The sequence below is a fragment of the Oncorhynchus nerka genome, linkage group LG18, assembly GCF_034236695.1.
Source record: "Oncorhynchus nerka isolate Pitt River linkage group LG18, Oner_Uvic_2.0, whole genome shotgun sequence".
Lineage (NCBI taxonomy): Eukaryota > Metazoa > Chordata > Actinopteri > Salmoniformes > Salmonidae > Oncorhynchus > Oncorhynchus nerka.
Genome location: NC_088413.1, coordinates 63,690,255 through 64,266,970, shown reverse-complemented (window position 1 = coordinate 64,266,970; position 576,716 = coordinate 63,690,255). Strand labels below are relative to the sequence as shown.

At 44.0% G+C, this 576,716-nt stretch overlaps 7 protein-coding genes, 2 long non-coding RNA genes and 2 pseudogenes across 15 annotated transcripts in view; 5 read left to right on the top strand and 6 right to left on the bottom strand.

Moving 5' to 3' along the window:
• The window catches only part of LOC115146334 (AT-rich interactive domain-containing protein 1B-like), a 378,630-nt gene extending 312,711 nt beyond the window's left edge, over nt 1-65,919 (bottom strand). Inside the window, exons 1-2 of the mRNA XM_065004267.1 lie at nt 64,372-65,919; nt 28,815-29,009 (exon numbers count right to left, since the gene is read on the bottom strand). Coding sequence (XP_064860339.1) covers nt 28,815-29,009; nt 64,372-65,628 — 1,452 coding nt within the window. The 5' untranslated portion in view covers nt 65,629-65,919. The remainder of the gene's footprint in view (nt 1-28,814; nt 29,010-64,371) is intronic.
• Nucleotides 65,920-135,771: 69,852 nt separating this feature from the next.
• LOC115146333 (mitochondrial dimethyladenosine transferase 1-like) lies at nt 135,772-171,195 on the top strand (annotated as a pseudogene).
• LOC115146331 (claudin-20-like) lies at nt 153,528-157,829 on the bottom strand. Its single transcript, XM_029688350.2, has one exon. It carries the CDS (start codon nt 157,602-157,604, stop codon nt 156,879-156,881), a length of 726 nt encoding a protein of 241 aa, XP_029544210.1. The 5' UTR covers nt 157,605-157,829; the 3' UTR covers nt 153,528-156,878.
• A 2,422-nt stretch (nt 171,196-173,617) lies between the features above and the next one.
• LOC115115556 (rho guanine nucleotide exchange factor TIAM2-like) lies at nt 173,618-343,749 on the bottom strand. 4 transcript variants are annotated; one of them, XM_029688347.2, is made up of 27 exons: nt 273,174-273,341; nt 242,850-242,961; nt 241,271-242,434; nt 235,614-236,091; nt 234,746-234,918; nt 233,168-233,392; nt 229,006-229,191; nt 228,748-228,894; nt 225,025-225,078; nt 220,093-220,260; nt 219,433-219,537; nt 219,234-219,312; nt 218,993-219,082; nt 217,245-217,478; nt 207,211-207,314; nt 187,006-187,200; nt 185,598-185,666; nt 181,769-181,894; nt 181,168-181,276; nt 177,604-177,783; nt 177,381-177,496; nt 176,909-177,017; nt 176,553-176,611; nt 176,372-176,474; nt 176,137-176,224; nt 175,741-175,886; nt 173,618-175,549 (listed from the first exon to the last, which is right to left on the bottom strand). In XM_029688347.2, exons 3-27 carry the CDS (start codon nt 242,426-242,428, stop codon nt 174,912-174,914), a joined length of 5,139 nt encoding a protein of 1,712 aa, XP_029544207.2. In that variant the 5' UTR covers nt 242,429-242,434; nt 242,850-242,961; nt 273,174-273,341; the 3' UTR covers nt 173,618-174,911. The 4 variants fall into 4 exon arrangements, with proteins under 4 accessions (XP_029544207.2, XP_064860338.1, XP_029544205.2 ...); XM_065004266.1 differs by lacking the exons at nt 173,618-175,549; nt 175,741-175,886; nt 176,137-176,224; ... (21 more) ...; nt 241,271-242,434; nt 273,174-273,341 and adding exons at nt 304,368-306,525; nt 306,689-306,901; nt 307,046-307,102; ... (15 more) ...; nt 339,644-339,727; nt 343,607-343,749 and having other exon boundaries at nt 242,856-242,961; XM_029688345.2 differs by lacking the exons at nt 173,618-175,549; nt 175,741-175,886; nt 176,137-176,224; ... (22 more) ...; nt 242,850-242,961; nt 273,174-273,341 and adding exons at nt 302,904-306,525; nt 306,689-306,901; nt 307,046-307,102; ... (15 more) ...; nt 337,321-337,412; nt 339,644-339,729.
• Nucleotides 343,750-343,938: 189 nt separating this feature from the next.
• On the bottom strand, nt 343,939-416,710 carry LOC115146327 (connector enhancer of kinase suppressor of ras 3-like). Of its 2 annotated transcripts, XM_065004265.1 has the most exons (26): nt 416,572-416,710; nt 416,418-416,492; nt 393,262-393,425; nt 387,362-387,564; nt 386,268-386,355; nt 379,360-379,401; nt 378,069-378,188; nt 377,651-377,710; nt 376,253-376,321; nt 375,898-376,044; nt 372,664-372,800; nt 371,820-372,013; nt 371,638-371,724; nt 364,403-364,665; nt 361,366-361,403; nt 359,833-359,875; nt 354,308-354,361; nt 353,215-353,254; nt 352,570-352,739; nt 352,052-352,125; nt 351,815-351,886; nt 351,659-351,720; nt 351,365-351,489; nt 350,499-350,850; nt 345,319-345,509; nt 343,939-345,089 (listed from the first exon to the last, which is right to left on the bottom strand). In XM_065004265.1, the coding sequence occupies exons 2-26, from the start codon at nt 416,476-416,478 to the stop codon at nt 344,883-344,885; spliced, it is 3,063 nt and encodes a 1,020-aa protein (XP_064860337.1). In that variant the 5' UTR covers nt 416,479-416,492; nt 416,572-416,710; the 3' UTR covers nt 343,939-344,882. The 2 variants fall into 2 exon arrangements, with proteins under 2 accessions (XP_064860337.1, XP_064860336.1); XM_065004264.1 differs by having other exon boundaries at nt 416,418-416,710.
• Nucleotides 416,711-433,980: 17,270 nt separating this feature from the next.
• On the bottom strand, nt 433,981-445,624 carry LOC115146505 (glutaminyl-peptide cyclotransferase-like; annotated as a pseudogene).
• Nucleotides 445,625-445,797: 173 nt separating this feature from the next.
• mocs3 (molybdenum cofactor synthesis 3) lies at nt 445,798-451,677 on the top strand. Of its 2 annotated transcripts, none has more exons than XM_065004262.1 (13): nt 445,798-446,000; nt 446,331-446,463; nt 446,549-446,641; nt 446,898-447,018; nt 447,696-447,773; nt 447,953-448,067; nt 448,219-448,327; nt 448,410-448,472; nt 448,779-448,942; nt 449,319-449,366; nt 449,947-450,043; nt 450,254-450,361; nt 451,006-451,677. In XM_065004262.1, the coding sequence occupies exons 1-13, from the start codon at nt 445,911-445,913 to the stop codon at nt 451,161-451,163; spliced, it is 1,377 nt and encodes a 458-aa protein (XP_064860334.1). In that variant the 5' UTR covers nt 445,798-445,910; the 3' UTR covers nt 451,164-451,677. The 2 variants fall into 2 exon arrangements, with proteins under 2 accessions (XP_064860334.1, XP_064860335.1); XM_065004263.1 differs by having other exon boundaries at nt 445,912-446,000; nt 446,336-446,463.
• Nucleotides 451,678-451,772: 95 nt separating this feature from the next.
• On the top strand, nt 451,773-522,337 carry LOC115146324 (serine/threonine-protein kinase D3-like). 2 transcript variants are annotated; one of them, XM_029688338.2, is made up of 18 exons: nt 451,773-452,203; nt 452,773-453,536; nt 494,734-494,872; nt 500,372-500,503; nt 502,962-503,125; nt 503,939-504,128; nt 504,264-504,341; nt 504,442-504,622; nt 504,858-505,059; nt 507,664-507,940; nt 509,613-509,668; nt 510,017-510,089; nt 511,409-511,515; nt 518,308-518,469; nt 519,145-519,243; nt 519,350-519,617; nt 520,182-520,267; nt 520,413-522,337. In XM_029688338.2, exons 2-18 carry the CDS (start codon nt 453,228-453,230, stop codon nt 520,584-520,586), a joined length of 2,697 nt encoding a protein of 898 aa, XP_029544198.1. In that variant the 5' UTR covers nt 451,773-452,203; nt 452,773-453,227; the 3' UTR covers nt 520,587-522,337. The 2 variants fall into 2 exon arrangements, with proteins under 2 accessions (XP_029544198.1, XP_029544197.1); XM_029688337.2 differs by having other exon boundaries at nt 451,773-452,212.
• Nucleotides 522,338-537,466: 15,129 nt separating this feature from the next.
• LOC135561574 (uncharacterized) lies at nt 537,467-541,699 on the bottom strand. The gene is made up of 2 exons (XR_010459571.1): nt 540,503-541,699; nt 537,467-538,448 (listed from the first exon to the last, which is right to left on the bottom strand). It is a non-coding gene; the product is annotated as an uncharacterized LOC135561574 (long non-coding RNA).
• A 19,624-nt stretch (nt 541,700-561,323) lies between these two features.
• On the top strand, nt 561,324-563,702 carry LOC115146662 (hepatocyte nuclear factor 3-beta-like). The gene is made up of 2 exons (XM_029688728.2): nt 561,324-561,624; nt 562,371-563,702. Exons 1-2 carry the CDS (start codon nt 561,553-561,555, stop codon nt 563,553-563,555), a joined length of 1,257 nt encoding a protein of 418 aa, XP_029544588.1. The 5' UTR covers nt 561,324-561,552; the 3' UTR covers nt 563,556-563,702.
• Nucleotides 563,703-566,140: 2,438 nt separating this feature from the next.
• Nucleotides 566,141-576,716, top strand: part of LOC115146323 (uncharacterized) — a 17,973-nt gene continuing 7,397 nt past the window's right edge. The window contains exon 1 of the long non-coding RNA XR_003866123.2: nt 566,141-566,520. This is a non-coding gene — a long non-coding RNA (uncharacterized LOC115146323). The remainder of the gene's footprint in view (nt 566,521-576,716) is intronic.

Genomic DNA, 576,716 nt, shown 5'->3' with positions numbered 1-576,716 from the left:
AACACACACACTCTAACACGCACACTCTAACAAACTCTAACACACACACACACACTCTAACACGCACACTCTAACACAAACACACACTCTAACATGCACACTCTAACACACACACACACTCTAACACTTACACACACTCTAACACACACACACTCTAACACACACACACACACACGTTCTAACACACACACTCTAACACACACACACTCTAACACACACACACACGCTCTAACACACACACACACACGTTCTAACACACACACTCTAACACACACACTCTGACACACACACACACACACACTCTAACACACACACACTCTAACACACACACACACACACACACACTAACACGCACACTCTAACATACACATACACACACTCTCTAACACACACACACTCTAACACTTACACACACACTCTAACACACACACTCTAACACACACACACACACACGTTCTAACACACACACTCTAACACACACACACTCTAACACACACACACACGCTCTAACACACACACACACACGTTCTAACACACACACTCTAACACACACTCTGACACACACACACACACACACTCTAACACACACACACTCTAACACACACACACACACACACACTCTAACACGCACACTCTAACACACACACACACACTCTAACACACTCTAACACGCACACTCTAACACACACACACACTCTAATACACACACACGCACACACACTCTAATACACACACACAAACTATAACACACACACTCTAACATGCACACTCTAACACAAACACACACTCTAACACGCACACTCTAACACAAACACACACTCTGACACACACACACACACACTCTAACACACACACACTAACACACACACACACACTCTAACACGCACACTCTAACATACACATACACACACTATCTAACACACACACACTCTAACACATACACAAACACTCTAACACGCACACTCTAACACAAACACACACTCTAACATGCACACTCTAACACACACACACACTCTAACACACACACACTCTAACACTTACACACACTCTAACACACACACACACTCTAACACACACACACACACACGTTCTAACACACACACTCTAACACACACACACTCTAACACACACACACACGCTCTAACACACACACACACACGTTCTAACACACACTCTAACACACACACTCTGACACACACACACACACACACACTCTAACACACACACACTCTAACACACACACACACACACACACACTAACACGCACACTCTAACATACACATACACACACTCTCTAACACACACACTCTAACACATACACAAACACTCTAACACACACTCTAACACAGACACACACTCTAACATGCACACTCTAACACACACACACGCACACACACGCTAACACACACACTCTAACACGCACACTCTAACAAACTCTAACACACACACACACACTCTAACACGCACACTCTAACACAAACACACACTCTAACATGCACACTCTAATACACACACACGCACACACACTCTAATACACACACACAAACTATAACACACACACTCTAACATGCACACTCTAACACAAACACACACTCTAACATGCACACTCTAACACACACACACACCCACACACACTCTAACACACTCTAACACGCACACTCTAACACACACACACACTCTAACATGCACACTCTAACACACACACACACACGCCCACACACACTCTAACACACTCTGACACGCACACTCTAACACACACACACACACACTCTAACACGCACACTCTAACACACACACACACTAACACACACACACTCTAACACACTCTAACACGCACACTCTAACACACACACACACACTCTAACACACTCTAACACGCACACTCTAACACACACACACTCTAACACACACACTCTAACACAAACACACTCTCTAACACGCACGCTCTAACAAACAAATGCACACTCTAAAACACACACTCAAATGCACACACAACCTCTACACACATTCTAACACACACACCCACACACTCTAACACACACACACCTAACACACACACACTCTACACACACTCTAATACACACACACTCTACACACACTCTAACACACACACACTCCTACACACACACTCTAACATACACATTCTACACGCACTCTCTAACATACACTCTACACACACCATACACACACTCTAACACACACACCATATACACACTCTAACACACACACTCTAACATACACACTCTAACACACACATTCTAACACACACTCTACACACACTCTACACACACACTCTAACACACAATCTACACACACTCTACACACACACTCAACACACTCTAACACACACACTATATACACACTCTAACACACACCATACACACACCATACACACACTCTAACACACACACCATATACACACTCTAACACACACTCTAACACACACACACACTCTAACACACTCTAACACGCACACTCTAACACACACACACACTCTAACACAAACACGCTCTCTAACACGCACGCTCTAACAAACAAACGCACACTCTAACACACACACTCAAATGCACACAACCTCTACACACATTCTAACACACACACTCTAACACACACACACCCACACACTCTAACACACACACCCTAACACACGCACACTCTACACACACTCTAATACACACACACTCTACACACACTCTAACACACACACACTCCACACACACACACTCTAACATACACATTCTACACACACTCTCTAACATACACTCTACACACACCATACACTCATTCTTAACACACACACCATATACACACTCTAACACACACACTCTAACACACACATTCTAACACACACTCTACACACACTCTACACACACACTCAACACACTCTAACACACACACTATAACACACACTCTAACACACACACCATACACACACTCTAACACATACACCCTAACACACACACACACACACACTCTAACATACACATTCTACACGCACTCTCTAACACACACTCTACACACACCTTATACACACTCTAACACACACACTCTAACACACACACTCTAACAAACTCTAACACACACACACACACACTCTAAACACACACACTCTAACACACACACACACACACACACACACTAACACGCACACTCTAACATACACATACACACACTCTCTAACACACACACACTCTAACACTTACACACACTCTAACACACACACACTCTAACACACACACACACACACGTTCTAACACACACACTCTAACACACACACACTCTAACACACACACACACGCTCTAACACACACACACACACGTTCTAACACACACACTCTAACACACACACTCTGACACACACACACACACACACTCTAACACACACACACTCTAACACACACACACACACACACACTCTAACACGCACACTCTAACACACACACACACACTCTAACACACTCTAACACGCACACTCTAACACACACACACACTCTAATACACACACACGCACACACACTCTAATACACACACACAAACTATAACACACACACTCTAACATGCACACTCTAACACAAACACACACTCTAACACGCACACTCTAACACAAACACACACTCTGACACACACACACACACACTCTAACACACACACACTACACACACACACACACTCTAACACGCACACTCTAACATACACATACACACACTATCTAACACACGCACACTCTAACACAAACACACACTCTAACATGCACACTCTAACACACACACACACTCTAACACACACACACTCTAACACTTACACACACTCTAACACACACACACTCTAACACACACACACACACACGTTAACACACACACTCTAACACGCACACTCTAACAAACTCTAACACACACACACACACTCTAACACGCACACTCTAACACAAACACACACTCTAACATGCACACTCTAATACACACACACGCACACACACTCTAATACACACACACAAACTATAACACACACACTCTAACATGCACACTCTAACACAAACACACACTCTAACATGCACACTCTAACACACACACACACACACCCACACACACTCTAACACACTCTAACACGCACACTCTAACACACACACACACTCTAACATGCACACTCTAACACACACACACACACGCCCACACACACTCTAACACACTCTGACACGCACACTCTAACACACACACACACACACTCTAACACGCACACTCTAACACACACACACACTAACACACACACACTCTAACACACTCTAACACGCACACTCTAACACACACACACACACTCTAACACACTCTAACACGCACACTCTAACACACACACACTCTAACACACACACTCTAACACAAACACACTCTCTAACACGCACGCTCTAACAAACAAATGCACACTCTAAAACACACACTCAAATGCACACACAACCTCTACACACATTCTAACACACACACCCCACACACTCTAACACACACACCCTAACACACGCACACTCTACACACACTCTAATACACACACACTCTACACACACTCTAACACACACACACTCCTACACACACACTCTAACATACACATTCTACACGCACTCTCTAACATACACTCTACACACACCATACACACACTCTAACACACACACCATATACACACTCTAACACACACACTCTAACATACACACTCTAACACACACATTCTAACACACACTCTACACACACTCTAACACACACACACACTCTAACACACAATCTACACACACTCTACACACACACTCAACACACTCTAACACACACACTATATACACACTCTAACACACACCATACACACACCATACACACACTCTAACACACACACCATATACACACTCTAACACACACTCTAACACACACACACACACTCTAACACACTCTAACACGCACACTCTAACACACACGCACACTCTAACACACACACACACTCTAACACAAACACGCTCTCTAACACGCACGCTCTAACAAACAAACGCACACTCTAACACACACACTCAAATGCACACACAACCTCTACACACATTCTAACACACACACTCTAACACACACACACCCCACACACTCTAACACACACACCCTAACACACGCACACTCTACACACACTCTAATACACACACACTCTACACACACTCTAACACACACACACTCCTACACACACACTCTAACATACACATTCTACACACACTCTCTAACATACACTCTACACACACCATACACTCATTCTTAACACACACACCATATACACACTCTAACACACACACTCTAACACACACATTCTAACACACACTCTACACACACTCTACACACACACTCAACACACTCTAACACACACACTATACACACACTCTAACACACACACCATACACACACTCTAACACATACACCCTAACACACACACACACACACACTCTAACATACACATTCTACACGCACTCTCTAACATACACTCTACACACACCTTATACACACTCTAACACACACACTCTAACACACACACTCTAACAAACTCTAACACACACACACACACACTCTAACACGCACACTCTAACACAAACACACACTCTAACATGCACACTCTAATATACACACACACACACTCTAATACACACACACAAACTATAACACACACACTCTAACATGCACACTCTAACACAAACACACACTCTAACATGCACACTCTAACACACACACACACCCACACACACTCTAACACACTCTAACACGCACACTCTAACACACACACACACTCTAACATGCACACTCTAACACACACACACACACTCTAACACACTCTAACACGCACACTCTAACACAAACACACACTAACACACACACACTCTAACACACTCTAACACGCACACTCTAACACACACACACACTCTAACACACACACACTCTAACACACACACTCTAACACAAACACACTCTCTAACACGCACGCTCTAACAAACAAACACACTCTAACACACACACTCAAATGCACACACAACCTCTACACACATTCTAACACACACACTCTAACACACACACACCCCACACACTCTAACACACACACCCTAACACACGCACACTCTACACACACTCTAATACACACACTCTACACACACTCTAACACACACACACTCCTACACACACACTCTAACATACACATTCTACACGCACTCTCTAACATACACTCTACACACACCATACACTCACTCTAACACACACACTCTAACTAACACACACTCTAACATACACACTCTACACACACACTCTACACACAAACTATAACACACATACAGTCTACACACACTCTACACACACCCTTTAAGACAAACTCTACATACACTCTTACATACACCCACACACACTCTTACACACACTCTAACACATACACACACTCTACACACACACTCTAACCTACACACACACACTCTAACACACACTCTAAACACACACTATAACACACACACACTCTACACACACACGCTAACACACACTCTAACACAAACACACACACTCTAACACACACACTCTAACACACACACACACACACACTCTAACACATACTCTAAACACACACACAATCTAAAACACACACACTCTAACACATACACCCTAACACACACACACACACACACTCTACACACACTCTACACACACTCTAACATACACATTGTACACGCACTCTCTAACATACATTCTACACACACCATACACTCACTCTAACACACACACCATATACACACTCTAACACACACACTCTAACACACACTCTAACATACACACTCTAACACACACATTCTAACACACACTCTACACACACTCTACACACACACTCTAACAGTGTTCTCTACACACACTTTAACACACACACTATACACACACTCTAACACACACACCATACACACACCATACACACACTCTAACACACACACCATATACACACTCTAACACACACTCTAACACACACTCTACACACACACACACACACACACACACACACACACACACACACACACACACACACTCTAACACATACTCTAAACACACACACTCTAAAACACACACACTCTAACACATACACCCTAACACACACACACACACCCTACCCACACTCTAACACACACACACTCTACACACACTCTAACATACACATTCTACACGCACTCTCTAACATACACTCTACACACACCATACACTCACTCTAACACACACACCAAATACACACTCTAACACACACACTCTAACATACACACTCTAACACACACATTCTAACACACACTCTACACACACTCTACACACACACTCTAACACACAATCTACACACACACTCAACACACTCTAACACACACACTATACACACACTCTAACACACACACCATACACACACCATACACACACTCTAACACACACACCATATACACACTCTAACACACACATTCTAACACACACTCTACACACACTCTACACACACTCTATACACACTTTACACACACACTCTACACACACATTACATACACCCTCTACACACATACTCTAACATACACACACTCTACACACACACCATACACACACACTCTAACACACACTCTAACACACACTCTACACACACTCTACACACACTTTACACTCACAATATAACACACACTCTACACACACACCCTACCAAACACACATTACATACACACTCTACACACACACTCTAACACACTCACTCTACACACACACTCTAACACACTCACACACACTCTTACAAACACACACACACACTCTAACACACTTAGTCTAACACACACACTCTAACACAGTGTTCTTTAGTCGTAGTGTTCTTTAGTCGTAGTGTTCTTTAGTCATAGTGTTCTTTAGTCGTGGTGTTCTTTAGTCGTAGTGTTCTTTAGTCATAGTGTTCTTTAGTCGTAGTGTTCTTTAGTCGTAGTGTTCTTTAGTCATGGTGTTCTTTAGTCATAGTGTTCTTTAGTCGTAGTATTCTTTAGTCATAGTGTTCTTTAGTCATAGTGTTCTTTAGTCATGGTGTTCTTTAGTCGTAGTGTTCTTTAGTCATAGTGTTCTTTAGTCGTGGTGTTCTTTAGTCATAGTGTTCTTTAGTCGTAGTGTTCTTTAGTCGTGGTGTTCTTTAGTCGTGGTGTTCTTTAGTCGTAGTGTTCTTTAGTCGTAGTGTTCTTTAGTCATAGTGTTCTTTAGTCATAGTGTTCTTTAGTCATTGTGTTCTTTAGTCGTAGTGTTCTTTAGTCGTAGTGTTCTTTAGTCGTAGTGTTCTTTAGTCGTAGTGTTCTTTAGTCATAGTGTTCTTTAGTCATAGTGTTCTTTAGTCGTAGTGTTCTTAGTTTGTGTTGCTGTTCCTGTCCATTAGTGTTCTGTGTTTAGTTATGTCCTGTGTTTTGTGTGGACCCCAGGAAGAAAAGCTGCTTCTTCAACAGCTAACGGGGAAGCGAATATAAATGATAAATCATAGGAAGAAGAGAAAAACAACAGACACATCTCATGTTTCAGTCAGGCGTTTCCTGAGAGCTGAAAAGTGTTTTCTGTCTGTTAGACTAAATTAGACAAGACAAGCACACAATATCTGTTCCAATATTTGCAGAGTCGTGGCGGCAGGTAGCCAGTAGTTAGAGTGTTGGGCCAGTAACCGAAAGGTTGCTGGATCGACTCCCCAAGCTGATAAGGTAAAACTCCTGCCCCTGAACAGGGCAGCTACCCGTTAGGCTGTCATTGTAAATAAGACTTTGCTCTTAACTGACGTGCCTCATAAAATAAATACTATTTCAATCAACAACACACAGCGTTTTGCAATAAAGGTGAAGAGTACAGATCCTGAAACTCAACAGCACAAAAAATGACTGGTGTTAGTAGAAACAGACATCCTTTATGTTTTGTGAAGCAAATAATTCACCATAAAATGTAGTACTGACATCATAAAAAGGCTTGAAACAGGAAAAACACAGACCAATAAAAAAGGGCAGTGCCGCAGAAGAATCCCAACAATCCATCAGAGCTTTACGAAAACAAACGACATGAGAAAACAAAGGCAGACAATGATATATGCCTGTCGCCCATGGAAACAGGCCTGCTGCCGCCGTGGTAACCCTGGCTGAGCCCTGTTGCGGGCGACATCACCGCTACGACCCGTTTAGAACCCTACGGCAGATGCGGAGAGAGAAACCCGCTTGTAATTCAATTGGGCCAATGAGCATAGACGGAATTTTCATAATTCTATCCCTGTGGAAATACCGGGCCGTTGCCAGAGCACAGGTTGCCTATTTGAGTGACATATGGATCCAGCCAACCAGAGCAGTGTTGCAGCCGTAAGCAGCCTGAACAGACATGACAGGCATACAGAGGACCGTTTAAGCATTTAGCACGCTACCGCGGCTAACCCCCTTGCTAAGGATCACAACTCTGTAAGCACTTCAGAGACAGAGAATAAGGGAGGGGAAGAGGAGGAGAGGAAGAGGGGGAGAGGGGAAGAGGAGGGAGAGGAAGAGGGGGAGAGGGGAAGAGGAGGGAGAGGAAGAGGGAGAGAGGGGAAGAGGAGGGAGAGGAAGAGGGAGAGGAAGAGGGGAGAGAGGGGAAGAGGAGAGAGAGGAAGAAGGGAATAGGGGAGAGAAAGGAAGAGGAGGGAGAGGAGGGAAAGATAGTGGGGGAGAGAGAGGAAGAGGAGGGAGAGGAGGGAAAGGATGTGGGGGAGAGAGAGGAAGAGGAGCGAAAGGAGGGAAGGATGTGGGGGAGAGAGAGGAAGAGGAGGGAGAGGAATAGGGGGAGAAGGGAGAGTGTGGAAGAGTCCGAGAGGAAGAGGGGTAGAGGAGAGAGAGAGAAAGAGTGGGAGAGAGGAGAAAGAGTGAGAGGGTAGGGTGGAAAGGGAGAGAGGGAACACCCTAAGAGAGGATAACTGCTTTGAGTCACAACAGGGTCCAAGCGAAGGAGAGAGACCGGAGGAACCACAGAGATGAAAGAGAACTGGAAACCACAAGCAACACCATAAACTATATCATTTACAGTACAGTACAGCTAGGTCTATAATACACCATGTCAATGCACAATCAGTTCCACCTCAGATGAAATACCATTGACTTTCTCTCTCTAGCTTCCGTTTTAACAACAGACGTGCGTACTGAGCCAACCTCATAGGTTAACAGGATGTTTCTAGATGAAAGCCCCATCAGCCAGTAAGTTCAGGTCAGGTGAGGAGCTGATACCCTCAGGTGTTTCTCTGAGTTAGTACTATAGGCTGCTGATATGGAGTTAGATAGATAGCTGCATTATAGCCCCCTTTTTATTTCCCCTGCATAAATGTGTGTGCGTGCCGGGGCAGCGGTGAGCCCCAAAATGAGATGCACCCTGGCCGCTGAGGCGATCAACAATCTGAGCTCATGATTAAACATAGGGGAGATTACATGGCCTACCGTGGCTGCCAAGGTGACTAACCTCCAACTGCCTCCTCTGATCTCCATTCCCCCTCCTCTTCTCTCTTCTCCTCTCTCTCTCCCCTCCCTATTTCCCTCTTCTCCTCTCTCTCTTCTCCTCTCTCACCTCGCCTCTTCTCTCCTCTCTCTCTCCTCTCTCTCCCTTCCTTTTGACCCCTCTTCTCCTCTCTCTCTCCTCCCCTCTTCTCCCTCTCTCTCCTCCCCTTTTCTCCTCTCTCTCCCTTCCTTTTGACCCCTCTTCTCCTCTCTCTCCCTTCTTCTCCTCTCTCTCCTCTCTGTTCTCCTCTCTCTCCTCCTATCTTCTCTTCTCTCTCTCTATCCTCTTTTCTCCTCTTTCTTTCTCCTCCCCTCTTCTCCTATCTCTCTCTCCTCCTCTCTCTCTCCCCTTTTCTCAGCACCTCTTCTCTGACTCTCGATTTCCCTGGCTCTCCTTCTTGTTTCCCTCTTCTATCTCTTCTCCTCTCTCTCTCTATCGTGCCACTTGACACCTCAAGAATGAGCTGCCCTTGGAGAGCATCACCAGATAGAGGGGGGGGGGGGGGTACTCTCCCCAGTGCTATTATTAATGTATTAACAGATTTTTCTGACCACATTAACTGACTAGGAAAAACTGAGCCCTAGATGTAGTCTATAACATGAGGCCAGAGTTTTCCCTGGCCCCACCTTTAACTGATGTATTAATGTTTCCGGTTATAAAATATTTTCAATGCAAGAATGATCCTGAAAAACATCACTATCAAATGTCTGTTTCCATTCCATTAAACCTTTTAAATCAACAGTGCTGCAGCCTGGCTCATATTGGCCTGATGTCAACATTACATCTGCAGCTTTAATCGAGCCTAAGACTGACGCTGGCTAAATGAGTGGGAGCTAAATGAGTAGTATTTCATTGATTGAGTGAATTGGACAGTGTTGTATTGTGTTCCTTTAGCCTTGGCTGCTGTTTCCTTCCGCTCAGAGGCTGCTGTGTGTGTGTGTGTTTGTGTGTGTGTGTGTGTGTGTGTTGTGTGTTGTGGGTGTTTGTGTGTGTGTTGTGGGTGTGTGTGTGTGTGTGTGTGTGTGTGTGTGTGTTGTGTGTGTGTGTGTGTGTGTGTGTGTGTGTGTGTGTGTGTGTGTGTGTGTGTGTGTGTGTGTGTGTGTGTGTGTGTGTGTGTGTGTGTGTGTGTGTGGTGTGTGTGTTTGTGTGTGTGTTGTGGGTGTGTGTGTTTGAGACACTGTGCTGTGCCTCTCTGTTCTGCCCTTTTCTAACACGCTTCAATCAATGGATAAAAACCAGGGCAGACAGGCAGACAGTTGTTGGTCGGTATTGCTAACTGGCTGTGGTGCGGTGCGGTGCAGGGGGCTGTAATGGAGATGTCTGAGGAGAGAGAGGAGAGGTTAATAATGCTCTGTTATGTGGAAGCAGCACTGTGCACCTCCAAGCTCTGGGCTGGTTCCACCGATTCAAATGTTTTACCCACTAAACTCCTGACCCCACTCTGAGGCCCAGAAAAAGAGTGAGAAATGAGAGAGGAAAGGGAATCTGATTCATGAGCAGAAAATGGTCTCAGTCCCCTGATCCAGGCTGAATAAGCCCTGGTCTTTAGAGAGGAGGAATTTAGCCTGTGATCCAACTAGCAGAGGAAGGACTGCAGGATTTCCCAATGTCTTTAAAGCCTGACAGGAAGAGAGGGGCCAGAGAGAGAGAGAGAGAGAGAGAGAGAGAGAGAGAGAGAGAGAGAGAGAGAGAGAGAGAGAGAGAGAGAGACTAGCTCATCTGACTGACAACTAGAGATTTAAACCCCCTCACCTCTCTTGACCATCTATCCCAACAATATCACTCTCATGCATACAGTATCTCTGCCAACTGGAATTCTTTGGAGTCAACCAATTTCACGAAAAAACTATCTTCAATTCATTTACCATGTGACACAAGAGCAAAAATCAATTTAAAAGAAAAACAATATTACTGATACTAACCTACAGAATGTAGAATGTTATCTTGTGCCATTTTATCTCCATTTTCCTCTGTTGAAAGTCATATTTTATCACCCATACAGTGTAGAGGCATAACTTGTGTCAATTACTCTTGAACACTGTGAATGCAAACCACACATTGCTAGTCAAACACTGCACCATATCATTAGTGGTTGACATTAGGACAGCAGACTATACTGCACATTGATATAGAACACATCCCATACTGCTAGATTAGAGGCTGTAAACGCTGACTCTGTCATTGCATTGGTAAAGGGTGTCGGCAGTGACATTGTGACCTGTCAGGTCCCGTCAGCCGCTACAGGAGTGTGACCATACAAATAGAATGTTATTCTAGTTCTGTGAGTGTGACCATACAAATAGAATGTTATTCTAGTTCTGTGAGTGTGATCATACAAATAGAATGTCATTCTAGTTCTGTGAGTGTGACCATACAAATAGAATGTCATTCTAGTTCTGTGAGTGTGACCATACAAATAGAATGTTATTCTAGTTCTGTGAGTGTGATCATACAAATAGAATGTCATTCTAGTTCTGTGAGTGTGACCATACAAATAGAATGTCATTCTAGTTCTGTGAGTGTGACCATACAAATAGAATGTCATTCTAGTTCTGTGAGTGTGACCATACAAATTGAATGTCATTCTAGTTCTGTGAGTGTGACCATACAAATAGAATGTCATTCTAGTTCTGTGAGTGTGACCATACAAATATAATGTCATTCTAGTTCTGTGAGTGTGACCATACACATAGAATGTCATTCTAGTTCTGTGAGTGTGACCATACAAATAGAATGACATTCTAGTTATGTGAGTGTGACCATACAAATAGAATGTCATTCTAGTTCTGTGAGTGTGACCATACAAATAGAATAGCATTCTAGTTCTGTGAGTGTGACCATACAAATAGAATGTCATTCTAGTTCTGTGAGTGTGACCATACAAATATAATGTCATTCTAGTTCTGTGAGTGTGACCATACAAATAGAATGTCATTCTAGTTCTGTGAGTGTGACCATACAAATAGAATGTCATTCTAGTTCTGTGAGTGTGACCATACAAATAGAATGTCATTCTAGTTCTGTGAGTGTGACCATACAAATAGAATGTCATTCTAGTTCTGTGAGTGTGACCATACAAATAGAATGTCATTCTAGTTCTGTGAGTGTGACCATACACATAGAATGTCATTCTAGTTCTGTGAGTGTGACCATACACATATAATGTCATTCTAGTTCTGTGAGTGTGACCATACAAATAGAATGTCATTCTAGTTCTGTGAGTGTGACCATACAAATAGAATGTCATTCTAGTTCTGTGAGTGTGACCATACAAATAGAATGTCATTCTAGTTCTGTGAGTGTGACCATACACATAGAATGTCATTCTAGTTCTGTGAGTGTGACCATACACATATAATGTCATTCTAGTTCTGTGAGTGTGACCATACAAATAGAATGTCATTCTAGTTCTGTGAGTGTGACCATACAAATATAATGGCATTCTAGTTCTGTGAGTGTGACCATACAAATAGAATGTCATTTTAGTTCTGTGAGTGTGACCATACAAATAGAATGTCATTCTAGTTCTGTGAGTGTGGCCATACAAATAGAATGTCATTCTAGTTCTGTGAGTGTGACCATACAAATAGAATGTCATTCTAGTTCTGTGAGTGTGACCATACAAATAGAATGTCATTCTAGTGCTGTGAGTGTGACCATACAAATAGAATGTCATTCTAGTTCTGTGAGTGTGACCATACAAATAGAATGTCATTCTAGTTCTGTGAGTGTGACCATACAAATAGAATGTCATTCTAGTTCTGTGAGTGTGACCATACAAATAGAATGTCATTCTAGTTCTGTGAGTGTGACCATACAAATAGAATGTCATTCTAGTGCTGTGAGTGTGACCATACAAATAGAATGTCATTCTAGTTCTGTGAGTGTGACCATACAAATAGAATGTCATTCTAGTTCTGTGAGTGTGACCATACAAATAGAATGTCATTCTAGTTCTGTGAGTGTGACCATACAAATAGAATGTCATTCTAGTTCTGTGAGTGTGACAGTGCAGATCTGACAGCGCATGTCAGAGACGATCACATTTAGAAACACATTAACAGAGGATAAGAAAGACGACAAGCATAACACTTACTGTAATCAAATCACATGTTATTGGTCACATACACATGGTTAGCAGATGTTAATGCGAGTGTAGCGAAATGCTTGTGCTTCTAGTTCCGACAGTGCAGTAATATCTAACAAGTAATCAAACAATTCCCCAACAACTACCTAATACACACAAATCTAGGGGTGAATGAGAATATGTACATGTAAGTATATGGATGAGCGATGGCCGAGCGGCAAAAACAAGGTGCAATAGATGGTATAAAATACAGTATATACATGTAATATGAGTAATGTAAGATATGTAAACTATTAAAGTGACATTATTTAAAATGGTGTTGTTTAATGTGACTAGTGAGCCATTTGTTAAAGTGTCCAGTGATTGGGTCTCAATGTGGGCAGCAGCCTCTCTGAGTTAGTGATGGCTGTTTAGCATTCTGATGGCCTTGAGATAGAAGTTGTTTTTCAGTCTCTCTGAGTTAGTGATGGCTGTTTAGCAGTCTGATGGCCTTGAGATAGAAGTTGTTTTTCAGTCTCTCTGAGTTAGTGATGGCTGTTTAGCAGTCTGATGGCCTTGAGATAGAAGTTGTTTTTCAGTCTCTCTGAGTTAGTGATGGCTGTTTAGCAGTCTGATGGCCTTGAGATAGAAGTTGTTTTTCAGTCTCTCTGAGTTAGAGATGACTGTTTAGCATTCTGATGGCCTTGAGATAGAAGTTGTTTTTCAGTCTCTCTGAGTTAGTGATGGTTAGTGATGGCTGTTTAGCATTCTGATGTCCTTGAGATTGAAGCTGTTTTTCAGTCTCTCTGAGTTAGTGATGGCTGTTTAGCAGTCTGATGGCCTTGAGATAGAAGCTGTTCCTGAATCTCTCGGTCCCAGCTTTGATCTCACCTTCTGGATGATAGAGGTGTAAACAGGCAGTGGCTCAGGTGGTTGTTGTCCTTGATGATCTTTCCTGTGACATCGGGTGCTGTAGGTGTCATGGAGGGCAGGTAGTTTGCCCCCGGTGATGCGTTGTGCAGACCTCACTACCCTCTGGAGAGCCATAGGTTGAGGGCGGTGCAGTTGCCATACCAGGCTGTGATACAGCCCGACAGGATGCTTTCAATTGTGCATCTGTAAAAGTTTGTCAGGGTTTTGGGTGACAATCCAAATTTCTTCAGCCTCCTGAGGTTGAAGAGGAGCTGTTGTGCCTTCTTCACCACACTGTCTGTGTGAGTGGACCATTTAAATTTGTCTGTGATTTGTCTGTAGGCTGTCTCGTCGTTGTTGGTAATCAAGCCCACTACTGTTGTGTCGTCTGCAAACTTGATGATTGAGTTGGAGGCGTGCATGGCCACGCAGTCGTGGGTGAACAGGGAGTACAGGAGAAGGCTGAGCACACACCCTTGTGGGGCCCCAGTGTTGAGGGTCAGTGAAGTGGAGATGTTGTTTCCTACCTTCACCACCTGGGGGCGGCCCGTCAGAAAGTCCAGGACCCAGTTGCACAGGGAGGGGTTGAGACACAGGGCCTCCAGCTTGATGATGAGCTTGGAGGGTACTATGGTGTTGAATGCTGAGCTGTAGTCAATGAACAGCATTCTTACATAGGTATTCCTCTCATCCAGATGGGACAGGGCAGTGTTCAGTGTGATGGCGATTGCGTCATCTGTGGACTTGTTGGGGCGGTATGCAAACTGAAGTGGGTCTAGGATGGCCGGTAAGGTGGCGGTTATATGATCCTTGACTAGTCTCTCAAAGCACTTCATGATGACAGAAGTGAGTGCTACGGGGCGGTAGTCACTTAGTTTAGAATATCTCTGCATTCTTGGGTACAGGAACAATGGTAGCCATCTTGAAGCATATGGGGACAACAGACTGGGATAGGGGGTAATTTAAATATGTCCGTAAACACACCAGCCAGCTGGTCTGTGCATGCTTTGAGGATGCAGCTAGGGATGCCGTCTGGGCCAGCAGCCTTGCGAGGGTTAACATGTTTAAATGTTTTACTCACGTCAGCCACTGAGAAGGAGAGTGGGGGGCAGTCTTCGTTAGCGATCCGCGATGGTGGCACTGTATTATCCTCAAAGAGGTCAAAGAAGGTGTTTAGTTTGTCTGGAAGCATGACGCGGTGTCCGTGGCGTGGCTGTTTTTGTTTTTGCAGTCCATGATTTCCTGTAGACCCTGCCACATAAGTCTCATGTCTGAGCTTGACTTGCGACTCCACCTTGTCCCTGTACCGGCATTTCACTTGTTTGATTGCCTTGCGGAGGGAATAATTACACTGTTTATATTCAATCATATTCCCAGTCATCTTTCCATGGTTAAATGCGGTGGATTGCCCTTTAAGTTTTGCGCGATTGCCGCCATCCATCCACGGTTTCTGGTTAGGGTAAGTTTTAATAGTCACAGTGGTTACGACATGGCCAATGCACTTGTTTATAAATGCACTCACTGAGGCAGCGTATAGATCAATGTTGTTCTCTGTGGCTGACTGGAACATATACAGTAACAGTCCAGGTGATCAAAACAATCTTGGAGCGTGGCTTCTGATTGGTCAGTCCAGCGTTGAATGGTTCTCGTCACTGGTACATCCTGTTTGAGTTTCTGCCTGTAAGCCGTCACGGGCATGATGGCGTCGTGGTTGGATTTGCCGAAGGGAGGGCGGGGAGGGCTTTGCATGCAATGTGGAAGTTAGAGTAGGAGGTCGAGAGTATTAGCCCTATGTGTCATGCAATCAATATGCTGATAAAATTTAGGTAACATTGATTTCAAATTTGCTTTGTTAAAATCCCCAGCTACAATAAATTCAGGCTCCGGATATATAGTTTCCAGTTTACTTAGAGTCCAGTGAAGTTCCTTGATGTCCATCTTGGTGAGGGGAAGACAGCCATGAGACAGCCATGTTTCCGTGAAACAGAGAATGTTACAATCTCTGATGTCTCTCTGGAAGTCAACCCTTGCTTGAATTTCTTCTACCTTGTTGTCAAGAGACTGGACATTGGCTAGTAGTATACTCAGGAGCGGTGTGCGATGTGCCCATCTACGGAGCCTGACCAAAAGACCGCTCTGTCTGCCTCTTCTGAGGCGTTGTTGTTTTGGATCACCTACTGGAATTAGCTCCATTGTCCTGGGCGGTGGTCCAAAGAGAGGATCTGCTTCAGGAAAGTCGTATTCCTGGTCGCAATGTTGGTGAGTTGACGTTGCTCTTATATCCAATAGTTCTTCCCGGCTGTATGTAATAAAACTTAAGATTTCCTGGGGTAACAATGTAAGATATAATACATAACAAAACAAAATACTGCATAGTTTCCTAAGAACGCCAAGCGAGGCGACCATCTTGCATCTTCCCTGTACAATGCTAATCAATGTGTATAATGCGTGTTACATGCTCTCATGCATGGTAGATGTTTAAATATGCTTAAATACTCTATTACCTAGTACACACTACTTATAAATAATTAATTGATGCTTATTAATGTTCCTCGAGGTATCTAGAGAGTGGATGTGATGGGAGAATGTGAATATCGGCAGTATTTAGCCCAGTCTAAATGCAAGACAAACTGTGGTCTGTAAAGGCAGACCTGACCTGTATAAATCTATCTGTAATGTGAAGCGAGAGAAAGATGAATCTCAGCACAGCCAAACTAATCTAGCCCTAATCTCTCTCTCTCTCTCTCTCTCTCTCTCCCACACACAATCGCTCTATCCTTCTACTTCTCTCTTTCTTTTTTTCTCTCTGTCTTAACCCCCCCCCCTCTTTCCATCTGGCACAATGCTAAATGGCAGATACTATTTTTATTCTGTCCTACTGTTTGTAGGCTTTCAGCACAAATAAAGGCAATCAAAAATATCACAGTGAGTGTTGTTGCTTCTGGGAGTAATGAGCCATCAGCTATCAGAGTCATTGGCCATTATGGCACACAGAGAGAACGTACTCCCACTATCGGCCATTAGTGACTGTATTAGAAATCTGTCTGAATCCAAAGCATTAGGGAGGGCATGTTGAATCTGGATTCAATTCACCAATTTAGGCCAAACGACAGTAGCATTGTTCTACTACGCTCCACAAAAATGGGGGCAGCTTCAAAAACAGGAGCCGTTCCCAACCTATTCAAACATTCTTCACAAGCGACAGCAGACATTTAAATGGAAGAGACAGGCAAACCCTACCTCAATACAACTGACGCTGGGCTTGAAGGGAAAACCAACAAGTTGGCTGTGTGAGGGACGGCGTGCAAAGACGTTTTTATCTGTAGCTAATGAACGCATGGCGTCCTGCTCCTCACGGCTGATTGGCTGGGGCCTATAGAACAGTAGGTAATAAAAGTAACAAATGAGAGCGGGCCATTGGAGCCACTGACGTGCGCAGGGTTCCCACTAATTGAATTGATCCTGAAACGTAATCTATTCTGCAGCGGGAGGAACCTTAATGAATCAGCCTCCATACATCTCCTGGCTGCTTCACCGTACTGCCGTCCTCTTCTCTCCATCCTTCCCTCTTTCTTTACTTTCCTCTATCCTTCTCTCCATCCCTCTTAATGTCTCCTGTTTTAATTGTGGTTTGGAAATTATGCCTTGGGTCCCAGGGTAGAGGGGTGGACAAGAGGGGTGGAGGAGAGGGGGAGAGGAGAAGAGGAGAGGGTGGAGGAGAGGGGGAGATGAGAAGAGGAGAGGGGTGGAGGAGAGGGGGAGAGGAGAAGAGGAGAGGGGTGGAGGAGAGGGGTAGATGAGAAGGAGAGGGGTAGAGGAGAGTGGTAGATGAGAAGGAGAGGGGTAGAGGAGAGTGGTAGATGAGAAGGAGAGGGGTAGATGAGAAGGAGAGGGGTAGAGGAGAGTGGTAGATGAGAAGGAGAGGGGTAGAGGAGAGTGGTAGATGAGAAGGAGAGGGGTAGAGGAGAAGGAGAGGGGTAGAGGAGAGTGGTAGATGAGAAGGAGAGGGTTAGAGAAGAGTGATAGATGAGAAGGAGAGGGGTAGAGAAGCAGGAGAAGCAGGAGGACTTTGAAGAGCAGCCTTCAACATTTCAAAAAGCCTTTCAAAGGGCCATCGGCCCCCATCGCCGGCCTCCACCATCCTCCACCGGCCCCCACCATGGGCCCCCACCATGGGCCCCCACCATGGGCCCTCACCATGGGCCCCCACCATGGGCCCCCACCATGGGCCCTCACCATGGGCCCTCACCATGGGCCCTCACCATGGGCCCTCACCATGGGCCCTCACCATGGGCCCCCACCATGGGCCCTCACCATGGGCCCCACCACCATGGGCCCTCACCATGGGCCCTCACCATGGGCCCCTCACCATGGGCCCCCACCATGGGCCCCCACCATGGGCGCTCACCATGGGCCCCCACCATGGGCCCTCACCATGGGCCCTCACCATGGGCCCCCACCATGGGCCCTCATCATGGGCCCCCACCATGGGCCCTCACCATGGGCCCCCACCATGGGCCCTCACCATGGGCCCTCACCATGGGCCCCCACCATGGGCCCTCACCATGGGCCCCCACCATGGGCCCTCACCATGGGCCCTCACCATGGGCCCTCACCATGGGCCCCCACCATGGGCCCTCACCATGGGCCCTCACCATGGGCCCCCATCATGGGCCCCCACCATGGGCCCACCATGGGCCCCCACCATGGGCCCTCACCATGGGCCCCCACCATGGGCCCCCACCATGGGCCTTCACCATGGGCCCCACCATGGGCCCTCACCATGGGCCCTCACCATGGGCCCCCACCATGGGCCCTCACCATGGGCCCCCACCATGGGCCCTCACCATGGGCCCCTCACCCCTCACCATGGGCCCTCACCATGGGCCCCTCACCATGGGCCCTCACCATGGGCCCTCACCATGGGCCCCCACCATGGGCCCCCACCATAGGCCCTCACCATGGGCCCCCACCATGGGCCCTCACCATGGGCCCTCACCATGGGCCCCCACCATGGGCCCTCACCATGGGCCCTCACCATGGGCCCCCACCATGGGCCCTCACCATGGGCCCTCACCATGGGCCCCTCACCATGGGCCCCACCATGGGCCCTCACCATGGGCCCCCACCATGGGCCCCACCATGGGCCCCCACCATGGGCCCCCACCATGGGCCCTCACCATGGGCCCTCACCATGGGCCCTCACCATGGGCCTCCACCATCCTCCACCGGCCCCCACCATGGGCCCTCACCATGGGCCCCCACCATGGGCCCCCACCATGGGCCCTCACCATGGGCCCCCACCATGGGCCCCCACCATGGGCCCTCACCATGGGCCCCCACCATGGGCCCCCACCATGGGCCCCCACCATGGGCCCTCACCATGGGCCCCCACCATGGGCCCTCACCAGCCCCGGTCCTCTCTGACTTCCTGCTGTAATTGATGTGTCCCTCTCAGCTATCCATCAGGCTGACCAGCGCTCAGTACATTAACCCCCGAGACAGCCGCCAGGCTCCTTAGTGATTACACCGGCTCCAAGTGTTCCTCACCAACACGCCTCAATCAATGCCATAAATTACCCACCTAATTCCCTGCAGTCGATAACCATGACACAGAGGTGATGGGAGCCCATCTGGGAGAGTGGGATACACTTTTTATGGTGCAGGAGGAACCAGAAAAAACAACTTCAAGGTTGAATGTACGAACAGAAGAGAGGAAAAAACACACGTTTCTTTGAATGAAAAGCTTTCCAAGTAGCAGTGGAAAGAAAAGGCAAGCAGATAGGACAGAGGTCTTCACCAGTGGAAGAATAGACGCTGGCCACAGCCACATTTCTACTCCAGTCTAATGGTTGGATTCTATTAACTTGGCCGAGGCGAGTCTGTGTCAGAACAAACAGCAGACACAGGTAATGGTTCCTCACTGGCTTGTTGACACATTTTCCCTCTTTCATTTCACAGACAATCTCTCCCCCTCCCCTCCGATACATCAAACGCTAACGTTTCCTTCAAATTCCTTTTCCTTTCTGTCTGCCAACTTTGACATCACAGGAAATTACAGTGGAATTGACAGCCTTTTTACTTTCAAGTTCATTCTACTTCCAAACAAACACCCGTCTCGTCCTGTCATCAGACAGGTCCTTCTGCCTGGCTCCCTGCGCTGTTTGTTCTGCCTCCTGTGGACCAACGTTACCTCTGTCACATCACACACACACACACACTTACTCTACCTGACTGAACGCAGCGCCACATTTGCTTGAGGGCGGAGGCTTTCCTTCAGAGATAAAACATAGTTCAGTACCTGTGCTTGCCTCCTGCTTGCCTCCTGCTTGCCTACCATGGCTGTTTAAAGGAGAGGTGGGAGAGACAGATCTCTTTAATTGACTGTGTGAGACTGCTGAGGAGAGTTGGGGACGGGCGTGCATGTGTGTGTGTATGTGTATGTGTATGTGTGTGTGTGTGTGTGTGTGTGTGTGTGTGTGTGTGTGTGTGTGTGTGTGTGTGTGTGTTCTTACTTTATCCACTAGAAGGCTTTCGGCTGATTTCTAGGGTTCTGTACTCCCAAAGTTGTTGACTGTTTTTTTCTAGACAGTTAGTTAGCAGTTCTTATCTTTTAGCATCCAATGGCTAGATGTTTCTTACTGGGGGTAAAAAAGGATGATAAATTTACTGAAATATTTAAAGGGGAATTTTATCCAAAATCCAGAAACTCCCAAGTGATTCCATATATTGAACCTAGTTCAGCTGAGTTTTCCCTCTATATCTCTCTCTCTCCCTGTAGTGCTGTACTGAAACAGCAAAACAGGTCATGTGACTACTGACGTTGCAGGATGCAGGCCTCGCTCTGCTCGGTTGCCTGTGAATTCATGATTTAAAAAATCATTGTTGTATTGAAAGTAGACGGCAGAATTAGCCTTTTTTGGATAAAGGTACTATCGGTTTTGAGTCAGAAATGTGTACTTTTCCACCTAAAACATTTGTGATTATTATACATCACTATTTTATGTAGCCTACTGCCACAGCCGAGGATATAGGTAACAACTGCCCATGTTCGCCCTCGTGGTGGAGACCCTGCTACGTAGAAATGTCACGATATGCCCTTATACGGAGCTTGATGTCACAGAAGGAGCTGGTGGAAAAGTTAGTTACGCAAAGTGGAAAAGGGCAAGGCTGCACAGTATAGAGGACATCAAGGGAAGAAGGCACTAAATGTCACTGTTTTCCGATAAAAGATATGGAGAGATGCAGAAGACGATTAGCAGCCATTTGAAATAGTAAATACAATGTAAGTACTCCTGCAGCCAACCTTGCATAGCTGCGTGTGTAAGCAAGCACTTCGGCAACAGTGCATATGAATTATGGGGACAGAAGAGGGAAGGATACTAAAAGATACAGTTGTTGCTAACGTATTTCCATGCACTGAATCTGGGACAGGACCAAAATACTTTAGTCATTTTATTGCCCCAACGTGAGTTTTTATCTGCGCTTGATGTCAGAATGCACTCACTGTTCCAAAATATGATTGGAAATTATTATTATTCATATTTCTTTTTACCCCTTTTTTCTCCCCAATTTCGTGATATCTACTTGGTAATTACAGTCTTGTCCCATCAATCGATCAATCAATCAAATGTATTTATAAAGCCCTTTTTACAAAGTGAAACCCAGCCAAAAACTCAAAACAATTCACAGTGGCTAGGAAAAACTCCCTAGAAAGTCAGGAGCTCTGAAACACGACTCGCCAAGCCGCACTGCTCGCTTAACCCGGAAGGCACCTGCACCAATGTGTCAGAGGAAACACCGTACAGCTGGCAACCTGAAGTCAGCATGAATGCACCCGGCTGCCACAAGGAGTCGCTAGAGCGCGATGGGACAAGGACATACCGGACGACACTGGGCCAATGTCTGCCACCTCAATGCATCTCCCAGTCACGGCTGGCTGCGACACAGGCCGGGACCAAACCCAGATCTGTAGTGACGCTTCTAGCACTGTGATGCAGTGCCTTAGACCGCTGCGCCACTCGGGGTGCCCCAAAATGTGAGTGTTATGCAACAGGATAGTTAACCAGCTCTGCCCTCAAACCAAGACACATGCTGCCTGCTAATTATCTATAGGCCATGTGTCAACTTGTCAAGTTTTATTTTCTAACAACAGTTTGAATTGTGATGTTCTCTGCCTCCCCATTAAGTAGCCTATATCACTGTTGAGGACAATTTATGTTTGAGGCTTTACTGAACCGGACGAGCCCAAGCATCTCCTCAGTGTTTTCCCAGATCAAGTATGCAGACATTTGTCTTCATTGACAGTGGATCTATACTAATTATTATATATATTATTTTACATTTAACCTTTATTTAACTAGGCAAGTCAGTTAAAAATTGATTTAACAAGTGACATCAATAAGGGATCATAGTTTTCACCTGGATTCTCCTGGTCAGTCTATGTGATGGAAAGAGGTGTTCTTAATATTTTGTATAGTCAGTGTATTTAGCCACTCATTTCAGTCATTTTTGTAGTATTAAAAAAGATTCAGCTAATGTCTTCTATCATGTAGGCTGTCATTGTAAATAAGAATTTGTTCTTATCTGACTTTCCTAGTTAAATAAAGGTTAAATAAATACCTGTAAATTATGTAGAATTGCATGAAATGCGTTTTTTAAAAGGCAAAAAAAAATGTGTACCCTGCTAGCAAATGTTCCCCATGTGTGGAAATCCTAAAAACGCCTCTACTCAACTATAGCCTAAACCACATCACAAATGTTAATATGGCTTTATTATAAAGGGGCCTTTTCCTCAACAGTACATTTACCATGCATCAAAGTGCATCTTGGTACAAGGATTTGTTAACAGAAAATTATTGCATGCCTGCCGGGGCCAATGATTTCTGAATCCGGTCCTGAAGTGTGTAATACAATATGATTCAATACAATGTAATATTATTTATCTACCATTTCTGTTCTTAACACTGGGCAACGTGGGCCTGGGAGTATTGCTGAGCGATTAGTGCTTTTTGAGGTCGGTTTGGTTTGGTTTCAATGATTTAAAAAATGATCACCGATTTTCCTTTTGGATACAGTTTTTAAACATGAAATACATTATGAAATAATGACATTCTAATGATTTTTGAGCCTTTTCCAAGCCAAAAATAGTTAGCATTCAATTGCCAAAACATTGAAAAAATGCCATTGTCTCTGTCAGGTCCACACTGGCTTCAGCACCAACCAGAGAAGAGACAAGAAGCTGTCTTCTGCTCTTTGACCCTTTCTCTCATCACCTAGTCTCCATTTGTCTTGCTCGTGACACTGTAAACATGAATCTGATGATTCAAACACTTTTATCTCCCCATATATAAACTCATTACTTTCAATTGGTTGTATTTCACAAATTCACTGTGGTGCCTTCCACTTTAATGTGAACACCAGATAATTATAACTTTAGAAGTTAGCTCCCTTGGCCTCCCTTGGCCATAACGAGGGATAACAATAATTTAGCTAATTATTTTTGCATTGCAGCTCTGTGCGGCTCTATGGTCTTTCTCCCCATGTAATTATCTTGATTTTCATAAGACCAAAATGGAATTTGTGTGGAATTTGTTTTGTGTGTGTGTGTGTGTGTGTGTGTGTGTGTGTGTGTGTGTGTGTGTGTGTGTGTGCGTGCGTGCGTGCGTGCGTGCGTGCGTGCGTGCGTGCGTGCGTGTGTGCGTGCGTGTGTGTGTGTGTATTTTACACAACATATTCTGGAAGTGAGTCCACAGTCATGGAAAGGTGTGCATGCGTTGTGTGTGAGCGCATCCCCACTCATGTGTATCTGTGTGAGTGCTAGCCTGCGTGCGTGTTTTCCATCTACATCCCTCTACTCACTGCATTACAGTAGGTCTCTGATGCCTGTGTTAATGTGGCGCCCGAGCGTGCTGATGTCATCACAGTGAGCCAGAAGCAGCCTACAGCAGAAGTAGCAGCAGCTTAACTGTAGAAAGAAGTCTCTGATGTGGTCTGTAGTCTCAGTCAGTCTGCACACACAGACTCAAACTAACACACACACACACACACACAGACACAGCCCCAGCCATGCTGGCTAGACCCTGGGATCTAATAATAATGAAACATGAAATGAACATGAAATATTGAACATGAGAATGGGAGAGTAAATAATATTGAACATGAGAATGGGAGAGTAAATAATATTGAACATGAGAATGGGAGAGTAAATAATATTGAACATGAGAATGGGAGAGTAAATCATATTGAACATGAGAATGGGAGAGTAAATCATATTGAACATGAGAATGGGGGAGTAAATCATATTGAACATGAGAACGGGAGAGTAAAAAATATTGAACATGAGAATGGGAGAGTAAATCATATTGAACATGAGAACGGGAGAGTAAATAATATTGAACATGAGAATGGGAGAGTAAATCATATTGAACATGAGAACGGGAGAGTAAATAATATTGAACATGAGAATGGGAGAGTAAATAATTTTGAACATGAGAATGGGAGAGTAAATCATTGTAGTTTGTGTATTTGAGTGTGTTTCAGGAGATGGCTTCCTGAAATCCCACAGCAGCTGATTGGTCGACTCCACGATTAATTGGAGAGCTGACCCCGCTCTCTTGTCAGGACGCTGCTGTCTCCAATTTCCAATGCCTTCTGAAGCTATAAAAGCCAGTGTTCTGTTGTTTAGGGGAGAGATTGATTGTGATATAGATCATTGCTGAGAGAGGAGGTTGATGGCTGAGGGGTATAGCATGTTGGTCGTTGGTATGTACTATGTTAGTTGTTGTTGTTGGTAGCAGCTTTGGTATGTTCTGTGTTTGTTGCTTTGTCAGAGCTTCTTTAATGGCCTGAGTTAGTTTTTTCTCAGTTTTGTTGTGAAGTGGATTGTTTAATATTCTGTTTCATTTGTTCCCAGGGGGAAGGGGAAGGCACCTAGGGAGTGCTTAGGCAAGAGGCCCGCGGGCATACATATACCTGTAGCATATTCACTGTCTAGGCACACTAGGTAAGACCTGGGCGGACCACCCCCTGTATTTTGGTTAGGGCACCAGGTGGTGCTAAATTAGGTAAGTAGTGGGTAGGCAGGTAAGGTAGGAGAGGGGGCTTTGATATTTACTTTCTTTGCTTTGGTTCCATCCAGCCCCTTTTCCTCATATTACCGTGTGAAGGAATAAATTCCTAGTAAACTGTAAATTCTCTGCCTTTTGTCATCCTTACTCGCACCTACAGTCCATACCTCTTTCACTTCATGAATAGTTGAGTTGTAGCAGGGTGTTCCGTTCCCTCTTCATAGAGGCGTGCGTAACAGGGAGAGTAAATCATATTGAACATGAGAATGGGAGAGTAAATCATATTGAACATGAGAATGGGAGAGTAAATAATATTGAACATGAGAATGGGAGACTAAATAATATTAATCATGAGAATGGGAGAGTAAATCATATTGAACATGAGAATGGGAGAGTAAATAATATTGAACATGAGAATGGGAGAGTAAATACTTTTGAACATGAGAATGGGAGAGTAAATACTTTTGAACATGAGAATGGGAGAGTAAATAATATTGAACATGAGAATGGGAGGGTAAATCACATTGAACATGAGAATGGGAGAGTAAATCATTTTGAACATGAGAATGGGAGAGTAAATAATACTGAACAGGAGCATGTTAGAGTGAATAATGAAAACAGTTTAAACGACACTGAGTCTCTACTGCTTTTTAAACTATGTGGATTATTGTGTAGTGCTGTGTACTGACTTGACTTCAGAATACACTGGATCTGAGCCACCATGGCTGAATTGTGTATGTGTGTGTGTGTGTGTGTGTGTGTGTGTGTGTGTGTGTGTGTGTGTGTGTGTGTGTGTGTGTGTGTGTGTGTGTGTGTGTGTGTGTGTGGTGTGTGTGTGTGTGTGTGTGTGTGTGTGTGTGTGTGTGTGCGTGTGCGTGTGCGTGAGTAGACTGCCTTGAAAACAATGGGCGCACATCTTGGACGCAGTCTCCAGTTTTTATTAAACCTTAGCGGTCTGCATACCCACATCCATCCCCCCTCCCCCACATTGAGAGCAAAACATCTTAGTAGCCCCCGGAGACAAAGTTTTTAGACTTTTAGAGTTCATTTGTGTGCAATTCTAAGCATTTTGCCACGGGGTGTAAAGAAAATGTTTAAGTTTTGAAGCAAGAATGCTACAATTCTACACTTTTTGCCATGGGCGGACGGAATATTTTGCAATTGTAAAACTAATTTCATGCAATTTTTACTATTATTATTATTATTATTTGTATTTATTTTTTAGGGCCTGTAAGCCAGTTCCCCATCCCTGGTTTATAATATAAATGTAATCAGAAAGAATAAAGACTGTCTGTCTGTCCTTCTCAATATCATATCTGCTCTCACCATGTGTGCAACAAACCTTGGCGAGGCACATTAAAACTCTGACCATCAGGTCAGGCTAATTATAGAATAGACTGGCCTGCTTTGGCAGCAAACACAGTTGTTTAAAAACCAACCAAACTGACTGAGCCATTGTCCTAGTCTGCATACAGAGACAAGACTCTATCTCTAACACACGCATGCACGCAAACACACACACGCACGCATGCGCACACACACACACACACACACACACACACACACACACACACACACACACACACACACACTCCAAATGGGATTGACTTTTGGGTGCGTTAGACAGGGCAAACACATCATTGTTTGGAACACTGAATCATTATATTAGTGAAGTGCGGCTGTTGGCTGTGAGAGACAGATGTTGACTGTTGTTAGAATGACTCCTCCAGTACTGGGTTTGGTTTCATCACACTAAAGACAGCAACCAGCCCATTCCAGAGGGAGGATATGGGGAACGCATTGATGAACTGCCACTTCCAGGTGCGAGCCACAGAAATATCAGAGGCGAAACTGCGTGGCACTTTGGGTTAGATCTGAAATTAAACATGCCATCCTTCGAAGAAATACAGATATTGTTCCAAATGAGAAACAAATATCCATTGCAATGTCATTTATGACAACTGTGACAGTTCCTGTAATCTACTGTACAGAGGATGCTTTCTCAATCACACTGAGATACTTACTAATCAATCTGACACTCTACTGTACCATTTGACATGATACACTCAGAGAACACAGAATGGCTTGGTATTAATGTACACTTAAATCAATTGTCAAGCATCAGGGAAGAAAAGGGCCTGGGGATGTTCCTGTCACATCAGATGGTCTGGAAAAGATCCTGGCCCTAGGGAGCGAGTGTGCAACAGAACAGTTGCACAATTGTGAATCATCTTCCTCATGTGGACATAGTGTACATACCTGCTGTTGAGGGTACTGCATCCCGCCAATGCCCACCTGGCCCCTCCCCTGCAACCCCATTGGGTATCGGTGTGGAGTGGGCGATCCGTATGGCTGGTTGGGATAGGGCCCACCCTGCTGCTGCTGAGAGTAGGGGTTGTTGCCCATCCCATAGAGCTGGGAGCGCTTCATAGCCATGAAGTCCTTAGAGGCCACCTGGACACAATGCAAGAGGACAGAGAAAAGACGGTTTGTGAAATGTTTTACAACAACTCTTTTTGAAAGTCTATTCATTCCATATGCAGTTCAGAGCACACCAAAATAAAGAATTTATTGTCACATTTCTGCAGGGGGTTGATGCCCCCAGACTCCCATAAAAATGGTTCTCCCAGGTGAATTTACATTCCCGCTAAATTGACTACACAGGTATATAACAGTAATATGATAAATACGCTTCTTCTGTTACACAGTAAACTGAACCTGAAAAGAGAGATGCCAGGAGAAATCTTTTCCTTTCAAGTATTTCACATTTACAGGTTCTTTTCTGGGTCCCGGTGTGTTGACTGGAAAATCGTAGCCTAGATGTCAGGCTAATGTTAATCTGTCACCCGTATGGTGGATTTGTGAGCAGGGCAGATTATGTGAAGCGTGATGTCTCCCCTTTTCTCCTCTCCTATCCAGTGTGGTGGATTATGGATGATTTATGACATTTGTTCCCTCTGTCTCAGTCAGACATGGGGGGGGCTCTGTGTGGCTCATCTTTGCCTCCCTAAACAATAGCTCCACATCCCTACTCAATAACGCCTGAGTCAACCCTGCTGGGAACAGCAGAATGGCCTACTGCACAGTACTGTATACAATGCCTGGCTGGCTGGCTGGCTGGCTGGCTGCTAGAGCTAATCAATGGACAATGTCCAGGAGATACAGTTGAAGTCACAAGTTTACATACACTTAACCAATCCACAAATTTCTTGTTAACAAACTATAGTTTTGGCAAGTCGGTTAGATCATCAACTTTATGCATGACACAAGTAATTTTTCCAACAATTGTTTACAGACAGATTACTTTACTTTCACATGATTTCACTACGCTACAGTCACAAGACGCAGGCCTCCTAACTGTCCCTAGAATTTCTAAGCAAACAGCTGGAGGCAGGGCTTTCTCCTATAGAGCCCCATTTTTATGGAATGGTCTGCCTACCCATGTGACAGACGCAGACTCAGTCTCAACCTTTAAGTCTTTATTGAAGACTCATCTCTTCAGTGGGTCCTATGATTGAGTGTAGTCTGGCCCAGGAGTGTGAAGGTGAACGGAAAGGCTCTGGAGCAACGAACCGCCCTTGCTGTCTCTGCCTGGCCGGTTCCCCTCTCTCCACTGGAATTCTCTGCCTCTAACCCTATTACAGGGGCTGAGTCACTGGCTTACTGGTGCTCTTCCATGCCGTTCCTAGGAGGGGTGCGCCACTTGAGTGGGTTGAGTCACTGACGTGATCTTTTTGTCTGGGTTGGCACCCCCCTTGGGTTGTGCCGTGGCTGAGATCTTTGTGGGCTATACTCAGCCTTGTCTCAGGATGGTAAGTTGGCGGTTGAAGATATCCCTCTAGAGCTGTGGGGGCTGTGCTTTGGCAAAGTGGGTGGGGTTACATCCTGCCTGTTTGGCCCTGTCCGGGGGTATCGTCGAACGGGGCCACAGTGTCTCCCGACCCCTCCTGTCTCAGCCTCCAGTAATTATGCTGCAGTAGTTTATGTGTCGGGGGGCTAGGTTCAATCTGTTATATCTATATAAAAGCCAACTGACATTTACTCCTGAGGTGCTGACCTGTTGCACCCTCGACAACCACTGTGATTATTAATATTTGACCCTGCTGGTCATATATGAACATTTGAACATCTTGGCCATGTTCTGTTATAATCTTCAACCGACACAGTCAGAAGAGGACTGGCCACCCCCTGGTTCCTCTCTAGGTTTCTTCCTAGGTTCTGGCCTTTCTAGGGAGTTTTTCCTAGCCACCGTGCTTCTGCTGTTTGGGGTTTTAGGCTGGGTTTCTGTACAGCACTTTGACATATGAAATCTGATTTGACTTCAAATTCACTGTATCACAATTCCAGTGGGTCAGAAGATTACATAGACTAAGTTGACTTTGCCTTTAATCAGCTTGGAAAATTCCAGAAAATGATTTCATGGCCTTAGAAGCTTCTGATAGGCTAATTGACATCATTTGAGGTGTACCTGTGGATGTATTTCAAGGCCTACCTTCAACCTCAGAGCTTCTTTGCTTGACATCATGGGAAAAGCAAAAGAAATCAGCCAAGACCTCAGAAAAAAAATGTAGACCTCCACAAGTCTGGTTCATCCTTGGGAGCAATTTCCAAATGCCTGAAGGTACCACGTACCATCTGTACAAACAATAGCACGCAAGTATAAACACCATGGGACCACGCAGCCATCATACCGCTCAGGAAGGAGCCGCGTTCTGTCTCCTAGAGATTAACGTGTGCAAATCAATCCCAGAACAACATCAAAGGACCTTGTGAAGATGCTGGAGGAAACGGGTACAAAAGTATCTATGTCCACAGTAAAACGAGACCTATATCGACATAACCTGAAAGGCCGCTCAGCAAGGAAGATGCCACTGCTCCAAAACCACCATAAAAAAAGTCAGACTACAGTTTGCAACTGCACATGGGGACAAAGATTGTACTTTTTGGAGAAATGTCCTCTGGTCTGATGAAAGAAAAATAGAACTGTTTGGCCATAATGACCATCGTCATGTTTGGATGAAAAAGGGGGAGGCTTGCAAGCCGATCATCCCAATCATGAAGCACGGGGGTGGCAGCATCATATTGTGGGGATGCTTTTCTACAGGAGGGACTGGTGCACTTCACAAAATAGATGGCCTCATGAGGGAAGATGTATGTTAATTTTCGAGGTGTATGTTAATTTTCGACTTCAACTGTATGTCAAGGAGCAAATCCACCGCATTCATTCAGTTGTGGGAAGTTGTATAACGTTTGTTCAAACACTTTTATGTAGTAAATGCAATTTTTCTATAGAAATAATATTAAAAAACAAAGTCAATATTCTGTGAGCAGGGTTGACGGATGGTCTTTTCTGTAGCCTGTTTGCTCTTAAAATTGTTCCAAATAGCCATGATACAGCTCTGCCAATCACTGAACCAACCACAACCACTGACCACAGACTGATGACCACAACCACTCACTCACTCAATCACCAGTGACTACAATCGGACAAAAAAAAGTGGAAACAAGTGCCATAATGTGGAGCAAAGAGTGATGATACTACAGTATGTGTGTTATGAAGCGGACTCACACACACGCACGCACGCACGCACGCACGCACGCACGCACACACACACACACACACACACACACACACACACACACACACACACACACACACACACACACACACACACACACACACACACACACACACTCACACACACACACACACACACACACACACACACACACACACACACACACACACACACACACACACACACACACACACACTCACACACACACACACACACACACACACACACACTCACACACACACACACACACACACACACACACACACACACACACACACACACACACACACACACACACACACACACACACACACACACACACACTCACACACACACACACACACACACACACACACACACACACACACACACACACACACACACACACACACACACACACACACACACACACACACACACACACACACACACTCACACACACACACACACACACACACACACACACACACACACACACAAAGTACACCCAAATGCAATAGGTTCAGAGGTTTATACTTTGAAATAATGTTTTTGCAGGAATATCATTATACACACAAGCCCCTTTTAAACTCCATCACTTTAAACCCAAGCACACATACAGCTACTGAAGGGCTGTCACCGACTAAAAAATGTTGGTTGATCGAGAGTCACATTTTTAAACGTGTATTTTTCCAGATATAGACACACCTTATGTTTGAATAAAATCAACTATGTGTAGGCTACTGAGCTTTTCTGATGCTTTAAGCACTGAAATAATAACATTATACACAGAGTTTAATTTCATTTATAGTACAGTCTTCATATATCAAAATCAATGTCATGTGGTTAATCAAAATTCTATCTAAATGAAAATGATACAAATCTAAAAGTAACTTCTATTGTCATTGCCAATATGTAAAAATAGCCTACATAAAGCCAACAAATAAAAACATTGCAGCCCGAAGGTAGAAAATATCCTGATAAAAATAAATATCCTATAAATCACATTGGCTATGCATGGCCTGTCTGCAAGGAACTTGAAACATTGTATCAACTATTGTATTAGTTTGTGCCAGCTGCAGCTTGTGCTAGCAAACATTGTATAAAATATTGTGGGCCCTCAGTGTCCAGCGCCAGTGAGCTCCGGAGAGACAGACAGACAGACAGACAGACAGACAGACAGACAGCATTAGGCTGTTTAGCAAGGGATAAGAAGTAATCAGGTAGGCCTATTTTATCACCTTTCCACCGAAGCAGAGCCTGCCTAGTAGTAATAGGAAAGGGAGAAAGCTGGAAATATTTTTCACAGGCAACATTGAAGAACTATTGTCATTCTCAATGGATGTAAAAACAGACCTAATTTACTGAGAAGCACCACAGTGATGGTAAGTGAAGACAATCAGAAATAGTATCAGATTCCCAAATGGGAATATTTATAGGACTACATTTATAGGCCTACATTTATAGGCCTACATTTATAGGTCTACATTTATAGGCCTACATTTATAGGCCTACATTTATAGGCCTACATTTATAGGCCTACATTTAAAGGTCTACATTTATAGGCCTACATTTATAGGTCTACATTTATAGGCCTACATTTATAGGCCTACGTTTATAGACCTACATTGATAGGCCTACATTTATAGGTCTACATTTATAGGCCTACGTTTATAGACCTACATTTAAAGGCCTACATTTATAGACCTACATTTATAGACCTACATTGATAGGCCTACATTTGCGCGCAGGCCAGGTATACTACTCTTCCTTCTATATGTGTAACCAGGTGCGTTACCTTTCTCAAGACTGACAGGAGCTCTCCAAACAATGTGTCCACTCCTACAATGACAACGGTAAGACTGTAGTAATAATATATTGACTGGATTAACAGAAATTATGGTAACCAAACAAACATTGTAGATGATAAATAATGGGAATTAACGGTAAATGTATTGTTGGTGATACTGGTGTGCCATCCCAGCCTCCACAATGGATTAGTCCACTCAGACAGACGTGAATCAGACAGGCGTGAATCAGACAGGCGTGTTTCAGACAGGCGTGAATCAGACAGGTGTGAATCAGATAGGCGTGAATCAGACAGGCGTGAATCAGATAGGCGTGAATCAGACAGGTGTCTCCTGTGTAATATGTTGTATTTATTTGCCACGGTTGGACTAAAAAAATCTTGGTCGACCAACGGCCTATTGACCAAACAATTGACCAGTCCACTAAATGGTGTCAGCCCTAGTGTGGTGTTACTGTTTTCTCTCTGCAGCAGGCTGCACTCCCCTCCCTCCCTGCCTAACATTCATATTAATTAGACAGGCCTGTGTGGCTAAAGGGCACCACTCTTCAATCCACAGATCTAGGGCACTCTGCCACTCACTCTGCTGCGATATGGGACACACTCAGGTCGCCCTCCCTCCCTCTCTCGCTCCATCCCTCTCTCCCCTCTCCTCCCTCTATTCCCTCTCTCCCCTCTCTCCCCTCTCCTCCCTCTCTCCCCTCTCCTCCCTCTCCTCCCTCTCTCCCCTCTCTCCCTCTCTCCCCTCTCCTTCCTCTCTCCCTCTCCTCCCTCTCTCCCCTCTCCTCCCTCTCCTCCCTCTCTCCCCTCTCTCCCTCTCCTCCCTCTCTCCCCTCTCTCCCTCTCTCCCCTCTCCTCCCTCTCTCCCTCTCTCCCCTCTCCTCCCTCTCCCCTCTCTCCCCTCTCTCCCCTCTCCTCCCTCTCTCCCCTCTCCTCCCTCTCTCCCCTCTCCTCCCTCTCTCCCCTCTCCTCCCTCTCCTCCCTCTCCTCCCCTCTCCCCTCTCTCCCCTCTCCTCCCTCTCTCCCCTCTCCTCCCTCTCTCCCCTCTCCTCCCTCTCTCCCCTCTCCCCTCTCCTCCACTCTCCTCCCTGGTCTGTCTCAAGTGGAATCCCTTTGCCAATACACTGAGCCCAACTTGAGCAAATCCCCTCATGTCACTGCCAAGTTCAGAATGCCACTGCTAAACTCAGAGCAGGAATAAGTGCTCCCTAGTGTGGGGAAGGAAACACATCATTCAAATGGAAGAATACCTAGTGAGAGCTAAAGTTACAACATCACTGCAGTTAAACCCATGGAGGCTGGCGCAACACACGGAAGATTTTCTAAACTGACTTCAGATTGTTTAAAGTGATTTAAGTGTTACTCCAATATTGTCCTGTAAAGTTCTATTAGATGAGATTTCATCCCAATCTAGGCCTATTTCCGGGGATGAGCCAACTAACTAGTTCATACTACACCAAAAGACTTGATAGCAAATATAAATGTTTTTTTTTTCCTTGGAGAAACAGATGTACTTTTGAAAAGATGAATAATATAAATTGAACCATGTTTTCTCAGAAAGAGGGACAGTAGATAAAACTGTCACAGGGAATAGAGTACAATTTCTTTATTTGTTCCAATGTATTTTCAGTTTTGTTCATCTGGGCATGCCATTCAATTGAGGTGTTAAGAGAATACTAATTCAGTGCTTAGTCTGAAATTCAATTCATGAACTCCCCTGCAGTTTCCAACTCTCGCGAGCTTATTGCAAAACAAAGCTATTAAGAAAGGAACACTAGAAAAATGACAACCGGGTGAAACTGCTTAAATTGCTTTTCAGAGTTCTATTGACTCTGATTTTCTGACTTCAAAATGGTTACAGTCTTTCACTTTAATGTGCAAAGTTGTTAATCAGCAAAAACAAAATAATCCCCACAAAACATAGTGAAATGTGGATTAGGAAACAACAGACTTTACCCATCAAAATCACATAGACATAAAAACAATATTACTTCATTATTATTAATGTGATTCCATTTTGAATGTGGGGACATAAATTGAACTGGTTGCCTCCTATTGGTCTACATGTTGCAGTGAAAACGTGATTGCCTGCATGTGTTCATATGCAGCTCCATCAGAAACTGCTAGTCTTGGAGCTGCTGAAAGCAGTGATAGCCCTGCCAAGCTCACAAACACACACACACGGCTCCAGCCCTACAGCCAGGCCAGGCATTGTGGCCAGTCACTGTGGTCATCACTGTCCTGTCCTCCACACAGATGACCAAATCACCACCTTCCTCCAACAGACTGTCATTACAGTCATTTACTGTCTGTGTCCAGCTCTAGCTTACACCAGCCCCACCTGCTAACATGTTTATCCTGTCTCCTCTCTCCTGTCTCCTCTGACCTCTCTCCTCTGACCTGTCTCCTCTGACCTGTCTCATCTGTACCTGTCTCCTCTCTCCTCTGACCTGTCTCCTCTGACCTGTCTCCTCTGACCTGTCTCATCTGTACCTGTCTCCTCTCTCTTCTCTCCTCTGACCTGTCTCCTCTCTCTTCTCTCCTCTGACCTGTCTCATCTGACCTGTCTCCTCTCTCCTCTGACCTGTCTCCTCTACCTGTTTCCTCTCTCTTCTCTCCTCTGACCTGTCTCCTCTCTCTTCTCTCCCCTGACCTGTCTCTTCTGACCTGTCTCCTCTGACCTGTCTCTTCTCTCTTCTCTCCTCTGACCTGTCTCCTCTGACCTGTCTCCTCTGACCTGTCTGCTCTCTCTTCTCTCCTCTGACCTGTCTCCTCTCTCCTGCCTCCTCTGACCTGTCTCCTCTCTCATGTCTCCTCTGACCTTTCTCCTCTCTCCTCTCCCCTCTGACCTGTCTCCTCTGACCTGTCTCCTCTCTCCTCTCTCCTGTCTCCTCTTTCCTCTGACCTGTCTCCTCTGACCTTTCTCCTCTCTCCTCTTTCCTGTCTCCTCTGACCTGTCTCCTCTTTCCTGTCTCCTCTCTCCTGTCTCCTCTCTCCTGTCGCCTCTGACCTGTCTCCTCTGACCTGTCTCTTCTGACCTGGGTTTGGTCCATGGCTGAGCTGGATCGATGGTCAGAGGGAGAGGAGAGAGGTCTGAGCCCACCCACCTTTTAGCTAGCTGTAGTCGGCTGCTGTGGTCCAGTCCCAAGCCTCACAACATAGTGATTCTGGACACCATTTATTAATTACAATGACCATCATATCGTTCCCCAGCTAACTGCTAGCTGTCTTATCATTATTCCATGTGCAACACTCTTGTGCTAGGACAAGGGGTACTATAAATGTAACACTACGGCTGTGCCTGCGGTACAAAGCCCTGCATTAGCTCCAAACATAGACCGTTTCATACCGAAGAGAACAGGGCGGGAGAGACTGCAGAGGAGGGGAGAGGAGATTGAGCTCCATATTAATGTGTGCGAATTTCCCACTCCTGCTGACTAAGATTAGACATTTAATTTCATGGATGCAAAGACAATACTGATGTCATCAAGAGGAGAGGAGCAGGCACGTTAACTCTTAACTGCCCAGCCACGATGACAGCAAAATACATCATCTGATGGCAAATGGTAAATATGTGCATTCCTTGAAAACAAATCACAAGAGAATACTCTTATCCAGTCTTTTATCAAATCAAATGTTATTTGTCACATGCGCTGAATACAACAGGTGTAGTGAATGCTTACTTACAAGCCCTTAACCAACATTGCAGTTAAGAAAAATACATAAAAAAATAAAGAAATTACAGTAACAAGTCATTAAAGAGCAGCAGTAAAATAGCAATAGCGGGGCTATATACAGGGGAGTACCGGTACAGAGTCAATGTGGAGGCTATATACAGGGGAGTACCGGTACAGAGTCAATGTGGAGGCTATATACAGGGGAGTACCGGTACAGAGTCAATGTGGAGGCTATATACAGGGGAGTACCGGTACAGAGTCAATGTGGAGGCTATATACAGGGGAGTACCGGTACAGAGTCAATGTGGAGGCTATATACAGGGGAGTACCGGTACAGAGTCAATGTGGAGGCTATATACAGGGGAGTACCGATACAGTGTCAATGTGGAGGCTATATACAGGGGAGTACCGGTACAGAGTCAATGTGGAGGCTATATACAGGGAGTACCGGTACAGAGTCAATGTGGAGGCTATATACAGGGGAGTACCGGTACAGAGTCAATGTGGAGGCTATATACAGGGGAGTACGGTACAGAGTCAATGTGGAGGCTATATACAGGGGAGTACCGGTACAGAGTCAATGTGGAGGCTATATACAGGGGAGTACCGGTACAGAGTCAATGTGGAGGCTATATACAGGGGAGTACCGGTACAGAGTCAATGTGGAGGCTATATACAGGGGAGTACCGGTACAGAGTCAATGTGGAGGCTATATACAGGGGAGTACCGATACAGTGTCAATGTGGAGGCTATATACAGGGAGTACCGGTACAGAGTCAATGTGGAGGCTATATACAGGGGAGTACGGTACAGAGTCAATGTGGAGGCTATATACAGGGAGTACGGTACAGAGTCAATGTGGAGGCTATATACAGGGGAGTACCGGTACAGAGTCAATGTGGAGGCTATATACAGGGGAGTACCGGTACAGAGTCAATGTGGAGGCTATATACAGGGGAGTACCGGTACAGAGTCAATGTGGAGGCTATATACAGGGGAGTACCGGTACAGAGTCAATGTGGAGGCTATATACAGGGGAGTACCGGTACAGAGTCAATGTGGAGGCTATATACAGGGGGTACCGGTACAGAGTCAATGTGGAGGGTATATACAGGGGGAGTACCGGTACAGAGTCAATGTGGAGGCTATATACAGGGGGTACCGGTACAGAGTCAATGTGGAGGCTATATACAGGGGGTACCGGTACAGAGTCAATGTGGAGGCTATATACAGGAGGTACCGGTACAGAGTCAATGTGGAGGCTATATACAGGGGAGTACCGGTACAGAGTCAATGTGGAGGCTATATACAGGGGTACGGTACAGAGTCAATGTGGAGGCTATATACAGGGGAGTACCGGTACAGAGTCAATGTGGAGGCTATATACAGGAGGTATCGGTACAGAGTCAATGTGGAGGCTATATACAGGGGAGTACCGGTACAGAGTCAATGTGGAGGCTATATACAGGAGGTATCGGTACAGAGTCAATGTGGAGGCTATATACAGGGGAGTACCGGTACAGAGTCAATGTGGAGGCTATATACAGGGGAGTACCGGTACAGAGTCAATGTGGAGGCTATATACAGGGGGTACCAGTACAGAGTCAATGTGGAGGCTATATACAGGGGAGTACCGGTACAGAGTCAATGTGGAGGCTATATACAGGGGTACCGGTACAGAGTCAATGTGGAGGCTATATACAGGGGTACGGTACAGAGTCAATGTGGAGGCTATATACAGGGGAGTACCGGTACAGAGTCAATGTGGAGGCTATATACAGGGGAGTACCGGTACAGAGTCAATGTGGAGGCTATATACAGGGGGTACCGGTACAGAGTCAATGTGGAGGCTATATACAGGGGGTACCGGTACAGAGTCAATGTGGAGGCTATATACAGGGGAGTACCGGTACAGAGTCAATGTGGAGGCTATATACAGGGGAGTACCGGTACAGAGTCAATGTGGAGGCTATATACAGGGGTACCGGTACAGAGTCAATGTGGAGGCTATATACAGAGGGTACCGGTACAGAGTCAATGTGGAGGCTATATACAGGGGAGTACCGGTACAGAGTCAATGTGGAGGCTATATACAGGGGGTACGGTACAGAGTCAATGTGGAGGCTATATACAGGGGTACCGGTACAGAGTCAATGTGGAGGCTATATACAGAGGGTACCGGTACAGAGTCAATGTGGAGGCTATATACAGGGAGTACCGGTACAGAGTCAATGTGGAGGCTATATACAGGGGTACCGGTACAGAGTCAATGTGGAGGCTATATACAGAGGGTACCGGTACAGAGTCAATGTGGAGGCTATATACAGGGGAGTACCGGTACAGAGTCAATGTGGAGGCTATATACAGGGGGTACCGGTACAGAGTCAATGTGGAGGCTATATACAGGGGGTACCGGTACAGAGTCAATGTGGAGGCTATATACAGGGGAGTACCGGTACAGAGTCAATGTGGAGGCTATATACAGGGGTACCGGTACAGAGTCAATGTGGAGGCTATATACAGGGGAGTACCGGTACAGAGTCAATGTGGAGGCTATATACAGGGGAGTACCGGTACAGAGTCAATGTGGAGGCTATATACAGGGGAGTACCGGTACAGAGTCAATGTGGAGGCTATATACAGGGGGTACCGGTACAGAGTCAATGTGGAGGCTATATACAGGGGAGTACCGGTACAGAGTCAATGTGGAGGCTATATACAGGGGGTACCGGTACAGAGTCAATGTGGAGGCTATATACAGGGGGTACCGGTACAGAGTCAATGTGGAGGCTATACAGAGTCAATGTGGAGGCTATATACAGGGGTACCGGTACAGAGTCAATGTGGAGGCTATATACAGGAGGTACCGGTACAGAGTCAATGTGGAGGCTATATACAGGGGGTACCGGTACAGAGTCAATGTGGAGGCTATATACAGGGGGTACCGGTACAGAGTCAATGTGGAGGCTATATACAGGGGAGTACCGGTACAGAGTCAATGTGGAGGCTATATACAGGAGGTACCGGTACAGAGTCAATGTGGAGGCTATATACAGGGGGTACCGGTACAGAGTCAATGTGGAGGCTATATACAGGGGGTACCGGTACAGAGTCAATGTGGAGGCTATATACAGGGAGTACTGGTACAGAGTCAATGTGGAGGCTATATACAGGGGGTACCGGTACAGAGTCAATGTGGAGGCTATATACAGGGGGTATAGGTACAGAGTCAATGTGGAGGCTATATACAGGGGGTATAGGTACAGAGTCAATGTGGAGGCTATATACAGGGGGTACCGGTACAGAGTCAATGTGGAGGCTATATACAGGGGAGTACCGGTACAGAGTCAATGTGGAGGCTATATACAGGGGAGTACCGGTACAGAGTCAATGTGGAGGCTATATACAGGGGGTACCGGTACAGAGTCAATGTGGAGGCTATATACAGGGGAGTACCGGTACAGAGTCAATGTGGAGGCTATATACAGGAGGTATCGGTACAGAGTCAATGTGGAGGCTATATACAGGGGGTACCGGTACAGAGTCAATGTGGAGGCTATATACAGGGGAGTACCGGTACAGAGTCAATGTGGAGGCTATATACAGGGAGTACCGGTACAGAGTCAATGTGGAGGCTATATACAGGGGTACCGGTACAGAGTCAATGTGGAGGCTATATACAGGGAGTACCGGTACAGAGTCAATGTGGAGGCTATATACAGGAGGTACCGGTACAGAGTCAATGTGGAGGCTATATACAGGGGTACCGGTACAGAGTCAATGTGGAGGCTATATACAGGGGTACCGGTACAGAGTCAATGTGGAGGCTATATACAGGGAGTACCGGTACAGAGTCAATGTGGAGGCTATATACAGGGGTACCGGTACAGAGTCAATGTGGAGGCTATATACAGGGGAGTACCGGTACAGAGTCAATGTGGAGGCTATATACAGGAGGTACCGGTACAGAGTCAATGTGGAGGCTATATACAGGGGGTACCGGTACAGAGTCAATGTGGAGGCTATATACAGGGGGTACCGGTACAGAGTCAATGTGGAGGCTATATACAGGGAGTACTGGTACAGAGTCAATGTGGAGGCTATATACAGGGGTACCGGTACAGAGTCAATGTGGAGGCTATATACAGGGGGTATAGGTACAGAGTCAATGTGGAGGCTATATACAGGGGTATAGGTACAGAGTCAATGTGGAGGCTATATACAGGGGTACCGGTACAGAGTCAATGTGGAGGCTATATACAGGGGTACCGGTACAGAGTCAATGTGGAGGCTATATACAGGGGTACCGGTACAGAGTCAATGTGGAGGCTATATACAGGGGTACCGGTACAGAGTCAATGTGGAGGCTATATACAGGGGTTACCGGTACAGAGTCAATGTGGAGGCTATATACAGGGGGTACCGGTACAGAGTCAATGTGGAGGCTATATACAGGGGGTACCGGTACAGTGTCAATGTGGAGGCTATATACAGGGGTACGGTACAGAGTCAATGTGGAGGCTATATACAGGGGTACCGGTACAGAGTCAATGTGGAGGCTATATACAGGGGTACCGGTACAGAGTCAATGTGGAGGCTATATACAGGGGTACCGGTACAGAGTCAATGTGGAGGCTATATACAGGGGTACCGGTACAGAGTCAATGTGGAGGCTATATACAGGGGGTACCGGTACAGAGTCAATGTGGAGGCTATATACAGGGGTACCGGTACAGAGTCAATGTGGAGGCTATATACAGGGGTACCGGTACAGAGTCAATGTGGAGGCTATATACAGGGGGTACCGGTACAGAGTCAATGTGGAGGCTATATACAGGGGGTACCGGTACAGAGTCAATGTGGAGGCTATATACAGGGGGTACCGGTACAGAGTCAATGTGGAGGCTATATACAGGGGTACCGGTACAGAGTCAATGTGGAGGCTATATACAGGGGTACCGGTACAGAGTCAATGTGGAGGCTATATACAGGGGGTACCGGTACAGAGTCAATGTGGAGGCTATATACAGGGGGTACCGGTACAGAGTCAATGTGGAGGCTATATACAGGGGGTACCGGTACAGAGTCAATGTGGAGGCTATATACAGGAGGTACCGGTACAGAGTCAATGTGGAGGCTATATACAGGGGATACCGGTACAGAGTCAATGTGGAGGCTATATACAGGGGGTACCGGTACAGAGTCAATGTGGAGGCTATATACAGAGGGTACCGGTACAGAGTCAATGTGGAGGCTATATACAGGAGGTACCGGTACAGAGTCAATGTGGAGGCTATATACAGGGGGTACCGGTACAGAGTCAATGTGGAGGCTATATACAGGGGGTACCGGTACAGAGTCAATGTGGAGGCTATATACAGGGGGTACCGGTACAGAGTCAATGTGGAGGCTATATACAGGGGGTACCGGTACAGAGTCAATGTGGAGGCTATATACAGGGGGTACCGGTACAGAGTCAATGTGCGGGGGTACCGGTACAGAGTCAATGTGGAGGCTATATACAGGGGGTACCGGTACAGAGTCAATGTGCGGGGGTACCGGCTTGTCAAGGTAATTGAGGTTAAATGTACATGTAGGTAGAGTTATTAAAGTGACTATGCATAGATAACAAACAGAGAGTAGCAGCAGCGTAAAAGATTGGGGTTGGCAATGCAAATAGTCTGGGTAGCCATTTGATTAGTTGTTCAGGAGTCTTATAGCTTGTGGGAAGAAGCTGTTTAGAAGTATCTTGGACCTAGACTTGGCGCTCGTAACAGAGAGAACAGTCTATGACTAGGGTGGCTGGAGTCTTTGACAATTTTTAGGACCTTCCTCTGACACCGCCTGGTATAGAGGTCCTGGATGGCAGGTAGCTTGGCCCCAGTGATGTACTGTGCCGTACGCACAACCCACTGTAGTGCCTTGCGGTCAGAGGCAGAGCAGTTGCCATACCAGGCAGTGATGCAGCCAGTCAGGATGCTCTCAATGGTGCAGCTGTAGAACCTTTTTAGGATCTGAGGAGCCATGACAAATATTTTCATTCTCCTGAGAGGGAATAGGTTTTGTTGTGCCCTCTTCACGACTGTCTTGGTGTGTTTGGACCATTCTAGTTTGTTGGTGATGGAGGAACTTGAAGCTCTCAACCTGCTCCACTGCAGCCCTGTCGATGAGAATGGGGGCGTGCTCGGTCCTCCCTTTCCTGTAGTCCACAATCATCTCCTTTGTCTTAACCACGTTGAGGGAGAGGTTGTTTTACACAGTCACTGAGACTAAACTACTAAAGTGAATGGTCTTGTGTCAAGCATTTTTTAAACTAATGTTACGGAGGGGCTCCATGTAACAATCAGCCTGTAACAGCACCGTACACTGCTGGTAAACGGTTAAAAGCCCTACAACAACATTGAATTTGTGATCAAAGTGTGCTTTCCCAGGACTGAATTCAAAGTGCATCAGTGAATCTTTATAGAGACAAAAATCTCAATCTGCTTAACATATCAATCCTCGCCATGTTGCAAAATGTCTCTTAGCAAATGTCAGCAGTGAGCGTGTGAATGGTCCCTGGGGAGTCATGGTGGAGCAAATTGTCTTTCCTCAGTCCAACAGGCTCAGTCCTGGGTGGCACAGGCAGCTAGGCATGAAGGCCGGCTAGGAATGAGATGCATTCAATTATTACAGGGAGGGAGGGAGATTGACAGAGAGTAGAGAGACAGAGGAGTCATATAGATGTGTGTGTGAGAGAGAGAGAGAGAGAGAGAGAGAGAGAGAGAGAGAGAGGAGAGAGAGAGAGGAGGCAGATAAGAGTCTGTTGTTGTCATGCAGGCAGGCAGCAGTAGCATCATACTATTGTGTTGAGATCATGCTGGTAATTGCTCTCCCTGGTGTTAGGATGCTGAGGTGCTGGTTGGTAATAGTGCCCTCCGTGTTTGACACCAATATTTACAACACATCCCGTGTGTCTGAAAACACATCCCCCTGTGCTAAAGTAAAGTGGCAGAGCTTTTGGTTCCTCACGTTGAGCACGCAGCCGTCGTTAGAGCAGGGAACAGAGGGAGGGAGAGGGGGAGAGGATGAGAGAGGGAGGGAGGGGCGCTCATCTGTCTGAGAAGAGATTGGGTTTGAGGATGAGGATGGCAGGAACTCTTATCCTCCTGGGAAAAAAACTCAATGTAAAAATGAGACTTGTGACGACGAGACGACTTGACACAAACACACCAGCACAGAATGAAAACAAATACAGCACTTAACAGACAGAGACACATTCACAGCAGCAGGGACACAAACAACATGGAACACACCAACCCAGCTCTTACCACACCACATCCATGCCAGTATCCTGTATCTCTTGCCAGGCAGTCTATCAACAGTAATGGATTGTCAGTGCTATACCAGGCCACTGCCAGATGCACCCATTCATTCTACCATTAAATCATCAGAGACACTAGATGATCAGACCTATCTCTGCTGGCTGGCTGCTGTCTGAACGAGGAGATAGAGCTGATATTGACGTGGAGGAGAAAGAAAGAAGAGTCTGTCTCTCCCAGCCTCTCTGAGGAGCTGACCTGGCCTGCGCTCGGTTGGAGTGCTAGACGCTTCACTTCCTGCCAGCAGGAACCCTGGGACAGAGCCTCAGCCGCTACACAGTTACTTCATGTGAGGGAGGGCAGTCGTGGCACGAGAGGAATGTGCTCCCTCCCAGTCAGAGACAGACAGAGACAGAGAGCCTGGCAGGCCAGGCAGAGAGCCAGGCAGAAAGGCAGGCTGCTGGGGAGACGAGACGCTTGGGGGCGCCGGGCGCGTTCCGCAACCATATGAAAGAGGAAAAAAACAGCACAATAAATCCATGGCCCCAGGGAGAGAGGAGAGGCTATTCGTTTATTGAGGAAATGTGCTGTGTTTTTTCTCTCTTTAGAGACCAGAGCCTCCATAAACACTGATATTAAATCTACACTTTAGCGATTCAGGGGAATCACCCCTTAGGCTAATAGAATGGTCTGGAAGAGAAGTAATAGTTATTGGCTCCAATAACTATAAATGAGGCAGAATTATCAAGTGTGTTTATGAATTAGCAATGGCTATTCACCGGTAATGTGTTCAGAGAAGGGGAAAAATACAGAATTGAATATTAAGAGGAGCAATAGATACACAAATGAAGTTAAAGGTTCCTCTGGGCAGAACTACACTCTCTCCTTCTCTCTTTCATCAGCCTCTCTGCTTCTAGCTGCTCTAATAATAAACAGGCTATTCAGCTGCTCCCCTAACCATGGAGCAAGAGGAGTATAGCCTCGAGTCGTGCATTATGAAAATGGAAGACTGCACTGCTACAGTATAAAGAACGCTCCCAAATTATTATGGCAATGATTCAACCCTTAGGTCTTCATCAATCCATTGGATGTGCTACCTTCTATCCCTCCTCAAGTACAGCATTCAAACCCACCCGTGCAGTCTTAGTGAATCACCACTACACTACAGGGAGTGAATGACACAATGTCATTGTGCTTTGGACCCCAGCCTAGTCCTCTCTGGATATCCATGTTTTACGTGGAGCGATCCATCACTTATAAAACAACAAACAGATATCCTGACCTTCTATCCTCCGGCAGTTATAAGATACTCATTAAAAGTCACCTGAAACAATTTGAACCAAATTGATTTCATTATCGGACTCCGTACGAGGCACGGCGACTGTCTGATAGCGCAGCGGGAAATTTACTAAGTTAATTAGAAAAACATTTTCTACATGATGCACTGGCTGCTGTTGATTTATCATTGTCAGGACATTGTATGGATGAGACAACAGCAGGCTGGTGAATACATCACACTGCAGTTACATTCAGAGAACTGAGGCTGGATGGAGAGGGTGTGCATGCGTGTCTTTTGGGGGGTTGTCTGGGATAAAGCCAGGTCTCCCCTCCCCCAACCCTACACCCCTTCCAAGCGGCACAAGGCAAGAGCATCAGGGTGTTGATGTTCCTCTTAATTCCCTGTGCCTCTGGCTGAATGGACTGGTTGACCCGGGAGTTGTCTGGAAATGGGCTGGCTGTGACCCCCATGGCCTCTCCAGGCCAATCCAGGGGAGAGCGCTGAGCCCAGGTCGCTTCCAATCTCTTAAGACCTCTGAATCAATCAGCAAACTGGATGAGAACATGGTGTGGTGGTGCTGAGCGATCAATGAGAGCAAGCCTAAAGCCTAATGCCTGTCCAGGCTCCAGCCACACACCCAGGCTCCAGCCACACCCCAATGCAGTGTTTCCCCTAAATGCATTTAGCAGTGGCGCACAGTATTGATGTATGCCCCAGGAAGACCCCCCTCCTGCTAATTCTGCCACGGCTGCAAAAACAATCTCAGGGGAAACACTTCAAGGCCTCTCAGCCTAAAGAAGCATCACTAAAGACTAAGGCTATGGAACAGTGAACTAAGGCTTTATTTATCAACACCAATACTGTCAAGATGCGCCCTGGTCTGGACAAGCAATTGGTTCATAAAAATACCCACCTTCATTTCTCTTATTTTTAATAGACTACAACCATAACAGGTTTTTATTGCTGTGTATTTAAAGCACAGACATATTAAAACATAGAGAGGCCATAGCAATCCCTTCAATTGAACTGCCCAGTCTGCTTAATTTCACCATGTGTACTTGGCTTCATCATTACATCTGGAGCCAGATGCTGGGAGAACAAGCTGTTTGTGAAGTCTTGGACAGTGGACAGACACTTGGCAATACTTCTACTGTGGAAGGAATGTGTTGTTTGATCCATAGATAGAAACATAATAAGAGGAATGAGATTCCGTCCTACACTATTTATTCTAATAGTCCCAGTACGCCCAATACAGACCCAGCAGTAAACGACACATCCAACACAATTGGTTCAGGTCTCACCATAAGGGTTCCCATGTTTCCCCATGGAGATCAAACCCTCTATCTGACCTCAGAGCCAACACCACCTTTCTTCCGAGGCCTCTCGTCAAGTCACATAGAGGCAGATGTTTTATGGAGGGCAGCCCCGTCCCAGAGCTTTGATCCAGCGAGCCAGGCAGGGGTCGTGGTGCAGGCAGGCCAAGCATCTGGGAGGCAGCATGGGTAAGTGTAAGCACATTGAGCTGCTATTACAGGTTCTCTCCGAGCAGGACTCCATTCCTAGGCTACGACCACGGAGAGCAAAACAATACCAAAACAAAGGCAACAGCAATGCACAAACCCTGTCGTTGCCAATATCCAATATCTTTCAATTCAGTCAGCAGTAACAATATAAAACCAAAATGTCAATCTTCTCTGAGGAAACATAGCTTTCTCTTCCATCCCTCACAAATTATTCACAACAAAAGCTACATTTATTCATTCCATTCTGTTTACTGTATTACTCCACTTTTCTTCTTTATCTCACATTTGTTTACAGGAATAAAAGCCTGACGGAATGCCCCTTCTACAAGCACAATACATCACACCACTCACACACACATCATTTAAATTCAAAGAACACAAATAGGTTATAGATGGCCATTTTTCCCCAAATATGCATTTCATTAGCATTTCCTGCCTCGCATTCTCTCTCCTCCGCATGAAGGAGGGAGAGTGTGAAGGATGGAGGGAGGAGGGAGGTGGGGGAGGAAGAGGTGGTGGAGGAGGAGGAGGAGGAGGGAGGGAGGGAAAGGGAGCAGACTCACAGTAAAGCCGGACGTGTCCTCTTTCCCAGGCCTAATTTAGGATTCAATTACAATACTCTTTAAAAGCACCGACTTACAATTCATTATTTTAAGATTAGCCTGAACGTAATGGGCCTCCGACTAACACAGCCAGACGCAAGATGCTCGGTTCGGCTCAGCCACAAGACCCTGTTTCTTTTGCATCTCTCTCTCTCTCTCTCTCTCTCTCTCTCTCTCTCTCTCTCTCTATAGGAAACAGATAGATACATCAGTCTTCTACCGCTCCCTCCCTCTGTCCTTCCTTTTCTAACATAAACATTGTTGTGTTATGTTCTGTTTTTATCTCAACTTTCTCTCCAGCTCGCTCTCCTTGGCACGCGATTGATATTGGTACACTACGCTGGTCTGCTTTTACAAGCCACTGGGGCCCCGCCGTCGGCCCCGGCCCAGGAGAAACGCTGACGGATGTACCCTCTGCCGGTGTCCGCCACCAGCTACTGAGAGGCAAATGTGAAAAAACATCCTCCGCCACTTTGATTGGAGGCAAGCTAAACATTTCTCTTCCCTACATCTGACAAATTTTCCTCCCTTCCTCTCCTCTCTTCCCCCTCTCTTCTTTCTCTTCTTTCTCGCTGTCTGCCTGCAGCCTGTGTGCATGGAAATGCATGTCTCTCCCTCCAGCATCAGCCAGCCCCTATTCTGTTTATTTAAATATTTGATATGTTAGCAGTCATAAAATAAGTGTCATAACACAGGGAGAATGATATGTGGAAAAGCCATTAGATATAATGGTTTCTGATGCGCACAGGGCCCATAGTGACTGGCCTGAGCAGGGACTAGAGGGAACAGAGGCGGCTGACAAGCACAAACCAGAGCTAGCTGCACGCCCAACTACACAAACACACACAAGGCAGAAGGCAGGGGCCCTAACACAAGGAGAATAGGCCCTCAGTCACGCACTATTTACCTCTGAAACACACATTCACAGGATTCCACAATACAAACCCATAACGACATATTTATAATCCCCTTCTTTAATCTGTGAAATACTTCTGCTCAATCTAATGTATCTGTCAGGTGATATAAAGCTCCCTCAGATTCCTGCTCCTCAGTGTCTGAACAATGTAATATTGACCCACCTGAGTTTCCCATTAGGACAGCAGCAGTGCTCCCATTGGAGGAGGCTCGTCCTCATTTCTCTCTCATTTCTCCAAGTGGCAGATGATTTTTATTGGCCTACATGTGCAATACCCAGAGGAGTACAGCTGTTTCAATTTCACCACATAATGATGAAAACATGAAGGGAGAAATGAGGTAAATACTGTACATCTCACAGTAGACCCAAGTGATAACAAACTAACAATGTACAAATAAACAGGGCCCTGATAGGGAAAACAGAGAGGGAGTCGATTTCAGACTCTGACCCTGGATTTCTCCTTCATCCCAGCATAATAAATATTGAAAGTGCATCAGCATAAAATCCATGAAGGAAAGAATGAAAGTGTGCGCATGTTCGTTAAGGTGATGGTATTGGCTTGGCATTTCAAACATCTTCTCTTTAACAAGCTCCCATCATGCCACGGGGCTGACAGGGGGAGTGACACAGGGTTAGGGGTCACAGGTCAACAAGAGGTGTTTCCACTGACCCCCAAGCCTCAGTAACCCCCCCAAACACACACACCTGCTGGGGCTGAGGAGGACTTACAGAGCCCAGGTCTCCTTGTCCTTCAGCTCCTCTCGCCCTCCAAGCACTTAATTATCTCTAATTGGACTGATTGTATTTTTTCCTCCTCTCCTATAATGGAACTATTCATCTTTAATGCTTAATGAGTGCAGCAGGCAGGCAGCACCACAGTCATCCACTAACTACCTAACTACAGCACTGAAGGTCAACACCAAGGACTGGCTGACTGGGGAGGAGGAGGGAGAGGAGAGTTGAAAACACTTTGGGAAAGAGAGAGACACAGAGCAATAAAGAGAGATAGTAGAGGAATAAGAGTGAGGTGGGCAGAGAAAGAAAAGAGAGAGGAGAGAGAACTAGAACGACAGTGTGTGATAATGACAGAGAGAGGGGGAGGGGGAGAGAGAGAGGAGGGGGAGAGAGGGAGGGCGAGAGAGAGAGAGGGGGAGAGAGAGCGAGAGAGAGAGAGAGAGAGGGGGGCGAGAGCGAGAGAGAGAGAGAGAGGGAGAGAGGGGGGAGAGCGAGAGAGAGAGAGGGAGAGAGAGGGGGAGAGAGGGAGAGAGGGAGAGAGAGAGAGAGGGAGAGAGAGAGAGCGAGACAGAGGGAGAGAGAGGGTGGGGGGAGAGAGGGGGGAGAGAGAGAGGAGGGGAGAGAGGGGGAGGGGAGAGAGGGAAGGCGAGAGAGGGGGGAGGAAGGAGGGGAGAGAGAGAGAGAGAGGGGGGGTGGAGAGAGAGAGAGAGAGATAACATTTTAGAAACCACTAAAGCTACGTCTGCAATTATGTCAATGTCACTGAATGTTCCAGACAGTACTCAGCATGTCTGTGGTTTCCAACACACAAACAAATACACACACACAGAGACATTGTAAGGTATAAACTCTATATACAGTGTAATATACTGTACATTTGGCTGATAAATATCTCTGGGTGTCCTCATCACACCCACCCCCCAGATCCATTCTAACCCAGAGCATGTCTCATGTCTCAGCCTTCACACTGGGCAAAGGAACACTTTGTTAGCCAAACTATGGATTATGCTAATGTGATCTACAACAGGGCAAACAGCATCCCTTCTGACATACAGCTGACATTATAGTAACCTTTACATGTTTGTCCAACAATACCAATGGATGTTCATCAAGAAGACACAACATGGTATTGGTAGGGAGGTGGTGTGACAGCAAGCCTCTGTCTCCTGCTCACAGCACTAGTAGCTTTTAGTGAAAAGATGCCAAACCAATAACAAACTCTCCTTTTGCATTCCATTTTAAATGAGTTCTATATGCTATTGCTCAAACAATATACTTGAAGTGTAACTAGTGTAGGTACAAACTGGTTTGTAAATGAATATATTGATGCTTGTCTCATTCCAAAATCATGGGCATTAAAATGGAGTTGGTCCCCCCTTTGCTGCTATAACTGCCTCCACTCTTCTGGCTTTCCACTAGATGTTGGAACATTGCTGCTATAACTGCCTCCACTCTTCTGGCTTTCCACTAGATGTTGGAACATTGCTGCTATAACTGCCTCCACTCTTCTGGCTTTCCACTAGATGTTGGAACATTGCTGCTATAACTGCCTCCACTCTTCTGGCTTTCCACTAGATGTTGGAACATTGCTGCTATAACTGCCTCCACTCTTCTGGCTTTCCACTAGATGTTGGAACATTGCTGCTATAACTGCCTCCACTCTTCTGGCTTTCCACTAGATGTTGAAACATTGCTGCTATAACTGCCTCCACTCTTCTGGCTTTCCACTAGATGTTGGAACATTGTTGCTATAACTGCCTCCACTCTTCTGGCTTTCCACTAGATGTTGGAACATTGCTGCTATAACTGCCTCCACTCTTCTGGCTTTCCACTAGATGTTGGAACATTGCTGCGGGGACATGATTCCATTCGATCTGTACAGCACTTTGAGATATCAGCTGATGTACGAAGGGCTATAGAAATACATTTGATTTGATTTGATTTGAACCACAAGAGCATTAGTGAGGTCGGACATTGATGTTGGGTGATTAGGCCTGCAGTTGGCATTCCAAATCATCCCAAAGGGGTTTCGGTCAGGGCTCTGTGCAGGCCAGTGAAGTTATTCCACACAGATCTCGACAAACCATTTCTGTATGGACCTCGCTTTGTGCCAGGAAAGGGCTTTTCCCAAACGGTTGCCACAAAGTTGGAAGCACAGAATCTAGAATGTCATTGTAACTTCTTAACTCTATTTTCTTAAAACTGCCTTGTTGGTTAAGGGCTTGTAAGTAAGCGTTTCAAGGTAATACCTGTTGTATTCGGTGCATGTGACAAATAAGATTTGATTTGTATGCTGTAGCATTAAGATTTCCCTTCACTGGAACTAAGGGGCCTAGCCCGAACCATGAAAAACAGCCCCAGAACATTATTCATCCTCCACCAAACTTTACAGCGGGCACTATGCATTCGGGCAGGTTAGCGTTCTCCTGGCATCCTCCAAAACGCGATTTGTCCGTTGGACTGCCAGATGGTGAAGCGTGATTCATCACTTCAGAGAACGCATTTCCACTGCTCCAGAGTCCAATGGCAGCGAGCTTTACAGCACTCCACCCGACGCTTGGCATTACACATGGTGATCTTAGGACTGTGTGCGGCTGGAAAACCAATTTCCCAGCCACATGCTGACGCGCTACGTGCTTCAGCACTCGGTGGTCCCGATCTGAGCCGTCGTTGCTCCTAGACGTTTCCACTTCACAATAACAGCTCTTACAGTTGACCGGGGCAGATCTAACAGGGCAGAAATATGACGAACTGACTTGTTGGACAGGTGGCATCCTATGACGGTGCCAAGTTGAACGTCACTGAGTTCTTCAGTAAGACCATTCTCCTGTCAATGTTTGTCTATGGAGATTGCACAGCGGTGTGCTTGGTTTTATACACCTGTCAGCAACAAGTGTGGCTGAAATAGCCGAATCCATTATTTTGAAGGGGTTTCCACATACTTTTGTATATATAGTGTATTTCCAAACCAACCTTCCCAAATTATTTCAGCACAGAATTACTTGAACAGGCTTATTGAGTTTGTTTGCAAGTACGCTTACACAGACACAATATCCATATTTTGTCCAATCAGCCAGTGTTTTTGTGGCCTGGGGTGTGGTGGGGATCGAGATGACATAATTGCTCTAATTGCTTTAATTGGTGTAAATGACAGCCTGTTCAGACAGAGGTGGTCACCACAGTCCCACATCTGACCAGAGGCTCTAAATCATCTCTACCATCATCACACCTTCTCACATGGTCAATTTGCCAGATCAACGGTTGCCATTCTGTCTATTGTAATCAGATGGTTGGGCTGGGGTGAATCAACCAGAGTATAGAGTATGTCTGCTTGATCTTCCCCTACTGCTGCTAGTAACTACAGAGGAGAGAGAGACAGAGAGAGAGAGAGAGAGAGAGAGAGAGAGAGAGAGAGAGAGAGAGAGAGAGAGAGAGAGAGAGAGAGAGAGAGAGAGAGAGAGAGAGAGAGAAGAGAGAGAGTGATAAAAGAGAATGTGAAGTGTCTAGATTTATGAATTTATATCACTGTGTTGTCAATAAAGTTTTAAAGTGAGAGAAACAACATTACTAACCTGTTTATAATTTTTTCAGAAAGAAAATAAGTGTTAATTAAAATATATTAAAATTAGAACAATAGAGAACCAGCTGCATATTGTTCATCAAACACATCTAGCCACATGTTAACAAACTGCCATACTGGCATGTCTCAATGAGACAAATGAAGAAACTGGATCAGCCGCTAACTGTTCAGCAGAGTCAACAGCAGTCAGGCAGAGAATTCTGCCCATCATTGGCACCTGTACACACACACACACACACACACACACACACACACACACACACACACACACACACACACACACACACACACACACACACACACACACGCATGCATACACACGCAGGCACGCACACATTAAGTCAGTGCCAGCCTATCATCTAGCATTCTCTAAGTGGGCAAAAGGGAAGTGGATGATGTCAGAATGATATAGATATCATCTGTGTATAAATATTGGATCGGATCTGTAGCATACCAACACTTCTCACTGTTCTCCTCTTCTAGAAGAGAGAGAGAGGGAAGAGGAAGAAAGAGAGGGAAGAGGAAGAGAGAGAGAGAGAGGGAAGAGGAAGAGAGAGAGAAGGGAAGAGGAAGTGAGAGAGTGGGAAGAGAGAGGGGCAGATGGATAGAAAGAAAGAATGCTATTTGCTATTTGCTATTTGGCCCTAAACAGAGAGTTCTGAATTCCTGATCACTGTGACTGAACCAAAATGAAGGACTATGTACATACTCTGTGCACACTGCCCACAAAATAAGGTGGGAACTGAGCTGCACTTCCTAACCTCCTGCCAAATGTATGACCATTACACAGGTTTCACCATTACACAGGTCCACAAAGAATTCGAAAACAAACCAAATGTTGTTAAACTCCCATATCTACTGGGTGAAATACCACAGTGTGCCATCACAGCAGCAAGGTTTGTGACCTGTTGCCACAAGAAAAGGGCAACCAGTCAAGAACAAACACCATTGTAAATACAACCTATATTTATGTTGATTTATTTTCCCTTTTGTACATTAACTATTTGCATATCATTACAACACTGTATATAGACATAATATGACATTTGAAATGTCTTTATTCTTTAGGAACTTTTGTGAGTGTAATGTTTACTGTACATTTTTTATTGTTTATTTCTCTTTTGTTTATTATCTACTTCACTTGCTTTGGCAATGTAGACATGTTTCCCATGACAATAAAGCCCCTTAAATTGAAAATGAAATTGAATTGAGAAATAGAGATCCCTTTTCCTCTAAGAGAAGGGGGGTAAGCTCTCCTCCCATTCACTGTCTGCACATGGCTAATTTGCATGTGTGAAGGTCAGAGGGATTGTGGGAGGTGAAAGAGGCCACCAAAGGGCTGCCTGCCAGCCTGGCTCCCTGCCCAGCCCTCCCCTCCAGCCTGGCTCCCTGCCCAGCCCTCCCCTCCAGCCTGGCTCCCTGCCCAGCCCTCCCCTCCAGCATGGCTCTCTGCCCAGCCCTCCCCTCCAGCCTGGCTCCCTGCCCAGCCCTCCCCTCCAGCATGGCTCCCAGCCCTCCCGCTCCACCAGCCTGCCTGCCCCACACGAACGGCACACCACTGTTTGAGGGGAATACGATAGCTCCAGGGTACCAGAGAGAGAGGGAAAACCACGGGCAGGCAGAAATCATCTGACCAACCACGCTGCTCCTAAACACATACTATGTTTCCATCCCTTTCATTTACCTTCTTGGAGAGGCTGGGGCATGTTTCAGATGGAGGGCTCTAAATACTTGAATATTTCCCCTCTCTTTCTCCCTCTCTCCTTCTCGGAAGTCAACCCCATGACTCAGTAGCCTTGTGTGACTGAGTTCAAATTCTGCTGCCGCCCGCTGCAATGTTTCCATATTTCTCAGATTGCCTCACTCTCTCTCTCCCCAGAAAAGACACTCTGCGTGGCCATCTTCACACCCCTGCTGAGAGAAATAACCAGAGAGAGAGAAGCTAGGCTGGGTGCTCTGAACGGAGCTTCCCTGGTGCCTCAGACAGACAGACAGACAGACAGACAGACAGACAGACAGACAGCAGTGATGGCAGGCTTCTGATCCAGCCCAGGAAAAATGTATTTGTCACATGCTTCTTAACCTCTTGAACCTCTGGGGGCAGTATTTCATTTTTGGATGAAAAACGTTCCCGTTTTAAACAAGATATTTTGTCACAAAAAGATGCTCGACTATGCATATAATTGACAGCTTTGGAAAGAAAACACTCTGACGTTTTCAAAACTGCAAAGATATCGTCTGTGAGTGCCACAGAACTAATGCTACAGGCGAAACCAAGATGAAATTTCATACAGGAAGTGAGCCAGATTTTTGAGGCGCTGTGTTCCAATGTCTCCTTATATGGCTGTGAATGCGCAAGGAATGAGCCTACACTTTCTGTCGTTTCCCCAAGGTGTTTGCAGCATTGTGACGTATTTGTAGGCATATCATTGGAAGATTGACCATAAGAGACTACATTTACCAGGTGTCCGCTCGGTGTCCTCCGTCGAAACTATTGCGTAATCTCCAGGTGCGTGCATTTTTCAATTTTGAACAGAGGAGAAACCAAACTTATCATCGAATAGATATGTGAAAAACACCTTGAGGATTGATTCTAAACAACGTTTGCCATGTTTCTGTCGATATTATGGAGTTAATTTGGAAAAAAGTTTGCGTTGTAATGACTGAATTTTCTGTTTTTTTTCTTAGCCAAACGTGATGAACAAAACGGAGCGATTTCTCCTACACAAATAATCTTTTTGGAAAAACTGAACATTTGCTATCTAACTGAGAGTCTCCTCATTGAAAACATCCGAAGTTCTTCAAAGGTAAATGATTTTATTTGAATGCTTTTCTTGTTTTTGTGAAAATGTTGCATGCTGAATGCTAGGCTTAATGCTATGCTAGCTATCAATACTCTTACACAAATGCTTGTGTAGCTATGGTTGAAAAGCATTTTTTTTAAATCTGAGATGACAGTGTTGTTAAACAAAAGGCTAAGCTTGTGAGCCAATATATTTATTTAATTTCATTTGCGATTTTCATGAATAGTTAACGTTGCGTTATGGTAATGAGCTTGAGGCTATAATTACGCTCCCGGATACGGGATTGCTTGTCGCAACAGATTAAACAACAGGTGTAGACTAACAGTGAAACGCTTACCTATGGGCCCTTCCCAACAATACAGAGAGAAAAATAGTAAAATAATAGAAAAATCACACAAGGTATAAATACATAATGAATTCCAACGTGCAGGGGTACGAGGTAATTGAGGTAGATGTGTACATATAGGTAGGGGTAAAGTGACAGATAGTAAACAGTAGCAGCAGAGCATGATAAGCTGATGAGCTATAGACCACTGTCATGACTTCCGCCGAAGTCGGCCCTTCTCCTTGTTCGGGTGGTGTTCGGTGGTCGACGTCACCGGCTTTCTAGTCACCACCGATCCATGTTTCAGTTTCGTTTTGTTTTGTCTGTATTACACACACCTGGTTTCAATTCCCATATCATGTTCCTTATTTAACCCTCTGGCACACATTTCTGTTCTGTCCATGATTGTTGGTGTCTTTCGTTCGTGGTTGTTGATTGTGCTAGTGTGTATGTATGTTCCTATTTGGAATTTTGCTTGACTTTTTGAGTAAACTCAGTTGTGTTGCTCAAAACTCTGGACCACCTAGCCCAGTGACACAAGCCTACTAGATGAGCTAAACTACTTCTATGCTTGCTTCGAGGCCAATAACACTGAAACATGCATGAGAGCACCAGCTGTTCCGGAAGACTATGTGATCACACTCTCCACAGCCGATGTGAGTAAGACCTTTAAACAGGTCAACATACACAAGGCTGCAGGGCCAGACAGATTACCAGGACGTGTACAGCGAGCATGCGCTGACCAACTTGCAAGTGTCTTCACTGACATTTTCAACCTCTCCCTATCTGAGTCTGTAATACCAACATGTTTTAAGCAGACCACCATAGTCCCTGTGCCTAAGAACACTAAGGTAACCTGCCTAAATGACTTCCGACCAATAGCACTCACGTCTGTAGCCATGAAGTGCTTTGAAAGGCTGGTCAAGGCTCACATCAACATCATCATCCCAGAAACCCTAGACCTACTCCAATTTGCATACCGCCCCAACAGATCCACAGATGATGCAATCTCTATTGCCCTCCACACTGCTCTTTCCCACCTGGACAAAAGGAACACCTATGTGAGAGTGTTATTTATTGACTACATTTCAGCATTCAACTCCATAATGCCCTCAAAGCTCATCAATAAGCTAAGGACCTTGGAACTAAATACCTCCCTCTGCAACTGGATCCTGGGCTTTCTGACGGGCCGCCCCCAGGTAGAAAGGGTAGGTAACAATATATCCGCCACGCTGATCCTCAACACAGGGGCACCTCAGGGGTGCGTGCTCAGTCCCCTACTGTACTCCCTGTTCACTCATGACTGCACGGCCAGGCACGACTCCAACACCATCATTAAATTTGCAGATGACACAACAGTGGTAGGCCTGATCACCGACAACGATGAGACAGCCTATAGGGAGGAGGACAGAGACCTGGCCGTGTGGTGCCAGGACACCAACCTCTCTCTCAACGTGACCAAGACAAAGGTGATGATTGTGGACTACAGGAAAAAGAGGACCGAACATGCCCCCATTCTCATTGACAGGGCTGCAGTGGAGCAGGTTGAGAGCTTCAAGTTTGTTGGCATCCACATCACCAACAAACTAACATGGTCCACCATGACAGTCGTTAAGAGGGCACGACAAAACCTATTCCCCCTCAGGAGAATGAAAAGATTTGGCTTTGGTTCTCAGATCCTAAAAAAGTTATACATCTGCACCATCGAGAGCATCATGACTGGTTGCATCACTGCCTGGTATGGCAACTCCTCAGTCACCGACCGCAAGGTACTACAGAGGGTAGTGCAAACGGCACAGTACATCACTGGGGCCAAGCTTCCTGCCATCCAGGACCTCTATACCAGGCGGTGTCAGAGGGAGCTCCTAACAATTGTCAAAGACTCCAGCCACCCTAGTCATAGACTGTTATCTCTGCTACCTCACGGCAAGCGGTACAAGAGCGCCAAGTCCAGGTCCAAGAGGCTTCTAAACAGCTTCTACCCACAAGCCATAAGACTCCTGAACATCTCGTCAAATAGCTACCCAGACTATTTGCAGTGCCCCCTCTTTACACCACTGCTACTCTCTGTTGTCATCTATGCATAGTCACTTTAATAACTCTACCTACATGTACATACTACCTCAACTAACCAGTGCACATTGACTCTGTATCGGTACCCCCCTGTTTAAAGTCTCGCTATTGTTATTTTTCTGCTGATCTTTAATTACTTGTTACTTCTATCTCTTATTCTTATCTGTATTTATTTGAAACTGCATTGTTGGTTAGGGGCTCGTAAGTAAGCATTTCACCGTAAGGTTTTCGGCGCATGTGACTAATAAAATTTGATTTTATGACTCAAAAGAGTTTGTGCAAAAAGGGTCAATGCAGATAGTCTGGTAGCGATTCGGTTAACTATTTAACTAACTATTTAGCAGTCTTATGGCTTGGGGTAGAAGCTGTTCAGGGTCCTGTTGGTTCCAGACTTGGTGCATCGGTCCCACTTGCCATGCGGTAGCAGAGAGAACAGTCCATGACTTGGGTGGATGGAGTGTTGGACAATCGTTAGGGCCTTCCTCTGACCCCGCCTGGTGTAGTGGTCCTGGATGGCAGGAAGCTCAGCCCTAGTGATGTACTCTCGTTCTCTCCACAGCCTGAGAGTGTGTACTGGCTACCACTGATAAAGGCCATGCTCAGAGAGAAGGGTTAGGTAGCAGAATCTCACCATGTTCTCTATATAGAGCTGGTCCTGTCTATCAATGTCATCCAGACGTCTGTTATGTCCATAGAGCTGATCCTGTCTATCAATGTCATCCAGACGTCTGTTATGTCCATAGAGCTGATCCTGTCTATCAATGTCATCCAGACGTCTGTTATGTCCATAGAGCTGATCCTGTCTATCAATGTCATAGAGCCAGGCGTCTGTTATGTCCATCCATAGAGCTGGTCCTGTCTATCAATGTCATCCAGACGTCTGTTATGTCCATAGAGCTGGTCCTGTCTATCAATGTCATCCAGACGTCTGTTATGTCCATAGAGCTGATCCTGTCTATCAATGTCATCCAGACGTCTGTTATGTCCATAGAGCTGGTCCTGTCTATCAATGTCATCCAGACGTCTGTTATGTCCATAGAGCTGATCCTGTCTATCAATGTCATCCAGACGTCTGTTATGTCCATAGAGCTGGTCCTGTCTATCAATGTCATCCAGACGTCTGTTATGTCCATAGAGCTGGTCCTGTCTATCAATGTCATCCAGACGTCTGTTATGTACATCAGTCATGTAGAAATGTTCACGTCAACATAACAAATCCATTAGGACACAAAGAGGCTATGGGTTTGAACTACCTCAATCATGTAGTGCAGCATTACCATGCAGTTTGGGATTGGGAATAAACTAGCATCCTAAACTCCAAATAGCCAAAATCTAAACAAAAACAATGCATCACAGGCCAGAACAAAAAGTTACAATTATTTTATTAGCGAGCTAATTATACGTACAGTCAACGCTCCGACTGGTCAATTTCTTTATGGCAAATCTGAATTAATTGGCATTTTAAGAAAATCATGGCCAGTCCCAGGATAATCTAGTTGCCAATTACGCTCATGAGCATTGTGTTTCATCCAGCAAGATGAAAACCCTGGCCGTCTGTCAGACCCTTATCGGGAACAACAGAGCAAATGAACATTTCACTGTGTTGTTCCTAATCAGCGCTAGGCTAAGAGAGCCTGAGATGATAACAAAGCAACATGAAGAAAGCGTGGACGAGCAAGGGAAGGAGCTGAGGCTGGAGAACTAGTGCTGACGAGGCTACTTCTGTCTGCTCTACACTGCGCTGTCACACACACACACACACACACACACACACACACACACACACTGAAATATTAAATAATGTGCATACAAACCCAGACAGTCAAGCAATAATCTGAACATAAAGCCAGATATACAAGGACATGCGATCGCGCACACACACACACACACACACACACACACACACACATATACATACACACTGCAGTGTATTACCCTTATACTGTAAATAAGTGAACACATGTTTTAAAGACTGAAAGGCATAACTAGATTGAGATAATATAATAAGCACTGTGTCAAATCAGTCAATACCAAAATTAGAACAACTGTTTCATTTTCCAAAAAACTAACAGTTTTGTATATTTCTTTACTGGCAGAATTGGAAGGCCAAAAAGATCATCAAGGACATCAACCACCTGAGCCACTGCCTGTTCACCCCGCTACCATCCAGAAGGTGAGGTCAGTACAGGTGCATCAAAACTGGGACCGAGAGACTGAAAAACAGCTTCTATCTCAAGGCCATCAGATTGTTAAACAACCATCACTAACACAGAGGCTGCTGCCTACATACAGACTTGAAATCATTGGCCACTTTAATAAATGGATCACTAGTCACTTTAATAATGCCACTTGAATGTTTACATACTGTATATTACATATCTCATCTCATATGTATATACTGTATTTAATACCATCTATTCCATCTAGCCTATTCCGCTCGGTCATCGCTTATCCATGTATGTTTGTATTTATTCTTACTCCATCCCTTTAGATTTGTGTGTATTAGGTAGTTGTTGTGGGATTGTTAGATGACTTGTTAGATATTACTGTACTGTCGGAACTAGAAGCACAAGCATTTCGCTACACTCGCATTAACATCAGCTAACCATGTGTACATGGCCAATCAAATTTGATTTGATTTGTTATGATTTGACCTATTTGATGAGAAACTAAGGAACAGTGTGCAAAAGCAGACAGACCACTAACTGATCACAGGGACTCTCTCTCTCTCCCTCTGTCCATTTCCTCAATCAAATAGGCCAGAGTAATTGAAAATCCGGGACAATGCAATTTGGACGAAAGAGTAGCTTCAACTAGGTGTCTCCTTCCTGTAGTTCTACCGTGTGTGTGTGTGTGTGTGTGTGTGTGTGTGTGTGTGTGTGTGTGTGTGTGTGTGTGTGTGTGTGTGTGTGTGTGTGTGTGTGTGCGTGCGCGTGTGTGTGTGTGTGTGTGTGTGTGTGTGTGTGTGTGTGTGTGTCTTCACCTCCCAGTCTGTTTTAAATGAGGAAAGTGTTTTCACAGTGCTTGCTCCTGTAGAGGGGCAGTGGGGAGGAAATTAACTTGAAAGAGGGAGATTCTGCCGACAGGTGATTGAAGCATGTTTAATCAAACACACACATACACACACACACACACACACACAGAGAGAGACTTTGAGGTGCTTAAAGCCAGATCATGACTCAAACGGAGGATCCACATTAGACCACATTAGGTCCTGACACACAACCCCTGTTGGTGCACTGACTGAGGTACCTCTCACAGTCGATTACAAACCTGTTTATCCACATGTATACAGGATTTCTGTTCATATGGAACAACTACAACACAATCTCTACTCCGGGTTCAAAATCAAATACATTGTTGTATGAAAATAAATAAATAAAAAGTAAATACCAAGTTTAACTGCATGCAACCTGTGCAAAACATATTGTACATTATTTTAATAATAAGAGATGAATTTAGTTGATATCCTCTAGAGATTTATTCTGCTTGTAAATGTATGCTTATAATGTGCATCTTTAGCCCACTGATGTCTTTAAATATTAGGGCCAAATATGATTGCTACAATTTATTTACCAATTACAATTTGGAAGCTATTATTCTCTGAGGCTGAAGGAGAGGCTTATTAACATAATGACTGCCCTGCTCGGCTATGGTATGCATCACATACAATCATTACCCTCCAATGACTAACTATGATTATAGCCACCGCTGTTCATAATGTTTAGATGGCACGGAAAATTGTGATAAATATGCAGGTTGCCGTATAATGTCACGAGTGTTGACCTGGAGGCAGAACTGAGAGATTTCCCCTTAGATAGGCCAGCTGCAAGGGAAAAAATGTCTATATTGTAAAAATTCATGAAAACAAAAATGAGCTTAGGTTTAGGCATTAGGGTTATTAGTGTGGTTAAGGTTAGGGTTTAGGGTTGGTTAAAAATCATATTGCTTGACTTTGTGGCTGTGCCAGCTAGTGACTTCTCTGCAGAACTACCTCCAGAACAAGATTCATGACGAAAAATGCTAACCTGACATAAATATTGCTATTCTAAAACCTGGCATAAAAATGACTTTGAATTATTTTCCTGTACAGTTATGTAAGACTAAAAGCATGACAATGATATAGATGTGTATGACATATTGTAGATGCTTAGCACTGTGGTTGTTGTGCATCCAAAATACAGTATATAATATAATAACTATTTGTGGCATGAAAAGCATTTAATTAATATTACAAAGGGGGCCTTCCAAACGTCCTGAATTATGAGTGTACTAAAACTACTTCAGACAAATCATTTATGATCTGTTGAATGACATGTCTAAGCTATAAAATATGGGCAATTATTACTATGGAATTACTAGGCCCACTACAATAAAAAATGTCCTCAAAATCCCCCATGCACACAGGTCTTCCTGGGAACAACAGAAAAGCAGCCTTGTCCACACCTAGGCCACACCTCCACTTTGCCCTGGGGTCAAATATCTGGGTCATTTTCAGCAGAGTTCATCCTTGACAATAAAAATGTATCCATTCATGATAACACAACCAAAAGGCATAATGTATATATACAACTCTTCATTATTCTATAGCCTCGAAGATGGCGTTCTATAGGCAACGTTATGAATAGTCCGTCCCCGTCCCCCACCATGCTCCGGGTCAAGCGCCCGAACAGAGGGTTCAGCACTTTTTACATGAGAAGCGCTCAGCACCCTTGTGGGGAGACGGAGAGCCAATCAGATGGCAGATTTGATGTCAACTCAGGGAGTCGTCTGGGGAGTTTTACATCCACTTCACCTCCACAATTTAAATTCCAAACCTTGCAATGGAGAGAAAGCCTACTTACTTTCCAATAAATAACCCAGGCGGACAGCGTGATACACAGACACGCCTCGCCTTCGACAGTCATAGCGAATATACTACATGCGCAAACATCGATTGCTAATTAAAATATATACATTTTGAATATGTAATTTGGACATATTTGTAATTAAAAACAATATTAATCAATGGGTAACGTTTTAATTCGTCGAGACCCTATACAACGCGTCCCTCCAAATAACGTTTTTCTAGGTGTCTGCAACCACGTCCGCAAGAGGGCGAATCTCCAACATAAATAATTGTTTTTAAGTAAATCATGTAAATGCGTAATATCTTACACAAATAAAGATCTTCAATTAAAATATGTGTGGGAAATAATCAACACACAGTCAAGGTAAATGCATTGCAACGATTTTAACCAAATACATATTAATAATTATAATTGTATTCTGTTTAACGCGCCTTTACGCACAAAATTATATTGAGTTCCCAAGCCTATTTACGACTAATAGCCTATATTAATTGTGTAAAATCTCTGTTGTGAAATATTGCCCGTATCGCACAAATACGTGACTGACAGGCTATTGTTTTTCTCGCAAGAGTCACCTTGAGCAGATCTGAAACCAGACAGTATTATCTTCTCCAATTACTTTACAGCTAGATTAATATTTAGAAGTGCATTATTCCCCGACAAACATCATATTTATGTGAAGTCGAGAGGGATTATTAGTTTCTGTGTAATAACACATTTCAACAACTCTACAAACATGACAGGTGTGACTCAGAGTACAGCTGAGTTTGTAAAACTAGTATTTACCTGTGGTCTGCTGATACCTGGCCCTCCGTTTCCAGGACTCATGGACGGGTGATTTCTCTGTTGCCCTGGCCAGCCATGGGTTGTGGAGCCATACTGAGAAGTCATGTCTTTGCCCAGGCCGATGCCATCTTGTTGTTGTGCAGAGGGACTGTTATAGTCTTGATAGCCACTTCCATAACCTCGCATCATTGGACTTGGAGATGTCAGTAATTGGTTTAGTGTCGGGGTGGCCCCGGTAGGATGCTGACTCTGTCCTGGGAATCTCTGAAAGCCCCCAACACTTCCACCAGAACCGCAGGAAGCAGCTCCCATAGCAGCCTTGACATGGCCAGCTGGAGTGTTGCTGCCAGGGCCAATCAGCATGTTACTGCCCTGTCTGGACGGGGCCATCATGCCATAGCCCGCGCCACAGTAGCCCTGCCGGTAGCCAGGATAGTGGTTGTAGTGGCTGTTGTGGTACCCTTCTTGGGAGTTGTGCACTGGGTCCATGTTGTTGGGTCCCGAAGAGTGCATCATCCCCATCCCTGTGCTTTGTTGTCCGCCATGTTGATCATAGCAGGGCCCTACTCTGGAAGTGCCATAGTAGTTATTAAACTCGCTGTTTCCTCCCGCGCTCTGGGGCTGGCTGATGATGTTGTTGGTCGTTGGTCCCAAGTTGGAATGTTCATACCTAGCACCCATCCGCTCCCCTGGTTTACAGGTATGATCCCCATCAACTTTATTTAGCATCTGCTGCTCTGACTGGCTCCCCAAAACACCCTCCTTCCCTCCGTGATGGTGATTCTCACTCTCTCCCCTTGTGGCTTGGCTGTTGTTGTTGTTGTTACTTGGTATCTGGCGCTGCTGATGCTGAGGAAACGGGTTAAATTGTGACTGCTGTTGCGGCGGTGTGAGGTGCTGAGAGGGATCTCCGCTCCCAACATTTTTCAGTTTATGGTTCTCTATCATCCCGGTTTCCATCCCCCCCGGAGAGGTCGTCGAATCTGACGAAGTGACGTTATTTCCACTATCCTTCTCTGGTGTGTTAGAATTGTTATTCGGAGAATAAGTTGAATTGACCATGTTGAGCTCATTTCGGTGGTGGTGATCAACATTATTCATTGTGTTAGTCCCATCAACAGCTCCAAGCATTTCTCCAGATCTCGATATATTTCCTCCTCCTGATTTCCCCGAATGTATCTCTTGACCCAAATTGCCAGACAATGTGTTATTCTTATTATTAGTTAATGTCGGTGCTGATGCCACTTGCGCAGCCATTGTCACTTGAACATTTTAGACAGGGACACTGACCGACGCACAGAACACTATCACACAAAAAAAATACAGACAGAGGAAAAACACAAGCAGGAAAAAAATATTCAATGGAAAAACGAAGCTATGTTATAGCGCTGTAATGCTTGTAAAAATCGGCGGTGAAATGCGTTGCTGACAGCCGCGGCTTTGGCGCCGTCAGTGAGGCTTCATGCTGAAGTTTGTCGTCCGGGTTTAAATGAAACTTTTTTCCTTTCCTCCAACCCGGATATGGGTAAATGCTTGTCTCCCGGAGCCCTTCTGGCCCAGCATGGCATGAGAGAGAGAGAGCAAGCTCCACCAGCTATTATCCACCACCAGGCTCCAACGCGCCTCACATGGAAAACGCGGACTGGATTCTCCAATGTTATCTAGTGAAGGAAAGTCACTGTATAATTTAATATATAATCAATATTGAATGGTAGAATGGTATCCGGTTGAAACAGTCCTATTGAATAGAGGAATAGCCTACTTAATAGAATACATTTCATTTTATACCATTATGCTGGAATTTAGTAAGCTACCTCTCAGAGAGGCTTGTGTCTTCCAAAGATGAGCAGCTCCATCTTAAATACATGCCTGAATTCCAGATCTGGGTTTGAGTGTCGCCTACTCCGCTCCGCTCCCTCTTGGCTCATTCCAGTTTCTGCAGCTCTGAAAGACAGAGACACGCAACCACAGAAACTGCAGCGCACAATCATGTTTCTATCAGAATAAGTATGTAATCTCACGCTGTAACTACCCCTAACCACAAGCGTTTTCATCATCTTCAGCGGTTATGAGAACATTGTTTTTGAAATATAAGTGACGTCACTGCCCTTGACTATTCGGTCTCTTCATTTTCCTTTGCCTATTCTCTCTCATCAGCTTGTTATATTTTGGGTAGAAGCTATGAATTTATCTAATTATTTATTTAACAGATAAAGAAGTGTTGCTCGGACCTAAAATACACAGTGGTGAAAAAAAGTACCCAATTGTCATACTTGAGTAAACGTGAAGATACCTTAATAGAAAATGTGAAAGACACCCAGTAAAATACTACTTGAGTAAAAGTCTAAAAGTAATTGGTTTTAAATATACTTAAGTATAAAAAGTAAATGTCATTGCAAAAATATACTTGAGTGTCTATAGTAAAAATAAAAGTATAAATAAGTTCAAATGTCCTTATATTAAGCAAACCAGGCCGCAACATTTTCTTGATTTTTGAATTCACCGATAGCCAGGGGCACACTTCAACACTCAAACATAATTTACAAACGAAGCGTTTGTGTTTAGCGAGTCCGCCAGATAGTGTCAGTAGGGATGACCAGGCATGTTGTCTGGCCAAGTACTTGAATTGGACCATGTTCCTGTCCTGCTAAGCATTCAAAATGTAATGAGTACTTTTGGGTGTCAGGGAAAATGTTTGGAGTAAAAAGTACATTATTAAAGTGAAGTACACATACCCCAAAAAACGACGTAAGTAGTACTTTAAAGTGTTTTTACTTAAGCACTTTACACCACTGACAATACACAGGCCTTTATAACAGAGTAACTACCAATGGATTATCTGATGTAATCCTTACTGTGTAACTGTCTGCACTTATATTCTTACTACGATGTAATTACTGTACATACGTTATTCCTGGTAGCTCTCCGCAATGACGACTTGGCCTATGTAATGCAACAATACAAGAAAAAGCTCTTGATGTGAGCTTACTTGATTGTCATTATTAACAGTGGCAACACTGGATAAAGTAGATATAGAAACGGTTCCTTACAGAAGTATGACGATGATGATGATAATTAAAATAATTATAATAAAAATGGTGATTCGATGATGTTACCCAATTGAGGAACACGTTTCTCGCAAATGCAAGGGTACTACTGTACATTATATTCCATGTCATAACAAGTTTCTGAACTTTATGATAATCTGACATAAATGCTGAGTGAATGTCTCCTCTCCCTCACCATCAGTAGTCCCCGTCAACGGCAAGGACATAAATAGACCCCTGGTGGAGACAGTATGTAAGCACAAGTATACCAGATGCTATATATCATTGGTGCACCTGATGCAATAGCTCCATTTATATACATGTAGGCACTGTTTATAACATGGCAATATGAATGATGGAAAGGTAGGCTTACATCCTTTGCATACACTCCAAACATAGACTCATTCAAATGCAGAATACAATGAAAGCCAAAGACATCCATCTAGAGTCTCTTCGCCATTAGTCTTGATGAATCCATATGGTAAAGAGTAAACTAGTAAACTACACAGTAAACTAGTAAACTACACAGTCCTGACGTTGTTACGGCTCTCGTTTGTGGAATGACCGGACCAAGGTGCAGCGTGGTAGGCATACATCGTTCTTTTTATAGATGATATCAAAAACAAAAGAATAACGAAAAGAAAAAAAGCGCACAGTTCTGTAAGGCAAAATAAACTATACAGAAAACAAGATCCCACAAAACCCAAAAGGAAAATGACAACCTATATATGATCCCCAATCAGAGACAACGATAGACAGCTGCCTCTGATTGGGAACCATACTCAGCCAAAAACACAAAGAAATAGAAAACATAGATTTTCCCACCCGAGTCACACCCTGACCTAACCAAACATAGAGAATAATAAGGATCTCTAAGGTCAGGGCGTGACAGAGGCAATTGGTTCCAAGATGGCGTAGCAGTCAGACGTCCTTTGTCCTCATCTTGTCCCGGGTATATATATTTTATATCTTTTTATCTTTTTCTTCGCATATATTTTTATATATTTTTTCTAAAAACTCAACTTAAAAACACTCTCCTGCAACCCACCTCACCAAATGTGGTGCGGATCTGTTCTTTTTCAAAATTATTATTAACCTCGTATCCGAAATCCATAACAGAAGCTAGCCAGAAGTTAGCCAGCTCACTAGCTAACGTTAGTATTCAGCTAACCACGGCTAGCGGTCATCAGCTATCCTTTAGCTCGGAAAGCTATCGCCAGTTTTGTACAACGCGACTCAGACCAGAGCATACCGGACCAATTTTCTCTCCATATCCCCGGATTTCTACCGCAAGCTCTGGACATTTACACCTGGATCTTGCAGCTAACTAGCTGCTATCCGAGTGACTATTGGCTAATGTCGATTCCGGAGAAAACACCAATTATCCCATAGCTAGCCAGCTGAAGAGTTCCATCAGTCACTCCTGGGCTACAATCACCTATCCGGACCCGTTTTACTGCCGATACAGAGCCCCATCGGGCCTTCACGACTGGAATACCGACGTTATCTGCCCGAGGGAGTTATTCAACTGGCCCCCCCATCGCGACGTAACCTGAACGCCCATCTGTTAACTGCGGCCCGTTAATCGTTAGCTGTCTTGAGCATATCGGCTGCTATCTGAACAGGTCTATGGAACAATCTTATTGGGCCACTATAACTATAACTATTTTGACAATTGGATTGGTGCCCTCTACCACACGGAACCCCACTAATCTACAGACGAAAATGCACGGGTGGCTAAAAACAGACCTCCATCTTCTGCTAGCTTGCTACCCATGGCTCGACTAGCTGTCTGAATCGCCATGACCCGAACCAACCTCACTACTCACTGGACCCTTATGATCACTCGGCTAAGAATGCCTTTCCATAATGTCAATATGCCTTGTCCATTGCTGTTCTGGTTAGTGTTTATTGGCTTATTTCACTGTAGAGCCTCTGGCCCTGCTCATTATACCTTATCCAACCCTTCAGTTCCACCACCCGCACATGCGATGACATCACCTGGTTTCATGATGTTTCTAGAGACAATATCTGTTTCATCATCACTCAATGTCTGGTTTATTCACATTCTACCATACCTTTGTCTGTACACTATACATTGAATCAATTTTATCGCCCCCAGGAACCTGCTCCTTTTACTCTCGGTTCCTGACGTCCTAGACATCCAATTCTCATAGCTTTTAGCCGTACCCTTATCCTACTCCTCCTCTGTTCCTCTGGCGATGTAAAGGTGAATCCAGGCCCTGCAGTGCCTAGCTCCACTCCTATTCCCCAGGCGCTCTCTTTTGATGACTTTTGTACCCGTAAAAGCCTTGGTTTCATGCATCTTAACATTAGAAGCCTCCTCCCTAAGTTTGTTTCATTCACTGCTTTAGCACACTCTGCCAACTTGGATGTCTTAGCCGTGTCTGAATCCTGGCTTAGGAAGACCACCAATAACTCGGAAATCTCCATCCCTAACTACAACATTTTCAGACAAGATAGAACGTCCAAAGGGGGCGGTGTTGAAATCTACTGCAGAGCTTGCAGAGTTCTGTCCTACTATCCAGGTCTGTACCCGAACAATTTGAACTTCTACTTTTAAAAATCCACCTCTCTAAAAACAAGTCTCTCACCGTTGCCGCCTGCTATAGCCCTCTGCCCCCAGCTGTGCTCTGGATACCATATGTGAACTGATTGCCCCCCATCTATCTTCAGAGCTCGTGCTGCTAGGTGACCTAAACTGTGACATGCTTAACACCCCAGCCATCCTACAATCTAAGCTTGATGCCCTCAATCTCACACAAATTATCAATGAACCTACCAGGTACCACCCCAAAGCAGTAAATGCTGGCACCCTCATAGATATCATCCTAACTAACTTGCCCTCTAAATACACCTCTGTTGTTTTCAACCAAGATCTCAGCAATCACTGCCCCATTGCCTGCATCCGTAATGGGTCAGCGGTCAAACAACCTCCACTCATCACTATCAAACGCTCCCTGAACACTTCAGCGAGCAGGCCTTTCTAATCGACCTGGCCCGGGTATCCTGGAAGGATATTGACCTCATCCCATCAGTAGAGGAAGCCTGGTTATTCTTTAAAAATGCCTTCCTCACCATCTTAAATAAGCATGCCCCATTCAAGAAATTTAAAACTAGGAACAGATATAGCCCTTGGTTCTCTCTAGACCTGACTGCCCATAACCAACACAAAAACATCCTGTGGCGTTCTGCATTAGCATCGAACAGGCCCCGTGAAATGCAACTTTTCAGGGAAGTTAGAAACCAATATACACAGGCAGTTAGAAAAGCCAAGGCTAGCTTTTTCAAGCAGAAATTTGCTTCCTGCAACACAAACTCAAAAAAGTTCTGGGACATTGTAAAGTTCATGGAGAATAAGAGCACCTCCTCCCAGCTGCCCACTGCACTGAGGATAGAAAACTCTGTCAGCACCGATAAATGCACTATAATTGAGAATTTCAATAAGCATTTTTCTACGGCTGGCCATGCATTCCACCTGGCTACCCCTACCCCGGTCAACAGCACTGCAACTCGCCCAAGCCTTCCCCATTTCTCCTTCTCCCAAATCCAGTCAGCTGATGTTCTGAAAAAGCTGCAAAATCTTGACCCCCACAAATCAGCCGGGCTAGACAATCTGGACCCTTTCTTTCTAAAATGATCTGCCGAAATTGTTGCAATCCCTATTACTAGCCTGTTCAACCTCTCTTTCGTGTCATCTGAGAATCCCAAAGATTGGAAAGCAGCTGCGGTCATCCCCCTCTTCAAAGGGGGGGACACTCTTGACCCAAACTGCTACAGATCTATATCTATCCTACCCTGCCTTTCTAAGGTCTTCGAAAGCCAAGTTAACAAACAGATCACCGACCATTTAGAATCCCACCATACCTTCTTCGCTATGCAATCTGGTTTCAGAGCTGGTCATGGGTGCACCTCAGCCACGCTCAAGGTCCTAAACGATATCTTAACCGCTTGATAAGAAACAATACTGTGTAGCCATATTCATTGACCTGGCCAAGGCTTTCTACTCTGTCAATCACCACATCTTCATCGCCAGAATCAACAGCCTTGGTTTCTCAAATGATTGCCTCGCCTGGTTCACCAACTACTTCTCCGACAGAGTTCAGTGTGTCAAATCTGAGGGCCTGTTGTCCGGGCCTCTGGCAGTCTCTATGTGGGTGCCACAGGGTTCAATCTTGGGCCGACTCTCTTCTCTGTATACATCAATGATGTCGCTCTTGCTGCTGGTGAGTGTCTGATCCACCTCTACGCAGACGACACCATTCTGGACACTGTGTTAACAACCCTCCAGATGAGCTTCAATGCCATACAACTCTCCTTCCGTGGCCTCCAACTGCTCTTAAATACAAGTAAAACTAAATGCATGCTCTTCAAGCGATCGCTGCCCACACGTGCCCACCCGTCCAGCATCACTACATCACTACGGTTCTGACTTAGAATATGTGGACAACTACAAATACCTAGGTGTCTGGTTAGACTGTAAACTCTCCTTCCAGACTCACATAAAACATCTCCAACCCAAAGTTAAATCTAGAATTGGCTTCCTATTTGGCAACAAGGCATCCTTCACTCATGCTGCCAAACATACCCTCGTAAAACTGACCATCTTACCGATCCTCGACTTCGGCGATGTCATTTACAAAATAGCCTCCAACACCCTACTCACCAAATTGGATGCAGTCTATCACAGTGCCATCTGTTTTGTCACCAAAGCCCCATATACTACCCACCACTGCGACCTGTACTGGCCCTCGCTTCATACTTCATACTCGTCCCCAAACCCACTGGCTCCAGGTCATCTACAAGACCCTGCTAGGTAAAGTCCCGCCTTATCTCTGCTCACTGGTCACCATAGCAGCACCCACCCGTAGCATGCGTTCCAACAGGTATATCCCACTTTCACCCCCAAAGCCAATTCCTCCTTTGGCCGCCTCTCCTTTCAGTTTTCTGCTGCAAATGACTGGAACGAACTACACAAATCTCTGAAACTGGAAACACTTATCTCCTTCACTAGCTTTAAGCACCAGCTGTCAGAGCAGCTCACAGATCACTGCACCAGTACATAGCCCATCAATTAATAGCCCAAACAACTACCTCTTCCCCTACTGTATTTATTTATTTATTTTGCTCCTTTGCACCTCAGTATTTCTACTTTGCACACTCATCTACTGTCAAATCTACCATTCCAGTGTTTTAATAGCTATATTGTATTTATTTCGCCACCATGGCCTATTTATTGCCTTTACCTCCCTTATCTCACCTCATTTGCTCACATTGTATATATGCTTATTTTTCTACTGTATTATTGACTGTGTTTGTTTTACTGCATGTGTAACTCTGTGTTGTTATATGTGTCGAACTGCTTTGCTTTATCTTGGCCAGGTCGCAGTTGTAAATGAGAACTTGTTCTCAACTTGCCTACCTGGTTAAATAAAGGTGAAATTTAACAACAAAAAAAATATATATATATATTTTTTAATGGCTGCGTTTACACAACTCTGATATTTTTTCCACTAATTGGTATTTTTTTCAGAGCTGATCTGATTGCTCAAAATAACAATTTGTGATAAAAAAAAGATCAGAATTGGGCTACCTGTCTAAACACAGCCTATCTAGCGTTTAGGTACGACTTGCCTGCCCAGGCATCCCAGCATCAAGAGCAGATGGCAGAGAAAGGAACAGCTTGATCAGGTGAATGTAGGACACCCTGGGTGAAGTTCACCTTTAGGTTGGTGTTTGTGTTCATGTATGTGTGTTTGTGTATCAAAGGTCAAATAGGGGGTGCTTATATCTGAATCTGTTATACACATTTACAAGTGTGTGATCTGTGTGTGTTTGTGTGGATGTTTGGGTGTGTGTTTGTGTGGATGTTTGGGTGTGTGTGTGTGTGTGTGTGTGTGTGTGTGTGTGTGTGTGTGTGTGTGTGTGTGTGTGTGTGTGTGTGTGTGTGTGTGTAGATTGGCAAGGCCATTGTTCCATGTGAATGGTCAGGATCAAAGAGCTGTCAATGCATAAGGTGTCATGTATTGTCATGTATTATGGATTACAATGTCACTGCCTATGGTGTCAGCATATTAAGAGGCAGAATCCAACAAACAACAGCACATTTTATGTGCAAACTGTAGCATATGTAATGCTATGCTTCTACATCGACATTGCCTGCTCTTTGGGGTTTTAAACTGGGCTTCTATATAAGCCCTTTGTGACATCTGCTGGTGTAAAAAGGGCTTTATAAATACATTTGATTGACTGAATGATTGATATGCATCTGGCTGTAACAGCCTATTGTCGAGGGTGTCATAGATAATCAAGAATATTATAGTTGATGGAGAACTATGCTCTAGTATATGAAAGTGTTGCTTTGGGTGTGTCATTGTAGCTTTGCAACTCTAATTTTCCACTCTGCTCATTAAAAAGCCCACTGTTCTCACATTCATCTGCAGACACATTGATCTGTTTGAATGAGAAGAGGAACAATGGCAGAGGCATTTGCATTTATGTTTAATTTATAACCTTCAGGGCCTCCTGATGCACCAAGATAGAAACAGTAATTTCACACAAACACAGTGAAGGGGAGGGACAAAATTAATACAGATCTGGGATTAAATGTATTTCTCAATGTCTGTGTGTGTGTGTGTGTGTGTGTGTGTGTGTGTGTGTGTGTGTGTGTGTGTGTGTGTGTGTGTGTGTGTGTGTGTGTGTGTGTGTGAGTGTGCGAGAGGGAGAGAGAGAGAGAGAGAGAGAGAGAGAGAGAGAGAGAGAGAGAGCAAGACAAACACACACTCATACCCACTCACACACAGAAACAGACAGACGTAGGTAACATGCCACTATTCTAGTCTGTCAGGAGGCTGGGGCTGTTTAGGAAGAATCTGCAGGGATCTCCCCCAGCAGAGTAGCAGCAGCACAAGCCTAGCTCGCCAAGCACAGAATGTGGGTCAGCTCGAAAAACAGCTCAGGATACAACCCTGTTCCACAGCGCCAGTGTGTGTGTGTGTGTGTGTGTGTGTGTGTGTGTGTGTGTGTGTGTGTGTGTGTGTGTGTGTGTGTGTGCGCGCGCGTGTGTTTATGTGTGAATGTGTAAGAGGGAGATAGAGCAGTATGAGGTGTGTGTTTTTATGTGTGAAAATACTAAAACGGCAGCAGTTTCAGACTGGGTCTTTTAGCACATGTAAAAAGACAGCTTGCCTTTGTGAGCCCTTGGCTTGTGGAAGCGAGTCAGATTGATCCATAGTCCTTTAATTTCAGGGTTGGGTAAATAACAGAATTTGCATTGATCAGTCTGCAAGGACAGGCAGGGAGGCAGTGAGGACCTGAGTGAGTGTGTGTTTGTGTGTGTGTCTCCCTGCAACCACAAATATGAAGCTTTAGTCTCCAGGCAGGTGGAATGCAATGAACAATAGATTTCATACTGTGTGACAAAAATACATAAAGTCAGTAAAACCAAACACACTGGGACACGATGTGTACGGCATACTAACACTACATTTCAGAATGTTCATTGTACAAGAGTGGAGTGAGAGAAGAAGAAAGAGGGAGAGATGATGAAATGAGAATCCCTGTCCATGTGGTGAGGTGGCAGAGCCCACAGCCTCCCTCCTTGGTGGCTGTGACTGGTCCTCTCCTCACAGAAACTTCTATGCAGAGCACTGTGTGAAGTGTCCCCGAGAGGCACACACTCAAAGATCCACCGAGCAGAGCCCACTTTTAACGGCCTGGGAGGAAGAACTTCTCCCACTGCCTTTGATGTCGGTAGGTAGCCTAGCGGTTAAGAGCGTTGGGTCAGTAACAGAAAGGTTGCTGGTTTGAATCCCAGAGCTGACTGGATGAAAAAAAATCTTCCGGAGTGCCCTTGAGCAACACACTTAACCCTAGTTGCTCTGGATGGAATGTCTGCTAAATGACAGAAGTTACAAATGAATGTCAAAACGTAATGGGAAGAGCTTGCCAGAAGTCAATGCAAGGTAGAGTATTGAGTAGAGTAGAGTACTGTACTATACCATACTCACATATATTTCACCATAGGCATGGTTTACTGACATGATTTAAAAACACTGAATATAGGTACATGTCTTTCATTTAGATTTTGCTTAAACAGAGCCTGGAGTTCGAAGATCGTATCGTTACACAACAGTTTAAGGACATGGTGTGGGCCCAGAGTGCCCACACCATGTTAAAGACGTAGCTGCAGAGAGAAAATCCAAAAGAGGTCCTTGGACTTGTTTCAACTCCTGTTTTCATCTCTTCCAACTCATAGAGAGCTTTCATAACAAATCAGGGCATTTGGAAAGATTCTGAATTCAGCTAATTAGGTTTGTGTTTTGTTTGTTCATGATCAAAGTGATATTTCACCAATTTGTGTCAACAGCTCTGGTGGAGGGAAGGAGGAAGGGTTGGTAGACCGCATTAAATCTCTTCAGGTTGGTCTTACGTTAGGGACACAATCCAAACAAAAGAATAATGAATAAAAAATGTTCATCAGAAAATGGAACAAAACAGAAGCATTTTGGTTTTATTACCATCTTATTATTAGGAACCCAATTTGACTGCGTGAGATTGGGTCCATGTTTTTCAGAGCTTCCATAGTTAGTTCAGAGCATTTTATTTTCAGGCCTACTGTGTCGTCTACCACTCAGCCCATGTGGAACAAATCAAAAGGATCTCGATGGCTTGACCCAGGAACTTGCCGCTGGAGAGCAAGCGGCTGTTTTGATCTAATCTAATATTTATGAATAGCTTCCTTGATATTTCATACGCTCCGTATCCCGCTTTTACAGTGTTGCACAATGATGTCTTAGAGGGATATGGCAGAGATCAAACACATGCCACGCTTCAGAATACAAAAGGCGTTCTCCATAGCCCGGGATAAAGTAACACAGACCAGCAGCCAGTATCTAACACAGCTCAGCGGCCAGTATCTAACACAGCTCAGCGGCCAGTATCTAACACAGCCCAGCAGCCAGTCTCTAACACAGCTCAGCGGCCAGTATCTAACACAGCTCAGCGGCCAGTATCTAACACAGCTCAGCGGCCAGTATCTAACACAGCCCAGCAGCCAGTATCTAACACAGCTCAGCGGCCAGTATCTAACACAGCTCAGCAGCCAGTATCTAACACAGCTCAGCGGCCAGTATCTAACACAGCTCAGCAGCCAGTATCTAACACAGCTCAGCGGCCAGTATCTAACACAGCTCAGCAGCCAGTATCTAACACAGCTCAGCCAGCTCAGCAGGCCAGTATCTAACACAGCCCAGCAGCCAGTATCTAACACAGCTCAGCAGCTCAGTATCTAACACAGCTCAGCAGCCAGTATCTAACACAGCTCAGCAGCCAGTATCTAACACAGCTCAGCAGCTAGTATCTAACACAGCCATCTAACCCAGCAGCCAGTATCTAACACAGCTAAACAGCCAGTATCTAACACAGCTAAACAGCCAGTCTTTAACACAGCTCAGCAGCCAGTATCTAACACAGCTCAGCGGCCAGTATCTAACACAGCTCAGCAGCCAGTATCTAACACAGCTCAACAGCCAGTATTTAACACAGCTCAGCAGCCAGTATCTAACACAGCTCAGCAGCCAATATCTAACACAGCTCAGCAGCCAGTATCTAACACAGCTCAGCAGCCAGTATCTAACACAGCTCAGCAGCCAGTATCTAACACAGCTCAGCAGCTAGTATCTAACACAGCTCAGCAGCTCAGCAGCCAGTATCTAACACAGCCCAGCAGCCAGTATCTAACACAGCTCAGCAGCCAGTATCTAACACAGCTCAGCAGCCAGTATCTAACACAGCTCAGCAGCTAGTATCTAACACAGCTCAGCGGCCAGTATCTAACACAGCTCAGCGGCCAGTATCTAACACAGCTCAGCCAGTATCTAACACAGCCAGTATCTAACACAGCCCAGCAGCCAGTCTCTAACACAGCTCACAGCTCAGCAGCCAGTATCTAACACAGCTCAGCGGCCAGTATCTAACACAGCTCAGCAGCCAGTATCTAACACAGCTCAGCTGCCAGTATCTAACACAGCTCAGCGCCAGTATCTAACACAGCTCAGCGGCCAGTATCTAACACAGCTCAGCAGCCAGTATCTAACACAGCTCAGCAGCCAGTATCTAACACAGCTCAGCAGCCAGTATCTAACACAGCTCAGCGGCCAGTATCTAACACAGCTCAGCGGCCAGTATCTAACACAGCTCAGCAGCCAGTATCTAACACAGCTCAGCGGCCAGTATCTAACACAGCTCAGCAGCCAGTATCTAACACAGCTCAGCGGCCAGCTAACACAGCCAGCAGCCAGTATCTAACACAGCTCAGCAGCCAGTATCTAACACAGCTCAGCAGCCAGTATCTAACACAGCTCAGCAGCCAGTATCTAACACAGCTCAGCAGCTAGTATCTAACACAGCCCAGCAGCTAGTATCTAACACAGCTAAAGCAGCCAGTATCTAGTACTAACACAGCTCAGCAGCCAGTATCTAACACAGCTCAGCAGCCAGTATCTAACACAGCTCAGCAGCCAGTATCTAACACAGCTCAGCAGCCAGTATCTAACACAGCTCAGCAGCCAGTATCTAACACAGCTCAGCAGCTAGTATCTAACACAGCTCAGCAGCCAGTATCTAACACAGCTCAGCAGCTAGTATCTAACACAGCCCAGCAGCCAGTATCTAACACAGCTAAACAGCCAGTATCTAACACAGCTAAACAGCCAGTCTTTAACACAGCTCAGCAGCCAGTATCTAACACAGCTCAGCAGCCAGTATCTAACACAGCTCAGCAGCCAGTATCTAACACAGCTCAACAGCCAGTATTTAACACAGCTCAGTATCTAACACAGCCAGTATCTAACACAGCTCAGCAGCCAATATCTAACACAGCTCAGCAGCCAGTATCTAACACAGCTCAGCAGCCAGTATCTAACACAGCTCAGCAGCCAGTATCTAACACAGCTCAGCAGCTAGTATCTAACACAGCTCACACAGCAGCAGTATCTAACACAGCTCAGCAGCCAGTATCTAACACAGTCAGCAGCCAGTATCTAACACAGCTCAGCAGCCAGTATCTAACACAGCTCAGCAGCTAGTATCTAACACAGCTCAGCGGCCAGTATCTAACACAGCTCAGCAGCCAGTATCTAACACAGCTCAACAGCCAGTATTTAACACAGCTCAGCGGCCAGTATCTAACACAGCTCAGCAGCCAATATCTAACACAGCTCAGCAGCCAGTATCTAACACAGCTCAGCAGCCAGTATCTAACACAGCTCAGCAGCCAGTATCTAACACAGCTCAGCAGCTAGTATCTAACACAGCTCAGCAGCTAGTATCTAACACAGCTCAGCAGCCAGTATCTAACACAGCCCAGCAGCCAGTATCTAACACAGCTCAGCAGCCAGTATCTAACACAGCTCAGCAGCTAGTATCTAACACAGCTCAGCGGCCAGTATCTAACACAGCTCAGCGGCCAGTATCTAACACAGCCCAGCAGCCAGTCTCTAACACAGCTCAGCGGCCAGTATCTAACACAGCTCAGCGGCCAGTATCTAACACAGCTCAGCAGCCAGTATCTAACACAGCTCAGCTGCCAGTATCTAACACAGCTCAGCGGCCAGTATCTAACACAGCTCAGCAGCCAGTATCTAACACAGCTCAGCGGCCAGTATCTAACACAGCTCAGCAGCCAGTATCTAACACAGCTCAGCGGCCAGTATCTAACACAGCTCAGCAGCCAGTATCTAACACAGCTCAGCGGCCAGTATCTAACACAGCCCAGCAGCCAGTATCTAACACAGCTCAGCAGCTAGTATCTAACACAGCTCAGCAGCCAGTATCTAACACAGCTCAGCAGCCAGTATCTAACACAGCTCAGCAGCTAGTATCTAACACAGCCCAGCAGCTAGTATCTAACACAGCTAAACAGCCAGTATCTAACACAGCTCAGCAGCCAGTATCTAACACAGCTCAGCAGCCAGTATCTAACACAGCTCAGCAGCCAGTATCTAACACAGCTCAGCAGCCAGTATCTAACACAGCTCAGCAGCCAGTATCTAACACAGCTCAGCAGCTAGTATCTAACACAGCTCAGCAGCCAGTATCTAACACAGCTCAGCAGCTAGTATCTAACACAGCCCAGCAGCCAGTATCTAACACAGCTAAACAGCCAGTATCTAACACAGCTAAACAGCCAGTATCTAACACAGCTCAGCAGCCAGTATCTAACACAGCTCAGCAGCCAGTATCTAACACAGCTCAGCAGCCAGTATCTAACACAGCTCAGCAGCCAGTATCTAACACAGCTCAGCAGCCAGTATCTAACACAGCTCAGCAGCTAGTATCTAACACAGCTCAGCAGCCAGTATCTAACACAGCTCAGCAGCTAGTATCTAACACAGCCCAGCAGCCAGTATCTAACACAGCTAAACAGCCAGTATCTAACACAGCTAAACAGCCAGTCTTTAACACAGCTCAGCAGCCAGTATCTAACACAGCTCAGCGGCCAGTATCTAACACAGCTCAGCAGCCAGTATCTAACACAGCTCAACAGCCAGTATTTAACACAGCTCAGCGGCCAGTATCTAACACAGTATCTAACACAGCTCAGCAGCCAATATCTAACACAGCTCAGCAGCCAGTATCTAACACAGCTCAGCAGCCAGTATCTAACACAGCTCAGCAGCCAGTATCTAACACAGCCCAGCAGCCAGTATCTAACACAGCTCAGCAGCCAGTATCTAACACAGCTCAGCAGCTAGTATCTAACACAGCTCAGCGGCCAGTATCTAACACAGCTCAGCAGCCAGTATCTAACACAGCTCAACAGCCAGTATTTAACACAGCTCAGCGGCCAGTATCTAACACAGCTCAGCAGCCAATATCTAACACAGCTCAGCAGCCAGTATCTAACACAGCTCAGCAGCCAGTATCTAACACAGCTCAGCAGCCAGTATCTAACACAGCTCAGCAGCTAGTATCTAACACAGCTCAGCAGCTAGTATCTAACACAGCTCAGCAGCCAGTATCTAACACAGCCCAGCAGCCAGTATCTAACACAGCTCAGCAGCCAGTATCTAACACAGCTCAGCAGCTAGTATCTAACACAGCTCAGCGGCCAGTATCTAACACAGCTCAGCGGCCAGTATCTAACACAGCTCAGCGGCCAGTATCTAACACAGCCCAGCAGCCAGTCTCTAACACAGCTCAGCGGCCAGTATCTAACACAGCTCAGCGGCCAGTATCTAACACAGCTCAGCAGCCAGTATCTAACACAGCTCAGCTGCCAGTATCTAACACAGCTCAGCGGCCAGTATCTAACACAGCTCAGCAGCCAGTATCTAACACAGCTCAGCGGCCAGTATCTAACACAGCTCAGCGGCCAGTATCTAACACAGCCCAGCAGCCAGTCTCTAACACAGCTCAGCGGCCAGTATCTAACACAGCTCAGCAGCCAGTATCTAACACAGCTCAGCAGCCAGTATCTAACACAGCTCAGCGGCCAGTATCTAACACAGCTCAGCAGCCAGTATCTAACACAGCTCAGCAGCCAGTATCTAACACAGCTCAGCAGCCAGTATCTAACACAGCTCAGCAGCGTATCTAACACAGCCAGTATCTAACACAGCTCAGCAGCCAGTATCTAACACAGCTCAGCGGCCAGTATCTAACACAGCCCAGCAGCCAGTATCTAACACAGCTCAGCAGCTAGTATCTAACACAGCTCAGCAGCCAGTATCTAACACAGCTCAGCAGCCAGTATCTAACACAGCTCAGCAGCCAGTATCTAACACAGCTCAGCAGCTAGTATCTAACACAGCTCAACAGCCAGTATCTAACACAGCTCAGCAGCCAGTATCTAACACAGCTCAGCAGCCAGTATCTAACACAGCTCAGCAGCCAGTATCTAACACAGCTCAGCAGCCAGTATCTAACACAGCTCAGCAGCCAGTATCTAACACAGCTCAGCAGCTAGTATCTAACACAGCTCAGCAGCCAGTATCTAACACAGCTCAGCAGCTAGTATCTAACACAGCCCAGCAGCCAGTATCTAACACAGTATCTAACACAGCTAAACAGCCAGTATCTAACACAGCTCAGCAGCCAGTATCTAACACAGCTCAGCAGCCAGTATCTAACACAGCTCAGCAGCCAGTATCTAACACAGCTCAGCAGCCAGTATCTAACAACACAGCTCACACAGCTCAGCAGCCAGTATCTAACACAGCTCAGCAGCTAGTATCTAACACAGCTCAGCAGCAGTATCTAACACAGCTCAGCAGCCAGTATCTAACACAGCCCAGCAGCCAGTATCTAACACAGCTAAACAGCCAGTATCTAACACAGCTAAACAGCCAGTATTTAACACAGCTCAGCAGCCAGTATCTAACACAGCTCAGCAGCCAGTATCTAACACAGCCAGTATCTAACACAGCTCAGCAGCCAGTATCTAACACAGCTCAACAGCCAGTATTTAACACAGCTCAGCAGCCAGTATCTAACACAGCTCAGCAGCCAATATCTAACACAGCTCAGCAGCCAGTATCTAACACAGCTCAGCAGCCAGTATCTAACACAGCTCAGCAGCCAGTATCTAACACAGCTCAGCAGCCAGCTCAGCAGCTAGTATCTAACACAGCTCAGCAGCTAGTATCTAACACAGCTCAGCAGCCAGTATCTAACACAGCCCAGCAGCCAGTATCTAACACAGCTCAGCAGCCAGTATCTAACACAGCTCAGCAGCCAGTATAGTATCTAACACAGCCAGTATCTAACACAGCTCAGCAGCCAGTATCTAACACAGCTCAACAGCCAGTATCTAACACAGCTCAGCAGCCAGTATCTAACACAGCTCAGCAGCCAGTATCTAACACAGCTCAGCAGCCAGTATCTAACACAGCTCAGCAGCCAGTATCTAACACAGCTCAGCAGCCAGTATCTAACACAGCTCAGCAGCCAGTATCTAACACAGCTCAGCAGCCAGTATCTAACACAGCTCAGCAGCCAGTATCTAACACAGCTCAGCAGCCAGTATCTAGTATCTAACACAGCTCAGCAGCCAGTATCTAACACAGCTCAGCGCAGCCAGTATCTAACACAGCTCAGCAGCCAGTACACAGCTAACACAGCCCAGCAGCCAGTCTCTAACACAGCTCAGCGGCCAGTATCTAACACAGCTCAGCAGCAGTATCTAACAGTATCTAACACAGCTCAGCAGCCAGTATCTAACACAGCTCAGCTGCCAGTATCTAACACAGCTCAGCGGCCAGTATCTAACACAGCTCAGCAGCCAGTATCTAACACAGCTCAGCAGCCAGTATCTAACACAGCTCAGCAGCCAGTATCTAACACAGCTCAGCCAGTCTCAGCAGCAGTATCTAACACAGCTCAGCAGTATCTAACACAGCTCAACAGCCAGTATCTAACACAGCTCAGCAGCCAGTATCTAACACAGCTCAGCACAGCTCAGCAGCCAGTATCTAACACAGCCCAGCAGCCAGTATCTAACACAGCTCAGCAGCTAGTATCTAACACAGCTCAGCAGCCAGTATCTAACACAGCTCAGCAGCCAGTATCTAACACAGCTCAGCAGCTAGTATCTAACACAGCCCAGCAGCTAGTATCTAACACAGCTAAACAGCCAGTATCTAACACAGCTCAGCAGCCAGTATCTAACACAGCTCAGCAGCCAGTATCTAACACAGCTCAGCAGCCAGTATCTAACACAGCTCACAGCCAGTATCTAACACAGCTCAGCAGCCAGTATCTAACACAGCTCAGCAGCCAGTATCTAACACAGCTCAGCAGCCAGTATCTAACACAGCTCAGCAGCCAGTATCTAACACAGCTCAGCAGCCAGTATCTAACACAGCTCAGCAGCCAGTATCTAACACAGCTCAGCAGCCAGTATCTAACACAGCTCAGCAGCCAGTATCTAACACAGCCCAGCAGCCAGTATCTAACACAGCTATCTAACACAGCAGCCAGTATCTAACACAGCTAACACAGCCAGTATCTAACACAGCTCAGCAGCCAGTATCTAACACAGCTCAACAGCCAGTATTTAACACAGCTCAGCGGCCAGTATCTAACACAGCTCAGCAGCCAATATCTAACACAGCTCAGCAGCCAGTATCTAACACAGCTCAGCAGCCAGTATCTAACACAGCTCAGCAGCCAGTATCTAACACAGCTCAGCAGCTAGTATCTAACACAGCTCAGCAGCTAGTATCTAACACAGCTCAGCAGCCAGTATCTAACACAGCCCAGCAGCCAGTATCTAACACAGCTCAGCAGCCAGTATCTAACACAGCTCAGCAGCTAGTATCTAACACAGCTCAGCGGCCAGTATCTAACACAGCTCAGCGGCCAGTATCTAACACAGCTCAGCGGCCAGTATCTAACACAGCCCAGCAGCCAGTCTCTAACACAGCTCAGCGGCCAGTATCTAACACAGCTCAGCGGCCAGTATCTAACACAGCTCAGCAGCCAGTATCTAACACAGCTCAGCAGCCAGTATCTAACACAGCTCAGCAGTATCTAACACAGCCAGTATCTAACACAGCCCAGCAGCCAGTATCTAACACAGCTCAGCAGCTAGTATCTAACACAGCTCAGCAGCCACTATCTAACACAGCTCAGCAGCCAGTATCTAACACAGCTCAGCAGCTAGTATCTAACACAGCCCAGCAGCTAGTATCTAACACAGCTAAACAGCCAGTATCTAACACAGCTCAGCAGCCAGTATCTAACACAGCTCAGCAGCCAGTATCTAACACAGCTCAGCAGCCAGTATCTAACACAGCTCAGCAGCCAGTATCTAACACAGCTCAGCAGCCAGTATCTAACACAGCTCAGCAGCCAGTATCTAACACAGCTCAGCAGCCAGTATCTAACACAGCTCAGCAGCCAGTATCTAACACAGCTCAGCAGCCAGTATCTAACACAGCTCAGCAGCTAGTATCTAACACAGCTCAGCAGCCAGTATCTAACACAGCTCAGCAGCCAGTATCTAACACAGCTCAGCAGCTAGTATCTAACACAGCTCAGCAGCCAGTATCTAACACAGCTCAGCAGCCAGTATCTAACACAGCTCAGCAGCCAGTATCTAACACAGCTCAGCAGCTAGTATCTAACACAGCTCAGCAGCCAGTATCTAACACGGTGCGATTGAAATACAAGCTCCGCTGGTTCAGGATACAGATTTTTTGGTGTGATATCATCTTTACACAGCTCAAATAAGGAAGATCAACAAACAAGACAAACATAACAAATACAGTCAAAACCACACCATGGAGCATAAAAAGCTCCAGCCCAGAACAAATACAGTCAAAACCACACCATGGAGCATAAAAAGCTCCAGCCCAGAACAAATACAGTCAAAACCACACCATGGAGCATAAAAAGCTCCAGCCCAGAACAAATACAGTCAAAACCACACCATGGAGCATAAAAAGCTCCAGCCCAGAACAAATACAGTCAAAACCACACCATGGAGCATAAAAAGCTCCAGCCCAGAACAAATACAGTCAAAACCACACCATGGAGCATAAAAAGCTCCAGCCCAGAACAAATACAGTCAAAACCACACCATGGAGCATAAAAAGCTCCAGCCCAGAACAAATACAATTTAAAATGTGAAAGACAATTGAATATCAAAATTCGATCAAGCCTCCCACCCCAAAAATACACACAAAAGGGGAAGAAAAGAGAGGAGCGTCACAGTAACAGTTGGTCCCTTATGACGAAGGCTATCCCCGCCCATATCCCCGCCCATATCCCCGCCCATATCCCTGCCCATATCCCCCCCCATATCCCTGCCCATTTCCCAGCCCATGACTGTACTGTGGACAGCCTTGTTCTATTAAGTTTTGCCATTGTTTATTCCAAATTAACTTTATTCTGGAAAACATTCATCCAGTAAACTTCAAGACCCAACCCTGGATTCCACCAAAGCTGCAAGATTTATTTATTTTCTGCTGTGAAACCGGATAGTAGGATCCTAACTCAGTATACAGTTTGATATGATTTGTATTTGTGTTGCTGTCAAAGGAATGAAAGAGCATGGAGAGAAAATACTACTATACTGATGCCTCTGTGTGTACACAGCAGCACAGCCAGAGAAGAGTTTGAATTACATTGTCTACCTCTCTCACTGTACACTCTTAGAAAAAATGGTGCTACCTAGAACCTAAAATGGTTATTCGGCTGTCCCCATGGGAGAACCCTTTGAAGAACCCTTTTTGGTTCCAGGTAGGACCCTTTCCACAGAGGGTTCTACATGAAACCCATAATTTTTTCATGTTTATTTATTTCACCTTTATTTAACCAGGTAGGCTAGTTGAGAACAGGTTCTCATTTACAACTGCGACCTGGCCAAGATAAAGCAAAGCAGTGCGACACAAACAACAACACAGAGTTACACATGGAATAAACAAACACACAGTCAATAACACAATAGAAACAAAGTATATGTACAGTGTGCAGATGAGGTAAGGGAGGTAAGGCAATAAGTAGGCCATAGTGGCGAAATAATTACAATATAGCAATTAAACACTGGAGTGATAGATGTGCAGAAGATGAATGTGCAAGTAGAGATACTGGGGTGCAAAGGAGCAACAAAAAAAAATAACAGTATGGGGATGAGGTAGTTGGATGGGCTATTTACAGATGGGCTATTTACAGATGGGCTATGTACAGGTGCAGTGATCTGTAAGCTGCTCTGACAGCTGGTTCTATGAGGGTTCTATATTGAACCAAATAGGGTTATCCTATGGAGACAGCTGAAGAACCCTTTTGCAACCCTTTTTATACGAGGGTAGCATCAAAGATTTTGCCAGCCACAGCCAGGCATGAGCCAGGCTTTTGGTTTGCTAATGGCATCAGATGTGAGCGACTATCTCTCCATAAAAGTCAAGTGTGCTCCACGTTATTTGCAGAAAGTAGGCTGATTCTGAGACTTTTGTTAGGCTAATGGAGGGTAGGCGATACAGATACTGTAATTACGACAGGGTCGATTGGTCTGATAATATTGAGAGCAAAGTGGGTAATTTGAGGGCTGTTGTGTTGAAGGGAAGGAGGGGTGGGGGGTGGAGGAGGGAGGCGGGGTTGTTGCTTTCTTGTGTCATCGCCTATCACCCGTCACCCTAATCATTCCCCAGTGCTGCTGAGACGAGAGAGCAAAGAAACAAGACTCAGACTCAGCTGTAGAATACTAATGATCTGAACCATTCTGCTCTCTCAACAGGTGAGAACATACACACCACAGTTTGCTCACAAGTCTTTGTCTTTAGCTCTCATACCTTTGCTCATATAATCAGTTTACTGTCAGTCATTTAATCTAAAATGAGATTGATAATTAGGTACATGGATATTGAGTATAGGCTAAATAAGTTCAGTTGGTTCATGCTTAGAACATGATATTTACATTTCCTTAATGTAAAAGATTCTAAGAGAAGGCCCCTAAACACCAGTGTGTCAGGGCTTCGGGCTATGGCTTCCCTTTAGCCATGGTGAGGAGGACTGAAATAATCAATCTATCACAATCAATGATAGCAGAGGAGCAGGCAGACATGCAGACACTAGAGTCACTCAACAAGCCTGTGCCTATTCTGTCAACAAACATAATCAAAGACTTCTCCCCTGAGTGATCTGTCCAAACAATTAAAAAGGAGCCTCTTTGTACCACACTGGCACTTATGTCTCCCAAGATATGAAAGCAGTCTGGAATAGGGAAATTGCTCGCTCCCCGCCTCTAGTGACAACCACGAAGAGAGGCATACCTCCACAATATGTTTTGACACCAAATCAAAAGTTACTCAATATCTGAACAGAGATTTCCCTGATCCATATGATAATTTGTTAAGCAACAGCTTGAAGGAGACAGACATCTGAACAACGCAACCTGACAGACGCTTTGATCATCCTTCTATTTTATTTCATTTAACCTTTTATTTAACCTTTATTTAACTAGGCAAGTCAAAGTCCTCACCAGAAACAGTTTTTTCATCTATTTTCTTTTGAGAATGAGCTATCATCTCACAGTCACACTTATCTCTGATCTCCTAACCTCTAAGTCCCATTAAAGTACCCAATGATGACCTTCGTGTTATACCTGTTTTTCAACCAGTTCATACATCCATAGGACCTTGTCACTCCATTCTGGACTAGCTATTGATGAAACCACATCTTCTAGTCTACCTAGTCTCACACATGTATAGATGTTTTGGACAAACATCACATGCTATAGTATTGATGTGATCCCTCTGAGAGCTGATCGGTTTGAGAATGCCAACCTGCAAATCACCTAAACCATAACTGAACTCAAATATTTTAACCAAAGTGGAAATTAAGTTTAAATGGTACACCATATCGTTTGGTATGACAAAGGCTTTTGGGTATGATAAATGCTCTTTTTACATTAATAATCTTGAATAGCCTTAGAAATAAAGGGAACCAAGTCCATTTCATTGAACTGAACTCTACCAAGCTATAATCCACAGGATTAATAAAATTCCTAATCTTCTGACAAATGGGGAAAGGTTTTTTAAAAGCAGGACCCCAATTACGCACAGTTACAAATTAGCATGTTTAATGGACCAAAATGTTTTAATAAAGAATAAAAGGCAGGGAGCTGAAAACAAAAGATGACCAAGTAATGAGATTATCTCTACAGAGCGGCCAGTGGATTTCATTGTGTTTCAGACAAATGGGAGAGATTACAAGTCATATTCAAAATGCCCTAATCCGTGAAAGACTCCAATATGATTCTTTTTCATTAAGTTTGGAGACAGAGAGAGATGGATTTAACACTGAATCCATAAGTGAGAGCCTTAGTATTTCAACATACAACCAAATACAATAGGAAAACTCAGTTAAAGACTTGGTTCAATTTAATTTATGAAGATACTACTGGTCCAACCGTTATAATCTTCCTGGGTCTGTCTGTACACAAACACACAAACACTTCAACACCAGAGAATTACAACAATCCTTATCAATACTCAAACAAATCAAATACTTTACTTATTAGAAAGCTACAAATGTCCAAAGTGTGGTTTGACAGCGTTATACTTTGACATCAAACTCACTTAACCCCACAAATGACATCATGGCAAGTCTTTGCCATGTGACGTCTCTTAAACAGGGTGTTGTAGGTGTTATTGATGTGTTATCTTCTCATTCACTACATCCTCTGTGCTTCGTCTCTCTAGAGGGGAGTTCACCCTCCTTCCTTCCTGACCACCCTGCATCTCTGACAAGGTCAAACATTTCCCATTAGAGGGAGGTGTGAGTACACACGCAGCACAGCGATCTAAGTCATACATCCTGAAGGTCAGGGGATGCATAATGAACTGGAAAATGTCAATTCTATTACTTCCCATGTAAATAGCGGATTTCCCTGCCACAGGAACAAGGGTGACATTAACCTTTCCCAAGCAGGCCTTGAGCAAAGACGTCTCGGAATCTATCCAGGGGTGTGAAATAGAGCAGTATGGAGGGAATCTCATTCCATTTTCTGACATGAGGATGATGTGTTGCTATATGCAGTGATGAAGTAACAGTAGAGAGGAAAAAATGACCTAAACGATTAAATGTTCATCACTGCTACATAATATATAACTCTGGGCATTTGTAGACCAAACTGGCATAATGATTTAACATTAAGTTAGAAAGTTAAATAAAAGTGATAGCACAGTTACTAATGATCAGTATAATAATTCATATTTGCTCATGCAGACACAACCATACATCAACCCCCACCACAACAGGAAAGTATGAATATATGTATAAAAAATGGAAAAAAATAATAGTGAAGAGTATTTGTGGTGATATGACAAAAGGGCATCCAAAGGAGAATGTTAATAATAATCCCTCTAAAACAATTTTCATCCATTTTGGTCCGTTTCGCTGGGGAATAATATCTACATGCCCGAGGCAGGTTTAAATTGCACAGTGTGGCTGTGAAAGGAAAGGCGACTCCCCTGTGTCCATCCAGTCCATCAGAACAGAGAAGCAGTATGAACACCCAGGAGAGAGAGACAGCACTGGAATACAAGCCATTACAACAGAACTATAGCCAAGACACAACCACACAGCACTGGAATACAAGCTATTACAACAGAACTATAGCCAAGACACAACCACACAGCACTGGAATACAAGCCATTACAACAGAACTATAGCCAAGACACAACCACACAGCACTGGAAGACAAGCCATTAGAACAGAACTATAGCCAAGACACAACCACACAGCACTGGAAGACAAGCCATTAGAACAGAACTATAGCCTATAGCCAAGACACAACCACACAGCACTGGAATACAAGCTATTACAACAGAACTATAGCCAAGACACAACCACACAGCACTGGAATACAAGCCATTAGAACAGAACTATAGCCAAGACACAACCACACAGCACTGGAAGACAAGCCATTAGAACAGAACTATAGCCAAGACACAACCACACAGCACTGGAAGACAAGCCATTAGAACAGAACTATAGCCAAGACACAACCACACAGCACTGGAAGACAAGCTATTACAACAGAACTATAGCCAAGACACAACCACACAACACTGGAATACAAGCCATTAGAACAGAACTATAGCCAAGACACAACCACACAGCACTGGAAGACAAGCCATTTGAACAGAACTATAGCCAAGACACAACCACACAGCACTGGAATACAAGCCATTAGAACAGAACTATAGCCAAGACACAACCACACAGCACTGTAATACAAGCTATTGCAACAGAACTATAGCCAAGACACAACCACACAGCATTGGAAGACAAGCCATACAACAGAACTATAGCCAAGACACAACCACACAACACTGGAATACAAGCCATTTGAACAGAACTATAGCCAAGACACAACCACACAGCACTGGAATACAAGCTATTACAACAGAACTATAGCCAAGACACAACCACACAGCACTGGAAGACAAGCTATTACAACAGAACTATAGCCAAGACACAACCACACAGCACTGGAATACAAGCCATTAGAACAGAACTATAGCCAAGACACAACCACACAGCACTGGAATACAAGCCATTAGAACAGAACTATAGCCAAGACACAACCACACAGCACTGGAATACAAGCCATTAGAATAGTATAAAACAGAACTATATACAGTATATCCGGAACTTCAGGCTGCCTTTATGCCCAATCAAATTAGTAGAAAAAAAGATCTGAATTGGGCTACCTGTGTAAATGCAGCTATTGATAGGACATCACTGGAACTAGAAAAACAAGCCATTCGAATAGTATAGAGCAGAACTAAGCTGTTACTACAGACCTAAATACTTGGAGACATTATACATTTCTAGACATGGAAACATTATACACATTTAGACATTGAGACAATATACACAACGAGACATGGAGGAATTATACACATCTAGACATGGAGACATTATACACATCTAGACATGGAGACATTATACACATCTAGACATGAAGACATTATACACATCTAGACATGGAGACGATATACACATCTAGACATGAAGAAATTATTAACATCTAGAAATGGAAGCATTATACACATCTAGACATGGAGACATTATATACATCCAGACATAGGACAACATCTAGATATGAAGGCATTATACACATCTAGACATAGAGACAATATACACATCTAGACATGGAGAAACTATACACATCTAGACATGGAGAAAATATACACATCTAGACATGGAGACAATATACACATCTAGACATAGGACAATATCTAGACATCGAGACATTATACACATCTAGATATGAAAGCATTATACACATCAAGACATGGGGACATTATACACATCTAGACATGGAGACATTATACACATCTAGACATGGAGACATTATACACATCTAGACATGGAGACATTATACACATCTAGACATGAAGACATTATACACATCTAGACATTGGACAACATCTAGGCATGGAGACATTATACACATCTAGACATGGAAACATTATACACATCTAGACATGGAGACATTATACACATCTAGACATGGAGACATTATATACATCCAGACATAGGACAACATCTAGACATTAAGAAATTATACACATCTAGAAATGGAGGCAATATACACATCTAGACATGGAGACAATATACACATCTAGACATGGAGACAATACACACATCTAGACATGGAGAAACTATACACATCTAGACATGGAGACATTATACACATCTAGACATAGGACAATATCTAGACATCGAGACATTATACACATCTAGACATGAAAGCATTATACACATCAAGACATGGGGACATTATACACATCAAGACATGGGGACATTATACACATCATAGACATCAAGAAAGCATTATACACGACATTATACACATCAAGACATGGGGACATTATACACATCAAGACATGGGGACATTATACACATCTAGACATGGAGACATTATACACATCTAGACATGGAGACATTATACACATGTAGACATGGAGACATTATACACATCTAGAGATGGAGACATTATACACATCTAGACATGGAGACATTATACACATCTAGGCATAGGACAACATCTAGACATCGAGACATTATACACATCTAGACATGAAAGCATTATACACATCAAGACATGGGGACATTATACACATCAAGACATGGGGACATTATACACATCTAGACATGAAAGCATTATACACGTCAAGACATGGGGACATTATACACATCAAGACATGGGGACATTATACACATCAAGACATGGGGACATTATACACATCTAGACATGGAGACATTATACACATGTAGACATGGAAACATTATACAGATCTAGACATGGAGACATTATACACATCAAGACATGGGGACATTATACACATCAAGACATGGGGACATTATACACATCTAGACATGGAGACATTATACACATCTAGACATGGAGACATTATACACATGTAGACATGGAGACATTATACACATCTAGAGATGGAGACATTATACACATCTAGGCATGGAGACATTATACACATGTAGACATGGAGACATTATACACATCTAGACATGGAGACATTATACACATCTAGACATGGAGACAATATACACATCTAGACATGGAGACATTATACACATCTAGACATGGAGACATTATATACATCCAGACAAAGGACAACATCTAGACATGAAGAAATTATACACATCTAGAAATGGAGGCAATATACACATCTAGACATGGAGACAATATACACATCTAGACATGAAAGCATTATACACATCAAGACATGGGGACATTATACACATCAAGACATGGGGACATTATACACATCTAGACATGAAAGCATTATACACGTCAAGACATGGGGACATTATACACATCAAGACATGGGGACATTATACACATCTAGACATGGGGACATTATACACATCTAGACATGGAGACATTATACACATCAAGACATGGGGACATTATACACATCAAGACATGGGGACATTATACACATCTAGGCATAGGACAACATCTAGACATGGAGACATTATACACATCTAGGCATGGAGACATTATACGTCTCTAGACATGGAGACATTATACACATCTAGACATGGAGACAATATACACATGTAGACATGGAGACAATATACACATCTAGACATGGAGAAACTATACACATCTAGACATGGAGACATTATACACATCTAGACATGGAGACATTATACACATCAAGACATGGAGACATTATACACATCTAGACATGGAGACATTATACACATCTAGGCATGGAGACATTATACACATCTAGACATGGAGACATTATACACATCTAGACATGGAGACATTATACACATCTAGACATGGAGACATTATACACATCTAGACATGGAGACATTATACACATCTAGACATGGAGACATTATACACATCTAGACATGGAGACAATATACACATCTAGACATGGAGACAATATACACATCTAGACATGGAGAAACTATACACATCTAGACATGGAGACATTATACACATCTAGACATGAAGACATTATACACATCTAGACATTGGACAACATCTAGGCATGGAGACATTATACACATCTAGACATGGAGACATTATACACATCTAGACATGGAGACATTATACACATCTAGACATGGAGAAACTATACACATCTAGACATGGAGACATTATACACATCTAGACATAGGACAATATCTAGACATCGAGACATTATACACATCTAGACATGAAAGCATTATACACATCAAGACATGGGGACATTATACACATCAAGACATGGGGACATTATACACCTCTAGACATGAAAGCATTATACACATCAAGACATGGGGACATTATACACATCTAGACATGGAGACATTATACACATCTAGACATGGATACATTATATACATCTAGACATGGAGACATTATACACATCTAGACATGGAGACATTATACACATCTAGACATGGAGACATTATACACATCTAGACATGGAGACATTATATACATCTAGACATGGAGACATTATATTCACCTAGACATGAAGACATTATATACATCTTGACATGAAGACGTTATATACATCTAGACATGAAGACATTATATACATCTAGACATCGAGACATTATACACATCTAGACATGGAGACATTATACACATCTAGAGATGGAGACATTATACACATCTAGACATGGAGACATTATATACATCTTGACATGAAGACGTTATATACATCTAGACATGGAGACAATATCTAGACATCGAGACATTATACACATCTAGACATGGAGGCATTATACACATCTAGACATAGGACAATATCTAGACATGGATACATTATACACATCTAGACATAGGACAACATCTAGACATGGAGGCATTATACACATCTAGGCATGGAGACATTATACACATCTAGACATGGAGACATTATACACATGTAGACATGGAGACATTATACACATCTAGAGATGGAGACATTATACACATGTAGACATGGAGACATTATACACATCTAGACATGGAGAAACTATACACATCTAGACATGGAGACATTATACACATCTAGACATAGGACAATATCTAGACATCGAGACATTATACACATCTAGACATGAAAGCATTATACACATCAAGACATGGGGACATTATACACATCTAGACATGGAGACATTACACACATCTAGACATGGAGACATTATACACATCTAGACATAGGACAATATCTAGACATCGAGACATTATACACATCTAGACATGAAAGCATTATACACATCAAGACATGGGGACATTATACACATCTAGACAAGGAGACATTATACACATCTAGACATGGAGACATTATACACATCTAGACATGGAGACATTATACACATCTAGACATGGAGACATTATACACATCTAGACATGGAGACATTATACACATCTAGACATGGAGACATCATACACATCTAGACATGAAGACATCATATTCATCTAGAGATGAAGACATTATATATATCTTGACATGAAGACGTTATATACATCTAGACATGAAGACATTATATACATCTAGACATAGAGACATTATATTCATCTAGAGATGAATACATTATATACTGTACATCTAGACATGAAGACATTATATACATCTAGAGATGAATACATTATTTACATCTAGACATATACATTTTTACATCTTGACATGAAGACATTATTTACATCTAGAGATGAAGACATCATATACATCTAGACATGAATACATTATATACATCTAGACATAGAGACATTATATTCATCTAGAGATGAAGACATTATTTACATCTAGACATAGAGACATTATTTACATCTAGAGATGAAGACATTATATACATCTTGACATGAAGACATTATTTACATCTAGACATGAAGACATTATATGCTGTACATCTAGACATGAAGACATTATATACTGTACATCTAGACATAAAGACATTTTTACATCTTGACATGAAGACATCATATACATCTAGACATGAAGACATTATATACATCTAGACATAGAGACATTATACACATCTAGACATGGAGACATTATACACATCTAGAGATGGAGACATTATACACATCTAGATATAGAGACATTATACACATCTAGACTTGGAGACATTATACACCTCTAGAGATGGAGACATTATACACATCTAGACATGGAGACATTATACACATCTAGACATGGAGGCATTAGACACATCTCGACATAAAGACATTATATACATCTAGACATAAAGACATTATATACATCTAGACATGGAGGCATTAGACACATCTCGACATAAAGACATTATATACATCTAGACATAAAGACATTATATACATCTAGACATGAAGACATTATATACATCTAGAGATGAAGACATATACATCTTGACATGAAGACATTATTTACATCTAGACATAGAGACATTATATTCATCTAGAGATGGAGACATTATATTAATCTAGAGATGAAGACATTATATACTGTACATCTAGACATGGAGACATGATATTAATCTAGAGATGAAGACATTATATACTGTACATCTAGACATGGAGACATTATATTAATCTAGAGATGAAGACATTATATACTGTACATCTAGACATGAAGACATTATATACATCTAGACATAGACATTTTTACATCTTGACATGAAGACATTATTTACATCTAGAGATGAAGACATTATATATATCTTGACATGAAGACATTATTTACATCTTGACATGAAGACATTATTTACATCTAGAGATGAAGACATTATATACATCTAGACATGAATACATTATATACATCTAGACATAGAGACATTATAATAATCTAGAGATGAAGACATTATATTCATCTTGACGTGAAGACATTATTTACATCTAGAGATGAAGACATTATATACTGTACATCTAGACATGAATCCATTATATACTGTACATCTAAACATGAAGACATTATATATATCTAGACATAAAGACATTTTTACATCTTGACATGAAGACATTATACACATCTAGACATGAAGACATCATATACATCTAGACATGAAGACATTATATACATCTAGAGATGAAGACATTATATACATCTAGACATAGAGACATTATATACATCTAGACATAGATACATTATATACATCTGACATAGAGACATTATATACATCTAGACATGAAGACATATATGCATCTTGAAATAGGTGAATATTTAGACATGAAGACTTGATATACATCTAGACATACACTACCGTTCAAAAGATTGGGGTACTTGGAAATGTCCTTGTTTTTGTCCGTTAAAATAACATCAAATTGATCAGAAATACAGTGTAGACATTGTTGATGTTGTAAATGACTATTGTAGCTGGAACCTGTCATGTATTGTCATGTTATGTCTTGTTCCTGTTCTTTCTCTTCACTTCGTTTCCCCCTGCTGGTCGTATTAGGTTACCTTCTCTTCCTTTCCTTCCCCCAGCTGTTCCTCATCTCCTTTAACTACCTCGTTTACCCTCTCCCACCTGTTCCCTTTTTCCCTCTGATTAGGTCTCTATTTCTCTCTCTGTTTCTGCTTCTGTCTTTGTCAGATTCTCGTTTGCTTCACCCTTGTCCCGTCCTGTCGTAATCTGCCTCTTCATCAGATGCTACGTGTGATCAGGTACCTCTGTCCTCTACAACCCGCGCCTACCCGGAGAGACCAGCAGTCTGTTGCCGCTAACCCTGCTATTCTCCTCTGCTGCTAGAAGGGGACTCTCCTGTAAAGATCAGAGGACTTTATGATTTATTTGTCGCCCTCTCTGCGGGTTGTCTATTTTGTCAATCGATACATCTGAAGAGGATCTATGTCTTCCCTGTGTTTTGACATTAAAAGACTCTGTTTCTGTTAAACCGCTTTTGGGTCCTCACTCACCTGCATAACAGAAGAATCTGACCAAGAATGGACCCAGCGACTTCGGATCCTCTCCACTCAGCCGTCGAGATCCAGGGAGCGATGCTAGGCAGACACGAGCAGGAATTGTCTGCTGCTCGACATGCCGTTGAGACCCTGGCCGCCCAAGTCTCCGACCTCTCGAAACAGATTCACCATCTCCGCCTCGATCCACCGGCCACTTCCAGGGCTTCCGAATCTCCGGAGCCCAGAATTAATAACCCGCCGTGTTACTCTGGGGAGCCCACTGAATGCCGCTCGTTCCTCACCCAGTGTGATATTGTGTTTTCTCTCCAGCCCAACACTTACTCCAGGGGCACAGCTCGTATCGCCTACGTCATATCTCTCCTTACTGGACGGGCTCGTGAGTGGGGCACGGCAATCTGGGAGGCGAGGGCTGAGTGTACTAACCAGTATCAGGACTTTAAGGAGGAGATGATACGGGTTTTTGATCGTTCTGTTTTTGGGGAAGAAGCTTCCAGGGTCCTGTCTTCCCTATGTCAAGGTAATCGATCCATAACAGATTACTCTATAGAGTTTCGCACTCTTGCTGCCTCCAGTGACTGGAACGAGCCGGCTTTGCTCGCTCGTTTTCTGGAGGGTCTCCGCGCGGAGGTAAAGGATGAGATTCTCTCCCGGGAGGTTCCTTCCAGCGTGGATTCCTTGATTGAACTCGCTATTCGCATAGAACGACGGGTGGATCTTCGTCACCGAGCTCGTGGAAGGGAGCTCGCGTTATCCGTTACCCCCCCTCTCCGCATCACTACCATCTTCCTCCACTGGCTCGGGTGCTGAGCCTATGCAGCTGGGGGGTATTCGCATCTCGACTAAGGAGAGGGAACGGAGAATCACCAACCGCCTCTGTCTCTATTGCGGTTCCGCTGGTCATTTTGTCACTTCATGTCCAGTAAAAGCCAGAGCTCATCAGTAAGCGGAGGGCTACTGGTGAGCGCTACTACTCAGGTCTCTCCTTCAAGATCCTGTACTACCTTGTCGGTCCATCTACGCTGGACCGGTTCGGCAGCTTCCTGCAGTGCCTTGATAGACTCTGGGGCGGAGGGCTGTTTTATGGACGAAGCCTGGGCTCGGGAACATGACATTCCTCTCAGACGGTTAGGGGAGCCCACGGCCTTGTTCGCTTTGGATGGTAGTCCTCTCCCCAGGATTCAGCGTGAAACGCTACCTTTAACCCTCACTGTCTCTGGTAATCATAGCGAAACCATTTCTTTTTAAATTTTTCGTTCACCTTTTACACCTGTTGTTTTGGGCCATCCCTGGCTAGTGTGTCATAATCCTTCTATTAATTGGTCTAGTAATTCTATCCTCTCCTGGAACGTCTCTTGTCATGGTCATGTGAAGTGTTTAATGTCTGCTATCCCTCCTGTTTCCTCTGTCTCTTCTTCACAGGAGGAGCCTGGTGATTTGACGGGGGTGCCGGAGGAATATCACGATCTGCGCACGGTGTTCAGTCGGTCCAGGGCCACCTCTCTTCCTCCGCACCGGTTGTATGATTGTAGTATTGATCTCCTTCCGGGAACCACTCCCCCCCGGGGTAGACTATACTCTCTGTCGGCTCCCGAACGTAAGGCTCTCGAGGATTATTTGTCTGTAGCTCTCGACGCCGGTACCATAGTTCCCTCCTCCTCTCCCGCCGGAGCGGGGTTTTTTTTTTGTTAAGAAGAAGGACGGGTCCCTGCGCCCCTGCGTGGATTATCGAGGGCTGAATGACATAACGGTTAAGAATCGTTATCCGCTTCCCCTTATGTCTTCAGCCTTCGAGATCCTGCAGGGAGCCAGGTTTTTCACTAAGTTGGACCTTCGTAACGCTTACCATCTCGTGCGCATCAGGGAGGGGGACGAGTGGAAAACCGCGTTTAACACTCCGTTAGGGCACTTTGAATACCGGGTTCTGCCGTTCGGCCTCGCTAACGCTCCAGCTGTCTTTCAGGCATTAGTGAATGATGTCCTGAGAGACATGCTGAACATCTTTGTTTTCGTTTACCTTGACGATATCCTGATTTTTTCACCGTCACTCCAGATTCATGTTCAGCACGTTCGACGTGTCCTCCAGCGCCTTTTAGAGAATTGTCTTTATGTGAAGGCTGAGAAGTGCTCTTTTCATGCCTCCTCCGTCACATTTCTCGGTTCTGTTATTTCCGCTGAAGGCATTAAGATGGATCCCGCTAAGGTCCAAGCTGTCATCGATTGGCCCGTTCCTAAGTCACGCGTCGAGCCGCTTTCTCGGCTTCGCGAATTTCTATCGTCGTTTCATCCGTAATTTCAGTCAGGTGGCAGCTCCTCTCACAGCCCTTACTTCTGTCAAGACGTGCTTTAAGTGGTCCGTTTCTGCCCAGGGAGCTTTTGATCTCCTCAAGAAGCGTTTTACATCCGCACCTATCCTTGTTACACCTGACGTCTCTAGACAGTTCATTGTCGAGGTTGACGCGTCAGAGGTGGGCGTGGGAGCCATTCTTTCCCAGCGCTCCCGTTCTGACGACAAGGTCCACCCTTGCGCGTATTTTTCTCATCGCCTGTCGCCGTCGGAACGTAACTATGATGTGGGAAACCGCGAACTGCTCGCCATCCGCTTAGCCCTAGGCGAATGGCGACAGTGGTTGGAGGGGGCGACCGTTCCTTTTGTCGTTTGGACTGACCATAGGAACCTTGAGTACATCCGTTCTGCCAAACGACTTAATGCGCGTCAGGCTCGTTGGGCGCTGTTTTTCGCTCGTTTCGAGTTCGTAATTTCTTATCGTCCGGGCTCTAAGAACACCAAGTCTGATGCTTTATCCCGTCTCTTCAGTTCTTCAGTAGCCTCCACCGACCCCGAGGGGATTCTCCCTGAGGGGCGTGTTGTCGGGTTGACTGTCTGGGGAATTGAGAGGCAGGTAAAGCAAGCACTCACTCACACTCCGTCGCCGCGCTTGTCCTAGGAACCTTCTTTTCGTTCCCGTTCCTACTCGTCTGGCCGTTCTTCAGTGGGCTCACTCTGCCAAGTTAGCCGGCCACCCCGGCGTTCGGGGTACGCTTGCTTCTATTCGCCAGCGTTTTTGGTGGCCCACTCAGGAGCGTGACACGCGTCGTTTCGTGGCTGCTTATTCGGACTGCGCGCAGACTAAGTCCGGTAACTCCCCTCCTGCCGGCCGTCTCAGACCGCTTTCCATTCCCTCTCGACCGTAGTCTCACATCGCCTTAGACTTTATTACTGGACTGCCTTCGTCAGCGGGGAAGACTGTTATTCTAACGGTTGTCGATAGGTTCTCTAAGGCGGCTCATTTTATTCCCCTCGCTAAGCTTCCTTCTGCTAAAGAGACGGCACAAATCATCATTGAGAATGTTTTCAGAATTCATGGCCTTCCGTCAGACGTCGTTTCGGACAGGGGTCCGCAATTCACGTCTCAATTTTGGAGGGAGTTTTGCCGTTTGATTGGGGCTTCCGTCAGTCTCTCTTCCGGCTTTCACCCCCAGTCTAACGGTCAAGCAGAACGGGCCAATCAGACTATTGGTCGCATCTTACACAGTCTTTCTTTTCGTAACCCTGCGTCTTGGGCAGAACAGCTCCCCTGGGCAGAATATGCTCACAACTCGCTTCCTTCGTCTGCGACCGGGCTATCTCCTTTTCAGAGTAGCCTCGGGTACCAGCCTCCTCTGTTCTCGTCTCAGCTCGCCGAGTCCAGCGTCCCCTCCGCTCAGGCTTTTGTCCAACGTTGTGAGTGCACCTGGAAGAGGGTCAGGTCTGCACTTTGCCGTTATAGGGCGCAGACTGTGAGAGCCGCTAATAAGCGTAGGACTAAGAGTCCTAGATATTGTCGCGGTCAGAGAGTATGGCTCTCCACTCAAAACCTTCCCCTTAAGACAGCTTCTCGCAAGTTGACCCCGCGGTTCATTGGCCCGTTCCGTATTTCTCAGGTCATTAATCCTGTCGCGACTTCTTCTTCCGCGACATCTTCGTCGCGTCCACCCGGTCTTCCATGTCTCCTGTGTTAAGCCCTTTCTTCGCGCCCCCGTTCGTCTCCCCCCCCCCCATCCTTGTCGAGGGCGCACCTATCTACAGGGTCCGTAAGATTTTGGACATGCGTCCTCGGGGCCGTGGTCATCAGTACCTAGTGGATTGGGAGGGGTACGGTCCTGAGGAAAGGAGTTGGGTTCCATCTCGGGACGTGCTGGACCGTTCGCTGATCGATGATTTCCTCCGTTGCCGCCAGGTTTCCTCCTCGAGTGCGCCAGGAGGCGCTCGGTGAGTGGGGGGGTACTGTCATGTATTGTCATGTTATGTCTTGTTCCTGTTCTTTCTCTTCACTTCGTTTCCCCCTGCTGGTCGTATTAGGTTACCTTCTCTTCCTTTCCTTCCCCCAGCTGTTCCTCATCTCCTTTAACTACCTTGTTTACCCTCTCCCACCTGTTCCCTTTTTCCCTCTGATTCGGTCTCTATTTCTCTCTCTGTTTCTGCTTCTGTCTTTGTCAGATTCTCGTTTGCTTCACCCTTGTCCCGTCCTGTCGTAATCTGCCTCTTCATCAGATGCTACGTGTGATCAGGTACCTCTGTCCTCTACAACCCGCGCCTACCCGGAGAGACCAGCAGTCTGTTGCCGCTAACCCTGCTATTCTCCTCTGCTGCTAGAAGGGGACTCTCCTGTAAAGATCAGAGGACTTTATGATTTATTTGTCGCCCTCCCTGCGGGTTGTCTATTTTGTCAATCGATACATCTGAAGAGGATCTATGTCTTCCCTGTGTTTTGACATTAAAAGACTCTGTTTCTGTTAAACCGCTTTTGGGTCCTCACTCACCTGCATAACAGAAACGGCAGATTTTTAATGGAATATCTACATAGGCGTCCAGAGGCCCATTATCAGCAACCATCACGCCTGTGTTTCAATGGCACGTTGTGTTAGCTAATCCAAGTTTATCATTTTAAAAGGCTAAATGATTATTAGAAAACCCCTTAATAATCAACAAAGGACTTTCTCCTGAAACTCGTAAGTCTATTCTTGTTCTGAGAAATGAAGGCTATTTCATGCAAGAAATTGCCAAGAAACTGAAGATCTCGTACAACGCTGTGTACTACTCCCTTCACAGAACAGCACAAACTGGCTCTAACCAGAATAGATAGAGGAGTGGGAAGCCCCGGTGCACAACTGAGCAAGAGGACAAGTACATTAGTGTGTCTAGCTTGAGAAACAGACAGCTCACAAGTCTTCAACTGGCAGCTTCATTAAACAGTACCCGTAAAACAACAGTCTCAACATCATCAATGAAGAGGCGACTCTGTCCCGTGTCTGTGTTCTTTTGCCCATCTTAATCTGTTATTTTTATTGGCCAGTCTGAGATATGGCTTTTCCTTTGCAACTCTGCCTAGAAGGCCATCATCCCGGAGTCGCCTTTCACTGTTGACGTTAAGACTGGTGTTTTGCGGGTACTATTTAATGAAGCTGCCAGTAATGATCAATTAGCCATTTAAAATTATGAACTTGAATTAGCTAACACAATGTGCCATTGGAACACAGGAGTGATGGTTGCTGATAATGGGCCTCTGTACGCCTATGTAGATATTCCATTTAAAAAATCTGCCATTTCCAGCTAAAATAGTCATTTACAAACTTAACCATTTCTACACTGTGTTTCTGATCAATTTGTTGTTATTTTAACAGACAAAAAATGTGCTTTTCTTTAAAAAAACAAAGAAAATTCTAAGTGAGCCTAAATTTTGAATGGTAGAGTAGACATCTAGACATGAAGACATTATACAAAAAACAGAAAAATATGAATACATCATACAGTAAAAAAGAACAGACATCAGGACAGAGACATCAGGACATAGAGACATCAGGACATAGAGACATCAGGACAGAGACATCAGGACATAGAGACATCAGGACATAGACATCAGGACAGAGACATCAGGACAGAGACATCAGGACATAGAGACATCAGGACATAGACATCAGGACATAGAGACATCAGGACATAGAGACATCAGGACAGAGACATCAGGACAGAGACATCAGGACATAGAGACATCAGGATATAGAGACATCAGGACATAGAGACATCAGGACAGAGACATCAGGACATAGAGACATCAGGACAGAGACATCAGGACATAGAGACATCAGGACAGAGACATCAGGACAGAGACATCAGGACAGAGACATCATGACAGAGACATCAGGACATAGAGACATCAGGGCAGAGACATCAGGACATAGAGACATCAGGACAGAGACATCAGAACATAGACATCAGGACATAGACATCAGGACATAGAGACATCAGGACAGAGACATCAGGACATAGAGACATCAGGACAGAGACATCAGGACATAGAGACATCAGGACAGAGACATCAGAACATAGACATCAGGACATAGACATCAGGACATAGAGACATCAGGGCAGAGACATCAGGACAGAGACATCAGGACATAGAGACATCAGGACAGAGACATCAGGACATAGAGACATCAGGACATAGAGACATCAGGACAGAGACATCAGGACATAGAGACATCAGGACAGAGACATCAGGACAGAGAGACATGGTTCAACACAGAGGTCAAAACATTGCCAATAGAAACACATTTCTATTGGACAGAACATAGAATATACCTATAAAACAATGATATACTGTATATAAACAAAAAAACTAAAACAAATATTGTACATAGCCCAATTATTGCACCCATTGAAATTACACCTGTGTATGTAGTAATGTGTCTTCTGTTGCATTAAAAGTCAGTATTGCCTTTTAAGTTAAAATCCATGAATGCATGACTGATTGGACCTCTATGTTGTCTTGAGAAAGCATGGGAGCTGGATGCACCTTGTTGTTTGCTACACCAATAGCTAGATAAGACATGTGCATATAGTGTAAACTGAATGCACTTGTTGTTTGCTACACCAATAGCTAGATAAGACATGTGCATATACTGTAAACTGAATGCACTTGTTATTTGACCATGTTAAACAGTAGTGAAGACATGGCCAACGTATTTGAACACAGGTGAGCCAATGTCTTTCCTACCTGATTTCTGGGGATAGTTTCAGGTGTTTAACTACTGTAAATGGTAGCTGAATGCATTTCAATCTATGATAGAACAACTAGCTGCCCCAGAAGCGCTGCCAGAGGACAATGTCAAAGGTACAACTTTAATAATATGATCATTTCATATTCTGATCTCCTTCCAGTGTGTCTCCCACAGACACCAGGTCACTTATACAGTCAGTGTGAAGACAGTCCTGGGAATCGAGAGGACAGGAAAGTCAGCCAGCAAATATCACCAAACGTTATCAGGAGTCTACACGTACTCTCTGACAAGTCATTCTGTGCCGGTGACACTGGTCCTGTCTCCTGGGTGAGGGCACACCTGGAAGTCTGTCAGCGGTCGCAGGTTTGAAGGAGAGCAAAGTGGATGAGACGAGGAGGGGGTTGTGATCTGTTCAAACCGACAGTTGCATGCATCTACCAGTATACCAAATGTACCAATTAGTAATCAATCACTTTAGGGAGATATGAACTCAACTTTCTTCAATAGTCTCAGAGGTGTGTGGGTTAGAGAGATATATATATAGGTAAGCAGGTAGGTAGGTAGGTAGGTAGGTAGGTAGGTAGGATATATTTGTCATGTAATAGAACACATATACACAGTATAGACATTTTAAAAATGTGTCAGGGATATGACAAAAAATCCTTCTTGACCTGTCTCCTCCCCTTCATCTACACTGATTGAAGTGCATTTAACAAGGGACATCAATAAGGGATCATAGCTTTCACCTGGATTCCTAGTCTATGTCATGGAAAGAGCTTCATGTTTTGTATACTCAGTGTAGTTTGTATCACATATACCCTAAAACTTGAAATACACTCTCTCTCTCTCTCACACACACACACACACACACACACACACACACACACACACACACACACACACACACACACACACACACACACACACACACACACACACACACACACACACAGATAAAATTGAGTGTGTCACCCTTTGTCATTCAGACAGCCTCTGTCATCCCGTTTAATGTAAAACCATAATTCTCCCTTTGCCCTCCAACACAGGCCCTGAAACAGTCTGTCATGCAAACAGAGACGGAGACTCAAGGTCCTTTAAATCTCCCTATCTGCCCTCACCGAGCAGAGAAGCACAATGACAACACTACAGCCACTACAACCTCAGAGCCTGTCCTTAGTTGTGACGCGGCTGCCTGGCTGTGCATGGCTTTTGGAGGTAAATACGAGGGCACGGGTGCGGATTAAGGGCGAGCGGCAGGGAACGCCAGGGCCAGTAATGCCACGAGGAGAGAGGATTACCCTGCTATGAATTTTGAGTACTCTCCCACTGAGCTGCACTCTCTGGATGGGATTTGACTCTGAGTGTCTGCTGAGAGGATGCATCCACAAAGACTTATGGGGAGAGAGAGAGCAGGGAGGGAGGGAGAAAATACATGAGCAATTTCATAAATGGAAGGGAAAAGCTGTGACTTCCCAAATCATCTGTAAAGAGGGAAAGAGCAAGACTGAAGAGAGGTGAGAGAGAGGGAGAGTGGGGGAGAGATTCAGAGGGCAGATTTCCCACCAGCTGAGTGTCTGCCTCTCTCTCTGTCTGTGTCTTGTGTTTCTGCCGCAGCGTGGCATCCCCTCTCATCAGATTAGCTGCAGCACTGAGAGACAATAAAACTCCTCTGTCAAAGTTATTTAGAACACATCTGATGCCGGGCCACGCTCCACGCTCCACGCTCCACGCTGCCTCTGGCTCTGCACCGTCCTCATGACCGCCAACCCCGGGCCATCAATGTACAGGAGGGACAAATGTTTCCCCATGGCTCCTGACGCTATCAATCAAAGTGTCTCTGTGAGAGTGTGGGGGAGGAACAAGGGGTGGCAGGTTGGGATGAAGGGACTGACACTGTGAGAGAAATCACAAGCATAATCACGTTATAGACAAACTAATATAATATATTACATATATAATTAGGCTAAAGTACACCCACCTCATGCACGAATAACAGAAATAGACTTTACCATGATAGCGTGTTCTCAGATGAGGGAGTGGGCCAGTCCATGTCATGAGTCAGGGTGACAGGGATTCATCCATCCAGCAGCAGGCTGCTGTGAGACAACCTTCCCAGGTCTGTTTTACCCTGACAGAGACAGGGGGCTCAGCTCCCAGTCATGGCCTCTATGATGAATGGCCTCCACTGTTGAAGAAGGGAAGGGCCTGAGAGCCTAAGAGCCCTCACAGGATCGATACACACACAAGGACCTGCCTCGCATCTTAAACCTGCCCTGCCTCACCGTCTCCTGTCTTGCTATGGGAGAGTGTGTGTGTGTGTGTGTGTGTGGGTGGGTGGGTGTGAGTGTGTGTGTGTGTGTGTGGGGGGTATAAACGTCTGCATGCATGAAGCATGTCAGCAGGTTTCTAGAGGGGCCTGCATGTCGGCTAACTCAAGGTCAATGTGGCGCACACAGACACACACACAGACACACACACAGACACACACACAGACACACACACAGCAGGATGTGGTCAGACTGTGTTATGTACCGTGTTGCTGATATGCCAGAAGCAGCCATGATAATTCTGAGGTGTCCGAGACGATGGATCTCTCCTTAATGAGAGCAAAACAATGACTGAACTAATATGTCTGATAATGGAGATATAGAATGCTGGGAACTGAGTTGTGTACCGGGAGCTGCTAAGCTTTGACTAAGAGCCGGTCTGAAGGCTAAGCCCAGACGGAAGTATACTGTGTGGGGAGGGAGGTGCAGAGGGGTAGGGTGGAAAGGTGGAGTGGGGCACAGTCAAACTAAATCAATACAGCACAACTGAATCGTCTCATTGGGCCAGTGATATACGAGATCCATAGAGGTTCCTCCGAGTATAAATAAAACATGAAAACCCCACAAATGATTACGCCAAATGAGAGAACATCTATTTTCTCCGTAACGCTGTATTCTTTATTTGTCAAGCGAAAGGGAGGGATTATTGCTTTATCCAATTTGAGGCGCCCAGATCAAGATGTGATTCAGCTTTGTTTTTGAATGAATGAATGAATTAAAGGCGGTTGGGGTTGGGGTTGGGGTTGGGGTTGAGAAACAAGGCGAACAGCAAGCTGTGATGGACTAATAGCAGGACACAGTGTAGGATCAGTGGACAACTGTTTATAGAGGGGAGGGCAGGCAGGGAGCAGGACACAGTGTAGGATCAGTGGACAACTGTTTATAGAGGGGAGGGCAGGCAGGGAGCAGGACACAGTGTAGGATCAGTGGACAACTGTTTATAGAGGGGAGGGCAGACAGGCAGGGAGCAGGACACAGTGTAGGATCAGTGGACAACTGTTTATAGAGGGGAGGGCAGACAGGCAGGGAGCAGGACACAGTGTAGGATCAGTGGACAACTGTTTATAGAGGGGAGGGCAGGCAGGGAGCAGGACACAGTGTAGGATCAGTGGGCAACTGTTTACAGAGGGGAGGGCAGACAGGCAGGGAGCAGGACACAGTGTAGGATCAGTGGACAACTGTTTATAGAGGGGAGGGCAGGCAGGGAGCAGGGCACAGTGTAGGATCAGTGGACAACTGTTTATAGAGGGGAGTGCAGGCAGGGAGCAGGACACAGTGTAGGATCAGTGGACAACTGTTTATAGAGGGGAGGGCAGGCAGGGAGCAGGACACAGTGTAGGATCAGTGGACAACTGTTTATAGAGGGGAGGGCAGGCAGGCAGGCAGGGAGCAGGACACAGTGTAGGATCAGTGGACAACTGTTTACAGAGGGGAGGGCAGGCAGGGAGCAGGACACAGTGTAGGATCAGTGGACAACTGTTTATAGAGGGGAGGGCAGGCAGGGAGCAGGACACAGTGTAGGATCACTGGACAACTGTTTATGGAGGGGAGGGCAGGCAGGGAGCAGGACACAGTGTAGGATCAGTGGACAACTGTTTATAGAGGGGAGGGCAGGCAGGGAGCAGGACACAGTGTAGGATCAGTGGACAACTGTTTACAGAGGGGAGGGCAGGCAGGGAGCAGGACACAGTGTAGGATCAGTGGACAACTGTTTACAGAGGGGAGGGCAGGCAGGGAGCAGGACACAGTGTAGGATCAGTGGACAACTGTTTATAGAGGGGAGGCCAGGCAGGGAGCAGGACACAGTGTAGGATCAGTGGACAACTGTTTATGGAGGGGAGGGCAGGCAGGGAGCAGGACACAGTGTAGGATCAGTGGACAACTGTTTATAGAGGGGAGGGCAGGCAGGGAGCAGGACACAGTGTAGGATCAGTGGACAACTGTTTATAGAGGGGAGGGCAGACAGGCAGGGAGCAGGACACAGTGTAGGATCAGTGGACAACTGTTTATGGAGGGGAGGGCAGGCAGGGAGCAGGACACAGTGTAGGATCAGTGGACAACTGTTTATAGAGGGGAGGGCAGGCAGGGAGCAGGACACAGTGTAGGATCAGTGGACAACTGTTTACAGAGGGGAGGGCAGGCAGGGAGCAGGACACAGTGTAGGATCAGTGGACAACTGTTTACAGAGGGGAGGGCAGGCAGGGATCAGTACACAGTGTAGGATCAGTGGACAACTGTTTATAGAGGGGAGGGCAGGCAGGGAGCAGGACACAGTGTAGGATCAGTGGACAACTGTTTACAGAGGGGAGGGCAGGCAGGGAGCAGGACACAGTGTAGGATCAGTGGACAACTGTTTACAGAGGGGAGGGCAGGCAGGGAGCAGGACACAGTGTAGGATCAGTGGACAACTGTTTACAGAGGGGAGGGCACAGTGTAGGATCAGTGGACAACTGTTGAGGCTATCGGGGTGACAGTTGTAAATCTGTCTCCTTACAGCCGGTGAGTGAGAGCTGGGGCTAGGACTGGATGGAGTTGGATGGATGGAACAGCACCAAGTCTACTGTCTACAGAGTATACCCCACCAATTATTCCCCTTAATTATCTATTGACTGGGAAAAATTGATGTTTCAGAGCCACAGTCATTTCACCTGGCGTGTCTCACTCATTTATCCAGCCTAGTTTTCGGTATGTTTTAGTGAGAGTAGAGATAAGGTTTTCTTAAGAAACTCTTTATTCTGTAGTGTAGTCTCATTGCAGCAGTATAACACAGGCATACAAGATGAGACTGTTCAGTCTGTCTGATGATACAAGTCCTTTGTTAGACTGGCCTTTTCTGTTTTTCCTCAGATCTTCACCAACAACAGAGCTTTTCTTACTGTAAAGAGTGCTTTCTAAGCAGCCTGTCTGTACAGTAGCAGAGTACCTGCACCTTTTCCATGTTGTACTGTTCATTAACCCTGACCTCTTCTTGCCGACAGGCCTTGGCTTCTCCAGACGCTCAATTTCCAAAACAATCCTGTTATGGACAAAAGAAGCCACTGCTGCTTTGCTCTCTCATTTCTTATTTCCTCAGCAGCCCATTTTCTTGAGACCCTCTTGAAGGGAGTGTGATTGTACTGGTCCAGGCCCAGCCAGGAATGCAGGAAGGCAGGCGACAGAGAGGAGTGACACTGATTGTGCTTTCCCTAATTAAACCCTGGCTGACCCTGGTGTTGGGAAATCATTTGTTTCCTCTTCTAATCATCACACAGCAGCAATTACATTCTATTTGGCCCATTTGCATGTACAAGATTTCCCAGAACAATTGAAGAGAGAGAAAAAAAGGGAAGGAGAAAATAAAGCCAGAGACTGTTAGGAGCAGCGGGATTATAATGGAAACCAGCAGGTATGTTAGGAGCAGTGGGATTATAATGGAAACCAGCAGGTCTGTTAGGAGCAGTGGGATTATATTGGAAACCAGCAGGACTGTTAGGAGCAGTGGGATTATAATGGAAACCAGCAGGTCTGTTAGGAGCAGTGGGATTATATTGGAAACCAGCAGGACTGTTAGGAGCAGTGGGATTATAATGGAAACCAGCAGGTCTGTTAGGAGCAGTGGGATTATATTGGAAACCAGCAGGACTGTTAGGAGCAGTGGGATTATATTGGAAACCAGCAGGACTGTTAGGAGCAGTGGGATTATAATGGAAACCAGCAGGTCTGTTAGGAGCAGTGGGATTATAATGGAAACCAGCAGGTCTGTTAGGAGCAGTGGGATTATATTGGAAACCAGCAGGACTGTTAGGAGCAGTGGGATTATATTGGAAACCAGCAGGTCTGTTAGGAGCAGTGGGATTACATTGGAAACCAGCAGGACTGTTAGGAGCAGTGGGATTATATTGGAAACCAGCAGGTCTGTTAGGAGCAGTGGGATTATATTGGAAACCAGCAGGTCTGTTAGGAGCAGTGGGATTATATTGGAAACCAGCAGGACTGTTAGGAGCAGTGGGATTATATTGGAAACCAGCAGGACTGTTAGGAGCAGTGGGATTATATTGGAAACCATCAGGTCTGTTAGGAGCAGTGGGATTATATTGGAAACCAGCAGGTCTGTTAGGAGCAGTGGGATTATATTGGAAACCAGCAGGTCTGTTAGGAGCAGTGGGATTATATTGGAAACCAGCAGGACTGTTAGGAGCAGTGGGATTATATTGGAAACCAGCAGGACTGTTAGGAGCAGTGGGATTATATTGGAAACCAGCAGGACTGTTAGGAGCAGTGGGATTATATTGGAAACCAGCAGGTCTGTTAGGAGCAGTGGGACTATATTGGAAACCAGCAGGACTGTTAGGAGCAGTGGGATTATATTGGAAGCCAGCAGGTCTGTTAGGAGCAGTGGGATTATATTGGAAACCAGCAGGACTGTTAGGAGCAGTGGGATTATATTGGAAACCAGTAGGACTGTTAGGAGCAGTGGGATTATATTGGAAACCTTCATTTAAAAGGTGTGCCATGCTGGTATTTTAACATGGCACACCTTTTAAATTAAACGCATTCCAGGTGACTTCCTCATGAAGCTGGTTGAGAGAATGCCAAGAGTGTGCAAAGCTGTCATCAAGGCAAAGGGTGGCTACTTTGCAGAATCTAAAATATAAAAATATATTTTGATTTGTTTAACACTTTTTGTTTACTACATGATTCCACGTGTGTTATTTCATAGTTCTGATGCCGTCACTGTTATTCTACAATGTAGAAAATAGTAAAAAATAAAGAAAACCCCTTGAATGAGTAGGTGTGTCCAAACATTTGACTGGTACTGTATAATCTCATGATATACTGTGTCATCTATTCACAGTAAGATTTTTTATTCCCAATTACAGGATGAGATATCCATGTGAGTGTATTTCAGAAGTGCAAAGGGACAGATTCTCCATCTGTATTCTGGGTGAAAGTGTTCTGCTGGGATAGCAGTTCTCTCCCAGGGAGAGATGACATCAATGGAGAACAGGCAGTGTACATCATAGCATAATAAGGTCTCTTGAAAATGCATATAGCTGGCATCCACACAAAACCTACCGAAGAAGGCTTTTCACTGCCTCTTCTCCTGCTACTGCTGTTACTAAATATGACAACAACAGAGCGGAGTAAGGTCGTTTTGTTAAAAAGAGATTTATGCTTGCAAATACCCCAGAGGCCTCAAGCTTTCCAGGAGAGAGACGGCTGTGCATGCATTTCTATGCAGATTCAAATCATTGTCATTGGAGTTAGATAAACAATAGCATGGTTTTAAAACCCAGTGACAGTTCATACAGTAAATCTATGGGTTCCAATCAGTAGATTTGTATAGCGCTTAACTGAAACAACAACTTTAGTATCTGTCACAGCAGATTGTAAGCTTTATAGCCCTCCAGTAACACCCTGCAATAAAGAAGAATTCCACTGACCTTGCAGAAATCACATGCAGTGTTGGACTCTGACACTGAATGATGTGTGACATACTACCAGAAAGGAGTCAAATCAAACTACCACTAAGTCTTGCTTTGGCCCTGATGTATAGAAATGTTCAATACATTCAGTAGTAACAGATTTGGCAGAGGCCTAAGTGACTTTTGAGCCAAGTGTGCTATAAAATGTACAGTTAAGTATGTGATATAAAGTGGACACACAGATACAAAACACACACACACACAGTTTAGACTCCTGGAGTTTGCAACACTGGGGCCGGGCCACCACCAGTCTATCTAATGAACTTTCCCCCTAGTGGTATAGCGAGATCTTCATTCTTACATCCAATCCCAAACCTTTGCATTAAATCATTAGAAATGCACAGAGCTCCAAAAGTATCGGGACGGTGACACATTTTTGTTTTTTTCGACTCTGTATTCCAGCACTTTGGATTTGAATACTTCTACATTCATGTGGATGCTACCAAAACAGGGCCAAGTACTCTTTTATTCCGAATGCAATTCTGCAATTGAACAAAATGTTAGACTAATTGCACATTAGCACATGCACTTTAACTATGAAATTGCACTTACCCTGCCTACTGGCTTCGAAATATCCTTTGATATTTGTTGTTCTTTTATTTGATTTGTATACGTGATATGTTCTATGACTGCTGCAAAACGAAGTGGCTCTCAGAGGACATCACGTTGTCTGAATCTGAATCTGAATGATTTTGGATAATCCTGAATGAATTGTGAATAATAATGTGTGAGAAGGTTACAGACACACAGATATCATAGCCCCAAGACATGCTAACCTCTCACCATTACAATAACTGGCAGAGAAGGTAAGATTTGAGGGGAGGGGGGGGGGGGGGTAGGATATTTACACCTCTGTAACTTTCACACTCATCGTTATTCACGATTCATTCAGGACTATCCGTAATCATGGTGGCATCCACATTCACGTAGCAGTGTTTAGAACCATATTCTACTATTATTTACAATAAATGTGACTCCAAAATGACAATACATTATTTACCATTCATTTCTATAGGGTACAACATAATCTGAAACACAACCAAAACAAAAAACCAAATGCATCCAACAAGTTTGTGGAGTCACACGCTTGATGTAGTCCTTGCATGCTAGGAATATGGGACCACATACTAAACTTTTGACTACTTTAATACACATATAAGTGAATTTGTCCCAATACTTTTGGTCCCCTAAAATGGGGGAACTATGTACAAAATTGCTATAATTTCTAAATGGTTCAACCGATATGGACCAAAATGGCCTCAAATTAAAACAGACAGTCTGCACTTAAACCTCATAGTCATTGTATAATTTCAAATCCGAAGTGCTGGAGTACAGAGCTCACTGTAACGATTCCACATTGTGGAGGCAGTGAAATTTAAGGGGTGCAGAGTTTCCAGTGGTCGCTACAGTAAGTGCTTCCAAAACACAGTAACCCAATAGCACCAGAGAGACCCAGACATTAATGTGACCCATCCTGCCTGCCTCCTTCCCAGGCCTCTGAAGCTGCCTGCCTGCCACAGAGCCTAACGAGGTGTGTTCCATCACTGCTAATCAGGTGATAATGGGTGCCGTTTAGGCAGACAGGGGGTTTGCACGCTGCGTTTTTATTGCCCCTGCTGAGTCCCCTCCACACAGGGAGGAGAAGGGAGGAGGGGAAAGAGGCTGGCACTTTCTTTTCTCCTGGTCCAGAGGGCTGAGAGCCAGGGCAAGGCTTGAGGGGGGAGGCAGGCGGGAGGGAGGGACATTGATGATGTGCTAAAAGGTTTGAGCATTGATAGGAAACTGCAGAAATCCCTGAGTGACATGGTGTATGTGCTAAAGAACCATAAAGAACACTCGGGAAGAGAGGAGGCGGAGCAGACACAACACTTATTGCAGTTTTTTTTTACTCAATACACATAGTGAAAGTAATCTATTATTTATGTCAAGTATTTTGTGTATGTCAAGTTTTCATCTCGTTACAGTAAATGTGACATTAAGTTGGCCCTTTGTATTTCATTAATCTCACCATCTTTCTTTTTGCTTCCATTTCTGTACATATGCCTAATGAAAGAAGCCGTCCTTTCAAAAAACATTACAATTACTTTGCGAGGAAGTTAATCACATAAAGGCACAGCGTGATAAGAACTAATAACTGGTTATTACAGCATACACTTTTCATCTCCGCTAAAAACTTGCCTCATTTCAACATGAGAGAACAAAGTGCATTCTGGAGCCAGATTTCACATTAAGGCAATTTGGATATTCCAGACAGCCTAATTCAGGGTCGGACTTCTGTGTAACTTAATTTGACAAGATTAATTATACAATTCATTCAGAACTCCTCTCAGTTATGTAGAGAAATGCTGACTGACTGCTCAGACTGATGCCTCACCTTCAGTGAGGTGAGGTACCTGATGAGAATAATTTCAGTTGTAGCTGAAAAAATTGCTGCATATTTATGCTTCCATGATAGACTCAGTACAGTATTTTGTATTATTTAATTACAAGCAGTCTATGAGTGAAAGAACTCTTCAGTGATTAGCAAAATAATAGAATGACAGCAAAATACCGAACTGCATGTCGATTGATGTAAGAACCGTCATTTCCACAATAAAGAATTTTCACCACTCTACCACTAAATGCAAAGCAAAAAAATATGCTGATATTTCAATGATTTATTATCCATGACTGCAAAGGCAAGATATTATTTACTACACTGCACTACAGCAGTACGCGTTATAACCAATAAATGTGGGAGGGTGACTAAATCTGGAGAAATGAGCTACTGACTAAATAGTTGAATACAGCTTCAATGCACCTTGGCATATATTCTACAGGTGTCTGGAACTCTATTGGAGGGATGTGACACTATTCCTCCATGAGCAAATCCATCAATTGCTGTTTTGTTGATGGTGGTGGAAAACACTGTCTCAGGCGCTGCTCCAGAATTGGGTCGAGATCTGGTGACTAAGACAGGCATGGCATGTGGTTTACATCGTTTTCATGCTCATCCAACCATTCAGTGACCACTCGTGCCCTGTGGATGCAGGCACTGGCAAGCATTTTTAAAGCGTGATGGGATGTATCCCTAATTTACTCAAATATTTCCATTGTTTTGCCAGTTACCTGTATATATATATATATATATATATATATATTTATATATATATATACAGAGAGAGAGAGAGAGAGAGAGAGAGAGAGAGAGAGAGCGAGAGCGAGAGCGAGAGAGAGAGAGAGAGAGAGAGAGAGAGAGAGAGAGAGAGAGAGAGAGAGAGAGAGAGAGAGAGAGAGAGAGAGAGAGAGAGCGAGAGAGAGAGAGAGAGAGAGAGAGAGAGAGAGATGTATTGGATGTAGCCTCCTGTACTCATGGACAACTGTGAGATACGCCCAAACACAACCAACAGCAATGAGTTCAACATGGCGTTCTCTTCATAATTCATGTTGTGTGGAGGTCACATAGTCAGCCTGAGAAACAGAAGGTGAGTCCTGAGTTCATCCTCTGACAAGCAGCCATTATCAACATGTTTCTTAGACTGAGGGAAGGAAGAAAATCACTAGGGATGGCTGTAAAACCTCTTTCAAAGACCTTCAGAATCTCTCTGTCTCTCTCTTTCCCTCTCATTCTCTCTCTGGGTCTCCCCCTCTTTTTCTCTCTCTGCCTTCAGAGCAGAGAAATAAGGTAAAATGGTCTACTTGACCTTAAACTGCCCAGCGGTGAGTGGTTGAGAGATGACATGCAACCTCAGAGGTAAAGGGCAATTGTTTCTTTTTACTGCTCTGAGAGCCAATTTGCACCCCCCCGGGGAACGTTCTGAAGCTGTGAACTATTTCAGATCTGCCACACTGTTTCTCATGCTTTCAGCAGGAGCGGGGCTCTGGAAAGCTAGCTCCACTTTCCTGATCCTCCATCACCTCCTACCATTTTATTTCCCTGCTGAATTATGGAGTTCATATGAATGTGGAAGGAGGAATAAGATTAGCCTAGCCTTGGTCGCAAGACTGAGCTAGAGCCATTGGGCGTTAGTTTGGAAGGTTAACACTCAAAACGGTAATTACACTTGTATAGACTCAGTATTTAAACCTGTCTGTAAGGAGCATTGGGAACATAGCTCAGTTTTCCTTATAAAGCCAGCAGCTGATGGATCTGTCAGCCACACTTATACATTAGTCAAGAGGCGATGCATATTTATTTAAACAATGTATAAATCCAGAAAAATTAACCGCAAGTCAAATCCCCGTGTTGAGACGGCACAGAGCATGAATAAATCATTTGGAGTTGAAGATATCAAGTTATTTGTTAACAGTAAATATTCTGTGTGTGTCCCTGAAAGGATACATTTTTTATATTTGGAACTTTTGAAACTTTAATGCTCGGATCCCCGTCTGGTAACAATGGTGCTTAGGTATAATTGATTCCTCAGGCGAAGAGAGATAATAACAGTGGCTGTGTTTGTGCTAGTGAAGCCTGGACCATTTGGCACTGGGTGAAGCAGTGCACAGAGAGCAATATTCAACCCATGATGCAGCATTCTGCTCACTCACCTACCCAGTCAGCCTCAACACCCACACACTAAACACCGACAGGGGAAACAAACGTTCCGTTCCTTTCCCACAAACCCTTTCATATTTGCTGTATCAATTCCACTACAAACCCTCTCTCCTATTTACTGTTCTCTCTCATTCCACTCCCTCCTTCCCCCTCCTCATCTGTTCCCTGTATATCCTCTAATCCTTCATTCTCCTTCTTTCCCCCTTCCATTACTCCTTTTCTTTCCACCATTCCACCCCACCTCCCCTTCCTCTCATCTCCCCATTCTCCCACCACAGTCACCTCTGTGAGTTTATCCTTGGTGACAGGCTATGGTAGCAGACAGAGTACATCTCACCAGGGGACTGTTTAATCCATCAGGATCTCAGTGTTAATCACTCTATCACAGGGCTCTGGGCTGAGACTGGGCTGGGTTGGGCTGAGACTAGGCTGGGTTGAGACTGGGCTGAGACTGGGCTGGGTTGGGCAGAGACTGTGCTGGGCTGAGACTGGGCTGAGACTGGGCTGAAACTGTACTGGGTTGATACTGGGCTGAGACTTGGCTGGGTTGAGACTGGGCTGAGACTGGGCTGGGTTGGGCAGAGACTTTGCTGGGCTGAGACTGGGCTGAGACTGGGCTGAAACTGTACTGGGTTGAGACTGGGCTGAGACTGGGCTGGGATGAGACTGGGCTGAGAATGGTCTGAGACTGAGCTGAGACTGAGCTGAGACTGGGCTGAGACTGGGCTGACACTGGGCTGGGTTGAGACTGGGCTGAGAATGGTCTGAGACTGAGCTGAGACTGGGCTGAGACTGGGCTGAGACTGGGCTGACACTGGGCTGGGTTGAGACTGGGCTGAGACTGGGCGGTGCTGGACTGAGATCAATGTAGCCTTGACATGACCCCCCTCCCCCGTGATCCGAGACTGATGGGGTTTCACACAGGTAAGCGTCTAGTGGCAAGGCCTTTCCCCGTCTGGAATGGTACTGGAATGCCAGGCCCTGGTCACAGCTGCTCTCCCCCGCCTCGGGAGGAATTGCTTCCATTTGCACTGTCAGTTTGGCCGGCGGAGGATTTTCTCATTTGTCAGAGAGCGGGGGCGCTCCTTTGCCTCTCAGAGCTAATCTGGGGTCGCTGGCTGGGGGAGGGATCACTCTCTCTCTCTCTCTCTCTCTCTCTCTCTCTCCCTCTCTCTCTCCCTCTCTCTCTCTCTCTCTCTCCTTGTTCTCTCTTTAATATCCTTGTTCGTTCAGCAGAGAAAATTAGTGAAGCTGTGAGGACTGAGAGAGAAAACCTCAGGGTCTGAGCAATAACCTCACGTGAACATGGTCATGGTGTGTTCATAACAGCACAACAACATACTTCACCTATCAGTATTACATGCTGGCTGAGAGGGAGACAGGCAGACCACTTTCACTTTTATTCATAAAACATGGATATCGACTCCAGTTTGAACAACAGAAATGTAATTGGACACGGTTCGGAAAATGACCTTCTGCTGAAACAAACACAACGCTCAAATATAATACCCAAACATGATTTGTTCTTCATTCACAAATAACTTTTCATGCATGAGTGGTGCTTGGTATCTGTTTGTTTTTGGGAAAATAAATACCATGATTCAATAGTATTTCAAATGCCGCTAATGGGATAATAAGAGGATCAAAACACCCTTGTTTAAATGTATCTAAGCATATTCAGCTATATGTCCATGAGTGTAAGGTTTCCTTTACTTTCCTTTACTATGGTATAGCAAAGTAAATAGACCCACAACAGCTTCAATAACACCGGTGCTAGGACATTTGAATGGTGAGGGAACAGTGCAGTGTAATTAGTGTGCTGTCACAAGTGTGCTTTGAGCCAGACGAAGCTAGCTGGGCTGCAGCCCAGAGACTGATCCTGGGCTGCAGCCTGCCTTCCTTCCTTTGAGCTGAAAACACATATACTCTCAAAAGTGAGCGCACACACTGAGTGCAAACATACATTATCACGTGCTTGAAATAATGACCAAAGGTGAGGAGCATAATGAAATGCATCAGTGTTATTTACAACTTTGCTATCGTTTGAAACATTTTAAAAATATATTTCCAGCCAATCTGCTGTACATATGAACCACTGATTTGATATCTAAGCTTAGAGTAAACAAACTTACCACGTGGTATTTGTAGTCTTTATGCATCCTTGTTTAAATCATTTTTAACTGGATGGACTTTGTTGTTCTTGTTGTCCCCTTTGGACCCAGATTTGTCCTTATTGTCCCCTATTGTCCACTTTGGACCCAGCTTTGTCCTTATTGCCCCCTATTGTCCACTTTGGACCCAGTTTTGTCCTTATTGTCCCCTATTGTCCACTTTGGATCCAGTTTTGTCCTTATTGTCCCCTATTGTCCACTTTGGACCAAGTTTTGTCCTTATTGTCCACTTTGGACCCAGTTTCGTCCTTATTGTCCCCTTTGGATCCAGTTTTGTCCTTATTGTCCCCTTTGGACCCAGCTTTGTCCTTATTGTCCCCTTTGGATCCAGTTTTGTCCTTATTGTCCTCTTTGGACCCAGTTTTGTCCTTATTGTCCCCTTTGGACCCAGTTTTGTCCTTATTGTCCTCTTTGGACCCAGTTTTGTCCTTGTTGTCCCCTTTGGATCCAGTTTTGTCCTTATTGTCCCCTTTGGACCCAGTTTTGTCCTTTTTGTCCCCTTTGGATCCAGTTTTGTCCTTATTGTCCTCTTTGGACCCAGCTTTGTCCTTATTGTCCCCTTTGGATCCAGTTTTGTCCTTATTGTCCTCTTTGGACCCAGTTTTGTCCTTATTGTCCCCTTTGGATCCAGTTTTGTCCTTATTGTCCTCTTTGGACCCAGTTTTGTCCTTGTTGTCCCCTTTGGACCCAGCTTTGTGAGACTTAGTGGACCTGAGCTCAGAGTCTGTAAGTGAATATGAAATAACAAGACTGTCACCAAGAAACACTAGAACAGATTCAGGTCACCCTAAAAACCACTACATACAAACAACCATGGAAATAAAGTTATCAACATTAGAATGGTGTCAAAATGAACAACCATCGCCTGGTAGTAGCACCCTCTGCAACTTAATAGCAACTCAGTGGTAGCCTAGGTGTTCGGAAGCAATAGTAAGTAGTTAATTTATTGCTATGCTTGGTGATAGGGTATTTTTATGGTATTTTTAAAGAATCACTTGTGACTGTACCCGAGAGGCCTTTGAGTCTCTCCTTTGCTATGCTGTTTGTCTGGGTTTAAGCTCAAGGAAGCGCTTCAGGACTCTCTGGTAGCACAGGGAGTAGAGCCGGCAGGGGGTCAGCGTTGTCACGTTGGCTTGCCCTTCGACGTCACCAGGCACAGCTCTGAAAGGTTAGAGGTCAGGACAGGGGCTCCCAGGTGGCGCAGTGTTCTAAGGCACTACATCTCAGTGCTTGAGGTGTCACTACAGACACCCTGGTTTGATTCCAGGCTGTATCACAACTGGCTGTGATTGGGATTCCCTTAGGGAAGCGTACAATTGGCCCAGCGTTGTCCGGGTTTGGCTGATGTAGGCCGTCATTGTAAATAAGAATTTGTTCTTAATTGACTTGCCTCGTTAAATTTAAAAATAAGAATCATAATTAAAGGAGCAAAGGACAGGGAAGAAAATAACAGCTATTTTTAAACCAGTATAAGGAAAATGAGAAGCCTCTGAGTGGAAAGCAAACCGTTGTAAAACACATTACAGGAGACAGCATTTGAGTGATGGTGGTAACTTTTTAAAAGAAGTATTATGTGACAACCTTAATGTATTCCCAAGTTGAATTATTTCTTAATATTGACATTTCTTATTAAGCAGCGTAATTGGAAAGCCAGTGCAGTAGCAATCATTTCAGCCTTCGCTGATCAATGAATATAAAAATGGTTAATGAATGCTACAGTTTTTAATTGCTGTGTACCAGGATTCATAATTGTGGCACCATCCTCCTTGAAATGACATGATGACAAATACAAGTGTCATGTCAGCTCTTTCCCTTCTCATCAAATTCCTCCATCAAAGAACATCCATTTTGCAGAAGCCCTGAACACTAAAGCAAATTAAGCCTGCATTTCATTTTCTACCTTCATTAATGCATCTGTTGCCAAGGTTACAATCATTACAGAAACTGAAACAAACAAATGGATAGAACGAATCCATTTGCTGGGTAGAGAAGAAGTGGTTGGACTGAAAACACAGGTCAGCTACATATTCAAACCTAAATGATCCCAGTGGCTCTATAAATGTCTATCATAAAATAAACCTTTTTAGTAATTATAATTTGATGCAACGATAAAGTTCACAGCACGTAAATGATTTTTGTAAGTGTGATTAAACATACTAAATAGGTACTGTATGTTAATAACCTTACTACTAATACTATCCACTGTTATCTAGCGTGTGATTTAATATTCCTTCTCTATCGATAGTAACAAAAGGAGAAACACAAGGAGAAGCTGTACAATGTGGTTATGTTCCTAGCTACACCTCCTGTGGTGTGGTGCTATGGGAAACCTCTAGACACAATGACCCAGTTTGGCTGAGTGGTCATGGGCTGGTAATCAGCCTGCTGGCTATGTAAATACTAACATCACCTCACAGCCCATCACAGAATTTTATTCACGTAATGGAACTTTGGCATATGAAATGTCACTTTTGAAGTGTATAAACAGTGTGTGGTTTTTCTTTGATCGCATTGAAAATGAAAAGAAATACCCAGAGAAACGCAGCGAGGCTGGGGCTGGGAGGGAGAAGTGATGAGCTTTCAGACTGGCCTCTTTTGCATGCAAATCATATCAGAATTTCTCATTAGCATAAATGCATGAGCAACTCTAAATGCTTTTAATTTTCAATCTCACCAAGCAGAGGAGTAATTTGTCACTGTCAGGGTGAGAATCTAAAAGGGGAGAACCAAAGGGAGCCAAGGACTCCACACTAAATTGGAATCATAGAACATTTCTGATTTGCTAATTGACTGATGTGCAGTTCAATCGAGCTGCCTTGAAGATGTAAATAATTCTGTGTATATTTAAATATAGGAAGTGTGTGGTGGATATGCTGAAGCACAGTACAACACCGTTTCCTCCAGGACACGCTTTTCACTGATGTTTTCACATTCGGCTTTGCAAAAATGTCCCTAACTCCCTTTATTAAACGGGTACACATTTTATATTTTAGAAATCAAATGTTATTTCTTGCATGCTTTGTAAAACAACAGGTGTCGACTAACAGTGAAATGACTACTTACTTACTGTTGGTACATAATCACACAAAATCAACTGGAAATGATAACAAAATGTATCTTCTTTCACAATTATTTTCTGAAGCCACAGCGTGCTGTACATGAGCAGCACAACTATATCAGCTACACACCATTTGATCTTCTTTCATCTCATCAAGATCAGTCTAGTCTAAAGTACTAGTTATTGTCCTGCTGAAAGGTGATTTCATCTTCCAGTGTCTGGTGGAAAGCAGACTGAACCAGGTTTTCCTCTAGGATTTTGCCTGTGCTTAGCTCCATTCTGTTTCTTTTTAATCCTGAAAAAACTCCCCAGACCGTAACGATTACAAGCATACCCATAACATGATGCAGCCACCACTAAGCTTGAAAATATGGAGAGTGGTACTCAGTAATGTCTTGTATTGGATTTTCCCCAAACATAACACTTTGTATTCAGGACCCATCTACCAATAGGTTTACAAGCATACCCATAACATGATGCAGCCACCACTAAGCTCCTTCTTTGCAAGGCATTGAAAATCTCCCTGATCTTTGTGGTTGAATCTGTGTTTGAAATCGTACACTGAAATTGTATATGTGGGGTGCCGAGATGAGGTAGTCATTCAAAAATCATGTTAAACACTATGATTGCACTGAGAATAAGTCCATACAATATATTATGTGACTTGTTAAGCCAATTTTTACTCCTGAACTTATTTAGGCTTGCCATAACAAAGGGGTTGAATACTTATTGACTCAAGACATTTCAGCTTTCCATTTTATATGAATTTGTAAAAATTGCGAAAACATAATTCCACTGACATTACGGGGTATTGTGTGTAGGCCAGTGAGAAAAACTCTAATTTGAATTAATTTTAAATTCAGGCTGTAACAAAACAAAATGTTGTGAAAAGAATCACAGGTTGTGAATACTCTTTGAAGGCACTACATAAACCCCAACATTGATTAACCCTTGACAGTGGTACTGTGATGCTCTGTTGAAACAGTGGTTATATCCTCCAAAGAAAGCTCAATCAGACAATCTTTTTGTGAATTTGGAGGTCTCTACCTCCACGGCTCCACTGTTGTTGAAGTACATGCAGTCTCCCATGAGCCCCCCAGCGGATGATCAGGTCCCCCATTTGGTACATCTCAAACTGCAGCACCTCCAGCTGCTCAGAGAGGAAGAAGGGGTCTGCGTCTTTAAACACGGCCATGTTGGCGATGAGGTTGGTACAGTACTAGCTGATCACCTCCTGCTGAGACATAAAACACATAGGATGAGAAATGAACAAGGGAATGAACAAAATCCAGTATGAAAACCAGATACTGAGCAAGACAAAAAAAATACCAAATGATTCAGCGTAGAACTCAAGCAGTTTGTTGTCTTCATGTTTAGTTAACAGTATTGTAAAATAGCATATTATTATTTGGATGTCAGTATTCCAGTTCGTACTCGTCTGAGTCGTGCTGAGAGCTCCAAGAGGATGGCGTTCTCATCAAACCACTTGTCCTGGTATCTGTCCAGGTGGCCGATGATCCTGCTGTGCAGAGAGCCGTACAGACGGTAGTGTCTCATGTAGTCCTTCAAATTGTTATACTGCGACACACACACACACCTTTCAGGCCAAATAGAAGCAGTTAAGATAAAATAAGGATAAAATAAGCTATAGTCAGTGCTAGTGCATTTGAGTAGAGTAGACACCTGGAGGAGAGTATTTAAGTCTTGAGGAGCTCAAATGAATCTTGTTGTCATGAGCTTGTGGACAGAGTACATGGGTGAAGTTGTGAGACACAATAATAAGCATCATTTAATCATCATGCTTATACTGCCCTCCAGTGTTAAAGAGGTGAATGTGTAACTGTACCTTCCATCCCAGGATTGTGAGTTTGAGTCCCATGCGGGGGAGTACAAACATGTATGTGGTCACTACTGTAAGTTGCACAGGGTAAGCCTGTCTGGCTAATGTACAGTACTAGTCAAAGGTTTGCACACACCTACTTATTCAAGTTTTTTAAAAGTAAAAAAAAAACATTTTCTAAATTGTATAAATATAGTGAAGACATCAAAATGATAAAATAACACATATAGAATCATGTAGTAACCCAAAAACGTGTTAAACAAATCTAAATATATTTTGAATTTGAGATTCTTCAAAGTAGCCACTCTTTGCCTTGATGACAATTTGCACACCGTGGCATTCTCTCAACCAGCTTCATGAGGAATGCTTTTCCAACAGTCTTGAAAGAGTTCCCACATATGCTGAGCACTTGTTGGCTGCTTTTCCTTCACTCTGTGGCCCAACTCATCCCAAACCATCTCAATTGGGTTGAGGTCGGGTGATTGTGGAGACCAGGTCATCTGATGCAGCACTTCATCACTCTCCTTCTTGGTCAAATAGCCCTTACATAGCCTGGAGGTGTGTTGAGTCATTGTCCTGTTGAAAAACAAATGATAGTCCCATTAAGCGCAAACCAGATGGGATGGCGTATCGCTGCAGAGTGCTGCGGTAGCCATGCTGGTTAAGTGTACCTTGAATTCTAAATAAATTGCTGACAGTGTCACCAGCAAAGCACCCCCACACCATCACACCTCCTCCTCCATGCTTCACGGTTGGAACCACACATGCAGAGATCATCCGTTCACCTACTCTGCGTCTCACAAAGACAGCATTTGAAACCAAAAATCTCACATTTTTACTCATCAGACCAAAGGACAGATTTCCACTGGTCTAATGTCCATTGCTCGTGTTTCTTGGCCCAAGCAAGTCTGTTATTCTTATTGGTGTCCTTTAGAAGTGGTTTCTGTGGAGCAATTCGACCATGCTTCATGCAGTCTCCTCTGAACAGTTGATGTTGAGATGTGTACTTGAACTCAGCATTTATTTGGGCTGCAATCTGAGGTGCACTTAACTCTAATGAACTTATCGTCTGCAGCAGAAGTAACTCTGGGTCTTCCTTTTCTGTGGTGGTCCTCATGAGAGCCAGTTTCATCATAGCACTTGATGGTTTTTGTGACTGCACTTGAAGAAACTTTAAAAGTTCTTGAAATGTTTCGGATTGACTGAACTTCATGTCTGAAAAGTAATGATGGACTGTCGCTTCTAATTGCTTATTTGAGCTGTTCTTGCCATAATATGGAAATAGGGCTATCTTCTGTATACCATCCTACCTTGTCACAACACAACTGATTGGCTCAAACACATTAAGAAGGTAAGAAATTCCACAAATTAACTTTTAAGAAGGCACACCTGTTAAATGAAATGCATTCCAGGTGACTACCTCATGAAGCTGGTTAAGAGAATGCTAGTGTGCAAAGCTGTCATCAAGGCAAAGGGTGTTCACTTTGAAGAATCTCAAATATAAAATATATTTTGATTTGTTTAACACTTTTTGCTTACTACATGATTTCATATGTGTTATTTCATAGTTTTGATGCCGTCACTGTTATTCTACAATGTAGAAAATAGTAAAAAATTAAGAAAACCCCTTGAATGACTTGGTGTGTCCAAACATTTGACTGGTACTGTATAATCTCATGATATACTGTGTCATCTATTCACAGTAAGATTTTTTATTCCCAATTACAGGATGAGATATCCATGTGAGTGTATTTCAGAAGTGCAAAGGGACAGATTCTCCATCTGTATTCTGGGTGAAAGTGTTCTGCTGGGATAGCAGTTCTCTCCCAGGGAGAGATGGCATCGATGGAGAACAGGCAGTGTACATCATAGCATAATAAGGCCTCTTGAAAATGCATACAGCTGGCATCCACACAAACCTACTGAAGAAGGCTTTTCACTGGTCTTTTTCATGTCTACTACCGCTCCTCCTCTCCAGCGTTAGACATCACCGGTTTCCTAACCTCCGGTCCTGGCAACTATCATTACACGCACCTGGGATCTTTCATTTTGCGCACCTGCGATTCATCATAAGGCACACCTGGACTCCATTACCTCACTCATTACCTCCCCTTTATATGGCACTCCCTAAGGTTCTTTCCCCAAGCAGTATTGTTTATGTGTTTCATGTCAAGACGCTACTCCTATGGTGTATTGGTCCATGTACTTTGTTATATTAAACTTACCACCTGCTTCTCGACTCCCAGCGTCCTATGTTACAGAATACTGCTTAATAAAATGGAAGCAGCAGGAAATCAGAACATCTCCAAGATGGTCGATGAGCAGGGATACCTACTTCGACAACACCACGACCAGCTGCCGCAACTGGGGACGGCTATGGAAGAGGTTCTTCACAGTGTTTAATGTCTCGAACATGCCCGAGAGGCGTTACCTTCAACTAGCAGAGGATACTCTACCACCAGTCGACCCAGCGAGCCAGCACACCAGCCCATTCAGCAACCCGCACAGGTCAGCAATGCCCATTTGTTCCTCCCAGATAAATATGATGGCACCCCATCTAAATGTCGTGGCTTCCTACTACGGTGCTCCCTCTACTTTGCACATCAGATGGGAGCCCCCACCACGAGAGGTCCAAAGTTGTCATGGTTATTTATTTGCTGACTGGACGGACATGGAATGGGCCACGGTTGTCTGGGAGATAGGAGAGGAGGAGCTAGATTTGTATGAGGGGTTCATGGCTCTGTTCGGTGGTGTCTTCGATCATCCACTTGAGGGCAGAGAGGGGAGTGAGTGCTTACTCCATCTAAGGCAGGAGGAGCAAACGCTCACGTTCCGGAAAGTAGCAACATCCAGCGGCTGGAATAATCCGGTGCATCATACACCATTCAGAAGAGGACTGCGCGAGGAGGTCCAGACTCTCCTTCGACGCATTCATCGCAATGGCCATCCGTCTGGATAACCTAATTCCGGAGCTTCAGCACTCTCATTGCTTCTCTCCCTCCCTCAGTGAACACTTTGGATCAGAGCCTGAACCCATGGAGGTAGGGGTAACATCAGCTCACAAGATCATCCTCGGCCTCCTTTAGCTTCAACACCATAACCCCACCATCTCATGGTCGAGGATGAAAATCACGGACTGGGCACCTGAATGCCGGAGGACCTGCTTTCCCCTCCCCTGTGGTTCCACGTCGGTTGAGAGTACCAGGGGTATACCAGGACCGGCGAGAGGTATTTTCCAAAACCCGCGCCACCTGTCTCCCTCTTCATTGCCCCTGGGACTGTGCCATCGACCTACTTGCAAGCTCTGCACCCTGGTGCAATCACATCTACCCTCTGTCGGTGGCTGAAACCAAGGCCATGGAGGAGTACATACATGAGGCGCTCCAATAAGGTTTCATCCACACATCCACTTTTCCTGCGTCTGCAGGCTTCATCTTTGTGGCCAAGAAGGATGGAGGGTTACGCCCGTGTATTGATTACAGAGGACTCAATGAGATCCCCACCAAGTAACGCTACCCTCTCACATTAGTGCTGGCAGCCATCGAGTAGCTCCGAAGGGGCCCGGTTCTTTACCAAATTGGACCTGCGGAATGCATACAATCCCATCCACATCTGTGAGGGGGATGAATGGAATACAGCTTTTAGCACGATGTCTGGTCACTACGAGTACTTGGTAATGTAATTTTGCTTAGCCAATGCTCCGTCAGTGTTCCAGGCATTCGTCAACGAGGTGCTCCGGGACATGCTCGGATGCCAGGTGATCGTATATATCAATAACATCCTGGTCTACTTGGCTACCTTGGAGGATCACATCGCTCACGTCCGAGTAGTCCTGGAACACCTCCTGGCTAACCAACTGTTTGTCAAGGCTGAGAAGTGCCAGTTTCATCAGGAGACTGTCTCCTTCCTAGGCTACAAAATCAGCCCGCAAGGAGTGAAGATGGAATTCAAGAAGGTAAATGTGTTCAGGTCATGGCCTGTCCCAACCACCATAAAGGGTTTACAACGGTTTTTGGGGTTTGCCAACTTCTACTGCCGTTTCATCAGGAACTTTAGCTCCATCGCCGCTCCTCTCTCTTGCCTTATGACGTTGGCGATCGAGAGCTCCTGGCAGTGAAGTTGGCATTAGAAGAGTGGAAACACTGGCTGGAGGGTGCCAAGGACATATTCGTCATCTTCACCGACCATCGGAACATGGAGTACATATGGACAGCGAGAAGGCTGAATCCGCGCCAAGCCTGAATCCGTGCCAAGCAAGGTGGGCCTTTTTCTTTACGAGATTTTACTTCACGCTGACCTATCGCCCAGGTTCAAAGAACACCAAAGCTGATGCCCTGTCCCGTCTCTATGATTCGGGAGAAGGTTCTGTCCAGAATGCACCCATAATCCCCTCCTCTCGAGTCGTAGCCCCTGTGGTCTGGGACGTAAATGTGGACATTCGCCAGGCTCTGGAGAGGGAGCCCGCACCCACTACCTGTCCTCCTGAGCGCATCTACATTCCCACAGTGATGAAGGATCAGCTACTGACCTGGGCGTGGTCATGGTCAGCCTCCCTTCCGGGTATAGGCCTCAGTCTAACGGGCAGGTGGCGGGGCTGAACCAGGAGCTGGGGAGGATCCTTAGGAGTCACTGCCAGGACCGGCAGGGACAGTGAGACTCCAGCGTGCCGTCCACCGTCAGAAGTAGCAGGCAGACAGCCAAGAGTGTGCCAAGCTGTCAGCAAGGCAAAGGGTGGTTACTTTGAAGAATCTCAAATATAAATATATTTTGGCAATTTTTTTAAAACTATTTTTTTGGATACTACATTATGTCATAGTTGATGTCTTCAGTATTATTCTACAATGTAAAAATAAAGAAATCCTTGAATGAGTATGTGTCCAAACTTTTGGCTGCTACTGTAAATACGTGCTCACCGCCCTGGAGTTGGTCACTATGGCAGTTATTCTGGCCAAAATCAAGTATGCTCCAATCAGGGTGATCATGATGACTACCCAGAATTGCCCTCGCTGGAAGCCTGTGTTTCAGACACAAGGAAGTGGGTGGCTGCAAACTTTCTACTTTTAAACTCGGGCAAAACAGAGATGCTTGTTCTAGGTCCCAAGAAACAAAGATCTTCTGTTGAATCTGACAATGAATCTTGATGGTTGTACAGTTGTCTCAAATAAAACTGAAGGACCTCGTCGTTACTCTGGACCCTGAGCTCTCTTTTGACGAACATATCAAGACTGTTTCAAGGACAGCTTTTTTCCATTTATGTAACATTGCAAAAATCAGAATTTCTGTCCAAAAATTATACAGAAAAATGAATCCATGCTTTTGTTACTTCTAGGTTAGACTACTGCAATGCTCTACTTTCCGGCTACCCGGATAAATCACTAAATAAACTTCCATTAGTGCTAAATACGGCTGCTAGAATCCTGACTAGAACCAAAAAATGTGATCATATTACTCCAGTGCTAGCCTCCCTACACTGGCTTCCTGTTAAGGCAAGGGCTGATTTCAAGGTTTTACTGCTAACCTACTAACCTTTCCGATTTGGTCCTGCTGTACATACATACACATATGCTACGGTCACAAGATGCAGGCCTCCTAATTGTCCCTAGAATTTCTAAGCAAACAGCTGGAGGCAGGGCTTTCTCCTATAGAGCTCCATTTTTATGGAATGGTCTGCCTACCCATGTGAGAGACGCAGACTCGGTCTCAACCTTTAAGTCTTTCCTGAAGACTCAGCTCTTCAGTAGGTCCTATGATTGAGTGTAGTCTGGCCCAGGAGTGTGAAGGTGAACATAAAGGCAGCTCTTGCTGTCTCTGCCTCTCTGGGATGCTCTGCCTCTAACCCTATTACAGGGGCTGAGTCACTGGCTTACTGGTGCTCTTCCATGCCGTCCCTAGGAGGGGTGCATCACTTGAGTGGGTTGTGTCACTGACGTGGTCTTTCTGTCTAGGTTGGCGCCTCCCCTTGGGTTGTGCCGTGGCGGAGATCTTTGTGGGCTATACTCGGCCTTGTCTCGGGATGGTTAGTTGGTGGTTGAAGAAATCCCTCTAGTGGTGTGGGGGCTGTGCTTGGCAAAGTGGGTGGGGTTATATCCTGCCTGTTTGGCCCTATCCGGGGGTATCATCGGATGGGGCCACAGTGTCTCCTGACCCCTCCTGTCTCAGCCTCCAGTATTTATGCTGCAGTAGTTTGTGTCGGGGGGCTAGGGTCAGTCTGTTATATCTGGAGTATTTCTCCTGTCTTATCCGGTGTCCTGTGGGAATTTAAGTATGCTCTCTCTAATTCTCTCTTTCTCGGAGGACCTTAGCCCTAGGACCATGCCTCAGGACTACCTGGCATGATGACTCCTTGTTGTCCCCAGTCCAGCTGGCCGTGCTGCTGCTCCAGTTTCAACTGTTCTGCCTGAAGCTATGGAACCCTGACATATTTACTGTGATTACTATTATTTGACCATGCTATTCATTTATGAACATTTGAACATCTTGGCCATGTTCTGTTATAATCTCCACCCGGCACAGCCAGAAGAGAACTGGCCACCCCTCATAGCCCGGTTCCTCTCTAGGTTTCTTCCATTCCTTTCTATGGAGTTTTTCCTAGCCACCGTGCTTCTACACCTGCATTGCTTGCTGTTTGGGGATTTAGGCTGGGTTTCTATACAGCACTTTGATATATCAGCTGATGTAAGAAGGGCTATATAAATACATTTGTTTTGAAATAAATTTGATTTGATGCCCACAGTTATGGTAATCCTGAAATCAAAGAAGGAAACGAAAGGAATGTATTAGTGTGAGTTGTACATTTACACTGTATAACTCAATTTAAAAATTCCTAAGAAATATGTAGGCCTACAAATGAATGGTCTCTGGGAATTCTGATGGACCGTCATACGGACCGAAATATAGACTTGGTTTAGTCCCACAACAACAGCTGCAAAGCTAATATTTCTGTAAACACTGAGTTAATTGGCGTTCACAGCTGGTCTGATTGGCTGAACACAATATGCAACATCAGGGACTAGCATTAGCCACTGTAGCATGGTGGTGGAACATTTTTATTGCCTTCTCACCATTAAATCGAGTTAAGTTAAATAAAGGTTAAATAAAAAAATTGAGTTAAGGAGGAAATCGACGCCTTTGCAGGCTGAATGGAGAATGTTTTATATACGAACTGGTCCACGGGGGATACGAGTGTATCGCCGGCTGCACAGATTCCCTTTGGACAGTGAGATGAAACACTCAATATTGCCATCTGCCGGCCATTGGGCTAGCAGTTGAAATTGAAAATGTAGTTGAAATTGGCTGTTTATGCATTAAATTGGCTTTGTATAATGTATACTCATCAGTTACACAGCAGTATTTACGTTTTTTTCTCCACCATTTTACCTTTTTAATGCTTCAACATGTTACTACAGTACTACTGGTGTATAAAATCAGATCAAATAAGAGGTGAAGATACCTAGGGTTTCTCCCACAAACTAACATGTATTCAGAGGGTGTAGATGGCAGCACATAATGCTTTGGCAAAAAAAGTTGCAGAACTTTAGCGTTAAAGCTGACATCCAGTTTTATGTGGTGATAATACAACCTTTTAACTGTCACTTTACTTCTTTGTTTTGCAAAGGCGAGGGCCTGCATGGCAGACACTTGAGTTAAACTAGATATGAGTATACTGGAAATAGAGGACCCTCAGTCGGTGCATGAAGACAATAAGCCATGAAGGATTTTGATAATTTTAGGTCTGCTTCCAAACCACATGCAAGCACCTTCTCTACACTTTCAGAAAAAAGGGTAAGGTTAGGTTACAGTATTGTTCCCTCAAAATACACATAATGTACCTTACCTTAAGAGGTACACATATGATCTAACATAGTACTGTTCGATACTTTTTAGCGTAAATGTGCGAATAATCTAGCATAATGGTATATTTGTGCCCAATATTTTGAATATAAAGGTAGAGGCGTGGATTAGTGGGGGCGTGATTAGTTCTTTATTGGCCACCCATGAGTGGAAGTGTTGTACCAGTTTAAGTGGTTAAGGTTATGTTAATTAATGTTTGAGTATGTCCGCTAACACTTCTGAAGTCTTTATTAAGGCTTACAAAAGAGCATGTGACAAGAAAGAGCTGTAATTAATATTGTTGTGACCTTAACCCAACACTAGGTGACCTTGACAACCTCTTGGCGTAATGGTTAAGGTGTTGGCTTGACAGATGCTGGACCCAGGTTTGAGTCCTGGTCGGGCCTATCCTCAGAATTTGCTCCATTGGTGTCAGAATTGGAATGGTGGAAAGATGTGTAGCAGTCAGACACAGGATTGCTATATCATATGATGTGGTTTAGCTGATATGTTAAATATCTATCCAGGCTTTGTACGATCCAGAATTTGCTGCAATGTAGTCAGGCTGGAACACAACCTTTGTCTGCAGCTAGCCTAGTCTGCTGCTCCATACTGACAGGAGCATGTGAATGAGAGGGTAGGCTATGTTGGTTCCACATGGAACCCAATAGCATTCTACCTGGAACCGAAAGGGTTCTACCTGGAACCAAAAAGGGTTCTTCAAAGGTTTATCCTATGGGGACAGCCAAAGAACCCTTTTAGGTTCTAGATAGCACCTTTTTTCACCATGGCCGGCCCTCAACTTTTGGGGGCACTAAGTGAGATTTGGTTGGGGTGTTCTCATGGGCAAAACATTTTAGTGGACCCCCTCTTGACGTCAGAGATAAAAAATGGCAGTTTTAAAGTTAATTTTCTGCAATACTACAGTAAAACCGGCATAAAGAAAATGTTGCCGTTTCAAAGCACATTTTCTGCTATTCTACACACACTGCCATAGGGTGGAGAGAAAAACTTGCAGTTTTCAAACACATTTTCTGCAATTCTATTCATTTTGCCATGGGGCGGAGAGAACATTAGCAGTTTTGCTAAGGTGTGGAAATATATATTTGTAGTTTTAAAGCTAATTTTCTGCAATTCTACAAGTTTTGCCATCATTTATGCCATATTCCTGTGATAGCTGGTAGCCCTTTGGAGGCCTGCACATCTGGGCACATGTCCTGCATGACTGGTTGGTAATTCGGCCAGGATTACTATAAGGTTTAGATAGCTGGCTATACCTAGCAATCTAAAAATGTTTCACTGACATGAATTAATTGAGTGACTGTCAGTGACTGACATAACAAGAGGACCTTGTGTATTCTACTATTCTACCTCTCAACAATAACTTGAGACCCAGACTGAGTTTCTAAAATATATATATATATACTGTATTTATTTTTTCAATGACGAGGGGCCGATGGGCCATAAGCGGCGGCTCATGTCTCTGCCTAGCACAATTCAGAGTGACCCCACAGAAAGACAGGGGCATCAGCAGAAAAAGCAGACCAGCAGGGACTGTCAGATGATACTGTATTGTATTCACAGGATTTACTAGACTGTGATCATTTCTTTAATAAGCCCTCCAATGCTATAGTACCAGTTTCATTGGCTAAGCAGCACAATCTCTGTGTAGGCTATATTGTTGGGTAGGCTATAGTGTTGTACTGTCTGTCCATTATAGTTTAAGATTGGTAAATATATATATTTAAATCTTATTTAATTGTATGCTCATTTAAATAACAATAGTTGAATGTATGAAAATCAGTGTTCACTTCATTTGGATGTACCTCTAAAATATACATGCAGCACTATCAGTCTGGAGGGCACTGATTTGTCCAATGCTCTTCAATTAAATAATGGCATCTTATCGGAATAAATTGTCAGAAAGGTGACTTTCCGGGAGAGAAAGTGAAGACAAAAGGTCCAGACGAAGCTCTCTTTGAAGCACGTGATTGGTCGACTTGTTTCCATAGCAGCAAGCAGCATCGCAGACCGAGCCTCTCTCTCTCCTCTCCACCAAGGTCGGCAACAGCGGGATCTGTAACTGTCACTCATCCACATACCCTGGAGGGGAGCGTTTCCATCTCAACCAAAATAGTGCACCCTGACCCTCCCTGTACTGAGAACAGAGCTTCCGGGGAGATGAGGGACTCAGGGCCACAGGGTTCATTCTAACCAACAGCTGCGTGTGCACGATCGACCCTCCTTAGTCAAAACCTGTTTTGACGAATCTCTCCCCTACAGTAACTCCATCTTGCTGAGAGGATAATGTAATTATCCGAATGTGTTGTAAAGTCTGAAGCTGAATTTATAATGCTGTTTACCAAGAGGTTATGAGGAATCTTTATAATAACTCCCCAAGTAAATGTTGAAATTATGCATCTCCTCATAGCTGACAGGCTACTCATCCATAACATGTTGCTTCTTTCTGTGGGGACATTGAAAAAGAGCTGTTGATGAAAGTCATTTGTCAATACAATAATACATTATTACGCAATAGTATTACGTAATTATGAAATAGGGATGTATGGAAACAAAGACTATGGATATACTGACAAGATACATATATCCGCCCTAACCATGGGAGTTGTTGTACACAACGCGGCACGGCGGGCTGTCTAACTCCCGCCTAACCTTTCTTTGGATCGGTGGATACAGTATTGTGATCCATTTTAGAATATTCGACGATGATTTTTGACGTTAACCGCCTGCATTCAATGGAAAGAGATGCTATGCTACTAGCCTCATACTATGAATATGCAAAGCCATCTCAAGACAACTCGCCCAGATGTCTCTTGTGATGTCACGTGTTCTACATATATCGGTATTCGTAACAATTTAAGCATTACGGAACTTCTATTAGATCAAATAAACCTCATGTAGCAAATAAGCCATGTAGCATATTTTTTCGGTTGACCAAATTCGGCACTCTCATTGACCTCCATACAAAAACTCCTTGCTTGGTGGGAAAAACAACGAAAAAACGCCACCAGCTGGATGGCTTGTCTCTTCCTCTTCCCCACTGATGGAAATGAGATCACATGAATTATCATCCCATTGTCTGTTTAAAGCATATATACAATAGTGATGTATCATTATAAACGTAGACGATAAACATTACGGTAAAAAAATGCAGCTTTGAGCACCATGCATCTGTCAATCGTTTTAAAAAAATTTTTTTTTTACATCTCAGTCGGCCAGAAGGATGAGTCAAGGTTGTCCACAGTTGTAAATAGCACAGATCAAACCTGCTGAGGATGAGAATTCATGACATAACCACAATTAATTGTTCTCTTGGGAATACATCAACCAATAATGTTTATTGCAATGCACATTTTGGATAACATAGTATCTTTCAAATGTAGTAAGCTTGCCATCAACATGCTTTCTTCTGCTGGCTATAATAGCATTACATCAAAAGTATGTGGACTTTCAAGGAGGGGATTCGATTAAGCTGGCTTGTAAGCGTAGATTTCAGTGGGTGAAAAGGGATTTCATCCGCTCCGGAACCTGGCTGCCACCGGGGCATGAGCTGGGTATCCTGTACTGGCCGACAGCGAAGTCGGCTCAAAACAAAAGTGACGTAGGTTAAGCACGTGGAGTAATAAGTAGGATTCTGTGTTTTCATGTGCAAAAGTTATTGCTTTTGATGAAAACGATTTATCTGTCGTCCCACTGAAAACTATTTATAAAATTCGAACATATATTTTATGGAAAAAATCTGTATGTTTGTGAACGATGCATTCGGCCTTTTTGACAAAATGATCAAGATTACTTTTCGATTTAAGTAGGGCGCGCCACCCTTTTTTATTTTTTTAAATTATTTTTTATTTATTTTTATTAATAACAAATACAATACATAAAGCACATGAGGGAACACAAGCATACATAGATTACAAACAATAGACAATCGAGCTAGGGGGTACAATATCACATTACAATTACACAAGGACAAGGACATGCATATACTTACAATTCTAACAGCTTTTTTGTTAGTAGAGCATTTAACCGTCTTAAAATACAGTTCAATTTCTTTTTGTAGGGCGCGCCACCCTCATCGGCTTCGCCGGTCCACGTGACGGTCCAATGGCTGGTGCAACCCGGGACAGTTTAATAGAGTCCTTCACTGTCAAACTGAAGTTCCGCCTATCCCAAATTGATTGGTGGCAGAAGCGATTATTCCAATCTCATTGGATGTCATCCTGCCAGTTTCCTGACGACCGCAGCATTTCAGGAAGAACATCCAGACTGGTGAAAAGCGTGTTATCCGGTGAACTCGTATCTTTATTTTACCGTTCTCAAAGTCATATTTGCATGGTCGAGTTTGAGAAGCTAAAATTGTTGCAACTTTTTCAGGTCAGGGGTTTTTGTATGCGACCTTTATAATTAGCTATAGAGAAAAATAAGCCAAAACTCGATGCTGGTTTCTCAGTTGGCTAGCTACAGAGTTAACGTTACACGTTTCGAGTTGCTAGCCACAGATTCAGTAAAGAACAAGATATCTTCACGGTCACAGTGTCAAGCATTAACGTTAGCTACAATGTATCACATTATGTCTGTTGTAGGTCTGTAGGTCCCGCACCCTGCTTCACTTATCCAAACTCAAGTAGCTAAACTAGTAAATTTACACTTGCCTTTGAATTTTTCTTAGCCAGCCAGCAGATGACTGTTATAGTATGAATGAATGACATTATGGAGCAGAACCACCGCAGAGTAATTCCAGTGTCTTTGGCAGGACACACTATAAAATATAATGCCCAATATCGATTTCATAATACGATGTCGTTTGGTAATTTATCCACTGGGTGGCGATCAAGATCATGTTTTTAATCCTCAAAGTACCATGTATTTTTTTTTCTACCATTGATCATTCCTTGACAATAGCAGTTGTGCTTTCACATAGTATCTTGAAGCTCTAAAATGAAACCCTTGTTATATACATTGCTGAGTAAACCCTATATTCATGGTGATTAGAACCTGGATGCATTAGCATGTTAATTACGAGAGATTATCAGATAATCCCCAGACCTCTGTTCTATCACTAATTACTCTGACGTTTCCCCTCTGAGTTTAATTGCTATTACAGTACCACCTTTTATATTCCCACAGCAGCACAGTTTGAGAGATGGCGGCTCCCAGAAAGATAGCGTTGTTTCGCCTGCCTTCCCACCATTGGGGAGGTAATCAAGCTGTACAAACTGCGAGCAGAGAAACAGCTGTCCCAGAACGTTCTGCTGGACACGAGGCTCACAGGTGAGTCAGCCTTCTCCTCTAGCTGCAATGCACCAACACCTGGTACACTGTGAGGACACAATGGTGTTTTTTTTCTCCCCCCTGTTCACAACACATTCAGTGTGCCGGACTGCAGTGTTCACATAGGCTTGTTCACAAGCAACAGATACTACTGCTTCTATCAGTGATGCAGTGCTGCAGATCTGTTCTGGTGCCCTTGAACAAGGTTTCTGTTTTAGTACAAAAGCAGCTTAGCCAACTTTGCCAAAGAGCGATAGGAGCCAGGGATATGGTAAAATACCGTGCCCCGGCCAACCCTTATTTTGCTTGCAAGACAAATGGAAGACACTGTTGTTGAAAGGCATGTAAGATCGACTTGATACATTGTTCACCTTAATATACCCAACCCATTCCAATGTTTGTAAGTAATGCACCCTGGTCACTGTGTGTTCTGAACTGTGTGTGTAGATAAGATTGTATGCCAGGCAGGCAGTCTGACGGACGCCCATGTGTGTGAGGTGGGTCCAGGACCTGGAGGGCTGACCCACTCCATCCTCAATGCTGGGGCTGCAGACCTGCTGGTGGTGGAGAAGGACAACCGCTTCATACACGGACTAAACGTAGCTACAGGAGACCAAGCAGGAAGAGTTTGTCTTTAAAATAATTGCCCAAATTGGAAACAGTAAATACTCAAGTGCCTGTAATATGCAAATTCCGTTTCCACAGCTTTTGTCTGAAGCAGCACCAAGGAAGCTCAGGGTTGTCCATGGTGACATACTCACGTCCAGAATGGACCGAGGATTCCCAAAAGTCATAACCAAGGCATGGGAGGATGGTGAGTGAGATGAAGAAGTAGACTTAGTATTGAGGTAGATTTGCCACTTGCCTGATTGATGGAAGCGCCTACTAGATTGCTTTAAGTCTGGAACACACATTACATTGATTTATGTTTTGTACATTGTGTTGCAACAGTGTGATACTACTGATGAGTTCTAAACTTTAAGTATTGTTGATTATCAGGTATCCTATTGGAATATTGAGTGCTATAGTCTAGTTTGTACACCAGAAGTGAATGGTTATCTAAAGGGGGAACGTATTGTGTAAAGGAAGGCCAATCACATGTGACAGGCACTGATAAGGGTGGAGAGATGTGGTTTATTGAGGAAGGGGGTCGACGTCAGGTCACATTACGGGAGAAGGAACAGTTTATGGCCCGCGTCACTTAATTTCCTGTCTAGCAATAATGATGTAATGTTCAGAGAGAAGGAGCACGTCACTCAAATTGGGGTTTATATACCACCACTGGTGGAACCATGTCTTTTGTCTTATGCAGCTGTATGACCCAGTGGGTGAATAAACTTAGTTTGAGCTTTACTAATCGTCCGTGAGTTTTACTCGGTTCATTTAGAACCTAACACTACTATAACTGTCCCTCCAGATCCAGCGGACCTGCATATCATTGGGAACATTCCCTTCAGTGTGTCCACTCCTCTCATCATGGCTGGAGAACATATCCAACAGAACTGGACCCTTTGTTACGGCCGGACCAGACTGAACCTTACCTTCAGTGTGTCCACTCCTCTCATCATCAAGTGGCTGGAGAACATATCCAACAGAACTGGACCCTTTGTTACGGCCGGACCAGACTGAACCTTCCCTTCAGTGTGTCCACTCCTCTCATCATCAAGTGGCTGGAGAACATATCCAACAGAACTGGACCCTTTGTTACGGCCGGACCAGACTGAACCTTACCTTCAGTGTGTCCACTCCTCTCATCATCAAGTGGCTGGAGAACATATCCAACAGAACTGGACCCTTTGTTACGGCCGGACCAGACTGACCCTTCCCTTCAGTGTGTCCACTCCTCTCATCATCATGGCTGGAGAACATATCCAACAGAACTGGACCCTTTGTTACGGCCGGACCAGACTGACCCTTCCCTTCAGTGTGTCCACTCCTCTCATCATCATGGCTGGAGAACATATCCAACAGAACTGGACCTTTTGTTACGGCCGGACCAGACTGAACCTTCCCTTCAGTGTGTCCACTCCTCTCATCATCAAGTGGCTGGAGAACATATCCAACAGAACTGGACCCTTTGTTACGGCCGGACCAGACTGAACCTTCCCTTTCAGAAGGAGGTGGCAGAGGTGTGTGTGCTGTTTGTTCAATACTGTCTATTCTCACTCGGTCGATGTTCCTGAATCAGTAACTTATTTTCCAGTCTGATTATTCAGCCCTTTTTTGTCGATCTAACTGCTCAGGGCCAGAAATGATACTGACACAACATGTTGGGTTCCCCTCTCCAGAGGTTGACAGCCAGCAGGCAGAGGAGTCGTCTGTCCATCATGGCCCAGTACCTCTGTGCTGTCAAGAGCTTCTTCACCATCCCAGGACGGGCCTTCATCCCCAAACTTGAGGTAGGACCCCACGCTCTGCTCTGCTCTACTCCACACACACACACACACACACACACACACACAGAGCATCTTGGCTGTGTATCCAAGTTGATGATGACAATGCTCCGTTTGTGGAGCACACACACTTGTAAATGGGCTCACAATCAGCCACACATCACCCCACACCAGGGGGTAGGACCCCCTATTTACTCTCTGTTCTCCTCCTCTTCCATTTCCCCCTTTTCTTTTGCTGTCACTAGACATGTACAGTTCAAGGGTTCATTACGGCTGCGTTAAATCAATGTTGTCTCAGAAGTGTCTTCAGAATTGTGATACGTTGTTGGGTTATGATGCCTGGTGGATATATATCACACAGCAGTATTGAGGCCCCTTTTTACTGCCTTTTCTCTGTGTCGCTGGTGGGTTCCAGGGGAATGCTTATTATAGAAGATTATAGGCCTAGGCTACTGACTACAGAGAATGTTTCCCTGTTCTTGGGGATGGGCTTTAGGTTGCTGTCTGATGGACTAGGGTCCCCTGAAGAAGAAGTCCCTCTCTAGGAGCCCTCTATGAGTAAATATTTCATCTGTATGGAATGGATGGAGTAAGTGAAGTGAATGAAACTAGGGCTGATTGTTCATTCTCTTAGAAGAAATAGCTCCAATGATTATTTAATCACACAGAGGCAGCTTTTACACCGTGTGTGTGTGTAAGTACACGTGACGTTTGTGCGCAGGCGTCTGTGTAAGTATGTGAGTAGTGTGTTTATGCTGCAGTTGTTAATTTGTGCTCATGCATGTTCATCGCACAAACAGTTCTAAGTTGAATTAGTCGTATGTACGGGATACAAATGGTATACGTCGTCCTACCAAATGTATCGTTGTATTAGATACACGTGGTATACATCGTCCTACCAAATGTATCGTTGTATTAGATACACGTGGTATACATCGTCCTACCAAATGTATCGTTGTATTAGATACACGTGGTATACGTCGTCCTACCAAATGTATCGTTGTATTAGATACACGTGGTATACGTCGTCCTACCAAATGTATCGTTGTATTAGATACACGTGGTATACGTCGTCCTACCAAATGTATCGTTGTATTAGATACACGTGGTATACGTCGTCCTACCAAATGTATCGTTGTATTAGATACACGTGGTATACGTCGTCCTACCAAATGTATCGTTGTATTAGATACACGTGGTATACGTCGTCCTACCAAATGTATCGTTGTATTAGATACACGTGGTATACATCGTCCTACCAAATGTATCGCTGTATTAGATACACGTGGTATACGTCGTCCTACCAAATGTATCGTTGTATTAGATACACGTGGTATACGTCGTCCTACCAAATGTATCGTTGTATTAGATACACATGGTATACACCATCCAGCGAAATTCTTACTTGCAGGTTCCTTCTCAATGCAACAGCATTAAGAAATAATAAAAGATAAGAATAAGAACATAAAGTAAATGGCTCAGTAGAATAGAATACACATTTTAGCATAAGTACACTTGAGATAAAAAGGTGCTATCTAGAACCTGAAAGGGTCCCCAAAGGATGACCCTTTGAAGTGCCCTTTTTGGTTCCAGCCAAAGAACCCTTTTGGAATTGGTTTTTCTAAGAGTGTATAATACAGGGTGGCACAATTCATAGTCCAATATTTCCACATGTTTTAGAGAAAGTGTTTAAATTGTGCTGTATTTAGCTATCATTATAAGAGTCTGGTAGCAGCAGCAGTGATGTGTGTGTGTGTGTGTAGTATGTGTGCTAAGGTGCGGAGAATCAAATCAAACGTTATTTGTCACATGCGTTGAATACAACAGGTATTACAGTGAAATGTTTACTTACAAGCCCTTAACCAACAATGCAGTTCAAAAAGAGTTAAGAATATATTTACCAAATAATCTAAAAAGCAACACAATAAAATAACAATAACGAGGCTATATACAGGGGGTACAGGTTGGTTGAGGTCATTTGTACATGTAGGTAGGGGTGAAGTGACTATGCATAGAATCAGCAGGTGGTCAGTCCAGTTCAAGTGTTAAGCAGTCTGATGGCTTGTAGATAGAAACTGACTCTGAGCCTGTTGGTATCAAACCTCATGATCCGATACCGTCTGCCTGACGGTAAAGGAGAGAACAGTTTGTGGCTGGGGTGTGTGGGGTCCTTGATGATTTTGCAGGCCTGTTTTAGGCACTGTTTTGAGTAGATTTTCTGGATGGGTGGGAGCACGGTCCCAGTGATGTAGTGGGCCGTCTTCATCACCTGCTGGAGGGCCTTGCGGTCGTGGACGGAGCAATTCCAGTACCAGGCCATCATGCAACTGTTTAGGACGCTCTCGATGGTGCAGCGTTAGTATTTGTAGATGATTGCACAGGGTCGCATGCCAAATTTCTACATCCGCCTTAGGAAGTAGAGACGCTGTTGCGCCCTCTTGATAAGAGTAGTGGTGGTGTTGGTCCATGATAAGTCCTCTGTGATGTGGACGGCGAGGAACTTAAAACTCATGACTCTCTACTGCAGTCCTGTTGATGTGGATTGGGGCATGTTACCTCTGCTTCCTGAAGTCAACAATCAACTCCTTTGTTTTGCTGACGTTGAGGGAGAGGTTGTCATGACACCACAATGCCAGTTTATTTACCTCCTCCCTATAGGCTGACTCGTCGTTGTTGGTTATCAGCAAACTTGATGATGGAGTTGGTGTCTAGGGAGAGTGGATGTCTAAGACAAATAATGGGTATTTCATGAGCTGGTCTCCTGCTGATGACATAAGATTGAACAGCACATTGCTGTTCATTCTGTGATTTTATACCCAATAATATATATACCTCCACATGTTCATGTAAATAAACTCAGCAAAAAAAGAAACGTTTACTGCGTTTATTTTCAGCAAACTTAACGTGTCAGTATTTGTATGAACATAACAAGATTCAACAACTAAGACATAAACTGAACAAGTTCCACAGACATGTGACTAACAAATGGAATAATGTGTCCATGAACAAAGGGGGGTCAGAATAAAAAGTAACAGTCAGTATCTGGTGTGGCCACCAGCTGCATTAAGTACTGCAGTGCATCTCCTCCTCATGGACTGCACCAGATTTATTTGCCAGTTCTTGCTGTGAGATGTTACCCCACTCTTCCACCAAGGCACCTGCAAGTTCCTGGACATTTCTGGGGGGAATGGCCTAAGCCCTCATCCTCCGATCCAACAAGTCTCAGATGTGCTCAATGGGATTGAGATCCGGGCTCTTCGCTGGCCATGGCAGAACACTGACATTCCTGTCTTGCAGGAAATCACGCACAGAACGAGCAGTATGGCTGGTGGCATTGTCATGCTGCAGGGTCATGTCAGGAAGAGCCTGCAGAAAGGGTTCCACATGAGGGAGGAGGATGTCTTCCCTGTAACGCACAGCATTGATTGCCTGCAATGGACTCAAGCTCAGTCCGATGATGCTGTGACACACCGCCCCAGACCATGACGGACCCTCCACCTTCAAATCGATCCTGCTCCAGAGTACAGGCCTCAGTGTAACGCTCATTCCTTCGACGATAAATGCCAATCTGACCATCACCCCTGGTGAGACAAATCCGCGACTCATCAGTGAAGAGCTCTTTTTGCCAGTCCTGTCTGGTCCAGCGACGGTGGGTTTGTGCCCGTAGGTGACGTTGTTGCCAGTGATGTCTGGTGAGGACCTGCAATACAGGGACAGTCTGAGCACTGATGGAGGGATTGTGTGTTCCTGGTGTAACTCGGGCAGTTGTTGTTGCCATCCTGTCCTGCAGGTGTGATGTTCGGATTTACCGATCCTGTGCAGGTGTTGTTACACGTGGTCTGCCACTGCGAGGATGATCAGCTGTCCATCCTGTCTCGCTGTCTTAGGCGTCTCACAGTACAGACATTGCAATTTATTGCCCTGGTCACATCTGCAGTCCTCATGCCTCCTCGCAGCATGCCTAAGGTACATTCAAGCAGATGAACAGGGACCCTGGGCATCTTTCTTTTGGTGTTTTTCAAAGTCAGTAGAAAGGCCTCTTTAGTGTCCTAAGTTTTCATAACTGTGACCTTAATTGCCTACCGTCTGTAAGCTGTTAGTGTCTTAACGACTGTTCCACAGGTGCATGTTCATTAATTGTTTATGGTTCATTGAACAAGCATGGGAAACAGTGTTTAAACCCTTTACAATGAGGATCTGTGAAGTTATTTGGATTTTACAAATTGTCTTTGAAGACAGGGTCCTGAAAAAGGGACGTTTCTTTTTTTGCTGAGTTTATAATAATTCATAACACACTGACTAATGGAAGACTGGTGTTACAGGAATTCCTGTTTGGATGAACAGTGAAATAGACCATAAATCAATCATAAACAAAATAATAATAATTAGGTGTGTGTTTATATTTGTCCTATTTCAAATGTACAAGTGTGTATTAATATGCATGTGTGAATTGAAATGTGTTTTTTGCATATCCCACTCTCCCTGAGACACCCTCATATTGTGGGGTCACAGCCAGGCCAGGGTCTGCCATTATCAACTTAGGCCCTGAAGCAATTAGGGTTAAAGTGCTTTGCTCATGGGCACATTGACAGATTTTTCACATTGTCTACTCGGGGATTCGAACTAGCGACATTTCGGTTACTGGCCCAAAGCTCTAACTGCTAGGCTACCTACCGCCCTTACAATATCAAATCAAATCAAATTTTATTTGTCACATACACATGGTTAGCAGATGTTAATGCGAGTGTAGCGAAATGCTTGTGCTTCTAGTTCCGACAATGCAGTGATAACCAACAAGTAATCTAACTAACAATTCCGAAACTACTGTCTTATACACAGTGTAAGGGGATAAAGAATATGTACATAAGGATATATGAATGAGTGATGGTACAGAGCAGCATACAGTAGATGGTATCGAGTACAGTGTATACATATGAGATGAGTATGTAGACAAAGTAAACAAAGTGGCATAGTTAAAGTGGCTCGTGATACATGTATTACATAAGGATGCAGTCGATGATGTAGAGTACAGTATAGTACTGTATATACTTATGTTTTGTGTAAATATAGGTCCTTAAGTTCTACCAAAAGGGTGAGAGGGTGTTTCTAGATTAGTCTCATTTTCATGTCCCCTGAGGCCTGTTTTTAGCTGGATTTGTGCAAAATCTTTGTTCATAGCCACTTACCCAGAGAGTGTTTTTATCAATACCTTGAAGTGCACTCGTGGGCAAAGGTAGGACTGATATTAAGTGCTTGAGGCAGTGCAGTACGAGAGTACATTTGGCCAAGCCATCTACTACTGGCCATAACCATTGCTAAGAAGCAATGCACATGAAGTAAGGGTGGATGATGGAGAGCTGTATTCCTGAAGGCTGTGCCTCTCTGTGTCTTTCTGTTTGTCCACACCGTCTGCTGAGGCCTGGTGAAGCAGCACGAGTTCTTCGACCGAGGAGAACGTGCACATAGCCAAGCTAGACAAATCCAACATCTGCTCTACATTCTAATTGTTGGTATTATCTTGCTCTCTCTGTAGCTTTGGATTGCTAATTGTGTGTTTTTATGAATAGGGATTTGCTCTTATTGAAGTTTCACTTGTGTTTTTTCTCTTTTCTTTATTCCTGGCATGTATCAGTCACATCTGAACTATGGTAACCCGGTTCTGGTGTGTGTGTGTGATGTGTGTATTCAAATCTGTAGGAACGGGTTAATACAGACGAAGGAACGTTGCTGCTGTGTAGCTGTAATAATGTTGTTCAGCATTTCTGAGAAAATGTGTCACAAAGAACTCTATGGATAGCAGTGTGTTACACACTGCTATCTCCCATTTTTACAGTACATCAAACCAGAAGCAGGGGCTATGTTACCTATATAACAATTAGCAGTGTAACCTCCTCACCTTTTGTGAAAATGCGTTTAATTGTTGTACTCTCTAACCAACGAACAGACAACATCATTGAACCTTATAAAACTCATTAGTGAGAAAATGGCAATTGGATGAAAAAACCCATTAGTGGATTTAGTGGTTAATCCATTTTAACATGAGGGAAAGAGAGGCACATTGTAGCTGACTGGTGATGAGAAGAAACAATGTAATCCATTTTACATTTGCAGCTGCTGGTCCATATTGTCGTGACTTAGGCTTTATCCTTTGTGTTATTTCATCTGTTGCCATGCATGTTCTCACCCCTGGAAGGAATGCACTGACTACCTCTGTCACATTGACTGAGTCTGATTGTCCTTGAAGGCTTCCGTCCAGTGTAATTGGATGACTCCTCGTTTGCCCTCCGGTCCATTGTGCCTTAGGTCTGCCTGTCACGGATCACATTCACACCCCTCTTTCTCCTCCTTGATTAGCTTTGCGTGTTAATATACATATTCTTGAAGAAAATACAAAATGGTTGCTTGTGGCAAATACAGGTCACTTGTAAATTGCAAATTACATTTTTATGTTCCCGAAAAAACAAAAAAGGTGTTATTGGCTTAGTAGAAATGACAAAGTACATAAATGGCTGTCTCTCTGATGTAATATTCTGACGGAGGGTCAAGGGGTTTGTGACCTCGGCCACAGAGATTTGAGACCATTTGACATCCCTTCAACATTATCGCCAACCCTGTGTTTTTCAGCCAACCTTGTGTTTCTCAGCCAACCCTGCGTTTCTCAGCCAACCCTGCGTTTCTCAGCCAACCCAGCCAACCCTGCGTTTCTCAATGCCAACCCTGCGTTTCTCAGCCAACCCTGCATTTCTTAGCCAACCCTGCGTTTCTCAATGCCTTTCCTAAAATGGAGATTATTCAGACAAAGAGAGGAAAGCATGTTAGTGAGACTTGCCCATCCAATTCACCCCGGCCTCCTCTCCTCTAGCCTGCACAGTTCTTTCCTGGCAGTGTGATTAAAATCTGCCTGTCTCTGTCATTAACGGGTCTATAAGTTGCTCAATAGCTACTCCATCACGTCCTAGAGGGCTGCTTCTCCACAGTAGACCCACGGGCCTCCAAGCTCCACAGACAGACAGAAAGAGAAAGCTTGAAAGAGGGAGAGAATGGGATGTGGAGCGAGTTGGTGGGAGTGATTGAGCTGAGAAGAGAGGTGGAGAGATTGGAAGACAGTGGGAGAGAGCAGTAGGAGATAAGAGTGGGAATGCTGCAACAGTCAGTGTGTACTCTACATGCAGTAGGAAAGGTAGGAGAGGAGAATGCCCGGAGACAGATTCATGACGTTGATTGATCTGAAGGGAGAGTGAAGCGTACCTCCAGCAGATGGTTGTCTGGGTCAGTCACCAGCCATCCTGAGTAATGGCTGCATCAGCGATCGGCTACCCACCCTGCTTCCCTAGCTCCAGTCTCTGAGGGCCGTACTGATGTTTTCAGAGAGAATGTAAAGTAATGTACTCCATACATTTTCCCTGACACCCTTAAGTACTCGTTGCATTTTGAATGCTTAGCAGGAAAATGGTCCAATTCACGCTCTTATCAAGAGAACATCCCTGCTCATGCCTACTGCCTCTGATTTGATGCACTTACTAAACACAAATACTTCATTTGTAAATTATGTCTGCGTATTGGAGTGTGACCCTGACTATCCGTAAATTAAAAAAGAAAGAACCTTGCCGTCTGGTTTGCCTGAACTCAGTTGTGAGTGTTGCAACCAAGGATAGACGATTTTTACGCACTTCAGCACTCGGTGATCTTGTTCTGTGAGCTTGTGTGGCCTACCACTTTGCAGCTGAGCCGTTGTTGCTCCTAGACGTTTCCACTTCACAATAACAGCACTTACAGTTGACCGGGGCAGCTCTAGCAGGGCAGACATTTTACAGAAGGACTTGTTAGAAAGGTGGCATCCTATGATGGTGCCACGTTGAAAGTCACTGAGCTCGTCTGTACGGGCCATTCTACTGCCAATGTTTGTCTATGGAGAGGGCATGGCTGTGTGCTCTATTTTCTACACCTGTCAGCAACAGGTGTGGCTGAAGTAGCCAAATCGACTGATTTGAAGTAGTGTCCACATACATTTAGTGTATATACCAGGCAGTGTCAGAGGAAAGGCCTAAAAATGGTCAGACTCCAGCCACCCAAGTCATAGACTGTTCTTTCTGCTACCGCATGGCAAGCGGTACCGATGCACCAGGTCTGGAACCAACAGGACCCTGAACACCTTCTACCCCCAAACCATAAGACTTGTAAAGTAGTTAAGCAAATAGCTACCCGGACCATCTGCATTGACCCTTTTTTCACCAACTCCTTTGACTCATCATATACGCTACTGTTTCTGTTACTTTATAGTTATATTGAAGTTATTATCATTGTGTGTATTATTACGTGTGATTACTCTTCTATTTGTTTAGTTTTTACATTGTACTACAGCACACAATTCATCTAGGCCGTTTCCTATCCTATATAAATGGGGTCAACCATGGTATTACCAGAGTTTAGGAAAGATAATGCCTGAAGGCTTGTACTCGATACATCATAGTTCCAAGGTAAATTTTATAAACAATTTTGAATCCTCCCTTAAACAAAATGCCTAGAGTGCCTTCAGAAAGTATTCACACCCCTTGACCTTTTCCAGATGTTGTGTCACAGCCTGAATTTAAAATGCATTCAACTGAGATTTTGTGTCACTGGCCTACACACAAGACCCCATAATGTTTTTGAATGACTACCTAATTTCTGTACCCCACAGTCAAGCAGTGAATTTCAAACACAGATTCAACCACAAAGACAAGGGTGGTTTCCCAATGCCTCGCAAAGAAGGGCACCTACAGTATTGGTAGACGGGTAAAAAAAGAAATAGAAACAGATATTGAATATCCTTCTGAGCATGGGAAAGTTATTAATTACACATTGGATGGTGTATCATTACAAAGATATGTACTTTATGTCCTGAATACAAAGTGTTATGTTTGGGGAAAAACCAACACAACACATCACTGAGTACCACTCTTCATTTTCAAGCATGGTGGTTGCTGCATCATGTGGCTGCATCGCGTTATGGGTATGCTTGTCATCGGCAAGGACTAGGGAGTTTTTGGGAGGGATAAAAATAAACGGAATAGAGCTTAGCACAGGCAAAATCCTAGAGCAAAACCTGGTTCAGTCTGCTTTCCAACAGACACTGAGAGACAAATTAATCTTTCAGCAGGACAATAACCTGAAAGACCAAAAATGCACTGGAGTTGCTTACCAAGACGACATTGAATGTTCCTGAGTGGCCTAGTTACAGTTAAATCAGCTTGAAAATCTAACGCAAAGCTTGAAAATGTTTGTCTAGCAATGATCAACAACCAACTTGACAGAGCTTGGAGAATATTTTTAATAATAATGTGCAAATATTGTAAAATCCAGGTGTGCAAAGTTCTTAGACTCACCCAGAAAGACTCACAGCTGCAATCACTGCCAAATGTGATTCTAACATGTATTGACTCAGGGGTGTGAATACTTATGTACGTGAGAGATATCTGTATTTCATTTTCAATATATTAGCAAGAAAATGTGTATTGTGTGTAGAATCAATACATAAGCTGTTAACTCTGTGTTTTATTTTTAAAGATTTGAATTAAAAAGGTCAAGCACTGTGATTTTACATTTTTCATTTCAGCCTGTTCAGTGGGCACTTCAGCTGAGCGGTGTGCTTTTCACATATACACACAAAATAGAAAGCCTGGGCTGCTGGAAAAAAACATGGTCTGTGCCAACAAACAAAAAAAGGTTTGATTAATTTGTTTCCAGCTAAAGTCATACAATTACTGTAGATCCCAAAAAATATTTGCAATGCAAGAACAATATAATTGTTTTCTGATTATCCAAATGCCATAACCAACTCTGATTTTCTGTTTGGTTAATTCAGAACAGCCCTGGAAACGATACCTAATAACTACGTGTGAGGAAAGGTCTGTTTCAATAGAGACCTTTTTCTATTCATCACTCTGTCATGTAGTGGACCTTACCTTTTAGCCAATCTTTTTAGTGCCGTAACTCTTCTAATGCTTCTGGTGATCTGAAATATTCAAATGCTTCTTTGAACTGTCAGGGTGTCTTTGTCATCATACTGCTTCTCTCAGCACTTCACTGCCGCAGCAAGGTCATTGCCATTACTCCCCAGTCTCCGATGTGTACTGGAACAGGAGGGCAACGTCTTGGACAATGCAAGGTCATTGCCATTACTCCCCAGTCTCCGATGTGTACTGGAACAGGAGGGCAACGTCTTGGACAATGCAAGGTCATTGCCATTACTCCCCAGCCTCCGATGTGTACTGGAACAGGAGGGCAACGTCTTGGACAATGCAAGGTCATTGCCATTACTCCCCAGTCTCCGATGTGTACTGGAACAGGAGGGCAACGTCTTGGACAATGCAAGGTCATTGCCATTACTCCCCAGTCTCCGATGTGTACTGGAACAGGAGGGCAACGTCTTGGACAATGCAAGGTCATTGCCATTACTCCCCAGTCTCCGATGTGTACTGGAACAGGAGGGCAACGTCATTGCCATTACTCCCCAGTCTCCGATGTGTACTGGAACAGGAGGGCAACGTCTTGGACAATGCAAGGTCATTGCCATTACTCCCCAGTCTCCGATGTGTACTGGAACAGGAGGGCAACGTCTTGGACAATGCAAGGTCATTGCCATTACTCCCCAGTCTCCGATGTGTACTGGAACAGGAGGGCAACGTCTTGGACAATGCAAGGTCATTGCCATTACTCCCCAGTCTCCGATGTGTACTGGAACAGGAGGGCAACGTCTTGGACAATGCAAGGTCATTGCCATTACTCCCCAGCCTCCGATGTGTACTGGAACAGGAGGGCAACGTCTTGGACAATGCAAGGTCATTGCCATTACTCCCCAGTCTCCGATGTGTACTGGAACAGGAGGGCAACGTCTTGGACAATGCAAGGTCATTGCCATTACTCCCAGTCTCCGATGTGTACTGGAACAGGAGGGCAACGTCTTGGACAATGCAAGGTCATTGCCATTACTCCCCAGTCTCCGATGTGTACTGGAACAGGAGGGCAACGTCTTGGACAATGCAAGGTCATTGCCATTACTCCCCAGTCTCCGATGTGTACTGGAACAGGAGGGCAACGTCTTGGACAATGCAAGGTCATTGCCATTACTCCCCAGTCTCCGATGTGTACTGGAACAGGAGGGCAACGTCTTGGACAATGCAAGGTCATTTTCAGCTGCTGTCCATGACCGTATTATATCGCCAATATGGACTCTCATGAAGATGATGGTTGTCCAGAAGAAAATGCCTTGCATTAAGTAAGGTGAAATATTGGCATGCCTTGGGTGATTGTTCTCAGCGATGCATTACAGCACTATGGTTATTGCTGATGGGGTTTTGATGAGCGGTAGGGCGTTGAGATTCTTGGCCCAGCGTATATTTATCTTTGTACCTGCCAACATCATGACTTCAGAGCTGCTTCACGGCTAAATGCTTGTTAGTGATATCCTTATTATGAAACATGCATTTTTAGTTAACTCTGGCTGTAAAATGTTATCGGTTTAAAAATGATATCGATAAACAGCTGATTTGATTTAGAGCCTCAACCACATACATCTACAGACTATCACGCATCTTGCTGTTACTGAGCGTGCGCAGTGCAAGTCAACTTGTCTTGACGCTCAAGGTGGGATATACAGTTGGATTAACTCCTGTGCCTGCAGGGTTCAAGGTTCTCCTCTGAGCCCACATCCCTGGTCTGTGATGACGGCATCTCAGGGTGAAACCCTTTGAAGGGAATGTAGGATAAATACACAGAGGAGCGGATCTTATTAACATTTACCCAAGAGGGGAGCTGCTATTTGATCTCCACTCTGTTGCATAACCAAGAGGAGAGAACGCCTTGAATAATCCATGTTTCAAGAAAGCCACATATCTCCCAACTTCCCACCGTCGACTTGGCTGTAATCAGCTGTAACGAGACGCGAGATTCTCATTACTATCTATACAGAACAAAAATATAAACGCAACATTTTCAAAGATTTTACTGAGTTACAGTAGATTTTACTGAGTTACAGTTAATATAAGAAAATCTGTCGATTGGATTTCACATGACTGGGAATACAGATATGCATCTGTTGGTCACAGATACCTTAAAAATAATAATTAAAAAGTAGGGCCGTGGATCAGAACACCAGTCCGTATCTGGTGTGACCACCATTGGCCTCATGCAGCGCAACACATCTCCTTCACATAGAGTTGACCATTTTGTTGATTGTGGCCTGTGGAATGTTGTCCCACTCCTCTTCAATGTCAGTGCGAAGTTGCTAGATATTGGCAGGAACTGGAACACAGTCATACATGTCGATCCAGAGCATCCCAAACATGCTTGAAACATGTAAAGTGTTGGTCCTATGTTTCAAGAGTTGAAAAAAAAGAATCCCCGAAATTTCCATACGCACAACTGTTGTGCACACATTTGTTTACATCCCTGTTAGTGAGCATTTCTCCTTTACTAAGATTATCCATCCACCTGACAGGTGTGGCATATCAAAAAGCTGATGAAACAGCATTATCATTACAAAGGTGCACCTTGTGCTGGGGACAATAAAAGGACACTTTAAAATGTGCATTTTTGTCACACAACAATGCCACAGATGTGTCAAGTTGAGGGAGCGTGCTGACTGCAGAAATGTCCAACAGAGCTGTTGCCAGAGAATTGAATGTTCATTTCTCTACCATAAGCTGCCTCCAACGTCGTTTTAGAGAATTTGGCAGTATGTCACAACCGCAGACCACATGTAACCACGCCAGCCAAGGACCTCCACATCTGGCTTCACTTGCGGGATCCTCTGAGAGGGGGTGGGGGAGTGTTTCTGTCTGTAATAAATCCTGTTTGTTATGGAAAAAGGACCTAATTTATTTAAATTGACTGATTTCCTTAATTGAACTGTAACTCAGTAAAATATTGGAAATTGATGTTGCGTTTTATATTTTTGTTCAGTATAGTTTTCTTGAACCTTATTTGTGAAACAGTTTTCTAAATGTTAAATGTGATGTTCTGGTGCCTCTAGTGTGATTCAGGAAGCTGATTGTGGACCTTATTACTAATAAATGTGTTTGTTTTTTATGACCACGTTTTCTTTCTGCTTGTATTTTGATGTGTGTATATTATGTAATTCGGGGCTCATCTATAAAATAAACCTTGGTCTCAGTATAACTCTGATAAAATAAAGGTTAAATAAAATAAACACAAAACAGTTATTTATGGGCTCCCGAGGCACTACATCTCAGTGCAAGAGGAGTCACTACAGTCCCTGGTTTGATTCCAGGCTGTATCACATCCAGCCGTAATTGGGAGTCCCATAGGGCGGCACAATTGGCCCAGCATCGTCCGGGTTTGGTCGGTGTAGGCCGTCATTGTAAATAAGAATTTGTTCTTAACTGACTACTAGTTAAATAAAGGTTCAATTAAAAATGTATATATATAAACAAAAACAATTGAGACCTACAGTGATTTAAAAATACAATTATAAAGACCGCATTCAGGCTTTAAAGCATCTACTTCATGTATGAAAAGCAGGGATTTATTCCCCAGCTGGAAGTAAGACCAGTATTTGTGGGGTCTTAGTATTGGATATTTCTCTCCAGTCTGACTTGGCATTACTCTTCATATGAGTCAGATTTTGAAGCTGGCGAGGCTGTTTTGATGCCCAATGGCTGATGGGATGCTCGGTGGAACCAGAGGAAGGGATGGTGGGTGCAGATTGCACTCCATGTTACCCATGCTGACTGACTGGCTTTATCAGCTGTTGCTTTGTATTCCAGTCTAATTGTACAAATGTTGCAGCAGCTAACCTACACATGCTGCCATTCATTATCATTCTGTTCACACTCAGACAAAATAATCCCCATTTGCCACAACTCTCACAGGGTTAGTTATTTCATGCCACTTGCTGATGCTCTCTCCATACCTCTGAAGTATTATGTTTACATCTCAATGAGAGAGAGCTGGATTCTGAACGTGCTTTATGGAGTGTGTTTCGGCTTTTTTCATCCAATTTGAAGACGGTATGTAATGTTTTATGGATATGTGTTCATGAAGGGAGTGAAACCTCCGTCTCTTTGAGCTGTTTTTCAGAGAGCTGTGTGTGTGTGTGTGTGTGTGTGTGTGTATAGAGGCTATAAGAACAGTATGAAGAGACAGCCTGCCTGCTTGCCTACGCACGGTACAACCAGTACCTTCCAGAAATCTGTGTTTTTGGCAGGAAGCTGAGAGCCATCTTGAACTGCTCACACACATACACACAGTCATTTAATATAGGCATATTGCCCTGCTTCCACAAAATATTTTTTTATTGGTAAAAAATATAACTACTTGCACAAGCACATTTAGACAACAGTAACCAGAACACTTGAACTGTTGAAAATCCTCTGGCAAATTAAGAAGTGCTGAAGCATCCACGAAAATAAGCTGCAATTATCAAAATGCTAATTCCTGTCTTGGTTCTGCAGGAGAGCTGCAGCTGTTTAGACATCTAGACCATTTGAAGCTAATGAAATGGTGCGCTGGCTGAGGAACAGGCTGCACATCTACACAACGGAACAAACCTCCAGCTCACATTGGCCTGCTCAAATCACATCAGACAGAAATGGCTTTGCTCTTTTTCAGACTGCCAGTTGTGTTACGTACATTTGAACCGGTCCAGAGGACTTGCAATGCTCAGCCGCTTGAAACAAACTGCGCTGTCCAACAAGGTAACAAGCAAAGGTGCAGTCAAGTAGTCTTCTTATGAAGAAGATGCAGTGTATGAACATGATAAAAGACATTTCAACTAAATAGGAAAGAAAGTTACCTTGGCAGAAAAAAAAATCTAATTACGTCCACAAATGTCCTAGCCAAATGCATACTGTTCTCTGCAGAAGCACGATTTAAACATTACAACAAATAAAAAATAAACAAGTGTTCAAGGCTTTCCCGACAAAATCAGAATTGTTTATGCGTCTGAAATTATTGTGTGCTTTGGAATAATAAGGTTGAAAAAAGAACCATGGAAAGCTGCATCCTACTGTACACAAGTGTCTAGCTTACTCAAGACTTGGTCTCGCACAACAAATAATTACTCCATAAAACCATATGGCAATGTATAATTCACATACAAACCAATGTAATAAAAAAAGTAAACCGTATGAACTACATGCAGTATCAAACTTGACAGGAGTTGATTTGGCACATTCTCCAACACGTGTGTGTTGGTATGTATTCAGATTGTTCACGAGGGCACATTGACATTCTTGTCATCATTTTATTGCATTCGTAAGGGGTGCCTGGGCATTGGATCATTATACTGATGCCCAGTCCGGTCCTCTCTTCTCTATACATGGGGTATGAAACAGGCTGCCAGGACCTCTAGTGATGCCTCCAGTGTGCAGGCAGCCGCCTGCAGGTGGCGAGCTGGGCTTAGCCATCTGCTCGCCCTGTAAAAAACAGTGTGTTAGAGAACGAACAACACGCGGTCTGCGCCACACATCACTGCCAGGGCCTGTCACCAGAGCAGCCATTTCAGGCCGGAGACAGCACATCTTCCCTTCCTCTCAGCTGTGTACAGACACACATGAGAACTTGACTGTGTTAAAGCGCAGTAGCAGCCCTGAGAAATGAGTTGGTGGCTGGAGTTGTGTGTGTGTGTGTGCTGACCAGCAAGTTCTTAACATGCAACAGTGTTCCCTGTCAGTCAGAGAGAAATGCTGCTTTACTTCTATAGATGGAGAGACCAGGGAGAGGTAGAGGAGAGCGAAGCTGACAGGTACTATAGGAAAGATGAATGGCACAGAGAAGTTGCTTTAACTTTAGCTTTAACTTTAGCCACACAATCTCCTGCAGGTGCTGAACAGTAGCATATGCACTGCTGACTCACTAAACAAGTCACATAGTGGAATACCTCAAACCGTTTTCTAGATTTGGAGGCACATCTGCCACATTGCTGCAGTTAATAATATATACCATTTAGCAGACGATTTTATCCAAAGCGACTTAGTCAAGCGTGTATACATATTACGTATGGGTGGTCCCGGGAAACGAACCCACTATCCTGGCATTGCAAGCGCCATTTTCTACCTACTGATCTACAATTCTAATAATCAGCCTGACTTTTCAAAACACAGCCCTTTTTCCCCATAACACTAATTGCATGTCAGACACAGTGTAATATGGGACAACATAAAGAGAGCATTTCCCAGACAGACCTGGGTGTAATGGTGGCTTGGTGCTTCCTGTCACTGGGCTAATAAAGGGGATTAGTGAAGCATCTCACAAGGCTTATGGGGCCATGGGGAGGGAGAGATGCCCCCCTAACCAACCTCAAAGTACAGGCTGACACCCCACCCCCAATCACAGACAAAGATATTTGGGCGCAGGATCCCGTTTCCATGGCAGTGAGGAGGCGGACAGCAGGATGAAAAGCACACACAGCCCAGTGAGGCAGAGGGTACAGTTTGTGTGGGTTTTTGTATCTGTGTGTGTGTGCCTCAGTGTGTGGTTGTGTAATCTATGTGTGGGTGGGTGTGAACTGTGCGTCTGTGGGTGTAGGAGTGTTTTGTATGCGTAATGCATGAAGTAAGTAGTGTGTAGCCCAGCCTGAAGAAGGCAGCTCCTTTTTGTTTTGGAGCTTAATAGTAAAGTATGTCATACAGTCCACTCTGCTGGAGGTGGGACTGTCTCTGTGTGTCTCTGTCTCTCACTGTTTGTCTCTCTTTCTGTCTGTGTGTGTCTCACTGTTTGTCCCTCCCTCTCTGTCTGTCTCTTTCTCTCTCTGTGTCTCTGTCTGTCTCTACCTGCAGGGTGAGTTACAGGATTTTGTTTATATGCCATTCTGTTCGATCTCCAAGCCCAGCACCCTTTGTATTAATTCTGACATCACTCTTTGTATTAATTCTGACAGCACTCTTTGAACAGTTTCAATGGGAAGGATAACATACTACAGCTTTTTAGGCATTGCGTTGGCTACACTACATACGTCTGTCTCTAACAGGCATTCCTCTGCAATATACACAGACAGGCTCCAAACAGCATGCTTAGGCAAAATATCAGTCTATTAGCTACCAAAAATAAGACTGACTTAAATCAGACCCAACAACTAGCATATCTAGTGGATAGTTCAAAACAGTAGCTTGCTTATGGAAAGGGAATTGCACGTACTGTTATTGCCTCTGAGACAATAATAGCAATATTGCCGACTTGCCGAATGGGTGGTTACCAAACGATTATTAGCAGCTAAATGATTGCTTATTAATTCAAACCTTTGGCGAGGAAAAGGAAATTAACGGGAGGCTTGTTATCAGCTAATCCATTCCCCCGGGAAGTCTTAATGGATTTACTGATGATTGCTGGGGTATCTGCATGTGTCGCTGCGGCTCCCCTCCCATTCTGCAGCGCTTCCCTTCCTCCCCCGGCTGCGCTGCATTTCACATTCACCATCCGTCCGTCTGTTCCAAGGGGCTGCTCGGGGAATACCTCCACTGCTTGTGCTTGCAGAACAGAAGAAGAGGGGAAAGAGAGACGCCATCAAAGTCCTTCCCCTCTGCTCTAGTCTCCTCCTCAATCTCTTACGCAGTGTAAGCCCTGGTTGTTCCCCTAACTGGTCTGCCTAGCAGTAGCAAGTGGCTTGTTGCTTTAGCCTACACATAGTCCTGTAGGCTGTAGCCTGTCTTATTGTCTAGTGGGGAGAGGGAGCAGTACTGGTGCTGGTCCTGCTGCTGTTGCTGTAGGAGCTGCTGTTGCTGCTGCAGTATGAGTTTGTTGGGGGGGGGCAGTAAGATCATGTCCTGGTGACCGGGCCTCTTCCCCGAGCAAGACACGCAGAAGATGGACCCCCCCACGAAGAGGAAGCCTGCCGACAGGAAGGCCACGTACACGGCCCCCCCGGGCTCAAACTTATTGCTCTCGTGCACACTGCGGTCCAGGAAGTTAGTGATGACCTCGTTGGTGAACCAGGAAGCGGGCACCAGGCACAGGAAGCCGGCGGCGATGAAGCAGCCCCCGCTGGCGATGGCCGCGTGCCTCTTGGAGCGCCGGCCGCCCCCCCAGCGGGTACATTTGAGCCCCAGGGATGCCAGGCACAGGCCCATGGCAGCCATCACACAGGACAGCACCATGGTGGTGCGGGCAGTCTGCAGGTAGGCGGGCAGCGACAGCACCGAGTACTTCAAGGTGCAGCTGAACATGCCGGTGCTGTACCAGGTGCAGTCCATCCACAGCCCCTGCATCTGGGAGATGGCTGTGATGATGTTGGAGCCCACGTCGGCACTCACCTTCCAATTGGGCAGCAGTGTGGCCACCATGGCCCCCATGATGCCCAACAGCGCCAGGATGAAGGCGAAGATCTGCATGCATGTGGATGCCATCTTCCTCCCGCTGCTGCCGTGGCCCCCCCCCTCCTCCAGGCAGCATCCACCCAGCCCCAGCCAGGCACCTCGTCTCCTCCACCCCTCACCCCAGACGGCTGTAGAGGATCCTGGTGCTAGAGCGGGCAGCGGCCAATCTTCAGCCCTTTTCCTCAGCGCCGGCTCCACTGGACTGGAGAGGAGACAGGAATGAGAAATTGAATTGAGCAGGTCTCTTCGTTTGTCTCCCTCTCTTTTCTCTCTCTCCCCTCACACTCTCTCTCTCCTCTCTCACCACACTCATGCACAGACTTTTCTTGCAGGAACAAAGGAGAGTGTGAACTGGACCGATGAGAGAGATAGTTGGAAAAGGAGACACTAGTTTTAGTGCGTGTGTATTTTGTGTTGCGCATGCCTCTCCTCTGTGCCGGCGCCTCATGGAACTGTTACTGAAGAGAATGACTTTCTGATAATTGTAATGCTCAATATGTGGACTTAAAGCTGCAGTGTCCTTATCACCACACTTCAATAAGGTTACCCCACCACAGTGACTTTAATATTAACACATTACTTCACATTTTTGTATCATTTTATCACTGATACAATAATAAATATTTTTGTTTAGAACATTTTATAGAACTTTGAAATAAGACAGACAATTCGTTATTTTTTTTATTTTAAGATGTTCACATTTGCCAGCATTGCTTTTTAATTTAAAATGTATTGATTATTCTTCAGTAAGGGTACAAGGGAAAACATCCTTTAATTATAATTGTTTATGATGTACAGCAAGAGAGAGCAATGTTGAGATCCTTACCTCGGCTGGTGCCGATATCCCTATGACGTGTCAGGTTGTTGGCAGTGATGTCTGTAAAAACACGAGGTGAGGAGGGTTCGAGGAGATTTTTTAGCCGTACGGATCCATTTCATGTCATCCATTTCCATAGCAACCGTATATTAAAGGACATCCTAGCCAGTCGTGAGCCACACGCGCTCACTCGGCACTTCTGAAAGGGGGTTGCTCTGCTTTCCTTTCAGTGCTGTAGAATAGACTCTCTCTACGTCACATGGCTCGTGAGACGAGCTGCTACAGAATAGTATGCACCATAGCGAAGCTTACTATGGTTTACACTGACACTAACTGTTTTTGTGTGTGTGAAGGGTCATCTACGTACTACTATATTTATTTTGCATTGCATTAGAATTCATTGAGTTGTTCAATGCACTTGTCACACAATGCTTGATTTATGCAGCAGATGATGGAGACAAGCAAACGTATTATGGACCAGCTCAGCCCGCTAACAGTCAAACTGCAATCAATCATAAGACAGAGCTGCTTCATTCCAATATTGACTCATTATTAGCTGGCTAGCTAGAGGTGGCATCTAGCCACCGGATTGTTTATCATAACTAGCTAATATTTATCTGAAACAATGTGCACACTTTTGGCTATATTCATTCTCCCTGTTAGCCTAGCCGTAGTTAACCCGAGCTAGCTAGCGATTAAATGTTAGCCTAATGACAGATACACCTGCTTTCATAATTACACAGATATCATAATAACAGTTCTGCTTCAGTGAGCTTACCTCCAGTCTCAAATGTTTAAGCTAAAGAAATGACAACTTTGTCCAACGTATCTATCTAACCAGAGAGACCCCGAATAACTTTCCACAACCACGTTGCTGCGTTTTTTCATCTATGCAAATAATGAATAACCCATAGCACCCTGGAAAATATAATTTATTCAACATTGTTTTACCTACACCCCCAGGTCAGATCTATAATCTAGCCTAATGAACACATGTTAATGTAGATCCTGAACTATATAGATTGAATTACTAGATACACATTGGGCACCAAATAATAATACAATGACACTTCTACAATAATAACCATATGAAGAAAACCTACTCCAAGCAGGTGGTAGTGGCTGTTCTGGCAGTGTTTTTCTTTTATTTATGTGGTAGCGAGTCCACTATGCCAAAACGGACACTCCCTAGAGCAGTCAGCATCAGCAACCACTCAGTGGGAGACTAAACTCACAGCTGCTACCCTCCTCTCATTGCTCCTCCAGTCCCCTCTGCAGAGGACGTCTAGTAGGGGAAGGGAGGGGCAAGCAGGACGGCCTTGATTCATGAATGACAAAGAGATGCGAAAAACAGACTGGGCTAATAGACGTGATAGTCTTGATAACGCAGATGTGTGTTTCCATAATTTTGCTGCATGGGCAAGATCATCATAAACAGCCAGTTTCAGGAGAATGATCTCCCCTCTCTCGCCACACCAGTAATGACCAAAATGGAGGTGGCAGGTATATCTGCTAAGTGATTGATTGATCTGTTTGTTTAATTTGGTCCAATGATCTACCTTTGTGGAATCCCCCAAGATATCCTCTCAGAGACTATTTCCACAGATAAGACATCACCAACACAATAACAGACACACACACACAAAGTATTACCTGAGTTGGTTGGCTGCTGACCTTTCAGACTTCAGTCTCCAGGCCCTCGTGGGCTGCTGCTGCAGAAGGAGAAATAGCCACACTATTTAAGCACTGTACTGTGTTTGAGTGTGTTTTTACCGACAAGATCCTTGATGCTAGTGATGTTCTGTTGGGAAATAAATAAATAACAGGGATGGGAGAGGGGGGGGTGAAGAAACCACAGTTAACATGTACCCAGGGAGTGCAGATGTGTGATGTGTGAAGACATGGCAGGCTATTATAAGCATGGCTCCTTGTTTTATCACTGCAGCCCCATCCTCCATGTTATAGCTCCAAGGCATGACTGGACACAAAGATTGTCCTTTCCTGAGATGAGGGATTTTATTGTTCAATTTGCATATTGTTTAATTGGTTTTGTGCTCATCATTTTGTAAAAGCCTTGTTATTTAACGTCACGGTCGGAGGTGTCATCATGCCCATTTTCAACATGCAGAATGTTTGTAAACCATCAGGGGAAACAGTGGTGACACGATGTGAAATTACCCAGGGTTGGTTTGATTTAGGGCCTGCATGTTTTCTTTACTAAGATTTACGACCAATTTTTGTTTTTTTTAAATGTCTTGTAAAAACAGCGTAGATCCTGTTTTGTTTGTTCAGTAGACACATTTTTTCCACAGTCCTAATCTCTCTTCTGACCTAGTGGAATTCTTGACTGTAAAGTTGGTGAGTTTTCCTTTGGAAAACAATTGAGAGGACCTGTGGATCAGGATGGTTTACCTGTGCCGTGGATCAGGATGGTTAACCTGTGCTGTGTGCCCAGGGCTGTTCTGAGAGTGTGGGAAACACTGGCAGACAGCACAGTGCAGCAAGGCACTAAGACAGGGCCCCCTCCAGCAAGTTGCCCATAGCTTTAGCTTGCCTAGTGCCTATACCTCCTGAGTGCCTGTCCTGTCCATCTGTGCTTCTGATTTAATAGAGGTTGTCTTCTGATGTAATGGGGCGGCAGGTAGCCCAGTGGTTAGAGCATTGGACTAGTAACCGAAAGGTTGCAAGATCAAATTCCCTGAGCTGACAAGGTAAAAATCTGTCGTTCTGCCCCTGAACAAGGCAGTTAACCCGCTGTTCCTAGGCAATCATTGAAAATAAGAATTTGTTCTTAACTGACTGTCCTAGTTAAATAAAGGTAAAATGAAAATGGAGGTTGTCTTCTGATGTAATGGAGGTTGTCTTCTGATGTAATGGAGGTTGTCTTCTGAGGTAATGGAGGTTGTCTTCTGATGTAATGGAGGTTGTCTTCTGATGTAATGGAGGTTGTCTTCTGATGTAATGGAGGTTGTCTTCTGATGTAATGGAGGTTGTCTTCTGATGTAATGGAGGTTGTCTTCTGATGTAATGGAGGTTGTCTTCTGATGTAATGGAGGTTGTCTTCTGATGTAATGGAGGTTGTCTTCTGATGTAATGGAGGTTGTCTTCTGATGTAATGGAGGTTGTCTTCTGATGTAATGGAGGTTGTCTTCTGATGTAATGGAGGTTGTCTTCTGATGTAATGGAGGTTGTCTTCTGATGTAATGGAGGTTGTCTTCTGATGTAATGGAGGTTGTCTTCTGATGTAATGGAGGTTGTCTTCTGATATAATGGAGGTTGTCTTCTGAAGGTTTTGTTATGATTAATGCATCTCTTTCCCCTTGAGGGAATCTTCCTTTTGATTGTATTTTACTTTCTGTATTCCACAGCTGTGTATTCCATTGTTCCTGGCTCCCCCCTCAGAACCTGCAGCAGTTACGTAAGACGGGTTGCTCAGGTGGTTTCGGCTAGCCACCCTGAGGGCCTGCCATCTCATCTTGGTTACGCTCAGAGGGAGATGACAAATTACTGCTCACACAACATTGGGTAGAGAGAGGGCTCGGGGAAAAGGAGTGGAAGGTAGAAATGGACAATGGGACTTGGAGAGCTACAGGGCAAGGCCAGTGTAATAGAGTTCCTTCCTGCAGAGCTCCCGGAAGGTCATAGAGATGAAATGTATAAGTGTTAATATGGATATGTGCGTGACTCCATATTACTGAGATGAGTTGGGTCACGGTCGTTGAGGGGGACAAAGGCAGACCTGTGGAAAATGACTAGGAATAAAAGAAAGTGTTAAAGTTCAGTTATGATTATTCAGTATACAGTATTAGTGTGCAAGAGGAAAAGTAGGTTAAGTCTCTGTAAATGTTTGAAGTCTTTGTTTAAAAGAGTCAGACTAAATTAGCCATGGAGAGGGCAGGATCATTTTTATGTAGATCCTTATATAACAAGCCAATTTAGAGTAGTGCAATTCATCTACAAATCATTAGGGATTATGATTTGCTTCCCTGTTAAAATACATGTTCGTTACAACATGAAGTTCTATTTACATTCCAATCATCCCACTAATGAAGTGCGGAATATAAAATGGCCTAATTCCTCCAGGAGTGAAATGAAAGGCACTATTTTGTGCTACCTGGACAGACCAGATGGTGGGTTGATGCTGCATCACTCTGGGTGTGTGCTTTGGTAAAGGCACACTGCAGTACCAAGGTATGAGACGGCCTCTCACCCAAATCATCCTAGCATGTTGAGGTGACAGGTGGAAAAATGGATTTTCCTCATGTCAGCCTTGTTCCACCCAATTGATGCAGATGAGTCCATCTCTGATGATAGCTCCTGTCACAGTTACTCTTTTCAGCCCCAGTATATCACAAAGCAATGCAGCGCTTCTTCTCCCTGCCCTGAAAGTCTACTGTAACTGGTGTCCAAAACCCTCTCGTCTTCTGACAACTGATAGTGATGTGAGCAGCCCAGGAGTTAGCTGTACTCCTATAGACTACAATATAGCTGGCTGCTCTGACAACTAGGCTCCAGTCTAGCAGTGGTGTCCCATGCCAAGGCGGTAAGGCAGTCGGTAAGGCAAGCGGGCGGGCAGGCGGTAAGGCAGGCGAGCGGTAAGGCAAGCGGTAACATACAGAGCTATAGATCAGATGAGATAGTAGATGCGGTCCTGGTTTACAAGCCCAGCCAGAGGCTGCAGCGCAGCACAGCACGGGAGGGAGAGAATCTAAACAGCTCATTAGAAAGGCTCCATCACATCCTTGGATCACTTTAGTTATCCTCCCCCAATTATCCTGCCCTTCCCCTTCCCTAGCCAAGAATAACAAAGGAGGGTATAGTCTGAGTCACAACCCCCACAGACGCAAAGATGCTGCTGGAGGTAGTTCTTTAGGGCAGGTTGTCTCAACAGGAGAGCTCTGCTGTAAATTAAACACCCTCGCACCCACATAACTGTGTGTGTTTTTGCCTGTGTTGGTTTTCTATTCGTCCGCTCTGTATACTCTGCCTCGTATTGTACCTTCTGTATCCTCTTTCACATACCTGGAAATGTTTGCATATATCATCTCCCTGCACCTCCTCTCGTCTCCCTGCACCTCCTCTCGTCTCCCTCCCTTGAGTGGCGTTCACACCAGAGAAACAAGGTTATTACCAGGTGAAAGCAGGCAGCTAGGCAGGCTACAATTCTCCGCTCTGTTGCCCAGTGTCTCACTGGTGCTGCTGTGTCATTGGTCCATAGCTCCACTTCACTTCTCAGACTGAGCTGTAGGTCTGGCTCCTGATCTGAGAGGTGGGGAGGGGGCATTAGACCCCCCTCCTGATCTGAGAGGTGTTGAGAGGGGGTCACTGCATTAGACCCCCTGGTAGTCTCATGAGGGACGCAGCCTTCCCTCCTACTGCACATTCACAGATGCACCTAAAGATGAGTTGTCCTTTTTGTGTGTTGTGGTTCTTTCAGCACAATCCCTTCACCATATTCTTATCGGCAGACTCAGTAGCCTCGGTTTTTCGGATGACTGCCTTGCCTGGTTCACCAATTACTTTGCAGACAGAGTTCAGTGTGTCAAATCGGAGGGCATGCTGGCCGGTCCTCTGGCAGTCTCTATGGGGGTGCCACAGGGTTCAATTCTCGGGCCGACTCTTTTCTCTGTATATATCAATGATGTTGCTCTTGCTGCGGGCGATTCCCTGATCCACCTCTACGCAGACGACACCATTCTATATACTTCCGGCCCGTCCTTGGACACTGTGCTATCTAACCTCCAAACGAGCTTCAATGCCATACAACACTCCTTCCGTGGCCTCCAACTGCTCTTAAACGCTAGTAAAACCAAATGCATGCTTTTCAACCGCTCGCTGCCTGCACCCGCACGCCTGACCAGCATCACCACCCTGGATGGTTCCGACCTTGAATATGTGGACATCTATAAGTACCTAGGTGTCTGGCTAGACTGTAAACTCTCCTTCCAGACTCATATCAAACATCTCCAATCGAAAATCAAATCAAGAGTCGGCTTTCTATTCCGCAACAAAGCCTCCTTCACTCACGCCGCCAACTTACCCTAGTAAAACTGACTATCCTACCGATCCTCGACTTTGGCGATGTCATCTACAAAAGTGCTTCCAACACTCTACTCAGCAAACTGGATGCAGTTTATCACAGTGCAATCCGTTTTGTCACTAAAGCACCTTATACCACCCACCACTGCGACTTGTATGCTCTAGTCGGCTGGCCCTCGCTACATATTCGTCGCCAGACCCACTGGCTCCAGGTCATCTACAAGTCCATGCTAGGTAAAGCTCCGCCTTATCTCAGTTCACTGGTCACGATGGCAACACCCATCCGTAGCACGCGCTCCAGCAGGTGTATCTCACTGATCATCCCTAAAGCCAACACCTCATTTGGCCGCCTTTCGTTCCAGTACTCTGCTGCCTGTGACTGGAACGAATTGCAAAAATCGCTGAAGTTGGAGACTTATCTCCCTCAACAACTTCAAATATCTGCTATCTGAGCAGCTAACCGATCGCTGCAGCTGTACATAGTCTATTGGTAAATAGCCCACCCATTTTCACCTACCTCATCCCCATACTGTTTTTATTTACTTACTTTTCTGCTCTTTTGCACACCAATATCTCTACCTGTACATGTCCATCCATTTATCACTCCAGTGTTAATCTGCAAAATTGTAATTATTCGCCTACCTCCTCATGCCTTTTGCACACAATGTATATAGACTCCCCTTTTTTTCCTACTGTGTTATTGACTTGTTAATTGTTTACTCCATGTGTAACTCTGTGTTGTCTGTTCACACTGCTATGCTGTATCTTGGCCAGGTCGCAGTTGCAAATGAGAACTTGTTCTCAACTAGCCTACCTGGTTAAATAAAGGTGAAATAAAAAAATAAAAAATAAAATAAATACCCTTAGAGAGAGGATGGACAATTAGAGAAAGAGCCAGTGAGGGAGAGAGAATGAGGGTGAGTTTGGGAGGAGGAGAGAGCTCTGAGTAAGACTAGGCTCTGCTGATTCTGGCATGATTACTTCAACGTCGGGATCAGGAGGCAGAGAGATTGCTTGAGAGGGGAACCACAGCCAGGATTCCACACTAGCCTGGAGGAAGAGCTGTTTCTCCCTGCCTGGTTCCTCCATTCCATTGGGTCTGAAGCCGCTGGACTCCCCCTCAGAAACAATAGAGATAAAGGGGTGTTTGAACGTGTCACCTCATGTCTCATCAGGCTCTCTGGTATTGAACGGCGCCTGCTAAGTGGCAGCGTGACAGGAAGAGGGCTGGCTTTTTCCTCGCACAGGTGTTACTGTGACAACCGGAACCAGCTTGCCATCCATCGCATGTCACCTGTTTTTTCATCCCCTCTTTCCCGTCTTCCACTCGCTTTGCTCCCATGAGTGGATCCTCTTCAAATCACATTTTATTGGTCACATACACATGGTTAGCAGATGTTAATGCGAGTGTAGCGAAATGCTTGTGCTTTTGGTTCCGACAGTGCAGTAATATCTAACAATTCCCCAACAACTACCTAATACACACAAATCTAAAGGGGTGAATGAGAATATGTACATATAAGTATATGGATGAGCGATGGCCGAGCGGCATAAGCAAGGTGCAATAGATTGTATAAAATACAGTGGGGCAAAAAAGTATTTAGTCAGCCACCAATTGTGCAAGTTCTCCCACTTAAAAAGATGAGTTCTGTAATTTTCATCATAGGTACACTTCAACTATGACAGACACAATGAGGGGGAAAAATCCAGAAAATCACTTTGTAGGATTTTTAATGAATTTATTTGCAAATTATGGTGGAAAATAAGTATTGTCACCTACAAAGAAGCAAGATTTCTGGCTCTCACAGACCTGTAACTTCTTCTTTAAGAGGCTCCTCTGTCCTCCACTCGTTACCTGTATTAATGGCACCTGTTTGAACTTGTTATCAGTATAAAAGACAGCTGTCCACAACCTCAAACAGTCACACTCCCACTATGGCCAAGACCAAAGAGCTGTCAAAGGACACCAGAAACAAAATTGTAGACCTGCACCAGGCTGGGAAGACTGAATCTACAATAGGTAAGCAGCTTGGTTTGAAGAAATCAACTGTGGGAGCAATTATTAGGAAATGGAAGACATACAAGACCACTGATAATCTCCCTCGATCTGGGGTTCCACGCAAGATCTCACCCCGTGGAGTCAAAATGATCACAATAACGGTGAGCAAAAATCCCAGAACCACACGGAGGGACCTAGTGAATGACCTGCAGAGAGCTGGGACCAAAGTAACAAAGCCTACCATCAGTAACACACTACGCCGCCAGGGACTCAAATCCTGCAATGCCAGACATGTCTCCCTGCTTAAGCCAGTACATGTCCAGGCCCATCTAAAGTTTGCTAGAGAGCATTTGGATGATTGGGAGAATGTCATATGGTCAGATGACACCAAAATATAACTTTTTGGTAAAAACTCAACTCGTCGTGTTTGGAGGACAAAGAATGCTGAGTTGCATCCAAAGAACACCATACCTACTGTGAAGCATGGGGGTGGAAACATCATGCTTTGGGGCTGTTTTTCTGCAAAGGGACCAGGATGACTGATCCGTGTAAAGGAAAGAATGAATGGGGCCATGTATCGTGAGATTTTGAGTGAAAACCTCCTTCCATCAGCAAGGGCATTGAAGATGAAACGTGGCTGGGTCTTTCAGCATGACAATGATCCCAAACAAACCGCCCGGGCAACGAAGGAGTGGCTTCGTAAGAAGCATTGCAAGTTCCTGGAGTGGCCTAGCCCCATAGAAAATCTTTGGAGGGAGTTGAAAGTCTGTGTTGCCCAGCAACAGCCCCAAAACATCACTGCTCTAGAGGAGATCTGCATGGAGGAATGGGCCAAAATACCAGCAACAGTGTGTGAAAACCTTGTGAAGACTTACAGAAAACGTTTGACCTCTGTCATTGTCAACAAAGGGTATATAACAAAGTATTGAGATAAACTTTTGTTATTGACCAAATACTTATTTTCCACCATAATTTGCAAATAAATTCATTAAAAATCATACAATGTGATTTTCTTCTCATTTTGTCTGTCATAGTTGAAGTGTACCTATGATGAAAATTACAGGCTTCTCTCATCTTTTTAAGTGGGAGAACTTGCATAATTGGTGGCTGACTAAATACTTTTTTCCCCCACTGTACATGTGATATATGAAACATTATTAAAGTGGCATTATTTAGGCTGCATTTATTAACGTGTCCAGTGATTGGGTCTCAATGTGGGCAGCAGCCTCTGAGTTTGATGGCTGTTTAGCATTCTGATGGCCTTGAGATAGAAGTTGTTTTTCAGTCTCTCTGTCCCATCTTTGATGCACCTGTACTGACCTCACCTTCTAGATGGTAGCGGTGTGAACAGGCCGTGGCTCGGGTGGTTGATGATCTTTTTGGCCTTCCTGTGACATCAGGTGCTGTAAGTGTCATGGATGGCAGGTAGTTTGCCCCTGGTGATGCGTTGTGCAGACCACACCACCCTCTGGAGAACCTTGCAGTTGAGGGCGGTGCAGTTGCCTTACCAGGCTGTGATACAGCCCAACAGGATGCTCTCGATTGTGCATCTGTAAAAGTTTGTCAGGGTTTTGAGTGACAAGCCAAATTTCTTCAGCCTCCTGAGGTTGAAGAGGTGCTGTTGCGCCTTCTTCACCACACTGTCTGTGTGGGTGGACGATTTTAGTTGGTCTGTGATGTGTACGCCCAGGAACTTAAAACTTTCCACCTTCTCCACTGCTGTCCCTTCGATGTGGTTAGGGGGGTGCTCCCTCTGCTGTTTCCTGAAGTCCATGATCATCTCCTTTGTTTTGTTGACGTTGAGTGAGAGGTTATTTTCCTGACACCACACTCCGAGTGCCCTCACCTCCCTGTAGGCTGTCTCGTCATTGTTGATAATCAAGCCCACTACTGTTGTGTCGTCTGCAAACTTGATGATTGAGTTGGAGGCGTGCATGGCTACGCGGTCGTGTTCTCTGAGGCTGACCGGAACATATTCCAGTCTGCGTGATCAAAACAATCTTGAAGCTTGGCTTCAGATTGGTCGGACCAGCATTGAATGGTTCTCGTCACTGGTACATCCTGTTTGAGTTTTTTCCTATAAGACGGAAGGAGCAAGATGGCGTCGTGGTCGGATTTGCCGAAGGGAGGGGCGGGCTTTGTAGGCACCTCGGGAGTTTAGAGTAGTAGTGGTCGAGGGTATTGTGCATGTGCATAGTGCAATCAATATGCTGGAAGAATTTAGGTAGCCTTGTTCTCAAATTTGCTTTGTTAAAATCCCAAGCCACAATAAATGCAGCCTCAAGATGTATGGTTTCCAGTTTGCATACAGTTGTGAAGTTCCTCGATGGCTGGCTTGGTGTCTGCTTGAAGGGGAATGTACACAGCTGTGACTATAACTCTCTTGGTAGGTAGAATGGCCGGCATTTGATTGTAAGGAATTCTAGGTTGGGTGAGCAGAAGGACTTGAGTTCCTGTATGTTGTTATGATTACACCATGAGTCGTTAATCATGAAGCATATACCCCTGCCCTTCCTCTTCCCAGAGAGGTGTTTATCTCTGTCGGCGCGATGCATGGAAAAGCCCGGTGGCTGAACCGATTCCGACAACATATCCCGAGAGAGCCATGTTTCCATGAAACAGAGAATGTTAACATCGGTCTCTCTGGAAGGCAACCCTTGCTCGAATTTTGTCTACCTTGCTGTCAAGAGCCTGCCCAGGTGGCCACTTCTTCTGCCCCTTCAGTGTTACGTACAGATATATTTTACCCCTGCTGCTTGTGTCTCTTGTGTGTGGACGTGGGGGTGGTGCACTTCACCCCTCTGGCTCAGCCCCAAATCAAGCAGCCCTTCTAGCTGGTGGAGAAAGTAGTCAGGAATGTCTTCCAGTTCCAGAGGAAGCGCTACCGCAAAGGAATCCAGTAAGCAATATTTCTACCCCTCCTCCTGCTACGGTTCACGCTTTAATCTCTCTCTCTCGCTCTAGACTCTCTCTTTGTTACATGCTGCATTAAGTGAACTCTCAGTTCATCCATGACCAGCGCTATACAAAACTGCTCATGACTCTCTCTCTCACTCCCCCTCACATCCATGCCTGTGAGGAGTGTAGGTAGGCAGGCTGTAGGGCCGGAGAACAAAAGAAGAGAACAGCAATTATGAGTCATTGGGGTGTCATAGGAAGACAACTTATGTAACTGCAGCGAGTAGAGAGACAGCTTTAACAGCTTGAAGAGGAGCTACCTGGCACTGCGCTAAGGAAGCATCTGTACTGAGTATGTGGGTTCTGCGATGTGATCTGATGCTCTTGAAGTTGGGTTCTGTATTATGCTTACTGTGAAAACCCATGGTGTTGCTGAGGGCATCTGGGGCTACATCTCTAGTCGAAAGTCTTCCATTGTTTATTCTCCTCGTCTCCGTTCCACGGCCAATGATCTGAGAGGTCCTGACATGACAACTGAATTTTCTAAGTTACTTTCATCTACAGTGTTAGTATGGTCTGATGGAATCTTCTTTTTAACACTGCATATTTAATCACCACATTATTAATTTATGCTCTTTGTGGCAGCATGTTTGATTTAAATTGTTTTCTATTTCTAAACGATAGCTGGAGGCTTGTGGACATATTGCCTCAGCAGATTCCATCTGGCCCTGTACTGTACCTATGAGTGGTCATTATGGACCGGAAGCCCCCTGAGCTTTTCCCCGTTTTCTTCCCAGAATGCTATTCCCGGAGACAGAGGCTGGAGCTGGCGGAGGTGATGATGCATGAGGCAGACGTGGACCCCAACCTGCGCCCCACGGAGCTCTCCATCCCTGACAGAGGACTGGCAGACGCCTATAGCTGCCTCTGCTCTGAGAACCAGGGCCTCCTCACCTACGACTTCAGACTCAAACACCTTAACAGGCGATCAGGCAGCAGCACTCAGCAGCCCCTGACAGAGAGAGAGGCTAGAAGGACAGAGGGGAAGGAGTGTCTAATGGTCTCTGTTAAAGACAAGACAACGGACTGCTCCTAGCTCTAACCTTTCTACCAGGCACACGCATGCATTTTTAAACACCATTTCTCTGGTGTCCCGGAGGTGCTTGGTGAGACACAGGGAATCTCTAACACGCAGTCCAGTTATAAAGGAAGAATAGTGTGTGAAATGACCAGCAGGAGAGTTAAGTGGTGAGAAGAGTTTAATGCTCAACCCATCATGTCCTGATCCTGATTTCCCCATATGACTTTGTCCTCTGGGAAATGAGTCCGGAAACTTTTTCAGGACAATTTGGAGAACAAGAAAATGTTGACGGTATTCAGACCATTCCGTCTCCTTTGTCTCACTCACGGGGGGGGGGTGCGCTGTTGAAAAATTGGCAGCTCCTGATGAGGCTACTAAAATCCTAATTGAGGACTGAGTGTTTTGTTAAATAAAGTGCTGGCCATCTGTTTTGAAAGTGATGATGGAACAATGTTACTGTTTCATTAATATGTTCCTACAGATTACACTAACATTTCTTGGATTTTACCTTTGCATGATTCTTCCTACTCTGTCCTGCTTCTGTCACTTAAATTGCCTATCATTGAGAGTATACTTTGGTCCAATGCAGAACAAGGATTCTCAATTTCTCTGACAGCTTCATCAACTGGGATAGAGCTGGAAATAAACCGTTCATCTTACCTGTGCTTTACCTGTCAAGGAGACAAGAATATAGATTCTCAAAGCCAGACTTAGGAATACAACATGATAAAACAACCTGCTCTCACAAGACTGCATCTCACAGATAAAAATGTTTATTTTTAAAACAGTTCATTATGGTTCACATTCATTGGTATGCTAGCATTAAAGGCATGTTTACAGTTGAGTTGAGGGCAAACCGAGAGGGAGGGTACGTGTTGAGTTGAGGGCAAACCGAGAGGGAGGGTACGTGGTGAGTTGAGGGCAAACCGAGAGGGAGGGTACGTGTTGAGTTGAGGGCAAACCGAGAGGGAGGGTACGTGGTGAGTTGAGGGCAAACCGAGAGGGAGGGTACGTGTTGAGTTGAGGGCAAACCGAGAGGGAGGGTACGTGGTGAGTTGAGGGCAAACCGAGAGGGAGGGTACGTGTTGAGGGCAAACCGAGAGGGAGGGTACGTGTTGAGGGCAAACCGAGAGGGGGGGGTACGTGTTGAGTTGAGGGCAAACCGAGAGGGAGGGTACGTGTTGAGTTGAGGGCAAACCGAGAGGGAGGGTACGTGTTGAGTTGAGGGCAAACCGAGAGGGAGGGTACGTGTTGAGTTGAGGGCAAACCGAGAGGGAGGGTACGTGTTGAGTTGAGGGCAAACCGAGAGGGAGGGTACGTGTTGAGTTGAGGGCAAACCGAGAGGGAGGGTACGTGTTGAGTTGAGGGCAAACCGATGAGACACAGGGAATCTCTGGTGTCCCGGAGGTGATTGGTGAGATACAGGGAATCTCTGGTGTCCCGGAGGTGCTTGGTGAGACACAGGGAATCTCTGGTGTCCCGGAGGTGATTGGTGAGACACAGGGAATCTCTGGTGTCCCGGAGGTGATTGGTGAGACACAGGGAATCTGGTCGGTGTGTGGTGAGACACAGGGAATCTCTGGTGTCCCGGAGGTGATTGGTGAGACACAGGGAATCTCTGGTGTCCCGGAGGTGATTGGTGAGACACAGGGAATCTCTGGTGTCCCGGAGGTGCTTGGTGAGACACAGGGAATCTCTAACACGCAGTCCAGTTATAAAGGAAGAATAGTGTGTGAAATGACCAGCAGGAGAGTTAAGTGGTGAGAAGAGTTTAATGCTCAACCCATCATGTCCTGATCCTGATTTCCCCATATGACTTTGTCCTCTGGGAAATGAGTCCGGAAACTTTTTCAGGACAATTTGGAGAATAAGAAAATGTTGACGGTATTCAGACCATTCCGTCTCCTTTGTCTCACTCACAGGGGGGGCGGGGGGGGGGGGGGGGGGTGGAGTGCTGTTGAAAAGTTGGCAGCTCCTGATGAGGCTACTAAAATCCTAATTGAGGACTGAGTGTTTTGTTAAATAAAGTGCTGGCCATTTGTTTTGAAAGTGATGATGGAACAATGTTACTGTTTCATTAATATGTTCCTACAGATTACACCAACATTTCTTGGATTTTTGCTTTGCATGATTCTTCCTACTCTGTCCTGCTTCTGTCACTTAAATTGCCTATCATTGAGAGTATACTTTGGTCCAATGCAGAACAAGGATTCTCAATTTCTCTGACAGCTTCATCAACTGGGATAGAGCTGGAAATAAACCGTTCATCTTACCTGTGCTTTACCTGTCAAAGAGACAAGAATATAGATTCTCAAAGCCAGACTTAGGAATACAACATGATAAAACAACCTGCTCTCACAGATAAAAATGTTTATTTTTAAAACAGTTCATTATGGTTCACATTCATTGGTATGCTAGCATTAAAGGCATGTTTACAGTTGAGTTGAGGGCAAACCGAGAGGGAGGGTACGTGGTGAGTTGAGGGCAAACCGAGAGGGAGGGTACGTGGTGAGTTGAGGGCAAACCGAGAGGGAGGGTACGTGGTGAGGGCAAACCGAGAGGGAGGGTACGTGGTGAGGGCAAACCGAGAGGGAGGGTACGTGGTGAGGGCAAACCGAGAGGGAGGGTACGTGGTGAGGGCAAACCGAGAGGGAGGGTACGTGGTGAGGGCAAACCGAGAGGGAGGGTACGTGGTGAGGGCAAACCGAGAGGGAGGGTACGTGGTGAGGGCAAACCGAGACCGTGGTGAGGGCAAACCGAGAGGGAGGGTACGTGTGAGGGCAAACCGAGAGGGAGGGTACGTGGTGAGGGCAAACCGAGAGGGAGGGTACGTGGTGAGGGCAAACCGAGAGGGAGGGTACGTGGTGAGGGCAAACCGAGAGGGAGGGTACGTGTTGAGTTGAGGGCAAACCGAGAGGGAGGGTACGTGTTGAGTTGAGGGCAAACCGAGAGGGAGGGTACGTGTTGAGTTGAGGGCAAACCGAGAGGGAGGGTACGTGTTGAGTTGAGGGCAAACCGAGAGGGAGGGTACGTGTTGAGTTGAGGGCAAACCGAGAGGGAGGGTACGTGTTGAGTTGAGGGCAAACCGAGAGGGAGGGTACGTGTTGAGTTGAGGGCAAACCGAGGGGAGGGTACGTGTTGAGTTGAGGGCAAACCGAGAGGGAGGGTACGTGTTGAGTTGAGGGCAAACCGAGAGGGAGGGTACGTGTTGAGTTGAGGGCAAACCGAGAGGGAGGGTACGTGTTGAGTTGAGGGCAAACCGAGAGGGAGGGTACGTGTTGAGTTGAGGGCAAACCGAGAGGGAGGGTACGTGGTGAGTTGAGGGCAAACCGAGAGGGAGGGTACGTGGTGGTGTCAGATAATAGGATGTCTCGACAGCAAAATATCCCAGAAACACTGGGACCAGAGTATTTATTGCAAGTTACAGCCGTTTCTACCTGTACAATGTCAGTATGTGTAATAATATCAAAGATTCAAATGAAGTTATAGTCCAGCTACTCAGGTATGGGAGCTACTAACAGGGCAAGTTGACAACACATTTGAATTAAATCATTTTCCTTTGACAATGCCTGTGTACATTGTAAGCGACACTTCTGGGGGAGGATGACAACCATACTCTTATTCAATACACTGTGAAACATACCAGATTCTTCAATTCAAGCCAACCCCATATGTATTTTGCAAAGCAATAAAAAGTTACAACTATCAATAAATTAACATTGCTTTAAAAACAAAAATCCACTTGATGTACAAATACAGGGGCGGCAGGTAGCCTAGTGGTTAGAGCATTGGACTAGTAACTGAAAGGTTGCACGATCGAATCCCCGAGCTGACAAGGTACAAATCTGTCCTTCTGCCCCTGAACAAGGCAGTTAACCCAGGAACTGGGCCATCATTGAAAATAAGAATTTGTTATTAACTGACTTGCCTAATTAAATAGGCAAACAATGTACAGCAAGTCACAAAATCAATGTCCATCCTCTCCTGTGGATTTCGATGTTCTCAGACTTCTAGAGCTTTAGAAAGTGTAAGTGAAGCTCTTAGGGTGAGTCTCAATAGTCTAAAGTGGAATCCTCTCATCGCCGTCCTTCTCTCTGACATGAATGAACTGGAAGGTGAACAAAGTCTATTCGTTACATTACTCTCACCTATGTAAAGGAAGCCAATTCATATTATTGAGAAGGGGAGCTGGGCAGAGGCATAAACAGAAGAGCAGGAGCGTAGTTGTACATTAGTGCTCAGCAGATTCATTGCAGTAATTATCAGGGACTGAGTCACCTCGTCTCTCTCTAGGGGGACAACCATGTCGCTGAGCCAAAGGTAGCTCATCTTTCCTTTTACACCTGTGCATACCTAAGCAAGTGGGATATGCCGATTGTACACTCTCAAAGGAACACAGTTTAACTTCAGGGCTGAGGCACAACAGATACCCTGGGACTAGGACAGGCATGGAGCGGGCGCTGGGCAGAGCTTTGGCTCCTCTCCTTGTGTCTATTCCTGACCCTATGAGTTGTTAGGGGCACTGCCAGTGTCCGTAGGATCGTAGAAACAGTCCTCGTTGACCACGGAGGTGAGGCTCTGTACGCTGAACTCTCTCTCCAGCAGAGTGCTGAGGTCTATGGCTGCCAGGTCTGTCTGGCTGTCCAGGGAACGGCTGTGTAGGCTCAGTAGCGCCCGCTGGCTACTACCTTTCCTCTTCACTGGGCAGAAGTGGCCCCGGACAAGTTTGGGCTGGCTCTCTGGGGTGTTCACCTCTGCTCCCTCTGGCTGCACGCGGGGGGCCGGTGCCCGGGAGGAAGCTGCCTCCTCCGACAGCCTCAAACTGAGAAACTGGGCCTCAATGGCACAGGAGGGGAAACTCTCTCTAGCCTCACTGAACTCATCGTCCTCATCACTCAGGATGTATGACTCCTTCACAGAGCTGAAGCTAGAGGGCCGCTGGCCGCCCCGAGACCAGTCCTTTTGGGTAGACAGCGTCTTGTGCTGTGTGGGACCGTCAGCTGGGGGAATGTCAGAGGAGCTGTGGGTGCCGCTGCTTAGACTGCCCTCGTCTGAGTCAGGCTGGCCAGGTTTGAGTGTGCTGGCTGGGGTGGGGAGATCCAGCAGGGGCTGCTTACACAGCCAGGAGACTTTGGATGGACCTGGTGGGGGATGGAGGGGGGAGAGCAAGAGACAGCTGCCAACTGAGCAATACATTCACTAATATCTGGCCACAAACACTACTGTATGTACAGTAAGTCAAGTGCTTATAAGGTTTAAGTCAAGGTCATGTCTAAAGATAAAAAATCTAAGCAGTGTTATTGGAAGGGAACAGGGCAGGGATGAAACTCACCTATCCTGGCAGAGCAGGGCAGGGTGCTGCGTAAAGGCGTGAGGTGCTCCTTACACCCCATCTCGGCCGGGAGCATGTTCCGTCTGACGTTCTCCCGGAGGATGGAGCGGATTACCTTGATGATGTTCACTTTGCATTCTGGGACACTATGGAGGGAAACAGCGGTACCATGCTCAGAGGGCTAATTCACACAGTCTACAACAGGAAGGTCCCACTTCTCTGCGACTACAATCCTGCTGGTGTTTATTTCCCCCAGACACTCAATGGACAACTGATTGGCTAGAGAGCCCATGTAACCCCTGACCTCTGATGAAGAGGATAAAGAAAAACCAGCATACTCTGTGGCCCTCAAGGACCAGAGCTATAGATCCAGTCAGAACTACTGCTCTCTCTTACCTGCTACACAGCTGGAAGACAGTCTCTGGCCTTCCCTCCAGTTCAGACTTGGTATGTATCAGCTCCCAGATGCAGGTCGTCTCAGTACCTTAGGAAGAAGGGGATTGGAGATGATCCTTTTAATCAAGACATCTAAATTTAGTTTCAAAAGACTCAATATCCAAGAGAATATGATATCTCTGGTAGTTAATGAGAGCCGGGGGTGTGTGTGTGTGTGTCTGTCTTGCTCTCTTACCTGCAGTGCTGCCTAGTCGGACCTGCAGTGCAGAAAGCGGGATGAGCCAGCGGAACTTGAAGGGGTCTAGGTCTCCATGGGAGTGCGCCAAGCGAGGGGTGGTCTGCTCACACACGAGAGAGAGAGATGTTAGGCACTGCTGGCATCAAAGGCATATGAAAGTAAATGAAAGAGAACTCACCATCTTCTTCTTGAGCTTGTTGCTCTCCCTGTAGACAAGTATCACTGCCTTCTTGAACACTGATGAGAGAAACTAAATGAAAACTTTGAGCACAACTTTGGGAGTTTACACAGGAATACAGCACATTGGCACTACAATGTATCCATAAAACCCTAAACTATACTGGTATAACACTGAACAGCATCATATTTTTGTGGATATACAATACATTTATCTAATAGCTAGTCATAAAATGTGTATTGTGTTTACATGTGTTTGTGTCCAGGCTGAGAGAGACTGCTACCAGGCTCTGGCAAGGGCCAGGCACTCTCTTTCCCATGATACGGCAGTAACAGTACAGTGTCTTTCTAACTCACCAAACACGGTCATCTCGGGGTCCTTTCTCATGCGGCCCAGAGAGGGATGGGGGTTGAGCCAGACGACAGAGGAATGCATGAGGAATTCTCCCATGGTAAGCTCTGTGACCTGGGAGAGAGAAGGAAAGGCCAATGGGCCACAGTCAGTATGTGAGGGACATAGTAAGTACTGTATCTGTACAGCGACCTGGGCCACTCGTCTAGCACAAACAAGTTCTCTGTGTTGGGTGATTGTTCAGTATCTAAAGAGGAAGTATCTATATGGGAACTTGGCTATTTCCAACCAGTTTTCTGTAAGAGATATACATCACTAGGATGAATAGATTAAATTGACCCTAATGGTTGTGCAGCAAATTCAGGCTGTGCTGGTGTTAGTCCAACTACGTGTCTAGATTGAAGATATGAGTGAGAGTGATGAAAGCTGCTGTAAGGGAAGAAGGGGGTAGCACAGGGTACATTACAGTATAGTTACCTCCTCGTGGCCACTCTGTTCTGCCACTAGCTGGTCAAACACAGAACCATAGTCCTCATAGATCTTCTGCATCTCATTGATGTGGCTGGCCACCTTCTCCATGGCCTTCAGGGCCTCTGTGGGCACAGAAGAGGGAAAGGAAGGGTTAGTGTGTGTGTGTGTGTGTGTGTGTGTGTGTGTGTGTGTGTGTGTGTGTGTGTGTGTGTGTGAGTCTTCAAGTTACCTGTGAGGTGGTAGTGCTCCTCGCTATCTGTGTCAGTGAGAGAAACCAGCTCTCGAAGCAGTAGAGGGTATTTCAACACTCTCTGGACTGGCTTGATCAGGTAGGACTCCAGGGTTGAGGAGTGCTGCTTCGTAGGGTTCCTCGCAGCCAGGAACTCTTTAAAGGACCAATCAGTCTTAGCTGTAGACAACAAGCAGACTTATTTACCAAGCCCTGTACATGTAAGTTGTTCAGTCACATCTTTCATTCTGTAGCACGCTTGGAGGACTGTGCCTAGTGATGCTAAATAGACCCACCAATGTATCTTGGTGCAATAATTCTTGTCCACATGGGGGCAGTATAGGCTTCTCCTCACCACTGCAGTATAATGGCAACACTGCAGGTAGCTACTGTAAAACATGGTTTGGACATGAGACTGCCACTCCATTGCAAACAATACCATTCAAAAGACACTATGATTCACAGCAGTGATTTTCCTTCACAGTGTGCATAGCGAGGAGAGATGTCTAATAGGTGCTGTGCGGTCTAGGCTTGGCAGGAGCTCACCAGAGCAGAGGACCGGCCCCTCAAATGTTCTACTGCTTGAGCTCCTGTTCCTCTCATAGAATATTAGCTCAAAGGTATTGTGGAGCTCTTGCACCTAAATATAAACAGTACTGGCACCCAACATGAGTACCGGCACCTATTTCAGTCCAAATCAAGCACAGTAGTATTGTAACACATTGAGAGGCATCCTGGAGGTCAGGTGTAGACATTTCTTGCCACCTCGCTGTGTGTCTCATGTGTGAAAGGATTGAGAGGCCATTAGAGTATTAATTATAGCACTCTGAGCCACAGAGACAGGCAGCTGCATTGACACTTCACACAGTAATTGGCAGGCAATTAACGAGTAAACACAAAAAGTGTATGTGTAGCGAGAAGGGGCCCAGTACCACGTTGGCCCGGCACCACGTTGGCAGAGCGAGAATGTGTAATTACTAGAACCGCTGACAGACACCCACAGATTCTCTGTGAACGCCCTCGTTTCAGTTGTGTTGGGCTCCGCTGTGCTAGGCTTTGTTGTACTGAGCTGGACTGTGCTCTGATGGACCGGGTTGTGTTGGGCTCCGCTGTGCTGGGCTTTGTTGTACTGAGCTGGACTGTGCTCTGATGGACTGGGTTGTGTTGGGCTCCGCTGTGCTAGGCTTTGTTGTACTGAGCTGGACTGTGCTCTGATGGACTGGGTTGTGCTGTGCTCTGATGGACTGGGTTGTGTTGGGCTCCGCTGTGCTAGGCTTTGTTGTACTGAGCTGGACTGTGCTCTGATGGACTGGGTTGTGTTGGGCTCCGCTGTGCTAGGCTTTGTTGTACTGAGCTGGACTGTGCTCTGATGGACTGGGTTGTGCTGTTCTCTGATGGACTGGGTTGTGCTCTGGGTTGTGTTGTGCTCTGATGGACTGGGTTGTGTTGGGCTCTGGGTTGTGCTGTGCTCTGATGGACTGGGTTGTGTTGGGCTCTGGGTTGTGTTGTGCTCTGATGGACTGGGTTGTGTTGGGCTCTGGGTTGTGTTGTGCTCTGATGGACTGGGTTGTGTTGTGCTCTGATGGACTGGGTTGTGTTGTGCTCTGATGGACTGGGTTGTGTTGTGCTCTGATGGACTGGGTTGTGTTGTGCTCTGATGGACTGGGTTGTGTTGTGCTCTGATGGACCGGGTTGTGTTGTGCTCTGATGGACCGGGTTGTGTTGGGCTCTGGGTTGTGTTGTGCTCTGATGGACTGGGTTGTGTTGTGCTCTGATGGACTGGGTTGTGTTATGCTCTGATGGACTGGGTTGTGTTGTGCTCTGATGGACTGGGTTGTGTTGTGCTCTGATGGACCGGGTTGTGTTGTGCTCTGATGGACCGGGTTGTGTTGTGCTCTGATGGACCGGGTTGTGTTGTGCTCTGATGGACCGGGTTGTGTTGTGCTCTGATGGACCGGGTTGTGTTGTGCTCTGATGGACCGGGTTGTGTTGTGCTCTGATGGACCGGGTTGTGTTGTGCTCTGATGGACCGGGTTGTGTTGTGCTCTGATGGACCGGGTTGTGTTGTGCTCTGATGGACCGGGTTGTGTTGTGCTCTGATGGACCGGGTTGTGTTGGGCTCTGATGGACCGGGTTGTGCTGGGCTCTGATGGACCGGGTTGTGCTGGGCTCTGATGGACCGGGTTGTGCTGGGCTCTGATGGACCGGGTTGTGCTGGGCTCTGATGGACCGGGTTGTGCTGGGCTCTGATGGACCGGGTTGTGTTGGGCTCTGATGGACCGGGTTGTGTTGAGCTCTGATGGACCGGGTTGTGTTGAGCTCTGATGGACCGGGTTGTGTTGAGCTCTGATGGACCGGGTTGTGTTGAGCTCTGATGGACCGGGTTGTGTTGAGCTCTGATGGACCGGGTTGTGTTGGGCTCTGATGGACCGGGTTGTGTTGGGCTCTGATGGACCGGGTTGTGTTGGGCTCTGATGGACCGGGTTGTGTTGGGCTCTGATGGACCGGGTTGTGTTGGGCTCTGATGGACCGGGTTGTGTTGGGCTCTGATGGACCGGGTTGTGTTGGGCTCTGATGGACCGGGTTGTGTTGGGCTCTGATGGACCGGGTTGTGTTGGGCTCTGATGGACCGGGTTGTGTTGGGCTCTGATGGACCGGGTTGTGTTGGGCTCTGATGGACCGGGTTGTGTTGGGCTCTGATGGACCGGGTTGTGTTGTGCTCTGATGGACCGGGTTGTGTTGAGCTCTGATGGACCGGGTTGTGTTGGGCTCTGATGGACTGGGTTGTGTTGGGCTCTGATGGACTGGGTTGTGTTGTGCTGTGAGGCAGAGTTCTGCTTTAATCCATGTTTACGCTGCTGTTTCCTACTTCAGTTCATTCTGCTTCATCAGAGTCTGTTGGGGAACATGCAAAGCCGCTTGCAAGATTATCCCTGCGCTATTAAAACTCAATTTCGGTAACCTGCTTCTAGGAAGGCAACGCGTAATCTTGTAATGGTAAGAATTTAAGAGGCACCGGGGTGCAATTTCCCCACCTGCTCGGTTTCATTCATTCTGCGCTGGGCAGCGTGCCCAAACCAGAGGAAGAGGCCAACGTTGCGGGCATAAATTAAGTTCAACATTTATATTCAAGCATATAAACAGGGACACTCAAAATTACTAGCACTCCTCCTGTCAGCATTTCGTGGCCTTTCTCTCATTATAGACCAGCCTTCGTTAGCTGTGCAGCACAATGGGGGCACTACTCCAGCTAGCCTAGGCACTTTCACAGTTTTACAGTGGGAAGCCATTTACAGTTGAGTTGATATGAAAGAGAATATGGGAGTCTGGAATGATTGAGTGAATACGAGGAGAGGTTGAAGTAAAGTGGGATTGCATCACTTCACCAAGCGAGTAGCTCCACTCAGAGACATTTACTGGAGTTCATTATTGATGCTGGACGGTAGACGCCTAGTCATCCATGTCATTTACATAGAGTGCTGGGGTTGGTGAGGATGATGCAATGGAGGTGCAAGGGGGTATTTCGGGCTGGTTGGGGGTGGTGGGTAGAGGGGAGACCCGTACCTCTCTCCAGGACTTTCTGGACCTTGATGTGGTTGGCACAGAAGCCACTGTAGAGCTTGAAGTGATCAGCGTAGTACAGGAAGGATCCACCCAGAGAGAAGAGAAGCTTCTGGAATAAGAGAGAGGGGGAGAGTAAGAATGTGTGAAGGAGAGTGAGATGGAGAGAACATGTGAAGTCGTGACCTGACCACTCTCACGGGACAGTATTTAAAATCTCCCAGGCCTGCCCTCTCTATCCCCTGAGTACAGTGCTTTTATCAACATTCAATTCTCCATGTCAAAATGGCAAAATCGATACGATGCCATGTTGATGTGGTAAATCAATCATGTGTGAACCGGTAACAATCTCGCAATAATAAATCCAGATATATCAAAGTGTGACCAGACTCACTGTTCATCATAGCTCATCTATAGTAATGGAGGTGGTTTGGGTGAGTGATGTCACATATTTGTATGTCATTTGTGTGTGCTCATTGGTTAATGCGTCGATGAGTATGCGGTTTAATCATGTCATCTAAGTTAGTGTATATCACGCATGCATGACGAGAGATGGATTGGCAGAGGCAGTTGTAACACAAGGGTCACAAACAGTGTGTCATACCTTAAACTGCACAGGGGTTTCCAGTGTGCTGAAGTCAGGTGAAGAGGAAATCCTCTCCTCCAGCGTCTGCAGGAACACCCTCTGGAAGTCCAGCATTTCTGGCAGGCTGCCAAACAGACTATCCATCTAAAGGAACGGAGAGACAGGAGCCTGGTCAGTCAGCGATAGCTCTCTCTTTACAGCAGTCAGTCAGCGATAGCTCTCTCTTTACAGCAGTCAGTCAGCGATAGCTCTCTCTTTACAGCAGTCAGTCAGCGATAGCTCTCTCTTTACAGCAGTCAGTCAGAGATAGCTCTCTCTTTACAGCAGTCAGTCAGCGATAGCTCTCTCTTTACAGCATTCAGTCAGAGATAGCTCTCTTTACAGCAGTCAGTCAGCGATAGCTCTCTCTTTACAGCAGTGAGTCAGCGATAGCTCTCTCTTTACAGCAGTCAGTCAGCGATAGCTCTCTTTACAGCATTCAGTCAGCGATAGCTCTCTCTTTACAGCAGTCAGTCAGAGATAGCTCTCTTACAGCAGTCAGTCAGAGATAGCTCTCTTTACAGCAGTCAGTCAGCGATAGCTCTCTCTTTACAGCAGTCAGTCAGCGATAGCTCTCTCTTTACAGCAGTCAGTCAGCGATAGCTCTCTTTACAGCAGTCAGTCAGCGATAGCTCTCTCTTTACAGCAGTCAGTCAGCGATAGCTCTCTTACAGCAGTCAGTCAGCGATAGCTCTCTTACAGCAGTCAGTCAGCGATAGCTCTCTTACAGCAGTCAGTCAGCGATAGCTCTCTCTTTACAGCAGTCAGTCAGAGATAGCTCTCTTTACAGCAGTCAGTCAGCGATAGCTCTCTCTTTACAGCAGTCAGTCAGCGATAGCTCTCTCTTTACAGCAGTCAGTCAGCGATAGCTCTCTTTACAGCAGTCAGTCAGCGATAGCTCTCTCTTTACAGCAGTCAGTCAGGATAGCTCTCTGTTTACAGCAGTCAGTCAGCGATAGCTATCTCTTTACAGCAGTCAGTCAGCGATAGCTCTCTCTTTACAGCAGTCAGTCAGCGATAGCTCTCTTTACAGCAGTCAGTCAGAGATAGCTCTCTTTACAGCAGTCAGTCAGGATAGCTCTCTTTACAGCAGTCAGTCAGCGATAGCTATCTCTTTACAGCAATCAGTCAGTCAGAGATAGCTCTCTCTTTACAGCAGTCAGTCAGGATAGCTCTCTTTACAGCAGTCAGTCAGCGATAGCTCTCTTTACAGCAGTCAGTCAGAGATAGCTCTCTTACAGCAGTCAGTCAGAGATGGCTCTCTTTACAGCAGTCAGTCAGAGATAGCTCTCTTTACAGCAGTCAGTCAGCGATAGCTATCTCTTTACAGCAATCAGTCAGAGATAACTCTCTCTTTACAGCAGTCAGAGATAGCTCTCTCTTTACAGCAGTCAGTCAGCGATAGCTCTCTTTACAGCAGTCAGTCAGAGATAGCTCTCTTTACAGCAGTCAGTCAGAGATAGCTCTCTTTACAGCAGTCAGTCAGGATAGCTCTCTTTACAGCAGTCAGTCAGCGATAGCTATCTCTTTACAGCAATCAGTCAGTCAGAGATAGCTCTCTCTTTACAGCAGTCAGTCAGGATAGCTCTCTTTACAGCAGTCAGTCAGCGATAGCTCTCTTTACAGCAGTCAGTCAGAGATAGCTCTCTTACAGCAGTCAGTCAGAGATGGCTCTCTTTACAGCAGTCAGTCAGAGATAGCTCTCTTTACAGCAGTCAGTCAGCGATAGCTATCTCTTTACAGCAATCAGTCAGAGATAACTCTCTCTTTACAGCAGTCAGAGATAGCTCTCTCTTTACAGCAGTCAGTCAGGATAGCTCTCTTTACAGCAGTCAGTCAGCGATAGCTCTCTTACAGCAGTCAGTCAGAGATGGCTCTCTTTACAGCAGTCAGTCAGAGATAGCTCTCTTACAGCAGTCAGTCAGAGATAGCTCTCTTTACAGCAGTCAGTCAGGATAGCTCTCTCTTTACAGCAGTCAGTCAGCGATAGCTCTCTTTACAGCAGTCAGTCAGAGATAGCTCTCTCTTTACAGCAGTCAGTCACTAGTTAACATCCCCCTCTGATGTCTCAGGTGAGAGGCACTTAGGAAGAGAGAGAGAGGCTGTTCCTATCAATTCATTTCAAAGGGCTTTATTGGCATGGGAAACATGTTTACATTGCCAAAGCAAGTGAAAATATATAATTAACAAAAGTTAAATAATCAATAACAAATTAACAGTAAACATTACACTCAAGTTTCAAAGGAATAGACATTTCAAATGTCATATGGCTAAGTACAGTGTTATAATGATGTGCAAATAGTTAAAAGTACAAAATGGAAAATAAATGAACATAAATATGGGTTGTATTTACGATGGTGTTTGTTCACAGGTTAACCCTTTTATTGTGGCAACAGGTCACAAATCTTGCTGCTGTGATGGTACACTGGTATTTCTCCCAATAGATATGAGAGTTCATAAAAATGTGATTTTTTTTCTTCGAATTACCCATTTGTGGGTCTGTGTAATCTGAGGGAAATATGTGTCTAATATGGTCATACATTGGACAGGAGGTTAGGAAGTGCAGCTCAGTTTCCACATTTTGTCGGCAGTGTGCACATAGCCTGTCTTCTCTTGAGAGCCAGGTCTGCCTACGGCGGCCTTTCTCAATAGCAAGGCTATGCTCACTGAGTCTGTACATATTCAAAGCTTTCCTTCATTTTGCGTCATTCACAGTGTTCATGTATTCTGCCACTGGGACAAAAAGCACAATCTCACAGTCTCGCTCTCTCACACCATCATTAAAAGGTGTTCAGGGTGTCTTGCGCTCTTGTCCGCTCTGTGCCTAGACACGTCTGAGTGTCCGATAATGTTGGTTTAATCAGCCCCACTGCTCAGTGTGTATCGATGGATCTCTCCTTTGAGAGTGTCGTCCTGAGACTGAGGTCATGCTCAGTTTACATCAGTGTTCACTAGCTACTGGATGTGGATCTCCATTAGCATTCCCCAGCCATGGCCTTCTGGGCTCACAGAGGAGGGACAGGCACATAAGGACTAATCTTAACCTGAGACAAGAGTCAATCGTGTATCGATTAAAAATGGAAGACTATAATGTAATGGGAGGTATAAGCATCATTTTAACCACGTTTTGGTCCTATATCAGTAAGGGTTTTAAGAAGGGGAGGTCCTTAGAGTTTATTGCTACTAGAAATTAATTTAACCCCACCCAAATCTAATCAAGCTATCCCATCTCTCAATCTGTGACCTCTTATGAACCAACCTCCTAAAATTCTCAATTTCTATGAAGTCCCTCATCTCCCAATCCTCCATCCTTCCTCCCATCCAATCCTCCCTCCTCCATCCTTCCATCTCCCATCCAATCCTCCATCCTGCCTCCCCCATCTCCCCTTCCTCTCATCTAATCCTCCATCCTCCCTCCCATCCAATCCTCCATCCCCCTTCCTCCCATCTAATCCTCCCTCCCCCATCTCCCAATCCCCCATCCTTCCTCCCTCCCCCATCTCCCAATCCCCCATCCTTCCTCCCATCTCCCATCCAATCCTCCATCCTGCATCCTTCCTCCAATCCTCCCTTCCATCCCCCATTCTTCCTCCCATCCTCCCCCATCCCCTCCCACCAACCCTCCACCCATCCCACCAACCCCCTCCCATCCCACCAACCCCCTCTCCCATCCCACCAACCCCCCTCCCCTCCCATCCCTCCAAACCCCACCTCCCATCCCTCCAAACCCCACCTAACCCCACCTCCCATCCCTCCAAACCCCACCTCCCATCCCTCCACTCCCTCATCCCAGGTCACCCTCCTCTACCTCGTCCAGCGTAAGGAAGGTCTCGTTCTGCAGTGGCTTCAGGTAGATCTCAAACAGGCAACTCAGGTCCTGGAGGAAGGAAAGACGGAGACAGAAAGAGGAAAAATACAAGAGGTGCGTTAGGGAATCCAACACTGCATCATAGGGCTGCTATCGGTATCAACAGTTATTCAACCCCCCCAGAAGTGATCCATTATCCCCTCTTCCATTCTCTCCTCCCTGTGTTAATGTGGCTGTGGATCGTCAGGGCTTCACTGGTGATATTCCTATTAGGCTGATTTACGGCCCCCGTCACACATCACAGACAAATGGTTACAACCGCTGCAGAGGACGCTGGGAAGACATTCTCCTCCCCTCTACAAATCACCCACCCACCACCTCCCAGAGAGAGAGAAAGACAAGGTGGAGATCATGAAAGGGGCTCTTTAATGTGAGAGAGACAGAAACAGAGACCGAGAGAGACAGAGACAGAGAGAGTGAGAGAGAAACCGAGAGAGAGAGAGGAGACCGAGAGAGAGAGACCGAGAGAGATTGAGCGAGAGAGATTGAGCGAGAGAGAGGAGACCAAGAGAAAGAGACCGAGAAAGAGAGAGGCCGAGAGATTGAGAGAGAGGAGACCGAGAGAGAGAGACCGAGACCGAGAGAGAGAACGAGACCGAGAGATCGAGAGAGAGAGAGAACGAGACCGAGAGAGAGAACGAGACCGAGAGATCGAGAGAGAGAATGAGAGATCGAGAGAGACCGAGAAAGAATGAGAGAGAGAAAGGAGACCGAGAGAGACCGAGAGAGAGAGCGATAGATTGAGCGAGAGACCAAGATTGCACAAGAGAGACAGAGAGAGAGTGAGAGAGATTGAGCGAGACCGAGAGATTGAGCGAGAGAGAGACCGAGAGCGAGAGAGAAAGGAGAGAGAGAGACAGAGAGAAAGGAGACAGAGAGAAAGGAGACAGAGAGAAAGGAGACAGAGAGAAAGGAGACAGAGAGAAAAGAGAGAGAGAGAGGAGACCAAGATTGCACAAGAGAGACCAAGATTGCACAAGAGAGACCAAGTGAGAGAGAGATTGAGCGAGAGAGACAGACAGACCGAGAGAGATTGAGCGAGAGAGAGAGAGAGAGCTGACAGGGATTAAGAGACGAGGTGCAGATCATGAAAGGAGTTCTTTAATGTGCTCTGAGAAAAGGAGTGAAACGGAAACTTGAGCTGTACAGGGGCCTCTGAATAATGAGCCTGTGTACTGTATAAACAATGATGCGGTCGGTCGGTCGGTCGGTCCACACAGACCGTGTCTCGGTACTATTCAGTGGCTTTCCTTTCTCTTTCCATCTCATCCTGGCTCAACTGAATTGACTGTTTTGGGGAAATTTGCCATTATCTTAAACAAATAATAGCCAGATAACAAATCATTACCTTGACATAGGACTTCTCTGTGTCCACCAGCTCCTGGATGACCTTGCGGAGCCTCTCGGTGGCACTCATGTGTCGGGGACAGGGTCTGAGCAGTGTGGGCTCGGCCCCTGGGTGCGGGGGGTCTTTGTGGCCCTCCATCAAGCCCCCGGAGCCCTCTTGGAAGGTGTGGTACAGCATGCACACCGTCTCCATGCTCTGCAGTGGGCGATAGAGAGAGACAGGTTAGGGACTGCATGAATAACATGTACACAAAGCTTACTAGGATTACAGGGACTTTTATATCTTGTTTATCTTACCACATATATATATATACAGTTCATTCAGAAATGATTCAGACCCCTTTACTTTTTCCACATTTTGTAACATCACAGGCTTATTCTTTCCCCCCTCATCAATCTACACATAATACCCCAAAATGACAGCGCAAAAACAGGTTTTACATTTGTTCTAATGTATTACAAATATAAAAACGTAAATGTCACATTTACGTACAGTACCAGTTAAAAGTTTAGACACACCTACTCATTCAAGCGTTTTTCTTTCTTTTTTAAGTTGTAGAATAATAGTGAAGACATTGAAACTATGAAATAACACATATGGAATCATGTAGCAACCAAAGAAAGTGTTAAACAAATCAAAATATATTGAATATTTTAGATTCTTCAAAGTAGCCACCATTTGCCTTTGACAGCTTTGCACACTAGGCATTCTCTCAACCAGCTTCATGAGGTAGTCACCAATTAACAGGTGTGCCTTGTTAAGTTAATTTGTGGAATTTCTTTCCTTCATAATGCGTTTGAGCCAATCAGTTGTGTTGTGACAAGGTAGGGGTGGTATACAGAAGATAATTCAATTTGGTAAAAGACCAAGTCCATATTATGGCAAGAACAGCTCAAATAAGCAAAGAGAAACAACAGTCCATCATTACTTTAAGATATGAAGGTCAGTCAATACGGAACATTTCAATAACTTTTAAAGTTACTTCAAGTTCAGTCACAAAAACCATCAAGCGCCGTGATGAAACTGGCTCTCATGAGGACCGCCACAGGAAAGGAAGACCCAGTGTTACCTCTGCTGCAGAGGATAAGTTCATTAGAGTTAAGTGCACCTCAGATTGCAGCCCAAATAAATGCTTTACAAGAGTTCAAGTAACAGACACATCTCAACATCAACTGTTCAGAGGAGACTGCGTGAATCAGGCCTTCATGGTCAAACTACTACTAAAGGACACCAATAAGAAGAAGAGACTTGCTTGGTTCAAGAAACATGAGCAATGGACATTAGACCAGTGTAAATCTGTGCTTTGGTCTGATCAGTCCAAATTTGAGATTTTATTTTCCAACCTCAATGTCATTTTGAGACGCAGAGTAGGTGAACGGATGACCTCTGCATGTGTGGTTCCCACCGTGAAGCATGGAGGTGGTGTGATGGTGTGGGGGTGCTTTGCTCGCGACATTGTCTGTGATATATTTAGAATTCAAGGTACACTTAACCAGCATGGCTACCACAGCATTCTGCAGCGATACGCCATCCCATCTGGTTTGCGGTTAGTGGTACTATCATTTGTTTTTCAACAAGACACCTCCAGGATGTGTAAGGGCTATTTGACCAAGAAGGAGAGTGATGGAGTGCTGCATCAGATGACCTGGCCTCCACAATCACCTGACCTCAACCCAATTGAGATGGTTTGGGATGAGTTGGACCGCAGAGTGAAGGAAAAGCAGCCAACAAGTTCTCTGCATATGTGGGAACTCCTTCAAGACTGTTGGAAAAGCATTCCTCATGAAGCTGATTGAGAGAATGCCAAGAGTGTGCAAAGCTGTCATCAAGGCAAAGGGTGGCTACTTTGAAGAATCTCAAATATATTTTGATTTGTTTAACATGTTTTTATTTACTACATGATTCCATATGTGTTATTTCATAGTTGATGTCTTCACTATTATTCTACAATGTAGAAAATAGTAAAAAAAATATAGAAAAACCCTTAAATGAGTAGGTGTGTCCAAACTAGGGAGTTTTTCCTAGCCACGTACTTCTACATCTGCATTGCTTGCTGTTTGGGGTTTTAGGCCGAGTTTCTGTATAGCTCTTTGACATCGGCTGATATAAAAAGGGCTTTATAAATACATTTGATTGATTAATATTTGGGGAGTTTCTCCCATTCTTCTCTGCAGATCCTCTCAAGTTGGATGGGTAGTGTTGCTGGGCACTTATTTTCAGGTCTCTCCAGAGATGTTAGATCGGGTTCAAGTCTGGGCTCTGGCTGGGCCACTCAAGGACATTCAGAGACTTGTCCTGAAGCCACTCCTGCGTTGTCTTGGCTGTGTGCTTAGGGACATTGTCCTGTTGGAAGGTGAACCTTCGCCCCAGTCTGAGGTCCTGAGCACTGTAGAGCAGGTTTTCATCAAGGGTCTCGCTGTACTTTTCTCAGTTCATCTTTCCCTCGATCTTGACTAGTCTCCCAATCTCTGCTGCTGAAAAACATCCCCACAGCATGATGCAGCCACCACCATGCTTCACCGTAGGGATGGTGCCAGGTTTCCTCCAGCATTCACGCCAAAGAGTTCAATCTTGATTTCATCAGACCAGAGAATCTTGTTTCTCATAGTCAGAGTATTTAGGTCCCTTTTGGCAAACTCCAAGCGGGCTGTCATGTGACTTTTACTGAGTAGTGGCTTCCGTCTAGCCACTCTACCATAAAAGCCTGATTGGTGGAGCGCTGCAGAGATGGGTGTCCTTTTCCACTGAGGAACTCTGTCAGAGTGACCATCGGGTTTTTGGTCACCTGCCTGACCAAGGCCCTTCTCCCCTGATTGCTCAGTTTGGCCGGACGGCCAGCTCTAGGAAGGGTTGGTGGTTCCAAACGTCTTCCATTTAAGAATGATGGAGGCCACTGTGTTCTTGGGGACCTTCAATGCTGCAGAAATGTTTTGGTAACCTTCCCCAGATCTGTGCCTCAACACAATCCTGTCTCAGAGCTCTACGGACGATTCCTTTAACCTCATGGCTTGTTTTTTGCTCTGACAAGCACTGTCAACTGTGGGACCTTATACATACAGTTGTGTGCCTTTCCAAATCATGTCCAATCAATTGAATTTACCACAGGTGGATTCCAATCAAGTTGTAGAAACATCTCAAGGATGATTAATGTGAATAGGATGCACCTGAGCTCAATTTAAAGTCTCATTGCAAAGGGTCTGAATACTTATGTAAATAAGGTATTTATTTTTATTTTTAATAGATATGCTAAAATTTCTAAAAACCCGTTTTCGCGGGGTCTGAATACTTTCCGAACTAACTCTGTCAAAAACGATCACCATAACAAGCTGTCATACAGTACGAAGCACACAAAACCAAACCATAGCTTAGAGCGCAACTTAACAAGTTTACAGTATCACACAGTCCTAGCTGTGTGATTGGCTCCTGTAGTTCTAGTATCTCTACAGTGCCAGTACTGACCGGTGTGTATGTGTGTGTGTATGTGTGTGTGTGTGTGTGTGTGTGTGTGTGTGTGTGCGTGAGAGAGAGTGTGTGTGTATTTGAGTGAGAGAAACACTGATTACATTAAAAAAAGCAAGTCTCAGAAAATACCTTGCTTGTCACCATAAACATTGCACAGCGCACACACATTCACACACACACCATACAAATCAATACACTAAAACAACCCAGCAGGACCCAAATCAAGTCCTCTATTAAGCCAGCAGCTCATCAGTTAGCATGGCCAATCAGGAGACAGGGTGCCAAAGCAGCTACGGTATAGCTACGGCATGGGGCTGGAGTCGGGAGGCTGGTGGCTCAGGGACCCACTGAGGGGAAGAGGATTCAGGCCTGCGATAGGCTAGGCTGGCCTCGAGACAGGACCACCCAGTCAGCAGCTCTGGGTCTCTGCGTGAGCAATGATAATGACACTGAGACTCAGCTGTCCCACTATGCTACTGAGAGGAGAGCACCACACTGACAGGATTCTATACTGCTGTAGACTGTAGATATACAAAATAACAGACTCACGCACACACACACACAAAGTAGTGGATATGTTTAACCCACACACTAACACAGACCAAAGCTCCTCCATATTGCAGCTGAAAGGCTTGGAGACCAGCTCAAGGACGAAAAAGGGTTGAAGAATATAATGTTGACATATTATTCAAATACCCTGCGGCAGCTTCAGAGACAAACCTGTCTCACACAGACAGATAGCAGTAATTGTGTGCGGCTCTCGCCTGCAGTTTGTTTCTGCTGCAGTCACTGAGGTCCTAGGCCTACAGAGGATCTGGAGAAAACACACACAGAGCTACACACACAGGCATGGATGCACGCACACACCCACATGCGCTCACACACACACACACACACACAGGGATTCTCCCTTTCTCGCAGCATGACTTTTTAATCAGTTCTTAATAAGAGCATGACTAGAGGGAGATAGACTCAGACGTGACTCAGAAGTCTCTGTCTCACACAACAATCCCAACAACAAAGTCTGAGTCCAACGCCTGACGACTAACCCAAATATCCAATTAAGACCTGCAAAGCCGGCTCGGGAGCCGTGGAGGCGGGAGAGGGAGAGACAGGGATGCAGTCGCAGAAAGGACAAGCACATCCCACAGCGCTAGTCTCAATTCTACATCCTTCGGTTAACCCAAAACTAAACCCAGAACTGTGGGGGTTTTCTGATTTCATAAGCATAAAGCCTGTGGGAATGCTAGGTAGAATGAGCCGAGTCCTATCCTGTCAATTAGCCCAAATTGGACAACCCATCTCCTATCCCTGTTGTAAAGCCAGACATCTCTCTCTCCCCATGAGGAATAGTTTCAACATCTGTCACAGCACCTACAGCCCTAAAACATGTTGAGCCATAGAGGTTAATACCCATCGCCACACCAGAACCCCATATACCCACTACTGCTGTCCTTCCCAAACTCCCATGGCAATCATCAAGCCTCTCGATCTCAATCCCTCTCACCATGAAGAGCAGGCTGTAGAGGAGCCTCCAGGCTGCTGTGGCCTGTCTCTGGGTCCTACGGGCCAGGTTACAGCCCTTCCTATGCAGCCTGCCCGGACTGGATGCTGGCATCACGGCTGGACTGTGTCTGACCGATAAACCACACGTGGTTGGTGCTGACTGGACTGTACTTGATGGGATCTAGCTATTAATCCTGAACCTAGAGATCTGAGAGTGTAGGCATTTGACAAAGAACTGCTGCCTGCACCAATCTGCATATCAATCGGGGTGGACGGCCGGACCGAGCGGACAGTGCAAACGGAGGGGCATTCCTCCCTCACGCTCTCTCTCTCTACCATCCCATCTCTGGTCCACGTGACCCTGGTCAGTTTCCAGAGAGTATAATGTAGAGGCCAGGCTGCGGGTGTTACTGGCCATGCAGCCTCAACACATCAATACAATGAGGACTCTTCTGGGCTGCTGGATATACTGTGACACTGTCAGGAATAGCTGCATCTGTTCAACAGGCCAGGGGGATTCAGGGTCATTCATCTAAACTGACAACACAGGTCACGCTGTAGAGAGGAGGGGCCCTTTAATTAAGTATTTTGGGTGCTTTTGAAGAAAAACACGAGTCCAAGCCTATCTTTAGAAGCTGTGCGTCACGGAAAACAACATCTTACTGAGGCGTCTGGTGTGACAATTGAGGGGGATTTGAGTCCAGTGCTTACAAACAAATCAACCCGAGGTCACAAGCTGAGTAGCTTTGGCTTCCAGGCCTCGCTCTCTGACGTGGAGGTGAAAGCCTGGTAGAGGCTACTACTATAGCTGAGTGACACTCACAGAGACCTTCTTGTTCCAAACCCAGGTCAGGTCACCTGACTAGAGGCTCAGGTCTGTGGGGGCAGACCACTCCAACACATAACACAAATAACTAGCCTTACTAAGGTTTCAGTATAGAAACAAGATATTTCATTCTACTAGCTCCTCACCCCTTGAGGTTAACGGCATTCTGAGAATGCAACCAAGATCAGTGTCTAAAGGTGTCGGAATGTCTGAAAGTATGTGGTCAACTTCACTAAAGATATAACACTGGATATATGTTGATGATCTCTTTCACAAACTCCAATGTGATCGCAAAGGGAAATCCTAAGCATGTTGACCTGGGAGAGGTCAGAAGGAGCTGTTTGTGAAGGAGTGGTTTGTGGAGAGATTACTACTCCTGCTCGCCCACTGGGGTGATTAACCAGCCTGTTATTTCCCACCCAAGGGGAAGATGTCGTCCACAACACCTCTCTTTCACATCCAAGTGTCTTCTAAACCAAGGTCAGAACCAATTTTTTTATTTTTGATTTCACCTTTATTTAACCAGGTAGGCTAGTTGAGAACAAGTTCTCATTTACAACTGCGACCTGGCCAAGATAAAGCATAGCAGTGTGAACAGACAACACAGAGTTACACATGGAATAAACAAGCGTACAGTCAATAACACAATACAAAAAAAAGAAAGTCTATATACAGTGTATGCAAATGTCGTGAGGAGGTAAGGCAATAAATAGGCCATAGTAGCGAAGTAATTACAATTTAGCAAATTAACACTGGAGTGATAAATGAGCAGATGATGTGCAAGTAGAGATACTGGTGTGAAAAAGAGCAGAAAAGTAAATAAAAACAATATGGGGATGAGGTAGGTAGATTGTGTCTCCTAACGTCTCCTAAGCCAAGGTCAGAACACACTCCAACCTGGCTCCACTGACATGTTATTCAAATAGTATTCATATACAGTGAGGTTAGAAACAAACACAGACCAAAGTCAAACAAGAGCTGTCAAACAGTTGAGTGAATCCGGATACTGTTCATTCTCCCCTCTCACCACCTGACATTAAAACAGAGTCATTAAAAGCAGAAGGCTCAACCTACTTTAAGTTATGAACCGCTTTTCAAATCAAAGAAGAATCCTCCAGGCGACAAACTACTTTCTCTTTATGAAAATAAACAAACCTGAATGGAACGTCTAAAGTGTAAAGCCGGGGATAAAATATGGGGTGTCCCTCAGGCCGGCTCAGCCCATTGCTCACAGGAGAGTGTCCTGTCACACCACAGTAAGGCTCTGACAGAGGCAGATTCATCCCTCAGGTTAGGCCTATTGTGTCATGTTGCCATCTGCTTTTTAAAGCTCAATAAATAAAGACAGTTTCTCATAAATCAAACAGGGAGGGAGGGCCCCAGTCCCTCTTCTCTTCCCATTATATGCTTCATTATTCATTCTAAACAAATATTATTCCACCGGGGTCTCTGAGGAGACTTCAGAGTCAATGTTTTAATAATGAAACACCCTCAGATTAAAAATCCATTCTGATGAGTCCCCATAGGGGGTTGAGAACAACAGTATTATACTGCATCCCCACGACTAGAACAAAGTAGGAAACCGCTAGCAGCACCCCTGCCAAATATGACTGATATAAAACAACAGCATAGGAAAGACACTAATATAGTAGTGAACCATTTGTCAACATGAGACCAGTTCATATAAACTGAAAGCACAGGAAGAAGCATGGTAAAACCTGCCGCATGACCTGGTGCCCTGATATAAAACAGAGAATGGTGAGAGCAAACACTCCCACTGGGCCACAAACCTGCCAGCCACATGACCTGGTGCCCTGATATAAAACAGAGAATGGTGAGAGCAAACACTCCCACTGGGCCACAAACCTGCCAGCCACATGACCTGGTGCCCTGATATAAAACAGAGAATGGTGAGAGCAAACACTCCCACTGGGCCACAAACCTGCCAGCCACATGACCTGGTGCCCTGATATAAAACAGAGAATGGTGAGAGCAAACACTCCCACTGGGCCACAAACCTGCCAGCCACATGACCTGGTGCCCTGATATAAAACAGAGAATGGTGAGAGCAAACACTCCCGCTGGGCCACAAACCTGCCACAGAGGATGTCTGATAACATCCAATTGGGCATCCAGCAGGCTACCCACAGAACAGTCCCTAATACACAGCACAACCATAAAACCAGTAACAGCCAAGCCAACCTTCTCTCTGACCTGCTTGGTAATAAACTCTTCCCAGAGACAGGTTGACCAACCAGTAGGACTATCCTGGGTGCAAATGAATACTGAGATAGAAGAGGAGGAGTGGGGCCTGCATCGCAGTGCTAGAGACGTCACTACCGGTCCGGGTTCGATCCCAGGCTGTGTCTCAGCCAGCTGCGACCGGGAGACCCATGAGGCGGCGCACAATTGACCCAGCGTCGTCCGGGTTAGGGGAGGGTTTGGCCGGCTGGGATATCCGTGTCCCATCTCACTCTAGTGACTCCTTGTGGCGGCCGGGTGCATACACGCTGACTTCGGTTGCCAGCTGTACGGTGTTTCCTCTGACACATAGGTGCTACTGGCTTCCTGGTTAAGCGAGCAGTGTATCAAGAAGCAGTGTGTCTTGGCGGGGTCATTTTTCGGAGGATGCATGGCTCTCGACCTTCGCCTCTCCCGAGTCCATACAGGAGTTGCAGCGATGAGACAAGACTGTAACTACCAATTGGATATCACGGAAGTGGTAAAAAGTACCAATATTATATTGTATTAAATAGAAGAGGAAGAGTGATACAGTAGCCCAATGCTAGCACTACAGTTGTATTGTTGGTAAAATGGTTTGTATTTTAAATGTGTGTGACTGTCCTTGACTATCAGTGTATCAATCAGTGTTTTGGTTTTTTTGTGGACTCCAGGAAGAATAGCTGCTGCTTCTGTAAAAGCTAATGGGGATCTAAATAAATAAATATGCCTTCTTGACCTAGTAGTATATCAGAGTGAATTTAACTGACCATTGATCCACTGGGGAGCTGATATGCATTAAGGTACTGTATGCAATCTATATATAGTACTTCAATAAATCATCAGTAGAGGCAGGTTGGAGAAGTGTAAAGCACAAAACACCAGTGATGCAGTATCCCACTACTAGCATGACCTGGAATCTGTACTGAAGAAACATATGACACTACAGTATATACTGTGGCAGCCTACGATAAACCGTGCTCAAACACCTAGAAAAGGCAGAGGTGGGTTACCAGGAGTTCAGTGCATGGGTCGGGGACAGTAGGTTTCTCACAGGCCACTCATCCAGCCATGTCATCGAGCAGCTGGGCCAGCTTGTCCTTTTAGCAGCTGCCTGAGGGTGAGCAGGGCCGAGCACAGAAACAGGTCCTTCTCTGCTTCACAGCCTCCAGGCCAGAACCAGCACATGGCCAGCAGGGAGCACCGAGCCTGGGACTGGTCTCCCGAGTGGCGCAGCGGTTTAAGGCACTGCATCTCAGTGCAATAGGTGTCACTACAGTCCCTGGTTCGAAGCCAGGCTGTATCACATCTGGTTGTGATTGGGTGTCCAATAGGGCAGTGCACTACTGGCCCAGCGTCGTCCTACCAATGACTGCCTACCAATGACTGGTAGGCAGTCATTGTAAATAATAACTAATTTGTTCTTAACTGACTTGCCTAGTTAAATAAAGGTTAAATATTTTTTTTTAAATCAGGTTGGTGAGGTAGATGCAGGGCCTGGCCTCTTCCTCCTCTGGCACCACCACCACCCTCCTCCTCCTCCTCCTCCTCTCACCCATCAAACCACCAACTAGCCCTGAGCTATGGTATAGGGCACTCTCCAGCCATAAACCCAGATTATTAGGCTAGTCACAGCCATATAGACTTAGTCATCACCACCACCCACTCCACAGGCAGGCACGAGGGGGGGGGACTGGGATTGTCTGTGTTTAGGGGCCTCCCCCCAAGGAGGACTTAAGTGGGTGGGAGAAGTTTAAAGGGGTTGTAGTTCATTGGTCTTTATTTCTAGAGTCCATTGGTCTTTGCTGGCTGTTATGTGGTCCAAAAAACATCTAGAGGAGAGGAGTAATAACACAGTGAATGGAGAGCATGTCTGACCTCTCACATTCACACATATAAAAAGGTTTTGAAAACCCCTTTCAGCTGTTCTCAGCCTAGAGCAACTGAATTCTTAACAGCAATGGCACCCAAAATACATGCTGGCATTTACAATAAACTGTCCAGTCAGTTTCTGGAAGCACCATGTTTTGTTTCCCCACAGTCACTAAATCGTCAATTAGTGAATCAAACTAAGCCATTGGACTTTGGTGGAAAGGAAGGGGAAGGGTGTGGTTGCTGCTCTTTGTATGGTAAAATCCCTTTAAAAGGATCTTAGTGAGGGGTTGGAGGAAGTTAAGGAACTTACTCTGCTCAGCCAGTTGACCAACAGTATCTGTGATACAACAACTTCACTGCCAGACTATAGAGGCTGGTGAAGTGTGACATAATATGCTATTTCATTCAGTGGTACAGCTCCTCAACTGGTATTAATGACTACAACAAACTGCTATTACCACAAGCTGTAAATGTGGATGAAAATGTTTTGTGTCCTAGTGTTTATGGACGGTATCTATAGTGGGTATCATAAGTATTACCCACTTTGATTTATTAAACATTTTGTTGCATTACAAAGTGCGATTGAAATGAAGGTAATTGTGATTTTTTTTTTTGTCACTAATCTACACAAAATACTCTGATTTCAAAGTGGAAGAAATTGTTAACACTAAAAAATGGATGAAAAATAAAAGACTAATACACCTTGATTAGATAAGTATTCACCCTCCTGAGTCAATACATGTTAGAATCACCTTTGACAGTGATTACAGCTGTGAGTCTTCTTGTGTAAGTCTCCAAGAGCTTTGCCCACCAATAGTATTGTGCAATATTTGCCCAGTATTCTATTCAAAATTCTTCAAGCTCTGTCAAGGTGTTGGTGATCATAGCTAGACAATTTCAGGTCTTGTCATAGATTTTCTAACAGATTTAAGTCAAAACTGTAACTTGGCCACTCAGGAACATTCACTGTGTTCTTGGTAAGCAACTCCAGTGTAGATGTGGCCTTATGTTGTAGGTTATTGTCCTGCTGAACACACGTGGGTAAAGCAGCATTTTGAAAAAGTGTCATTGGCTTTGATACTCTGATTTGTTAGAAATGATCCAATCAGCCTTCCGAGTGGCAGAGTGGTCTAAGGCACTGCATCACAGTGTTGCAGCGTCACTACAGCCTGGGGTTCGAGACCAATAGCATTAGCAACAAGTCCCCAAACAACAACAACATGGCAGCAGGCAGGGAAGATTTGTAAGCACTTTAGACAACAACACTGCTCATCCCTGTAATATGAGCAAATTAGAAAACACTAGAACAATTAATCAAAGTCAGTCAGTGTTCTGCAGCAGGTGATTACATGCTGTGACAAGAGGCTTGAAATGAGTCTTTCCTTCCCATTCATCTCCATTCAATCACAGACTGGATGGCTGGATGGCTGGCTGGCTGGATGAATGGCTGGATGGCTGACTGGATGGCTGGCTGGCTGACTGGATGGCTGGCTGGATAGCTGGCTGGATGAATGGCTGGATGGCTGACTGGATGGCTGGCTGGCTGGCTGGCTGGATGGCTGGCTGACAGCTGCTGAGGCAGTGGGTATCTATGCTGCCTTCCTGATACATGGGTGATATTCTTCCCATCGACTAGATTGTTTTTCTCAGGGACACAAATTGACTCTGGTAATCAGATTTGCCACAACAATATCTCAAATGCTTGCTTTTACTGCATGTACCAAGATGTCTCAGTATCTCTCGCTCACACATGCTTACGACTACACAAACACCTCCCACACGCACACACAAACAAAATAAAATACATTTTCATTTGTCACATGCTTTGCAAACAGATGTAGACTAACAGTGAAATGCTTACATACGGGTCCTTCCCAACAATGCAGAGAGAAAGAAACTAGAGAATTAACAGAAAAGTAAAACACGTAATAATAAATACACAGTGAGTAATGATAACTCAGCTACCTACACGGGGTACCAGTACTGAGTCTATGTGCAGGGGTAAGAGGTAATTGAGGTAGATGTGTACATATAGGTAGGGGTAACGTGACAGAAAATAAACAGTAGCAGCAGCCCATGTAATGAGTCAAAAGAGTTGGTGGAAAAAGGGTCAATGCAGTTAGTTAAACAGTTAACCAAATAGCTACCTGGACTAACTATTTAGAAGTGTTATGGTGTGTAGAAGGTGTTCAGGGTACCGTTGGTTCCAGACTTGGTGCATCTGTACCGCTTGTCATGCGGTAGCAGAAAGAACAGTCTCTGACTTGGGTGGCTGGAGTCTGACCATTTTTAGGCCTTTCCTCTGACACCGCCTGGTATAGAGGTCCTGGATGGAAGGGAGCTCGGCCACAGTCTCTCACACACACAGTCTCTCACACACACACACAGTCTCTCACACACACACAGTCTCTCACACACACACACACAGTCTCTCTCTCTCTCTCACACACACAGTCTCACACACACACACAGTCTCTCTCTCACACACACACACAGTCTCTCTCTCACACACACACACACAGTCTCTCTCTCACACACACACACAGTCTCTCTCTCACACACACACACACACAGTCTCTCTCTCACACACACACACACACAGTCTCTCTCTCACACACACACACACAGTCTCTCTCTCTCACACACACACACAGTCTCTCTCACACACACACAGTGTCTCTCACACACACACAGTGTCTCTCACACACACACAGTCTCTCTCACACACACAGTCTCTCTCACACACACACAGTCTCTCTCACACACACACAGTCTCTCTCTCTCACACACACAGTCTCTCTCTCTCACACACACAGTCTCTCTCTCTCACACACACAGTCTCTCTCTCTCACACACACAGTCTCTCTCACACACACAGTCTCTCTCTCACACACACAGTCTCTCTCTCTCACACACACAGTCTCTCTCTCTCACACACACAGTCTCTCTCTCTCACACACACAGTCTCTCTCTCTCACACACACAGTCTCTCTCTCACACACACACAGTCTCTCTCTCACACACACAGTCACAGTCTCTCTCTCTCTCACACACAGTCTCTCTCTCTCTCACACACAGTCTCTCTCTCTCACACACACAGTGTCTCTCTCTCACACACACAGTGTCTCTCTCTCTCACACACACAGTCTCTCTCTCACACACACAGTCTCTCTCTCTCTCACACACAGTCTCTCTCTCTCTCACACACAGTCTCTCTCTCTCACACACACAGTCTCTCTCTCTCACACACACAGTCTCTCTCACACACACACACAGTCTCTCTCACACACACAGTCTCTCTCACACACACAGTCTCTCTCACACACACACACACACCTCTCAGTTTGTACAAAGACAAGCACAGTGGCCAGTGCAGCAGCAGCCAGAGGTACTGCAGGGCAGGTCCCAGCGCAGCGGGACTCATTCCTGTCATTGGGCAAACAGAGAGAGAGCAGAGGAGCCTGTCCTCGCTAATCCACCTCCTCACTGTCCTCAGACCAGCTACTACACAGACTGAACACAGCCGACTTGGACATACTACACAGTAAACCCTACAGGCATGGTAGCACTGTGATCTATAATGTAACAGTGCATTGGGGCATTACAGAATGACACATTGACAATCTGCTGTATATAAGTACTGGACACAGGGGTGCAAGCAAATAGTCAGCCTAGATGTGTAGCCAGTGTAGAGTCTCAGGAGGGAGATCTTAGGAGAATCAAACAGCAGACAGATCATTATCTCTCCTCAGTGCTGCACTGAAGTCCAGATCATTAAAACCTGGCTCTTCAGATGACTGAACTCATTAATGCAACCCAATAATAAAGTGTTCCAACAGGACGCATAAACACACTTTAATGACTTAAATAAGTTATTATTTATATGTAAAAATAAACTGACAAGAACAAAAACTCCCTGGGACAAAAATAAACATGAATTGAATCAAGAGACATTCATTTGCATATTTACAGAACGAAAAGTGGATAATTTACAGTTTGGAAGTGATGAAAGCTGCGGTGCACTAGCCAGGACCTACACTTTTCTTGCTACAGAGCTAGTCTAGAGCTCCCCAGCCTCGCCTCCTTGACCAAGTCACTATTCAGTCCTAAATCAGAACATGATAACACAACAAACTGAAATCAAACATGTTGGCTTGGGGTATAATTGCTCGCTAACAATATTCACCCAGATAGGAAAGAAAAACAACCTCCTGACTTAAATTGTACGACACAAACCAGACCAGACAGACAGACAAATCAGGGGAGCACTATCACCATTGTAAATACAACTATATGTAGTTGTTTATTTATTTTGTACTTCAACTATTTGCACATTGTTACAACACTGTACATAGCCAATAATATAACTGATGAAATGTCTATATTATTTTTAAACTTTTGTGAATGTAATGTTTACTGTTAATTTTTGATTACTTATTTCCTTTGTTTATTTCCCTTTTGTTTATTGTCTATATATGTCAAACATATGTTTCCTAAGCCAATAAAGCCCTTTGAATTGAAACTATAACTATAACTATAAAAACGTGGCTAAAACGAAATGAATGTGTCATTGAACCAATTGCACTTTATGGCAGCGAGGTGTGGGGTCCACTTGCAAAACAGGATTTCACCCAATGGGACAAACACCGCATTGAAACCCTGCATGCAGAGTTCTGTAAGATTCTGATACATGTCCAGGGGAAACTACAAACAATGCATGCAGGGCAGAATTAGGCCAATATCCACTAATAATAAAAACTCTAAAAAAGAGTCATTTAGTTTTGGAAACAACATAAATACAGTTACATCCTCCCATATCATTACCAAGCCCTGCAATGCAGAACGTTAAGCAAAGATACATCCTCCCATATCATTACCAAGCCCTGCAATGCAGAACGTTAAGCAAAGATACATCCTCCCATATCATTACCAAGCCCTGCAATGCAGAACGTTAAGCAAAGATACATCCTCCCATATCATTACCAAGCCCTGCAATGCAGAGAAGCAAAGATACATCCTCCCATATCATTACCAAGCCCTGCAATGCAGAACGTTAAGCAAAGATACATCCTCCCATATCATTACCAAGCCCTGCAAAAGATACATCCTCCCATATCATTACCAAGCCATCCTCCCATATCTGCAAGCCCTGCAATGCAACGTTAAGCAAAGATACATCCTCCCATATCATTACCAAGCCCTGCAATGCAGAAAGTTAAGCAAAGATACATCCTCCCATATCATTACCAAGCCCTGCAATGCAGAATGTTAAGCAAAGATACATCCTCCCATATCATTACCAAGCCCTGCAAGCGTTAAAAGATACATCCTCCCATATCATTACCAAGCCCTGCAATGCAGAAGCAAAGATACATCCTCCCATATCATTACCAAGCCCTGCAAAGATAGCAAAGATACCTCCTCCCATATCATTACCAAGCCCTGCAATGCAGAACGTTAAGCAAATATCATTACCAAGCCCTGCAATGCAGAATGTTACAAAGATACATCCTCCCATATCATTACCAAGCCCTGCAATGCAGAACGTTAAGCAAAGATACATCCTCCCATATCATTACCAAGCCCTGCAATGCAGAACGTTAAGCAAAGATACATCCTCCCATATCATTACCAAGCCCTGCAATGCAGAACGTTAAGCAAAGATACATCCTCCCATATCATTACCAAGCCCTGCAATGCAGAACGTTAAGCAAAGATACATCCTCCCATATCATTACCAAGCCCTGCAATCGTTAAGCAAAGATACATCCTCCCATATCATTACCAAGCCCTGCAATGCAGAACGTTAAGCAAAGATACATCCTCCCATATCATTACCAAGCCCTGCAATGCAGAACGTTAAGCAAAGATACATCCTCCCATATCATTACCAAGCCCTGCAATGCAGTTAAGCAAAGATACATCCTCCCATATCATTACCAAGCCCTGCAATGCAGAACGTTAAGCAAAGATAAGTTAAGCAAAGATCCTCCCATATCATTACCAAGCCCTGCAATGCAGAACGTTAAGCAAAGATACATCCTCCCATATCATTACCAAGCCCTGCAATGCAGAAAGTTAAGCAAAGATACATCCTCCCATATCATTACCAAGCCCTGCAATGCAGAAAGTTAAGCAAAGAAAATAGTCCCTCATCCAGCAGGTCCTGAGTTCACAAACCTGTTCTTCTAACACACTGAACACACTGAAGCCCAATCAATCAGAATTACAACCAATTTACAACAAACAAAACTACACTATCTATTGGGAAACACAAGCACAAAGCAAAATGCAGTGCTATCTGTCCCTAAATGGGCAGTACACCATGGCAAACTATTTAACCATGGTTACTGATCAAAACCTTGCTGCCTGCCATAAGATGAGGGACAGTGACTGACAGGCACTGTCCTCTAAGCCATTGTTATTGTAGGATTATTTTTACCCTTGATTATTTTGGTTACTGAATGCCCCGTTGACAATCTTGATTATTATTATTATCATTTGAATTATGTTAATATTCTACGCTTTGGCAATATGTACATTGTTACGTCATGCCAATAAAGACATTTGAATTGAAAGGCAGAGAGAGAGGCAGAGCGAGAGAGGCAGAGAGAGAGGCAGAGCGAGAGAGGCAGAGCGAGCGAGAGAGGCAGAGAGAGCGAGAGAGGCAGAGAGACAGAGGTCTATTCTCCCTCCATGCTGGGGATGGAGCCATGAAGGAAATTATGCTAGCAGTGGGCTTTGGAGCTCAGTACCCTGCCTCATCCCTAGCAGACCAACCCTGACTGTCTTCACAACTCTCTACTGTTCAGGATGTGTATCTGGGGTAATATTCGTGTGCTGGGACCTCAGCGTGACAGTGAGAAGGTTAGTAGCAGGCAGAGGAGTGTTGACGGTATGGGCATTAGACCGAGACACAGGGCCTCTCTCTCTGAGTGTGACAGTAACAAGCAGTCTTTCGACTGAGCCCAGGACGGTGTAATTATATAGAGCTCTCTCTAAGAGTGGTGCCAAGGCATCTTCAGCCTCGCTACCACAGCACAGCTGTCCTTGATGAGGGGCGCCGAGCAGTAAACACATTTATACGCACAGCACACACACTCATTTGCACACACATACTTTAGCAACTGTGTTTCAAGATTGCTTATGTTCATGATCTCAAAGCTCTGTTGACTATTACAACAAACGTTCCACACCGCGTGGCCGCGGCCACCCTAATCTGGTGGTCCCAGCGCGCACGACCCACGTGGAGTTCCAGGTCTCCGGTAGCCTCTGGAACTGCCGATCTGCGGCCAACAAGGCAGAGTTCATCTCAGCCTATGCCTCCCTCCAGTCCCTCGACTTCTTGGCACTGACGGAAACATGGACACCACAGATAACACTGCTACTCCTACTGCTCTCTCTTCGTCCGCCCACGTGTTCTCGCACACCCCGAGAGCTTCTGGTCAGCGGGGTGGTGGCACCGGGATCCTCATCTCTCCCAAGTGGTCATTCTCTCTTTCTCCCCTTACCCATCTGTCTATCGCCTCCTTTGAATTCCATGCTGTCACAGTTACCAGCCCTTTCAAGCTTAACATCCTTATCATTTATCGCCCTCCAGGTTCCTCGGAGAGTTCATCAATGAGCTTGATGCCTTGATAAGCTCCTTTCCTGAGGACGGCTCACCTCTCACAGTTCTGGGCGACTTTAACCTCCCCACGTCTACCTTTGACTCATTCCTCTCTGCCTCCTTCTTTCCACTCCTCTCCTCTTTTGACCTCTCCCTCTCACCTTCCCCCTACTCACAAGGCAGGCAATACGCTCGACCTCATCTTTACTAGATGCTGTTCTTCCACTAACCTCATTGCAACTCCCCTCCAAGTCTCCGACCACTACCTTGTATCCTTTTCCCTCTCGCTCTCATCCAACACTTCCCACACTGCCCCTACTCGGATGGTATCGCGCCGTCCCAACCTTCGCTCTCTCTCCCCCGCTACTCTCTCCTCTTCCATCCTATCATCTCTTCCCTCTGCTCAAACCTTCTCCAACCTATCTCCTGATTCTGCCTCCTCAACCCTCCTCTCCTCCCTTTCTGCATCCTTTGACTCTCTATGTCCCCTATCCTCCAGGCCGGCTCGGTCCTCCCCTCCCGCTCCGTGGCTCGACGACTCATTGCGAGCTCACAGAACAGGGCTCCGGGCAGCCGAGCGGAAATGGAGGAAAACTCGCCTCCCTGCGGACCTGGCATCCTTTCACTCCCTCCTCTCTACATTTTCCTCCTCTGTCTCTGCTGCTAAAGCCACTTTCTACCACTCTAAATTCCAAGCATCTGCCTCTAACCCTAGGAAGCTCTTTGCCACCTTCTCCTCCCTCCTGAATCCTCCTCCCCCTCCCCCCTCCCTCTCTGCAGATGACTTCGTCAACCATTTTGAAAAGAAGGTCGACGACATCCGATCCTCGTTTGCTAAGTCAAACGACACCGCTGGTTCTGCTCACACTGCCCTACCCTGTGCTCTGACCTCTTTCTCCCTCTCTCTCCAGATGAAATCTCGCGTCTTGTGACGGCCGGCCGCCCAACAACCTGCCCGCTTGACCCTATTCCCTCCTCTCTTCTCCAGACCATTTCCGGAGACCTTCTCCTTACCTCACCTCGCTCATCAACTCATCCCTGACCGCTGGCTACGTCCCTTCCGTCTTCAAGAGAGCGAGAGTTGCACCCCTTCTGAAAAAACCTACACTCGATCCCTCCGATGTCAACAACTACAGACCAGTATCCCTTCTTTCTTTTCTCTCCAAAACCCTTGAACGTGCCGTCCTTGGCCAGCTCTCCCGCTATCTCTCTCAGAATGACCTTCTTGATCCAAATCAGTCAGGTTTCAAGACTAGTCATTCAACTGAGACTGCTCTTCTCTGTATCACGGAGGCGCTCCGCACTGCTAAAGCTAACTCTCTCTCCTCTGCTCTCATCCTTCTAGACCTATCGGCTGCCTTCGATACTGTGAACCATCAGATCCTCCTCTCCACCCTCTCCGAGTTGGGCATCTCCGGCGCGGCCCACGCTTGGATTGCGTCCTACCTGACAGGTCGCTCCTACCAGGTGGCGTGGCGAGAATCCGTCTCCTCACCACGTGCTCTCACCACTGGTGTCCCCAGGGCTCTGTTCTAGGCCCTCTCCTATTCTCGCTATACACCAAGTCACTTGGCTCTGTCATAACCTCACATGGTCTCTCCTATCATTGCTATGCAGACGACACACAATTCATCTTCTCCTTTCCCCTTCTGATGACCAGGTGGCGAATCGCATCTCTGCATGTCTGGCAGACATATCAGTGTGGATGACGGATCACCACCTCAAGCTGAACCTCGGCAAGACGGAGCTGCTCTTCCTCCCGGGAAGGACTGCCCGTTCCATGATCTCGCCATCACGGTTGACAACTCCACTGTGTCCTCCTCCCAGAGCGCTAAGAACCTTGGCGTGATCCTGGACAACACCCTGTCGTTCTCAACTAACATCAAGGCGGTGGCCCGTTCCTGTAGGTTCATGCTCTACAACATCCGCAGAGTACGACCCTGCCTCACACAGGAAGCGGCGCAGGTCCTAATCCAGGCACTTGTCATCTCCCGTCTGGATTACTGCAACTCGCTGTTGGCTGGGCTCCCTGCCTGTGCCATTAAACCCCTACAACTCATCCAGAACGCCGCAGCCCGTCTGGTGTTCAACCTTCCCAAGTTCTCTCACGTCACCCCGCTCCTCCGCTCTCTCCACTGGCTTCCAGTTGAAGCTCGCATCCGCTACAAGACCATGGTGCTTGCCTACGGAGCTGTGAGGGGAACGGCACCTCAGTACCTCCAGGCTCTGATCAGGCCCTACACCCAAACAAGGGCACTGCGTTCATCCACCTCTGGCCTGCTCGCCTCCCTACCACTGAGGAAGTACAGTTCCCGCTCAGCCCAGTCAAAACTGTTCGCTGCTCTGGCCCCCCAATGGTGGAACAAACTCCCTCACGACAGCGGAGTCAATCACCACCTTCCGGAGACACCTGAAACCCCACCTCTTTAAGGAATACCTAGGATAGGATAAAGTAATCCTTCTCCCCCCCCTTAAAAGATTTAGATGCACTATTGTGAAGTGGCTGCTCCACTGGATGTCATAAGGTGAATGCACCAATTTGTAAGTCGCTCTGGATAAGAGCGTCTGCTAAATGACTTAAATGTAAATGTAAATGTAATTATTCTGTAGTGTGAATTCATCTCTCTCTCATTCCTCTCTGTATGTTTATTCTGACCCATCCTGCCCAGTGTGGACAGTACCAGTGGCAGCGTAGATTCAGTCTTACCTTGCTGTGTTGTACGGCCCGGTGGCTGCTGTGGGAGTGCTGTAGATCATTCTCCAGCCCAGAGCTTAAGGACTCACCAAGGACCTCTGGCACCAAGGACACATCTGCAAGACACAGCAATTAGCATTAGCATCACATTTACGGGATGATGTTCAGTGTTTTATAGTTGGCTTGGCCATTTAATACAAGCACAGCAAATTGGAATAGTGGTATATATGAAGGAAATGCTGTTGTCCTCGAGGCCAGTGCTGTCACACACCATTTCCTCTGAGATGGGGTGATGATTACAGTTCAGCATCCATCTGCTGACCACATAGCACACACACAGTTCTGTAGTACCAGTGTACCATGCAATCATAGGTGTCTACAGGGAGATGTGGACTAGAACTGCAGCATTCTAAAACATCATCACAGTGAAGTGACTCTTCCATTTGTCAGTCAAGGGAACCAATCGAACAGTTCCCTTCGCCTGTTGGACATGGTCTCAGCGGAGAGCTGATGATAATTAACTCCTGTGGCGGTTTTCCTAAAAATCACATTTTGGGAAAGTCACATGGTGCCTCTGGTTAAAGGCACCTGACTGGATTAACTGAGGTCAGATCTGATTACACTAACTGGGTCTGGTAGGGACTTCTTCCCTTCCTGCTTCTAACAAAATCACAGGCTATTGGGAAATCAACTCAGCACATGAGCACAATCAATTGATTTGACCTTTTGATTGGTAGGTAAACACCTGGAGAATGAGGCTTTTCAGAGGCACTTATCAGAGATATGTAGCTGGACAAACCCTTTCCCTACTAAGCATATCTCAAAGCAATATAACATGACACAAAACATTTCACACACCCCAGGAGTCTTGCCTGGTTGTTGTCACACTAGTATGGTTCAGCGAGTTGACCTCTCATCACCCTCGTCAGCCTGACTGGGATCACACCCCCTCTAGAGGCAGAGGATGAAACTGCAGTCATGTTGCAGGCCTCTCTCATATCTTATGTACAGTAAGATGCTTTTATCTCCATCTGAGTGGCAAGCCAGTGGCTACACAGTTTTCGGGTAAGTTGTATTACATGTCATCATCAGTCCTGTAGTGTGAAGTGTTGCCTGGGGTGTTGGTTCAGGATGTTGTCATGACAAATTACTGTCATTCACTCTCTTGTACAACTGTGAGAACTCAACACCCTAACTACTTGAAAGAGAAACTTTCTCAGTTCTCATACGCAGAATAAATGACCTAAAGCATAATTACATGAAAACTCTATCTGTATAAATAGCGTGGTGAGATAATCCCTCAGAGATTCAAATTGCTGCATGAAAATTCATCATCATTTCACTAACGAGCAAAACTATGAAGACAGAACGAAGCGTCACCAGCTAAAGCAATTACACAAACTTCATTTCCACTGTATAAAAGACACTTCTTCAAAGTCATGACACAAATATACAGTAGAGGAAAACATGACCATATATTTTGATACCCAGTCAGGGAAGGGTAAAACTGTGTAGTTTAAAAGACTAACACCTGCTCATACAACTGTGACTGTTTCAGCTAGCTGCATGCGAGGCGTTACTCCAGTACCCTGCCTCACTGTGTCAGTCATCACAGGAAACTAAGCCTACGATAGGAAGAGCCCTTCAGTAAAACACCTTCTTATTAAAACACTTCCTCTCTCCCCTGAACATACATACAGGCTTAAGACCTTTCTAGACCTTTCCACTGCTCATCGGTCCGGCTGACTCTGAAGGGTCAATGTGGCTGATGGATTTTCAGGAAGTATAGCCTCTGCTGAGTCCTCAACAACTGGATGCTCCAGTTTTCAGGGAAAATGGAAAGAGACCGTGATGCGACTGCCACTTTTGTATGTTAACCAAGGAGACACTCAGTCTCAACTCCACATTTACCGAATTGGTTGAACAGTGTAGAAGAGAACCTCCCCAAACAGTTTATTTCTCTCTCCTCTCGTTAAGACCAGTATATAGGGGGGATCTAGTTAAAGGTGTTTCTTTTAAGCCTGCTACTTTAGGTTCGAGGAAGTATAACGTATTGGGGCCGATGGGTTTTGAGGAAGTATGACGTATTTTATTTATTTTTATTTCACCTTTATTTAACCAGGTAGGCTAGTTGAGAACAAGTACTCATTTGCACCTGCGACCTGGCCAAGATAAAGCATAGCAGTGTGAACAGACAACACAGAGTTACACATGGAGTAAACAATAAACAAGTCAATAACATAGTAGGAAAAAAATTATCTATATACATTGTGTGCAAAAGGCATGAGGAGGTAGGCAATAAATAGGCCATAGGAGTGAATAATTACAATTTAGCAGATTAACACTGGAGTGATAAATGAGCAGATGAACATGTGCAGGTAGAGATACTGGTGTGCAAAAGAGCAGAAAAGTAAATAAATAAAAACAGTATGGGGATGAGGTAGGTAAAAATGGGTGGGCTATTTACCGATGGACTATGTACATTTACATTTACATTTAAGTCATTTAGCAGACGCTCTTATCCAGAGCTACAGCTGCAGCGATCGGTTAGCTGCTCAGATAGCAGATGTTTAAAGTTGGTGAGGGAGATCAAAGTCTCCAACTTCAGCGATTTTTGCAATTTGTTCCAGTCGCAGGCAGCAGAGAACTGGAAGGAAAGGCGGCCAAATGAGGTGTTGGCTTTAGGGATGATCAGTGAGATACACCTGCTGGAGCGCGTGCTACGGGTGGGTGTTGCCACCGTGACCAGTGAACTGAGATAAGGCGGAGCTTTACCTAGCATAGACTTGTAGATGACCTGGAGCCAGTGGGTCTGGCGATGAACATGTAGCGAGGGCCAGCCGACTAGAGCATACAGGTCGCAGTGGTGGGTGGTATAAGGTGCTTTAGTAACAAAACGGATGGCACTGTGATAAACTGCATCCAGTTTGCTGAGTAGAGTATGGGAAGCTATTTTGTAGATGACATTGCCGAAGTCGAGGATCGGTAGGATAGTCAGTTTTACTAAGGTAAGTTTTGCGGCGTGAGTGAAGGAGGCTTTGTTGCGAAATAGAAAGCAGACTCTAGATTTGATTTTGGATTGGAGATGTTTGATATGAGTCTGAAAGGAGAGTTTACAGTCTAGCCAGACACCTAGGTACTTATAGATGTCCACATATTCTAGGTCGGAACCATCCAGGGTGGTGATGCTAGTCGGGCGTGCGAGTGCAGGCAGCGAACGGTTGAAAAGCATGCATTTGGTTTTACTAGCGTTTAAGAGCAGTTGGATGCCACGGAAGGAGTGTTGTATGGCATTGAAGCTCGTTTGGGGGTTAGATAGCACAGTGTCCAAGGAAGGGCCAGAAGTATACAGAATGGTGTCGTCTGCGTAGAGGTGGATCAGGGAATCTCCCGCAGCAAGAGCAACATCATTGATATATACAGAGAAAAGAGTCGGCCCGAGAATTGAACCCTGTGATACCCCCATAGAGACTGCCAGAGGACCGGACAACATGCCCTCCGATTTGAAACACTGAACTCTGTCTGCAAAGTAGTTGGTGAACCAGGTTTTGAGGAAGTATAACGTATTGGAGATGATGGGTTTTGAGGAAGTATAACGTATTGGAGATGATGGGTTTTGAGGAAGTATAACATATTGGAGATGATGGGTTTTGAGGAAGTATAACATATTGGAGATGATGGGTTTTGAGGAAGTATAACATATTGGAGATGATGGGTTTTGAGGAAGTATAACATATTGGAGATGATGGGTTTTGAGGAAGTATAACATATTGGAGATGATGGGTTTTGAGGAAGTATAACATATTGGAGATGATGGGTTTTGAGGAAGTATAACGTATTGGAGATGATGGGTTTTGAGGAAGTATAACGTATTGGAGATGATGGGTTTTGAGGAAGTATAACGTATTGGAGATGATGGGTTTTGAGGAAGTATAACGTATTGGAGATGATGGGTTTTGAGGAAGTATAACGTATTGGAGATGATGGGTTTTGAGGAAGTATAACGTATTGGAGATGATGGGTTTTGAGGAAGTATAACGTATTGGAGATGATGGGTTTTGAGGAAGTATAACGTATTGGAGATGATGGGTTTTGAGGAAGTATAACGTATTGGAGATGATGGGTTTTGAGGAAGTATAACGTATTGGAGATGATGGGTTTTGAGGAAGTATAACGTATTGGAGATGATGGGTTTTGAGGAAGTATAACGTATTGGAGATGATGGGTTTTGAGGAAGTATAACGTATTGGAGATGATGGGTTTTGAGGAAGTATAACGTATTGGAGATGATGGGTTTTGAGGAAGTATAACGTATTGGAGATGATGGGTTTTGAGGAAGTATAACGTATTGGAGATGATGGGTTTTGAGGAAGTATAACGTATTGGAGATGATGGGTTTTGAGGAAGTATAACGTATTGGAGATGATGGGTTTTGAGGAAGTATAACGTATTGGAGATGATGGGTTTTGAGGAAGTATAACGTATTGGAGATGATGGGTTTTGAGGAAGTATAACGTATTGGAGATGATGGGTTTTGAGGAAGTATAACGTATTGGAGATGATGGGTTTTGAGGAAGTATAACATATTGGGGCCGATGGGTTTTGAGGAAGTATAACGTATTGGAGATGATGGGTTTTGAGGAAGTATAATGTATTGGAGATGATGGGTTATGAGGAAGTGTAATGTATTGGGGCTGATGGGTTTTGAGGAAGTATTTGACTCTCATTAAAAGGACGTCTGTGGTGACTTAATAGGGTGTAAGTGACAAACAGATCATCTAAATGATCTTCTCTACAAACAGAGATAAGCAGAGATAAGCAGAGATAAGCAGAGATAAGCAGAGATAAGCAGAGATAAGCAGACATAGGGAAGGAAGGGAGGGCTGTAAAAGAGAGAGAGCTGGAGAATTGTCAGCCAAATTCTTTGATAGATGAGTGATGATTATTATTTTGTTTATATAATGTTTATAATAGTAAATGTCATTTCATACAGAAAACCATTTGTTTGCACTTTCCACAGAACCCTACAGCATTTGTCTGATATTCTGGCATCCTTTCAATAATGAAATCACATTGGTGGAGAGAAGCAAGTCAGCGCAACAGCTTGTCGATAGACCATTTCCAGAGAAAGTGTTGGGAGCGGAATCGAGGTTGGTGGTACCCACACCTACTGATAGTAGGCCCAGTCCTAACACAGTATCTGCCAAGTAGCAGCAATTCTGTGGAAGTGTGACTGACTATATCACCAGCCATCTGCCACAGCCAGGAACACTTGTTGGCAGCATTGAGTAGAGAGACATGTTGTATGTTTACTGGTCTCAGTGCACGGTAGATATAGTATACATCAGGTGTATTCAACCGGGGATCCGTGGACCATACTGTAGGGGGTCCTGGGCTTCCTTGACGGGTCGCCCCCATGTGGTGAAGATAGGCAAAAACACCTCCAATACACTGATCCTCAACACAGGGGCCCCACAAGGTTGGGTGCTCAGCCTTCTCCTGTACTCCCTGTTCGCCCATGACTGCGTGGCCACGCACACCTCCAACTTAATCATTAAGTTTGGAGACGACACAACAGTCGTAGGCCTGATTACCAACAACGACAAGACAGCCTAAAGGGAGGAGGTGAGGGCCCAGGTGGAGTGGTGCAATGAAAATAACATCTCCCTCAACAAAACGAAGGAGCTGATCGTGGACTTCAGGAGACAGCAGAGGGAACGCAGCCCCATCCGCATCGATGGGGCCGTAGCGGAGAAGGTGAAAAGCTTCAAGTTCCTCGGCGTACACATCACTGACAATCTGAAATAGTACACCCACACAGACAGTGTGGTGAAAAAGGCGCAAGAGCGCCTCTTCAACCTCATGAAGCTGAAGAAATTTGGCTTGGCCCCTAAGACCCTCACAAACTTTTACAGATGAACCATTGAGAACATTCTGTCGGGCTGAATCACTACTTGGTACGGCAACTGCACCGTTCGCAACCGCAGGGCTCTCCAGAGGGTGGTGCGGTCTGCCTAACTCATCACCAGGGGCACACTGCCTGCCCTCCAGGACATCTACAGCTGGTGTCACAGGAAGGCCCAAAAGACATCAAGGACCTAAGCCATCCGAGCCACGGCCTGTTCACCCCGCCATCATCCAGAAGGCGAGGTCAGTACAGGTGCATCAAAGATGGGACTGAAAAACATATTTTATCTCAAGGCCATCAGTCTGTTAAATGGACAACACTATCCGGCCTCCACCCAGTACCCTGCCCTGAACTTAGTCACTTTCAATAGCCGGCTACCACCCTGTTACTCAACCTTGCACCTTAGAGGCTGCTGCCCTACGTACATAGACATGGAACACTGGTCACTTTAATAATGTTTACATAATGTTTTATCCATTTCATATGTATATACTGTATTCAAGTCAAGGCCATCCCTTTCAACTATTGCTGTACATATACTATTCTATCCTACGTATTCTTCAGATATACTACATATTCTATCCACATACTGTCCATAATGTCTATACTGTACTTAGAAATGTCATTGTTTTTGAAAGAAAAGCACATTTTTGTCCATTAAAATAACAACAAATTGATCAGAAATACAGTGTAGACATTTGTTAATGTTGTAAATTACTATTGTAGCTGGAGACGGCAGATTTTTTATGGAATATCTACATAGGTGTACAGAGACCCATTATCAGCACCCATCACTCCTGTGTTCCAATGGCACATTGTGTTAGCTAAACCAAGTTTATAATTTTAAAAGGCAAATTGATCATTAAAAAACGATTTTACAATTATGTTAGCACAGCTGAAAACTGATTGTGGGTTTGATTATAATCTCAAAATGGCCAGAAACAAATAGAAATGAAGTCGATTCCATGTGAGAAATTGCCAAAAAACTGAAGATCACGTACAACGCTGTGTACTAATCCCTTCACAGAACAGGACAAACTGGCCCTAACCAGAATAGAAAGAGGAGTGGGAGGCCCCGGTGCACAACTGAGCAAGAGAACAAGTACATAAGAATGTCTAGTTTGAGAAACAGACGCCTCACAAGTCCTCAACCGGCAGCTTCATTAAATTGTACCCGCAAAACACAAGTCTTAATGTCAACAGTGAAGAGGCAACTCTGGGATGCTGGCCTTCTAAGCAGTGCTGCAAAGAAAAAGGCATATCTCCGACTGGCCAATAAAAATAAATATTAAGATGGGCAAAAGAACACAGACACTGGACAAAGGAACAACATTAACAATGTATTTCTGATCAATTTGATGTTATTTTAATGGACAAAAATATGCTTTTCTTTCAAAAACAAGGACATTTCTAAGTGACCCCAAACTTTTGAACGGTAGTGTATATATGCAGTATCGGTAGTGTATATATGGACACACCTACAGGGTTTTCTACATTGTAGAATAATAGTGAAGACATCAAAACTATGAAATAACACATATGGAATCATGTAGTAACCAAAGAAAGTGTTAAATAAATCATTATTCAAAGTAGCCACACTTTGCCTTGATGACAGCTTTGCATACTCTTGGTATTCTCTCAACCAGCTTCATGAGGTAGTCACCTGGAACACATTTCAATTAGCAGGTGTGCCTTGTTAAAAGTACATTTGTGGAATTTCTTTCCTTCTTAATGCGTTTGAGCCAATCAGTTGTGTTGTGATAAGGTGGGGTTGCTATACAGAAGCTAGCCCTACTTGGCAAATGACCAAGTCCATATTATGGTAAGAACAGCTCAAATAAGCAAAGAGAAACAACAGTCCATCATTACTTTAAGACATGAATGTCAGTCAATACGGAACACTTCAAGAAATTTTAATGTTTTTTCAAGGGCAGTCGCAAAAACCATCAAGCGCAATGATGAAACTACGAGACCCAGAGTTACCTCTGCTGCAGAGGATAAGTTAATTAGAGTTAACTGCACCTCAGATTGCAGCCCAAATAAATGCTTCAGAGTTCAAGTATCCGACACATCTCAACATCAGCTGTTCAGAGGAGACCGCATGAATCAGACCTTCATGGTCAAATTGCTGCAAAGAAACCACTTCTGAAGGACACCAATAAGAAGAAGAGACTTGCTTGGCTCAAGAAACACGAGCAATGGACAGACTGGTGGAAGTATGTCCTTTGGTCTGATGAGTCAAAATTTGAGATTTTTGGTTCCAACCTCCATGTCATTGTGAGACGCAGAGTAGGTGAACAGATGATCTCTGCATGTGTGGTTCCCACGTGAAGCATGGAGGTGGTGTGATGGTTCTTTGCTGGTGACACTGTCTGTGATTTAATTATAATTCAAGGCACACTTAACCAACGTGTCTACCACAGCATTCTACAGCGATACGCCATCCCATCTGGTTTGCACTTAGTGGGACTATCATTTGTTTTTCAACAGGACAATGACCCAAAACACACCTCCAGGCTGTGTAAGGGCTATTTGACTATGGAGAGTGATGGAGTGCTGCATCAGATGACCTGGCCTCCACAATCACCCGACCTCAACCCAATTGAGATGGTTTGGGATGCGTTGGGCCGCAGAGTGCAGTAGCCAACAAGTGCTCAGCATATGTGGAAACTCCTTCCAGATTGTTGGAAAAGCATTCCAGGTGAAGCTGGTTGAGAGAATGCCAAGAGTGTGCAAAGCTGTCATCAAGGCAAAGGGTGGCTACTTTGAAGAATCTCAAATATGAAATAAATGTGTATTTGTTTAACACTTGTTTGGTTACTACATGATTCCATATGTGTTATTTCATAGTTCTGATGTCTTCACTACAATGTAGAAAATAGTAGAAAATAAAGAAAAACCCTGTAATGAGTAGGTGTGTCCAAACTTTTGACTGGTACTGTATTTATACTCCGGACTCCGACATTGCTCGTCCTAATATTTCTAAAATTAATTGTTTTACTTTTAGATTTGTGTGTATTCTTAGATATTACTGAACTGTTAGAGACAGGAACAGAAGCATTTCACTACACTCGCAATAACATCTGCTATATACATATACACACACACACACACACACACACACACACACACACACACACATTTTATATATAATATAAAAATATCACTAGCAACAGAATAAACACATTTAGAATGAAAAGAGAAGAATATCTTCTTTCTAATGACCAAATTACACTCACTGGAGCTCATTACACTCACTGGAGCTCATTACACTCACTGGAGCTCATTACACTCACTGGAACTCATTACACTCACTGGAGCTCATTACACTCACTGGAGCTCATTACACTCACTGGAGCTCATTACACTCACTGGAGCTCATTACACTCACTGGAGCTCATTACACTCACTGGAACTCATTACACTCACTGGAACTCATTACACTCACTGGAACTCATTACACTCACTGGAGTCTCTGACATATGCTTTGAAAAAGCACTCGCGAGTACGGGTCACGGCAAGTGCCGCTGGCTGCTGGTAACCTGTTTTGACTTGGACATACATTTTTGCCGACACATGGCTAACCAGCTGCTATTAGCTAAAATGTTCTCCTAGCTAATAGGCTATGGTTGAGTTTATACTTCCTCTTCCAATTATGTGGGGAGGTGAAAATAATGAAAAACAATCTACCAAATCTATTCATTTAAAACATGTGATTACTTCTCCTTGACATTATCATTCACCTGATAAGACAAGAAAAAAATGTATATCCTTAACATATGATGGGGGTCCCTGGGCCGCCTCAATGGAGGCCCCTGGACAAGAAAAGGTTGAAGACCCCTGGTATAAAATACTATTCCAAGGCAGACATCAATAAGTTATCTGACTGTGTAATGTAATTGTTGGTGATTGAGTTAGCTTCATAGTAAACCAGCTGATGCTCTGAGATCGATCATACCATTGATGCTAGTTCTTTGAGCCAGTGACCTGAAGCGCAAAGGATTTTCCCACACTGTATAGTTACAGTAATTGTGTTAGACCTGTGAAGTGATGCCTACCAGCCTTTTGGCGAAGACACAGTATTGTGTGTGTGCGCGCGCGTGTGTGTTAGTGTGTGTGTGAGGGTGCACAATCTCACCTGTAGTGGACTTGGCATGGTGGTGTGTGTCCAGGAAGTCCTGCAGCAGCTGTGATTGGTTGGACAGTGGGGTCGGAGTCGAGGGGTCAGAGGTCAGGGGTGAGGTGGGCGGTGCATCCTGTCTGAGGGTCAGCTGGAGGGTCTGCTCAGCAAACAGCTTCTGGATCAGACCCAGGTCCAAAGTGGACACGCCTCGACCGTTCAGAACCACAATCTCATTACCTGGTCTCAGACCTGGGTGAGGAACACACAGTAACACAGAGTAAGTTGTGTAAATAAACTCAGTAAAAAGTTGACAGTCCTCTCACTGTCAACTGCATTTATTTTCAGCAAACTTAACACGTGTAAATATTTGTATGAACATAAGATTCAACAACTGAGACATAAACTGAACAAGTTCCACAGACATGTGACTAACAGAAATGGAATAATGTGTCCCTGAACAAAGGGGGGTCAAAATCAAAAGGAACGGTCAGTATCTGGTGTGGCCACCAGCTGCATTAAGTACTGCAGTGCATCTGCTCCTCATGGACTGCACCAGATTTGCCAGTTCTTGCTGTGAGATGTTACCCCACTCTTCCACCAAGGCACCTGCAAGTTCCTGGACATTTCTGGGGGGATTGCCCCTAGCCCTCACCCTCCGATCCAACAAGTCCCAGATGTGCTCAATGGGATTGAGATCTGGTCTCTTCGCTTGCCATGGCAGAACACTGACATTCCTGTCTTGCAGGAAATCACACACAGAATGAGCAGTATGGCTGGTGGCATTGCCATGCTGGAGGGTCATGTCAGGATGAGTGTGCAGGAAGGGTACCACATAAAGGAGGAGGATGTCTTCCCTGTAACGCACAGCGGTGATATTGCCTGCAATGATAAACTCAGTCCGATGATGCTGTGACACACTGCCCCAGACCATGACGGACCCTCCACCTCCAAATCGATCCCACCCTGGAGTACAGGCCTCGGTGTAACATTCCTTCAGCAATAAACGTCAGTGAAGAGCACTTTTTGCCAGTCCTGTTTGGTCCAGCAACGGTTTGGGTTTGTGCCCATAAGCGACGTTGTTGCCGGTGATATCTGGTCATGACCTGCCTTACAACAGGCCTACAAGCCCTCAGTTCAGCCTCCCTCAGCCTATTGCAGACAGTCTTAGCACTGATGGAGGGATTGTGCATTCCTGGTGTAACTCGGGCAGTTGTTGTTGCCATCCTGTACCTGTCCTGCAGGTGTGATGTTTGGATGTACCGATCCTGTGCAGGTGTTGTCACACGTGGTCTGCCACTGCGAGGATGAGCAGCTGTCCGTCCTGTCTCCCTGTAGCGCTGTCTTAGGTGTCTCACAGTACGGACATTGCAATTTATTGCCTTGGCCACATCTGTAGTCCTCATGCCTCCTTGCAGCATGCCTAAGGCACGTTCACACAGATGAGTAGGGACCCTGGGGGGTCTTTCTTTTGGAGTCAGTAGAAAGGCCTCTTTAGTGTCCTAAGTTTTCATAACTGTGACCTTAATTGCCTACCGTCTGTAAGCTGTTAGTGTCTTAATGACCGTTCCACAGGTCCATGTTCATTAATTGTTTATGGTTCGTTGAACAAGCATGGGAAACCGTGTTTAAACCCAACCCTTTACAATGAAGATCTGTGAAGTTATTTGGATTTTTACGAGTTATCTTTGAAAGACAGGGTCCTGAAAAAGGGACGTTTCTTTTTTGCAGAGCTTATTAATCAAAGTTAAGTGAAGTGAACATACCTTCACTGAAGGCCAGTCCATCAGGCAAAACCTCACTGACAAAGATGCGGCTGTTCCTCTGTCCATCTATGTGCCCTGTGACTGCAAAGCCTGACATCAGAGATGAGAGACAGCGTCAACGATGGCTAGTAGAGTGCAATGACCATATATTTACAAATAGAGCTGAACTAATGATTTATAGGATCTATGAGGCAATGACACACACATACGGTTCCTGTCTGCTAGAGTACAGAACACCTACCAAAGTCTCCCGTGGAGGCAGGTCTCGTCATGTGCAGGGTGAATACGTTCATTGGAAACACCTCTAGCTCGTCATACAACTGCACAAAGGAAACAACTCCGTCAGATAACACCTTCACACATAGGTCAGGGATGTTACACAACTCAAATCCTCTCTGCATTTCCAGTGAAGTATTATGCTGAATAAGGTGTTCTCTCACCAGGTCATGTAGGAGTTCGCTGGGTGCTGGGGTGCGGACCTCTACGTTCTGGGCCACACATCTGTGCAGTCTGAGACAGTGCAGGTTAGGGTCCAGCTGCGTCAACTGTGATTGGGAAACATTATCTGTCAACACCCTGAATGCAGCAATAAACAGCAAATACAACTAATCTAGACCAGGCACCTGGTCTACACAAAAAGGCATATGACGTGGGATGTGTTCACTGCGGCTCAAAGGTGATTAAGATGAAGTGGCGTCAAGTTTGATGAATAAAGTGTGTGTGTACATGTGTCTGTGCTGTGTGGGTGTGAGAATGAGCTAGCCAACCATCCCACTGCTGTCACACCCGACACACAGGTCAGAGAGTGCATGGCAGTGTATGTGTGTGTGATATATATATACATATATACCAGACCCTAAGGGCAAGGGGTAGGTTCACAAAAGGCTCAAGAGCATGGGTTGGTCAAATTACTGACAGATTGGAGCTTCTAACATGACTACATTGACAAGAGTTGTTTTGAATAAAAGCAGGCTTAATAAGAGCAAGGCATAACCTCAAGTAAAAGCTTCTCTCATTAAGTACTGTTTCATAACTAAAACTAAGTGTTCAGAGCTCTCAGAACCCTAATATTAAAACACTCACTGAGCCTTGACTCTCACCTTGCAGGCTAGGGAGACGACATCAGCCACTGTATGGTCCCGTCTCATAGGCACTTGGACGGCGTGGCTGTCAGGCATGTAAACACAGCCCAGTGTTTCACCTCTGCTCTCCCATTGACCGCCCTCAGGGGGAGCCAGAGAGTAGTGGTTGGCCAGGCTGTCCAGTCTCTGACAGGAGGGAGAGAGGGAGAGCAAGAAAATGAGAAAGGGAGAGGAAGAGCGAGAGAGAGAGAAAGGAAGGGAGAGAAGACAGATCAATAGGTTTCCATTAAACCGATCCAGAAACTGGCAGTGGCTCAAAGTTCAGTACAAAGAAAGATGTCATGCAATTAGCCATTTAGACATCACAGAACACAGTTGTTTCATATAATAGCCATCATAATGATGGTGTACACAAGGGAATTGATTACAGGGGTTTATTGGCAGAGTTTTTGAGGAGCGCGTCTAGTCTGGGCGACATCTACACCGATCTACAAAAAGACTGCATCATCATCATCATGATGATAATAGGCTCATTTAGTTCTGAGTGCCATCCAGATGATTTCATGTTTAGTGATGGATTAATGGCTGCCTTGACAGGCTCCTTCCTGGAGTCCATCAGGCCAATTATTCCCTATCCACATTAACAATGAGGTTGGGGTTAGTATTAATGCTGGGTTGTCCTGCCACGGGGCCTCAGAAGCAGCAGTATTTGGGTTTTGGTTGCGACTCCATGTCTCTGAAGGGAAAACAGCCACTGCTGCATTAAGGGGTTGTGGGCGATGCCACAGTAACTACACAGACCACAGCTGCTATACAAGGCTCCACATAGCGAGTAAACACTCAAACATGTTTAAAAAGTCACAACCAGCAGAAACAACCAAGGATTCAGCACCGCTTCAATGAAAACACATCACTAGAGAGTTGCTGTGCGGGCTGAAGTAGAATAGTGGCGTTTTAGCACATTGATAGACTACAGAGAGTGGTGTGTGTCTCCTGGACTGTCTGTGTGTCACAGAGGAAAAACTTGGGAGACATTCTCCCTCAGAGACCAGAGTGAGACTAGGGGACTAAGGTCTCTTTGACTTGGCCTATGTTTGTTGGGCATAAACATATAGTCACACGCGCACACAGAGAGTCTGGCGAGGATACCAAAGTGGCTTTCTGACAGAGGTTGCTGGAAAAACATGGTTGTACAAGAAAACAAGAAAACAGTCATTTCATTTTCCAGCAACATGTCCATCTGGGAAGAGAAACCTGACAGAACGCTGCCAACATAAAGCCTACCAATGTTCTGGCCAACGGGTTGCTCTAAGCTTTGTGGAGACAAGCAACAGAGAGCTGGTTCTTTCACAACTTTCTGTCCACTCCTGTGGGTTAATGAAGTCATGGTTATACTTTCAGAGGGAGAGAAAAATGGTTGTCTTGGGAAAGGTTGCATAACCACCCTGCCTGCCTGTCTGTCTGTCCATCCAACATGGTGTGATTGGAAAATAACTGCTCTGTTGGCAGTTGGCGACCAGTCTGCCTCTTCACCTCAAGCCAAGTACATTTTTACTTTTGAGTCATTAAGCAGACGCTTATCTATCCAATAGTGAGTACTGGTCCCCCGTGAGAATTGAACCCACAACCCTGGTGTTGCAAGCACCATGCTCTACCACCTGAGCCACATGGGACTCAGTCATTAATTGACCCAGGCAGGGTTGTAACGGCCTGGTCATCTTTCCACAGACACTGCAAAGCCTCAGCACGCGCCGGCCCTTAACGTACATGTGAGTGTGTATGTGTGAGTGTGTGTGCCAAAACTCAAACCTATACTTCAGACTTTCCTCTCAGACTTTCCTCTTTCTAGCAGTGAACCACCACCATGAACCATCGTAACCCTCTTTCTAGCAGCGAACCACCACCATGAACCTTCGTAACCCTCTTTCTAGCAGCGAACCACCACCATGAACCTTCGTAACCCTCTTTCTAGCAGCAAACCACCACCATGAACCTTCGTAACCCTCTTTCTAGCAGCGAGCCACCACCATGAACCTTCATAACCCCCACCCATCCACCCCTTCCTTCAGTGGATTAGGGAGTTAGATGACTGATTAATAGAAACATTACTGAAACTAAGACCCAGAAAGACCCAACACGGGCAGAGAACAAACAGGAGACAGCAGTGTGTGTTGAGAGAGAACAGAGGATGAAACGCATGGGGGCATAAATCAATACAGCTTCCTCTCTGACATAAAGGAGCCCAACTCTAAATCAAAATGGACTCCAGGAAATACTTCATCCAACCCCTGGACAGAAAGAGGAATGAGAAATACATCATGACACTTTGACAACAACATTAAAGCTTGTCCTAAAGAAAAGATGTTGTTGTCCCTAGCCACATCAGCCACATGCTATTCTGATGCTGGGTGGAGCAGTTCATGGCTCCAACATTGGCCACATTCACCCTGGTTCCCTAATCTCAGACTCAGTCTCAATACAGAGCTTTGTGTCCAGGGAAATAGTGACGCGAGCCTACCGGATGGATATCCTGCCCTCTCTGTCTGTTCATTTTGACCCCTCATGTCAATCTTTATCTGTCCCATAGATCCCAACACATTCAGGACAAGTTGTTCTGCAGAGAGGAAGAGGAGAGCAGAAGAGCCACAGACACCAGAGGAACAATGCTATATGTGTGAGAAAATGCCAGACAGTCTATTTGTAACTGCCTGACAACATGTTTGTAACCAGCTAATAGCTCCAATGTGTGATCCAAAGGGATTGAAAGTTACTGTATGTTACTGCTCAGATGGTGTGTATTTCCAGTATTCACTCCTCACATTCACACTGATTCTGAGTTTCCATCACATTTACTTCAGTGTTTTCCCCAAAAGGCTCAGACTTTTGTTTCCATCTCCATGGACCGGCACTCATGTCTCACTGGGCCATGGTCTCGGAGGACCTGCTCAGAGTTGGGGCCAAAGCCTGGACATCTGCACTTTTCAGCTGCCATTTAACTGTGAACATGGGGTTAACCTTTGTATGGTTGACACCTTCTCACAAAGCAACTCTTGATGATGCAGAGGTTGTTGATTCTGCTCTTTACAAGGTGTCAATCATTTACTCCTCCCTGCTCCCGGTCACACTCCTGATGGAAACAATACTCCTGATGGAAACAATACTCCTGATGGAAACAATAACACTAGAGCTTCTATTAACAAACACTAGCGGCAGATGGAACAATAACACTAGAGCTTCTATTAAACACTGGCGGCAGATGGAAACAATAACACTAGAGCTTCTATTAACAAACACTGGCGGCAGATGGAAACAATAACACTAGAGCTTCTATTAACAAACACTGGCGGCAGATGGAAACAATAACACTAGAGCTTCTATTAACAAACACTGGCGGCAGATGGAAACAATAACACTAGAGCTTCTATTAACAAACACTGGCGGCAGATGGAAACAATAACACTAGAGCTTCTATTAACAAACACTGGCGGCAGATGGAACAATAACACTAGAGCTTCTATTAACAAACACTGGCGGCAGATGGAACAATAACACTAGAGCTTCTATTAACAAACCCTGGCGGCAGATGGAAACAATAACACTAGAGCTTCTATTAACAAACACTGGCGGCAGATGGAAACAATAACACTAGAGCTTCTATTAACAAACACTGGCGGCAGATGGAAACAATAACACTAGAGCTTCTATTAACAAACACTGGCGGCAGATGGAAACAATAACACTAGAGCTTCTATTAACAAACACTGGCGGCAGATGGAACAATAACACTAGAGCTTCTATTAACAAACACTGGCGGCAGATGGAAACAATAACACTAGAGCTTCTATTAACAAACACTGGCGGCAGATGGAAACAATAACACTAGAGCTTCTATTAACAAACACTGGCGGCAGATGGAAACAATAACACTAGAGCTTCTATTAACAAACACTGGCGGCAGATGGAAACAATAACACTAGAGCTTCTATTAACAAACACTGGCGGCAGATGGAAACAATAACACTAGAGCTTCTATTAACAAACACTGGCGGCAGATGGAAACAATAACACTAGAGCTTCTATTAACAAACACTGGCGGCAGATGGAACAATAACACTAGAGCTTCTATTAACAAACACTGGCGGCAGATGGAAACCGAGCAAGACCGAGCTTTTCAACACTCTCAGCACTTTCCATTATGCCCGGAGCCACTCTCTACATCTCCAGAACCTGTCTTTTATTTTACCCCTGCTGCTCAGACGAGGGGTGGAATATTGAACACCAGGGGCTCTATTGGACACGGTGTCTAACCGTTACTAGTTGGTAACCAATTGGTTCTGGTAGGTTAAATAACTCATTGTGCACACCCTTTTGAGCACTTATAAATAAAACATTAGAATTCCTTTATGATCTTGGCTTTGTACAGAATTGCTTATAGTGGGATCTATTGCCCTTTAGATACAATGCTTTAGATACAATGGGGTGCAGATTTCTATCTTTGTGATATACAGATATTGCAGTACAGATAGACAGACACCTGCAGATTGGCATGAAAGGCATCTTACCTTTGATCCCGCTCTGGTCCTATGTACAGGACAGACCCCAGCCCAAAGTCTGCAGATTCAGACACAAGCTGCAGGCATGACCCTTAACCCCTGACCCCTGTACCTGGGAGATGTCATCCCACGGCTTGTCATCGTAATGCGTAACCATGAGGCTTGCTGAGACACATGATACTGTTGATCTATGTCTCAACCATATGCGCTCACTTAGAAAATCTAGCCTGTAGACTCTCAGTCAATGAATTGTATGATTGTTTGACACTTGTTTGATATCTAATCTGAAGTAGAAATCAAAACTACATTTATATGGTATTTGACATTTTTATATCCTTACTCCTAAAAGGTAATAGAATTAGATGAAACAGTCATATGAAAGTGTAACTGGACTGACCTCAGAACTAGTGGGTGGGAGACAGTAGGGTTGTCCTCCATCACTTTCAAAGATCTGCAACAGAGAGAAACATGTTTCCTTGACTTGTTAAAATCCCTGTAGTCATCTATTAAACAGCGCTAACCCATAGCAGCAGACCTATTACACAAACTTTGTTATTATGTAGCTAATTAAAAAGTGTGCAGTGAGGGCCTGGTGCTTTGATACTATTTCCATGAGGGGCTGAAACTGGGGCTGGGGCTAGGACTAGGACTGGGGCTAGGACTGGGCCTGGGGCTAGGACTGGGGCTGCAGCTGGGACTAGGACTGGAGCTAGGGCTGCAGCTGGGACTAGGCCTAGGACTGGGGCTAGGGCTGCAGCTGGGACTAGGACTGGGGCTGGGACTAGGGCTGGGGCTGCAGCTGGGACTAGGCCTAGGACTGGGGCTAGGGCTGTAGCTGGGACTAGGGCTGCAGCTGGGACTAGGCCTAGGACTGGGGCTAGGGCTGCAGCTGGGACTAGGGCTGGGGCTGCAGCTGGGACTAGGCCTAGGACTGGGGCTAGGGCTGCAGCTGGGACTAGGACTGGGGCTGCAGCTGGGACTAGGCCTAGGACTGGGGCTAGGTCTGCAGCTGGGACTAGGGCTGTGGCTACAGCTGGGACTAGGGCTAGGACTGGGGCTAGGGCTGCGGCTGGGACTAGGGCTGACGCTACAGCTCGGACTAGGGCTGGGACTGGGACTAGGGGTAGGACTGGGACTAGGGCTGGGCAGCCTGTGAGGCTCCAGAGGGAGGCAGTAATAAGTAGTGTAGAGATACAGAAACAGGACTACTGTGTGGCAGGAGTGAGAGAGAGAAGAGATGAGAGGACAGACAGCCTGCCAGGATAGAGAGAAGAGATGAGAGGACAGACAGCCTGCCAGGGTAGAGAGAAGAGATGAGAGGACAGACAGCCTGCCAGGGTAGAGAGAAGAGATGAGGACAGACAGCCTGCCAGGGTAGGGAGAAGAGATGAGGACAGACAGCCTGCCAGGGTAGAGAGAAGGGCGGAGGATTCCTCCTCCAGATCTCCTCTTGCTAACTCTACCTCTTAATCTCTCTCTTCTTGATCCCTTACCTCTCTATCTCCCTTCCTCCCTCCCGATGTAAAGCATGTTGTAGCAGGCACGCAGGTAGGCATGTGATGAGTCCCTAAGCCCTCTAGGAAGGGTGACTCAGCAGGTTCAGAATGATGACACCACTGCTCTAATGTACTTTAACACAGCTAAACCCAACACTCTGCTTCGCTTCAGAGGAGAAATGAACATGGCCTCTCCAGACAGATGGCAGTAGTAGTGATATACAGAGCATTGACCGCCGTCTGCGGAGGTTATACATGCTGTATGAGGCACCGAGCAGGTCTTATTATAGTAGCTGTAAACACCGCTGCCTGACTGCCGCAAAGCCCACTAACTTTAGAACTCTTAAACTTCTCCCACAAATCCCTGGGCCCTCCGGCCTGCTGCAGCCACTGAACCCTGGCCAGGCAGCTCACAGGGTAACGCTACACACTCTTGTCTAACAGAGAGAGGCCTGTGTTGAGGGAGAGCTTTTGATTTTGAAATCACCAAGCAGGGAAAACAGGATTGGGACTTAGTCAACTGAGATGACTCAATAAGAGGACTGTGGGACGTCGTGGGAGGGGAGCCGGTAGCTAATGTTTATAGAAGTAGAGAAAGAGAGCTGGAGGGAGAGCGCCAGGGTAAGAGAGAGAGAAAAAGGAGTGAGGATGTGAGAGAGAAAGTAAAGGAGTGAGAGTTTGGCATTATGATATCAGCCTGCTGTCTATTCTGAACAAAAATGTAAAAATGGAACATGGAACTATTTCAAAGATTTTATTAAGTTCCAGTTCATAGAAGGAAATCAATCAATGGAAACTCATTAATTAGACCCTAATCTATGGATTTCACATGACTGGGCAGGGGCGCAGCCATGGGTGCCAGGTCCAGCCAATCGGAATTTGTTTTTCCCCACAAAGGCTTTATTACAGACAGAGACACACACCACCCCCCCCCCCCCCCCCGGATGTGAAGAAGAAGCCGGATGTGGAGGTCCTGGGCTGCCGTGGCTACAAGTGGTCTGCGGTTGTGAGACCTGATGGATGTACTGCCAAATTCTCTAAAACAACATTGGAGGCGGCTTATGGTAGAGAAATGAACATTCAATTCTCTGGCAACAGCTCTGTTGGACATTCCTATCGTCAGCATGCCAATTGCAAGCTCCCTCAAAACTTGAGACATCTGTGGCATTGTGTTGTGTGACAAAACTGCACTTTAGAGTGACCTTTTATTGTTCCTAGTACAAGGTACACCTGTGTAATGGTCATGCTGTTTAATCAGCTTCTTGATATCCCACACCTGTCAGGTGGATGGATTACCTTGGCAAATGAGAACTTCTCACTAACAGGGATGTAAACAAATTTGTGCACAAAATTTTAGAAAAATAAGCCTTTTGTGCATATGTAGCATTTCTGGGATCTTTTATTTCAGCTCATGAATCATAAAACAACACTTTACATGTTGCGTTTATATTTTTTCCCAGTATAAATCCCTCTGTAATAAACACGTGTCATATTGACTCACTGGGAGGACAGAGAGCAATGATGTCACACAACTTGAAGGCTTAACTCATCTCCAGGAAAGATGGGAAACTAAACACTAGACTGGCACTAGACTGGCACTAGGCACTACTCCCCTCGAAGCAATGTGCCACTCTTTTTAATAGGCACCAAGATCATAGAAAGGGAACAGAAACATATCTCAACTGGAGAGCTTTGCAGGGGAACCTGTGAATAACTGTGGGGCTGTTTAATATTTAGTGAACTTACACAAACCATCTGTTTGTCGCTGTAGGGCTGGGTACAGCAGGCTACAATTTACCACATATGGCTTTTAATAATTCATGGTACAGAACTGTTCCTGCTCGTCGTGCGCTGTGAGCCACCTCGGCCTTCTGCGCTGTGAAACCAAACTGGGTCTCATTAGCTAGCCTGCTGGAGCTCCCAAACACCACAATCAACATCACACACACACATAGAGCCCCGCGGAGGTGGAGGGGTGACGAGAGTACTGGGAGCAGGGAAGACTCGGTTTAGTCTGCATTAAGGACACCTGGCCTCCTGTTTGGAAGAGCACTACAGAGAATCAGAAGCTGGCAGTTAGCAGTGTCTACATTATAGATGGGTGCTTAATGCTCCCTACAATCAAAGTCAGTCCATCAGTCAAAACCAGTAAGAGCCATGGCCGTAGAAACATTTATGAATCCTCAAAGTGAAGCCTCCAGGTCAGATGCTTTGTCTATATCAGAGAAAGATTGTAGGGATGTTGTGACATCTTAATCTAGTGTACTACACCATTATCCAAATGCATTGGTTTTCATAATAGACTAGATCCTGGGAAGTAGGTCTGTTCCATGCCTTAGAAGAGTCTGCTGGGCAGTACCTTCAGGGCATAGGAGGTGGGGGCTGACAACATCAATAGATAATGAGCGTGTGGGGAAGAGTAATTACAACAACAACAAATATGAGCTTATTACCTCTAAGAAATCAAATCATGTTTATGGGGTACAAATGCACACCAGGGCCCCATTTCAACATTCTCTTAGAAATATGAAAAAGTCCTGCGTCAATTTCCTTGTAGGTATGTGTGTGTTCTCTGTATTGGCATTTAGTGTGTCCTGTGTGTGCAGTATGTCCAGGTACCATACCTGTCCTGCAGACGGTCTCTTGTCGCGGTCCCTCTTAGTGAGATTGTCCAGGCCTTTGAGGGAGGAGAAGAGGCCTTTCTTGTTGCGTGATCTCTGGCTCAGGGACACAGAGCGCCTCCTCAGTGTGGCCTCATCCCTGGAACAGACCTGACGATGTAACAGACATAACACACCGTCAGGACTAGATCTACCTCTGCAGTCACAACCTGCTTCAACTTCAGTCTATATAGACACCCTCCATCCCGACCAGAGACTGACCAGTGCATGGAAGGAGGACACTGAGAAGATGCTCAGGCGTCCCAGGGCAGTCTTGGAGGGCCGGCTGGCTGCAGCCAACAGGCTCTTGGGGTTAGGCAGCTCGCCGCCCTGCAGGCTGGCCAGGTAACAGCGCATCCTGAACAGGTCCATGTTAAACTTCTCCAGGTTCTGCTCCCACTGCTGGATCTGAGGGAGGGTTGGAGAAATGAGGAGGGGAGAGAGGGGTGAAGGGAAGGGAAGGGAAGAGAGGGGTGAAGAGAGGGGTGAAGGGAAGGGAAGAGATGGGTGAAGGGAAGGGAAGAGAGGGGTGAAGGGAAGGGAAGAGAGGGGAGAGATGGTTGGAGAAATGAGGAGGGGAGAGAGGGGTGAAGGGAAGGGAAGAGAGGGGAGAGATGGAGGGAGGGAGGTCAGAGAGAACATTTAGGGTGCATTCCAACAAGCTGGGATTGCTTACAGATGTGGGAGTGGGGGGCAAAAACTGGTGCTGGTTGAGGGCAGTAAGGTTGATGATATAATGAAGGAGGTTTGTAGTGTGTGTGTGTGTGTTTAATGCAGTGTATCTTATTTCACTGCAATAAAAGTCATGGGAAGGGGTTGACGAGCACCAGACCACCGTATAACCCTCCCCCTAAAAACACACACAACACACTCACCAACACGGAGAATGAACACATGCGTCCAGACCCTTTTAGCACCATGTACTGTAAAGTATGAGATGGTGCTTATTTGTAAGCTTGGGGGGGTTAACTTTAATGAGAGAACTGTGGAGTTTAACGACTCTATACAATTTACTTTTATAGTGCTAGTATGCAGAGAGTTCATTTACAATACAGACCAGTACGGAATCCATCCTCTCATTAACACGGATTCAGACTGATGGAATCCTTCATGGTAGGGAATGAATTGGACAGGGGACCAATCTGAGCCTAGAACATTCCACCATCGAAACAGGACTATAAAGACCAGATCCTGTTGCACAATGCTGTGTGTTCAGACAGAGCTAACACAAAAGGTTCAACCCAATAACATTAAGAACACTTAGCCCTTCTGGAGCCAATGTGAACCAGACATCTAGTGTATGTGGCATTAATATTTGGGGCGGCAGGGGAGCCTAGTGGTTAGAGTGTTAGACTAGTAACCGAAAGGTTGCAAGTTCGAATCCCAGAGCTGACAAGGTACAAATCTGTCGTTCTGCCCCTGAACAAGGCAGTTAACCCGCTGTTCCACGGCTGTCATTGAAAATAAGGATTTTTTCTTAACTGACTTGCCTAGTAAAATAAAACAATTAAATTAATATAGCGTAATCCATGGGTTAGAGTCTGAGCAGGGCTGTGTGTTCAGACAGAGCTAACACAAAAGGTTCAACCCAATAACATTAAGAACACTTAGCCCTTCTGGAGCCAATGTGAACCAGACATCTAGTGTATGTGGCATTAATATTTGGGGCGGCAGGGGAGCCTAGTGGTTAGAGTGTTAGACTAGTAACCGAAAGGTTGCAAGTTCGAATCCCAGAGCTGACAAGGTACAAATCTGTCGTTCTACCCCTGAACAAGGCAGTTAACCCGCTGTTCCACGGCTGTCATTGAAAATAAGGATTTGTTCTTAACTGACTTGCCTAGTAAAATAAAACATTTAAATGAATATAGCGTCATCCATGGGTTAGAGCAGAGCTGTGTGGTCCTAAGTGTCAGGCTTGGTAAATCCGCTGAGATAACCCTGTCTCTCTAAGGCTATTACAGTGAGGTATTCTGGGGGACAGGAGAGGATCATTTTATTTGGAGAGCAGGCATTGTCAATTACAACTACAGCACTTGGTGTCACAGGAAGGCCAAGAAGATCATCAAGGACCTCAAGTCACCCGAAACACAGCCTGTTCACCCGCTACCATCTAGAAGGCAGAGACAATACAATCTCTGGGACCGAGAGACTGATAAACAGCTTCTATCTCCAGGCCATCAGACTGTTAAACAGCCCCCACTAGCCGACCTCCGCCCAGTACCATGCCCTGAACCTTAGTCACTGTTACTAGACGGGTACAACCCAGTACTCAACTCTGGCCTATGTACAGAGTCATTGAACACTGGTCACTTCAATAATGTTCACATACTGTTTTACCCACTTCATATGTATATACGGTATTCTAGTCAAGGCTCATCCTATATAACTACTGCTGTACACACCTTTTCTATTCATATACTGTCCATAATGTTTATACAGACACACCTTTTCTATTCATATACTGTCCATAATGTTTATACAGACACACCTTTTCTATTCATATACTGTCCATAATGTTTATACAGACACACCTTTTCTATTCATATACTGTCCATAATGTTTATACAGACACACCTTTTCTATTCATATACTGTCCATAATGTTTATACAGACACACCTTTTCTATTCATATACTGTCCATAATGTTTATACAGACACACCTTTTCTATTCATATACTGTCCATACACACCACCATACAGATATATATTTATATTCCGGACTCTGACATTGCTCGTTCTGATATTTCTGAATTTGTGTTTTTCTTTTTTGGATTTGTGTGTATTGTTTAGTATCGTTAGGTATTACTGCACTGTTGGAGCTAGAAACATAAGCATTTCGCTGCGTCTGCAATAACATCTGAAAAATATGTGTGTACATGACCAATACAATTACATTTCAATTAGATGGACTCCTCTTCCCCCAGAGCAAAGACAGGAAGGTCATGGTTTGATAGTTGATACGGTTTAATATTGGGCACCGCATGGCCACAATTGGAAGCGCCACACAAACCCACATCTGATCGATTACATCTTATTTACATTCTGTCAGGCAATGTTAATCCATCATCATATCAAAGAAGCATGGCCATTATCAGATTGAGAATCAGAAAGAGGCTGGCATGGATGTGTGTGTGTGTCGGTCTCTTTACCGCTGAAGGCATATTGTACCCATCTGGCCTTACAACAATCCTATTTACTCCAATTTCAGTCCCATTAAGTGGCAGGAATGGGCCTCCTTTTACATACAGCCTCCTTTGACTTTCCCCCGCTCTCTCTTAATGATTGTACATGCCAACCTGATTATGACTTCACTATGGGGGGGAAAAGAGAGACTTCAAAAAGGCACTGATTTTGAGAAGGGGGAGGGTAAACATCAAAGTGCCCTCTCATAGCCCAATCACCCCCATCCTAAATCCATCATCAGCTGTGGGCGCCCGTCTCAGGGCCTAACCCCGCCCTCTCCCCTCTGACCCTATCATTGGCTCCAGACCTCTCTGTCTCGAGGTGCTGTGATAGCTAACAGAAAACAGACACCAAGTCAGTCTGAAAGACAGACACTGCCCTCCATGTCATTCCCATTGGTCATGACAGCAATGAGCCATTCATCTTTTTCACAGCTATGTTACCTCATTGATAAGAATATTATAAAAACATAGCAACATCCACCTTCAGACAAAGCAAAATCCTGGATGTTGAGCTTTCATTTCTTGCAGTCAAGGTAGATGTCTTTGCACTCACAACCTTCCCAACACAAACATCCAACCATCACAAACACCCCCCACAATGTTGCAAGTCCAAAATCACTATCTTCTAATTCAGAGTTGAAACGCTTTGAAGCAACCAGATCCACCTCCGAAGGATGAATTACTGCACTATAAATCTGATATATACTCTTAAGTAGTTGGGACTGTTGAGGGGGCTGAAATGAGGGGTGGGCAAGCTAGCTTGGTGTTGAGTCTTTAGCCATCTCCATGGCTCACTACATTATATGTACAGGACAGTTTTAGCTGCGGGGAGAATCAGTGATTGGTCTGTTTTCTCCTCAGGCAGGGTGTTAGAGGGGCTAACGTTGAGAGGTCATTATATAGAACAACATCTGGAATCCCAATCTGATTCAATGGGAAGCAGCAGCCTGCCGCTCTTCTCCTCTGAGTATATGTTTGGACAGCCATTAGCTACATTTAGGCTACTTCTCCCGCTTCCGTAAATAAGACATGGGGTTTTAGTCGCGTGGGTTGATTCACAGCTCATATTTTTTAGAGCTGCTAGATTCCTAACAAACACACTGAACAGAACAGACCATATCTGTCTGGGACACTAACCACTGCTTCACTGTGAGAACACACCACTATCAACATAACCTCATCATCTACCTCATCCTCACCTGGTTCTCGATGGCCTTCCTGTTCTTGGGATCACTGACGATGGACAGCTGCAGCTCAGCCATCTTCTTCATCTTGCCGTCCATGTCTACCTTCTGCAGCAGGCCTCTGATCTGGCTCCTCAGCAGACGCACCGTGTCCTCCTTCCCATGGCGCTTAGCGAACAGAGAGGCACTGGCAGAGTGGATGGCTGTCACCCAGTTCTCCAGGTCTGTCTGGTTGCTAGCCTGAACACACAGCGGTGAAGGTAGGATATTAGATGGATGTTTGAGGTAAGACCAGAAATGGTAAAACAAGAGTATTACTGAAAGAGACTTCGTCCTCAATGGCTTATGTGATGGTATAAGCACTGCCAGACGCAGCGATGAAAGAGAGGCCGTGAACGACATGCTTCCGGGTTGGGCTCTATATCTGAATGATTGACAGTTAAAAGAGCAGAGCACTTTGCGCCCATATTGTGTTCCTATCTTCCGCATGGTATATTATCATCGTCATGCCAGATTTTCCCAATTTTCCCATCTATACGCGATTACGTCATTTCACAGTCAATACAGTCCATCTTGAAAGGATCATATAGCTTGACAAAAACGATGACATTATCAGAGGACATGGTATAAAATGTGACAGGAACACGAGGGAGAAGTGATTCATGTAGGACACATGGGGGAGAACACAGGCTTCTATGGTGCTTCATTTGATCGACCTAATGGTTTCCTGACCTCTTTAGAGTTTCAAGTGATGTTAAATCCACTTGACCATTTTATTAGCTTTACTCAGAACACCACAACCGGGATTTCATGCAATACCCTCAGAAAAGAGAAAACTAGTGATGCCAAGTCAGGCCTCTGCATCCAACAGTGAAAATAAGTTCAGCCATACAAACGAAAAAGCTCCAACTGGAGAGTTAAATTGTAGTCATTTACGAGCTAGAATCATTCAATTGATGTGCTAGATTATACAGTCTAAAAATACACAAGTGTGTGTGTAAATATTTGTAAAACATCTCCGTCCACTACTATACAGTGTGAATATGCTGAACAGTGTGTTTGTTCCCTATTGTTCGGCTGACACAGTCAGTGTAATCTAGCAGTAGACTACACCAATCTGCTTGCCTGCCCAAGCAGGAAGAGGCTATCAAACCAGGCTGCCACAGTAGCACGGGACACGCTTTCCTTTCCAACGACAAAAAAACATTCCCCACTAAGTAACAGCTTCTGCTCCTCATTTGTGTGTTGGATTGGCTGGAACACTAAGCATTTCAACAAGCAGAGCAGAGTAATGGGGGAAATCAGAGCACTAACGCCATGATGTGCTCATGAAGCTAACGCTAAGCTAACAACATGCTAACGCCAAGCTAATGCCGCACAGGCTCTAGGATGGAGGAACCACCAGCTGGACTGAACTATATAGTTGTAGTGTGACATTTATGAACACATGAAAATTTACTGTCGCCATACAAACATATGGAATGTTTTTTCTGAAGAAACTGTATCTACAGCATATCCACCCACGTGGGGATAAATACTGTGGACATCTACATTCTGTAGTTTTGATAGTGAGTTTGAAGAGGTAGACCTCACCTGGAAGAGGTAGACATCTCCGTAGGTGTTGCTGAGACAGAAGACGTTCTCCTTCTTGGGGTGCTCAGGAATGGTCTGGACGATACAGTCCTCTGCAAACAGGGCGTAGCGTGGAGACAGCTCCTGCTCTGGAGAACCCTTGCCATAGGTCTCATAGAACAACAAGGTACAACCTGGAGGAAGAGGTTGGTCATGAGAGTGAGGAAGAACACAGCTCAGAGGAATGTCCTCATAATCTGTCATTTATTTGTCTCTGCTGTTCTTCAGTCATTTACAATAAAGTGGAAGGCTGAAGGACACACACACTCTCACGCTCCTGGCCTGAGCTTGATCTATTTAGCCGGTAAATGCAGCAGTAAAATTCACTGTAAGCTTTTAGGATAGCAAAGGATCAGTGTACGATAAATGCAATGCACAGGCTAAGTAAAGGAGCTGGACTCTGCAAACGACACACTGTAGTCTTCCAGAAAAACCATGTGAAGAGCTGCTGCTGCCTCTCTTAAGTGATGTCTGGTTTTACTTCAACTTTAAATGTGATTTAAAGTTAGAAACTGACATTCCTCTCTGTCGCCCAGCGTCAACTACATTTCAGTTTATGTATTCAGCAAACAATGTAGTGGTTGTATCTACTGAACCTGAGGATGTAATGCCTCCAACGCTAAAGATCAAGTTACACTTTGACCTTTAGTTGCCCTATAAACCTCCTCACACCTTTAACTCACCTTTCAATGTGACCAACCCTATTAAGCATCAAGCTCAACTTCATTTCAGTGAGGTATTGAAGGTCCAATTCAATGTGTATATTGACTGGACCTTAGATTGCAATGTCACAAACAGTCTTTCTCTCTGACCACCCACCCCTACTCACCTTTCAGGGTGACCCAATACTGTTTCCACTTCCTGCGTGTGACCAGCTCCAGCTTCCTGTCCTTGTGCAGGGTGAGGATGGGTTTGAAGGAGAGCCAGCCAGCCCTGCGTACCACCCCCTGCTCCTTTTCAAAGAGCATGTCCAGCTGCTCCAGAGAGCCGCCTGCAGACTCACTGCTGCTCTCCCCCCCTTCTGTCCCCGTAGACGGGTCTCTCCTCTCACCTCCTCCCCCTGCTCCTCCACTACTGCCCTGCTCCATCCCTGTCTCCAGCTCCTGCATGAAGTTCTCATAGATGTTCTGGTGGAGGGCGTCGCTGCTGTGGTGGAGGGCCCCTGCAGACTGGGCCCGGGAGGCCCCAACATTGCCAGGTCCGCCAGGGTACCACAGGCTGGATACCTGGGAGGGAGAGCTGGTGGCAGCTGTCAGGCCGTCCACTCCACTGTCAAAGGCCTCACTGCTGTCCTTATACCTAGGCTCCTGGAAGGGCACAGAGATGAGAATAAGGTGAGGAGAGGGATGAAGTGAGAGTGTGAGGAGAGCATAGGGAGAGAGGGTGGGGTGATGGGAGTGTGAGAGGAGACTGTAGAGAGAGAGGGTGGGGGAGACTGGAGTGAGAGTAGGGATGGGGGGTGAGACTGGTGAAGTAGGGAGAGAGGGTGGGTGGGGTAGGAATAGGGAGAGAGGGTGGGTGGGGTGATGGGAGAGTGTGAGGAGAGCGTAGGGAGAGAGGGTGGGGGAGACTGTGGAGTGAGAGTAGGGATGGGGGGGGTGAGACTGTGGTGAAGTAGGGAGAGAGGGTAGGGGGAGAGTAGGGAGAGAGGGTAGGATGCGACTGAAGTGTGACTGAAGTTCTTGAGTCTGCGAGGACACCGTGGCTTCCTGATCTCAGTAGAAACACTACTTCATGTGATTGCGCTCTTTCAGGGGTAATGACATCCCACCTGCACTCCACTAGATTGAAACATCGATTCTCCCCTGGCAACTTGGTTGGGTAAACTTCAAACAGTGTTCCAATGCCTTTCCAAAGCAACCTTTCCTCAGTCTCTTGCCGAGTCTACCCCCCTCCTCTCACTGTCCGCCAAACTCTCCCTTCCTTCCCTGTCCGTCAAACTCTCCCTTCCTTCCCTGTCCGTCAAACTCTCCCTTCCTTCCCTGTCCGTCAAACTCTCCCTTCCTTCCCTGTCCGTCAAACTCTCCCTTCCTTCCCTGTCCGTCAAACTCTCCCTTCCTTCCTGTCCGTCAAACTCTCCCTTCCTTCCCTGTCCGTCAAACTCTCCCTTCCTTCCCTGTCCGTCAAACTCTCCCTTCCTTCCCTGTTCAAACTTCCCTTCCTTCCCTGTCCGTCAAACTCTCCCTTCCTTCCCTGTATGTCAAACTCTCCCTTCCTTCCCTGTATGTCAAACTCTCCCTTCCTTCCCTGTATGTCAAACTCTCCCTTCCTTCCCTGTCCGTCAAACTCTCCCTTCCTTCCCTGTCCGTCAAACTCTCCCTTCCTTCCCTGTCCGTCAAACTCTCCCTTCCTTCCCTGTCCGTCAAACTCTCCCTTCCTTCCCTGTATGTCAAACTCTCCCTTCCTTCCCTGTATGTCAGTCTTCCAAATCCTCCCCCAGTACCTCCCCTACTCTCCATCTACCCTTTTTCCCCTTAGTATCTGCTTTCCTTCCCAATCCCCTTCTCCCTCAGTCTCCCGCCGTCTCCCCCAGCTGTTTCTCATTAGAACGTGGGCTGGGCCTGAGTGTCTAGCTTGGAGGGCGCAGCGCAGCGAGAGCCCTGAAGCCCAGGTGGAGGGCAACGAGAGCTGGAATTAGTCCTGATTTGGGTCGACTCATTGAAAAGAGGCTGAGTGGCCAGAGTTTGTGATAAATGGTGAAATATGGTTCATTGAGCCAATTGGAAGCTGACGGTGATTAGGTGGCCATGGTGGAACTAGACCCAGCGGAGAACTCCAAACAGGGGCAGAACCAGGCCAGTGTGGACCCCTGAATCAGCTCTGTCCCAGGCACCACAGAGTCACCACCAGAGAGACCCAATGAATGTGTCAGCATGAAGCTATGACAACTCTGAATGTCTATACAGAGCTCAGTTGGAAACATCACGCTCCAACATTTGCCCATGAAGAAGTTTGAGTCAGAACACTGAAAGAGACCATTTATCTAAACAAATATCACTCTGCTCATTGGTATTCTGTTCTGAAGCCTGGGACTGCCCAATGCCTACAGATACAAACATTTGATTTGTGTTAGAGTTGAACGGAGAATAGGGATGGGATTGCTACTGATTGGAGCTTGTTGGGGTGTTTCTCATGGACCTTTGAAGCTTTGCTGGGAACCTGAACAACTTCAATCACAGTCCCTCAAAAGCCCCTGTCCTTCTCATTGAAAAGGTCAAGCTCAATACTGCATGGACGTTGTATCCTAGGTCGCTCCCCAAACCTAACACATTGCAAGAGATTATCAGGGTTTAAGATGGTGTTGTGTCTTTGGCATCATTAAACTGAAGACTTATTTGTAGTTTATCAGATCAATTCTCTGTAATTATTATTACGTGATCAACTAGGATGTTGGGGCACCAAGGAAAATATTCAGATTACAAAGTTATACATTTTCTAATACAACTGTCAGATATTTTAATATCTGATCAATTAGTCTTCTCATTAATTAATTATTCTTTACCTCACGTTAGTCTCATTCCAAACGTCGTAAATGGTTGGTTATCTGCACGAACCCAGTCTTCACGGAGTCATCCATACATCAATTGTCTTAAATAATGTATTTACTAACTAAATAAGCACAGAAATGCACAAACAAACAGTAGATATAGTTACAAGGAAATGATAGTGGATGTGCCCTAGTGGGCTAAACCGGCATGGCGGCTTGGTGGTAAAGGGGAAGTGGGGGTCGACTAAGATAAAAGACACCACAAAGTTGTTAATTATAACAATTGAAATGCTAATCCTTTGCACATGAACGCTCACTCATTCGGGAATAATTGCAATCAATATATATATTTACGCTCAGTGTGTCGCCTTGATCTCTGTTGGAAAGTTTGTTTTTGTTGGAGAGTTTGTCTCTCTCTCTCTCTCTCTCTCTCTCTCTCTCTCTCTGCAGTGGTTAGAATAGATAGTTCAGAGTAACATTCAGCAATGTTGTTATAGAGTATATGTTTCGGTGGTTGTCGGTCTTCGCGTTCAATGATACCGAATTCCTAGCTGCAAACTAGTAATTAGTATCAAAGATTTGTTCTTATTCTGTCGGTTAGATAGTCTAAGAGTTTAACCGCGTGGTATGGTTAAGAATTCAGCAAGAGAAATGCATGGTCTCTACTCAAACCTTCATGATAAATTCCCACGGTGGGGGTTATATTCGGGAGAGCAGAAAGGGGCTGTCCCACGACGCCAGATCAAGGTCTGTGCTCATGAGGCGGGCCTCTGATTTAGTTAAACTCCAAAGGGAATTCGAGTTTCCTTCATTAAACAGTCTAAAATCACATTACATCATTTCACAAACAGTTTAATCTTTACTCATTCATCCCATACAACAATTAGATGCAAGTCCCACAACCAAGACTCTTGTATAAACAGGGTTATGGTAATATGGCTGTATTGACTCATGAGTTTCACAAAATTGTACCAAACAGACCAGTTCGTAGCTGGCTACTTCAACCTTTTATACATTCTCCAGAACATGAATATTGTTCAGTTCTCAAGTTCTGTGAGGTGGAAGGAGTTCCCTTGTTCTCTCTATGAAAACTCACTCTCTCTCTATACTGTCTGGCCATGAGGAAGAATCTCCTCCAGGAATTTATGACCTGCCTAACAGCAGCCTGGGTGTGGGAGAGAGAGAGAGAAGGGGATGGTGCTCGCTGTACCCAAAAAGGGCAACGTCATGACAATAGGAACTCATTTAGAGTGCAAGCTCTGGCCCCAAGAGAAGTTAACCCTCTTGTGCCAACGCCGGTTACACCCAGATATTTTACTTCGACCCTAATGCCCTAATGAACGAGTACCTATCCATAGAGTACACACTAGTGGATTGGGTCTCTGGAGAGGAGGACAGAGTGTTGAGTAGAAACCCAGAGCAGCGCCACCAAATCATAATCACCATAACGACCACATCATTAAGAGTGGGGTGGGGTTTCGAAATCTTCAGCTGGGAATTAGTTTCAGTAACAGAGATTTCATAGGCTTACAGCAATTATCTTGGAATGGTTTGAAAAGCATTTTAAAGTTTACAAGAGAATTAGGGCATAATGTATGATTTAAAGCCTCAAAGTCACGGAGGGCCACGTTTCAAGCCGTTTTTAAGCTAATTTGGGAATATCTAACACACATTTTTAGGAATTAACTACTTAGCCTTTGTTGCAGAAAATATGACTATGGTGATTACATTTATGGGGCTTAAATGCTCTAAATAAACTATTACAGACCCATAACACACAAACACACTCTATCCAATGATTTGCATACAAGTCCTGGTTCTTCTAATACTGTACAGTCTGGTGTCATTTTACAAGTCTGGTTCTACTGCAACACAATACATCATACAGACCTGCTGTCTTACTGGTAGATAACATCCATTTTCAACCACTCACACAATATCTCAATGAAATGCACAGACGAGCTTATACACTCGAGAAAAAAAACACTGTTTCAATCTCCACTGTGTAACAACAATCATCTAGACCCAAACTGGAGGATATCGTCTGATCATAACAATGCACTCATCTGGAAATGATATATAATGGAGCTATGCTTCCAACACAGGGCATTCTACATATTCCATTCATTAACATGACCTCTTGTACCCACCCAGACGTAGTCATGGAATCTGCAGACCCCTTGTCTTTTCATCCTTCCTCCCCTTCCCTCGGTTTCATGCCTTATTCTCCGGTAGACGACTGCCTCTCTAGTCCCTACACAATGCACCATCCGCTTCCCAAATTTCATTCCGCGATACCCTGTAGTTCCCTGTACTCAGACAGCTGGTATTGTGGTACTCGGGATCGGGGACAACGTTGTGTTCCTGGTGAGACCACAATGACCAGTAACAGTCCCCCAGCCAAGTACCTGTCAGAGAGTTGCTTCCTCTGCTGCCTCCCCTCCCTCACTAACATGGTTGGAACACTAGTCTGTGCCAAGCACTGGGAGACTCCAGAGTCATCATATTCTCCTGTGGAGCCAAGGAACTGCAGACAATCACATCTCAAAACAGGGAAATTCCCAAGGAGATTAGACACACCTGATGCAGCTAAAGCAGTACCTCTATTACAGATTGACGACTAGAAATATGATATGGCCACAGACCTAACTGCAAACACGCTGTAGGCCTACTGGTTGTACATACCAAGCCATGAAGATAGGGTGTATACAGATCTAGGACCTGTGAAGTACAACATGCGTTTAGAACCTGTTCCACTGGATGTCATAAGGTGAATGCACCAATTTGTAAGTCGCTCTGGATAAGAGCGTCTGCTAAATGACTTAAATGTAAATGTAAGTAGAACCTGAGGGGAAGCAATTCCTTGCCACTGGCTCGGTTTGCTCATTGTTTAGTACTTTGTGACAAATGTTTCTGTAACAAAATAACAAAATTCATAGATTGTAGATCAGGGTCCCAGTGCTCAAACACAGACAGCCCCAGATGACAGCCCCACTCACCTGTGTCTTCCTCTTCTTCCTGCTGAGACTTCCAGTCCAGTCGCTGAGGCGTCTCATGCGGCTCCTGACGGAGCCAGTGCCCTTCTTCAGGGTGGATACCTCTCCATTAGGCTGGGCCTTACGGCAGGGCAGGGTGTAGGATGAGTACTGCGAGGCCTCTGGACACTGCTCCTCAACAGGCATGTCCAGGGCCGAAACAAAGGAGGCCTGGTGCTGGATGTGATGGGAGTGAAGAGGGGATTCCCTGTACTGGGCCAACAGGTCCTTAGCTGTGGGGAAGGTGGCAGCCATACTGGGGTCCCTGTAGAGATCTGAGATGGACACAGGAGGAGACTGCTGGCCAAAGGAATCCAACTGGTCAGACCTACGGTTTCCCATAGACCTATTGGAGGAACAGGACTGGTCCTGGTCGCAGAGCTCCACGCTGGGCCCCCAGGGCGAGTCGTACCAAGAGCCCTCTGAGCTCAGCGAGCTGCCCTTGCTAGTCCTGGTGGTGGAGGTTGAGGCTGGCTGCGGAGCACCATGGTGGGCCTCAGGCCTGCTGCTGCCAGGCAGACTAGAGGTGGACTCCAGGGTGGGGGAGAACTTGAGCAGCTGCACTGGCCCAGATGCCTCATCTAGCAGCAGACCACTGTTAGTGTTGGTGAACTCCACCCTCAGACTACCATCCTTCTTGATGACCACCCTGGGACTGCTCTGCTCCTCAAGCCCCTCATCTCCCTCTCCTCGCATCCTCTCTGGGGTCCTGTGTCCGTTCAGAGCATAGTCGTTCAGATCCCCTGATGCTCTACTGTACAGGCTTCCCCTGCCCTCATATGGGCAGCATCTATTCTCAGCTGGGAGGTGTGAGCGGCCTCTTGGTGGGGAGCCATGCCAGAGATGGCAGTTTGGACTGCCCTTCACCCCCTTGGTGACGTAATCATAGTGTCTGGAGATGTACGGCTCTCCTCTCCTCTGCAGGGGGGAGAGGCAGCCTCGACCAACAGCCCTGGCCTTGTACCCTGAGCCTCCCGGCCCACCTTTCCACCATGTATGGGGGGATAGAACCTCTTCTTTGTTTGAGCGGAACTTTAGTGAGTAGGGCTTTTGTTTCCCTGGGAAGATTAAGCTGGTGCCCTTTGACCCCTGAATGCTGTACTGGCTGTCAGAGTTTCCCATTGCGATCTGGAAGACAAAAGACTCAGGATGAAAAAGTCTAATAATTGCAAAGACATCCTTTTCGTCTCGTTCCACTCTTTTTCCAGGAAAGGTACCAAGGCGGCGGTATCACCAGTGTGACCAACAAGCTTTAAGGCTTCATGGCTGTTATGTGTGATGGAAATGAATCAAAGAACACGGTTTGAGGCATGTAGTGGCTTGGTTTGACATTGGTTTGTCAACTGTAATATGTTACTGAAGGCAGCTATGGCGCACTTGCTGCTATGGCGCACTTCATTTCATAAATCGGCATAGTTGGCAATACTACATTAGCGTTAGCCTAACATTTTTCACTCCCTGCACCACTTAAACGTGCTGACACTTGCCTACAATCACTACCACTTGTAAAAGCACTGTTAATAATCGCTGATAGGAGACTCACCTGTGTGTTCTAAAGTCTGTCTCGTCTCAGAGTTCCTTCAGTGGGCATGGTGGTCCTGGATTCCTCTGCTCTCAGGCGACCCTCTCTCCTCCTGCTGCACAGCCAGGACCATCTGAGGGACACACAAAGGAAAGTGGTTGGGTTAGGTAGCGATTGGGTTATCACTATGGAAACACAGCTCTGTTAACTGCCTGTGACAACCCCCAATGTTTGATAACAGGTGTTGCAATTAGGGCTGAGTCATAATCTGGTGTTCAGGAGAGCTTTGGTATTTTAGTGGTTAAGAGGACACCCAGCCAATGATCAGAGGACTACTTTCCATTAAGGTTTCTGAGGAGCAGATTCACTTTGCAAAATCCACAATGTCTGTTTACAAGAGGAACCCCACCACATGGCTACTGTAGCTCATCCGAAGAGAGGACATTCTTGGTATACTAAAATTGAATTACAACTACAAGCTTTCCCTGTCAAAGGCATATACAGTACAGAAATACAGTGCTTCCATGTGTTAGGCTCAAACCTGCACCAGGTTTCCATCACAGTGATCCTGAAGGAGTCAGCCCAGGTTGGTCTCTGCTGTGCCACTCTGTCTCCATGACTACTGTAGAAACTCACTCCTCTCCTCTGACTCAAAATCCCTTTTATATTCCTCTCCAACCTAAACATTACTCACATTCTTCCTACTCTGCAGAACTCACTGACGTCTTCTTTGATCGGTCGGGAACGTTTTTGAAAGCCTGCTACAGTTTGCCCCGCTGTTTATTTTTAAACACGGAAATTCCAGCCTTTTCTTTGCTTCCCACTGGCAAATTTGTCCAGGGGCAGATTCCAAATAACAGAAACTACTGGAGAGCGTTCTTACTGTAGCTGTGGGCTCAGCGGAAGAAGGAGCACAACCCTTGCACTATAAACCTTCCATATGCATGTAGCTCACGCTCCAGGAAAGCATTCACATGATACCCATCCTCTACTGGTGCAGCAGCAGCACACATACAGCATGTGAGAGGCCAGGCCATAGTGTAAATACCCTGGGGATTAACTGATCTGTGGCATTACTGCTGTTTACCTCTCCTTCTTACTGCACCTTGACTTTTAAGACCTTCGAGAATGACTAGATGTTCTGTACTGCAGCATATAGGCTGAGGGTAATAAGGAATCCACAGCTCCGGCTTGAGAGTAAAGGAGATTTGTAGCATAAGTGTGATGTCACAGTCACACAAACTTGTTTTGTTTGGTACCTGTGACCTTCCCAATGTGGTCAGAGGGACAAACAGCACCATGTTAAAAGGAAATGAAGCCTTGGTTGTGAGAATTTATTCTATCAAGCTTCTACGAAATGGGTCAGGCACAAGGCAAACATTTTAGCCAAGTTTGTTTTTAGTCCTGACCTATTACAAACTGCTGCTAGCCTTCACCAGCTATAGCTGTCCCCACATCGTGTAGAACCACTACACAGATCCTGAACTTGACATAGGTCATACAGTGATAAAATTAAAGCATCTATTCTCTATAGATAAAGATGTTGGATCTTCATTTGATCATTCTTTTGTTGATGAGAATTTGCAAAATTGTAGTGTATTGAAGGATTAAAAAGGCTTCTAAAGATTTTAATTTCAACAAACACATTTCAGATTTGATTACCCCTAATGTAAAATGTATCAATCCCCACAAAAAAATATCCATTAATTATAATCCAGAAATCTTGACAGAAAGTGTTTAGAGTGGCCAAGTCAAAGACCTCTAGTTCTGACAGATACAGTTAGAAGGGCTGCCAAGTCAAAGACCTCTAGTTCTGACAGATACAGTTAGAAGGGCTGCCAAGTCAAAGACCTCTAGTTCTGACCGATACAGTTAGAAGGGCTGCCAAGTCAAAGACCTCTAGTTCTGACAGATACAGTTAGAAGGGCTGCCAAGTCAAAGACTTCTAGTTCTGACAGATACAGTTAGAAGGGCTGCCAAGTCAAAGACCTCTAGTTCTGACAGACACAGTTAGAAGGACTGCCAAGTCAAAGACCTCTAGTTCTGACAGACACAGTTAGAAGGGCTGCCAAGTCAAAGACCTCTAGTTCTGACATATACAGTTAGAAGGGCTGCCAAGTCAAAGACCTCTAGTTCTGACAGATACAGTTAGAAGGGTTGCTAAGTTGAAGCCCTTTTGCAGCTAAAGTTCCCAGGGCTGCCAAGTCAAAGACCTCTAGTTCTGAGAGATACAGTTAGAAGGGTTGCTAAGTTGAAGCCCTTTGGCAGCTAAAGTTCCCAGGGCTGCCAAGTTAAGGCCAGAGGCCACGTGTCCAAGATTAAGAGGCAACAGAGGTCATGAGTGCCTGGTCGACTGCAGTTGGCCCCTCCACCAGGCTAATAGTCCTCGGCCAGGTTTACCATCCATCTTCCATAGTCTCCGCATCAAATCAAATCTAATCTATTTATAAAGCCCTTCTCCTTACATCAGCTGATATCTCAAAGTGCTCTACAGAAACCCAGCCTAAAACCCCAAAAACAATGCAGATGTAGAAGCACAGTGGCTAAGAAAAACTCCCTAGAAAGGCATCTACCCCCTCCCAACCTTCTGACTCTCTGATTAGCTTTGACAATGATTAGCCCCTCGAACCTAAAGAGTTTGAAGCAGGGAAATTGCTCCCTATCGTTCAAAATGAATAAGTAGAAACCAAACAAAGCTCTTTAGGAGAAAATAGACAAAATCATCTGGTGTGCTCCAGGAGTCACAATGGCTGCTTCCAGTTCCTTTCACTGCTAGTTCTGACACAGAGCCAACTTCTGACTGAGCTTTTTAAACTTGCAGCCTTCCTTTGCCTGAATAAAAGCAAAGGCACAAGCACACTCATATTCTCGTAGACGTCAGCCTTGTGCTGTGGGCTGAACCGGAGCTTTATAACAGTTTGGGGGGAGGGGACCACGTCTTCCTTGACAACAACACTGGACCCTGCCTGCAGCCCTGTGCCTCTCAATAGCCTCTACGCTATAGGCCATCTGGTCTGGAGCAAAGAGAGCCTCCCCTCCCCTATTCTCCTCTAGCACCCTGTGACCTGGTATTCCCCTGCTAATGCCCCTGGATGACTCCTACATCCGCTCTCTGTTTAGTCTGACATCGTGTCTCAGGGATGGAGCCTTGGGCCATGTCAGTGAGGACACATTTCCACAGGGTATAAACACTGGGGGGTGTAATAGTGGGGTGTCTATATCATGAGCAAACTGCATGTCCTTGTGACACACACACACACACAGCATATTAGACAGTACACACTTCACACAGGGTTGCATATTGAACCATGTTGAGGCTGTCTGTGAAAAACACTTGTCCTTGAAGGTAAACTTGAGGATCAAAGCCTCAAACCCCTTGACACAGCAGTGTGAAACATGGGGCTGGGTTGGGCCATCCCTGGAGGATGCATCCCCAGCCTCAGCACTACAATTCCATGCTAGTGCACTTTTTTACCCGGTAAACTACAGAACCCTGGAGATCAGGAACCGCTAGCTGTGCATTTCTGGGCTAGCCATAAGTGGACACTGAACCTTGTAGTAAAAGAAAAACCACACCATGAAATTAAGAATTAATCTGCATAGCCCTTTCAGATCAACATCAGACATCTTGGTTTTGGCTTTAATCTGACATTAAGTAAACTAGAACAATAATGAGACAATAGTTTTACCTGTTTAATCATTTAGAAGATTTCAGGTCTCAAACTTCATTGTTCCCTCAGACCCATAACGTCTAGTAGTATCATTCATTATCCAGTTCTCCCTGATGTTACCTTCCCCTCTGTCAAATCAGTACCCAGAGGACTCCTCCCTTATCACTTATCACCTTCCTGTGGCACAGAGCCTCAGCCTAATACCTAGCTGACTCTTAAAGGAGCCGTACGGTATAATCTAGCCACAGCTGCTAGAAGCAGTAGAACACTGTCTGGGAGTGAGACCCACTTTCATAAGACAAGTCCCCACGGACGGACAACAACAGGAGGTAAACCAAAGTCAATAGACTGTTGTTGTAAGACCGAGAGATGTTGTTGCCTGATCTCTGTCATACAGTCTGGATATTACAGATGATCCTGTGGTCATTCAGTTATGAGGAGGAAATAACAGGCCATGGATCATAGAGTGAAGGCATACAGTATATTACAGTATGGTAGATTATACTGTAGTGCCAAAGCCACTTATCAAACTGCATGTTAGTGTTCTTAGGCATTTTTCATTATAAAGGCCTTCAACGGGCTCTGAACCAAGAATGACATGGCGCCCTATGAGCGATTTACAGAGATATGCGTTAGCCATTTCAGAATCAGACAAATGCCAACAGTCAAAACATTTCTTAATAACATCCTAAACAATGGAGCACTGATTATACTAAATGTACTGTTGCCAATTTTACCATAGGATCTAAATAATGGGCTATAAGACAGACCAAAAACACCACATTGAATGTAAAGAATCCATCGTAGTAAACCGCTGCAATAATCAGTCCATCGGACTCTGCTGTGACTGAATATAATGCTAACAGTGAAACATACAGTGAGCTGACAGCGAAAAGGGTCACCTTTTCACAAAATCAATCTGTCTGGGTTCTAGGCTACCATACAGAGCTAGTTAAACACTACAGCAGGGAACATGCCTGTGATTACTGCTAGAACCAACATCCCTAAACAATAGATGCAAAGTTCAAGTCCGCTTGTACACAAAGAAAGCACCAAACACACAGACTTGTCTAAACCTGAACAACTGGATAGAAGACAACCATAGTAAAGGTTTTTCTGCGTTGTCTTAAATCCTGGAAACAGAGGAAACAAAGGGAAGGATGAAATAGAGAGACAAAAACCTCCCTTACCTCCGTCCAAAGCTTTCATCTAAAAGCTCTTTGAAGAGCAAGCAAGGAGAATCTAGAGCCTTCTGATCTTAAAGTGGATTCAACCAAGTCAGCCTGCCGGTCTTAAAGTGACACAGTCACACACACACACACTGACTGACTCACACAATGACTGACTCACACACTGACTGAGGCACGAGGAAACTCCCTCTCCCTCAACCCGGCTTCTAGGCACAGCGAATTGTAATCCTCCAGGGTAATGCGGGGCAACGGAGAGTGGTGAGGAGAGGAAAAAGTGAAAGTGCTCAAGCCAGCCTCACTCACTCTCCAGGTGGAAGTTAGGACCAGATATGGTTTATGTAGTATAGGAACGACTACACCCTCAGTGTTGTTTCTGCTGCTTTTCCATTGGACAGACAGATGTTTCACTTTTGTGTATTATCTATTTCACTTGCTTTGGCAATGTAAACACATGCTTCCCATGCCAATAAAGACCCTTAAATTTGAATTGATAGAGTGAGAGAGTAAAGTAGAGAGAGAAAGCTAGAATGACTAAGGGCTAGATTAAGAGAGAGACAAGAGAGCCAGAAGGCCAGATCTGTATCCATTTTAAAAAGCTAATTAAAGGTGAATGAGAAAAGACACAGAGACACAAGTCCACATGCATTCCCTGGAATTAACGTCTCTGAAACGCAGACCAAATGTTATGCATTCCCGGCGGGTCCAAATTGTGACCACCCTTCTAAAAACACACATGCTCCTTTAGGGCACATACTAGTGGTTACACAGAACCTTCATTCAAACTGGCCCATTGACAAAGCCACAGCACAGCAGGGCCAGTTGCTGGTCTGAAGTAAGCCAGACAATTCCAAAAGGTGGTTCTTTTCCCCTCCAGGGTTTTGTGAGTCAGTCCTTTATTTTCTAAGTCCTAATTTAGAGTGAAAATCTGGTGCTCAAAACAATTTCATTGCTTCGATTAAACTGAACAGGATGTGTCAACAAATTGATTTGCAGGTAATTAAACAAACATGTTAATGTTTATCACGAACATTATAAAAGACTGAACCATCTTAAGGGCAGGCAGGTAGCCTAGTGGTTAGGGCATTGGGCCAGTAACCGAAAGGTTGCTAGATTGATTCCCCGAGCTGACAAGGTAAAAGTTCAAATCTGTCGTTCTGCCCCTGAACAAGGCAGTTAACCCACTGTTCCTAGGCCGTCAAAGAAAATAAGAATTGGTTCTTAACGGACTAGCCTAGTTAAATAAAAAAAATACAAATATTGGGCTGAACGAAAAACTACAACAGCACATTATAGACTCACACAAAGGGTCACACTTAGAAGCCAAACTATACGGTTGCTTATAAAATGGAAAATAACATATACCTTTTTCTTTCAGATCACATACACCTACTGTGCCTGTAATTTCTAGCGCCTATGTGGTTATTCCATGACCCAACAGAGGGGGCTGTTTTCATGGTCCTCCCTGCTCTCTGACCACAGTCAACCTCCAAACCATTTACCTGAGACAAATCCAAATGAATATGAGCGGATTAGTTAAAAGCTTAAAAACAACATAATAATTCAAAGCAATATCCACTACTCATACTTGTGGTTGGCCCATTATCCATGCAATGCTTGAAGAGCGGATGTAAAAGAATAGGCTGTTCTTGGCCGGCTGCATGGGCAAATGGAGTCAAGTTCACAATGTTGGCAACAATAAGAACGACATTCAGAGGGTCCAAAGCAACATTGTCAGAAGCATAATGGCCTCCGTGGCCTAGTCTGGGAAATATCAAAAGCTTAACCAACACACACTTTCAGAGGCAGGCAGGCAGGCAGGCAGATAGATAGATAGATAGATAGATAGATAGATAGATAGATAGATAGATAGATAGATAGATAGATAGATAGATAGATAGATAGATAGATAGATAGATAGATAGATAGATAGATAGATAGATAGATAGATAGATAGATAGATAGATAGATAGATAGATAGATAGATAGATAGATAGATAGATAGATAGATAGATAGATAGATAGATAGATAGATAGATAGATAGATAGATAGATAGATAGATAGATAGATAGATAGATAGATAGATAGATAGATAGATAGATAGATAGATAGATAGATAGATAGATAGATAGATAGATAGATAGATAGATAGATAGATAGATAGATAGATAGATAGATAGATAGATAGATAGATAGATAGATAGATAGATAGATAGATAGATAGATAGATAGATAGATAGATAGATAGATAGATAGATAGATAGATAGATAGATAGATAGATAGATAGATAGATAGATAGATAGATAGATAGATAGATAGATAGATAGATAGATAGATAGATAGATAGATAGATAGATAGATAGATAGATAGATAGATAGATAGATAGATAGATAGATAGATAGATAGATAGATAGATAGATAGATAGATAGATAGATAGATAGATAGATAGATAGATAGATAGATAGATAGATAGATAGATAGATAGATAGATAGATAGATAGATAGATAGATAGATAGATAGATAGATAGATAGATAGATAGATAGATAGATAGATAGATAGATAGATAGATAGATAGATAGATAGATAGATAGATAGATAGATAGATAGATAGATAGATAGATAGATAGATAGATAGATAGATAGATAGATAGATAGATAGATAGATAGATAGATAGATAGATAGATAGATAGATAGATAGATAGATAGATAGATAGATAGATAGATAGATAGATAGATAGATAGATAGATAGATAGATAGATAGATAGATAGATAGATAGATAGATAGATAGATAGATAGATAGATAGATAGATAGATAGATAGATAGATAGATAGATAGATAGATAGATAGATAGATAGATAGATAGATAGATAGATAGATAGATAGATAGATAGATAGATAGATAGATAGATAGATAGATAGATAGATAGATAGATAGATAGATAGATAGATAGATAGATAGATAGATAGATAGATAGATAGATAGATAGATAGATAGATAGATAGATAGATAGATAGATAGATAGATAGATAGATAGATAGATAGATAGATAGATAGATAGATAGATAGATAGATAGATAGATAGATAGATAGATAGATAGATAGATAGATAGATAGATAGATAGATAGATAGATAGATAGATAGATAGATAGATAGATAGATAGATAGATAGATAGATAGATAGATAGATAGATAGATAGAGAGATAGAGAGAGAGATAGAGAGAGAGAGAGAGAGAGCGCGAGAAGAGAACACAGTGGCAGAATACCTGAGCACTGTGACTGTGACTATTGAGAAAGGCCACCATAGCCTGTCTTTTCTTGGGAGCCAGGTCTGCCTATGTGCACACTGCCCACAAAATGAGGTGGAAACTGAGCTGCACATCCTAACCTCCTGCCAAATGTATGACCAGTCACAACGCACATTCAGAAGCATAGAAGCATGACAAAAAGGAAGGGAGAGAGCGAAAGATGAGGGGTGTTATACATATTCATACAGAACAGGTGTTGGATAATTCAATGGAGCACAATGAATGGACTGACCCTAATTAAGCTCATTTAACAGGCGGAATGAGCTCTGAGGGGCCATGATCCAATCAGGGGATAATCTCTCTCTCTCTGCCAGGAGTCTCATGTAACATATACATCTACATGGCATTTGGGCTGACTCCTACTCAGCACCCTGACAGATAAAGTCCTTGAAAGAGCAGAGGCACATTGTAGTACATAATGATAGTAATGGATTACATTTATATGGCGCTCTTCACTAACAGGTCTAAAAGCGCTTCACATGCCCCTAGCTTTGCGAATGCGAGGCTGGGAAAGTATGAGGGCGGTACAGGGTTCAGAGAGAGTGCAGTGGGGTTTAGGTTTGGTGGGTTTACACACACCTCCCTGATGATACAACCTATGATACCCCTCAACCCCTGATAGCCTCTACCATTCAGTCACCTCCCTCAGTAAGAGAACACAGAGGCACCCCAAGGCCAACCTTTACCACTCCCACACTATTGATAGCCATCCTCAGATAGTCCATTTCCCCCTCCACACCTCCTCTCCTCCCATACCGCTCTGTTTACCATAGTAAAACCAACACGTGACCATAAAGACGCTGCTCCCTTCCACTCCCATCTTGCCCCCTAGACTGAGACTTTACAAGGCACTACTGTGGTCTCCTTGTCCAAACTGATTCATGAACCATCTTTCTTTCACCAATTCAGATATCCCAGGAGATATGACATAGTAGAAAGGGAGACACTTAATTTAGGGGATTGTGTAATGGCAGTTCATGAAAATGTGTATGAAAGGAATATCGTCTAATCCTCCCTCCATTAATCTGCTTGACACTGAACCCCATGGGACACACCCAAAGATAGTGGAAAGAGAGAGAGAAAGAGAGAGAGAGAGAGAGAGAGAAAGAGAGCGAGAGAGGAAAGGGAAAAGGGGGAGAGAGAAGTTAACTCATCATGCTAATGTAATAACCCAGTGTCTCCAACACTTTGACAGATGCATTCTGGTAGCTGGGTGCTGTTTTTAACTTGATGCCATTGATTATCCAGCTCATAGGGGAATAGAGTAGCAACACCCAGCAGGACTGTAATATTCACAACAAACTCTGTGGAGGAGAATTACAGCATTTTGAGAGAGGGATGGAGGTAGGGAGGGAAGAGATGGACAGAGTGGTGGAATCCAGACACAGCAGGATGTCAGTGATCCAGGGTCAAATGTTAGAGGTCAGAGGGGTGTACTACAAAGCAGCATCAATGAGTCAGCCAGCTAACTTGCCCAGATATTCTGAAAACACAATGAACCAGAAAATCTGTAGTTATTTTGGTTGTTTATCAAATTTAGCTGGCTAAAGGCATCAGCGTGGAAGTCTACTCTATAAATCCAAATCCACACAAAAATGTTGAGACTAAATCTCTCTAATGTGGAAAAAGCTAAAAACCCAGAGAATTCTATGCTATGATCAAAAGGAATCACATTGTCCCCCTCTCTTTAATGCCATACTGTGAACTCGATTTCTCCCGTTGGCAGTCTGGCAGTTCTCCTCATTTCTACCAAAGTGGAGGCTGTCAGGCATTACCACCAGATCGACAGCCAGATCAAACACCTTTGTCAAGTTCTCCGTCAGAACCAGCCCCAGTGGAAGCGTTCTACAAAGAGTGTCTAGGTCTTAGCATGTCAGAGACGTCTAGCTCCAGAACTACAAGGCAGCCTGAGTGTTTTACTCCCCACTGACAGAGACGTTAACAGACCTAAAGTCCGAGCTGGGAGTAAACAGCACATCTACTGCCATGTTCATTGGAGTGAGAACCCTGTGATCTTTCCAGGAGTGTTCCTCTCCATGTTGCATGGCTGCTGTCAGCAGTCTGTGTGTGTGCGCGTGCGTGCATGTACCAGACAGGTAAATGCTGTGAATGCTGATTGCATTGAAAATCCACACCGTCGCAGGGATTTCAAATCAGTGACAGGTAGGTCAGACAACCCTGGCCATAGATCAAAACAAGCTGTGAGTGTGTGTGCGAAAAGTTTTCCTTGCACCGGTGTAACCCCCAAAATAACCTTTCTCTGTCCATTAGGCAGCTTAATGGGCACTGGAGCTGATGGAATGTTGATGTGCACCTGCAGTTCTCCAGCAGTGGGACAGATGACACTCTCAGACGCTCAGACGAGAAGCTGCAACATGTTGTACTCTCATACTCTGTGGGTTGTAAAATACACACTCATCTGCAGCAGGAGTATTCAACTCTTAAAATGTCAGTCAGCTTAAATCAGGACCACAATCTCTCTCAGGTCTTTTGTTCAAGGCTCTCCATTGGCAGTCCACTCCGGCAGAGATGTGGGCCCCTGGGGGAGAGGTTTGTCTCAGATGATCTGACATCCCTCCCATGGGAAAACAGGCGAGCAACAGGCTCTGACCGCCAGAGGACCAGATAAGAGTCTGGAGGGTCCCAGGGAAACAGGTCCCCACCCAGCACTGTGGGTCCAGCCCAGGAAGACAAGGCATATCCGCCAATCATGCCAGTTTCCTCCTCAACAGGGAGAAAGTGAGATAAATAGAGTGAAACAGAGACTGCAGCAGATTTTCACACCTGTCAGGTCAGTTTTTCTTCAAATCCTCAAGGTCAATGCTTTAAATATATGCAGCCGTATCCCCAGCCCCCACAACCATCCCTCTGCAACCCCCTCTCTTCCCTCCTACACTGTCACACATGAGTGGTGTGCTGGTGGGGGTGTCTAAAGTGTGTTCTCTAGTCTTTAAATTGAATCAGGTTGACTGGGTGTCCTGTACATGCTGCACGGTCATCTGTCACCTCCTCTGGCGGGAGAGAGACTATTACAATCAGCTCTCTGCTCACTCACTCATTAACATAGTGGTGTGTAGCCTACAGCAGCACACAGACTAGGAGACATCACACAGCCATGGTGATCCATCAGACACATTTACCAAAGGAGAACAAAAACAGGTCGGAGAGATACTGGAGAGGTCAATATAGTCACTGGAGGATTCACAAACAATGATTGAGAGATTCTGGAATTGACTGGATACACACCGAGGCGATTATAACACACATACTGACATAGGAATGCACATACATACATACATACATCGTCATCATTGTGTTCACCATCCTATAATATAAAGAGATGTAAAACGATAAATTCACAAATCAATTAATTGACAGCTTGAAAGACAATGTTAATCGTTAAGAGTGTATCAGGCTTAAGTTAGTGTAATAAGCTATCAATAAACTGCTCCTCATTTATCTGGGCTCGCAGGGCAGACCACCAAGTCTTTGTCCCAGCAGAGCCAGCCACACCGGCTCACAATGGTGCAGGGATGTCCAAAGACTCTGTGTGTGTGTAGCTCATCCATCACTGCCAGAGAAATTCATTATCCCCTCTACATTCTTGACACCAGGGGGTTGCCCTTGTGGTCTTCCCCATAGTAACTGCCTCTCTCCGAGCTGAGAGCAGCACCCGTTACCCTGGACCCAGTTTTACACATCCAGACCAGGGCCTAGAACCATCCCTGAGAAGGTTTGGCAGCATGCGGGGCTGTGGGACTAGAAGCCTGGAGGACAAGTTGACGTTAATGATGATGAGTTAACTGTTCCAGCTCCACTCTACCAAGAGGATCCAAATGTTACCGATATGGCTCCAGTTGGCGGGTCTCGGTTCTCCTTTTTATGGAAAGGCATCACCATTCTGGCTCCAAATAGAGCCAAAGTCAAGTCACACAGACAATGAATCACTCTTTGATCCAATTTGTGACCACTGGCTAGATCATAGGGTCCCCAGAGGCACCAGGTTATATGACAGGGACACACCAGCAGATGGTGTATAATTGAATTGAATGAATCAAAAATGTGAATTGATAAATATATGAATAAAAATGAAAAGTAGGGCAAAGGCAATGACAGAGCCAAAGTCCTAGAACCTGCCCTATCTGCATTACGTTGTCTCAGCTGCACATGTTTATGTAGTTCTAACTGTGGCTGCTGTGGCTGTTCCACATGCATGTAATGTAACACACTTCATGTGACCTCAGTGGAGGGGGCTAGGCTGTAGCTAGATGGCTGGCTGGATAGACACGCTCAGGGTCTACATCAGAGTCATGTAAACAAAAGGCCCTTTACAACATAAACCATCCATCAGGAGTAATCTAAGCTGTTTAGATAGCAGGCCATGACGTGCTGAACCTGGTCTATACCACTACTGGAATACACACACCCGAAATGAGTAGACGGTATACAGTAATACGGTGTAAACATAACTCTGTGCCAAGCCAGAGACACAGAAAGGTCATGTGCATCTCCACTGTAGCTGAGCTTCTGATTCAAATAACCATGTTGGTTCTTAGAAGCACAACTTACACACCCTTTAAACATTTAAGAAAAATCACATACACCAGATAGGTGTAGTGAACTGTGTTGTTTTACAGGGTCAACCATAGTAGTACGGCACCCCTGGAGATAATTAGGGTTAAGTGCCTTGCTCAAGGGAATATCGACAGATATATATATATATATATATGATCTGAAAGCATCAATTCATATCCTCTTTCAGCAGCTTTTGACTCGCTGTGTAGACTAGACTGCAACAATGAGAGTCCATTGAGTGAGCGAGCTTTACAGACATGTTAAATGAGGACATATGGAAAGTTAAACACAATCAATGAAACAGAGTGCCTTGTTTGTTCACCAAGGCAATTGATCAAACTCATTTAGTTAAAGCCTAAAGGCCAGAATGGACCACAGCAATGAGATCAGTTTACTAAAGAGTTGGACATTCCTCTTTGCTAAAAGACCTGGTGGGCAGAACTTATCATTCTAAGTGTTACTAAACTTTTTACATACCAGTCTTATGCTATATTGAATGCAAAGTCCAGTACCTACACCTGGTAGATAGGTACAGGCTGTACTACAGGCATAGGATAGAAATGTGGTCCACTCTACCTGATCAGCAATGTGAACATATTTACGGTATAGAATGTGTGTTGGCCAGGAGCTTCATAAACTGAAGAATTCTGCTGACCTCTAAAGAGCCTCTCTCTGAAGGTAAGGGGTTACCCTGCCTGAAAAAAAACTCTAGTCCTCACATGCCAACGGATGGACAAACACATTCTGTATTATGGCAAATTTTCGATCACACATTGCAAAAGGTTAAGACGAATGCTATCGCACTCCATTGACAAGCTGATAACTGATAGCAGAGCTGAGTGTGTGTGGCTGAGATCACTCATCTATACAGTAGATGCTCCCTGTCCAACCAGCAACAGATTACTTACAAGAACTGTGTCACAGAAATCATGCAATGTTATTTACTGTTGTGTGTGTGTGTGTGTGCGCGTGTGGTATTTCTCAGACTTTTCACCTATCCAATTGGAAACACATTTGTCTCCCCAGTGTTTCAGTCCACAGGAATTTCATAAAACCAATCCAAAGAGGTAAGGCTAAAATTAAAGGATGTTTCACTGTTGAATTATCACTTCCAATGTAGGCCTATGGGTATTTATGTAAGAAAGAATATAGCTGCTAGATGGCAAACCAGCACTGGGCTTGACTTAGGGGTTGAAAGGGAAAATAAGCAGGAGAAACAGACAGTTGAAAACAATACAAATATGTTCTGGTTATTATGGACAAGGTACATGCACTGAGCTGATTTGAATTAAAATCAGTCAAACAAATCTATGCAAAACAAACTCTTTCACACTCTCAACAGAACCATTAAAAATGTCATTTAAAAATGGACAACAATGCAGCTGGCAAAGCTAATGCAGGACCAGACTGGCACCTCAGCTAGGGGGTAAGCACTAGCAGCTGTGCCACATGTGCAGGCTTTTACTGACATGATTGAATTAAAGCTGATGCCAAGCCTATTATTAACCCATCCAAGAAGAGCCCAAAGAATGTCAATGAGACCCAGGCTCGTTAGGCAGTCATGCAAGGACTCTCACAAGAAAACACACCAATATCACACAGGGGTTGAATACTATGGCACAATGGTGCATTTAGAGAACAGCAAAAAATAAATAAAATGGCCAGTCATAAACACCAATTTATAGAAATGATGCACCATGGACAGGCAGATGCTTCAGCCAGTGAAGGTCACAGGGGTCAAAATGATCTTTTATGAGAACACAAGTGGAGTATTTATTCCGTGCCTTCATTCCTTAATCTGTGGGGGGGGGGGCTTAGGGAAAATAGAGAGGGCAATTTAACCCCCTCAGGCAAATGCACTGCTGATACAAAACACATTCTGTTTGGCTCCTCACTCGTGGTGTGTGTGTGTGTGTGTGTGTAGACCCCCTCTCTACCTTCAGGTTGTATGCCTTTAGACTAGCCTATAGCGTGTTCTGTCATCCAGTCTCAGACTGACTTAGGAGAGGGGAAAAAGCTTTGCCACCAAGTTGGATAATGACAGGAAAGCACAGGAAATAAGGACATTTGACATCACTAGAAAAGCATACAGACTGTCAATCAGACACAAGAGTTGCACAGTCCAACTCTGCCAGTTATTATGGACAGACACACATACTGTGGTATGTAATATGTAAAGTAAAGAATACCTGCATTTATGAGTTTCTCCATGTTGATAAATGTGTGGTTGTCTGATGCAAGGCATGTGCGCTTACTGTGGAATTGTAGCGTAGAAAAGTAGTGTGCGTGTGTTATAAATATGTTAGCACAGTTATGGCAGAGCTAACAGTCCAGACACATGGCAGGGAGGGGGAGAGTAGAGTATGGAAGCTTGTTAAAATACTCTTGTAAAACCCTGTGGGATTCGCTGTGAGAAGCCTGTGGCGCTATAGGATAGCATAATTAGCAGAAACAGGCAGGTCTCTGACATTAAACCCCCCCCCACTTACGAAGAATAACTCTCATCGACTTTCTCGTCGCCATGTCAGACCTAGCCATCTGGTGTGTAATACATACTCTGAGGGTATTAACATGGCTTCTATTAACCAAGACCGGAAGGTCCTGCATTAAGAACCTTCTCTCTCATCAAACCATCAGACCTCCATTAGATGAAGGTAATACACTGATAGAGACACTGCCCACAAAATGAGGTGGAAACTGAGCTACACTTCCTGACTTCCTGCCAAATGTATGACCATATTAGACACATATTTTCCTCAGATTACACAGACCCAAAGAATTCGAAAACAAATCCAATTTCGATAAACTCCCATATGTGTTGGGTGAAACACCACAGTGTGCAATCACAGCAGCAACATTTATTTCCCCTTTTGTACACCATTACAACAATGTATGTAGACATAATGACATTTGAAGTCTTTTGTGAGTGTAATGTTTACTACATATTTTTATTATTATTTATCTATCTATTTCACTTGCTTGGGCAATGTAAACATGTTTCCCAGGCCAATAAAGTCCCTTACATTTAAATGAATATAAATTGATAGAGAGAGCAGGGGAATGAAGACAGTAGAACAGACAAACCAGAGAGAAAGTAATAACAGCAGTAATCTATAACGTTTGCTTTGGACTGAGGCTACACTGTAAGGAAACCGCAGTTCCTGGCTTTTTGCTACACTGTTATTATCGGTAAATGGATGGATATGAACCTATTTACTGTAAAATATCATTATTGGTATAAAAAAGAACCACACGTTTTCAGCGAGGCTGATCTCTCCACACGAGCTGCTAACCAGAAAGCCTGCTGCTTTCCCTCAGTGTCTTGCCCTGCCCAGCTCTGCCCAGCCCAGCTCTGCCCAGCCCTGCCCTGCCCAGCTCTGCCCTGCCCAGCTCTGCCCTGCCCAGCTCTGCCCTGCCCAGCCCAGCTCTGCTCTGCCCAGCCCAGCTCTGCCCTGCCCAACCTTATCCTACTGGAAACAAACAGCCAGGCTAAAGTAGCCCTCAGGAGTCAACACATATTACTGCCTGGGCTTAGCTATATTCACTTAAATGAAGACTTGCTACACCTAGTACTGTAAGACAATCATGCGTCTTCTCTCCCAGACACAGTTGTTCCAATTGGCTGACTGAGTGACATCAGGCGTATGAGTCACCAGAGAGGGTATGCTCCATTAATCATAAAACTGTGAATAAATCATTTTTCACAGCAGTCATTGAGTCACATGCAAGGACAGTGGGAGGATAAGATAAGATGAAAGCTGCACTGGTAAACATTCTACTTTTCATTCACAAACACATCTGGATTGCACTGCAGTGGAGTAAACTTTATTGGTAAAAGATGACAAGTGCTGAGGGTATGAAACACAAAGAATCACAAATGGAAAGAGCTCAGGAAGATAGATAATGACTGTAGTTGGCAATGGGGTTTCCATTGAGAAGTGGAGGATAGAGGAGATATCAACCACAGTCATATGGGCGGCAGGGTAGCCTAGTGGTTAGAGCGGTGGGCCAGTAACCGAAAGGTTGCAAGATCAAATCCCCGAGCTGACAAGGTAAAAATCTGTCGTTATGCCCCTGAACAAGGCAGTTAACTACTGCTGTTCCTAGCTAAATAAAAGATGAAATAAAATGACGGCTGTGTGGCAGCCGTTCCATCTACATAGGAGATGTCTATGGGAGGCCACAGGTTAATACACGGAGTTCCTATTATTCAGTTGGGTGGAATGCAGTTAAAAGCAGTGCCACATAACATGTGCTCAAACACTCATCTCTGTACCACTTCAGAAGAGAGGGTATCTCTCTATAAAAAAGCACTCAGTCACACACTTCTCCAATGGCAAGCACTTGTTTCATTGTACACAGGATGTGATTTTTCCCCCTTCGCCTGTGACTCAGTCCTTCCTTTCCCCAAGAGTCTAAACTGAAGGCACCATGCCCTCGCACATTCCCCCCTTCCAGACCAGCCCATTTGGAGCTGCCAACAAAGGGCCCGTTGAGTGAGGACCAAACCACGAGAGACAGTGGGGGGGTGAGAGAGATGACCCATAGTCACTAATCCTAAGGGGCAGCAGAGTGTCAGGCATGGGCAAAGGGGGGCATTACATCACATGGACAATTCCAACGACAAGAATTCTGGTCTTAAAAAAGGGACCGTGGCTGGACAGTCTCTCTAAAGAAGGCTGCCTCTTAGCTCTCATACCTTTAACATTAGGATTGTGCAGCAGCAGATTAGGAGCCAGAGTATCAAATGACAGCTGCATGTCGACAGACAGGAATAGCCTGAGATATACCGTACTGTCCAACTATACACCAGTTACTTACTGTTCGTGTTTACTCTGCCTCCTCAACAGTGGTTGTTTTCCCATCTTTCCTGTACTCCCATGCAGTGTTCATTTATGGAGGTAAAGTTTCAGAGATGAATCACAGGCTTCATATCTAAAGGAACTGGCACAAAGTGGAGCCGTCACTCCTTAAACAGTTGCACAGCAGTGAACCATCTCTGGCTAGACTACACATTTCTTTTAAATATGGCATTTAGAATGGAAGTGCTTGGCTGTCTGTGATGACCTCATTTTAGGGGTATGTGATTCATGAATATTGCACCAATGACTGGGTCAGTCATGATCAGAGTAGGTCTAAGCTAAAAAAAAAGACGCTTGAGAGGAGTTCCCACATCTGACTTTCAAGGGGAACCGGACGTTTGGTTGCAAATACTGTATCCCCAAAAACCGGAAACATCCGTTTGGTTTCCGACACCCAGAGAGAGTGCAGTAAGCCTAACACCAAGGCTCAGCACAGTCCTCCACTGCTACTGGACACCAACAGGAGGGGCACCTGCCAATGATAATATTTACCCAGTTGATCTGTTTAAAAAGGTAGCACCCTTCCCAACTATTTATCTGAAACACAAACCATTGAGAGCCATTAATTGCATGAGAACAACACCTCTGGGAGCTGAAATGAAGCAGAACACAATATCAGCAGGTGAACTGTGTGCACTGCAGGGTGCAGACTGAAATGTATTCTGTGTCACACAACAGCACTCAAAGTAATCAAGGAGAAAATCTAACTCCAGTTATCCAGAACACCTTCTCCTAGCTCAGCTGGTCTATGAGAGGAATGAACTGAATGTTTTCCCTCCACACAGATCACTGCTGATAAAATAAACCTAGCCAAGATTGGAACGGTCAGGATGGTATGGATGTATGGAGAACCAGCCAGCCATGTCCTGCTGGCTAGGGAACAGTGATTCAGAGTAAATTGGTCTTATGTAACAATTCTAGAAACGGCCAGCTTTGATGGAGGGTTCTGGCCTGGGTGTAAGAGTGTCTAATCAAAAACAATTATTTTGACCAATGGGTAAAATTATGTTCATTGTGTAGATTCTCCTCTAAGAAAACCAATGGTCCAAACTTCATGTCTCTACCATAATCCATTCAAATGTTAGAGTTTTATCCCTTGTAGGGTGACTAAATCAATTGAGGTCAGAGAAAAAGTGGTTGAGTCAGCTAGGCTGGATGCTGTGTGAGAATTAATGCTAACTGACAGGCTCAAGGTTTAACCCTTCATCTTTCTTCTCAAATCCAGAGGACATAAAACAATATAGAGGTAAGCTAGTTAGACATGTAGTATTTGTCAAATGGTAGATTTTCATATTAATGTGTAATTCCTGTTAATTTTCAAAGATTTCTCACAAAAACAAGTGTATTTCTATGAAACGTCAAGGGAGCACTGAGCATAACACAAGCTTATTTTCAAAGCCTTTTACATTTAATTCAGCTCGTGTCGTGTTAATTTTGCTTTCTGCAACCTGTAGAAACAATTGTGCAGACGACCACCACAACAATATAAAATCCTCAAAAGTTGCTGCGAGAGCTTGGTGCTTATTATTGAATTACGAAATCTGACTTTTTGGATATAATGTTAATGATATGTTAGAGAAAAGACCCCACTGAAGGATTCAGAAGACGAAGAATCATACGTCTTGGTAAAATGTATTTTGTAACATAAGGAAGTTAAATTTCATCACATTCTGGGCAGAGTAGGTAAACACCCTACTGGGTGAACCGCGAGTAGAAGAGAAACACTATTGGACTGTGGTGAGAAACAGAACTGATCTCCTCTGATATCCGGAGGGCACAGACAAATACACTTTCTTTCTGTACTGGCCTCCACATGACCCTTATCCTAGGGTTCCAGAGGAATACGGAGATGGAAATAGATACAAATAGCTTCCGTTTCCCATGTCTCAACATTTCTAACAGTATGTTTTTGTGTTTGTAAGCCAAAGCAAACTAAACTAGCCATTTATGCAGTAGTTTTACCCGAAGGTCCTCCTACAGCAGCTGAGGCCTTCGCGCCAAAGCAGCCTTAAAGATGGCATCTCTCCAGGGAACATGACTTGAAAACATAAAGATCTAATCGAGCTCATTCAAGGTTTGGATGCCAGGGTTGCTGGTGACCTAGAGCAATCAAGGCCTTCACTGTTTACATTGGTCTGACTCCAAATGACTGAACCAACATGACAAAGCCTGAATCTGAGGGGGAAAAAAATAGTTTCTCTCACTCCTACATCAAACTAGACTCCTAATTTGAGTGAGAGAGAGAACAGCGTTAACGAGGCTGAAAATGCATCTCACATTCCACATGAGTGCTGCTGCAGCCAAGCTCTCAGTCAGTCAGTCAGTCAGTCAGTCTCCACAGCACTTCACATCTCCCAGAAAAATAGAACCATTGAACTGGAGACTCTGTAGGCTGTTCTGCATGGTAGGTGACTGACACAACAAAATACATTTTACTGTAGTCTGTTTTGTTACTAGGACGTAGCGCCTGCTTGTAGCCCTGATGGTAGAGAGAAGGTAGGGTGAGTTGTTGATGAGGCATTGAAGCCCCACTGATGAGCAGGTGGGAGGAGAAGTGCAGCCTGAACTGCATCATCTGGATCCATCACAGAGAACAATACTGGACAACACATGGCGCCTAATGGAACTCTTCAGCCAATAGCGTCCCAGCTGTGCTGTATTTACACTTCCAATAGAGGTAGACGGTCACTGAGGCCTGATGGCTAGTGGAGGGTTGGCCTATATCAATCACAATTACAATTGTTGTGCTTGGCTGGTGAAGTAGTTTATGTCACAGGGATAGGCTGCACTATGGCAACTACCACTGACTTTTCTCAACCCGTCTGGACGAGTGGTCGTATTTTTACATATCCCTGACACACACATGCAGTCACATTCACATCTAAACTCACAAACAAAGACAAGTACACATGTGCACCTGGCACTGACAGGTACAGTTGAAGTCGGAAGTTTACATACACCTTAGCCAAAGACATTTAAACTGTTTTTCGCAATTCCTGACATTTAATCCTAGTAAAAAAATCCCTGTTTTAGGGCAGTTAGGATCACCACGTTATTTTAAGAATGTGAAATGTCAGAATAAAAGGAGAGAGAATTATTTCTTTCAGCTTTTATTTCTTTCATCACATTCCCAGTGGGTCAGAAGTTTATGTAAACTCAATTAGTATTTGGTAGCATTGCCTTTAAATTGTTAAACTTGAATCAAACGTTTTGGGTATCCTTCCACAAGCTTCCCACAATAAGTTGCAAGTTGGGTGAATTTTGGCCAATTTGTCCTGACAGAGCTGGTGTAACTGAGTCAGGTTTGTAGGCCTCCTTGCTCACACACGCTTTTTCAGTTCTGCCCACAAATGTTCTATACGATTGAGGTCAGGGCTCTGTGATGGCCACTCCAATACCTTGACTTTGTTGTCCTTAAGCCATTTTGCCACAACTTTGGAAGTATGCTTGGGGGTCATTGTCCATTTGTAAGACTCATTTGCGACCAAGCTTAAACTTCCTGACTGATGTCTTTAAATGTTGCTTCAATATATCCACATAATTTTCCTTCCTCATGATGCCATCTATTTTGTGAAGTGAACCAGTCCCTCCTGCAGCAAAGCACCCCACAACATGATGCTGCCATCCCCGTGCTTCACGGTTGGGATGGTGTTCTTTAGCTTGCAGGCCTCCTCCTTAATCCTCCAAACAGAACTATGGTCATTATGGCCAAACAGTTATATTTTGTTTCATCAGACCAGAGGACATTTATCCAAAAATTCGATCTTTGTCCCCAAGTGCAGTTGCAAACCGTAGTCTGGCTTTTTCATGGCGGTTTTGGAGCAGTGGCTTCTTCCTTGCTGAGCGGCCTTTCAGGTTATGTTGATATAGGACTCGTTTTACTGTGGATATAGATAATTTTGTACCCGTTTCCTCCAGCATCTTCACAAGGTCCTTTGCTGTTGTTCTGGGACTGATTTGCACTTTCTGCACCAAAGTACGTTGATCTCTAGGAGACAAAAACGTGTCTCCTTCCTAAGCGGTATGACGGCTGCGTGGTCCCATGGTGTTTATACTTGCGTACTATTGTTTGTACAGATGAATGTGGTACCTTCAAGCATTTGGAAATTGCTCCCAAGGATGAACCAGACTTGTGGAGGTCTACAATTTTTTTTCTGAGGTCTTGAGTGATTTATTTTGATTTTCCCATGATGTCAAGCAAAGAGGCATTGAGTTTGAAGGTAGGCCTTGAAATACATCCACAGGTACACCTTCAAATGACTCAAATAATGTCAATTAGCCTATCAGAAGCTTCTAAAGCCATGACATAATTTTTCAAGCTGTTTAAAGGCACAGTTAACTTAGTGTATGTAAACTTCTGACCCAGTGGAATTGTGATATAGCGAATTATAAGTGAAATAATCTGTCTGTAAACAATTGTTGGAAAAATTACTTGTGTCATGCACAAAGTAGATGTCCTAACCGACTTGCCAAAACTATAGTTTGTTAACAAGAAATTTGTGGAGTGGTTGAAAAACTAGTTTTAATGACTCCAACATAAGTGTATTTAAACTTCCGACTTAACTGTAGATGCATGCTCCTTGGTTAGTGTTTATGCTCCTCATTGCACCCCTTGATCCCCTGAAAGATGAGTGTGCTGACAGGATGAGCATTGATACAGGAAGAGGAACACAAGGCACCCCTGTGGCTGTTACCTGTAGCCCTCAGGCTGTCATAACATTACAGATGTGTTGCATCCTGGTTGGTCGACCCCTGAAGTACAATGCCCCTATTCCATTGTTACCATGGGAGCTGCACATGTAGGGGCTCAGCCATAACTGCAGCTTGTAGGTGTATATCATCCTCAAGTCCTGCTGCTGGGGCTGGATATGGGGCTTTTACCAGACTGATAAACGACACCTTATTTCACATATATTGCACTGTAGTTACATTAGCTGCCACTTAATAGCTGCAGTCTACAGCCTTGGCATTGTATTTAGCGATGATCTACCCGAGTTTTGATGAGCTCTAGTCCTGCTTTTAGTGCATTACACACACAGAGTAAATCTCCACTCCATGACAGAACACTGTAATCTTCCATCATCTGCATGATAAATCTTAATCTGCGAGTTTATTTGGCACATCGCTTATATGTTCACCTTCATTTAATCTTCATTTTCCCAAACAAACCACATGGATGAATCTTGAAACGTGACCCACAAGAAACACAATTCAATTTGAGCCAACACATTAATCTCCTCAAAGGCTTTAATTTATAGCCGTTTAGGGGTGTCAGTCTGAACATGAATAGGCCATGGGCTTCCATCTGTTCAGCTGAACACCAGTCCCACCAACCAACACTTATGTTTGTTTAGTAAAGGATCAAATACTGGGACAGATTGCTCCTTTTTTGGTACCCGAGACCCGATACGGGAGCCGAGCAGGTCAGGATCCAGAATTCTAGATAATGGCACGGGTCTGGGTGAGACCTGATATGATTGTCATGGGTCTCGAGTATGTGTAATTTTAACAGACTTGTCTGGAAAGACCAGTATAGATCGGAACGCAACTGCTGCTGTAGAGGGAGAGAGAAATTGTATCATTCATGCCGCTGCTCTTGCTTTTCATGAGTGAAGCGTGTAAGCTTGTTGTTGTTGGCCAATCATAAGTCATAAAAGCAGCATTGGGTTAAATTCATAGAGCCGCCGTGCGTGGCAAAAGTTAGGAGATATCTAATCAATGGAATATGGAATTAAAATTACATAATTAAAATGTTAAGGAAAGGATCAAGTGACAACAGGTAGGCTGCTACTTAATAATCTGAATGGAGGTGTAACTTTAGCATGAGAAAGCGCATGCACTGGAGCCTCAATTAGCCTAGCTAGCTACGGTTAGCGTCTCCCGGTTTGATGCAGTTAAGTCAGGTACTACGTAAACACATTTGATGATAAATAACCTATTGGTCTACTATAGTGCGAGTTGGCTTGGTTGCTTGCCGTCTCTCCCTCCCTACTCCGTGTGGCACTTGCTCACAGTGCGGCCCCTCCCCCGCCTACTAGAACTGAGTCTCTCCCTCCCTACTCCCTGTGTTACTTGCTCACAGTGCGGCCCCTCCCCCGCCTACTAGAACTGAGTCTCTCCCTCCCTACTCCCTGTGTTACTTGCTCACAGTGCGGCCCCTCCCCCGCCTACTAGAACTGAGTCTCTCCCACTTGCGCTTTATCAGCTCCAGTTAATAAAGTACGTTAAAAAAAAATGACTTTTCTGCTGCTTTCCTCACTTAGATCAGGATCCAACCAGGTCTATATGGAACGGGTCTAGTTGTCCTCGGATCCATTTGTAACAGGTCTCTATATTTAAAAGAATTGGGTCTGGGTGGGAAAGCCTCAGCTCCATTTCAGAACAGAAGACTTCTACCACAGGTGAAGACCTCTACCAAAGATCCCCCCACACCAATCCCACCCAAACAACCAGTTTACAGTAGAAGCTCTTTATGTCTGACAAGCAGTATGGAGCTGCTGCTTTGAGTATTGCTTATACATCATTTTTAATGTATTCCCTGTGAATCTGGTTGTTCCCCATTCAGATAAAGTAGCCATTTAAGTCTCTTGCATTATTTATCATAAATTAGTGTGAAAGTACCCCATTTCGCCCACTAGATGCCATTGTTCCTGCTACTTTTATCCACTTTGCTTTTCTCGTGTTTATTAAATGGATCACAACATTTTCTTTGCAACTTTGGGTAGAAAACTAATAACTTTTGCTTGTTGTCTAAACAAATTGTGCCGTCATCCTCATCATTTAAGCCAGTCCTCCATGAAAGCAATTCAGTTGGTCCTTCTCTTAGGCTTAATATTTCCCCAAGAAACAGCCCTGTTTTTCACACTTTAAAAAAAGTCTGGATTAGTTAGACCATTCCTGGTGAACAAACAAACCGTTAGGCTACAGCACTTCTAATGGTTTCCATGTTCTGTTTTCTAGTTGTCTTGAATGGTAAAAGTCCCAACACACTGTTTACTGTTGTCTAATGGGTTTGGTTTAATGGTAAATGTCACTAATCACATACAGGTGTTTTCTAATCATTTATTTAAAAAAAACATGACTACAATGTAATGGTTTACAATTGTATTAGTGTTGTCACAATTTAAATCAAATTTTATTGGTTGCATACACATGTTTAGCAGATGTTATTGTGGGTGTAGTGAAATGCTTGTGCTTCTAGTTCAGACATTGCAGTAATATCTAACTAGTAATATCCCTCTAGTGGTGTGGGGGCTGTGCTTTGGCAAAGTGGGTGGGGTTATATCCTTCCTGTTTGGCCCTGTCCGGGGGTGTCCTCGGATGGGGCCACAGTATCTCCTGACCCCTCCTGTCTCAGCCTCCAGTATTTATGCTGCAGTAGTTTATGTGTCGGGGGGCTAGGGTCAGTTTGTTATATCTGGAGTACTTCTCCTGTCCTATTCGGTGTCCTGTGTGAATCTAAGTGTACGTTCTCTAATTCTCTCCTTCTCTCTTTCTTTCTCTCTCTCGGAGGACCTGAGCCCTAGGACCATGCCCCAGGACTACCTGACATGACTCCTTGCTGTCCCCAGTCCACCTGGCCGTGCTGCTGCTCCAGTTTCAACTGTTCTGCCTTATTATTATTCGACCATGCTGGTCATTTATGAACATTTGAACATCTTGGCCATGTTCTGTTATAATCTCCACCCGGCACAGCCAGAAGAGGACTGGCCACCCCACATAGCCCGGTTCCTCTCTAGGTTTCTTCCTAGGTTTTGGCCTTTCTAGGGAGTTGTTCCTAGCCACCATGCTTCTACACCTGCATTGCTTGCTGTTTGGGGTTTTAGGCTGGGTTTCTGTACAGCACTTTGAGATATCAGCTGATGTACGAAGGGCTATATTAATCAAATCAAATGTATTTATATCTAACAGTTTCACACCATATACCCAAAATACACGTCTAAGTAAGGAATGGATTAAGAATATACATATATACATATATGTCAGAGCGGCATTTCAGTCACTAGTTCTGGGCTGTAGGAAAAGTCTTCGTATCAAAATTGCACTATGTGGATTGCCCTCAGAGCGCTATATATTTTTTTGACTTTTCAAGGAGTTGGGTTGAAGCATTCCTAAGAGAAGGTCAAACTCAATTGCTTTCATGGAGGACTGTCTTGAACACACAATTTACCACATAATGTATTTGTAATGGGCAAAAGCTAGATAGACCAGCAAACTGGATTAAAGGGTATCGTGGCAGTAGCACGAACAGTGGCATCTAGTGGGCAAAACATGGTACTTTCACACTAATTCATGGTAAATAATGCATGCAACTTCAATTACTAATTTCTCTAAACAGGGAGAAAAAAAACATCCCCAGATTTCAGAAGAATCGGAGATGGTGACTGTCAGGGCTTGCTGAAATTACATGGAATGACCCAATGGAGACTCTCCATTGATATGAAAGGGCTTTTCAGTCCATGAGTAGGCTTAATCTGGGTCCGTACACCCAACCATGTGAGTGAACCAATGTCAAACTATGGTTTGTTGTCCCTGTAATGGGAGGGAGCCCAAGGGACAGGAAGTGGTGGTCATGCCAGTCATCTGGTATGGCAGCCTGGTGACCTGACTGGTGGTGAAGTCCCCGTCAGGACACTGTCGACACCAGCCTGAGCTCACCTGCTTTTTATAGCTCTCCTCCAGACACAGCTGAATTGCCTGCCCAGCCCACGTGCCACACTTGTCCCATTGCCTCAAATGACAAATATAACTTCAGCCACAGGGGAAAAAACTGCCCCATATGACATTATTATTTTCCAGGGTAGCTGACTAAATTAGAAGGTTCAATGCAGCCATTTTCATCTTAATATCAAATCATTTCAGGTAACAATTAAGTAACTTTCTGTGATTGTTTTCAAGAAAAAATATTGTCAAAAAGAAAAAAAATAGCTTCTTAGCAAATACCAATTTCTCAAGAACTGTATGGGAGTGGTCTGAGTGGTGAGGGAAACTTGAAAACTAGCCGTTATTGGCAGAGAAGTTCGGAACTCTAATTCTTAATGGTCTATTAACTAATTTGATGTCTCCTGGCAGGCCAAAACACAATCCCAACAAAACAAGTCAAAATTTCAAGCAGCCATTTCCAAACGGCATTATCATAATTTTCACAATATTATTCAAACAGAACTCTTCACAGAGTTTTTATTTTTTATTTTACCTTTATTTAACCAGGCAAGTCAGTTAAGAACAAATTCTTATTTTCAATGACGGCCTAGGAACAGTGGGTTAACTGCCTGTTCAGGGGCAGAACGACAGATTTGTACCTTGTCAGCTCGGGGGTTTGAACTCGCAACCTTCCGGTTACTAGTCCAACACTCTAACCACTAGGCTACCCTGCCGCCCCAAATATAGTGAAAATATATATAAAAACACAGGGGGGGGGGGGGGTAAAATCACATTTTTGACAGCATTGGGACTTTGGGGAGTGCATTAGTCCAATCTTGTGACATTTCAAATAGTCTTAAGTTGATCAACAAGAGCAGATCTGTAGGGAAAAACAGTCAAAACAGCACAGCTAACAATAAGGCACCCAGTGCAGTCAAAAACATGAATTTCCTGTGTCTGGCTATGACAAATTCTTGCTTGAGAAAGCTGAAACACTTTTGGACCATTTTAAGTGAAAACAATCACAGTAAAGTACTTAATTGTTTCCCAGAAAATAATTTGATATTGAAAATAAAAAACAGCTGCATTGGACCTAATTTTCCAATGTGTAAGGATTGGGATGTACAGCAGAGAGAGAGAGCAGAGATGATGTGTTTCCCCTAACAGTGCCTCTACCTACAGACAGTAAAAGGCCTTCTCCTGCAGTGTGGAATGTGACAATAAGCACAGATATTACCAACGCCTGATAAGTCACAGCCAGACGCCCTTATATGGAGAAAAATGTGCCGCGAGAAGACATGAAAAATGTGTGTTTCTCTGAGAGTTGCTAGCACTTCAGCATTAACGACGGGCATTCACAGCACACAGCCTTCCACAAGGGGCTTATGGGGAGGAGAACCATATGTCAAGATGTCCAGCTTGACATAGGACTAAAGCACTAACTATTGAAAAGATTGAAGTCCATAGGTACTTTCACTTTAGCCAAATAGGTTCAGCTTTAACACATTATACAAATGAACACACTACGTATTAGGACATTCCTTTTCTATCAGTACATTTAAAAATATATATTTTATTGTTTCATAGTGTGTCAACACTCACTTGAGCGAGGAGTTGCAGATGCCTCTCGAGACCATATGTGCCACCCAGTGAGAGTAACATTACAACATCCCTGTAGTCCTTTGTCACTGGTAAACAACTCTGACAGCTAATGGTGGGGCCAGCTGAGAGGGGAACTAATCCCATTCTTCAAAGGTCACATCAGGAGAAAGAAAATAACACAATCATATGGTTTGCTATGTTTCCATTGAAAAACAAAGCATGGAACTGTCCATATCATTTCTGACTGCAGACCATTTTGGGCTGTAAGTATAAAATGTAGTCTTCCTTGTGGTCACAGAAAGACCCAGGCATACGGATTATGTTTCTAACCCTATGTTTTGTTATTGCCCTCTGAAGGAGCTAGCGCTCATGACAATAACAACAATTATGTCCATGAGCATGTGCTGTGTAAAGAACATCAGGAAAGGAGTAGAGTAGGGCCGTCTGCTGAGATTTAAACCACAGAGAGCCTGTCCCCTTCAAATAAACAACTACCACCAAACATTTTAAGATAACAGTCAACAGCACACATGTTCATTTCTGGACAATGTTCCATGGACAGACATTAATGCAAGTTTTACAACTACTTAAATACATCTGTGTGAGTGAGGGCGCAAACTTGATGAGCAAATGTGCAGTGCCAACCAGGTCAGAAATGTACCATGGCATACCAAAGACTACAATACCTCCATAGGAGACATCAAACAGACACACACCAGTAATAAGCAGAGTCTCCCAGTAAAGCATTAGCCTGGTTTAATGAAAAGCCTTCTCTAGGCCGCAGCAGAGTGTAGTACTGAGGGTGTGTGACAGTCAAACAGACACACACCAGTAATAAGCAGTCTCCCAGTAAAGCATTAGCCTGGTTTAATGAAAAACCTTCTCTAGGCCGCAGCAGAGTGTAGTACTGAGGGTGTGTGACAGTCAAACAGACACACACCAGTAATAAGCAGAGTCTCCCAGTAAAGCATTAGCCTGGTTTAATGAAAAACCTTCTCTAGGCCGCAGCAGAGTGTAGTCCTGAGGGTGTGTGACAGTCAAACAGACAATAGGGTGATGGGTTGCCATAACAGAGAGCCCTCTGTGCCAAAAGGCATGCCTGGCCCTTCCTCAAGTCCCTGCCTCCTCTCCTGGGTGTGTTTGCTCTGGCCAGCCCTGCACTCCAGGGTTCCAGGGGCCCTTTTGTTGCCTCTGTGGCCCCAGAGCTCTTCAGCACGGTGATAACAACCACCCCACTTCCCCAACAACAAAGACAGAGGGTAAATCACCCCCCACACACACAACACGGGGGAAGGAGCAGGCCGGCCCCCGGACATTTACGGGCATCGCTGGGCGCATTTCTCTCCCCATAAATCAGCAGAGAAGGAAACAATAAAGACGCTCTCAGACTGATGTCAGTTACATATTGAACATCCCCAGGCCTTTCATGGTCACAGGTTAATGCATTTCTAATGATCAATTACCTGGGGCAGGTATGGGCAACTTGGATGGGGGTGGGGGCCACAAAAAAACACTAACTCATCATGAGGGGCCGCAGTGGCTCTGCATCAGTGGAGGCTGCTGAGGGGAGGACGGCTCATAATAAATGGCTGGAACGGCGCAAATATAATGGCATCAAACACCTGTAAACAATAGAAACCATGTAGTTGATACCATTCCACTAATTCTGCCCCAGCCATTACCATGAGCCGTCATCCCTATTTAAGGTGCCACCAACCTCCTGAGGTCTGCGTATCCACATGCAGTCAGTGGGCCCAAGCCTTTTCCGGGCCCTATGTGAAATTCTTGCTTCAATGCCGTTTAAATGTGGTTAGGACTGACTCTGGGCTCCTCATGTGGCATTTTAACGTTTTGAAGGCCTACAGCAAAATATGACAAGCTTTCAGCAGATTTAAGTTCATCAAAGGAAATTTAAAAAAAAATGTCTTCTTATGAATAATTTCTAAACCGCACAGGCCAAATTATGAATGGAAAGAGAGCAAAGAAAAGATACAAATCACCAGTGATTAAATGTTTGGATCAAATGACAAGAGGGCAAAGACTCTTGCAGCACAGATTGTTGGAAATAATGTAAAGTAAGCACACGCATCTATGCATTCTTGTGAGAGAGATCACCACAAAACTTTGAAAACAGTCACATTCAGGTTCACTTGGTGAGCGGTTAGCCTCCAGCAATTTTTATTTAACTTTTATTTAACTAGGCAAGTCAGTTAAGAACAAATTCTTATTTACAATGACGGACAAATAATGATAACGTTGTATTGTTTGGGCACAGCTGCAAATTGTAATAATGCGCAAAATTATAAGCACTGAGCACTTTGGTTTCCATAAACGTTCACGGAATAATTTTCCAATATTCATGGAATAATGCAACAAAAAAAATCAATTCAACCAAATGCTAGACTATTGTCTTTACTGTGGACGATATGAAAGAAGACTTCTCCTTTTACGATAATCGTTTTTTTTTAAGTTCGTTGATCAACTTACCAGTTTACAATAGTGTAAGAGAAGACGTTCGTTGTATAGTGTGCCGTATTTTTCGTGAACTCATAAACATCGGCTACACGTAGTTTTCTACGTAATTTGGCTTTTAACACCAGCGCTGTCCCACGGTGATCCCACGCTCTCCAAGTGTTTTCTTGGTCGCACCACCGGCGCGACGCCAAAATACTGAACTCCTCCCAGACAATGTGTAGGGATTTAACCACGCCTCTAGCTGACGGACACTAGACTCGACTACTAGGCGAAGTCATGGACCAAACGCAACATTTCATGGAAAAACATGCATCTCTACTTTGATTCATGGTGCTCTTTTTTTAAAACTGAAACAACTTTAGTTCTCTAGTAATGGACCCCAAGCAGAATCCAGCAGAGTGCAGCCTGCTGTTCACAGGTGAACATATTTTCCTATATAATTTTTTACAGTTGTGTCTTGTCTGTCACATAAAAATGTGTGATCGACAAATAAGCACACCAAAAAAAACGGAAACAGACACGTTTTCTTCACCACAAATTACAAAGAAGATAGATAAGCAGATATTGTATGTGGCTGTGATGCAGGTAAACGGACCACTGTAGTAAATGCTTGCCAGATAACACTACCAGAGGGACAGGTCTTCCTGGTCTTCCATGTTCATAAACATTATCTGGCTCCTCTGTGACCTGCATGACTGCCAACAAACACACACTATATGTTTGTCTCCCCCTCACAGTCACTAATACTCTAATCTGCGAATCAGTTTCTTTACAGCAGATTGAGGGCTGAACGGAGATGTTTATCTGTGGCTGGTCTATTGTTCTGGCAGATACTGTATCTCAATCTATGCTCTTTAATGTAGGACCATCACTGTCTGTCTACACTGTAGCAGCATGGTGCCTCATTCATTCCTCTGCACACGGCTGCCCATGGGGGGATTTTCATGACTATACTAGAAGCCCTCTGTCTAATCAACAATGTCATGTTATTAATATTAGATCTGATTATGCTTTTCTTAGAAATCCCAAAGGATTACAGTATGTTAACTTGATAAATCACTAAAGGTTAGGAATACATACAATTAAAAACCCATACCTCTGTTGCTTGGAGTAATACAATCACTGTGTAATTGGTTCAAATAACAGATACATTTACATATTGGGATATTATTTTTGAGGATATATTGTATTGTTTTGAAAATGTTGCAATATTATTTTTGCTCCATTTGGCTGCACCTGCACCAAAGCTCATAGCTTGTTCTCCATCTTCTTGTTCTCCAATTTGTTTTCAGCACTTGTATTTCCATGACTGATCAGAACTAGTTTGCTCGTGGCTCTCTCTTGTCCCTCTGCAGCAGACATATTGTGAGCAATATGTTTGTAACATCAAATCACAATAAAATCACTGTATCGAATCGCAATACATATAGAATCGGCACCTAAGTATCGTGATAATATCGCATCGTGATAATATCGCATCGTGATAATATCGTATCGTGAGGTCCCTGGCAATTCACAGCCTTTGTTCAATAGGACCAATTTTGTCATTACATGCTGTAGTCACATACATCTTAATGTATGACTGACAGATAATGGGTGTTAGTTACAGTATATAAGCAACAAATGATGTGACACAGATCTGTATCATCAAAAATATATATATTTGTCACATGCGGAATAGAACAGGTGTAGACTACTGTGAAATGCTTACTTGCGAACCCTTTCCCTAAAATGCAGAGTTAAAAGTCAGAAAAGATGAGCTAAATGTTACATAGTAACAAAATAACAATAACGAGGCGGTATACAAGGAGTGAAGTCCGGCCGAACGACACCCTGCCCGTAGACCCTATCCCCTCCTCCCTTCTCCAGGCCACCGAACCCCTGCCCGTAGACCCTATCCCCTCCTCCCTTCTCCAGGCCACCGAACCCCTGCCCGTAGACCCTATCCCCTCCTCCCTTCTCCAGGCCACCGAACCCCTGCCCGTAGACCCTATCCCCTCCTCCCTTCTCCAGGCCACCGAACCCCTGCCCGTAGACCCTATCCCCTCCTCCCTTCTCCAGGCCACCGAACCCCTGCAACTTATCCAGAACGCTGCAGCCCGCCTGGTGTTCAACCTTCCCAAATTTTCCCATGTCACCCCGCTCCTCCCCACACTCCACTGGCTTCCAGTCAAAGCTCGCATCCACTACAAGACCATGGTTCTTACCTACGGAGCAACAAGAGGGACTTCCCCTCCCTACCTTCAGGCTATGTTCAAACCCTACACCCCAAACCGAGTACTCTGTTCTGCCACCTCTGGACTCTTGGCCCTCACAGCTTCCACTCAGCCCAGTCCAAGCTCTTCTCTGTCCTGGCACCCCAATGGTGAAACCAGCTTCCCCCTGAAGCTAGGACAGCAGAATCACTGTCCATCTTCCCAAAACATCTGAAGCCCTACCTCTTCAAAGAGTATTTAAAATAATCCCACAGCACCCCCTTCAAATAATAGCCTTTCGTAAACTTGCACTTGTTTCTCCCCCCCCTTACTAGCTCTGACTTTGCTGATCGCTACTTTGAGGAAAATGTACTTACTATGACTGATATGTGCTTGTCCCACATTGCTATCTTAAGATGAATGCACTAGCCATTTGATGAACTGTGCATATGTACATATAACATGTTACCCTAACCCATATAACATGTTACCCTAACCCATATAACATGTGTACAATATCCTGTAATACGGTCCATTCTGGACAGTGGCATGCAGAGCCTTTGTTTGCTGTTGTCTGACAGCTTTCAGGAGGGCTGCTGCTCTGCTCACAGTCACCCTGCATCTCATTACCTCTAATAGGCTCTGACGGACATCCTGTCTTCCATCAGGTCCTTTCTCTGTCCCCAGACAATAACACTGACCTGGATGAGGTTTAGCCCATGCATGTCCCAGTCCACGCCAGCTAGACAGATAGCACTTTCCCTACACGCACAGACACACCTCTGTCTCCCCTCCACAGCTATCACCCTTCCCTGTTTGAATTGAGGCTGAGAGACTTGAGAACAACTTCGGCACAGGATGTGTGTATCAATGCGTGTATGGAGAGTCCCACCATCCACTTCTGGCACCAGTTAAATCTCCCAAGATGGCTGCTATAATAGGATCGTCATGGTAATTGTGCGGAGGGGAACAGCCCCCTGCTAAGTGATTTTCTCACCCTTCTCTTCTCGGGGGTGGCTATTGTACAGTGTGATCCAGTCATTATTCCCAACTACTATACCAGACCCTAAGCATAGCCTGGGCTGTTCACTGTCTGTAATTGCCATGGCAATTTGTCATGTGGAATATAATGGGTAGTTAGCTGGGAGAAATGAGAGCGCTTTGTCTAATGATGCAGTCATTTCAAAGGGAGTGTGTGTGTGTGTGTGTGTGTGTGTGTCTACTGTATGATTGTAATCAGACACATAAACAACTGGATGCCTGGGTCCCGTTTCTAAATGGAGAATAAACTATAAAAAGTACCTTCTATAATCATCCTCTGTGCATCTGCGGTATTCTACACATGACAGAGCTAGAAATAGCTAAATAAATCCATGATTATCGAAAACTTCAACAAGCATTTCTCAACGGCTGGCCATGCCTTCCGCCTGGCTACTCCTACCTCGGCCAACAGCTCCGGCCCCCCCGCAGCTCCTCGCCCAAGCCTCTCCAGGTTCTCCTTTACCCAAATCCAGATAGCAGATGTTCTGAAAGAGCTGCAAAACCTGGACCCGTATAAATCAGCTGGGCTTGACAATCTGGACCCTCTATTTCTGAAACTATCCGCCGCCATTGTCGCAACCCCTATTACCAGTCTGTTCAACCTCTCTTTCATATCGTCTGAGATCCCCAAGGATTGGAAAGCTGCCGCAGTCATCCCCCTCTTCAAAGGGGGAGACACCCTGGACCCAAACTGTTACAGACCTATATCCATTCTGCCCTGCCTATCTAAGGTCTTCGAAAGCCAAGTCAACAAACAGGTCACTGACCATCTCGAATCCCACCGTACCTTCTCCGCTATGCAATCTGGTTTCGAGCCGGTCACGGGTGCACCTCAGCCACACTCAAGGTACTAAACGACATCATAACCGCCATCGATAAAAGACAGTACTGTGCAGCCGTCTTCATCGACCTTGCCAAGGCTTTCGACTCTGTCAATCACCATATTCTTATCGGCAGACTCAGTAGCCTCGGCTTTTCGGATGACTGCCTTGCCTGGTTCACCAATTACTTTGCAGACAGAGTTCAGTGTGTCAAATCGGAGGGCATGTTGTCCGGTCCTCTGGCAGTCTCTATGGGGGTGCCACAGGGTTCAATTCTCGGGCCGACTCTTTTCTCTGTGTATATCAATGATGTTGCTCTTGCTGCGGGCGATTCCCTGATCCACCTCTACGCAGACGACACCATTCTATACACTTTCGGCCCGTCATTGGACACTGTGCTATCTAACCTCCAATCGAGCTTCAATGCCATACAACACTCCTTCCGTGGCCTCCAACTGCTCTTAAACGCTAGTAAAACCAAATGCATGCTTTTCAACCGATCGCTGCCTGCACCCGCTTGCCCGACTAGCATCACCACACTGGATGGTTCCGACCTTGAATATGTGGACACCTATAAGTACCTAGGTGTCTGGCTAGACTGCAAACTCTCCTTCCAGACCCATATCAAACATCTCCAATCGAAAATCAAATCAAGAGTCGGCTTTCTATTCCGCAACAAAGCCTCCTTCACTCACGCTGCCAAGCTTACCCTAGTAAAACTGACTATCCTACCGATCTTCGACTTCGGCGATGTCATCTACAAAATGGCTTCCAACACTCTTCTCAGCAAACTGGATGTAGTTTATCACAGTGCCATCCGTTTTGTCACTAAAGCACCTTATACTACCCACCACTGCGACTTGTATGCTCTAGTCGGCTGGCCCTCGCTACATATTCGTCGCCAGACCCACTGGCTCCAGGTCATCTACAAGGCAATGCTAGGCAAAGCTCCGCCTTATCTCAGCTCACTGGTCACGATGGCAACACCCATCCGTAGCACGCGCTCCAGCAGGTGTATCTCATTGAGCATCCCCAAAGTCAACACCTCATTCGGCCGCCTTTCGTTCCAGTACTCTGCTGCCTGTGACTGGAACGATTTGCAAAAATCGCTGAAGTTGGAGACTTTTATCTCCCTCACCAACTTCAAACATCAGCTATCTGAGCAGCTAACCGATCGCTGCAGCTGTACATAATCTATTGGTAAATAGCCCACCCATTTTCACCTACCTCATCCCCACAGTTTTTATTTATTTACCTTTCTGCTCTTTTGCACACAAATATCTCTACCTGTACATGATCATCTGATCATTTATCACTCCAGTGTTAATCTGCAATATTGTAAATATTCGCCTACCTCCTCATGCCTTTTGCACACATTGTATATAGACTCCCCTTTTTTCTCTACTGTGTTATTGACTTGTTAATTGTTTACTCCATGTGTAACTCTGTGTTGTCTGTTCACTCTGCTATGCTTTATCTTGGCCAGGTCGCAGTTGCAAATGAGAACCTGTTCTCAACTAGCCTACCTGGTTAAATAAAGGTGAAATAAAAAATAAAAAAATATGTATAGACTACAACAGTAGTATGAACCCAGACGTGTGGTTTTTAAAGCAGACCCCTTTGAAATGCATATTATATGTAATTGACCAAGACAGGTCTTAAATGCAATCCCAGTGATGGAGCTTACAGTCTCGTAATGAGCCAACTAATTAGAGATCAATGGTAACTAGTAGTGAACTGTATCAAAGCAGCTTATCAACAGTCACAGTGCAGTACAAGTCCAGTGCAGTACAATACAGGGCTTCACAGTGAAGAGGTGTACGACAGTGTCCATGGTAGATTGTCTTGTGAGTGCCGTCCCTCATTGTGTTTGGATGCTGTCAGGGCTGACATACAGTAGACAACTGTTTGGATGTGTTTTCGCAGGAAACCCCCAGATCTAATGGATCTAGCTCACATCATCTGTCTGGTCCGGAGGGCTGACTGTCTGTCTGCTGGGTGATAAACTGTAGTCATCACCGTCACTACTGAGAGAGAGGAAGTATTCATGTTGTTGATTTCCTGAGCTCTGGTAGCAATAACTAACGATATATATATATATATATATATATAAATAGAGAGAGAGAATGTGTGTGAGGAAGAGAGAGCATAAAACTCCCTAGTGACACAAAACCACAGGTACAGTGATATTTTAGGTCTGATGGGAATGAGGTGACCTATTGACCGGGACCACACTACGCAAGTTATGCATTGATATCAATGGAAGATTTGTGTGAGGTTTGAGTTATTTATGAGAATATCAAGTCATAGCTCAGAGCTTATAGCATTATAAACTGATGACATTGTCTCTGGAGGGAAAAGTTGGAGTAGAACCCTGCTGTTTCAGTGTAATACTGTGAGTAACCTATGGTACATGATTTTGCCACGCTCTTGGAAATTGCCCGTTGGAAAAAATGCTGCTGGTCTTGCCATGAGACCATAGTAGTCTGACAGTAGCAGGTCAGACATGCCCAAAAATGGGAAAATAAATTATATAGTTTAGTGGTCAGCATGATGTGTGGCATGACACCACTCAGTAATAAAAAATGTCCTGAAGAACATGTACAGCAGAACATTTCTGATTCCCTCAGTTAAATTAATAATGGGTCAACTTTAATACTGTAGCTTCACAGAGGCATGTAGACGACCAAATATAACATCTAGCATGAGAAAGTCTTCTGTCTTGAAATAAGGGACATTTGTTACTGAGGGGGCGAGAGAATGTCACATCAATAAAAGCAAAATACCTTTTTAAGCCTTTTAAATAACTGGTGTCTGAGTAAATGTGTGTCAGTGATTGCGTGAGAGTTGAAATGACTCGCTTATCATGTTAAACAACTTCTAGTTACATGACTCTTATTGAACAAACCCAACATAATTGATTCACATAAGTCCATAAGGGGCTAGTGTAACAGGCCTGCAACATTTATACAGTGTGTCCCATAGCCGCTATTGGGTTAGTAGTTTATCCATAGCTTACAGTTAACCGGACATATAGAGCAAATAAACAACGATTGAGAACTGAGGTTCCATTTAAGTCTGAATTGGACAAGCCTGATTCCAATGAGCTAAATCACATTAAACCACTCAACAGTTTAATATGATTTAACCTCTAAGGCAATAACACATTCTGCCCTATTCTAACTCAATAAGAGCAGCAACAAGCTAAAAATAGCGAATAACTCTACTTCAAAAGAGTTATTATAAATTATTATTATACATTTTGAAAACAAAATTAAGCAACCACAACAGTGATTTGCACTAAAGAGGAAAACTATGTTTTAGGTAAATATAGCATTTATGGGCAGGTATTTGAGAGGCAGATAAAGAAATGGTGACCGACAGTGTTTTTTTGTAAGGTAACTCTTCCACCTTCCTCACCCGGAGTCTCTGCTGAGCACTACATTCACACCCATACATAGTGAGTAGAGTGGAGGTCTGTTAAGTTACAGTACCTTATTAAAGTCATGGACTGTGGCTATACTAATTTCCCTTTCACTAATGAACTACAGACCCTGTAAAGAACCAACTCATCTCTGAGAATAGAAAGTGAATTCAGAATCACAGACGAGTAATGAGTAAGTTCCTACGCCTGTCTGTCCGCCTCACAGAGGCAGATCACCTCACAGACCAGAGGAAATGACTGACTGTCCAGGAGGAGCTAGTTGTTAATAATGTACCAGCAGGCCACTAAAACAGTCTGATCTGTACCAGCCTGTCTCTAGCCTGCATGTTTATAGGCCTTGTGGAGGCGTCCATGGCAACCGTGTTTACAGGCTGAGAAAACCTAGAAACACCAACCGGTTCTGCTGCATCTGGTATAGAAAACAACCATTCTGATAATTACAGGCTTATTTAGAAGGTTTTTATACATGATACAACTGTGTTCTTAACAAGTATTACGCTATTAATTATGCTGTTAATAGATAATGGATCTGCTACATGAGGCTCTGAAATGTTTTTATCTGATTATCTTCCCAGCGGTGGCACTGCTACGCTGGGCTACGCTGTGGGCTGTATGCTGTGGGCTGTATGCTGTGGGCTGTGGGCTGTATGCTGTGGGCTGTATGCTGTGGGCTGTATGCTGTGGGCTGTGGGCTGTATGCTGTGGGCTGTATGCTGTGGGCTGTGCTGTGGGCTGTGGGCTGTATGCTGTGGGCTGTATGCTGTGGGCTGTATGCTGTGGGCTGTATGCTGTGGGCTGTATGCTGTGGGCTACGCTGTGGGCTGTATGCTGTGGGCTGTGGGCTGTATGCTGTGGGCTGTATGCTGTGGGCTGTATGCTGTGGGCTGTATGCTGTGGGCTGTGGGCTGTATGCTGTGGGCTGTATGCTGTGGGCTGTATGCTGTGGGCTGTGGGCTGTATGCTGTGGGCTGTATGCTGTGGGCTGTATGCTGTGGGCTGTATGCTGTGGGCTGTATACTGTGGGCTGTACGCTGTGGGCTGTATGCTGTGGGCTGTATGCTGTGGGCTGTATGCTGTGGGCTGTATGCTGTGGGCTGTACGCTGTGGGCTGTACGCTGTGGGCTGTACGCTGTATGCTGTGGGCTGTATGCTGTGGGCTGTATGCTGTGGGCTGTATGCTGTGGGCTGTACGCTGTAGGCTGTACGCTGTGGGCTGTACGCTGTGGGCTGTACGCTGTGGGCTGTATGCTGTGGGCTGTACGCTGTGGGCTGTACGCTGTGGGCTGTACGCTGTGGGCTGTATGCTGTGGGCTGTACGCTGTGGGCTGTATGCTGTGGGCTGTATGCTGTGCTAAGCTCTCTGCTGAGCTGGGCTGGGCTGTGGGCTGTATGCTGTGCTAAGCTCTCTGCTGAGCTGGGCTGGGCTGCAGCGAGCCGGGCAGTGTGTGTGGGAGAGGTATTCTGTCTGACTCAGTCAGATGGTAAGAGAGTGAGTGTGCACCGCTAAAGTCTCCATGAACAAGGAAAAGGACCCGACTGTACTCTCCTCTCCTCTGACCGACAGCCAATTACAGCAGCGAGGGTCTGCGGCTTCCACTGTGTGGGACACTCACTCCAACTCGGTGTTGTGTGTTGCTGTGTGTATATGTGCATCTCTCAGTCTGTGTGTGTGTAGGAGATAGCAGGACTTAACCTGTGTGCATATGTGCATCTCCCAGTCTGTGTGTGTAGGAGATAGCAGGACTTAACCTGTGTGTATATGTGCATCTCTCAGTCTGTGTGTGTAGGAGATAGCAGGACTTAACCTGTGTGCATATGTACATCTCTCAGTCTGTGTGTGTAGGAGATAGCAGGACTTAACCTGTGTGTATATGTGCATCTCTCAGTCTGTGTGTGTAGGAGATAGCAGGACTTAACCTGTGTGTATATGTGCATCTCTCAGTCTGTGTGTGTAGGAGATAGCAGGACTTAACCTGTGTGTATATGTGCATCTCTCAGTCTGTGTGTGTAGGAGATAGCAGGACTTAACCTGTGTGTATATGTGCATCTCTCAGTCTGTGTGTGTAGGAGATAGCAGGACTTAACCTGTGTGTATATGTGCATCTCTCAGTCTGTGTGTGTAGGAGATAGCAGGACTTAACCTGTGTGTATATGTGCATCTCTCAGTCTGTGTGTGTAGGAGATAGCAGGACTTAACTTGTATGGATATGTGCATCTCTCAGTCTGTGTGTGTAGGAGATAGCAGGACTTAACCTGTGTGTATATGTGCATCTCTCAGTCTGTGTGTGTAGGAGATAGCAGGACTTAACCTGTGTGTATATGTGCATCTCTCAGTCTGTGTGTGTAGGAGATAGCAGGACTTAACCTGTGTGTATATGTGCATCTCTCAGTCTGTGTGTGTAGGATATAGCAGGACTTAATCTGTGTGTATATGTGCATCTCTCAGTCTGTGTGTGTAGGAGATAGCAGGACTTAACCTGTGTGTATATGTGCATCTCTCAGTCTGTGTGTGTAGGAGATAGCAGGACTTAACCTGTGTGTATATGTGCATCTCTCAGTCTGTGTGTGTAGGAGATAGCAGGACTTAACCTGTGTGTATATGTGCATCTCTCAGTCTGTGTGTGTAGGAGATAGCAGGACTTAACCTGTGTGTATATGTGCATCCTCAGTCTGTGTGTAGGAGATAGCAGGATGTGCATCAGTCTGTGTGTGTAGGAGATAGCAGGACTTAACCTGTGTGTATATGTGCATCTCTCAGTCTGTGTGTGTAGGAGATAGCAGGACTTAACTTGTATGGATATGTGCATCTCTCAGTCTGTGTGTGTAGGAGATAGCAGGACTTAACCTGTGTGTATATGTGCATCTCTCAGTCTGTGTGTGTAGGAGATAGCAGGACTTAACCTGTGTGTATATGTGCATCTCTCAGTCTGTGTGTGTAGGAGATAGCAGGACTTAACCTGTGTGTATATGTGCATCTCTCAGTCTGTGTGTGTAGGAGATAGCAGGACTTAACCTGTAGGATATGACTTAACCTGTGTGTATATGTGCATCTCTCAGTCTGTGTGTGTAGGATATAGCAGGACTTAACCTGTGTGTATATGTGCATCTCTCAGTCTGTGTGTGTAGGATATAGCAGGACTTAACCTGTGTGTATATGTGCATCTCTCAGTCTGTGTGTGTAGGATATAGCAGGACTTAACCTGTGTGTATATGTGCATCTCTCAGTCTGTGTGTGTAGGAGATAGCAGGACTTAACCTGTGTGTATATGTGCATCTCTCAGTCTGTGTGTGTAGGATATAGCAGGACTTAACCTGTGTGTATATGTGCATCTCTCAGTCTGTGTGTGTAGGAGATAGCAGGACTTAACCTGTGTGTATATGTGCATCTCTCAGTCTGTGTGTGTAGGATATAGCAGGACTTAACCTGTGTGTATATGTGCATCAGTCTCAGTCTGTGTGTGTAGGATATAGCAGGACTTAACCTGTGTGTATATGTGCATCTCTCAGTCTGTGTGTGTAGGATATAGCAGGACTTAACCTGTGTGTATATGTGCATCTCTCAGTCTGTGTGTGTAGGATATAGCAGGACTTAACCTGTGTGTATATGTGCATCTCTCAGTCTGTGTGTGTGGGTTAAGTCCTGCTATGTGTATAAAAGCCAATTCATCAGATCCACTGCAGCAGCAGCCTATCGCTACCCTTTCCCTCTCATCTGGCACAGAGCTTTCCCCTCCAGTAGCATGGGTCCTGGCAGCTTGACAAATGTGTGCTCTCCCCACCCAGGCCTGACGCGCTCTCCCCCTCAATGTTACTCTCATTGGAGACGAGCTCTCGGCCGGTGCGTGCCGGGTTAATGTTTCTCATTTTCACCGGCCTCTCCAGGGACCAGGGATGGAGTGAGGTTGTATGGAGGGGTGGAGCTGGCAGACAGACGGCTGGGCAGAAACCTGTTAACTTATGCATAAGCTAACCCCTGCAACCCCCTCTCAAGCACCACCCCACCTCCATCCACCTCACCCCACCTCTCTCCACTACAACGCCACCTCCCTCCTCCTAACCCCAGGGCCACCCCTCTCCTCTACCACATCACCCCACCTCCCTCCTCACCCCTCTCTCCACCACCCTTCTCACCCCATCCCTCTCCACTACCACCCCACCGCCCCTCCTCCTCACCCCTCTCCACCACCCTCCTCACCCCACCCCTCTCCACTACCACCCCACCTCCTCACCCCACCCCTCTCCACTACCAACCTACCTCTATCCTCCTCACCCTGCCCCCTTCCAGCACGCCCCCCACCTCCCTCCTCCTCACCCCCTCCCGATCGATACGCCATGCAGCCCACAGAGAGAAAGTCCTCGTTGTCAGGCCTGATTGGAACAAAGAGCGTCTGGTAATAAATCGTCCTGTTCAGGAGAGGAGGGTGCAGCAGGGGGACACTATGCAGCATCAGCACTCATCTATACACCATCCCATCGTTCATCTGTCATCTAATTTGCAGATGCCATGTATGCTGTGGGGCAGCACATAGTTTTCCACATACACTGAGTGTACAAAACATTAGGAACACCTGCTTTTTCCATGACAGTCTGAGCAGGTGAATCCAGGTGAAAACTATGATCCCTTATTGATGTCACTTGTTAAATCCACTTCAATCAATGTAGATGAAGGGGAGGAGACAGGTTAATAAAGAAGGATTTTTAAGCCTTGAGACAATTAAGACAGAAGGTGTGTATGCCATTCAGAGGGTGAACAGGTAGTAGGTGCCAGGCGCACCGGTTTGTGTCAAGAACAGCAACACTGCTGAGTTTTTCACACAACAAGAATGGTCCACCACCCAAAGGACATCCAGCTAATTTGTTGAAAGCCTTGGAGTCAACATGGGCCAGTATCCCTGTGGAACTCTTTCGACACCTTGTAGAGTCATTGCCCCGATGAATTGAGGCTGTTCTGAGGGCAAAAGGGGAGGGTGCAATTCAATATTAGGAAGGTGTATGTAGTGCATCATGGGGGGGAAGCAAGTGCATGAAGCAAGGCTGAGAGGAGAGAAGAATGCAACAGTGTGAAGAGACATGTTTCCCAATCCTCCATGCTCTCTAGGCCATAGACCTTCAACCCTGGCTTGTCAGTCTCTGGCTTACATTAATGGCATCTGCTCCAGATCAGGTCCTGTTCCTTCCTGCCACAGGGCCAGACTGTCACAGGTGTCATCCCAGAGGACATTCATTCCTCAGCCCCTCAGAGAGTTCAGCCCCAGTCATCAGAGAGGATGGAACCGTCTCTATTTAACAGATGAGTGGATACATATCTGAGGCCTCGTTAACTGACGATGGCCATTTCCATTTCGAGCACTGGATACTAATCAATCAGATTAAATATGGAGGGGGGAAGGCATGGGATGTTCCCAAGGGACCACAGATGCTCACTGGTCTTTAATAAACATGATCATAAATGTTTCAGCCCCATCAGTGGGGTAGAGGAACCCTCGTGGGCAATATTGATGAGAGCCACGCGCCAGATTAGAGCGAGCCACGGGAGGGGAGGCGGTTTGAAGCACTCCACACGGGGTTAACTCATGAGCACGGCATTGGATTTCCTGCTTTGTGTGAGCATGGGCGCTGAGATTGAGAGGGCAGATATGGCTTCAATTGATCGGATCAAAAGGCAGGCTTTTCTCTGAAGACGTCTACACAGTGACCTTCAGGGTTCACAATCAGAGAGGGGGGTTCTGTGGGCTCCATCCTTTTTGGAGTATAAAGGCTTTTCCTGCTTTCAATCACTTGCACAACATGCAAAGATGCTATGACATTTGATTTACAAACTGGAATTGTGTATAAAGAATTTGATATTGCATTGGTAACCTCAATATATTGTCTATGTTTATGAATCAAATGACTCAGAGGAAGTTGACGTTTTAACAGTGTATGTTTATGATGAATGAAGTCCCATTCCCATGAGGCAATCTGCTCCGCCCGTAATAAAGAAACCGCAAAACAAGCAGCCCTCCAGGGCTAATCACCAGTTGTGTGTTTTATGTGAACATAGTTAGGGGAAAGGGACAGCCTCTGACTGGGCTCACACAACCACTCACACAGCAATTCCCTGGGATTGGAAACAATGAAATGTTATGCTCAGAGGGTGCTCAACCAGGTGGCATGTCCTGAGGCACTGTGTTAGTCTGCCAACATAATAAGTAGCTTTTACTGACTCTTCCTTCAAAACAACGGCAGAAACACGTACTGAGGTCCTGTTTGGAGACAACACTTAGTTTTTGTGTGTGGGACTGTGGTGGCGGAAGGCTGACGGGAATGTCCAACTGTAATCTGCAATCTCTCTCTGTCAGTCTTGCCATGCTACGTTTCAAGTTTAGAAATTCCCAATTTCAAGCCTACTGTGCAGCTCTATCGAGCACTTGCTTGCTTACTCAGCATATTCACACCGCTCTCCATCCCTCCTGTCTTTCTCTCGCCGAGCAGGTTTAAGAAGCTCCCAAGACCCTGTGCCTGCGGTGAGATATGATTGAGTCCTCTCCTCTCTCTCCGAGATTGAGAGTATTTAGCTTGTTAACATCATCTCCTTGACTGACAACTTCCTGCTCCTTTCCCATAGTCTTTTATTCTCCCCCCTTGGACCTGTTGAACTCTGCGAGGGGTGATGAGCCCTGAACTCTGAATCCTAACCCCGGCCCCTCATACCTGCCTCTCTATTTCAGACAAAGAACAGAATCACTGAGAGGTGGTTTACTAATGAGACTGACAGCCTAACGAGTGTTGGAGAAACCTGCCATCCCTGGCAAAGTCAAATCAAACTTTATTTGTCACATGCACCGAATACAACAAGTGTAGGCCTTGTGCAGTTAAAGAAGAGTTAAGAAAACATTTAACAAATAATCTAAAGTAAAAAGTAACAATAACGAAGCTATATACAGGGGGTACCGGTACCGAGTCAGTGTGAGAGGGTACAGGTTAGTTGAGGTAATTTGTACATGTAGGTAGGGGTGACGTGACTATGCATAGATAGATACTAATAAACAGCAAGTAGCAGCAGTTACAAAATGGGGGGGGGGTGAATGTAATAGTCCGGTGGCCATTTGATTGATTGTTCAACAGTCTTATGGCTTGAAGGTATTTTAGTCAGTTAAGAACAAATTCTTATTTTCAATGACAGCCTAGGAACAGTGGGTTAACTGCCTTGTTCAGGGGCAGAACAACAGATCAATTACCTTGTCAACTTGAGGATTCGATCTTACAACCTTTCGGATACTAGTTCAACGCTCTAACCACTAGGCTACCTGCCTCCACAAGCTGTTAATGTAGAAGCTGTTAAGGAGCCTTCTGGTCCTAGACTTGGCGCTCCGGTACCGCTTGCCGTGCGGTAGCAGAGAAAACAGTCTGAGTTGGGTGACTGGAGTCTCTGACAATTTTATGGGCTTTCCTCTGACACTGCCTATTATATAGGTCCTGGATGGCAGGAAGCTTGGCCCCAGTGATGTACTGGGCAGTACGCACTACCCTTCTGATGTCCAGAAGTTAATTTCGGTCATAAGAGACGGTAGCAGTAACATTATGTACAAAATAAGTTTAAAAAATAAGTTACAAACAACGAAAGAAATCGAACAAAATAGCACAATTGGTTAGGAGCCTGTAAAACATCAATCCTCCTCTTTGGCGCCATCTTTTCATGAATGTCATCCCTCTATGTCTGACTGGCATACAAGGTCATATGCAAATAGCTGATATTTAACCTACTGAGATATCATGCACACAAACTGATAGAGAAGGCTTCCAGTAACAGTGCATGTACGTGTAGTTGGGGTTTAAATTGTGGTGACTGAAATCTTGACACTGTACCGACAAACACTTGTATTAGTGTTCAGGCTGTGATAGCAGAAATTACCATGTGAACTCTAGATAAGAAACCTCCCCATTCTGCAAACATCCAGGAGACTGATCTGTAAACAGAGCCCGTCCCTGAGATTGTGAGCTGGCTGCCTGCTTCAGCCCTAAGCAAAATATATATTTTTAATTGAACTTCCATTTCCCAAGAGTAGCTTAATACTTTCAGCACACTCAGAGCAATATCGAAATGGTGCTCACCTCACTCACTATGTACTTTATACTGTGCATTCGTTAAGTATTTAGACCCCTTCACTTTTTCTCATCATTCTACACACAATACCCCATAATCACAAAGCACAAACAGTTTTTTTGAATAAAAATAAATAAATAAACAGATACCTTATTTACATAAGTGTTCAGACCGTTTGCTATGAGACTCGAAATTGAGCTGAAGTGCATCCTATTTCCATTGATCATCCTTGAGATGTTTCTACAACTTGACTTGAGTCCACCTGTGGTAAATTCAATTGATTGGACATGATTTGGAAAGGTACAATCTGTCTATATAAGATCCCACAGTTGACAGAGTATGTCAGAGCAAAAACCAAGCCATGAGGTCGAAGGAATTGTCGTAGAGCTCCGAGACAGGATTGTGTTGAGGCACAGATCTGTGGAAGGGTGCCAAAAAATGTCTGCAGCATTGGAGGTCCCCAAGAACACAGTGGTCTCCATCATTCTTAAATGGAATACGTTTCGAACTACTAAAACTCTTCCTAGTGCTGGCCTACCGGCCAAACTTAGCAATCAGGGGAGGTAGGGAGGTGACCAAGAACCTGATGGTCACTCTGACAGAGCTCCTCTGTGGAGATGGGAGAACCTTCCAGAAGGACAACCATCTCTGCAGCACAACACCAATCAGGCCTTTATGGTAGAGTGGTCAGAAGCAAGCCACTCCTCAGTAAAAGGCACTTGACTGCCCGCTTGGAGTTTGCCAAAAGGCACCTAAAGGACTCTCAGACCATGAGAAACAAGATGAAACCAAGAGTGAACTCTTGGCCTGAATGCCAAGCGTCACGTCTGGAGGAAACTTGGCACCATCCATACAGTGAAGAATGGTGGTGGCAGAATCATGCTGTGGGGATGTTTTTCAGCGGCAGGGACTGGGAGACTAGTCAGGATCAAGGGAAAGATTAATGGAGCAAAGTACAGAGAGATCCTCAGGACCTCAGGCTGGGATGAAGATTAAACTCCCAACAGGACAACGACCCTAATAACACAGCCAAGTCAACGCAGGAGTGGCTTCAGGACAAGTCTCAATGTCCTTGAGTGGCCCAGCCAGAGCACGGACTTGAACCCGATCTAACATCTTTGGAGAGACCTGAAAACAGCGTTGCAGCGACGCTCCCCATCCAACCTGACAGAAGGTGAGATGATCTTCAGAGAAGAATGGGAGAAACTCCCCAAACACAGGTGTGCCAAGCTTGTAGCATCATACCCAAGAAGACTAAAGGCTGTAATCACTGTCAAAGGTGTTTCAACAAAGTACTGAGTAAAGGGTCTGAATACTTATGTAAATGTGATATTTTATATTTAATACATTTGCCAATATTTCTAAAAACATATTATTTCTTTGTCATTATGGGATATTGTGTGTAGATTGATGAGGGGGAAAAACAATTTAATCCATTTTAGAATAAGGCTGTAACGTAACAAAATGTGGAAAAAGTCAAGGGGTCTGAATACTTTCCGAATGCACTGTATATATAAAAGTATGTGAACACCCCTTAAAATCAGTGGATTCGGCCATTTCTGCCACACCCGTTGCTGACAGGTGTATAAAATCGAGCACACAGACATGCAATCTCCATAGACAAACATTGGCAGTGGAATGGCCTTTTTATTTAACCTTTATTTAACCTAGGCAAGTCAGTTAAGAACAAATTCTTATTTATAATGACGGCCTAGCCCGGCCAAACCCTAACGGCACTGGGCCAATTGTGTGCCTTACTGAAGAGCTCAGTGACTTTAAAATGTGGCACCGTCATAGGATGCCACCTGTCCAACAAGTCAGTTTCTTCAAATGTAGGCCCTGCTAAGCTGTTATTGTGAAGTGGAAACTCTGATGAGCAACAACGGCTCAGCTGCGAAGTGGTTGGCCACACAAGCTCACAGAACGGGCTTGCTGAGTGCTGAAGCGCTTTGCGCGTAAAAATCGTCTATCCTCAGTTGCAACACTCCCTACCGAGTTCCAAACTGCCAACGTCAGCACAATAACTGTTCGTCAGGTTTCCATGACCGAGCAGCGGCACACAAGACTTAGATCACAATGCCAAGCATTGGCTAGAGTGGTGTAAAGCTCGCATCCATTGGACTCAGTACCAGTGGAAACATGTTCTCTAGAGTGATGAATCACGCTTCACCATCTGGCAATCCGACGGACGAATCTGGGTTTAGCAGATGGCAGGAGAACGCTAACCTGCCACAACGGATAGTGCCAACTGTGAAGTTTGGTGGTGGATGAATAATGGTCTGGGGCTGTTTTTCATGGTTCAGGCCCCTTAGTTCCAATGAAGGGAAATCTTAACGCTACAGCATATAATGACATTCTAGACGATTCTATGCTTCCAACTTTGTGATAACAGTTTGGGGAAGGCCCTTTTCTGTTTCAGCATAATGCCCCCCTGCAGAAAGCAAAGGTCCATACAGAAATAGTTTGCTGAGATCAGTGTGGAAGAACTTGACTGGCCTGCACAGACCCCTGACTTCAACCCCATCAAACACCTTTGGGATGAATTGGAATGCCGACTGTGAGCCAGGCCTAATCGCCCAACATCAGTTCCTGACCTCACTAATGCTCTTGTGGCTGAATGGAAGCAAGTCCATGCAGCAATGTTCCACCATCTAGTAGAAAGCCTTCCCAGAAGAGTGGAGGATGTTATAGCAGCAAAGGGGGGACCAACTCCATATTGATGCTCATGATTTTGGAATGAGATATTCGACGAGCAGGTATCCAGTCCACATACTAATGGTCATGTAGTGTACTTCTGAATGTAAAATTCAAGGCTTCTCTTTAAAAGTAGTGTTCTCCTTGGTAACTAGATTCTATACCCATTGCATAAGATCAGTGTTCTCCAGCCACTGAACTAAAAAATCTTACTCCTTTGTCTGTTAATTTGTCAGCCCAGATATTGCCTCTGAGTGAGGTGAGACAGCTCTGTGGGCCATGAAGATGGGAGCTAGCCAGCCTGCTGTGTGTGATAGGAAAGACCCTGACCAAGTCCTCCTGAAGGCAGCTGAGTTATACAGAGTCCCATAGAGGGAATAATTACTATGCCAGCCTTGGAGCTCAGATAGGGATTCCACCAACCAACCGACAGCACGTACCTCAGTGGACTCATCTACTCTCTCGCCCTCCCTCTCTCTCTGATTTACTGGGTGTCTAATCAATGACTTTGATTCATTAAGAATGTAGCAGACCAAAATCAGCATTTAGGACAAGTACCAGACTTGTGTCTTGCTTTCCTTTCCCCCCCTTATCTTTTCCTAACTGATCTTAAAAGATAAAGAGAATATGCATCAGAGATCCATAGTAAATATGCTCAAACAATTTCCATGCCTTGCAGTACCATATTTCAGCAGGTTTTGTGTAGAGAACTCTGTGTCCTACAGTATGGAGACTATTAAACTGTGACAAGCTGTGTAAGAGGTGAGCACTGCACATTTTCAGCTTTGTCTGTCTGTTGCACACGAGTTACGACTGAAGAACAAGGCCACATACCGACAGACCTGTGACTGCAGTAGCCCCACATTGACCCCTAGTGGACAACTAGTGCACCTACACTGTCTTCTATACTACAGAAACTGGGTTCTCGATCCAGGGTCCACATACTGCAAGCGCATACTCCTGTACTGTATACATCACATGCTCATTAGTACAAAGAAAACAGAAGAAAGAACATATTTGTAGATTTCTGGAACAGAGGGAAAGATATTTTAAATTTGAGTAATTTAGCAGACACTCTTATCTAGAGAGACTTAAAGTAGTAGTGAGTGCAAGCATTTTTTTCTTACTTTTTCGAATCGGTCCCCGTGGGAATTGAACCCCCAACCCTGGCATTGCAAGCGCCATGCTCTACTGAGCCACACGGGACCAATTGTGAATAGATTGTGAAGAGGAGATAGGGTGATTCCATCTCATGCCATAGTATAAAAAAAAAATTCAAGACCAAACTACCTACTGTAGTTTGTGAACCAAAGTCTAATGACATTCCCCACAATAGGGAACTTCTCTGCCTCAGACTGCCTCATCAGATAATCATCTCCATCTGTGTACCACTGCCAGCTAGGGAATGAATTATTTCTGTTCCACTCCTATTAATTCTCCCCTGCTGGGTACTCTAGACTAGCAGAGGTCAGCATCTGCTATGCCTCTCTGGGACTGTGTGGGGGTTGTGTGTGGCATGAACCTACTTGGCATACAGTGCCTTGCAAAAATATACAGTGCCCCTTTATGTATTCAACCCCTTTGCTATGAAGCCCCTTTATGTATTCATCCCCTTTGCTATGAAGCCCCTTTATGTATTCTCCCCCTTTGCTATGAAGCCCCTTTATGTATTCACCCCCTTTGCTATGAAGCCCCTTTATGTATTCACCCCCTTTGCTATGAAGCCCCTTTATGTATTCACCCCCTTTGCTATGAAGCTCCTAAATAAGATCTGGTGCAACCAATTACCTTCAGAAGTTGCATAATTAGTTAAATAAAGTCCACCTGTGTGCAATCTAAGTGTCACATGATCTCAGTATATATACACCTGTTCTGAAAGGCCCCAGAGTCTGCAACACCACTAAGCAAGGGGCACAACCAAGCAAGAGGCACTATGAAGACCAAGGAGCTCTCCAAACAGGCCAGGGACAAAGTTGAGGAGAAGTACAGATCAGGGTTGGGTTATAAAAAAATATCTGAAACTTTGAACATCCCACGGAGGACCATTTAAATCCATTATTAAAAAATGGAAAGAATGCCACTACAACAAATGTGCCAAGAGAGTGCCGCCCACCAAAACTCACAGACCAGACAAGGAGGGCATCAGAGGGGCAACAAAGAGACCAAAGATAACCCTGAAGGAGCTGCAAAGCTCCACAGCGGAGATTGGAGTATCTGTACATAGGACCACTTTCAGCCATACACTCCAGAGCTGTGCTTTACGGAAGAGTGGCCAGAAAAAAAGCAATTGCTTAAAGACAAAAATAAGCAAACATGTTTGGTGTTTGCCAAAAGGCATGTGGGAGACTCCCCAAACATATGGAAGAAGGTACTCTGGTCAGATGAGACTAAAATTGTGCTTTTTGGCCATCAAGGAAAAACGTTATGTCTGGCGCAAACCCAACACCGCATCACCCCGAGAACACCATCCCCACAGTGAAGCATGGTGGTGGCAGCATCATGTTGTGGGGATGTTTTTCACCAGCAGGGACTGGGAAACTGGTCCGAATTGAAGGAATGATGGATGGCGCTAAATACAGGGAAATTCTTGAGGGAAACCTGTTTCAGTCTTCCAGAAATTTGAGACTGGGACGGAGGTTCACCTTCCAGCAGGACAATAACCCTAAGCATACTGCTAATGCAACACTCGAGTGGTTTAAGGGGAAACATTTAAATGTCTTGGAATGGCCTAGTCAAAGCCCAGACCTCAATCCAATTGAGAATATGTGGTATGATTTAAAGATTGCTGTACACCAGTGGAAGCCATCCAACTTGAAGGAGCTGGAGCAGTTTAGCCTTGAAGAATGGGCAAGAATCTGAGTGGCTAGATGTGCCAAGCTTATAGAGACATACCCCATAAAGACTTGCAGCTGTAATTGCTGCAAAAGGTGACTCTACAAAGTATGGACTTTGGGGGGGTGAATAGTTATCCACGCTCAAGTTTTCTGTTTTTCTGTCTTATTTCTTGTTTGTTTCACCAAAAATATTTTGCATCTTCAAAGTGGTAGGCATGTTGTGTAAATCAAATAATACAAGTCTATGGCTCTGGCCTTGGCAGATACACGCTCCAACATACTGTAGGGATAGTAATCAATGGCTTAAGCAAGCATGGAACCGTGTAACCAAGCTCCCACCTCCCCACGCTACATTCTTATTTACAGACACCATGCTGATAGAGTGCTTGATCACATGGTAAAAGGCTTGGGTTATGCTCTAATAAGAATCGGTAAATCATTATCACCTTAGCCTGTGTTAATTATACTAGAGAATAATATAACAAAACATCTTAGTTCACTATGTTTGAGATGACCTTCAAGGGCTGTGTTTTGTTAGGCCATCTGTGAATACCAGTGATTCCAGAGGCACACTGAAACAGAATTCCATTAGCAGGGCTGCCCTTTTTCCACCACACTACCATAATAACTGTTAATACTGTTAGAGCGTGAGTTCCCATGGATGTTAGGCTTTTATTGCAGTGTGAGGGAGGGCTGGCTGGCTCTGTGTGTGTGTATTACTGAGTGTATGCACTGCAGCCTTCTCTCCTCCACCCCTGAGGCCAGTCTCCTGCTGGGAGGTAAGCACTGAGCTGACCTGCCTGCCTGGAAGATACACTAGGTGGGAGGAAGGATGCAGACGAGGATCACACTGTATTCTCATGAATCATCTCTATGAATCTGTACAGATTTAATCTTTGCACTCAGGTGCAAGATTTTTGAATGCGTTGACAAGCCCAGGTAATGATTCCATCATTCATCTGTATTGACTGACTCAGTCTGTTTGAGGTAGAAAAACTACTGTAGTGGGTTGCAATGCAGGATGCTGCATCGAGCTACACTGAGTAGCTCAATGCAGCTGTGTCATAATTTCACTAGACCTTTATCTCAGCAATAACTAGCCCCAGGAATCTATGGGACCTATCGTTGATAAATTATGTTGTTTCCTGACGTTAAACAGGCCAAAATGCACAGGGGGAGGAGCTATGCTGATTAAGCACTTACCCCAGCCTTTTCTGGCAGTGCAGTGGGGTGGAGGCGGCCAGAATAATAAATCAAATCAAATGTATTTTGTCACATGCTCCAAATACAACTGGTGTGGACTTTACCATGAAATGCTTGCTTAGGAGCCCTTCCTAACGTTGGAGAGTTTAAAAATACAAATTAAATAGTAACACGAGGAATAAAACAAAATCCACAATAATGGACCTATATACATGGAATACCAGTACCATTTCAATGTGCATGAAGACCGGGTGAAGTGACTAGGCAACATGATAGATAATAATAAGATTAAAATGAAGAACAGAGTAGCAGCAGCAAACGATGAGTGTAAAAGTGTGTGTATGTGGGTGTAATGTGTATGTACAGTGCATTTGGAAAATGTTCAGACCCCTAGACTTTTTCCACATTTTGTTACGTCACAGCCTTATTCTAAAATGATTTCAACCGTTTTTTCCCCCTCATCAATCTACACAAAATACCACATAATGACCAAGCAGAAACAGGTTTTTAGAAATGTTGGCAAATTTATTTTTAAAAATCCCTGAAATATCACATTTACATAATAATACATAAGTATTCAGACCCTTTTCTAAGAACTTTGTTGAAGCATCTTTGGCAGCAACTACAGCCTTGAGTCTTCTTGGGTATGACGTTACAAGCTTGGCACACCTTTATTTGAGGAGTTTCTCCCAATCTTCTCTGCAGATCCTCTCAACCTCTGTCAGGTTGGATGGGGAGCATTGCTGCACAGCTATTTTCAGGTCTCTATAGAGATGTTAGATTGGGTTTAAGTCCGGGCTCTGGCTGGGCCACTCAAAGACATTCAGAAACTTGTCCTGAAGCCACACCTATGCTGTCTTGGCTGTGAGCTTAGGGTCGTTGTCCTGTTGGAAGGTGAACCTTCGCCCCAGTCTGAGGTCCTGAGGATCTCTCTGTACTTTTCTCCGTTGCTCTTTCCCTCGATCCTGACTACTTTCCCAGTCCCTGCCTCTGAAAAACATCCCAACAACATGCTTCACCATAGGGATGGTGCCAAGTTTCCTCCAGACGTGACACTTGGCATTCAGGCCAAAGAGTTAAATCTTGGTTTCATCAGACCAGAGAATCTTGTTTCTCATGGTCTGAGAGTCCTTTAGGTGCCTTTTGGCAAACTCCAAGCGGGCTGTCATGTGCCTTTTACTGAGGAGTGGCTTCCGTCTGACCACTCTACCATAAAGGCCTGATTGGTGGAGTACTGCAGAGATGGTTATCCTTCTAGAAGGTTCTCCTATCTCCACAGAGGAACTCTGGAGCTCTGTCAGAGTGACCATCGGGTTCTTGGTCACCTTACAGACCAAGGCCCTTTCCCCCCAATTGCTCAGTTTGGCCAGCTCTAGGAAGAATATTGGTGGATCAAAACTCCTTCCATTTAAGAATGATGGAGGCCACTGTGTTCTTGGGGACCTTCAATGCTGCAGACATTTTTTGGTACCCTTCCCCAGATCTGTGCCTCAACACAATCCTGTCTCGGAGCTCTACGACAATTCCTTCGACCTCATGGCTTGGTTTTTGCTCTGACATGCACTGTCAACTGTGGGACCTTATATAGACAGGTGTGTGCCTTTCCAAATCATGTCCAGTCAATTGAATTTAAAAACCTGTTTTCACTTTGTCATTATGGGGTATTGTGTGTAGATTGATGAGGAAAAACAATTATTTAATCCGTTTCAGAATAAGGCTGTAACGTAACAAAATGTGGAAAAAGTCAAGGGTTCTGAATACTTTCCGAATGTGAGTTTGTGTGGGAGTGTCAATGTAGTGTGTGTGTGAACGAGTATGTATATGGTGTGTATATAGGGTCAGTGCAGATAGTTAGGGTACAATAGGCTATTAGCAGTCTTATGACCTGGGGGTAGAAGCTGTCTCGGAGCCTGTTGTTACAAGAGCGGACATGGCTTGGGTGGCTGGAGTCTTTGGCAATTTTTCGGGCCTTCCTCTGACACCGCCTGATAAAGAGGTCCTGGATGGCAGTGATGAACTGGGCTGTCCATACCAAGCGGTGATACAGCCAGTTAAGATGCTCTCGATGGTGCAGGTGTACAACTTTTTGATGATCCGAGGACTCATGACAAATCTTTTCAGCCTCTTGAGGGGGAAGTGGCCCTGCTGTCCCCTCTTCACGAATGTGCGGGTGTGTGTGGACCATGTTATGTCCATAGTGATGTGGACACCAAGGAACTTGAAGCTCTCAATGTGCTCTACTACAGCCCTGTCAATAAGGGTGTGCTCTCCCCTTTTTCTCCTTTACTCCACTATGGACTGCTCCTTGGTCTTACTAACTTTGAGGGAGAGGTTGTTGTCCTGGCAGCACACTGCTAAGTCTGACCTCATCCCTGTAGGCTGTCTCATCGTCATCAGTGATCAGGCCAAACTTGGTGTTGGAGTCGTGCGTGGCCACGCAGTGGTGTGTGAACAGGGAGTACAGGAGGGGACCAAGCACACACCCCTGAGGGGCCAACCATGTTGAGGGTTAGCTTGGCAGAGGTGTTGTTGCCTACCCTCACCATTTGGGGCTGGCCCGTCAGGAAGTCCAGGATCCAGTTGCAGAGCGATGGGTTCAGTCCCAGGGTCCCTAGCTTTGTGATGAGCTTCAAGGGGACTATGGTGTTGAACGCTGAGCTGTAGTCTATGAACAGCAGTCTCACATAGCTATTTATCCTCTTGTCCAGGTGGGAGAGGGCAGTGTGAAGTGCAATTGAGATTGCATCATCTGTGGATCTGTTGGGGCAGTATACGAATTGGAGTGGGTCCAGGGTGTCTGGGAGGATGGTGTTGATATGTGGCATGACCAGCCTTTCAAAGCACTTCATAATTACAGATGTGAGTGCTACAGGGCGATAGTCATTTAGGCTGGTTACCTTGAGCTCTTGGGAACAGGTGGTCAGCTTGAAACATGTTGAGATTACAGAGTGGAACAAGGAAAATGTCTGAGAACACACTCGCCAGCAATTCTGTGCATGCTTTGAGAATAAGCCCTGGTATTCCAGCCTTGTGATTGTTCACCTGTTTAAATGTTTTGCTTACACCGGCCACGATAATGCGGGATCACACAGTCACCGGAAAATAGGGCTTTCACGCAAGGCAGTGTTATATTCTTCGAAGCAACCATAAAAGGCATTTAGCTCGTTTAAGAGTTCTGCATCGCGGCCTGGTTTCCTTTTGCAATCTGTTATCATCTGCAAGCCCTGCCACATACAACGAGCGTCGGAGCCGGTGTAATAGGATTCCCCCTTCCGCTTATATTGCCTTTTTCATGTTTGATATGTCGGAGGTCGTAGCGGGTTTTTATTGTATGTGTTCATGTCCCTGTAAGCGGTAGCTCTAGTCTTTAGCCCAGCATGGACATTGCCTGTAATCCATGGTTTTTGGTTTGGATACATTTTTGAGAATTCCTTCTCACTTGAAGCAGCACACCAGTTATTTATTAAAAAACACACTCCTCTATTTGACTACCCCATTGCCACCATCCAATCCTACTGCTGCATGGAGAATCAACTGAGTACTATGTGCATAGGGTCATCATCCAGTCACATTTCAAAAAGACATAATATTGCAGCTTTTCAAGTCTCTCCGATAGGAGACTCTCAAAGAAGCTCATCCATCTTATTCTCGAGTGACTGGACATTTGCCAATAGAATGGAGGGGAGCGCCGTTCAGTTTGCTCTTCTCAATTTCACCAGGACTCCACCTCTTCTCTTGCATCTACGCCTGCAGCATTTTGGTAGCCCATGGAACTAAGGAATAAGGTCCCGTATGAACAGTGGAACAGTTGAATCAGAGTTGAAGTCGTATTTGAAGTCGAGATTAGTAACTGTCGATCTGATGTCCAGAAGTGCTTGGTGGTCATATGTGATCATTTGATGAACTTTCACTAAATTGCAAAGTTGGGTTGGATCCAATGTTCCCTCTAAGCCGTCCGTGTTGTTCCCCGATACTGCCGCACACAGAAATATAAGCCCACATAGGGAGATTGAACTTCACTCAACTTTCTAGAGCAGTAGTCACCAACCGGTCGATTGCGATCTCCAAGGCATTCCTAGTCAATCACCAAACATTTCTGTAAAAAAAAAACAATGATAAAGCCTTCTGTTCTTTTTATTTATTTGTCTCGGGCTGTTGGAGGGAGGTAGACCCGATTCAGCTGACCTGCGGGCCGGATAGGTGAACTGTTGCTATTTTGAACCACTTAAAGTGTCTGAAGGTACAAACTCTACCTTCCCAGCGGGCCTAGAGAGCAAATGAAGTGCACTATAGGCCTACCGCTGGCAAATGGGATGGCACAGATTGACCGTGTCTGCAGTAAAGTAGCAGGCATAAAAGAAAGCTACAGCAAAGTTGATACTGTGAAATTTCAAAACGTTTAAAACCAAATGTTTTGTAAATAGGCTGTCATTGTAAATAACAATTTGTTCTTAACTGACTTGCTTAGTTAAATAAAGGTTACATTTAAAAATAAATATATCATTTAAAATGTCTAGACACTGTCAACGAATACAGCAAAGAGATGCTGCTTTTATGAGTGAGTTCATGTTTAAGTTCTTACTCAGTACTGTCAACACTTTGTATTCAACACTTTTATAAGCCATAAAATGTGCATTCTTCCTATTTCCACTCAGCGCTACAACAAGCACTGCAGCAGTAATGAACGAGTAGGAAAGTGGATCTATAGGCTTGTGTTTTTGTGATTATTAGCAGCTTAGGTGTTTTTTAATATCAAGGAAAATGTAACTTTCTATGTTCGTAGGAGTAACAACATGAATTTGTGCATGAGGCAGAAATAATGCGGTGCGACTTGAGTTTCACCATCATCTGAAAGACAGTGTCCCTTTTTGGTCAGTGTCAGTGGAGGACAGGGAGAGCGGAGGGATGTTGAGAGGCGGACCCTCAATCTGCTGCTCTCTCCCTCCGCTGAGACAGACCATCAGATACAGGCACCATCAGCACAGTAAAATAAAAATAAAAAGCAAATGATTTAAATGTATGCTCACTCAGCTGTGCTTCACAAGTAATACAACAATGGGTCTATTAATGGTGTGATCATATAGCATACCTCAAATTTCTAAATATAATTTTTCAAAATGGCCCGAACAACAATGCATTGGCAAGGCAATTCAAGCAAAGCCAATATGCAGTGATAATGTATTGGGCTTACTGTACAAACCTCAATGCTACAGTACTGTTTTTAAATTAGTTAATGTTGCATAGGCTTAGGTAATGTAAAAAATAAAATAAAAAGTAAATAGTGGTAGATCTCTGTTCAAAAGATTTCCCTGTGAACACTATCAACATTTACCTTTACTGTGGCAATTGTGATCGAATCAACCCAATATTAGCCACTTTCAATGCAACATACCGAAACAAAACGAACTATGCAAGAGATTTTTGTACTCCGCATCGGAGTAGGATTCTATTGCATTGACACGCACTACTCAGCCCGTACTCTACACAGACCAGTGTAGCATAACCAATCAGAGCTGCAGTAGGCCAAATGCAAATAGACAACTGCCATATATGGATCTGTGCAATTTACTTTGAACTGGACTGTGCTTACAGCATGAGTGCTCGTGAGTAGATGTGCTTGTTGTGAAATCAAAGCGAGAGCTGCATGCAGCCACGTATGCACATTTTGTTAATATCCTTTGCTAGTTAGTTATTAGCCCAGTTATAGATCATATGTAGTCAGCAATAGGGGAGTGATTGCTTCCTATAAGAGTATACTAGACATCTTTGAAAAGCCAGTCAGGTAAAGAGCTTTTTCTTTTGTATTATAGGGGCAGTGTTGTATTTTGAGACAGGCTTGAATAAGCTAAGTAGCCAATAGACGGTAGAATCATGTCTGATTCTTTTTAATAATGGTATGGGAATAATAATACATTTTACTTTGTAAAGTTGTTTCCTGCATCAAACACACAATAATTGGATAAACAGGTTAATGTCAAACCCTGCATGTTTTTTTCTGAAGTCTCATGGAATGTGGACTACATTGAACACCACACGTTGTCTGTTACCATAGGGGCGGCAGGTAGCCTTGTGGTTAGAGCATTGGACTAGTAACCGAAAGGTTGCCAGATCTAATCCCCGAGTTGACAAGGTAAAAAATCTGTTGTTCTGCCCCTGAACAAGGCAGTTAACCCACTGTTCGTAGACCATCATTGAAAATAAGAATTTGTTCTTAACTGACTTGCCTAGTTAAAGGAAAATATATATATATATAAATTGATAGAACAGCTATTTCCACGTCATAATGTTTTTGATGGTAGGCCACTTTGGTAGGCCTACATTATGATCAAATAGCCACAGTAGCCTACTTGGCCTCTGTTGAAACTGTAACTTAAAGCAGGTACAGCCTCAGTGTTCACAGTAAAGGCGCGCTAGAAGTTGCACAGAATTTTCACAAAGTGCCAGCACACCTGAAATTTGCTCAGTGCTTAAAAAATTAGAGGGAACATTGGAACTCTTCTTGGTTTGGAACCCCTTCTCCGTTGGCGCCATCATTATTATACCCCCCCATCCCTCGTAGTCTCTATCCCTCCCAGTCTTCCTTCTGCTCTGCGTGCATATGTCTACGGCCAACACCAGATAGCTGGATTATGCGTATCTTCAGATCACTCTGACAGGAATCATTCTCTGCCATGTCAATATAAAACTTTCTGCATTATGTACTGTAGCTAGTGTTATGTACTGACCTATCACTCACACTGCAACAGTGTGAGTGATAGGTCAGTATTTCGTCTCACTGCTAAAACATGACAGTACCGAGACACCTTTATTGATGTAGGTGTGATGTAGATCAGGGTTACCTAACTGGCGGCCAAGTTTTGTTTTTTATTGTTGAACATAAAAAGACGGTAAAAACACCAGCAAATCAGCTCCAAGTGATTTTAATTTTGGAGATATGTCCCACAGTATTCCCACACATAATATAGAGGCATATGTGATTGTATACAAATGTAAACAACGTTAGAAATTATTATGTTTTAGTCAAATATATCTGTTTGGGCTTCTTGCAGTCAATTTGCAGTCTACAAAATTATTTGTAATTATGTTCCAGCCTCTCTGACCATCTGTTCAAGAAGAAAAAAAATCCCCTCTGCTGAATCTAGTTCATGATCCCTGATGTAAACAGTGTGGAATTTACCTTTGTATATTTCTGCCAAGTTTTATACGAAACGGAATAAAGGTCAAACTCTTGGTAATGTCCCTGATTGGGCCTTTTGAATTTCAAATGCTAGCCATGAAAACATGTGGAATGCCTTCTGTGTTCTAACTGTGCAGCCTGATCTATAGTACAGAGGCTAAACCAGGGGGTGTAATGGTGTGTGGAACAAGGATCCTGGTCCCTAATCTACCCAGATTAGGATTTATGACAATAAGGAAAAAAATGCTGATTTACCTTCAACTTTATTCAACTTCACAACTCTTATAACATTTGCTTCTCTGAGAGAACTTCAGACTATTGAACCTGTCCTGGTAGTATAGTGTCTCAACAGAAATGCACTGAAGAAGTATGAAGTGAACAAGACAAAGGAGAATAAATGGCTACAGGCCGACATGCACACAACGATGGAGTAAACAGACTGGTTGGTTCCCCGTATACATAGGCTAAATGGTGTATAGGCTGCTCAGTTATGATCACACAGACAAAGGAGATCATTGTCTGTGTTGTCAGCTTGCTGGACAGACTGCTGTCTCTCTGAGGGGTTGTACAGCCTCAGGGAAACCAAAGCAGCACATTGAGCATAGTGTGGTGTATTTGGTGACATTATGCTGAACAATAATCAAATCAAGAAGGCACAATCCGACCCCAAAGTCACCCACCAAACAGAAGTATAGGGAAGTACAGAGTGCGCAGAAGCTAACATAACAAATGAATCCCATGGTCGCAAACAACAAATTTAAGAGCGGTTTAGATAGAATAGATTGATGTCAAAGTACAGGCACTTTAACATCCTGCCTGACTTAATGGGGTACGACAACATCAAGTCAATGGTCTAACTACTGTAGTGACACAGCTGTTTGTATGTGACACCACCGCAAAAAGATTATAGTCTGTGTGTAAAACATTATTCCACTGGTCCTGGGTCAGAAAATACAGTCCTAAAGCATTTGTTAACAAACAAAGCATGTTTATTTCAAACTAAAACAGAATGCACCCAACATCCACCATCCTTAAAAAAAAAAAATACATATATATATTTATATATATATCTTTTTTTATCTCTCTGGCTTACTTTGTCCTTTGAATCACTGCATTATGATGAACAAATCACAGACATTTCTTTTGGGGATAACACAGGTCATGTTTTTAATCTTTTAGGATGTTCCTTTTTAGAAGCAACTGTACGGTTCTTACTGTATGTAGGCTATATTCTGGTTATAGACCAGAAGCATATAGGACACCACAAAGGCATTCATTTAAAACTTTGCTGCAGCATATTTTAAAAGAAGAGAAAAAAACAGGCCAGTGACTGCAGTTTTCAAGTATTCCCTCATCTGGATTCAATTCAGTGGAAACAGCCAGGATCCGTACACTCTTCCATAGGAAGGTCAAAGCTCTTTTTCTCATTTACAATTCAAACATTTTGGCAAGCAATTTTCATTAAAATTCACCAAGCTTTAAATCGTGGGGTGGCATTACAACTTAAAAAAAAGAAAGAAAGAAAATATTGAAAAACATAATCACCTACCATTTAATCAGCTAGCGAGCCATCTATTGAAGTACACCGTTATGTGAGAAATAAAATCAGTTGTTAGGTCATCAGACAATATTATGCAAATTACTACCCAGGGTCCCGTGGGTGGCTGACATGAGTACAGAGAAGAGACAACTTTACAAAATGATCTTTACCTACTGAGTGATGATTATGTCCCCTCAGTGTCAGTTTGCTCTACCACTGGCTGTTTCTCAGCTTCCTCCATCGGCTCACTCAGTCCATTGTCCTTAGGGGAGGAGGAGGCATGCTGTGGTGGTTGCTGCACGTCCAGGGGTTCCGGCAGGCATTGGGGTTCCTCAGAGCGGTGTGTGAGGACAGGTGACATTGAGAGTGGGGCTGGAGTGGGGGAGAGGGTAGGGGTGGGAGCCCGTTCAGGTGTGGGCTCAGCCACTACGTCAGTGTCCATCCTCAACCCCGTCCCATAGACCAACTGAGATGGAGGTTCCTCTATGGGTTCAGGTTCTTCCTGGAGTTTCTCTGGCTCTTCCTGGGTGTCAGTGATCTCCTGGTGTGGCGACGGGGCCTGGGGTGGCAACTGTGCCGGTGGTGGGGACAGGGCCTGGGGGGGCGACTGTGCAGGTGGTAGGGACAGGGCCTGGGGAGGCGACTGTGCCGGTGGTGGGGACAGGGCCTGGGGAGGTGACTGTGCCGGTGGTGGGGACAGGGCCTGTGGTGGCATTTGAGCCCGTGGTGGGGACAGGGCCTGTGGTGGGAGCTGTGCGCATGGCGGAGACTGGGCCTGGGGAGGGGACGGCAATTGGGCCTGAGGGGAAACCAGGTTTTGGGGTGATGACTGGTTCTGAGGAGAGGATTGGGTCTGGGGTGAGGACTCAGACTTAGGGGAAGCATGGGTCTGGGTAGAGGACTGGGACTCTGTCTGGGGCTCAGGCCTGGGGAGGGCTTCATTCTTGGCTTGAGTTGGAGACTGGGATGGGGCTTGAAGAAACTTGGTTGGGGCTTGAGATGTTGACCGAGTTAGGAGGATTGGAGTTTGAAGCAGACCCGGTTTAGTTAGGAATCCAGGTTTAGGTTGAAGCCTGGACTGTAGTTGCAGCAGGGCCTGAGATTTGCCTTGGGTCAGGGAGAGGGTTGGGGTCAGGGCAGGAGTAGGAAGTAGGGGTTGTGGTAGAGGGAGAAGAGGTGTCCAGGCTCCACGCTTGTTACGGTCCCGCTCACGTTCTCTCTCCCGATCCTTCTCCCTCTCCTTTTCACGCTCTCTCTCCCGGTCGCACTCCTGCTCTCGTTCACGGTTGCCACGCTCACGGCCATGGTCCCTTTCTCTCTCCCGGTCCCTCTCTCTCTCCCTCTCCCGGTCTTTCTCGCGGCTATCTCTCTCACGGCGGTTGCCGTTCATCTCCTTCCTTAAGTCAAATTCCCTGTCGTCCCTCTCCCGTTGCTGCCTGTCCCAAGCGCGCCGGCGCTCATCCAAGTCCTGTGGCATGTCAGCATCAGCGAACGGGGCTGCAGCTCCACCACGACTCCACGCCGGGCCCCCTCCAACACCCCCGCCACCAGCACCTACTCCTCCTGCCCCAGCGCGGTTCTGGTTCTCAAAGCGGTTGGGAAAGTTCTGCCCCTGGTTGGAGCCAGGGCGCTCCTCCTGGAAGCCCTTGGAGACCCCGGCTGGTGAGCCCCGCATGTCACGCTCATCAAAGTCCCCTCTAGGTGGCCCCCAGCGACTCTGGGTCTGGGGGGTGAAGCCGGCGAGGGCCTGAAGCCGCCCTACCACGCTGTCTCTAGCTGGCTCCCTCACTGGGGTCTGCAGCAGGGCAGGTCTGCCTCCTCCGCCCATACCCCCACCACCTCCACCACCAGCTCCCCCACCACGTCCACCCATGGACTCTCTGTGCTCCGGGGGAGGTGTCCTCAGCAGGCCTGTGCTCTGCTTCTCCTGGGGCGGGGGGAAGCGGTAGTCTTGGTCCCTCCCCTGCTGGCTCTCGTCTGCCCGAGAGGAAGGCTGGTCTTCAGCCTTAGACATGTTTTCATTTGGGGGGTTGGGACCCCGGTTGAAGGCCCCTTCAGCCCTGTTGAAGTGGTCCATCTGGGAGGCCGCTCTGGCGCGGGCCTGTGCATGGAGGGAGGCATCCAGGATACTCTGTTGAGACAGGCCCTGCTGCATCAGGAGGGGGAAGCGGGCCCCGGCTCCCTGGAGCATACTAGGCCGGAGGTCCAGCGGCATTAGCCCAGGCATCCTCTGGCCAGGCGGGCCCTGCTGTTGTAGGGGGTGGGTGAGGGAGGCTGAGGGGTGCATCCCCAGAAGACCCATACGACGACTCATTGCATTTTGCATACCTAGAGAGAAGAGTAACACAAAAAGTTATTTAATGGCAAAAAACAGGTATCAGCAGCAAAGTCTTGAGAAAGTGAGACATTTTTCAAAAGATTTCGAAATGGGTCATTAAGAACAGACAAAAGAATGACAAAGCTTTCACCTGAACCCTAGATTATAGTTTACCTTGCAGTACTAACTCTGCAGCAGCGTCCATGCCATCAGCAGATTGGCCCATCTTGTCATTGGCTCCTTGCTGCGTTTGGACTCCAGGTTGAAGCGGGTTGAAGACCCCTTGTCCAGGGATGGCAGAGGGCATGAAGCTTCCTGGGACAGTGGCTCTGTACGGGGAGTCCTTCATGCTGTCCTGAGCCTGCGACATGGAGGGCTGCACCAGAGCTGCAGGAGAGGAACAGAACAAACCATCTGTCAGATTTGTCTATTTTAAATAAAGCATATCACATAACATTTTAATATTATCTGGCAATATTTACTCAAAAAGTAATGCAAACATCATGGTTTCTATAGACATGCTATACTTACATATAGGAGCTGAGCCCATGCCTGCTTGCTGAGGAACACCTGCTGCCTGCATGAAACCTACAGGGGGGAGATACAACACACCATTATCATTACTTTAACAATAAATCACTATTTAGGCCATTCAAACTTCCTTTACTGTTAAACGGATGCCCTGCTTCACGTTTCTCCCCTTAATTGAAATATGTATAATTTGACCAATTTATGCAGTGCTTTGTTCATATAATGCGCTGTCCACTTTCCTTTGAGGATTTCCCAAGCTGATGCGCGAGAATCAAAGACCAAACCGCCTCAGATCACTCACTTGTCATGTTTGGGCCTTGGATTGGACAGTGGTACACACACTGTGGAGATGTTTCATTTCTCTCGCATGCCAGCGTAGCTGAGGCCAGCGCAAATTCCTAGTATTTATGTGTCCAGGATAAACGTGGTGTGGCATCGCTCGTTATCAACAGTCGGTTAAATTCACGGTTAATGCATCATTTTCTGACTTATTAGAAGCAATTAATACCTGAAACAACAACGTCATCATGGAACAAAACAACTGGCCAATGATTAGAGCCCTGTGTCACATAAAACTCTTCCCAGCGTGAAATACTTCCCAATCGTTCTGATTGTTAAGTCATGTAAAAATTCTCAGTATGAAAATGTTCCCAGTTCAATAATTGCACGTGCGCCTCTTTATGTGGATGGCTGAGCTCGTATTTCTCTCACACTCTACCGTAGCGCTCAAGTCTTTGCAATTGCCAAAAATCTCTCCTCACACCAACCAGTGGTGTAAAAAGTACTTTATTGTCATACTTGAATAAAAAGTAAAGATACCTTAATAGAAAATGACTCAAGTCAAAGTCACCCATTAAAATACTAGTTGAGTAAAAGTCTAAAAGTATTTGGTTTTAAATAAACTTAAGTATTAAAAGTAAATGGAATTGCTACTAAAAATAATAATTTCAAATTCCTTATATTAAGCAAACCAGACAGCACCATTTTCTTGTTTTTTCCCCATTTACGGATAGCCAGGGGCACTCTCCAACACTCAGACATAATTTACAAACAAAGCATTTGTGTTTAGTGAGTCCTCCAGATCAGAGGAAGTAGGGATAACAAGGGATGTTCTCTTGATTAGTATGTGAATTGGACAATTTTCCTGTCAAAATGTAACGAGTACTTTTGGGTGTCAGGAAAAATGTATGTGTAAAAAGTACATTATTTTCTTTAGGAACGTAGTGAAGTAAAAGTTGCCAAAAATATAAATAGTAAAGTATAGACACCCCAAAAAACAACTTAAGTATTTTTTTAAAACTTAAAGTACTTTACACCACTGACATCAACCCTCAGCACTTAAGACGCGAAGGTCCGGGTGTTTATATACTGACCTCACGCCTCAACAAGCTTCTGAATTGGTCAGTGTCAATGGCCACCATTGACTGGCAGATGTGTGAAGCAAATGCACATGCCCACAGAACAGTTTTTCGAGGTCGAGGAAGGGTGTGAGAGAAACATCCGCACGAGCTCAAGCCATCCACACATAAAGAGATGAGCTCAGCCATCCACACATAAAGAGATGAGCTCAGCCATCCACATATAAAGAGATGAGCTCAGCCATCCACATATAAAGAGATGAGCTCAGCCATCCACATATAAAGAGATGAGCTCAGCCATCCACATAGCTCAGCCATCCACACATATAAAGAGATGAGCTCAGCCATCCACATATAAAGAGATGAGCTCAGCCATCCACATATAAAGAGATGAGCTCAGCCATCCACATATAAAGAGATGAGCTCAGCCACCCACAGCTCAGCCACCCACATATAAAGAGATGAGCTCAGCCATCCACAGCTCAGCCATCCACAAAGAGATGAGCTCAGCCATCCACATATAAAGAGATGAGCTCAGCCATCCACATATAAAGAGATGAGCTCAGCCATCCACATATAAAGAGATGAGCTCAGCCATCCACATATAAAGAGATGAGCTCAGCCATCCACATATAAAGAGATGAGCTCAGCCATCCACATATAAAGAGATGAGCTCAGCCATCCACATATAAAGAGATGAGCTCAGCCATCCACATATAAAGAGATGAAGAGATGAGCTCAGCCATCCACATATAAAGAGATGAGCTCAGCCATCCACATATAAAGAGATGAGCTCAGCCATCCACATATAAAGAGATGAGCTCAGCCATCCACATATAAAGAGATGAGCTCAGCCATCCACATATAAAGAGATGAGCTCAGCCACCCACATATAAAGAGATGAGCTCAGCCACCCACATATAAAGAGATGAGCTCAGCCACCCATATGAAGAGATGTGAAGAGATGTAAATGTACGCACGTGCAATTAATGAACTGGGAACATTTTCACGCTGGGAGAAATTTTACAGCATGACGTCACAATCAGAACGATTGGGAACTATTTCACGCTGGGAAGATCTTTACATGACACCCTGCATGGGCATGAATTTGAAGGCCTTACCCTACCTAGGCCTGATTGCTTCTGCCAAATTTAAGGCCCTGCCTGAAATCCGAAATAACTTCCTCCATTAGTAAATCCATTAGCTGCTCCTCTCTGTCGGTCACTCACTCCCTGCGTGCAGCTTGTTCTACATGCGCTCTGCTCATGGTGCTCTGAGTCTGTGTAACCATAGCAATGGCTCCGCTTGGGCTGCTCTGCTCAATGAAGAGACATAAGAGCAGTTAGCTGTTAGCTACTTTTCGTCATTCTAAACATTATTGTCGGTGAAATAATCTATCCTGTCTCATATTTGACGAGATTGAAGCACTTCTGACAATGTTATGATCTTAGCCAGATGACTGCACTGAGCAGCAGAGCACTAGCAAATGTTAGTGAACAATTTTGTGATACCCGAGCCATGCCTATACCTTAGTTATTGATGGGGAAAAACTGTCCCTACCCCATCCTTAACCCAATGTATAATGTTGTGGCCAGTCAGGCTCGGGTAGGAGAGCTCTAGCATTCCTCAGCAAATATCCAGTGCAAGCTGATAGTATTTTTGACAACCAAATTGAAGTAAAAATGACTGGCGACATCGAAGTGGCAGCTACATGGTGATTTGCGATTCATAACTTACATTTTACCGGTAGACTACTGCCTGCACCAAGACGGAACGTGTTTGAAGTTATCAAGCGGCGCCGAGAACAGCCCGAATATTCTGCTAAATGCATCGCCAGTGGTACGCACACACTTCACACCGATCACGTTAGGGGCTTTTCCTGGCAACCGGAAGAGGCAATCGAAGGAGGGTGCAATGAGTGAATTGACTGTATAGACCTTCTGGCCTCGAATTTAGTAAAGCCTAGTCTGATAGAACTATTCATAATTGTACTAATATTTTGTTATAGGCTATAGGTAATGAACTCATTATACCGTAACATTTCATTTCATTACAATTATTTATTGTCAATCAATATTGAATTAGAAAAACAAATATTGTAGTCTATTGCAACTATATACATCTTAAATGACGTTTTACCCTGTAGATGATCGGGATTGGATTGCACTTTTTCCAGTGCTGCATTCATTTGACAGACCTAACTTGAATGACTGTCCCTCTTTATATACAGTAGCCTATTTCTACTAGAAAGTGTGTGTGGGGGGCAGGGGATTCTATATATTTTTTTTAGCTCGCTCACAATCTGTTCAATAGACCTTCATTTTTTTGTGCAATACTCTTTACTGGCAGACTGCTGTGTCTTACCTGGAGGAGGCTGGGAGGCGTTGAACCCTGCTCTGAGGAAGGTGGGCGGGGGGCCATAGCCTGGTGGGGGCATTGTCATGGAAACAGGGAAGGATGGAGGCACAAGACCCCCAGCAGGGACAGCCTGGGCCACAGGGAGCTGAGACAGAGGATAGAGAGGAGAGCAAACCAGTGAAATGAGTGCTGGGATGAATACGCATGGTTGAGATGTGATCACTGTAATATCATTTAACAATCAATCAAAGAATTTGGAGGAACAATATTTTCCCACTGATAATCGTGGTTTAAGACAAATACTATGAGAAACAACAACATTTAAATGCTTTGAGATGTATTAAACAACGGGTGGGTCTAATCCTAAATGCGGATGGGTTAAAACCACATTCCAGCCAGTGTCTCTTACATAAGTTACCACTGGCTAAATCTATGACGTTAAAATGCTTATTTACTCTGTTCCATCTGACTGCGCTATTCACTGTCTCATCAGCCCAGCCAAGCAATTTATAAACTTGATCACTATAAAAAGCATCTAGACATTATCTCACATTTCTTTTAGACTAACATTTAGTTATCAACAGCGGAGATTTGTATAAACCTTGTTGTCTGTCTCTCCGACATTTGCAACATTGTTTCATTATTGAAATTCTATCTCCAGCTGTCCCATAGTAAATAACGTGTCGGGACGAGACAGACAAGCAGGCAGTGTTTCTCAGCCAGGCGAAATCATGAATCAGCTGGCATAATTTTTATGAATATACACAAAGAAAGGTAAAACGAAGTGTAGCTAGTTTGTAGTCTTTCCAGCTCAGTTTGAAGTGATTGTGTTCACTGTGTTGTTGGCTAGCTCCTCTGAACAACAGTGTCCTGATGAGTGAGAACATTTTCTTTGTCAGGCGAAATTGTGCCTCATTAGCTCATTGTTATTGATGTATGCAAATAAATGTCACCAGAAAACAGCTTAAACAAATGCGGCTACTTTGCTGTTATTCTGGCTACACTTTTTGACGTGACCGTAAATTAGCCGCAGTATGGAAATGGAACATTTAGAGCGAACGACTGGGTTGCATCCACAGATTCAGAACAAAAAGACTGAACGACGGTGTCCCGTCTCTGGCAACCTAACCGATAGAACGAACGACCATCCGGCTTGGGTAGCAACCCTACAATTGTGTCGGGCCTATATCTTGTGGAAGGATGAAATAGTATAAATAAATTCTATGAAAATGTCAATAAATATTTGAATATGTTGGTAACCGGTTGTATAAAAGTGATAATGCCCTCGAAGCTGGTGTTTGGAGGATATATTGGCAAGTGCCAACAACACCCGTGCCAATATATTCTACAAACACCGGCTTCGAGGGCATTATCACTTAAATATCTGACTGACGAGTTGAATAAGGCGTGTGTGGGTAAATTGCATGAATGAGTTTAGTAGACAGATTAACTCCGACAGAGGTGATTTTCTCTGAGCTGAGTTGTATACTAATCCCCAGCCTAAACACTTCCCCCACCCACTGAGCCAACCCTTCTCATTAGGCCCACCCACGAGCAAACAAACACAGGCCGTGCATCCTGCCTTCACTGAACAACCCTATCAACCCTGTCACAAAGGACTGAATACTTGAGGCTAAGCACCCCATAGACAGGGCAGGAGCTAGCACCAATCACAGGAGGTTTATGGTGTTCAGTTTCACATCACTGACTGACTGGCTCCACGGAAGACACTCAGTACAAAGGAAATGGGAGAGGAACCATAGAAATGTGAAGGGCCCAGTGAATGAATGTGTGATCAACTTGTACCCTAACAGTTATCTTGTAAAATAACCAACTTCACGGCCACATCATGTGTGCATGGGAATTGTAAAGAGTTGATTGATAGCAATTTCACAGTGGGTGTTCCACCCTCCGGCACGCTTTCTCACAAAAACACACAACTCTAGTTTTATATTAGATGTTTGGGTACCTGCACAGGTATCATGGAGACTTGTTGGATGAAGGCCTTTTGTTGGGTCTGTTGGGAATTAGTAACTGCCATGGGTTCAGCGCTAACAGCCTGGCTCACCGCTTCCTTCACTGGCTCTGGTGCATTTTTGGCTGCTTCCCACTCTACAGTTAAGAAAAACAGAGGGGGTTAGAGAAGAAAATTCACTGTACGACACAGTCACATTTACTTTGACCTGCATCTCTCCAGTACTATTTCTCCGTGGGACTTCCTACTCTGATAAACTCCAAAAAAACAAACGGCAGTAAATATTTGTGGTTGGTGTTCAGAGAGTTAATGTGAGTGTGTGACGCCTGTTTATGAGTGAGCAGTAGTGTTGGGCTTGTAATTCCTGTGCCTGTGTATGTCTTTTGTTTGTATATATGAGTAAGCAGTAGTGTTGGGCTTGTAATTCCTGTGCCTGTCTAGTGTGTATGTCTTTTGTTTGTATATATGAGTGAGCATGAGGGTGTTTCTCAAAATGCATACTAGGGTCGGAGTATGAGTCCAAATCAAAGTATGTGAAACTGTGCGCTATTTGGACGCGTACTCCGTTGGTAAGTATTTTGAAGCATGCATCGATGCAAGCTTCAACTGAAAGTATCCACAGAAATATGATGCAACCATGTAAAAAAAACAACACAACATTTATTGAAATCAATGGCATCCATTATTTAAGCTGAAGTGAGAAAATAAACTGACTGAATTAAATGTTGCCCATTCACATCTCATATGTTTCCTGACTACAATATTTTATTTTGATACATTAATACATACTCTGTTCATTTTGGCATGTTTACCTGCCTACAATATCCACTGTCGTGTGCATAGAACGCAAGCCCAAGTTAATAGGGTTAATGTTTACTGTTTAGCTACTACTGTTAGCTGGCTATGTAGCCACAACGAATTACCTTGTATGGCATTAGTTTTAAATCATTTTTGCCTGTTAACTATCTGGTTAGTTCGATTATTACGATTCACATCTAGCTAGCTGATAGCTTTGTGTATATCTTGTGTCGTCTCTATTGTTGCCATTGTCCTGGCCGGACGAAGGTCCAGTGAATGGAGAGGTGCAGCGTGAGGTAATACAGTAGTGAATGTTTTATGCATTCTCAAGAGAATGTCCTCTGAGAATGCACTCGGAGCATGAGTGTGGTGCACGGTAGTATGCATATTGAGAAACACCCGTAGTGTTCATTTCTGTGTGTGCCTGTGTCCTTTGCTGCATCTGCTCACCGGCGTTGACAGTCTCCTGGTCGATCATGCCTCCCTCAGCGAAGCCGTCCAGGTCGTCCAGCTTGACCTTCTCCCAGGGGATGTAGGTGACCCCCAGGTCCATGTCCCACAACTGCTTATACTCCTGCTTCACTCCCTTATTCAGCGCCCAAGCGATCTGAACACAAATGTCAGCGGATACATGACAGAGCAGCAATATCAAGGGTATTTAAGTAGAAACAGGAGAGTAGGAAATATGTAACGGCTGGGTTGCTATGAGGTCAGTGGTATGCTTAGCGAGCCACCCAAGAGATTTAAAAACATTAACACACACAGAGGACATACCCTAACCGCAGTGGCAATCACATCACGTCAGACATTACCTTAATGACCTTGGAGACGATCTTGTGTGAACCAGTGCTGAGTTTCTGTCTGGCTTGGTAGGCATCCTGTCTGTGGACCATACAGATGTAGGCACAGCCACGGGGAGGGATCATCTATAGAAGGAGAGTGAGAAAGGGATGTACAGAAAGACAGATGGTCAGAACATGCTAATGAGAAATGCCTGGACTGGCTTAAAGAGCAACGGGTGAGTCCTTTAAAGTGGACTGTCAAGATAATAAATATTTCCCTCCGGTCAGAGGTGACAGAGCTTGCGTACCCACATAATGAGCACCAGTTAATGAAGTCAAGCTCAGACAGACAGCGAGTTCTCTACTTACATTGATAGACTCAATCTGACCAAACTCTTCAAACAGATTGGTGAGGTCCTGCGGAGTGGCCTTCTTGTCTACCTGTCCCACCCACAGAGTGGTGCTGCACACTGGGGACACACAGAAGAGATGGAGGCTTAGAACACATTTAAGGTACCAAGGATGATAAACAGTAAAAGGAGATTGGAGTTTGGAGATTTTTATGAGTAGTGATACACTAAAACATTAAAAGGTCAGTGAAGCGCTAATCAGGGGCTGGTATTACCACTGAGAAACTTGGATCGGATTGGAGGCAGTCCTTTCTTCTGACGCTCTTTCTCTAGCTCGCGGGCATGTCTCTCGCTGGAGTAGGACCGCGACAACTTCCTCTTCCGTTCTCTGGAGCGTGACCGCGATCGCTTGCGATGTTTCCGTTTCCGAGAGCCTGACCGTGATCTGGACCGTCTCTTCCTGGGAGATCTAGAGTAGAGGGTTATTTTGAAGGTAGTTTGATGCCAGCAGTTGTGGGAAAATCAACACGCGCCTCTACAAGGCGTCTCAAGATGCCTTGTGGACGCTTTCTCTCAGAATGGGTCCTTAGACTCACCTCGATCGTGACCTGGACCGTGTTCTTGACTGTATGTCAATCGTCTTGGACTTCTTGTCCTCTGGCTCGAAGATCTCTTCGTCCATCTCTGGCCCGTCATCCAGGTCCATGTCCATGTCCTATAACACAGGCATCATTACAACAGAGCTCTACTTACAAATACAACTACCACAGAGCTCTACTTACAAATACAACTACCACAGAGCTCTACTTACAAATACAACTACCACAGAGCTCTTACAATTGCAGTTATATATCCGTTTTAGTCACAGAGAAGTTCATGAGTCAGTGAGGGAAGAAAGGCTTACCTGCTGCTGGTTTTCAATGGAGTCATCAATCTTGTTGCCTGGCTCCGGGTGCTGTGATTGGCTGCTGCTCTGCTGGTGTGTGTTCTCAGACCCAAAGATTCCATCCTGATAAATACCGGATTGGTTAGTGTCCTAGCTACTTTCCTCACAATGGTCTCAAGAGACGAATGTATGGGAAATTAGTAGGAAATTAAACAGGTAGGGGTTCAGAAAGGAACCAGGGCAGCTTTGTTTAGGGAAGTCAATTCCTGTGCTTATAGAGGTGATGTATAGCAACCTTCTGCTGGTGCTGCTAGTGCTCCGGTATAGATAGGGTGGGCCGTAAAGGAAGGGACTAAGGGTGTCTGTGAAGGTGTGTGTTGTGTAGGTACCTTCTGCTGGTGCTGCTAGTGCTCCGGTATAGATAGGGTGGGCCGTAAAGGAAGGGACTAAGGGTGTCTGTGAAGGTGTGTGTTGTGTAGGTACCTTCTGCTGGTGCTCCATGAGCTGCTTCTGTAACTGCTCTAGGTTCTGCTGCTGCAGCTGCTCTGCCAGCTGGTGGAAGATGGAGTCAGACACCATGGGCCTGGAGGGAAACAGGGAGACAGACAGGGGTCAAGAGTTCAGTTAACTGCTGTGCGTCACACGGGTAGTGGGGAGTGAAAGTCCATACACAGAACCTGTGACATATTCCGCAGGGTCTCAGATTTGTAGATAAAAAAAACATGCTTACATCTGGGATGATTGCGAGTCCTTTTTGGATTCTTCAGAGCGTTCTGAATCATTCCCAAAGTCAAAATGACCCAACATTTTCTGCAACAAATGGAGAAAGACGATTGTCGTTAAAATATAGATTTGAGAGTCACACGTAGTAGAAGATAGTTACCAACATCACACAAAACACACACAAATGCGCATTAACAATTAAAAAAAATGTACCCTTAATATCACGGGGACTTACTTCCACTCCATTTCTGTGGCCTTGATTCCTCACCTTGTTGAAGGAGGAAACCCTCTGGTCCAGGGGGTTGAGGTGCATGGGGTTGGCTGAGGCGGCAGCAGTGAGCTGGGCTGTCAGGGCCTGTAGCTGGACCACCAGGCCTGCATCCAGCGCCTGCAGCAGAGACGGCTGGGGCTTCTGCTGCTGCATCTGCAGACTCTGCACCAGCTGCTGGAGCTGTCACACAGATAAAGACAGCCATAGAGAATGATGCACAAAAAGGCTACAGTTGGTCATTTGGAAAGGAAGGAGCATCAGAAAGGTCAGAACACAGACTCAACAAGTGTAAAAGTCAAAACAAAACTAAAGATGCAAAGAGACATTCAGTGTCATTCTCTGAGCTTCAAATTGGATATTGAGTTAAATTGACTGTTTGAGGACCATGGATCTTCTATATACTGACCTGTTGTCCCTGTGGACTCTGCAGGATCTGGGCCACAGCAGCTACAGTGTCTGTGTTGGAAAACTGAGACGCCCAGTCAGGCAGACTGGACACAATGTTGGCTGGAGTGGCCGGGGTCGCTGGGGTACCTGGACACAAACACACAGAGAAAATCCATAATGAGAAATCAATATGAATAATTCAACAAACATCTGCAATTGATGTTGATTAGAGAGCAATGCCTGGTCACAAAAAAGGCCTCAGTACATTGTGTCAGTTCAGGAGAAGGACTGTATTTCGCCACCAGGTGTCAGTATAGAGCTGTATGTGTATGCATGTTATATGTTGGGTGACTGACCAGGCGTAGCGTTGTTGACCGGAGCATCCCTGCTGGTCATGACAGGGGTGACACTGGGAGGGGGTAGTCCTGCAGCCATGTCCAGCAGCGGCTGGATGATGTCACTCTTGAAGACGGCGTTCTTCTGCCACAGGTTGAGGACTCTGACAATCTTACTCTGGAACACAACGGAAGGAAGATCACAGACTGACACACACAACCACTCAATCAAAACAAAACCACTGCAGCGAATGAGTCACCGCCTAAAGTTGATGCTGTATACTCTACAAATGTGGAGTATTAAAATAGTATATTCATTGATTTCATTCCCCACTGACACTGAATAATAACGTTTTTCAAACAATGCTACAGATCAGATCTATCACTAACAACAATAGAGGATGTGTAGTCAAAGGTAGAATAGAAGGTGGTAAACTAGAACAGTGTTTCTGAATAGAGAAACCAGAGAGCCGTCTCTGTTCCCACTGTGACCCACCTTGTCATCTGAGGGGCAGCGGTAGAGGTGCTGGAAGGTTCCGATTATGTTTTTGCTGAAGCGCGGGGCGAACACATCCTTGTCCTGGCCAAACTGGTGTCGTGACTGCCGCACGATGGAGTCCATGACGTACAGGCCTGGGACCTTGTACTCTTGCTTGCACTGGATTGCACAAAACAAGGTGAGCGTTTAGCATCTCTGTGGTGATGGGCAAATGAGTGGCAAACAATTTCAAAACATGATTTGTATTCTACTTGACTCAGTTTGACTGGTGAAACCAAAATAAACTCACTTTCTGAACGAACTTCTCCACGCTCTGGACAACATGTTTGTAGTACTGAAAGAGAAGAAACACAAGAAAAGACATTGTGATACCCCACCAAAACTACAACCACAGCATCCCTGGAGACAAAGACCTGAAACTGGTCAAAGATGGCGGTTATAGCATTATCAACAGCAGTATGTGAAACCATGAGCAATTCCATCATGTCAAGTGACACAAACAAAATCACATAACACGGAAGTATCCACATTAGAGCTGCTTTACTCCATCATCTGAGTAATCAAGCATTTTGTGAAATACTGAAATATTTTGAGATAAATCTAATTCCAACACGAAAACAAAACAATTGACGGGGATTTAAATTAATTTCATGTTTTTCTTTCTAACAATGATATAAATAGACTTATATGTGTGGATGTCTCAGCCGAGTTATTTCTCGCTCCTTGAAAGGGAAAACACTGGAGACCCCAATGACTTGATTTTTGCATAGTGTGAATCAGTTATCTAATGACCACAGCTCGAAAAATAGTTGTTATATGTTCATTGGCATTGACTCAATGCAATATGCACTGTTACAAAATGAATTCCTTTGCATTCAAGCCATGTTCTCAGCTGCCCTCCGCCAGATTACAGAGTAATCGATTCCTTTGATTAATTGTTGCTGTAGCATTTAAGCTATATCCTGGTAACATGGGAAAGAGAGATGGGGACTACAAACATTTTTGGGATGACTCAAGTATGGCGATGCTGCCTTAAACATAATGCAGCATGTGTAATTGAAGAATCCACAGAACGTAGGCTATTGGGCAGAATCATTTCACAGGAATTATCACACCACAAAAAGAGAGAAGAGAATAATAATGGAGAGAATAGAAACAGATTTTGGGCCATTAGCAAATAATAGAGATATTAACATCATAATTGGTTTGAACTAATGAGTATTTCTAATTCACTGTAATAAATTACTGCCAACTCATGATGCACTACACCTGTCCCTTCACAGCAAGTGGTGTGTTTACTGCAGTGCTGCTGGGATCAAAATATGTAGGAAAGCATTTACATTTTAGTCATTTTGCAGACGCCCTTATCCAGAGCAACTTAACAGTAGTGAGTGCATACATTTTCATACCCTTTTCCCCCATTCTGGTCCGCCGTGGGAATCAAACCTACAACCCTGGCGTTGCAAGCACCCTGCTCTACCAACTGAGCTACATGGGACTCCAGTGCTCAACTACTGTGCTTCTGGCCAATAGGAATCAATAATACAGTGTGCATCAGTTGTGATGTCTGTCTTACACACAATGTCTTTACACACACAGTAGCATTTTTACCCATCTTATTACAGAATAAAAAAGTAAATAGTGCAACATCAGTGAACGCCCCCCTGTGTGGTGAAGCGAAAGGCATATTCTCATATTGGTGTGTAAATAAATAAAAATAGGCTAGACCTATGATCTAATCACGCATCCCTTCTACCATCTTTACACACACAGTAGCATTTTTACCCATCTTATTACAGACTAAAAAAGTATATAGTGCAACATTTATTTCATAAGTGAAAGCTCTCAATAGCTTGTATGAGAGCAAAAACAAGTGATTCAAACATACAAGCGCATCAAGTCAAAGTGGACCACAGGGCTATATGGGATAACTGGGGTCATGAGACCAGCACTAGAACTGCCAGCATGTGGCGCTAAAGTTGCCTTATTTCTCCAGATCACAGTAGGGAGTACAGACTACTCTATGGTACTATACTGTACAAGAATATAAACACCACATGTAAAGTTTTGGTCCCATGTCTCATGAGAAGAAATAAAATGTTCCACATGCACAAAATGCTTATTTCCCTCAATTTTTTGCACAAATGTATTTACATCCCTGCAGTGGTGTAAAGTACAAGTAAAAATACTTAAAAAATACTACTTAAGTAGCTTTTTGGGGTATCTGTAGTCTACGTTACTATTTAATATTTTTTCCAACTTTTACTTTACTACATTCCTAAAGAAAATAATGTATTTTTTAAGCCCATACATTTTCCCTGACACCCAAAAGTACTCATTACATTTTGACAGGAAAATAGTCCAATTCACACAATTATCAAGAGAACATCCCTTGTTATCCCTACTGCCTTTAATCTGGAGGACTCAATAAACATAGATGCTTCGTTTATAAATTATGTCTGAGTGTTGGAGTGTGCCCCTGGCTATCCATAAATTTAAAAAAAAGTAAAAAATGTATGTGCCATTTGGTTTGCTTAATATAAGGAATCTTAAATGGTTTATACTTTTACTTTTGATACTTAAGTACATTTGAGCAATTACGTTTACTTTTGATACTTAAGTATATTTAAAACCAAATACTTTTAGACTTTTTCCACCACTGCACCCCTGTTAATGAGCATGTCTCCTTTGCCAAGATAATCCATCCACCTGAAAGGTGTGGCATATCAAGAAGCTGATTAAACAGGTGCGCCTTGTGCTGGGGACAATAAAAGGCCACTTTAAAAGGTGCAGCTTTGTTTGTTATATTTTTTTCAGTATAATTCAGACTACAGTTTATCACTGTAAGACAAAATTACCTCAACAGGTTGTCTATACTTTGAGAAACATGTATAACAGTGTCGGCACTTTGGGCACAAAGGTGCTATAACAAAGTGCCAAGTAATTAATACTTGGATACCTTGTCCTGCATGTTGTTCTTAGTTAGAGCTAGTAGGTTTATACCGCACAGTGAGATCATCTCCAAGACTGTGACAGCAAATACACATCTCAGTAACCTGCACACATTCCACAACCAAGTTCACATCCATTCCCAGAGCTGCTAGACATCATATTACAATAGTTTGGCCTAATATTTGGTTGGTTGCTTTCACTTGCTAAAAAAGACACGGAGGCACACATATTTTAAAAAGACTTGGAACATCACAGAATAATAAAAAATACATTAAATGCATAAGAACGGAGAGTGGAATTCCCAACAGGGTAGCCAATGTAGAATAGCTAGGCTACATTGAGGGAGGGCTTTGAATGGGACAGAATGCAAGTATCGCAAAATTGAGACAGACACTGCTCACAGCTGCTAAATAACAATTCAGCTATATGATTGAGGAATGTTGTTAAACTACAATCTCCATAGGCCATTAAAACGTTGAAATAACTGAAAACCAATGAAGCAGATAACATGTAGGCTGGATGAGCTCATAGCTCCGTCTGAAACTGGTTCAGTGATTTTATTGCTTTCAGTGAGAAAGTTATGAAAAGGAGTTTATACATATAAGACATTCTGGACGAATTTGGTCTGTCTAGTTTGAGCTGTAATGATTGTATGGAATGTAAAAATTACATTTGTTTTGGTCAATCCTGCCAATGTTTCTTGTACTTGGGTTTCTAAACTTGTACTTGGGTTTTCAAAACTTTGATATATGTAATGCAATGCAAACACAGTATGGCTGGGATTTGCCAGGGACCTCACGATACAATATTATCACGATAATTAGGTGCCGATACCATATGAATTGCGATTGTCACAATAGTATATGTATTGCTATTTGATACGGTGATTTTATTGCTATTTGCTGTTCCAAACATATTGCTCACCATGTCTGCTGTAGAGGTACAAGAGAGAGCCATGAGAAAACAAGTTTTGATCCCTATTTAAAAAGATGGCGAACAAACTATGCAAAGTTTTGGCGCAGGTACAGCCAACTAGAGCAAAAGTAATATAGCGATAATATCAAAATGAATTGTCTTGTAAAAAATCATATATCCCGATATGTAACCGCATCGATGTATTCCCCCATCACTACAACACAGTAAGGCTGCGTTTATATGGGAAGACCAATTGTGATATTTTTTTCCACTAACTGGTCTTTTGAGCAATCGGATCAGCTCTGAAAAAGATCTGACGTGATTGGTAAAAAAAAACATTAATGAGGGGACTCCCGAGTGGCGCAGCGGTCTAAGGCACTGCAGTGCTTGAGGCGTCGCTACAGATCCAGGTTCAATCCCGGGATGTGTCACAGCCGGCCATGACCGGGAGACCCATGAGGTGGCGCACAATTGGCTCAGAGACCCATGAGGCGGCGCACAATTGGCTCGGCGTCACGCGGGTTAGGCCAGCTGGAATGTCCTTGTCCCATCGCGCTCTAACGACTCCTGTGGCGGGCCGGGTGCATGCACGCTGACACGGTCACCAGTTGTACAGTGTTTCCTCCGACACATTGGTGAACGTGGTTAAGCGACCAGTGTGTCAAGGAGCAGTGGCAGAGTTGTGTTTCGGAGACGCATGGCTCTCGACCTTTGCCTCCTCCGAGTCCGTACGGGAGTTGCAGCAATGGGACAAGACTGTAACTACCAATTGGATATCACAAAATTGTGGGGAAAAAGTATTATTAATGGAAAAAATATCCAAATTGGGCTGCCTATGTAAATGCAGCCTAAGAGTTGTTTTTCACTCCCTAAGTTGCTTTCAGTCAAGTATTGTAGCACAAGCAGGACACAATGTAGGCTAGTGTGGAGCAACAAACTCCATATATTTAGCCCAGGCTATCATTATCATGTTCTAGAAATAAATCACATTCTCAAAATGGCTGAATGCCAACTTCCAATTCACACAATTCAAATATTTGCAAAACATCTTCCACTAAAATCAATGCATGGTTTATGCAAAGGTTCAACTTCTGTGTGCATTAAGTTTGGAAAAGCAAGGCTTTCGTTGGAAATCTGGACAAACTGGGTTACATTTAGTAATTGTAACCCCTTGAGAATAGCCCTACAGTAAGGTCAAAATATTGATTCAAATGTTATGGTCATAGAATTTGATGCAACATGAGACTCTTTTTCACTCTCTGTGGGCCTGTGTATGATTCTGGCTGGAGTGACGCCCCCAAGTTAAGACCGAGGCCAGGGGGAGAGATCTCGTGTCAAATGTCATGATGACATTTATTCAAGTTCATCAGACTTCAATCTTGGTACACATTCATTTTTGAAGATATGAGCAAGACTGGGTTGACTAATAAACATAAATGAATGTCATTAACCAAATGAAACACACTAATGGAAAGTATTACTGTGTTATTCACAACTGACCTATTATGCAGAGCAGAAATATAATACAATTATATCTAAACACGAAGTAAAGTTTTTCAAAGAAAACAAAATAGAGCCCATGCTATATGTCAACATTCAGACAATACAGCTGGTCAAGCCAAAGGGACAAGGACACACAGGAAGAGGTTTCGCGGAGGTCACATGGGGTCAACTGGGGTACGGACGTAACAACCAAAGTACCTTTGGCACCGATTACAGCTGTGAGTCTTTCTGGGTAAGTCTCTAAGAGCTTTCCACACCTGCATTGTGCAACATTTGCCCATTATTATTTTTGAGATTCTTAAAGCTTTGTCAAATTGGTTGTTGATCATTGCTTGACAACCATTTTCAGGTCTTGCCATAGATTTTCAAGCAGATTTAAGTCAAAACTGTAACCCGGGCCACTCAGGAACATTCACTGTCTTCTTGGTAAGCAGCTCCAGTGTAGATTTAGCCTTGTGTTTTAAGTTATTGTCTTGCTGAAAGGTGAATTCATCTCCCAGTGTCTGGTGGAAAGCAGACTAAACCAGGTTTTCGTCTCGGATTTTGCCTGTGCTAAGCTCCATTACGTAATTTTTTTTTATCCTCAAAAACTTCCTAGTCCTTAACAATTACAAGCGTACCCATAAAATGGAGCCCCCACTATGCTTGAAAATATGGAGATTGGTAATTTGTTGTATTGGATTTGCCCTAAACATAACACTGTATTCGGGAGAAAAAGTTCATTGCTTTGCCAAATTCTTTGCAGTTTTACTTTCGTGCCTTGTCGCAAACAGGACACATGTTTTGGAATATTTTCATTCTGCTCAGTCTTCCTTCTTTCCCCTTGTCAATCAGGTTAGTATGGTGTAATAACTACAATGTTGTTGATCCATCCTTGTTTTATCCTATCACAACCATTAAACTGTTTTAAAGTCACCATTTCACCATAGTGAAATCCCTGAGAGGTTTCCTTCCTCTCCGGCAACTGAGTTAGGAAGGACGCCTGTATCTATGACTTGAATTTTATATTCATCACAAAATCTGGACGGGAGCCATATAATCCAATAACAAAAAGTTAAACTATGTGTGTTGTTATTGCTTGAGTTTGGGCCAAGTTGAACTGGTTCCAATGGAGTCAGGGAGTAGTCAGGGAGTATATTAGAGGTATAGGGAGTAGGGTCATGGGGTAGGGTTGAAGAGGAGCCAGGGAGTATATTAGAGGAGTAGGGTCATGGGGTAGGATTGAAGAGCAGCCAGGGAGTATATTAGAGGTATAGGGAGTAGGGTCATGGGGTAGGATTGAAGAGCAGCCAGGGAGTATAGGGTCATGGGGTAGGGTTAGCAGGAGTATAGGGAGTAGGGTCATGGGGTAGGGTTGAAGAGCAGTCAGGGAGTATATTAGAGGAGTAGGGTCATGGGGTAGGATTGAAGAGCAGCCAGGGAGTATATTAGAGGTATAGGGAGTAGGGTCATGGGGTAGGATTGAAGAGCAGCCAGGGAGTATATTCGAGGTATAGGGAGTAGGGTCATGGGGTAGGGTTGAAGAGCAGTCAGGGAGTATATTAGAGGTATAGGGAGTAGGGTCATGGGGTAGGGTTGAAGAGCAGCCAGGGAGTATATTAGAGGAGTAGGGTCATGGGGTAGGATTGAAGAGCAGTCAGGGAGTATATTAGAGGTATAGGGAGTAGGGTCATGGGGTAGGGTTGAAGAGCAGTCAGGGAGTATATTAGAGGTATAGGGAGTAGGGTCATGGGGTAGGGTTGAAGAGCAGCCAGGGAGTATATTAGAGGTATAGGGAGTAGGGTCATGGGGTAGGGCTGAAGAGCACAGCCAGGGAGTATATTCGAGGTATAGGGAGTAGGGTCATGGGGTAGGGTTGAAGAGCAGCCAGGGAGTATATTAGAGGTATAGGGAGTAGGGTCATGGGGTAGGGTTGAAGAGCAGCCAGGGAGTATATTAGAGGTATAGGGAGTAGGGTCATGGGGTAGGGCTGAAGAGCACAGCCAGGGAGTATATTCGAGGTATAGGGAGTAGGGTCATGGGGTAGGGTTGAAGAGCAGCCAGGGAGTATATTAGAGGTATAGGGAGTAGGGTCATGGGGTAGGTTTGAAGAGCAGCCAGGGAGTATATTAGAGGAGTAGGGTCATGGGGTAGGATTGAAGAGCAGTCAGGGAGTATATTAGTCAGGGCTTCCTCAACCCCCCCCCCCTCTTCCCATGTCAAAGAGGCATGTAATACCTACTCACAGACACACATGCTTTAGCCCTGGCATAGTAGCACTGTCTCCAACCAACAGGCCTGGTAGTAACCTAGTGTTGTGACTGCAGACTGCAGTGACAGTTTGTGAAGGGATGACTGCTGTATGACTAGGACCACCTCAGTACATGATGAAGCACTCTCTGGGTGGTGGAAGGTCAGTATGCACTTACAGAGTACATGCCTTATGCTAGCATCAAATAGGCTTCCCAAAAATAACATAGTCGCTGTCGTATAACATTTATTTTGATTGCAGACTTTCTGCATTTATCCCATCAAGTAGCCTGATTTCAGATGTGTCAATGTAAACAGCTCTTCTTGCAAAGCATGTTGACGTTTTAAATCAAACTATTGGGGCTATATTAATCCAACTATCCACAATAATCATACACCAAGTATACCAAACATTACGAACACCTTCCTAATATTGAGTTTGCACCCCCCCTTGCAACAGCCTAAATTTGTCAGGGCATAGACTCTACAGGGTGTCGAAAACGTTCCACAGGGAATCTCGCCCATGTTGACTTCAATGCTTCCCACAGTTATGTCAAGTTAGCTGGATGTCCATTGGGTGGTTCCTGATACACACAGGAAACGGTTGAGTGTGAAAAACCCAGAAGCATTGCAATTCTTGACAAAAACCATACCCTGTTCAAAGACACTTAAATATTTGTCTTGCCCATTCACCCTCTGAATGGCTCACATACACAATCTATGTATCAATTGTTTCGATGCTTAACAATCCTTCTTTAACCGGTCTCCTCCCCTTCATCTACACTGATTGAAGTAGAATTAACAAGTGAAATCAATAAGGGACCTTAGCTTTCACCTGGTCAGTCTATTTCATGGAAAGAGCAGGTGTTCTTAATGTTTTGTATACTCAGTGTATTATTGCGTGCATGTATCCGTACTCACTGTTTGCTTCCTGTACATTTAGAACGGGTTAAGAAGGAGCAATGGGACTGAGTGTAGACTACTGCAGAATACTGTATATTATTCAAGCTCCACTCAGGCCTCTCATACAGGTTTCCTATTCAAGATTTGACACAAAAGTAGATACTAGCTATAATAGGACACTAAATATACCTCAAGCACATGGATAAGTGCCAAGAGAAAAATCACCTCACTGTATTTAGCTGCAATTGGTAAGCAGTAAATGGTATACTCAAGATGCTTCTCACTGCAAGGGTTTGTGTGTGTGTGTGTGTGTGTGTGTGTTTACGTGCTAGAGAGCAAGCGGGACAAGCACAGGCCTGTATTGAAAGACAGCCAGCTCAAATGCAACATGTAATTCATTTGATAACAGTGAATGAACACTGCCTAAATCATGAATGATAAAAAAAAAGTCATTGTGACAAGCACTGGCTGATCAAGGAGTGGCTCAAGCTCAAATTGTAACACAAGTAAGGCTGTGACGATTATGGAATTTTGGATAAAGATTATAGCTAGTATCTAATTGTCATACAAATCGCCACGGTTATTTTCACAATGTCCTACAAAATACAACACAGCTTTGAAGACACTTGTCTCAAAAACTAATAGTTTTGACTATTGGCAACTTTAGGAAATGACGCTTCTCTTCCCAACCCTGCCGTTCTGCTAGAATAATGATTGCCACAAACTTCACTCACTTTATGTAAAAATAAGAAAAACTGCTAATCCGATAAACTAGATCTACTTGAAAATAAAGTACAACCCCCCCTAAAATAACTAAGGTTATTGCCCATAATTCTTGGTTACATGATTATGTGATAATTGTGCCAGCCCTAACAATTGGCTACATTTCATTGACGCTTTCTCCATCAACTTTCAATTCCAGTTAAAATATCCAGATTCAATGTTCTCTATATCTTTCCCATTGCATCATATATCTCAAACATGAACAATCTTCTAGAAAATATAAATTGATATTCAATTCACTAGGTCTATATCCATACCTTTCATTGACTGTCAAATCATTTTCATATATTTGATGCCAACAAAGCATTCCATGGCAGTACCTGCCAGTATAGTACAGTATCAACAGCATTCCATGGCAGCACATGCCGGTATAGTACAGTATTAACAGTATTCCATGGCAGAACCTGCCAGTATAGTACAGTATCAACAGCATTCCATGGCAGCACCTGCCAGTATAGTACAGTATCAACAGCATTCCATGGCAGTACCTGCCAGTATAGTACAGTATCAACAGCATTCCATGGCAGCACCTGCCAATATAGTACAGTACCAACAGCATTCCATGGCAGCACCTGCCAGTATAGTACAGTATCAACAGCATTCCATGGCAACACCTAGTGCTGTTAATAGTACAGTATTAACAGCATTCCAACATGGCACCTGACAGTATAGTACAGTATCAACAGCATTCCATGGCAGCACCTGCCAGTATAGTACAGTACCAACAGTATTCCTTGGCAGCACCTGCCAGTATAGTACAGTATCAACAGCATTCTGTGGCAGCGCCTGCCAGTATAGTACAGTATCAACAGTATTCCTTGGCAGCACCTGTCAGTATAGTACAGTATCAACAGCATTCTGTGGCAGTGCCTGCCAGTATAGTACACTATCAACAGTATTCCATGGCAGCACCTGCCAATATAGTACAGTACCAACAGCATTCCATGGCAGCACCTGCCAGTATAGTACAGTATCAACAGCATTCCATGGCAACACCTAGTGCTGTTAATAGTACAGTATTAACAGCATTCCAACATGGCACCTGACAGTATAGTACAGTATCAACAGCATTCCAACGTGACTCACAGTAGCATCAGCTGGATTCCTGGATACCTACACAATGCCAAAACCAACACCACACTCCATTACAGGCTGTTACTAGGGGGTGATTTATTTCATTTAACTAGGTAAGTCAGTTAAGACCAAATTCTTATTTACAATTACGGCCTAGGAACAGTGGGTTAACTGCCTTGTTCGGGGGCAGAAAGACAGATTTTCACCATGTCAGCTCGGGGATTCAATCTAGCAACCTTTCGGTTACTGGCCCAACGCTCTAACCACTAGGCTACCTGCCGCCCCAAATATTTGATATTTGACTGGCAGGTGCTGCCAGGGAATACTGTTGATACTGTACTATACTGGCAGGTGCTGCCATGGAATGCTGTTGGTACTGTACTATACTGGCAGGTGCTGCCACGGAATGCTGTTGATACTGTACTATACTGGCAGGTGCTGCCACAGAATGCTGTTGATACTGTACTATACTGACAGGTGCTGCCAAGGAATACTGTTGATACTGTACTATACTGGCAGGCGCTGCCACAGAATGCTGTTGATACTGTACTATACTGGCAGGTGCTGCCAAGGAATACTGTTGGTACTGTACTATACTGGCAGGTGCTGCCATGGAATGCTGTTGATACTGTACTATACTGGCAGGTGATATTTGTCTCTGAGATAAAGAATCCGTCTTGTTCTCCAGGTGGGATATATGTAGGGTGTGTGAAGAAGGCAGTGTTTCCACTAGGAATTTTTCCAGCAGTGGTGGCAAGGGTAGAGGAGGAGGGGAGCTGCACATTGCTGCTAGTGTTAGCTAGCTGTTCCCATAGACGTCCAGTCATTGAGCCAAAATGAATATAGGAGAAACACTGGCAGGGATATGAGGGATAATATACAGGGATATGAGGGATAATATACAGGGATATGAGGGATAATATACAGGGATATGAGGGATTATATACAGGGATATGAGGGATTATATACAGGGATATGAGGGATTATATACAGGGATATGAGGGATTATATACAGGGATATGAGGGATAATATACAGGGATATGAGGGATAATATACAGGGATATGAGGGATAATATACAGGGATATGAGGGATTATGTACAGGGATATGAGGGATTATGTACAGGGATATGAGGGATTATGTACAGGGATATGAGGGATTATATACAGGGATATGAGGGATAATATACACTGATATTAGGGATTATATACAGGGATATGAGGGATTATATACAGGGATATGAGGGATTATATACAGGGATATGAGGGATAATATACAGGGATATGAGGGATAATATACAGGGATATGAGGGATTATGTACAGGGATATGAGGGATTATATACAGGGATATGAGGGATAATATACACGGATATTAGGGATTATATACAGGGATATGAGGGATTATATACAGGGATATGAGGGATTATATACAGGGATATGAGGGATAATATACAGGGATATGAGGGATTATATACAGGGAAATTAGGGATTATATACAGGGATATGAGGGATAATATACAGGGATATGAGGGATTATATACAGGGAAATTAGGGATTATATACAGTGATATGAGGGATTATATACAGGGATATGAGGGATAATATACAGGGACATAAGGGATTATATACAGGGATAGGGATAATATACAGGGATATGAGGGATTATATACAGGGATATGAGGGATTATATACAGGGAAATTAGGGATTATATACAGTGATATGAGGGATTATATACAGGGATATGAGGGATTATATACAGGGATATGAGGGATTATATACAGGGATATGAGGGATTATATACAGGGATATGAGGGATAATATACAGGGATATGAGGGATTATATACATGGATATGAGGGATAATATAGCCTAGTCTTGCCTAGAGCAGTATATTCTTAAATAATTGTGTAATGTCAAAAGTCATGGTGTTGTCCATGAACTAAACATCCTATGCTGAACATTTGGAGGGCATCACCTTCATTGGGTGGTATAAACCAACTAGAGGTCGACCGATTAATCGGAATGGCCGATTAATTAGGGCCGATTTCAAGTTTTCATAACAATTGGAAATCGGTATTTTTGGGCACCGATTTTTTTTTACACCTTTATTTAACTAGGCAAGTTAGTTAAGAACACATTCTTATTTTCAATGACGGCCTAGGAACGGTAGGTTAACTGCCTTGTTCAGGGGCAGAACGGCAGATTTTTATCTTGTCAGCTTGGGGATTCAATCTTGCAACCTTACGGTTAACTAGTACAGCGCTCTAACCACCTGATTACATTGCACTCCACGAGGAGCCTGCCTGTTCCGCGAATGCAGTAAGAAGCCAAGGTAAGTTGCTAGCTAGCATTAAACTTATCTTATAAAAAACAATCAATCAATCATAATCACTAGTTAACTACACATGGTTGATGATATTACTAGTTTATCTAGCGTATAATCGTTGCGGTGCACATTCGCGAAAAAGGACTGTCGTTGCTCCAACGTGTACCTAACCATAAACATCAATGCCTTTCTTAAAATCAATACACAAGTATATATTTTTAAACCTGCATATTTAGCTAAAAGAAATCCAGGTTAGCAGGCAATATTAACCAGGTGAAATTGTGTCACTTCTCTTGCGTTCATTGCACGCAGAGTCAGGGTATATGCAACAGTTTGGGCCGCCTGGCTCGTTGCGAACTAATTTGCCAGAATTTTACGCAATTATGACATAACATTGAAGGTTGTGTAATGTAACAGGAATATTTAGACTTATGGATGCCACCCGTTAGATAAAATACGGAATGGGTCCGTATTTCACTGGAAGAATAAACGTTTTATTTTCTAAATGATAGTTTCCGGATTTGACCATATTAATGACCTACGGCGTGCATTTCTGTGTGTTATTATGTTATAATTAAGTCTATGATTTGATAGAGTAGTCTGACTGAGCGATGGCAGGCACCAGCATTCATTCAAACAGCACTTTCGTGCGTTTGCCAGCAGCTCTTCGCAATGCTTCAAGCATTGCGCTGTTTATGACTTCAAGCCTATCAACTCCCGAGATTAGGCTGGTGTAACCGATGTGAAATGGCTAGCTAGTTAGAGTATGGAATTCACAACTAAATGTTTGCCGGCTAGATATCTTATAACTTAAGTGAATTTTCTAAAATGTGCTAAATTCTCTGCAGTTGTGCATTTGGTTTGCTAACTTAGTAGCCTTGCCATCTAATATTAGTTTTGTCTGTGCCGCAAACAGGGAGTAGCATTTTGAGTTCCTTGAATAACTTTATGAGCTGGAATGTCTGTCCTGCAAATAGTTAATATCAGAGACTGTATGAAATGTTTGCACGCATTCGTTAGCATTTAGCTAGAATTCGCTATGGGATTTTACATGTACCTGTTATTATTGCTAACATTCGGAGTGAAAATAGCACCCCTTGGGTTCAGTGCTGGTATTAACGAATATCCAGGGATGGCACAAGGTCAGAATGAAGGTATGACAAACTGGATAGAGCCCAAGCCTAGTGCTGAAGCACAATGTTACTATGGTGTAGGTTATATGAAAGCAATTGGAAGCAACATATGTAGTGCTTATTCAGCAACATTTTTGAGTAACAAAGTAATGAAGCGTATGAATGGCTACAGTCAGCTAATAATTGAAGCAGCCTGAAATGGCTGTGTTGTGTGGAGAGTTCTTATGGAAGAAACTTGACATGACTCATCTGCTGCTCATGCTGTAGCCACTGATTATGCATTTGTTAGAACTATTATGAAGCCGACTAACTTGAGACTTGATAGCTAAACAATTGCTGAACTAATATTCTGCAGCATCACACCAATTAAGAAGAGACCCAAATACATGTTAAATTAATTAACTGACATGTAAGGTTCTTCTCTCAATGCTGTATTCCAATAAAATTATCTTGCTTATCTTTCAGCCTGAGTAGACTGTTTCAAGTTCTTCAAAACTGCTAAGACTAAACAAACTGACCAAGACTCCCAAGCAAAGAGGCCTCTGCCTACTCTGATCATTGTTGCTGTACTACAATCATTTTGTAGACTACATGTTTCAAGGGTTCAGAGATATTTAGGTCACCTTTGACCCACATTACTCTCAATACTGGCTAATACAACTTCAGCTGTCGGATATTGGCTTACTAAGTATAGGCTCTGACAGTAGCTCATAAATTGAATCTAGCGTACATCAAAACAAGATGTTATATCTGCATCTGAGGCATCAAATATCCTGCCCAAACATATTGTGTGACTGAACATACAACTAACTACAACTTCCATTCAATGTGCCAGGCTTTGGGAATAATAGAGAAATTCCCTTGTAAGTGTTTACAATGCCAACATTTATCCATATCTACAGCTGGATGTTTACTGAGGAAGTTGAGCCTTGTGTCAAGGCAGAGCAGCAGTGTGCAAGAGTAGAGCAGTAGAATGCACATCCACAGGAATTTGAAGTGAAAGGCACAGACATTCAGAGTACATTATTTGTAGGTGCATTGTAGATTTGCAAAAAAAACTCCCGCGCACTGCTCTTGCAAAGTATAACTTATGATCCTTTGGTTTCGGCCTTTCGACAGGAGGTAAGAGCTATATGACGACAGGCTCATTGTAATGGCTGGAAGGGAATAATTAAAACAGAGCAAAACGTGGTTTGATATACCATTCCAGCCATTACAATGAGCACAGCCTTCTTTAGCTGCCCCCACCACCTCCTCTGGTTGAAAGGCTGAAATGTCTGCACAATGCTAGCAAAAATGTATCCTTTGTTAGTGCAGTGTGCAGGAATTAGGGCTGTGAATTGCCAGGGACCTCATGATACTATATTAAAATGATACGACTGTGGCAATACAATAAGTATTGTGATTCTCACAATTCTATATGTATTGCGATTCGATACTGGGATTTTATTGCGATTCAACGTTCCAAACATATTGCTCACTATATGTAAGCTGTCCCATGCAACAACAAAAATAATAGCTGAAACAAAAACGCTGAAAACAAATTGGCTCCCTATTTAAAAAGAAGATGACAACAAGCTATGAAGGAAAAATACAGGAGTTTTGGTGCAGGTGCAGGTACAGCCAACTAGTGCAATTTTTAAAATTGCAATATTGTCAAAACAATAAGATACATAATCAAAAATAATATTCCAATATGTAACTAGGGCTGGCACAATTTCCATATAACTGACAATTATGGATGAAGATTTTATTTTTGCGAACAGCTGACTGGATGGCTGGTTGAGTTGAAACTAGCAAACGAGTCTTCGATGCACTAACATTTATTGCATAAACACATTAATTTTCCATTCTGAACTCAAATCTGCTGCCTCTCTGAACTGGATCTGTCTGAGCAAACTGTGTGTCTGTGTAAATTATAAATAGGTCTATGGTGTATGCAGGCACCTGAACTGAGCCATAAGGGAAACTGGGCATCTATAACTATCAGTAAGGGGGTGGCAATGTTTGCCCCATCACTAGAAGTAATCTCCTGACAACAGACTACAATTTAGTGGTTAGAGCTTTGGGCCAGAAACCAAAAGGTTGCTCAATCGAATCCCCGAGATGACAAGGTAAAAATGTGTCATTCTGCCCCTGAGCAAGGCAGTTAACCCACTGTTCCCCGGGCGCTGAAGACGTGAGTGTCGATTATGGCAGCCCCCCCGCACCTCTGTGATTCAGAGGGGTTGGGTTAAATGTGGAAGACACGTTTCAGTTGAATGCATTCAGTTGTACAACTGACTAGGTGTCCCCCTTTCCCTTTTCTTGAACACCAGTGGTGTAGTGACATTCTTTTTTTAGGTACGGGATCTCCTCAAAAAAAGTATAATTTCTCAAAGTTTATACAGACAGTCTGTTGAATATAATTATATATATAACATGCATTAAATTCATCCTCCAATTGCAACGTCTGCCTATGGCAATACATATTGTCTCAAGAAAATGTACTTTTCTCAGGCGGTTTCATGGGAACATGTAGATGTTCTTGAATTACTGCTTCGTGAGCGAATTACAGCTGATGGTGTTTGTTTTAATCAAAGCATATATCCTGCCCAGTGGCGGACTCTGCTGAGTTTTGGCCGAATGAGAAAAGAAATGCGACTACTCAGCTTCAGCTCCTAAAATCTCACTAGAAATTAATGTTAGGCCTACTATGCTATTCTATTCGGTTCTGTTTTGTAAAATACTCAAATTCATCATCATGTGATCTTGAGGGACATTGATTCAGCTTCAGAAATAATTTTTCAGAAATATTTAACCAGCTCGGTGTATTCTCAATTTGAAAAAAGTGCGGGAAAGCCGCTCCCTCGCACTTCGGCAGCACTACATCCCCAATGAACATCAAGCCATGCCAGCCTGACTATTTCAAAACTACAAACAACATAGTGTATTCAGAAAGTATTCAGACCCCTTGAGTTTTTCCACATTTTGTTACGTTACAGCCTTATTTATAAATGGCCGTTTCCCCTTATCAATCTACACACAATTCCCCGGGATGCTGGCCTTATGGCTTTTTCTTTGCAACTGCCTAGAAGGCCAGCATCCCGGAGTCGCTTCTTCACTGTTGACGTTGAGACTGGTGTTTTGCGGGTACTTTTTAATGACGCTGCCAGTTGAGGACTTGAGGCGTCTGTTTCTCAAACTAGACACTCTAATGTACTTGTCCTCTTGCTCAGTTGTGCACCGGGGCCTCCCACTCCTCTTTCTATTCTGGTTAGAGCCAATTTGCGCTGTTCTGTGAATGGTGTGGTACACAGCGTTGTACGAGATCTTCAGTTTCTTGGACATTTCTCGCATGGAATAGCCTTCATTTCTCAGAACAAGAATAGACTGACAAGTTTCAGAAGCTCTTTGTTTCTGGCCATTTTAAGCCTGTAATCGAACCCACAAATGCTGATGCTCCAGATACTCAACTAGTCTAAAGAAGGCCAGTTGTATTGCTTCTTTAACAAAGAATAACAGTTTTCAGCTGTGCTAACATAATTGCAAAAGAGTTCTAATGATAAATTAGCCTTTTAAAATTATAAACTTGGATTAGCTAACACAACGTGCCATTGGTACACAGGAGTGATGGTTGCTGATAATGGGCCTCTGTACGCCTATGTAGATATTCAATTTTAAAACATCTGCCTTTTCCAGCTACAATAGTCCTTTACAACATTAACAATGTCTACACTATATGTCTGATCAATTTGATGTTATTTTAATGGACAAAAAAAATTGCCCTTCTTTCAAAAACAAGGACATTTCTAAGTGACCCCAAACTATTGAACGGTAGTGTACGTATTCAGACTCTTTAATCAGTACTTTGTTGAAGCACCTTTGGAAACGATTACAGCCTCAAGTATTCTTGGGTATGCCACTACAAGCGTGGCACACCTGTATTTGGGGAGTTTCTCCCATTCTTCTCTGCAGATCCTCTCAAGCTTTGTCAGGTTGGATGGGGGGCCTCAGCGCAGCTATTATCAGGTCTCTAGAGATGTTCGATTGGGTTTAAGTCCGGGCTCTGACTGGGCCTCAAGGACATTCAGAGATTTGTCCCAAAGCCACTCCTCCTCTTGGCTGTGTCTTGTTGGAAGGCAAACCTTCACCCCAGTCTGAGGTCCTGGGCGCTCTAGAGCAGGTTTTCATCAAGAATCTATGTACATTGCTCTGTTCATCTTTCCCTTGATCCTGACTAGTCTCCCAGTCCATGCCGCTGAAAAACCTCCCCACAGAATGATTCTGCCACCACTACGCTTCACCGTGGGGATGGGGCTAGGTTTCCTACAGACGTGACGCTTGGCATTCAGGCCAAAGAGTTGAATCTTGGTTTCATCAGACCAGAGAATCTTGTTTCTCATGGTCTGAGAGTCTTTAGGTGCCTTTTAGTAAACTCCAAGTGGGCTGTCATGTGCCTTTAACTGAGGAGTGGCTTCCGCCTGGCCACTCTTCCATAAAGAACTGATTGGCGGAGTGCTGCAGAGATGGTTGTCCTTCTGGAAGATTCTCCCATCGCCACCGAGGAACTCTGGAGCTCTGTCAGAGTGACCACCGGGTTCTTGGTCACCTCCCTTCTCCCCCGATTTCTCAGTTTGGCCGGGCGGCCAGCTCTAGGAGGAGTCTTGGTGGTTCCAAACTCCTTCCATTTAAGAATTACGGAGACCACTATGTTCTTGGAGATCTTCAATGCTGCAGACATTTTTTGGAACCCTTCCCCAGATTTGTGCATCGACACAATCGTGTCTCGGAGCTCTATACACAATTCCTTCGACCTGATGGCTTGGTTTTTGCTCTGACATGCACTGTCAACTGTGGGACCTTATATAGACAGGTGTGTGCCTTTCCAAATCATCTCCAATCAATTGAATTTACAACAGATGTTTCTACAACTTGATTTGAGTCCATCTCAAGGAAGATCAATGGAAACAGGATGCACCTGAGCTCAATTTCGAGTCTAATAGCAAAGGGTCTGAATACCTATGTAAATAAGGTATTAGAAAAATATATATATTATACATTTACAAACATTTCTAAAAAACTGTTTTCACTTTGCCATTACAGGGTATTGTGTGTAGATTGATGAGGAACATGTTTTATTTAATCCATTTCAGAATAAGGCTGTAACGTAGCAAAATGTGGAAAAGTCAAGTGGTCTGAATACTTTCCGAAGGCACTGTACCATTACTCATGGAGAACTAACAACATGTTTCATCTGTCAGTGATAAAACATCCCCTTCATCTGCAGTATTGTTCTGATGCCAACGGTGACCACCACCACTGTGCAATGCATGGCTTCAAACAGCTACTTTGCATTAGTAACAGGATTTTAAATAAGATACAATTCTTAGTCCACCTTGGTCTAACAGACTCTAAAGAATTGGGGAAACAGTAGCTGGGCAGTTTAACTCAGACACCCGCATAACATTATTTAGCCTACACTACAGACAGAACACTGATGGACAACTTTTCAAGTTCAAACAACTTAAAAAGAGCCCGAAACAGCTCGGTCTATTCAACTCTGTTCTACCTCAGTCAGAACTGAACCACGTATGAAAGCCAGAGAAAAGAGAAAGTGTTGCTGGGGTAGAGAGCAGGGACTCGAGGAGCCAAGAGCGCCCCAGCCATCCCAAACTCTCTCTATGAGGGAGACATTTGTGTCTCCTTGGTTTGGCTTCTTCCATGTTCCTTGTTTGAAACAGCCCATCTCCTACCTAAGCTGGTTAGGGGTTCCCTTATCTCTGTTACTCTCTCCACCCCATCCTCCTGCTTCACTTTCAGTGCTTTGGGGGAGCTGCGAGAGCTGCTGAGGGAAGGGGAAACAGGAGTTATTCACAGGCAACACAGGCACAGCAACACCAAGATCACACTAATTCGTACAGATTCAAAAAACAAAACAAAAATAAACATTGATTGACCATCCCCAAAAGTGGTTAGCAATGCACTTCATCGTGGTACAGCTTATTTTGTTATCCGTTGTTAAAAGGTAAAGGAGCTGTTCATAGAGACTGAGAGAAATTTGCGAGAGGTATAGCAAAAGACATTGGAAAGATGGAGAAGGCAACGAGCGATAAGATTATTTTAGCGATAAGATGTCTTTGTAAGATTGGTCTATGACTTGAAAGTCAAGGATTCTTTCTGTTTAAGTGTAACTACCCAGGAAATGGTTGATTAGGATGCATACAGATGACTACTATGAAAGAGTTTGGTTCAAGGTTTCAGCCAGCAGTGAATTACTAGCTCTGTGAAAGTATGGGAGCTCTTAGGAAGAGGACATTCTTCTTAGATTGTAGCCAATACAAAAAAGAAAGCATATTTTGTGCTGGGACTACATTTCCAAAGAAGATGCTATGTTCATCTCTCTTTTCTCCTCTGTCTCCTGAATGTTCATTGCCTGTGTTTTTGGTAGAAGTTTGAGTAATGCTCTGCAATAGATGGTGCCCCACAGAGTGAAAAGCTACTCCTACTGTCTAACATGCCATGCAAAACCCAGGAGAGCCTGTCAACTGGTTGTCTCTCTATTCAGAGAGCAACACACATCCTGTGGTGTCTGGGCTCACATCACAGACACTAACTAACTTCACAGATGAGTTATCAAAGTATGGCTGGGCAGGAGCTGGCAACACAATCTACCATCAAAGGTTATGAGGGTATATGAAATGTCCAATCAAAGAGAAGCAGCTTATCAGCATCAATCTGCATGTCAAGCTAAAAATCTGCTTACACTAGTGTTTCCACCCATTTCTAGTAATCAGCATTAGGCACCGTCTGTCATACCAGTATGGAAAGAAAACAAGAGGACTTGAACAGATACCATAAAAGGTGAGATCTCATGAGAAATAAGGTTGTGATTTAGGCCTATTGAAGCACTCATAAGTTCACCCGTCCTGGTGTTTTATTCATGCTCTTGCTAACTCAGACAGCAGAAGTAAATTACTATCTAGCATAAGAAAATACAATCACTTCTATTTGAGAACAATGTTTGCGCCGTGGCGAACACGAGTTGGAGTTTAAGTACTGACAACAACACCTGACAGTAGCACACTATTATAATTAGGTTTACAGATAGTGCTCTCAGTTGGAGAAAAATGCATGGATTCACAGGAAAAGTGTAACAACCTCTCCATTACCAACCAAACATTTAGCTTATCTACTGGTAAGTAGCTACCACCTCAAACGGAATGATCAACATTGTGGCACATTCTTCAGTGGCACCTTCAACTGTATTTCATCAGGCCTAATTATAAGCATGTTATACCAGCGTTAGTGACAGCACAGTTTATGACGCATTTTGAAATTAGTGTTATCAAATACAAATGACACAGAATTAGCCAGTCTGACAAAAAGGCGCTACATTTATTTTTTTAAATGAATGGCTGAAAGTGTTATATACATATATTTTGGTTAAGAGTGAATAGGACGACAAACACACCGGCTGACACACCAACCTTGAGAGGATATTTTATTTTTTATTGTATTTAACCTTTAACTAGGCAAGTCAGTTAAGAACAAATTCTTATTTACAATGATGGCCTACCAAAAGGCAAAAGACCTCCTGCGGGGACGGAGGCTGGGAATGAAAAGAAATATCCCCAAATACCAAGCATGTAGCGTCATACACAAGAAGACTCAAGGACTTAATCACTGCCAAAGGTGCTTCAACAAAGTACTGACGAAAGGGTCTGAATACTTATGTAAATGTATTTTTTAAATACATTTGTAAAAATGTATAAAAACCTGTTTTTGTTCTGTCATTGTGGGGTATTGTGTGTAGATGAATGAGGGGGAAACTATTTAATCCATTTTAGAGTAAGGCTGTAACGCAACATTCGTATTACTTCCAAAGATGGGGTTTTATCAGTTTATGCAAATTAACCAAAGAGTGCATTGCATGAACATGTCAGAATGACTAGGAGCTTAGTTAGTTTGGGTAAGACAAGGATTGATTGAAACCCAATCATTGTATGGCTGGGAAAGAGGCTCCCTGTCCGCGATCACCCCAACTCTGTCTCATTTCATTCATTTCTACATACTTACTTTTATAGCTTTTATTGCAGACTTGGTAATATTGGTCATCTTGGCCTTGGAGATCGGAGGCTTGTACTCATTCAGAGAGTAGAGCTGAAACACAAAAAGCGATGGAAACAAACCTTTTAAACATCTAATATAATATACAGTCATTAAATCAGACAAGAAACAATTATCAGGGCTAAGGCTTCAGAGAAATGGCAAATATTTAACTTGAAATGCATTTGAAGAGTTTGTACAGTAGGCTACATAGGCCAGTTGAATTGTGCATTGTAGGACTAGTTTAGACATGCATTATTGCTATAGTTCTCAACCAGATAGCTGTGTGTGAACTAGATGGTAATTGTACATGAAGTACAATTAGTGGGACTTCCTTTACCATTTTAAAATTATTGTTGTGGTAGAATTTTAAAAATGTTAAATGTACTATTTAAAGCAAAGCCGCACATTTATATAGGATAGTCTGGAAAACATGTTTAGTTGGGATAGTCTGAACACGTGAAAGTTGGTTTGGTGTCCCTAGCTTGAACAGTTCAAGATTGACTGTTGGTGAGTTATTTTATGAATTGCTACCTCTGTATTCCTGTGGTTCTCATTCAAACTCATGTTCATTTATGCACACTTTAAGCTTATAGTTAAATTATATACAGCATCAAAAATATTTTGACAAGCAATCTGAGTAGAGAGCGGTAGTCTGGAGTTAATAGCTTAAGCACTGAAACAGTGATTAGATTAGTTAACAATTCTAGTCTATGGCCCTCTTTTTGCCATAGCAAGGGCTTCTTAATGACGCAATATGAGAGAGGTGTTAGTTGACGTTATCTATGTGCTTTTCGTCACTCTAAACTCTGACAAACAGTTGTAACCCTCTACCCTAAGTTTGTGAGAGTATCCTTTGCAACAGCTCCGCCTGAGTTGCTCAATGATGAGACATAAGAAAGCTTATTTTTTTCGGCACTCTAAACTCCTACAAACACCTGGAACTTTTTATTGGTAGAATATATTTTTGTTCAAAAGCCAGATTTGAATAGCAGTGAAGTAGAGGAGTTTGTCTGACTTGTTAGAGTGGTCAAAACAGCAGTGTTCAAAAATACAGTGCATTCAGAAAGAATTCAGACCCCTTGAATTTTTCCACATTTTGTTACATTACAGCCTTAATATAAAATGTATTAAATTATTTGTTTCCCCTCAATCTACACTGAATACCCTATGATGACAAAGCAAAAATGTATTTTTTCAAAATTGTAGCAATTTTTTATATTTTTATACATTGGGCTCCCGAGTGGCGCAGCGGTCTAGGGCACTGCATCTTAGTTCAAAAGGCTTCCACTGCAGTCCCTAGTTTGAATTCAGGCTGCATCACATCTGGCCGTGATTGGGAGTCCCATAGGGCGGCGCACAATTGGCCCAGCATCATCTGGGTTTGGCCATCATTGTAAATAAGGATTGGTTCCTAACTGACTTGCCTATTTAAATAAAGGTTAAATAAAAATAAATGTAAACATAATTATTCAGACCCTTAGCTATGCCACTTGAAATTGAGCCCAGGTGCATCCTGTTTCCATTGATCATCCTTGAGGTGTTTCTACAACTTGATTGGAGTCCACCTGTGGTAATTTCAATTGATTGGACATGATTTGGAAAGGAGTTGGAGTTCACCAAAAGACCTAAAAGACTCTGACCATGAAAAACAAGATTCTCTAGTCTGATGATTCAACTCTTTGGCCTGAATGCCAAGCGTCACATCTGGAGGAAACCTGGCACCATCCGTACAGTGAAGCATGGTGGTGGCAGCATCATGCTGTGGGGTGGTTTTTCAGCGACTGGGAGACTAGTCAGGATCGAGGAGAAGATGAATGGAGCAAAGTACAGAGGTCCTTGATGAAAATCTGCTCCGCAGCACTCAGGACCTCAGACTGGGGCGAATATTCACCTTCCAACAAGACAACGACCCTAAGCACACAGCCAAGACAAAGCACGAGTGGCTTCAGGACAAGTCTCTGAATGTCCTTGACTGGCCCAGCCATAGCCTGGACGTGAACCCGATCATACATCTCTGGGGAGACCTGAAAATAGCTGTGCAGCGACGCTCCCCCATCCAACCTTGAGAGGATATTTTATTTTTTATTGTATTTAACCTTTAACTAGGCAAGTCAGTTAAGAACAAATTCTTATTTACAATGATGGCCTACCAAAAGGCAAAAGACCTCCTGCGGGGACGGAGGCTGGGAATGAAAAGAAATATCCCCAAATACCAAGCATGTAGCGTCATACACAAGAAGACTCAAGGACTTAATCACTGCCAAAGGTGCTTCAACAAAGTACTGACGAAAGGGTCTGAATACTTATGTAAATGTATTTTTTAAATACATTTGTAAAAATGTATAAAAACCTGTTTTTGTTCCGTCATTGTGGGGTATTGTGTGTAGATGAATGAGGGGGAAACTATTTAATCCATTTTAGAGTAAGGCTGTAACGCAACAAAATGTGGAAAAGGTCTGAATACTTTCAGAATGCACCCGGTTTAGTCCAGTCAGTGTTTTGCTTGGCACTTGGGCCTAACAAATCCTACCACTTAGGCGTACAAGCATAGTTTTGTGATATTTTATTCAGTTCCAACCATGGCAGTTATTGGTCCAACTGGGATTCTTGGGAGGTCCCTACCCTATTGGATATGACATTTAAAATGGTTAGGGTTACGGTGGAGGTTAGGGATGTCCCATGGATCCCGGAAGGGACTAACTACACGTGTTTGCTTTGTCATCATGGAGCATTGTGTGTAGATTGATAAATAAAAACATTTCAGAATAAGGCTGTTAAGTAACAAAATGTGGAAAAGGTCGTGGGGTCTGAATACTTCCCTAATGCACTGTAGTTAGAGAAAATGTTGATGCTTTTTTTTTTGTCTAAATCGTTTGCGAAGTGATCAAAGCTGAGGAGTAAAAAGTTGCATTGTTTACAGTGAGTGTTGGAAGTGATTATGTAACAATGGGGAGCTTTAACATGTTGAAAAAAGTCATATTTAAGTTAATATGGACAAAGACAAAGTGTTTAAAAATGTATAAATATCAAAAAGTTGTATGCAAGCACACTATTCCAGACCAGTCTTCACATTTTAAAGTTTGAATTTTGTTTCCAGTTTAAATGGTGTAAAACGAGTCGCGTGCAGAAGAATAAGAATGAGGAACATGTAACGTTGGGACTTTAGAAACCAAAAGTCCCATCTAATTACTGCATTCCTGTCAGAAGAATTGTGACTCGACCACTTGGCTGCACGAATTGTGTGCGCAAACTGGCAAGGCGCTGGCGCACGCGCGATGTCCAGGCAAAATACGTTTGGATTAAAAATATATTTGCTAACTTTCTACATATAGTGTAGGTACCTAGTCGTACAAAGTCAAGTATTGGTTTACTGCATAATTTACTAGCTAACTGCACAAGGCCACCACGCTAAAACATAACATTAGCTACCTGGCTAACGTTAGCCAGTTTACCCGGCCTTGCTAGGCACAGCTTGGCTAACATTGTTAGTTAGCTCGCCAGCAAACCTCCAGTTGAATGTGACAGCTAAGAAATTAACTAAATAAGATTGGGCGGTGTACACGGGTTGTAGGTAGTTATTTCTACGCTTTTTGAGTTAGCTTCGCTGAGTGAGTTTAGCTATTACGTCAGCTAACATTAGCTAAACATTCTTAGCGCACTCTGCCAGATCACAATGTGGCTAACAGTACAGTAGTTGGTAGAGTACCTAGCTACAGGTAGCATAGTTATTTCTGACCAAATGACGAGATAGCTTCGCTTACACGTACAAATACTAAAAGGGTGGTAAATATTCATAGGCGAAGCAAACCGTGTCTACTGAAAGGATGAGGCCTTGTATCTAGTTGCCCTTCTCCCCATTTTCTACTTGACGCCAATCATACAATTCGCTAACAGTCACTTCCATTGAAATGGGGGAGAAATCATACAAACCTCGTCGTTGAATGCTTTGACTGCCTCCATGGTGTTGTATTTCGGGTTCGCTGTAAAATGTTTATATTGTTCTCAACAACCGGCTTGATGCATACATGCTCTGGCTTGGTGAGATGGAGGAAATGGCCAATATGGCGCACAACCACAACGAAATCCAATACGAACAGTACACAGAAACCAGCGAACCCTAGTGTCACACATTGGCATTGCAGGTCCAGTAGACAAATGAAAGTAATTGGCGACGACTCGTGGCCAAAAAATACTATAACACCTCGATAGTTTATTCAAAAAAGCATACTCTGTCAGAGGAATAAAATACAAAGACACAAATATATTTATAACGCAGAGCATTTAAACGCTTTAATACTCTTACAGGCAATTCATGACAATTTACCAATGAAAATATAGAATTGTACACACCTTACACTTATGTACAATTATTTTATTTAAAATATTTACCACAGCTAAATCATCTCAATTACAATTCGTGATGAATTGTTGCTGGCACAAAATGTTATGATTGCATAACAACATCTCCATGGATCTGAATGTAACATCTATCACATACAGCAATGTTGAATGAAAATGTATCTAAGCAAACCCACAAAAGTATCACGATCCTAATGTAAACAAGATAAGTCTAAGTCACAGTACTAGTCAAGGCAGTACTAGTGCATGTCTGTGGCACTGTTAGAACATAAAACCTTGTCCTATGGGCTACTGACCATGTTGCAAAATAAACACTTGGAAATACATTTTCTGAGAGATGGTTCACATGTACCCAATGTTCCATCACTCACTACTTAAAATACCACAAAAACAAGCAAACACAAATACTGTACACATTAAAACAGAATTGAAAAAAAAAAACGGAAAATTGTTAGATCTCTAAACATAAAAAGATAAATTACAACATTAACAATATAAAACCATATAATTTAATCCAATCAACCAAATGTTTGCATCAACTCCATTTAAGAACTTTAAAAATATATATACACTATTCTTATCATGAGTCCACTTAGTGGCAAGACAACATGAGCTGCTTCCTATTGTATATAATTTGATAAAAACGCAGCCTAAGTACAACTATTAGTGCTACTGGGTTATGGGTAGACAATGGCAGTGAGTCTTATAAAACGCTCTGAGTAAAAGTTGCCCTTAGGCACAGGTCCACAATCAGCACATCCATCCCAAATCCTATTCATAAGCATTAGTGGTAGAAACTCAAAACTGACATTAGATCAGTGTTTAGGGGCAACTTCATCCTACTCCCTTATAAACTGGTCTCCACAAAGGAGACAGCGATGGCATTGGCTGCTGCTGCGGAGGGATCTACCTGTGCTGCCACCTGGTGTACATGCTTGAGACAGATCTCCTGGAGCAAAGGTGTGTTGGCGTCTTTCCATTCCCTGAATCTGGGCGAGGTGAGGTCAGGGTCTGACAGCACCTGCTCGATGGTCAACAGGTCTGCCTCCTTGGCCTGAGTCAAAGGGGAAGAGAGAAAGTGAGAGAGTGAGTGTGAGTGAGTGAGAGAGAGAGTAACTATGCTCAAGAGTCTCAATACTTGCAATACTATTCAAAATGATGCATAAATAGCACATACAATTTCTGCAGAAAACAAGGACAACAATTTGATACTGCCACCTATGTGATGATAAACTGATAAAAACAAAAGCATACAATAATTCTAGTCAAGTTGGCGGATATACCTTTAGCGTGCTGTTGAGGGTCCTGATGAGGTGCAGTTTCTCGTTAACGTCCTGGTTTTTGCATCGCTTTATAAAGGAGGCTCTGAAGTCCCTCTTGGTGGATGGTTTGCGGTCTCCTATGGGAGAGAGGCTGGCCTGCTTGAGGTGGATGTACAATCTCTCCATCTCATCAGATGAGGCTTCGTGGTTCACTGCAAGAATAAAATGGACCTTAACAACTTTACATTTTGGCAGAAAAATATTGGTATTTTACTACTTTTCAAAAATCCCTAAAGATAAAGTAGGATGAGGTTTGGGGTCAATTTCCTTACTCAAAAATGGTTCAACAGAATATTAAGTGATTTAAAGCTCATTGACAGTATTTACATAGTTTTGACTATAACTGCTTCGGTTAATCTTTTTTTCCAACTGGTTAATTGACAGTCATTAGAAAATGCACTGTATTCTTAGTGCAGGAGGCTGCTGAGGGGAGAACGGCTCATAATAATGGCCGGAACAGAGCAAATGGAATGGCATCAAACACCTGGAAACCATGTGTTTGATACCATTCCACTTATTCCGCTCCAGTTATGACTACTAGCCCATTCTCCCCAATTAAGGTGCCACCAACCTTATGTGATTATCCAAAACTGCGAAAACAGGACGATAAACAGCAACTTTTCATGGCTGTTTATTTACCACCACAGACAAATGCTGGCACTAAGACCGCACTCAGTCAGCTGTATAAGGAAATAAGAAAACAGGAAACCACTCACCCAGAGGCGGTGCTCCTAGTGGCCGGGGACTTTAATGCAGGGAAACTTAAGTTAAATAAATTTCTATCAACGTTAAATGTGCAAATAATTCTAGATCACCTGTACTCCACACACAGAGACGCGTACAAAGCTCTCTCTCGCCCTTCATTTGGTAAATCAGACCACAACTCTATCCTCCTGATTCCTGCTTACAAGCTAAAATTAAAGCAGGAAGCACCAGTGACTCAGTCTATAAAACATTGGTCAGATGAAGCAGATGCTAAACTACAGGACTGTTTTGCTATCACAGACTGGAACATGTTCCCGGGATTCTTCCGATGACATTGAGGAATACACCACATCAGTCACTGGCTTTATCAATAAGTGCATCGAGGACGTCGTCCCCATATTGACTGTACGTACATACCCCATCCAGAAGCCATGGATTACAGACAACATTCGGACTGAGCTAAAGGGTAGAGCTGCCACTTTCAAGGTGCGGGACTCTAACCCGGAAGTTTACAAGAAATCCTGCTATGCCCTGCGACGAACCATCACAGGCAAAGCGTCAATACAGAACTAAGATTGAATCATACTACAACGGCTCAGGCGCTTGTCTTATGTGGCAGGGCTTGCAAACTATTACAGACTACAAAGGGAAGCATAGTGACACGAGCTGCCCAGTGACACAAGCCTACCAGACGAGCTATATCACTTCTATGCTCGCTTCGAGGCAAGCAACACTGACACATGAATGAGAGCATCAGCTGTTCCGGACGACTGTGTGATCATGCTCTCTGTAGCCGACGTGAGAAAGACCTTTAAAACAGGTCAACGTACACAAGGCTGCGGGGCCAGACGGATCATCAGGACGTGTGCTGACCAACTTGCAGGTGTCTCCACTGACATTTTCAACATGTCCCTGATTGAGTCTGTAATACAAACATGTTTCAAGCAGACGACCATAGTCCCTGTGCCCAAGAACACAAAGGCAACCTGCCTAAATGACTACAGACCCAGATGATGCAATCTCTATTGCACTCCACATTGCCCTTTCCCACCTGGACAAAAGGAACACTTATGTGAGAATGCTATTCATTGACTACAGCTCAGCGTTCAACACCATAGTACCCTCAAAGCTCATCACTAAGCTAAGGATCCTGGGACTAAACACCTCCCTCTGCCACTGGATCCTGGAGTTCCTGACGGGCCGCCCCCAGGTGGTGAGGGTAGGTAGCAACACATCTGCCACGCAACACTGGAGCTCCACAGGGGTGCATGTTCAGTCCCCTCCTGTACTCCCTGTTCATCCACTGCTGCATGGCCCGGCACGACTCCAACACCATCATTAAGTTTGCAGACAACACAACAGTGGTAGGCCTGATCACAGACAATGATGAGACAGCCTATAGGGAGGAGGTCAGAGACCTGGCCGTGTGGTGCCAGAATAACAACCTATCCCTCAACGTAACCAAGACTAAGGAGATGATTGTGGACTACAGGAAAAGGAGGACCGAGCACGCCCCCATTCTCATCGACAGGCCTGTAGTGGAGCAGGTTGAGAGCTTCAAGTTCCTCGGTGTCCACATCAACAACAAACTAGAATGGTCCAAACACACCAAGACAGTCATGAAGACAACTTAAACAACACAATGTAACTCCAAGTCAATCACACTTCTGTGAAATCAGTCCACTTAGGAAGCAACACTGATTGACAATAAATGCATGAGACGGAGTCTACAACCAACACAAGTGGCTCAGGTAGTGCAGCTCATCCAGGATGGAACATCAATGCGAGCTGTGGCAAGAAGGTTTGCTGTTTCTGTCAGCGTAGTGTCCAGAGCATGGAGGCGCTACCAGGAGACAGGCCAGTACATCAGGAGACGTTGAGGAGGCCGTAGGAGGGCAAAAACCCAGCAGCAGGACCGCTACCTCCGCCTTTGTGCAAGGAGGAGCAGGAGGAGCACTGCCAGAGCCCTCCAAAATGACCTCCAGCAGGCCACAAATGTGCATGTGTCTGCTCAAATGGTCAGAAACAGACTCCATGAGGGTGGTATGAGGGCCCGACGTCCACAGGTGGGGGTTGTGCTTACAGCCCAACACCGTGCAGGACGTTTGGCATTTGCCAGAGAACACCAAGATTGGCAAGCAGGTTCACACTGAGCACATGTGACAGACGTGACAGAGTCTGGAGACGCCGTGGAGAACGTTCTGCTGCCTGCAACATCCTCCAGCATGACCGGTTTGGCGGTGGGTCAGTCATGGTGTGGGGCGGCATTTCTTTGGGGGGCCGCACAGCCCTCCATGTGCTCACCAGAGGTAGCCTGACTGCCATTAGGTACCGAGATTAGATCCTCAGACCCCTTGTGAGACCATATGCTAGTGCGGTTGGCCCTGGGTTCCTCCTAATGCAAGACAATGCTAGACCTCATGTGGCTGGAGTGTCAGCAGTTCCTGCAAGAGGAAGGCATTGATGCTATGGACTGGCCCGCCCGTTCCCCAGACCTGAATCCAATTGAGCACATCTGGGACATCAAGTCTCGCTCCATCCACCAACGCCTCGTTGCAACACAGACTGTCCAGGAGTTGGCGGATGCTTTAGTCCAGGTCTGGGAGGAGATCCCTCAGGAGACCATCGCCCACCTCATCAGGAGCATGCCCAGGCGTTGTAGGGAGGTCATACAGGCACGTGGAGGCCACACACACTACTGAGCCTCATTTTGACTTGTTTTAAGGACATTACATCAAAGTTGGATCAGCCTGTAGTGTGGTTTTCCACTTTAATTTTGAGTGTGACTCCAAATCCAGGCCTCCATGGGTTGATACATTTGATTTCCATTGATAATTTTTGTGTGATTTTGTTGTCAGCACATTCAACTATGTAAAGAAAAAAGTATTTAATAAGAATATTTCATTCATTCAGATCTAGGATGTGTTATTTTAGTGTTCCCTTTATTTTTTTGAGCAGTGTATATACAAAAGGTATGTGGACACCCCTTCAAATTAGTGGATTTGGCTATTTCAGCCACACCTGTTGCTGACAGGTGTACAGAATCGAGCGCACAGCCATGCAATCTCCATAGACAAACATCGGTAGTAGAATGGCCTTACTGAAGAGCTCAGTGACTTTCAACGTGGCACCTTTCCAACAAGTCAGTTTGTAAAATGCCTGACCTGCTAGAGCTGCCTCGGTCCACTGTAAGAGTTAATATTGTAAAGTGGAAATGTCTTGGAGCAACAACCTATTCAGCCGCAAAGTGGTAGGCCACACAAGCTCACCGAGCGGGACCGCCGAGTACTGAAGCGCGTAAAAATCATCTGTCCTCGGTTGCAACACTCACTACCAAGTTCCAAACTGCCTCTGGAAGCAATGTCAGCAGAACAACTGTTTGTTGGGAGCTTCATGAAATGGATTTCCATGGCCGAGCAGCCGCACACAAACCTCAGATCACCATGGGCAATGCAAAGCGTCGGCGGGAATGGTGTAAAGCTCGCCGCCATTGGACTCTGGAGAAGTGAAAACGCGTTCTCTGGAGTGATATATCACATTTCACCAGATGGCAGTCTGACGGACGAATCTGTTTGGCGGGTGCCAGGAGAATGCTACCTGCCCGAATGCATAGTGCCAACTGTAAAGTTTGGTGGAGGAATAATGGACTGGGGTTGGTTTTCATGGTTCGGGCTAGGCCCCTTATTTCCAGTGAAGGGAAATCTTAATGCTACAGCATACAATTACATTCTAGACACATCTGTGCTTCCAATTTTGTGGCAACAGGGGAAGGCCCTTTCCTGTTTCAGCATGACAATGTCCCCGTGCACAAAATGAGGTCCATACAGAAATGCTTTGTCGAGATCCATGTGGAAACACTTGACTGGTCTGCACAGAGCCCTGACCTCAACTCCATCGAACACCTTTGGGATGAATTGGACTGCGAGCCAGGCCTAATTACCCAACATCAGTGCCAGACCTCACTAATGCTCTTGTGGCTGAATGGAAGCAAGTCCCCGCAGCAATGTTCCAACATCTAATGGAAATCCTTCCCAGAAGAGTGGAGGCTGTTTTGGCAGCAAAGAGGGGACCCACTCCATAGTAATGCCCATGGTTTTGGAATGAGATGTTCGACATGTAGGTGTCCACATACTTTTGGTCACGTAGTGTATTTTTACTGTCAGCTCTAATGTGCTCCCAAAGACCAAAGCTGTAACATTATACAACCAGAGGCAACATGAAGTGTGGTCTACTTGCACTTCTCTTATCCACAGGTCTGATAACATAAGAACAAAAGGCATCCAAAGGGCACAACTACTGCTCTCACTTTTCCTTAATATCATAGAAATTGTGAGATGGGTGGATTTTCCATTTCCTTCTCAATTAATTAACTAATATGCTCCCCTTATTTAAGTCAACAATTGTTTAGAAAAAAACAGCTAAAGAAGGCTCCTCACCATCTTCTGTCCTTATTTCTAGCACAGCCAACTCCTCTGTCTGCTCCCTGGAGTTAAAGTCTTCCCTGGCCGTGCTCCCTGGGGGGTCCTGGAAGGACGAAGCCTCCTGGTGGTGCTGTAGGGGCCCCTCGTTCCTCTGATGCTGTGGGGGCCGATTTGTGTGGACCTGCACAGAGCACACCACCGTTTCCCCGGCAACAGGTGAGGCCTGCGAGACCAGGTCCAGCCAGGACTGACGATGCTTGGCCAGAGAGGACACGGAACTCTGTGATGTTATCGTGCTGACAGGTGAGGAGAAGGATCCATTGGTCTCGCTGGGAGGGGAGAAGGAGTATGGGGGAAGGAGGCTACCCTGGGAGACATGAACATTAAGGGTGTTTCAGCAGGGTTAATAGATGTCCTCTAATGATTATTTTTTACTTTTACTGTTGAAAAGCGATAACCCAAGTATAAATACAGTAAAGTACACCCACTAAAAGGGTTAAAAAAAAAATTCAGGAAAATAATGTTTTTAAGACAACTGCAAACTTTAAGGAGTAGGGCATTCAAGGAGTTGGTCTGATGGGAATCTGTGATGTCATCGGCCTCCACCCTTGTTTGTGGAGTAATAGACAACAAAAGAAAAGCCCCACTTGTGATGTCATGACATATCTGGACCACCTATTGAGATGTGCCTTTTGTTAAGTAAATCAGGTGTTAAATGAGGTGAAACGACTGGAGTGCCACTTTAACGCTCAACACTTTGCAGAAAGAAATGCAACACAGTGTAACTAGGGCCCAAAGTTTTTCTTGGTCAGGTCACACGATTAGGAAAAACTCCTAGCCCTAATTACCAGGGCTTCCTCAACAACCCAGTGCCTACTGACCTGATGTCCACTGCCATGTGGACCACCCACATCCGCAGAGTCCTGGCTCATCTGCTCTGAGTATGGGGGAGGGGGAGCCTCTATTGTCTCAGCCTCCTCGTGATCACTCGCCTCGCTGTAGCACTCTGGACAGAGTCAAAATGCCATTAGGCTACATACTCCCCAGTCTTCGGCTTGACAAACAATAATCAAGCAGTGATACTGAGGCAATAGTAGTAAAGGACAGAGTGAGTCAGTTGGTGGAATTGACTGATAAATGATAAACCATTCTGACTGATCAACATGAAAACCTACCAGCAGTGTTTCCCTCTGCCAATTCATATTGGATTGAAGCGAGTCCAAGCTTATTCAACCATCTGCAAAAGACAAAGAGAAACGGTCACATTTCTCACACTGCTTCGATGATGACACTCTTAACTTAACTTACATGACTCTCTTCATGTGACTTACATGTTCATCTCCTCGTAGGTATCAGCTGCAAAGTGAAACATCATGACTTGTGGGTGACATGCTTTGATGGCACTGCAAGAGAGGTGAACATTTACTTTTTCACTGTGTTCAATCACTCACACTCTGCTCAGACTGAAAAAGTGTCAGTAAATGTTCAATGATTTCTTGGAATAGACTCATTGACATTTTTACACCAACAGTAGCATGATTTTATAAAATAAGAAAAATGTTAATTACAATTTTTTCTTGCACTCCAATGCTCTGTCGATCATGAAGTCAGTCAGGTTAATGTATCCCTCTGCTTTCTCTGCCTAAAAATAAGACCGGATTGACAGATTCTTAGCATTAAAGCAATAAAAAAAATCAAAAACACTATTCCATGCACCATCACCTAATTCATAACACCTTAAATTCTTGATATTGATTACTGCATGGTTGGGTTTGGAGCTTGCAAGAAAGGCTTTTCACTGTACTTGTGCACGTGACATTAAAACTTGAAACACCCGTCACCTTTTCTCAATTTCTAGTTCCCTCAAATTTGTTTTGACACATGGTAAACACAGGCTTTATTAATTCCTCCATCACGCCAATAAGTCATGCAGATCACATCAGCCTCTGTAGAAGAAACTGACACACTGACATTTCCAGCTTCAGGAAACACCATGTGAAACTCCAACAGTGACGAGAGGCAGCAGGCAGCTGTGGCAATGACAGGATTACTCTGCGTAGCGGGCTAAGTGGTGAGCGTTACTCACCAGCGGATTCGTGTACCAGTACAGAGAAGTCTTCTTCAGCACAAACCAGTACTTCTTCCATTTGAAGCCCAGGAAGCCCTTTCCTTCCTTCTTCCTGTAGAGCCAGCCCTGGTGGTCAGATTCCCCCAGCTCTTTAACAGAGACCCTCCGCCTGCTCATTGCCACATTACCTGAACATAGAAACACACACAGAGGAGATGGTTCCTGAATTCATGCACCGTGGTTGGATGCAACAATAAACCCTCCTTTTCAATGTATTGCAATGCAGGCATTTTAATACGACACTTTGATTGGTCTCATAAATTATTTTTATGTACAGCAAATTCAGAATCTCTTTTAACCACTTTCAGCCTACCTGTGTCACATGTAAGTTGTCAGACAGGAAGTAGTCAAAAAGGTTTTCCAAAGGATTATATCACACACAATGAAGCACAGACTGCTCAGCATACAGTAACTGCCCATGAACAGAAGGCTAATAATACTGGGCTCTCTTGCTGAGCTTGGTCTTAAGGCATTTGCAACACAACCCTCCACACACACACTCTAATCATCCTGTCACTTCACACACGCCCACATCAAGGGGCCAAATTACAATTGAGCTGCACAAACAGCAAGCAGCAGAATCAGGCCTGGATAACAATTTACCTCCTCGAGTCTTCCTCCTGGACTTCTGTCTCAGGGAAACCTTGGAGAACAGAAGGTTGTAAGAGGTCAGATAGTCACTAGTTCAGGAGATGGGTGATTGAAGGTAGTGCTCAATCAGACAGTCCCTCACCCAACTACCTCAAATATAGTCTCTGGAACATCCTGTTTCACACCAACAGTGTCACATGTGTCTCTCTCGCTCTCAGTCTCTCTCGAAAATAATTATTTGTTGTGCGTGCATTCTCTCTCTCAAACATACTGTTCTGTTTCTTTCATGTTTTCATTCTCTCTCTGATATTGTAAATGTGGTATTTACAAGAAATAAAAAACTTATTTAAAAAAAATTAACTCGACATGCAACAATTTCAAAGATTTTACTGAGTTACAGTTCATAAGAGGAAATCAGTCAATTGAAATAAATTAATTAGCCCCTAATCTATGGATTTCACATGACTGGGAATACAGATATGCATCTGTTGGTCACAGATATCTTTTAAAAAAACAACTATGGGCCTCTGGATCTTGTCACGGTATTTCTGTGCCATCGATAAACTGCAATTGTGTTCGTAGCCCATAGATTATGCTTGTCCACCATGGGGCACTCTGTTCACAACGTTGACATCAGCAAACCGATCACCCACATAGCGCCATACGTGGCCTGTGGTAGGGAGTCTGGTACTGCCAAATTCTCTAAAACCACGTTGGAGGCAGCTTACGGTAGAGAAATAAACAGCATGCCAATTGCACGCTCCCTCAAAACTTGAGACATCTGTGGCAATGTGTTGTTTGACAAAACTGCACGTGTAATGATCATGAGGTTTAATCAGCTTCTTGATATGCCACACCTGTCAGGTGGATGGATTATCTTGGCAAAGGAGAAATGTTCACTAACAGGGAAGTAAATTTGTGCACAATGAGAAAAATAAGCTTTTTGTGTGTATGGAAATGTTCTGCAATCTTTTAGTTCAGCTCTTGAAACATGGGATCAACACTTTACATGTTGTGTTGATATTTTGTTCAGTGTATAAAGTTAAATTATATTTAATGATGACATCATATGAGAAAGGAATTATAGATCATCTCCAGTACTTACAGGGTTGTAGTCATCAGCTGCCATGGAGGGAGCCAGAGATATAGGGAAGGCAGCCTGCAGAGAGAGACCTTTTTAGTTTATTCACAGACCTTAAAATACTAATGCATCGTCGTTGGATGCAACAAGAAACAAAACATTATTTACCATCCATTTTAAATCAATAGACTGAGTACAATACTAAAAATGTCAGAACGTCAACTTGTTCTCTCTGGATTCAGAAAAAAAGGGGGAACTGCCTCACATCATGGATGAGTAGGTAGCCATTTAAAGCATGTACACTGTAAGTTGCATTTTGCCCCCATAGGTCAATTTTCACATGATTGTAACAGCAGGTAGCCAAGCGGTTGCTGGTTCAAATCCCTGAGCAGACTAGGTGAAAAATATGTCAATGTGCCCTTGAGCAAGGCACTTAACCCTAATTGCTCCAGTAAGTCACTTTGGATAAAAGTGTCTGCTAACGGACAAACAAAAGTGTAGTCAGTCCTTTTCATTACAGCAAAACATCTTCAAACCAAACATGGAAACCGACATTGTCACAGGCAGAAACACAGTTCTTTGCATTGACATTATTGACCAACTTCCTCATAGGATACTCCCTCAAGGGAACTGGGTTCCAAACAGAGAATAACTGAAGGTTTCGATGGCGGGACCCTAACAGACCCCATAGCCACACAAACCAAAAGGTACCTTGCCAGTGATAAAAGCATGTCAAATAAGGAAACAGTCATTCCAGATCCATAGTAAATACATCCAATTCAGTAAGATGTATGAATTGAAAACTATTTTTAAGTACTGGCAGCTCAAAAATCCCATTCCTATAATACCATACTACATTAATAATACAACATAAATGATATCAAGATGATACATTGTTTATAAATCAGTACCTGCTGCTTTCAAACCAGGTTAAGATGTATACACTTCAGAGTCCTGCTTCAGCTAAACTACCTGCATCGTAAGGCTGGTCCTCACCAAATGACACATACCACAGAAAGGAAACCTACCCAGCATATACTTCTCCCTCAGTCTTGCTCAACACACTTGCATTTCAGCCAGCAACATGTTTCCGGTTGTTAGCCAACCGGTGACCATGAGCTAAACTGAATGATACCTCACTGTTACCTTATGCAAGGTCTATGAACTTCACTCTATGGATCCACTAACCACAGCTAAACAGATGAACTAACTGCACCAGTTATCAGATTACAGAAACTATGTAACAACCAGCTCTAGAGAGCAGCATTACCACATCAGAGAGGTCAAGAGGGGCAAAATGCTTCCACACTCAATCACTGCTGGTTAGTGCTATCTGGGGGATCCATGGGACTTCCCTACCCTAAAACCTAACCTAACTCTAACCATATTCAATTTCAATAGGGTAAGGACCTCCCAAGAATCCTGAATAGGACCAATAACGGCCATGGTTGGAACTGAATACAATATCACAAAACTACGGTGTACGCCTAATTAGTAGGATTTGTTATGCCCAAGTGCCAAGCAAAACATTGACTCGACTAATCCCGGGTTCAGTGAACCTTTTTATGCCTAGCCATTTACTAAAATGTGTGTCTTTCTATGATGTATTGACTAGTTAAAATTGTTTAACCAAACCCCGTGTTTGTAAAGATCATATTGGCCTATAATAATGCAGTTTTAACTAACAGGGCAACGAAAAAACAATTGGTGTTAAACATTAAATTGAGTCAAGTACTCAAATATATCACCCCCAAAACATACCTGCAACCTAGATTTGAAAATGCGTATTTTAACGATGATAACGTTTCTGTTGAAGGAGAGTTTGCAACGTCGAAACTCCGCTAAAACGTTGTCGAACATTAGGGTCGTTTTAAAGTATCAGTGATTCAGAATTCTTCCACTTGAGTTAGTGTGTGCGCCACCACCCAGTAACCACTAGATGTCCCTCTAGCCAGCGCATCAAATGTGTAAAGACCGCCTACACTTGTGTATAATACGCCAAACCCGTTGACTTGACTTTCATTGAATTGTCAAACTCTTGCTGTAGCCCATATATATCCACAGTCTGTGCAAACAATTACACTTGCCATAATAATGCGGATATTACAGTCTATCAAAGCCATCATTACTGAATGAATATCATAAAATATACTTTAACGGAGGTGCCTTAGGAAAAAGAAAATAAATGTGTCAGATCATCAGAAGATTGCGGGAGCTGTATTGTTAGACTTCCGTGCAGCCTTTGATATTATTGACCATAATCGGTTATTTGAAAAACGTGTATTTTGGCTTTACATCCTCTGATATATATTGGGTTGAGCGCTATCTATCCAATAGAAGACAGAGGGTATTCTTTAATGGAAGCGTCTCTAAAGTAAATAATGTAAATTTTGGTATTCCGTAAAGCAGCTCTCTTGGCCCTCTACTGTTCTCGATTTTTTGTACTAATGATCTACCTCTAGCACTAAGCAAAGCCTGTGTCTATGTATGCTGATGATTCAACATTATACGTGTCAGCAACCACAGCTAGTAAAATCATTGCAACCCTAAACAAAGAGTTGCAGTCAGTTTTGGAATGGGTGGTAAGTAATAAACTAGCACTGAACATTTGTAAAACTAAAAGCATTGTATTTGGTACAAATCATTCCCTAAGTTCTAGGCCTCAGCTGAATTTGGTAATGACTGATGTGGCGGTGTCATTTTTATTGAAAAAATAATATACAAGGTTTCTAAACACTTCTACAATAATGTGGATGCCTCCATGATTGCGGATAATCATGAAGGAATCGTAGATAATGATGAGAAAGTTAGACGCAGGAATATCATACCTCCCATTATTGTAATGGTGAGAGATTAGCATGTCTTGGGGTATGATATTTGTGTGTAACTTTCTCACTCATTATTTACGATTTATTCAGGATTATCCGTAATCATGGAGGCATCCACATTATTGTAGAAGTGTTTAGAAATATTTTCTATTCCTATTTACTATAAAAGTGACCCCAAAATGCAACAATACATTACTTACCAATCATTTCTATGGAGTACAGAGCCCCACCCCCCAACATATGGGTCACTGTCCCAATTCTTTTGGAGCTCACTGTATGTATGCATGTAACTGTCCGTCAGACCTTTTTTAGTAATATTGTTCTTATAAAAAGTGTGTAGTTCAGTCCTTGCCTATTGATATGTATTATGTCATGTTTTATGTGGACCTCAGGAAGAGTAGCCGCTGCTTCAGCAACAGATAATAAAACACTAGATCACAGGCAGAGTTCCCTCTTGGTCCACTTATGGTTTTCTGGGAGGAAATATGTGGGGAAATCAAAACTCTTCTCTCCCTATGGGGAGCACAAGCCGTAGCCATAACATTGTCTGCATGCGTGAGCAGATCTAGCGCTCTGACTGGGGCTGTAATGTTTGTGGATGGAAGCTGCTATCTGCTCCGAGGTTTGAATGTGGTGGGTTCTCCCAGTGCTGGGAGACTAGTGGCAAACCAGACATATTCCTGGAGAGGACAACTATAATATAGAGGTTACCCTCCTCCTCGTGTCCCCCCTGACCTCAACTCTCATGGGGCACATTTCATGCCCCATTGTGCCCAAAAAGTGACAGGCATAATATAGGGACATACACGGAACACAACCGAACCAAGCCGCACTGCTACACTTGTGTATAATACGTCATCCTGTTGACTTGACATTCATTGAATTGTCACACTCTTTGCTGTGGACCATATACAGTATACCCACAGTCTGCACAAACAATTACACTTGCCATAATCATGCTGGTATTACATTCTACTAAAGCCATCACTATTGAATCAATTTCACAAAATATACCATTATGGAGGTTCCGTCCGTCCCTCCCTCCCTCAGTCTCTCCCTCCCATATCAAGTAACACCATTGTCATTAAGTTAAAATGAACTGGGCCATGGCTTTTTTTGTTTTCAAATGGAAAAGATTGCTGCTACCGTTCTCATTCCTTCTAGAACAAAAGTCTTAGCATGTCGCATTAGAATGATTTAACACTGAACATGTTTTGTAACATAAAAAAGCACAGTGGGGGAAATTAAGTAAGCCCTCCGCCACTCATGTCAGAGTCCAATAGCCTTCCCGGAAACGTAGATTTGTCACAGCATTCTGGGCTAAATCTCCCGTCATGTTCCATTCTGATAATTGTCACGACACTTATCTAATATTCCCGAGCCCTGCTCCGGAGCAAGGGGCTTTCACTGGCAGACAGTGTCTCTTCTTTACCTGGGGTCTCTCATGCTGGGCTTGGGCCCCGGGCTGCAGGGCGGGAGATGGTATCAGGTTCTTTCCACTGCTCAGTGTGCTGTGACTACAGGAGGTTGGCAAAGGCCCCACTGCACTGTAAGACCCTGTTATAGGTATTGCCCAGTTGCCTGGCATTGTGGCACTATTTCCACAGGGAACACAGAGTGCTGCAGTGGTCCATAATTTGATGAGCAATGATGATCCCCCCCACCTACATACATGATCCCCTGCTCCTTCTGAAAATATTCAGAGGGGACAAATTTAAATGTATGACTTACCCCCCCGGCCTTGACATTTAACTCTTCCTGTGTTAAGTAAGTCCTGAACAGCATGCACCTGCAGTGCACTAGTGATACGTTCCCTTGTCACTAGGCCCTTTGGTCATTCATCAGACCCCACTGGATGTGTATGTCTGTTATGTGTGATTTATGGATTGATAATGAACTAACTCATGGCTCTCTTGGATATGACAGGAGGGAAGGAGGCAGGAAAGTGATGGCCAGGGCCCAATATTTAAAAAGTTATCCATCTGGATTTCACCTATCAGATAGGATTAAATGCATAGAAATAGAATGACTAGAACAAGTCCCCAATCAAGTCAATGATTGGTAAATTCTATTTCTATACATTTAATCCTATCAGATAGGCGAAATCCAGATGGATAACTTTTGAAATACTGGGCCCATGCAGAGGCTTGGCCACTGAATATTACGATACCCCCCCAGCCAGGTAATCCAATATTTAGACCGATCATAACCAATCAGTGGCAGGTCAATTTCAACAACGGCTCATTTTTAGACATAACAGTTGGTTATGTCCCGCTGCTGATAAGAGCCTCCAGAATGGCCACTTTCATGGTTAGCTATTAACTGATATTATTAAACTGGCAATGAAATGGCCACCATTATGAAGACCATGAAGGATATGGATAATGGTTTAGTGTTTGTACCAGGTCGCTTGTTAATCTGTGGTTGATTCTCTCTCACACTCGCTCTCACTCTTCTCCTCCAAAAACAACCCTTTAATTGATAGAGTATGGCAGAGTTATAAATCTATCACTGTTCATTGAATTGTGAAATCAATGCTACGTATGTGTGCTTCATTCATCACATGAGTACTCCAGGGCTTCTCATCACCATTAACAGGATCATGGGGGATTGGGATGTGGGGATGGAGACCAGGAGCCACTCTGAACCAGTGGGGTAGAGAGAGAGTTCATGGACACAAACCAGATTATTTTAAGGCTCAGGGGTCAGACATGTCCTTACCGCTTGGGAGAAGGACCAGGATCGAATATGAGGTTGGCTGTATCTGGTGAGAAGAGAGGAGGCGGCAAGATTAGAAACAAAGCATCTAGCATAGAATCTAGACTAATGACAATTAGTCCGTGGGCACATGGGTAATATTCACTTGTCCAAACCACTCATTCTACCCCCTGCACCAACCTCAACATACCACATACACTTACTATACCATTTTGGTTTTGGATGACAGATACAGGAAGTTGAAAATCACCAACACATACTTATTGCATCCTTGGCTCATACATAGGCACTTACTGTCTTTATCCAGCCTCCATTTCAGTTAACTTTCATATACAATTTGCGCCGACAAAATGGGTATTGTGGCCAGATTTTTTTCTCTCTGTGTCGGGAGGACACAGACAGGCAAAGAGCCACGTGTTTTTCCCTGTCTGATGATTCTTTCCCCCCAGTGTCAGTAAATTCAAAACTTGTTCGATGGTCTCAGAAGGTTGGTTTAAGATGGCTGAGACATGGTGAGATTTATGATCAGTCCTTCAGCTAATACGTCTGTGGATGTGCCCGCCTCAGATTTTTTTAGAAAGGGCTACTGAAAATAATTAACTTGTTGTCTGTAAGTGGATTAGCTAGATACTTGAGTGTCCTAAACTTATTGAATATTCATAATCAAGTGTTTCTGCTGTTACATGCAAATAATCACTCAATTGTCTACTATATTGTGTAACAGTGTGATCTGAAATCTGTGCAATTAGGACAGATAAGGGTCTTAATATGTGAGCACTCATCATGTGTGACAAACAAGCAGAGAATGAGGGGGTCTTAAAATAGCAGTTTGGGGTGTGCGAGTGTGTTGGGATTAGTCATCAATCCCAGTGTTAATGAGTGCAGTCACACCTCCTCAGGCCCAATGAGAGGCTCAATGAGAGGCTCTACCAAACAGACAGGGTGATCCTTCCACCATCGTCAGTCAGTAGGTTGGAGCAGCTACAGTATTTATAGTTTGTTTGGAAAATCATGTTTTGTTATAACACGGTCATCATTTGTGATTCCTCTTGTAGGAGGTCACCGAAGTGAGGTTAATTTCATTTCAATAAGGGGAATAAAATATGATTGGTGGTGTCTTCAAAGATTAAACCCAAATCCCTAAAATAAGAACTATCCTCATTCAGAGCCCTCTTATTTCCACACAGAAGGATCTGCCCTATTCCTTCTGGGTCTTAATCATTCAAAGAAAGTCATGCCTTGCGGTTGTAACACTACCTGTCTGATCTAGCATGTGGTATCCCAGTAGTCTGTCTTCTTGTCTGGTCATCTGACACCATGATTTGTCATTAAAATCCAGTTCAGAGCACCCACCCCTGGCTTGGTTAAAAACATGCCACTACTCCCTGACTGACTGGGGGCTCCAGTCAGATGTCACCAAATATCAGGGGTATTTGTCCTATCTGACCTCATACTTCACATGCTTACAGTACAACACACAAGCAATTGAGAATGGGTTGTTATGAGTGTTATGGTTGACGTAATGTGACCACCCACCTGTTGGGGAAGCCACTGCTGGAGCGCCTGTCAGACACCTGTGAGTGACGGACACAAAGAACGAAGTTAACTCATTCACTACCCAAACAGCACTGGTCAACAGTTACTGGCCTTCTGAGTCACTTTCTCTGCATCTTCTGTTCTTGTGGGTTAGAGACTACACTAGTCCGTCTTGCCCATATCGTTGAAAGGCATTGGAGGCAAGACCTGCTCTACAGTCACTTAAAAATCCTTAAATGTTTTAAGAACATCTATGTGGCTAATTTAGAAGTTTTGATTTACTAATGTGTTAAGTTGGACAAATCGCTGTTTCGCCTCCAAAGCTTAACATGTAAAAAAGAAAAATAGAGAGCATGTCATTAAACACACCAACATTATTTCCTTCAAAGAAAATGGTGAAAAGAAATACATACAAATCTGTCAACATGCATAACATCTTTCCCTTTTCACATAAACATAATGCATGGCTGAGGCTTGTGTTAGAAGTGAGCAAACCGTGCAGGGAGAAGCAAAGAGCAGGCTGTATTTTCCCCCACCACAAACATGCAGATTAGTTAAGGACCGCAGGTCGCCATAGCTAGGCAGGCTAGGGTAGGGCACTGAAGGTTAGAAGGAAGAGAGACTAAAATAAACAGACAGGGGGCACCCAGACAACCAGTATAATCATGCAGGGAAAAGGTAGAGGGGAGAAGGTAGTGAGATTAATGTAGAAATATGACAAAGTCAATGTTGTTCTTCTTGTCTAGTATTATGATTTTCAAAAGCCAAATTGGTCTGCCAGCTTTTTTGATCAAATGTAACAAATAAAATAAAGTGAGTCCCGAGTGCAATTCAGATGTAGGTGAAAAGGCGTACAGAGGTTAAGAGTATATTTTAAGCAAGATATCTTGACAATAGAATAAGACATATGCTTCACTCTCCTTAATTAGAACTTAGGGTCCATTTAAGTTTGAAATAAGGCAGTTGCAGAAGCATGGCCAGCAGAGAGAGAGACAAGGTAACTTTAGCTTGACTATCCAGTTTCACCACATGCTTCAAAAAAACAGAAGTAGAGTTCATTCTCAAAAGGTCAAAGCAAATTAGGCCAGATCATAACAGCTATAAGCCCCTGAAGGTCCCATTCCAAGGTCAATAGCCACTGAAAGTAACAATGCTAACACCTTTCATGCAAATGGTTGGTGTGGAAATTTGACAGATCACCAACCTATAACAATATGTTTAATCTAGTTCTTCAGTAAAAATAAATTAAATAAAGACAAAACAAATAAGAAATGGAATCAACTGGACCTTTAATAATATACTATCAAAATGTTACAAAAAAGGTACAATTGTGTTTGTTACATTTCTTGACATGTCGTGGTATTGAATAATACTGTCCGTTAAACTCTGGTGTTGTTACGCTTGTTATAAGCTATCCATAGTCTTACTAAGCCATCTGTGCTGATTACAGAAGACTGCCTGGCCAGTGAATCCAGAGGTCTAACCTACCATCTTTGTTCCCAAGGCTGATTGTAGACAAGCAGCTGTTCGCATCCTTTGAGCAGGGTGATCACAGAGCAGTGTGTCTACAGAACAAGGCAGGACATGGGACTGTACAGAGGAGTGCATAGCCTTGAACCCAGAGATAATAATTGCTGGTGATGTTGAAACAGTATTTTGTCACCCGCCATGCAGCATCAATCTGTGACAGTAGAGTTCCGATATGCATAGCTTTTAAAAAGGCCACCATTGGCAGTGTAGTTTAACTGAATGGTAACAAGGGCCTGACATGTAAAGACAAACAGTAGAAATACAAGTACAATAGAAACCTGGAAACTCTTTTTTTCTTTGTATCTCAAATAAAAAAACACAGTTTGAATTCAAATCTAAAACTCCCTGCAAAAGTGTTTGATTGTTTCTCAAAAATAGTGCCATACAGTGCATTCGGAAGGTATACAGACCCCTTGACAAGATTCTCTGTTCTGATGAAACCATGATTGAACTATTTTCCCTGAATGGCAAGCGTCACATCTGAAGGATGTGCGCAGGACCTCAGATTGGGATGAAGGTTCACCTAACAGGAAAACGACCCTAAGCATACAACCAAGACAACGCAGGAGTGGCTTCGGGACAAGTCTCTGAATGTTCTTGAGTAGCCCAGCCAGAGCCCAGACTTGAACCCGATCTAACATCTCTGGAGAAACCTGAAAATAGCTGTCCAGCAACTCTCTCCAGCCAACCTGACGGAGCTTGAGAGGATCTGCAGAGAAGAATGGGAGAAAATCCCCAAATACAGGTGTGCCAAGCTTGTAGCGTCATACCCAAGAAGACTCGAGGCTGTAATCGCTGTTAAAGGTGCTTCAACAAAGTACTGAGAAAGGGTCTGAATACTTATGTTATTTTAGTGTTGCAACAATGTCAACACCTTTTTCTGCTTGGTCATTACGGGGTATTATGTGTAGATTGAGGAAAAAATGAATCAATTTTAGAATAAGGTTGTAACGTAACAAAATGTGGAAAAAGGGAAGGGGTCTGAATACTTTCCGAATGCACTAAATAAAAACAAATATATTTTTAAAAGTTCCCATGAAGATACAAGGCTGATATGTCCCAAAACATTCCTCTTGTCCATTTGTAGACAGATAGACAGACATTTCCTTTTGGTAAAACATCTAGCTCCAAATATTATTGTTCTCATGCATGTGCTGGGTGTGGCAGCCAGCACACTAAATATTCCTATATTTATCTGATTGTGTGGCTGAGATGGGATTGGTTGGTAGTCGGTGGAGTACTGGGATTGGTTGGTAGTCGGTAGGGGACTGGGATTGGTTAGGAGATGATGTATCAGAATGCAGTGAGTTAACTACTAAAGCAGTTTGGTTGTGGAGCAGTACAGTAGCAGTACAGTTGTAGTAACACCGGGAAGGCAGGGAGAAAGTGAGAGAGAAGGAGAGCCCACTGCAAACAGTCGGAGGACAAAAAAGCACCGAGGAGGACAAAGATAGGAACAGGAAGCCCATCAGTGAGTCAATAGCTTAAGCCGTGTGATCCAACTGACCAGAAGCGAGGGCTCTGCCGGGGGGCGTTTGGAGGCGGGGGCTATGGGTGTCTTTTTGCTGTCCAGGTCATGGTCCTGGTAGGGGATGGTGGCGCTGTGGTGGAGGTCCTGGTTGGCAAAGTAGCGGCTGCCCCGGATGTGGTCCACCCCTCGGACCAGCTGCCGTTCCCCCACTGGCCTGTAGGGCGGCGCCACTGATGTGACCTCCTCAGCGATGGTGGGGATCCGCTCATTACTCAGGTATCTGTACAGTAGATCCTCGCCTGGAGGGGAGCGTGGAGGGAAACACACATCTTTAGTACAATTGATTAGAATGTAATGTACAAAACACACATTACTGAGAATAGGTTGTTGATTTTAAGGCATATCTTCAGTAGGCCTAAACTGCATTAAGAGAAGCACTATTAAATAAAATGAGTACAATTGATCTCTACAGCATGTGTTAGCCATGCAATGACAGAGCAATGCACAGGCATCTAGGCCAATTAAATCATTCTCCCTCTCCTCTACCATTGCAGTGTAATTGGGTTTCCAGCAGTGAGAGACTGTTTGATAGCTCTGTCTGCATTCACAACTGTCTGTCCTCTCCAGGGGATGAAGAACTGATCTTCTCGGTGTAAACCAGGGGTTTAAAAAAACAGAAAAGAACGAAGATCAGAAGCGGGAACAAAAGTGATCTATACTGTTGATCTATACCGGAACAGAACTGTTATTTTAAAATGGGAACTGCGTAACAATGTTATTTTACCTTCTATACCATGATATATGGAAACAGCCACAGGATGGTTTTTCAATAACTTTCTAAACTTCTATAAATTGTCATATTTGTAGCTACTTTAAATAAATACCTGCAGTCAACTTGTGCAATACGTCAGGAGATAGATTGCCTTCATTTCACCGGTCACATTCTTATACATAATGAAGCTTACCGAAGCTCCCCAGGACACGTGTTTTTGTAAATCGCACAATGGGAGAAAGTGGGTAGCAGGTGAGACCAGCTGTGTATTGACAGGGGTCGTGTTTTATATTGAAAGTATGTTTTTTTTGCTTCAATAGAGTGATCAGGGTCGTGTAACTAAAGTCTTCCTTCACAGAAAATACATTAGCCCAACACATTCGGCAGAAAATAGCTTAATTGTCATCAGATGACAACAGAAGTGCAACACTATTTTGCTAGCAGCCACACAAGGAAATGAGCTTACAATGAAAAAAAAAAACTATGCATGGCCATCATATTTTATAATGTTTATCATTGAAAGAGAGAAACCAGCTACAGTGCCTTGCGAAAGTATTCGGCCCCCTTGAACTTTGCGACCTTTTGCCACATTTCAGGCTTCAAACATAAAGATATAAAACTGTATTTTTTTGTGAAGAATCAACAACAAGTGGGACACAATCATGAAGTGGAACGACATTTATTGGATATTTCAAACTTTTTTAACAAATCAAAAACTGAAAAATTGGGCGTGCAAAATTATTTTACCCAATTACCCAATTTTACCCAATTACTTTGACAGACCACGTATTCACGCTGCACATCCTAATTGACAAACAAACCAAAACAATAGCAAAGTCTTCTCATGCTTTATTGATTTCAAAAAAGCTTGACTCAATTTTGCATGAGGGTCTGCTACACAAATTGACAGTAAGCAGTGTTAGGGGAAAAAACATTTTTTGTGCAGTTAAAATGATCTGATTTTTTTTTCCCCAGAGGAATGTGGGGTGAGACAGGGATGCAGCTTGACATATATAGTCGTGGCCAAAAGTTTTGAGAATGACACAAATGTTCAAACTCTGCTGCCTCAGTTTGTATGATGGCAATTTGCATATACTCCAGAATGTTATAAAGAGTGATCAGATGAATTGCAATTAATTGCAAAGTCCCTCTTTGCCATGCAAATGAACTGAATCCCCAAACAACATTTCCACTGCATTTCAGCTCTAACACAAAAAGGACCATGTCAGTGATTGTCTCGCTAACACAGGTGTGAGGGTTGACGAGGACAAGCCTGGAGATCACTCTGTCATGCTGATTGAGTTCAAATAACAGACTGGAAGCTTCAAAAGGAGGGTGGTGCTTGGAATCATTGTTCTTCCTCTGTCAACCATGGTTACCTGCAAGGAAACACGTGCAATCACCATTGCTTTGCACAAAAAGGGCTTCACAGGCAAGGATATTGCTGTCAGTAAGATTGCACCCAAATCAACCATTTATCGGATCATGAAGAACTTCATAGAGAGTGATTCAAAATGTTGTGAAGGCGGCTTCAGGGCGCCCAAGAAAGTCCAGCAAGCACCAGGACCATCTCCTAAAGTTGATTCAGTTGCGGGATCGGGACACCACCAGTACAGAGCTTGCTCAGGAATGGCAGCAGGCAGGTGTGAGTGCATCTGCACACACAGTGAGGCGAAGACTTTTGGAGGATGGCCTAGTGTCAAGAAGGGCAGCAAAGAAGCCACTTCTCTCCAAGAAAAACATCAGGGACAGACTGATATTCTGCAAAAGGTACAGGGATTGGACTGCTGAGGACTGGGGTAAAGTCATTTTCTCTGATGAATCCCCTTTCCGATTGTTTGGGGCATCCGGAAAAAATCTTGTCCAGAGAAGATAAGGTGAGCGCTACCATCAGAGTCCTGTGTCATGCCAACAGTAAAGCATCCTGAGACCATTCATGTGTGGGATTGCTTCTCAGCCAAGGGAGTGGGCTCACTCACAATTTTGCCTAAGAACACAGCCATGAATAAAGAATGGTACCAACATATCCTCGGAGAGCAACTTCTCCCAACCATCCAGGAACAGTTTGGTGACCCACAATGCCTTTTCCAGCATGATGGAGCACCTTGCCATAAGACAAAGTGATAACTAAGTGGCTCGGGGAACAAAACATCGATATTTTGGTTCCATGGCCAGGAAACTCCCCAGACCTTAATCCTATTGAGAACTTGTGGTCAATCCTCAAGAGGCGGATGGACACACAAACAAAAAAAAACAAATTCTGACAAACTCCCAAGCATTGATTATGCAAGAATGGGCTGCCATCAGTCAGGATGTGGCCCAGAAGTTAATTGACAGCATGCCAGGGTATTTGCAGTCTTGAAAAAGAAGGGTCAACACTGCAAATGTTGACTCCTTGCATCAACTTCATGTATTTGTCAATAAAAGCCTTTGACACTTATGAAATGCTTGTAATTATACTTTAGTATTCCATAGTAACATCTGACAAAAATATCTAAAGACACTGAGGCAGCAAACTGTGTAAATTAACATGTCATTCTCTCAACTTTTGGCCACGACTGTACAGTGAATTTGGAAAGTACTCAGACCCCTTGACTTTCCACATTCTGTTACGTTACAGCTTTAATCTAGAATATATTAAATTGTTTTTTTCCCCCTCTCATCAAATCTACACAATGACAAATATATTTTTTAAAAGTAGAGTATTCAGACCGTTTACTTAGTACTTTGTTGAAGCACCTTTGACAGCGATTACAGCCTCATGTCTTCTTGAGTATGACACTACAAGCTTGGCACACCTGTATTTGGGGAGTTTCTCCCCTTCTCCGCAGATCCTCAAGCTCTGTCAGGTTGGATGGGGAGTGTTGCTGCACAGCTATTTTCAGGTCTCTCCAGAGACGTTAGATCAAGTTCAAGTCTGGGCTCCTCAAGGACAATGACTTGCCCCGAAGCCACTCCTCCGTTGTCTTGGCCGAGTGCTCAGGGTCATTGTCCTGTTGGATTTTTTAATTTATTTTTTAAATTGAACCTATATTTAACTAGGCATTTACAACGACGGTCTACTGGGGAACAGCCTTGTTCAGGGGCAGAACGACAGATTTCTACCTTGTCAGCTTTGGGATTCGATCCAGCAACCTTTTGGTTATTGCCCAACACTAACCACTAGGCTACTAACCTGCTAAACCTTCACTAACCTGCTGAACCTTCACCCCAGTCTGAGGTCCTGAGCAGGTCTTCATCCAGGATCTCTGTACTTTGCTCCCTTCATCTTTCCCTCGATCCCGACTAGTCTCCCAGTCCCTAAAATACAACCCCACAGCATGATGTTGCAAACACCATGCTTCACCGTAGGGATGGTGCCAGGTTTCCTCCAGATGTGATGCTTGGCATTCAGGCCAAAGAGTTCAATCTCGGTTTCATCCGATCAGAGAATCTTGTTTCTCATGGTCGGAGTCCTTTAGGTGCCTTTTGGCAAACTCCAAGCGGGCTGTCATGTGCCTTTTACTGAGGAGTGGCTTCCACCTGACCACCTACCAATGAGGCCTTTATGGTAAGAGGGAGTGCTGCAGAGATGGTTGTCCTTCTGGAAGGTTCTCCCATTTCCACAGAGGTACTCTGGAGCTCTGTCAAGAGTGACCATCGGGTTCTTGGTCACCTCCCTGACCAAGGCCCTTCTCCCCAGATTGTGCAATTTGGCATGGCACCCAGCCCTAGGAAGAGTCTTGGTGGTTCCAAACTTCTTTTAAGAATGATGGAGGCCACTGTGTTCTTGGGGACCTTCAATGTTGCAGAAATGTTCTGGTACCCTTCCCCAGATCTGTGCCTTAACACAATCCTGTCTCAGAGGTCTACGACAATTCCTTCGACCTCACGGCTTGGTGTTTGCTCTGACATGCACTGGCAACTGTGGGACCTTATATGGACAGGTGTGTGCCTTTCCAAATCATGTCCAATCAATTGAATTTACTGCTGGTGAAATCCAATCAAGTTGTAGAAACATGAAGGATGATTGTCATGATGTTGCCCTCTGGACACAGCAAGCACCACCCCCCTACCTCTGCACCATCTCCCTCTGTCTCCTACACCCTGGCTGCTGTGGTCAGAGAGGTTGTAAATTCCTGGAAGAGATCATCTCCTCATGGCCAAAGTAGAGAGCGAGTTTTCATACAGAGAACAAAGGAATTACTTCCACCTCACAGAACTGGAGGTCCGGACAATATTTATGTTCTGGAGAATATATAAAAGATCGGTGAAGAATCTAGCTACGAACTGCTCCGTTTGGTACAATTTTGTGAAACTCACGAGACACATTACCATAACACTGTTTATACAATAGCCTCAGTTATGAGGCTTACATCTAATTGTTGTACAAAATTAATGAGTAAAGATGATACTATTTGTGAAATGACGGATGCTATGTAATGATGTTAATGTGAGAGAATTGTATTTCTGTTTAAAGTTTCACTAAGTCATTGGCACGCCCCCAGGGGCAGACAGGACCTGGCGTCATGACAGCTCTTTTCGATGTTCTGAATAAAAACCCCACTTGGGTTTTCTATCACCAGACCAGTACCTCTATCATAGAGGGAAATAAGGTTTAAATAGATTGCTTAATCTTTTAACCATCTCACGTGGTTAAACTCTTAAGACTATAGATAGACAGAATAAGAACAAGTCTTTGATATTAATTACTAGTCTGCAGCTAGGAATTCGGTATCATTGAACACGAAGACCGACAACCGCCAAAACATCTATACTATAACGACATAAATGAATGTCACTCTGAACTATCCATTCTAACCACGACAGAGAGAGAGGGCGGACAAACTCGCCAAAAGAAAAACTTTTCAACTGAGATCCCAACGACACACTGAGCGTCAATATATTGATTGATTGCAATTATTCCCGAATGCGTGAGCGTTCATGTGCAAAGGATTAGCATTTCAATTGTTATAATTATCAATTCTGTAGTGTCTTCTCAGCTGACCCCCACTCCTTTTGTCTAACAACCCACCATGCCGGTTTAGCCCACTAGGGCACATTCCCCCTATCATTTCATTGTAACCATATCTACTTTGTTTGTGTTATGCATTTCTGTGAGTACTTAGTAAATACATGATTTTAAGACAATTGATGTATGGATGACTCAGTGAGGGCTGGGTTCGTGCAGATATCCAACAATTTATGACATTTGGAATGAGATAAAATATCTGAAAGTTATTAGGAAAATTATAACTTTGTATTCTGAATATTTTCCTTGGTGCCCCGACTTCCTAGTTAATTACAGTTACATGATTAATCAGTTTAATCGCGTAATAATAATAATAAGAGTTATTTGATAAATACAGTGGGGCAAAAAAGTATTTAGTCAGCCACCAATTGTGCAAGTTCTCCCACTTAAAAAGATGAGGCCTGTAATTGTCATCATAGGTACACTTCAACTATGACAGACAAAACGAGAAAAAAAATCCAGAAAATCACATTGTAAGATTTTTTAAAAATTTATTTGCAAATTATGGTGGAAAATAACTAGGATATGAAAATCTGGATACCACCCAAACTTACTGCCTGCCAAATGAAAATCTTTGCCAGTGTTTGTGTGTGTTTTGGCTACCTGCTCCTGCCCCTCAAGCATTGGCTACTGTAGCGTGATTCAGAAATTAGGGAGAGATTTTTTAATTACAGAAGAATGGATTAACTTTTTCAATGCTAGTTAAGGTACTGTAGCTGTTTCACTTTGGATTTATTAACTAAAATAAAGCAAGACGTGTTTTTAATTCAGGTACCGCTCTGCACACACAAGCTTGTTAGCTAGCTAGCTCTGGTCCAACATAAAGCCAACTCTCGGAAGTTCAAAGACGTTCAAAAGTCCTGTATAGAAGCCTCCACTCTGTAGGTATATTTCTGTGGGCCTAATTCAGTTAATGCATGTCATAAGATGCCCAGCGCTTCAGGCCAAGCCTCCTCCAACACCCTCTCTCACCATAAACTTGTCTGTCCATCGTGCATTTAAACAACTATTGCTTGCTCGCTCCTAAGCGGCTCTTTCTGCACTGATTGGTGAAGTAATTTAATGTCAAGCTAACTTAAAAAATAATTTGATTTCAGCGGTTTAAAAAAGGAATCGAAAAGAATCGAATAAACCTACACTTTTGTTTGGTTCGAACCATTTCATAACTTTATTTTGCAGGTTTGAACAGTGAAACGGAAGAAAAAAAGGGAACAAAATGGTGGTTCCAATCCCTAGTGTAAACTCTAGTAAACTCTGGCTCTCAGTTGACACTAATCACATGGTTCATTCATTGGTCAATTAAGTAGAGGTACCAGTCCTCCAAGGTCATCGGAGGGGTAAATTCTACCATGTGTTCAATTATTTAACCGTTGAAGGTATGAATTGGATAATCTGAGGTTGTGGTCAATTAGTTTACTGTTGGTTGATTACTGTCAATTGTTGTTCTGAAATTACTCAGAAGATGGGTGGCTGGCATGTGTTTCTTACCTTTCTGGCCTTGTGCCCAGGGCTTGGCATAGGGGTCTGCAACTCCAAGACAGGTGTCCACTGGCATGGAAAGGGGGCGTGGCTTACCTAAGCAGGAAGAACAGAATTGTTTTGAATATTGGCTTGAATTCTAGAATGAGTGGGCCTTGTGTATGTCGTCATTGTGGGGGGATAACACTAACCACGAGATGAGGTGTTGCGTTGCCTCATCCTGGGCTGAATGACATTGGCCTCGATAGGGTAGACCACGTCCAGCTTGTCGTAGTCTGCGATGGTGAAGCGTCTTTGACTCTCCAGGTCCAGGAAGGAATTGGGCGACTCTGAACCCTTTGGTCTGTTCTTATTGATACTGGAGTAAGAGCTGATCTTACCTTCTCTGTGGAAAGAAAATGATCAGCATTAACGTCCCATTTCAAATAGGTGAGAGCACAAGGAAGGAGATCAAATTAGTACAATTTGTTTTATGCTGTTGCTCAGTCCCTAACTAAAGTTGCTCTGGATATACGAGTCTGATAAATCGCTAAAACTTAAATTCAAGATGCATACAACAAAATCAACAACCTGTTGAATATGATTCACCATCTGAACATAGCAACAGCCTGGTCACTGCCATACACAGAAGGAAGGAGAGGGACAGCGAGAGAGATGGAGGCAGATGAAACAGAGGCTGTTGCATAACGTGTCTAGCGGAAAGGGATGAATGTGCTCTGTTGTAGGGGTTTATGGGTGAAAGGCCAGAGATCGGGGGCAGAAACACTCCTTTTCCAGACCTCAAAGGCAGGGAAATGGAGCAGGAGAAGGTAGCTGGAGAATGGAGCGCCGGCTGTCTATGGGTGCACTGCTCCCTCAATGCAGGGTTACAGGGACCCACACATACATCTAACTCACCCTGAGGTGTAGATTCAGGCTAGGAGTTTTTACAGAACCCAAAGTACTCTAGGCTTATGACTAGGCCTGGTTAAATGCCTAGGAAGACCCCTGACCCTAGTGTATGGCAGTGATTGGAGAAGGGGGTGCAGGACTTACAGGGGTACACAGCGTGGGGTGTAGGGTACCGAGGGGGGAGGGGGGATGTACAGGTCCAGGATAGCGGGTTTCTCCTTCTTGGTGGCGCTGTCTGTGGAACAACCTGGAGACTGGGGTTTGTTCAGGGAAGGCGTGCTCTGAAAAAAAAAACATTCAGTCAGAAAATGCTCCCCTCAGAACCTATTGTAACTGTTGGTGGGCAAACGGCCAGCAACATAGCTACAGCAAATGGATAGATGTCTCAAGAGGTATCTACTTTCTAGGAAATCTACTAACTTGTTGGCAAGGAACAGCGTTTCTCCCATATGTCACATCCTATTGTCTACTCTAGCTAATTGCTTTTGTCTTTTTAAACTTCCAACATTCATCATCAAAATTGATGGCTTATTATCTCAATTGTCTGCTACTGTATTTACATTCCCTGGCCAAGGAAATTTAAACACTACTTGTTAGGAAAGAGGTGGCTCAAGATATGGCTTGTCCTACATTATAGCTGCATGCCTGTCTCTTTACATCTACAGTGCATTCTGAAAGTATTCAGACAGGTTCACTTATTCCACATATTGTTTCATTACAGCCTTATTCTAAAATGGATTAAATATGAAAAGAATCCTCAATCTACACACAACTGAAAATTACAAAGCAAAAACTTTTTTATAAACAAAAATACCATATTTACATTAGTATTCAGATCCTTTGCTATGAGACTCGAAAACTGAGCTCAGGTGCATCCTGTTTCCATTGATCATCCTTGAGATGTTTCTACAAATTGGAGTCCATCTGTGGTAAATTCAATTGATTGAACATGATCTGGAAAGGCACACACCTGTCTATATAAGGTCCCACTGTTGACAGTGCATGTCAGAGCCAAAACCAAGCCATGAGGTCGAAGGAATTGTCCATAGAGCTCAGAGACAGGATTGTGTCGTGGCACAGATCTGGGGACGTGTACCAAAACATGTCTGCAGCATTGAAGGTCCCCAAGAACACAGTGGCCTCCATCATTCTTAAATTGAAGAAGTTTGGAACCACCAAGACTCTTCCTAGAGCTTGCCAAACTGAGCAATCGGGGGAGAAGGGCTTTGGTCAGGGAGGTGACGAAGAACCCAATGATCACTCTGACAGAGCTTTAGAGTTCCTCTGTGGAGATGGTTGCCCTTCTGGAAGGTTCTCCCATCTTCGCAGCACTCCACCAATCAGGCCTTTATGGTAGAGTGGCCAGACGGAAGCCACTCCTCAGTAAAAAGGCACAAAACAGACCACTTGGCGTTCGCCAAAAGGCACCTAAAGGACTCTGACCATGAGAAACAAGATTCTCTAGTCTGATGAAACCAAGATTGAACCCTTTGGCCTGAATGCCAAGCGTCATGTCTGTAGGAAACCTAGCACCATCCCTACGGTGAAGCATGGTGGCGGCAGCATCATTCTGTGGGGATGTTTTTCAGCGGCAGGGAGGCTAGTCAGGATCGAGGGAAAGATGAACGGCGCAAAGTACAGAGAGATCCTTGATACAAACCTGCTCCAGAGTGCTCAAGACGTCAGACTGGGACGAAGGTTCACCTTCCAACAGGACAACGACCCTAAGCACGCAACCAATACAACGCAGGAGTGGCTTCAGGACAATTCACTGAATGTCCTTGATTGGCCCAGCCAGAGCCCGGACTTGAACCCTAATCAAACATATCTGGAGAGACCTGAAAATAGCTGTGCAGCAACTCTCCCCATCCAACCTGACAGAGCTTGAGAGGATCTGCAGAGAAGAATGGGAGAAACTCCCCAAATGCAGGTGTACCAAGATTTTAGCGTCATAACCAAAAAGACTCAAGGCTGTAATCGCTGCCAAAGGTGCTTCAACAAAGTACTGAGTAAAGGGTCTGAAAACGTTTTGCTTTGTCTTTATGGGGTATTGTGTGTAGAGTGATTTTTTTTTTCTCCTCATCAATCCATTTTAGAATAAGGCTGTAACATAGCAATGTGGAAAAAGTGAAGGGGTCAATAATTATATTTGGGGAATGGAAGGATTTTAACGGGAATTCAAAACAGCTGCTGCGGCATACATTTAAGAAACTATACCATTCTACCACAGCTATGGCGGCATTTTAGAGCCACACTCCTTGGTAAATTGACCATGTTCAGTTTCACTCTCCATCAAGCAGATCATAGTACGTCTCCCCTCTCCTCCTCCCCCAATAAACAGCCTACCTGTAGAATCCAGTGTCACTCCTGAATCACTGTGTGTTCCATCATTGTTTAACACACTGACACATCTCTCATCATAAAACCCAAGATGTGGCACTTTTGATTCCTGACACCTTGATCAAACACGACGGTGAACAAGTCCCGAATGATCCAGTATCTTTGTGATGAGAGGTTCTTTGTTAAGTGAAACCAGCTCTGCTTTGATATCATGTGATCTGATCTTTCCAGGGCAGAAGAAGCCTCCAGAGGCATGACAGGGCAGTGCCAGGACCAGCACACAGGTTGGGTTACAACATCGTATTGTTCTCTATGGAGACCCAGTCACTGCAGGCAGGGCTCAGGTGCTTGGCTGTGGCTAAGAGCTCAGCAAAGTTATAATTGTCCACATATGAGAGAGTGGTGAATTGGATTACCATTACATAACTTCATTAACACAGGATTTGTCTGGACCTTCTGAGACTTGATTCTCCTCATCTCCAATAACTCAAATCTTAGGGGTTTTGACCTTCTCAAAAGAGGGTGTACCCAAGCCCTTTGTGAGCTGAACCATTGAGCGGCCCACTGAGAGACTTGTCTTCCATGGAAGCTCGCCGACTAGCCAACCTAACCCACATAAATACAGCATGGATCACTAGTGATTCCCACCCTACATTACTGCCAGATGTTGATCTGGTTCTACAACCACCACCACATACACAAACCACTCAGACATTTGTTCGTCTCTCTTCTACTCTCTTCTACTCACCACTGTCCCCAGTGGTGGGGAGCTCCTGTCTCTGCAGACTGACTCACAGGCTGCTGGCTGCAGCCACTGATGACCCAGTAAGAGGGACATCATCATCACTGTGAGAGTACAGTAGGTGTCCTCAGCCCTGTGGCCCTCTCTCTGGGTGGTTCCTACACTTGTCTAGACTTGTTACAAACACATCTCCCTACTCCCCCATAAGGCACATTTAACAAAAGGTAATATGAACAATAACCATCACACTGCCTTAGTACATCAAAGTAAAAGATGAAGGGATTTAGAAGGTTCACCTGAGCCATGGGCGGTTTCCAACGCATGTTCTTGAGGGGGGCCGGTGTGAACCCACAGGTGCCTGTAGGTCTCTTCTTCAGCAGCAGGACTACACCTTTAGGGTCCTCTCTCAGCTTCCCCACCAGGTTCTTCAGCTGCCAGCCCACCTGACAACACACAGAGTGTCAGCAATATATCCTTCTGTAGCTGTGTAGTGAACTACATGGGCCAGATTCTAACTTGAGACACAAATGTGTGGTTTTAAGTGAACGTGTGGACAGCCGTGGACAGTCTCAACCCTTCTATAGCACTATAGTCAATTGGAGGAGTGGTGTGTGTGACAGGTGTCAGATATAACAGGTGCTGGGTGCTCACCACCGTCTGCTGGTTGACCTGGATCACCTCGTCACCTCCATGGATCTTCCTAGTCATGTCCGCGGGAGACTGACAACACAAAGGAGAAGATTAGTCTACCAACAGACATCACCTACATGTAATATTAGCTCCTGGATAATTCCACATTTATCTGTGTTTGCTTTGTCAGAAGTGCCACGTATGGGCTTGTTACGAAACAGACCCACTTCATAAGCCCCTGAGGAAATATACCTTCAATATAATTCTGACAACACAAACACCCTTCTTAATGAATGGGTTGTCACATTATACATGACACATTTTGCATGAGAACGTCAAAGCAATTAATGAGTCATGATATATGATGAATTAGGGTTTGATAAACGACGGAAGGCATGATAATTAGGCTGTATTAGCTAGCGCTGCCATATTACTCAGTGTTCTTCTGATGCGGAACACTAGGAGGATATTTTACGGTTGGAGTTTGGGGTTCTAAAATGGATGACGGAGATGGGAACAGCTATATTATTCAACCCATACAAAACTCCATCCCTCTCTTCACTGCTTGGTAAACACATTTACACTGGTATCCTTGCTCTGGGGTAAACACTTCTGCCCTCGACCCCCCTTCACATGGGAGGAGGGCGGCAGGGTGGGTTGTAAAGGAGATGGATTGTTTTAAGCCCACCCTTAACTGTCCCCAGTGGTGGAAAAACTACCCAATTGTCATACTTAAAAGGTAAAGATAATACAATTAAAAGATAATCAAATAAATGACTCAAGTAAAAGTAATATTCCTACTTGAGTTAAAGTATTTGGTTTAAAATATACTTAATATAAGTATCAAAAGTCATTTCAAATTCCTTATATTAAGCAAACCAGATGGCCCAATTTTTTTTGTATGTACCGATAGCCAGGGGCACAATCACACTCAGACATAATTTACAAACAAAGCATGTGTGTTTAGTGAGTCTGCCAGATCAGAGGCAATAAGGACGACCAGGAATGTTCTCATGATAAGTGTGTGAATTAGACTATTTTCCTGTCTTGCTAAGCATTCAAAATGTAACAAGTCCTTTTGTGTCAGAGAAATGTATGGAGTAAAAAGTGCATAATTTTCTTTAGGAATGTATTGAAATCAAATTAAGAAGTTGTCAAAAATATAAATAGTAAAATACAGATACCCCCAAAAACTACATAAGTAGTACTTTAAATTATGTTTACTTAAGTACTTTATACCACTGACTGTCTCCCCCTCAGAACTTGGCACATGGCAGCCAGTATTTACACATAATATTAAGAGTTGCTATACCAACTGGATTTATATTGAAAGATGGCGCGTTGACCAGGATGGTGTTCACTAGGACTGTGTGTTCACTAGGATATACTCAAGTATTCCTCTGTGGCCACTATACTTACATGCTCTGTGGTGCCCGTGATGACATGAAGTCCATCATAGGTGGATTTGATGTACATACCCTGTACAAATATGAACATGAGGAACATGAATTATCATTTGTGAGATGGTTGAGTTTGTCTGGTGCTCAACTTTCTTACACACTGAGCTAGTAGTCCAGACACACTGAGCTAGTAGTCCAGACACACTGAGCTAGTAGTCCAGACACACTGAGCTAGTAGTCCAGACACACTGAGCTAGTAGTCCAGACACACTGAGCTAGTAGTCCAGACACACTGAGCTAGTAGTCCAGACACACTGAGCTAGTAGTCCAGACACACTGAGCTAGTAGTCCAGACACACTGAGCTAGTAGTCCAGACACACTGAGCTAGTAGTCCAGATGGTTTGGGGTTAAACTGAAAATAGGCAGCATTCCTCACCAGTCCCTCCCCAGGCTTGAGGTTGTTGAGCTGAACTTCATCCAAGCATGCTGATTGGCTCATCAGAGGGTCAGAGGTGGTTCTCACGGTCTGGTCACAGATGCTGTTCAGAACCTTGGACTGGAACGAGAAAGATCGGAGGGGACCCTTTTAAGCAACGCAAGAAAACCAAAACAAACAACCCAAAGAATGAAAACAAAATCAAATGGAATCTCATGAATCCATCTCATCTCGTTGCTTGTTCCAGTGACTCGATGTGCTTTCCTGATGGCTGTGATTACACGACCAACCCAGTAATGTAATGTCCCGTCACATGACTGATTCTGTAGCTACCGTCTGTCACCTAAGAGGTGTTGTGTCTGTGTTAGAGGGGTGTGCTGGCAGGTCGGCCAGGCAGTCAGGTGACAAGAACAGTCAGTGACACTGGGGCAATTATCACACTCCCCCAGGGAAGAGGGGAGAAATGAGGGGTGAGGGTCATTAACGTTAACATTAGCTGGTTCTTCAGCTTCAGATACAGCACTGAGAACATGTGGGGGGGATCCGCCTACGCCCCTCTTCTCCATTCTAGGTCATTATGGACAATCTCACCACCTTATCATTAGTGGGGGCATTTTAGTGATGCTCTGAGAAAAAAAAGAAGCTTTTTCTTCAGGCGAGTAACAAGCATCATGCCTAAAACACGCACAACACATTTGTGCTTACATACAGATGCACTGAACCAACCTTATTTTAGCTCTAATTGAATTTTGTGTTGACCACACAAGTCTATAACTAGATCCCTTGACAGGAATTTGTAAACAAACCAGAATCAATGAAATGCTACTCACACACTTCAGAATATTCACCATAGATAGGGACCAGTCTAACTACAATAGTTTTTCTGGTGCACTTATTTGAACAACAAGTTCAACATGGAGAAGACTTCTAAACAGTGTAGAGATTGAGATCTAGCTATTGTGTGTGTTCCTGCAACAGAGTTCACCGACAGTGTCTGAGAGGGAGGAAGTTCAGTGTGAGCTGTAGAGTCTGGACTGTCAGTGACAGGAAACACTGATTGATGGCCGGGGTGTATTTTAGTCGCCTCTTTTACCAGAGGGCCCAAGCCCATGGCCCTGCCTGCACTATTAACTCAGAGGGAGACTGCGCTGAAAGCATGCCACCTAATCTCCATATAAGACATTAGAGATCAACATCTACACAAACGTTCAAACAGACTTGACCTGAGTGCTCCCATAGGAGGTGGGAACTCATTCTAAAGTTTACATAAAAGGAGATGAGATATACTTACAACTTCCAGGATCTTTTCTTCCATCTCGTAAACAGTATAGTCCTGTGGAGGAGGAGACAGATAGGCGGCCTTCTCAATACTCCATCAACAAACAGGAAGAGGTTCTTTCCCCAAATATATAGTTTTTATTTACTAAGTATAGTGAGTCAGTAAATATGATATAATCAAAGATCCAGATATAGGACTGGGAGATGGAGAATGGCCTCAAATAAATAGCTTTCTGAGTCAAATTACATCTCCATATGAACTTGGGGACAATATAATTGCAAAACGTGGTGTGGTGTTACAGTAAACTATAGAGTAGTGTAAATGAAGGAACCTTCTAGAAAACACAACATGGATGCGGCAAAGTGTTACACTGTAGAAACCATATCATCTAACTTCAAGGTGACCAAAAACCCGTATCCAATCACATATTATACCATTTTAGTTTTTAAAATTGACTTCCGTAAACAAAAAAACTGTTTAGCACTGGGTTCCCATGCATTTCATCCTCTAACAACTCAGTCGTCATCATAACCTTTGATCGCCTGGTACTGTCCCATCTCAAAACCTCTCTTGGTCTGTGGACGACACTGTCAACATGGGCCTACACTACATTCTCAAAACACCTTGATAACCCAAAGACATACGCAAGGATATTGTTTGTGGACTTCAGCTCTGCGTTGAATAACATCATCCCAGAACCACTACAAGACAAACTCTCCCAATTGAATGTGACCGGCTCCATCGGTCAGAGGATCATTGACTTCCTGACCAAAAGGACGCAACACGTGAAGCTGAGAAAACACCTTTTCGGACTCTTTATCCCTCAGCACCGGAGGGCCACAAGGACACGTGTTCTCACCTCAACACCGATAACTGTACCTGTCAAACTACTGAAGTTTGCATATGATACAACTGGTCAGTCTCAACACCGACGGCGATGAGTCCATGTACCGTGGAGAGATGACCGGCTGGTGGCCTGGTGCAGTCACAATAACCTAGAACTCTACACAGACAAAACCGTGGAGATGGTTAACTTCAGAAAACATCCCCCACCTTCTCCCCTTCGAGATGAATGGCTCAGCTGTTACCACAGCTGAAAAACTCTAATTCCTGGGAACCATCATCTCCCACAACCTCAAGTGGGAGGACAACATCAGAACAGTCACCAAGAAGGCACACAAGCGGATGTACTACATTGCTGACCCCTCCCACCACCTACTCTAAAAATGGACCTCTGGCAGGCGGTTCAGGTCACTGACCAGAATCTCCCACCATCCGAAGTTTCTTTCCCTGGGCAGTGGACCTCACCAACCAACCATCTGGCCCACAGAGACCAAAGGACTATGCAGTCTATGCTGCATACCACATCAAGCCATCTCTGAACTGTACACTAAATAACTACACTTGCACTCTGTTCATCTCTCTGCATTTAAATAGTCATACTGACACTAAATCCACTATATATCTGCTCTGACACTATATATCTGCTCATTCTCTGATAGCTCTATGCTCACTACCTAGTTGTATATAATGTATGCTGTCTGTATTCTTTCTCTAAATGTTGTCTATCACTAGCAGCACCATATGACCAAGTACAATTCTGAGTATATGTAAATGTAAAGGTGATTCTGATTGCTAGGTAGGCGAGTCTCTCCTGCAGTAAAAGTATGTTTATTTAACTAGGAAAATCAGTTAAGAACAAATTCTTATTTACAATGACGGCCTACCCCGGCCAACCCCTAACGACGCTGGGACAATTGTGCAAACAAGAACTCGAGGAGCCAGGATTTGTATTCTCGTAGTAAAGTTTGTGTGCGCGGACATCTATCAAGTGTTATTGGTCACATACACGTGTTTAGCAGATGTTATTGCGGGTGTAGCAAAATGCTTGTGTATCTAACAATTTCACAACGTATACCCGATACACACAAATCTAAGCAAAGTAAAGTAATTGAATTAAGAACATATAAATATACGGATGAGCAATGTCAGAGCGGCATAGACTAAGATATAGAATACATATTTTATTTATTTTATTTTACTAGGCAAGTCAGTTAAGAACAAATTCTTATTTTCAATGACGGCCTAGGAACAGTGGGTTAACTGCCTGTTCAAGGGCAGAACGACAGATTTTGTACCTCGTCAGCTCGGGGATTTGAACTTGCAACCTTTCGGTTACTAGTCCAATGCTCTAACCACTAGGCTACCCTGCCGCCCCTGAGATGAGTAATGCAAGATACTTAAACATTTATTAAAGTGGCCAGTGATTTCAAGTATGTATATAGGCAGCAGCTCTGTGCTAGTGATGGCTATTCAACAGTCTGATGGCCTTGAGATAGAAGCTGTTTTTCAGTGTCTCGGTCCCAGGATTGATGCACCTGTACTGATTTTGCTTCTGGAAGACAGCCGAGTGAACAGGCAGTGGCTCGGGTGGTTGTTGTCCTTGATGATATTTTTGGCATTCTTGTGACAACGGGTGCTATAGGTCTCCTAGAGGGCAGCCCCTGTGATGCATTGGGCAGACCACACCTCCCACTGGAGAGCCTTGCGGTTGCGGGCGGTGCAGTTTCCGTACCAAGCAGTGATACAGCCTGATAGATGCACAATTGAGAGCATCCTAAGTTTGTGAGGGTTTTAGATGCCAAGCCAAATTTCTTCAGCCTCCCGAGGTTGAAGAGGCACTGTTGGCCTCTTTCGCCACACTGTACATAGATCCTGCTACCTATATACATAGACTTGACATCACTGGCCACTTTAATAAATGTTAAAGTGTCTTGCAGTACTCATCTCATATGTATTCTATACTACTCAACTGTATCTTAGTCTATGCCGCTCTGACATTGCTCATCCATATATTTATATGTTCTTAATTCAATTACTTTGCATAGATTTGTGTGTATTGGGTATATGTTGTGAAATTGTTAAATATTACTGCACTGTCTGAGCATTGCTATACCTGCAATAACATCTGCTAAACACGTGTATGTGACCAATAACACTTGATAGATGTGTACACCGAGGAACTTGAAGCTTTCCACCTTCTCCACTGCGGTCCCGTCGATGTGGATAGGTAGGTGCTCCCTCTGCTGTTTCCGGAAGTCCACAATCATTTCCTTTGTTTTGTTGATGTTGAGTGAGAGGTTGTTTTCCTGGCCCCACACTCCCAGATCCTTCTCCTCCTCCCTGTAGGCTGTGTCGTCATTGTTGGTAATCAAGCCTACCACTTATGTCGTCTGCAAACTTGATGATTGAGTTAGAGGCATGCTTGGCCACACAGTCATGGGTGAACAGGAGGGGGCTGAGCACACCCTTCTGGGGCCCCAGTGTTCAGGATCAGCAAAGTGGTGGTGGTGTTTCCTACCTTCACCACCAGGGGGTGGCCCGTCAGGAAGTCCGGGATCCAGATGCACAGGGCCAGGTTCAGACCCAGGGCCTCGAGCTTAAAAGATGAGCTTGGAGGGTACTATGGTGTTGAATACTGAGCTATAGTCAATTAACAGCATTCTTACATAGATATTCCTCTTTTCCAAATTGGATAGGGCAGTGTGATGGCAATTGCATCGTCTGTGGATCTATTGTGGCGGTAAGCAAATTGAAGTGGGTCTAGGGTGACAGGTAAGGTAGAGGTGATATGATCCTCGACTAGCCTCTCAAAGCACTTCATGATGACAGAAGTGAGTGCTACGGGGTGATAGTTCAGTTCCGTTTGCTTTCTTGTGTACATGAACAATGGTGGCCACCTTGAAGCACATGGGGACAGGAGACTGGGATAGGGTGAATGGACAAGGTTTGCCAGCTTATTTGTGAAAACCAAAGAGGTGGACTACAGTACTGGTTTGTCCTTTAGGGCCAAGAGTTTATTCCAGCAGTCTCTCTCTATGGAATCATCTTATGGTCCGCACTGGGCTGAATGTTTTCTTTCGGGATACCGATGCACATAAATAAATAAAAATTTAACTAGTGAAACCACCAGAACAAACATGGAGGAAAACTAATAAGCATACAATACGGTTTCAGTTTTGGTACAAAAACTGTTTCCCCTCAATTACTGTCCAACACGGCCAAGGACATGTGGTGGTTCTGAAAGGAATTTGGCATGACCTCCATCAGAAGCTGGCATATATTTGCCATAAATAGTTCTACATTTGGATGAATACGTCAAGCTGAAATGCATTTTTCATGCCAAAAACAGATATGCTAAAAAGACAGATTTAGTAGGTTTGAGGTCAAAAGCACTATCATAATAAACTGCTTTCTTACATGCAGACTGTTTTATATCAAAAGTAGCCAATGATCACAATGTGAATATAATGCTTGTTGGCATAATCTTTCAGATCTGTGTTTTTTGACAATCCCCTTGAAGTATCAAACTTTCAAAAACAGAACAGAAGCAGTATTCATACAAAAGCCAGATGGAAACCAAGATCAGAGTGAAAGACTGAGGAAAGATTCCCTGGGTAAAGCAGCCGATCCTCAGCCTCCTCATGCCATGGTGGTCCTCCCACAGCAGACTAGGATCAGATGACTCCCCAGGCGGCCCTGCAGCCTTTGATCTGTAACCAGAGACAATTTGTCCAGCCGAGCGATGAAGTGGCAAAAAGAGAAGGCTGCTGGACACCAGTTCAACAAGGAGCCAGTTACACAGCTGACCAGACTGGACAAATGAACAGGATCTTACAGAACAAGAAATCAAAACACAATGTGAGGACTCAGACCTGCCCTCAAGACTTCCCTTCCTCCTACAATGTCTCTCCACCTCTTTACGGAGTGTTACCCACACCTTTTTTTATCCTTTATGCAGGAAGACAGGGCAAGCTCTGACCTCACGGGTCAGATGAGGTGGCTGCAATGGCAGCTTGTTTGCCGTTTCATTGCTATGCTCGATTGTGTGTGTATACATTGAGTTCATTCAGGCAGAAGGACAAAGCGACCATCTTTAAAGCCCTGTTCTTGGCGGAGGTTCATTAACAGGCTGTGTAACCTCATGAAGCATGCCCACACCATAAAAATAACAGTTACACTCCCCCTCAGCACCTGCCTGGTCTTTCATCAGACAAACACCTACCCGAAATCTGTTGGGATGGGAGAGTCCAGGAGTGTCTAAAGCCTAAGTCAGATACACAGGTCTGTGAGAGCATTGGAGGTATCTTCCTGCATGTGTCTATGACAGGATAAAGTGGCCCCTGGATGGACTGAAGACATATCCACCTGGGTCTCTCACAGCTGAGTGCCATCAAAGCCAAGGTGTCTGCTACAGTACACCACAGTAAAGCTGCAACAGGCAGCCCTGGAGTACAAGGCTCACGCCACACAAAAACCCTTCACTTCAAACACCTTTGTGGGAAATGCCTCCCCTCAACTCCCCACTCCTTCTCCTCCACACCCAGGGTGAGACTCACCACAGTAAATCACCCAAGCTCTGAAATCCCAGACGTCAGCAAGACAATCAGCACCCTGGGAACAATGTATTCTATAAAATAACCCTTCAAAAACACTACCTGCAATCTCAATAGCCACTTTCACTATGGCTGTAAAATGTAAAGGCGGTTGGCAATTGTTGGGATACCCTGGGGGGAAAAAACGGTCAAAAAGCACTTTGTGCTTGGGTTTTTAACTGGCTTAGTTTGTTTTCTTTCAGAGCTGACTCTTACATAACCAGTTCGGACAACAAACTGGAAATATGAATTCTATAAATCTGATAAAAATAGTACCCGACAACCCATGGTCAAATCAAACACACATTTAACATGGAATGTTTGCTGATTTTTAAGGAGGGGTAAACCTCTAATATGCATCAGAGAAGGAGAGGTAAACATCTAATGTGCGTCAGAGATGGAGGGGTAAACCTCTAATATGCATCAGAGAAGGAGAGGTAAACATCTAATGTGGGTCAGTGAAGGAGGGGTAAACCTCTAATGTGCGTCAGAGAAGGAGGGGTAAACCTCTAATATGCGTCAGTGAATGAGGGGTAAACCTCTAATATGCGTCAGAGAATGAGGGGTAAACCTCTAATATGCGTCAGAGAAGGAGGGGTAAACCTCTAATGTGCGTCAGAGAAGGAGAGGTAAACATCTAATGTGCGTCAGAGAAGGAGAGGTAAACATCTAATGTGCGTCAGTGAAGGAGGGGTAAACATCTAATGTGCGCCAGTGAAGGAGAGGTAAACATCTAATGTGCGTCAGTGAAGGAGAGGTAAACATCTAATATGTGTCAGTGAAGGAGAGGTAAACATCTAATATGTGTCAGTGAAGGAGAGGTAAACATCTAATATGTGTCAGTGAAGGAGAGGTAAACATCTAATATGTGTCAGTGAAGGAGAGGTAAACATCTAATATGTGTCAGTGAAGGAGAGGTAAACATCTAATATGTGTCAGTGAAGGAGAGGTAAACATCTAATATGTGTCAGTGAAGGAGAGGTAAACATCTAATATGTGTCAGTGAAGGAGAGGTAAACATCTAATATGTGTCAGTGAAGGAGACCAATGTACCACCTCAACCCACTGTGCATTAACCCTCCAGAGGACGTGAACACAGAAAGTATGCTCTCCCGCTGTGAACATTTTGCAGCAGGCAAACAGAAACCACATGGCAGGGGGAATAATGCAGCACGCATAATGTTGGCAGATGCTTTTAAAAGAGCGCCTTTTTCATTAAAGTGTAAACTCAGTGGCTGCAATTGCCGTTAAAACACCACCATGGTTGGGGTCTCCTCATTAGCTAACCTGAGGGGGGGGCAAAAACATTCATAACCCCCTGCCCCTCGACTTAAATCCCACATGTGTCTGCCCTCAGGCCAGGCTGCCCTGAGTGGAAAGAGCTATGGTGTGATTTTTCCAGGGGCATGCTGCATGTGCACTGTTGAGAGGGAGCTGGAGCAAAAGAGAGGGGAGGTAGAGCCAGCGAGAGAGCAACATGCCGACCTGTTGAACTGTGGTGGTGAGGTCCAGACACAGCTGAATGATCTTATTCTTGATGCTGGTGAAGTCACTGATCCCAGTCAGGGGCGTCCTGCAACAAGAGAGGAGAGAAAAGATTGAGATGCCATTTTATCATGACATTCTAAGGTCCGTGTCTTGTCCCTGACCGTACTGATATTCAGTAGCAGTCAGGAGAGCTGGATAAGGGAGTAAACATCACAGTGGGACAACAGTGCGACAGAGCCACCTCTAGGAGGCTGTTAATAAGGAAAACAACAGTACTGGTGAACCTTGCTCTACTTTGCGTGTGCCTAGGATAGAAGGCTCTGTGGCCACAGACAATGATTGGAAGGAACACAGTCTGTCTCCATGTTGGGCCACCTCCTCCATTCCTTCTCTAAAATACCCACCCCTGAACTCCAAAACACATCTCCTACCGCTAGCCCCTCAACACCATGCCACCCCCAAATATGTTGGGAGAAGTCATCACAACACACTTTTGATCTTGAAACAAACCTCAGAAAATAAACAAATCCTTTCAGTTGTGAAGGTCAACATGGTGACATTAATACTACTTCCTGGTTTAGTTATAACTGACAGAAGGGGAGAGAGATCTTTAAAACAAATGTAGGAAAATAAAGCAAGCACTGTACATGAGCAGTAGAGTATGTGGATATTCTGGAGGTTCTTACAGCTCATCTGGATATTCTCTAGACAGAGGTAGAGGAAACCCACCAGACTGTATCTAATTTCATTTATATGTCCTCAAACCCTTTCTAGAAGGCTGAGAGAGAAGAGCTGTGTTTCTGCTATAGTCTGTAGAGGCTGAGGAAAAACCAATGCCTGTAATGTGTAGCATAGCAGTATATTCTAGTCATGAGGTGATTCAGTGAGCTTAATGACTCCTATGCGTTGGAAAAACTAACATTACAGCTAACCTCAACGGCAGTCCAGGAGCTTGAATGTATATAGAAGATTTTATGTAGCTAGGACAGCTATGCAAAGTTACCATGGTAATCCTACTCTGTACATACGAGTACACTGAATGTTTTTTCCCCGTGGGGACAGCCTTCCCAGAATGCTGTGCGAGGCCTTACCTGTCCAACCAGGCCAGGAGACTCTTGGCAGCTCCGATGAGCTCCACCACGGAGGTGAGGAAGTCGTTGGGGGGTTTCCTGGAGGTGCTGCCGTCGTATGTCGGGCTCTTCCTGCGGTCTGACGTGGACATGTGCAGGCTGTTGGTGGCTGCTCTCATCCTCACCACCAGACCCTTCAGATTGTCTGTCTCCACTCCATAGTTCTGAAAGGGGAAGAAAGAGCAGAAGAGTTGAGCTCGATATATCAAAGTTATAGTTTGTCATAAACAATGTGTTTTTTTATGTAATTACAGTGAACGTCAAATCATTTTTTGGGACAAAGCATTCCTGATCAGAACTGTTTTTCCAGATTTTTATGGCTCTGGATTTCATTTCACAGACAAACATGTTTCCTGCAGAGTAAATGTGGGTTATTAATTGTAATGGGCTAAGGACGCATGATTTAAGAGGCCATGTCTCTACCGGCACCTCTGGGGAGAAATTCCCCTGCATTCTTCAGGCACGTCTGGCTCAACCCTCGGGAGAGAGGCGTGCACGTGCCATCACCTGATTCCCAGCAAGCAAAGTTTTCATTCCTGAGCCAGTAAGTTGAGGGCAGACGTGTAAGCCTGGCCACAGATCTGTGTGTGCTTAGGCTACTGCTCTGTCGACTGTTTATTCCTACTGCCCTTACAACCCTGACCTCGCTGAGCTGCTCCAGGGGAAGTGATTAGGCAAATGATTGACGGACACACCCAACCTAGTTTTTACTTCCAACTGTGTAGAAAAATATTCTCTTTTGAGTTTACGACCCAGAAAATACCTATAATATATAATTCCTCCTAATGGCCAAAGAAATCCCTTATTTGAGGCCAAAGTTGTGTCCTGTACCTGCTGGTCCCTAGCTCTGCTCCTACTACAGGGATATTTTGTATGAAATAAAGCTTTAGATGTACATTGTTAGTACAGTATGAGCAGGCCAAGTAGCATTTCTTTACGTAAGCATCCGCAGCGCCACAAAGCCTTCATCATAGTGCATAGCTACAGTTAGTCATATGGTGAGTTCATCACCTAACATCGGATTGAGCAGTACATTTCACTGCGAGCAATGTGTCTGATCTCAGGGAGCATTGGATTTAACACTGACCTATGGTCAGGTTCAGACTAATGCTCTCATCAAACACCACGATGGCCACATTCATTGTGACGTCAGTCAGCTGCCGGCTCTGCTTAGTGGCTTAATTTAGGATGGCTTAATTTAGCAACTAATCCTGGCAACTCACGCACGCTCCACTTAAATATTGCGGAAAGAATGTGTTTGGAGTAGAGTGCTAGTTAAAGGAGACGAGAGAGGGGGGGGGGTACTCCTGTTCTGGCAAATATCAGCTCACATGGTGTTGCATCCCTGCCAGCCTCTCTGGCCTCAGCCCCACTGGCACGCTAACGGCTAAACACGCTAAAGAGCAGAAAATAGCCTGCGCTCGCTCGGCCCTGTTCCACACTGAGGAAACCTGCAAGTGATCAGCGGCTAACTCCACTCAGCTGCCGTTTTATATCAGGAGCATTTACTCAGGAACCGATTATATATTACCTCACCCTAAAGTCGTCCCCACGGAGCTGCATGGAGCTGAGGCAGAAGCCATACGTGCAAACTGATAGAGCATGTTACATTTCCTACATCTCAGTTGGCAAATCAAACATCCAAATGGCTCTTTCAGAGGTCCACCGAGACAGAGACTTTGAGGTCATTATGGGAACCTCATGAACCTTAAGCAGATTTATACTAGGAGAAGAGATGGAGAGAAGGTGCATATAACTATCTCAGATGCTCTAAAACCCCACACACTTCATTATAAGACACAGCAACTGTGTTGAACCAAAACAGAGTGGCTTTGAAACTAAGCCATGGAGAGCCAATCAACATCAAACAGCACTGCTGGCTATGTCATTAGTGAGCCAATAACACACAGAAAACACCAGCTCTGACTGGTAGGCAGATGTTGAACACCTCTTTGTTCCATAGCTGTAGCAACTTATAGGAACAGGGACCAGGTAAATAATGGCCGTTTTAAATCAAATCCACTCCATTTCAAAGTGACTTGTGAGCAGGATCTGCTTGGGCCTCCAGATGAACAAGTGTTCTCAGGAGACCCGAGGAGGGCTATCGCAACAGGTTTTTCCTGCCCCTCACCACAAGGGCCCAACGATACGCATCACCTGACACGACCAGAGGAACATGGCCCAAGAAGGGCGTTCCCACAACTCTCAACCACAGACAGGAGGCTGTTGCCAGGTGGGGGCCCACAACGGTTTTCTGCTCCTGAGGAGATAGGTACGCACCTCTAGGGGACAAGTCCACAGTGGACAGTAAAACACCAATCATAGCAGTTTCCACACACTACTTGGCTGCTGCGCCTTGAATATCTATTCCATGGCTCTGGGAGACAATAGTTGGGCTTTTCTCCTGTGAGCTGGATGCTGGGTTTCCAAAGACAATCAGAGGTGTTGGGTTTCAAGATGGGTCTCTGCAGAAGTCATCATGGTTTTAACGAGAGTCCCAGTTTCATTCATCAACATGTCCTTCGTCGGTCTACAGAGACTAGTTTGCTCTGATGGCTTTTGGCTGGTGTGAGCTTTAATCGGAGTATGTCAGTCTGTCTAACGTCCTGCTGAGGGTGAGGAACTCTATGAGAGTCAAGCTAAGACACGTGTCATACAAGGTTCTACTCATTTATGAGATGAAAACAAATACACAGCACTGACGTAAGAACATGCTCTCCAAGAGTATTCAACAGAAAAAGAGAAGGTTCAGAGCCTCTCATCTCCTGATCATCTATTCAATCGCTACATGACCGATACAGGGGGTATCCTGTCTACCCTGAAAGGACGGTGTGACCACAAAGAGAAGAGTTGGACTTGAACCGTTTGACCCAACAGCAGAGAGACACTAATGAGGGGGGAATTGGCTGCCAAAGTGAGGGGGTCTGGTATTTGTCGGCTGTGTGTTCCCGTCATAAGCCATGACCTCTTCCGGGGCCAATGAGAGAGAGGCCTCTATGTTAATAAAGTAGGGATGGGCACGGTTATTCAAAGTTATGAGTGTGCCCTATAAAATAAAAGACATACCGGTAGCCTAAACACTTTTCACGTGTAGCTTGTCATTGTTGGTCAATCAAAGCAGCACTACCGTCAGAGGCTCCATGTATGGCAAGTGAAGTGGGAGATTTCCGCTAAATGGAATTAAGTTTGTTAAATGAGGAGTAGGCTACAATGATCAACCAAAATGTCGGCTGTTTAATATGAATGGAGTTATTGTAGACAAGTACGCGTAGAGCGCGGCAAAATAGCCTCAAATAGCTAGCTAGCTAACCAACTTAGCTGGCTATTTTAGCTAGCTAGCTTCTTTACATCAATTTGATGCCGTCAAGAAAGACACTATCAGATGAGTTTCTAACTTGCGTGAGTCGGTTTGGCTACTTTCTCCCTTTCTGTGTCAGACACCCCGGCCCGAAAGAGAGCGAGAGAGAGAGGGCGACAGGTAGCCGGGAGGGTAGGAGCATTGGGCCAGTATCCGAAAGGTTGCTGGATCGAATCCCCAAGCTGACAAGGTAAAAATCTCTCGTTCTGCCCCGAGCAAGGCAGTTAACCCAATGTTTCCCGGTCACCGATGACGTGGATTTCGATTAAGGCAGAGCCCCGCACCTCTCTGATTCAGAGGGATTGGGTTAAATGCGGAAGACATTTCAGTTGAATGCATTCAGTTGTACAACTGACTAGGTGTCCCCATTGCACCCCTTCCCCACCCATCTCTGTTGAAACAAGCCTCTGAGTCACGCGAGTAAGTTTCCGTTGAACAATTTTTTTTCATTTAAAAAATGCATTTCGACTATCCAGATATCTGAAAAAATGCATATTACTGTAATAGTGAAATTATTTTAAATTCCCATCCCTATTAATAAGGAGAGCCACAGCAGATCATCACGTTTACCCAGGGTTCTTCAATCACAGGTGTGAGGGCAGTTCAGGCATTCCAAACCAAGTCCGACTAAACATCCTCTCGGTCGTCCATAACATAATTATCCTCTCCCAACAGACTTTCAATTTATTTTGAGAAATAACAGTAGCCCTGCATTGGGGGAAGACATATTAAAGCTAACAAACACACACTGGAGAAACAAGGAAGCACGGGTTAAATTTATGAAGCCCATCAAGATAAAACTTTTTGAGGCTTCAGTAAATTGCAGGGGATGAGCAGAAATCTGGGCCCAATTACCCTGAGCAGAGGAAGGGATGCAGGTTGTATGGTATGGTAAACAAGGTAGGACACATAGATTAATCAAACCATTAGACATACCCTCTCACCCCTGTAATAAGCGTTTCCACGTGTCCATCCATTCCCAATAACCACAGAAACGTTACCGCCCAGGGTCTTATCTATTCAAGCTGCCATCACAGTCTTCAGAAAGGGATGCTCAGACACTATCCAACAATACTTCCCTTGGAATATTCCCGAGAGATGATGAATCAGTGAACCCCAGACTTCAGAGGTCCTTCCCAGGATAAGGGTCTCACAGCTGGACACAGACATGGGGCTCAGGACACTCAGACTGGCAGCTACCAAGCTGAGGTTAATCTCCTCATTTGAATCTCAAACTTAAACATTAGGAGCAAACTAACCAGGAGCAAACTAACCAGGATCAGATGTTAAAGGGCACGAACACGACTGGTGTCTAACCACAGACCAGCACACACTCCCACAAGACCTTTCTAAACCACACTAGGCCCCTCAGGCATTTAGATGTTGGGCCAGTGCCTGCTAAATTAGATCGGTTTGGGCACAGTAACCTGTTGGTCTACTGAACTTCCTTCTTTATAGAATAAATAAGATCAGTGAGGATAAAATCTAAATGGATATGCTCTTTTTAGCAACTTGATAGAGGACAAATCATTCATGTGAGCTAATTTAAAAGGAGCATAAGGATTTGACAAAAGAACGCTGACACTGATAAAAACTCAAGACCGCAATCTGGGCTTATATGACACAGGAAGCGATAAAATCCCAAATCAATCCCATCTGTTTGAAAAGATCAGACAAACAGAACCAGGTTGTGTTTTAAGAGAGGCTCTATCCCAGTCTTTTGGTCTCTCCCTCTCCTCTCTAGGAGCTTTAATACAACAGTGTTGACCATAACTCATCACCTGGCAGCTCTTCTGATGGACGGCCCATCTCCCAGTCAGATCCCAGCCCAGCTAGTAGGCTGAAACTCCATTCCCATGAGCCACTGGGGTAAGAGACAAGAGGCCAAGGCTGGGAGTGCACTGGGAATGTACAGCTGATCTGACATTTCTCTCTGCGTGTGTGTGTGTGTGTGTGGTGTAAGAGAGAAAGAGAGGGAGAGAAACAGAGACCCAAAGCGAGCACACTAACCCATTTCGCCACTTCATGTCCTGCCTCCCTATCTGTGGGAATGTTTACTAATTGTAAGTCTCTCTGGACAAGAGCGTCTGCTAAAATGTAAATGCCACTACTAATCATCAGCTCACATTCAACCACCACACCAGACCTGGGACCCATACAGCCTGATTTGACTCCATCTCTGGAGTGAAACTGATAGTGTTTCCTACTCTAATATCCTGGAGCAGTGTTCCACATCCCATTGAGCTCTGTGGGAAATGAGAGGTTCTGCAACACTGGATCTGTTGGCTGCCAACTATATTCTGGGCATATTTCAAACACACGCTAGCACTGCGAGAGCAGGGTGGCAGCAGGGCTGATGACCTAAGCTCCATGAGACTCATTAAACAACCAGCAAGTTCATGGTCCCACCATCTGTTTTATCTTAAACTAGAAACAACCTATTGACATGCCGTGTGTGTGTGGGGGGGCAGAGAGAGAAAGATGTGGTGTGAGCACCTCATACCAGAGCACAGAGCAGGTCGACAGCCTCCAGCACCAGCTCCTGGTGTCCAATGCGGGCCACACCCAGCTCCTCCAGGTCCTGATGGGAGATCTTCAGCAGCTGCTCCCCACTGATTTTCTCCTGCTCAAAGTTAGCTACATACTGCTGCAGGCTGTCATCCAGCCCTGGGGGGGGGAAAGAATCCATTGATTAGACAAAGATCACCTACAGCAATAATCCCTCTAAACAGCTCGTGCACAGAAGCAAGAGATTGAACTTCACTTAACTTTATAGAGTTTTCCCCGTTCATGAACACTATCAACGTTTATTTTACTGTGGGAATTGTGATCGATTCAACACAATATTAGTTATTCCATGCAACATACTGAAACAAAACGAACTAAGCAAGAACATCTGTTCTAGAACGCACCGGAGTAGGATTCTATTGTATTGACAGACCCAACATCTACACAGACAGGTGCGCCATAACCAATCTGAGCAGCAGTAGGCCTATATGCAAATAGACCATTGCCACATATGGATCTGTGCCTTTCACTTTGAACTGGACTGTTTTTACAGCATGAGCGGTTATGAGTAGATGCTCTTGTTTTGAGATCAAAGCGAGAGCTACATGGAGCAACGTGTGCACATTTATACGTGTTCATATCATTTGTAGTCAGCAATAGGGGAGTGATTGCTTCCTACAAGAGCACAAATTGTGTGCATTTCTAGACATCTTTGAAAAGAGTCAGGTAAAGAGCTTTGCTCCATTTGTAGTGTTGTATTTTGAGACAGGGTTGAATAAGCTAAGTAGCCAATGGGCAGAGGGTAGCATAATTTGCCTGATTCTCTAATATTGGTATGGAAATAAATAATGCATATTTTGTAGTGGTTTCTTGCGTCAAACAACCATTTCCAGTCACCTTGTCTTAGGGACAAGTGGATAAACCGGTTAATTTCAAGCCCTGCATGCATGCTTCAAAAGTTTAAATGGAATGTAGGCCTACATTGAACAGCACACATTGGCTGCTACTGTAGGCTGAATGATAGAACAGCTATTTTCATGTTAAATTTTTGAAGCATCTTCGACATTGTTTTTTATGGTAGGCCACTCTGGTAGGCCTACATTATGATCAAATAGCCACTTCACCAGTGCTAAAACTAATAAAGTGGGTACAGCCTCAATGTTCACAGTAAACACAAAGAAAGTTGCAAAGAATTTTCACAACGTTCAAGTTTGCGCTGAGAAAAACAGATTTGATGAGGGAACGTTGCCTATAAGGAAGACCTATTCGTGTGGAAAGACTCAAAAGATAATATGAGAAAATAGTAAAGCAATTAATCCTGCTTTGATGCAGGCCTCCTGGCTCCCTATAGCATTCAGTACCGATTCCTCATTAATCCTGCTTTGATGCAGGCCTCCTGGCTCCCTATAGCATTCAGTACCGATTCCTCATTAATCCTGCTTTGATGCAGGCCTCCTGGCTCCCTATAGCATTCAGTACCGATTCCTCATTAATCCTGCTTTGATGCAGGCCTCCTGGCTCCCTATAGCATTCAGTACCGATTCCTCATTAATCCTGCTTTGATGCAGGCCTCCTGGCTCCCTATAGCATTCAGTACTGATTCCTCATTAATCCTGCTTTGATGCAGGCCTCCTGGCTCCCTATAGCATTCAGTACCGATTCCTCATTAATCCTGCTTTGATGCAGGCCTCCTGGCTCCCTATAGCATTCAGTACCGATTCCTCATTAATCCTGCTTTGATGCAGGCCTCCTGGCTCCCTATAGCATTCAGTACCGATTCCTCGTTTGAGACACAAATCATTAATCCCTGTAAAGACGCAACAGCCTTGTATTGACAAGCCCAGTTCTAATTGCAGACTTGACACCGGACAACATACAGGCGGCTGTGTGTACACAATCCAACAGCAGAGAGAAAAACAGGTGCATCAGATCTATCCTCAAGATAAACACACCATAAACAGAAGAGGTTAAACCTGACTGAAGTCTGTTTGGCCAGTTAAACAATAGATGGCTCTCGGGTCTGATTACAGTTGGAGGATGTCTCGTCTGCTATTCAAATCCCTACACTGTTGGATGAGTTGTAACGATCACAATACCAGCCATTCTGCCCACTAAAGGATAAGAAATCCATACTACATTACAGTGACACTTAGTAAGGTCGCAGCTGGATCAATTGGACCAACGAAACGCGGTTCATATTTTACAGGTCTGTGAGATTGACCCAGCGGTTGGATTTTACAGTGAGGCGGCAATAGACTTTTCTTGCCCAGTGAGGCTTTTTATTTGAATGTGTTCCATAATCAATGTCTGGTTCTTCATATAGACATGCATTTAGATTAAGTGACGGATGACATTATGATAATCGTCACAAGCACTCTTCTCAGAAGTCTGTGTGGGTAATGTGGAGTGCTTTAGATAATAAAACATGTGACGTGTAATTTTAATTATTTTGGGGGGAAAGGACAAAACAGCTCCAGCAAATAAGTCTCCCTTAGAGCCAAACAAAAATGATTCTTGTTCTAAATAAAACCTGACTGCAACAATCACAACCCCCTCTCATTTGGGCCTGTAAGCAGTGTTGTGACAACAGAGTGAAGAACAGGCCTGTGTGTGGGAGAGGAGGCATGGGCCAGAGAGGAAGGGAGGAAACTCCATCTTGCTTATCAAAGAGGGCACAGAGAGGGGCAGCTGCAGAGCTAAGGCCCTGAGCCCTGGTCCCCTGAATGGCCTGTCAGCTGCACAACACACACACAGAGCACTTTGGATTCTAGCATTCTTTCCAGTCTAAACTGCAGCCATAATAACCACACTCCGTATAGGAATATACTACATATAGTGTATGTAGAGCATGTGTGTGTGCAGACAGGGTGTGTTCTGTGGTCAGGGGCCATCTTTATGAATGGTACCTCATATTTATGCCTGTGTGACAATCAATGTGTGTGTGTGGAGTGCTGTTGCTAAGGCAAAGTGTGTGTGTGTGTGTGTGTGTGTGTGAGCGTATTGAATGGTTCAGTGCTGCAGGAGATCCGGTTACAGATACCAGAGCAGACTATTAATCTGTTTGGCAGAGAGACAGACACGGGCTCCCAAGACTGACCACAGAGGCTGCTGTGCCAATCACATCTACTGGATTGCAGCAAGAGTAGTGTGTGCATGCTACTGTGATGGACTGTCCACTTTGCAACCACACACACATTCTGTACATTCATAGAAACAATTACATTGACATTAGACCCACATTCAAACCCAACAACTCGGAACAGCCAAGTCTTACACAAAAAAACGAAATACTACAAATGTGCAGAAGAATCTCTTTAATATACCATTAGCTGTGCTTTATTGCATTTTTAACAACATATAAAACACAAAAATGTTTAGGGAAAGTCTGCAAGGCTTCTGCAAATGAATCTATCAAACTGCTCAAGTATAACACAACCAGTCAAGTACATTTACTGTCTAAACATCTTTCCCATTCCTATGTTGAGAATTCCCAGGGCAGACTTGACAGTTCTGGCTTAACCCCTTAGATTAACCGGGTTCAGGCAGCACAGAGGGAACTCACTTCATGGACCCAGTGGAGGAGACTATGAGTGGGTCCCAGCGAGCGCTGTGCTGCCGTGTTGGCGGGCGGACTGAACCCAGCCCAACACAAACAAAGACTACGCCTCTGACTGGGCCAGCCGCTGGTAATGGGGTTAAAGAGAAACAAAAAGGATGGAAACCATGGGCTAAAGTTTCTCCTTCCTGCATTACCCTCGCCGTGTTAAAAGGCATTTCCTGCGGAATATCTCCACGGATGAGTAAAGAAGGGTAGAGGGGAAGGCAAGCTTGAGGTTTAGGTTACCAGGCCTGCTCTGGCTCAGACAGTGCCTGTTTTCCTTCCCATCCTTAAAGCTAGAATCCTTAGTTGAATCAATAACAAAGCGGTCTTCCCACCTCTGTTTTGGTAAAAAGCTGAGGGATGGGCCTGGAGAAAATGATAACACTCAAATGCATATATAATCCTTTCATCTGTTGGTCTGACTATCCATGATATCAAAAGGATAGCTTTAACCATGTTCAAAGGCTGTTTGTTTACATTACATTGTTGACAAACATTGGCGTAAAACAAGCATATATATTTTGGGTTCTGATGGGGTATGAATTTATAAGTTATATTCCCAAAAATCAATGGGTATATAATTTATTCATAAGTACAAAAATGTATGTAGCAACTAAGGATTGTAGATTTAAACAGATGAACCTCTCCTGAACAGCCCATGTAAGAGCTGATTACAAAGCTTTGCGGTAGAAAAAAAAAAAAAAAAAACTTCCCAAAGGAGAACTTTTGTTACACCAATATAGAAATTGGTTGATTTGTTTGTGTTGTTCCCTAATTTTTCAAATGCCTCCAAAATCCCTCTAAGAGCACTACCTTGAATTTGGAATCCTGGATCATGTCATGGACAGTGTGAACTAGTCTGCCACTTCAAACAGCCTGTGTGTGTGTGTGTGTGTGTGTGTGGGGGGCATCCCCTCTAATGGGACTAACAGGGGATCCTGCTGGGGAAAGAGTGGGTACTGGTAGATGCCGGCTTCTAGCCAGTAAAAATGTTTTATAGCCGATAAATATAAAAATGTTGCCGGGCATATTGCCCGGAAGAAAGGAAATCCATATCAAAATAATGCTTTTTATTCATTGATGTAAATACCAGTCGATGTGCTCCAACTCCAAATATGGGCTACTTCATAGGCTAATAAATCGTCAAGTATTAGTGGGTTTCTATTTTTACTCACGCAAAAAATGCAAGTTCCTCATAAGGGACTTCATCCAAGTGTACCCCGGCTAAGCAAAATTGCCAAAGACTGTGTTGACCATCCCCGTTGTCAGTGTGACTGCCGAGAGGCGATTCCTTCTCCAAAACAGACTGCCTCAAGATGGCGCCTTCTCGAAGACAAAGTAACAAGGCTGATGTGCATCGAGCTGCACCAGGTGGTTGGATCATTTTGACTTCCCAACAGCAGCGGGTCACTGAGCAGGCCAAGGTCCACCAGAAACGGAACTAACTTCGAGGCAAATTGTGTGGGTCGGGCCCAGTCCTAGCAGTTCTGCTGCCACCCTAGGGAAGATAAACATATGCCGCCCGTGTCATGTACAGTGGGGCAAAAAAGTATTTAGTCAGCCACCAATTGTGCAAGTTCTCCCACTTAAAAAGATGAGGCCTGTAATTTTCATCATAGGTACACTTCAACTATGACAAACAAAATGAGAAGAAAAAAAATCCAGAAGATCACATTGTAGGATTTTAAATGAGTTTATTTGCAAATTATGGTGAAAAATAAGCATTTGGTCACCTACAAACAAGCAAGATTTCTGGCTCTCACAGACATTTAACTTCTTTAAGAGGCTCCTCTGTACTCCCCACGTTACCTGTATTAATGGCACCAGTTTGAACTTGTTATCAGCATAAAAGACACCTGTCCACAACCTCAAACAGTCACACTCCAAATTCCACTATGGCCAAAACCAAAGAGCTGTCAAAGGACACCAGAAACAAAATTGTAGACGTGCACCAGGCTGGGAAGACTGAATCTGCAATAGGTAAGCAGCTTGGTTTGAAAAAAATCAACTGTGGGAGCAATTATTAGGAAATGGAAGACATATAAGACCACTGATAATCTCCCTCGCAAGATCTCACCCCGTAGGGTCAAAATGATCACAAGAACGGTGAGCAAAAATCCCAGAACCACACGGGGGGGCCTAGTGAATGACCTGCAGAGAGCTGGGACCAAAGTAACAAAGCCTACCATCAGTAACACACTACGCCGCCAGGGACTCAAAATCCTGCAATGCCAGACGTGTCCCCCTGCTTAAGCCACAACATGTCCAGGCCAGTCTGAAGTTTGCAAGAGAGCATTTGGATGATCCAGAAGATTGGGAGAATGTCATATGGTCAGATAAAACCAAAATATAACTTTTTGGTAAAAACTCAACTCGTCGTGTTTGGAGGACAAAGAATGCTGAGTTGCATCCAAAGAACACCATACCTACTGTGAAGCATGGGGGTGGAAACATCATGCTTTGGGGCTGTTTTTCTGCAAAGGGACCAGGACGGCTGATCCGTGTAAAGGAAAGAATGAATGGGGCCATTTATCATGAGATTTTGAGTGAAAACCTCCTTCCATCAGCAAGGGCATTGAAGATGAAACGTGGCTGGGTCTTTCAGCATGACAATGATCCCAAACACACCGCCCGGGCAACGAAGGAAGGAGTGGCTTCGTAAGAAGCATTTCAAGGTCCTGGAGTGGCCTAGCCAGTCTCCAGATCTCAACCCCATAGAAAATCTTTGGATGGACTTGAAAGTTCGTGTTGCCCAGCAACAGCCCCAAAACATCACTGGTCTAGAGGAGATCTGCATGGAGTAATGGGCCAAAATACCAGCAACAGTGTGTGAAAACCTTGTGAAGACTTACAGAAAACGTTTGACCTCTGTCATTGCCAACAAAGGGTATATTACAAAGTATTGAGATAAGTATTTTGTCAAGAACAAAAGTTTATTTTCCAACATCATTTGCAAATAAATTCATTTAAAAAATCCTACAATGTGATTTTCTGGATTTTTTTTCTCATTTTGTCTGCCATAGTTGAAGTGTACCTATGATGAAAATCACAGGCCTCATCTTTTTAAATGGGAGAACTTGCACAATTGGTGGCTGACTAAATACTTTTTTGCCCCACTGTATAGTAGAAAGATTTGGAATGGATCGATAGACGAGTAGAGTAATGATGTGCATCATGCACAATTAGTGCATTTCAGTTAAGCTTATTCAGTAGCACTTGGAAACAAGAGTTACGTTGCAATCACTAGGCAGCCAACTGCCTATCGTAGGAACCAGAGTTATCAATAAGACACGTATATTACACAACATGAGTCACAACCCCACCATAGTTAAATGACAATAACCAGAACATTTATCATCATTCAGAACAGTAAAAACTTATTTTTTTTGAAGTGCGATATAAATTTGAACTTTGGAAAAAAGTGCTTTCATAAATGCAGGCCTCATTTCATGGGATCATTGTAAAATAAGCTCTCTCTCAATGAACAAGCCTTACATAAGAAAATTGTCAGTCACATTGCCAAATTTTCCTACTGGAAACCCTGGTGGGAACATGGGTTCCCCCAGTCAGATTCCATTATTCCCATTGGAACCACACACAGCACTATCCCTATAGTCATACAATACATAGTGGATTTCTCCCATAGGAGTCACACAGCATTTGTTCCCAGAGGCTTCAGGCACTAAAAATCTGTTTTCTGCCCCTGAGCAAGGCAGTTAACCCACTGTTCCACAGGCACCGAAGACGTGGATGTTTATTAAGGCAGCCAACCGCACCTCTCTGATTCAAAGGAGTTGGGTTAAATGCGGAAGACCCATTTCAGTTGAAGGCATTCAGTTGTACAACTGACTAGTTTATCACCCTTTCCCCATGTTCTCTGGCCTGTACCCTTGCCACAACCAGAAGAAAATATGCCCTTTTTCCACACACACACACACACACACAAACTATCAATTTCCATTAAGGACATAAAAACAAGTGAGGGAGGTTGGATGTCACATTGTGAAATGACGAAGGAGATGAGTGGGGGTGTCTTTTCAGAGTATGTGAAAGCTCTTCAAATGGGTAACCAGGCTCAAATGCTTTAGAAATGTTTTACTGCCAACACTTAACACACACTTAAATGCAAAAGCTGAGATGACGCGAGAAGCAACATGCATAAACTGACTAATTCTGTCTCACTAACCCAGGTTTCTGCTAATTTGAACATCAGTGTGTATGTATTAGTGCCAACAATCCAATTGACTCATTACACGAGAGGCCAAACATATGGTTGTAGCCAAGTGTGTTTTCAATGTAACATAATAGGAGGAAGTTCCATTTCAAAGCAATTAGACTGAGTGATCTATTTTCACAATATGGGGGATGAGTAACAAAGCTAGACCTGATGCCCACAGTCTATCATTACCCCACCCAGTCTGGAGCAGGGGCAGGATGGACGGGCACCTGCTGTTACTGTGCAGGTCCTGCTGTCACCCACTACATCCAGTCATTTGGACCTGGAACTATGTACAACAGGTTATCAACAAAACAGCTTCAGTCCAGAAGTGACAGGAGTTGACACAGACAGGCATGATTCTGGACAGCTGGGAAAAAGCCGAGAGGCTGAGGCTCAGTTTGGACTTTAGAAACGGATCTGGATTCCACTGAAAGTCCTGTGTGGCTCAGTTGGTAGAGCATGGGGGGGGGACACAGTACGGAATTGTATACAATCACTACTGTAAGTTGCTTTGGATAAGAGCTGCTAAATGACTAAAACGTAAATATAAGGCATTCTTAAAGGGATACTTAGAGATTTTGGCAATTAAATGAACTCGTGGATACCATTTTTATTTCTCTGCGTGCATTTTGAAGGAAGTTGCTAACTAGCGTTAGCGCAATGGCTGGAAGTCTACGGGTAACACTAGTTAGCATTCACTCAAAAACTACCTCTAAACATCCTTTATACTGGACACAGAGACATACACTTGGTATCCACAAGTTCATCTGACTCTGGGGAAGTAGATAAAAGGGCCTCATCGACAAAATCTCTAAGTATCCCTTTAAGGCTCTAAGCACAAGTTTTTGGCCATGTAAACACTGTCATTTTGGCAGCCAACAGCCTGGCTAGTTCTGTGATAATCCTAACATTCCTGGTTCACATCCTTACTGAAGCACGAAAAACAGCAGGTTTCCTTTCAGAAGCCAGAACATGACAGTCCATGGAGAATCAAAGAATAATCAGGTGAGTCAGACACTGGAAATGCTAACAAGTATAGAAGAAAAAGGCTGCACAGAGCCCCACAGCATGTAGACTCGCTAGTATACTACTGCAACACTTTTGGAAGCAGATATCATGTGTAAGGTTATTTGCTTTACAATGAAATCCAAATGCCTTAGATTGTGGGTTCTATTACAAGAGAACACTACGTCTTTTTCTTATCTGAAGCAGACCTTGATCAAAACACCGGTTAATCCTACATAATTGATTATGTACTGCAGATTTAGGATGACATGCACATCTGTTCCTTACAACAGTATATAAACACACTGGTGCACGTCCACTTGCATGCACATAGCCCTCCTCTCGCTCCTCCCAACGCCAGGCTCACATCCACCACCAAGCCCGGTGATACTCTGGCAGGCTTAGCTTGGGTTCTCAGGGGTTTGATTACATGTGAGAGAACAGTCTTTCACCTCCCACAGAAAAAGCCCTGCCTCTCCTCACTGTTTTCCAGGGGGGCTCTGGCCATCTGTCCCCTTGTTGTCTCCTCCCTGGTCCTACCCTGCCTGGGCTGGACAATGGGAAAGCTGCTGGGCGTACAATAGCAGTGCCACTGTAACTCTCCCCATTTTATTTAACCCGGCAAACCTGTGGGGAATCAGAGGAATAGCCATTGTTCTCAGGAGGCGTGCCATTGTGGGAATTCCAACATTCCAGCACAATGGCTCTGGGCAGCCTGGGTTGTAATTAGAAAAAAAAACTCAAAGAAAAGTGCTAAGCCTTCCTCTGATGCAGGACTTTACTTCACATGAGCAAAACAAAGACCACACACAGTAGCTAGTGTGAAAGAGACAGTTGTGCAACAGTACCATCCTCACTGAGCATCTAACCAACTGTGCACATTGAGTATCTATCTATAAGCTATGCCCCCTGGGCTATAAAGAACATTTTTGGGGAGGACTTTATCCAAGAGTACAATTTCACATTATGGCCCATCCTGTTTACTGTCTGTAAGCTTAGAAGTTACCATCACCAGGAGCAAATGTGTGCCCTCATCAGTTCATTCATTGGTGTGTTTCTGTAGGCTATTTGTGTACGGTCCTAAGTTTAACAAAGTGTATTTTTGCCTTGCAGGGCTTATCTTGAACAAAGATTACACTTTTAACCTGGTTCTCCAACATGATAAATGTCTTAAGGAGAGTGACAAAAAAAAGCCGTCTGTCGAAGGGAGATGGACGATGACGGCGCAGAGATCACACTCATGTCGTGTGGTAAGATAAACACAACCTCATCCTGGCCCTACTCCCCATGCAGGCTCCAGTCACACTGGGGATACCTCACTCAGCAGATAAGGTGGCGAGACACTGACAGAGGTCAAGGAGGTTGGATTATAGGGCTGTGATGGGAAAGGAAGGGGAGTTTTGACCTGTGGATATACTTGCTGACCTGCAGGCATGTGACAAAGATGGAACGATAGAGAACTACACCAAGGGGAGTGAACAACAGAAAGTGCCACAGGCTCATAAACTCTGACAGTCACTCATGGCTGAGTTCCCAAGCACCAAACGCGTCAGTCACATCCACGTTTCAACAGGACAAACGGAAAGACCAGTTATGGGTTGCTGAGTTTCTTCCTGTAATCAAATCAAATCAAATTTTATTTGTCACATACACATGGTTAGCAGATGTTAATGCGAGTGTAGCGAAATGCTTGTGCTTCTAGTTCCGACAATGCAGTGATAACCAACAAGTAATCTAACTAACAATTCCAAAACTACTGTCTTATACCCAGTGTAAGGGGATAAGGAATATGTACATAAGGATATATGAATGAGTGATGGTACAGAGCAGCATACAGTAGATGGTATCGAGTACAGTATATACATATGAGATGAGTATGTAGACAAAGTAAACAAAGTGGCATAGTTAAAGTGGCTAGTGACATAAGGATGCAGTCGATGATCTAGAGTACAGTATATACGTATGCATATGAGATGAATAATGTAGGGTAAGTAACATTATATAAGGTAGCATTGTTTAAAGTGGCTAGTGATATATTTACATCATTTCCCATCAATTCCCATTATTAAAGTGGCTGGAGTTGGGTCAGTGTCAATGACAGTGTGTTGGCAGCAGCCACTCAATGTTAGTGGTGGCTGTTTAACAGTCTGATGGCCTTGAGATAGAAGCTGTTTTTCAGTCTCTCTGTCCCAGCTTTGATGCACCTGTACTGACCTCGCCTTCTGGATGATAGCGGGGTGAACAGGCAGTGGTTCGGGTGGTTGATGTCCTTGATGATCTTTATGGCCTTCCTGTAACATCGGGTGGTGTAGGTGTCCTGGAGGGCAGGTAGTTTGCCCCCGGTGATGCGTTGTGCGGACCTCACTACCCTCTGGAGAGCCTTACGGTTGAGGGCGGAGCAGTTGCCGTACCAGGCGGTGATACAGCCCGCCAGGATGCTCTCGATCGTGCATCTGTAGAAGTTTGTGAGTGCTTTTGGTGACAAGCCGAATTTCTTCAGCCTCCTGAGGTTGAAGAGGCGCTGCTGCGCCTTTCTTCACGACGCTGTCAGTGTGAGTGGACAAATTCAGTTTGTCTGTGATGTGTATGCCGAGGAACTTAAAACTTGCTACCCTCTCCACTACTGTTCCATCGATGTGGATAGGGGGGTGTTCCCTCTGCTGTTTCCTGAAGTCCACAATCATCTCCTTAGTTTTGTTGACGTCGAGTGTGAGGTCCTTTCGAAGTCCTTTCTCACAGCTCAGAGGCTGCCCCTGCATAAGCTTGTGTACAACAATCAGAGGTCATACACGTCAGTGCGCAGAATGATTTCTATGGGCATTCTTATTCAGTGAGGTCTGGGTCTCGGACTGGAGCAGGAGCTGTGTGTAATGCTGTGGTTCTAGAACTACCTCTCCCGCCTACTAAACACTGCACTGCAGCCAGCCAGCTAACCACGCTGCTCATTACCTCGCACGTAAACAACCACTAAAGAGAGTAACAAAGGGCCACAAAAATGGCAGAAATTCCCTGTCACTCCACCAAGCCCCAGCTTTCTCCATGCTTATAATGTTGTCTGTGTTTGTTTGTCCTGGGACGATTGTTTTTTAACAAAGTCTTTGTGCAATTGTAACACACCTCCCAGAGCTTGCCAAAGTCATCTGAAAAACCATCTTAAGTCAACTTCACTCAAACCCCCCCCCCCCCAAAAGGCACCTATACTGTCACTATATAGCCAGGCTAAAACATGTAGTATTCTTCGCTGAGGTTGTCTCTTCAGTCTTCACAGAGATAGAACACCATGTCTCATCCCAGCGAGGCAGAGGAAACCTGTCATGCCCAGCCATGTAAGAAGGGACCTGACCAGGAAACACTCCTGCCCCTTATTTATGGACAATAGACAGACTGCCTGTACAGTATAGTGAGTGACCTTTATTTATAGACAGACATAGACTGGCTGTGTAGTGAGTGAGTGATCTTCACTCCTCATGTCAGGTGGTATGATCATGGTGGCCTGGCAAGTTTAACAGGGATGTCATGGGAGTACCTTTAAGATTATCTCTGAAGGGGAACAAAGGGAGTACACAACTTTCCAAACCTCCAAATCTGGCTTTTAGTTCAGTTCTAACAGGCTGTTAAACAGTCAGAAAGGACCAGAAAAAATATCTGCCATTAACTGCCAAGCGAAGAGAGTATTTCCTCGTCCAAATCTAAAAATGAACCTGGCATCCCATTTCTGACCTCCCCATAATCGGGCAGGCCTGCCTCCCGCTTGGCCCAGGAACACACACTATTTGTTTTTACCCACGATGTGCATTCTCTCAGCTAAACCAGGCTTTAGCAGTAACCCTGCTCTTTGTGCCGGTCCCAAACACTCACAATGACTGCCAGCGCAGCCCTCAACCACGGCTGGGCCCCGGTAAACAATCAACGGGAGCGTAGTCATGATAACGAGTCTGGTGGGGAGTTGGAGACTTGAGACGGGGGGAAGAGAACGGACATTCCGTTTAGAAAGATTTACAGCCTACACGCATCCAGGTCAGGGAAGGAGACATGGGTCAAAGAGATTGAGTAACTTTACTCTGTCGTCCCTCCCACTGAAGACCACCAAGTCATCAGCACACACACACACAACAAGCAATAAGCTGAGAACCAACACACCACAATGGTTGTACTGCTTTCATTGAGATTTCGCAGCCACCCAAATGTTCTCTTCCTCAGATTACATGCTGTACATTACAGCTGAATAGAAACTACGCAATAGGAATCCCCCGCAGCTAGCACTCAGATCCTGTGGAACAGAGAGAACGAGTTCAAAAGAGACGTGGCGTTGAGATGAGTCGATCCTGTTCTCCGTGTGGGAGAGACTGAAGGTGAGTCATCTTCAGTGGGATGTCATCTGTGAGCGACAGCGTGACCAGCCAGTGTGACACCCACAGTGCACGACGCAGACAGCTATCCCACTGCAAGGCAGTGACGCACCACAGACTCCTACTCTGCCATGTTAATGACCTACCTGTCTCTCTCTCCCTCTGACACACACACAAAATAATGTGTTTCTGGATCTCTTATGATATGTTAGTGACACAAAGAAATATACTCTCACAAATCATGAATGATTGAGTAGTTCCTTGTGACGGCAGGACAGACACACAGCAATCCTTTTTCACCACAAAACACACCCTGTTAATTTCCTGTTCCGCGTCACCCAATACTGTCGTGAATAAGAGTGACTGACCGAGTTACTGTCTGTTAACCCACAGAAATTCTGTCAACATAAAATGTACTGTTGACTGGAAATTGTTCTAAAATTACAAACAGAGGTAAAACGAGGTGAAAAGAGTCCTAGCTATAGGATTGTGTTGGACTATTTTCCTTGAGATGGGAGATACCAGTAGTTTGAGCAGTAATACATTACATGCGATACTACAAAGGCAGACATTACATGGGTTAATGTCAACCAACCTGAGGAATGCAATCTAGGTTACTGCCTGTGTTTGGTAGAATGTTGACGTGCCTATATGCCCTTAAAGCAGTAATCCGCTATTTAAAAAATAACTAAGCATTCTCCCCACCCCTGTTTCGGTAAAAAGCAGAGAGATGGGGCTGGAGAAATGTAAATCACTTTCAAATTCATAGACAGAGCTATGGATGCAATGACTGACCATCCATGATATCAAAATGACAGTTTTAACCATGTTGAGGCTTTAGTGTTTATTGACATTTCCTTTGTTTACAAACATTGGAGTGAAACCAGCTTATATTTGAGGTTTTGATGGTCTGACAGTTTGACTTCAATGGATGAAGCAAAAGCAGATTGCCCATTTAACATGCTGTTAAACATCACATACAACCGTGGTGAAAGAATGACTGTTTACGCCTATTTTAGAACTACAAAATATTTCTCAATTATACAACGTGCTCATTTTGTTTTAGCATGAGAACACCTAAGATAAATGGGCTAACACCAACAGGTTATGGCGGAATCAAATCAAATCAAATTTTATTTGTCACATACACATGGTTAGCAGATGTTAATGCGAGTGTAGCGAAATGCTTGTGCTTCTAGTTCCGACAATGCAGTGATAACCAACAAGTAATCTAACTAACAATTCTAAAACTACTGTCTTATACACAGTGTAAGGGGATAAAGAATATGTACATAAGGATATATGAGTGAGTGATGGTACAGAGCAGCATACAGTAGATGGTATCGAGTACAGTATATACATATGAGATGAGTATGTAGACAAAGTAAACAAAGTGGCATAGTTAAAGTGGCTAGTGATACATGTATTACATAAGGATGCAGTCGATGATGTAGAGTACAGTATATACGTATGCATATGAGATGAATAATGTAGGGTAAGTAACATTATATAAGGTAGCATTGTTTAAAGTGGCTAGTGATATATTTACATCATTTCCCATCAATTCCCATTATTAAAGTGGCTGGAGTTGGGTCAGTGTCAATGACAGTGTGTTGGCAGCAGCCACTCAATGGTGGCTGTTTAACAGTCTGATAGCCTTGAGATAGAAGCTGTTTTTCAGTCTCTCAGTCCCAGCTTTGATGCACCTGTACTGACCTCGCCTTCTGGATGATAGCGGGGTGAACAGGCAGTGGTTCGGGTGGTTGATGTCCTTGATGATCTTTATGGCCTTCCTGTAACATCGGGTGGTGTAGGTGTCCTGGAGGGCAGGTAGTTTGCCCCGGTGATGCGTTGTGCAGACCTCACTACCCTCTGGAGAGCCTTACGGTTGAGGGCGGAGCAGTTGCCGTACCAGGCGGTGATACAGCCCGCCAGGATGCTCTCGATTGTGCATCTGTAGAAGTTCGTGAGTGCTTTTGGTGACAAGCCGAATTTCTTCAGCCTCCTGAGGTTGAAGAGGCGCTGCTGCGCCTTCTTCACGACGCTGTCAGTGTGAGTGGACCAATTCAGTTTGTCTGTGATGTGTATGCCGAGGAACTTAAAACTTGCTACCCTCTCCACTACTGTTCCATCGATGTGGATAGGGGTGTTCCCTCTGCTGTTTCCTGAAGTCCACAATCATCTCCTTAGTTTTGTTGACGTTGAGTGTGAGGTTATTTTCCTGACACCACACTCCGAGGGCCCTCACCTCCTCCCTGTAGGCAGTCTCGTCGTTGTTGGTAATCAAGCCTACCACTGTTGTGTCGTCCGCAAACTTGATGATTGAGTTGGAGGCGTGCGTGGCCACGCAGTCGTGGGTGAACAGGGAGTACAGGAGAGGGCTCAGAACGCACCCTGTGGGGCCCCGTGTTGAGGATCAGCGGGGGAGGAGATGTTGTTGCCTACCCTCACCACCTGGGGCGGCCCGTCAGGAAGTCCAGTACCCAGTTGCACAGGGCGGGGTCGAGACCCAGGGTCTCGAGCTTGATGACGAGCTTGGAGGGTACTATGGTGTTGAATGCCGAGCTGTAGTCGATGAACAGCATTCTCACATAGGTATTCCTCTTGTCCAGGTGGGTTAGGGCAGTGTGCAGTGTGGTTGAGATTGCATCGTCTGTGGACCTATTTGGGCGGTAAGCAAATTGGAGTGGGTCTAGGGTGTCAGGTAGGGTGGAGGTGATATGGTCCTTGACTAGTCTCTCAAAGCACTTCATGATGACGGAAGTGAGTGCTACGGGCGGTAGTCGTTTAGCTCAGTTACCTTAGCTTTCTTGGGAACAGGAACAATGGTGGCCCTCTTGAAGCATGTGGGAACAGCCGACTGGTATAGGGATTGATTGAATATGTCCGTAAACACACCGGCCAGCTGGTCTGCGCATGCTCTGAGGGCGCGGCTGGGGATGCCGTCTGGGCCTGCAGCCTTGCGAGGGTTAACACGTTTAAATGTCTTACTCACCTCGGCTGCAGTGAAGGAGAGACCGCATGTTTTCGTTGCAGGCCGTGTCAGTGGCACTGTATTGTCCTCAAAGCGGGCAAAAAAGTTATTTAGTCTGCCTGGGAGCAAGACATCCTGGTCCGTGACTGGGCTGGGTTTCTTCTTGTAGTCCGTGATTGACTGTAGACCCTGCCACATGCCTCTTGTGTCTGAGCCATTGAATTGAGATTCCACTTGAATGAGAAGACGTGCATGTGTATAGGAAGTGTGTCCTTAACCGAGAGAGGCTGAACAGTCATTCTAGCTCAGGCATTTAAATCCTTTAAAAAAATGAAACTGGTGGCATAAGTGCATAAAAGGACATCATGCTTGTTTTCACTGCTGATTCACAGAGGCAGTAGTTCGGTCCAGTAGCAGAACACATTCCTGTCATATCCAGTGGCTGTTAGAGCATAGTTCACTCCATAGTGCTTTAATAGTACCAACACCACCACAGTAGTGAGCATTTTGAGGCCTTACAGGCCTGCCCGCACTGTACGTCGGATTCCTAACACCAGCTACACCATAAAGGCTCAAAATGTCTGACGGAACTTAGTCGGAGCCTACGACAGTACGTAGTGGTACTTCAAAATCGGCAGACCTAGTCACGAGGAACGAGCAAAGACCACGACAATTGTTTGCAACTTAAGAGTTCGCCCACAACGTGGAAATTGTCTGGCGCAGCAAAATCATGCCTATACAAAACATGTCGTTAACATAGACTTTCTACGGTGAGGTCAAAATAAATACCAACCATTCCGATTACAACAGTCCAGGAATATCACTCATATGATTCCGAAGTTGAGGTACACCATCTCTCTGCATGGGCAGTTAGCCACTATGGCTGCAGTGACCCATCTGTGCCCAGAGCAGTGCCACCTAAGGTTGCGATTATTCCCACAATGTTAAGCTCTGTGTGTTTCAGAGGCCAATGCTCTTAGGGCAGACTGGGGCCAAACCTCTAGAAGCACCACTAAGCTCAGATGATCTGGGAGATTTGCAATTCACATTGGGATTTGAATGAAAAGCTAACTGCCCTGCCCAGTTTGACAGAGGCACAAGGAAGGTGACCCCCTCTAACCTTCCAAAGCATTATAAAATGAGCGTCAACCAATTCTGGTTTACAGTTTGGAACCTTTTATGAGCCTCTCAGACAATATAGTCTTCATTGTGTACGTTCTAATTAAAATCTTTGGCCTAACCACCAAACCAATACTGTTGCACACAACAAACTGGACAATGGAGAATTATAATCTATTGGTGACTGATTGAGAAGTCCCCATATTGCAAGCTCTTCCACATCAGGTTAACACATGGGCTTGTCAGAAACAGGACAGGCAGGGCGAAACCACTGCGACCACTTTCAGGTTCCTGTCCCTCAGGGAGAATCCTCTTACACAGCTTCCCTGAAGTCTAAACGCCTTTTAAAAAGGGAAGTTACACATATCTCTAGATCAACAGATTACAATAGGTCCACCCTAAAAAAGGAGAATGAGAGGATTACTGGACATTCGTTTCTGCCAAAATTACAGTTATCTTAATGATTTCCATGGAATAACCTGCCTCATTCTATACTTCCTTCTTTGAACTGTGGTACTTAGCCCAGTTTAGTTAAAATGAACACATGCTTCTCTACTGGCTGTATACATAGTCGATGCAGGTTATTACAGGGGATTAATAAAGCCTAGGTCATTGTGAGGACTTTTTTTTTTATGCAGCCATGCTGGTACAGAAGAGTGAGAGATAGGCATTATCATGTGTAGTAGAGAGAGGCTTGGCTCAATAAGCTCTCTGTTCTGAGTCTGTTCACACCGCCACATGAAGATCAATGCCAACGCCTCACTATCACCTCACAAGATAAGGCCTCGGACATCCTCCAGAGGCAAAGCCACTGGGCACTTCACACTAAAGTACACACACACACACACACACACACACCAATTTGGCATGTCAGTGCTATTCTAAAAAATGACACCCTCCTCCTCTGGCTGGTACAGTCCTGATTTTTGACACTTCCATCCTGTGACCACATTGGGACAGATGTAGGCCACTAGATCATCTGCTCTCTAATCGTGGTCCATTGCTTAAGAACAAACCTGTCGCTACATTTCTCACACCAATTACAGTCTGCTTGCAAGAGTCTTTGTGATTGGAGAATTCTATTGTCAAACACTGAAAACGTCAGACATACTGTAACACTATACTGCTGATGTCTTTCTTAAACTAAAGTCAGTAAAACTCTTCTTACTCACCAACTTGAACAGTAGTTGTGATTGCATATTTGGAATGCCTGAGCAAACCTGGTAGACTGCTGTGAGTAGGAGGATAAAAAATAAAGTGAGTTTTTAAGTGTGAAACTACTCAGCTGAGATTTGGACTAAACATTCTCTGAACAGCACTAGCTCTCCTCAGTCTGGGCATTAGGAGCAGCAGGTAGACAAGTGGTTAAGAGCATTGGGCTAGTAACCCAAATGTCGCTGGTTAGAATCCCCGGGCAGACTAGGTGAAAAATCTGTCGATGTGCCCTTGAGCAAGGCACTTAACCGCTCCTGTAAGTCCCTCTGGATAAGAGTGTCTGCTTAATTTCTTAAATGTAATGAGAATGGATTCAATATTATATTTGGGAAATGACTAGTCTGCCATCAACTTCAACACCCAGTGTGACCCTGCTAGTGTTATTGGGAACAATTGCTAAGGAAAATATAAAAATAGATTAAAAATGTATTAAAGTGAATTTCACAATATTAGTGCATAGTAGGATAGCCTGCTTGAAGACCTGGCGAGAAAGGTGCTGCAGGACATCCAGTCAAAAACAATGTTAAATTGAGAGATTTAACTGACCTTTCACTCAATATACACTGCTCAAAAAAATAAAGGGAACACTAAAATAACACATCCTAGATCTGAATGAATGAAATATTCTTATTAAATACTTTTTTCTTTAGATAGTTGAATGTGCTGACAACAAAATCACACAAAAATAAATCAATGGAAATCAAATGTATCAACCCATGGAGGTCTGGATTTGGAGTCACACTCACAATTAAAGTGGAAAACCACACTACGGGCTGATCCAACTTTGATGTAATGTCCTTAAAACAAGTCAAAATGAGGCTCAGTAGTGTGTGTGGCCTCCATGTGCCTGTATGACCTCCCTACAACGCCTGGGCATGCTCCTGATGAGGTGGGCGATGGTCTCCTGAGGGATTTCCTCCCATACCTGGACAAAAGCTTCCGCCAACTCCTGGACAGTCTGTGGTGCAACGTGGATGGAGCGAGACATGATGTCCCAGATGTGCTCAATTGGATTCAGGTCTGGGGAACGGGCGGGCCAGTCCATAGCATCAATGCCTTCCTCTTGCAGGAACTGCTGACACACTCCAGCCACATGAGGTCTAACATTGTCTTGCATTAGGAGGAACCCAGGGCCAACCGCACCAGCATATGGTCTCAGGATCTCATCTCGGTACCTAATGGCAGTCAGGCTACCTCTGGCGAGCACATGGAGGGCTGTGCGGCCCCCCCAAAGAAATGCCACCCCACACCATGACTGACCCACCGCCAAACCGGTCATGCTGGAGGATGTTGCAGGCAGCAGAACGTTCTCCACGGCGTCTCCAGACTGTCACATGTGCTCAGTGTGAACCTGCTTTCATCCGTGAAGAGCACAGGGCGCCAGTGGCGAATTTGCCAATCTTGGTGTTCTCTGGCAAATGCCAAACGTCCTGCACGGTGTTGGGCTGTAAGCACAACCCCCACCTGTGGACGTCGGGCCCTCATACCACCCTCATGGAGTCTGTTTCTGACCATTTGAGCAGACACATGCACGTGGCCAACTGGAGGTCATTTTGCAGGGCTCTGGCAGTGCTCCTCCTGCTCCTCCTTGCACAAAGGCGGAGGTAGCGGTCCTGCTGCTGGGCTGTTGCCCTCCTCCACGTCTCCTGATGTACTGGCCTGTCTCCTGGTAGCGCCTCCATGCTCTGGACACTACGCTGACAGACACAGCAAACCTTCTTGCCACAGCTCGCATTGATGTTCCATCCTGGATGAGCTGCACTACCTGAGCCACTTGTGTGGGTTGTAGACTCCGTCTCATGCTACCACTAGAGTGAAAGCACCGCCAGCATTCAAAAGTGACCAAAACATCAGCCAGGAAGCATAGGAACTGAGAAGTGATCTGTGGTCACCACCTGCAGAACCACTCCTTTATTGGGGGTGTCTTGCTAATTGCCTATAATTTCCACCTGTTGTCTATTCCATTTTGCACAACAGCATGTGAACTTTATTGTCAATCAGTGTTGCTTCCTAAGTGGACAGTTTGATTTCACAGAAGTGTGATTGACTTGGAGTTACATTCTGTTGTTTAAGTGTTCCCTTTATTTTTTTGAGCAGTGTATATATATATATATATATATATACACTTAAAAGTATGAATTTCAAATATTTTTAATTGTTGCAATTTCAAATATTTTACTGTGTTACAGTTCATATAAGGAAACCAGTCAATTTAAATACATTCATTAGGCCCTAATCTATGGCTTTAATATGACTGGGAATACAGATATGCATCTGTATATCACAGATCTATGTAACACAGATACCTTAAAAGGGTAGAAGCGTGGATCAGAAAACTGTTTGCCTCATGTATCTCCGTCGCAGAGAGTTGGTCAGGTTGTTGATTGTGTACTGCGGAATGTTGTCCCACTCCTCTTCAATGGCTGTGTTAAGTTGCTGGATATTAGCAGGAACTGGTTCAAGCTGTCGTACACGTAAATCTAGAGTATCCCAAACATGCTCAATCGTTGACATGTTTGGTGAGTATGCAAGCTGGGACATTTTCAGCTTCCAGGAATTGTGTACAGATCCTTGCGACATGGGGCCGTGCATTATGCTGAAAAATGAAGTGATGGCGGTGGATGAATGGCACAACAATAGGCCTCAGCATCTCGTCATGGTATCTCTGTGCATTCAAATTGCCATCGATAAAATGCAATTGTGTTCATTGCCCATAGCTTATGCCTGCCCATACCATAACTCCACCAACATGGGGCACTCTGTTCACAACTTTGACATCAGCAAACCGCTCGCCCACACGATGCCATGCATGTTGTCTGTGGTTGCGAGGCCAGTTGGACATACTGACAAATTCTCTGAAAGGATGTTGGAGGCGGCTTATGGTAGAGAAAATAAATGATCTGACAACAGCTCTGGTGGACATTCCTGAGTCAGCATGCCGATTGCACACTCCCTCAAAACTTGAGACATCTGTGGCATAGTGTTATGTTATAACTGCAAATTATCCCCAGAACAAGGTGAACCAGAATAATGATCATGCTGTTTAATCAGCTTCTTGATATGCCACACCTGTCAGGTGGATGGATTATCTTGGCAAAGGAGAAATGCTCACAAACAGGGATGTAAACAAATGTGCGCACAAAATTGGAGAGAAATAAGCTTTTTGTGCGTATGTAAGATTTCTGGTGGGATCTTTTATTTCAGCTCATGAAACATGGGACCAACACTTTACATGTTGTGTTTATAGTGTTGTTCAGTGTAGATTAATGGACCATTACTAATCAGCTTCATAAAATGAAGACAACCAACGACTTTTGACCCAACACACACAAACGTAACCATGATCCCTCCGAAGAAAACAACCTTAGGGCGATTAGCACAGGCAGCATTGGTGTTTGCTGAATTTATACTGCATGTGAAGCACCAATGGCCTGTTGTCATTATGGCAGTCCAGTGAACTGAGCCAGTGGTAAGACCCTCCAGAGAACTGCCGAGTTAGATAGCCAGAGTGAAGACTGACAAGTAGGGCCTGTCAACTGAACAAATTGTCCCTCCATCCACTGGGCACACAGGGTAACCCCCCACAATCCCTTTAGCACATCTATCTACACCACAGGCACTGAACAGGAAAACTAGAAGGCCTACACACCAGGTTTGCGTCATTCAGCAACTACTGAAGAGTAGACGGATGTGGGTGTTCAGTCTAGGGCAATGAAATATGTAGGAACTATCTAATTACTTTACTCTGGAAAATGAAGGCCCTAGGATATATCAAACAACATTTCAGATGCTGTTTCTTTTGACAAAGATTAATTCAGAAGAGGCACTTCTATCCTCCTATGATGTTTCATATAGGGGAGTGTTGCTGCGTATCTGTGACTGCCGATACTTCTCATGCCAGTAGTAGCAGAGTCACTTTGCATGCCAATGCTGTGACAGGGTTCAGGTCGTTAAAAGAAAATAGTCCTTAGGTGTTGTCATTCATTTCCATAACCGGCATTCCAGGTTTGATTCTCACATTAAGAATATGCTGGGTGTACCAATACAGCAGTGTGCGAGTTGTGCTGTGTGTTTAACCAAATATTACAGGAAAATAGTTTGTGGTTTCCAGTGTTAGAGATTATTGTATCAGCCATCAGACAAAATTAAGACAATTATGATTCAATTAATTCCGTTTATAATCTTCAGCTCCATTGTGCCTCCAGTAAAACAAACTGTTGTAACACATTGTGCTTGTCAAATAGAGATATATAAAAATAGCTGCACTGTTTTTGGTTAATACTGTTATTGCAAAAGTTGTCTCCTCAAAGAACAGTGCAAGAGGCACAGCCAGAGGCAATTTGTCTGGAAACGTTGGTCCACCGGTGTCATAATAATTCTGAGTGTTTGTCAAAGATCACACAGCTGTTACGTGTTAACACTTTTAAATTAAACTCACAAACATTAGCAATATATTATTTCCCTTTGTTCTCTGTGCAACAAGTTGACAACGACGATAGTTGGCGGCAGCACATAGAGGCAGTTTCTACGAAACATGAGCTTTAACAAAAAGCGCATGCATTGCAGGGGTCCGCGAATGAGGCGGATTGAGTTGTTTCAAGTTTCAGATAGCGGTTAACATGGACAATTATTGTGAATTGGGCGGTGAGTGAAAGTGATCAAAATGTACCTTTCATCCAGTCGACAACTTGCGTTGGTGTCCACTTCGTTATTGGATCCATTGCTTGCATTCCCAGGAAGCTATCTAAAACAACAATTAGAAATCGATACTATAAAACACTGCTTTCGGTTGTCTACGATTGTCAAATGTATTATAAAACTACCATTGCTTCTCTGTAGAGCAGCTGTCTTTCTCTATGTGATTCTCTTCACTCTAGCTCGTATTCTCAGTGCACTCAGCGATTGGGAACTCAATCACATCACACATGGTTGGAGGCAGGAGTGAAAACCCCCATAGCTCGTCACTGGGCTTGGGATCAAGTTGCATAGTTTCGCTCAGCTGAAACTACTGAACAGGGCGGAGCAATCAACAACATTGCACCACAAATATGTAGGCTATATCTTACTACATTGACCACCGATAATGAATGTAGCCCTATGGCCGATAACGACTATACTATAATAATACATTATTGCTTTCAAATGTTGAGGGAAAAAAGTACATTCTTGAAGTGCATAGTTCGTTTCTTTTCTTCTTTACTGTGTGTTTCTGTCTATGCAGCTTCATATAGCATTTGTTATGGGTAATTTAGCCTTTTTAAAATATATCATAAATATTATAGACCATGTTTCATCATATCACCTAACTTTTCGTAGCCTACATCGATCAGAGTCATTCTTATCAGGCATTGTTTCACAGAACGTTAGAACAGTGCAGTTTAGAAGCAGTTATAGACTGGTGACAAAGAAAAGGGTGACTTGAAACAGTGCGATTGAGAGCATATCAGCGAACGGAGCAATTTTACAGAAAGGGGAACAACATAACCTGTCCCTTCTTCAGGCCATATAAAATAACAAATTACATTTCCCTCTTCCACACTACCATTGGTTGCGGCTCACGGCTGCGCTCTGTTGGTGAGCTAACGTTAGCTATTGCTCAGCAGGAAACTATAAACCACGTCTGCATTGTACTACTACAGTGCCTTCAGAAAGTATTCACACCCCTTTACTTTTTCCACATTTTGTTGTGTTAAATCCTGAATTTAAAATGCTGTGTCACTGGCCTACACACAATACCCTATCATGTCATAGTGGAATTATGTTTGTATATATTTTCAAGCGTAGTGGTGGCTGCATCATGTTATGAGTATGCTTGTCATCAAATCAAATAATCGACAAGGACTAGGGAGTTTTTTGTGATAAAAAATAAATTGAATAGCGCTAAGCACAGGCAAAATCATAGAGGAAAACTTTGTTCAGTCTGTATTCCAACAAACACTGGAAGACAAATGCACCTTTCAGCAGGACAAAAACCTTAAATACAGGGCCAAATATACACTGGAGTTGCTTACCAAGATGACATTAAATGTTCCTCAGTGGCCTAGTTACAGTGTTGTCTTAAATAAGCTTGAAAATCTATGGCAAGACTTGAAAATGCCTGTTTAGCAGTGATCAACAAGCAACTTGACAGAGCTTGAATCATTTTTTAAAGAATAATGTGCAAACATTGAACAATCCAGGTGTGCAAAGCTCTTTGATACTTACCAAGAAAGACTCACAGCTGTAATGTATGCCAAAGGCGATTCTACCTTGTATTGACTCAGGGGTCTGAATACTTATATAAATGAGATATTTCTATATTTCATTTTCAATAAATGTGTTAACATTTCTCAAAACCCATTTTTACTTTGTCATTATGGGGTATTGTGTGTAGACGGGTGAGAAAAGCTGTAAAACAACAAAATGTGGAATAAATCAAGGGGTACAAATACCTTCTGAAGGCATAATATGCTTTCCATATTATAACAATGGGGACTTTTTGCCACATAGGAAAGCTACAGTTCCTTCATAATACCAAAGATGTGATTGGTTCTGGAGGTAATACAAAAATGTTAAAGGCAACATGCATACAAAGGCTCATATGGGAAGCAACAGATGATGTGTGAAAGAATAAAGGCACATATACAGTGCATTCGGAAAGTATTCTGACCCCTTGACTTTTACCACAATAAGACCACAGTCTTATTCTAAAATTGATTGAATTTTGTTGTTCCTCAATGTTGTTCCTCATCAATCTACACACAATAGCCCATTATTGACAAAGCGAAAAAACACATTTTTAGAAATGTTTGCAAATGTATATAAAAAAAACAAAAAATACATTTTTTACATAAGTATTCAGACCAAATTTGTTTTTACATGTAACTAGGCAAGTCAGTTAAGAACAAATACTTATTTACAATGACGGCCTACCCTGGCCAAACCCGGACGACGCTGGGCCAATTGTGAGCCGCCCTATTGGAATCCCAATCACAGCCGGATGTGATACAGCCTGGATTCGAACCAGGGACTGCAGTGCCTTAGACCGCTGCGCCACTCGGGAGCTCAGGTACATCCTGTTTCTATTGATCATCCTTGAGATGTTTCAACAACTTGATTGGAGTCCACCTGTGGTAAATTCAATTGATTGGACATGATTTGGAAAGGCACACACCTGTCCATAGGTCCCACAGTTGACAGTGCATGTCAGAGTAAAAACCAAGCCATGAGGTCAAATCAAATGTATTTATATAGCCCTTCGTACATCAGCTGATATCTCAAAGTGCTGTGCAGAAACCCAGCCTAAAACCCCAAACAGCAAGCAATGCAGGTGTAGAAGCACGGTGGCTAGGAAAAACTCCCTAGAAAGGCCAAAACCTAAAAAGAAACCTAGAGAGGAACCAGGCTATGAGGGGTGGCCAGTCCTCTTGAGGGGTGGCCAGATTATAACAGAACATGGCCAAGATGTTCAAATGTTCATAAATGACCAGCATGGTCAAATAATAATAATCACAGTAGTTGTCGAGGGTGCAACAAGTCAGCACCTCAGAAGTAACTGTCAGTTGGCTTTTCATAGCCGATCATTAAGAGTATCTCTACCACTCCTGCTGTCTCTAGAGAGTTGAAAACAGCAGGTCTCGGACAGGTAGCACGTCCGGTGAACAGGTCAGGATTCCATAGCTGCAAGCAGAACAGTTGAAACTGGAGCAGCAGCACGGCCAGGTGGACTGCGGACAACCAACTGACCCTAGCCCCCCCGACACATAAACTACTGCAGCAGAAATACTGGAGGCTGAGACAGGAGGGGTCAGGAGACACTGTGGCCCCATTCGATGATACCCCCGGACAGGGCCAAACAGGAAGGATATAACCCCACCCACTTTGCCAAAGCACAGCCCCCACACCACTAGAGGGATATCTTCAACCACCAACTTACCATCCTGAGACAAGGCCGAGTATAGCCCACAAAGATAACCCAACCCAGACAGGAAGATCACATCAGTGACTCAACCCACTCAAGTGACTAGTGAAAGAGCACCAGTAAGCCAGTGACTCAGCCCCTGTAATAGGGTTAGAGGCAGAGAATCCCAGTGGAAAGAGGAGAACCGGCCAGGCAGAGACAGCAAGGGCGGTTCGTTGCTCCAGAGCCTTTCCGTTCACCAGGTCGAAGGAATTGTCCATAGACCTCCGAGACAGGATGGTGTCGAGGCACAAATCTGCGGAAGGGTACTAAACACATTTCTGCAGCATTGAAGGTCCCCAAGAACACCGTAGTCTCCATCATTTTTAAATGGAATATGTTTGGAACCCCCAAGACACTTCCTATGGCTGGCCACCTGGCCAAACTGAGAAATTGGGGGAGAAGGGCCTTGGTCAGGCAGGTGACCAAAAAACCGATGGTCACTCTGAAGGAGCTCCTGAGTTCCACTGTGGAGATGGGAGAATCATCTCTGCAGAGATGCACTCCTCCAATCAGACCTTTATGGTAGAGTACTCCTCAGTAAAAGGCACATGACAGCCTGCTTGTAGTTTGCCAAAAGGCTCCTAAAGACTCTCAGACCATGTGAAACAAGATTCTCTGGTCTTATGAAACCAAGATTGAAGCAAAACCAACCAAAACCTAGCACCATCCCTATGGTGAAGCATGGTGGTGGCAGCATCATGCTGTCGGGATGTTTTTCAGCGGCAGTGACTGGGAGACTAGTAAGTTTTGAGGGAAAGATGAACGGAGCAAAATACAGAGATATTCTTGATGAAAACCTGCTCCAGAGCGCTCAGGACCTCAGACTGGGGTGAAGGTTCACCTTCTAACAGAACAACAACCCTAAGCACACAGCCAAGACAATGCAGGAGTGGCTTCGGGACAAGTCTCTGAATGTCCTTGGGTGGCCCAGCCAGAGCCCGGACTTGAACCCTATCGAGAGACCTGAAAACAGCTGTGCAGCGACGCTCCCCATCCAACCTGACAGAGCTTGAGAGGATCTGCAGAGAAGAATAGGAGAAACTCCCCAAATACAGGTGTGCCAAGCTTGTGGGGTCATACCCAAAAAGATTTGAGTCTGTAATCTCTCCCAAAGGTGCTTCAACAAAGTACTGAGTAAAGGGTCTGAATACTTGATATTGATATTTGAGATTTTTGTTTTATAAATTAGCAAACATTTCTATAAGTCTGTTTTTGCTTTGTCATTATTGGCCATTGTGTGTAGATTGATGAGTGTAACTGACAGTTAGACTTACAGGTTATGTCGTTGTCTTTTGTTTGAATTGTTTATGTGTCCGCTGTGCGGGGGAAATGATAATACAAGCGGAACTACGTAGCTAATACTGTTGTAACGGGGATCCTTATTGTAGCAACGCACTTTTGGAGGGAAGGCAATCCTGCGCTGCGTTAGCTAAGTTTTCATGTCATCGGGTGTAGTTCATAAAGGTTGAAGAGTGTATGTTAGGATGAAGTGTGAATTCATGCCAGGAATAATAAGTGTGAAGTTTGATTTCCTCCCTTCTGTAATAAGCAGCCAATGAGGTATTTGTTCCTTTATTCATGTGTTTAATCTGAACCCGTTATAACGCCGGTTAAACTGTTATGTATGTAAGCACTTCAGAGTTATACCAAGCTAATAAGTCACTCGTAAGATAAGGTTGTAAGAGTGTGCTTAACTGTATTTTTCATTTACTTTATAGTTCTCACGGAAGGTGATAATTCTGACTAAAACTACAGAATAAAGCCGCCAGTTAAAATCAAGGAACGGTTGTGCTCGTGGTTACTGAAGGGAGTTACAGTGAGAACTCAATGCTCTTCATGAGCAAGAGAGAAAGAAGAATCTCATCCAGCTGTAAAACGTCTACAAGATTCCCAAATCCTGGTAGACTCTGTCATCTGCCAGATAAGAGTTTTGCACCTACCTGCAAACTAAGAAGAACATCTCCACATAAGGAAGCATCGTGAGGCAACATAAGGTCAAGACTAACAGGAAAGTCAGACACGCAAGTACAAGTCAAGGTGTTTGACGGTGGTCCTAGCCTTGTGAACAGCTAATAAGAGACTTTAAGATTACAATTCGTAAGGACTGGAGATAGTTGTCTATTTCATAAAGACTCTTGTATTATGCATTTGCTCTTTCTATCTTAATGTATCGCTGGTATGTGTATTACTGAAAAATATTATTTGATACTTACTAAAAATATATAGTCACAAACATTAAGGGTCAGCGTACACCTATTAATTCTATTTTCACCTGTAAGTTAATAGTGTAATTGTTTGGTAAGGTGTTTGTTCAAGTCTTTGTTACCAGCATTATACATGTTTATACCACGTACTGAGCTTTAAATTACCTACTCACTTATCCAAACCTTAGCTAGAATTGATTTGACTTGATTTAGAATGTCAGAAAGAGGTAGTTTCACTAAAGGTGATAGAGATGGGGTGGGTCAAGTTGAGCAGCTGCAGCATCACCTCGCAAACTTCGAGCCTTCATCAGAACAAACAGAACAGCAGGAAGAGGCCCAGACTGGTGTGGAGTCACTTCGGCCAGTGAATGATGATACAGAGGCTGCTAATGAGATAGCACAACAAGAGCCACGAAAAGGTGAGAGGGTCCGCAGGTTAACTGAAAAGGGCAGAGAACTGCGCGACGAAAGGTGGAGACAGCTCGAACATCGTTTCAGGGTCAGCTATGAGAAGTGGAAGGCTCTGGTAAAGGAAGCAAAACTGTCACTGACAGGCTGTTGCTCTGAAGACCTACTAGAAGACCTCTTAAACAAGATTAGCCATACCTCTACAGAGCTAAACCTTGTCTATGTAAATTTGCGTCAAATCGACATTCCCGACAACGATATACGACGCAGAGTTGATACTTGTGAAGCAGTTACAATGTCTATTATCAAGACTGTAAGGTGTCATTTAAAAGGCAGGGAAGAAGGTCAAAGTAACCAGATAGAGTTGCACTGGAAGGACAGCAATTCCTTGTGCATGTCCGAACTCTCACATAAGTCAAGTCTCAACTATCAGCCCTCAAGTGCTTCCTCCCAGTCTCAAAGCAACTCAAAGGTCAACTCCAGACGCTCAAGCGTGTCATCTGTCAAGAGACAAGAGGCTGCGGCGGAAGTTGCTGCTAACCAAGCAGCTTTAGAAGTAATGGTTAAGCAAGAACGCCAACTAGAAGAGCTTCAGCGACTCGAAGATGAAGATAAGAAGAGGACAGCGGAGCAAGAAGCTGAGGCTGTGAAACGCAGCTTAGAAGAAGCTAGGCTGCGAGTCAAGTTAGAGGTAGAAAATGCTGCCAGACGAAGGACACTAGAAGACAAGCGTAGAGAGTTAGAGCGCCTAGAAGTGCTCAAGAAACTAAATGCTGCCAAGGCGCGAATGCAAGTATATGAGCAAGATGAAAACTCAGAGGACGAGAAGAGAGAACTACTCTCTAACTGCAAATCTGTGAAAGAAGTCATGCACAGAAGTGGCTCATTTCACAGTCTCTCACCACAACATGTTGTGACAAGCACACAGCAAGAAGATGGCACCAAGACCATGTTCAGGTTACTAGCGGAATCAATCAGTGAAAGCCGCCTCCCCATACCAGAACCAGTAACATTCAATGGAGAGCCTCTCTCGTACACTGACTGGAAGGTCTCTTTTCAGACTCTGATAGACAGGAAGAACATACCAACAACTGAGAAGATATATTACTTAAGAAAATATGTCGGTGGGCCTGCCAAGAAAGCCATCGAAAGTTACTTTATGTTAGGAACAGAATCAGCCTACCATGCTGCTTGGACCATTCTTGAAGAAAGGTACGGAAACAAATTCTTCATCGCCAAGTCTTTCAGAGATAAGCTCAATGCATGGCCTAAGATAGGATCCAAGGACAGTCTTGAACTTAGAGACCTTGTAGACTTTCTTCGCAGCTGTGAAGCTGCTATGTCTCAGAATAAGGGCCTGGAGGTGCTTAATGACTGTAATGAAAACCAAAAGATCCTCGCTAAACTTCCAGATTGGCTAACTTCAAGATGGAATAGAAAGGTCACAGACATCTTAGAAGAAACGGAGATCTTTCCTAGCTTCAGTCAGTTTGTGAAGTTTCTCACGGAGAGAAGCCAAGATTGCTTGCAATCCTGTAACATCCCTTCATGCTTTGAACCCAAGTGAAGATGGGAAACTTAAGACGCCAAGGATTCAAAACCCCGGAGCAAGGGTATTAGCAACTAACTCTGATGAGAAAGATACTGTTACTAGTTGTGTCTTCTGTGAGAAGTCAGGTCACAGTCTCCACAAATGCTGGAAGTTCATGGATAAGCCCACCGCAGAGCGACAGAAGTTTGTTCAAGAGAATAAATTGTGCTTTGGCTGTTTAAGGCCTGGGCATCGATCGAAAGATTGTGATAACAGGAACACCTGTGACACGTGTCAGAGGAGGCATCCATCCTGCCTGCACGAAGATCGTACTAAAGAAAGGTTAAGGGATAGGAAGACAGAGCCCCCACGAGATAAGGGGACAAGAGCATCAAGTGAGGCCATATCTAACAGAGTTGTAAGGGACATTAACACTCACACCTCCACAATCATTCCAGTATGGGTGTCAACCACAAGTGAGCCAGATCGTGAAGTTCTTGTGTATGCACTTCTTGACACCCAGAGCGACACCACTTTTATCCTTGAAGAGACAACAAAGGCTCTCAATACAAGGAAGGAGCCAGTCCAACTGAAACTCTCTACAATGGCTTCAAGGAATACTATTGTGCCCTGCCAGAAGCTGTCTGGTTTGCAGGTTAGAGGGTTTTACTTGGAGAAGAAAATCCCTCTGCCAACGACCTACTCGAGAGAGTTTATTCCTGCAAACAGAGATCATATTCCTACTCCAGAGACTGCAAGAGCATGGTCTCATCTTGAACACATTGCAGAGGAGATTGCTCCTCAACAGAGCTGTGATGTCGGTCTCTTAATTGGCTACAACTGCTCCCAGGCTCTCCTTCCAAGAGAAATTGTGTCTGGTAAGGGAAATCAGCCTTTTGCTCAGAGAACAGATCTTGGCTGGAGCATAGTCGGCTATGGAAATCCACGTATCGACTATGGCGACCCTATTGGAGTGAGTCATCGGGTTATCGTTAGACAGGTGATGCCAAGCCTTCAATCTTCTTCCAACCTCACAAATCAAGTACACTATGTTTGTAGAACACATGTAAGAGAGGTAATCACAACACTGGACATTATCAAGACGCTTGAATCTGACTTCAACGAGAGAGCTGCAGAAGAGGACCTCATATCTCAAGAGGATATCCGGTTCCTGAAGAAAATGAAAGAGGGCATCAGACGTAAGGACTATGGACATTATGAGATGCCGCTGCCGTTTAAGGAAGAAAGACCCAATCTGCCGAACAATAAAACATGTGCAGTTCACCAACTCAAGTGCCTGGAAAGGAGGCTAAGGAGAGACAAGCAGTACTACAAGGACTACACAGCATTCATGGAAGAGACTATAGCTTGTGGAGATGCTGAGAAGGTCTCTAAAGAGGAAATTAACAAGCATCTAGCATGGTACATCCCGCACCATGGGGTTTATCACCCACAAAAGCCTGGGAAGATACGAGTCGTCTTTGACTGCTCAGCTAAGTTTCGAGAGACGTCCTTGAATGACCATCTTCTTACCGGTCCAGAGTTGACAAACACATTGCTGGGCATCCTTTGTCGTTTTCGTAAGGGTCCAGTTGCAATCATGTGTGACGTAGAGTGCATGTTCCACCAGTTTCATGTGAAAGCAGAAGACCAAGATTATCTACGGTTCCTTTGGTGGGAGAACGGAGATCTAGAGTCTCAACCCTCAGTGTATCGTATGAAGGTCCACTTGTTCGGCGCAGCTTCATCTCCTGGTTGCGCCAACTATGGTCTCAAACATCTTGCTGCCGAAGGACGAGGAAGCTTCAGCGAGAAGTCTATCCAGTTCATAGAAAGGAACTTTTATGTCGATGATGGGTTGACGAGCGTATCGTCTGAAGCTGAAGCGGCCCAGCTGGTGAAAGAAGCAAGAGAGCTTTGCAGCATCGGCAAACTTCGGTTGCACAAGTTTATCTCTAACAGCAAGGAAGTTATAGCCACAATTCCCAAGGAAGAACGTGCCACGGGTGCCAAAGACCTGGATATGGCTCTGGGTGAACCACACATGGAGAGAGTGCTTGGTGTACTGTGGTGTGTCGCATCAGACGAGTTCCAGTTTAGAGTAGTTGTCAAGGAACGCCCACTCACAAGAAGAGGAGTGTTGTCTACAGTAGCCTCTGTATATGATCCGCTTGGGTTTGTGGCACCCTTTGTCCTGGCGGGGAAGCAGATCTTGCAGCGGATGTGTCGTGACAAAATCGACTGGGATGACCCCCTTCCAGATGACCTACGTTCCCAGTGGGAATTCTGGCTCCAAGGTCTACACAACTTGTCTGAAGTAAGGATCCAACGAAGCTATTTGCCATCAAGTTTCAAGGAGGTGCAGAGTTATGAGCTCCATCACTTCTCCGACGCTAGTACCTCAGGTTATGGAGAGTGCTCATACCTCAGAACAATCAGCACCGCAGGAGAAGTTCATTGCTCCCTAGTTATGGCGAAGTCGAGAGTCGCCCCTTCCAAGGTTACGACCATACCACGACTGGAACTTTCAGCAGCGGTGGTAGCTGTTCGAACAAGTGACATGCTCAAAAGGAGCTAGAGATACAAGGTCTACAGGAATACTTCTGGACAGACTCGAAGGTAGTTCTTGGCTACATCAACAATGAAGCCAGAAGATTCCACGTCTTTGTAGCTAACCATATTCAACGCATTAAACCTCCAACACAGACAGAAATGGAGTAAAGACAGAAGAAACGCAAGGATTAATGACATTGTCATTTTGCAAGATGATACTGCACCACGCAACCAGTGGAAATTGGCAAAGGTTACAGAAGTGTACCCGGGACAGGATGGCCGGGTGAGAAGATTCAAGTTACTGATCAGCGACTCAACCCTAGATGAGAGAGATAAACGCATCACCAAACCCACCTATCTGGAGAGGCCCATCCATAAGACAGTCACCCTCCTGGAAGCCGATCAAGAAACCTGCAGACACCTTTCACAGAAATCACCGGTGATTGGTGGGAGTGTAACTGACAGTTAGACTTACAGGTTATGTCGTTGTCTTTTGTTTGAATTGTTTATGTGTCCGCTGTGCGGGGGAAATGATAATACAAGCGGAACTACGTAGCTAATACTGTTGTAACGGGGATCCTTATTGTAGCAACTCACTTTTGGAGGGAAGGCAATCCTGCGCTGCGTTAGCTAAGTTTTCATGTCATCGGGTGTAGTTCATAAAGGTTGAAGAGTGTATGTTAGGATGAAGTGTGAATTCATGCCAGGAATAATAAGTGTGAAGTTTGATTTCCTCCCTTCTGTAATAAGCAGCCAATGAGGTATTTGTTCCTTTATTCATGTGTTTAATCTGAACCCGTTATAACGCCGGTTAAACTGTTATGTATGTAAGCACTTCAGAGTTATACTAAGCTAATAAGTCACTCGTAAGATAAGGTTGTAAGAGTGTGCTTAACTGTATTTTTCATTTATTTTATAGTTCTCACGGAAGGTGATAATTCTGACTAAAACTACAGAATAAAGCCGCCAGTTAAAATCAAGGAACGGTTGTGCTCGTGGTTACTGAAGGGAGTTACAATGAGGTAAAATAACAATGTTGTCCCTTTTAGAATAAGGCTGTAGCGTAACAAAATGTGGAAAGTCAAGGGGTCTGAATACTTTCCAAATGCACTGTATATGCTGTTAAAGTAAACAACGCAGTTGATACAATAACTATTCACTTGTTTGAGTCTATATTTATCCCAACTTTTACTTGATTTTACTCACTTCCTATCTATCCCCATAACTGTCTAACAATGAAACACTTAAAAACCCATGAGGCAGGGGTCAGCAACAAGTGGTACGTGGGCCAAATCGGCCCGCGAGTAAAACATTTGATTTTTTTAATAATCACCAGGAATTCAGAAAAAAAATGTTGGATATCTGTTCCAAAGTTATAAAAAAACAGAAGTGATCGTGTCTCAACCTAATCAGGAAATTCAATTGTTATTTTCAAATACAGTCTCTTTTGGGCCTTAGTTGTAATGAATTTGCAGTGTACAAATTATTATAAATATTTTCCTCCCCCGACCATTCACTCCAACAAACATCGTCCTGCGGTTAAATCTAGTTACCTACCCCTGCCATAAGGCGTATTCCAGCGTCTTTCCGTAATTAGATCCTGTCTGTTATGATTTGTTGAACCCTTTCTATTCATGTTTTGGGTGTTGGCTGACTTTTATATGTTTCCAAAGTTTCCCAGAGACTGATGAAGGACTGTACAAGCGACCAGGCGACCACACAATGAGTGGGCTACCGTGCCTGTCCCACAACCCTCACTGACACACGCTCAAAGGATGGACATTGATCCCACCAGAAAGGAGACAATTGATTATCCCATTATATACAATGACATTCATTTAATTAGGAAATAAGTCCAACGCTAGAAAGTAGCATAATTGTAGTTTGGGTTCAGGGAAAAGACCCAGGGCTGACAACATAAGGTTAAACTATGCTTTGTGTGACTGTTTACAAAGACAACTGTATGATATAGTGTATTTATTGACTCTATTTGATGTGTTTGTGAATGGAATATCCCAAACTTTATTTCACTCTTTATTTCATATTGTGAAAATGTTGTACCATACAGTGATTAATACATTCTGGGGTGGTATTACAGTGTTTCCAGTCAACAGCAGGATGAGGGGAGTGTCTGTTGTATCTGTCTTTGTTCCCACAGTTAGCAATAGTACAGTAGCCAATGGCAGAGAGGCAATAGGGCCTAAGCAACAGATGGTTTCCTAAACAAACCCAATATATTTGCCTCAACCACCTCCCTCTCTCCAAAACACACCTTGCTAGGGAGAGTCCCCTACTAACCTTCTTCTCAGCACAGCTGGAAGGTAGAAGCTACACTTTAATCATCAGACAATTACAGTTCAGCTTCAATTACACCTGAGCACATATAACTCTGCTGCTAGGCAATAAAATACTGGAAACCACAATCAGTACTACTCTACTATTACTTCTGCTTTCTCTCCTCCTCCCTGTTTGAACATGCTGCTCTTTATGCCCCTTAAACTGAACGACAGGGCCAATCCACTTCCCTCAGGTTACCCACATGAAAAAATACTATAGTGTACTATGATATAAATACTATAGTATAATATGTTTTTGCAGACTTTGCTGTAGTATTCACTGTACTGTTTTTGCAGACTTAAGTTAACTATAGTTAAATACTGTAGTGAAAGAAAACCGTAGTATAGGGCGACAGGTAGCCTAGTGGTTAAGTGTTGGGCCAGTAACCAAATCCCCAAGCTGAATAGCTGAAACATCTGGAGATGTGCCCTGAGCAAGACACTGCTCTGGATAAGAGGATAAACTAAATGATGTAGTTAATGGTTTGTTATTGCGGATTGTAGTATTTACTGTGGCGTTTAGGTAAGGCTGGATTCTGTACAGATAGTTCAGTGCTTCTGCTCTTTTACATAACTTGTATTGAGCATAATACAGTACATGCTGTACACTTGGCATGTAGGTTTTTCATTCATGGGTGGCGCAAATTGGGATATGGGGGATGGGAATGGGTGGAATATATGCAAATTAAATACTGTAGCATTACAATAGTAAAAACACTGTAGTGTTTTTGTGGACTGTATTATTTTGGACATTACTGTAGCAGTTACTCATGTTTTTTTATATTTACTAAAGTATTCTACAGTGTACCTCAAAATTGTGTAGTAAGTACTACACAATTGAGGGATACTACAGTGTGTAGTATAATATTCTACAGTATACTACAAAATGATATAGTAAGTACTACACGTGATCAGGGATACTACAATGTGGAGTATAGTATTCTACAGTATACTATAGTTTACCACAGAATTCTATAGTAAGTACTATAGTGTTCTAGAGTAAACTGTAGTATTTTTTAATGTGGGTAACCCCACCACCCACCACAAATAGAGCTTCAACTCTTCAACGACAGGAATAATTCATGTAAATTAAGAAGGCTAGGCTATAATGACAGGGCCTAGAGTGGCATGGTGCGTGTCAATGCTCTTCCCTCCAGTTAGAGGGAAAGAACAAAGGGCTGGATCAAATAGATTTAGACACACTATTCTGATCAATCACCTGCACAACGTACCATGAAATGCTTCCAGTCTATCACTAGGAGATACAGAATGCCAGGATTTTGGAGGAATTTGAGCGGTTATGCAGATCTAGTCTGGTGTTTTGACCAGTTTGACTGTGACTACATTTTTAAATGTTTTTATTTTTATTTAACCAGGTAGGCCAGTTGAGACCAAGTTCTCATTTACAACTGCGACCTGGACAAGATAAAGCAAAGCAGTGTGACACAAACAACAACACAGAGTTACACATGGAATAAACAATAAACAAGTCAATGACACAGTAGGAAAAAAAAGTCTATATATAGTGTGTGCAAAAGGCATGAGGAGGTAGGCAGTAAATAGGCCATAGGAGCGAATAATTACAATTTAGCAGATTAACACTGGAGTGATAAATGAGCAGATGATGACGTGCAAGTAGAGATACTGGTGTGCAAAACAGCAGAAAAGTAAATTAAAACAATATGGGGATGAGGTAGGTAGATTGGGTGGGCTATTTACAGATGGACTACATGTATACATAATGTATACATAATGGTGTCGTCTGCATAGAGGTGGATCAAGGAATCATCCGCAGCAAGAGCGACATTGTTGATATATACAGAGAAAAGAATCGGCCTGAGAATTGAACCCTGTGGTACCCCCATAGAGACTGCCAGAGGTCCGGACAACAGGCCCTCCGATTTGACACACTGAACTCTATCAGAGAAGTAGTTAGTGAACCAGGCGAGGCAATCATTTGAGAAACCAAGGCTGTTGAGTCTGCCGATAAGAATGTGGTGATTGACAGAGTTGAAAGCCTTGGCCAGGTCAATGAAGACGGCTGCACAGAGCTGTCTTTTATCGTTGGCGGTTATGATATTGTTTAGTACCTTGAGCGAGGCCGTGACCAGCTCGGAAACCGAATTGCACAGCGGAGAAGGTACGGTGGGATTCGAAATGGTCAGTGATCTGTTTGTTAACTTGGCTTTTGAAGACTTTAGAAAGGCAGGGCAGGATGGACATAGGTCTGTAACAGTTTGGGTCTAGAGTGTCACCCCCTTTGAAGAGCGGGATGACTGCGGCAGCTTTCCAATCTTTAGGAATATCGGATGATACGAAGAGAGGTTGAACAGACTGGTAATAGGGGTTGCAACAATGGTGGCGGATAATTTTAGAAAGAGAGGGTCCAGATTGTCTCGCCCAGCTGATTTGTATGGGTCCAGGTTTTGCAGCTCTGGCAGAACATCTGCTATCTGGATTTGAGTGAAGGAGAAGCTGTGGAGGCTTGGGCAAGTAGCTGCAGGGCAAGTAGCTGCAGGGGATGCGGAGCAGTTGGCCGGGGTTGGGTTGCCAGGAGGAAAACATAACCAGCCGTAGAGAAATGTTTATTGAAATTCTTGATTATCGTGGATTTATTGGTGGTGACAGTGTTTCCTAGCCTCCGTGCAGTGGGCAGCTGGGAGGAGGTGCTCTTATTCTCCATGGACTTTACAGTGTCCCAAAACGTTTTGGAGTTAGAGCTACAGGATGCAAATTTCTGTTTGAAAAAGCTAGCCTTTGTTTTCCTAACTGACTGCATGTATTGGTTCCTGACTTCCTTGAAAAGTTGCGTATCGCGGGGACTATTCGATGCTAGCGCAGTCCGCCACAGGATGTTTTTGTGCTGGTCGAGGGCAATCAGGTCTGGAGTGAACCAAGGGCTATATCTGTTCTTAGTTCTACATTTTTTGAAAGGGGCATGGTTATTTAAGATGGTGAGGAAAATACTTTTAAAAATGACCAGGCATCCTCTACTGACAAGATGAGGTCAATATCCTTCCAGGATACCCGGGCCAGGTCGATTAGAAAGGCCTGCTCGCAGAAGTATTTTAGGGAGCGTTTGACAGTGATGAGGGGTGGTCGTTTGACCGTGGAACCATAGCGGATGCAGGCAATTAGGCAGTGATCGCTGAAATCCTTATTGAAATCAGCAGAGGTGTATTTGGAGGGCAAGTTGGTCAGGATAATATCTATGAGGGTGCCCATGTTTACAGATTTAGGGTTGTACCTGGTGGGTTCATTGATCATTTGTGTGAGATTGGGGGCATCTAGTTTAGATTGTAGGACTGCCGGGGTGTTAAGCATATCCCAGTTTAGGTCACCTAACAGAACAAACTCTGAAGATAGATTGGGGGCAATCAGTCCAGTGCACAGCTGGGAGCTGAGGGGGTCTATAACAGGTGGCGACCGTGAGACTTATTTCTGGAGAGATTCATTTTTAAAATTAGAAGCTCGAACTGTTTGGGCATAGACCTGGAAAGTATGACAGAACTTTGCAGGCTAACTCCTCCCCCTTTGGCAGTTCTATCTTGATGGAAAATGTTGTAATGGAGGATGGAAAACTCAGAATTTTTAGTGGGATACCTAAGCCAGGATTCAGACACTGCAAGGACTTCAGGGTTGGCGGAGTGTGCTAAAGCAGTGAGTAAAACAAACTTAGGGAGGAGGCTTCTGATGTTAACATGCATGAAACCAAGGCTTTTACGGTTACAGAAGACTTGTAGACTTAAGTGTCAGGGAGTTTCCTGTTTGATCAGTGCGCTAACAAGGATTTGGGAGGGGCAAATACAAAGAAAATATGACAAAATGGCGACCAGAAAGATTATCCTGAAGTGCGTATAGTTCCCGGTGCCTAACCCCACCACAAACACAGCTTCAACTCTTCAACAACTGTAGGAATAATTCAGTAGGTATTGTTCAAAATAACAAGGCTAAATTGGGCTGTGATGAGTATGCGGATCAAGGAAGTCATCATCACTCACATCACTGTATGCCAGTTCAATTTGTGCACATCACACACACAGGTTAAACAAAGGCATTGTGGCGTATAACTTGCTGAGACATGATGGGAACAATTAGTGTGTGAGAAAACACAGGCACGATCACCCAGGGAGGCCAAGGAGAGAGAGTTCTGTAATATGAGGTAATTGAAGAAGATATGTACATATAGATAGCGGTAAAGTAACAAGGCTACAGGATAGATAAGAAACAGTTGCAGCAGTGTATGTGATGAGTCAAAATAGTTAGTGTAAAAAGGGTGAATGCAGATGGTCCGGGTAGCTAACTACACTGAACAAAACTATAAACGTAAAGTGTTGGTCCCAAGTCTCATGAGCTGAAATAAAAGATCCCAAAAATGTTCCATCGTTGTGAACAGAGTGCCCCATGATAGAGGTGGGGTAATGGTATGGCAGGCATAAGCTACGGACAACGAACACAGTTGCATTTTAGAGATGGCAATTTGAATGCACAGAGATACCATGACGAGATCCTGAGGCCCATTGTCGTGCCATTCATTCACCCCCATCACCTCATGTTTCAGCATGATAATGCACTGCCCCATGTTGCAAGGATCTGTACACAATTCCTGGAAGGTGCAAATGCCCCATACTAACCAGACATGTCACCCATTGAGCATGTTTGGGATGCACTGGATTGACGTGTATGACAGGGGCAAGGAGGCGGAAGATGGGGTGCGGTGGGGGTGAAGACGGGGGAGATGGGATAAGGAAGGGTGTGTGGTGGAGATGGGGTTGAAGAGGGGCAAATGGGGGTGAAGAGAGGGGACATCTGGTTGAGGGGGAGATTGGGGTAAGGAGGGGGAGATGGGGGTGATGAGGGGGAGATGGGGTGAGGAGAGTGATAAAGAGTGGGGAAGAGGAAAGGTGAGGGGTGGGATATAGGGAACACCTGACTCAAACAGAGCACAAGGCTAATCTGAGCATTGGGCTGAGCTGAGGAGAATAGCAGAGTTGTCATCTCTTCCTTTTTTTGAACAGGATTTCAATAAGAAGTTGTGCTTATTCCCGCAAAGCACAGGCCACCTATGTTCACAGCTCTAACCTGCTGTCACACAAATAATGTCAACTGCTTTTCTTTCACTTTTGACGTAAAAAATACCGGCAACAACTACCAAAGTAAAAAACAAGATCTTCAAAGGTAAACAGTGCGTGAGGAGAGGCGTTCTTTTTTTTGGATCAACATTTATTTCAGACTTAAATAAAGGATGTACATTTTTTGCAGTGTGTATTATTCCAAGACCAGCATCAATCAATCATTCAAACAAATATATTTATAAAGCCCTTTTTACATCAGCAGATACAGAGACCTAACCTGAAATCCCAAACAGCAAGCAATGCAGATGTAGAACATCAAAACGTAGCTAACATTGTCATAAAAACACAGCAGGCTTTTCACCTTATATTTCTATGTGACCTTGCAGGATATAAGGAAAACAGAAAGATGACATATTAACAATACAAATATACATATTATCTCCTGACCTCTGAAAGTTTTTCTATGCTAATATGAACTGGACAGTGTAAGGCCATGTACATTCAGACACAAATAGCAAGGCCACAGCAGATCTTTGTGTGATCGTATAGAATTACAAAGCTTCTGGGAATGACATCAGGCTCTGTACGTTAACGCACCAACATGAGCCACTGTCTCCTGCCACAGCTCTTCCAAACCCTCCTCCAATTAATATTGAAATGATCTCCATCCCTCTGGAAAGCAAGGGAATTGGCCTCTCTGTTACTGTGTATTATCAGATAGAAGGCAGGCAGTAATGTACCAGTATAAACAACAGAAATAACACAATAGCAAGTCATACGCCACTACTTTAAAAATATACAGTTGAAGTCGGAAGTTTACATACACTTAGGTTGGAGTCATTAAAACTCGTTTTCAACCACTCCACAAATTTCTTGTTAACAAACTATAGTTTTGACAAGTTGGTTAGGACATCTACTTCATCTGCATCATCTGCATGACAAGTAATTTTCCCAACAATTTTTTACAGACAGATTATTTCACTTACAATTCACTGTATCACAGTTCCAGTGGGTCAGAAGTTAACATACACAAAGTTGACTGTGAAATGTCCTCTGCGCTGGTGAAACAAAAATAGAACTGTTTGGCCATAATGACCATCGTTATGTTTGGAGGAAAAAGTTGGAGGCTTGCAAGCCAAAGAACACCATCCCAACCGTGAAGCACGGGGGTGGCAGAATCATGTTGTGGGGGTGCTTTGCTGCAGGAGGGACTGGTGCGCTTCACAAAATAGATGACATCATGAGGAAGGAAAATTATGTGGATATATTGAAGCAACATCTCAAGGACATCAGTCAGGAAGTTGAAGCTTGGTCGCAAATGGGCCTTCCAAATGGACATTGACCCCAAGCATACTTCCAAAGTTGTGGCAAAATGGCTTGACAACAAAGTCAAGGTATTGGAGTGGCCATCACAAAGCCCTGACCTCAATCTTATAGAAAATGTGTGGGAAGAACTGAAAAAGCATGTGAGCAGGAGGCCTACAAACCTGACTCAGTTACACCAGCTCTGTCAGGAGGAATGGGCAAAAATTCACCCAACTTATTGTGGGAAGCTCGTGGAAGGCAATCCGAAACATTTTACCCAAGTTAAACAATTTAAAGGCAATGCTACCAAATACTAATTGAGTGTAAGTAAACTTCTGACCCACTGGGAATGTGGTGAAAGAAATAAAATATTAAATAAATCATTCTCTCAACTATTATTCTGACATTTCACATTTTTTTAATAAATTGGTGAACCTAACTGACCTAAAACAGGGAATTTTTACTAGGATTAAATGTCAGGAATTGTGAAAAACTGAGTTTAAATGTAGTTGGCTAAGGTGTATGTAAACTTCCGACTTCAACTGTATATTTAACCAGGCAATCAGATAAAAACACATTCTTATTCTACAATGACGGCCTACCCAATTCAAACCCTCCCCTAACCCGGACGACGCTGGGGTCGTCCGGGTCTGTAGTGACACATCTAGTGCTGAGATGTAGTGCCTTAGACCGGTGAGCCACTTGGAAGCCCCAATGTTTATCTTGTTAGTCTATCTGCATGTCTGTCTATTCTTCCTCTTGGCTAGTGGAGCACAGGCATAGCTCCTCAGAAAGCGAAGGGGATGTGGGGACATAAAGAGGGCACTGTGGAAGCAGACACACAGAATATCCTGTGTGGTAGTCTGGAGGCTAGGGACAGAGCACCGATAGGGCTTTGTGTGTGTGTTGGCCCTGGCTGTGAAGACAGGGAGCTGAAAGGAGGGTGTGAGAGCGAGGAGAGCGCAGTGGATAGGGATCTTATGATAGCTGTCCTGCTTTCCACAGGATACCACTTCACTAGGCTTGGTGTTTATCCAAATGTAGACTTTACTAAACAACATCAAGAACGTGTACCTTTCCACAGGATACCACTTCACTAGGCTTGGTGTTTATCCAAATGTAGACTTTACTAAACAACATCAAGAACGTGTACCTTTCCACAGGATACCACTTCACTGGGCTTGGTGTTTAACCAAATGTAGACTTTACTAAACAACATCAAGAACGTGTACCTTTACACAGGATACCACTTCACTAGGCTTGGTGTTTATCCAAATGTAGACTTTACTAAACAACATCAAGAACGTGTACCTTTCCACAGGATACCACTTCACTGGGCTTGGTGTTTATCCAAATGTAGACTTTACTAAACAACATCAAGAACGTGTACCTTTACACAGGATACCACTTCACTAGGCTTGGTGTTTATCCAAATGTAGACTTTACTAAACAACATCAAGAACGTGTACCTTTCCACAGGATACCACTTCACTGGGCTTGGTGTTTATCCAAATGTAGACTTTACTAAACAACATCAAGAACGTGTACCTTTCCACAGGATACCACTTCACTGGGCTTGGTGTTTATCCAAATGTAGACTTTACTAAACAACATCAAGAACGTGTACCTTTCCACAGGATACCACTTCACTGGGCTTGGTGTTTATCCAAATGTAGACTTTACTAAACAACATCAAGAACGTGTACCTTTCCACAGGATACCACTTCACTGGGCTTGGTGTTTATCCAAATGTAGACTTTACTAAACAACATCAAGAACGTGTACCTTTCCACAGGATACCACTTCACTGGGCTTGGTGTTTATCCAAATGTAGACTTTACTAAACAACATCAAGAACGTGTACCTTTCCACAGGATACCACTTCACTGGGCTTGGTGTTTATCCAAATGTAGACTTTACTAAACAACATCAAGAACGTGTACCTTTCCACAGGATACCACTTCACTGGGCTTGGTGTTTATCCAAATGTAGACTTTACTAAACAACATCAAGAACGTGTACCTTTCCACAGGATACCACTTCACTGGGCTTGGTGTTTATCCAAATGTAGACTTTACTAAACAACATCAAGAACGTGTACCTTTACACAGGATACCACTTCACTGGGCTTGGTGTTTATCCAAATGTAGACTTTACTAAACAACATCAAGAACGTGTACCTTTCCACAGGATACCACTTCACTGGGCTTGGTGTTTATCCAAATGTAGACTTTACTAAACAACATCAAGAACGTGTACCTTTACACAGCTTCATGTTTCCAAAACAAGAGACATCCTAAACCCTGTCATATGTGATGTGTGTAGAGAGAGCTGTGGTCCCACTTGAACCAGACAAGCCCTAACATTTAGGGGGCGCTTTGGAGGTTCAGGGATTAAGGATTTATATTGAGGTACTCCAGCACAAACACCTGCAGGATCTTGTTGAGTTTCTCGATGGTGGAGCGGTCCAGGTTCTCCTCGTTGTCATCAAATGTGTTTCACACAGAGGGGAAGGGGTTGGGGATGAGATAAAGGATGTGCACACCTGAGATGAAACCACAATACAATGTTCATTTGTACCCTATAGAACACATCCAAGTCGGTGTCAGACCCAGTGTGTTCTTAGGAGGAATGGCATGTGGTCTTCCTGCACCGGACCCACAGGCATACCAGGCCAGCAGTAGTCATTTGGATGGTCCTTCAGCTGGCCAATGTGGTGCAAACGATGCTCTGAAAAGAGAGGGAACATTCAACACAGACAGACAGACAGACAGACAGACAGACAGACAGACAGACAGACAGACAGACAGACAGACAGACAGACAGACAGACAGACAGACAGACAGACAGACAGACAGACAGACAGACAGACAGACAGACAGACAGACAGACAGACAGACAGACAGACAGACAGACAGACAGACAGACAGACAGACAGACAGACAGACAGACAGACAGACAGACAGACAGACAGACAGACAGACAGACAGACAGACAGACAGACAGACAGACAGACAGACAGACAGACAGACAGACAGACAGACAGACAGACAGACAGACAGACAGACAGACAGACAGACAGACAGACAGACAGACAGACAGACAGACAGACAGACAGACAGACAGACAGACAGACAGACAGACAGACAGACAGACAGACAGACAGACAGACAGACAGACAGACAGACAGACAGACAGACAGACAGACAGACAGACAGACAGACAGACAGACAGACAGACAGACAGACAGACAGACAGACAGACAGAGGCTGATAGAATGACAGAGATCATAGTCTGTGAGCTCTCACCAATGTTCTGCATTCTGGTGAGCCACCAGGCAGTGTTGGGGAACTGGTTGCCAAAGCCAGGGCTAGGGTCTCCAATCAGGTCTAAGAGCACAAACAGGTCATGGAGGAGAGGGAGAAAGAAGGGAAGAAGAAGAGGAGGAGAGGAAGAAATAGGATTCCCTTAGGTCAGTGTGTGAGAGGGTCCACCAGCCAGGTCTCATGGGAAAGTAACTCTCCACAGCCTGGAGATAATTCCCTAAAAGCCCACTGCCTGGAAGCTTTGAGGTTAAGGATGACATCATGTGTTCTTCCGTGTGTTACATTAGCACCATGCCCAATGCATGGCTCCTTTCTAAAACACACACATACCTCACTGCAGGACTATGAGCTTCTCAGAGATAGTCTCCTTTATCTCTCTTCCCCTGACATAAAAGGTGACAGGAGGTGACAGGAAAGGTGCTCTATTTGTTTAAACAACAGTAGTACTATATCTCCATAGCTTGGATACAGATCGGATACAGAATAACACATCTTACATTTATTTGAGAAATTGTTATTGTAGATGACATGATGAAGGTCCAAATATATCCCACTACTCACACCTCCTTAATGGTTGCTTGTCAAGGCTGTAGGATATGTTTATAAATCAAACATATATGAGTCTTAAGATTTTAAGATAGCCCATCCCTTCTGCACTGCAACCAGGTGAATCTTAGGTCCTGATAAGCGCTGAATTGGCTGAATTTGTGCTTGGGTGTTTAAATATGTGCCTGTAATGCCTGACATACAATGCATTTGGTTGGTGACTGTGGCTCCAGGTGGGTGTGCTGTGTTCTCCATCTCCTGAGCTGACTGGAGCAGTACAGGGAGTGTGTAGCGGTCCACTGGAACAGAGCTTACTCACCATCAAAGAACAATAGCTGGAGAGACAGGTTGGGATTGGATTCCTGAGAGAGAATGAGAGAGAGAGAGTGAGAGAGAGAGTGAGTGAGACGGAGACAAAAGAAGGGGAGTGAAAAATATGTACTACACACACTACTTTGGGAACTACTGGTGTGAACTTTTAACTTTGCTGCCACCTATTGGTTTAAACAAAACACTGCTATATGAAGAAATCAGTATTCATGGTGGCATTTGGCACTATCTGCACAGTCAGATAAACATGTCCCCTGGCCAGGCCATATGGCAGTCTCTGTCACTCAGGACCCATCCCCTCAGACTGAGGTCAGCTGACCCATGGAGAAGGGCAGCAGAGACAGCAATGTGAGGGGTCTCTGTGACTGTGACTGCCAAGTGAATTCCATCTCTTTTCCTTTTCTCAACATCCTGCAATTATTTGTTGATCTTGGCTACAGCTGTGTAAAAACTTTGAGTGGGTTTTACAAACTTTTCTGATTTAATATTGCTCAGAAAACTATTCTACATTATATAAATTATTCTACAGACTAAAGTGGACATATGAGAACATTCTCATCCTTTGCCCACCTTTAGAATCTTTGGCTCGCGGTCCAGAGCCTGTACAAGCTCCAGCATCATGGCACAGGGCACAGATGAGTCCGTGGCACCCAGGAACTCACACCCATGCCACTGGAGAGGGTAGTACTTGGAGTCATAGTGGCACGCCAGCACCAGACGACGCTTGGCGGAGGGGTTGAGGGTAGCGATGATGTTGTTGAAGGTCATGGGACCGTAAGGGGTGTGTGACTCAAACGTGTCCTCCTTAACATCCCAGCCTGCCCTCAGAGAACCCAGAGTGCTCTTGATGTGCTATTGGGAGACAAACATTGCACAGTTAAATAGACAAAACATTGGGAAACACTTATCAGACGTCATCCTGGTAACTGACTGAGAAGAACTGACTAAAACCCCTCTCCTACATTGATTGACTAGTCTAATCATCTCTATGATGTTATAAGTAGACCACACACAGCCGATTGTTCATGCCATCGGGATACCGACCTGATGCACTGCCAGGCTACCTGCAGAGTTGGGGTACCATGACACTAGCAGAGGCCTGAGGTCCCTCTGCCACATCTGGTTCAAGTCTGTGTGTGAAAAGACTCTGGTGATGTCACTGGAGCTGAGGGAGCTGGGATTGTGGCCAATCTAGGCAGAAGAGACGAGAGGGACAAGATAAGACAAGAGAATCAGAATTATGGCTGCTTCTCTGATATCAATGAGGATCAGCCTGTGGGTTTCCTTACCAGCTGTTATAGTTGAGAGAAGCCCTGGCAGAGACTCTGTCATTGAAAAAAGGCATCACAAATGCAATAAATCTCCTCATTAATCGCAGTTAATTCAACCAAGGAGGTAGATTAGATTAGTTGAAACATTTGACGTTTTAGTAGACGCTCTTATCCAGAGCGACTTACAGGAGCAATTAAACCAGCAACCTTTCGGTTACTGGCCCAACGCTCTTAACCGCTAGGCTTCAACCTTTCACAAAGCTATCAATAAAGACATCCATGCAGGGAAACTAATATCATTGCTAATCACTACCATCTTGTTCCAATATCTACAGTGTGTAGAAGGAAATATACAGTTTAGAAACTGTGAAAGAACATTGTGATACAGTTGCAACGTGCAGACCTTCAAAGTAGAAAAAGGGAAATCTCCTCTAGTGATACATTCAAAATTGAGGAACAGACAGGAAATACACATGATGCATAGATCATCACTGTCTCTAAATACTGTAGCTGTGTGGGATATCTATCAGTACATGATGTACTGTAGAATGTCAAACTGTCAGTTAATTGGCCATTATGAATTGCTACATTGTGTTACTTTGGTGTCTGTTGTTTACAACACCTTGCTATGTGATCATCTGTATATTCTGTCTGGCTGATGTGCATCATCAAGACAAGCTACACATCATCCCACAGGGTTACCCCATCATCAAATCAAAGACTACAGTTGGTCCTGTATGGCTCAGTTGATAGAGCATGGCGCTTGCAAAGCCAGGGTTATGAGTGTGATTCCCACGGGGGACCAGTATGAAAGAGAAGGTTTACACTCACTACTGTAAATGACTTCAATGTAAATATAGGAGATAATAAGGGAGAAAACAAACCAGTCCTGAATCTGTCTATAACAAACTCAGCTATAATATCATTTTGGAAAGACACACATGGACATTAAATAGGGTATTGATCGTATTCCACTGACCCAGGTCGTTTTCGTTTGGTCTCAAAGTTCACTTGCCTCTTGTGCAGTGATCATCTGTTGTCCTGGTAACCGGGAGTGAGTGCCAGCACAGTGATAAAAAAGATGTTTTATGAGAGAATAACAGCACCCTTCCCCTGTAGCTTACACTGTGCTCTGAAGATCAGCAGCTCTCTATTGTTTCAGGGTATAGTTGGCATGTGGTGATCTGGCTGAGGAGATGACTAGGATTCTCGTGTGTATTCTCTGGGACTTGACCTGAAAGGTCAACATCAATATGAGCAGAGCATGGTCTTTCTTCTCTCTCCATTCAGCAGCCTCCATTACATTTACATTTACATTTAGCAGACACTATTATCCAGAACAACTTACAGGAGCAATTAGGGTTAAGTGCCTTGCTCAAGGGCACATCGACATATTTTTCACCAAGTCAGCTCAGGGATTCGAACAAGCAACTTTTCGGTTACTGTCCCAACCTCTTAACCGCTAGGCTACCTGCTGCCCTTTACAGAAGGTAATAACACAGTGGGCTAATAACATAGTAACACATGGGCTATTAACCAATGCAATAGAGTAGTAAACTGGTTATGATCACAGAGACTTAAAACCAATACTGTGGGGATCTTGTATTAGAATATCTCTTTCCTAGATGTATGCTGCAGTGAATGGGCTCACACCATGGGTCACACATGAGGTTGGTGACACCTTAATTGGGGAAGACGGGCTCATGGTAATGGCTGCAGGGGAATGGATTCTATGTATCCGATGCTATTCCATTCGCTCCGTTCCAAACATTATTATGAGCCATCCATCCTATACACAGGCAGTTAGAAAAGCCAAGGCTAGCTTTTTCAAGCAGAAATTTGCTTCCTGCAACACTAACTCAAAAAAGTTCTGGGACACTGTAAAATCCATGGAGAATAAGAACACCTCCTCCCAGCTGCCCACTGCACTGAAGATAGGAAACACTGTCACCACTGATAAATCCACCATAATTGAGAATTTCAATAAGCATTTTTCTACGGCTGGCCATGCTTTCCACCTGGCTACTCCTACCCCGGTCAACAGCACTGCACCCCCAACAGCAACTCGCCCAAGCCTTCCCCATTTCTCCTTCTCCCAAATCCGTTCAGCTGATGTTCTGAAAGAGCTGCAAAATCTGGACCCCTACAAATCAGCCGGGCTAGACAATCTGGACCCTTTCTTTCTAAAATTATCTGCTGAAATTGTTGCCACCCCTATTACTAGCCTGTTCAACCTCTCTTTCGTGTCGTCTGAGATTCCCAAAGATTGAAAGCAGCTGCGGTCATCCCCTCTTCAAAGGGGGGACACTCTTGACCCAAACTGCTACAGACCTATATCTATCCTACCATGCCTTTCTAAGGTCTTCGAAAGCCAAGTCAACAAACAGATTACCGACCATTTCGAATCTCACCACACCTTCTCTACTATGCAATCTGGTTTCAGAGCTGGTCATGGGTGCACCTCAGCCACGCTCAAGGTCCTAAACGATATCTTAACCGCCATCGATAAGAAACATTACTGTGCAGCCGTATTCATTGATCTGGCCAAGGCTTTCGACTCTGTCAATCACCACATCCTCATCGGCAGACTCGAAAGCCTTGGTTTCTCAAATGATTGCCTCGCCTGGTTCACCAACTACTTCTCTGATAGAGTTCAGTGTGTCAAATCGGAGGGTCTGCTGTCCGGACCTCTGGCAGTCTCTATGGGGGTGCCACAGGGTTCAATTCTTGGACCGACTCTCTTCTCTGTATACATCAATGAGGTCGCTCTTGCTGCTGGTGAGTCTCTGATCCGCCTCTATGCAGACGACACCATTTTGTATACTTCTGGCCCTTCTTTGGACACTGTGTTAACAACCCTCCAGGCAAGCTTCAATGCCATACAACTCTCCTTCCGTGGCCTCCAATTGCTCTTAAATACAAGTAAAACTAAATGCATGCTCTTCAACCGATCGCTACCTGCACCTACCCGCCTGTCCAACATCACTACTCTGGACGGCTCTGACTTAGAATACGTGGACAACTACAAATACTTAGGTGTCTGGTTAGACTGTAAACTCTCCTTCCAGACCCATATCAAACATTTCCAATCCAAAGTTAAATCTAGAATTGGCTTCCTATTTCGCAACAAAGCATCCTTCACTCATGCTGCCAAACATACCCTTGTAAAACTGACCATCCTACCAATCCTCGACTTTGGCGATGTCATTTACAAAATAGCCTCCAATACCCTACTCAACAAATTGGATGCAGTCTATCACAGTGCAATCCGTTTTGTCACCAAAGCCCCATATACTACCCACCATTGCGATCTGTACGCTCTCGTTGGCTGGCCCTCGCTTCATACTCGTCGCCAAACCCACTGGCTCCATGTCATCTACAAGACCCTGCTAGGTAAAGTCCCCCCTTATCTCAGCTCGCTGGTCACCATAGCATCTCCCACCTGTAGCACACAGGTATATCTCTCTAGTCACCCCCAAAACCAATTCTTTCTTTGGCCGCCTCTCCTTCCAGTTCTCTGCTGCCAATGACTGGAACGAACTACAAAAATCTCTGAAACTGGAAACACTTATCTCCCTCACTAGCTTTAAGCACCAACTGTCAGAGCAGCTCACAGATTACTGCACCTGTACATAGCCCACCTATAATTTAGCCCAAACAACTACCTCTTTCCCAACTGTATTTAATTTATTCATTTATTTTGCTCCTTTGCACCCCATTATTTTTATTTCTACTTTGCACATTCTTCCATTGCAAAACTACCATTTCAGTGTTTTACTTGCTATATTGTATTTACTTTGCCACCATGGCCTTTTTTTTGCCTTTACCTCCCTTCTCACCTCATTTGCTCACATTGTATATAGACTTGTTTATACTGTATTATTGACTGTATGTTTGTTTTACTCCATGTGTAACTCTGTGTCGTTGTATCTGTCGAACTGCTTTGCTTTATCTTGGCCAGGTCGCAATTGTAAATGAGAACTTGTTCTCAACTTGCCTACCTGGTTAAATAAAGGTGAAATAAAATTTTAAAAATGGTTATTCGGCTGTCTCCATAGGAGAACCCTTTGAATGAACTTTTTGGTTCCAGGTAGAACCCTTTTGGGTTCCATGACGAAACCTGCCACAGAGGGTTCTACATGGAACCCAAAAGGGTTATCCTATGGGGACAGCCGAAAAACCCTTTAGGAACCCTTTTTTCTAAGAGTGTGTTGCAAGTGAACAGCTAATAAAATACAATTTGAGATCAGAGTTGTAAAAACAGACTGGCTTTATTGTTACTTTGCATGGATTATACTATTTTAGGTAGCTATGCTACAAACCCACTTTGAAATAAATGGTTTGCAATATTATTAATTATAAATATGAAATGTCAATATGTGGAAAATATTCTAGATACTGCCTGTGTGTTTATCTCATTGCCCATCTATTCATTGCATTTTTCCCCTTGCGAATTTTGCCCAGGCTATCTTGTTACAATAGAAAAATAACATTTTGTATTCATTTAGGCTATAACAATCACACATGCAATAGAAAACGGTAATCTAGAAAATGAAATCAGGTAACTTTAAAAAAATAAAAGCAACAAGAACATGCTCACATAATCATTGAACAATATAATGTCGTGTTTTTATAGCCTACCTTCTCTTGTGTACATGGGATGTGTGCCTTCTCTCCATTGATATTATCGACAAATGTTGCACAAATTCCTACTACATAAAACAAATACATAAACGCCGCGGTTTCTCTCACTGAACATTCCGAGGTTCTCCGCTGTGTAATCTACAGTGCGTCACTATTTTTTATTTATTTATCCCAAGGCGCCAGAGAGAGCAGATTGTCTATTTATGAATTATTGGTTTGTAAAATTTTCCCTTTGGTTTAATGTTAGATTTTTTTATGAAGGCTTCAATTCAATTTATGATTTTACTGATTATAAAATTTGAACAAAGCTTGCATCTCTAAATCTGTCTGCATTTTAGGTCAACTAATGTCAGTACAAATGTAAGTATAGCCTTTCAAAGTGATTTCAAAACTTACATTTCCCATTTTTAAATGACTTGAGCGGCTTATAGATATACTAGTAAAGTAATCAAACTGTGGGAACGAAACTGCGCAGTGACAGCAGCGCGTGTAGTGCCTCGATCAACCCGCTAGATTCAACCTGGCGCTGGAACGCACCTCCAACTGGCACGTGGTCTCATTACACGTGAGCCTCTTCTGTAGACCAGGAAGTACCGAGTGCTACAAATCACCACAAACATCACTGAAACTGTAACAGCCAGCAACGTTGTGGCAGTTTCCTGTCGCACGTGTTTTCTATCGTATTGTAACAATGGCGGAAGAGGTTTCTTGCTTGAAGGCACGGCTTATGGAGAAAGAAAAAGAGATAGTTGCATTGAAGAATAAACTGGCATTAGAAAAGGTAGGCCTATGACACTCTTTAGCTTTTACATTGAATATCAGGAAGTAGCTGTAGCCTCGTGCTTGCAGTGGCTGTTTAGCAGCAGCGCACGTTATAATGTATGCTATATCATTCAGAGTTTGAGCAACGATGCTTTGGTTTGAGCAGTGAGGAAGACCTCCTTAATTTGAGTCAACAAGAGGACATTTGGATGGATAGATTCGTGAGGCTAACTAGCCTACAAACCAATTGACTTTATGTCCCTTGACGTGTTATATTTGGTTATTGTCTAAAATAATAACAACAACTTTAACGTATTCTGAACCACCACCCTTTCTCCACTGAAATCAGAACAGTTTGATAGATCTACAGCTGCAGGAGAAAGTGACAACACTTCCACCTCTGAAACTCAAGGCAGCCCTGTCCAATGAAGACATCATGCGCTACAGCAGACAGCTTATACTGCCAGAGTTTGGTGTACAAGGTAATAATGGCAGCTTTCACCCAATCTCTGATTGACGTAAACACACTTGAAAAACACTATTGAAACCATCATTTGATCTCTGCAGGTCAGCTAAACCTCTCCCAGACATCAGTGCTGGTTGTGGGGTGTGGAGGACTAGGCTGTCCCCTGGCACAGTATCTAGCTGCAGCAGGAATCGGTAGGTAAAAATGTGGGGAAAGAGAATTTCAGTAAGTTCTACCCTCAGTAACGGTCAATGATTCATATGCTGTACATCAAAATAGATGAACAAGTCCCTTGAATCTGTACACATCAATAAAGCATTTGAGGATGGCATAACTTCACAAAGTATTAGGTAGGCCTACTACATGTAATATACCTGTGAACCTTTAGGGATATGCAATACTTATGTGTGTGTACACTGTTATAACGTGTCCATCCCTCTATAACCCCAGGGCGTGTGGGTTTTCTGGACTATGACGAGGTGGAACTGAGTAACCTGCACAGACAGGTGCTCCATGGAGAAGACAGCCAGGGACAGGCCAAGGCCCAGTCTGCTGCCCATGCTGTCAGAAGGTACAGGAGGCTACTGGGGCCTGCACAGGCTGATACATGGACTGTAATCATGGGGGTCACTAGCATGTAGGCCTACCATAAGTTGGTGCATTCACTGCCATCTCACTGCATTGTCACAGGTTGTATTACACTGTTGTTTTGACTGTCCACGAATACTCAACTATCTTTCTCTGTCGATTTATTTTCAAAAGCACTTATTGTGGTCTTTCACTCATTGATGCTGCAGTACTGTGATGAACTTCCACAGCATAGCTATAGCCACTTGGTGGTGCCATTTACTCAAACAGCAATAGCTTGCTTTCAGATAACTGTATAGGTATAGTCACCACTCTTATTTGTTAGTGTACATACAGTACATTAATGGCATTGCAATTGAATGTTGAAGTCCTACTCCCGTCTCCTTTTCACTTCATTTAACACCTGATCTACTTAAAAGGCACATCTCAATAGGTAATCCAGATGTCTCATGACATGGCAGAAGTGGGGGTATTCATACGTGGGAAATCTTTTTTTCAACAGGAAAAGCAAAACAAATCACTGGAGGGTGTTTTTAAGGTTTTGGCATTCAGAGGAAAAGAGAATTAGCGAGCCTATATTTTGTGGAGTAGTTGCTCTCCAAAATGAGTATGAGGGGTTGAATGTGAATGGCCTTGTCTGTCCTTTTTATGTGTGTACAGGTTGAACTCCACAGTAGAATGCATTCCCTACCACCTCCAGCTGTCTCCAGAAAATGCTTTACAGCTCATCCAACAGTATCCTCCCTCTCAGCCTTGTGCCTTCTATTATCTTCCAGGGGGTAAAGAAGAGGTTTTACTGTTTGTCATACAGGATTTCCATGTCATCAAATCCAGAGTCAAACATTTACCATAACACTGACTTTTTGAGGGAAGAAAATCACTGAATTTTTACTCCTTGACATTATCCACCTCATGTACGACATTGTGGCTGACTGTTCGGACAACGTTCCCACCCGGTATCTGGTGAATGATGCCTGTGTCCTCAGTGGCAAGCCCCTAGTATCTGCCAGTGCCCTGAGAATGGAGGGCCAGGTAAGGATCTAGTTACATTTTAGTCTCTATAATTAAGTCCCCACATGCTAACTGGATTTACATCAATGTCTGACAAATGACTGACTAGTAAATGGAATATGTTTATTGGTTTTCCTTTGTGCATAGTAACCCCTCTTGTCTGTGTCTATAGTTGACAGTGTATAACTACCGTGGAGGCCCCTGCTACAGGTGCCTGTACCCAAAGCCTCCACCCCCAGAGATGGTGACCAACTGCTCTGACGGAGGGATCTTAGGAGTAGGTGAGTCCTCTTCTAATTTGTGTCTTCACTGTTAGGTAGAGAGAGGAATTGATTGTTGATGTTTCACTCTTTTTTTTCTCAGTGCCAGGGATCATGGGATGCTTCCAAGCATTGGAGGTCCTGAAGATAGCCTCAGGACAGGGCTGTATCCTTCCCAGTGAAAGCTCCCTGAGTCACTCCACTGCCCCACTGCTTAGCTACTGCACAATGAAACAACACTTTCTGCTTAGTCATGGTGCTGACTAGATGAATGAAGGTCTGAATGAGTCAGTGTAGCACGGGAAGGAAGGGGTGTTTTTCTTCATGACCATGCCCATCTGACAACACTTGACTAAAAGAGAGGAAAGTCTGTGAAATTTCAGGACCTTTGAGGTCTGTTTCTGAATATACAAAGAACATTGTGGTGTTTGTCAAGCCAGACAGGAGCCTTTTCCTTGACCGAGTGTGACAGCTTCCTGTGGCCAACAGCTGTTGATGTTTGACGCCCAAGATGCCAAGTTCCGGTCCATCAGGCTGCGGTCCAAGCAGGCCAGCTGTGCTGTGTGTGGAGAGAACCCCACTGTCACACACCTTGTAGATTATGAGAAGTTCTGTGGGTCTGCTGCCACAGATAAGGTCAGGGGTCACTGAGAAGAGGGCCAAGTGGGCAAACATCTTGCATATTGAGTTGCAATTTAATACAGTTCAAAGGGTTAAGTTACCATTTTAAAGTAAGAGGAGGTGGTATGTCCCAATCTAAAATGACCAGAGTGAGTGTCATCACTACACCTTTGATGGCTTAGAACTACACGTAGCACATGGAATGTTGTGTCAGGAAAATGTGTTAATTATCCATCATTTAGATAAATAGCAGAGATATGCACTGTATGTCAAAAGGAGTTTTCTGTACTTAGCTCAACTAAAAAAAAATGTTTTCCATCAATTATAGGACAATTTTAGTTTCAATGTTTGCTTTGAATATTTACCTAATATTTTCTGGGTTTTCTTTCAGTGTCGAAGACTAAACCTTCTCTCCAAAGACCAGAGGGTAACAGTGCAGGTAGAGTATAGTTGATTACTTTCTGTTTTATAATTATGATTACACTTGATTGTCTGTGATTCGTGTGCATTCATAAACCCAGATTAAATCTAAAAGCTGACCCAACCCTAAATGGGAAATGACTAAAACTCAAATGTACGTTTTCTACGGAAAATAATCATGTATTTGTTTGTTGGCACTGACAGAAATGGTGGTGGTTTAGGAGTTGTTTGTGTTTCTGCTAAATTACAGTTTTCAAAAGAATTGAGCCATTAAGATGAAGATCATGATTGATTAGGCCTAAAATAGATGATTTAATGCATGGAGTCAGAAACAGTTTTATTTCCTATAATTGAAATAATGTGACAAAGTTAAACTTACTCCACCCTACTCCACTCAAAGAAGGCAGCCAGTTGTGCCATGCATATGGTGATAGGCCAAAGCAACTCAACCAGTCTTTGTGCCATCTTTGTGTCATCTCACAAAATAACAGCAACTTTAATTCAGATGTGACAGACCTTTTAAACACTACACTGTCTAACAAAGTGAGTGTTGTAGGTGACCACTGACAACCATTGTAAATTCTCCTTTCTATTGCCAGGAGTATAAATCTATAGTGGACAACACAGCTGCTCATCTCCTGCTGGATGTTCGCCCTCTAGTGGAGGTAGATATATGTCACCTACCCACCTCCCTCAGTATCCTTTTGCTGGCTGAATGCCCTCCTGTCATTGTACTCCACTAGCTATATAGTTACCATTTGCAAGATATGGAGTTAGTGAGGAGGATATAAATACTGCTATTAATGACATCAGTCATCCCTGTGCTTTCATAAGTGTTCTGAGCTGCGTTAAGTAATTGTACTCAATTCAATGGTACAATGTTTAATTTCCTTAAATCATTGCTAGACATTCCTCTATCCAGTTTAGAGAACAGAAAAAGTGAACATATCCGCGTGCTGAAGGAGAGAATTGGCAGAGTGAAAGAGGAGATGTTGAATGAATCCCAGGTCCCAGGTAATATGACTGACAATAGGTCTTCATCTAGCTACACAGGTCACAACACACAGTGGCGGTTCAGTAGCTAGCTAGGTGTATGGAGCAGCCCATATTCACTGAACAAAAGAGGGGTAATTTGAGTGCTAATTAAGTCTGTGTAGCCTTGTCCTGTGAGAGTATTTTGGACAGCCAATGATGGGAGGTGGAGTTGCTAGGTAATTATTTTTCTAACACAAAAATATACCGTCATCGTGAACAGCTGGCCTCTTTTTATTGAATAGTCATCATGGTCTTTTTTTCTGCAGTGTATTTCCAGCAAGCCTGTGTATATTTTGTTATTAATGAGCTATTTTAATTGGTAATTCTGGGAACGACAGTGTAAACAGTAAACGCAGACCTTTAGTTGAACACCTGACACCCTTGAAAGTTTCAAATCGATTCAGGTTTCAAGAGTGAAAGAAGGGACCTGAGTTTACAAGTCATATCATGTCCATAATACATCCAATAGTGAATTAGAATATCATCCCAGAACTCTGCTTCTAGCTGAGCATTAAACAAGGAATTTTTCTTGCCCATTTTATATATTCAACTCACCTAGTCAGGAAATGCCAGGAAATTGAAGCTACTCATCAGTTTGATCTGTTTGTGTTTCCATACTGCAGTATATGTGATCTGTAAGCTGGGTAATGACTCCCAGAAGGCAGTTCAGGTCTTGGAGAAGATGTCAGGCTCTGAAGTGGACTTTGTCACTGTTAAAGACATCTGTGGAGGGCTGATGGCCTGGGCACAGAAGATAGACCCCTCTTTCCCACAGTATTGACTCAACGTCACAGGTTCTGCACTGTGGATTCATGACTTTGTTAATAAACATGTTCATAAATGTCATCATAGCGACCATTTTTCTACCTTGTTTTATGTATGCTGGTTGCATTGGACATGGCAAATATGACTGACAGATTAAATTGCAGTTACATCTTAAAGGTGAAAAGTGAAAGAAATAGTCACATATCTGCTGTTCATGTTTTCTGGGCTGTATTTATATATATATAACCTTGTTCCAGATTGTAGAATTTTTATAACCCCAATTCATCGTGAAGGGGAAGCAGGGTAATATGTGTGTGTGTGTTAATTCATTATGAATGTTTAGCTATTCGGGAACATAGATAAAAGTTAACGAATGTGTTATTTTTGAGTTATTACACATCTATACATTCATAATGTGTTGCCAGTTTTGATATGACACAATGAGTAGCTGATGCATGTCACCATCCTCTCCAAAACAATATTAGAAGCAACACTGCGACAGTGTAAAGAATAAAGAATGATGACATGTTTCTCCCTTGTCGGCAACTTATTTTCAGAACTGAACCATTCGAGGTAACTAGTTTTTTTCCCCTGCATCAGCCCGAATAACGGAAAGGATGTAGATGAAAGAGGCATGCGCAATGTAAAGTGAACCTTTTAGAGACGCCATTGCGTTTGTGAGATTGTAGTTTGAATATTTCTCTTCACCGATGGAAACCCAATAAAGCAAATAGGTGATCGAACTCCAAGCCCCAGGAACTTTTCTCCTGTTTTTTTCTGTCAGAATAGGGGGAGAAGTCACAGCTGGGACGATAATAAAATGCACATGAATTTACTATCTAGCAACAACGAATAGACTACAAGAGGAAGTTTCAAAAAGCGGAGAACTCGGTAATGTGAGTCTTAGCGAGCGTTTAAACATTTGTACAAATGCATGTGGTTACATCGTTTTTTATCGATAAGGCAACTTGAATCTTCGTTTTCTTCGATTGTTGGAGTTTTTGGAGAAGTTTTTGCTGTCCACGGATCCAATGTTGCCTTTTTCAGAAGGTGAAGGTAATGTAGGTATGTTGTTTTAGACTTGTATATACGATTGGAATAGTTCATTCATAGTGAATAATATTTGAAGAAGCTCTCACTGCAAAACCAGGTGTTGTATAACTTGTTTGGTTGGTATTCGTGGACATGTAGTTTTCTGCCAGCAGTTCAATCGAAAGCGGGAGAATGTTGAGAAGCCTTGATTCCAGATGTTGGTTCTGCATGAGAATAGATAAACAGATAACATGCCCTAATGTATGGTTCTAAAACGTGATGCATTGTTTATACTTGCACACCTACATTGTAAGTGTTAACAATATAATCGAAGTTTAAAATTAGGTCTACAATTATTTAATTTGTTTATTGTATGCAAACCTTAGCCCTACCATGTTTATTTCCCGTAAATTGCAGCTCTTATTGTTATTGCATAGCCTTCTCAGCTTTGACGTCATGATTTGTTTTGCTGAATTTGTTCAGTTAGGTTGAATAATGTAAAATGACGACTTTTATGGCCTCCTTCCATTTCCACAAACCCAAACATATTATATTCTACCATCATTACATTTACTGCATCTGTTTTGTGACAGGTTTTCTGTGGTCAGGGCGGATTTCTGACTTCAGTACTGTGAGGGGACACCATTCAAGAACATGACGTTTGGAATGGTGACTGCCTCTTGCAGTGAGCGTTGGGGAATCGATCTACCACGTCCAGAGCATCCACAATGCATACTGCACACATCTCTTGCCTTGAAGAGTGAGTGGAGGCCATTAAGTGCAATCAATAGGCTTTGTCCATGAATTGACTGCCAGGTATCTGTCTGAGAAGTCAATGGGGAGGAAAGTTTGACTATTGCTGTTGACTAACACTGCTCATGATACTTTGAAGACCTTGCATTTCATGTCTCCTAGAATGAGTATTGAGTGTTTCTTCAACCTAGTGTCTGTGCTTAGTGTTTCAGGGGTGCCTCATTTAACAAGGCATCACTGACAGTTCCATTACTTTACATTTTGCATCATCATCTCTGCCATTGGAAGAAACCCAATGTCTGCCTGCAGCAGCTCAACTCCTCCGTCCTTTCCTAAAGCCTACCTCCACTCACAACTCCCAGTCCTGCCTCCGACCCCCTCACCATCGCCAAGCCCCCCAGCACCCCTCTACAGCCGCCTGTCCAACGGGAGTCACAGAAGTCACACTCACAGCGCTCCCAGCCCCACCAACTCCCGCAGCTCTTTCCATGGAGTGTCCTTCCTCCTCCAGATTGGCCTGACCAGAGAGATGGTGAACCTGGAGAACCATGACCTGTCGCTGTCTGCTGTCAAAGACCTGGTCTGCTCTATTGTTGACCAAAAGGTAATTACACAACTCTTCCTTGTTTTAACACTTGACCTACTGCAGCTAATGCATAATGACAGAGTGAAAAATGGTTGACTTTTACGGATATTTATAGAATGAAATGCAATCGATAGGCCTGAGCAAGAGAAAGCAAATTCACGGTAAATCCTAAAAGCTTAGTTGTCTTTTTGTGTGTCAAATTCAAGTTTCAAGAAAGTTTGGAAAGTCTTCCATCAAGCATACTGCTAAGTAAATCAGGGGCATATTTCCTTAACACTGCTCTTTGGAATGTTGTTCTGTATTCTTTGCTGTGGTTGCAAGTTGAAAGAACACAGTTTAAATGAACAGGGAGACAGTTATATTGCAGACAGTGTTACCCTGAAATGCATAGCATCTGTGGTTTGCCATTTCTGTGCCATACTCCTCTGTTTAGGCTTTGTTTTTGTAAAGCAGACATCTGTGTCTCGTGCACAGAGTGAGTTTTATGCACCACAGCAGCACGCTCGGCAGCAGTGAAGCCTCTCCGGTTGCCGCGCACGATCTAGTAGCATCAGCTATTTACATTGTGGTGTACTCTCACTGGAGACACAAACACTGAACCACTCAGTGGTTTATTCCTCTCAAAGTCATCCATGATGTAATGTTCAAGCCAGGTTATTTTCCATGACAATGGTGGCTCTTAGTAATGACTTTGGGTTATGGCCCCTGCATAAGACGAGTCTTTGAACATATAGGCTGTATCAACAAACAGTGGTTGCCCATGTACCACTGACTAGAAAGAGGCAGAAGCAAATTTGGGAAATGAAGAGTAAACCAATGGAACCAAAGGTAGTTTGCTGATTCCATTTGTTTGGAGTTGCCTTGGCTCAGAATACAGATTTCAGATTCACATTCAGATGTTCCTATCCAACTGATACCATACATTAGACTGCTTATTAGATCATGAACGTTTATATATGTATGTATATACACTGCTCAAAAAAATAAAGGGAACACTAAAATAACACATCCTAGATCTGAATGAATGAAATATTCTTATTAAATACTTTTTTCTTTACATAGTTGAATGTGCTGATAACAAATTCACACAACAATTATCAATGGAAATCAAATTTATCAACCCATGGAGGTCTGGATTTGGAGTCACACTCAAAATTAAAGTGGAAAACCACACTACAGGCTGATCCAACTTTGATGTAATGTCCTTAAAACAAGTCAAAAGGAGGCTCAGTAGTGTGTGTGGCCTCCACGTGCCTGTATGACCTCCCTACAACGCCTGGGCATGCTCCTGATGAGGTGGCGGATGGTCTCCTGAGGGATATCCTCCCAGACCTGGACTAAAGCATCTGCCAACTCCTGGACAGTCTGTGGTGCAACGTGGCGTTGGTGGATGGAGCGAGACATGATGTGCTCAATTGGATTCAGGTCTGGGGAACGGGCGGGCCAGTCCATAGCATCAATGCCTTCCTCTTGCAAGAACTGCTGACACACTCCAGCCACATGAGGTCAACCGCACCAGCATATGGTCTCACAAGGGGTCTGAGGATCTCATCTCGGTACCTAATGGCAGTCAGGCTACCTCTGGCGAGCACATGGAGGGCTGTGTGGCCCCCCAAAGAAATGCCACCCCACACCATGACTGCCAAACCGGTCATGCTGGAGGATGTTGCAGGCAGCAGAACGTTCTCCGGCGTCTCCAGACTCTGTCACGTCTGTCACATGTGCTCAGTGTGAACCTGCTTTCATCTGTGAAGAGCACAGGGCACCAGTGGCGAATTTGCCAATCTTTGTGTTCTCTGGCAAATGCCAAACGTCCTGCACAGTGTTGGGCTGTAAGCACAACCCCCACCTGTGGACGTTGGGCCCTCATACCACCCTCATGGAGTCTGTTTCTGACCGTTTGAGCAGACACATGCACATTTGTGGCCTGCTGGAGGTCATTTTGCAGGGCTCTGGCAGTGCTCCTCCTGCTCCTCCTTGCACAAAGGCGGAGGTAGCGGTCCTGCTGCTGGGTTGTTGCCCTCCTACGGCCTCCTCCACGTCTCCTGATGTACTGGCCTGTCTCCTGGTAGCGCCTCCATGCTCTGGACACTACGCTGACAGACACAGCAAACCTTCTTGCCACAGCTCGCATTGATGTACCATCCTGGATGAGCTGCACTACCTGAACCACTTGTGTGGGTTGTAGACTCCGTCTCATGCTACCACTAGAGTGAAAGCACCACCAGCATTCAAAAGTGACCAAAACATCAGCCAGGAAGCATAGGAACTGAGAAGTGGTCTGTGGTCACCACCTGCAGAACCACTCCTTTATTGGGGGTGTCTTGCTAATTGCCTATAATTTCCACCTGTTGTCTATTCCATTTGCACAACAGCATGTGAAATTTATTGTCAATCAGTGTTGCTTCCTAAGTGGACAGTTTGATTTCACAGAAGTGTGATTGACTTGGAGTTACATTGTGTTGTTTAAGTGTTCCCTTTTTTTGAGCAGTGTGTGTGTGTGTGTATATATATATATATATTACAGTATCAGTCAAAAGTTTGGACACCTACTCATTCCAGGGTTTTTCTTTAGTTTGACTATTTTCTACATTGTAGAATAATAGTGAAGACATCAAAACTATGAAATAATGTAGTAACCAAAAAAGTGTTAAACAAATTAAAATATATTTTATATATATGAGATTCTTCCTTGATGACAGCTTTGCACTCTCTTGACATTCTTTCAACCAGCTTCATCAGGTAGTCACCTGGAATGCATTTCACTTTAACAGGGGTGCCTTATTAAAAGTTAATTTGTGGAATTTCTTTCCTTCTAAATGTGTTTGAGCCAGTTAGTTGTGTTGTGACAAGGTAGGGGTGTATACAGAAGATAGCCCTATTTGGTAAAAGACCAAATCCATATTATGGCAAGAACAGCTCAAATAAGCAAAGAGAAATGACAGTCCATCATTACTTTAAGACATGAAGGTCAGTCATTACGGAAAATTTCAAGAACTTTTAAAGTTTCTTCAAGTGCAGTTGCAAAACCATCAAGCGCTATGATGAAACTGGCGCTCATGAGGACCGCCACAGGAAAGGAAGACCCAGAGTTACCTCTGCTGCAGAGGGTAAGTTCATTAGATTTACCAGCCTCAGCCCCCCAAAAATGCTTCACAGAGTTCAAGTAACATACACATCTCAACATCAACTGTTCAGAGGAGACTGCATGAATCAGGCCTTCATGGTCGAATTGCTGCAAATAAACCACTACTAAAGGACACCAATAAGAAGAAGAGACTTGCTTGGGCCAGGAAACACGAGCATGTGACATTTGACCAGTGGAAATCTGTCCTTTGGTCTGATGAGTCCAAATTTGAGATGTCTGGTTCCAACCGCCGTGTCTTTGTGAGACACAGAGTAGGTGAACGGATGATCTCCGCGTGTGTGGTTCCCACTGTGAAGCATGGAGAGGAAGGTGTGGGGGTGCTTTGCTGGTGACACTGTCAGTGATTTATTTAAAATTCAAGGCACACTTAACCAGCATGGACACCACAGCATTCTGCCACGATACGCCATCCCATCTGGTTTGCACTTAGTGGGACTATTATTTGTTTTTCAACAGGACAATGACCCAACACAACTCCAGGCTGTGTAAGAGTTATTTGACCAAGAAGGAGAGTGATGGAGTGCTGCATCAGATGACCTGCCTCTACAATCACCCGAGCTCCACCCAATTGAGATGGTTTGGGATGAGTTGGATGACAGAGTGAATAAAAAGCAGCCAACAAGTGCCTAGTATATGTTGGAAAAGCATTCCAGGTGAAGCTAGTTGAGAAAATGTCAGGAGTGTGCAAAGCTATCAAGGCAAAGGGTGGCTACTTTGAAGAATCTCAAATATAAAATATATTTTGATTTGTTTAAAACTTTTTTGGTTACTACATGATTTCATATGTGTTATTTCATAGTTTTGATGTCTTCACCATTATTCTACAATGTAGAAAATAGTAAAAATAAAGAAAAACCCTTGAATAAGTAGGTGTCTCCAAACTTTTGACTGGGACTATATATATATTTTTAATGACATTTTTTTAACCCTTATTTTACCAGGTAAGTTGAATGAGGACACATTCTCATTTACAGCAACGACCTGGGGAATAGTTAGAGTGGGTAGTTTGTCAGCTTATAAAACATACACTTTGTTCCAAGGTCATTTATGGTATAAGTCTTACTCACTCTTTTGATGTTTGTTACTCAATGACATTTTGTGCTTTTCTCTCTCCATTTTGAGTGTTTGGATTCCTATTTGATAGATCTGGTGTAGGTCCTACTGTTCTTATATGTGGATGTTCTTATCACAGACACCTGTGTTAATGAAATGGCATTCACACATTCATCTATTGTATTATAGTCTTACACCCATAATGAAGATTACTCTATTTGTGTCTGTAGTTAATCGGCGACTAAGTGAGTGAGAGATGAGATTATAGAACTCATTCCATCAGGTCTAATGGGTAAAGAGAAGGGAGGGTTGGAGTCACAGGGATCAGGTATTTTGGAGAAATGGGGGCATGAGGGTTGTAGTTAGAAAGAGGAGGTAAAACGTGAAATTTTTCTCTGTGCTTCCTGGCTGCCCACACAGTCACATTTATAGATACTTTGTTCACTTCACACCTCCCCTTACTCGTCACCTCTAGAATGCAAATACTCTGTAAACTTTTCCTCTCCAGAGATTCATTGTTCTCAGAAAATGGAGCAGCTTTGAGCTACAGATGTAGGATCTTCATTTGATCACTCTGTTGCAGGAGAATTTTCCTGCAAAGTGGGAAATGTAAAACTTGTAGTGTATTTGAGGTTTAAAACAGCTTCTGAAGCTTGTAATTTCCACATTGAAATTTCAGACTTGATTTTCCTTTATGAAAAATGTATCAACTGCTGTAAAAATGTCAGTTTAATTGTAATTCACATAATAATTCACATTTCCTTTTCCCGCTGTAGCAAACTGGCTCAAATTAAGGTCCTACATCTGCATTGAGCTGACACGTCCCATTCAGTACACCTGAGCTAGCTGGTCATAGCTATCTTATTCTTATCCATATTTTTTAAAACTGCATTGTTGGTTAGGCGCTTGTAAGTAAGCATTTCACTGTAATGCTGTTGTATTCGGCGCATGTGACTAATACAATTTGATTTGATAAAAGGAACATACTGAGAACCATTCAAAATTGCTAAAGCCCATATAAACACCAGTGCTAATTGTACAACAAAGTGAAAATGTAATTAATCATTGAGTGTCTCGCTTATGTTCTGGAATGGAATGTAGTTTACATTCACATTCCCCCAGGCCAGTGTAATGTTGTTGTTCTTTATGGGTTATGATGATACTCACTCACTAGTTCTGGGGATTTCTGATCTGCAGAGCAGAACATCTGATTACTGCTGATATTTGCATAGATCTGGTAATGTATTGGCAAGTTTGCAAAGGTTTGTTACAAGAGCTAAAGAAAAAGGTCATAAATACGATATGAAGGAAATGCTTTAAAAAAATCTAAACTGTCTGTTTGCATTAACCTTAAAGGTGATATTACTTTTAAATACGCTGCTTACATTCAAATCTGCTAAATAGGCACTGTACTTTGTGTTACCCTTCAACAAGATGGCGCCGACAGACATGGCAGCTCTGTTTCTGGCTCCTAAGAAACTTCACAGTATACAGTATCAGTCAAAAGTTTGGACACACCTATTCATTCCAGGGTTTTTCCTTAGTTTTACTATTTTCTAATCTACATTGTAGAATAATAGTGAAGATATCAAAACTATTAAATTACACATATGGAAAAAAGTGTTCAACAAATCAAAATGTATTTTATATTTGAGATTCTTCAAATTAGCCACCCTTTGCCTTGATGACAGCTTTGCACACTCTTGGCATTCTCTCAACCAGCTTCATGAGGTATTCACCTGGAATTCATGTCAATTAACAGGTGTGCCTTGTTAAAAGTCCATTTGTGGAATTTCTTTCCTTCTTAATGCGTTTAAGCCAATCAGTTGTATTGTGACAAGGTAGGGTTGGTATACAGAAGATAGCCCCATTTGGTAAAAGACCAAGTCCACATTATGGCAAGAACAGCTCAAATATGCAAAGTGAAACGACAGTCCATCATTACTTTTAAGACATGAAGATTAGTCAATCCGGAACATTTCAAGAACTTTGAAAGTTTCTTTAGGTGCAGTCACAAAAACCATCAAGCGCTATGATGAAACTGGCTCTCATGAGGAACGCCACAGGAAAGGAAGTCCTAGAGTTACCTCTGCTGCAGATGATAAGTTCATTAGAGTTACCAGCCTCAGAAATTGCAGCCCAAAAAAATGCTTCACAGAGTTCAAGTAACATACACATCTCAACATCAACTGTTCAGAGGAGACTGCATGAATCAGGCCATCATGATCGAAATCCTGCAAAGAAACCACTTCTAAAGGACACCAATAAGAAGAAGAGACTTGCTTGGGCCAAGAAACACGAGCAATGGACATTAGACCGATAGAAATCTTTCCTTTGGTCTGATGAGTCCAAATTTGAGATGTTTGGTTCCAACCGCAGTATCTTTGTGAGACGCAGAGTAGGTGAACGGTTCCTACTGTGAAGCAGGGAGGGGAGGTGTGGGGGTGCTTTGCTGGTGACACTGTCAGTGATTTATTTAAAATTCAAGGCACACTTAACCAGCATGGCAACCACAGCATTCTGCAGTGATACACCATCCCATCTGGTTTGCACTTAGTGGGACTATCATTTGTTTTTCAACAGGACAATGACCCAAAACACACCTCTAGGCTGTGTAAGGGCTATTTGACCAAGAAGGAGAGTGATGGAGTGCTGCATCCCATGACCTGGCCTCCACAATCACCCGACTTAATTTGAGATGGTATGGGAAGAGTTGGACCACAAAATGAAGGGAAAGCAGCCAACAAGTGCTCAGCATACAGTGGGGAGAACAAGTATTTGATACACTGCCGATTTAGCCGATTTTCCTACTTACAAAGCATGTAGATGTCTGTCATTTTTATCATAGGTATACTTCAACTGTGAGAGACGGAATCAAAAACAAAAATCCAGAAAATCACATTGTATGATTTTTAAGTAATTAATTTGCATTTTATTGCATGACGTAAGTATTGATCACCTACCAACCAGTAAGAATTCCGGCTCTCACAGACCTGTTAGTTTTTCTTTAAGAATCCCTCCTGTTCTCCACTCATTACCTGTATTAACTGCACCTGTTTGAACTCGTTACCTGTATAAAAGACACCTGTCCACACACTCAATCGAACAGACTCCAACCTCTCCACAATGGCCAAGACCAGAGAGCTGCGTAAGGACATCGGGATAAAATTGTAGACCTGCACAAGGCTGGGATGGGCTACAAGACAATAGGCAACAACTGTTGGCGCAATTATTAGAAAATGGAAGTTCAAGATGACGGTCAATCATCCTCGGTCTGTGGCTCCATGCAAGATCTCACCTCGTGGGGCATCAATGATCATGAGGAAGGTGAGGGATCAGCCCAGAACTACACGGCAGGACCTGGTCAATGACCTGAAGAGAGCTGGGACCACAGTCTCAAAGAAAACCATTCGTAACACACTACGCCGTCATGGATTAAAATCCTGCAGCACACGCAAAGTCCCCCTGCTCAAGCCAGCGCATGTCCAGGCCCGTCTGAAGTTTGCCAATGACCATCTGGATGACCCATGAGACGAAAATAGAGCTTTTGGTCTAAAATCCACTCACCGTGTTTGGAGGAATAAGAAGAATGAGTACAACCCCAAGAACACCATCCCAACCGTGAAGCATTGAGGAGGAAACATTATTTTTTGGGGATGCTTTTCTGCGCAGGGGACAGGATGACTGCACCGTATTGAGGGGAGGATGGATGGGGCCATGTATCGGAGATCTTGGCCAACAACCTCCTTCCCTCAGTAAGAGCATTGAAGATGGGTCGTGGCTGGGTCTTCCAGCATGACAACGACCCGAAACACACAGCCAGGGCAACTAAGGAGTGGCTCCGTAAGAAGCATCTCAAGGTCCTGTAGTGGCCTAGCCAGTCTCCAGACCTGAACCCAATAGAACATCTTTGGAGGGAGCTGAACATCCGTATTGCCCAGCGACAGCCCTGAAACCTGAAGGATCTGGAGGTCTGTATGGAGGAGTGGAAACGTATGATCTCTGTAATTGCAAACAAAGGTTTCTGTACCAAATATTAAGTTCTGCTTTTCTGATGTGTCAAATACGTATGTCATGCAATAAAATGCAAATGAATTACTTAAAAATCATACAATGTGATTTTCTGGATTTTTGTTTTAGATTCCGTCTCTCACAGTTGAAGTGTACCTATGAAAAGAATTACAGACCTCTACATGCTTTGTAAGTCGGAAACACTGCAAATTTTGCAGGTTATCAAATGCTTGTTCTCCCCACTGTATGTGGGACTCCTTCAAGACTGATGGAAAAGCATTCCAGGTGACTACCTCATAAAGCTGGTTGAGAGAATGCAAAGCTGTCATCAAGGCAAGGGGTGGCTTCTTTGAAGAATCTAAAATATATTTTGATTTGTTGAACACTTTCTTGGTTACTACATGATTCCATATGTGTTATTTCATAGTTCAGAATGCAGCATTCTGCAATTCCGAGACATAAACATGTCTTATATGGGCAGAAAGCTTAAATTCTTGTTAATCTAACTGCATTGTCCAATCTGGCATTCATACCATGTTTGTATTATCTTTTACCAGATCTATATATATTATATATTATTACCAGAATTGATATTCTCCTACATTAATTTCACATTTCCACAAACTTAAAAGTGTTCCCTTTCAAATGATATCAAGAATATGCATATCATTGCTTCAGGTACTGAGCTACAGGCAGTTAGATTACTGACAATCTGAAAGGTATGAAGTTGAACCCAGGATTTCAGTGTCACCGGGGAGCGGACAGGGAAAGTGTTTTATGTTCTACTATCTCGGTAGATAGAGTCTGGACAGAACTGTGCCCCACTGAGGGACAGTTTAATGGGTAGGTGATCCACCAGTACGTCACTGAGCCAGGCAACAAACATGGAGCAACATCAGTCAGGAGTATACGCTGTTGGAGCAGTTGATTCCCTTCAATTAAAAAAAAAACAGATTAGTATTAGTTTTTAATTTGCTTTGTCCTTGGCCTAGTCCTAGATTGACATTGTCGTTGCTCTCCCTTGTTTGCACTGAATACACACATTGACCTGCGTTGTTATCTTTACAGATGCTTCTCTGTGGTATTCTCTTGGCTGAACCCTCATTTTGAATCAGACTAGTTAGAGAATGCAATCAGTTATAATAGCTGTGTATTCTATGGACTCCATGTAGCTCATTCATCATCCAACTGACTGCCAAACCACAGGGCCCCCATGGGATGTGTAATGAAGTTGCCCTTATTCACTGATCCAAGGTCTGTTTTGGCTCTCTATGGTTAAGATAGGTAACCGACCGTTAAGGGAACTTTTACAAACCTCGTAATGATTAAGATTGACCATGGGATAACCTGATCCTAGAGTTTATCGTAGATTATAACTTCTTCCTGAAGCCCTCTGCATAGCTGTTGCCCTCTCTGCTCCACTTCAGTCAATGAGATGATGGGGGTGCTGACCCTTTTTGAGAGTATCATCAGTTGGCGTGAGAGCACCACCTCACCCACGCAGACCATGCTCCTCTGGGACTGTGAGGAGACACAGCAGAGGGAGTGAGTGACATGACCCACCCTGAGGGGCACCAGGCGGCCCAGGCTTGGCTCTCTTCTGTGACTGCCTGCCACCAGACTCTGGGTCTGTCTCCCTAGCCCTGGCTATTTGGTTGGGGTGTCTGGGGGGGATGAATGGGGGGATAAACAGCGATAGTGTCTGCTTGTGGAGCCGCTTCCTGTTTGGTGTCGCTCAAGTCCTCTCGTGCAGCCAGAGAGGGAGCAACCACGGAACAAAGGTTCACGACTCCCTGAGAATGACTTTTCTCCAGCAGCTTGCCAGGCCAGCCAACAAGCATTCCTCCGCTTCCCATTCAGGCATACTTGGAGGATGATGTGATGTTGTTGGGATGGGATGCCATGAAATTAAATATTTTCAGCTATAGCACTGGGTTTTTGTATCACTTCTGCCAAATTGTAGAGGAGTGTGTAATGGTTATGGCATGCTCGACATAGGATATTAAGCTATGTTTATGGCGTGCTTGACATGTCTTAATAGCCTATAAATGCAGGATTAAATAACAGGTGGGGGTGTTTGGAGGCGAAGGTTGGGAAACGTTGCCTCGTCAGTTGAAACGTTGAAAGTGTTGGATGTAAAATGGAGGGTTTACAGTGTACCTTGGCCTTCAAGTTATCGGTCCTCTCTAACTGTCAGAGGGGATGATAAAGCTTGCAAAGAGGAAGGACATTTTAAGTCCTTTTGGCAAAGGCAATGGAAAAAAATACAACTTTTCCTCAAAAGGCAGTTTCATGAACATCTCTACCTTACCCCTCGGATATTCCTGCTCTGTTCTGAACATATTCACTACAGCTGGAAATACTGTGCTGTGAAATGTTGCTGTGTCGCACAGTACACACTTGCTTTCCTACTGGTTTGTTAGTGCAGTAGAGTAACTCCCAGTTTCTGGTTGAGACTAGCACTGCTGCTTGTCTAATTAGCTGAACAAAGGCCTTTTGAGAAGCAAACACTCCATGAGTCAAGTTGTATTTATTAACCTTTATTTAACTAGGCAAGTCAGTTAAGAACAAATTCTTATTTACAATGATGGACTACCCCGGCCAAACCTGGATGACGCTGGGCCAATTGTGCGCTGCCCTATGGGACTCCCAATCACAGCCGGATTTGATTCAGCCTGGGGCTGCCTGATTTGATTCAAACCAGGGACTGCCTCTTGCACTGAGATTCAGTGCCTTACACCGCTGCGCCACTCAGGAGCCCCCAAGTTGAACAACATGAAACAGCATAGTGAAAACAGTAGGATTTGGGTAATATTGAACCTTTGAGTAATAGCAAGCTGCTCTCGATATAGTTTGCTGTAAAAAAAACAACAACAACAACCAGACAACAAGACAATAACCGATTATAATCAAGGGATTTGCACAGCCTTGATGTATGGAACAGTACACAACCTAGTGTTGTAGTTTGATTTGCCACGAACAACATTTGTTTGGGATGATTTACACTGAACAAAAAAAGGTAGGGGCGTGGATCAGAAAACCAGTCAGTATCTGGTGTGACCACGATTTGCCTCATGCAGCGTGACACATCTCCTTCGCATAGAGTTGATCAGGCGGTTGATTGTGGCCTGTGGAGTGTTGTCCCACTCCTCTTCAATGGCTGTGCGAAGTTGCTGGATAGTGGCGGGAACTAGAACATGCTTTCGTATAGATCGATCCAGAGCATCCAAACATGCTCAATGGTTGACATGTCTGGTGAGTATGCAGGCCATGAAAGAACTTGGACATTTTCAGCTTCTAGGAATTGTGTACAGATCCTTACGACATGGGGCTCTGCATTATCATGCTAAAACATGAGGTGGTGGTGGCGGATGAATGGCACGACCATGTGCCTCAGGATCTCGTCACAGTATCTCTGTTCATTCATATTGCCATCGATAAAATGCAATTGTGTTCGTTGTCCGTAGCTTATGCCTGCCCATACCATAACCCCACCGCCACCATGGGGCACTCTGTTCACAACGTTGATATCAGCAAACCACTTGTCCACACGACACCATACACACTGTCTGCCATCTGCCTGGGACAGTTGAAACCAGGATGAATCCGTGAAGAGCACACTTCTCCAGTGTACCGGTGGTCATCGAAGGTGAGCATTTGCCCACTGAAGTCAGTTACGACTTCAGGTGAAGATGCCGGATGTGGAGGTCCTGGGCTGGCATGGTTACCAGAGGTCGACTGATTATGATTTTTCAACGCCGATACTGATTATTGGAGGACCAAAAAAAGCCGATACTGACTAATCGGACGATTTTTAAAGATGTATTTGTAATAATGACACTTACAACAATACTGAATGAACACTTATTTTAACTTAATAAAATACATCAATAAAATCCATTTAGCCTCAAATAAATAATGAAACATGTTCAATTTGGTTTAAATAATGCAAAAACAAAGTGCTGGAGAAGAAAGTAAAAGTACAATATGTGCCATGTAAAAAGCTAACGTTTAAGTTCATTGCTCAGAACATGAGAACATATGAAAGCTGGTAGTTCCTTTTAACATGAGTCTTCAATATTCCCAGGTAATAAGTTTTAGGTTGTAGTTATTATAGGAATTATAGGACTATTTCTCTCTATACCATTTGTATTTCATATACCTTGACTATTGGATGTTCTTATAGGCAGTTTAGTATTGCCAGTGTAACAGTATAGCTTCTGTCCCTCTCCACGCCCCTACCTGGGCTCGAACCAGGAACACAACGACAACAGCTACCCTCGAAGCAGAGTTACCCATCGCTCCACAAAAGCCGCGGCCCTTGCAGAGCAAGGGGAACAACCACTTCATGTCTCAGAGCGAGTGACGTTTGAAACACTATTAGCGCGCACCCCGCTAACTAGCTAGCCATTTCACATCGGTTACACCAGCCTAATTTCGGGAGTTGATATGCTTGAAGTCATAAACAGCAGCTGGCAAACGCACGAAAGTGCTGTTTGAATGAATGCTTACGAGCCTGCTGCTGCCTACCATCGCTCAGTCAGAGTGCTCTATCAAATCATAGACTTAATTATAACATAATAACACACAGAAATATGAGCCTTTAGTCATTAATATGGTGGAATCCGGAAACTATCATCTCGAAAACAAGACGTTTACTCTTTCAGTGAAATACGGAACCGTTACGTATTTTATCTAATGAGTGGCATCCATAAGTCTAAATATTCCTGTTACATTGCACAACCTTCAATGTTATGTCATAATTACGTAAAATTCTGTCAAATTAGTTAGCAACGAGCCAGGCGGCCCAAACTGTTGCATATACCCTGACTCTGCGTGCAATGAACGCAAGAGAAGTGACACAATTTCACCTGGTTAATATTGCCTGCTAACCTGGATTTATTTTAGCTAAATATGCAGGTTTAAAAATATATACTTCTGTGTATTGATTTTAAGAAAGGCATTGAGGTTTATGGTACACATTGGAGCAACGATACGCACCGCATCGATTATATGCAATGCAGGACACGCTAGATAAACTAGTAATATCATCAACCATGTTGATTGATTGATTGTTTAATGCTAGCTAGCAACTTACCTTGGCTTACTGCATTCGCGTAACAGGCAGTCTCCTCGTGGAGTGCAATGAGAGGCAGGTGGATAGAGCGTTGGACTCGTTAACTCTAAATTTGCAAGATTGGATCCCCCGAGCTGACAAGGTGAAAATCTGTCTCTCTGCCCCTGAACAATGCAGTTAACCCACCATTCCTAGGCCGTCATTGAAAATAAGAATGTGTTCTTAACTGACTTGCCTAGTTAAATAAAGATTAAATAAAGGTGTAAAAAAAATACCGATTTGTGATTGTTATGAAAACTTGAAATCGGCCCTAATTAATCAGCCATTCCAATTAATCGGTCAACCTCTAATGGTTACATGTGGTCTGCGGTTGTGAGGCCAGTTGGACATACTTCCAAATTCTCTCAAATGACGTTGGAGGCCGCTAATGATAGAGAAATTAACATTAAATTATCTGGCAACAGCTCTGGTAGACATGCCAGCAGTCAGCATGCCAATTGCACACTCCCTCAAAACATGAGACATCTGTGGCATTGTGTTGTGTGACAAAACTCCATCTTTTAGAGTGGCCTTTTATTGTCCCCAGCACAAGGTGCACCTGTGTAATAATCATGCTGTTTAATCTACTTCTTGATATGCCACACCTGTCAGGTGGATGGATTATCTTGGCAAAGGAGAAATGCTCAACATTTTTGAGAAATTAGCTTTTTATGCGTATGGAACATTTCTGGGATATTTTATTTCAGCTCATGAAACATGGAACCAACACTTTACATGTTGCGTTTATATTTTTAGTATCTCATTAGCTTATGACACTTAAGTCGCACATCGCACACTCATATTGTTATGTACTGTACCGTGTACTGTACTGTATGGCTGTTGTGGTTAAAGACAGTGTGGTGCTTAACGTAAGTATGGTGGTCAGAATGAGTGGCACGTCATTAAATGTCAGAGGGATGTACAATGTGAAACCGAGCAGACATGTTCTTCTATAGCTAAGCTAACACCTAATATTAACCACATATTCCATTAAGGATTAAAGGATTTGTCCGAGCGACAGGAGCAGAACTGCTTTTTGCTTAGTAACACAATTTCTCTGCTTTATCATTCTCCTGTTAGGGTCATATGGAGGAGAGATGTCAACATGGTCAATTGTTGCCAAGGCAATAGAGGCCTGTGTAAATCCCAGAGAGAGAGAGACAGAGAGGTGAACTCAGAACATGGGTAAAAGAAAAGGGGTAAAACAGAAAGAGAGAGAGTGCAGATGGAAACTGGAGAGTGCTCCTCTCCCAATGGCCAAAACTAACTGGAACTCACAGGAAATAAATCACGTCCACCCCCCCTTCCCATCCCCTCCTCCATAGTCCTGAACTGCTCAGCCCAGCTCTGCTTAGCACACATCTGCATGTTCCTATGGAACAACCATGTTTCATCTTGAGGATGGTTGGGCTCAGCTATGTGTTATATACATGGGGCAAGCCACTCCCTGGTAGTCACATTCTGCAGCTTCTCATAAGAAAAAAAAATCACATTTGAGTCAACCTTCACATTTGAGTCAACCTGTCAGTGTTGTAAGTTAGGGGCTTCTGGATGGAGACTGATTTTAGGGTTCATTTTATCAGCTTAAATGTTTATATTTCAATTGAAAATCTTTTTAGGCTAGTGCAGACTAAATTATGGTTATATATGAATGCTGCAACTGAGGGATACCTGTATCACCAAAAGCCTTCACTTATGTCTGGGAAAAACCATGTTGTGCAAGCAATCTATCAATTTGTCCAGTCCTGAGTCATTTGCGAAAGAAAAAACCCTCTATAGTAAAGTGAACTGAGTCATTTCTCTAGTCTCCATCTCTCCAAATGCAGAGTGGCATGGTAGAGCAGAACACTCACCCACAACAGTCACAGAATGACAGACTGGGGCAGCGTGACTGGTGAAGAGAGGTCCTCCCTTGGGAGAGTCGGGGTTCAAACGGTGATTATAATAAATACGCATGTGTATAGATTTTCAAGCACTTACTGTACAGCACGGTTATTATAGTTTTGTTTTTCTATTCGTTTTTAATTCTATTCGTTTTTACATTTTCATTTGAAATCCAGTTTAGTTTCAGTTAGTTTTCCAGACCTGATTTGCTAGTTTTTTTTAGTTGTATCCATTTAAAAAATATTTGTATTTTATTTTATTAAAAACACCATTTGAGTTTTACCCAATGTTTAGAAAAAAGAATAGAACTGAACTTAATTCATAATAGTTTTTTAAATTTAGTTTTGGAGTCAAAGATAGTTTTAGTTTTTCAAACGGTTTTGTTAATTATTTTATTTCCGTGTACCCCCCAAAAAAATCATGGTTAGTTTTAATTTTAATTTCAGTTTTAGATTACTGTAATAAGCTTTCTGTAAAGTACTCATCCTCAAACTACCTTGTATTTATAATTGTGCTGATCTATTCCTTTAGTACAGCCAATGTGAAATGATTGGGGACAGATATAGAAGTAAAAATGAAAGTAATGTCCCCTCATAAATCTTATACCTGTGTTGAGTATATTCCTGTTTATAGAAGGATGTCACATTTCCCTCATTGATTTGTCTGACGGCTGCTCACTTAGTCTTGGAGTTACAGTATACTTCCCCCTCTGCACGGACAGGCATTCCACCTTGTCTGCACTCTCTAGCCTGGCCACCTCAGCAGCACACTTAATAGATTAAAGCCATCACCAATGCTGAGGGCACTTGCAGGTTGGCCCATTGCCCAAGTTCACTCCTTTTCATGTCCACAGAGAGAGAGGAGTTGGGAGTCGGGCCTGGCCTGGCCTGGCCCTAGGTTGGTTAATTTGTCGTGTCTCTTTACAGTTAAACCATAATTTACTGGTCTCGGCAGAAGAATGGAGGTCAGTGTCCACAGATGTCATGGAGACACTGTAACAATGCGGGAACTGTTAGTGCTCAGAAACAATATAATCGATCCCCGAGGGGGTGGGGGGGTAGGTTGGAAATGGTGCACTCTGAGGTGTTTTCTCAGCAATGTTTTCCTTTCCTGATTGTCAGATCAGTGAGTGATCAACCAGGCTGATAACAAGGTGGCAGAGGAAGTGCAACAGGGCCTCGATACCAGGCAGCACTAAACCCTTAACCCATTGAGAACATAAAGGACATGTATGACACTTTAATGGTGACATTGAGCAACAGTAGACATGATCTGATCTCACAGAGGTTTAAAAAGCAAATGAAACCAAAAAGAATAATATCTTTCAACATCTCTGATCCCGTGTGTGTTTAACTTATGTTGTGTTTACTTCTGTCTCGACCACAATTGATCTAGCCAGTCAGTCAGTTGGCTTGATCTGTCACAATGTCTCTACAGCCTGTATGCTCTTAGCTCAAGTCCCTCTCCAGAGCCTCTCCCTGTTTCCACAGCAGGCTCTGTTTTCTCCTGCTCCTCAATCAGCTGCCTGCGGTTAGTGGAAGAGTACAGTGTGTTCAGTGGCTTATTTAGTCGTCTGTGTGGCTCTGGCTCTGTCCAAATGGATTTTCTGTCCACTGCAGTTTCTTTTATTCCTGTCTGTCTCAGTGAATGAAAGGGATCATGAACAAAATAGATTTTTACAAAATGTTGACCTCATTTTACTCACGTCTGCATGTATTCTGTGTTTTGTTTAGACACCTTTTTTTTAAGCATTTAAACTGATAAACAGTGAAGATGGTCAGGAATAACCCTTTGATATGGAGTTATGGTCTCCTTGTCTCTTGTCAAATCCTATGTTTCTCTGAGCTAACAGAGCACAGAGATAAGCTGTGGATCACCATCAATATAATTTTGCCTAAAGCAAAATCTTCATACGATTATTTACACTGTGTTCAGAATCAGACCCACCTGGCCGGCACTAGTCCCCTGGGGCGGCAGGGTAGCCTAGTGGTTAGAGCGTTGGACTAGTAACCGAAAGGTTGCAAGTTCGAATCCCCGAGCTGACAAGGTACAAATCTGTCGTTCTGCCCCTGAACAGGCAGTTAACCCACTGTTCCTAGGCCGTCATTGAAAATAAGAATTTGTTCTTAACTGATTTGCCTAGTAAAATAAAGGTAAAATAAAACAATTAAAACATTCCCAGACAGAGAGGAGAGAGTGTTCATAGTATATCTTCACTGGGCTGTAGAAGCATCACCATGGGCCCATAACTCGGAGCTCAGGGCCTAGCAGAGTTGCTTAGAACACACTGCTCTCTTCCTCTCTTCCTGAGAGGGCTCAGATCCTGTGACTCAGCCTTCCTCCTCTCCTCTCCTCCTCCCAGACCCTGGACACACACACTCACTCACTCACGAGACGACCAGGGGAAGGGAGCCAGTCTCTCTCTGTCATCTGTAAAGAATGGACCGTAGCTCTCAGAAAGCTCTCGTTAAAGACTCGTTAAGGAGCTGGCCACCAAGTAGTGACCATCTCCTCTGCACTGAGGACTGGAGCACTTGTTGCTCTTGAGGCAACATCAAATTGTATTAGTCACATACACATGTTTAGCAGATGTTAATGCGAGTGTAGCGAAATGCTTGTGCTTCTAGTTCCGAATATATCTAACAAGTAATCTTAACAATTTCTCAACAGCTACCTAATACACACAAATGTAAGTAAAGGGGTGGAATAAGAATATATACATAGAAATATATGGAGGAGCGATGACCGGGCATCATAGGCAAGATGCAATAGATGGTATAAAAATACAGTATTTACATGTGGGATGAATAATGCAAGATATGTAAACATTAAAGTGGCATTATTAAAGTGACTAGTGATCTATTTATTAATGTGGCCAATGATTTCAAGTCTGTATGGAGGCAGCAGCCTCTCTGTGCTAGTGACGGCTGTTTAACAGTCTGATGGCAGTCAGATGAGACATAAGCTATTTTTTAGTCTCTCTGAATATTCCCCAAAATGTGCAACCCTAGGTGGAGGTGATATGATCCTTGACAAGTCTCTCAAAGCACTTCATGATGACAGAAGTGAGTGCCACGGGGCGATAGTCATTTAGGTCAGTTACCTTTCGCCTTCTTGGGTACAGGAACAATGGTGGCCATCTTGAAGCATGTGGGGACAGCAGACTGGAATAGGGAGAGATTGAATATGTCCGTAACCCTACCAGCCAGCTGGTCTGCGCATGCTTTGAGGACGCGGCTAGGGATGCCGTCTGGGCTGGCAGCCTTGCGAGGGTTAACATGTTTAAATGTCTTACTTACGTCGGCCCACAGAGAAGGAGAGGGAGAGCCCCGCAGTCCTTTGTAGTGGGCCACGTCGGTGGCACTGTATTATCCTCAAAGCTGACAAAGAAGGTGTTTAGTTTGTCTGGAAGCATGACATCAGTGTCCATGACGTGGCTGGTTTTACTTTTGTAATCCGTGATTGCCTGTAGACCATGCCACGTACGTCTCGTGTCTGAGCCGTTGAATTGCGACTCCACTTTGTCCCCATACTGACATTTTGCTTGTTTGATTGCCTTGTGGAGGGAATAACTACACTGTTTGTATTTGGCCATATTCCCCGTCATCTTTCCATGGTTAAATGCGGTGGTTCGCGCTTTCAGTTTTGCGCGAAAGCCGCCATCCATCCACGGTATCTGGTTAGGGTAGGTTTTAATAGACACAGTGGGTGCAACATCTCCAATGCACTTCCTTAGTGTTGAGTCATTTTGAGTCTAAATCCACACTGCTGAAAGGGCAGTAATAGAGCACAATGTTGGCTAAAGGTCCATGGGTTTTATTTGGAAGAGTCTCAAATTAAAGCAGTAAGACTGCCGTGAACAGGAAGAGAGGAGTATCATTATCCCAAATGTAAATGAAGTAATGGGAGTAGCTCCTACGGTTTGTCATGATAGTGGAAGCAGGTCCATGCTGACAGGTGTATGGCCTCTCTTCACGACAGCACTGCTCTGGGGTTCTTGAGAGAGGCCTAGACCTAAGCTCCCTGGTTTGCACTGTAATTTCATCTTGTCAGCACTTGGTATGTACAGGGCTCTCGAGGTAAGGGCGCCACACCAGCACTGAATTAGTTACATATGAAGGTTTGGCATGTTTTCAATCTCTGTTTTTCTCATCTCACAGAGTGGGCTGAACCTATAAGGTTGTGGTGTTCACACTTTTCTTGAAATATTGTGAACATTTGTAGAAGAAGGAGCTAGTGCAGTATAGCGCTCTGAAAAGTTGCTCAGACAATAAGTTACTCTGTCATTATGGTGGCCTTTGCCCACAGACTGAGTGGAATGTGTCAGTTCTGCCTTTTTATTCTAACTCTAACAGATACATGGGAAATGTTAGAAAAGTGTGGCTTTTAGTTTCATGGTCTTCTCACTAATACAAACTACCTTATTGTGCACTGATTCATTCAAAACTATTAATATTCACTTTTTCCATAGGACTACACTGTCATTCATTTTCAGATGTATCTGAATTGTCATACCACGTGGAACTGCCGTTATGGTCATAACCTCGAGCAAGAAGAACGTCTAAAAAAAACATCAACACTCCCCCGCCACATGAATTTCCTTTCCACCGCATCTCTTTGCACTGGGCTCAGTTTGTTACCAAGATGGATTTTCTTCTTGTTTATTTTTCCTGCTGTGGAAAGTAGCTGCTATGGCCTGCAGAAAAGTAAATATGAGAAAGTGTGAGAGTAATGGATAAACAAAGGGAAAGAGAGAGAGAGAGAGAGGGGGAGGGAGATGCTGATAGTTACAGGACCAACCAACTCCCTAAAACAGCAGTATGTGTGAAACGTGGACCATATGAAGACTATAGTGCTATTGCAGATGGACTGTGCAGTTGGCTGCTCGCTGTCTCTCTGTCTCTCTGCCTCTGCCCCTTTGTTCCATCTGTAGTGTGTTTTCTTTGGCTCCAGCCTGCAAAATGGGGAGTGAATAGTTTTATGTCATGCACGGTAGAAAGAAAGCATGACCCCCCCACCCCCCTCGCTCTCTCTCCATCCACTGGCTACTGGGCTTGGTGTAAGGGAAGGCAGATACTTGTCAGACGATTATGGGAGCAGTGCATTATATATCGGTCTGACTCGGCATGTACAGTATACAAGATGTACTGTATAAAGGAAGATGGACAGATGCATTTTCTATAGATTATCAACATACTCAAGCTCCAGGGAAGCAGCATCATTCTACTCTAGGCTACTGTGCTTTACGTGTCCCAAGATTCCCCTGGGCTTCGTGTGGCCTACTCATTAGCTTTACAAATGGACATAAATCTCCTAAAGCATCAAATGATTGTGGACGCTTGACCTTTTCGTACACTTTTGACTCTGTCCTCAGGGCTTGTAGCATCCAGCTAGCAGTCGAATGTGTTGTATGGATCAGTCATGAATACCACTATCCTTTCTGAACAATGGCTGCTGCCCCATTGTGGGTGGGGGGTTCACTGATCAACAACGTTGTCAAGAGAGAGGGATGAATTTTGCGCTTGATTTCATGAAAGCTCAATGAGATGGTGTTTGTGTTGTGTTATTTTTGAACATGAAGATCAAGAGGACTGTTCTAGCGAAATTAGACAAGCAAATTACATGGTAAATGACCAGTCATGGGTAGCACTGAAAAGCACATTATGGTCAACAAAACACTCCAAACACATTGACATTTCAAGTGGTTTGTAATGAACATCAAAGATCTGAACTAAGATGCCTAAAACCAGTAGTCTGCCAACAGAAATGTTATATTTTCACTTGTGTACTAGTCTGTCTTGTAATTTTGGTGCTCGTGGATAGACCATGTTTATGCTCCAAAATGAGCAGCTTGTTCGTATTCCTTCCAGCCTCTATGCCTGCTCAAATTCCTCCTAAAATTATTTGTATAATGTGTCCAGTAGGCTTGGGCAGTATCAAGATTTTCATACCGTCATTTCGTTTTTCTGCCATCCCGGGATTTACGGTATTACCAGCATAGCACACAAGGGGGGCACTAAAAACACAAAAAAAGCCCATAGGGGATCAATTACCAGTATGCTAACAAAATGAGCACAAATAATAGCTAATTCTCATGGATGCCTTTATCTAAATGCTAACGAGCGCAAACAAACTAATTGCAGACAGGCAAATCCAGCTCATAAAGTTATACAAGTATATATAGTAGCCATTTTCGGTGAGTGTGAAAATTTACAAGTGAAAATGAAGGAGAGAAATTGTGCAAATGAAGAAAGTTGTGATGCTTGTCTGAAGAAAGAACAGCATATGTACATGGAGCAGAAGGGAGAATTAAAGATAGGAGATAAATGTTAGTGGGAACCACATGGTAAAAATGGGCGCTGGACAGAACATATCCAGAGCTCTTTGCCTTCTCAAACACGGCAGAAAGCTAACATCCCGTCTCCTTATTAATCCAGCCATTTAATTATCAGACTAACAAGTCACCAAATGCGCAGCTGGAAAGTATAGCACATCTATTCTTAGACAGTTCTAAGATATCTGATGGTAAACATTTAGTAGTACATTTCATACCAGTGTAACTTCATCATGTGCGCCGCGCCGCACAATAGAGAGATACTCACCGATAGATATAGAAGGATATGGACTCACCGGTTCCCGCTTTCTCCTGTTGTGCTCTTTACAACGTACACGTACGTGACTGGCTGTTGTTCTGGGGAACTACGGTAAGCTTCATAATGAAAACTTATGTGACAGGCGAAATTAAGAAAGCGATCTGCTTTATCTCCTAACGCAGTGGTTCCCAACCTTTTTATAGTCCTGTACCCCTTCAAACATTCAACCTCCAGCTGCGTACCCACTCTAGCACCAGGGTCAGCTGTACCCCCTCTAGCACCAGGGTCAGCGCCCGCTCAAATGTTTGTTTTTTTGCCATCATTGTAAGCTCATGGGAAGTGACAAAGAGCTCTTATAGGACCAGGGCACAAATAATAATGAATAATTTTGCTCTTTATTGGGGCATTCTTACATATAAGACCTTATTTGTTCATAAAAAATGGTGAATAATGAGAAGGATGTGCTTTAAAGAATGCCCGTAACTCTGCAATGTTGGGTTGTATTGGAGCGAGTCTCAGTCTTAAATCATTTTCCACACACAGTCTGTGCCTGTATTTAGTTTTCATGCTAGTGAGGGCCGAGAATCCATTCTCACATAGGTACGTGGTTGCAAAGGGCATCAGTGTCTTAACAGCGCGATTTGCCAAGGCAGGATAGCGCAGCCCAATCCAGAAATCACATTTGACATTTTCCGTAAGCTTGAGTTCGTCAGCGGTCAGACAAGCGGTCAGACAAGTAAACATTTTGGTCAGTAAAGAAAACTTTAAGCTCGTCTTTCAGTTTAAAAAAAAGTGTCAATACATTGCTCCTTGATAACCAGCGCACTTCTGTATGTTGTAAAAGCGTTACGTGGTCGCTGCCCATATCATTGCATAATGCAGAAAATACACTAGAGTTCAGGTGCCTTGCTTTAACAAAGTTAACCATTTTCACTGTAGTGTCCAAAATGTCTTTCAAACTGTTATGCATTCCTTTGGCAGCAAGAGCCTCTCGGTGGATGATGCAGTGTACCCAAGTGGAGTCGGGAGCAACTGCTTACACGTGTGTTACCACTCCACTATGTCTCCCTGCCATGGCTTTTGCGCCATCAGTACAGATACCAACACATTTTGACCACCAAAGTCCATTTGATGTCACAAAGCTGTCCAGTACTTTAAAAATATCCTCTCCTGTTGTCCTGGTTTGCAGAAGATAATGTCTTCCTTAATTGAACCCCCCCCATAAACGTAACGGACATATACCAGGAGCTGTGCCAGGCCCGCCACATCTGTTGACTCATCCAGCTGTAATGCATAGAATTTACTGGCTTGTATGCGAAGCAGTAATTGTTTCAAAACATCTCCTGCCATGTCACTGATGCGTCGTGAAACAGTATCGTTTGATGTAGACATTGTCTGTATAGTTGTTTTGGCCTTGTCCCCCAGCATTGTCCCAGCCATATCTGCGGCAGCAGGAAGAATGAAGTCCTCATAATAGTATGGGTCTTGCCTGTCCAGCCACTCGGTAGCTCACCAAATAAGATGCTTCTAGCCCATTCTTATTAATGGTATCTGTTGCTTTTATACATGTCTAACTACTGAACATTCATATTAATTCTCGCTCAAAAATCGCTGTGGCTTATTTTTCATATTAGAATGTTTTGTTTCTAAATGTCTGTGCAAGAGTGAAGGTTTCATTGAGTTGTGAGATAGTACTTATGCACATATAACACACTGTGGCTGAGGAAAGGCACTACTCCCAATATGAGTAATCCCCAAGTTGAATTCCCGTGAGAAAGTAACGGTTAATGTGATTGGATGTTAAATATTTGACTAGGCTACTTGTATTTGACATTGTGTTGTTATTTCGCTAGATGGTTTAATTTGATTTTTGGCAGTGAAACGAGGCTACTCAACCAAATGTAAAGCCCCGTTGGAAAATCTAAATAGACTGTTTGGGGGTACGCGTACCCCACTTTGAGAATACCTGTCCTAACGTATTGCAGAAGTTGACTGCAGGTATTTACTTAAAAATAGCTATAAATATTCAAATGTATTCAAAAACGTTGAAGATATACACTGCCGTTCAACATTTTGGGGTCACTTGGAAATTATTCATGAAAGCATACATGAAATGAGTTTCAAAATGAATAGGAAATATAGTCAAGATGTTGACAAGGTTATAAATAATGATTTTTAATTGAAATAATAATTATGTCCTTTAGAGGTCGACCGATTAATCGGAATGTCCGATTAATTAGGGCCGATTTCAAGTTTTCATAACAATCAGAAATCGGTATTTTTGGACACCGATTTGGCCGATTTTATATTTTAAAAAATGACATCTTTATTTCATCTTTATTTACCTAGGCAAGTCAGTTAAGAACACATTCTTATTTTCAATGACGGCCTATGAACGGTGGGTTAACTGCCTCGTTCAGGGGCAGAACAACAGATTTTCACCTTGTCAGCTCGGGTGATTCAATCTTGCAACCTTACAGTTAACTAGTCCAACGCTCTAACCACCTGCCTCTCATTGCACTCCACGAGGAGACTGCCTGTTACACAAATGCAGTAACCAAGGTAAGTTGCTAACTAGCATGAAACTTATCTTAAAAAAAAAAAATCTATCAATCAATCATAATCACTAGTTAACTACACATGGTTGATGATATTACTAGTTTATCTAGCGTGTCCTGCGTTGCATATAATCGATGCAGTGCGTATCGTTGCTCCAATGTGTACCTAACCATAAACATCAATGCCTTTCTTAAAATCAATACACAGAAGTATATATTTTTAAACCTGCATATTTAGCTAAAAGCAATCCAGGTTAGCAGGCGATATTAACCAGGTGAAATTGTGTCACTTCTCTTGCGTTCATTGCACGCAGAGTCAGTGTATATGCAACAGTTTGGGCCGCCTAATTTGGCAGAATTTTACCTAATTATGACATATTATTGAAGGTTGTGTAATGTAACAGGAATATTTAGACTTATGGATGCCACTCATTAGATAAAATACGGAACGGTTCGGTATTTCACTGAAAGAATAAACGTCTTGTTTTCGAGATGATAGTTTCCGGATTCGACCATATTAATGACTAAAGGCTCGTATTTCTGTGTGTTATTATGTTATAACTAAGTCTATGATTTGATGGGGCAGTCTGACTGAGCGGTGGTAGGCAGCAGCAGGCTCGTAAGCATTCATTCAAACAGCACTTTCGTGCCTTTTGCCAGCAGCTCTTCGTTGTGCGTCAAGCATTGCACTGTTTATGACTTCAAGCCGTTCAACTCCCGAGATTAGGCTCGTGTAACTGATGTGAAATGGCTAGCTAGTTAGCGGGGCTAATAGCGTTTCAAACGTCACTCGCTCTGAGACTTGGAGTGGTTGTTCCCCTTGCTCTGCATGGGTAACGCTGCTTCGAGGGTGGCTGTTGTCGTTGTGTTCCTGGTTCGAGCCCAGGGAGGAGCGAGGAGAGGGACGGAAGCTGTTACACTCGCAATACTAAAGAGCCTATAAGAACATCCAATAGTCAAAGGTTAATGAAATACAAAAGGTATAGAGAGATAGAGAGAAATAGTCATATAATTCCTATAATAACTACAACCTAAAACTTATTACCTGGGAATATTGAAGACTCATGTTAAAAGGAACCACCAGCTTTCATATGTTCTCATGTTCTGAGCAATGAACTTAAACGTTAGCTTTTTTACATGGCACATATTGTACTTTTACTTTCTTCTCCAACACTTTGTTTTTGCATGATTTAAACCAAATTGAACATGTTTCATTATTTATTTGAAGCTAAATGGATTTTATTGATGTATTTTATTAAGTTAAAATAAATGTTCATTCAGTATTGTTGTAATTGTCATTATTACAAATACATTTAAAAAATCGATCGATTAATCGGTATCTGCCTTTTTTGGTCCTCCAATAATTGGTATCGGCGTTGAAAAATCATAATTGGTCGACCTCTAGTGTCCTTCAAACTTTGCTTTCGTCAAAGAATCGTCCATTTGCAGCAATTATATCCTTGCAGACCTTTGGCATTCTAGTTGTCAATTTGTTGAGGTAATCTGAAGAGATTTCACCCCATGCTTCCTGAAGCACCTCCCACAAGTTGGATTGGCTTGATGGGCACTTATTTACGTACCATACGGTCAAGGTGCTCCCACAACAGCTCAATAGGGTTGAGATCCGGTGACTGTACTGGGCACTCCATTATAGACAGAATACTAGCTGACTGCTTCTTCCCTAAATAGTTCTTGCATAGTTTGGAACTTTGCTTTGGATCATTGTCCTGTTGTAGGAGGAAATTGGCTCCAATTAAGCACCTTCCACAGGGTATGGCATGGCGTTGCAAAATGGAGTGATAGCCTTCCTTCTTCAAGATCCCTTTTACCCTGTACAAATCTTCCACTTTACCACCACCAAAGCACCCCCAGACCATCACATTGCCTCCACCATGCTTGTCAGATGGCGTCAAGCATTCCTCCAGCATCTTCATTTTTCTGTGTCTCACAAATGTTCTCATTTGTGATCCGAATACATCAAACTTAGATTCGTCTGTCCATAAAACTTTTTTACAATCTTCCTCTGTCCAGTGTCTGTGTTCTTTTGCCCATCTTAATATTTTCTTTTTATTGTCCAGTCTGAGAAATGGCCTTTTCTTTGTAACTCTGCCTAGTAGGCCAGCATCCCGGTGTCCCGTCTTCACTGTTGACATTGAGACTGGTGTTTTGCGGGTACTATTTAGTAAAGCTGCCAGTTAACGACTTGTGAGGCATCTGTTTCTCAAACTGGACACTCTAATGTACTTGTCCTCTTGCTCAGTTGTGTACCGGGGCCTCCTACTCCTCTTTCTATTCTGGTTAGCGCCAGTTTGCACTGTTCTGTGAAGGGAGTAGTACACAGCGTTTTACGAGATCTTCAGTTTCTTGGCAATTTCTCTCATGGAATAGCCTTAATTTCTCAGAACAAGAATAGACGGATGAGTATCAGAAGAAAGTTACTTGTTTCTGGCCATTTTGAGCCTGTAATCGAACCCACAAATGCTGATGCTCCAGATACTCAGCTAGTCTAAAGAAGGTCAGTTTTATTGCTTCTTTAATCAGAACAACAGGTTTCAGCTGTGCTAACATAATTGCAAAAGGGTTTTCTAATGATCAAATTAGCCTTCTAAAATGATGAACTTGGATTAGCTAACACAATGTGTCATTGGAACACAGGAGTGATGGTTGCTGATAATGGGCCTCTGTATGCCTATGTAGATATTCCATAAAAAATCAGCTGTTTACAGCTACAATAGTCGTTTACAACATTAACAATGTCTACACTGTATTTCTGATCAATTTGATGTTTTTGTAATGGACAAAAAAAATTGCTTTTCTTTCAAAAACAAGGACATTTCTAAGTGACCCCAAACTTTTGAACGGGAGTGTAGTTTGACTGTATATGAAAATGATCCCATGGGTATTTCCCAATACCCCGGTGTACGGTATAAATGGTATAATGTCCAATAACCAATAATATTAAGTAGAACCAAGTGTCAAATGTTTCATTGCCAGGAGGTGGGTTTCAATATGAATACTGTTGTTTCCACATGTGGTTTATGTTAGTGCTCTCTTGGCTATGTGTGCTATAATATGACCAATTATATGAATCATCTAATATAAGACCAATGCAATCATTTCACAGGAGACAGCGGGACACTTCATTTAATAATTAACACAGTTTGCCATTTCCACTAAATGTGCTTGATGTGAATCTTACACTCCAATTACATTCCCCAATGCCACATAGAGCACAATTAGCTTTTCCTTTGTGCAGATTTTGGACTGTGTATTCAGCACATTTTCCACTGATGTGGTCCGTGACATGTGCCACAAAGTTAAACAACAGTTTTGCATTTGACATCAAAACAATTTTCCTCTTTGTCGTAGACTTTCCGTCTCACTTGGATTCATAGTTTTGTTCCTTTGCACTTAAACCACACAGTACATGCAGCTCTGCTCCTCTCCACATGTTACATTCAAGCCACTGAGTCACATTTGGAATTGAACCTTAAACCTGTAGCGGATCCTTCTCTGACCAATCGTTCCATCTATAATGCCTTACCACCACAACACGACAACAGTGACACATCCACAATCAACATTCTAAGGTCTGCTTCCTCTATGGCTTCATCAAGACACCTCAGTTCACCAGGCCACAAAAACAACTGAATAACATCTTGTGCTTCCCGGCAGGTCGGTCGGTTTGGGGTTGAAGGGCCAGGCTGTTCTTTGTGCTGATAAACAATGTCATACACAGCTATGAATGGCTGCATTATGGCAGATAAAACACCTCGTTTCACACTCCAGTCTTGTGATGGGCTTTATCGTGGCCAGGGCTTACTTGAAAAAGAGATGTAAATCTCAATGTGACTTCTCTGGTTAAATAAAGGATACATTTCAAAAATGGTCTCACCTCTGGCACTCAGTACCTTGGTGAACATACAACACTGCACTCAATGTGATTTGAGTGTTTGCTAAAAGTCATAGAGGACATTTTTGGCCTATTCATGAATTAGCATTACAAATTCTGCAGGAGACCTTTCCATTAAATATTTAGGGCTTAATATCACCCGTACCTTGTCCTCTCTGCTGGATGATAACTTTACTTTATTCCCCTGATTAACAAACTTAAACTAGAATTTCAGAGATGGAGTATTCTCTATCGTACTTTATTTGGTAAAGGGAATTCCATTAAGATGAATGTATTGCCCAGATTTCTGTATTTGTTTCAATGTCTCCTTTTTCTACCCAAGTCTTTTTTCATTTCAGTAGCTAAACATATGTGTTAGTTTTTATGGGGCGATGGCAGTTCAAGAATTCGTAAAGCATTCCACCAGAGAGAGAGAACACAGAGGATTAGCCTTTCCTAACTTTATGTATTGGGCCTCCCGGGTGGTGCAGTGGTTAAGGGCGCTGTACTGCAGCGCCAGCTGTGGCGGGTCGGGCGCACTAACCAAGGTTGCCAGGTGCACAGTGTTTCCTCCGACACATTGGTGCGGCTGGCTTTCCGGGTTGGATGCGCGCTGCGTTAAGAAGCAGTGCGGCTTGGTTGGGTTGTGTATCGGAGGACGCATGACTTTCAACCTTCGTCTCTCCCGAGCCCGTACGGGAGTTGTAGCGATCAGACAAGATAGTAGCTACTAAAACAATTGGATACCACGAAATTGGGGAGAAAAAGGGAGTAACATTTTTAGAAATTAAAAACTTTATGTATTATTACTGGGCAGCAAATTTCGAACTACTAATTTTGAAAATTACTCTCTCCAGAAATAAGTCTCTCACTGTTGCCGCCTGCTACCGACCCCCCTCAGCTCCCAGCTGTGCCCTGGACACCATTTGTGAATTGATCGCCCCCCATCTAGCTTCAGAGTTTGTTCTGTTAGGTGACCTAAACTGGGATATGCTTAACACCCCGGCAGTCCTACAATCTAAGCTAGATGCCCTCAATCTCACACAAATCATCAAGGAACCCACCAGGTACAACCCTAACTCTGTAAACAAGGGCACCCTCATAGACGTCATCCTGACCAACTGGCCCTCCAAATACACCTCCGCTGTCTACAACCAGGATCTCAGCGATCACTGCCTCATTGCCTGTATCCGCTACGGAGCCGCAGTCAAACGACCACCCCTCATCACTGTCAAACGCTCCCTAAAACACTTCTGTGAGCAGGCCTTTCTAATTGACCTGGCCCGGGTATCCTGGAAGGACATTGACCTCATCCCGTCAGTTGAGGTTGCTTGGTCATTCTTTAAAAGTAACTTCCTCACCATTTTAGATAAGCATGCTCCGTTCAAAAAATGCAGAACTAAGAACAGATACAGCCCTTGGTTCACTCCAGACCTGACTGCCCTCGACCAGCACAAAAACATCCTGTGGCGGACTGCAATAGCATCGAATAGTCCCCGCAATATGCAACTGTTCAGGGAAGTCAGGAACCAATACACGCAGTCAGTCAGGAAAGCTAAGGCCAGCTTCTTCAGGCAGAAGTTTGCATCCTGTAGCTCCAACTCCAAAAAGTTCTGGGACACTGTGAAGTCCATGGAGAACAAGAGCACCTCCTCCCAGCTGCCCACTGCACTGAGGCTAGGTAACACGGTCACCACCGATAAATCCATGATTATCGAAAACTTCAACAAGCATTTCTCAACGGCTGGCCATGCCTTCCGCCTGGCTACTCCAACCTCGGCCAACAGCTCCGCCCCCCCCGTAGCTACTCCCCCAAGCCTCTCCAGGTTCTCCTTTACCCAAATCCAGATAGCAGATGTTCTGAAAGAGCTGCAAAACCTGGACCCGTACAAATCAGCTGGGCTTGACAATCTGGACCCTCTATTTCTGAAACTATCTGCCGCCATTGTCGCAACCCCTATTACCAGCCTGTTCAACCTCTCTTTCATATCGTCTGAGATCCCCAAGGATTGGAAAGCTGCCGCAGTCATCCCCCTCTTCAAAGGGGGAGACACCCTGGACCCAAACTGTTACAGACCTATATCCATCCTGCCCTGCCTATCTAAGGTCTTCGAAAGCCAAGTCAACAAACAGGTCACTGACCATCTCGAATCCCACCGTACCTTCTCCGCTGTGCAATCTGGTTTCCGAGCCGGTCACGGGTGCACCTCAGCCACGCTCAAGGTACTAAACGATATCATAACCGCCATCGATAAAAGACAGTACTGTGCAGCCGTCTTCATCGACCTTGCCAAGGCTTTCGACTCTGTCAATCACCATATTCTTATCGGCAGACTCAGTAGCCTCGGTTTTTCGGATGACTGCCTTGCCTGGTTCACCAATTACATTGCAGACAGAGTTCAGTGTGTCAAATCGGAGGGCATGCTGTCCGGTCCTCTGGCAGTCTCTATGGGGGTGCCACAGGGTTCAATTCTCGGGCCGACTCTTTTCTCTGTATATATCAATGATGTTGCTCTTGCTGCGGGCGATTCCCTGATCCACCTCTACGCAGACGACACCATTCTGTATACTTCTGGCCCTTCCTTGGACACTGTGCTATCTAACCCCCAAACGAGCTTCAATGCCATACAACACTCCTTCCGTGGCCTCCAACTGCTCTTAAACGCTAGTAAAACCAAATGCATGCTTTTCAACCGTTCGCTGCCTGCACCCGCACGCCTGACCAGCATCACCACCCTGGATGGTTCCGACCTTGAATATGTGGACATCTATAAGTACCTAGGTGTCTGGCTAGACTGTAAACTCTCCTTCCAGACTCATATCAAACATCTCCAATCGAAAATCAAATCAAGAGTCGGCTTTCTATTCCGCAACAAAGCCTCCTTCACTCACGCCGCCAAACTTACCCTAGTAAAACTGACTATCCTGCCGATCCTCGACTTTGGCGATGTCATCTACAAAATTGCTTCCAACACTCTGCTCAGCAAACTGGATGCAGTTTATCACAGTGCCATCCGTTTTGTCACTAAAGCACCTTATACCACCCACCACTGCGACTTGTATGCTCTAGTCGGCTGGCCCTCGCTACATATTCGTCGCCAGACCCACTGGCTCCAGGTCATCTACAAGTCCATGCTAGGTAAAGCTCCGCCTTATCTCAGTTCACTGGTCACGATGGCAACACCCATCCGTAGCATGCGCTCCAGCAGGTGTATCTCACTGATCATCCCTAAAGCCAACACCTCATTTGGCCGCCTTTCGTTCCAATACTCTGCTGCCTGTGACTGGAACGAATTGCAAAAATCGCTGAAGTTGGAGACTTTTATCTCCCTCACCAACTTCAAACATCTGCTATCTGAGCAGCTAACCGATCGCTGCCGCTGTACATAGTCTATTGGTAAATAGCCCACCCATTTTCACCTACCTCATCCCCATACTGTTTTTATTTATTTACTTTCTGCTCTTTTGCACACCAATATCTCTACCTGTACATGACCATCTGATCATTTATCACTCCAGTGTTAATCTGCAAAATTGTAATTATGCCTTTTGCACACAATGTATATAGACTCCCCTTTTTTCCTACTGTGTTATTGACTTGTTAATTGTTTACTCCATGTGTAACTCTGTGTTGTCTGTTCACACTGCTATGCTTTATCTTGGCCAGGTCGCAGTTGCAAATGAGAACTTGTTCTCAACTAGCCTACCTGGTTAAATAAAGGTGAAATAAAATTAAAAAAAAAAAAAATATACAAACTATTGTTTACTGGCTTTACACTCCAGAAACTGACTGGTGTCAAACAGAAACCAACTCCTGTTTCTCTTCCTCTTTGTCAGCATTAATCACCTCCATTCTTCCTCTCTTAGCTTCGCGCTACTCATCCTATCCAATTCTTATCAGCGCTCTTAAAATGTGGACTCAATTTCTTCAACACTTTAAACTCTGATTTCTCTATTCAAGGTCCTATATGTAATAATCACCTATTCCTTCCAGCTAAACTAGATTCCGCTTTTAGGCTTTTGGCCTCCTTTTGCCCTTAGAACAGCCTCAATTCCTCTGGTCATGGACTCTACAAGGTGTTGAAAGCTTTCCACAGGGATGCTGGCCCTTGTTGACTCCAATGCTTCCCACAGTTGTGTTAAGTTGGCTGGATGCCCTTTGGGTGGCTTTTAAAATTCAACATTGGTGCACAATTTCTAGTTAAAATATCAAATGGACACAAATGTGCTCTTTTCCTGATGCAACCCAATAATATTCTACTAAAGGTTAACTGTAAGTCTTCTGTGTTTCTGAATTGATTTTGGCACTAACTTATTGGTAGCCTAGTGGTTAGAGCATTGGGCCAGTAACTGAAAGGTTGCTAGATCGAATCCCCGAGCTGACAAGGTAAAAATCTGTCATTCTGCCCCTGTACAAGGCAGTTCACCCACTGTTCCTAGGCTGTCATTGTAAATAAAAATGTGTTCTTAACTGACTTGCCTAGTTAAATAAAGGTAAAAATATATATAGAATAATATTGACCATGTAATGCTTAGTTCTGGTGTAGAGGTTATACCCTCACAAGAATCACATGATCTCACTTCTCTGTATGTTGCTGCAGAGTTACTAGTGGAAGGAAATTCATTTGCACAACTGAATGCATTCAACCAAAATGTGTCTTCTGCATTTAACTCTGAATCAGAGAGGTGTGGGGGGCTGCCTTATTTGACGTCCATGTCGTCGGCACCTGGGGAGCAAGTGTTGTTGGGGGTTTTCCTGCCTTGCTCAAAGGCAGAATGGTTGATTTTACCACCTTGCTGGCTCAGGGATTTAACCTTTGTGTTACTGACCCAACACTCTTAGCCACTAGGCTATCTGCCACCACTGGAGAGAGAGAGGAGTGCCAATAAAGTAACAGGATTGACCATAACAGGGTTGAGGTTTTCATCTTAAATCAGCCATGAATCAGCCATATTTAGCTAATTTGATTTATTTGGTTTCATGTTCTCCTTGAGTATCATCCTTCATATTACACAGCCAAATAGCCGTACCAGTTGCTTGTTGAAACATGGGTTTGGTTAACCAAACCCTGTGCTGTAGCTGTCCATCACTGTAGACTGGCCCGGGGCCAGCCTCATAAAGGTGTAAGGCAGCCTGGGTCAGACAGCACACCTTCCTCAGTGTAATCATGTGTCTATCTGTCAGACCCTGCCAGCCCCCCTCTCTCCTCTCTGACAGGGTTTCCCTGTTACCACCCTCCTCTCGCCCTGATCACTGATACCCTTTGGACCCCCACACGCTAACACACACACATATAGACGCACACACATACACACACACCAGCATAGAGCATGCACTACACATCCCATTTCCTTCCCTGAGTTAGAAAATATTTGAGCTTTTAACACATTGAAGGAATGTTTTACATTGGTGCCACTGATCACTATACATGTTAAGATACACCAATCATGATGGGTGATTTATGACAACATCAATTCTCAAATTCAGTAGCATCTTAAATTCAGTGTTCTTTTGAAATTTGTTGCAGTTAAGCAATAAGTAAATCTGGTTTCTCAGAGACTAACTACAACCTGACGGGTTTGTTCATTCAAACCAGAACAGTTGTGTCAGACTCGATTTTCCATGTCTGTTCTGAGGCTATTTGTTTTTGTAACTCATTGAAATGTATCATATTTCTCGTCTGCCCCGTCCATCCCTCCCTTCCCTCTCTTTCTGCCTCTAACGGGATTTAGCATATCAATGGCAGATTAGTTAGTTTAACAAAGGCTTACCGTGGTGAAGCTCTTTTCCACTCTGCTGTCTAGTGTGCCGCACGGACCTCACACATTGATTCGTCATGTTGGTGTCTTTGGTGTGTGTGTGTGTGGTCGCCTGCATGTCTTTGTGCAGGGTAGGGCTGAGTGGTTGTGTGCTGTTAGCCCCACAGTGTGTGTTGATTACAAAGGCCATGCTTAGTCACTATGGGACCTGACCCAAGATGTGTGTGCCATTTCTCTAACCAGCCTGGATGCCACTCTGTTATGTTATTCATCTTTATTGCCTAACAACAACACAGCTACAATAGAGCTTGCCAATGCAGTTGCCTCAGTGTAACCAATCAATATGATCAATATACTGTATGTATATATAATCGATATATTTACAGTACTAGTCAAAAGTTTGGACACCGACTCATTCCATATTGTTTTGCTTTATTTGGACTATTTTCTAGATTGTAGAATCATCATTAAAGTCATTAAAACTATGAAATAACACATGGAATCATGTAGTAACCAAATAAGTGTTAAACAAATCAAAATATATTATATTTGAGATTCTTCAATGTTGCCACCCTTTGCCTTGATGACAGAGTAGGTGAACGGATGATCTCCGCATGTGTGGTTCCCACTGTGAAGCATGGAGAAGGTGTGGGGGTTCTTTGCTGGTGACACTGTCTGTGATTTATTTAGAATTCAAGGCACACTTAACCAGCATGGCGACCACAGCATTCTGCAGCAATATGCCATCCCATCTGGTTTGCACTTAGTGGGACTATTATTTGTTTTTCAACAGGACAATGACACAGCAGACCTCCAGGCTGTGTAAGGGCTATTTGCGCAGCATTTGTGGGAACTCCTTCAAGACTGTTGGAAAATCATTCCAGGTGAAGCTGGTTGAGAGAATGCCAATAGTGTGCAAAGCTATCATCAAGGCAAAGAGTGGCTACTTTGAAGATCTTTTGATTTGTTTAATACTTTTATGGTTACTACATGATTCCATATGTGTTATTTCATCATTTTGATGTCTTCACTATTATTCTACAATGTAGAAAATAGTAAAAATAAAGAAAAACATTTGAATGAGTAGGTGTGTCCAAACTTTTGAATGGTACTGTATACACAATCAATATATGATATATGCCATTCAGCAGAAGCGTTCATCTAAAGTTCCTTATAGTCATGCATACAGTCATGCATAAATTTAACAATCACCAGGCTATACCCCATTTTGGATCTATTAAGTACAGTAATACTACCCAGCCCTCTATAGGGTCAATGGAGATAGTCCGGGTAGCTATTTGGTGGACTATTTAGCAGTCTTATGGCTTGGGGGTAAAAGCTGTACAGGATCCTGTTGGTTCCAGACTTGGTGCATCGGTACTGCTTACCATGTGGTAGCTGAGAGAACAGTTTAAGACTTGATAGGCTGGAGTCTTTGACCATTTTTAGGGCCTTTCTCTGACACTGCCTGGTATAGAGGTCCTGGATGTCCGGAAGCTGGTGTACCGGGCCGTGTACTGGGCCGTACGCACTACCCTCTGTAGCGGCTTGCGGTTAGATGCCAAGCAGTTGCCATACCAGGTGGTGACGCAGCCAGTCAAGACGCTCCCAATGGTGCAGCTGTAGAACATTTTGAGGACCTGAGGGCCCATGACAAATCTTTTCAGCCTCCTGGGGGGGAGAGGTGTTGTCGTGCCTTTTTCATGACTGTGTTAGTGTTAATTCCTTAGTGATGTGGACACCGACCTGATCCACTACTCTCCAGAGCCCTCTACCCAGCCTCCAACCCAGCCCTCTCCAGAGCCCTCTTCAGAGCCCCTCCAGAGCCCTCTACCCAGCCCTCTCCAGAGCCCTCACCCAGCCCTCTACCCAGCCCTCTCCAGAGCCCTTGCCCTCTCCAGAGCCCTCTACCTTGCCCTCTCCACAACCCTCTACCTTGCCCTCTCCACAGCCGTCTACCTTTCCCTCTCCACAGCCGTCTACCTTTCCCTCTCCACAGCCGTCTACCTTTCCCTCTCCACAGCCCTCTACCCAGCCCTCTCCAGAGCTCTCTACCCAGCCCTCTCCAGAGCCCTCTACCCAGCCCTCTCCACAGCTATCTACCCAGCCATCTCCACAGCTCTCTCCACAGCCCTCTAACCAGCTCTCTCCACAACCCTCTACCCAGCTCTCTCCACAGCCCTCTACCCAGCTCTCTCCACAGCCCTCTACCCAGCTCTCTCCACAGCCCTCTACCCAGCTCTCTCCACAGCCCTCTACCCAGCTCTCTCCACAGCCCTTTCCCCAATACAGAACTGTACCAATCTGTAGACCTGAGCTGCATTCAGCTGGAATGGGAACTACGTGCAGTAGAAAGTGTTGCAGTAAATGCCAACAGGAGGTGAATCCAGCTGGCCAGGTCTCAGAGCAGGGCAGAAGGGGGAGTGGAGGGGGATGGTCCCGGGGCCCTGGGTCTGGAGATTAGGAATGTAAGACGTATTGAGGAAAACCTCACCCTGACAATGCTAGAGCCATGCAATGAAGCACTTCAAAGTATGACTTAGGATGTCTCTTGTTTTGGAAACATGAAGCTGTGTAAAGGTACACGTTCTTGATGTTGTTTAGTAAAGTCTACATTTGGATAAACACCAAGCCCAGTGAAGTGGTATCCTGTGGAAAGGTACACGTTCTTGATGTTGTTTAGTAAAGTCTACATTTGGATAAACACCAAGCCCAGTGAAGTGGTATCCTGTGTAAAGGTACACGTTCTTGATGTTGTTTAGTAAAGTCTACATTTGGATAAACACCAAGCCCAGTGAAGTGGTATCCTGTGGAAAGGTACACGTTCTTGATGTTGTTTAGTAAAGTCTACATTTGGATAAACACCAAGCCTAGTGAAGTGGTATCCTGTGGAAAGGTACACGTTCTTGATGTTGTTTAGTAAAGTCTACATTTGGATAAACACCAAGCCTAGTGAAGTGGTATCCTGTGGAAAGGTACACATTCTTGATGTTTAGTAAAGTCTACATTTGGATAAACACCAAGCCCAGTGAAGTGGTATCCTGTGGAAAGGTACACGTTCTTGATGTTGTTTAGTAAAGTCTACATTTGGATAAACACCAAGCCCAGTGAAGTGGTATCCTGTGTAAAGGTACACGTTCTTGATGTTGTTTAGTAAAGTCTACATTTGGATAAACACCAAGCCCAGTGAAGTGGTATCCTGTGTAAAGGTACACGTTCTTGATGTTGTTTAGTAAAGTCTACACTTGGATAAACACCAAGCCCAGTGAAGTGGTATCCTGTGTAAAGGTACACGTTCTTGATGTTGTTTAGTAAAGTCTACATTTGGATAAACACCAAGCCCAGTGAAGTGGTATCCTGTGTAAAGGTACACGTTCTTGATGTTGTTTAGTAAAGTCTACATTTGGATAAACACCAAGCCTAGTGAAGTGGTATCCTGTGTAAAGGTACACGTTCTTGATGTTGTTTAGTAAAGTCTACATTTGGATAAACACCAAGCCTAGTGAAGTGGTATCCTGTGGAAAGGTACACGTTCTTGATGTTGTTTAGTAAAGTCTACATTTGGATAAACACCAAGCCCAGTGAAGTGGTATCCTGTGGAAAGGTACACGTTCTTGATGTTGTTTAGTAAAGTCTACATTTGGATAAACACCAAGCCCAGTGAAGTGGTATCCTGTGTAAAGGTACACGTTCTTGATGTTGTTTAGTAAAGTCTACATTTGGATAAACACCAAGCCCAGTGAAATGGTATCCTGTGTAAAGGTACACGTTCTTGATGTTGTTTAGTAAAGTCTACATTTGGATAAACACCAAGCCCAGTGAAGTGGTATCCTGTGTAAAGGTACACGTTCTTGATGTTGTTTAGTAAAGTCTACATCTGGATAAACACCAAGCCTAGTGAAGTGGTATCCTGTGGAAAGGTACACGTTCTTGATGTTGTTTAGTAAAGTCTACATTTGGATAAACACCAAGCCCAGTGAAGTGGTATCCTGTGGAAAGGTACACGTTCTTGATGTTGTTTAGTAAAGTCTACATTTGGATAAACACCAAGCCCAGTGAAGTGGTATCCTGTGTAAAGCAGGGCAGCTATCATAAGATCCCTATCCACTGCGCTCTCCTCGCTCTCACACCCTCCTTTCAGCTCCCTGTCTTCACAGCCAGGGCCAACACGGCAACACACACACACACACACACACACACAGAGGCTTTGCGGTCACTTCTCCCCACCGGGGAATCTTATCTCTTTGTTCCCTGCTCTCCGCAGGACCCCAGCTTATCTCAGCTACATTAAAGCCAGAGGCAGTAGCCCTAACACTGGGGTCATTGTTATGGTGTGTGTGAGCACCCTCCCTCTCCATTTTCCCAGCCTTCTCAGCCCTCCTTCCCACTAGACGCATCTAGAAGCCTAGTACTGGCCATGGGTGGATTAGGCTAGACAGACCAAAAGCATAGCGATGCTTCAGTCTATGGACCTTCATCAGACTGAATCAGGCTTACAGGAGGAGATGCAGACTGGTCTACTGTGTACAAAGGCAGACTAGATGCAAGGACTACCCCCTCAGATTAGAGCCAGAGCCTAGGCCAGCCGGGAGCGCTGGATGATCATGCAGTTATGTAAGGCAGCTGCTAACAGACAGAGCCTTTCATGTTCCATATGCATTAGGCATAAAGGAGGCCTTTTAAACACAGGAGTTTATCAGTGTTTACATGACTGGGCCATTTAATGGCCTTCAGCAAGGCTCTGCTCTGCTGCTCTGGGAACTAGGCACATTGAATGTGCTGTTTAGGGGGGGGGGTGTATAATAATGTCTATGTAAGGGTTAATTCAGTACAGTAATTCTGGTTGATGCTCATTTAAAAGCAGTTTGCATAGTTTGTCAGTGTAGTCCCTAACCCTGTCCTCTTTCCTGGTGTCCTCTTTCCTGGTGTCCTCTTTCCTGGTGTCCTCTTTCCTGGTGTTCTCTTTCCTGGTGTCCTCTTTCCTGGTGTCCTCTTTCCTGGTGTTCTCTTTCCTGGTGTTCTCTTTCCTGGTGTCCTCTTTCCTGGTGTCCTCTTTCCTGGTGTCAGCCTGCAGCCGTGGCTCCACCAACCTGGAGAGAAGCATTTTAGGAGCTCCAGCTGTTCCCCTCTCTGCTGTATCGTGTGCCAACCCTGGTGCCCGTGGGCCTCATTGGCCGTTGTGTTACTGCTCACATTGTTCCGTGGGCATTGTGTGTGACCCTGACAGGGAAGCAGCTGTGTTAGGTGAGCCTGCCAGAGCAGCCATGTTGGCAGGGAGAAGCAGCTCTGTAGGGGGCCTCCGCCAGGGGCCCGCTTTGATGAGCGCCACACAGGATGGCCCCCTACATCCATCCATCCCTTCTTTGGCTCTCTTCCGCCCTGACAGCCCCTATCGACCCTTACATCTGAATATGACACACTGCTGATGAAGGTAGGCTTCTCTTCACTGGCTGGCTGACTGGCAGAAGGATTGGGGAAACACACTTTATCATTTCATGAAGGGAGAGATGAGAGGAGTGAAAAACGGCATTGCTGCCCTTCACAGAAAGTGGGCATCGTTTTCCTGCCAGACAGAGGACATGACCTCCCCTGCAAGGGAAGACGGTGAGTGAGAGATCCATGGTTACAGTGTCATACAGTGTAGTCAGGCATAGCAAGAGAAAGGCTACTTTTCTTATACAGAACTCCATGTCCAGTGGAAATGTTGGACTGAGAAACCTCAGGAAGGTTGTGAAATGTCCACTTTGCTACATGACACCACAATGGATGTGTGTATGAAAAGAAGATATGCTGTAGCCAGGTGAGCGGGTGTGCGGACGCCAGTCATTTAGTGAGTGTGTGCATGTATGTGTGTATAACCTGTGTGTGTTTAACCTTTGTGTCTTGACACGAGCAGTGGAAGTTGTGTGGAAACTGTGGGTCTGGGACCAGGAAGTGACTCAGTATTGACTTGGCTTACTTCCTGGCTGTGTTGCAGGACGCTGCTGCTCCTCTGTCACTCCTCTCAGGATGTTAACCCCTCCTCCGCTATCCTCTCCTCTCCTCTCCTGTTTCCCTCACTGCTTGCTGTCTGATGGCCTGGGCCATTATCTGAGAGTCCAGAGCATTACCTGGCCCAGCCCTGACGGACTGCCAAGCTGGAGGTTACATCACAGCTACTGGAGAGCATTGTTGAAGTGAGCTCACCTCAGACTGTCTGCTGAGAACCAAGGCTAGCAAGACGAGCAAGACAGTTCTGTCTTTTCTAGCAGATGCTTAGTTGTCATTTTGCTCCTAATGCTGCTGGATAGAATTGCTGCAATAGTTAAATGATTACTGACAGTCAGTAACTATTCCACATCGTCGACTAGAAAAGTTATTACAATGTTATTACAATGGCTATGTCAGTGCGGTTTTGATATAAATGTTTCATTATCAATAGCCTCCACCGAATGGCACTCTGCCTACTTGTATTGCTGTATGGAGAAGAGTGGCATGCTATATTGATTAGCCATTTGATCGTTTTTTCCTTCCGCTGTAATCAGTGCATTCCACTGTTTCAGGGGATAAAGGTGTTTGAATGTGAGCTCTCTTCCTGAGCCAGTGTGTTTTTGAATTCTCCTCCATCCTCCACGTTGACTGCTGACGTGAGCCACAGGAAGTAGTTAATGGGAGCAGGAGTGTGTGTGTGTGTGTGTGTGACTCATTGTAGCTTGGGTGGATGAAACAGCTGTGTTTCCCTCTCTCTCTCTCTCTCTCTCTGTGGTGATATTCAGCCGAGTGTTCATTCCATACACACACCCCCGTTCCATTCCTACACCACAGGCTTGCTGGCTCTGGCTATGATGACTGTATAAAGGCAGCTATTACTCCGTGAGTCAGAGAAGGCGCTCTATACAGTACTGTATACAATATAAACTTATATTTATCAGATGGGGGCCAACCATAAATTAGTAGCACTTGTCCAGTAAATATGGCAAACCGCATTGAACATAATCATAAATGTCCCCAAACCACATGAGAAGGGAAAAATAAAGAGTAAACAACTGTTGAATGAATATTAAGACAGGGTCTTGATCAGCTGGTGCCAATTTCAAAAAGTGTATATGAGTTATTGTGTGTATATTGTTGGTCGAGCCAGTAGATTATACGTGTTCCAGCCATTGCGTTCTGGATAGAGGGGATACTCACAAGCGTTTTTTTCTGTTTCTTCCTCGCCAGTTCCCGGAGTGTGGCTTCTTTGGCATGTATGACAAGATCCTGCTCTTCCGCCATGACCTGACCTCTGAGAACATCCTCCAGAGGCTGACGTCAGCAGAAGATATCCATGAGGGAGATCTGATAGAGGTGGTGCTCTCTGGTGAGTAGTTCTGAACTGGGTTCAACCCTTACGGCTTTTATTCACATTTTTACTTTAGGCTATATGTACTAATTTAGTAAACAACATTTTCTGTAATTCAAACCTGTGTGTTGTACAGTGCTGTTTCACGCCTATCTAAAGCTCACCTCCAGAGAGACAGGTGGCTAGTTTCCCCTCTCTTTTCCGGTCACAGATGATTTCAGTTTCCTGCTGACTATTGAGTCTAACAAACACTGGCTCGTAAAGGAATTATTTTCGGTTCCATCTGTCTTCATTGGGAAGCACCTCACAGTCCCACCACCTGGACTGTACATCCCCCTCCTCCCTCTCTCTCTCTCCGGGGTGGAACTAGAGGCATTGTCTGCATGGATCCAGACATGAAATAACTCTGCGGGCCGGATGGATCTGATCTGCTGGTGTTTAGCAGTGAGCCCCAAATGAGTGTATCCAGGAGACCTCTGTCTCCTTCCCTCTGGGTTCAGACGGTTGACAGGTTTCAGCCTCAGTGTTGCACCTGGATGGCTGTGTGAGGTCAGAGTATTGTCACATCCACAAGCTCTACATCCACACAGCTTCCTCGTCTTAGCCTTGTAGTTGGTCTGCATATGCTGAGGAGATCTACATGTGTCAAACTGGTGCAATGCTCCGATATGCTTTGCTGTTCTAGTCTGGCACACTGAAAATAGGAATTTTTTTAATCATAATATTTATCCTTCCCTTAGTTGCTTCTAATTTACATGAATTAAATACTTTAAAGACACCATTGATTCCTATAAATTCTTTTGAGACCTGTTGTTCAGTTCTGTGACTGTGAGAGACAAACAGCTCAGGGTTCTCTTGGCGCTGGACTCAAAGGGCCCGGCTTGTTTTCTCTGCAGTAAGTGATTGTAGTGGACCCACTGAGTATAAACATGCTGGGCTGTGCAGGGCGGCACTGGAAATAGTGGACAGGCCATCCCTAACCAGGGGGTTGGACATGGAGAGAGGGCTGTTTGGTCCAAGAATCCCACTCGCTGTTTGTTTCTCACTCAGCATCCCTCTTATTTGACAGGATATGGCATACAAAATGGATGTATATATTTGTTTTATAGCACTTTTAGTCGCCGATGAATGTTATAGACTATAACTTCTGAATTATGTCTGATGGACACTTGTGATGCCTGATTAGTCAAAAATGAAAACAAACAGACATCACATTGATGTCAGGCCTGCTGCTTGTGAAAAACTCTTTATTGGCTCAATCTTCTATGGTGTTTGATGCAAAACATCTCAACAACCATTTCATAAAGTTGAGGCCGTTAATAGGCTGTGCGTTTTTTTCCTCTATGTGTTTGAAAAGCCCATGAATGCCTTCTTTCATGTGTTTTTTTGCCAGGGAGCTATGACCAGTGTGGTGGCATGTGACTTTCTTGAGTTCTTTTTACGCTTTGAAGTTCGACTCACGGCCGAGTTCATTAGCAACTAAATGAATCTATATAGCTAGTTAATGAAATATATATTATTCATATGGAGGTGCTGTGTGTCCATATGCATAATTATAACATGGAAATCAACAGCGCTGCTTTTTAAGCTTGGACCTTTAGATTTGACAGTCCAAGGACCTGCAGTAGAAAGTCATAAGGTGATCTGTGGAGGCCCCACTATCGCTCATCTGTGTTCCTTCACGCAGCCATCTGTTTTGCTCTCCCTTTCTTCCTGGTGTCTCTTTCTCTCTCTTATCTTCCAAAGAATGTTCTCTCTTCCAGGTATTTGGGGATTGTCAGTAAAGTTAATTTTATTCCCTAAGTGGATAGATGTCACATTTGTTGTTCAGAGCTGCATCTCGTCACGGCAACAGCTACTGAGAATGTCCCTGGTGCATCCTTCATTGAATACTGGTATGTCAACTTGGTCTTATTGTAAACCTGGATCAGAAAAAACACACACGAATAATTTGACATATTACACAGGGTTTTCCACCTAAATTCTGGCGTAAAAGATTATGATTCCCTTGTTGGTCAATGGGAAAACCACAACAGCATAAATGATTGCAAAAGAACTGTGAGAAAGAGATTAATCTCTTTTCTCTCCAGTGCTGGGGGGATGCAGTCACACAGGTTTGGTAGCGAATAGCGATCTCTTATTCACATCTTGGATGAGTCACTCCTGTGAACTAACTGTCCCTTCCAAGAATGACCTCACTCATATACCTCCAACACAAACCACAGCAGCAGATGGAGAAAAGTTCCCTGAGTAATGGCTGGGCCTACCTTGTGTTTCAGTCCAGATAGGAAACAAACCAAACCATACTATGAACTAGCTTATTAAAGAGCATCATTATCATGGGATGTGGTCTTCTCTGGTCCTGTTCTGTTGAATGAGACGGTCTGTCTCAGTGGTCTTTAGTGTGCTCTGTAATGCCATACCACTCTGAAACAGGTGATGTTGTAGACAACCTTGTAGCCTGTTGTTAGTTTCTGCTGTACCGCCTCCTACTGTAAGTAGCTGTTATAGCACTGAGCTGTTAATGGGATGTTATAGCACTGAGCTGTTAATGGGATGTTATAGCACTGAGCTGTTAATGGGATGTTATAGCACTGAGCTGTTAATGGGATGTTATAGCACTGAGCTGTTAATGGGATGTTATAGCACTGAGCTGTTAATGGGATGTTATAGCACTGAGCTGTTAATGGGATGTTATAGCACTGAGATGTTAATGGGATGTTATAGCACTGAGCTGTTAATGGGATGTTATAGCACTGAGCTGTTAATGGGATGTTATAGCACTGAGCTGTTAATGGGATGTTATAGCACTGAGCTGTTAATGGGATGTTATAGCACTGAGCTGTTAATGGGATGTTATAGCACTGAGCTGTTAATGGGATGTTATAGCACTGAGCTGTTAATGGGATGTTATAGCACTGAGCTGTTAATGGGATGTTATAGCACTGAGATGTTAATGGGATGTTATAGCACTGAGCTGTTAATAGGATGTTATAGCACTGAGCTGTTAATGGGATGTTATAGCACTGAGATGTTAATGGGATGTTATAGCACTGAGCTGTTAATGGGATGTTATAGCACTGAGCTGTTAATGGGATGTTATAGCACTGAGCTGTTAATGGGATGTTATAGCACTGAGCCCTAGTGAGAGAAACCACGACCTCGGAACAGAAGAGCTTTCCCCTCCAGCATCTCTTACTGTACATAACTGCCTGTTCTAAGTTACTTCCCAGGTCAGACTCTCTGATATGGATGCATTCTATGTGAACAGTTTGTTCCCTAGATCTGAGTTATAGTTTGTTTTATGCACACAGACATACCAATAACACAAGTGCTGATGGTCCAGTAAATCATCTGACTATTATCGGCTGACAAAACAGCATACAATTCCTTTACATTACAGTGAACACTCAGGGCTCTTTTTTAACAAACTAACGCAGTGGTACATTTTTGCGATAGCGCTATAGGTCCAGGGCTGTCAGAAATATTTTTGCTGATTTGACTTCAGGAATTATGGGCCCAGTAGCTGGCGGTGGCGTGAAAAGTCTGGGTTTTGATGAATAAACAGTGTCTCCTCACTGGCCAATCCGAACGTGCTCCTTGGCTAAATATGTGGTTGCTTCAAGTTGCGTATTTATGGTATTTTATGTACTGCGTTGTCATCAATTCCAGTGTAGTCCATAATAGCCTAGTTTGGTAAATAAAATAACTAAAACATACAGAAACAAAACAACAAAATGTAGGCCTATCCCATCTCTGCTAAATATGTTGAACATGTTTTCAGTCCACATTGTTCGAAGTAATTGCTTGGTTTCAATATGGAAATATATTGTTAAACATAGCATTTACACTGATATAGGGGCTAGCCTACTATAAATTGCATTATGGTTGAGCCATGGATATGCCAAACATTGTCAATAAGCAAGATTAAATTCACTATTGATAACGCCTAAAATGAGAGTGAATAATTCTAATCGAAACGACTAGTTTAAAATAGGCTGTCTAAATACAGTCACAGGCGCCATCATTTCTCCCTGTAGGCATATAATATTAAGGCAACGCAGACAATGGAGGGTTTTACGCTCATCCACACTTTTCACAGAATCTGAAAAAGAGAATATTAAGATAATTTCCCAAATACAGTATAATGTTTAAAAAACGTAATGGAACCATCTTACAGATGGCATTCACACTTCTCCAGAAATAGCAGACGGCTCCTAAATTCCATTGCATGCGAGCTGGTTTTTAAACAAATTAAATGAAAAATAAGCAATCAATTTTTTTAAACAACAATAATATTTGTAAATAGCTTGGTCAGAAGCTATGGAACAAGAGAGGATATGTGTTTTTTGTACCTGTAACCCTTGTAGTTATAAACATAAAGAACAAAAGGTTTTTCTCATTTGGGTCTCATTTAATTAAAAATCAACCAAGTAGAGACCTATAGCCTCCCCTGCCTCAATGAAGGCTGTTTTTCTGTTTGCCTATCAATGAAGGTTTTGGCTCGTGAGACTGCTTTGAAATAAATCTTAATCAACAAAGCTTTATTAAAAGATCAAGTTTGGGAGCAGTCACTCCTCCCTTGTTTATTTTTTTAACTAGCTCAAGGGCACTGTGCGTCACGGCTGGATAGGTTGTGCTCCCGCTCACAAAATCCATGCTATTACCAACCGTGTTACCGCTAAGACCTGCTTTTCGTTGTTCTTAAAGGACACACCTCAAATGTTGCCACTCCGCCCACATCAGTGCAAGCGAGCTGATATTAGACAGGTACATTTCTGAACCTGGTGAATCGGGTGGAAAACACAAGTTTTTACATGCTGAAGTTGAAAACAAGTGAGCGTTTAGCACTTGTGCAGTTGTCGCACCAGCCGAAAATGGAGCCCGAAACCTCTTAACTATACGGACAATAAAAGGCCATTCTAAAATGTGCAGTTTTGTTACACAACACTGAGCCACAGACGTCTCAAGTTTTGAGGGAGCATGCAATTGGCATGTTGAATGCAGGGATGTCCACCAAAGCTGTTGCCAGATCATTTAATGTTAATTTCTCTACCATAAGCCACCTCCAATGTCATTTTAGAGAATTTGGCAGTATGTCCAACCGGCCTCACAGCCGCAGACCAAGTGTGACCATGCCAGCCCAGGACCTCCACATCCAGCTTCTTCACTGCGGCATCGTCTGGGATCCTCTGTAATAAAGCCCTTTTGTGGATAAAAACCCATTCTGATTGGCTGGGCTTGGCTCCCCATCCATGGCTGCACCCCTGCCCAGTCATGTTAAATCCATATATTAGGGCCTAATGAATGTATTTCAATTGACTGATTTCCTTATATGAACTGTAACTCAGCAAAATCTTTGAAGTTGTTGCATTTATATTTTTGTTAAGTTTAATTATTATTTAATTTTTTCTCATTCTCATTATTTGGTTTCAGGGTTTTTGTGTTTGAAATTTATTTGTTTAGCTTTAGTTTTGTTTGCCATGTTCTTGTTTTTAAGTTGTGTCTGAATTGCAGCTTTAGCCACAGTAGAGGACTTCCAGATCCGCCCCCATGCCCTCTATGTCCACTCATACAAAGCCCCCACCTTCTGTGACTACTGTGGGGAGATGCTATGGGGCCTCGTCCGGCAGGGGCTCAAATGTGAAGGTAAGCACACACGCATACACACACACACACATCAAGCTCTCTCTCACATCAAGGCTGGGGTGCACTGTGAACCGAAAGCCAAGGTGTCAAATGTTTACCCGACTCGTACACTCATACACACACAAATCAAGCATGCCCTTCTCTTGGTCCAATCTGAGAGGTACATTAAGGCTGGTAGCACTGTGCAGCAGTAAGCCTCAGTGGAGTGTGTGACTTCCTCTCATTACTAAAGAAGGGCTTTGTAGAGATGGCCGGCCTGGCCTGTTTGAATTGAGCCCAGTGTGCTGATGCCAAGCGTTGGACTCAGCCTTCAAAGGCCCTTTAGAAAGCATGTGCTGCTGCTCTACTCTAACCCTCTCTGATGGATCCAGCGTGTCCCTCAGTACAACACAACCTGCCCCAGGGCCAGCCGGGACAGGAATGCAACAGGCGCTCCAATAGGATGAAAGATTTGGACTGGTATACCTAGTCAAATTGCAATTAAATGTGGAATTGTGGAATGTAGAATTGCATGTGATTTGTGACTATTGGATCAGATCTATTTTATTCCATGCTATGTCTTTGAAAAGCATTTGAAGCTTTCTATGAGGAAGGATGAGATCAAATGACTGTATGTAGAGCCCTCATGTGGACGTTTAAGAGAATGAAGCTGGTGGGTAGAATCAAAGTAGTGCTTTCCTACCGTATTCATTTACTTAGTTTCCTTCCTAAGACGTGTTAATATATCTCAAGATGTCATCACAAATATGTCTTAAGATGTCTCAAATGGCTGGGTATGAAATGTTGCTGAGTATCAAGCCCAACGCTGACATCCAAAGTCTGTTTGTTACATACAGTCGTGGCCAAATGTTTTGAGAATGACACAAATATTAATTTCCACAAAGTTTGCTGCTTCAGTGTCTATATATATTTTTGTCAGATGTTACTATGGAATACTGAATTATAATTACAAGCATTTCATAAGTGTCAAAGGCTTTTATTGACAATTACATGAAGTTGATGCAGAGTCAATATTTGCAGTGTTGACCCTTCTTTTTCAAGACCTCTGCAATCTGCCCTGGCATGCTGTCAATTAACTTCTGGGCCACATCCTGACTGATGGCAGCCCATTATTGCATAATCAATGCTTGGGAGTTTGTCAGAATTTGTGGGTTTTTGTTTGTCCACTCGCCTCTTGAGGATTGGCCACAAGTTCTCAATGGGATTAAGGTCTGGGGAGTTTCCTGGCCATGGACCTAAAATACAGATGTTTTGTTCCCCGAGCCACTTAGTTATCACTTTGTCTTATGGCAAGGTGCTCCATCATGCTGGAAAAGGCATTGTGGGTCACCAAACTGATCCTGGATGGTTGGGAGAAGTTGCTCTCGGAGGATGTGTTGGTACCATTCTTTATTCATGGCTGTGTTCTTAGGCAAAATTGTGAGTGAGCCCACTCCCTTGGCTGAGAAGCAACCCCACACATGAATGGTCTCAGGATGCTTTACTGTTGGCATGACACAGGACTCTGATGGTAGCGCTCACCTTATCTTCTCTGGACAATATTTTTTCCGGATGCCCCAAACAATCGGAAAGGGGATTCATCAGAGAAAATGACTTTACCCCAGTCCTCAGCAGTCCAATCCCTGTACCTTTTGCAGAATATCAGTCTGTCCCTGATGTTTTTCTTGGAGAGAAGTGGCTTCTTTGCTGCCCTTCTTGACACTAGGCCATCCTCCAAAAGTCTTCGCCTCACTGTGCGTGCAGATGCACTCACACCTGCCTGCTGCCATTCATGAGCAAGCTCTGTACTGGTGGTGCCCCGATCCCGCAACTGAATCAACTTTAGGACACGGTCCTGGCGCTTGCTGGACTTTCTTGGGAGCCCTGAAGCCTTCTTCACAACAATTGAACTGCTCTCCTTGAAGTTCTTTATGATCCGATAAATGGTTGATTTCGGTGCAATCTTACTGGCAGCAATATCCTTGCCTGTGAATCCCTTTTTGTGCAAAGCAATGATGACGGCACGTGTTTCCTTGCAGGTAACCATGGTTGACAGAGGAAGAACAATGATTCCAAACACCACCCTCATTTTGAAGCTTCCAGTCTGTTATTTAAACTCGATCAGCATGACAGAGTGATCTCTAGCCTTGTCCTCGTCAATACTCACACCTATGTTAACGAGAGAATCACTGACATGATGTCAGCTGGTCCTTTTGTGGCAGGACTGAAATGCAGTGTAAATGTTATTTTGAGATTCAGTTAATTTGCATGGCAAAGAGGGACTTTGCAATTCATCTGATCACTCTTCATAACATTCTGGAGTATATGCAAATTGCCATCATACAAACTGAGGCAGCAGACTTTGTGAAAATTGATATTTGTGTCATTCTCAAAACCTTTGGCCACCACTGTATAGCCTGTACTGTACAATATGTGTTTTGTTCTTCATGTGTAATTAGTGACCACTGTGTACTTCCAGGTTGTGGGTTGAACTACCACAAGCGCTGCGCCTTTAAGATACCCAACAACTGCAGTGGGGTGAGGAAGAGACGTCTGTCCAACGTGTCCCTGCCGGGCTCTTCGCTCTCAGTCCCCCGGCCCCTCCCCGGTCCCACTGAACATGCGGTGGTATTCCCGGAGGAGGTAAGACCTGTGCTTCCATTGGTGTAGAGAGATGTTCTGTGGTAAAGATACATTCTGCACAATACAAAGAGCTTTAAGACCCTGTGAAAGTGGCTATGTAAACACAATCCCTTATAAAGTTACACCCAAGCACAGTTCATTGCTTGCAAGGCGGCAACATTGTCCGTCTACGCCCCTTGTGAAAGTACCATAGGATTTTAACCTTCAGTACAGTTACTAACCAGTTCTATGTGATTGGCTTAAAATGTTGTTCACTTTTGACTTAATCTAACTGTCATTCCGATTGAGACATATTTGTCAGTTGGCAATAAATGAACTACAAGGTCATGTCTTGTTGTTTCTTAACAATTGTCTATGTTTGTCAGCCAAATCTATTGGAGTATCTTACTATCTTGATGTGAAACACCACAAAGACACAGCAAATTGAATTTGATTAACTGGATGGTATGATGGCCTCCCCTAAGCGTATGAAACGTGTTTGTTTGAGGCTAGCTGGATGGAATATTCTCCTTGGTGACCAACGCTTATGAAAGGTCCATGAAATACATACAATTAGGCCAATTAAATGAAACCCTTGTAAATTCTAGCCCATGTTTGTGTATTTGGTCCTTTTTGGTCCCTCCATCCCTCATCTTCCCTATTTTGCTATCTCCTTCCTTCCCTGGTTTATTTTATCTCTCCCTCACTCCCACTGGCTACAAATCTCTCCATCCCTACATTCTGTGGTTACCACACTTGCTCCATCTGCCTCTCCCTCCCTCTCTCATTTATTTATTTCACTCCCTGCCTCCTTCCCATCTCTCCCTGCAACAGCGCTGCCACCAGGAGGCAGGGAAGAGGATCCTGTCGTGGAGTGGCCGGCCCATCTGGATGGAGAAGATGGTGCTGGGGCGAGTCAAGGTGCCTCACACCTTCGCCATCCACACCTACACACGGCCAACCATCTGCCAGTACTGCAAACGCCTGCTCAAGGGCCTCTTCCGCCAGGGCATGCAGTGCAGAGGTGAGGTGCCACCTCCCTTCGTCTCGGTTTGTCTGTATGTCTCTATGTCCATATCAGCCTAGACCTATTTACCTTTCTCCCTCTAGAGTTCCGTGTTGTGTTATTAAATCCATGTTTTCTGTACTTTCTTTTCAGATTGTAAATTCAATTGCCATAAGCGGTGTGCATCAAAGGTACCAAGAGACTGCTTGGGCGAGGTTTCCTTCAATGGAGGTAATTTCTGCTGTCCTATTTTCACATTCCATGTCCATTTATCATGGTAAGATGTAACTGAGGGACATACTCATATTTGTGTGATTGTGTGTGTCCACAGAGCCTGCCAGCCCAGGGCCTGACTCTGACAGTACCATGGAGGTGGACAGTAGTGATGTGGAGAGCACTAGAGGACTACTGGATGACTCTGACGAACCTTCAACCCCAGACGACAAGATGTTCTATATGGACTCTCCTTTTCTGGACCGCGAGAAGGACGAGGAGCCCATCAAGACCATCAGGTATTATATAGCAAGACACCTTACATTACTGGGACATATTTCAGCTAACTTGGAGTTTAACTTATGTAATAGTTGTGTAAACATAGACCATGTAGTTATCAAACAGGTCTGTGTCAATGGACCTTCTTCCTTGCCATTGTTGCTTCTGCTTGCTCTTCTCACGCTCAGGCCCGGGTTTCTGCTAAGCACTTTGTGACAAATGTTTTCATAAAAAGTGCTGTGTGTGTGTCCCCAGCCCATCCACCAGCAGCAACATCCCTCTGATGCGGGTGGTCCAGTCCATCAAACAGACCAAGAGGAGGAGCTCCACCATGGTGAGGGAGGGCTGGATGGTCCACTACACCAGCAGAGACAACCTGAGGAAGAGACACTACTGGAGGTTGGACACCAAGAGCCTCAGCCTGTTTCAGAATGACACTGGAGCAAAGTTCTATAAGGTGAGAGAGCAACACCACATATCATCTATTACCTGACAGAGGCAGAGGCATGGCAGAATGAAATGGGCACCAGAGTCTGCATTTACATTGATGTCACAGAACAACGTAAACAGATCAGTAATTCTCAATCTTTACACTGTCTAAAACCAAATGGTTTCAACCAAACGCTGACAATAAAACATATATATATATACATATACACATGTGTGTGTTTTATTGTCTTGGGTGTATAGTGTGTTAAAAGGGCCTGCCCAATGTAATGGTGTATGTAATGGTGTGACTAAGACTGGGGGCTGCTGTGTCGCAACTGTAAACTACAGTGGGCCATTAATACACAGAGAAAATCCCCCAGCCTGCCTCCTGTGGTTTTACAGGCAGTACACTGACATTTCTCCACAGTCGCAGAGTGAAAGTTTTTTTCTAGGGCCACGTTGTCATCAGCAGTATTTGTATCTGAAAATGTTATGAGTTTTTGCTGGGGAAATCTGCCTGAAAGGGACGTCCAACACATACCGTGGGGCAAAAAAATACTTATTTTCCACCATAATTTGCAAATAAATTCATTAAAAATCCTACAATGTGATTTTCTGGATTTTTTTTCTCATTTTGTCTGTCATAGTTGAAGTGTACCTATGATGAAAATTACAGGCCTCTCTCATCTTTTTAAGTGGGAGAACTTGCACAATTGCTGGCTGACTAAATACTTTTTTGCCCCACTTTATATACAATACATTATAACAAGTTGCATCACTCATAAGATATGCTCTTTCAAATGTCTTACCAAACCTTCACCATAAACTTTTGTTGTCAAGTTTGAATACATTTGATTGATGCATTTTGACATTGATTTCCAAATGCTATAACTCCAGCTTCAGAGAGTGTGTGACAGTTCCATGGTGACACCAGTGGCGTAGCTGTGTAATTAGACACTTGGCACTAAGGCAGCCAGGCAGTCCTTGTTCCCTCTGTGTAAAGGTTTCCACATGTTCCGTACAGTCTTGCCTCTGTGAGCCTGTCCCAGCCTCGTTCGGTGTGGGTGTGTTACTCTGACGCCTCCCCTGATTGTGGTGAGAGATGTGACGCAGTGGGAGGGTGTTTATGGTGCTATGGTTTCTAACGACTTTTGTTTTGTGAGATGTAGCACATTCAGTGTGTGTGTGTGTGAGAGAGAGAAAATGTGTGTATGTGTAGGTAGACACCTAATTGCCAGGCTGTCGTCTAATATTATTCTGTTTTAAAGCTCCACTCTCCGAGTGTTACGGCTGTGACGGACACACCCTCCATCTTCCCAGCAGTGAAACAGTGGAGAGGAAACCCCAGTCTTTTATACAGCTGGGATTGAGACGTTCAGGGTGTGTTTAGAGGCAGCTTTATATGGTCGTTTATTATCAACTTGCCACTTAGCATAGCACTCAGGAGACTAATTGAAGACTAGCTGTTCGCCTATGTGTTCTTTCTCATTCTCTCAAATCTCGTCATATGGGTCGTTCTGTTTTATTTGTTGCTAGTGTGTGCTCCATAGATTGAGCCAGTGGTCACATTAGGTTATCTACCGTAGCCTCTGAGTCTTGGGTGTTTTCCCCCACTTTCTCTCTCTCCTTCTCTCTTGTTCTCCTGTCGTGTGGCTGTCCTCTCCTCTCTCTACCTCCATTCATCTGATTAGCGGTTTTGGTTGTGTGTCGATGCATCAGATGACTGCCATTTTCAACATTTGGAAGTCATATAGGCTTCTCTTTTGAAGATGAGACCCCTGTACTTGTGGTTTCCAAAACCCTTTTATGGGGGTAAGGGGGCTTCACTCAGTCTCTAGCTCCCCCGCCCCATCCCTCTCCCCAACCCCCCCGCACCGGGTTTTTGTTGTCTGATAGTCTGTGGAACAGTAGTCACTGTGTCTTGCGTCTCAATGGCTGGCAGCACGGCTCGTGCTCAGATGGGGCTCTCGTGTCCTGCCTTGTAATCATGGGGCCTCTTCTCTTCAATGGGCCCAGGTCTGGTTCACGTGGGCCGGCCCTACTAACCACTTCATCTGATACTCTGTGGTGAGCCGCCCTCAGGGGACCCAGAGGAGACGGGGGGTGGGACAATGGGGGCGAGGCACTGCAGGGGCTCCTATTGGCTAGGGACTTCCTTCTTCTTCTTTGATTTGCATTTGACAGTGAGGCTGGAGGGAAAGAGGACTTTTAAAGTGTGCTCAAACTGCCCCTCGTGCCACTTCTGTAAGGGTCTGTCAGACAGAGGCTGTGCACTAGGCAGGGGCTGTGGATACACTACACTGTGGGAAGGGACTTGGTCTAACTTTGGGTTACTCTTTCTGGTACGCGTGCTAAGCGTTAGAGCATTTTTCAGCGGTTACCTCTGAACTCTGCAAAGGATTTGGTGTCTGCTTACATCTGATCTGACTTTCTGTCTTGCTAGTGATTGATTCAGTGACTTGTCTTTCTCAGTTTGACTGTTCACTAGGCTGTGGTATTTTCTATGTCTATCATGGTTGTATTTGTCTTCTGTGTCTCTCTCCCCAATCACTAGCGGTGATGGCATGGCTCTCTTTGTTTGTGTCTGTTATGACCCTGGTGTCTCTCTCCCTCCTTCCCTCATGGCCCACAGGAGATCCCTCTCTCAGAGATCCTGCAGGTGGAACAATCAAGCGACTTTAGCAGCCTAGCCCAGAGCAGCAACCCACACTGCTTTGAAATCATCACCTCCACCATGGTCTACTATGTAGGGGAGAACCACGGGGTCCACTACAACAGCCCCGCTTTGGCAGCTTCAGGCGTGGGCATGGAGGTGGCCCAGGGCTGGGAGAAGGCCATCCGGCAGGCCCTGATGCCTGCCACGCCCCAGCCCAGTGTGGCCACCGCAACCGGGCAGAGCAAGGACCACAGTGAGTACAGTACCATTCTCTACTGTTAACATGAGACATTGCTTTAGGCTACTGATCATGTGTGTATACATTAGTTATTTCTATTGGAAGTAGCATTGGCATATATTTGACATATTGTAGATAATGGCACGAGCACTGAAAAGGTGGTATGAAATTTGGTTATGTGAGCGATGGAAATAGTACTATTTATGCACATAAAATGGCTAATCCCATATTGTGGTCGTTTGGTGGTTTGATTTTTATATGTGTGCAGTGGGTCAAAAGAGTCCCCATTAAATGCTTGAATCCTGAGTTAACGGTCAAGAAAGGTGAGGTGATGTTCTGAAGTGAGTAAGCAGTCTTGTTTTGAGAACTACAATGGCATTTGACATTTTTGTCATTTAGCAGACACTCTTATCCAGAGAGATTTACAGTAGTGAGTACATCGGTTTTTTTTGTAGCTGGTCCCCCGTGGGATTTGAACCCACAACCCTGGCATTACAAGCGCCATTCTCCACCAACTGAGCCACAAGGGAACATCACCAGAAATGACTACTTACAGACACAACAGAGCCTTGAATTGAGAAGCCATGGTTTACCTCTTCCCTCCTATGATGATGGATGTTAATGAATTTGATTATAATAATTATGATGATCTTAGGGGCTATAGAGTCAAGGTGGCACATTCAACCTGTTGCTCACCTGTGGGCACATGGCGCAACACCTGAAACCTGACATAGATTCAGGGGATTATATGTGTGTGTTAAAATGCACCTTCCTCTTCCATCACATCCAATACAGTAATGCACCTTAATCTAATAATGAAGATGGCCCGAATCAGATTAGTGGTATTTTTTTTACCTTTAGGTTATTAAATAAACACACTTGTGGTTCAGTGCCCACAATCACCAGGGCAGGTTTTAACGTTTTAAAGTGGAGATGAGGTCTAAATAACCCCTGGAGGTCATTTATCTGGCCATGAATTGTGGTGTAAATCAGATAGATGGTGAGGGTGATAATGCCAAACAGATGAGGCCCACCATTTTATTACCCATCGCTATCCAACCACCCTGAAATAACAAGCTGCAGAGACTCAGCCTCGTGCCCAATAGTGCTATACTATGCGTCTTACTCAATGACAAATACAGGAGGACACATTGTTGATCATAAGATTATTTTTCATTCATTTTATTTCACCTTTATTTAACAAGGCAAGTCCGTTAAGAACAAATTCTTATTTGCAATGACGGCCTACACCGGCCAAACCCGGACGACGCTGTGCATCGCCCTATGGTACTCCCAATCACAGCCGGTTGTGATACAGCCTTGATTCAAACCAGGGTGTCTGTAGTGACGCCTCAAGCACTGAGATGCAGTGCCTTAGACCGCGGCTCCACTGTGTGGTAAAACAGGACTTTGAAACCCTATGACTGAATATTGGCCTCAGGGAGGCTCCCATAACACTTTACTATGAAATGCAACACATAGTTATGCTGTTCAATAACACATATCTTTCCTAATCAATTTGAAAGGGTCATTATTGTATCTGCTGTGTGTAGTCCAAGCAGCTGTGATAGGCTTTAAGGACGTGAAAACGTGAGAAATGTATCTCTGTTTTTGATAAGTTAGGGATACATTGAGTACTTTCTGCATTTGTACTGTTTATAGTGAAAACTTTTGTTTCCTCCACCAGAACAGGAGTTGTCTGTCAGCATATCTGTGTCGAACTGCCAGATAAAGGAGAATGTGGTGAGTATGGTCACTTTTACGGACAATCTTGCCCAATTTCTCTGTATGTGTGTGTGCAGTCATACATTTCCTCTTTTACTTCTGCATTCTTCATTGACCATTAAACGTAACATGTAAACTGTATGAAAAAAATATATATATTTAAAAAGCCATTAAGGAAGTCACAGATACCCTTGTTATAGGAAATGGTGATATTTGTGTGTGCTATACTTCTGCATTGAGTGAAAGTGACCCATTTGGCATCTGATATAGCAGTGTAAACATATAGCTGTGTATTAGCACTAGCATTACCCTTTACTAATAGATGTAATAAACTTTAGTAATACTAAAGCGTTTTCCACTCTGTAGGATATCAGCTCTGTGTACCAGATCTTCTCTGACGAGGTTCTAGGATCTGGTCAGTTTGGGATTGTGTATGGAGGTATGTGCCTGGATATCCATGTTTTGATTAATTGTATTCTCTCAACCCAAACATATCTATCTTTATGATACTATATATACACTACATGACCAAAAGTATGTGGACACCTGCTCGTCGAACATCTCATTCCAAAATCATGGCCATTAATATGGGGTTAGTCCCCTTTTGCTGCTATAACAGCCTCCACTGTTCTGGGAAGGCTATCCATTAAATGTTGGAACATTGCATTTGGGACATGCATCCATTCAGCCACAAGAGCATTGGTGAGGTCAGGCACTGATGTTGGGCGATTAGGCCTGGATGACAGTCTGCGTTCCAATTCATCGCAAAGGTGTTCGATGGGGTTGAGGTCAGGGCTCTGTGCGGACCAGTCAAGTTCTTCCACACCGATCTCAACCAACTGTTTCTGTATGGACCTCGATTTGTTCACGGAGGCATTGTCATGCTGAAACAAGAAAGGAACTTCCAAAAACATTTGCCACAAAGTTGGAAGCATAGAAAAGTCTACAATGTCATTGTATGCTGTAGCGTTAAGATTTCCCCTCACTGGAACTAAGTGGGCTAACCCGAATCATGAAAAACAGCCCTAGACCATTATCTATTATCTACCATTTCTATCAAACTTTACAGTTTGCACTATGCATTCGGGCAGGTAGCGTTCTCCTGGCATCCGCCAAACCCAGATTCGTCCGTTGGACTGCCAGATGGTGAACCGTGATTCATCACTCCAGAGAGCGTGTTTCCACTGCTCCAGAGTCCAATGGCGGTGAGCTTTACACCACTCCAGCTGACACTTAGCATTGCACATGGTAATCTTAGGCTTGCGCTCAGCCATGGAAACCCATTTCATGAAGCTCCTGACAAACAGTTATTGTGCTGACGTTGCTTCCAGAGGCAGTTTGGAACTCAGTAATGAGTGTTGCAACTGAAGACAGACGATTTTTACATGCTTCACCACTCGGCGGTCCCGTTCTGTGAGCTTGTGTGGCCTACCACTTTGTTGATGAGCCGTTGTTGCTCCTAGATGTTTCCACTTCATAATAACAGCACTTACAGTTGACAGAGGCAGCTCTCACAGGGCAGAAATTTGACGAACTGACTTGTTGAACAGGTGGCATCCTATGATGGTGCCACGTTTAAAGTCACTGAGCTGTTCAGTAATGCCATTTTATTGCCCGTGTTTGTCTAAGGAGATTTTTACATGGCTGTGTGCTTGATTATTTTTACACCTGTCAACAACGGGTGTCCAAATACTTTTTAAAATATATATATATATAGTGTATGTACACTGTTACATACTTATTTATTTCTGTTGGCAGGGAAACACAGAAAGACTGGAAGAGATGTTGCCATCAAGGTGATTGACAAAATGAGGTTCCCTACCAAGCAGGAGAGCCAACTGAGGAATGAAGTGGCCATTCTCCAGGTAACAAGATGTATTATAGCCCGAATGTATTAGGGATTGATTGAAGCTACCGAGAACCACATACCGGATTTTTAACAGTCGTTCGCAAAATAAAATGTCTTGCCCAAGCCTAGCTCAATATCTAGGCGTCTGATTACAGCGTCCATAAAGAGAACATTAGACTTGACACCTTTCGGACTGAATGCGTTTGTATGGCAAAAGTTTTAATTAAATGTATAATTTATCGCTCTCACGTGCCAATATATTGAACCAACGATGTGCTAATATATTTTCCGAATCTCAGATTTCTAAAACCGGGACCAGCAACTCGGTTGCTGCGCAACAGCAGCAGCTAGCTAGCGAACACCAGTCAGATGAGAAGCAAGCTACAAGCAAAGAAAGCTAGCTAGCTAGGTATATTTAAACTAAATCGGACCACAAATAAGTAAGCTAGCAAACGTCCCCGCTGCTATAGCCTGTTAGCTAGCCAACTAGCCAGTAGCTACAGGTACACGCCAACGGGACTGTAACATAGCTTTATAGATCGTAGACCATAACGCAATGTTGATAATATATCATAGCTAGCTACATTCTTCCATAAAGCAAAGCTGGCTGGCTGGCTAGCTAAGTAAAGTTTGTCAACATCTAACTTTTTGAACTTTGGGAAACGCTGATAACTGGGAAACTGCCACGCTACTCAGGCATGTTACTGTCAAACTGGCTAGCTAGCATCATGTGCAGCCAGATGTCAGTTTCAGCACAAACAACTGCTAGCTAAGCTACATTTCCCCAACCAAGCCTCTCACAACACAAATTGTCTTGCTAGCTGCTGAATCTAAACCCGGCCAATGCACATGCAAGTAGCGCATCGGCTGTGCATTGTAGTAAGTGAACACAATTAGCTAGATCAACACACGAGACCGAGACGTCGCTGTTAGAGTATCCAGGACAAACTCAAGCTCTTACCGTATGATGCATTAATTCAGTACACTGCCTCCTTTGTCATCGATCATGCCTTCTTCATGCCATAATCAACATTTGCGCTGACTGATCATCAGTGTCAAGTTACTTTTCAGTATGTTACCAAAAATTTGAACAAAGTAAGCAAATTTACGTATTTTTCAGACATTGAAGTTAGGGTAATTTTAGGTTCTAAATGAACGGTGAATATATGTATTTTTAGGAACGTGTACAGTACCATTCAAAAGTTGACACACCTACTCATTCAGGTGTTTTTATTTTTACTATTTTCTACATTGTAGAATAATAGTGAAGACATCAAAACTATGAAATAACACACATGGAATCATTCTTCACAAAATAACACATGGATTCTTCAAAGTAGCCACCCTTTGCCTTGATGACAGCTTTGCACACTCTTGGCATTCTCTCAACCAGCTTCATGAGGAATGCTCTTCCAACAGTCTTGAAGGAGTTCTCACATATGTTATTGGCAGTCACAGAGAGACAACTTGATTCTATGTTTAGCGGAGATCTTCTGTTTATAAAGTGAAGAGGAAGAGCAACAAAGCATGTAAAGACCCGGTTAGCTGTTCTATAAGTGGTCTGAGGCAGTCGGTAAATAACAAGTGTTTTTAAGTGCAACTGTAGTAATGGTGGTTTTGGGAAACAGCTCAGTGATTTAACGATGTGTCTACGAAGGTTCTAACGATGAAGTTAGCCTTAAGATGTGTTTGGGAAACGGGGCCCTATTAAAATGATATATACAGTTGAAGTTGGAAGTTTACATACATCTTAGCCAAATACATTTAAACTCAGTTTTTCTCAATTCCTGACATTTAATCCAAGTAAAAATTCCCCGTCCAATGTCAGTTAGGATCACCACTTTATTTTAAGAATGTGAAATGTCAGAATAATACTAGAGAGAATGATTTCTTTCAGCTTTTATTTCTTTCATCACATTCCCAGTGTGTCAGAAGTTCACATACACTCTATTAGTATTTGGTAGCATTGACTTTAAATTATTTAACTTAGGTCAAAGTTTTCAGGTAGCCTTCCACAAGCTTCCCACAATAAGTTGTGGGAAGCTCAGTTCTGCTCACAAATTTTCAATAGGATTGAGGTCAGGGCTTTTTGATGGCTACTCCAATACCTTGACTTTGTTGTCCTTAAGCCATTTTGCCACAACTTTGGAAGTATGGTTGGGGTCATTGTCCATTTGGAAGACGCATTTACGACCAAGTTTTAACTTCCTGACTGATGTCTTGAGATGTTGCTTCAATATATCCACATAATTTTGATGCCATCTATTTTGTGAAGTGCACCAGTCCCTCCTGTAGCAAAGCACCCCCACAACATGATGCTGCCACCCCAGTGCTTCACAGTTGGGACAGTGTTCTAAGGCTTGCAAGCCTCCCTCTTTTTCCTCCAAACATAACGATGGTCATTATGGCCAAACAGTTCTATTTTTGTTTCATCAGACCAGAGGACATTTCTCAAAAAAGTACGATCTTTGTCCCCATGGGAAGTTGCAAACCGTAGTCTGGCTTTTTTATGTCGGTTTTGGAGCAGTGTCTTCTTCCTTGCTGAGAGGCATTTCAGCTTATGTTGATATAGGACTCGTTTTACTGTGGATATAGATACTTTTGTACCTGTTTTCTCCAGCATCTTCACAAGGTCCTTTGCTGCTGTTCTGGGATTGCACTTTTCGCACCAAGGTACGTTCATCTCTAGGAGACAGAGCGCGTCTCCTTCCTGAGTGGTTTGGCGGCTGCGTGGTCCCATTGGAATTTACACTTGCGTACTATTGTTTGTACAGATGAACGTGGTACCTTCAGACGTTTGTAAATTGCTCCCAAGGATGAACCAGACTTGTGGAGGTCCACAAGGCCTTGGCTGATTTCTTCAGATTTTCCCATGCAAAGACACACTGAGTTTGAAGGTAGGCCTTGAAATACATCCACAGGTATACCTCCAATTGACAGCACAATGCCACAGATGGCTCAAGTTTTGAGGGAGCATACAATTGGCATGCTGACTGCAGGAATGCCCACCAGAGCTGTTACCAGATAATTTCATAATTTCTCTCTCATAAGTTGATTCCAATGTCGTTTTTAGAGAGTATGGCAGCATTTCCAACTGGCCTCACAGCTGCAGACCACGTGTAACCACACCAGCCCAGGACCTCCACATCCTGCTTCTTTACCTGCGGGATTGTCTGAGTGGTGCTGAGGAGTATTTCTGTCTGTAATCAAGCCATTTTGTGGGGAAAACTTCAATCTGATTGGCCCACCCATGGCTGCGTCCTTGCCCAGTCATTTGAAATCCATAGATAAGGTTCTAATTCATTTATTTCAATTGACTGATTTCCTTATATACAGTGCCTTCGGAAAGTATTCAGACCACTTGACTTTTTCCAAATTTTGTTACGTTACAGCCTTATTCTAAAAGGGATTAAATAAAACAATTTCCTCAGAAATCTACACACAATACCCCATAATGACAAATCAAAAACAGGTTTTAATTTTTTTTAGCAAATGTATAAAAAACACATACCTTATTTACATAAATATACATACATTTTGCTATGAGGCTCGAAATTCAGCTTAGGTGCATCCTGTTTTCATTGATCATCCTTGAGATGTTTATACAACTTTTTTGGAGACCACCTGTGGTAAATTCAATTGAGTAGGCATGATTTGGAAAGGCTCACACCTGTCTATAAAAGGTCCCACAGTTGACAGTGCATGTCAGAGCAAAAACTAAGCTGTGAGGTCAAAGGAATTGTCCGTAGAGCTCCGATACAGGATTGTGTTGACACAGATCTGGGGAAGGGTACCAACACATTTTTGCAGCATTGCTGGTCCCCAAGAACACAGTAGCTTCCATCATTCTTAAATATAAGAAGTTTGGAACCACAAAGACTTCCTAGAGCTGGCCGCCTGACCAAACTGAGTAATCGGGGAAGAAGGGCCTTGGTCAGGGAGGTGAGCTCTAGAGTTCCTCTGTGGAGATGGGAGAACCTTCCAGAAGGACAACCATATCTGCAGCATTCCACCAATTAGGCCTTTATGGTAGAGTGGCCAGACGGAAGCACACGACAGTCCACTTGGAGTTTTCCAAAAGGCACCTAAAGACTCAGACCATGAGAAACAAGATTCTCTGGTCTGATGAAACCAAGATTGAACTCTTGGGCCCGAAGTAGCCACGCTTTTCCTTGATTTGTAGCTTTGCAAATTCTTGGCATTCTCTCAACCAGCTTCACCTGGAATGCTTTTCCAACAGTCTCGAAGGAGTTCTCACAAATGCTGAGCACTTGTTGGATGCTTTTCCTTCACTCTGCGGTCCAACTCATCCCAAACCGTCTCAATTGGGTTGAGGTCGGGTGATTGTGGAAGCCAGGTCATCTGATGCAGCACTCCATCATTCTCCTTGGTCAAATAGCCCTTACACAATCTGGAGGTGTGTTTTAGGTCATTGTCCTGTTGAAAAAAAAATGATAGTCCCACTAAGCGCAAACCAGATGGAATGGCGTATCACTGCAGAATGCTGTGGTAGTCATGCTGGTTAAGTGTGCCTTGAGTTCTAAATAAATCACAGACCATGTCACCAGCATCCCCTCACCATCACACCACCACCTCCATGCTTCACGGTGGGAACCACACATGTGGAGATCATCCGTTCACCTACTCTGCTTCTCACGAAGACACTGCGGTTGGAACCAAAAGTCTCAAAGGACAGATTTCCACCAGTCTAATGTCCATTGCTTGTGTTTCTTTGCCCAAGCAAGTGTCTTCTTCTTATTGGTGTCCTTTAGAAGTGGTTTCTTTGCAGCAATTTGACCACGAAGGCCTGATTCACGCAGTCTCCTTTGAACAGTTGATGTTGAGATGTCAGTTACTTGAACTCCGTGAAGCATTTATTTGGGCTGCAATCTGAGGTGCAGTTAACTCTAACTTATCCTCTGCAGCAGAGGTAACTCTGGGTCTTCCTTTCCTGTGGTGGTCCTCACGAGAGCCAGTTTCATCATGGCGCTTGGCGTTTTTTGCGACTGAACTTGAAGAAACTTGAAATGTTCGATATTGACTGACCTTCATGTCTTAAAGTAATGGACTGTTGTTTCTCTTTGCTTATTTGAGCTGTTCTTGCCATAATGTGGACTTTGGTCTTTTACCAAATAGGGCTATCTTATGTATACCAACCCTACCTTGTCACCACACAACTGATTGGCTCAAACGCATTAAGGAAAGAAATTCCACAAATTGACTTTTAACAAGGCAGTTAATTGAAATGCATTCCAGGTGACTATCATGAAATTGGTTGAGAGAATACCAAGAGTGTGCAAAGCTGTCATCAAGTGAAAGGGTGGCTACTTTGAAGAACCTCAAATATAAAATATACTTTGATTTGTTTAACACTTTTTTGGTTACTACATGATTCCATAATTTTGATGTCTACACTATTATTCTACAATGTGGAAAATAGTAAAAAATAAGAAAAACACTGTAATGAGTTGGTGTGTCTAACTTTTGACTGGTACTGTATGTGGACACCCCTTCAAATTAGTGGATTCTGCTATTTCAGCCACACCTGTTGCTGACAGTTGTATAAAATCAAGCACACAGCCATGCAATCTCCATAGACAAACATTGGCATTGGAATGGCCTTGGAGCTCAGTGATAGCATGCTACCTTTCCAATAAGTCAGTTAATCTAATTTCTTCCCTGCTAAAGCTGCCCCGGTCAACTATAAGTACTGTTATTGTGACATGGAGCAAGAACGGGACAAGCTCACAGAACGGGACAGTACTGAGTAAATGGTCTGAATACTTATGTAAATGTTTCTGTATTTCATTTTTTTTTTCTAATACATTTGCAAACATTTAAAAAAAACAGTTTTTGCTTTGTTATTATTGGGTATAGTGTGTAGATTGATGAAGGAAAATTATTTGATCAACTTTAGAATAAGGCTGTAATGTAACAAAATGTGGAAATAGTCAAGGGGTCTGAATACTTTTCGAATGCACTGTATCTCATTGGGCTGTATGTATATTTAGAAATTGGCCTATTGTAAATGTGTATTATTGTAGCGTCACCATCTTTATTGCAAAAAATAAATACAAATACATACAACTTTAAGGTACATAGTCATTTGACAGAGGTAATAACCTGCTCATTGATCAGCACGGCAATTGATAAAACTGAACCATGTTTGCAGAACAAGTGTTTCTGAGCTTATGTAAATATTACACAGGTAAGCTAACGGTGACAGAAATCAGGAATGCAGACAGGCTTTATAGACCTCTATATATGAGTGACTGTGCTCAAACACAACAACTGTTGTGATAAAATAAAGGTTTAAGGAAATACAGGCAGGCATCACATTACTACAAGCATAACAACTTGCCCAAGTATGCTTTCATACCATTTTAAAACGATTGAAAAGGTAGCGGACTGGGATTAGTATGGTGTGTGAAGAATCCAATACTTTAAATTGTATGTGGTACAAATCACATTATTGTAGGAGCACCTCCTCTAAGAGTATGAATTAGGCTGTTTGAGAAGGTTTGAATCCTAAGCGACTTTCCTACACATAGTTTGAAGTACAATAGACCAACGTAACTACTGTAGTAGGTCAAAGCTGTGTGCTGGAAAACCTTGGTAGAGCATGGGTGAAGAAGGCATTGTGGTGCTCATGTGTATTTGCTTGCTTTTTTGGCTTCAGACAAATCCCTACTTCTCACTTAACACTGTTTTTTGTTTTTAATACAGTAGTCATTCTTGCTGAGTTTCGAACGGTGAAACTGAAATATGGCACAGGATAGAATGTTGACTCTGAGGTTCCCTCGTTTAGAACCTTCACCATCCTGGCATCGTCAACCTGGAGTGTATGTTCGAGACGCCAGAGAGGGTGTTTGTTGTCATGGAGAAGCTCCATGGAGACATGTTGGAGATGATCCTGTCCAGTGAGAAGAGCAAGCTCCCAGAACGCATCACCAAGTTCCTGGTCACACAGGTCTGTCTCCTTCTCCCATTCTTGCTTGCTCTACTTTTCTCTTATCTCATCTCTAACTCCCCCTCTATCTCTCTGTCCTTGCTCACTTTCTTTCTCCCTCTTTTCCTCCCTCTCCCTTTCTCTATATAATCTGTAGTAGACTCAACCCCGGGCCTATTTATTCTTGCGGTGTGTGGATATGGGGGGGATTGTTTACGGGGAGCGCTGGTCTGGATGGCATCATCGCCGTGTCCCTCCCGGTGGATTACAGCCTGCGGTGGCATAGTGGTGTGCTGCTCTGCTCTGGTCTGTGGGCTAATTAGAAGAGAGGGGCCCCGGGGCCAAACACGAGCTGGTCCATTAGGCATGGCTCTGATGTGGTTTATCAGGACTTTGTCAAAGTCAGGAGTCGGGCAGCAGTGTGGAGTGTTTAGAGGACCTCAGCTAAACATGCTTGCAGCGGTAGCAACTACAGTTTATACTTACACTACAGCAGAGATGAGATCATGTCTCCATATGGAACCTAAGAAAGTGACCAACCTAGAAATAGCTTAGTTAACTACTAAAATACTCATGCAAATCCCATTATTTATATTTTATGAGTGAGTCCATAAGGTTGTATGAATGGGTCATTGTGTGGTATGATGTGGTTTGATATAGCTAACCCCATGGGCTTTGGGCGATGTTCTGTAACAGATCCTGGTGGCTTTGAGACATCTGCATTTCAAGAATATCGTCCACTGTGACCTGAAGCCTGAGAATGTGCTGCTGGCCTCAGCAGAACCCTTCCCTCAGGTAACAACCAGTAATCTTTCTAGTAAAATATTTATTGCATGTGTTTAAAATGTGTGGAGGAGACAATGTAGCATTCTCATGTGTGTGTTTGTTTTTGTCCTGGCAGGTTAAACTGTGTGACTTTGGCTTTGCCCGTATCATTGGTGAGAAGTCGTTCAGGCGTTCGGTGGTGGGTACCCCAGCCTACCTGGCCCCAGAGGTGCTGCGTAGTAAGGGCTACAACCGCTCCTTGGACATGTGGTCAGTGGGGGTCATCATTTACGTCAGCCTTAGTGGCACCTTCCCCTTCAACGAGGACGAGGACATTAACGATCAGATCCAGAACGCTGCCTTCATGTACCCACCCCAGCCATGGAAGGAGATCTCTGCAGAAGGTAGGAAGGAAGGAAGGCAGGCTGTTTAATAATATTTAAATGCATGAATGCTAAGTGATGACACACATCTCTGTATAGTGTGTAATGTAACTACAGATGTAATTTGATCGCCCTGATGCAGGAGAACTTTCCTGCAATGCATGAAATGTAAAACGAGTGTATTTGAGGTTTAAAAAGGCTGCTAGAGTTTGTATTTTCCACTTTGACATTTCTGACTTGATTTTCCCTTACAAAAAAATGTATCAACCACTATAAAAATGTCCATTAATTATAATCCACATAATAATTCACATTTCCTGCTGTAGGACAAGTGTTTTGCAAACTCGGTCCTGCCCCCCCCACCAAGTTGAACTATGATTTCTAATATACAGTAGTGTAGGCCTATGTGGGGGATATTTAGATGGGGCTGCAGGGAGATTTGTCGGTGAATCATGTAAACCACACAAGTCAAGGAGCCACAGGGTCTGAAACCCACGCTGGTAGACGTGTGGGTAGAGAGACAGCACTGATGTTGCATGTCTACCTCAATTGGAGACTAACATTACATCTCTATTCCTCTCACAGCTACTGATCTCATTAATAACCTCCTACAAGTGAAGATGAGGAAGCGGTACAGTGTGGACAAGTCTCTCAGCCATCCTTGGCTACAGGTAATAAATATTAGCCTAATTATACTGTAAGCAGTGCATAGCCACATCTAACAAAACATTTCCACACGTTTCATAATGTGACTTAGAAAAGGGCAGACATTGTATTGGATCCCTGCTAGAACTCCTGTTCCTCTCTCTCTTTCAGGACTACCAGACATGGCTGGACCTCAGGGAGTTTGAAACACGGCGTGGCGAGCGTTACATCACTCACGAGAGTGATGATGGGCGTTGGGAGGAGCATGCAGACGAGCACAGCCTGATCCACCCAAAACACTTCATCATGGCACCCAACCTGGACGATATGGAGGAGGACCCCTAGTGGCCTGTAGGACATGTTACAGGCTACAGGTGTCGTCAAGAGGAAAACCATAGGAACCTCTGCAGGTTATGGACCTTTGGAAGCATTCCATTTAAAAATGGTTGGGAAAGGATCAGACACCCATGTGCAGGGGCTGTGTGACAGGGAGACATTCTGACCCAAGACACTATGGTTAGACACTGCCACAGGGAACAGACAGGTGGCACTGTGGAGGCGTCTGACTCTGACACGGCAGTGTAACCAAAAACGTTGGGTGAAGGACTTTTTTACATGACTTTTTTTTTTTTTTATGTTGTAGAATCATTCTATGATGAAGCTTAATTTCATTGCTCCTTTAAGGAAATGCATCATTATTGCAAGGCAAATGACAATTAAGAAATACAATTTCCTCAACATAGGGAGTGAAAGTAATGGTATGCTATTCTACCTGTGAAGGGCTTACACAGTGAGCTTAAAGGGCACTTTTTACAAGGGATTTGTATCCACAGAAAGATTGGAATGCTTAGGTATTTGCAAACATAACTTTGTGCTTATACCAATATTGTTTTTTAAAGTCCTTTGACGGTATGAAACTGGAACTCTCATGTGTATGTTATATTTGACTAATGGGGGTACATTTTTTGCACTATACTACCATCCACCCTAACAATTTGAAGTTGAAAAGTTAGCGCTGCTACATCAGGTTCCTTGGAGAAAACTACCAAAGGACAGAAATGGTTGACTGCGTCTCAACTTGACGTTTGTGGTAAGAGCTTGATACAGTAATTCCTACAGTAGGTGAGTAGTATGAAGTTTGTGAAAAGGGCTGCAATACAAAGCTGTTAGTAGAACACCTATCAAATAAGCAAGTCAATTTAAAATCAAAAGACTCCAACTCGTTGATATTATTGATGTTCCATTTTCCTGTTTTTTCACAGCCCATGACCAAATAACTAATCGTTTTTTATATTGACAGTCTTATCATTGTGGCTCACTCTACTTCATTGACGAAATGGATTTACTACGTACATTCCATGCAGGGTTGAAAGCAAGACTGGTGATGGGACTACCACACCTTCAAGGTATTACAGTAGCTGTCTACTGTATGTGAAAGAGACTTGGTTGAACCAAGGCCACTCCAGGTCCTTGTATCAGGCTATGCCAGCTGAATAGGAGGGACTGAGAAATGGTCTTACTACGGGGTTTATCATGAGGGGCCAAGCCTTCATTACAAGGGCTCCATCATGCCAATACCATGCATGGGTGCAAGGTATACAACATTGTTCTATCCGTTCATTTGAATTTGTGAAGCAAACGGAGAGATGAGAAACACATTTTACTCATTGGTGAGTGTTTGGAAAGAATAGCCTATTGTGAGCATCTATTGTGTTTCTCTACATCTTCTACTTTCATGGAGTTGATCTTGAATATCACAGTGAATACAGCCCTAATTCTGGAATGTCAGTGCAGTGCACTGATGGTTTCTCAATGAACATTCCTGTACTGCTTTTGACTGCTTTATGTCTCCCCCAAGGTTACCAAAGCATGTTTCACCCATAATTACATTTTGATTTGACGACCATTAACTACATTTCAACGCCTGTGTCCAGGAGGATAAATCCTGGTTCAGGTTCTACTGGTCGTTATTCTGGGAGAATGAAGGTGGATCTATTTGTATTTTCCTGTTCTTGTCTGTGTTGCCGCTGGATTGGCAGGTGTCAGTGTTTTGTATATTTTAGTACATACACATTTAATAAAACTCTACTCCTTTACATACCTATTGATTATCAGTTTGTGTGTGTCAAAACTAGATTTCTCCAACCTTCAAATCTAATCTAATTTCTCAGTTTAATCAACAACAAAAGGTTATTAAAGTTGTATTTTTTTTTTACAAACAGAAGAAGAAAAACAACATTGTACAGCATTAAAACATTGTGCATGAAATCCAGACAACTTGTTTCTATCAGTAATCCTATCAAGCATTTGTTCATAAGATGCTACAGTTGAAGTCGGAAGTTTACATACACTTAGGTTGGAGTCATTAAAACTTGTTTGTCAACCACTACAAATTTCTTGTTAACAAATTATAGTTTTGGCAAGTTGGTTAGGACATCTACTTTGTGCATGACACAAGTAATTCTTCCAACGATTGTTTACAGATTAATTCACTGTATCACAATTCCAGTGGGTCAGAAGTTAACATACACTAAGTTGACTGCCTTTAAACAGCTTGGAAAATTCCAGAAAATTATGTCATGGCTTTAGAATCTTCTGATAGGCTAATTGACATCATTTGAGTGGATGTATTTCAAGGCCTACCTTCAAACTCAGTGCCTCTTTGCTTTGCATCATGGGAAAAGACCTCAGGAAAAAAATTGAGGACCTCCACAAGTCTTGTTCATCCTTGGGAGCAATTTACAAACGCCTGAAGGTACCACGTTCATCTGTACAAACAATAGTACGCAAGTATAAACACCATGGGACCACGCAGCCATCATACCGCTCAGGAAGGAGACGCGTTCTGTCTCCTAGAGATGAACGTACCTTGGTGGGAAAAGTGCAAATCAATCCCAGAACAACAGCAAAGGAACTTGTGGAGATGCTGGAGGAAACCGATACAAAAGTATCTATATCCACAGTAAAAAGAGTCCTATATCGACATAAGCTGAAATGCCGCTCAGCAAGGAAGAAGACACTGCTCCAAAACCTACATAAAAAAGCCAGACTATGGTTTGCAACTGCACATTGGACAAAGATTGTACTTTTTGGAGAAATGTCGTCTGGTCTGATGAAATAGAATGGTTTGGCCATAATGACCATCGTTATGTTTGGAGGAAAAAGGGGGAGGCTTGCAAGCCGAAGAACACCATCCCAACTGTGAAGCATGGGGGTAGCAGCATCATGTTGTGGGGGTGCTTTGCTGCAGGAGAGACTGGTGCGCTTCACAAAATAGATGGCATCATCAGGGAGGAAAATTACGTTGATATATTGAAGCAGCATCTCAAGACATCATTAAAGCTTGGTCACAAATGCGTCTTCTAAATGGACAATGACCCCAAGCATACTTCCAAAGTTGTAGCAAAATGGCTTAAGGACAACAAAGTCAAGGTACTGGAGTGGCCATTACAAAGCCCTGATATCAATCGTATAGAAGATTTGTGGGCAGAACTGAAAAAGCGTGTGAGCAAGGAGGCCAACAAACCTGACTCAGTTACCCCAGCTTTGTCAGGAGGAATGGGCCAAAATTCACCCAACTTATTGAGGGAAGCTTGTGGAAGGCTACCCACAACGTTTGACCCAAGTTAAACAATTTAAAGGCAATGCTACCAAATACTAATTGAGTGTATGTAAACTTCTGACCCACTGGGAATGTGATGAAAGAAATAAAAGCTGAAAGAAATCATTCTCTCTACTATTATTCTGACATTTCACATTCTTAAAATAAAATGGTGATCCTAACTGACCTAAGACGGGGATTTTTTACTAGGATTTTTTACGAGGATTAAATGTCAGGAATTGTGCAAAACTGAGTTTAAATGTATTTGGCTAAGGTGTATGTAAACTTCCGACTTCAACTGTACCTCCAACATGGACTATATTCACTGTTTCAGAGTAGGAGTGGAATGACCCTTCTAAATTCTAAGGATTACTCTAGCTGCTGTAACCATACCAACAGTCATCAGTGCAAATTCCTACTTTGTTACATTAGAACAGAGTTACCTATCGCCCAAGAGATATTCTCGGTGAAACTGGAATTGTTAAGCCCAACCATTCCTCCAGACATTTCAAAACATCCTTCCAGAAAGGTAGCAGTAATGTACATTACCATATTGCGTGTACAAATGTCCCAGTGTCATTTTGGCATTTCCAACACAGAGAACTGTTGGTCAGCCACATCTGATGAAGCCTTGTTGGGGTCCAATAAAACCTATGTAGTATTTTATATTAAGTAAGTTTCCCCCTGGCTTCACTTATGTTCCTCCCTGAGCTGGACAAGATCTTCAACCAGGTATCATCCTCAATTTGCCATATTGTTCTGAGGTTTTTACAGTCTTTACTCTGCAGATGACTAAATATTGAGTAAAAAATGATTGCTTATTGTTTGGGGTTTTCCAAATACTCAGCTATTGGGTTCTTTGCTGGATTTTGTTGACAGCTGGTTAATAAATATTTCCAGAAATGTCCCTTGTCTCCCACATATTTTTGTAGCATATGAGTATGACATTAAAACTTCATTGTACAGCTATAGTATGAATTCCTTTCAATAGGCATTGTTTCCAGTACACAGACTTCTTTCCTATCTGTAGCCTAGGATTGTGCCATGATGAGTGTCCTTGTTTTAGATGTGAAAATTCAAAATTTCTTGTGTCCTGGTCTCCACACCTCTTTTGAGTATAACAAAATTGGGTTGGGAGTTTCAACAGACCTCTCCCCTGTAAGACTGGAACAGAGTATCAACAGACCTCTCCCCTGTAAGACTGTAACAGAGTATCAACAGACCTCTCCCCTGTAGGACTGTAACAGAGTATCAACAGACCTCTCCCATGTAAGACTGTAACAGAGTATCAACAGACCTCCCCCTGTAAGACTGTAACAGAGTATCAACAGACCTCTCCCCTGTAAGACTGTGACAGAGTATCAACAGACCTCTCCCCTGTATGACTGTAACAGAGTATCAACAGACCTCTCCCCTGTAGGACTGTAACAGAGTATAAACAGACCTCTCCCCTGTAAGACTGTAACAGAGTATCAACAGACCTCTCCCCTGTAGGACTGTAACAGAGTATCAACAGACCTCTCCCCTGTAGGACTGTAACAGAGTATCAACAGACCTCTCCCCTGTATGACTACATGACAGAGTATCAACAGACCTCTCCCCTGTAGGACTGTAACAGAGTATAAACAGACCTCTCCCCTGTAAGACTGTAACAGAGTATCAACAGACCTCTCCCCTGTAGGACTGTAACAGAGTATCAACAGACCTCTCCCCTGTAAGACTGTAACAGAGTATCAACAGACCTCTCCCCTGTAAGACTAACAGAGTATCAACAGACCTCTCCCCTGTAAGACTGTAACAGAGTATCAACAGACCTCTCCCCTGTAGGACTGTAACAGAGTATCAACAGACCTCTCCCCTGTAAGACTAACAGAGTATCAACAGACCTCTCCCCTGTAAGACTGTGACAGAGTATCAACAGACCTCTCCCCTGTAAGACTGTAACAGAGTATCAACAGACCTCTCCCCTGTAAGACTAACAGAGTATCAACAGACCTCTCCCCTGTATGACTGTAACAGAGTATCAACAGACCTCTCCCCTGTAAGACTGTAACAGAGTATCAACAGACCTCTCCCCTGTAAGACTGTAACAGAGTATCAACAGACCTCTCCCCTGTAAGACTGTAACATAGTATCAACAGACCTCTCCCCTGTATGACTGTAACAGAGTATCAACAGACCTCTCCCCTGTAAGACTGTAACAGAGTATCAACAGACCTCTCCCCTGTAGGACTGTAACAGAGTATCAACAGACCTCTCCCCTGTAGGACTGTAACAGAGTATCAACAGACCTCTCCCCTGTATGACTACATGACAGAGTATCAACAGACCTCTCCCCTGTAGGACTGTAACAGAGTATAAACAGACCTCTCCCCTGTATGACTACATGACAGAGTATCAACAGACCTCTCCCCTGTAAGACTGTAACAGAGTATCAACAGACCTCTCCCCTGTAAGACTGTAACAGAGTATCAACAGACCTCTCCCCTGTATGACTGTAACAGAGTATCAACAGACCTCTCCCCTGTAAGACTGTAACAGAGTATCAACAGACCTCTCCCCTGTAAGACTGTAACAGAGTATCAACAGACCTCTCCCCTGTAAGACTGTAACATAGTATCAACAGACCTCTCCCCTGTATGACTGTAACAGAGTATCAACAGACCTCTCCCCTGTAAGACTGTAACAGAGTAGCAACAGACCTCTCCCCTGTAGGACTGTAACAGAGTATCAACAGACCTCTCCCCTGTAGGACTGTAACAGAGTATAAACAGACCTCTCCCCTGTAAGACTGTAACAGAGTATCAACAGACCTCTCCCCTGTAGGACTGTAACAGAGTATCAACAGACCTCTCCCCTGTAGGACTGTAACAGAGTATCAACAGACCTCTCCCCTGTAGGACTGTAACAGAGTATCAACAGACCTCTCCCCTGTATGACTACATGACAGAGTATCAACAGACCTCTCCCCTGTAGGACTGTAACAGAGTATAAACAGACCTCTCCCCTGTATGACTACATGACAGAGTATCAACAGACCTCTCCCCTGTAGGACTGTAACAGAGTATAAACAGACCTCTCCCCTGTAGGACTGTAACAGAGTATCAACAGACCTCTCCCCTGTAAGACTGTAACAGAGTATCAACAGACCTATCCCCTGTAAGACTGTAACAGAGTATCAACAGACCTCTCCCCTGTAAGACTGTAACAGAGTATCAACAGACCTCTCCCCTGTAGGACTGTAACAGAGTATCAACAGACCTCTCCCCTGTATGACTACATGACAGAGTATCAACAGACCTCTCCCCTGTAAGACTGTAACAGAGTATCAACAGACCTCTCCCCTGTAGGACTGTAACAGAGTATCAACAGACCTCTCCCCTGTAAGACTGTAACAGAGTATCAACAGACCTCTCCCCTGTAGGACTGTAACAGAGTATCAACAGACCTCTCCCCTGTAAGACTGTAACAGAGTATCAACAGACCTCTCCCCTGTAAGACTGTAACATAGTATCAACAGACCTCTCCCCTGTAAGACTGTGACAGAGTATCAACAGACCTCTCCCCTGTAAGACTGTAACAGAGTATCAACAGACCTCTCCCCTGTAAGACTGTAACAGAGTATCAACAGACCTCTCCCCTGTAAGACTGTAACATAGTATCAACAGACCTCTCCCCTGTATGACTGTAACAGAGTATCAACAGACCTCTCCCCTGTAAGACTGTAACAGAGTATCAACAGACCTCTCCCCTGTAGGACTGTAACAGAGTATCAACAGACCTCTCCCCTGTAGGAGTGTAACAGAGTATCAACAGACCTCTCCCCTGTAAGACTGTAACAGAGTATCAACAGACCTCTCCCCTGTAGGACTGTAACAGAGTATCAACAGACCTCTCCCCTGTAAGACTGTAACAGAGTATCAACAGACCTCTCCCCTGTAGGACTGTAACAGAGTATCAACAGACCTCTCCCCTGTAGGACTGTAACAGAGTATCAACAGACCTCTCCCCTGTATGACTACATGACAGAGTATCAACAGACCTCTCCCCTGTAGGACTGTAACAGAGTATAAACAGACCTCTCCCCTGTAAGACTGTAACAGAGTATCAACAGACCTCTCCCCTGTAGGACTGTAACAGAGTATCAACAGACCTCTCCCCTGTAGGACTGTAACAGAGTATAAACAGACCTCTCCCCTGTATGACTGTAACAGAGTATCAACATACCTCTCCCCTGTAGGACTGTAACAGAGTATCAACAGACCTCTCCCCTGTAAGACTGTAACAGAGTATCAACAGACCTCTCCCCTGTAAGACTGACAGAGTATCAACAGACCTCTCCCCTGTAGGACTGTAACAGAGTATCAACAGACCTCTCCCCTGTAGGACTGTAACAGAGTATCAACAGACCTCTCCCCTGTATGACTACATGACAGAGTATCAACAGACCTCTCCCCTGTAAGACTGTAACAGAGTATCAACAGACCTCTCCCCTGTAGGACTGTAACAGAGTATCAACAGACCTCTCCCCTGTAGGACTGTAACAGAGTATAAACAGACCTCTCCCCTGTATGACTGTAACAGAGTATCAACATACCTCTCCCCTGTAGGACTGTAACAGAGTATCAACAGACCTCTCCCCTGTAAGACTGTAACAGAGTATCAACAGACCTCTCCCCTGTAAGACTGACAGAGTATCAACAGACCTCTCCCCTGTAGGACTGTAACAGAGTATCAACAGACCTCTCCCCTGTATGACTACATGACAGAGTATCAACAGACCTCTCCCCTGTAAGACTGTAACAGAGTATCAACAGACCTCTCCCCTGTAAGACTGTAACAGAGTATCAACAGACCTCTCCCCTGTAGGACTGTAACAGAGTATCAACAGACCTCTCCCCTGTAAGACTGTAACAGAGTATCAACAGACCTCTCCCCTGTAAGACTGTAACATAGTATCAACAGACCTCTCCCCTGTAAGACTGTGACAGAGTATCAACAGACCTCTCCCCTGTAAGACTGTAACAGAGTATCAACAGACCTCTCCCCTGTAAGACTGTAACAGAGTATCAACAGACCTCTCCCCTGTATGACTGTAATAGAGTATCAACAGACCTCTCCCCTGTAGGACTGTAACAGAGTATCAACAGACCTCTCCCCTGTATGACTACATGACAGAGTATCAACAGACCTCTCCCCTGTAGGACTGTAACAGAGTATAAACAGACCTCTCCCCTGTAAGACTGTAACATAGTATCAACAGACCTCTCCCCTGTAAGACTGTGACAGAGTATCAACAGACCTCTCCCCTGTAAGACTGTAACAGAGTATCAACAGACCTCTCCCCTGTAAGACTGTAACAGAGTATCAACAGACCTCTCCCCTGTATGACTGTAATAGAGTATCAACAGACCTCTCCCCTGTAAGACTGTAACAGAGTATCAACAGACCTCTCCCCTGTAAGATTGTAACAGAGTATCAACAGACCTCTCCCCTGTAAGACTGTAACAGAGTATCAACAGACCTCTCCCCTGTAAGACTGTAACAGAGTATCAACAGACCTCTCCCCTGTATGACTGTAACAGAGTATCAACAGACCTCTCCCCTGTAAGACTATATGACAGAGTATCAACAGACCTCTCCCCTGTAGGACTATATAACAGAGTATCAACAGACCTCTCCCCTGTAAGACTATATGACAGAGTATCAACAGACCTCTCCCCTGTAGGACTGTAACAGAGTATCAACAGACCTCTCCCCTGTAGGACTGTAACAGAGTATCAACAGACCTCTGCCCTGTAAGACTGTAACAGAGTATCAACAGACCTCTCCCCTGTAAGACTATATGACAGAGTATCAACAGACCTCTCCCCTGTAAGACTGTAACAGAGTATCAACAGAGGTGGAAGGATAACTTAGATCCCGTTCTATTGTTATCCAATCCAAGCCAGCACCCATTTTGCCCCAATGCTTCACCAATTTAGCCATTTCAAATGGTAAATTGGACAATGTAACATCTGGTAAAGCCAAGCCTCCTACAGCCCTTGGTGAGCACATCTTCTACATATTAATCCTGTTTTTTTCCTATCCCACAAAAAGTACTTAGCAGTTTAATCACTGACCTTAATTGCCATATTGTAAGCTATAGCAAGTGCCAGCAGGGTTCAGATATGCAGCCTTGGTACAGTCTTGGAGATAAAGCATTTTTCACCTTTCATATAGTAAGGATTCATTCCTTTGGGGAGACTATCAGGGGAGCCCTGATATCCATACATCCGCATCGGTAGTGGTGCAAGCTTGTTTTTAAATTCTTAGTACCATTCTCACAGTTGAAATACAAAAGTCATTCACTGCTTTAAATTGAATTGAATTTAAGTGTATACCTCAGACACAGGCTCAGTTTTGGATCCCAGTCAATCTAAGGAAGAAGACAATAACAATGTAAATCAAGCCGCATATAAAAATATTAATCCACTCAATTGTTTATATAAATAGTATAAATAACAGCTTCCAGACAGATTTGCCTCTATCCTCAGGTAGATGAACCTCATTAACCTTTCCAATCCCAAAGACCCAGCTGAGCCCGCAGGCATCTCAGGCTGAGACACCGAGCAACTGCAAGTCTGGCTCTGAGGGTTGGCCTCTGGTACCACCATGGGGATGATGGGAGGTGGTTGTGGAGGATTGTTTCCATTCTTCACAGGGACACTGGCTGTGGGGAGAGTCCCCTCCCTCTGTGCAGGGACGCTGGCTGTGGGGAGGATCCCCTCCCTCTGTGCAGGGATGCTGGCTGTGGGGAGGATCCCCTCCCTCTGTGCAGGGACGCTGGCCATTGGGAGGATCCCCTCACTCTGTTCAGGGACGCTGGCCGTTGGGAAGGATCCCCTCACTCTGTGCAGGGACGCTGGCCGTTGGGAAGGATCCCCTCACTCTGTTCAGGGACGCTGGCCGTTGGGAGGATCCCCTCACTCTGTTCAGGGACGCTGGCCGTTGGGAGGATCCCCTCCCTCTGTGCAGGGACGCTGGCCGTTGGGAGGATCCCCTCACTCTGTGCAGGGACGCTGGCCGTTGGGAGGATCCCCTCACTCTGTGCAGGGACGCTGGCCATTGGGAGGATTTTATTTAACCAGGCTAGTCAATTAACAAATTCTTATTTACAATGATGGCCTGTGATGAGGCAAATAGCCTCCTGTGGGGATTGGGGCTGGGATTTAAAAAACTAAAAACTATATAAGACAAAACGGACTACACAGACAACAGCACAAATACAACAGCAGAAAAAAAGTGGATGTTTTATTTTATTTAACTAGGCAAGTCAGTCAATAATAAATTCTTATTTTGCAATGACGGCCTACCGTGTGTGTGAAATAAAACATGCATCCTTACATAAGGCAAAGCAAACTAGTGACAACTAAAAACTACATGTCTCAACAACCTGGTCATCTATTTGTCCTTTGAACTCCTCCAGGGACACCAGGTCCTGGAATTTTAGGTTGGCTTTGAGGGAATTCCAAGACCAGGGGGCTGAGTTATGAAAGGACCTTTTTCAATGCCCGGTTCTAATTTTCGGTACTCTTAGGATTTATGGTTGTTCAGCATTGAAACATTCAGCACACCATGACTATTGAACAGTAAAACAGTCAAACCATGCTTCATTGTTGGTCGTTCACATTCATTTCCATTGGCCATATAATGATTCCCATATGGTGGATGGTCCTTCCCTGGGGAAAGAATAACAACAGCTGGGGTTCACACTCTCACTTTTAGATAAAGTAGCCTAATACAATTGTTAGACCCATCAGAAGTGTAGCCCCCAGGCTACTTTACTGTCAATGTTGGGCCTGGAAAGCATAGAATGAGAATTACTATTGTGATGCATAATTGCCATGGTAATTTGGAATGTTCAGTCAATGAGCAAATGCTGATGGACTGAGACTCATTCCATGCGTCAGTGTCTGTGTAAATGTCTATTCTCATGGTGCGAGACCATCTGTCCAGGTCAGAATAAAGCTGCAATTTCATTCCACTTAAGTCTCTTGATTTCTCACAAACGTTGGTTGTTTTAACTGAGCATTCCAAACTAAAACTACTGTGCATTGGGGTCTCAAATGTCTGATGGATCCAAAATTATGCTCATCAGCAAGATCGTTGGCTGAGTTTGCAATCACGACAGGCTCATTGAATTGCAAAAATCGCTGAAGTTGGAGACTTTTATCTCCCTCACCAACTTCAAACATCAGCTATCTGCGCAGCTAACCGATCGCTGCAACTGTACATAATCTATTGGTAAATAGTCCACCCATTTTCACCTACCTCATCCCCACAGTTTTTATTTATTTACTTTTCTGCTCTTTTGCACACAAATATCTCTACCTGTACATGACCATCTGATCATTTATCACTCCAGTGTTAATCTGCAAAATTGTAATTATTCGCCTACCTCCTCATGCCTTTTGCACACATTGTATATAGACTCCCCCTTTTTTCTCTACTGTGTTATTGACTTGTTAATTGTTTACTCCATGTGTAACTCTGTGTTGTCTGTTCACACTGCTATGCTTTATCTTGGCCAGGTCGCAGTTGCAAATGAGAACCTGTTCTCAACTAGCCTACCTGGTTAAATAAAGGTGAAATAAAAAAAATAAAAAAATAAAAAATTGTAACTCAATCATCTAATCGCTACTGGTGAACAGTAGCCTGAGCCTCCCCTCCTATCCTTGGGCTGAGGAGCTCTTTGATAGAGCTCTTGGCTATCAGCTCCACTGAAATTGCTTCAAGATGAGGGCAGCAACACAAGGCTCACTGACCCCATTCACCCAGAGTTACACACGCCACTCAACAAAGCTAAGAGATTTCATAAGACATGGGGAACCCTGTTTCCCACAACCCTCCAAAAGGTAGACGTACACATCAGCAGAGAAACCCCTGTCAATGGCCTCTGAACTATTTCCTAAGAGGTCAAAACAGAGTACTTGTTTATTTTGGACTGCCTTATGCTGAGAGAATCCATTTTGAATGAGTTGCACCACAAATTAAAAAATGTACAGCTATCTGTGTAATCACAGACGCTAACTGAGCTAGGGAGCATTCATATCAAATGTACAGTTAAAGTCGGAAGTTTACATACACCTTAGCCAACTACATTTAAACTCAGTTTTCACAATTCGTGACATTTAATCCTAGTAAAAATTCCCTGTCTTAGGTCAGTTAGGATCACCACTTTATTTTAAGAATGTGAAATGTCAGAATAATAGTAGAGAATTATTTATTTCAGCTTTTATTTCTTTCATCACATTCCCAGTGGGTCAGAAGTTTACATACACTCAATAATTATTTGGTAGTATAGCCTTTAAATTGTTTAACTTGGGTCAAATGTTTTGGGTAGCCTTCCACAAACTTCCCACAATAAGTTGGGTAAATTTTTGCCCATTCCTCCTGACAGAGCTGCAGTAACTGAGTCAGGTTTGTAGGCCTCCTTGCTCACACACGCTTTTTCAGTTCTGCCCACAAATTTTCTATAGGATTGAGGTCAGGGCTTTGTGATGGCCACTCCAATACCTTGACTTTGTTGTCCTTAAGCCATTTTGCTACAACTTTGGAAGTATGCTTGGGGTCATTGTCAATCTTTGTCCCCATGTGCAGTTGCAAACCATAGTCTGGCTTTTTTATGGCGGTTTTGGAGCAGTGGCTTCTTCCTTGCTGAGCGGCCTTTCAGGTTATGTCGATATAGGACTCGTTTTACTGTGGATATAGATACTTTTGCACCCGTCTCCTCCAGGATCTTCACAAAGTCCTTCGCTGTTGTTCTGGGATTGATTTGCACTTTTGGCACCAAAGTACGTTGATCTCTAGGAGACAGAACACATCTCCTTCCTGAGCGGTATGACGGCTGCGTGGTCCCATGGTGTTTATACTTGCGTACTATTGTTTGTATAGATGAATGTGGTACCTTCAGGCATTTGGAAATTGCTCCCAAGGATGAACCAGACTTGTGGAGGTCTACAATTGTTTTTCTGAGGTCTTGGCTGATTTCTTTTTATATTCCCATGATGTCAAGAAAAGAGGCACTGAGTTTGAAGGTAGGCCTTGAAATACATCTTACAGGTACACCTCCAATTGACTCAAATAATGTCAATTAGCCTATAAGAAGCTTCTAAAGCCATGACATAATTTTCTGGAATTTTCCAAGCTGTTTAAAGGCACAGTTAACTTAGTGTATGTAAACTTCTGACCCACTGGAATTGTGATACAGCGAATTATAAGTTAAATAATCTGTCTAAACAATTTTTGGAAAAAGTACTTGTGTCATGCACAAAGTAGATGTCCTAACCGAGTTGCCAAAACTATAGTTTGTTAAATAACAAGACATTTGTGGAGTGGTTGAAAAATGAGTTTTAATGACAACGTAAGTGTACTGTATGTAAACTTCCAATTTCAGCTCTATTTAACCTTCATCTCACTAGACACTGACGTCAGTTCGTCTAGTTTTGATTTACATTTGGTTGACTTGTCAACTAACGTAAATTCAATGTGAAATCAACAAAACATTGCACCATGTCATTGGATTTAGGTGCAAAAAATACGAAATGTTGATACGTTTTGCAAATCCAGTCAGTTGATTCAATGTTGATTGAATGTCATCACAGATTTTGGGGGTAGAAATGACATGAAAACAACTTTGATTCAACCAGTTTTTGCCAAGTGAGATGAGTCAACTTAACACTTAAGCACCAGCTCCACAAAGAGATCATGTGTAATTTGGCTCCGTTAGGAGCGTGATGCTGTGATTCAATTTCTTGGCTTCTCTCATCAGCCACCACTCATACCCTCTAAAGAAGTTCTTATCGTTCTTAATAAATCCTCTTTAGGATCAGATCCTTTTTTCCCAATTTTCGCCTAAAATGACATACCCAAATCTAACTACCTTTAATTCAGGAGCTGAAGCAAGGATATGCATATTCTTGATACCATTTGAAAGGAAACACTTTGAAGTGTGTGGGAATGTGAAATTAATGTAGGAGAATTTAACACAATAGATCTGGTAAAAGATAATCATGCTTTTTCAATTGTTGTTTTTTTCCCCCATCATCTTTGAAATGCAAGAGAAAGGTCAAAAAATAATATTGCAGTTTAGGCGCAATTGTGATTTTGGCCACCAGATGGAAGAAATGTGTGTGCAAAGTTTTAGATTGATCAAGTGAAGCGTTGCTATACAGGACAATATTTTGTATCAAGTCTGCCAAAATGTACCGAATTGGTCAATTGACACATTTAAGTACATAACTATAGAGAATATACAAAAATTATACGGTAATACAAAATGTGAGTTAACACACTCCCAGGAATGTCTTACATGATGGATCATTAGCTTATACACTAACTTTCACACATGTAGATGACCAGGCGGGGTGGTGTGGAGCCAGAGACAGCAGGGGTTCAAACTGTAGAACCCAGTTCCTACATTTGAATCTCTGGGACTCTCAGGATGACAAATCAGAACAGGGTTACTGAATGTAAGTACTTTATTTACCTTCAGAGGTGAATGTATCGAACCAGCCGTGATAAGTTTTTGTTGTTGTTGTGCACTCTCCTCAAACAATAGCATTGTATTTGTTTCACTGTAATAGCTACTGTAAACTGGAGAGTGCAGTTAGATTAACAAGAATTTAAGCTTTCTGTCCATACAAGACATGTCTATGTCCTGGAAAGTTTGCTGTTACTTACAACATAATGCTAATCACATTAGCGCACGTTGGCTCAACCGTTTCATCTGTAACCATTCCACATGTTATGTCATAATTGATAAACACATTTGTCCAAAATGGCACCCCTATTCTGCAATACTTTTGACAGGGCCCTGGTCAAAAGTAGTGCACTATAAAGGAAATAGGGTGCTATTTGGGAACCAGACAAAGGGACGAAGGGAACATTTTCTATGTTTACCTGTGGTCTGTCTGGATGTCACCTCCAATCTGTCCCTTGTAGAGGAGACCCAAAGTTTGGCTGGAGACAGCAAATAAAAGTTACATAGGCCTACATTTACACTACATGACACCAAGACACGGGTAGTGCATGGTTATCCCATGAAATTAGATTAGAAGAAGTCAGATATAACAATGAATGTAGACCGCTGTAGACCTTGAAGAAATTGTCCAATATCAGGCTGCGGTAGGGTTCAGCATAGCTCTCAAAAACCCTTCTCTACGTAGGGTTTTCAGCGGTTAGCTTTAGCCACGGCTGTCCATATTTTTAACATCAGAGAGAAAGATGATTTAAAATAACGATACTTACTGTAGCAGATTTGCACAGATCCATACGCTGTGGGCCTCCACGTTGATGAACTACAATTCCTCCCCAGTTACGCTTACACACAGGTGTTCGCAGCACGCTAGATAGCTAATTATCCCAGGTGGTCATCTGTCTTCCATAAACAAGCCCTGTAACATTTGAGATAAGGCCTTGTGGGAACACTAACCCTATTAATTAAGGTGTTTAGTCATTTAAACTTCTTTCGGTTGAAAATTATTTATTGCTGATATGAAGGATGAGTTCTTTATGTTTCCAAAACCATACCGCAAGTGAAGCTTGTCAATGTTTAGAGCAAGCGTAGGGGCTCTTAGCAAAAGTTCCCAGGAAGAAGACACCTTCATTAATAGGCACTAATGGTAGTTGGCATCTGTAAATGGGTGTAGGTTCTGCACAATTCACCAACAGGGAAAGGTGGCAGAAATGTTTTTTTTGTTGCAAATTGCAAGAGTGAATTTACAAATGCACCCAAGTATAAATGGAGGGATTTATTCTAATGAAATCTAAAATCTCTAATGAAGTGTTTTGTCCAAAGAATGGTCCAAAATGAATACATTTTCCCCCTCCAGTCTCCATCACCTGACAGCAATTAAGGTCACAGTTATGAAAACTTAGGACACTAAAGAGGCCTTTCTACTGACTCTGAAAAACACCAAAAGAAAGAGGCCCAGGGTTCCTGCTCATTTGCGTGAATGTGTCTTAGTTATGCTGCAAGGAGGCATGAGGACTGCAGATGTGGCCAGGGCAATAAATTGCAAAGTCCGTACTGGGAGACGACAAAGATAGACAGGACGGACAGCTGAGGCAGACAACGTCCTCGCAGTGGCAGACAACATGTAACAACACCTGCACAGGATCAGTACATCCGAACATCACACCTGAGGGACAGGTACAGGATGGCAACAACAACTGCCTGAGTGACACCAGGAACGCACAATCCCTCCATCAGTGCTCAGACTGCAATAGGCTGAGAGAGGCTGGACTGAGGGCTTGTAGGCCTGTTGTAAGGCAGGTCCTCACCAGACATCACCGGCAACAACGTCACCTATGGGCACAAACCCACCGTCGCTGGACCAGACAGGACTGGCAAAAAGTGCTCTTCACTGACGAGTCATGGTTTTGTCTCACCAGGGGTGATGGTCGAATTCACGTTTATCGTTGAAGGAATGAGCTTTACACCGAAAAGGTAAAGACACCTTACTTGAAAATTACTCAAGTAAAAGTCACCCATTAGAATACTACTTGAGTAACAGTCTCAAGTATATTTAATATCAGTTACTTTAAGTATAAAAAGTTAAAGAATTAAACGTAACAGCCGTAAAGCAAAATAGCCAGACCTTTTATTTGGTTTGAGCTTTTCTGAAAGGTAGCAGTCTTACAGATGCAAGAAGAGCTCAGATTTTTTTAAATGATGAGGATTCTCAAATAGGCAACACTTCAAAATATATCTTACAGACAAAATAGAATGATGCCTTAATGAAGGAATATAGCCAGTAAACGTAAGCTTACAATCACAGTCACTTTGCTTTAGAAAAAACATGCTATAATAGACCCTATACATAAAATAAAAAAGTACATGTACAGAACTACACACAACCTCACTATAGCAATAAGGACATCACCACTGATGGAACTGTATTAGAAATCAGTGTGTCAGGTCATGCCTTTGTAACAAGGACATCTATAACTGGTGAAGTTTTTAAATAAATGAACAAAACGCATAAGGCATCCGTGTCCTTGCTAGCATTAAGCTGTCATTATTTGAAGTTGAAGGATTTATGGTTCATCTTCAGTAAAAGCTGGTTTTCAAAGTTTATGGAATCTACCCTTGCTCTCCTGGGGCTGAAAACAAGTCCTGCAATGCTGAACAGCCTTTCAAAGCCAGTTGATGCAGGTAAGGGTGTGTTTAGCCTCAGAGACAGCTTACAGACTGCCGGGAAGGACTTGAGCAACTCCATATGATCAGTTGAACAGGCCAGGTATCCGTCCAGCTGTTTGGAGCTTTCTTGTGCTTGAGACGTCTTCATTTATTTTATTTAACTAGGCAAGTCCGTTAAGAACAAATTCTTATTTACAATGACGGCTACCCCGACCAAACCCTAACCCGGACGATCAATCACTGCCGGTTGTGATACAGCCTGGAATCGAACCAGGGTCTGTAGTGACACTTCTAGCACCGAGATGCAGTGCCTTAGACCGCTGCGCCACTCAGGAGGGAAGAAGTCCTCATCTGATGGAACTGGTGCCATCGCCTAGCTGCAGCAAGGGTTCTTCCAGGTGATCCTTGATGTCGTCCCTTCCTGAAATACAAGGAAGATGACAATAGAAATCATGTAGATATGAGTCTACATGAATCCATCTCTATCCCCCATCTATATAAACCAAGCAACAGGGCTGAACCACAAAGTCAGGATTGTAGTTTAAATGGGTGGTTCTCAAATCTATGAAGTGTCACAATGTACACAACACACAGCTGTTTATGAATAATAAAATACTGTTAATGAACCATGTTGTCTTAACCATTCTGATGGTGGCGTCATCCTTCATCCACGTTGTTTTGAATTTGGGGATAAGGATTGCAGCTGTGATCAGCTGGGTTGAGTCACTGACGTGATCTTCCTGTCTGGGTTGGCGCCCCCCCTTGGGTTGTGCCGTGGCGGAGATCTTTGTGGGCTATACTCAGCCTGGTCTCAGGATGGTAAGTTGGTGGTTGAAGATATCCCTCTAGCCCTGTCTGGGGGAATCATCGGATGGGGCCACAGTGTCTCCTGAGCCCTCCTGTCTCAGCCTCCAGTATTTATGCTGCAGTAGTTTATGTGTCGGGGGGCTAGGGTCAGTTTGTTATATCTTGAGTACTTCTTCTGTCTTATCCGGTGTCCTGTGTGAATTTAAGTATGCTCTCTCTAATTCTCTCTCTCGGAGGACCTGAGCCCTAGGACCATGCCTCAGGACTACAATGGCATGATGACTCCTTGCTGTCCCCAGTCCACCTGGCCGTGCTGCTGCTCCAGTTTCAACTGTTCTGCCTGCGGCTATGGAATCCTAACCTGTTCACCAGACATGCTACCTGTCCCAGACCTGCTGTTTTCAACTCTCTAGAGACAGCAGGAGTGGTAGAGATACTCTTAATGATCGGCTATGAAAAGCCAACTGACATTTACTCCTGAGGTGCTGACTTACTGCATCATTTATGAACATTTGAACATCTTGGCCATGTTCTGTTATAATCTCCACCCGGCACAGCCAGAAGAGGACTGGCCACCCCTCATAGCCTGGTTCCTCTCTAGGTTTCTTCCTAGGTTTTGGCCTTTCTAGGGAGTTTTTCCTAGCCACCATGCTTCTACACCTGCATTGCTTGCTGTTTGGGGTTTTAGGCTGGGTTTCTGTACAGCACTTTGACATTTCAGCTGATGTACAAAGGGCTATATAAATAAATTGGATTTGATTCGATCAGCTCAGCGTCGTGAAATATGTGGCTGAAGCGCTTCTTCAGTCCCAGTTGTAGCACATCCACCAGAGGCTTACAGTACTTCAGAGACAACTTGATTCGGTCAATTTTTGTGATCAGCAGGTTGATAGTAGGAAGTAGCCACCACATCTGGACATTGATTTCAGCCTGCAGGATGTTGATGGCATTTGCAACTGGGCTCATGGTAGAAGCATACTCTGTGAGGAAGGATGAGTGCAGCTGGATTGAACCTGTAAAAAATATATAATAATAATAATACTACTCTGCTTCCTAACTGTCACGTTCTGACCTTTATTTCCTGTGTTTTGTATTTAGTTAGTATGGTCAGGGCGTGAGTTGGGTGGGCAGTCTATGTTTGTTTTTCTAGGTTTTGGGTATTTCTATGTTTTCGGCCTAGTATGGTTCTCAATCAGAGGCAGGTGTCATTAGTTGTCTCTGATTGAGAATCATACTTAGGTAGCCTGGGTTTCACTGTGTGTTTGTGGGTGATTGTTCCTGTCTCTGTGTTTGCACCAGATAGGACCGTTTTGAGTTTTCACATTTCTTGTTTTTTGTAGTCAGTTGTTCATGTGTACCTTAACCCATTAAAAATAACCATGGACACTTACCACGACGCATATTGGTCCTCCGATCCGTTTCGCCTCTCCTCTTCGGAGGAGGAGGAGGAAATTCATTACACTAACCCTATACAAAGGGGACTACTAACCATTTCACCTGATTTAACTGCAGTAATCAATGGCTGGATGAGTAGTTTACTAAATGGATCAATTTAGTGTGTGGCTACAACATGTGAAATAGTTATTAGTCCCCAAGCAAAAGGTCAGAAAACACTGCAACAGATTTAGACAACATTAAATTATGACAAAATACATCATCCTTACTTACATTAGAACCTCGAAGTCTGTGCAGGGAACTCTGATGGCCGCCTCTCCTTTGTCGATCATCAGGAGTCTTTCTACAGCCATGAATCAGGAGTTCCGCCTCGTAGCATTTGGGTGCAGCAGCTGGAGGTCGCAAGCATCTTCAACCGTTTTGGCTGCAAGTGTGTATCTTCCGCATTTGTTCCAAAGTGCTTGGCACTTGCCAAATGTTAAATGGGACACTTTTTTGTAAGCCTCACTGGATGTTGCTTTCAGGGCATCGACTGTAGATACTAAGTTGAGTAGGTGGTAAGCACAGCGCTGGTGCTTCTGCAGCTGGTACCCAAAACCATCATCTTCATTCAGGATCGTTGCCACATCAACAAACTCCACTTCTTCACTCTCCTCTTGTTCCTCTTCCCCATCTTCCTGTCCTGGCTGAGCTGCTTCACTGCTTCCAGTGTCTCGTTGTTTTCACCTTCTCCAAAAACTTGGAAAGCTTTCAAGTTAGAGCCGTTGTCTGTTGTTGTTCACACAATCTTAACCTGGATTTCAAACTCAGAATAGATGTCATTTAGGGCGCCTGCCAACACATCAAAGGTGTGCGATCCTCTCAACCGTTTTCAGGCAGGGCTGCAGAGCATCTGTTGAGACTGTCAAGGTCTATCCAGTGGGATATAACACCAATGAAGCTCAGTCTTCTTGCAGACCAGCAGTCGGTGGTGGTGGCGATGTGGTCAATTCCTCTCATGGCCTCAGTCACCTTCTTAATTTCCTTGGAGACTTCATCAATCCTGGAGTGCAGTGTGGGCCTTGATAAGATCTTTTGAGTTAAGCTGCAGATCCTGGACAAACTCTCTAAACGGTTCTTGTTCTACAACAGCGAATAGTTGGAGCCCTTGGACCACGTACTTCACCACAGCTTTGTCAGTGGATTTTTGAGACATTGTCTTCAGTAATGTGCCCTGCTTGATGGTGGAGGGAGTTTTAGGGGCATGTTTTCTCTTCAGTGTGTTTGCTGTCAGTTCTCCATACTTCTTTAGATGGTGTACATGCTTTCTCTGAAATAATAAAAAATATATAAATAGTTACTTAGCTAGATAACTACCACCACCAAATACTTAAGGTGTAGGATACTATTTTTAAAGCTATAAACATTAGGTAAGTTACTGCTTGTGACCATTTAATATTACAATGATAAAAAAACTGTTAATTGATCTAGCTAGTAGGTTACGTCAATAAATTAAGTCTACAGTAATTAGCAAGGTAATAACAACTTTATCAACGAACAAGGAATAAAATGGCTAGCTAACTGGGTGTTGGCTAAAATTCGAAAGCTAACATTAGTTAGCTAGCTAGATCAGGTGTTTAGTGGAAATGTGTTCGGCTAGACTAACGTTAGCTGACTAAAATGTACCCAGATTCATTAACCTCTTCAGTCGACCCTCTACTTTTTTGAACATTTTGTTAAAAATCGCGCAACATTTCAGCGCCCTGCTACTCATGCCAGGAATATAGTACGTTCATATGGTTAGAATGTGTGGATAGGAAACCCTCTGACGTTTTTAAAACTGGTTAAATCACGACTGTGGCTATTACATAACGTGCGTTACATCGGAAAGCGCAGGAAAACCTGATCACAGAAAATGGAAATAAATATCCTTGCGCCACTTCCAGCAATTGTTAACAGTGAGCCGAATTAGATAAGACCGAGCATTCAACTCCCACAGCATCCCCATGTTGTCTAGAGTCTTGTGAATTGAATCATCTTTGATTCTTGGTTGAACCGAAAGAGGGGCACGACTTACCTCCGGTCTCCGCCCAGATCATTCCGGAAGAGCTCTCTCCTGAAATTTTTTCCAAGACGACAGCTAATGATATTTACATCGCCTACGGATGATTTTTATCGCTTATTAACGTTTACTAATACCTAAAGTAGCATTACAAACGTATTTCGAAGTGTTTTGTGAAAGTTTATCGTCTACTTTTTGAATTTTAAAAAATGACGTTACGTTGTGAAATCGCTTTTTTTCGTTTATCACACAGTCTACATATAACGATATCTTGGCTTTATATGGCCCGATTTAATCGAAATAAAGACCCAATAGTGTTTATGGGACATCTAGGAGTGCCAACAAAGAAGATGGTGAAAGGTAATGACTGTTTTCTATTTTATTGTGCGGTTTGTGTAACGCCGAAATGCTAATTATTTTGTTTACGTCCCCTGCTGTGCTTTTCTGTTGTAGTGTATTGGTGCATGCTATCAGATAATAGCTTCTCATGCTGTCGCCGAAAAGCATTTTAAAAATCTGACTTGTTGCCTGGATTCACAACGAGTGTAGCTTTAATTTGATACCCTGCATGTGTATTTTAATGAACTTTTGAGTTTTAACTAATACTATTAGCATTTAGCGTAGCGCATTTGCATTTCCAGAGCTCTAGTTGGGACGCAAGCGTCCCAAGTAGAGGCAAGAGGTTAAACTACTAGTTAGCTACAGTAGCTAGTTAGCTAAAGTCAGTTTAGTTAGATTGCGTCAGCTAACAAAGCTTCTGAATCTGGGTACATCTTAGCCAGCTAAAGTATGTATCTACTTGCTAGTGAACTATTGAGGTGTAGAATTAGCTAGCATCAACTAACACCGCTTGTTACATTAGCAAATGTTGGCTAGCTAGGTTAGCTAATGTTAGCTAGCATGCTAATTATCATGCTAACTTTATTCTAGCTAACTAGCAAGCTAACAGTAGGCTTATCTCAATTTGTTTTTTAAGTTCAACGGTGAGATCTTGAAGGCTAGTATTTCCTGAACTTTTGGTAAAGATAAGACATTTAATCCGGTAGGATGAATTCTTCATTCTGAGAAAAGACAACATTTACTATAGATACAGCCAAGGAAGTTGATTTACTCATCAGTAAGTAGTGGTAAAGCGATTGTTTCAGTATGATATGTTAGATAAAGGAATAACGACAGACACCAATGTTAGGTTCAATAGCCTTGTTTGTGCATTGTACGAATGGCTACAACTGGAGTCCGGGGAACAGTCCGGCTAGTCGATTACCTATCAACTAGACTCCGTAACATCATCCTTTTCAATAGAAAGTGCAAACATAAAGGCATAACATTAAATTCTTAACAGTCAGGTCATAACAATAGAAAAGCATTACATTTCTTTTTTACTTCAGTTGTCATCTTCCTTTTTTAATTTCAATTTAATTATTTAAGAACAAATATAGATTTTAATTAACCGAGGGCAAGTTAACAGTCCCTTGCTTACAGAATAAGCCTGTCCGGTGGCTTGCACAGCCGACCCACCCGTGAGTAAGTATTGGCTCTGACAGGGGTAGGATTAGGGGCACGAGCTGGAGAGCTTGGTGGGGTAGAAGCCTCACCTTCGGTTGGCCCATGTCTCAATTCTGCACCCCTTACCCTTAGGCCTGGACTGTGATCCAGCTCATCTAGGTGAGTGTATGGCGTGTTCTGGTTTGTCTGCTCTGCTACGCGCAGATCCACCCGATTGCGACGATAGAGGGAGCCACCAACATCCACCAGGTAAGAATGTGGTGCAACTCTCTGCAGGCATGTGCCCAGCCTCCAAAGTCCTGTGTGGTCTCCCGGCAGCGGTTTCATCCTTATCGTTTCACCCACCTCCAGCTCTGGTAGGTCCCGAGCAGTCCGGTCGTAGAAGCACTTAGCGAGCTGCTTTCTGTGACGCAGTTTGTCCGTGACGCCAACCATGACGCAGGGCTCAAGTAGCTTGTTAGCTACGGGGATGGTAGTCTTCAGACGTCTGGACAGAAGGCGTTGTGCTGGGCTGCTGTCCATGTTTTCAGTGGGTGTGTTCCTCCACTGTAAGATCGCTTTCCATGGGTCGTTGCTGTCGCGCAAGGCCCTGCTTAACAGGTTTTTTGCAATCTTGACAGCTGATTCTGCCTTGCCATTTGCTTTTGGGTGTCTTGGAGAGGAGGTCACGTGGTCAAACTCCCATTCTGAGGCGAAACGTTTGAACTGCGCAGTGAATTGTGGGCCATTGTCCGTGATTACCTTGTCAGGCTGACCTTGCCTGGCAAACTGCGCCTTGCAGCGCTTTATGACCGTCTCTGCAGACAAGTCAGGGAGCAGTTCAATTTCCCAAAAGTCAGAGTAGTGATCAACGATGAGAAGATAGTCCTTTTGTCTGTGGCTGAATAAGTCCATGCTGACGATTTGCCAGGCCCTTGTGGGCAGTTCGTGTGACATCATGGTTTCCTTTTGCTGTTCATGAGCGTACTCGTTGCATGTGGTACAGTGGCTGACAAAGTCTTTAATTTCTGCTTGCATGTTTGGCCAGTATAATGTTTCACGAGCCTGGCGGTAGCATGCATCACCTCCAACGTGACTGGAGTGTATGCGAGTAAGCATCTCTGGACGTAGTGATTTGGGAATAATGACCTTCTGACCTCTGAACAAGATGCCATTTTGCACGCTGATCTCATCTCGAAAGGTCCAGTATTCTCTCACTGTGAAAGGTGTCTCCTCTTTCAGGTATGGCCAACCTGCGAGAGCCATGGACTTCAGTGACTGTAGGCGTTCGTCCTTGTCAGTGTGTTGCCTTATCTGGGCTAGGCGGTGATCTGTGACGTTTAAGTAGTCTGCCTGATTGATCTGTTGAACATCTTGTTGTTCCTGCTGTAGCGAACAGATGGCCTGCCGCTGATAGACAGTGCCTCTGCCTGTACATTGTGTTGTTGCCCTGCTCAGTGTGTCGCTGATGTACATCTCTGGTCCTGGCTTGTAAATGACCTTCAGGCTGTAGTTTTGCAGAGTCAGGAGCATGCTTTGAAGCCTCTTGGGCGCGTTGAGGAGAGGTTTACTGAATATGGCAATGAGTGGTTTGTGGTCAGTTTCAGCGATGACCAGGTCTCGCCCATATAAGTAGTGATGGAATCGCTGGCAGGAGAAGACGATGCTGAGGCACTCTTTCTCAATTTGTGCATAGTTTTGTTCGGTGGGGGTGAGCGCTCTCGAGGCAAACGCAACGGGCTGGCCTTCCTGCATAAGGCAGCATCCAAGTCCCCTTTGGCTGGAGTCGCTCTGGATTGTGACAGGCTTCATGACGTCGTAGTAGCGCAACACTGGCATGGATGAAGCCAGAGATTTCATCTTCTGCACTGCGGCCTCGTGCTTGGGTAGCCAGTGCCATGGTGTGTCTTTGTCCAGCAACCGGCGCAGAGGCTCACAGACTGCTGATAGGTGTGGCATGAACTTTGCAAGATAGTTTGCAAAGCCGATGAGACGCTGTACTCCTTTTGCATCAGACGGGTTTGGCATGTCGAGGATCGCTCTGACCTTGTCTGGGTCTGGCTTCAGGCCTTTTGCCGAGAGAATGTGGCCATGGAAGTGGACGTCTTTCACCTTGAACTGCAGCTTCTTCAGGGCAAGGCGAAGCTTAACTGATCGGCAGCGCTCCATCAGTGCCAGGAGCTTCACATCGTGGTCGCGTACTGCTTCTTCGTCTGTGTCACCACAGCCTACGATCAGGACATCATCTGCGATGGGTTCAATGCCCTTGAGCCCAGCCATTAACTCGTGCTGCTTACGTTGGTATATCTCAGGCGCCACCGAGACACCAAACGGGAGCTTGAGCCAGCGTTTCCGACCCCAGGGGGTCCAGAAGGTAGTCATGAGGCTGCTTTCTTCATCCAGCTTGCATTGAAGGAATGCATCTCGGGCATCCACCAAGGTGAAAATCCTGGCCTTGGGAAGCTTATAGAGGACATCCTCTAGTGTCGGCATGATGTAGTGGGATCGTTTCAGTGCTTGGTTCAGATGCTTTGGGTCGATGCAGACCCTCAGCTTCTCTGGTTTTTTCACTATGACCATATTGCTGATCCAGTCAGTTGGTTCAGTCACAGATGTCATGTGGCCATCGGCCTCATACTTGTCCAGCTGGGCCTTCACAGCCACTTTCATTGCAATGGGCACATTGCGAGGAGCACACTGGACTGGAGTGATGCTCTCATCCACTTCAAAGTGTACCTCCCCAGGCACAGATTCAACGGGCATGTTGAATACATCGTCATATCTGCTAAGTAGTTGTTCTTTGGACAGGGGTCCATGCTGGACATGATCCACAATGTGCAGGTCATTTGGTGCAGTGAACTGCATCAGTCCCAGGCGTTCGCATGTAGAGCCTGAGAGGAGAGGATGTTGACTGGTTTTTACAATCTCAAACTCCAGCTTGTGTTTGCGTCCCCAAATAACACATTCGGTCTCAAAGGTGCCCATAGAGCTCATTAGCTCTCCTGAGTAGAGCTTTAGTCTAGTATCGCTGGGCAATAGATGTGTGTCAGGTGCCAGATTGATTTTGTCTTTGTAGCTCATTACGTTGCATGTAGCACCAGAATCCAGTTGACATTGTTGTTGCTTGTTGTGTAATCGTAGTGTCACAAACCATTTCTTCCCTCTTGAGTGTACAGCCCCAATGGATTCATGCATGTAAATGTCACTTTCACTTTTCAGCTCTGAACATTGAATGACATCATCAACACAGTGAATCTTGCCCTCACCCACCCTTCTTTTGCTTTTGAGACACACTTTTGCAAAATGATTATTAGTTCCACAAGCTCTGCATGGTTTTCCGTAGGCAGGGCAGTGCTCTTTGCCAAGTGTGTGTGTATTCCCACAGTATTTACATGCTACGGGGCTCTCTGTGTTCACCGTTCGTGGTGAATTACTCTGCCTCGATTGATTTAGTCTGAATGTCTGCCTAGCAACAGCGTGAACGGTATCAACGTCGGAGCGTGGGGTTTCGATTTCCATTGCTCTCATTCTCATGTCAGTTACTAATGTTAAGTCTCTCTCTCTCAGTAGACGCCGGCGTGTATCCTCATTTGCAATTCCCAGCACTATTTTGTCACGAATCAATTCATCTTTCAATCCCCCGTATTCACAAGTGGCGGATTTCTCTCTCAAACGGGTTACAAAGTTGTGTACTGACTCACCCTCTTCCTGTTTACAGCTTCCGAAAACGAACCGCTCATAAATTACGTTTCTGGCGGGTTTGAAGTAATTCTCCAATGCATCCAATATAGCCTTTGCATCACACTGTTGACGTGCTGTGAGGGTGAGATTGTGCCGGTAGATATGCCTGCATTCGCTGCCCATTAAACTCCTCAGAGTTGCCGCTTGTACCTCGTTGGGTTTCTCATGTAGACCGGTCGCCAGCGCATAGTCCTCGAATTCATCCCTGAAGTTGTCCCAATTAGTATTTCAGTCCCCTGTGAGAACCATGGGATTTGGTGGCGGAATGTTCGCTGCCATAGCAATGGAATATGATATTTATTTGCCTTCAGTCATCGACGTAGGTAGTGATGCTAGCTAGGCAGCTAACAACGAGTTCATCAGTGTTGTGAGTAGGAAACGGCGTGTGTTCGCATATGGAACATAACTGCGCCTATACTGTACTTAGCTACAAAAATAACAAACGTGTGTTTTCCGAGCCACTTCTGATACCATGTTTCAGTATGATATGTTAGATAAAGGAATAACGACAGACACCAATGTTAGGTTCAATAGCCTTGTTTGTGCATTGTACGAATGGCTACAACTGGAGTCCGGGGAACAGTCCGGCTAGTCGATTACCTATCAACTAGACTCCGTAACAGCGATGTCGGACATGATTGTGTAACTCTGTGTTGTTGTATTTGTCGAATTGCTACGCTTTATCTTGGCCAGGTCGCAGTTGTAAATGAGAACTTGTTCTCAACTAGCCTACCTGGTTAAATAAAGGTGAAATAAAAAAAAAATGCGATTTCAGACATACTTAGGCAAAGTGCTGCTGAGTGGATGGCTGTTCTGGGTTGGCAAGTAACGTGAACAGGCTGCCGATGGGTGGGGGTTTACACGTTAGGACCCTTAAATTTGCCCAAACTGGTGAGGATTGGATCAACTCTGCATGTCGTCGCCTACTGCCATGCAAAACAATTTCCCCCATGAGTGTGCCGACTCGCCGATGTTGCTTTCATCCAACATGATTCGTCTTTTCTTCCAGCCTCAGATTGATTTTAATTTTTTTGCGAGTAACGAATGTGTTAGGGGAAATGTATCGGAGTACATGCATACTTTTTTTCATTTTTTTATGTAGTGAAGTAAAAGTCGACAGAAATATGAATAGTAAAGTAAATTACTGATACCCCCAAAAACGTACAGTAACGAAGTATTTCTACTTTGCACAACTGTAAAATACATATCCACGTGTTGTAAAATCTGCCAGGCGTCAGCAACGCGCCCAAGATCGGTTTGGTTGAAACGCTATCAATCATGGGACTATTTGGTGGGGAAGAAAATTGAATGTTCTCGATATCCCGCTGTACTACAGAGAAATAGTGTAAGTTATTTCTTACCAAAATGAAGTAGCCATGGCAGGAGTGTTCCATACAATGGCATTGTATTTATACCAGTTGGCCTTAGCCTCTGGTCTCCAGCCAAGGTTTATTACCATTCCGTTACTTATGATGTAGGCCGAAGGCTTGACAGTGCATCAAAATATTTCAGAGAGCCCAGATCAAGCAGGTTGGTACGTATATATTATATAAATATAGGTAATCTTCTCCAGATGTAGTCCCCAAGTGATCATTTCTACGGCTCTTTTATAAAGTGTAATGGCTCCCTCCTTGGGACACATGCAGAACAACATAATTTAACCCTCTCATTGCCTTGCCACCTGGTGTTGCTTTACATTAGAGGAAAGTCAGGTCAGGGACCTGTAGCTCCAGAGAAGCACAGGTTCCATTGTGATTTTGTAGATGGTGAAACGATCCTTAAAATGTCTTTCTCTCGCAAAATGCTGCATGTAACAAATGTCAGTTCAACAATGATTGTGATGTCTCTCAAACGGAGGTGGTGGATCTCCCATATCATGTCTTTAACATGGTTCAATGGCGCCGGAACAGATGGCTGCAGTTTTTCATGTTCGAATAAAATCCCATTTTATTTGTCACATGCGCAGAATTTTTTTAATGTTGTATTTTTTATTTATTTAACCTTTATTTAACCAGGCAAGTCAGTTAAGAACCAATTCTTATTTACAATGATGGCCTATCAGGGAACAGTGTGTTAACTGCCTTGTTCGGGGGCAGAACAACATATTTTTACCTTGTCAGCTCCGGGATTTAATCCAGCAACCTTTCGATTATTGACCAACAGTCTAACCACTAGGGTACCTGCCAAATACAACAGGTATTACAGTGAAATGCTTACTTACAAGCCCTTAAACCAACAATGAAGTTTTAAGGAAAAAATTTAATCTTCGTACTGGACAAAGATTTTTTCTTTACCGAGTCGGACACCGGATAAGGCCAAAATCTCTGTCCTTCACATGAAGAAGACACAGAGATATAGGGGACGTAGGTCTGGGTGCCTTATAAGAATCCGACGACGAGTATGTAACCCGCCTCTATCATCCATCCTTTTAGCCAACGTGCAATCATTGGATAATAAACTGGATGAGCTCCGATCAAGACTTTTCTACCAACGGGACATTAAAAACGGTGATATCTTATGTTTCACTGAGTTCTGGCTGAACAACGACATGGATAATATACAGTTGAAGTCGGAAGTTTACATACACTTAGGTTGGAGTCATTAAAACTTGTTTTTCAACCACTCCACAAATTTCTTGTTAACAAACTATAGTTTTGACAAGTCGGTTAGGACATCTACTTTGTGCGTGACAAGTCATTTTTCCAACAATTGTTTACAGACAGATTATTTAATTTATAATTCACTCTCTCACAATTCCAGTGGGTCAGAAGTTTACATACACTAAGTTGACTGCCTTTAAACAGCTTAGAAAATTCCAGAAAATGATGTCATGGCTTTATAATCTTCTGATAGGCTAATTGACATCATTTGAGTCAATTGGAGGTGTACCTGTGGATGTATTTCAAGGCCTACCTTCAAACTCAGTGCCTTTTGCTTGACATCATGGGAAAATCAAAAGAAATCAGCCAAGACCTCCACAAGTCTGGTTCATCCTTGGGAGCAATTTCCAAATGCCAGAATGTACCACGTTCATCTATACAAACAATAGTATGCAAGTATAAACACCATGGGACCAGGCAGCCATCATACCTCTCAGGAAGGAGACGTGTTCTGTTTGCAAAATGGCGTAAGGACAACAAAGTCAAGGTATTGGAGTGGCCATCACAAAGCCCTGACCTCAATCCTATAGAACATTTTTGGGCAGAACTGAAAAAGTGTGTGCGAGCAAGGAGGGCTACAAACCTGACTGAGTTACACCAGCTCTGTCAGGAGGAATGGGCCAAAATTCAGGGAAGCTTGTGGAAGGCTACCCAAAATGTTTGACAATTTAAACAATTAAACAATTTAAAGGCAATGCTACAAAATACTAATTGAATGTATGTAAACTTCTGACTCACTGGGAATGTGATGAAAGAAATAAAAGCTGAAAGAAATCATTCTCTCTACTATTATTCTGACATTTCGCATTCTTAAAATAACGTGGTGATCCTAACTGACCTAAGAAATTGAATTTTTACTAGGATTAAATGTCAGGAATTGTGAAAAACTGAGTTTAAATGTATTTGGCTAAGTTGTATATAAACTTCTGACTTGAACTGTATCTGTGTATTTACCACCACAAACTGATGCTGGCACTAAGACCGCACTCAACGAGCTGTATAAGGCCATAAGCAAACAAGAAAATTCTCATCCAAAGGTAGTGCTCCTAGTGGCAGGGGACTTTAATGCAGAGAAACCTAAATGCTTTTTAACTCATTTCTACCAGCATGTCACATGTGCAAAATAACTTGAGACCCCCTTTACTCCACACACAGAGACGTGAACAAAGCTCTCCCTTGCCCTCCATTTGATAAATATGACCATAATTATATCCTCCTGATTGCTGCTTACAAGCAAAAACTAAAGCAGCAAGTACCAGTGACTCGCTCAATACGGAAGTGGTCAGATGCTAAGCTACAGGACTGTTTTGCTAGCACAGACTGGAATATGTTCCGCGATTTTTCAGAGTACACCACATCTGTCACTGGCTTCATCAATCACTGCATCAATGATGTCATCCCCACAGTGACAGTACGCACATACCCCAACCAGAAGCCATGGATTACAAGCAACATGCGCACTGAGCTAAAGGGTAGAGCTGCCGCTTTCAAGGAGCAGGACTCTAACCCAGACGCTTATAAGTAATCCTGCTATGCCCTCCGACGAACCATAAAACAGGCAAGCGTCAATACAGGACTAAGATTGAATCCTACTACACCGGCTCTGACGCTCGTCTGATGTGGCAGGGCTTGCAAACTATTACGCACTACAAAGGGAAGCACAGCCGCGAGCTGCCCAGTGACACGAGCCTACCAGACGAGCTAAAAGACTTCCATGAGCGCTTCGAGGCAAGCAACACTGAAGCATGCATGAAAGCACCAGCTGTTCCGAACGAATGTGTGACCACATTCTCCGTATCCGAGTGAGTAAGACCTTTAAACAGGTCAACATTCACAAGGCCGCCGGGCCAGACAGATTACAAGGACGTGTACTCCAAGCATGCGCTGACCAACTGGCAAGTGTCTTCACTGACATTTTCAACCTGTCCCTGACCTGTCCCTGACCAACCCTGTGCCCAAGAACACCAAGGTAACCTGCTTAAATGACTACCGACCCGTAGCACTCACATCTGTAGCCATGAAGTGCTTTGAAAGGCTGGTCAAGGCTCACATCAACACCATCATCCCAGAAACCCTAGACCATCCCAATTTGCATACTGCCACAACAGATCCACAGATGACACAATCTCTATTGCACTCCACACTGCCCTTTCCCGCCTGGACAAAAGGAACACCTACATGAGAATGCTATTCATTGACTACAGCTCAGCGTTCTACACCATACTGCCCCCAAAGCTCGTCACTAATCTAAGGACCCTGGGACTAAACACCTCGCTTTTCAAATGGATCCCGGACTTCCTGATGGGTCACCCCAGGTGGTAAGGGTAGGTAACAACACATCTGTCACACTGATCATCAACACTGGGGCCCCTCAGGGTTGCGTGCTCAGTCCCCTCCTGTATTTCCTGTTCACCCATGACTGCATGGCCAAGCACGACTCCAACACCATCATTAAGTTTGCCAACGACACAACAGTGGTGGTAGGCCTGATCACCTACAACAGCCTATAGGGAGGAGGTCAGAGACCTGGCAGTTACATACTCTCCCTCAACGTGTTCAAGACAAACGAGATGATCGTGGACTACAGGAAAAGGAGAGCCGAGCACGCCCCCATTCTCATCGACGGGGCTATGGTGGAATAGGTTGAGAGCTTCAAGATCATTGGTATCCACATCACCAACAAACTATCATGGTCCAAACACACCAAGACAGTCATGAAGAGGGCACAACACACCTATTTCCCCTCAGGAGACTGAAAAGATTTGTCATGGGTCCTCAGCTCCTCAAAAAGTTAAGCAGCTGCACCATCGAGAGCATCATCGCCTGGTATGGCAACTGCTCGGCCTCTGACCGCAAGGCACTACAGAGGGTAGTGCATTTAGCCCAGTACATCACTGGGGACAAGCTTCCTGCCATCGAGGACCTCTATACCAGGCGGTATCAGAGGAAGGCCCTAAAAATTGTCAAAGACTCCAGCCACCCTAGTCGTAGACTGTTCTCTCTGCTACCACATGGCAAGCGGTACCAGAGCACAAATTCCAGGTCCAAAAGGCATCTTAACAGCTTCTACCCTCAAGCCATAAGACTCCTGAACAGATAATGAAATAGCTACCTGGACTATTTGCATTGCACCCCATCTTTTACGCAGATGCTAATTATGCCCACTTTTTCTATTTCCTTTTTTTACTCCAGTTTATTTTAGTAAATACTTTCTTAACACTTGTTTTTCTTAACTGCATTGTTGGTTAAGGGCTTGTAAGTAAGCATTTCACTGTAAGATCCTGCAAGTTCAGGGAGTTAATGTTTTAATCAAATGAATGGAACATAATAGAAAACAAGAAACACTAACAGCACACAGACATGAAACAGAAACAATAACGCCTGGGGAAGGAACCAAAGGAAGTGACATATATAGGGAAGGTAATCAAGGAGATGATGAAGTCTAGGTGAGTCTGATGACGCGCAGGCGCGCGTAACGATTGTGACAGGGGTGCGCCACAACGAGCAGCCTGGTGACCTAGAGGCTGGAGAGGGAGCACACGTGACAATACCTTGTATTCGGCACATGTGACAAATAACATTTGATTTGATTTTGAACATACCAAAGCTTTTGTCTTTAGCGAAAGGAAAATACATAATCCTCTGTGAGACAGCTTACATTGCACACAATGTGATGTATGATGTCCTTATGTTTCATGATACTTTAGATGAGAAATGCATATTTTTCCCACACAGCAGATAACACAATTCACCCTCTTTCTGTGTCTACACATTTACACACAAGTATAGTATGTGGAGGGAAAATCCATTCATTTTTTTCATGTAACAAAGGCTCATAGAGACGGGAGTCTGTCTTGGTGGGGTACTCATGTCTGCTTGTATTTGAGAGCAGCTTTGCTCAATAGATTCACTGTACTTCTCGTCACCTCCTGTGGAGGTCTAGTGATGGCTCGTGCCCCTTCCATCTCCATTCCGGGTGTCCATGGGTATAGACCAAATAAGCAAACAAACAACACAAGAGCAAACCTTTCACAGACAAGATTTGTCTGGGATTGGGGAGAAATCTTGTTTGCACTGTGATGGGCTGGTTCCATTTCAGTGTGATGGCATAGGATCCCTCTCAGGTCAGGCCTGGCCAGGCCTGTTTTATTTTTATTTATTTTTACGTCTGGGTGATACAGCCTCCCTCTATATCATAGCGCACCAGCATTAAGATTATACAGCATTCCGCTCGTATTAAGAAATCTTCATCGCAAGAGAGATTGTGCTGTAGCACTCACTCATCATCCTTCCATCCTGCCACACATCATTTGATTAGCCAGTCCAAGAATGACATAGTGTGAATATTTTTTTTTAGCATATAGAGTCTATTAAAAACCATCCAAAATATACCAAAGCACTCTTACCAGGTAGCCTGGGAAACCAAAATGATGTGACACACTGAATCAAACCGACAAATAAACCAACTTCGCTACAATGTTTACTTCAAAGGTTTAATTCTGTATTCTTTTAACATTCCCTATGTCTTTGTTTCTGCTGTCCTTCCTGGAGGACAAACAGGAGCAGGTAATGTCCATGTCTCCAATCTCTAATGCAATCTCACAGCCGACATTATTTATTTTCCCTATCTTTTTATTCACATTAAGGCCCAGCTGAGAATTGAAAGCAACGACTGGGGGCATTTACACCTTTGTGTATGTGTATTAGGGACAAAGGTGTTTTAAAAATGGCGAGTGGCTGACAAGATCAACTTTAAATTCCCCTGCCTGTTTACCAATCCGCAACACAGCCTAATGACGAGAGTCATGGGAGTAGCATATGTGCCCATTTTCAATAAAGGCAAATAAAGTAGCATGTATGTTAGAGAATAAATAATTAATTAATAACAAAGGTTTTGTCACTAAAGTCAGGTTTTTGCTATGCGATGCCAGAAGCAATCTCTGACCACTGGAGTAAGAAGAATGCAAAATGTCCAGGTTTACTTCTTGATATACTACAGTATCATGACTGTGGAGGGTGACACAAGTTTATTGTCCATTATATTTTTGTGATGACTGCAGAGATCTCTTATTCTTGTCTGTATTTTTTGAAACTGCATTGTTGGTTGGGGGCTCGTAAGTAAGCATTTCACCTGTTGTATTTGGCGCATGTGACTAATACAATTTGATTTGATTTGATAATGAATGATTTCCTCAATGCTGGTAAATGCAGATTTGTTGAGCCCAGCTGTGGCTGAAGGTTTCACATAACTTGACACTGGCAGGGCTGCTGCGTGGGGCCATATGTACGCTCCTGCAAGCAGGCACAATACGCACCCCAGAATGGGATGGCCATTGAACTCTTAGGCAAGTGGCAATATTTGCTCACCTGAAATACCCACATCTTGCTGGTTGGGGTGGGGAAGGGCCCCTGGTGCAGCTGTAGCCTGGAGAAAGGGCAGAGCAGGAAGTTTTGTTGGGGGTCCCCTGCTGAGCGGCTGTTTAGCGGTGGCTGCTCCATTGTGTTTTATGTGAGGCAGGGCCATATTTGTCCGAAGCTGCAGGAGGCTGATGAGGTGCAAATCTGTTGAGTGACCGTGTCATTGGACCTCCTTTGCCAATGGCCTGTTAGCTGTCAGGGACGGTAAAAATGCCAAATTTACAGGCTCACTAAGACTCTGCCAAGGATGTTCACGGGTAAGCTAACACAGATTGGGGACTTATGTTGTTGGGCAGGCAGGGAAGCTTTACCGCCAAGATCCTGGAGTGACACGTAGGCAGATCTGTTTGAGCCTTCTTTATTACCCAAACTGCCCCCGCTATGTTCCTCAGTAAACACTACAAATGACACATCTACATATGGATGGCTACCGGAAGATAAGGGTGCTGGACGACTGAACAGAGATCAGCTCTCCACGGACACACCAGCTTTTAATTTCACTCTATTGTGTTTAATCACAGATGTTACTTATAAACCGAGGTGGTCCGGTGTGATGGTAGAAATGCATTTCTGCCTCTGAGCCAGTGGGATCTAGTGGAGAGCTTCATAGTAAGTTGAATGAAAGGCTCGGCTTTGCGTCTGTGGCGGCAGGCTCAGGTCATCCGTGGCTGTGTCAGAGGTAATACCAAACTTGAAATTCCCCATCAGCCTAGAATACAGATAAGACAGCTGCAGATATGGGACTGATGGAAAAGGAAATGGCCAAATGCCCCCGACAGGCAGATGAATAACTGATACGTGAATGTTTTCTAAACAAGTCCCTTTTGTTTCTCAGATTCAGCTCAATGGATTTCGAGATCTGAAGTCGTGGTGATGATTAGAATAAGCTGTTATGTTTCAGACTATCACAATGTCTGCACTTGTATGTGCTCAATAATATAACACACAATATGTGTTAAAAAAACACAACATGAAGCTATGAAATTTGCATTTGACGATAACAAGGAATAGCTGGTCAATTATTCCATATATATGCATCAAAACAAGTGCAAAGGTAGCTTTTTGAGAAATCCCTTGATAATGTTTACCATTAGATGGACTAGTAACTGATTGATGCATTTCCAATCAGCCCTGATTGCAGCCTGTGATTTTAGAGCATAGCAGGTGAATGTGAATGACAGTACCTGACAGTTTATCAGGGCTGGTTGAAGTGATATTAGACACAGTTCTTCCCATGGGATCACACCAGGTTAATTAGCATAGCACTACTTGGCCTCACGTTTAATTGCCTTCTGTCTGTGATTAAATGTGTATTGACTCTGCTAATGAATAAATCAAATCAAATTGTATTGGTTGCATACACATGTTTAGCAGAGCATATGTAGGCAATATTACATATTTTGCCCTAATACACATCAGTTCAAATGGTTTAACATAACATGCTGGAGCAATATGCAAGTTTGTTGTGTCAAAGCAATTGTACATACAATATTTCACCAAAAAATGGAGGCTCATGGACAAAGATAAGAATGGTTCAGTAGCTAACATCACAAAGCACGCTCCACACATGACCCTGTACCTCTTGTTGTATTATGTCCTTCAAAGTCCTTTGCTCTTAACATTTTGAGCATCTGACTGTTGCATCTCAAGGTGTTGGGTCCCATGATATCTCCTCCTGTGGTCCACTGAGTAGACACTAGACAGTCACCTTGTTTGATCGATGCAGAGCATCACTCAGCTTAGGCCTCCTTTTTACATGACAAGAGAAAAGTATCACAAATGAAATAACCAGGCCCTAGATACAGCAAACATAAAACATAGGCTATTGCGTGGCATTCCTCAGTGCATTCCTCTCAATATCAAAAGGTAGGTATTTGAGGAAATCCTTAGTCCATTTACGCCCGTGTTTGCCCCAGGACCCAGTGGGATGAGTCAGTGTAATAACTGCTTCCCCCTCCCTCTGAATCACATCACTATGGCTGTCCTGTCTTCATTTAGCCGGGTTGTATGCCTTCCCCGTCTAGTCGCTTTTCAGATTCATTTCCAGGTAAACACACTGTGGCAAGCCGCAAACCTGCAGCCAACAGGCGTTGTCACAGCTGTGGCAGATAATGGCAAGTCCAAACCCCGGGCCTGCTCTGGTATGTTTACTGTCACCATGGGCACTTGCCAGCAAATATTTTTCCATCACTTTCTGAAGAAAGAGGATCTTTATTCATTTTATTTTGATGATTCGCAAGCTTAACCTATTGGCCCCAGTGTTTTGTATGAGGAGGTGCCTCAGAGGAAAGTAATGCAAAAAAAAAACTCAAAAGGTGGAAACTAAAGTGAAAACTGATGCAGCACAGTGGAAAGAAATCCTACTTTGAATGTGAAACTTAAAGTAACACATTCCAGCCAAGATTATGTGATGGAAGGTGTGTTGTGATAGCACAGGTGTCAGACTGTCACTTTGTGTTTGTGACCCTTGAGATAGTTTCCCCAGGGTTATTTTAAGGTTTTCCCTTTATAGTTCCACAAGGACATCTTTAGTTTGGAAATAACTAGAGGATTCAACTCAGGTCCTTTAGGGCCACAGTGTTTGGAAGTGGCCTTTGAAGCCTGGAGCTGTGCACCTGTGGGCTAGATACATAAATTCAAGTGCTGTAGTATCATAATCATATTCAATGTTTCATTCATGGAGGCAGACAAGAAATAATTGTATCCCAAGAGCTGCCTTGTCCCCTTAGTTTCCAGTACCTGGTGTGAATGACAAATCGTCCGAGAATAGAATCCAAGATCTCCATCAAATCAAAGCATAATGTGCCTTTATGTTAAGCTGACCATACCAACCAGTTTGTAAGGGGATATTGCACTGCGATGCCAGCGTTAAAGAACTATAGCACAACCCCTTCTGTGAACTGTGAAAAAAGTGTGGGATCCTTTTCTGTCACCTATTGGACAAGTTATTATTGCACTCATCGCCATACAAGCAAACATGACAAAGGACTGATGGATGTGTAAGTCTCCGTTTGTTGAAATGGTCTAAATCCATTGTTATATGACAATTATAATGTTATGTTGTAGTTTTGTTTTTACAATACAAACCAGTTTGTGACCTTTACATGAGAGGACATGCTTCGGGGATATGCTTTTTAACAATTAATTACAGAATTAATACGTTTTAATGTCCAAACCATGCAGATTGAGGCTTATGTTATGCTTCTCAATAAATTAAAGTAAATGTTTCCTTAAACATAGCAAGAGGTGCACGATCTAATTACCAAGTTGAGAAGACTGTTTGTTGGCCCCTCGTCAACATGGCACGGTTTACTCTCCTTTAATAATGGGTTTTACCGATAGTTATGTTCTTAGTCTATGTACAGTCAAATAGATGTTCAACCAACCAACGGCACGTGGCTGGCGCCACTCTGTCCTCGCCTTGATGCAGTAAATATTTTATTAATGTCCCAAATGCTTGGGCCAATGACTCGCTGCATGACAGGGAGTTAGTAAAAAAAATCTAATTAAATTGTATTTGTCACATCAACTGGTGTATACTTTACCATGAAATGCTTACTTATGAGCCCTTCTCAACGATGGAGAGTTAAAAAATAATAATAGTAACACGAGGAATAAAATGAAATAGAGGTATGAGGTATTTGAAGTAGATATGTACATGAAGTCAGGGTAAAGTGACTAGGCATCAGGATAGATAATAGATCCGGTGTGGCTCAGTTGGTAGAGTATGGCACTTGCAACGCCAACGTCATTGACCTGTTTCCAAACTTCTCAGGTCTATACATAAATAGGGTCAAATGTGACTGGCCAGACTGTCACAAAGGAATGTTGAAGGAAAGTCATTATGAAACACATTTTATGGATGACAATTTGCTTTATACATGACCAACTGGACAACATAATGTAAGATATTTAGCTAATTCTGTATTAATTGTAAACCAGCATATCCCCTCCACACATTCGCTCATGTAAATGTCCCAAATTGGTTTGAATCCCGCCAGGGACAAGTACGAAAAAAAGTAGGTAAAACGTATGCAGACACTACTGCAATTCGCTCTGGATACGAACGTTTGATAAATGACTAAAATGTAAAATAATAATACGCGATATATATATGTATGTATGTATGTATGTATGTATGTATGTATGTATGTATGTATGTATGTATGTATGTGTAGTGTCTGAGAATGTGTGTGTGGGTTTTGTGTTGGAGTCTCTATGTAGTGTGTATGAGTCTGTGTGTGTATATAGTCTAGTGAGTGTATAGTGAGTGTATAGATAGATGTTAAAGGGTGTTGTTTTATAACCAAATGCGCCGAACTATTATTGTTGGACAAATATAACCAAGAGAGGGCGCTATGAAACTTCAATCTTCTTAAACAAACCCATAGAAATAGCCTAATTAAAAAACGATTAATTTTCGTTTGATTTGATAATAGAGAAACCTTAAAACATTGTCGTTATTATGTTTTATAAAATATGTAGGGGGGAAATGTGGACAGGGAGAAAATATGGACAATTATAATATTGATTATTATAATTGCCTGGATGATTTTATTCTAGCCTAAATCATTCTCCCTGAGCCTTCCTGCCTTCATTTTTTAAATGTTGTTTTATTTCAAATGTATTTAACTAGACAAACCAGTTAAGAACACATTCTTATTTTACAATGACGGCCTACGTTGAGGTGATCCGTTAAATCGTCAGTGCTCAAACACATTGAATAAACTTTACTTTGTTTAAATGTATCTAGCTAACAGCAGCGCGTGTGTCCTCAGCAATCAATAGTCCACACCTTGACCCTCATGCGCGCACACGGACTATACTTTATCTGGCCTATTTTAGTCCACACATTTAATAGCAATCGAAGCAGCCAAGTGAATAATACCTTATAAAATTAAAATAAATATAAACTGGCAATATGGAGGTTCCCGAGTGGCGGAGTGGTCTAAGGCACTGCATCTTGGTACTCTAGGCGTCACTACAGACATCCTGGTTCGAATCCAGGCTGTATCACAACCGGCCGTGATTGGGGGTCCCATAGGTCAGCGCACAATTGGCCCAGCGTCGTCCGGGTTTGGCCTAGTTAAATAATAATATATATATATATATATTATATATTTTTTTTTTGCTATACATATTAGGCCCATGTGGGATTATTGCTTGCGCAATAGGGGTTTAAAATATCAATATTATTCTTCAGGGGCCAATAATGAGTTCTTACTGTAAAACTGGTTGAATACCCTGATTTTTTTGTTTAGGCTACAAATTATATCGACTAAGTGATAAACTTAAACTACATAATTGCTCTATCGCCTCACCAAAGCTATTTTTAATTCGGTTAATTTGTTATAACACTTCAATAAGAAGGAGTAGACTAGTGAACAAGTACATTTCCTCGTCAAATACTAATAAAGACCTCAGGCCTTGATGGGAAAAACAATGAAGATGCTTTTAAATTCAAGCAACGTCTGAAAAATAACATCACAGGATAAATAACGAGCACGATGGAAAAGCAGCGTTAAAGCAGCACTTAAAATCCCCCCCCCCCCCCCCCATTTTCCGACTTTAAATAAGATTAGTTTATAGTGAATATTTTCACGAGGCTGTTCTTTTTAGTTCGCACAGGTGTACAATAGGGGGGCAAATCGAGGAGTCTCACGCCTAGGTGTGAGGAGATTATTCAAATAGGGCAAGCGAAGAAGTAGGCTAGGGATTGGAGGCTCGACTGGCGCACAGACCTATATCATAGCGTTTACAGCCAGCTTTGAACGTCATTTCAACTCCAGTCATCACCAGACGATTTTCAGCGCCCCTGGGCACGGCTGGCTGAAAGACAGACCACACATGCGCCAGTCCTTGACAGAGCATAGGCTACCACCGACCCGAATACCCCGTGGTCCCAAATCACCGTCTGTTAGAGCGCGTTTTGCCATTTCTTCTGCGGAGAAACGGTTTGAAAACTATTCGGAACTTCCATGATGCTTGGAGCAGTTAAAATGGAAGGACACGAACACACAGACTGGAGCACCTACTACGGAGAGCCCGAGGTGGGTACCTTAAATATATTTTTTCGTCTAAAGCCGATCCCATTTTATACAATTCAATATTAGCCCAGAGATAATATTAACTTTGTGATCAAATATTGACTTGAGGCGCCTCCAAATCCTGCTCCATCTCAACTCACAGCACTATCCTAACAAAGATGTTCTTGACATGTTGGGGAAACGTTTTACTCAGATTGTAATTGCATATGTCTACATTTATCTTTACAAAATCATACACAGTTTTTAATTATTATTTATTTTTTACCCATGGAGCAAATATTTGTGTTGCAGGTTCTTTCCACATATAGCCTATGCTTATTACACACTAGAACAAGTTGATCGAGTTTCTATTTTTAAGATGTTTAGCTGAGGTAAGACATGGTGACAACTCTTCGTTTTTACTTGCTTGATGTTGGCTAGACATTACAATTGGTCACATCATTGAGTGAAATTATATTACTGTCAAGAAATGTTCTTTACCAAATTTAGACTTTCAACAGAGCACGAAACTGCAGCGGGATTGCTTGCTTTCACACCAATTTATTATCACACCGTTTAAATAATAGGCCTAATGATGATCGTATTGTTGTTGATTGTTATTATTATTGCTGATATTAGGCTACTGTTATTATTTTATAGTAGCATAGCTATATTAAGTATACTACACATCTATAGGCTGTAGAGTCAAACTTCCTAAAATCTCAATACATAACAGGCTAACAATCTTTGTTTTCCGTCTTGCTTTCTAGTGTTACTCCTCGGTTGGCAACATGAACACAGGCCTGGGCATGAACTCAATGAACACCTACATGAGCATGTCGGGCATGAGCACCACGGCCAACATGGCAGGCAACTCCATGAACATGTCATACGTGAACACAGCCATTAGCCCCTCCATGGCCGGCATGTCACCAGGCTCCGGAGCCATGAACAGCATGGGCGCGGGCATGACTGCCATGAGCGCTGCGCTCAGCCCCAACATGAGCCCCATGACCGCGCAGCCTCAGTCCATGAACTCCCTAACCTCCTCCTACGCCAACATGAACGCCATGAGCCCCATGTATGGACAGTCCAGCATCAACAGATCTAGGGATCCCAAGACATACCGGAGGAGCTACACTCACGCCAAGCCCCCATACTCTTACATTTCCCTCATCACTATGGCTATCCAACAGTCCCCCAGCAAGATGCTGACGCTGGCCGAGGTCTATCAGTGGATCATGGACCTTTTCCCGTTCTACCGACAGAACCAGCAACGCTGGCAGAACTCAATTCGCCACTCTCTATCCTTCAATGATTGTTTCCTCAAAGTGCCTCGATCCCCAGATAAGCCCGGAAAGGGCTCGTTTTGGACCCTCCACCCGGATTCGGGGAACATGTTCGAGAACGGCTGCTATCTGAGGAGGCAGAAACGGTTTAAGTGTGCCGGCCAAAAGAAGATGTGCAAGGAGTCGGGTCGGAAGACTTCAGAAGGCGGCTCCAACAGCAGCTCGGAGAGTTGCAACGGCAACGAGTCCCCCCATTCCAACATGTCCCCCAACGACCACAAAAGGTCTCTGTCAGACATGAAGTCGACCCAGGCTCTGAGTCCAGAGCACGCTACCTCACCGGTGTCCCATTCCCAGGCACATGGACACCTCATGTCCCAGCATCACTCGGTCCTCGCACACGAAGCACACCTGAAACCCGAGCATCACTACTCGTTCAACCACCCCTTTTCCATCAACAACCTTATGTCCTCGGAGCAACAGCATCACAAAATGGATCTAAAGACTTACGAGCAGGTGATGCACTATTCCGGCTACGGTTCCCCCATGGCCGGGGCGCTATCCATGGGTTCAATGGGCAAAACGGGCTTAGATTCCTCGTCAATACCCGCTGACGCATCTTACTATCATGGCGTCTACTCCAGGCCTATTATGAACTCCTCATAAACGTTGACCCCAAACCTCAAACAGACCTTTTTCAGCAATTTGTACATTTGTAAAATTATAGTTTGTGCATATTATGTAGGCCTATTCCATATATTTTTGACGTTTCCCACTGATTTAGTTGTCAAGTTGGTTTAGTAATTATTTTGTAAAGGGATGTTAATAATAATGTGTCAAAAATCTGTTTAATAGTCTGCTTTGAGAATGGACCAAAAGATGATTAGCCTACTGTAAAATGCATCTGAATAGCGGGAATTTTAAATGATTTTAATGCATTGTGGGAGACTGAAGTTCTTCAATCAATTGTGTAATTCTTATTTATGGCTTGTAAATGTGTGTTGTTGTAGTTGACAACAAGAACAGAATCTATATTAAAATGTTATTTGGATTTTCTTCTGAACACAATGGTGGATTTTTTTAATGTATAGCCTACGCAGCAATACAATTATGATAATAATAAAATATTAAATATTATTAGTAGTAGTAGTAGTGGTTGTAGTAGTTGTATGCATAGGCCTATACCAGTAGCAGCATCAACAGTGGCAGCACCAGATAAACCCATGGATATGTCTTATATATTTGACTTAGAATGACAATATACGTTTTTATTGAAAATATCAACATCAGCATCTCTTAACTATTAAAAAAGGGGTCTATTATGTCGAAGAAAAACACTTGTAGGATGAATTACTTCAAACATTATACCACGAAAAAAGCTGTTTTTTAAAATCTTGTTACCCGTGTTCATAACGTATCGAGATGTCAATATCCAGTTGTGTATTGAAGATGGAGGAAAAAAAGGTTTTGATCCTCTCAATGACTACAGTAAGTGGCAACATATTTTGACAAAAAGAAAAGGCCTATAATAGTAAAAAATAAAAAAGATGCAAGAAATACACTAGATTTATATGCAGAATATATGGCATTTCAAATGTCTTGATTTTCTTTGACTGCAGTGATTAGTCTATATCGAAATCTGCACCTTCATATCCCCTGAACAAAACTGTCTAAAAAGGGCCTTAGGTCACACAACTATCTTTTTTTTGTGCCTGCCATGGGTAACAAGTAGACTATTCTCACCTTGGCCAGATATGTTTGATTGAATTCCATCCACCATTTTATATTGAAAATGTTAATGATATTAATATAATTAATAAATGTATTAATATAATTAATAAATGTATTAATATAATTCATAAATGTATTAATAGAATTCATAAATGTATTAATATAATTCATATTTACACAATTCCTATGCGAAAGAAACCAGCAATATTGACCTATTTATCCACATGGCTCCTAGATATTTAGCAAACAAGAACAGGAAAAACATAGGCTAAAGTATAGCTTAATGATTTGTCACAAACTTTAGATTCCAAGTGACAGTTGTGAAATAGGGGTGGAGGGTGGAGCTGCTGACGATATGGCCACAAGCAGTCAAGCTATGATATACAGGTGAGGACATGCACCAAACAATATTCTCCAGCTCAGCTCAACACAGTCATGTGTTTTCTGTCATCATTATGGTGTCGATCTTTTTCAAACGTACAGTCGTGTATGATACCATATAGTCAAGGGCAGCTCAATGTCAAAAAGCAGAAACAACAACGACAGATCTACAACTTAGTACAGAATGAAGACAAATGTTACAATTTACTTTATGTCCTAAGGGCTCAATAAATGTATTAGGCCTATAATAATCATTACTATTCATGATTACTAGTAATTACATTGGCACAAGGCTTTCGGTAGTCGTGTCTATAGACGATCTTACAACATAATGCATTATCACATTTATTAAATACAGTATCTCTCTCCCTCTTTAACACACACACACACACACACACACTTTTTTATTTGATTTATTTCACCTTTATTTAACCAGGTAGGCTAGTTGAGAACAAGTTCTCATTTGCAACTGCGACCTGGCCAAGATAAAGCATAGCAGTGTGAACAGACAACACAGAGTTACACATGGAGTAAACAATTAACAAGTCAATAACACAGTAGAAAAAAAGGGGCAGTCTATATACATTGTGTGCAAAAGGCATGAGGTAGGCGAATAATTACAATTTTGCAGATTAACACTGGAGTGATAAATGATCAGATAATGGTCCCCCCTAATGGAAGACACACTAAAGTTGAGATCTTTCAAGGAAATTTGTTTCATTATTACATAAAAGTATCCCGTAGCGTCAGAGAATAGTTGTGGGAAAGGGTGCTGATTGAGAACAGTGTCTACTGAATGTGATGCTCTGCCTGCTTTGTTCTGTATCACTAAGCCATTGTCTGGGGATTCTTTTAAACTACTTGGAGATCCCTTCTCAATGGGCCTAAAGATAAGATATAGTTGTATTCGAAATGAATCAACATTTTCACATTCCCAACACGGCAAGACGCCCAATCTTTCACTCCACAGACCGGGGGACACCAAGCCCCTGCCGATGTGCTTGGAAATCCAAGGGCAGAGAGGAAGTTTGTCTCCATGCCAGATAGGACACCGGTTCACCTTCTGAACACGTAAAGGGTGCATTTATTCTCCAGTCCCTCTCACAAATCGTACTTTAAACACCAGTGATCTGCGAATAAACAAAGGCAGTAAACAATGGAGTCGAGGCTATGCCCACAATATAGGAAGTGTACATGCACAACTAAATTGCAGGAGTGTAAATTTTGAATAGGACGTCACCGCTCAGTAAATTTACACAGACATTACATTTCGTTCTGTTGTTTTTAGACATAATGCTAAGCTGTTTTTTTATAGCACACTGATCGATATCTTAGTAAAATAATATTTTTTTGTTAAACTAGCGGGGCACTGAAATCTTTGCTTTGTGCTAAAGTCAACAGTGGCAGAGTTTGAGCTCAAATAAATGCCGTGATGTCTGCAGCCCTTTGCAGTAGCTGAAGGCGAGGTTCCACAATGAGCTCCGGTAGCTTGCCAGTAAGCATCGACTGTATTGCACAGGTATGGACATTTGATTTGATTGTATATTTCCTACATTTATTTCAATTCAATCGTTTTGTGATATGAGTTATTTGTTTGGGGAAGGCAAGATGAGAATTGAGCGTTGGCTCAAATCCTGGGCTCACGAGAAAGGTCTTCGAGCAAGCGGGATTGGATTCTATAACAACGAGTTTAAATCTTCAAAAAGGCTGAGGTGATTTGCAAGTTCTGTGATAGAGGTGGCCTCGGTGTCTTTAAATGGCGTGTCAGAGAGCTATTACAGCTGATAGATATCATTGATGTCATCAGAGGAGCACTTGCTCTATTGCGTATGGAACTCAGTTTTACACCATCAAATCCTGCGGCTACAACATTGAAATGTTAGCGTTCGGTTGGTTTATAGCCTATCCATTTTTGAGGTTTCTGCTGTGTGCCTCCGGTTTTCAATAAATCAATTGGGTTTGCAATTTTCCATTGGCTTTCTTTCGGGGATGTTTTAAACATAATTTTACGCACACCGCTTGAGAATAACTCAAACACTTTAATCAATAGGCCTATGTGGAATTCTAAATGTCAATTTTTTATTCCATTAATTAGCTATCATAAATTATCCTCATTCTTTTCACCATCTCATTGGTACCCATTTACAATTGGTTAAGGACTTCCAATGATAATCTATGGCTAATAATAATAATAAGAAGAAAACAAGGCTTCATTTATTTCTGCTCAATAATATCACTGTATAAAAAAATATACCATTGTGTTTAGAAAATAGTAGTAATAAAATATGTAATGTTGAGATAAAACCGCATAGTGCGCCCTAAAAACACTGGGGACAGTTTTTCAATAATTAATTCCCCCTCCCCAATATCGCTCTCACAAGGAGCAAGAGCCCTCGAAAATACCTATTACCCATTATTAAATGAGCGTATGCCGAAACTCTTCCTTTGATTGAGGGGATAACCCCAGTCAAGCCTCCTCCAGAGTGGAGTGAAATGGGAATGGCCTTTTGGAACCCTGGTTCAAAGGTAACCGGCCTCAATCTGCACTGGATAACCTTTTTACCTAAAGTACACGAGCGTTTATGCCACTGACATCAGTCTCCTAGGCCTACATAACACAATTTAGTTACCTGAGATACATGACATGGCGAACCTTCATTATTGTGTAGGACCATTTATAAAGGCCTACCTCTGAAAAGTTGTTTTCGCTCAAATAGGAAAAACGGGCAATAGAGATAATGTGCAGATGCCCTGACCAGGTAGACGCAAGCACGCGTCCACACAAACACACACACCAAAAAGGGTTTCAAATGTCTGCAGAGAGAGATGCCTCTGCTAAGGTCATGGGCGCACCATCAGTAGCAACCTCTTCACGGTTGTTATAGCAACAAGATGAGCGATGGTACAGCTTAAATTGGTAACCCAATTTAATTACAGTTCTTACCGGTCTTCTTATTTGCATATTTCTAGATTAGGAACCAATGGCACTTCTCCAGACTGAAACTTAGTCTGGAATTCTTGGAACAAGTTGTGGTCAAACTTGGATGAAATTCCTCCTGCAGTGATCACGACAGGTTGTCCATTCATGCTCCCCTCTAGAGTCTGAGGCTGGATTTGCTGAAAGCTTATCTGTCCTTATGTTTGCTTTTCTATTGCACGAGCTTTGGAACAAAACTGGGATAAGGTTTCTCATAACACTGGGATAAATCGATATTAGGCCTACAAGCATCAAAACAAATGTCCAGGTTTGAAACAGGTTTGAAATAGGTTTTTATTTTTAAAACATATATTGTTGTCCCGGGGTATTGTTTTTGATAATCTAAAATGCCATAGTTCAAGTTCTTACTGGAATTAGAATTGCATCAGTTGAATAAAGCAATTTCTAGCAGTAAATACACATAGTCCCATATAGGCCTACATTAACACCTGTTTTTTGATGGGTTTCCAACTCTGGCCCTATATTCCCTTTGAAAGAACTAGTAGCCTAAGCTCACATTCAGCCACCAGGGCCTGGAACACCCAAGTAGAACGGTCTCCCGGGTGATATCGGGACACCGGTCTAACAAGCTGTAATTCTGTTTCAGCCTATTGCAGGGGTGGGACGGTCCACATACCCCGACTTAACTCCTCTTTCACGCGAAATACTCCTAATCCCATATTTTAGCAAGGGAAACTGCTATCCCACAGTATATTAAAGGACAACAAAGTCAAAACTCAAAGCCACCCATGGTTTCTCAGCAGTCAGTTCCTCTCATGATTTACGCTCATCGTGTCCACCCATCTCGCTTCAATTATCAATAACATTAGTGGCCATTTTCTCAATTAGGCAAGTTGACACTTTGCATGAATACTTTTCAATGCTATTCAAATAAGTGTATACGCTTAGGATACAATGCATCTAGGCCTATACATTTATATAGGCCTGCAATTAATTTATTCATTAAAAAAAAGGCAACATAGGTTGTCTGCTACTGGCGGCAAACCTATTTTTCCACTGGGAGTAAATAATCATATTTTTGTTTTTTATTATGTTTATGATGATGATGATGATGATGATTGTTATTATTATTATTATTATCACCCATGTAGACTATTGATATGATTACTCCTTTGAAATGGATGATCAAATTAAATTGGTGATCAAATATGAGACAATGTTTATATGACCCCCTCTCAAACAGCCCCTTATTTACCACTTATTCGCAGGTTTTATAAATATCAGTGGGTAACTGGTAAATTGGGAGAGGTGGGGGTGTTGTTAAAGGTCCAATGCAGCCGTTTTATCTCATTATTAAATCATTTCAGGGTAACAAAGTACCTTACTGTGATTGTTTTCAATTAAAATAGTAAAAAATACAAAAAAATAGGTTGTTAGCAAAGAACAATTTCTAAAACAAGAATTTTGCTAAGACTGTCTGGAAGTGATCTGAGTGGGGAGCTAGCTGTTATTAGCAGAGAAGTTTGGAACTCTCTTTCTTATTGGTCTATTAACTAATTTATCACCTGGTGATGTCACCAGGCAGGTCAAAACTCCATCCCACCAAAACAGGCAAAGATTTCAGGCGGACTTCTCCAACAGCTCCAACACAAAAAGGGGATTATCATTATTTTCACAATATCACAGTATTATTCCAACCTCATTGTGTGGAAATATATATAAAACACTGGCAAATCACGATTTTGACTGCACTGGGCCTTTAAACCATGGGGGCGGTTTGCAGTTCAAATTAGGGCGGTGTTAAACAATGGAAGTGTAATGAATTTACCTGCAAAAAATCAGAGAACCATTCACACAGACCCTATAACTGTATTTTGGTTACAGGGTTTGTGAAATTACCGAAATCGTGAGTAGGTCTTTAGGTGGCTTTTATTTTCCATGTTTTTTACTGCCAACCCCTTTCAGATATATGAAAAGGTTGGTATATAAATGCAGGCATGGTAAATTAGTGGGATTTTGGTCTGTGTATGAAAGGGATATATACACTGAACAAAAGTATAAACACAACATGTAAAGTATTGGTCCCATGTTTCATGAGCTGAAAATCCCATAAATGTTCCATACACACAAAAATCTTATTTCTCAAAAAAATTGTCCACAAATTTGTTTATATCCCTGTTAGTGTGCATTTCTCCTTTGCCAATATAATCCATCCACCTGACAGGTGTGGCATATCAAGAAGCTGATTAAACAGCATGATCATTCTACAGGTGCACCTTGTGCTGGGAACAATAAAAGGCCACTTTAAAATGTGCAGGTTTGTCACACAACACAATGTCACCAGATGTCTCAAGTTTTGAGGGAGTGTGCAATTGTCATGCTGACTACAGGAATGTCCACCAGAGCAGTTGCCAGATAATTTAATGTTAATTTATCTACCAGAAGCTGCATCAAACGTCGTTTTAAAGAACTTAGCAGTACGTACAACTGGCCTCATAAAAGCAGACGATGTGTAACCATGCCAGCCCAGGACGTCCACATCCGGCTTTATCACCTGTGGGATCGTCTGAGGGAGGGGTGGGGCGCTGAGTAATAAAGCTCTTTCATGGGGAAAAACTCATTATGATTGGCTGGGTCTGGCTCCCCAGTGGGTGGGTCTGGCTGCCAAGTGGTTGGGCCTATGGCTGCACCCCTGCCCAGTCATGTGAAATCCATAGATTAGGACCTCATTTATTTATTTCAATTGACAGATTTCCTAATATAAACTGTAACTCAGTAAGATCTTTGAAATTGTTGGATGTTGTGTTTATATTTTTGTTCAGTGTAACAAATATTGTATAACACCAAGAGGCACATACGAAAAATAAACATTCAATATTGATTTAAGGTAGTTAATAGATTTTTTTGAGAACTACAGATAACAAAACCAATTGATTTACTGATTCTTACTAATAAGAATTTTGAGTGGAATACTTTGGCCATTTCAATATATGAGGCAAAACTAGGTGTCAGACAACAATTTTTGTTTTTGTTTTCATTTTAATTTATAAGCGAAAATATATCAAGTTAAAAAGAACTTGCACTTTTTCTTACAATATTTCTAATTTGGTATGATAATTATGCATAGTAAAAAACGGAAAAGGATACCTTATATACAAGTAGGCTACCTTTTATAAATGTGAATTCATGGCCAGGTTTTCCCTTACAAATTCATAGGTTCAATGCTTTGATGAGCTTATTCAAATCATTTTTACCAATATTTTCAATTAATTTCCCAATTATTAATATCGGAAGTCATAAATACTGAAAAAAAAGTATTGGTTCCATGTTTTATAAGCTGAAATAAAAGATCCCAGAAATGTTCCATATGCCCAAAAAGCTTATTTCTCAAAAATGTTGTGCACAAATTTGTTTACATCCCTGTAGGAGAGCATTTCTCCATTGCCAAAATAATCCATCCACCTGACAGGTGTGGTATATCAAGAAGCTGATTAAACAGCATGGTCATTACACAGATGAACCTTGTGCTGGGGGACAATAAAAATACACTAAAATGTATAGGTTTGTCACACAACCCAATGCCCCAGATGTCTCAAGTTTTGAGGGAGTGTGCAATTTGCATTCTGACTGCAGGAATGTCCACCAAATCAAATCAAATGAAACTTTATTTGTCACATACGCCGAATACAACAAGTGTAGACTTTACCGTGAATTGCTTACTTACAAGCCCTTAACCAACAGTGCAGTTCAAGAAGAGTTAAGAAGATATTTACCAAATTAACTAAAGTAAAAAATTATAAAAAGTAACAATAACAGGTTAGAGGTAATTTGTACATGTAGGTAGGAGTGAAGTGACTATGCATAGATAATAAACAGCGAGTAGCAGCAGTGTACAAAACAAATGGGCGGGGGGGGGGGGGGGGGTGTTCAATGTAATAGTCCGGTGGCCATTTGATTAATTGTTCAGCAGTCTTATGGCTTGGGGGTAGAAGCTGTTAAGGAGCCTTTTGGTCCTAGACTTGGCACTCCGGTACTCCTTGCTGTGCGGTAGCAGAGAAAATAGTCTATGACTTGGGTGACTGGAGTCTCTGACAATCTTATGGGTTTTCCTCTGACCGCCTATTATACAGGTCCTGGATTGCAGGAAGCTTGGCCCCAGTGATGAACTGGGCCGTACGCACTACCCACTGTAGCGCCTTACGGTCAGATGCTGGCCTGTAACCTGTCAGGATGTGCTCGATGGTGCAGCTGTATAACTTTTTGAGGATCTGGGGACCCATGCCAAATCTTTTCAGTTTCCTGAGGGGGAAAATGTTTTGTTGTGCCCTCTTCTCAATTGTCTTAGTGTGTTTGGACCATGATATGTTGTTGGTGATGTGGACACCAAGGAACTTGAAACTCTCTTGAAACTTGAAACCAGAGAATTGAATGTCAATTTCTCTACCTTAAGCGGCCTCCAATGTTGTTTTAGAGAATTTAGCAGTACGTCCAACCGGCCTCACAACCGCAGACCACCTGTAACCAAGCCTGCCCAGGACCTCCGCATCCAGCTTCTTCACATGCGGGGTTGTCTGAGACCAGCCACCCGACAGCTGATGAAACGGAGGAGCATTTCTGTTTGTAATAAAGCCCTTTTGTTGGGTTAAAACTAATTCTGATTGGCTGGGCCTGGCTCTGCAGTAGCCACGTCTCTCCTATACCTCTGTCTCTATAGGCTGCACACGTCTCTCCTATACCTCTGTCTCTATAGGCTGCACACGTCTCTCCTATACCTCTGTCTCTATAGGCTGCACACGTCTCTCCTATACCTCTGTCTCTATAGGCTGCACACGTCTCTCCTATACACACCTTCCTCCCAGACACACCTCTTAATTCTACACACCTCTTTCCCATACACAAAAGAATGTCTGAGATATGAACAGTCATATCGGAAGAAAAATATATAGAGACAGTTTAGAGGAAACAACTCCTATTTGAAGTACAGGTTACACTATACATTACAGCTGGCTTCTTATTTATTGATATTCTCAGAAGATACATTCCAGACATCATATCGGATTTGACCAAGCAGAGCAGAGCAGGTAGTGGTCAGAGGGTCAGTATAAATACCTGTCACGATAGGAAAAGGAGGAGGGGGACAGGGTGACTGTGATGTGTCTGTACCTCTCTAACAAATGTGACATTTCAGACCAGGGATTCCACTCACCCTGAGCCAGGCCGCATGGCCTTGTGGTCCACACACACACACACACACACACACACACACACACACACACACACACACACGGTTGTGCTGGCATCACAGAGAGACCAGTCAACAATGCCCATTGACTGCCTGGAGGCAGCAGCTGACGGGACAAGCACTGACCTGAAGACAACCTATTCAGGGCAGGATCGGGTGCCTCTCAGTCCCCTGCTGCTTTTGTATCACTCAGAGTGGATGGATTGTTGGTGCTTGTCCTACAGTACGCATTGTAGGTCATCATGGTGAGGAGAGATATTAACCGAAGACTGATCTGAAAATATACGCAGTGATGTGGATACAAAGTAATCAGCAATACAGAATGCACAGTCATGTGTATAAACAGGATTAAGTGAGAAATAAGAACAAAAATGTACAAGTGGTGTTGATTCTTATTGAATAAAGCAGAAGAACATGAAATGGGGAGCACAGGCAAGGCCTTTGTCTCTGGAGGAGAGAACAGTGAAGAGAGGCTCAGGCATGCTAGGATGGAAGATTAGCTTCTCAAAGAGATACATGAAGCTCAGGAAGCCCACGGCAAGATAATACATGTGTTCAACCATGCAGCAAGACACTGTATTAAATCAAGATTAGCGAAGTCCAAAATATGAATCTAGGTATTACCGGGACTGAAATGGAGAAGTTATGCATGTGTGTTGTGTTGTTTATGTGCTTCTATAGCCTTTTTCTCTAGCGTGTATACAGAATTTGTCAGAGTCACATTTCTCTATGGGTTTGATGCAAGTGCTTGAGAGGGAACCATGTTGGAACGCCACCATAAAACATGATTTCATTCAGCTGTGGTAAAGAGATTTCTTCTCAGTTATCATTGATTGATCCGACATGATTCCTTTATTCCCCCTGAAGCCTGAAAACCTTAGAGTGAGGTTTTAAATTCAGACTGGCATAACTGATGGATATCTAGCTGAAGGGTTCTCTGCCTTGGACTCAGGACTTGTATTTCCTTTTCCTGTGTCCAGCCAGTGCAGACGGTCACAGGAATGGCTGCTAAGCTCTCTCCTCACCCACCTCCAATCCTAGGGAGCTGAGGCCTGAGCCCACAGGCCAGTCAAAGCGAAGGACATACAACTCATTAAAAGTTAATGAAACCTATAAACGCAGTGCGCCAGCGATTCATTTAAACCCCAAAGCAATCTCCTCTTCCAGCAAAGGCAAACAAGCCCGTGTGGCCCCCCAACGCTCTACTCTGAATAACAAACTACGTAATATTTTCTTCTGTATAAGTTCCCTATGCAGACATGTTCAGTGTGATAGGCTATCTTACAATGGGACTTGTCCAATTTATTGAACGCGGGGAAAAAAGTGTTCTGCAGAGGTGAATTCTGTAATCTGCTTCCAAGTTGAATTTAATACCTTTACTTTACACTGCCTCAGCTTGTCATATATGCCTTTTCAACATTCATGAGAATCAATGACATTCAAATAATGTGCTCATTTTAATACCATACGAGTGAGAGAAAAAAAATCATTGTTAAATCCTGTATTTGTTCTCCTTCATGGTATAACAATACGGAGGACGGCTCCTGATCTGTGCATTGTTTACCATGCATAGGCTATTTCAACCCTTGAAAGCAACCCACCCCTCTCAGTCTTGCCCAGGGAAGCCCTCATCTAATAATAGTTCAACTCAATTTAATAACAACCAATCCACAGCAATAACATGTAAAAGTGTGTAAAGACAAGTGTCAATTGAAAAGTAAGTGTAGAACAATAACCAGCCACTTTAACCTGACCTCCCACGGCCCATAGAGGTATCCTCCAAGGATTCAAATTAAATTCAGCACTGTCAGCCATTTAATCAATTCTCATACCCTGACTTGAGTTAAATGAATGGCCAATTGAATCCCATATAAATGGCTGTGTCATTTATCATGTACAGGCTGATGCTCAGCTGAAGGGTCCTGGAAAGCTGGTTGGTGTCTATAGAGCAGTTGAGCAGATTACCATTAAAGACAAGAGCTGTACATTTCCTCTAACAGAGTATTCCCCTGATACACATGATTTAACCCATCGCCTGTTCACCGCTGTCTGTGAAGTAGTCTGGAGTGGGGTTTAATATCCTGTCTGATGAAGAAGTCACCCATCCAGATGTATGTGTCATGATCGGATACCTTTATTTTCCTATGTGCTTATAGCGGCAAGTATTCAACTGTTTAGACCAAAGACACATAAAAAAAATGGTATTTCTGGTTTCTTCAATGTATTGGTGTAACACACCGTTGACATTGTTTCTGAAAGATATTGTGTCCTGTTACAGTAGCGGTGTGTTTGGGATTGTCTGAGGTTTCAGAGACTGTTGCGTTACTATAATGATGCAAATTTCAGGTGGGGTCATACTTAAAATGAACACTGAGTCAGTAAGCTGATGTAAACCACTGGGGCAGATTGATGATTGTCAGTGATGTGTTTATGAAAGGTAGTTTGTAAAGGACTAATCCATACAAATGCTACAGCATCGTGTGGGACAGTGCTAATTAGTTGAGGATGGAAATGCATACCAGCCTCTCACAGAGGTTTGAATAACGGTGTGTTTTGGTTTTCATGATTAGAAAAACTACAAGATCAACACATACAATTCTACTGTCATAGTCAGGATGGCGTCGTATGGCTTTTGCACCGTAAAACAAGACATTTCTGATGATAGAGGAGTTGTTAAGTAGGACTGAATAGGAACAGTTGTCTGGTTTGTTGTCTCTGGCATTAGAAACCAAGCATAGTTTGCAAACAGATATAGCAGTGTCACAGATCCAAAATGTTTCATATATAGTTGCTAAGTAAGCAGTGATTTGGAATGATTTTGTGGGTGACAGAAGGTTCTAAGGTTACTTTGGCTGTTCTGACGGAGGTTCCAGACTCTATGTCCTATTCCACCAAATGTCTGACCAGATATGCTTCATGACAGCATCTGGAAGCTCTGTCAATTTTAGTCATGTACCTATCATCATCATCATCATCATAGAAAAAAACAAACAAGAAACTTTTCAATTCACCCCCATAACACCAAATCCTGGACAGAAGTTGGTCCATCACTATTCATACCATTGTACTGCCGTTACAACAACTAAACACATCATTTGTGCTTACGAAACCCATCCAGTATGTATCCAATACCAAATGTCTGGCGACTGAAAGCCTATACGTAGCGAGCAGGGGTGCATAATTGCTAGGAAACATTTGACTGAACATTTGGTGATAAAACGCAGTGGTCCCCCCCCCCCCCCCAGCTTAAAACTAATTAATTCGGGATCCTGACATAAACTCTCCAATCCTTTGACAGCTTGGAGCTGAAATAAAAATGCTAGTTCTCCTGGGAACGGCAGGAGATAGCCGGCTCTTTTCTGGACTGTTTGCTCACAGGCCCTGAGAGCAATCTTCTTCAGTCAGAATGAAATGCAAGGACACAAACAATGTACCACGGAGAGAATGGGAGATGGGGAATGAACAGTTTGGACTATTTGCTCAGCAGAAGGGCAGTCACAATGGCCGGCGGATGGCTTTCCCATGCATCAAGCCT

Coding starts and splice junctions, on each gene's coding strand:
- LOC115146662 (XM_029688728.2), top strand. CDS start 561,553: ATGATGCTTGGAGCAGTTAAAATGGAAGGACACGAACACACAGACTGG. Junction 561,625..562,370: donor CCTACTACGGAGAGCCCGAG/GTGGGTACCTTA, acceptor CTTGCTTTCTAG/TGTTACTCCTCGGTTGGCAA.
- LOC115146324 (XM_029688338.2), top strand. CDS start 453,228: ATGTCTGCCTGCAGCAGCTCAACTCCTCCGTCCTTTCCTAAAGCCTAC. Junction 500,504..502,961: donor GCAGGGGCTCAAATGTGAAG/GTAAGCACACAC, acceptor GTGTACTTCCAG/GTTGTGGGTTGAACTACCAC. Junction 507,941..509,612: donor CGGGCAGAGCAAGGACCACA/GTGAGTACAGTA, acceptor TTCCTCCACCAG/AACAGGAGTTGTCTGTCAGC.
- mocs3 (XM_065004262.1), top strand. CDS start 445,911: ATGGCGGAAGAGGTTTCTTGCTTGAAGGCACGGCTTATGGAGAAAGAA. Junction 446,464..446,548: donor GCCAGAGTTTGGTGTACAAG/GTAATAATGGCA, acceptor TGATCTCTGCAG/GTCAGCTAAACCTCTCCCAG. Junction 448,473..448,778: donor GATAGCCTCAGGACAGGGCT/GTATCCTTCCCA, acceptor CGAGTGTGACAG/CTTCCTGTGGCCAACAGCTG.
- LOC115115556 (XM_029688347.2), bottom strand. CDS start 242,428: ATGGGAAACTCTGACAGCCAGTACAGCATTCAGGGGTCAAAGGGCACC. Junction 234,919..235,613: donor GTATTGGGTCACCCTGAAAG/GTGAGTAGGGGT, acceptor CTCTTCCTCCAG/GTTGTACCTTGTTGTTCTAT. Junction 175,550..175,740: donor GCCCTGCTCTGCCAGGATAG/GTGAGTTTCATC, acceptor ATCCCCCACCAG/GTCCATCCAAAGTCTCCTGG.
- LOC115146327 (XM_065004264.1), bottom strand. CDS start 416,478: ATGCAAGCAATGGATCCAATAACGAAGTGGACACCAACGCAAGTTGTC. Junction 376,322..377,650: donor TCACGGGCACCACAGAGCAT/GTAAGTATAGTG, acceptor TTGTGTTGTCAG/TCTCCCGCGGACATGACTAG. Junction 351,490..351,658: donor GGCAGAGGGAAACACTGCTG/GTAGGTTTTCAT, acceptor GACTCTGTCCAG/AGTGCTACAGCGAGGCGAGT.
- LOC115146331 (XM_029688350.2), bottom strand. CDS start 157,604: ATGGCATCCACATGCATGCAGATCTTCGCCTTCATCCTGGCGCTGTTG.